The sequence below is a fragment of the Ambystoma mexicanum genome, chromosome 1p (genome assembly GCF_040938575.1).
Source record: "Ambystoma mexicanum isolate Mex_15411 chromosome 1p, UKY_AmexF1_1, whole genome shotgun sequence".
NCBI classification, from domain to species: domain Eukaryota; kingdom Metazoa; phylum Chordata; class Amphibia; order Caudata; family Ambystomatidae; genus Ambystoma; species Ambystoma mexicanum.
In genome coordinates, this window is record NC_090921.1 from 170,780,386 (window position 1) to 171,357,101 (window position 576,716).

At 47.0% G+C, this 576,716-nt stretch overlaps 2 protein-coding genes, 2 long non-coding RNA genes and 1 pseudogene across 6 annotated transcripts; 2 read left to right on the forward strand and 3 right to left on the reverse strand.

Annotated features, from left to right (window-relative positions):
- Positions 1 to 851: 851 nt before the first annotated feature.
- On the reverse strand, positions 852 to 177,177 carry LOC138567660 (uncharacterized). The gene is made up of 3 exons (XR_011302274.1): positions 177,012 to 177,177; positions 36,581 to 36,737; positions 852 to 1,376 (listed from the first exon to the last, which is right to left on the reverse strand). It is a non-coding gene; the product is annotated as an uncharacterized lncRNA (long non-coding RNA).
- LOC138567653 (beta-1,3-galactosyltransferase 5-like) lies at positions 92,299 to 171,768 on the forward strand. Its single transcript, XM_069646127.1, has 3 exons — positions 92,299 to 92,392; positions 140,353 to 140,978; positions 164,494 to 171,768. Exons 2-3 carry the CDS (start codon positions 140,369 to 140,371, stop codon positions 165,066 to 165,068), a joined length of 1,185 nt encoding a protein of 394 aa, XP_069502228.1. The 5' UTR covers positions 92,299 to 92,392; positions 140,353 to 140,368; the 3' UTR covers positions 165,069 to 171,768.
- A 4,617-nt stretch (positions 177,178 to 181,794) lies between the features above and the next one.
- On the reverse strand, positions 181,795 to 275,805 carry LOC138486547 (uncharacterized). Its single transcript, XR_011274509.1, has 3 exons — positions 275,754 to 275,805; positions 182,382 to 182,495; positions 181,795 to 181,985 (listed from the first exon to the last, which is right to left on the reverse strand). It is a non-coding gene; the product is annotated as an uncharacterized lncRNA (long non-coding RNA).
- Positions 275,806 to 437,712: 161,907 nt separating this feature from the next.
- LOC138567667 (beta-1,3-galactosyltransferase 5-like) lies at positions 437,713 to 459,025 on the forward strand. 3 transcript variants are annotated; one of them, XM_069646153.1, is made up of 5 exons: positions 437,713 to 438,135; positions 448,118 to 448,194; positions 453,722 to 454,359; positions 456,331 to 456,458; positions 456,975 to 459,025. In XM_069646153.1, exons 3-5 carry the CDS (start codon positions 453,738 to 453,740, stop codon positions 456,978 to 456,980), a joined length of 756 nt encoding a protein of 251 aa, XP_069502254.1. In that variant the 5' UTR covers positions 437,713 to 438,135; positions 448,118 to 448,194; positions 453,722 to 453,737; the 3' UTR covers positions 456,981 to 459,025. The 3 variants fall into 3 exon arrangements, with proteins under 3 accessions (XP_069502254.1, XP_069502242.1, XP_069502248.1); XM_069646141.1 differs by having other exon boundaries at positions 456,331 to 459,025; XM_069646147.1 differs by lacking the exon at positions 448,118 to 448,194 and having other exon boundaries at positions 456,331 to 459,025.
- A 53,735-nt stretch (positions 459,026 to 512,760) lies between these two features.
- Positions 512,761 to 515,957, reverse strand: LOC138462936 (beta-1,3-galactosyltransferase 5-like; annotated as a pseudogene).
- Positions 515,958 to 576,716: the final 60,759 nt, after the last annotated feature.

The following is a 576,716-nucleotide window of genomic DNA, read 5'->3' on the forward strand; positions in this document are numbered from 1 at the left end:
TAGGCAGGTAGAGGGATAGGGGAAAGCCAGGATAAAAGGGGAGAGGGAGAATATTTCACCAGAAAATGTGCTCTTCTAGTCGATGGCATCCACAGTCTTCAATGATTTTGGCATTTTCCCCATTTTCTTCTGATTCGACAAGTTACCTTCAGTGTTGTGTTGTACTGTTTGCAGTTGTTTCATGGACTTCATTACTCCTGCACAAAACAGCCAGACGTGTCCGATTTTCATCTCCTTCAGAACCTAGAGCTAAGTTTAAAATGGGTTTGATTAGTGCATTCGCAAATACTGCTACCTGGTCATCTTCCTGTATCTCGTCAAAGTGCTTGCATAATTCAAGAGGAAAACACATTTCAAGTTCTTGTTTCTATACATTACTAGTATTGTGCTCTCACACTGTCAATCAAATATAACTGTTTTGTTTCGGATATACATCCTACCATACAAGGTCTGCCGAGGTTTGGTGTATTACAAAACCGATTACCAACATTGTAAACCTGTTATTCCACTTATGCAGTGCTTCTGCATTGCCATTCTAGTGCTGCATCCTTACCCAAAATGTGAAAAGGAGAGTACTTGGAGTACTCTGCGTGCAAACCTGCCATGTCCATCACACATTCGAAGGATGGGTAGGTATTATACTCGCATCCAGAAAACAGAGATCAAGACTCCATCTTCCTCCTTGTACTCTTGTGAGGCACGTAGTACCACAGGAAGAAAGTACTATTATTACTGCTCGATCGGTAGACATGCACATGTATCCTTTAATGTGTATGAGTAACTAGGTGCAACATAATTATTAGAAAAACAATTCTGTTTTTCAGTTAAAGCATTTTTAATGGCTTACACAATACTCACATGGGGAATTGGATTTACATTTTTACTCTCAAGTTTACAAAATAGGTAGTAAAATAGTCCCACTCCAAAATCTTATCTGGAGCACTGTCTATATACCCAAGGAGTGATTTCAAGTATTTATTTTTGTAGCTAACTTTTAGGCCAGTCCTATCTGTCAGGGTTACAGTTCAAACTCTGCCCCTATAAAGAAGGACACCCCTAGGTCCTGAAAAAGAACTGAAGTGAAGCATGTGTTCAGTGTCATACCGTTGGAAGTTACTTTTGTGGTATTCTCAGATTCATTGAAAGAGATACAGCAATCCTTAGTGCTGGAATAACTAGGACACGGCTGCAATGAATAAATGGATAAGCACTAACAGATCATTAGCATATGGTGTCCATTTTCAATATGTTGCTTCATGTTCATTTGCCTCCCACACTGGTCACAGATCAGGCTGGATGTCAGATGTTAAATGGTGATACTGTTTACGGATGTTGAGAACACAGAAAAGAAGGAACTCCCACGAGAAGATGCATGTCTGAAAATAAAAACAAAACATCAGAATGGAAGAATCATTTGTGCAACACCACACCGTATTCATTTTTAATAGAATTTTTGAGTTATTGGGTGTAAAAGAGAGGCATTGTCCTTGCACCATTCCTGCACCCAATTCCATGAATCGGGCCCATAGTGGTTATAAATTGAGTGGCCGAAGGCAGACCTGTTGAAGGCATTTTTTTACACCAGCATTGCATTTACAGCTCGAATTAAGTCATTAAATCTCAGAAGAGTGCTTCAAAGAAATATTAGCAACCTTTCATGGTAACAGTTGATTAAAGCAAGCAGAAAGTGTTCCCATCAGGAGGTGTTTTCGGGTGGGGAGGGGCAGGAACTGGGTGGGAATGGCCATAGGGATTAGAATTCCATGGACTGTCAATGGGTGGGCAAATAACCAAACAACACCTACAAGTTGCGTGTCCCTCTTCACATGTCATTTCTATCTGTACTGTAATGCAATAGTTTCGGTTTATAGGTGGTGTAAACACCATCTAATAGCCCAAACTTAAAAGTCCATCACCAAACTAAGCAGAAGTGAAACAAACATGCACTGGAAAACATCATTCAACAACACTCTACCCAACATATATAGTGCCACTGCTTCTTCCAAAATGGCTGCTGGTATAACGGAGCTTTTTACAGATGCACTTACCCAGCATCATGGAGCAGCTGATCGGCATCTATCAGTAGCTAGATGGAAGGTAGCATGTATGTCAAGAGTTCTGGTAGCTCACTTTCGATGGGCCAAAAACGTTGGGCATTGTAATGAAAATAACCACACATTGCACGGCCTTAACAAGGCATGAATTAAGTACGAAACACGTGTCGGCGATTGTGCAATTTTCTACAAATACTTTTTTAAAAATAAAATAGTTTTAATTAATTTTTTAATAACTCAACCAACAAAAACCAAACATTAATTGCATCATCATATGATTCAAATTGCTTCATAATGTTCTCAATTTAACTCCCCAACCGCCCCCCATTTTCCTGTTTATCACCTAACTTTTATTGTCCTACCACACTGTTTCCCAGCTCCTTCTTGTGTGCCTTGAGCTGCGCCATCCGTTTCCTGTTGAGCAAACAATGTCTCAGTCAATGCAATGCATTGGTGGATGTCCGTTCCAGGTTCTTGACGTTGTACACCCAGCGCTTGTTCCCACACCCCCGTTTCTGCCGTAGCCCACTTTTTCAGGTCCTCCCACCATCTCTCAATGCTAGGCTATGCAGTGGCTTTCCATCGCATTGCTATGCTACATTTTGCTAGTATGTAGATGAGGTCCTTCATTTTTGCCATGGTTTTCTGTTTAGCATTTCTCTTAAATAGGCCAAACATGCAGGCCTCTGGGGATTGAATATCCAAAGAGATACCCCCTTGGGCTACTTTACATGCCACTCTCCCCCAGAAGGCCTGTATCACTCGACACCCCCAGGACATATGAATCAGTCCCACATTATCTTTGTTACATCTCGGACGCATCTGGCTATCGGCTCCCTTAAATTTTGCCATCGCTGCAGGTGTGAGGTACGCCCTTTGTTTAATATACAATTGTATTTGCTGCAGCTTCACATTCCTCAACACTTTTTTGTGATATATAGCAATCCGTTTCCATTCATTCTCTTCAAATAATCTCCCCAAGTCTTCCTCCCACCTCCTCTTACATTGCAGTTGTGTTTTCTGGAGGAGAAATCGGTCAGCGCTTCGTAGATTCTAGAAACAACGTGCCCCTCTCAGAGATGTTTATGAGCGTTTCCATATCTGCACTCCAAAGAATCTCATCTGTGACTGTTGGCCACCTGTCTTTTATTGCACACAGTACTGCCCTGTGTAATAGGAATTGGCCCTCTTTCATATTAGTGTTCTCCCTCAGCCCTGCGAAATCGAACCATCCCTCTTCGTTCCTCAAATCTCCTATAGTTGCTATCCTATTTGCCTCCCAATGTGTCCTCACTCTTTGCCTGTGTCAGTGCTTTTCGGACATCACTGCTGCCAATGTCCTCCGCCATACCTGTATCCCCAACTTGACTAAATAAGGGTGACTAACCCGCTCCTTCAGTGAAATCCAAATCAGATCCCTGAGGAATAGCCTTTGTAATGCCGGCTGCAAGAGAAATGTGTCCCCAGTGGGGTCGTCTGCCATCCAGTGCATCACGTACTGCAGTTGGCATGCCAGGAAGTATAGCTCAAAGTTCGGGATCTTGATTCCCACCTCTGCATTTTGCCACTGTAAAACAACAAATGTTTGTGGTTTGCCTTGTTGGTAACTGCCTTTTGCTGACCTTGCGGCACTTCCAAGATGGCCACCGGCTTTTCCTTGCTGCTGGTATGCCTTTATAGCATACTTCTGGCTTGCCATTGGCCACTGGAAGCTTTACCTTGTCCAACTGGGGTCTGACTGGATTTAGTCGGACCCCTCACTAAAGGCCCACTCCCAAGGCCCCTGTCTGCTCCCTGTCTGCTGTCTGGCCGGGTCTGTAGGATCGTTGAGGGTCCTCTCTTACACCCCCACACACATGGAAGCCAAGGAAATCACCTTGTCCCTGGGCCCACAGTGAGAAATGGTCCACTAAACTCTCTTCAGAAGGTCAGCTCCCGTTACTAGCTTCTGTAATCCTTCCCTCTACACTGGCTCTGGCTACCTCTCACTTTACCCAATCTGATCTTCATCTTATCTAGCCTTACCATTAACTGAATGTGACACCTGCCCTGTTTTAAAAGTCATATTTAGCCTGCCTAGTGTATTGCATTTCACCTGCCTTGTTTAAAACTCGATTTTAGCCTGACTAATGTGTTGAATTTCACCTGCCTTGTTTAAAAGCCGCATTTAGCCTGCCTAATGTGTTGCATTTCACTTGCTTTGTTTAAAAATCACATTTACCCTGCCTAGTGTGTTGCATTTCACCTGCCTTGCTTAAAAGTCGAATTTAGCCTTCCTGTCCCCCACCCCATGCTGTATGCCTGTGCCTGCATGCCTTCATCCAATAGGTAACGGTGCCCCTTGAGCCCATTTGTATTTACTGCATCTTTGTGCCACAGCCACCCTGCAACATGGGGTCAGGCTCCTCGAATGTGCCCATCTGATTTGACTTTACCGCAACTTGGTGCCGCAGCCACCCTGTAATTAAGCGCTAGGCTCCACAAATGTGCCCACCTGGACCTTAATGCACCCTGTGACATAGCCGCCTTGCAACATGGGGTGAGGCTACTCCACTGTGCCCACCTGAACTCGATTGCACTTGTGAGATGTAATTAACCTCTGTTTCTTCTTGCCTGTCACCTGTTACCACCTTTAACTTTACTTCTTTCTGTGTTGTAACTATTTCTTGTTCCCTCTTGCCCGTAACCATAAGCACTGTAACCAATCTCTTAAGCATAAGCGCCTAGATACCTCTGGGTTTGGTGTGAGATATATATATATATATATATATATATATATATATATATATATATATATATATATATATATATATATATATTCGAATTGTGAGAGCTGCACCTCAGTTTAGATTCATATGGCACTGGCAAGTAATTCATGAGTGCCCTTACTGTGGTTGCAAGGTTAATGCTCCCCAGTACATTAAGTGGAATTAGAAATCGAGGGGGGGGGCTCTCCTTAGGGGGTATTGCCTAATTAGGCCACGTCCCCTAAGGAGCGCTTTTCCCCCCTCGCCTAAGTTTTGGGGGTGCTGGTAATAGAAGTAGAGCTGGCGTGCACTGGAATTATTACCTTTGATGCGCCTAGAATGAAAGGTCACTCTGCTGCTGATGTCTCTGTACTCAGAAACGGGAGGAGGGCTGGACTGCACAGCTCTCCTTTTGTTTTCCAGTTAAGTCATCAAGCAGCATGAAGCACCTTGGCTTCATGCTGCTTGATGACTAGTTACTCGAAAACAAAAGGAGAGCTGTGCAGTCCAGCCCTCCTCCCGTTTCCGAGTACTGAGACATCAAGCAGCCTCTGTAGCCGAAGCCTGCACGGTTACACAAGCTGCTTGCAGGTGTCAGTACTTCCGAAGTGCTGACACCTGCAGGCAGCCTGTGTGACTGCAGCGCTTTGGCTACACAGGCTGTCTGATGGAGGGGTCAGTGTAGCTGGGGCTAGTCGGCTGTGGGCCCCGGCAGAGCCTTGCTCGGGAGGCATTTTTTAGAGACTGTCAAAGCAGAAACATGAGAAAAATTTCATTACCACCACAATTTTTTGGGCAGTGACAGAATTGCTGCCACATTTACTGCACTGCTTAACTATGAGTTTGGCTTTGAAGTGATGGATTTACCTCCAACATGATGCTAGAGGTAAATCCTCCAGGTTAATGCCAAAAATCGGCTGAATTATCGCAGCTGAATTACCGCTCATGGTAAATCCCCATTGACTCCAAAAATGGGGCTTAACACCAACATGACACCACTTATTTTCACGTGGTAAACCCATTCGACCAAGTGGTGGTAACGGTAAATAAGTTTGGCGATATTTCACAAGAATGACTGCCAAACTTGTAATATTGACTCTGGTGATAGGATGAGTTGGAAGCCGGGGGCCATTTATGAACAATACCACAACAGAGACAAACTTGTTGCACAATAATACACTATTATCTTTAAAAAACAGCTACAGCACCACAATGGGAAATATTCTTTGTACAAATGCAAACGAATTTCTTAGCATTCAATTTTGTATTAAAATATACCTATTAAAATATACATTGGGCCTCATTATGAGGTTGGCGGTAAGTGCTACCGGCGGGTTGCCGCCAACCCTGTAACACCATCACTGCCGCTTGGAACTGGGGACATGGAAACACCGGCACTGTCAGGCCTGCCGGGGGATCCGTGGCCCCTACCGGCATCTTTGTAGTATGCAGTCCGGAAAAGGTGCCGGTACGTTGCTACCGATACCCATATTTCCGGACCTCTACTGATACCCTTATTTCTGGACCGCCACACTTGTAATGAGGCCCCTTGTGATCAATAAAACATTGTTTTATACCTGCCAGACATGTCTGCATCATATATCACCCCATCAAAGGGATATGCAGAATACTAATGTTTAAAATCCTGCTTGCTTCATCCAGGAAGGCGGAAGCTCCTCTCAGGGTCCATAGAGGCAAACACACTATATGCCGACTGCACTCCATGGAGAGCAGAAGTCATGCACTGCCCATGCCCTTTGGAAGCAAATTGTGTGGAAGGACCACCTCATCCATCGATGGAAAGACCAATTCTTGGCCACAATGTCCTGCAGCGAGTCCAGTGTTTGCACACTGCCAGATCCTTGCTCACCTGCTGGTGGAAGCAAACAGGACTTCTTATGAGGCGCAAGTAATTGTTCCATGGCCTTCAGCTTGTTCCCCAACGTTGGTGTATTTGATGAAAGGCATAAGAAGTAAACACATTCTAATTCACCCATTTCATGCGCAATATTTGGCAGTTGCCATCCCAACCAAATATCCTGCTTCTCAGCACCCCTTATCTGTTCGCTCCTGGTAGCAATGCCTTGTTCCATTTTTCAGAGGACTTCATCACATGTCGATGACCTTTTAACTTAATTTAATACTTTACCACCAATTAGTAATGTTTTGTTTCGCATCTAGGCATTGAACACACCTCTTGCTGAGTTTATTTCTCCTCAGAGAAAGAGAATAGAATCCTTTCTCGATGAACATCGATTTATTTGGTTTTATTCTGGTTAAGATTTTTATATGGTGCGAAAAAGGCATTAACCCCTACGCTGGCTTCCTCGCTATGTGGAAGATGGGTCATCCTATTTTATTTTATTTTTTATTGATTTAGCTAAATACAATTAACTTTACAACATGTTATTCTGACAAAAATTATGCCACTAAAAATATAAATAAAAGAAAAAATGAATTTACATTTCGTTCACAAAACCATCTTGTATTAGTCAAATTGACCCAGTGATAAATTGCAGAATAAAAGTTAATAACTTGATATCTTTGACAAACTGTCCCAGGATATTTACTGCTTTGATAATTGTAACCTTTGACCTCCGTTTTGAAAAAACAGAAACAATACTGTGTTTGAGTTTCCAAAATCATTCAAAGGTTTTCAAGAAAATCCAATTCAGAGATGACTACTTTGTGTAAATATCAGTGCAAGAATCAGTCATGCAATGAAGTCCTTATGTGAACAGTTTTATGACCAGTTATCAACTCAAGTCTGCTAATGTACTTCTGATTTACAATCAAATACAACGTTTAAGATCTTCATCAACTCCTTTTCTAAACAATCAACAGGTAAGAGTGAAGGGTTGATGATTTTTAACGTAATTACTGTTGTACAATAGTGTTAAAAAACTCAAGACTTGTATGACGTATGACTAGCTATCAGACAGATCTATTTTTACTTTTTCGTCCCGCATAGCAGTTCTCACACTGATTGAGTGTTAGATGTTACTTTGCACCTTTTAACATAACTGTAAGGCACCCAGGAAAGCAATTGCAGCGATTCTTACGGAAGTGTAACGAGTGCAGAAAATAAGTTGCCAAAGTATGTCGGAATTAACCATTTTAAAATGTTTAAACTGTTAAAATAAAATAAAAACGCTTCTCATTTAACATTGGACATTCCACAAGTAAATGACGTAAAGTTTCTACTTGGTCAAGTTTTCTAGAGAACCGACAAATATGTTCTCTTTTATTAATTATGGTTCGTCTTGCTATGACATCATTTGTAGGCCATAGATTAAATCTTATGCAGATCTATGTGCGGGTGATGGGCATTTCATCATGCGTAGTTCAATTGGACGGTATTTTTTATCATCAAAGGGGTTATTCCTGAAATCTTTATAGGCTTGGCATTGAGCACGTGTTTTGATCCAGTCATTTTGAAGAAGTTTCAATTTGGCAGGGGTCTGATTTTCTAGCAACGTTTCCAGTGAAATTTCCGCCAGTGCATTTACAACGGTATTTTTCCATTTAGTAATAAAGGATGAGCTTAGAGGAAAACACATACACTGATAATACACGGAGTAGCATATCTGACGTTGGCGCCAAGATGCATTTTCTAAAAAGGGCACACAGCTTCCATAGGTACATTCCATGCAAGGAGATTAGGCGCAGTTCATATCTGATCCAGGCCAATGGTACACATTGAGGAAGGTTGAGGACACGCCTCCAAAATTTCCCTTCAAATTTTTGACAAAAGATTTCAGGAAAGATCTCCTTTGATTCCGAGCCGAACAGGATTCTGGGTGTTACCTTTTGGTTGTAATAGGTTAACGCTGGGATGACGGAGAATTTGCCATATTTGGCGATTATAATGGTAGTTTGAGAAATTGCTGTGGAAAGCATTCTTTCTAAACTGCGTAAGTAGGTCTTGTCATGATCTTGGTCATTGATGTTAATACCTAAATATGAATAATGGTGTACCAGTTCAAGGTCAATGGGTCTCATTAGGAGTTTGGAGGTAGGCATGCCGTTTTTAGCGGCATGGCTACCCCAAACCGGGTACCGGGTCCGGGTCCTGAAAAAAGGGAATTACTGGGCCATTCCGACTATTGCGGGCCCGGTAATTCCCTTTTCTCTGGACCCGGACCCGGTACATCCACATTCCTATTCCAGCCCCCATAGGGCTCAATGGGAATGGGGAGGATGCTAACAACGGACCCGTTAATGAAGGGTCTGTTGTTAGCATCCTGGTCTGCTTGCGGGTGCCGGTATGCACGTCTGGCCAGACCACACGTGCAGTCTGGCACCCGTGAGCTGACCTCGTAATGAGGCGGTAGAGTAATAACGGCGCCGGCAGCAGGGACGTCATTTCACCAAAATGCCTGGGGTAGCGGAAGTGACATTGCACGACGCTTGACCCCTGATGACATCGCAGGAAGTGATGTCATTTGACACCACCCCGAAGTGATATCGCGGGTAGCGATGGAATACGACCTTTCACCCGTTGACAAAACAGGAAGTGGCATCACATAGCATTGTACACTAGAAAAATATGGTTACAATATCACTATAATTTGATGTACATTTCATACAAGAATGGATCGCCATATGTATCGTTAAGATCAGTGTGTATAGGCCCATATTACCAAATTACTGTTAATGCAAGCAGACGTCCATGACCAAATGATAATGATGTATTATTATATAGCACTTACGCTTAAGCGCTTTATATAGAAAAAATATATACCCAATATCACCCAACCTGTATTGGTACTCATTTATCGACCTCAGAAGGATGAAAGGCTGAGTTGAGGTGTTTAAGAACAGACTAAATCAGTCACTCACCCACTGAAGTGTGCCTGAAATAAACCTTTAATGAGTCTAGCAATCACATGGTGCTGGCCACAGCCCAGGAGCTTGCATTATTAAAAAAAAAACGTTTTTTTGTTTTGTTTTAGAGGTCGCAAGGGAGACCTCAGAGGTTGCACTGGCAGCCCCTAAATGGCGTCCCTGTCCGGCAGCTCTATCTGTGCCATTATCACTCTACCACCTGGGTCGTAATGAGGCCCAATGTCTTGCAAAGTCCACTTAAACAGTTTCTTTGCTTGTTGGGGACGACCACAGCACATGACCTTGGTTTTATCAAGATTAATGGAAAGTTGATTTTTCTCTACGTAAGATGCAAGAGCATCAAGTAACCTCTGCAGTCCTTTTGGGGTTTTAGATAGTAAGACCAGATCGCCAGCATATAATAATGATGGAATCTGATATGACCCCATTTTTGGTGCATCTGTAATAACGTTTGAAAAATGGTTCTTTGGGTCAGAAATGAAGAAATTAAAGACGGCTGAAGCAAGGATACATCCTTGCTTCAGACCTCGATATGTGGGAATGGGCGCAGATAGAAAACCCTCAAGTGTCCGTCTTATCTGAAGCGTGGTGTTGGTGTACAATGAATCGATAAGGGATCTTATAGTAGCAGGACATTGTGCTTTGCCTAGCTTATCCATCTGTAGCTCTCTAGAGACAGAATCGAATGCCGCTCGAAAGTCAACAAATGCTAGATGTAGTGGCTGTTTTATGGAACACAGATGTGTTTAAATGGCAGTGATAGTAAGTTAATTGCTGTCCCAAGACCCGCCACAATATGGGTCACGAATCTGCATTTTGGTGGTCCATTGGTTGAAATCCCTTCAAATGAACCGGGCAAAGATTTTTCCAGGCATGTCAAGAAACGCGATAGGCCTGTAATTTGTCAGAAGGGCGCAATCACCTTTTCTGAAGATAGATTATGGATTGTCGCCATGAGTTAGGAATGGAGTTGGTCTTTAAAATGTTGGTGAAGATATTATAAAGAATGACTGCCCATGCCTTTGATTGGGTTATGCTATGGGTGTTAGAAAATGCCGTAGTGGAGATGGCGGGTGGGGATGGTGAGGACATATTCACTGCTGGCCTGGGTGGGAGGATGCCGGAGGACCTATATCGGTCACTTTCCTCAGACGGAGGAGGAGGAGGAGAAGCAGGGGTGCAGAGGAGTTTGTGTCGTTGAGTGTCACAACTAAACGGCAGATGCAGATAATCACAAGGCACAAGTGACGAAGGAAAAGATTGAATGGTCTGAAACCATGGATGAAGGATTTGCTGAACTAAAAAGAGCCGTATGCATGGCACCAGTTTTAGGGATTCCTATTTATGCATGGGAATTCTACTGTTCTCACACACGAATGGCGGCGTTATGATGCCAGTACTCGCACAGAGAACCACGTTTGGGTACAAGCCCCTAGCATATTCTAGTGGGATTTTGGGCCCAGTGATGAGAGGCCATTTCCCATGCGAACAATGTTTAGCTGCCGCAGCGTTCGCCATTGAGAAAGCTACTACCATTGTAATGTGATGGTCAATGACGTTGTACGTTGAGCACTCGCTATTTGCTATTCTAGAGAAACCGAAGGGCACACTGACATCTCAGAGAGCTTCTGCCTATGAAGTGATCATATCAAATCCATCGATTAAAACAGTCTGATGCAAAATGGTGAACCCAGCTATGTTCATAGCAGAGCCAGTCACTGAAGGAGAGCCAATACATGACTGCGCAAATTATGACGAATTCTATGATGAGATTCCCAGAGTGAAAGAAAATGCATTGGCAGCAGGAGAAATTGTCTTCATTCATGGTTCTTCGAGAATCAATCAAAATGATGGGCAAAGATACACAGGCATCGCTGTGATGAAGCACACAGCAAATGGAGAATTTCGAGTACTTCTTAGTGTACGAATACCATCTCATTATTCGGCGCAAGCTGCAGAATTATTAGCGTTGATACTCGCAATTGAGAATCACGCAAACCAGGAAGTAACAGTGTACAGTGATTCTGCCTATGTGACATCAACAGTACACACAGGCTTAGTGCGCTGGAAAAGGAGGGGCTACCTCCGAGCGGATGGCACGCCAGTACAGCATGCAGCACTATTGGATAGAATGATTGAAGCACTAAAGCTCCCAGTGGGCATAGCGGTTGTCAAATGCTCTGCTCACATGAAGCGGACAGATTTTATCTCACAAGGAAATCAAGATGCATACACAGAAGCCAAGCGTATGGCATCCAAGAATGAGACAATCATGGATGTGGAAGTTGTTAACACGAATGTGAATATGATTGTCGCACGAAGTGAACCCAAAAGCTATAATAGTATGAGACAAATGCAGTTAATAGAACTCCAAGGGGAGGCACCACAGGAGGAGAAGAACTTATGGAAACAGCGAGGGTGTTCTTTAAAACCCTCCCAAAGCTTGTGGCGACAAGACAGCACTGGTAAACCAGTAATGCCTATAGCCCTGTTACAAATAGCACTGGAGCAGTTACACTATCCAGCACACATGACAAAAGAGAATCTAGCGGCAACACTCTCAGAAGACTGGTTCATACCGAATTTAGCAGAGCATGTTGCATTTTTAATGGTGAACTGTATAATTTGCCAACAGTTCACAGCTGGGCACACACTAAAAGTAAATAGAGGAGTTATCCCAAGGCCCAATGGGCCTTTTCAGCACTTGCATGTTGATTACGCCAATATGATTCAAGTATGTAACGGGTACAGGTATTTAATTGTTGTGGTGTGTCCATTCTCTAGATGGATAGAAGCAGGTCCATGTACACACCCAGACTCTAACTGTGCGGACAAATTCCTAGTGAGAGAGGTATTCCCCAGGTGGGGGGTATGCAAAGTCATGATAATGGGACTCACTTTGTAAATGAAGTTTTTGAGCAGATTAGCTTGTTGCTTGGTATAAAGCACAAGTTCTCGTCGGCGTATCATCCGCAAGGTAATGGGATATGTTAGAAGCTCAACGGCTTATTAAAGGAAAGGATAGCCAAGTTGAAGCTTACTCTAAGAAAGGGATGGTTGCTCTGCCTTCCTTTGGCACTGAATGCACTCCGGAATCAACCCGGTTCCGACCATCATCTTACACTGCACGAAATAGCCACAGGGAGAAGAATGCGCACTCCACTGACACCCCGAAACAGAGCTAGATGTGATGCCCAGTCAACAGGAGAAATCTTAGGGTCTGAAATGCAGGATTACTTGAATTGCATGACATCTTGCTTTACTGTAAATTCAGGCCAGCTGCACCTGCAGCTGCAGCGATGGCGAAAAGGGTGCAGGGCAGCACGGAACACAGAAGGAGATCTTACTGCAGACGCAGCTCAAGGATTACGTGTACCATCCATCTTCCCTGGATATACTGTCCTGGTTAAGACCCACACGAGGAAAAAGTGGGACGAGCCAAGGTTTAACGGTCCCTTTACAGTGGAAGACTGCACTCCCTCTGCAGTAAAGCTACAAGGAAGAAGAGCTTGGATCTTGTTGGGAGACATCAAGCCATACATCGGAGAAGACCCCCAGCCTGCACCCCAGCGCGAAGAGACTACAGACGACGGGGAAGAACCACAGCACGTGCAGACGAGATCCATGACGAGGAAGGACGCATGAGCAGCAGCAAAGCAAGCACAAAGAATGTTTGTGCAACAGTTGTGGTTTCATTTTGGACATTTCTCTGAGCAAAAAAGGGGAATAAGGACATATAAAATGGACACTCTGTGCATCCTAGTTGCAGGGTGAAGAAGAAAATTGCATTCATTAAGCCACAACCTAGTCTGTTGACTTTGAACTTTACTGAGGCACACTGAAGCCTTGATTATAAAAGGATATGCCAAATTTCTATCGAGGACACATAAATTGGAAGAAAATATAGTATCCAGATTCCTTCCACACAGAGACCTTGTTCGGACTCACTCATGGTGTCCCACAGTAGTGACATCACTAGGGACATTTTGAGATATTTCGAGCTAGTACTGAGCTAGTACTGAGATCATACCCATCAGTGGTTGGGAGGCTCACCAGTGTCACTAACCTTCTCGAGATCCTGAAAACAAAAAGATAAAGATATAAGGAGGCTGCTTACAGTTATTGCTGAGCAGTTCCTCCTACTTCTGGAATACAGCGAGATAAAAGCAAATGTCCCAAGCGGACGAAGAAGCGAATACACTCATCAATGTGATATTTTTTCATCTAATTGAAGAGCACCCAACTTTTGTCGGAAGACACACTGATGTATTATCATTTCTTCGAAGATCCAGCAAACATTTGGGAAACAACATCTGGTACCAGCACATGAAAGAAGTGGGAAGATGGAGTTCAGAAGGGGAATGCTTTGTTTGTGCACTCCTACCGTATAGCATGGGGAAGTCCAAGATCTTCGTAGCTGTAGAAGATGATGTCCAGACGGCACAATGTCTCTCGCACGTAGCTATGTCAAAGACCAAAGGCCAGTTCATGGGAAGTGATGCTTCATTGAAATGGGCAACCGAAGCAACTGATGAAGATGATTATGTCCAGGATATAAAGACAAGAAACAGAGCTCACACTAAGAATCATTTGATCAGGTACGAGAAACCTGGAGTGAAAGGAGCTGAAATTAGATGGGAAGTGAACAAGAAGCTAAATGTCCAACGGAAAACTCAAGAAGACGCTTGTGAATGGAAGACAGAGGCCAAATGCTAGTTTGGGGATAGTGCTTTCACCAGATGGATGGGAAAAAGGGGTAGTGATTTGCAGGGCATGGATGGTCCTCGGAGCCTGCAAGGAAGCAATTGAAAATTCACAAAGGATATGCAAGCCATTATGGCCAAAGCTTGCAAAACTATTGACTTCGGTCAAAGACAGAGGGGGATCCTTGCAGATAGTGCCATTGAAGAATCTGAAACTATGCTTCAGGAATAATGGCACAAGGAAGATAGGAGAGAATCAAAACTGTGGACAAATTTTTGATGCTCCAGGGATGGTGCATGGAAGTGCAGTACTAATGGATCATTATTGGGCATGTGGATCAAATGCATACATCAGGATGCCGAAAAACTGGGAAGGTATATGCACACTAGTGAATGTCCACGTTCCAGCTTTGGTGAAGAGCGACCTGAATATTGACAGTTTTCCGAAAGCAGATGCTCACCTGAGGAAAAAGAGATCTGTGGAGCTGCTGAATAGAATGAAGAGAGAGAATTACTTTTCTGCCAAATCAGAAGAAGCCTTCCATGCGATCACATATGAACACAGGCTGTTTAGCCTCACCTCAACAGTGTGCACGACAATCTTCATGCCAAGATTTAAAGTTGGAGCAAATACTAAATGGTTGCAGATAACCAGATGGGAGTTACTGCAGACCATCAACACAACCATAAAAGGATTCAACGCCATAAAGGAAGAGTTAAGGGCAGTTCGATTGATGACTCTCCAGAACAGATATGTCCTTGACATGATCACAGCTATGGATAGAGGAGTTTGTGCAAAAATCGGAGAATCATATTGCACATTTATACCATCTCACGATTAAGATAATTGAACTCTAACAGAAGCCAAAGGTATGCTGATGAAACTACAGAACCAAATGATTGATGAAACTGACGAAGTTGATGATGACAGGTGGTTTCGATCCCTATTATCATGGGTTCCACAATGGATGGCAGATGCATTCAAGTTCCTAGGAGCCCTGTTAGTGATGATATTGCTAGGAGTCTGTGTCATCAAGATAATAATCTCTCAGTGCCAGAAAACTGCAAAAAAAGCCATTGGGATGAAGATCATGATTGATATCAAGCCAGGTTGGAAGCCCAAAGACCTGACTGATGAAGAAATAAGAGACTTTGTGAAGGCCAGCATTCACGCACCAGATGGAACAAAGTTTCAATATCCTAAGAAGCAAAGAAATTATGTGGAAAGATGGGTTTACTGCAGCCCAAATGGACAGTGTCAACTAATGAAGTGGAACAATGACGAGCATGTGAGAACAGCAGGAAGCCTGAGAGGAGTGATAAAGATATGGAACCCGAAGAGACATTTCTTCAGACCATCATGTACAGACCCATAAGATGAATAAAGAATGGACTCAACCAATGAAGCACAAGAGAAACTGGAAGAACTGAAGAAAGAAGGGAAAGTGGTCGATGATTCGCCCAGAGGGGGGAGTGTAGAGGAGGTCCCAAATACAGCCCGCACTCCAACCATCCATTTTGAAGTACCAGGAATGTTCACACCCGAGATATGTGACATATGATGAGCAAATAAACCAGCAGAGAGCCACAGTGGGGCTCTGTCCAGTACCTATCAGAAGAACAGCACCTATTGAAGTTCCAGTACCAAGGAAATCATAGAGAGTAAGGTATCCATTAAGGAAGCCATATCAACCAATAAAACGAAATGAAGATCCTCCGAGTGCAGTCCCAGAAGAAACCAAAATGGTCTTAATGAAAGACGAATGGTGACATCACGAGAACCCGGACTGACCCACATATATAAGAAATGACGACCTGGGATTGACGTAAAGAGACGAAACGCCATGAGACAAGGATATTGTGAATCTAAAGTGAAAGGACAATGTCAAATGTAAGAAGCTTCAGCCACGAGCAAAATGAAGATATTCAACTAAGGTTACACATGTACATATGCTTGGAACCACAAGAAAGCTAGGAAAATCGTGCAGCTTGCTATGCTTAGTAGTTGGATAATGCGGCAAGCGCCACTATACATAATCTACCTCAAAGAAGTTACTTATATGAGTATACTTCCACTTTGCACAAGAAGCAGAAACAGCCAAGAGGTTACTAAAAGGCCACATGAGAAGAGTTTCATGTTTGGTGAAATCGAGACTACAGCGGCAGAAACGGAACTCAGCAGAGGCACACCGTGCCTGGAGAACCAAGATCGAACCAAGGTCGTATCTGTCAAGATGGACGGACAGTGGCCACAATTCATCGAAGCAAAGAACAGAATACACTGCTCTGAAGAGCCAAGATAAGAAGCCGGGATGGGTGAAATGAAAGTCAAACACACAAATTGTACAAAGAGGCAGATTCACGGTGTCTGAACCACGTGACTAGCCGAGCGAGCAGAAGTAAGCCTTTCACACCTACGCATGGAGCCTTATCTTACCCATCCTCCTTAAACTTTCTCAGACAAAGAGGCAGACACAAGGCCAAACTACAAGGCAGTAATTGACACACAGCCACTAAGGTGAAATAAATTACTCCCTGCACCTAGCCTCATTATTCTGCTTGCTGCTAAGCGAAGTGGAAAAGTACGGGTGGGGTTGGTGCCAACCCAATCACAAGGGACCAAGTAATCTAGGGTCCTATAGTTAGTAGAACCAATGAGACGTCGTACTTTTAGTGACATCTACAGTAGCTAGTTTGAAGGTAGGGCTGAGATGCCCCACCTGACAGTGTTTACCCAATCCCCTTACTCCGTTACCATATACAGATATAGTACCTATAGTAAAGTTACCTTTCCTGAACCAATAGAATTGTATGGCAACTTTTAAGCGTTACACGTCAATGATGAGTTTTCAGTATAAATGTTATGAGTTTTATGAAGTTCTTTGGAGTTGTGAAGTGAGAAGGAAGATCACGCATCCGCTGATGTTCTTGAGACTCCCCGTTTTTTGTACTTCTGCCAAACCGTCGAGTTGTCATTTTGATTTGGTGTTGGAGTATTGAATCTGCACCCCCATCCATCTCACGGGTGCTGATATCTTGTCTTAAAGTGCTCTGAGCAAACCCCGACTCTATGGGTCAGTTGGGGGTCCCGGAGCACAATTGTCATTCGCCAACTGGATCACTTCCCACCGAACAATCTGCAACCACTTTGCATTTGCTGCAGCCTGGATCCCTGGTGTTAAGAGAGAAGTGAAGAACACCTCTGTCTTGGTCTACCACCAACATTTGTCGAATCATCTGTCGGAAGAGCCATGCAAGCAGCTTGAATGACTCTTCCGACAGATAATTCGATCTCTTGAAACTGATTTTATCTGAGTGTTGAACGTTTACTGGAGTTTCACATGCTTCAATCCATGTTAGTTTAGGTATATATGCAGTCCATATCGCGAAAGAGTTCTTATTAATATTCCATATAACTATTTCTCCAAACCCTGCCAACCCCCTGCTGCACAACTCACCACTGACTTCTCCCATCTGTTCGACATGAACAACACTCCATCCAATTTTAACATGGGCCATGGTTTACATTGTTGGGTCTGTCTACCACTCTGCCATCTGCTCACTCTGACTTCTCTCACCCCTTGTTTCCATCTCCTCTTCTCTCACCTCTCTAGGTTGGCTCTCTTTTTCACTCCCATCTCAAATTCAAGTTCCTCTGTCTTGTTTTCAAATCCCTCTATGGTCTTGCCCCCCCTACCTCTCCTCCCTTCTTACTTTCTATACCCCTTCTCGTTCTCTCCGCTCTGCTAATCTTTTCCTACTCTCTCCTCCTCCACCACCCTGCGCCCCTTTCCGCTTCCTCTCTTTCCAACTCCTCCCTCCACATCTGCTCTTCTCCCTCCTACCCTTCCTTTCGCTCTTCTCTAAAATCTTATCTTTTTCACTCCCCTCCCTAACACCCTTTGCTTCCTCTCCTTCTCCCACCCCTCATTCCTCACCTCTTACTCCTGCTCTTCCTTCCCCTCTCCATCCTCTCTACCTCCTTCTTCCCGACCCCCTGCTCTCATCTATTCTTACTCTTTCCTCTCTTCTTCCTCACACCTTCTTGCCTTCCCTCTTACTTTTGCTCTTACCTCCGCTAATACCTACCATTCCCTCGCACACCTATGCCCCTCCCTACTCCCTCCTCACCTCAGCAATATTGTAAATTGTTCCTTATACTGTTTTCGAGTTGTGATTCAATTGTCATCTTATGCTTGTTGTATTTTTGCTTGTTCTTATGTAAAGCACTTTGGATTAAAGGGCTATATAAATTCAATAAAATACAAATACAAATAAATCAGTTGGAGACTGTGTAGCCCTCTTTTTTGCCACAGCAATTTCTCACTTTGCAGCACCTGACCTAATTTCAGTAACAAAAGTGCAGTACATGGAACCTGCAACTGCAGCTGCATGTTTACAAACGCTGGATGCTCAGGAACATGTGGTATTAGTAAATACGTGGCCTGTATCGCTGCCGTGTCTGCTGCTTCGTTTCCGAGGGCTGACGAAGTTTACACCACTTGTGTGGGCGGCACACTTGATGACTGGGTGAGCGTAGTCTGTGAGAGGGCATGCATTAATCGATCTATCATGGATGCATGCTGCACCAGAGACACATCTGCTCTACAAAATCCTTGTATCATCCATTTATTTCGACAACCCTGAATGAATAGTTGTCATAACATAGGCCGAGTCAGAATAAATTGTTACTCAGCACCCCTCAAGTGCTTCAATAAGGGCAATCAAGTCCGCTGCCTGTGCTGAATAAAGACCTGGTAGTCTCTGCTGCACAAAGACCTCATATTCCCAGCCAACTAGTCACACCACTGCTGCCCCAGTATGTAACTGACCTGTCTTTTGATCAATAGTTGAGGACTCATCAACAAAGAATACTTCTCTGTCATCTAAAGCATAGTCACGTGCCTTGGGAATGTCAGTCTCGGGACCCTCGTATGTAACACAGTCATGCACCTCATCATCGTCAGTAATGTGTTCAGTCAAGAAAGTGTCTGGATTCACTGTTTTACAACGAACAATATGACTAGATGATTTGAGAGAATCCCTTCATATGCGGAAGCCCTTTGCGTGGTCAATGTGGATTTGGACCTTTCTAGTATTGAAAAGACAGCGTGCTCAATGTACAGCGTCAATGAACACCCCACAATGATAGTAGCAGATTTCTCAATGGCAAAGAGTCCACCTTGCCACTGTAATAGGCTATGGGTTTGTGATCCATCATGATGTGTTGTGCCAGTACTACGGTCATCATCCGGCCATTAGAATGTGAAAAAAGATAGAACTCTTTAGTATAATCAGGAGTTGACAGTACTGGAGCAGTGGAGATAACATTTTTCCGTTCCTGGAACTTGGTAAGCATTTCTTCAGTTCAAATAATGGTATTTTTCATCCGTTGTGCTACCTTAAGCACTGGAGAAATTGGTTAGTATATGACGTGTAGTCAAAGATCCATGCTCTACAGTAATATTCACAGACTGAGAAATGTCTGCATGTCCTTAACCGTCACCGGCTGAGGGGTAGCGTGCACTGCTGCTGCGTGTTCTGGAGTCACTCTTTTACCGTTCACTGAAATCAATTAACCCAAAAACAACACCTCTTGTGACAGTATTGCAATTTTGTTCTGTCCACCTTGTACCCTTTGTCAGCCAACAATTGTAACAAGTGTAGGAAAGGCATGGCATCACCAGTATTGACACTGACACAATGGATACAATTTGTAAAACCTTTATTGATAATGTTGGGGTTTGAGAGATTCCTATTCTGCCCTATAACTAAGATGGAAGTAGTCTCAACCAACAAACGATAAACAAAATAGTCTGTAAGGAACTCATGGTGGCAAGAGTAAAGACAGACACAAGTGATCACAGCTCAAGGGTGTTTATTGAACTGTAAATGCAGCTAAACTAAACCTAAATCTAAGATGGGAGCAAGCGTCAACCATCAAATGAAAAATATGGCAGTCCTTGTGGCGTCGTGTCAAACTAAAAATGCCTATACTAAAAAAAAACGACTGCCAATTCTTTACAGATAATTACAGAACGAGTGTGGGATAGGGTTTCAATAAAGGAAAAAGTGTTCTCAAATAATAAATCAGGATGTGCTTGCCAGGGGTCTCTCTTCCCCACGTTTTCATCACGGGACAAGGTGGGTTTCCTGAACATGGCACACACTCAAGCTTTCCCAGCACGACAGTTCTGTTCCAGCTATCAGGTTCTACGATGGTTGAGTCTCTTTTCAATAAAAGTCTCTTGCCTTCGAGGGTCTGATGTTCTTAACACAGAAACACAGTTCTGTTCCACAAATATTTTTGGTGGTGGCTTCACCCTTGGGTGCCCCTCTTCTGGGCGCAGACCCCCCCCTTTCGGTGTTCCACAGTGAAGCAGGGTTGAAGGTCTAAGAACCATTGCATGACTCGAGGGTTAGAGTCCTTCTGTTGACTTATCCATACTATAGGTGAGTGGCCGGTGACAAGCATGAACTTTCGGCCTAAAAGATAAAACCTTAGGTGGATGATTGCCCATTTGATGGCAAGGGGCCTCTAATTCCAACAGATAGTAATTCTTCTTACGTGGGAAGAGTTTATGACTGGTGAAGAGGATGAGATGTTCTAATCCATCGTATGCCTCTGATAGAACTGCTCCTAACCCTGTGAGAGAGGCATCTGTTTGTAATACAAATTATTTCAAAAAGTCTGCTATCTTTAGGATTGGGATCTGACACAATGCTTGCTTTAGGTTGTTGTAACAAGCATCGTTATCCTCATTCCAATGAATCTTCTGAGGTTCAGCATTCTTTAGTTTGTCTGTAACCTGCCCGCTCTGTCTGAGAAATTTGGAATAAACCTACAGTAATAACCAATCAGTCCTAAGAATTCTCTGAGATCTCTCTTGGTCTTGGGGGCATCTAGGACGGCTTTTACTTTTTCTTGTTGGGGCTAGACACTGCCACTCCCTACAAAGAAGCCTAGGTATTTCACGGCCGATTGAGCCAGCTTGCATATGGATGGATTAGCAGTTAGGCAGGCCTCTCTGAGGGTCTTCATAATAGTAGAAAGATGTAAAAGATGGTCTTCCCAAGTTGTATTATAAAGGACTATGTTGTTAATATAGGCCCAACAGAAATCAGAGTACGGCTGTAATGTTCTGTCCATAAGTCATTGCAACGTGGCTGGGGCCCCATGCAGGCCAAAGGGAGGAGTTTGAACTGGAATAATCCTAGGGGTGTCGAGAAAGCTGTCATTTCCTTATCAGGTCCATATACTGGGGTCTGCCAATATCCCTTGCTTAAATCTAGGTTTGATAGGAATGTGGCATTTCCAGGTTTATCTATTAACTCATCGATGCATGGCATAGGATAGGCATCGAAGGCAGAGATGGCGTTAACCTGCCGGAAGCCTATGCAAAACCTCCAAGAATTATCAGGTTTAGTTACCAACACAATAGGGGAGGACCAAGGACTTGAAGAGGGCTCAGCAATTTGTTGATTGAAGAGGGCTCGATAATGTTTGCCTTTAGCATTTTTTTCACTTCCTCAACCACTGTTTGTTTTCGTGCTTCTGGGAGTCTATATGGTTTTAAATGGAGTTCTGTTATAATGATAAGTACCATCTACTCTCCCTGGTTTTTCACAGAATACATAAGGGAATGCGGTAATAAGGTTGTTCAAAATTTCTTGTTTTTGTTTAGATAGTTCTTGGGGAATACGTTCAGAGTTATCTATCTCCTCTGGTACCAAACAAGACAATATCGAAGAAGAGGTAGCGGAAGGATTATCTTTCCACTCCTTTAGGAGACTTACGTGGTGAAGGTGAGTCTTTTGTTTTCTTTCTGGTTTGGCTATTTTATAGGTACAGGTTCCTGTTTGCCCTAGCACCTCATATGGCCCATGCCACTTTGAGACAAGCTTATTTTCAGAGGTGGGTAAGAAGACTAATACCTTCTGTCCTACTGAATACGATCTTAAATTCCCCTTTTTGTCATAGGTGGACTTCTGTTGGGCTTGAGCTTTCTCCATATGAGTATGGACTAGACTTGGACAAGTTGTTACGCTCACCTGGTATCCACAGGGACGCCACCCAGCCGGGTTACTCGCTGGTATGCTTCTCAGCTTTGTCCTGATGTGGTCTGTGGGGAAGGTTCTGCCTTGTGGTAGAATTAGGTGTGCTCTCCGTCCTGCCTTCTTTGCAGGGGCGCGTTGTCTTTCATGGGCGAGTGCGGTCCAGTTACTTCACTGACGCTGGCCCATTTGATATTGTTCAGTTAGGTCTTATTGCTGTTCTTTAGTTTTGTTGTTATCCTGCATGCCTTTCTTTGTTTAAAATGTCTCTTTTTTCTCCCTTAGGTATACGGAGCTTCAGCGCGGCGAACTGGCTTGGTTGAGCCCCGCAGGTAAATGATGGCGCATTAAGAGCGCTATGATGCGGTAAGTAAGCGCTATGCGCAGCGCTGCGAAGTCTTGCCTTTGCTAACCTGTGTTTTCCTTCCTTGTAGGTCGCGGTGTTCTTCAGCGCGAGTGGAATGTCCGGAGTGGTGCCAGCCGAGAAGCGACCAGCCAGGTAAGCCTTTTGAGCAGTTTGTAATTTGTAAATGTCTCTACTGCTTTCTTTAATGTTGCCTCTATCTTCCTCTTTCAGGTCGTTCTGTCCGGGAGGCGTGCAGATTCGAGGAAGCTGTTCTCAGTAGCTGCGAGTGTTTAAAGATGAAGACTGCAGGTAAGATGCTGCTGCTAATGATGTTCCTTTTGTCTCCTTGCAGGTTCTGCTTCTCCGAAGTTCGAGGGAATAGCTGGACATGGTGTGCGTCATGTTGCAAGCTGCAAAGTAACGCGAAGCGTGTTGTCTTGCTCGGGTGTGGTTTAAATAGCCCCAACAAAATAGTCCAGGTAAAGTAGTCCCTAGGCTACCACACCCAAAACACTAGACCGCATAGCTTGGTTCTTAGGAACCAAGCTATGTGGATGCCTCCATGTTGGCTGACAATACAATAAAGTAGTTCCCAAGCACATTGTTTTTCATGGTGTATGCACCTGGCGCCACCGGCGCCAGGACTGGCCCCATGATGGCTTTTGAAGAGGATGCCAGGCTCTAGAGGCCCGAGTCCTGACTCCACCTGGCCAATGGGTTTGCCAGAGGGGGTTTTGGGCGAGGGTTGTGACACAAGTTTCATGTGCTCTCATAATCGGGTTACTGATTGTGAGAGGGGAATAGGTGCGTCTTCTCTCTCCTCTTGGGTCTCACGGAGCATGTCCAAGACATCTCTAAATTATCTACCATAAAGTAGTTCAAAAGGAGAGAATCCAGTAGATGCCTGAAGGGTCTTTATTACTGCAAATAGGGCCCATGGGATTATGTGATCCCAGTCCTTCCCATTCTCATCTACCAATTTTCTCAAAATCATTTTAAGGGTTTTGTTAAATCTCTCTCTCTACTAATCCGTCTATTTGGGGTGGTAATCCAAGGTTCTTAAGGTAGTAATGTGTAGCAATTCCTTGACTTTAAATTTGCTCAAAAAGTTGGATCCCTAATCCATTAAGAATTTCCTTGGGAAAACAAACCCTAGAAAAGAATAGTAATAGGTGTTTTAATATTTGCTGGGTTGTACTGTTCCGCATGGGGAAAGCCTCTGGGTACCGGGTAGCGTAATCAACGATTATTAGCACAAATGTATTACCGAGTCTAAAGGTTTCCAACGGTCCAATGATATCCATCCCAATTCGGGTGAAAGGGACCTTCTATTATCAGCAAGGGGTTTGGAGGGGCAGGTAGGGGAATATGTGCACTGGTCATCTGGCAAATTTCACATGTCTGAATAAAGTTCTTTATGTCAGCATGGATACCTGGTCAGTAGAATTTTTCACTTATGTGAGCTTGGGTTTTAGATTGACCTAAATATCCCCCTGTCAAATGAGAGTGTGCAATCTCTAGCACTATCTTGCAATGGGTTTTGGGTATTACTAACTGAGTTTTACTTAGGCCTTCTCTGGAGGTTTCCTTTCTAAATAATAATCCCTGTTTCAGGAAGAAAAAAAGGGCCCCCCTTTTTCTAGTCTTTCTTCCTCAGGAATCACTTGTAAGAAGGCCTCTGAACGTGCTGGATTATTTCGCTGAGCGAAGGCTAGCTCGGGAAGGATGGTAGGTTCTTCTTCCTTCTTTGCCTCAGTGATAGTTGTTTCATCAGCCTCTGCAAAGCGTAAGCTACCTCTCTGTTTCCTTTGGTCCACTTTGTTCCTTAAAATGGGGAAATAGAGCCTTCTCCAGAATTCCCTGTACAATTTGTCCCCACGGTGCATTTCAAATGGAGTTTCGTCATGGTTCTGTAGTAGAACCTTTATGTCTCCGCAAAAGTCTAGGTCTATGATGTCCGCCAGGACATCTAGACCAGACTGCCAGGCCAGATTTTGAAGCCATTCTTATATAACAACCCAGAGGGGGTTTTAGGACCAAGTCCATGGGAATCATCCTTCTTTTCCCTGGAGGGATAGTGGCTTCTTTGCTGCTACAAATGTGAAACCCTATGGATTCTCATGTGGCGGCAGAGGGGTCTGAGGCTTAGTGACTACGTTTCTGGAATTTTAGGGTCCCTCAATTTGTCTCAATTGAGTTGTATCCCACTACTGACACCATATGTATGGAAGGCATGGTATGACAAGTATTGACACTGACACAATGGATCCAATTTGTAAAATATTTATTGATAATGTTGGGGTTGGAGAAACTCATATTCTGCCTTATAACTAAGGTGGGAGTAGTCTAGACCATCAAACGATAAACAAAACAGTCCTAGTGGAGTCTGTCAAATCAAAATGGCCTATACTAACAAAAACCTAATGCCTGCCCATATCCCTTGGTCAAAAAGTGTAAAAAGGAAAGAATTTATGGAAAAGGACAAGTCAGTGTTCAAATGATAATGTGACTGAATCAGCTCTCCTCCCCACGTTCGGCCTCACGAGGGAAAACAATCCTTGTAGGCAGGATGACATACTCTGGCTCAGCTTCCAACACAGTACACAACCGTGGATCGAAGCCCACCTGGCCTTCCACATTTAAAATTCCTTTATCTGACCTTCAAAATAATGTTTCAACCAAAAAGTTCAGAAAGGCCCTCCACTGCCGGGCTCAGACCTTTCACCACACAGTTCTCGTAGGTCCCCCTCTGCTGGGCTCAGACCTCTCATGATACAATTCACACAAAGGTGGCTCCTTTCCCCAAGCTTAATATATATCTGGTCTCCCCCAATCGGGCTTGGACCACTTTCGGATGTTAAAGTCTTTCGAATGTGCTTGGCTTTCTTTATATACCACCGAAGGACCACTTTCATTCAACGTTCACTATTTACTTTAACGCTTGCTGTTGTTTCACCCTTAAGCTTCAAACAATGCACCTTTGATGGAGATTTTCGAATGGGCTACTTCCTTTTACTGGACCACTCAGTTACTTAGTATCGCTTGTCTTGCAGCTGTATTACACTTCAAAGTTAATTCACGGGTTTGCCTTTCTTTACGTTTCATCCACAAGCGTGCAGCTATTACTTGTGATATGATGTTGCTACTTCATTAACTTTAACACACACCGGTCTCTCAGGTTACTTACCAATTCACCGGCTGTGTTTGCTTGTTTCTTGTTTGGCGCTTTCCGATTTTTGAGTCAAGGTCAGTACCACAGGCTTGACCTCACCTCCCCTAAATATGCTCTTCACCTGGAAGGGTTGCTGGCGTTCTTGAAACACAATGCAATCTTTACTTGTGGGATCTGGCCTTCTCCACCTGTCTTTCATGTCCTGTCAAAGACAACGACCTCCAATAGGGAAGCCTTGGAGTTTTTTGGCCCACTACTCTCGTCCCGCGGTCTGTTTCTCTGCTTCAGTAGGTGTGCTTTCGTCCCAGTAGTTCTGCTCATTCTCGTGTTCTGCCTTCCTCAGAGTGTGTCTTTAGGTGTTGCCTTTTATTCATGTGAGGAGAGCTAATTGGTATCAGGTGTATGCACTTAGGGTGAAGGGCCTGACATTGCCTGACCCGATTAAAGGGACATGACCAGTATGATGTGTGAGAGTTAGTCTGGTTACTCTCAGTCACCCTCTTCCTCGGCATAGTGTTTGTCTATAAAGGGGGGGCGTTGAGACTTCAGCAAATCCTAAAAAATAGGGTGGGGTAGATGAACAAAAAAGGGGAGGATCCTGTGTCTCACCATCCATCGGCTATCTCACCCCGACTCCCTGAAGACCCCACCCAGGTGATCCCCCCCACACTGTTCAACCCCCAGGGTCTGGATCCAAAGGCGATGGCCAGCATGGCCACCTGAGAGAGAGATTCCAGGGGAAACTAGTGGGTGAGATAACCTTTGGTTTCTGACATAAGACAATAGAGTCCTCCCTGCACTGGTGTTCAGTAGTACTGCACACCAACAAATCATCCACATATTGAATGATGTTGCTGGGAACAGCAATGTTTCCCAAATCCTATTGTAGCACTCTATTAAAGATACTCGGGAACTCACAGTACCCTTGAAGAAGCCTAGTATGTTGAAATGGGCTCCTGCAAACGTAAACGCTGGGAGGTATTGTGAATCTGGATGCAAAGGCACTGAGAAGAAAGCATTCTTCAAATCCACCACATTGAAGTGGGTTGCCTCAACCAGTATGTTACGTAATATGGTAGCGGTATTTGGAACCGCTGGAAACTCTGCCTGTACAACATCATTAAGTGGGCGTAAATCCTGAATCATCCGCCAACTAGCAGTCTTCGATTTCTTCACAGGGTAAATAGCTGTGTTACAGGGTGAATTAGATGGTACTATGATACCTTGATGTAAAAGGGCCATTGAATTCCTTCCTAGGCTGCCTTTGATAGGGGATATTGTTTAACTCAGGGCAACACTGCGCCATGTTTCAAAGTCATACGTATTGGCACAACACTCCGTAAAAGCCCTACGTCATGTGGATTACTCGTCCACAGCTTGTCAGGTACCTGAAAAAAATCTCTGATGCAAAGGAGGGGGTATTCCCTACAAATAACATGGAACAGGCCACGTGTGTGTATTGTATCATAATCCCACCAGGGACAAACACTTCCAATATTATTTTCCCCTAATTTTCTTTGTTCTCAAAAAGATACTCATCTGAAACATTTTTCATTGGTATCATAGGGTCAATGCACAAAACTGTTCACCGTTCCCCTTTATCAGAATCAACTGCTATCAACACAATCCTATCCTCTGACACTAGAACTCCTTCTATATCAAGTACGATGATCGTTCCTGCAACTGCTTCCTGAGGTTGGGAAGTCGTGAACAAGAATTCAGGAGGTACATTGACAGTGTTTATCAGCCAATAATGAAAATAAATGGTGTCCCCTCCCACCAAGGGTTCCACTTCTGGGTTGGTGGTGACCGATAGGACTGGACACGCTAAGGGTCTCTGTGGGCTGGCCTAGTCTGGATAGTTTTCGGTCCCTGGAAAATGAATGGGTTCCCTCCAGCTACTGTGACCCCCTGATAATGTGTCACTGTGCCATTCGGCACAGTGTTACTGTTTGGTATTTGAGGACCTTGTTGTTGTTCTTGATGCACGACATACAGTGGCACGTTACTGGAGCCTGGAGCTGGCAACTGTGGGAAAGATGGCGGGGCAAAGGGCAATGGTGCACCATAAGGAACTGCTGGGGGTAACTGTCCATACGTCTGGGGTTATGGGGCAGGGCCTCCCTGCAGTTTGGGGTATGTGAACGACTGCCTACTTCTACATTCTCTTGAAAAATGACCCTTTCGCCCACACGTACAACACTGACCTGCTCCTCCTCCCTGTGGTCCCATTCCTCCGAACCCTCCTCGTCCCCCTCGGGGTCCTGAAAACCTCCCTCAGCCCCACTGAAACCCCCCCAGAAATCCCCCTTGATACTGGGGCTCAGACCCACCTGCCTAATCATTTTCACCTCCCCACATAGGTGCAGCTCGCACATCAGCCTGAACCGCTCTGAACTCTGCTATTTCTTCTGTCTGCACAGTTGCTACAGCCCCCTCCAATACAACATTTGCTAACTTCTTTTGAACCAGTTTCGCTTCTTCCGTTTGTGCTCGCTATGTGCGTTTATCCATACGTGCCCATGGTATACACTGCGCTCTCCTCTGTCGCTTACTTAATAGTGGAAACTGTGCTCCTATCCCCTTCCCCACTTTCTTTTTTCCCATTGTCGACCTCTTAGCCACTGCCAATACGCTCATAATCTAGGTACCCACAAACCTTCTACACATGGGGAAATCACAGGTGACTGCTCCTCTTCCAAATCATCTAAGGTATCCCACTCCTCTTTTCCCCCTCACGTACGGTCATATTCATCGTCTGACCATACCGTACCATAATACATACTCTCCTCTCGCCCTTTCCTCTCTTCTTCTCTATGTGCACATCCTTGATGGCTGTACTATCTATCCAAAACAAAATATCCTGCTCTCCATTCATCTATCGCTACAGGTGTCCACTGTCCATCTCTCCTTTGTATTTTCAATTGTACCAGTACGCCGTCCACTTTCCTTAGTGCATCTACCAACTCCTTCTGCAGTTTTGTATTGTCTCCCTTTGGTACTTTACCCCTCGCATCAGCAGATGCTATGGGGTTAGGGAGATTGTGATATTGAGCAAGCGTGGGTGGCAGCAGAGCTGTGGCAGGCAAGGGGACATACGTGGGATTTGTATATCCTGATGCAGCATGCATTGGGTAACATCCTAACGGGGGACAATGGACTATCTCAGGAGGGGCTGCAGGGCCCCTCAGAGCAGCAACCGCAGTAGTGATCGGGGCGCACGGGGTGACCAACTCCCCCATTATTTTAAGAAAATCTTTAGACCCATCCTCCAAATCTTCCACCATTTTCCATAATTCTAATACTTCCTCTCTGTTTTTCAATTTCTTCTCTTTATATTTGGCTGCCAAAAATGTACATATAACTTAATATGTCTTCTGTTATTTGTACGATGTTCCAGCCATGGCTTAAACATACCTCCCTTCGTTTCCGTAAGACATTCCTTATGATACTTGAGAATTTTGTCTCGATACAAAGGAAGGGATCTGCACATATATTCCAACGGGGTTACCTGCGCAATTGCATCAGTCACAGTGTCACTGTTTTACAATGTAACCAACACCCTTGTGATCGGTAGCAGGATGTGTGACAGAGAGAAAGAGCATGCAAGTGGTAGCGAAGGAACAATGAGTTCAATCTAGAGCTGAACTGAAAAACACGACATGCTGAATGGAAGTAGGGGCTGGTTGGGGACGAACAGCAGTTTATACAGTCTCAGGGAATACATCGTGTAAAACCCCTTATTCTTTAGCATTGACAGGGCTAAAAAGGACATTTTACTTACAGTAGAACGCTGCCTGATATATCCGCACCAATGACCTGGTGCAGAGAGGGACACTGACTAGTTGCACACACTAATCTACCTCATAATAACATATATAATACATGGCAGCCTGCAATATCCATACACAAGCCTGCAAATAGTATTCTAATATGAAAATGACATCACAACCGGTCTGTAATCAGTTATTATGCTACAGTTGTGACTTCACAATGCCTGAAGTTTGAGCCAGCAGAGATAATTCCAGCTGTCCCTGCACCACTTAATTAAAGACCTAATAACCTTTTCATATTCCATTCTTGTAAAATAGTTTTTCTATTATACCTTCAATGGAAAGGCCACTATTTATGGTACAATGTTTAATTCGTGCGCTGTGTGAGTTTAACACATGCAAGCAAGAATCTGTATGAAATCTTTTATTAAACATGAACACGTTTTTAATGCATTTTTAAACTGCTTATATTATATTCTTGCAACACATTAGAAGCTGCATATTAGCTTTTTAAAGTCCAGATTGTAAAGGGATATGTATCACAAAAGGGAATAACATAAAAGAATAAAATACCCCCTAATGTACATAAAAAATATATCGAAAGTCACCTCAGAGTGCTGTGACCTTCTGCCTTGTTCCTCTATTTGGTCACGGTACCCCTCAGGGACTTGCAGTAACCCGCTAACATATAGTAAAGAGTACTTGATCCCTTATATATAGTATAGACATTTGAATCTTCTCTACTTGCAATATCCTGGAGCCAATGGGCACATTAAGTGTGGTTCCCAGAACACAGCCTATGATGAAATGTTTACAACTTAACCATGGTAATACAAAATAGTCATAAAAAGCAAGGCCCAGGGGAGGACATGTAAGTCCATGTTTCGTCAGCTCAGTGTAAGAAGGTAGTGCTGTTGCTGTCATGTGGGAATGGTCAAGACAGTATCAGAGGCGTGTCACCATTTCTCAGTACAGTATTGCTAAACAATGGAGTTGCACTTTTACTCAGAGCAGTTAAGATGCTAATTTGATCATGCAGGATGTTTACTTCCAATTGAAAATCCGTTTCTACGGGCTATAATTAAGAGCCAGCCCCGCGTATAACAAGATGCAGTGCTGCACTGAATGGCATGCGACTGTGTCACTTGTATACAGATACCTCACTGCAATTTGCTTTCTGAAACGGGACATGCGGCATCACTGCTAAACCCGCTCAGACCATGATGGGTGCGTGAAGACATTTTTGAGAAAACTACTCAATGCATGCTTGCTAAAATGTACCTGTAGCTATGGGGCTCACATTAGAGGCTCATCACTGCCCACGAAGGAAGGATCTGAGGGACGCAATGCTAGACATCAATGTGCAGGGTCATTTAGGAGCAGTATTGTAAGGTATGCTGCGTTGTTTCTCTCTGAGTGCTTCCTGTACTGTGAGAGCCCAGCTGCCCTTCCATTCAAGGAAAGCCTCAGCCAGTCTGTGATAAATTGGCAGGCCGGTCTGCCCGTCCAGCAAGATCTATTGAATCTGCAGAGCTGACTAGGCCTCTCAGCCCCGAACATTCTGGTGCATTAGCAAGGAGAACTGCAAACAAACATTTTACCAACCTGACTGAAGCAGCAGAAAAGACCTAGTTCAGATAAGCGGAAAGTCGCAGCAAGTGCATCACTTCAGATAGCAGTGTGTTATAAGTCGCACCTTGGCTCGACATAGATAACTCTGGGGAGAGTGTAGGAGATGAGACAATATGCTTTTACTAGTCTCAGTATGTCTGATATGATCTCTCAGTCTGAGTACTCCGTGACATGACGTTACCAAAATAAAAGCCCTGTTTACAGGTCAAACTCTTACAAATCTGTAACAGCAGTCCAGACAGGTCATCCCACATCCTGCTCTGTCTGGCCTTGTCACTTATCTTGCGGAGCCCGAGCTGCTGAACAGCATTTACAGGGAAGGGGAACAAGAAAGCACTTTTTTGATACCAATGAAATCCAAGCAATCAGAGGCCTCTCGGCGACTAGCAATTGTGGATTATGTAACGTTGACAATGAGAAAGAGACAATTCGCCATCTTCTCCTGTCCTGTCAAGGCACTAACCAGATTAGATCCTCGTACATGAAACATTTCTTCATTCACTCTTTAATGGTGAATGAAGAAATCTGGTGGTCAAGGATGATCAGCAGAGACAAAGCTACTTGGCAAACAACTACTTTTAAAATTCTTCAACAAATAATGACAATGCTGACAACTATATCAACATCGCCTACATAAGATCTAGGTGCTTTCGTTTAACTAGATTTAACTGCTCAAAGACCTAATATTTTAATATTTTAGTTTAATATTTGTAATGCGCGCCAGACCCGAGGGTATCAGGGCGCAATAAGCATCAAGAGGGTTGTTCAGCTTAGGTTACAATGCTCTACAAGAACATACATAATTTACAAAGAGTTATATTGTTCAGCTTAGGTTACATTGCTGTACAACATCATGCATAATATACAAAGAGTTATAGACAATGTTTACACAGTACAGGCGTGAGACAGGCATGAGACAGACAAGATTCATGCAGCAGTAGGCATCGAAGACAGTATGTACAGTATGAACAGACAGTTCAGGAGATGCATGTGTGTAAGGAGGTCAGAGGTTGTTTTCCTTGATCTAGTGGATGAGGCTGGATCTAAAGCTTGGGTAGGGTAAGTCTTCCCTCAGGGGCGGAGGGAGGGAGTTCCAGTATTGGGCAGCTTTGACCGGGAAGCTGCTTCCAGCAGTCTTTGTACGTTTAAACCTGGGCACCGTTAGAAGGTTTGCGTTGGCAGACCTCGTGGGACGGTTGGAGGGTTGTCTCGTAAATCTAGTTATAAGGTATTGTGGGGCGGCATAGTGGAGACATTTGTGTGTCAGGGAAACTATTTTGAGGAGGATTTTGTCTTTTGTGGATAGCCAGTTGTTAGATCTTCTGAGGTTAGATATGTGGGCTTTCTTGGGAATACTTAGGGCTGCTCTCAAGGCATTGTTTTGTAAAATATGAATCTTATTGATAATGTATTTGTTACTCCCTACATATATGGCATTACAATAATCCAGTTTGGACAAGACAAGGGCTCTTGCTAGGGTGATACAATTGTTAGGGGATAGGAAGGGCTTGGCTGCTCTGATTAACTTATAGGTGTAAGCAATAGATGAGGCCATGGAGTTGACTTGTTTATTGAAGGTTAACGTGGAGTCTAGGTAGAATCCTAAAGTTTTGACCTCCTTGGCTACTGTGATGTTGTTACCATCTATTTTGAAATTAGAGTAGTTGTGTCCTAGTTTGTTAAGGTTCGCAGGGGTGCCGAGGATGAGGAGTTCTGTTTTGTCATCATTCAGGCATAGACCGTGAGAGGCCACCCAGGCCTGGATGATGAGGTACACTCTATTCACAAAGGCCAAATCCTTGTTGTAATCGCCTGTCAACGGGATGAGGATCTGTGTATCATCAGCATAATTAGTGTAGGCGATACCCAGACCGTCTAGATCATCAAAAAGGGGCTTTGTGAAAATGTTGTACAGAGTAGGTGATACACAGGAACCCTAGGGCACACCACAAGTGATGGGTATGGGGTCAGTGGCTGCTGAGGGTGAGAAGACGTGCATTGTTCTATTGTCGAAGAAGGATTGGATCCATCCTATCGCTTGTGAGAAGTGGGCGGCAGAGTCTAAGTGGTTACATAGGATCTTATGGTCCCCTAGGTTGAACGCCACAGAGAGATCAAGCAGCAGCAGTAGTGCTGCTTTACCGTTGTCTCTCAGTGCGTCTATTTGTGCCTTAAGGTCGATGAGTGCGGTTTCAGTTCCGTGTTGTGGTCTGAATCCTGACTGACGTAAGAGGTGGTTGGATTCCAGATATTGTTGGATTTGGATGTATGCCATTCTATCAAGAATTTTAAGCAGGAACGGGACTGTGGTGATGGGGCGGTAGTTTGTGGGAATGGATGGGTCAAGTGTTTGTTTTTTACGTAATGGGAGGAACCAGGATTGTTTCATGTTGTTGGGTATGGTGCCGGAGGAGAAAGAGGCATTTATGAGTTTGGAGATGAATGGGGAAAGGTCACGTGCAGCATCCTTGATGATTGGGCTGGTCAGGGGTCACCGTGGCAATTGGAAGGTTTGAGGGTAAGGATAACTTTTTCTACTTCTAGGATAGAAACTTTATTGAAATTGAAGCACAGTATAGGTGGATTAGGTAGCGGAGTAGGCTGGGGCAGAGGCTCGGAAGTTTTGATAGGCTTAGGGGCAAGAAGGACGGTTTCTTTTTTGTTGTTGATCTTAGCTTGGAGGGTCACAACCTTATTGGTTAGGGCACTCTGAATACTAGTGCACCATCTGTTGTCCTTGAGTCAAGTGTCCGGGGCTTGTATAGGCGTTTTTATCTCTTTGAGGATAGTGAACAATTCTTTGGTGCTTGAATTAGCTTGAGTAATGCGCAGATTATATGATGATTGTTTGGCAAGGATAATTTCTTTTTTGTATAGGGTGGCTATTTTACTAAGGTTGTTTTTGTTGGTGTCAGAGGGATCTAGTCTCCAGATTTGCTCGCTTCTGCGTTTTTCTAGTCTAATTGCTTTCAGGTGTGGGGTGAACCAAGTGTTCACATGTTTTTTGGGTTTACTCTTCCTGGTTTTGAGTGGTGCAATGGCATCTAAGGAAGATAACATTATTTTATTGTACTCCTCTACCAAGGTAAAGGGATCTGTGTGGTCAGGAAGCAAGGTCAGAGTGGGAAGAATCAGGGGAGTGAGTTTTTCAGCTGTGATGTTTCTTTTATTTCTGGTATGAATGGCAGGAGCTATATTGTTAACAGGTGGGGGCGGTGTAGCCTCTGCAGAGAAGGCGATCAAGTGGTGGTCTGACCAGGGCTGTGGTGTTATGGAGATATTGGATGTCTGGCAGTTGTACTCTGCTATCCAATCGAGGGTCCTGCCTTTAGTGTGGGTTGCGCCTGTCACTTTTTGGGTAAAACCTAGTTCCTTGAGGGAATAGTTAATAAGTGTGGCGTTATGATCTAATGGGTCACTATAGCCTAAATTGAGATCTCCTAAGAGGAGGCATTGTGAGACATTTTTGAGATTGTCAGATAAGATGTTAATAAGTTCTTCTTCGAAGGAGCCTAAGGGGCCAGGAGGTCTGCATATGAGGTGGATGGACAGGGTCTGCGTGTCGGAGATAGTCAACTTGGCAGTGAGGGATTCGCAGGAGTCTACATTTTGTGGCGTGGTGAGTCTCAGAGCTAGACTGGTTTTGGCAATTATAGCAAGGCCTCCGCCTCGAGAGTTAGTACGATCTGGTCTAAGGAGAGTGTAGTCCTCAGGAATGGCTAGCATAATCGCTGGGCCTCCTGCTGCGTGAAGCTAAGATTTGGTGATGGCGAGGAAGTCAATTTTTTCTGTCTGGAGTAAGTCTGCTATTTCTGTGGCATGGGCCTCCATGGAGCGGGCATTTATAAGTGCACCTTTTATGCTGGTCTGAGTCGATTCCAAAGGTGGTGTCTGGGTGTTAATGTGGTATTTTGGGTGGGTGTTGAAGTCTCGGGTCAGCCGGCTATTGAGCTGGAGAGGATGCTGGGTATTGATGGCATTATGAGTGGGCGTTGTAGAAGTGGGCTGGGGGCCACTCAAGGTTCTAATAGTGTTGTTTATGGGAATGTGAGAGGTTTTAGCTAAAGGTTTGTAAATTCTGGGGAGTTTGGCAAAGAGTTTAAGCTTTCTCTGGAGGATACTGCATGGTTTAGTAATCAGATTAGTCTGACTCAGAGGTTTGTAATAGAGGGTCGCAGCAGTAGTTGCTGAAGGTAAAGTGTCATTGTAAGGTTAGGTATGCTAATTAGGTGTAGGATGGACCACAATAGGATAGTGTAGATCATTGGAAAATGCATGATTTTTCCTTACGGTAGCTAAAAGATGTAAGGACGGATGAGGGGTGTCTATGCAAAGGTGTAGTGGTGGGATAACAATGGGAGAGACATAGTGAGGCAGGTTGAGTATGCAATACAGATACAGCGTGTAAATACAGGTTCAGGGTATATTTGTGGATCCAACGGCAATCCGTTGTGGAACAATCCGGCAGCTGGCAAAATTAGATAGTTAGGGCTGTATATAGTGACAACTAACTGAGGCAATGAGATATTATGCGCAATCAGTTGGTTGGGCGGCAGGCAGTATACCGAGACAGCAAGTTGAGGCAAAAAGTACTATGCAAAATCAAGTAGTTAGGCGGCAGGCACAGAGACAGCAAACTGAGGCAAAAGGTACTATGCCCAGTTAGTTGGTTGGGCGGCGGGCAGACTACAGAGACAGTAATCTGAGGCGGTAGCACAATAAGGCAATACGCGCCGTTAGATAGTTAGGGCCGTGGGCTGGCTAGGTTAGGACTAGGAATAAAATGGCAAGGAGGCACCAAGTGTCAACAGTACATACGTAACAGGCGTGTGAATGTTTACAGCAGCACATGAAAGTAACCGATCATTACGTGCAAGACAGGCATGGGTAAGCAGGGCAGCGGGCTGGCAACCAGCCGTGACGCATTGACAGATGTCTGGAGAGAGCAAATAGTGCAGGAACTGAACACAACAATCACACAATGCGGCAGTAATATGTACATGGGTACGAAAGCGAGTTATTCTAAGACATGCAGAATCAAGATGGGAAGAGTAGTTCTAGAGAGGATGCTGTATGTGCATTAGAGCACTGCGCAGCAGTACAGTATAGGGCCAGTACATGATTGCATTAACTGGTCATGCAAGCACGAGATGATTGTGCTGGCAGGGTGAGGCAGCTGAGACATAGTAGAGAGGTAGACGGCAAGTCACTGAGTCAATGGCACGGTACATGTGCAGGTGTGCTTCTTACCAGTTCCTTGGGGGTCACATGAAGCTAGGTCAGGTAGGTCCATGCACGGTTGGAGAAGCTTTGTGGGCAGTCGTAAATTGGGCATAGCCTCTGGCCCTGGGCTCTGTCAGCTCCTGACAGGCGCCTTTTTTTGGAGCCTTCCTTCGGTGGGCCGGCGCTAATAGAAAAGAACCACAATAGACAATCAAAAACAGTAACACAGAAACACCTCGGTGAGGATGTTGTATAAAAAATCAATTTTATGATTAAAAAAAGCAACAATAAAAAAAATGAAAAATACTGTCCTACCTCACTTGGAAAACTAAAACCCTTGCATTCCCCTCGCTTCTAAATTTGGAAAGATGGTACCCCTGCTTAGAATTGTGGGGGGATTTGTCCCACCCATTTCCTACACCAATGGCGCGTGGTGCGGATGAAGTTCGCAGAATCGGAGAGTTCTGGAAAGGGAGAAGCAATATAACATGAGACTGCTATGTGGGCACAAGGCACAGGGGTGGGGGACTTGTTAGTGACAGAGATTAAGGGCCTGATTCATGGACGTGAATTATAATGGCGCAATCCCATAGGAAAACGTTCCATGAATGAGGCTCTAAATGAGGGTGTCTGGGCAAGGGTTTCAAGGTGGTATGTGGGTAGTTGGAGGATTTTGCAGTTTGGAGGTATGGGGGGGGCTTAGCTGCTCCTGAAAGGCCTTTTGACAGGTAGAACTTGGTCAGTGTTGCTTGGGAAGGTGCCAAGGATTTTAGTTGTGGTGCTGGAGGCAAAGCAGAGCGTTAAAGGGGTGGGTGGTTATGCGATGCCTGCCCCCCCCAGTGAAAGCCAACTATGGGCGGGGCTCCTAAATCAGGATAAAAGTGGGGCAAAGGAGGGAGTGTGGCCCAGAATGCCCAGGGGCCCCTTGGAAGACATATGGGGGAACCTTGCCTCCCATTGAAGAATAGTTGAATGGATGGATGAACCAGTGAGAACTTGCTTGGGGAGCAGGCAAGGTGCATGCCCAAACACGAGGAAGGAGGACAGTTATTCAGCTGTAGGCTGTAATGCACAGGGTGAGGGAGGGCGCGTGTTTAGATAGCAAACTTCAGTAGGCTCAGGGAGCAAAGGGCTGGGCAAAGGTGTAGCAGAGCAATGGAGGCAAACAGCATGCGCTCTTCAGGCAATTCAACTGCGTCTCAATCTACAGCAGCCATTTCTATTTTAAAATGACTCTGCAATGGCTCCCTCCTCCTGCATGGTGGCAGCGAAGGCTGCACTTTTAGAGTGGGGTTTATTAAGGCTGGTGCAGTTTCTGGTTGTAAATCTCAGTCTTTTATGGTTTTTAGGCTGGTACAGTAGTGGGCCTGCTAGGCACTGGGCTAGTCTCAGCTCCTGCACGCCCTATTGCTTCTGTAAAGCGATCAGGTGTCTGTGTATTGTTTAATGGCTGTGCCAGATGCTTTGTGCAAATTCCTTGTGCCAACCTCCTATCTTAATGTTCTTCTTCGGTGTGTTTTGTAAAAGCGCATCCCCACAGTTCCATAATTGTATGGGTATTTTGGCGCCTCTCCTTCCCTTTCGGGGTTGTCTTTGCAACCCCAGTTCCCTCGAAGTCGTCAATGTACGATTCTAGGACTTGTTCCTTGGGTGTAAAAATAGTCTGCTTTGTCATTCCTCAAACGAGGTGACAACATCCTTTGTAGGCACAAACGCACGCCTGCACTACATTGCCATATTGCACCAGAAAACCCTGTCTGTTAGTTACATATCTCGTTTGCAAACCGTGTCTTTGAACTGCTCTCCGGGTGACTTGGGAGAAAGGAAAGTAGCACCCTCAGATTTCTCAGGGGTGGCGGAGGGGGAACAGAGCTTATAACAGGTGAAGCCGGTGCTTCAAAATCCGTTGCGATCTGATCTTGTGCGTCACATCCGGTCAGGCCTTTCACTCTGTCGCGGGACGCGCACATCATCGCTTATCGCCCCATGAAAACTGTATATTTCGCAGGAAGTCTTCGGGGCCACCATCAATGTGCCACCCACTTGCTGGATACAGCTTCCTCTGAGGAACTTTAAAAAGTCACTGGGCCTCATTACGAGTCACCCGGTATGGAAATAACGGTGGCGGCAAACCCGCCACCACTGTTGTTTCCATACTGGGTGATCTCGAGTCCTGCAGGCGGAGGTGTCATTCCCACCAGGTCTGACCTGGCGGGTTTAACAGCACCCGCCTGCAGGCGGACATGGAAACACAGGCACCATCTCGTGATGGTGCCGGTGTTTCCACTTCCCCATTCCCATTGAGTCCTATGGGACTCAATGGGAATGGTGATTTACCAAATTCCGCCTCCGGAATTCCCAGGTTACCGGGGTCGCAATGCCCTGGTAATTCCGGGAATCATGGAGGCGGAATGGTAATACGAGTTCGGCGGTAACCTGCCGGAATTTCAGGCACGGTTACCGCCGGACTCGTAATGAGGCCCACTATTTGCAAATACCAAACAATGATTGTCCTCTGTGGCGATGTCTCTGCGAAGAAACTTTGCTCCTCTCAGACTGTTTCTATACTCGTGTGAAATTTCCACTTCCTCTGCCTTTTTAGAATTGTTCGCCTTTATTCTGCCTTCCTCAGACTTCCACTGTGTTGCAAGTGCAACCTTGTTTGGCATATTGCCAGCAATGGTTTGCAGTGGGGCTGGTGAATCTTTTAACACAATCACAGTGATTATGTGTGTATGCAAGCCGCTGGTGGTGCAAGAGGGGCAGGCATGGCATTGTTTACTGGACATCTGTGATAGATGTCCAGTAAAATAATACCATCCCTGTCCCCTGGTCCCCACAGCACCTCAGACGGAGAGCTGATTTTGGCCTGTGGGGAAGGGGGTTGTGCAACAAAGGCATTTTTAAAATGCCTTTGTTGTACCTCATACCCCCACTCGCCAAAATCATCTTGGACCAGCACGCGCGCGCGCACGCACGCACACACACACACACACACACACACACACACACACACACACACACACACACCTCATCCATCATGCACCTCGCTGCCTCTTTCAGTCACAAGCACCCATCATGCACTCGCTGCCTCATTCAGTCACAAGCACCCATCATGCACTCACCCATAACACAAGCATACATGCATCCATGCACATATTTAAATAAACATACAAACACACACAACATACACACAGCAAGCACTCATTCATTCACACGAACATCCATCATGCACTCACTCAAAACACAAGCACACACACACACGCACCCATACACGTATTTAAATAAATTAATGAATATACAAATGAACACAGCTAAACATACACACTGCAAGCACTCTTTCATTCACACGAGCACCCATCATGCACTCATAACACAAGCATACATGCATCCATACACATACTTAAATAATACATGAGCATATAAACACACATTACAGGCAGCGAACTCTCTGTTTCATTCACACGAGCATCAATCATGCACTCACTCATAACACAAGCATACACGCATCCATACACATATTTAAATACTAAATAAACAAACATACAAATACACACATTTACACAACATATACACAGAAAGCACCCTCATTCACACCAGCATCCAACATCATACATTCACCTAACAACGCAAGCAGGCACGCATCCATACACATAATTAAAATGAAAGAAAATGATCATGTACAAACTTACCTTCCAGTGCTCCAACCCCCTGCAAGCATGAACAGCAATCAGGAAGTTTCTTGTCTGCAAGGGGCCTGAGCGTGGGTCCAGAGACGCCCCACTACAGCCTACTCTGTCTGTATGTGCGAAGAGGCGCAGGAGCATGCAGTCAAGCCATCTCCTTTCTTGCTACATCAACCCTTGTCTGTAAAAGCGCACAATGCTGCTTTTTCGTGAATAGCAAATATCTGTTGTATAACTCGCACTTTCTTACTTCCTTCCCTCAATAATCCTTCCCAAGATGGTGAACAAACTCTTCATGTGCCAGCTTCTTACTGCCCCCCACCCCCTGCCCAGTGTTATGCCCAGATGTCTGTGGATGATATGAAAGGAATTCACAGAGCCATGCATTCCTTTCATCTCAATCATCAACATAATTCCTTTTTTTTTAAATGACTTCTTACCCAGTGCTTAATTTGTAAGAAAGTAAGTGCCAGAGCCCAAATATTTTCTAGCGCACCTGTTACACATCGGGTGGTCAACTCCCCGCCCACTGGTGACACTACCCATGGCTGCTCCATACGGGGAGAAGGGAGAGTCATAAGCTACCCCTATTTGACCGTGTTGCTACGGTAGGTTTTCAAAAGGCAAGAGGCTAGTTTGTAATTGCTAGCTATTGAAAGTCACAAAAATAGAAGAATGGAAAAAAACTTTGTGCTCCATACGGTGCCAACATATTGGGGGTTGAAGCTGCAACTCCAACCAGTCCATTGAGGGTGATGGATCCACTGTGCCATTCACAGATCTCAATCGACATAACAGATGAGTTGTGTCTTGAAATAAACTAAAGTTTAAGTGTTTCATTAAAAGATATCTTTAACATGTTGCTCTGATCCGATCAGTGGTAAGTGGAACTTGTTAACCATCTATTGTCTCTGCTATTGTTCAATGTCTACACCCAGCCATTTGTCGGCCTCGTCCACTCCCACGGCCTCCGCTGCCACTCCGATGCTGATGATACACAGATTATTTTACAACTTAATCTGGAGGAATCAGATTGCTCTTCTCATTTTAGGGGTGCTTGGCGTCGGTGGGGCAGTGGATGCTTGACAATTAGTTGAGATATACAGGGTAATTCATAGAATTTCGCACAAAAGTGGCGCACGGGGCTGGCGCACAGTGTGCGCGTGCGAATGTTTGCGCCAGCCGCGTGCGCTAGAATCGATTTCCGCGCACAGCGTATTCATGGATTTTAGCCTCCAAAAACAGCCGTGGCGCAGAGTGGCGCAGCGACCCTGCAGCAGCGCCAGTTACGCCCCCAAGAACGCCCTCGTGCAAGGAAAAGCCATCAAAATTCCCAATTCAGCGCAAAGGGCTGCGCTAACCCTAGACCAGTTTACAGGGCTGCCAAACAGCAAACGCCAAGCGGGGAACGTGTATTACTGGGGTGCGCGTGAAGTTTCACACGCGAAAGGGCCTGTGCGAGTGGGGTACGTGTATTACTGGGGCTTGCGGGAAGTTTCACACGCGAAAGGGCCTGTGCAAGTGGGGTACGTGTATTACGGGGGTGCGTGGTAAGTTTCACACGCGATCGGCCTGGGTACGTGTATTTCAGGGGTGCGCGGGAAGTTTCACACACGATTGGCCTGAGTATGTGTATTTTGGGGGTGCGCGGGAAGTTTCACACGCGATTGGCCTGGGTATGTGTATTTCGGGGGTGCGTGGGAAGTTTCACACATGATTGGGCTGGGTACGTGCATTTCAGGGGTGCGCGGGAGGTTTCACACGCGATTGGCATGGGTACGTGTATTTCAGGGGTGCGCGGGAAGTTTCACACTCGATTGGCCTGGGTACATGTATTTCGGGGGTGCGCGGGAAGTTTCACACGTGATTTGGCTGGGTACATGTATTTCAGGGGTGCGCGGGAAGTTTCACACGCGATTGGCCTGGGTACGTGTATTTCAGGGGTGCGCGGGAAGTTTCACACGCGATTGGGCTGGGTACGTGTATTTCAGGGATGCGCGGAAAGTTTCACACGCGATTGGAGTAGGGTATGTGTATTACTGGGGTGCGCGGGAAGATTCACACGCGATTGGCCTGGGTACGTGTATTTCGGGGGTGCACGGGAAGTTTCACACGCGATTGGCCTGGGTACGTGTATTTCAGGGGTGCGCGGGAAGTTTCACACGCGATTGGGCTGGGTACGTGTATTTCAGGAGTGCGCGGGAAGTTTCACACGCGATTGGAGTAGGGTACGTGTATTACTGGGCTGCGCATGAAGTTTCACATGCGATTTTGCTGTCAGAGCGGGGAACGCATATTTCGGGGGTGCGTGGGGAGTCCTACACGTGAATTGGCAGTGTGGGTCCTCCCAGGTGTTCCCTCTACACCCTCCACAGCCCCTGCAGGCAGCCCACACCACAGGGGACTACCCTGCACCCCTGGTCATGTCCTGCAGGCAGCCCATCCACCATGGGCATGCCCCCCAGCCAAGCCACATGTCACGTTGCAATATGATCACCAACTCATGTCTCCCAGCACCCCCACCCCCCAGCAGTGAGGGGCACCTGCCAGCAGGCCCCCACTCATGTCCCACACATGTCCCCCAGCACCCCCAGCCCCCAGCAGTGCAGGGCACCTGCCAGCAGGGCCCCACACATGTCCCCCAGCACCCCCACCCCCCATCATTGACAGGCACCTGCCAGCAGGCCCCGACACATGTCCCCCTGCACCCTCACCCCCCAGCAGTTAGGGGCACCTGCCTGCAGGCCCCCACTCATGTCCCACACATGTCCCCCAGCACCCCCACCCCCCAGCAGTCAGGGGCACCTGCCAGCAGGCCCCCACTCATGTCCCATACATGTCCCCCTGCACCCCCACCCCCAGCAGTCAGGAGCACCTGCCAGCAGGCCCCCACTCATGCCCCACACATGTCCCCCTGCAGACCCACCCCCCAGCAGTCAGGGGCACCTGCCAGCAGGCCCCCACTCATGTCCCACACATGTCCCCCTGCACCCCCACCCCCCAGCAGTCAGGGGCACCTGCCAGCAGGCCCCCACACATGCCCCCAGCACCCCCACCCCCCAGCAGTCAGGGGCACCTGCCAGAAGGCCCCCACACATGACCCCCTGCACCCCCACCCCCCAGCAGTCAGAGGCACCTGCCAGCAGGCCCCCACACATGTCCCCCTGCACCCCACCCCCCAGCAGTCAGGGGCATATGCCAGCAGGCCCCCACACATGTCCCCCTGCACCCCCACCCCCCAGCAGTCAGGGGCATTGCCAGCAGGCCCCCACACATGTCCCCCTGCACCCCCACTCCCCAGCAGTCAGGGGCACCTGCCAGCAGGCCCCCACTCATGTCCCCCAGCCAACACGTCATCACAATCCAGATCCCTGGCTCTTATTGCCACCCAAATCCCACCCCACGCCACCCCAGTACAAACACCCAACCAAGCTTTACATCCCCATTACATGATAGATCTCAAATAAGCAGTATGCGCATGAGTACAAGTCTGTCAGACCCACACAATGGCAACACATGACTGAGAAAACCCACATTGTGACATGCATGAAACCAATGAGAGAAGACCACACATTGAAGTAAGAAACAAAAATGTATTCAAGTCAAAATGAAGGGAATGAAATCAAAACACACAATAATGCCAATAATAATCAAAATGCAGCATGTCCCAAAAAATGAGAAATAAATAAAATGAGAATCCAAATTAATCCAAATGAAAATGTGTCCAAAGTCACCGTCCAACAAAGCAAATCCAAAGGGAAAGAAAAGCGTAATATCCATTGCTCCATGGTGAAAAAAAAAAGATGAAGGAGAAAAATCCACTGTAAAACTATGTACAAATGGCAAATCCAGGGTCCATGAGCCCAACGACATAAATGAAACCTACAATGAAACCTACCTAATTACTAACTATATACAAAAATGTGGGGCATAGTCCATGCGCCCCAAATGAAAGAAAAAAGAAATGAAACTTAACACTAATGAACTATATACAATGGCGGCGGGCAAGTCCAACGGCTCACTTGTTGATGTCATGGGTCAGGGCATCATCGAACTCCTGTTCAATGTCTTGGAGGCGGGCCTGTTCTCTGGCCCCGAGGTCTCGCAGGGATAACGCCATGTCCACCTCCAACTCCCTGCGAATTCCCTCGAGGCAATCAGCCCGCCTCAGCGCCCTGCGCATGGAGTTCTCCGCCCTGACCATTGTGAGCAGTGCCTCCTCCGCCCGCCGCCGCTCCGCACCTATCTGCTGGCCCAACCGCTGCGGAAGACACTCCCATTCCAGGGTCCTCCTGCCCTCCGGCCGATGCCTGCCCCTCTGATGTAGATGGCCCCGAGCCATGATGCCTCCCACGTTGAGCCTGTCGCTGCCTCCGACGCAACGGCATCCAGGCTGATGGAATCCACTGACGCCGTTGTGCACGTGCCCTGCCCGATGATGCCGGCACATCCTCCATCTGCTGGTGTCCAGTTGCTGGGGTGTCCACCCCTGCTGGACCTCCGACTCCCGACTGTGGCAGGGATGGGATCCCCACCAAGCTGGCTGCGTTGGTCAGGGCAGGTCCACAGGGGGCCAGAAGACGGCATGGAGAATGACTGGCGCATAGTCTCCACAGAGGAGGAGAGGGCCACCAGAGTGGGCGACACATGTACAAGACCCCCAACCATGGACACTCCCAACTGGGCCACGTTGGCACACTGCTCTTCGTGATGACGTGCGTGCTCCCCCCGGGAAGCACGCACTTCATCACGAATATCACGCGTGCGCAACGCGACACCAATCAGGACCTTCTCCATACGCCCAGGGGTCCCCTCGTCCGCAGGTAGAGGCGTGTCAGATGACATGGACATCCCCCCTACCTGCGGACGGGCCTGGGAGGGGGCATCCCTGCTGGTGCATGGTGGTGCAGTCATGGTGTCAGGGACAGTGACATGCACAGGCCCCTCCACGGTGACCTGTGCTGCCTCCTGCCCCTGGACTGCACCACTTGCACCAGTGGTACCACCCCCACCAGGCCCCATGTGCGGCTCAGTAGCGGCCTCCTCCTCCTCTGTGGCAACCACCAACCTGGATGGCTCCACACCGTCTTCCGCCGTTGCAAGCCCCTGTGGGGGCTCACCCACCCCTTCCGCTGCAGCCGTAGTGGCAGACGCAGCACCAGTCCCCTCACTCCCGGACGATGGTAATTTCTGGGAGGGTGACTGGGCCTTGCGTCACCGGCCGGTGGGGGCATCCCCGCCGCTTTACTCCACAGTGCCGTCTCCGCCCTCTTCATCACTTGCCGCTGTGTAGAAGGAGACATAGAACACAAGCATCAGGGTAGTGTACAATGGTCCCCTAGACAGGAAGCAATAGCAGATGAGTGGCACTGTCAAACATCACTTCCATCATGTCCCTCCACAACACATGGGTCAGTGCAGGCAATACACATGCAGTAACAGGCATGGCGCATGCTATGAACATTAACATACATGTCCAAGGGACTCTTGAAACATACAATGCTGGTTTGAAACTCACATGCATCATGGGTCATGCCTATCACATGCACACACTTCACCATAGTTTCATTCATCTGGCCTCATACACCCCAGACACAGTGGATACAAGGATGAGTAGGCTGCATCAGTGAATCTGAACATTGTCACAGACATGTGTCATGCATCCATGTCATTTACAAGTCACAGACACGCAAGTCAGACACACAGACATGGACACCAGACATGTCCATGACAGCAGCACCCATCTCTCACACCCCATCCATGTCCAATAACAGAGACAGGCATGCATTAATGTGTGCATTCTGCATGCTGCTCCGCATGGTGCATTGTAACACATGCACCAACCATGTGGTTCACACATTACTGGTCTCACATGCATGACCATGTCCCTGCACACACACATACGTACATGGCCTATGTCACACATACAGGCAAGTATCAGACAACCAGCAACCTGCAACATGCCCTGTCTCACACAGCAATGCTTGGCCACTTACCGCTCAACTCCAGATGGGTCTGCCTCTGAAGGATCTGGGTGTGGCGCGCTAGGCCTATGCGTTCCAGGACCCTCATCTGGATGGTACTCATGCTGCCCGGCCCCCCTCCACGAGGCGCCGGGCCTTTATGAGGGTCCTGGACCTCAAGTCCTCCCAGCGCTTCTTGACTTGCTTGATGTTGCGGGTTGCCACACCCTCCGAGTTGATGGCAACCACAAAGTCGTCCCAGATCCTATCCCGTCCTTCCTTGTTGGCGCGTGATGTTCCGAAGAGGGCATCATAATGCCCCAGGACATGCTCCACCAGGACACCAACTTCCTTCTGACTGAAGCTGGTGGCCCTCTGCCCCTCTGGCTGGGGGTCACCAGTGGTCTCAGATGGTGTTTGCCCCGACATGGCGACCCCCGAGGCAGGCGTGGGTGAGCAACTGTGTCCTGGGGCTGGGCTGTGGAGCGATGGTATCCCAGTCGGGAGTCTTCTGTTCCAGCAGGGGTGGACGCAAGGCCCGGCTCCCCTCCCAGGTTGTGATCTCGTCAGGGAGTGAGGAGTCCGGTGCCGCGTCCCAGGCTGCAGCTGCCGAGGGTAGGTCCAAGAGGCGGAGGTCGGAGTTGGACTCCTCAGCAGCAGAAGGGGCAGCTGAGACCCCACAGGGTCTGACGAAGGAAGATGACATGGAGTCATCCAGGTTGGTGAGTGTTTTGGTGCAGGAGGAGGCTGCTCAAGGGACAGAGACGGGGTCTTGAGGTGGGGATTCCACTGGTGCCAGTGGTGCAGTGCAGGGGCAGGGACAGGAGGCAGCACAGGCCACCACAGAGGTGCCTGTGTGTAATCCTGTCCCCGATCCTGTGACTGCATCATCCCGCACCAGCAGGGATGCCTACGTCCAGACCCGTTTTCAGGAGGGGATCCACTTACAAGAACTGGCCTTCCTCTCCCGTGACGGCTATCCGGGACCAGGTTGAGCCTGTCCTGGGTGGGGTGGCGTTGCGTCAACGGGCCATTCGAGGTGACCTGCAGTCTTTTCATGGGGAGACTGCACGTCATCTCGAATGGCTCGTTGACCACGTCAGCCTACTGGGACAGGTCACCCAGGCTGGATTCCTCCGTTTAATGAACCTTGCTTCGACCCCTTCCTCACCTGAACTCCCTATGCGCCAGTCGTCCTCCGTGCCATCTTCCCACCCATGTATCACCTGGGTACCCTGTGGAGCTGCCTCTGACCATGCGGCCAGGCTGGTGGAGGACACATCCCTGCCACAGTCGGGAGTCGGACGTCCAGCAGGGGTGGCCACCTCAACAACTGCACCCTAGCCGGAGGAGGATGTGCAGGCAGCAGGAGCCAGGGCACTGGCACAGGCACAGCAGCAGCAGCAACAAGGTGGGAGCCATGATGGCTCGGGGCCTTCGGCATCGGAGGGGCAGGCATCGGCTGCAGGGCAGGAGGACCCAGGACGGGATGTGTCTTCCGTGTGGCAGCGGTTAGGCCATGCTATAGATGCGGACCGGCAGCGGGCGGAAGAGGCACGGCTCATGATGGTCAGGGCGGAGAACTCCATGCAAAGGGCTCTGAGGCGGGCCGAGTGCCTCGAGGCAATTCGCAGGGACCTGGAGGTCCAGATGTCATCGTCCCTGTGAACCCTCGGGGCCATGGAAGAGGACCGCCTCCGGGACATCGAGCAGGAGTTCGATGATGCCCTGTCCCGGGAAATCAGAAAGTGAGCCGTCGGACTAGCCCGCTGCCATTGTATATAGTTAATAAGTGTTAGGTTTACTTTTGGTTTTCATTTCATTTGGGGTGCTTGGACAATGCCCCACCTTTTTGTATATAGTTGTTCATTAGGTAGGGTTTTTGTAGGTTTTCTTTCAATGGTTGGGCTCATGGACCCTGGATTTGAACTTTGTATATAGTTCAACACTGGATTTCACTTCATTTAAGTTTCTTTTTTACCATGGATCAATGGATGTGTCTTATTTTTACACTTTGGATTTGGTTGGACGGACAGACTCTTTGGACCCATTTGCTTTTGGATTAATTTGGATTCTGCTTTCACATTTTTTTAAAATATTTTTGACATGCAGCTTTTTCTTCATAATTTCCATAATTGTGCGATTTTGTTTTATTCATTTGGTTAATTATTGAATACACATTTATTATATACTTTACTGATGTGGTCTTATATCATTTGTTTTGTGCATGTCACAATGTTGATCTTTTCACAGTCATGTGTCACCATTGCGTGGGTCTGAGGGACATTGATTCATGGCCATGCTGGTTATGTATTTTCTATCATGACTTTGGGAATTCAATGTGGGGTGTTTGGACTGGGGTGGGATTTGGGTGGCCATGCGGGGCATGGGTCTGGTGTGTGATGACCTGTCGGGGGGGACATGTGTGGGGGCTTGCTGGCAGGTGCCCCTGACTGCTGTGGGGTGTGGGTGCAGGGGGACATGTGTGGGGGCCTGCTGGCAGGTGCCCCTGACTGCTGGAGGGTGGGGGTGCAGACGGACATGTGTGGGACATGAGTGAGGGCCTGCTGGCAGGTGCCCCTGACTGCTGGGGGGTGGGGGTACAGGGGGACATGTTTGGGGGGCTGCTGGCAGGTGCCCCTGACTGCTGGGGGTGCAGGGGGACACGTGTGGGACATGAGTGGGGGCCTGCTGGCAGGTACCCCTGATTGCTGGGGGGTGGGGGTGCAGGGGGATATGTGTGGGTCATGAGTGGGGGCCTGCTGGCAGGTGCCCCTGGCTGCTGGGGGGTGGGGGTGCAGGGGGACATGTGTGGGGGCCTGCTGGCAGGTGCCCCTGACTGCTTGGTGGTGGGGGTGCAGGGGGAGCATGTGTGGGACATGTGTGGGGGCCTGCTGGCAGGTGCCCCTGACTGCTGGGGGGTGGGGGTGCAGGGGGACATGAGTGGGGACCTGCTGGCAGGTGCCCCTGACTGCTGGGGGGTGGGGGTGCTGGGGGACATGTGTGGGAGACTGCTGGCAGGTGCCCCTGACTGCTGGGGTATGGGGGTGCTGCGGGACATGAGTGGGGGCCTGATGGCAGTTGCCCTGCACTGCTGGGGGGTAGGGGTGCTGGGGGACATGTGTGGGGGGCCTACTGGCAGGTGCCCCTAACTGCTGGGGGTGGGGGTGCAGGGGGACATGTGTGGGAAATGTGTGGGGGCCTGCTGGCAGGTGCCCCTGACTGCTGGGGGGTGGGGGTGCAGGGGGACATGTGTGGGGGACTGCTGGCAGGTGCCCCTGACTGCTGGGGGGTAGGGGTGCAGGGGGACATGTGTGGGACATGAGTGGGGGCCTGCTGGCAGGTGCCCCTGACTGCTGGGGGGTGGGGGTGCTGGGGGACATGTTTGAGGGCCTGCTGGCAGGTGCCCCTGACTGCTGGGGGGTGCAGGGGGACATGTGTGGGACATGGGTGGGGGCCTGCTGGCAGGTACCCCTGATTGCTGGGGGATGGGGGTGCAGGGGGACATGTGTGGGTCATGAGTGGGGGCCTGCTGGCAGGTGCCCCTGACTGCTGGGGGGTGGGGGTGCAGGGGGACATGTGTGGGGGCCTGCTGGCAGGTGCCCCTGACTGCTGGGGGGTGGTTGTGCAGGGGGACATGTGTGGGGCATGAGTGGGGGCCTGCTGGCAGGTGCTCCTGACTGCTGGGGGGTGGGGGTGCAGGGGGACATGTGTGGGACATGAGTAGGGGCCTGCTGGCAGGTGCCCCTGACTGCTTGGTGGTGGGGGTGCAGGGGGACATGTGTGGGACATGTGTGGGGGCCTGCTGGCAGGTGCCCCTGACTGCTGGGGGGTGGGGGTGCAGGGGGACATGAGTGGGGGCCTGCTGGCAGGTGCCCCTGACTGCTGGGGGGTGGGGGTGCTGGGGGACATGTGTGGGAGACTGCTGGCAGGTGCCCCTGACTGCTGGGGGGTGGGGGAGCTGGGGGACATGAGTGGGACATGAGTGGGGGCCTGCTGGCAGGTGCCCTGCACTGCTGGGTGGTGGGGGTGCTGGGGGACATGTGTGGGGGGCCTACTGGCAGGTGTCCCTAACTGCTGGGGGGTGGGGGTGCTGGGGGACATGTGTGGGGGCCTGCTGGCAGGTCCCCTGCACTGCTGGGGGGGTGGGGGTGCAGGGGGACATGTGTGGGACATGTGTGGGGGCCTGCTGGCAGGTGCCCCTGACTGCTGGGGGGTGGGGGTGCAGGGGGACATGTGTGGGGGCCTGCTGGCAGGTGCCCCTGACTGCTGGGGGGTAGGGGTGCAGGGGGACATGTGTGGGACATGAGTGGGGGCCTGCTGGCAGGTGCCCCTGACTGCTGGGGGGTGGGGGTGCTGGGGGACATGTGTGGGGGCCTGCTGGCAGGTGCCCCTGACTGCTGGGGGGTGGGGGTGCTGGGGGACATGTGTGGGCGCCTGCTGGCAGGTGCCCCTGACTGCTGGGTGGTGGGGGTGCTGGGGGACATGAGTGGGACATGAGTGGGGGCCTGCTGGCAGGTGCCCTGCACTGCTGGGGGGTGGGGGTGCTGGGGGACATGAGTGGGACATGAGTGGGGGCCTGCTGGCAGGTGCCCTGCACTGCTGGGGGGTAGGGGTGCTGGGGGACAGGATTGGGACATGAGTGGGGGCCTGCTGGCAGGTGCCCTGCACTGCTGGGGGGTGGGGGTGCTGGGGGACATGTGTGGGGGGCCTGCTGGCAGGTGCCCCTGACTGCTGGGGGGTGGGGGTGCTGGGGGCCATGTGTGTGGGGCTGCTGGCAGGTGCCCTGCACTGCTGGGGGTTTGGGGTGCTGGGGGACATGTGTGGGGGCCTGCTGGCAGGTGCCCTGCAATGCTGGTGGGTGGGGGTGCTGGGGGACATGTGTGGGGGCCTGCTGGCAGGTGCCCTGCACTGCTGGGGGGTGGGGGTGCTGGGGGACATGTGTGGGGGCCTGCTGGCAGGTGCCCTGACTGCTGGGGGTTAGGGGTGCTGGGGGACATGAGTGGGGGCCTGCTGGCAGGTGCCATGCACTGCTGGGGGGTGGGGGTGCTGGGGGACATGTGTGGGGACCTGCTGGCAGGTGCCCCTGACTGCTGGGGGGTGGGGGTGCAAGGGGTCATGCGTTGGTGATCAGTAGCGCAAGGTGACATGTGGCTTGGCTGGGGGGCATGCCCATGGTGGATGGGCTGCCTACGGGACATGACCAGGGGTGCAGGGTAGTCCCCTGTGGTGTGGGCTGCCTGCAGGGGCTGTGGAGGGTGTAGAGGGAACACCTGGGAGGACCCACACTGCCAATTCACGTGTAGGACTCCCCGGCACCCCCGAAATACACGTACCCTGCTGAAATCGCGTGTAAGACTTCCCGCGAACCCCAGGAATACACGTACCCCACTCGCACAGGGCCAATCGCATATGAAACTCCACGCGAACCCCAGAAATACACGTACCCCACTCGCACAGGCCCTTTCGTGTGTGAAACTTCCCGCGCACCCCAGAAATACACGTACCCGGATCCAATCGCATTAGAAACTCCACGCGAACCCCAGTTATACACGTACCCCACTCGCCCAAGGCCTATCGCGTGTGAAACTTCACGCGAACCCCAGAAATACATGTTCCCCACTCGCACAGCGCCAATCGCGTGTGAAACTTCACGCGAACCCCAGAAATACACGTACCCGGATCCAATCGCGTGTGAGACTTCACACGAACCCCAGTTATACAAGTACCCCACTCACCCAAGGCCTATCGCGTGTGAAACTTCCTGTCCACCCACAAAATACACGCACACGCTATTTTTCACACAGAGGGTGTCCGTGTTTGTCGCGTACCCCTTTACACGTCATTTTTCCTAGAGGGACACAGTATGGGACATTCATCATAGCTGTATGTACGTGCTTTTTGTTAGCGCACATTTTTTTCATGCGCAGGGACGCTACCGCCTGCCTTCGTGTGGCGGACGTGTTTAGGCCAGTGCGCTGGTTTGCCCTATTCGATTCCATGAATATGTGTTGTAGGCGAGCGTGTGGGCGTTCCGCGCACTTAGCTCCTGTACTTCCCCCGTGACGCCCACATTTTCATGCGTTGTTCCCCATTCCGCTTGTCACGCCCCGTGTTACGCCTACTTTTGTTGTGTGTGCCGCGCTATGTGCACTTTCGCTGTGCGCTTAGCGCATGCTGTTTGAAGGCGTGTGCACCAGCGTGCGCCGAACAGGATTTCAGCGCACATCCATGGATTTCCACGTGCACGGTCTTCCATGAATCGCTGTGCGCGGGTTTCGCTGCGATTTTCGCACTGGCACTGCGATTCGCAGGCTTTCGCACGCTTGCGCTGAAAATTTCAGCGCACATTAATTCCATGAATCGGCCTGTGAATGGTGACAAGTGTAGGGAAGGGAATGACTCCATCCCACCCCCTTAGCCACTTTAAGCTGAGGCCAGAATCGAATCAGGGGGCCTACACGGCCATGCAGTATTATTTGGTGTGTAACACATAGACCGCAAGTCTGAAGGGGAAATCCGAACAGGTCCAAGCGCTGATGAGAGAGGCCCATGCTGCTAACTTCCATAGAAACCACCCCTTTGGTCTGAAATTGTTGCCGATATGTTTATTCCAAGAACAAATGTGCCCTGTAAGGCCACAAGACAGTGTTGGGCGCTGTGATACACGAGGTATCACAAACACGCCAGAGCAGGCCTTTGACCCCCACCCAGTCAGTGCAAGTTATGGGCCCTACAACTGCCCCAGTCCCAAGACCCCTGAATTCCGAAGACACCACTTGACCCCAGACCACCGACCATAAACCAAAGCTATAAAAGATTAAAGAGAATGCTCACCTTACCTCTATTGCATTATAACATGATTTGTAATGAGACGTACAGGGAGGGATACATTATAGTTCAAAAGCGAGGGTGGAAATCTTGGAAGCCGGAAGATGTGAATGGGATGAGTGAAATGTGTGCGGGTCAGAGTGACCTCGAGACTCCCCCTGTACCAGTCTATGCTCATGCCACGCAACCTGTATAATGACAGAGTAGCACTGTTAGTGTAATGTAGCTAATTGTTTTTTTCGACAATGGTTCCCTGGAGACTATGAGCTTAGCCGACCCCACTTGATGGAAGATGGACTGGCAGTGCTGCTACCAATGGCCTGGCATCCCCTATGGAGTAGGCCGACCATGTATTGGGTCGCACCAATCAGCCATGCAGGTTTCTACTGTATATGAATGACGCTGTATCCCCTTTTAAGTTTCTTCTTGCACCCGATCTGCTCAGAACGTTCCTTGGCAGCAGAGTCATTTGCTGGCACACATATTTTGTAGAAATAAAACTTGTTATCCTTTCAAGAGTTTCTTGTGCCTTTTTCCCTAGCGATTTTGTATTTTTTCTGGTCTGAGCATTAGGGGGCGTGCCTTCACAAGTCAGACATTTTGGGGGTTGTCCTTCTGCCAACTGCCGGTGGACATCTGCTTTCTGGCCTCCTTCTCTTCGTCCTCTCCCTGTTCTGGCACCCATAGTTATGTTAAGTTATCCATTTTGTATCGAGGTACAGCGCAACTGACACCAAAAGGCAACCTGGGGCTAGTGACTGAGACAAACCCTAAGTAGATGTGAATTAAAAAAGCAGGGTCTTTAAGGCCTTTCTGAATTGCAGATGGACAGCCATGGAGCGAAGTGCAACAGGCAGGGCATTCCACAGTTTGGCAGCTCTCACAGAGAACGAGCGGCCACCAATTCTGACACAACGGAATCTGGGCACAGGAAGTAGGCCTTAGACCGCAACAAGCAGGTGGGAACATAAGGACGAAATTTCCACTGCAAATACTCAGGGCCCACTGCGTGTGCACAAGACACAGGGGATTTAAAGTGCACACGTTTGACCACTGGAAGCCAATGCAGAGCACACAGAACTGGGGAGACATGATCCCTGAAGGAAGCGCCGGTAGCCAGCCTGACAGCGGAATTCTGAAGAATATGGAGGCGATGCAACACATAGTCAGGTTGTGCCAGATAAAGAGAATTACAATAATCAATCCAGCTAATGACCAAGGCAGCAACCACAAGAGCATGAACATGGAAAGGAATGAACTGCATTACCTTTCTAAGAATCATCAGCTGAAAATGACCAGCTTGACAAACTGAGCTGATCTGGGACGACATAGACAGGGAAGCCGCCAGTTTAACTCCTAGATTCTTAACCACAGGGACAGCAGCAGGAAAAGAACCAAATAAGGAAGGCCAGAGAGACGGGATCCAGGGGGACGTAGCAGAAGCAGAACCAACAACCAAGACCTCCGACTTATCCCCATTCGATTTGAGCCAATTATCTCTCATAAAGTTTCCCACAGCCTGCAGGCAATCTCTCAGCTGAGTGGCATAGGCAAGATGGAGAAGGTCCAGCGGATAAGAGCGACAAGAGGCTGAATGTAAATACTGAACAGGGTGGGGGAGCGAGCAGAACCCTGAGGGAACCCACATACCAAAGCAGAGACAGCAGAGAGAAAAGCTTTCAAAGAAAGTAGCTGCGAACGGTCAGAAAGAAAAGAGTGAAACCATGAGGGAACAGAGCCAGCGATCCTCATAGCAGAGAGACGGCTGATCGGGATGGGGAGTGATCGACCGTATCAAAGGCGGCAGAAAGATCCACTAGGATCCAAGCCGGCACCCCACCCTGATCAGATATCATCGTTGGGTCATCAAGCACAGAGACCAAAACAGTCTCTGTACCTCGGCCCGGTCTAAAGCCTGACTGAAACCTGTCAAACAAAGCAATGGCCCTCATTACAACTCAGGCGTTAAGGGTTAACGCCACCGTTAACCCTTAACGCCTGATTCTGATTTTAACGCCTGCTTTTAGCAGGCGTTAAAATCCATGGCGCTAACCCGCCATGGTGCTAATTACGCCGCCGTAATTTACGGCGGCGTAATTAGCGCCTTCCCCACTCCCTTTATGCCCTATGGGGCAAAAATGGGAATGGGGAAGGGAAAATGGGAAATGGGGATTTACCGCCCCACTCACCTTGGAATGGGGCGGTAAATCCGCCATCCACCATGGTGTAAACGTAGTTTACACCATGGTGGTAAAGTTGGTGCACTTAGCACCAAGGTTGTAATGACCGCCAATATCTTCCCAGAACAGTCCAAGCAAAGGGGCAACTAATAGTTCTAGCAACTTCATGAAAAACAGAAGGAGCGATATGGGATGAAAATTAGCAGGGACCAAAGGATTGAGGGAGGGTTTCTTGAGCAAAGGGATCGCCGTAGCTTATTTAAGTGCAGAAGGAATACTCCGTGTACAGCATACTTACAAGCCTTAGTCCCTTTTCGCACAGCCGACCACGTTTCACAGAATGCTTCGATTTCAGCTTTTCTGTCCCCTGGAATCTTTGTTCGAAGCCATTGGCTGCATTTAGTTGTCCTTTCCATACTTGGTCTCAGTGGAACCGGTCTCATTCTATACCTCGCAGAAAGGCACACAAGCATATGCTAAACAAAGAACCCTGTAATTACACAGTGCGTGGTCCAGTGGTGGAATGGCTGTGGTTTAGTGTCAGGCCAGGCAGTTGGTCTCCTATGTGCTGCCCCAGATCGGATCCCACCATAGGCCAGGCTTTGCCTATTGCTTGAATCTCCTGGTCCATGAGCTTTTGAAGACTAGCAGCAGTGTTTCCTCAGTGGGAGCAGCAAAGGAAGATATGTGGCCATTTTTGCCATTCTGTCGGAACGTGGGCAGCATAGGCAAACATTTGAATAAAACACACCTGATCATGGCATCAGCTTCTACAATATGTGCCCACAAGGTAGATCTCAACGTTTTACATGTCTAAAGAATTTTGGAGCAAACGGGTGGAGTACAGGAGTACGACTATCAACATGTAGTGACAGATGGTGGCATGCTTACGTCTTCACATGCTTTGACCACATAACACAACTTATCAGACCTTTTGAAGAGGCTACTCGCCACATTTGCAGGGAGGATGCTGCACTAAGAGAAGTGTTGCCACTAATAAATGCGTTAAAGCAACAGGCTGAGACACAGCAAAGCGCCCTTCAAAGCAGAGGTGGTGTTCCTGGCATAGCCCTGGCTGACCTAATGCCTCAGCTTCTTCAACATTGTGAATGTTGTAACAGGTGGGTGCATAGAGAACACTAACCTAGCAGCCATACCACTTGGGTACGTCCTTTCATCGTGGGATGAAAGGACGCTGGGTTTTTCTCCGTTGTTATTTCAACGTGAAAACTCATCGAATTTTGTAAGGGGGGGTTAAAAAAATATATAGTTGGGGCGGGGGTGTTCGGGAATAGTTAAATAATTAAAGGGGATAGGGGTATAGGGGGAAAACTCCCCAAAAATAAATAAATAATGAGTTTTCTCGTTGAAATATCCACGGAGAAAAACCCATTGTTGTTTCATCCCGCGATTAAATGACATGGAACCCAAGCATGACCCCTGGTTTAAAGTGACAGCTACCACAGTACCTGGCAGAGTTACCTTATAAACACGCTTGTTTCTGCAGTGCTGGAACATATTTTGGCAGAGGATTTTGACCATCCCTCCAGTAGCCAATAGACCACTTCCAACCTCCACATCAAGTCTCGGGAGGATAGCTCAGGGGCAACGTGCTCGCCTTGGAAGCAAGATGACACGGAGTCCGCGCTTAGAAACCTCTGGGTATTCAGCGCGTTATAAATAACCTATCATATCATAACCTATCATATCACCCATCTCCGAGTAGGTGTACCAGTTCAGCTACAACACGCATGTTAAAAGTACTCCACGCCAGAAGAAACAAACTCTACCTATCAACCAAACCTCTTGGGAAAAGCTGCTCATGTCCCCAGAGGATGACCCTAGGGTAGTGGTCAAGGGAGTGCTCTATACGATACACTGTTGACAGCAATTTGCCAACGATTTACTGCTGATCTGTACAAGTACTGCAGAGAAAAAGTCTTTCCCTGTCTTTCCAGATTAGCTTGTAATTTGGTGAGATGCCCGCCAACTCCAAGCAGAATTTTATAACAGCTGGAGAGATCGTGTCTGAAACCCGTATTCCTCTCCGAGCTGAAAATGTTCAGCGCCCTTCTTTCTTGAAATCAATCTTAAGTATTTCACCATACCAAGTATTTCCCCACAACCATTGCTGCCCAATGGAATGGGTGACAGGGAGTCTGAGGCAGACAACCGAAGTCCATACATGCACACAGTGGACCTCATTATAAGTTAGGTGGTATTTCAGTGGTAAATCTGCTCAAATACCAACAAATGGATTGACCATTACCGCAACTTAGTCTGTCGGAATTACTGCCATATTACAAGTGGTGGTAGGTGGTTTTAGTCACAATTTATAGGACTCCATGGGGATTTTGGCAGCATTACCGCTGGAGGTAATTCTGACGATTTGGCTGGTTTTTGGCGGTAAGGTGGAAGAATTAGGTTTTTCCTCCACCTTACCTCCAACCCCATAGTTCAGCAGGGCAGTAATGCTGTGGTAACTTTGTAACCACGGCATTACTACTGTTTTTGGAGATACAAAAGGGAAGGGGTCCCCAACACAATCAGGAACTGGGTAAATTCAAGTTAAACTACAAAAGGGATGTGCCTGTTTATTTAAAAACGCCTTAGGTATTTGTTATTTCTGCAACCAGTCCATGGCCCATAGGTTACTAGCACAATATGTCTTGTTTCCTAGTTATAAGAGACATAGGGAAGAATTCCACAACAAAACATACCTCTCAAACATAGATCATAGCACAATTCATAACTTTTGTTGACAAATTAAATTGTATTTCATGTCCACGGATGTCATTTTTGGGTTGCCAGGGGTTGCAGCTGCGACCCCTGAGTTCTTCTCCCTTGCTACCCCTAAAAAATTGAAAAAACTTTTCTTTCTTCAGAAATGGAAGCTCCAGGGCTGTGGCCAGCTCCATGTGGCTCTTTGTTTCTGGGGTGGCTGTCTTGTTCAGGCCACTTAAAAAAACAGGGGGTTCCACAAGTGTAATACTTTGAGCAGTAACCCTAAATAAGAAAGAATAGCAATCCCAAATAATTGTCCTTCTGGAATTCTACACAATAATTGCTAGACTCATTAAAGGTTTATTTCAGGCACACTTCAGAGTGTGAGTCACTGATTTAGTCTATTCTTAAACACCTCAAATTCACAATGCAGACAAAAACCTCCAAAGAGCATACAAAGTAGAATAAGCATCCATTTTGGACTATGTATTTTGCTTTTTGCAAGTTGCAGTAATAGCATGTTTTTGTCTGCCGCTGTCTCTGTTATGATCATCACAAGACATCCCATCTCGGTGTCACAGGTCACTTGACAAAATCCTTGTGCCTAAAAGCTTGTGTACAGTGTAGGGGATATGGTGACATGCTGCTTGACAGTTAAACTATACAAGTAAAGGATACTGATGTAAAAGGATACAATCCCTGATGTCGTCTACTTCTAAACTTCAGTGACGAATCCTCAACGAAAAACCCTTTCCACTGATTACGCCCACTGACCGTTGAAACATACAGCCAGGGCGAGGAATCAATTGAAAAGGCGATGATAAACACACTCCAATCTATATAAAGAAACAAATAAGGTAAGTAACTTAAGTATAATTGCAACGTATTTCCCTAGTTAGTAAATCACTAACCTTAGTTTGAAGAAGTCCAAAGTAAAGAGTTCCGGGTAATCCACAAATAGAACAAACGAAAAGGAAAAGGAAGTTAGTAAGGAACTACCCCGAACGGCACGAGGGTCGCACTAGAGTCGGGTAGGTGCACTCTAGAAATCGTCCTTTAGTTCTGTGCACTAAATTAATTCCACATATATGAATTCTTCTTAGAATAGAGTCAAAAGGTAAATATCCGGAAAGTTCTAATCGCCCTTTAATGTTCAATAATAGTTCTTTCTGTATTCCGGAAGGCGGGTTAGGATTCACCCTTGAACTAATGAAAAATAAGGACTACCCTCTGGGTACATGAGCCACAAAGATTATAACTGAATTGACAAAGGAAGAATGTTCTCAATGTTAATGTATGTATCACCTGAATAATGGCAGACAGAAACTCCAGCTCTTCGGAGTACGCCGGCTACAGGAGACACGTAGTTGAACCAGGTGATGAAGGAAAGTAGCTGGAGACGAGGCAGCGAGAATTCCTCAAATGGAATGCAAAAGAAATGCAGTGGGAAATGTCCTCAGAGGAACGCTGCAATGAAGATGGAATGCGGCGAGCAGGCTTCATATAAATGCTGCCATAAAACGCTGACTGCGGCGAGCGCCCTTAGCATTCAAGCCGCCCTGAAGTGCTGAATACGGCGAGCGACCATTAGCATTCAAGCCGCCCTGAAGTGCTGAATGCGGCGAGCGACCATTAGCATTCAAGCCACCCTTAAATGCTGACTGCGGCGAGCGGCATTGCCTGAGCGCCGCACGAAAATGCTGAATGAGGCAAATGAGCCTCGCACGAATGCCACCTGGAAAGGCTGAAGATCAAGAGAAGAGTTCTCCGTGAAAGGCTCTGTATCAGGATACCAAGCGAAATGGAGAAATGTAGAACCGCACATAGACTGTAGACACGCTAGAATCAACAATCAGTAGCGCCGAAGGCTTCAAAGAAGGCACCTAAATACGTGCATAGAACAAGTGACTCGAGCGAAATCGAGTCACATGATGGAGGCAGTACAGAAGCAAGGCTTCAACGTTTTTTTGTGGGAAGCCTGTTAAAGGGCCTCCATCTAGTGTAAAATGGTTTTGCTGCCGTTCTCGTAGCGAATGGATTCCTACAAGAGGAGGAAGAGGGAGAAGTGTGAGGCATGACACAGGACTACCACGAGGGGGGCAGGAAGGGAAAACTGCCCCGGGCCTCGTGCTTGCGGGGCTCCTTCGCGGCACCTTCTCCTAAGTAGAAGGCAGCACAGTCCACCCATGCTCCTTTATTCACATGGGGGACTGTACTGTCTGCTCTCTGCCTCTACAATGATTTTGCTGTTTGTTGCAAAATTGCTTGGCTCCACAACAAACAGCAAAATAATGGGAGACAGCAGGGCCCTGCTGCCTAACGGAGAGCTCTGCTGCCTTCCGTTATTCAGCTGACAACGTAGATATGTTGAATGGCAAGAGGCGACTCCTCTCCTGTCAATCAGTGTGTTCACGTTGCTCAGCGTGAACACGCTGACTGATAGAGGAGTTATTTCCTGTCAGGCAGCATGTCTATGTGTCGGAGTGACAGAGGGCCATCCGGTCCCCCGTGGCTGTGCGGGTGCTTTTGAAGGGTGTGGAGGAAAGGTAAGTGTTTTTAATTTAATTTAAATGTGTATATATGCATTTTAAATTAGTATGTATATGTGTATGAATGTGTGTGTGCATGTTGGTGTTTACGTTTGTGTCAGTGCTGTATTTGGTTTTATGTATACATGCATGCAAGGAGTTGTGTGACTGGTGGATGAATGCATGGGTGAAAGTGTTGTATGCGAGTGTGTGTGCAGCCCCACCCCTAAATGTAGCCGCCCTGCGGGCCACTTCATTAAGGGGTGGTTTCTTGGCATCAGAGGTGCACCTAGGCTAACATTTCAGGTGGGAGGGGGGACTAACACTTCAAATATTGGGAGAGGCGCTAACTTCAGAGGCTGTGAGGGAGGGGCAAACTTACTTGTGTGGGGGCATCTAACATCTTTCCACATTCAAATGAGACTATTCTGGGGAAGCTTCAATGTTACAAGCAGCTAACGCTCGCCTTCATTTCTGAACCATCACACTTAAGGACTGCAGTGAGAATGAGCTGTCTCATGTCACCACTTCCCTTCTAATCACTCCCTTGGCATGTAAGTGCTAACCTCACATCACGATTTCAATTACCTAAAACTGTACGCATATGAATGCAGGTGCTAACAGTGAAATGTTTATGTTAGTAATTGCAGGGTCTTTGTTAACAGCGAAGCCCAGGCATCCTGTTCCGTCTGGCCACGGCTCTGTTGGTCATCCCGGCAGGGGCTGGATGACAGTTTTGAAAGCGAATAGTGAGTGGTTGCAATAAAACCATTGCGCTGTCGGTCTCCCCACTGAGAGATGGCATCTGTGCCTTTCAGCTTTTAAAGTTGAAATGGGCCCCCAAGCAGCTGCCCCCATGTTGGCATTCTTATGACACAGAAACCTACTGATAATCTGCAGCTTTTAACCACCTTACTGCATTATTTTGACTTCATTGTTGATTTAAGCACTCCACAGGTGCCTTGGTCTATATTTCCAATCAGTAAGGCAAGGGGTGCCCCCAAACATCAAAAAGAAATGGGCCCCCACCAGCCCTGACACATCTTCAGCCAGCCCAGCTCCCATTTCCCTCCCAATTCCCTGAGCCCAGCTAAGAAGCTTAACAGCTATTGCACCTTCCCTTTGGCCACTAGTCTTAGCTTTCATCCCAATTCAGAGGCTGTTTACTTTCATAATGCTATGCTAGTCTCTGGAGATGTGGGCTATCTAAAAACTGAGACCAGAAGTTAAGTCTTTGGTTTTATCAAAGTAAGTCTGTTGATAACACATGGATAGGTTTTTGTGCTCTGCATGTTTGATCCTGATGCCGCTCCTTAACGAGTGCTATGGGCTGGCGACCCATCGAAAGAGACTTTTTGCCTCCAAGTGATCATGGGCTGGCACTGCCCTTGCAGCCAGGTCGAGTCAACAAAGCCCAACATTTCAGGAGGGGGCTAGAGCCTGATCTGCTCAATGCTGTTGCGCCATTCTTTTTGTGTGGGTTTTTAGGTGTGCCACCAATAAGCGCAAACTATATAGTGGTGGAAATAGAAGCGAAGCAGGCTAAGTGGGTCAAGTGAGCAGTTGGCAGGACATGTTCTTTTGACCTGCTTGTGGCGTTTAATTGACCCTTCTTCCTGCCATTGGATCGCTGTGGACCTGTTTCTTTAATTCAGCGCGGAGCGCTGAGAACGCTGTGGACCCGCCCCCTTTTTCAACATTGTCCTCGCTGCTTTCAAAAGCCCAAAAATCAAGTGGGTCAAGTGAGCAGTTGGCAGTTAGCCGGGAGCTGGCGCGGCATGCCTCCATAGAGCCGCAGCCTCCTCCTGCTACTGACCTCGCAAAGTTCCATCGTCGGCTGCTATTAGAAGGAAGAGTTAAGTAATCCGGCTTGGCGGCGTGAGAAAATTGTAAGTACTTTTAACTCACTATTCCATCCACATTGCTTACTGCCGGCTGAAGCAAGAAGCTAATAAGACGTTAACAGAGTAGCTGTGTGGAGACTGCGGTGCTTGCCCTTTGATCCCTGCGTCCCTTTATATGGATAGTGAAGAGCCTGTATCCCCATAATCAGGACAGAGCCTCTTGCTAGGTATTTAAAAAGGTATTCTCATCATGAAAAGGCAGCAATATAAAGAATCCAGCTCTGAGACAACAGCGGACGTGAAACTGAGCGGGAGACTAAGTACTCCCTCTTCGACAACAACCCTGAGGCCAGTCATTTGCTTAGGCGTTTACAGTTGCCGAAGAGCTCTCACACACAACTGTCAACACAATGACAATTAATATAAGACCTGAGGAAACGAGCCCATTAATTCAAAATATGCCACAAACAGACATTGTAATCATCCCTTTTAAAGTCAACCAGAATGATCATCCTCCCCTGAAAGAAAAAGATCATTTTTCAGAGGACCTACCTAAAGTTTAACTGGATGAGGTCTTCATTATCCCTGAAGATCTACCTATTAAAGACATCTCAAATAAAGAGAGGGATACTAAAGGAGATGACTTGAGCCCAGTGGCAAATGAACAACCATCTCCACTATCTTATCAACCTAATCAGCAAGTAACTCAAAAGCAAGATAGTTATTATGAAGATGGTGCCGCGAAGTTAAGCCTCAAGAATTCAGACATTGCAGAACAGCTTGCCAAAGATTTGACCATATTGGCAGAAAAAATCTCTACTCAAAAAAGACAAAGTTTGGCTTCCCTTCAGAATAGGCTGGCAGAGATTAAATCTAACATCTCTATAGCCTTCTCACCAATAAATTCATCTGTAAATGCCCCGAAACTCAATAAAGTTGACCATCAAAGAAAATATCATCCTTTACCAAATGTCATGACGAGTCTAAATCAGGGAAGTTGCAATTTATCAACTTCCAAAATTACATTGAATAAGAGCGCCAACTTTACAGTCTCTAGCCAACTATCAAGCAGTAAGCAAAGTGATTCAAGCAGTTCTTCTGAATCAAGTATAGAGGATCATAGCTGGGAATTAGCAGAGACAAGCCCGGCCTTGCCTCCAACGAATATTGATATGACAGAACTCCAAAGAATCATTCTTGCTTCCATTTCTCTCTCATTGTCACCCTTTATGAAGTTATATGAATCTCTGCATGAAGCTGTGCGAGATCAAAATACATTGAGAGCAATGATGCAAACCAAGTTAACATCAATCGAAAACCTGGTTACAAAGGTTGAATCGCGCATAGATAATGAAGCAGAAACCTCAATAAGATGGCAAACTAGGTTGGCAGATTTGGCTCGCAGTGATGCTAATGACAACGCAATCTTAATGGAAGTTTTTTTGGAAGATGGTAGATGGATGCGTACTATGTAGAAATCATTTAAAGATTGTGATCCACAATATCAAACTGACGCCCCCTCTATAGAGATAATGAATGCTGACACCCCAGTAATCTCGGTGGACTTAACTCAGCCGAGGAAAGCGATAGAATGCAGTAAAAATGTATTCTCCATCTTCACTGAAAAAGAAACTATATCATCGAAAGAAAACACAAGGAACTTACAAGAGAAGGTCATTATGAAAGAACTGAAGAAACCAAAGAACCAACCTATGACAAAAAAAGAAGAAAGCCACCAATCGCGTGCCTTTCTCAGAAACGTACATACTCCACCCAAGTTGGACATTGACCAGCCATCAAAAAAAGTGAGGAAAGAGTTAGCTTTAGTGGACAAGGTCCCAATCAAGAGTAATGAAAAATTGTCAATGTTCAGTGAAGATACATCCTTTGGCGAAGAGCAAAGTGGGGCAGCAGATGATTCAGTAGCCCTAAGTGACCTGGTAGATCTGTTGGAGAAAGATCAGGATGATTCTCACTGGAATAATTTATCTGAAGCAGAGTGGGCTGAAATTGAAAATTTAGTAGCCAAGATCTCAGATAATCCCAACATTAAAGACCAAAATAAAACGGAAAATAGAGAAAAAGCAAGGACGGCAGACACCGACAATGCAAAAGCCTTTAGAACACTAGAACAAAAAAGAAAGACACAGCTGCCCAAAATAGAGATCAATAAGAATGAAAAGGAAATCACAAAGTCGAAGCCCTAGAGCTTATAACTCTAAGCCAAAAGTGGAATATGGACAATCTTCAAGATCCACCCAGAAAATAAGGAGCAGAAGCCCTCAGAAAATGAACCCGAGATCGAGGAATGGAAATTTAAAACTCCATTTAGAACGTATTAACAAAGAACGCAATGCACCGATTCTAAATCGATTAACAGTAAGAAAATTACTGCAGTTTATACCCAGTCTGAGAAATATATCCTCAGATGCTATTAAGATAGTGGAGTTCCCTATTGAAAAATCAGTGGATGTAGGTATTCTCCATTTATCATCATGCAAAATCAAAATGGCGATTTTAGAACAGAATGTGAATCTCTTGCGTTTGGGATATGATCTACAAGACTATCAACATCTATGCCATTAGAGAGCAGCGAGGGATATTATCTTTGCAAAAACATGTGATTCAATCCAGAAAGCTGCGGGCTAATATGAAGACAAGTAATCTAAAGAACCGACCTAGTCTGACCCAATCGAAACACCAAGAGAACCTTCATCGAAGTAAAGTGCAAGAAAGTAAAGAAAAACAATCCTATACAAATACACACTGAGCCCAATCAACAGGACTTCCAGGCAAAGTCACAAGAATCAGTAAAGTCTATGGTAAAGCAGATAGCCATAGATGAAGAAGCCTTACAGAAAATTTCTTTTACGGTGAGAAATACTGAGACAAAAAAAAACAATCAGCTGCTGCAAACAAAGAGATGCCTTGGACTTGGCTAGCGGAAACCACGGCAGAACCAAGTGCCAATAGAATAAGACCTTGGACATAACCTCTTGGTCCTGGATTGCCAGTTGGAATACGAGAGGCTTTAAAACCTTGTTTAATGAAGAGAGGCAGGACCTATTAGAATGTAAGATAATCTGTTTACAAGAGACCTGGTTGCGTAACATTCCTGCTTGTGATTGCTATGAGCCTTTTCTAAATCCAGCAGGCAAAGGGCTACTTGGAAGACCTTATTCAGGTCTTCTAACTTTAATAAAAACTGACTCTGATTACCAGGTGCTCTCGCATAGCTGCCCAAATCAATACATACAGATACTCACCTTACTAAGAACCCATAACAATGCCAGCGAAAAGATCTCACTGATAAACTTTTAAGGGAAGCCCAACTTACTTCAAAGAAAAAACTGATGAAGTCTTTAAGTGAAGAAATTAGCAAGGTGATAACTAGCGATACGGAAGCTCGAATAATAGTTTGTGGAGACTTTAATATCCATCTCTTAGACAATAAAGGGTTGCCAAAAAGTTAAAAAGAGCTTACTGACAAGGCAAGCTTTTGGCACCTCCAAATAAACGTAAGAGACTTACACATGCTCAATGGTCAAACAACTGGAGATAATCCAGGAGGTTGCACTTGGGGCTCGGGCCCCCTAAGATACTTTCTCGACTATTTCTTTGTGTCGAGCAACCTAAAAGATAGAATTAAGCTTTTGGTAATCGAACCACAATCCTCAAGTGATCACGATTTAATCGGAATGGTTTTTGAAGTGGAATGTAGCAACAAACCCAGGAAGACCATGAACCCAGTAGATGTATCATGGGACAAATATAGGCTAAAAATTAATACAGACGAAATCACGAAGTTTGGCCTCACATTTAAACAAGCTTTTGCTATTAACTCAAACCAAATAGAATATACGTGGATCCTAAGAGACTTTTTGAAACCTTGTAAAATTGGAAAAACAACTCGAAAGACTCATTATGTCCAAATGGTATATAATGCTAAAAGGACTGTCCAAGCGGATATTTGTAGACTAAAAAAGAAAAGAGCCCCTAATTGGAGAGAGATGGGGCCTCATAACGACCCTGGTGCTGACGGAATGAAGGGGGCCGGTACGGGACCGGCCCCCTTCATTCTGTCAGGGCTGATTACGAGGTTCCCTTTGCGGGACCCGGTTCCGACATCTGGTAAAACCAGATGTCTTTTCCGGGTCCCGTGAGAGGAAGAGGGAGGTAACAACGGGACACTTGTAATGTGCCCGTTGTTACCCCCCCCCATTCCCATTGAGCCCTATAAGGGCCCTATAAGGGCTCATATGGGAATGGGGAATGGTTCCTGCAAGGAGGACTTACGGGGTCCTTTATGTCGGAATGACCCGGTAAGTCCCCATTGCAGGAACCCGGTAATGGAGCCCGGTTTGGAGGCAGCCATGGTGCTAATAGCACCATGGCTACCTACAAACTGGTAATGAGGCCCATGGTGCGGCTAAGGAAACAAAAATATAGGAATTGGTTGATTGCCATAAAATCCCAAAGATTGCAAACGCAAGCAGCAGATATGTTAAAAACAATTTGCTGGAAAAATACCAGGGACATTTGGACATTGTTAAACAATGGGGCCATATTTAGAACAGAAAATATGCTAACTCAAATTAGCGAGCAGAGCTGCTGTGACCATTATCCGAACCTGTTCGCAGTTCATGAGGAACTACAACTCAGTAAATGACCTAAACCCCTATATGTACAACAAACAATTCCAGACCTTACGCACCTAAAACCGTCACATGCATGGCAAATAGATATAGACCAAGAAGACATTGAGATGAGAATCATTAAACTTAGTTCCTCAAGAGCAGCAGGACCTGATGGGATTTCAAACTACCTCTTGAAAATAAATCCTAACAAATGGAGTAAGGATTTACTGCAAATCTATAAACAAGTCTTAACAACAAATCAAGTTCAATTTTCCTGGTGTGAGGCATTAATAGTTCCAATCTGCAAGAAAGGGATCGTTCAGACCCCCAGAATTATCGCCCAATAGCATTACTAGACTCAATGGGGAAATTATTTGCCTCCATACTTCTTCGAGATTTAACAAACTTGGCAAAGAACGCACAAATCTTATATCTACACCAAACAGGATTTATTAAGGGGGTGGGAACATCCCTAAACATTTTCATATTGGGAATCCTGAAAGTAATGGCATTGGAAGCAAACTAAGAATTTACAAAGACTTTTTAGATCTGGAAAAAGCATTTGACTGTGTAAATCAACAGAAATTATGGTTGAAGCTTAAAAATTGGAATTGTCCGATTGATTTAATCGAGGCAATCCGAGCTCTCTATACTAACACCATGGTGCAAATCAGATTTTCAAAAAGAGGCACGCTTTCTAAAAAAATCCCTAAACAGCGTGTATTAGAACAAGGTTGCGCACTGGTTGCCTTTCTCTTCAGCCCCTACATCACTGATTTGAGAATTTCCCAAAATAAGATTTGGGCTTTTCCACCCAAAATAAATGTTAAACCAATCCCATGGATCCTTTATGCAGACGACATTGTGTTCATAGATGTTACTCCAGTAGGCCTACAAAGAAGACTACAATGTTTTTACCAATATCTAGCGACAAATGAATTGAAAATCAATGCTGATAAATCAAAGATCCTACAGTTAGGCCCTGAATGTCTGTCGAATCTTAGGAACCAGAATTGGTGGATTAATAACATCAAATTAGAAGTAGTCAACTCAATCACTAACTTGGGAGCATTGATTAATAAAAACTGCAATGATAACGCGCACTATCAATTGCTTCGGCTAAAAACAAAGAGATTAGCTGCTCAAGGAGGACGCATCCACCAAAAATATGGAAGATACTCTCTGATACCACTTTTGACCTTTTACAGACAAAAGGTCACAGCTATACTAACATATGGAGCGGAAGGTATGATATGTCTACCATGGGAAATTTGGCCATCCTTAGAAGGGCTTTTTTGCCGTTAATGCCTAAATCTCCCCAACGCCCTCAAGATTGCAGTAATTCGTGAAGAACTAAAACTGCAATCACAAGAGAGCATGGTATTGTGGAAATCAATAGCACTCTATCAAAAAAACCAAGTTAATTGAAATAAATTCACCGTTTGGAATCTTTACAGATGAAACTGAGGAACTTGATAAGATATTTAAAAACTGGCGCGCAAAGTTTCCATCATAATGCACGAGCGCCAGTTAAGAGAAGATGAGCTTGTCGCTAATCCCATGAAAATAAAAAGAAAGATAATTGAACAAGACTGGATAGAAACAGTAGAAGCTAGAAACGTAATCGGCATAGACCATCGAAAGAAAAAGAAAAAAGGGGTATAAACAATTTACCCACATTCTTGAATAAATTTCCTTCGCTATCGAGACTTGATATTTGTTACTAGATATATTCTGCATACAAAAGAAATAGTTCTTGAGAGGAAAATGATAATGCAAGAGGAAGCAGCCTGCCATTTTTGTGGAGATAAGGGATTTATGGAAACTCTACGACACTGGGTAACAGCCAATCCAAAGCTGGTCGCTTTATGAACTTTACATTTGACGAAGATCCAACTAATGGTTCACACTGAACTAGATCAAAAGTGGTGGGAATGGATAATTATGGGAGAAAGAACTACCTTGTTCCTAGAGGTGTTCAAATTCATTGAAGCAATTCTGTTGGAAATCAAAAAGTAATTGATTACTGCATTGCATCTGAAGTAAGCTATTTAGCTGCCCCCTTGAAAATCCCTGCTAATTATAAATAATTGGCTCATACATTTTTATTTTTGGAATTATGAAGATGATTGGTTGATTGATTTTATGCACAATTTCTTTTTCTCCTTTTTTTTCTTTAAGTTGAGAAGGTTGATTAGGAAACGGAAGGAAAGAATGTAAATGGTTAATTGAAAATTGCAGTGCTAATCCAGAGATTGTTAATTTTTTTATGTGGAAACCAATAAACATTTAAAAAAAACAAATAGACTGTTTTTCTGGGGCATCCCTCCTACCGCAGTGAAAGAGGCCGCGTCCAGCGACGGGAGGATTAGGAGGGTGTAGGACATGTATTTTAGTCACCCCCATTAACATTTGCCTCGTCCCCTCAGAGGATTTATCGACAGCAAAGTTCAAAATCTGCACCCCTTTTAGACCTAAAAAAAGCACATCACTATTTCCTGTACAGTGCAACATTGACAAGGGATTTCACAGGGCTCCTGCTTAGACCCTCAGGTGGTCTTGTGGGGAAGTGTGTCAATTTGGAACCTAACAACCACGATTCAAATCCCTGCTCAACATATTTTAAAGCACAAACAAACCACAGGATTCTTAAATAAACATATAGTGCCCATAGGTTTCCCAGATTGTGGAGCTGTATCTGAGAACTGGTGAGTAATTTTTTGCCAGATCCTGGCTCTGGGAAGATCAATCCCAATGGCAGCATTGAATACAGATAGGAAGAAATGGCATATGAGGAGGGCACAAAGCTTGTAGATGTTATGTTATTTGCCCAACCATTGGGCCTCATTCCGAGTAGGGCGCAAAGTGATACCGGGCACCGTTGAGGACATCGGTGCCGGTAAACCCTTTGCGCCCTACTACGAGGTCCCTTTGCGGCCCTGTCCTTAACGCCTACTTTTACCAGGCGTTATGGACGGGATCCGCAAAGGGACTTCAGAGCGAATAACGGTACCGTAACGGCCCCTATGGGGGCTCAAATGGGAATGGGGATTGACATTTTCAATGGGGATTTACCGGTCCCGCAAAGGTCGGACTAGACCGGTAAGTCCCCATTGAACGAGGGCGGACACGGTACCGGTAATGGTGCTAGTCATGGCGCTAATGGCGCCATGTCTAGCACCAACCTCAGAACGAGGCGCATTGACTTCTCATGGCCATGCTAATCCATACGGCAATTCCCACCCACTTCCTGCCCTCCCCACCCAAAACACCTCCTCATTGGAACTCTTTGAGCTAGCTTTAATCAAGCCTTGCCATCAAATGTTGCCCTCAATGTGCCTCCCAAACAACTTAGAGAGACTAGAGGTAATATTTTCTACGACCAACAGTGAACAGCCCTCTAAAAACAGAACTTTTCAAACAATACACAATGTTCACTCGGTCCCTTGCTTCCCCAAGTCCATAAAAGGATGAACCTTACTGTGTGTGATTAGTAGCCATTAAATTCTCATAAACTGTACCACATATTATCAAAAATAGTTATTTATTTTTCATGTTTCAACAGTAAAAAAGCTTTTTATCTTTTTTTCTTTTTTTCACAGCTCCATTAATATGGAGAATTGTTCAAGTTGTATACCAAATCACAGTACCTGCGACATTATCATACATTATCGCTGTGCACATTTAATCTCATGTATCTTTTGACCATTTAATATTTTACAAAATTCATTTCTTAATCTGGATCTACGAGGTGCTTACCTCTATCATAGAGCCAAACAACTTAGTCCGTAAAAACCTTTCACTTTGTCTTCATAAAACCCATGCTTACTTTCATACAACATTCAAACCATACCCTACATGTTTCATTCCTTCCACACTTTCACACTAATAACAAGGAAATTCTTCAGGGGTAAACATTTACACAACAATCAATTAGATGTACAATCTTTTTTTTTTTTAAACTTCTTTTTATTCATTTAGCGTGGCAGCAAAAAAGACAGGCGAACATCACCAGACAGGTACAATACAGGAACAATAAGTATACAGTGCAGGTAAAACAGGGGTTACAACACAGATGTGTACAGCCATTGGGCACTTTCATAACATAAACAACACGAAGTCCGGGAGCTATGGTGGAGGCGTGAGCCCTGGTCGGTGGGGAGAGGTGGCTAGGGGAGATGTGGCTGGCGTCGCGTTCAGATCTGACATATAAGATCGGAACCTGAGCCAGATATTCCTGGGCCTAGAGTGAGTGGGTTGTAGGAGAGACCAAGTTTCCTCCGAGTCCGAGGCCCACGTGACCGCTCTTAGCCATTGGGTGTGCGTGGGAGACCAGGGGCGAAGCCAGCACAGCAGGATGGAGCGAACAGCCAGAAGCATGCAGAGGCCCGCTAGTTTTCTGGAGTTCCGGGGGAGGTCCGGGAGGTCGTGAAAGAGGCATACCACCGGGGAGGGATTGATGGGGTAGTCGAGTATGGCTGACACCGTCGAACAGACCGCTTCCCAAAATTGTGAAAGGCGAGGGCAGGACCAAACCATATGAATGTAATCAGCCGCATCGTGGCCGCACCTAGGGCAGCTAGAGGGGTGATCATTGGACATGTGGTGCAATCTGATCGGGGTATAGTGGAACCTATGTAGAATTTTAAACTGTATCAATTTGAATCGGGAGTTGAAGGACACCCTGTGTATGCGATCACATAAGTGCGCCCAACGCTCATCAGACATTTCAACACCCAGGTCCACCTCCCACGCCCGCCTCAGCTTAGTGAATTCTGGAATAGATCTGGATTGCAGCATAGTGTATAGTCTAGATATTTTACCTCTAGTGGGTGAGGTGAGCTCCTCAATGATAGGGTCATCCGGTGGTAGAGCCGGAAACATCGAATAATTACGCTTAAGGGTCTTGCGAAGAGATGAATATTGGAGCCACACACTCCGGCCTCTTCTCAAGGACAATGGGAGGTCGGGCCACTCAACAAATATTCCCTGATCGAACACATCACGCAGCAACTCATATCCCGACTCAGCCCAGCGCTGGGCCATGGCCGATGGTACCCGTGGGACCCCAGGTAGGAAGTTCCAAAGTGGGAGGTTTCCATGGAAGATGTGAGTAATACCACGCAATTTCCACGTTTTGGCCAGTGCCAGGGATGTGCAGGTAACTGGGCTCTGTGAGTCCAGCTCCAGAAGGGTGGGCTGTATCAACAGGGAGCGAATGTCGCGGTCGCAGACCGCAAGCTTCTCGAGTTTGACGTGTGGGGGGGAGTCTGTTATGTCGAACCAGTAGGATGTATATTGAATTTGGGATACCAACCAGTATTTAAAGAAGTCAGGGGCGCTGAAGCCTCCGTGAGCCATGGGGGTAGATAAGGTGCCCAGTTTAAGGCGGACCGCGCCCGAATGCCAGAGAAAGGAATTGACCGTGCGAGTCAGTTCCCGGAAGAAACCATCTCCCGGCCACAGGGGGATGTTAGCGAACTTGTAGAGTAACTGGGGTAACACCACCATTTTCAGTAGGCCTATCCTACCTGCAAGGGATATTGGAAGTTTGTCCCAGGCTAGGACCTTAGATGACAAATATGTGAGATACTTTTGATAGTTCTCATTGAATGTCAACGCTCGATGACATGTTATCTCGATCCCCAAATAGGTGAAAGTAGACTGAGCCCATGTGAACCCCAGGGTGTCCGGGGGGGGGAGGGTGCATTCTGTAAGAGGGAAAAGTGTAGATTTCGAACAATTCACCTTGAGGCCAGAGATCCGACTGAAGTGCTTGACGTCTTCCAGTATTGGGAGCAAATTGACAGAAAGAGAACGTATAAGCAGCAAGGCGTCATCGGCGTATAAGGACACTATGTCTCCCTGGCCCGCAGTACGGAGTCCTCTATGTGCGTGAAATTGACGGAGCATGTCAGCGAAGGGCTCTATTGCTATAGCGAAGATCAGGGGAGAGAAGGGGCATCCCTGTCTCGTCCCTCTAGCGATCCCAAAGAGGGGGGAACAATGGTCACCTGTACGGACCCTAGCCACGGGGTCGGAATAGAGCAATCTGACCCAGGAGAGAAAAGAGGGGCCAAACCTACAGCTCTCAAGAACCCTCCACAAGTACCTCCATGAAACCGAATCAAACGCCTTCTGCATGTCGAGGGTGGCCGCTACCGCGTGTGTCTCGGAATGTATTCTATTAATTATGTTGAAGAGGCGTCTAAGGTTCAGGGAGGTAGAGCGACCGGGAATGAATCCCCCCTGGTCCGGATGGATGACAGATGGCAAGAGGGGAGCTAACCGAAGTGCCAGAGCTTTAGCAAATATTTTGACATCGCAGTTTATAAGTGAAAGCGGGCGGTATGAACCGCATTGTGAGGGGGGTTTGCCGGGTTTAAGAAGTACCGTAATCGTGGCTTCATGGAGAGAGGGGGGGAATACCCCAGCTTCAACCGACTCCTCCCAGAGAACTAACAGGTGAGGAAGCAAAAGTCGTTTATAGCGCTTATAAAATTCAACTGGGATACCATCCGAGCCGGGGGCCTTCCCCGAGGATAAGGAATCCACCGCGTCATAGAGTTCCTCAAGCGTAAGTGGGGAATCAAGAGAACCCGCAGACTCCGGAGAGAGAGTCGTCAAGGGAAGGGTATCGAGGAAGGAGTCGATCTCTACCGCTGGCACCTCATCAGAGTTGGAATATAGGGTTCCATAGAATTCGAAGAATTCATTGTTGATGTCTTGTGAGGCGATAGCCATAGAGCCATCCGGTCTCTCAATCCCAAGTATATGTGGGGACCCCGTCTCGTGACGGATCAGCCTCGCCAGAAATCGGCCTGGGCGCTCACCCTCCCCGTATCTCCTTGCCATGCCAGGGTTATCCAAACATTTTTGCTCGCGTTCCGCCAGGGATCGGAACGTATCCAGCTCTGCCCCGATGTCAGCCAGGGTTCTCGGAGTGGAGTGAAGTGAACATTGGGCCTCAAGGGTCGATAACTTGGATTCGCTCTCTGCTAGGTTTCTACGGATCGATTTAAGAACCCCGTTCTCCTTCGACAGCGCCATCCCTCTAATGTGTAACGCTCACCTGATTCTCGCAGAGGCGCCGGTCTTCAAAGGTGATGTGTAGCACCCGGTTGGCTCTTTGGGCTGGACCTCTGTGCACTGTATGCCTGACGTGTAGAGTAAGATGTCTGCAGATAGAAAATATGGGGTTAATGAACTGGGGTTATTGGGGTGTCCCTATCTCTTTCCTCTTCTCCTCTCCTGTAGACCCCCAAAGGTTAACGCTCTCACCTTAGGTAAGTGAATGCCGAGCTCTCCATCTGCCTCGGGGCAGGGTGCTGTAACCAGTTTCTTCACTGAATAGGTAGCGCAGGCCTCTTGACTTCAGAGGACTGCTGTCCGTCGTTTACTGCACGAACGGTAAGTTTCGAGTCATTCAAATGTCTTTAAAGTCTTTAGTAATGATGTCTCTTGTTTTGCAGGGTTCCGGCGATGGCGGATGACGGGCTGAAGTGAGTTGAAGATGGAGCCCGTGTGATGAATAGAAGCGCCTGGAAGCACGTAAGTAAGCGCTTGTTGCCTGCTTCACTATGCGCTCTAACTGTCTTTTTATTTTGCAAGTACGAGTTCGGAGCGGCTGCAGGGTGCCGGAATACCCACTGGATTAGATGTGGAAAGGAGTAATGGCACGTGAGTATTAAAGTTCCCCAATGTCTTTAAACGCACCTTGTTTTGTCTTTCAGATGCGGGATGCAGCGCCGAAGGCCTCCGGAGCGTGCGAAGAGTTGGTAAGCCTTTGCCTTTCAGATGCCGGAATGCTAACCTGTTCTTTCTTGTCTTTATAGGTGTTGCTGAAGACTGGATTCAGGATGGTAAGCCTTTGCCCTTCAGATGCCGGAATGCTAACCTGTTCTTTCTTGTCTTTGTAGGTGTTGCTGAAGACTGGATTCAGGATGGTAAGCCTTTTTCCTTAGGCCCAGGACCGGATGCAGAAGACACGATGAGCGTTCTGCTGCAGAGGTTGCAGAATAACGCAAAGCAAGATTCATCCACCGGGTGTGGTTTAAATAGCCTCCTGTAGTGCTTAGGTGTCTCCTTCCACAGCCACGCCTAAGTAAGAAAAGAGTTCCTGGTAAGAAAAGAGTTCCTGCCTTCCAGAAGAGTTCCAGTGTTCTGAATCTAGGGAGTGGCTCCAGCCCCACCCAACAGGAAAAGTAGTTCCAAACAGAAGAGGATCAGAGGCTCAACTGGCAGGCAAGTAAGCATCATGGTCTGCTGAAGGTAAGTCCACCCAAGCATTATGAGCCCGGCGCTTCCAGCGCTGGGACTGGGCATATTTATGAGCCTGGTGCCACTGGCGCCAGGACTGGGTCCAAAAGGTCCCAATTGGGACTGGTTGGCACTCGGAACCTGGGTTATGGATCTGCTTCCAAGAGAGTTGGGAAAACCCTGACCTTTTGGAAGCAGAGATCATGACAGTACCCCCCCTCAAGGCCCCTCCCAAACCGGTCTTCTCCGCGGGTTTTGGCTTGTCAGGAAATGTTCGGTGAAATCTTTTGATTAGGCGAGGAGCGTGGACATATTCAGCAGGTTCCCAGGATCTCTCGTGGGGGCCGTAGCCTTTCCAGTCAATTAGGTAGAATAGTTTAGATTTGGAGATCTTGGAGTCCAGAATGCTTTTGACTTCAAACTCGAGTTCTCCATCCACTAGGATAGGTTTTGGAGATTTGGTTAGTCGGGTTTGAGGTTGCACGGGTTTTAATAGAGAGACGTGGAAGACCGGATGTTTCTTCATGTGCGGGGGCAAGTCCAACTTGACCGCTACTGGGTTTACTATGGTAGTGATGGAATAGGGACCAAGGTATCTTGGGTTGAATGTGCGTGGCCCTTTTAGAGATAGATATTTGGTGGATAACCAGACTTGATCCCCTACTTGATAGTGAGGGGCTTCCTTCCGATGTTGATCTGCTCCTTTCTTGTATTGTTCTTTAGCCCTTTGAAGGTGAGAAACAGCTTCCTTAAAGGCTTGGGTGATTGTAGAATGCAGGTAGTCTACTGCTGGTGTTTCAAGGTCTTGGAGGGGATCCAACTCCGAGGTTCGAGGGTGACTGCCGTACAAAAGAAAAAACGGGGTTTTCCCAGTTCCCGAATGGACAGAGTTATTGTAGGCATACTCGGCTATCCAAAGGATATCTTTCCAAGTTTTTTCAGTTTGTTGCAGCATGCAGCGTAAATACTGTTCCAGAGTTTGATTGGTCCTCTCGGTTTGTCCGTCGGTCTGAGGGTGGTGACTGGTCGATAGTCTCACATCAATTTGAGCCGACCGACAGCAACTTCGCCAAAATGAGAAATAAATTGACTACCTCGATCCGAAATTAGAACCGAAGGAAAACCGTGCAGTCGGACGATGTTTTCGAGAAATTCTCGGGCCAGAGTTGCAGCTGTTGGCAAGCCTTTGAGCGGAATGAAATGCGCCATCTTGGAGAATAAGTCCACGATTACTAGAATCGTATTGTATCCGGAGCATGGAGGTAGATCGGTGATGAAGTCCATAGAAAGCGTATGCCAAGGGCGAGGTGGGATGTCAATAGGGCGTAAGAGGCCTGCTGGTCTTTCCTTTTGACTCTTGTTTTGGGCGCATACTCCACAGGACATTATAAAGTCTCTGATATCTTTTTTCCAAGACGGCCACCAGAAGTAGCGCTTGATCTTTTCTGAGGTCTTGGCTATACCGGGATGACCTTCCATTAAAGAGTCGTGATAACAAGAGATTACTTTTTTCTGTAAATCTGTGCTGGGTAGGTATAATCGTTCTTGGAAATACAATAAGTTGTCCTTTACTGTAAAGTCCTTTCCCTGCAGATGCCAATTCTGTATGTCTGCTGGAGTTACAAGTTGCCTGGCTTTATCCTTAACTTCCTCTATGGATTCTGTGGCGATTACACCCAGAATTCTTTGTTCGGGAATGATTGGTACAGGTTTAGGGTTGACCAAGTGTTCTTCCACTCCCATCCGAGAAAGGGCATCGGCTTTACCGTTCTTTGTACCAGGTCGATAGGTAATTATGAAGTCAAACTCGGCAAAGAATAATGCCCAACGGAGTTGTCTAGAGGATTGGGCTTTTGCGGTCTTCAAATATTGCAGGTTTCGGTGATCCGTAATCACAGTAACGGTGTGTCGGGCCCCCAGCAGATAATGCCGCCAAGCCTTAAAGGCAGACTTGATAGCCAGAAGTTCCTTGTCAGTAATCGTGTAATTGATTTCAGGAGGCGAGAATTTGTGGGACCAAAATGCCACGGGATGCAACTGATTGGTTACCGGGTCCTTTTGTGATAGAACTGCCCCCATGGCAAGGCTTGAAGCATCAGTTTCCACGATGTAGGGGAGTTCGGGGCGAGGGTGTTTTAAGATTGGTGCAGAGATAAATTTAATCTTCAAATCCTGGAAAGCTTGTTCCGCCTCGGTAGACCATTCAAAACGTTTGTTTTTCTTTAACAAGGCAGTGATGGGCTGGACTATTCGAGAGAATTCGGGGATAAACCTGCGGTAAAAGTTAGCGAAGCCTAACATGCTTTGCACACCTTTTACGGAGGATGGTGATGGCCATTTGAGAACTGCATCGACCTTCTTTGAATCCATACGCACTCCGCCAGGTGATAATATGAATCCCAAGAATTCAACTTCAGTCACGTTGAAAACACATTTTTCCAACTTAGCGAAAAGTTTGTGTTGACGCAATCTTTCGAGGACCATTTTCACGTGTTTCCGATGTTCAGATTCCGATGAAGAATAAACGAGGATGTCGTCAATGTAAACAACAACACATACATCTATGAGCTCTCTGAGGACATCGTTCATAAAATATTGAAAGGCGGCCGGGGCATTGCAAAGTCCGAAGGGCATGACCTGATATTCAAATAGCCCATACTTGGTGCGGAAGGCCGTCTTCCATTCATCGCCCTCTTTTACTCGTACCAAGTGGTAAGCTCCTCTAAGATCCAGCTTTGTATATATGCATGCTTTTCTGACTTGGTCCAGGAGTTCAGGGATCAAAGGTAACGGGTATCTATTCTTAACGGTGATCTGGTTCAGGGAGCGATAATCGATACAAGTTCTAAGGTCTCCTTCCTTTTTTGGAACGAAGAACAAAGCTGAAGAAGCAGGGGACTTGGAAGGACGAATAAACCCATTTGCCAGGTATTGATCCAGGTATTGTCGAAGGTGAAGGTTCTCAGGCTCGGTGAGGGCATAAATTCTACTACAAGGAGGAGTAGATCCAGGTATCAGGTCTATCTGGCAGTCATAAGACCTATGAGGAGGTAGAGAGTTAGCCTGATCCTTCCGGAAAACATCTTGGTATTCTAGGTATTCGGGAGGTAACTGGGGAGTCTCTGAAGAAATTGCAGCCAGTGCAACACCAGGTGGAGGGTGACAAGTAGAGACACATTCTGGAAACTGGACCGTTCTTGCTCGCCAATCGATCAGAGGATTGTGTTTCTCTAACCAAGGTATTCCTAGAATAATCTGAAACTGAGGGGCCTTGATCACATCGAACACGATCTTCTCATGGTGTCCATCTTGACTTACTAGCGTCACCTCTTGAGTGGTATGCGTTACTGGCCCGGAGGCTATCTCCGTACCATCCACCGTAGTAATGACGTCCTTTACAGCCTTGGGACAAAGAGTTAGATTCATCCTCAAAACCATTTCATGATCCACATAATTGCCGATGGCACCGCTGTCGACGTAAGCTTCAATTGCATGTAATCGATCCGGATTATCAGGGCTAATGAGGACCATAGGTATCACGAAATGCGAGGTCACGGAACTGGTTTTCACGCTCGGCAAGAGGACCTCTATTCTTGTCGGGCGAGGTCGTTTCCCTGCTCAGAGTTTGTAACTTTGGTAACTGCAGCTCCTACTGCCTTCTTGGCAGGTTTCACCGGACAGTCTCGAAGAAAGTGCCCTGAGTTTCCGCAATATAGGCATAATTGCAACTGTTTCCTCCTTTCCCGCTCCCTTTGTGTTAGAGGACCTTTCAGACCCCCTATTTGCATGGGTTCCCCGGAGTCTACTCCTTTGGAAGGAGTTGGCGGTTTGGAAAATACTCGAGCATCAAACTTGGAACGATCGGCCTTCCTGTTCTGCAGCCTGTGATCTATTTGAACGACCAAGTCTATATAATCCTAACAGTCTTGTGGGGGATTCACTACTTGGGCTAAAACGTCTTTGAGCTCTCCACGTAGACCTCTATAAAACAGCGTAATCCTTTTGTCCTCAGGCCATTGAGTTTCCACTATTAGTCTATTGAAAGATGCAATATAAGCCAAAAGGTCTTGATTACCCTGTCGCAACGAAAGAAGCTCATTGTCCAAGGCCTGCCCCTGTGAATGTCTTGCGAACAGTTTTTCCATACTAAGCTGAAAGGCTTGAAAATCATGGAGAACCGGATCATCTTGATTAACTAGAGGGATCGACCAGTCTGCCGCATTGCCACTAAGGTACGAAAGTACAAAATCTACTTTTGCTTGATCAGTTGGAAAGGCTGCTGGCCGGCATAAGAAATGCAACCGGCACTGATTGATAAATACTGCAAACCTCTTTGGGTCACCAGAAAATCGTTCGGGCGGAGCCAGAGGTACATTCCCAGGTAGGTTGATCTGCACTGGATTCATAGAGGATGTTGAAGGAAGATTTGCCCCTGATGCGGGTAACGGGGTCTGTCCGGCTTGTGACTGTAGCACTTGTCTAGCAAGATTGTCTGTTCTCTCCTTGGAAATAATTAGTTCCCTTCTTAGAGCATTCGTTTCCTGACGAGCTGCATGCACTTCTGCCCTTAGTTCCCCAAGTAACCGGGCTAGGGGGTCAGTATCCGAGGTTTCCATAGCGCCTGGGCGAGAGTTTTGCGGTAGGCTTTGCGTTCTGTAACGCTCACCTGATTCTCGCAGAGGCGCCGGTCTTCAAAGGTGATGTGTAGCACCCGGTTGGCTCTTTGGGCTGGACCTCTGTGCACTGTATGCCTGACGTGTAGAGTAAGATGTCTGCAGATAGAAAATATGGGGTTAATGAACTGGGGTTATTGGGGTGTCCCTATCTCTTTCCTCTTCTCCTCTCCTGTAGACCCCCAAAGGTTAACGCTCTCACCTTAGGTAAGTGAATGCCGAGCTCTCCATCTGCCTCGGGGCAGGGTGCTGTAACCAGTTTCTTCACTGAATAGGTAGCGCAGGCCTCTTGACTTCAGAGGACTGCTGTCCGTCGTTTACTGCACGAACGGTAAGTTTCGAGTCATTCAAATGTCTTTAAAGTCTTTAGTAATGATGTCTCTTGTTTTGCAGGGTTCCGGCGATGGCGGATGACGGGCTGAAGTGAGTTGAAGATGGAGCCCGTGTGATGAATAGAAGCGCCTGGAAGCACGTAAGTAAGCGCTTGTTGCCTGCTTCACTATGCGCTCTAACTGTCTTTTTATTTTGCAGGTACGAGTTCGGAGCGGCTGCAGGGTGCCGGAATACCCACTGGATTAGATGTGGAAAGGAGTAATGGCACGTGAGTATTAAAGTTCCCCAATGTCTTTAAACGCACCTTGTTTTGTCTTTCAGATGCGGGATGCAGCGCCGAAGGCCTCCGGAGCGTGCGAAGAGTTGGTAAGCCTTTGCCTTTCAGATGCCGGAATGCTAACCTGTTCTTTCTTGTCTTTATAGGTGTTGCTGAAGACTGGATTCAGGATGGTAAGCCTTTGCCTTTCAGATGCCGGAATGCTAACCTGTTCTTTCTTGTCTTTATAGGTGTTGCTGAAGACTGGATTCAGGATGGTAAGCCTTTTTCCTTAGGCCCAGGACCGGATGCAGAAGACACGATGAGCGTTCTGCTGCAGAGGTTGCAGAATAACGCAAAGCAAGATTCATCCACCGGGTGTGGTTTAAATAGCCTCCCGTAGTGCTTAGGTGTCTCCTTCCACAGCCACGCCTAAGTAAGAAAAGAGTTCCTGGTAAGAAAAGAGTTCCTGCCTTCCAGAAGAATTCCAGTGTTCTGAATCTAGGGAGTGGCTCCAGCCCCACCCAACAGGAAAAGTAGTTCCAAACAGAAGAGGATCAGAGGCTCAACTGGCAGGCAAGTAAGCATCATGGTCTGCTGAAGGTAAGTCCACCCAAGCATTATGAGCCCGGCGCTTCCAGCGCTGGGACTGGGCATATTTATGAGCCTGGTGCCACTGGCGCCAGGACTGGGTCCAAAAGGTCCCAATTGGGACTGGTTGGCACTCGGAACCTGGGTTATGGATCTGCTTCCAAGGGAGTTGGGAAAACCCTGACCTTTTGGAAGCAGAGATCATGACATAATGTAAACCTTGAAGGACTCCCATAGAGTGGCCTGTGATGTTACCGATCCTGTGTTTGTCTCAAAGAACTCCTCGATAGATAGCTCGAGCTCAGAGCAAAATTCCGGGTCTAGCAGGGAAAAGGGCTTCAGTCTCCAACGCCGGGTACAGCCAGGGTCTGGCCCCCAATTCATGGTAATGGTCACTGGAGAGTGGTCAGATAGGGACCTGGGGAGAATCTGTAACTGTGTGACATTCTTAACCAGAACATTGGAGATCACCCACCTGTCAATACGGGAGTAAGAGTCATGGACCGAAGAATAGAAAGAATAAACGCGGGAATCCGGGTAAAAGAACCTGCATGTATCGACCATGGCGAGACGGGGAAGAGACGATAGCGCAGCGTAGGCTGCTCTAGAGAGCTGTCGAGGCCTGGACCCAGACCTATCGAGGGTTACATCAAAAATTGTGTTGAAATCCCCCCCCAGAGGATAGGGACAAGGGGGAAGCTATCGAGAAGGGATGAGACCTGTACATAGAATTCTGGATCATCTATATTGGGGCCGTATATGTTCAGTAGGACTGTCTCCCTATTTTGAAGCATAGCATGAAGCAGTACATATCTGCCCTGAGGATCTATGTGTGAAGAGATGAGAGTGAACTTGAGACTCTTATGGATGAGGGTCATGACCCCGCGGCTTTGGGAAGAGAAATCAGTGGAGAATCTGTGGGGGCCCCATGATTTGGCAAATCTTATGCACTGTTCCGTGCGGGCATGCGTCTCCTGTAAGAAGAGAACCTTGGATCCATGACGCTCGGCCAGTAGCAGTAGCTGCCTCATCTTTTTATAGTTACCCAACCCCCGAACATTCCAGCTCATAAAAGTCAAGTCGCTCCCAGACATTGAAGTGAGAACAGAAATATCAGAGAAAGTACCAATAGCCAGTGGGCCAGTTTAACCACACTGCAGTAACAGTCATGGAGTACCATATCGCGGTCCGTAATTGCTGCCAACGCCAAGCTTTTTGTAACATAACCCCCAACATGTTCCACCCCCACCCACACCCCCCCCCCAATCAGAGGGATGACAATCCCAAAACCCCCCAACAAAAACCAAACCAGTGGCATCAGCGCCTGGGGGCCTGCAGGCCGAATTGGCCGTGTCTCTCCGGGCACGGCAGGACAAGTGAAATGACAAGTGCCAACAGTGAAAACTTGTACGTAGCTTGGGCGGAGATATTGCACATGTTAATGCAGCACGTTTTCATGACAATGATCATTTTAAACAGATTACAGAATATAAAACCAGCGTGACTCCAGTATAGGAAGGTGGCAGGATGCGGGTCCTCCTTGACCGGGCTGGAGGGTAGCAGTAGGATCTTGGACAAAGAGGGGGTATTAGCCTGGGAAATGCTTGTCCAGGAACTTGGAGGCCTCTTCTGGAAGAGTGAAGAAGAACACCCGGTTGGCGTGCTCCACCCGGAGTTTGGCGGGGTAAAGCATGGCATATTTAACTGAGAGATCACGCAGTCTGCGTTTTACCGCCAGGAAAGTCTTGCGCTCACGTTGAACGGCCACAGAGAAGTCTGGGTAGAGGTGAATCCTCGCACCGCCCAGTGAGAGCTCCCCCCTGAGCCTCGCGGCCTTGAGGAGGGCATAGCGGTCACGGTAATTCAGCACACGGGCTATGATGGGCCGAGGAGGAGCACCGGGCTTGGGTTTAGCCGTTAGGGCTCGGTGCGCGCGCTCTATGGAAAATTGCGGGGAAAGTGTGGGTGAGTCGAGGAGTGTCAGCAATGTATGTTAAACAAAGTCTTCCATTGATTCATGAACTTCGTTCTCAGGAACGCCGATGATACGAAGGTTATTGCGTCGTGATCGGGATTCCAAGTCCTCATTCTTCCTTTCCACATCGAGGACCCGATTGGAGAGGGCAATGACCTCGGAGCGTAGAGCCCCCAATGCATCTTCAGCGGAGCCCACCCTTGTCTCGACCTCCGCTACCCGGCTATCCGTCCTCTCAATATGGGCCTTGATAGAGGATATAGTGCCGTTCATATCATCTAGTTTTGAGTGGAGTGCGGTGAAGCCCTCCCGGATAAAATCCATCATATTTTGGGACTCCGGTGCTGTGGTGGACGATGACGCCGCTGGAGCCTGCTCGGTGGTTTCTTCCGGCGGTCTCACCGATGACTTTGCGAACAGATTGATGGAGCTCTGTCTCTTTGAGGCCCCCTTGGTCATCCTGACAAGGTTGGAGTTCCAATAGAGTAAATGGGGGGTCCCAGCAGCTCAAGGAGGTAAGGTACAAGAACCTCGCGGGACGTGTTTTTCGGGGGGGAGGTCGGCGCCTGTAGGCCCGTTGTGTTGGGGCCGTGGCGGCACGTGAAGACAAAGTCAGGAGAGATTCAGGTGAGAGTGGCCCAGGGGCCGAAAGCAGTGGTATGTAGTGGCCGCTGCGGGGGCTGGGTGGTAGTTCAGGCGAGTCTGTAGGATGTGTAGGGAGGAGCCCTGATCGACCCCCCAACGAAATGGACAGGCTGAGACTCCAGATCAGCGATATAAAATGAGCCAAGTCCCAAGGATTTTCAGACCGTGGGGTCCCTGAAAGTGGATAATGATAATGTTGTGGATGACTGGGTCAGGTTTGAGAGATTGCCAGATCCGCAGGGGAGAGGGGCCCCCAGGCGGTATAACTCCGGGGCGAGGTCGACCGCGCTGGGCGAGCACCAGCACACAGAAAGGTGGGCCCCAAGTCGCTGAGGCCGGCGCTACCCCAACGCACCACGTACCTTATTGGGCCCGAGGCCCCACAGTGTGTGTCAACAGGGGGAGCACGGTGCTAGGTGTCCAGGGAAGCACCGCCGCTCGACCCCTCCGCAGTAGTGTCTCCAGCCGTCCGCCCCCAAGTCGAGAAGGACCCCAGTCCGGGGGGAGCCAAATCACAGCGGCGGTGAGGGCACACCGCGAGGCGGCGCCGGGTTCGACGCGGCCGCGGCTGTATGTGTGCCGCCCCACCGCGGAGGCCCCACAGTCAGTAGACCCCCGGCGGGGGCAGGCGAGGATCCCCGCTGGGGTTTGAGACGGCTCCAGCCATTCGAGAAGCCCGGCTTGACTCGCAGCCGAGGAAGGACGTCGGCTAGAAGCCGCCCTGCAGGTGGGGGAAGGGTGGAGAGATCACTGGTTCTCGTTCGAGAAGCCCGGCTCGTCTCGCTGTCGAGGAAGGACGTCGGCTCGAAGCCGCCTTGCAGGTGGGGGAGGGGCGGAGAGATCACTGGTTCTCGGGGCTCCGGCCCCGTTCCGCGTCAGGGTTCGGCCCAGATGGGGCTCAGATCGTCCTCGATCGTGTCGCGCCCTCTGGGGCCCGGGTCACAGCGGCGGCGAGGGCACACCGCGAGGCGGCGCCGGGATCAACGCGGCCGCGGCTGTATGTGTGCCGCCCCTCCGCGATGGCAGGATACGCAGGGTCCGGGCTCCGGCGGGGGCAGGCGAGGATCCCCGCTGGAGCTTGTGACGGCTCCAGCCGTTCGAGAAGCCCGGCTCGACTCGCAGCCGAGGAAGGACGTCGGCTAGAAGCCGCCCTGCAGGTGGGGGAAGGGTGGAGAGATCACTGGTTCTCGTGGTTCCCGGCCCCGTTCAGCGCCAGGATTCGACCCAGATGGAGCTTGGGTCGTCCTTGATCGTGTCGCGCCCTCCGGGGTCCGGTGCGGATCGAAGAAGGTGCCGCAAGATAGGATCCTGTGACTGCCTGCCGCGGAGAGTCACGTTCAGGCGGTCATCTTGTTTGGCGCTCAACAGCGCCCCCCCAATTAGATGTACAATCTTGATAGTCTTCTTGTAGACCTAATCTCTTGTGGGAAACCGCTTTCTATAGGATTCCACCACACTTTTCTTTAGGGTCCAACCTTCACAATGGATAAGCTGTGGAAAACAAGTGTGGGATAGACGAAATTTAGTATTCGAAATATCATCCCGGTTGACATTTTTATTATGCACAACCTGCTATGTATCGATCATCAGCAGAAGGGTATCATTTTTTAGATTGTCACCTTCTTTACATCTATCATGGCATCACATCTCTGCCCCTATTCAGCACCTAGGTTTTTCTAAGTCACAGTTCAACACGGGTACACCTCTGTGTCTCCCAACAGTGATTAACAACATTTCATTTACTACATTGTGGTCTCTTATGATCTTAGGCACCTTACTAGGTATCTCACCAATCAATAGTTAGTAACAAGGTTACTACGAGGGGTGGCGGAGTAAACCTCAATGTTTTTACCTTCAGTTAACTGACTTCTTTTTGTGTGTCTTCTTTATAGGGTTCTTCTGGTTTTAAATTCAATTTAATTTCCAAGGCCCTCTAATGGTGGGATTGCATGACTCTCAAGCGGATGGAAATCACTAGGATCGCTGGGAGGCGTTCCTGTAACAAGTAAATCGCGAGTGAGCCAACTTACACAGCTTAACTTGGTCCTTAATCTATTACCCAAAACATCGTACTATATACCCACATGTACTCCTTTATACTAACCTAAATTAATGGTTTGACGGATTCCTATTTTCTATCATCAATTGGCTTGACGTGTAGCACTTCTTTAAAATCAGTCTTCTTCCATTGTCCCAGGGGAAACACAGCTCAGTATAGTGTGTTCTGAAGCAATGGAAAGAGAAAACGTCAGGTATTTGGCCTTTGATCTATGTCCCGTTATATAATATGAGAGGGATTTAACATGTACCCTAAGGTTCTCTGCTCTTACCTTCACAGGTGATGCCCTTGCCACCTTGTCTGGAGTTAGGATGGCTGCTCTCGTCAAGCTGTCCGACACTCTTTCCGTCGGGTCACACTCCTTTCTCTGGTCGTCGGCCGTTCCCTTCTGCCTCCATTGGTTTGTCCTGCTGTTTTATTGAATTTCAGCGCTCACGTGACCCACAAGTCACGTGATCGGGAGGCAGAGTTCTGGTAATATCTCCCTCTTTAAAACCACAACTCCGCCTTCCTTGCCTCCGGCCCCCGTCTTGCCTGGTCCAACTTGGCCGCCGCAACTCCCCACCAAACGGCAGGACCATCGCTATCCCTGTTACGATCGGCGACGCATTAGCCAGCGGCATCAACTGCACTTAGTTCCCACTCCGTGAGTAGTGCTGATTTTTTTGGTTCCCCCACTTTACCGCGCGGCTAACTTTTCACTAACATCCCCTTTACTTCTTTCAAGCTCTGTCATTGCGAGAAATTATGGTTCCATTCAGTGGTCTCTAACACAGCTCCGCCTTAGCTTTTCACCCGCAGTAATTGCCGATAAGAGGCTCTAGCTCACCCGGATAGACTCCCACTACTAACGTAGTGCGAATCTGTGTGGCTTAAGTCTTCGTAGGGAACACGGCTTTACCTAGCCTGGGGAACACTTTTTCTTAGTCCCTGCATCACAATACATGTACTTAGCTCTCCCTGCGCAAAACAAAGGGTTGTAATTATTTGAATGGACAAGAGTAACAGCATATTTGGACAAATCAGTTCTAATTTAAGACAACCTCTACATAGGGATATCTGCCAGACCAACAAACCCCAACAGTATTTCCTGCTAAGGCTATCTCAGTGCCTGAAATGGCCCAAATGCATCGGGATCTCCAGGGTTAGCTTACTCGGCACAACAAGCCCGACAATCCATTACCTACTACCGGCTTTTTCTCGCTCTAGGTCATATTTCGTCCTGAGTCTTCCTAGCCTCAATGTCTGTTAAAGCAGAAAACAGAGATAGTTTTGTTATTCACTCTTTTCATTAAGTCCCAGTTCTGTGCTTTTTGTAAGAAAAATTAATTCTTTTTCTTTCTGAGCTATCTTTCTCCTGTCGAGATTCACATCGTTCGTGGTTCTAACCATGTAGACCACAGACCATCGTAGCTCATCTACTTTGTGTATCATTTCTATGAAGTGTCCCACAAGCGGGGCTGAATGCACTCTATTTCTTATGCAACTCTTATGCTCTGTGATCCGGATTTTAATTTTTCTTTCCGTCTTCCCTATATATATCTTATTACACGGGCACCAGATGACATATATCACAAACGCAGAGTTGCAATTAGTGAGGACTTTCTGCTTCCATGGGTTCTTTAGGCCTAAATTGATTTCCGTGGTTTTCTTTGTCTGTTGGCAACAGGTACAGGATCCACATGGAAAATGTCCTTCTGGGGCTTTCATACCCCAAGACTGTGTAAGCGTCATTTGCGGTTTTATCTGTTTGGTTATGTCATTCCGCATTACCTGATCTTTTATAGATCTACTTCGTCGAAATGCCATCAATGGTCTCTGCAGTGGAACTTTGCCTTTCTCAAGAATCCCCCAGTTGTGATGAATAATTTTTTGGATTCTATTAGATAAATTACTGAACGTATTTACGAACACCAAATTATCTTTATTCTTGTCTCTGGGGTTTTGCTCAAGAATCGCCTCTCTGTTATTGTTATCTGCTCTCTTCATTGCTTTTCTTGTCAGCTTAGTAGGATAGCCTCTTTCGTGCAGATTAGTTCTCAATTTTTGTGCTCCGTCTCTATAATCTGCACTGTTAGTGCTGTTCTTTTTTAGCCGAATGAATTGACCAAAAGGTAGATTATCGCGTGTATGCCTCGGATGGAAACTTGTGTAATGCAGCAAAGTATTGCGATCAGTGGATTTCTTATATGGTTTCACAAAAAGTTCTCCCTTTACAGGATCCACTTTGATGGTAATATCCAGATAGTTAGTCTCTACCTTGCTTGTGTTTTCCGTAAACTTTAAGTGTTGGTTCTGATGATTAATCCAATCGAAGAATCTTGTTGCCTCATCTTCTTCTCCTCTCCAGATGATCAACACGTCATCTATAAACCTCTTCCACATAAGTATATTCTTCTTATAGGGGTTAATGTCACCAAAGATGCAGTGTTTTTCAAAAGCCTCCATATATAGGTTCGCAATACTCGGGGCTAGAGTGGCTCCCATGGCCGTACCCTGTGTTTGTTTAAAAAAAGAACCATTGAAATGGAATTAACTTTCCGTAAGTGCCATCTCGGCGCACCACATAATGAAAGACACTGGAGTATTGGTATTCATAGTTTCTGTCAGTAATCTTTCTTCCAGTACCTCGAGCGACGCTCTCTGTGGTATATTAGTATACAAGGCTACTACATCTAGGCTGATCAGAATCTCAACATTGTTATCAAAGGGTCTACCTTCAATCTCGTTAATTATTTGTGTTGTATCTTTTACAAATGAATCCATCTTCCTCACCATTGGTTGCATGAAATGATCTGCAAACTTCAAAAGTGGCTCCAAAATTGAGTCGCACCCCGAAACAATAGGTCTCCCTGGTGGTCTAGTTAGGGACTTATGTATCTTGGGGAGTATATAAAATTGTGGAGTCCTTGGTTTATCAACCACTAGGAAAGCCGCTTCTTTTTTCGTTATCCATCTTCTTTCTTCTGCTTTTGTTATTTTCTGATGGATTAATTTTTCTAGTTTTAGCGTGGGGTTTTCCTCCAATTTTTGGTAGTTATTAGTGTCGCCCAGTTGGTTCATACACTCGTCTATATAGTCTTTTCTGTTCAGGATAACCGTGGCTCCACCCTTATCTGCTTTTCTAATTACTATCTGCTCATTAAAGAGTAGTGTTTTAAGGGTGGTTTTCTCTGCCTGGGAAAGATTTTGAAATGTTTTTTCTGTCTTAGTTTTTTCTTCCAACGCAGCGACTTCTTGGATCACCCTATCTTCAAAAACTCGTGCCTCGGCCGTCTGTGTTTGTGATGGAGGGCAGAAATCAGATTTCCTGTGCAGGCCACTGTCTGGTTCGTTATCATCACTTTTATCTGAGAAAAATTGTTTCAAGTGGACTTTTCTCATAAACTGAAAACGATTATGTATATTAGTGGTGACGAAACCTAATCCTTTATTCAAGGCCTTAGTCTCTTCAGGGGTCAATTCATAATCTGATAGATTTACCACAGTGTCTTCATACTGCGGGTCATTACTCGTTGGTCTGGGTCCCATTCTTGTTGGTCCTGTTCTAAAAAATGTTGTCCACCGGGGTGTCCTCTATTGCTATTTCGTCTTGTTCCACCACCTCTCCTTGGTCCCCTTCTACCTGTATTGTAATTTTGGGCATGTCCTCTTCTTCCTGGGTTGTTACCGTCCCCCGTACTGTCTTCACTGGAACTATATGAGGTTCCTCTAAACCTAACTCTTCTTTTAGAGTTACCCTGTTTCTGCATCTGTTCTTCCTGTTCTTTTGTGAAGTAGTCTTCCTGGATGTAAGGGAAGGCTTTTTCATGGGTAAACTGCTGTATATCTTTTTTAAGACGTCTGATCCTTTCCTTTGTTAAGTCTTCTTTAAATGCCTTCATATCACTCAGTAGTTCGTCTACTCTCTTTTTATATTGTTCAATAGGCACAATTTTTTTGATCTCCTCTTCCAATTTTTTTAGATCTATAGCTATTTTCTCTGTAGTTTGTTTAGCAGTGTCAATTATTAATATCACCCAGTCTCTACCACATTTATTACCAATGTAGCTCCACTGTGGTAGAAACTCTTTATTTTCTAGAAAGATCCTTGGCTCGTTTCTTACTACAAGTCCCATCGGCAATATGCTATTTCTTAGATACTCCAACATTATGCTCCCATGCAATTCAGATCTAATTAATCTCTTTTTCATCTGGGTCAATTCGTCCCAGCTGGTCAGGTTAGATGTATCACCCAATTCTCCTCCAAACAATGTTGAATTACTCAGTAGTTCAGTGATGTATTCATCATCATAGCTTTTACATTTATCAGCGGCCATGTTCAAACCTATGTCTTATTGTCACCTATTGCTATCAGGGCGAGAGTGATACCATATCACAGATATATTAACACAATTCAATTTGTCTCACGACTCAACAGTCGTACAGACCCACAATCAACTTAGAGAGACTAGAGGTAATATTTTCTACGACCAACAGTGAACAGCCCTCTAAAAACAGAACTTTTCAAACAATACACAATGTTCACTCGGTCCCTTGCTTCCCCAAGTCCATAAAAGGATGAACCTTACTGTGTGAGATTAGTAGCCATTAAATTCTCATAAACTGTACCACATATTATCAAAAATAGTTATTTATTTTTCATGTTTCAACAGTAAAAAAGCTTTTTATCTTTTTTTCTTTTTTTCACAGCTCCATTAATATGGAGAATTGTTCAAGTTGTATACCAAATCACAGTACCTGCGACATTATCATACATTATCGCTGTGCACATTTAATCTCATGTATCTTTTGACCATTTAATATTTTACAAAATTCATTTCTTAATCAATGTGCCTGCAAGTGTTTTCTCAAAGGAGTCTTCTGAGAGTTAATGACTTCATTGGAGTTGTAAACACGGAACTGGTGTAATAAAAATGTCTTGATCATGTCTGCCTTCATCCACTTGATTTAAAAACACCCTGCGTGTCTTTCGCTGAAGTCCTGTTAAAAACAAGCATTGACAAAGCCAAACGTTTTGGCTTGTGCATAAGTATTAGGCATTTGCCAGGCTATTAGCTGCTTAGGTACTGAAACCATTTTGCACCTGGTACCATCAACGGCCAGCTAATACCAGTACAGAAGTGCCTTTCCCATGCCTACATGAAAGCCCAAACTGTTAGCATTGCCAATGCTCTTTTTGCTTTAACCTTGATGCACAGGACTATGCATGAAGGTTAAAGCAAACTGTTTCGGGAGGATAGCTCAGGGGCAACACGCTTGTCTTGGACCAACACAAGTTCGATCCCTGGGTCTGTGCTTAGAAACCTCTGGGTATTAGACGCGTTATAAGTAACCCATCAAAACATACTAATTGGCTAAATTGGTCCACATTGGATTTAGGCCAATCTAGCCAGTAATAACCCTTCCTTATGGTGCACAGTCAGCCTGCACATACTTTCTGTGGCATGGCATTTTTACTGGCTGGGAGTCCGTATATGGTAATAATGGCATATATTGATGCAGCCTGCATGGACATACATGGGAACAACCAGCATGAATATATTTTTATACTAGCATATGTTGTGTGGCAAGGTGGCATGAAATGTATTGGAAAATGTTACCGTGCACGGTTTGTGATTTGCAACTATTGGGGTTTTCCATGTGCTCCCATACAAAACCAATTGCAAACTGTTTGTATTTCTACCCAATTTTGCAAAGACAGTGCTGTAAAATGCATACTTTTAACCCAATGTTTCAAAAATCTTGGGAGTGAGAACCCTCCTCAAGCAACCTTTGTTCCGTTTGGGCTCCCTCACTGTGCTCTGTAGATCCTGCATAATTGGCGCAAACATTTAAGCCTCTTAAGTTCAGAAATGTACCAGCCTCCACTGTACATCATCTATCTGTCACTGTGTATGATGTGTGTTTTAATGCGCACACAGGGGCAAGGTGCTCCTTGATGCTGGCGTCACGCTCCACATGCGTCATGCCATCCTATATATATTCATGCATATGATACAAAAGTTAGTCTGGCATAAACCTTTCTTCAGTAGAGAAGTCTAACTTTGCTGTAATTGATTTGCAGTTGTAGTAATAAACCATATTTGAGATCCTTCTAACAAACTCAAGGGGAGATTTCTTGAGTCTCCTGTTTGGGGAGGTGCTGCCGCTGGCCCAGTGCAAAGAAATTGTAAGGGGGCCTCACCAAATGTTTTGCCCCAGGCCAGGGCCGTCACGAGGGGGGGACAGGAGGGGCAACCTTCCTTGGGCCTCGGACTTGCGGGGGGCCTCGCGGCACCCTCTCCTAAGTAGAAGGCAGCACAGTCCACCCGTCTCCTTTATTCTCATAGGGGACTGTGCTGTCTGCTCTCCGCCCCTACAATGATTTTGCTGTTTGTTCCGAAACTGTTTGGCTCTGAAACAATCAGGAAAATAACGGGAGACAGCAGGGCTCAGAAGTGAGCTCTGCTGCCTTCCGTTATTCAGCTGGCAACGTAGACATGCTGAATGACAGGAAATGACTCCTCTCCTGTCAGTGTGTTCACGTTGTTCAGCGTGCCCACGCTGAGTGATAGAGACGTTATTTCCTGTCAGGCAGGATGTCTACGTGTCGGAGTGAGAGAGGACCGTCTGATCCCCCGTGGCTGCATGGGTGCTTTTCAACGGTGTGGAGGTAAATTAAGTGTTTTTATTTTAAATTAAATGTGTATATATGTGTATTTAAATTAGTATGTATATGTGTATGAATGCATGCGTGCATGTTGGTGTTTATATTTGTGTCAATGCTGTGTTTGTTTTTATGTATACATGCATGCAAGGAGTTGTGCGACTGGTGGATGAATTCATGTGTGAAAGTGTTGTATGTGAGTGTGTGTGTGCAGCCCCACCCCTAAATGCAGCTGCCCTACGGGCCACTTCATTAAGGGGTGGGATCATGGCATCATAGGTGTACCTAGGCTAAAATTTCAGGGGGTGGGGGACTAAAATTTCATTTCAAATGTTGGGAGAGGCGCTAACTTTAGAGGCTGTGAGGGAGGGGAAAACTTACTTGTGTGGGGGCATCTAACATCTTTCCACATTCAAATGAGACTATTCTGGGGAAGCTTCAATGTTACAAGCAGCTACCTCTCGCCTTCATTTCTGAAACATCACACTTAAGGACTGCAGTGCGAATGAGATGTCTCATGTCACCACTTCCCTTCTAATCACTCCCCTAGCATGCAAGCGCTAACACCACATCATGATTTCAATTACCTAAAAATGCCTGCAAATGAATGCAGGTGCTAACAGTGAAACGTTGTATGTTAGTAATTGCTGGGCCTTTGTTAATAGCGAAGCCCAGGCACCATTTACTGTTTGTGTCCTGTTCCGTTTGGCCCGGCTCTGTTGGTCAGCCCGGAAGGGGCTGGATGACAGTATTGAATGCGGATAGTGAATGGGGCCAATAAACCCATTGCGCTGTCGGTCTCCCCACTGAGTGATGACATCTGGGCCTTTCAGCTTTTACAGTTCGAATGGGCCCCCAAGCAGCTGCCCACATGTTGGCATTCTTATGACACAGAAACCTACTGATAATCAGCAGCTTTTAACCAGCTTGCTGCATTATTTTGACTTCACTATTGATTTTAGCACTCCACAGGTGCGGTGGTCTATTTTTCCAATCAGTAAGGCAAGGGGTGCCCCCAAAGATCAGAAAGAAATGGGCCCCCACCAGCCGTGACACATCTTCACCAGCCCTGCTCCTACTTCCCTCCAATTTCCCTGAGCCCAGCTAGGAATCTGAATAGCAATTCCACCTTCCCTTTGGCCACTAGTCGTACCTTTTATCGCAATTCAGAGGCTGTTTACTTTCATAATGCTATGCTAGTCTCTGGAGAGGTGGGCTATCAAAAAACTGAGACCAGAAGTTAAGACTTTGGCTTTATCAAAGTGAGTCTGTTGATAACGCATGGATAGGTTTTTGTGCTCTGCATGTTTGATGCTGATGCTGCTCCTTAACGAGTGCTACGGGCTGGCGACACATCGAAAGAGGCCTTCTGCCTCAAAGTGGCCAGGGGCTGGCGCCGCCCTTGCAGCCAGGTCGAGTCAACAAAGCCCAACATTTCAGGAGGGGGCTAGAGCCTGATCTGCTCAATGCTGTTGCACCACTGCATGGCATTCTTTTTGTTTGGGTTATTGGGTGTGCCAACAATGAGCCAAAACGATTGCTTTAGCGAACAGACAGTGTTGGAAAGAAACGTTTTTCATGGGACATCGCTCCTACCGCAGTGAAAGAGGCTGGGTCCAGCGACGGGAGGATTAGGAGGGTGTAGGGCAGGTATTTTAGTCACCCCCATGAACATTTTCCTCTTACCCTCAGAGGATTTACTGCAGCAAAGTTCAAAATATACACCCCTTTTAAACCTAAAAAAGTACATCAATATTTCCAGTACAGTGCAACATTGACAAGGGATTTCACAGAGCTCCTGCTTAGCTCTTCAAGTGGTCTTGTGGGGAAGTGTCTCACTTTGGAACCTAACGACCACGGTTCAAATCCCTGCCCAACATAGTTTAAAGCATGAACATACCACAGCATTCTAAAATAAATATATAGCGCACATAGGTTTCCCAAAGTGGGGAGCTATATCTGCGATCTGGTGAGTAATTTTTTGCCAGATCCTGGATCTGGGAAGATCCATCCCAATAACAGCATTGAGTACAGATAGGAAGACATGGCATATGAGGAGGGACACAAAGCTTGTAGATGTTGTTAAGTTATTTGCCCACCCATTGACTTCTCATGGCCATGCTAATCCACCCAGTTCCTGCCCTCCCCACCCAAAACACCTCTTTATTGGAACTCTTTGACATAGCTTTAATTAAGCCTTGCCATCAAACTTTGCTCCCAATGTGCCTGCAAGCGTTTTCCCAAAGGAGTCTTCTGAGAGTTAATGACTTCATTGGAGTTGTAAACATGGAACTGGTGTAATAAAAATGTCTTGATCAGGTCTGCCTTCAGCCACTCGATTTAAAAACACCCTGTGTGTCTTTGCTGAAGTCCTGTTAAAAACTAGAATTGGCAAAACCAATAGTTTTGGCTTGTGCATAGGTATTAGGCATTTGCCAGGCACTGCTATTAGCTGCTCAGGTACTCAAACAATGTTGCACCTGGTACCATCAACAGCCAGCTAATACCAATACAGCAGTGCCTTTCCCATGCCTACACGAAAGCCCAAACTGTTAGCATTGCCAATGCTCTTTTTGCTTTACCCTTGATGCACAGGACTGTGCATCGAGATTAAAGCAAACATACTACTTGGCTAAATTGGCCCACATTGAATTTAGGACAATCTAGCCAGTAATAACACTTATAGTACATAGTCAGCCTGCGCACATTGTGTGGCATGGCATTTTAACGGGCTGGGAGTCCGTACATGGTAATAATGGCATATACTGATGCAACCTGCATGGACATACATTGGAACTACCAGCATGAATATATTTTTATACTAGCATATGTTGTGTGGAAAGGCGGCATGAAATGTATTAGAAAATGTTCCTGTGCATGGTTTGCGATTTGCAACTATTGGGATCTTCCATGTGCTTCCATACAAAACCAATTCAAAGAAAGTGCTGTAAAACGCATAATTTTAACCCAATGTTTCAAACATTCTTGTGAGTGAGTACCCCCCTCAAGCAACCCTTGTTTGGTTTGGAATCCCTCACTGTGCTTTGTTGATCCTCCATGATTGGCGCAAACATTTAAGCCTCTCAAGTTCATAAATGTACAGGCCTCCACTGTACATCCTCTATCTGTCACTGTGTATGATGTGTGTTTTAATGCGCACACAGGCACATGGTGCTCCTTAAGGCTGGCGTCTTGCACCACATGCGTCATGCCAACCTATATATATTTATGCATATGATACAAAAGTTAGTCTGGCATAAACCTTTCTTCAGTACAGAAATCTAACTTTGCTGCAGTTGATTTACAGTTGTAGTAATAAACCATATTTGGAATCCTTCAAACAAACTCAAACTTTGCGGAGATGCCAATGTTTTGCCCCAGACCTCACTACATCTTGTGACAGCACTGATACGGGATGCCGTGTGAGTGTGCTTCATTCCCGGCACAGTTCCAAATTATTTAATACACAGCTATGAACCCTCCGAATGGTATCTATTTTGCCAACCTCTAAAGCCTGAAAAGTAGATCCACGCAGACCTCCAGATGAACTGGTCTGCTGTTAAATCTCTGTTACCAGTTTAATGGTATCCGCTACAGAGTGTAATTTGCTTTCTGAATTTGAGAACATTCAGACATGTAATTGCTAATTTTACTATAACCGGTAAGACAGCTATAGCTCGTAAAATAACTCCGTGGGTTGAGCGCTCACTGCTGCGATGGCGTTTGTGATCTGCGGGTCAGAGGTTCGAATCCCGGTATGGCCAACTCAGCCTTTCATCCTACTGAGGTTGATAAATGAGTAATAGCACAGGTTGGGTGATAGTGTATGTATATTTGTTCTATATATAAAGCGCTTGAGCGTAAGTGCTATATAATAAGACATCATTATCATTTGGCCTTGGACGACATCTGGCATTCTCAGTAATTTAGTAATATGGGCCTATACACACTGATAATAACGATACATTTGATGATCCATTCTGGTGTGAAATGTGTATCACATTACAGTGATATCGTAACCATATTTTTCGTAGTGTACTTAGGAACAATGCTATGTGATACCACTTCCTGTTTTGTCAAGGGGTGAAAGGTTGTGTACCATCGCCTCTCGTGATGTCACTTTGGGGTGGGGTCACATGACATTACTTCCTGTGATGTCAGAGGTCAAGGGTCGTGTGATGTCACTTCCGCTACCCCTGGTATTTTGGTGAAATGATGTCCCTCGTCCTGTCATTTGTTTTTGATGATAAATCGAAATGTTTCACGTCATTTGTAAAGCAACCAAAAATAATATACATTAAAAGACTAATGTGAAGTACAAGGTGACATAGCTATAAACAATACAATATCAAAAACAAAAAAATCACATTCAATATATACACTAGTTAATTAAGTACAGTGATTAATAAGGTTAAAGAAAAATCATCACACTCAATAATAAGTACTATATGCTAGACTTGTTAACAAGTTCAAGAGTCAGCGGAAACAAATCTGACTCATTACCAAGGTGAGGTTGACATAACCATGGCACTAGGTTTCGCATATTGATAGATTTAACGCCTTCGTCATTCCCCAAAACCCTGAAGAAAATGAACATAAAAGGAAAGTATTAGAACTATGTGCAGCAGAGCGGTACCTCTATTTTATGATACCATGTAACAGGCAGATTAGCGGGTCTATTGATGCGTGGTCATCTAGGCCTGATAGGTTACAGGTCAAGTATAGAAAAACGTTGTAACGGCTAGAAATGAAACGGTGAGGGGGAGAGATCTACCGAGGAAACCCATCTAATAGTAGTGAACTAAACACTACAGGTAAGGAACTGGAGCCAGTGCATGGAGGGCTGGCAGTTTACCTGTTCAGTCAATGTTGGCAGGAGAGATGCGGTCGCCTGAACCGAGAACCGCCCTGTGAGGATCCTGTCTTGCGAGATCATGGCTAGCAAGATCTTCTTCTTCTTCTTCTTCTTAATTATCGGAAGCGTGGGCGGACCCACGCAAGCGCTTCCCCATCCTATAGGATGATGTGCACCGCACCCACTAATTATTATTTGGCTCCATTTAAGCTCACAACTCCTCCCACCTCCCCGTCTGTCTCACAAAATCCAACATCACACTACTCCTCCTCCTGCCTCTCTCCCCATCACCTCCCAGTATAATCCTTTCACTCAGCTCAGCCACTCCCAACGCATTCAACCGAACCCTCATCAATTCTCTCTCCGTAACATGTCTTTCACACCTGATCAAAAAATGTCCCACCGTTTCAGGTACCCCACACACCGCACAGTCCCTTGATTCACGCTTCCCTATTCGAAATAGACAGTCGTTCAGCCCCACATGACCTATCCTCAACCGATTCAGCATCACCTCCTCCCCCCTCCTCCATTCTAAACTCCCTGCATCCACCTTCACCGATACTTTCCCACGAACACCGAACATCCATCTGCCCTTCACCCCATTCACCCACCTCGCCTGCCATTCATCCAGGACCCGTCTCATCATCACAGCCTTCACCTCATTCATACTCAAAGGTAACCTCATATCAATCGCACCCCTCCTCATACCCTCACCCGCCGCCAGATCCACCAACTCATTTCCCAAAATGCCACTGTGGCTGGGAACCCACGCCAACTCTAAATCCATACCCCCACGCACACACCGATCAATCTTCATCCTAATGTCCAAAATCACATCCTTCCTATCACCATCCCCTGCCACAATTGCCTGTAACCCACTCAATGAATCTGAGAACACCACCACTTTCTCATACCTCAACTCATACACCCTGTCAATCACCAATGCAATCGCCACCAACTCAGCCGTACAAATAGACACATCATTCGTCAGTCGTCCTATTTTATACTCCCCAATGTTTTCTATATAATATGCCATTCCCACTCTCCCAGACATAGGACTAGCAAGATCTCGCGAGACTACGGGCAAGGAGCACGCACGCTCCCGGAGCCCGCCATTTTCAGAGCGGATCGGGAGACAGGAGGACGCTGCCTGGCGTTACTCGTGCAATCAGGCCTGCAGGCTGAATATACAATATAGCGACCAGATCTTGCTCAATATGCTGAAGGCATAAACCCATTGCTGTGAACGCTACAGCAGCATCTGTTAACAAACACTTACAGAGACATAATCCCACAGCAGTAGAGCAACTGCATTGGTGGTCTCAGAGACTCCATAAGTACTCTAATGTGCTTGTGCATATAACATATGCGTCATCCAGGTAAATAAAGCCTGCAACCACACCACCTTTTGTCCAGTGCTCCTTTCAGGCCACCACATAATTGGGGTCAAGGGCTGGAGAAATCGCCCCATCGCTGCCACCATGCAAGTGCTATCCCACCCCCACCGTTTCTCCTGTCTCCTGGTAAGCCCGGTATCCCTTGGCTGTAATGAGAACCTTTGTTCAATACATAACTAGAGGCCTTGGGAGACACAGGCTACTTTACAGGCAGAAAAAAAAGCCAGGTTGCTAAACTCAATGGATCTTCGCAGGTCTCAAGCCAGAGGCGGTTGAGGGTGAAGGGGATGATGTGTTTAAAGAGGCAATTTGTCACATCATAAAAAGGTTTTCCAGCAAAGAGAACATAGTTCTGCACCGGTTAAAGTTGTACACCAGAAAGCAAGAGGGCGGCGAGCCTTTCAGTGATTATATTACCCGCATGAGAGAGCTGGCGTCTCTGTGTGGATTTGAGGACAATGCTGAAAACGTTATCTGCGACATGTTGGTGGTGCACACAAATAGCAGGAAGGTACAGGATAAGTTCATTCTGGAGAAAGAACTGGACTTGGACAAAGCCATTCAGATAGCAAGAGCGGAGGAAGAAACGGCAAGCGGACAGAAAGAAATGGCGGGAAGGGCGCCAGCTGCCCAGGTGACAGCAATACAATGGAAAGGATGCCGTGATAAGCTCAGGCGAGAGGCACACAAAGAGCGAGGGGGCAGGAAGAGTGAGCCCTTGAAGTGCCACAGGTGAACCACCACAAAGCACCTAGCGTCCGATACAGTATGTCCAGCAAGAGATAAAGAATGTTCAAATTACAGGAGATTGTCATTTCGCAGTCACCTGCACGTGGAAGGAGAAAACATCACGAGCGCTGAAGGCAAAAATCCATGAGCGATGATGAACAATGAGGGTGACGACAGACCAACCGTCATCATGGTGAACTCTACCCTCACCAGGAGAGAGAAAGCCCATTGCATGATAAAAGTGGACGGCAATGAGACCCCAGTAATGGCCATCTCCAGCTCGGATCTGACAATCATTCCTATCCGGACATATAAAAACGTGGTGGGACAGCAGTGGAAGTCAAAAGTACCAACAAGACGGCAACAGTCTTTGGGGGTGCATCGATAGACCTACTGGGCTATATGATATGACGTGATATGGCATTTATAACGCACCTGAACACAAGTGTTTCTAGGCGCAAAACTTATCAAAGCCAAGTTAGAATTTAAGGGCAGACAAACCACTACTAAAGTATATTTTTCAGAAGAAGGTCCAGCAGTGTCGGGGTGGGACGACCAACACAAGTTAAGCATTGGCCTAGACCCCAGCACAGATGAAAAGGTACTCTTGGTTAAAGCATGAGTATGACGCCAAGATGGTATGTTCAAACTAGGACAAGATTTAAAAAATCGCCACCAGAGGGCACTGCCATATGACAAACTGGAAATTAGTGTGTGTTTAATGGAGCAGGACGATTTGGCGCAGCCATTTCAGCGCAGGTCGATTTGGCGCGTCCGGCTTTGGCGTACCAACTTCGACGCGGCCAGTTCGCCGCCAGGATGCTCTGGCGCTAGGATGTTTAGGCGCGGGTATTGGACGCATTGTGAGCAACGAGTTGCTTTGTACATTTCAGCCAAAAGGGTGCCAAGAAAAATCAACCAATCCAGCCCCTTGCTGATTGGCACAAACTCCTTCAGGGAGATAAAATGCCTTCTTTGTGAGAAATGCGCTCCTTTCTTTTGCACAAAAGCTGCTGCGAGAATCAAATCCCGCGGAAGATGAGTGCAGCGCGGCTATATGGTCAGCATCAGAGGTTATTTCCGGTGTCTAACCTGCCCCTATCAGCCTCATTTAGGGAGTCGGACAGTGTAACCTGAGCCGCCATTGATTGTTTAAGTGATGTTAGTAGGCCACCCTCATTGTAAACACGCTGCACACACAAACCTTCCAGCACAGCTGGTAAGATAGCTCAGCGTGTTGAGCGCTCGTTGCTGCGATCTGAGCATGATCTGCAGGTTGCAGGTTTGAATCCCGGCAAAGCCAACTCAGCCTTTCATCCTTCCAAGGTCGATAAATGAGTACCAATTTTGGTTGGGTGATATTGTATGTAAATATGTGCTCTGTAAAGCGCTTTGGATTAAGACGCTATATAAATAACACATCATTATCATTACCTGCAGCACCTGCTCTACCAACAGACACCGAGCCCTGCAGTCAGAACACAAAGATTCTGGATTTGTGGGTGAGCATGTGTGCAACTGTGCGTCAGAGACAAGTGGACTGATTACAAATATGTGTGTCAGTGGCGTAAGAGATGCGTGTGATATGTCTGACGGGTGAGTGCGTGGCATGAGCGTGTGCAGTGGGGAGGTGTGAGAGTATGCATGGTGTGTGTGTTTAATGCATGAGTGGTTGTGCTATCTATGTACGTGATGAGTTTGGCGTGTGCACAATATGCTGTTGTTTCTGGGTGTCAGTAGGTCTGCGTATGATCTCTGTGGTGTGTGTGATTTGTGTTCTCTCCGAGCCTGCGTGTGGGAACAGAGAAACCCTTTCAGTTCAAAATCCTGAAGTGCAATTTGCCATGCAGGTGCGGAGAGGGGCTGCGCTGCACCTCCGCCTTTATTGTAACCAGAATTGAAATCGATCAAGCAACATTTCCAATTGACCGTGTCCAGGGCGGAGATGTCGGTGTGTATGAGTGATTCCGTTGTTTCTGTTGAGCCATAACACAAAAAGGACAGATGCACAAGATGTGTCGATGACGACCATAGAATTACGATGGGTTTCATAGGGGGGAGGGGCGCCATAATATTGGATCAGGTGGGATTTAATGCGGAAATCAACAACGTGTTGTAATTTACCATCAACAGGACATTTCTCGCAGACGCTTGTTCACTTATAAGCAGAGTAACAATAGTGTCAATATCGAAGTTGTAAGTGAACTCATTTTTCGCACAATTTGTTTGCGTGTTTAAGCGTAAACATGGGTGGATCTTGATCAGGGAGGTAGAGTATGACTATCAGACAATGTTTTTTGATAATGTTCCTGAGGCCCAAAGTGTCTGGGGTATGTGTGATGACACATGTCATTCTGTTTTTGTGGTTGACATTTCTATATTGAATTTTCTCAAATCAACCAACAAATCAGGTAACAAAAACACCCCCAACATCCCCTTCCTACCCCCTTTGCCTCCCTCCCTGCCCTTCTTTCACCCTAGCCCTTCCCTGCCTTACCCCTACCCCCCCGAGTGCCAATCGGTCCCCCTTCAGCTCCCCTGTAATGTCCAAGGTCTCGTTCCCCTCTCCCTGTGCCCCTGCTTTTTTGTTAATCAACTCAACGGAGGTTTCAGGTCACTGTCAAATCATCCTCCCCGTCTGGGTTTTTTGTGCTTATTCAGATATTCAACCTCCCCTAAGCCACACCTGTGCACCTCCTGAAGCCATTGCCTCAGCAACTGGCCATCTGTCCCCTTCCACGCAATTGCTATTTGTCTAGAACCAGTAGGAACCTGGCGATTTGGTTCCGTGTCTTGTGTCTTTTGGATCCCGATAACAGACCCCACAAGCAGACCTCATGGTTACATTCATACCTACTCCCCTACAGAATATTTAGAGGTTCCATCACCTCCCCCCTCAATACCTGACAATAACTGGCCAATCCCAAACCATATGCCAGAATCCAGCATGCTGTACCCACATATCGGGCAGGCATGGGACACTGAATTGTCTACGACATGTAATCTTTCCGGTGTCAGAGATACCAAATGCCTGCACACCAACCCACACCCCCCACCCCACTTCTCTACTTACCTGTTTGCACGCCCTCTGGTCCTCTTCACCCCTGCAGCGTCAGACCCGTCCCTCTAACACGGGTTGGATCTGACACCTCAGGGTCCCTTTTTTTTTTTTACGGTCCCCCGCCTTCTATGTTGAGGAAGCAGGGGACACCCCTGTACCCCTAAGGCTAATACTTACCGATCATAGGGAGCGGGCGATACCCCCGCCACCCCCGCTTCACATATTCGGTATGTATTAGCCTAATTATTCGTCTTTCTTCGGTCGAATGGTACGGGCCAAATTCGGTCAAATGTACCATTCGACCAAATAAAATCGAACAATTATGCTGTTGCTGGAACTATCGAAGTGTATGGTGCTGCACACAGAAACAGCTGATCATCGCGCTCCGGTGCATGTGTCCACTCGACTTTCTCCTGCTCCAGATTGCCTCGGAAAGAAGAGGCCGTCAAAGATTCAGGTTAAACCTGCAAAAGGGAAGAAACAATGTTTGCAAGAAAGGAGACAGGACGTTGAGTCTTGTGGTCTGGAGTGCCTGGAGGAAACACTGTGCTGAAAGGACCCCCTGTCCTCTTTTTGTCTCTACAACACCTTACTAAACCTCCCAACGGCCGCAGAGCGGGCCGCGGAGTCAGGACGTTGAGTCTTGTGGTCTGGAGTGCCTGGAGGAAACACTGTGCTGAAAGGCCCCCCTGTCCTCTTGCTGTCTCTACAACACCTTACTAAACCTCCCAACAGCCGCGGAGCGGGCCGCGGAGTCAGGACATTGAGTCCTGTGGTCTGGAGTGCCTGGAGGAAACACTGTGCTTAAAGGACCCCCTGTCCTCTTTTTGTCTCTACAACACCTTACTAAACCTCCCAACGGCCCGGGTAGACGAACACGGACTCCATCAACAGAAAAGCTGGTAGGTGATTTGATCTACTATTCTTTATCACCCATTCATCTGCCACGTTGATTAAATACCAACAAGCAACTGTCGCTAGTCCCTACAACTTTGGGAGACTGTAGGGGCTCCGCCCCTTTGATCACACTCAACGTGATAAGACCTACCTTGCCACGACTCAATTTAACACCCAAGAGCGCGGCAATTCTATCAGCCATAGAACGGGAGACTGCGGGGGCTAGCCCCTTTGATCCCGTTTCTCTTTCTTTTTTTTTTTTGCGTAATTATTGTGACAAACATCAGTGTAACTGAACTTCACATCAAGAAAAATGACTTTGCAAGCAAATTCAAACATTTCTATCCCAGACCCAATAACTAATAGTAAACTGCGCCCCAACACGAGACAACGTGTCAAACAAGATAAACAACCCGCTCCTACCAATGCGAATAAAGCTCTCCAACCTTCCATATTAGATGTCTTGCGCAAAAAAGAAACCCCAAAAAGAAGCTTGCAACAACTCCCTCCTAAAGTTCTGATGAGGGACTTGCAAGAAATAGACATAGAAGAAGCAAATTTAGCTCAACAAGAAGCTTGCGTAGATGAGGATGAGTCCACACAAGAACTTAGAAGTGCTCCTCAGGACATATCAAGTTGTATGACGCCACAGGTAACTAATGAAGAACAACTAATGTCCACTTTAGACCAAGGAAATAATAACACTAACCAACCAATTCAAACCACTATTGATTTGGCTACTGATGACCCAAAGGCTATTCATAAAACTATGACGTCCTCTCCCTTTGCCGCTCTATCAAATCCACCTACACCTATGTTGCAGTCCTTGGGACCAAACTCGAGAGAGCCTGACATTGAGATGTCACAAGGGCTTCAACAAGCAGAAAAAGCCATTGAGTCTAATTTGGCTCGATTATCAAAGACAATGACCATTTTGCCAATTAGACCCCCCAAAAATGCTGCAGCAACCCCTGATGAACTGCAAACACCAGAAGTATCCAAAAGAGAACAAGTAAAACAAGCAAAATTAAGATGGTTGCAGTCCTACACAGCCCGGAGCCTTGCTAAACCCAAACAGAAAAAAGAAACGCTTCAATCTAACCCAAGGACAGCCCGTCTTTCTTTAGACATCAACGAAATCAAGTCCCTGCTTGTAAACATTGAAAAAAGAAAAGAAGTATTTGGAGATCCTTATCTACAACGACCAATTAATCAGCCGACGACATCTACCCCGACTATGAATATAGCACACCACTATGATATTCCTCCACAGATGAATGAGCCCTCCCGTCAATCGGCAAACAACCCAAAGCATGTACGCGGAAAGAAAAACAAATGCGACTACGAGGATTCTGATCCCCCTATGTCAAAAAACGATGCCCTATCTTTAAACGATGCATATGACCAAGAGCCCCCTAACAAATGCTTATGTCTCTCACCGGAGGCCCAAACAACCCAGCGGATACCGACGACGATGGTCGATTTACAGAACATCCTCACAACCATCATGACTCAAGCAATGATTCCATTCTGCAAACTCTATGAGGCGGCCAATGATACCATCAAAGATCAAGCTACCCTCCTAGCCCTAATTCATACAAAACAAATTCATCTTGAAGCATTTGTCAATAATATTAAAAAACGCTTAGATATGGAAGCAGAGCGCTCGCACCAATGGCAAGCAAGATTGTTCGAGATGACACTAGCCGTAAAAGCTGAGAAAGCTACGTTTACCTCGACTCTGTTTGCTCTGATTAAGGCCCAATCTCTCCATAATCCTAATCCTGTTCAGGACCCTGAAACAAAATTGCAGCTGCTGAAGAGTACACAGCCAATAATAACCCCATTGGTAAGTGTCGACATCCACCCTCAACCTGTTGTCATCAAATCTCCCCCTCAACCAAACATATGCAAACCAATAGATACTTTTGAAATCTTTTCTAATAATAAATCTGGAAACCAACCAGCATCCACCAAACAGGCTATCAAACCTAAAAATACACGAGCGAAGGGCAAAAAGCAAACAGGCTCTCGTGCCTTTCTAAGGCACTGTAAACTCACAGGATTCAATGAAACAAACCCCAACTTAAAAAAGTGTACCATCAATGAGGAAAGAACTATTGAACCAATTGTGAATATTGATCCTGAACCTCCCGCTAATCCAATCCAAGAGCATTCCAACTCTCCAGAGGAGGAAAGAGAGGAGTTACTGAATCTTACTACTCACCTGAATCATGAAGCGTCAGACAACAACAATGAACCAATATTGATAACATTGGACGAATACCACACTGCGCAATCTGATGACTCAGTGACGATCAATCTAGATTGCGAAACCGTCTCAGACGCAGAATCTTGTTATACAGGGGACATTACTGATATCTCGGATGCCCCCTCAATCTATTCGATCAACACATCACAATCAACTGATGATTCGATCTACAGTGAAACATATATCTCTGAAATGGAAAGAGAGACTCATGAAGTACAACAAAAAGGATTAAAGAAAAATCACGCTACGGTTACCTATAACCTGCCACAATTTATTGATCCTTGGGAAAAAAAAGTGAAATACATCCTACGAGTAGCTTGTATTGAAAACAGACGACCGCAAATTACACTCAATAGGACTAATCTATTAAGACTATTTCAGGTATTTCCAGAGTTAAAATCAATACAATCACATGAAATTAAGACAGTGACCTTTGAATATGATGATGAGTTGGATAAAGTACTGATCAAATTTTACAACACAGACACTATGAATCGGATTTTAAAGATGGCTGTTCCACTACTGTCATTAGGATTTGCGGGTACAGAGGCTACCATAGACACAAGGAATGTAATAAAAAAGACTCAGGATCATGCACGCTCACAGAACCAGACCAACGACTATACTGATGAACACGACGCTATCTATCCTTTTCGTCGAGTCTATGAAGATACGATTCTGAACTCTACAAATAGTTCCGACGTTCGATCATAACCATTAACACAATCAACTCTACACATATGGACGCTATGTTCCTGGAACACAAGAGGATCATCTCATCTGTTTGAATCACTAGATCCTGTATTGGAATCCTCTCAAATTATATGTTTCCAAGAAACCTGGCTATCTCAGACACCTGTGTGTGATGGTTATATAACTGTTCTCAATCCAGCCATAAAAGGATCAAGAGGCCGACCATCGGCGGGACTATTAACGCTAATAAAAATATCCCCCTTGTGGAAAATTATTGAATCTGAAAACATCAACCCTTGGACTCAATTGATCATCACATCTATTGCAATAAAGGGTGACGCAAATCCGTCATCTTCAACTCAAACTCAATCACTGAATATGACGGCAATTATTAATGTATACTGGAATCCAATAGCAATAAATGATGCTAATTTTCTGGATGGCGTCTTCCTGACAATTGACAGAACTGCCGCAAAATTCCCCAAAATTAGTTTTATCATCTGTGGAGACCTCAATATACATTTGTATACTGCAGAGGGCGAAAGGAGACAATTTCATCAATTATCAGCAAGAGCGCAACGGTGGACAAAAGAAATCGCCATGAGGGACCTTGAACTAATAAATCAACCGCATGATAAAATAAACTGCTTGCTGCCAACTTGGTCATCTAGAAAAACGACTGCAATTATTGACTACATATATCTGTCTTCAGATATTAACAATAAGCTAGTAGGCTTCCAAGTATTCCCTACCTCCAAAAGTGACCACCTAATGCTTAAAATCTCAGTGGCAGGAGGAAATGCAACACATGTGACCACCCCCTCTATCTTGCTGGAAATAACAGGAGCAACACCCAGATTAAGAATCAGCAATAATCAGCTGGCTGCTATTCCACAGATTTTCCAACAAACACAGATGTCAGACAGAACCAAAATAAACTATGAATGGATTCTAATTCCATATCATACGAAACAATGCATGATAGAGAAACCAGTCCATTGTCATTATTACAACCCAGAAATAGCAGCAAAAAAAAAAAAATCTGCGGCAAAATATTCGGAAGTGGTCAAAGGATCCCACTGTAGAAAATCTCAAAAAGATCAAGAATGCCAAGCAAGCATATAGAAATTGGAACAAAACTAATGCGTCCAAGGTACAACAAGACGACGCAGAAGCCATGCTAGCTACTTTGCGCAATAAAAATCTGAGATCCCTCTGGAATTTGCTAAATAGCAATCCAGGAAAGCAGCATTTGATGGTAGCCAACGTCACAGAAAAGAACTGGATCGCACATTTTACGAATCTCTATAAATCTCGAAACCAAATTGAACACCTGGATCAATCCATTAGTACAAACACCTGGACTATTACTTGGGAAAAAGACCAATTCATAGAGATGATTAACAATTTAAATGTATCAAGAGCACCTGGTCCCGATGGACTTTCAAATGCTGCCCTCAAACGAGATCCAGAGACTTGGGCGAATCTGTTGGATCACATTCTAACCTTGGTCAACACATTAAAGATATTACCCACCACTTGGTCCAAAGCGGTACTGATACCGATCTATAAACAGGGCAATAGAGATGATCCTGCCAACTTCAGACCCATTGCCCTGTTAGACCCTTTGGGCAAACTATTCGCAAGATATCTCCTTAAAAACTTGTCAGCTTGGGCCAAAGTGAGCAACCGCTTCGATTCCAGACAAACAGGATTCACCCCAAAAGTAGGGACGAATGTGAACCTATTCATTCTAAATGTTCTAAAACATGAAGCACTAACATCCAAAACCGCCCTCTATGCAGCTTTTATAGATCTGCATATGGCATTTGATGCCATAAACAGGAACATTCTGTGGAAAATGTTGGCGAGTTGGAAATGCCCTCCAGAGATATTGGAACCCATTAAGCTACTCTACTCCAATACTACAATTTCGATTAGATTAACGAAAGAAGGAACCACTACTGATGAGATAACAACTTGGCACGGACTAAAATAGGGCTGTCCGTTGGGAGCAATGCTATATAATCTATACACAGCTGACTATTCTGCCAATATCAAAACATATCTTCTGAACCCACCGAAAATTAATTCAGTGCCGATTTCATATTTGATGTATGCGGATGACATAGTCCTTCTCGATAAGACACCCTTAGGGCTACAGGAAAATCTAAGTATGACTGAAACATACATGGAAGAGAACGAACTACAGATCAATACCAAAAAAACCAAAACTATTTCATTGACTACCTATCGAAATACGAAATTTGGAAATAAGATATCAAACTTTACACTGGATAACAATTCACTGGCCAATGTATCTACTTTCAAATACCTGGGCGTTGTGTTGAACCAACATAAGGCAGAATTAGCCTGGGCAATCACTTTAGAGACTAAAATTCAATCGTTGGCTCCACAAGGGGTGATGCTTCATAAGCGTTTTGGCAGATTTTCGCTGAATCCAATTATAGCCTTCTATCGCCAGAAAGTCGTCCCTATAATTATCTATGGGAGTGAAGCTATGATTACATCTAACCTCATAAACTGGCAAAAGCTTGAAGCTTTATTTTGGCGCAAGATCTTGCATCTCCCCAAGAACTTTCCTATGCCACAAATTCGCTTTGAAGTAGCATTGCAATCCCTCGCCTCATTAGTTCTCTGGAAACAGCTAGATTTCCTACGAAAAATCATAAATGGAGAACAAACACCTGCTTTACAAATCTTACAGGAAATCCCTCAGGCGATGAATAATACAGTGCTGAAACAGTGGAAGTCACGACTCTTCCTGGCCATGACAAAAGAAGACATTACGGTTGAAATGCTTATCAAACGACCACAACGTGCAAAGGTTAAACTGCAACGTAATGATTGGCAGAAAACATCAGAAGACAAAACGAGGTATAACATGAATTTACTTTCATCATTTGATACACGAGCTCTGAATGAACTGCCTCAGTATCTCACACTTTTTCCTGACCCCACTATCTGGACAATATTCATGAAACTTCGTTTCAACATTCTCTCGACGCGACAAAGACTAGCTCACATTCGCAAAATACCAAAAGATGAACAATTCTGCCGATACTGCAAGGATATAGATGCCATAGAATCCCTTAAACATCTAGTCATGGTATGTCCCAAATTATCTGCCAAGAGAGTCCTTTACGGGGGAGCATTTAACATCGCCCAGCAACAAGAGGAAGGAGATAACAGATGGCTTAAGCTGCTTGAAGGCAAAAACAAAAAACTAATCTTCACAATTGTTCAATTCTTGATTGACATTTTAGAATATAATCAAAACTGAAGTTTTCTTCTTGTTTTTGTGTTGTTGTCTGCTCCTTTTCTAAACGTTGTAAATTAATGAAATGCATATGAGAATTCAAATGAAAAGTTTATATATAAACTGTATCATTTTAAATAAAAAAAAATTAAAAAAAGCTAATACCAGCTGAAATCGTGCATTCCTTGATGTCTTGCAGACTTGCTCCCACATTTGTGCCCACCGTTTCTCAGAAATTGGTTATCCCGAGACTCTCACCCATTTTTCCTTAACCGCGAATCCCTCGCTCGATCCCACAGCCTGTAAGGCTCCATACACCCTAGATATCTTAACCCTGCCCCCTTCCAGGTTCACTAACACATGCACTACTGAACTAGTCTCTGGCTCCTCAGGAATACTCTCCCACATTTCTGCCAGGCCTCTCACTAATTTGGCATATGAGAGGAAAAGACCACTCGCCACCTGTGGGTCTGCCTCCATTCTTCAAATGTTAGTAGTTTACCCCCTGAAATAGATCCTCCAGCGTGGCACACTGCCCATTCCCTCAAAGTCCCCAGTCCAACGCTCCCCAGAGTGGTTCGGATGGTAGCATTGAATCCGATGGGCAAGTCTCTGCTATATAAGCCTTTAGCCTTCAGTCTCCCCAAGAGTCTCCCTCACACCACTCGGACCACCCTGAAGACGGGTGTGTTTCCTTTCCCCCTATGGGGCCCCCTAATTATTCCATGCCTTGTCTATTTTCCTTGATCCCGCTCCCTCCAACAGTGCCTGAATCACCAGCCCTGGGGCCATGTTCCAGTGGGCTACAGCTTGCAAGTGTGCTGTCATGAAATAAAATTCAAAGTCTGGCATGTTGAACCCTCCATCCTCCTGTCTGCGTCGTAATGTTCTCACAGCCACTCAACTTTTCCCAGTGTTACACAACAGTTCCCCTAGAACCTTATACAACATTTTAAAAAACATCTTAATAGCGTATAGGATATTCGTGAAGTAGTACAAGAGCCTAGGGAGGACCACCATCGTACAGAGTGCTACCCTGCCCATTAGTGAAAGAGGCAGCTTCTTCTAACGGTGCGAAACAGTGCCAGATTTAAATGTATTCTCCTGCTTCACAAATCTATGCACGGTGAGGCACCACCATATCTATCCTCCTCTATCCAACTCTACACGCCTTCTCGTAATCTACGCTCTGCCTCCTTGACAACCCTTGTGGCACCTCACCCTACCCGTGCTACCTTTCACTTCTGCTCTTTCTCACCTCACCCTCCCTGTGCACCTCTCACTTCTGCTCTTTCCCACCTCACCATCCCTGTACTTCCTCTCGCTTCAGCTGTTTTTCTCTTCTTGCTCCATTTGCATGGAATTCTCTTCTCCCGGACATCGGAGAAACCGTCCACACTGATTTTCTCAAAACAAAACTAAAAGCCTAACTCCTCACCTCCGAGTTACACTCTTAATCTACCCCTCATCTGCCTTCTAGCTAACATTAATTCCTTACGTTCCAATATCCAATTGGACTCCCCTGTATCAGTATCCACTCTTTTCATTGACCTCTGCACCGCTCTATCCCTCTCCACTCTCCCCTCTTGTCCAACCCACTCGGCTGGACCCACTCTGGATGCCATCATCCACTCTAACATCTCTCTCTTCCCCCCTCTGGTCAACCCTCTCTCTTGGTAAGACCATTCCCTCCTCTCCTCCCACCTGGGTCCCTTCGGCCCCCTTACTGCTTCTTCAAAAGCTCTGCCAATCTCGCTCAGGAACAGTCGTCCGATGAAACTAGTATCAGCTGCTTCCTTTGCTTCTACCTTCATCCACACTTGCCCCCCTGCCTCAGACTCCACCACTGACTCTGCTCTCAGCAACTTCCACCTGGCCATCACCAATACCTTTGACATCTTTGCCCGATCACGAGGATCCACCTGAAACCCTCCTCTAAGCGGAACACTTGGTACGACTGGGATCTTGCAGCCCTGAAACGCAAGTGCAGAGTGGTGGAACGGAAGTGGCAAACCTCAGGCTTACCCTCTGACGAATTGGCCTGCTACCTGCTCCAAAGGCAATACAGACTCTCCATCCGTGCCAAGAAAAGGGCCCACATTCAGGCACGGGTATCTGGTGCATCCAATAACATGGCTGAAGTTTTCAAAATCTTCAAGGAGCTGGCCAACCCTTCCACAGTCTCCTACTCCCCTCTTCCTTCCCAGGCCCTCTGCAACGCACTGGCCACACACTTTGCCACCAAAACAAAGGATCTCCCTAACACCCTTGTTATTCACCCACCAAATCCATCCCACACCCCCTTGCCTCCCTTGGCTACTTACCCTCCTCCTTCCACCTTCTCCTCCTTTGCACCTGTCACTCCTGAAGAAGTTACCAGAGTTGTCCACTCCATGAAGGTTTTGTCCAAACATCTTCGCCCCTGCTCATCCCGAACCATCAAGGAAAACATTGGTTCTCTTGCCTCCTCACTCTCTGATTTCTGCAACCAGTCTTTCACCACTGAATCTTTGCCCTCCTTCCTCAGGCACTCCCTTGTGTGCCCATGCTGATGAAACCTTCAGCAGACCCTTCCTGTCCAGCCAACTACCACCCTATTTCAATCATCCCCTTCCTTGGAAAACTGCTGCAGAAGCTGTCTTTGTCCCCAGTGAACTCACACACTGAACTTGTTGGTGGTCTCCATGACTATCAATCTGGATTTCAGGCATCCAGGTGCACTCCAACTCCCCAGCTGTCCTCATCCTACTTGATCTCTCCTCTGCCATTGACACGGTCAACCACTCCATTCTCATACAAAGGCTCCATGATACCCTTGGTATTTCGGAATGGGCACTGGAGTGGCTGACCTCGTTCCTAACTGACCACTCTTCCCAAGTAATCTGGGGCACCTTCTCCTCATCTCCTACTTCCGTCTCCACCTGTGGTGTCCCCCAGGGTTCTATCCTCTCCCCTTGGCTCTTTAACATCTACCTTGCTCAGCTGGCACTCCTCAACTGCTCCTTCTCCCCCAACTTCCAGTGTTATGCAGATGACACTCTGCTCATTTTCACACTTCCTGCTGACTCACCTATACCATCCTTCATCCCTGACTGTCTAACTGCCATCCAGGCCTGGTGCGCTTCCAACAATCTCTGCCTCAATGCCAGCAAAACTGAGATCCTTCACATTGGAACACCTGCACCCTTCTTCTTCCCTTCATCCATGGGCTCTCCCCCGGCTCCTTTGGAAAACTTGAAGTCATCTTCCAGTCCTCTCTCTCCTTCTTCCCTCACACTCAGCACATTACTAAGAAGTCCCACTTTCAACTCTGCCTTCTCAAAGGTATTCTCCCTTTTCCAACTTTCCTCCAGAAGCTCAGTGTTTCCCGAGCCCTGGTTCTATCTAGGCTTGACTATTGCAATAGCCTCCTCCTTAATCTACCTTCCTCCACTCTGCGTCCCCTTCAGCTAATCCAGAATAGAACAGTGAGACTTATCCTTGGCCTTAAGCCCAGGAACCGCATCTCTCCTGCTCTAAAAAGTCTTCCTGGCTCCCAGTTGTTGCACGGATCAAATTCAAATTCCTCTGCATCATCAACAAGGCTGTCTGGGGCGGGGACCTCACTATCTGCAACTCTCTTACAAAATACTCTCCTTCTAGACCTCTACATTCATCTGACAACAATTCCTAGTGCTTAAAGCGTTTGGCTAAACAGAGAGCAGCAGGTTGTTCTCTTTCCTCAGCTGGATCTCCTATGCAACAGCCTCCCCCTCCTTCTGCGTCTTGAGCAGGACCTTCTTAAATTCTGAAAGCACCTCAAGACTTTCCTCTTTTCCTCCTCCTTCCCTTCTTCCCTACTCTGCTAATCTCGCAGTTGCTGTGATTGGTGTCTTGGACCTTTATGCATCCTCTGGGCCACTGACCACCCACACCCAGTCTCCCCAGCTTCTGGCTACCTTCTGCACTTGCCCTGGCACACCCTACGCCCTGGAGAATCAAATTTTTTCCACCCAACGTGGCTCCTGGCTGTGTAGCACTTACCATACCGTGCACTTCATATGTGGCTCACCCACAAGCACGGGCACCCCAGCACCTACCCCACTGCCCGCTTCCTCGTTGCACTTGCATGTTCTGAATACTCACAAGGCATAGTAGGTCATACTTTTCCTTCCCCTACTGCATTTAGTTTCTGTGTTTCTTTAATGTACTTCAATCCCATGTTCCCTCCCTGTTGCCCTGTGGGTGCTTTGAAACAGAATTGATTACATTTAAATACATTTCAAGTCTAGGTAGAACCGTCCCTTTGTTCAGTGATTTGTTAATTTCCTCTAGATGGTTTACTTGATTTCTGCTGTCTCCTGCCCACTTATGAGATGGTGCAGGAGAATAAAATGTGTCGGGCGCCGTTATGCATCTTTAATGTTGTACACCTCTGTAAAGTGCTCCGTTATGTATATGTATTGTTGGATATCTCTGTAAAGTGCTCCGTTGCTTCTCGAAGCTAGGTCTGCGCTCAACTCAATAATTAACATAATAATAATAATAATAATAATAAGGTGCACTGTTAGTGCAATGCTCAGGGAACACTATTTCACGATTGACTGGTGCAGGCCACATGTCAGTAGATGGAGGCTCTGTTCATAATTAAACAAAAACACATTGCAAAGGCTATAGTTTTGATATTTGCAGTTGTTCACTTCATTTTACATTGATATCCATTAATTTATGCCAGCCTGATAAAGAACTGACCCAGTGCAAAGGACTTGTAATATGAAGGGGCAGTCATTAGATGGCTACATTACATGAGCTATTATCTTCTGTTAGAGTAAATACTTCCAATATTTCACTTTGGCAACTGAGGAACAAAGCTTGCAGCTTAAATGGTCAGCAACGGTGGCCCGTAAAATGCTTTTGATATCTGCACATTCTGGCATGTGTGAGAAACCTGAAGGTATCTCCCTAGCTAGTAACCGGGGCTCTGTGATCCAGGTGGCCAGGACACAGCCATCGCTATTGGATTCATTTTCTGGGGGTGGACCAGCGCAGGAGGATCTCCTGGATGAGGGGTCCTCAGTGAGTGGAAGTGGGACACCCGAAGGGTGAGACGCGGTATCCCCTTCCCTGTAACACCTTTTCTCCATCCTACCAGGGAGGATATCTAGAAGCTCAACCTCGTCCCCTTTCCCGACACAAACACTTTCTCACGGACAGTTCATCGTGAGCGACAATGGACTAACACCAGAGCCACATAGCTGACATTGAGTCAGGCAATTACTGATAATTACACACACCTGACTTCCATCATACCTCCCAACACGGATAACATGCAGAGCATGAAAGCACACTCTAAGCAAGGCAAATCGCACGAGGAAGCAGCAATTACGAGATGGCAGTTTAAACCGAGGAAAAAGGCGGCGAGACTGGAGATATGGCTGCAAGGAGGGAACTACCCTTGACCTTTTCAGAGAAGGACCGCGACTTTCATGAAGCCTTGAGGAAAAGAAACATAAGACCGGGAATTACAGCTGAACAATAGGGCAGTGTGTGCAGAAGGTACACAGGGTGCTCTAGCATTGATATCCAAGGCAGGGAGAAGCGATTGTCACCGTGGTACTGTCCTTGGCTCCGACAACAATGCGCCAGTGAATTCTGCACAGCAGGTGAATCATAAAGACTGATAGCAGACCGGACTGTGTTATGCTCAAGGTTGCAAACAGCAACATTGTATGAGGAACGATGACTCGTATGTGAATGCACTTTATGAAATTAAAATAGGTACCAGATACAGAGTGGTCCAGCACCACGTGGGTGGTCATTCGAAGTTCTCTGTTTGGTACCCCCAGAGCATGTAAATAATGAATGCTGAAATCAAAGTGGTCCTGCAGCGAATTTAGTTGAATCCCATGCACATTCGAAAGTCTGCGAATGCCTACGAGCTGAAATGGGTTTCAGCCCAGAAGAGGGGGTTCCGGGGTGAACAGTAAAACTCACATGCAAAGATATTGTTGTGACAAATGTGAACCCAACTGAGGGATGCCTGCAAATTAAAGTTGGTTCGAACTCGACTGAGGGAGGATAATTGTGGAAGAAGGATCGGAGCCCGGCTGAGGGGGAACCAGGGCGAAGAGTGAATCGCCCGACTTGAATATTTGGAAAGGAACTTTCTTTGTTGTTTTTGGTACATCAGGCCCTCTGAAGCAAGAGAGTTTGAATGAAAGAGACTTGGGCATAGAAGGCCCTGATGTTGGTAAAACGACTGTGATCTCGTGCTGAAGTAGCCCAAGAGTGTGCTGTGCTCGAGTGACCTGCCTTGTTCTGTGCTAAAACATGGGAGGGGAGGAGGATTGCCTCAACATTGTGACATCATTTTGTGAACACTTCTTTCTATTTGTGAACATTATCCTGCACTATTTTGTAGTGTAGCGGTAAGGATTGGCAATATTTCTTTTCAGTATAGGCCCTTATATTTTGACTAGACTCCACTAGGACTGTATTATTATTACTTGATGGTCGTAGCTTGCTCCCATATTAGATTTAGCTTTAGATAGGCATTTTTCACACCCCTGATAGAGTTCAATAAACACCCTTGAACTGTGATCACTTGTGTCTGTCTTACTTTGATACCATGCCTTCCTTACACATGGCATGATTAAATATTAATGCACACCTTCAAGCTCCAATTAACCAGGGTCAACACTTAACTCCTAACAGTCCACTTACCACTATGCCTGAAACAGATTAAAGACATACTTGATATATGAGACCATGTACTAAGTAATGAAACTAAGGAATAAAAGGTGAGATCACTGCACCTCATTACAAGTTTGGCAGTGTGGGATAAAAGTGGCAGTTATTCTGTTACTGCCAAATAAAATTATTTGGTGTACTTCCCACGGGTGGAATTACTGCATGGTAAATCAGCTGATTTTCAGAGCTAAGGTGGACGATTTACCTCCTGCTTGTTGCTGGGAGTTAATCCTCCACTTTTCCTTAATAAATCAGTGGATTTATGGCACGGTAATTCCACTGGTGGCAAATTTGCCAAAAATCCTCATGTGCTCCCATGGACTCCAAAAATGGGGAATTACCACCACTTGTAATCCCATGGCAACTCCATGGGACCAACTGGAGGTAACGGTAATCGAGTCTGGAAGTATTTCAGTGGATTTACTGCCAGAATACCATAAATGTAATGAGGCATATTGTGCTGTTCCAAGATGTATCCCCATTGCAGAAGCATTCACACATTACACTTCACCTCCAGGACAACTGAATCGGCTTACGTACCATAAACCCTCCAACCAAACAAGGACCCCAATTGCAAAATGTAGACATAGCATATGCAGATCCATATGGAGGCTGAAGGGGTGGTTGTTGTGTACATAAAATGCTCCTCTCGTAGGACTTCATTTCAAGCTAAAGCATACTCTCTGCAATCAACGAATAATTTGTTACATTTTATCAAATAATGTAGGCAAAAAGTCTTATTAAAAGTGACATTCATAGGCAAAATACAACACTTGCAGGCCGATTCATGGAATAAATGTGCGCCGAAAATCCCGGCGCAGAGGGGCCAATACGTGCGCTGCGCCGAAAATCAGCGCAAAGCGCAGGGAAACCAGCGCACGTCGATTCATGGAAGTCCCTGCGCAAGAAAAGCAGAGGACGTGCGCGGAAAAAACGCGCGGCGCAGGCCGGCGCACAGGTCAACCAACGTCGTGCGCCACGGCCACTGCGCCATCACTCCGAGCGCAGCGCACAGCTCTAAAGTAGGCGGGACACAGGGCGGGACACTCGGAATGGGGAATAAAATGGGGCACAACACTCGCAATGGGGAAGAATGTGGGCGGCACGGGGAAAGTTTAGGAGGCAAGTGCGCGGAACGCCCACACGCTCGCATACAACACGTATTCATGGAATAGAATAGGGCAAAAAAGCGCACGCTCAAAGCAGCGCACAGGCACAAACAGGCACAAACACGACCGCCACAAGAAAGCAGGCGGTAGCGTCTCTGCGCCTGCAAGAAATGTGCGCTAAAAGGTGCGCCAACAAATAGCACCTATATACAGACATGATCAATGTCCAATACTGTGGCCCTCCAGGACAAAAGACGTACAAAGGGGTACCCACAAACACACACACGCGCAGAGAGAAAAAATAAACGTGTGCGTGCATACCGGGGTGCGCGGTAAGTTGCACACGCGATATGGCCGGGTACGTGGATTTCAGGGGTGCGCGGGAAGTTCCACACGCGATATGGCAGGGTACGTGGATTACAGGGGTGCGAGGGAAGTAGCACACGCGAAAAGGCCGGCTACGTGGATTTCAGGGGTGCGCGGGAAGTTGCACACGCGATATGGCCGGCTACGTGGATTACAGGGGTGCGCGGGAAGTTCCACACGCGATATGGCAGGGTACGTGGATTACAGGGGTGCGAGGGAAGTAGCACACGCGAAAAGGCCGGCTACGTGGATTTCAGGGGTGCGCGGGAAGTTGCACACGCGATATGGCCGGCTACGTGGATTACAGGGGTGCGCGGGAAGTTCCACACGCGATATGGCAGGGTACGTGGATTACAGGGGTGCGAGGGAAGTAGCACACGCGAAAAGGCCGGCTACGTGGATTTCAGGGGTGCGCGGGAAGTTGCACACGCGATATGGCCGGCTACGTGGATTCCAGGGGTGCGCGGGAAGTTCCACACGCGATATGGCAGGGTACGTGGATTGCAGGGGTGCGCGGGAAGTTGCACACGCGAAAAGGCCGGCTACGTGGATTACAGGGGTGCGCGGGAAGTTCCACACGCGAAATGGCCGGCTACGTGGATTTCAGGGGTGCGCGGGAAGTTGCACACGCGATATGTCCGGTTACGTGGATTCCAGGGGTGCGCGTGAAGTTCCACACGCGATATGGCAGGGTACGTGGATTGCAGGGGTGCGCGGGAAGTTCCACACGCGATATGGCCGGGTACGTGGATTGCAGGGGTGCGCGTGAAGTTGCACACGCGAAATGGCTGTGTGCTCCCAGGCATTACCTGTACACCCTCCACGGCCCCTGCAGGCAGCACACACCACAGGGAACTACCCTGCACACCTGCTCATGTCTCCCACCACCCCCACCCCCCATCCACCAGGGACACCCTCCACCAGGCCCCCACCCATGTCTCCCACCACCCCCACCCCCAGCACTGTGGGGAACCTGCCAGCAGGCCCCCACCCATGTCCAACCCATGTCTCCCACCACCCCCAACCCCCATCCACCAGGGACACCCTCCACCAGGCCCCCACCCATGTCTCCCACCACCCCCCACCCCCCATCCACCAGGGACACCCTCCACCAGGCCCCCACCCATGTCTCCCACCACCCCCACCCCCAGCACTGTGGGGAACCTGCCAGCAGGCCCCCACCCATGTCCAACCCATGTCTCCCACCACCCCCACCCCCCATCCACCAGGGACACCCTCCACCAGGCCCCCACCCATGTCTCCCACCACCCCCACCCCCAGCACTGTGGGGAACCTGCCAGCAGGCCCCCACCCATGTCCAACCCATGTCTCCCACCACCCCCAACCCCCATCCACCAGGGACACCCTCCACCAGGCCCCCACCCATGTCTCCCACCACCCCCCACCCCCCATCCACCAGGGACACCCTCCACCAGGCCCCCACCCATGTCTCCCACCACCCCCACCCCCAGCACTGTGGGGAACCTGCCAGCAGGCCCCCACCCATGTCCAACCCATGTCTCCCACCACCCCCAACCCCCATCCACCAGGGACACCCTCCACCAGGCCCCCACCCATGTCTCCCACCACCCCCACCCCTGGGCGTACGCGTTCCAGGACCCTCTTCTGGATGGAACTCATGTGGCCCCGGCCCCCCTCCACGAGGCGCCGGGCCTTCACAAGGGTCCTGGACCTCAAGTCCTCCCAGCGCTTCTTGATCTTCAAGACGTTGCGGGTTGCCACCCCCTCCGCGTTGATGGCAACCACACAGTCGGCCCAGATCCTCTCCCGTCCTTCCTTGCTGGCGCGGGACGATCCAAAGAGGGCATCATACTGCCCCAGGACATGCTCCACCAGGACACCAACTTCGGTGGCAGTGAAGCTGGTGCCCCTCTGCCCCTCTGGCCTGGGGTTGCCACTGGTGCCAGATGTAGAAGTGCCCGACATGGCAACCCCAGAGGCAGGTGTGGGTGGGCAACTGGGTCCTGGGGCTGGGCTGTGGAGCGATGTAATCCCAGTTGGGAGTCTTCAGTTCCAGCAGGGGTGGACACAGCAAGTGGACCCCTGCAGATGGCTGATGTGCAGGCACCAAATGGCAGGGCACGGTGGCAGCAGGCAGGCAGGCAGGCAGCAGCAGATAGCACGTGGGAGGCTGCTCAGGGCACTGGGGGGGCAGTAACTCGGCCTTCGGGGCAGGAGCGTGGTGTTCCGTGTGTTTTCGGGTGGCCAGCTTGATACGGAGTGATTTGGCACGTGAAATACCTGCACGTCAGCGTGAAATCCGAGGAAAGGCCCTTAGCGCGTAAGTGCGTCAGCACGCATACGCGATTCTATTGGACCAGAGTCCCTCATCGCGTAAGCGCGTCTGACGTGATCCGCACGGGCGTTCCCCACTCAGCACGTGAAGACGGAGCACACGTGGAAATACTGCACGTCAGAGTGTCATCGCGTGTAATTGGCCAAAAGTGCGCGTACACGCCATTGGCCTATGTACGTGTATTTCATCGCGTGTAATTGGCCAAAAGTGCGCGTACGCGCCATTGGCCTAAGTACGTGTATTTCAGGGGCGCGCGGCCACTTACACAAGCAAGTACGTCAGCGCACCTGTATGCCTGCTGCGTGGGTATTTCCACACGCGATTGGAGTGGGAACTCGATTCCAGGGGTGCGAGGCTCACACGCTCGCCTACAACACGCGCAAGGCATTAATTTGCGCACTTTTCAATAAACAAGCCAGATGCCAGGATGAACATACCGTTCCTAGCAGCAGTGGCAGTGGGCTACCAAAGGAGAAGGAGGAGGAGAGTCAGGGCCAGAATATTCACACCCAGAACCAGCCTATTCGGGATGCCTGATGACCAGGTGTATGGGAGGTACAGGTTTCCAGCACACATCATACTGGACCTGGTCAGTGAGTGGGAGGATGACCTCACATCACCCACCCTGTGCTCCCAAGCACTCAGCCCCCTGCAGAAGGTCCTGAATGTACTGCACTTCTTGGCCACTGGATCCTTTCAGCGGACAAGTGCCATAGTGGGTGGTGTGTCACAGGCCACGCAGTCACGCTGCCTACACCAGGTCTTGAACATCATCACTGCACGGCCATCAGTCCGCAGGCACATATATCTCCCCAGGACTCATGCAGAAAGGCGGACGTGCATCCAGGAATTCTATGGTGTGGCTCAATTCCCCAAAGTGCTTGGTGCAATTGACTGCACACATGTGGCTCTACGTCCACCCAGGGCAACAGAGCACATCTATAGAAACCGCAAGCACTGGCATTCCATCAACGTGCAAGTTGTATGCAATGCCAAGGGAATAATCACATCAGTATATGCCAACTATCCAGGGTGCACCCACGACAGCTTCATCTACAGAATGTCTACCCTATGCCGGGACCTAGAGGCTGGCCAGCATGGAGATACATGGCTGCTTGGTGAGCATGAATGCCACTGCACATGCATGCATGTCAGATACTGGGTCATGACACAACACCACTAATGATACCCATCACCACCTCCGCAGGGGACAGTGCCTACCCTATCAGCCCCCACATGATGACCCCAATCCGGAACCCCACCACGCCACCCCAGGTAAGGTACAACACAGCCCACATTGCAACACGGGGCATAGTGGAGCGCACATTCGGAGTGCTGAAGTCACGCTTTCGCTCCCTTGACCGTTCTGGCGGGCAGCTGTTATATGCTCCCCGAATAGTGTGCAGGATCATAGTGGCAGCATGTGTCCTGCACAACGTTGCAACACGCCGGGGCCTGCCCGTGGACATGGTGGTGCCCCCACATCCACAACCACATGCACGCCCGCTGCGCATGGGAGGGGAAAGGGCACGGGGGGAGGCAGCCCGTACGCAACTGGTGGCCAACTTCTTCACCTAGGAATCACAGTGCTGGCTAGTGCACACTGCTCTGGCACATACCATCTGACAATCAATGATGACACTACCTGACAATGTCTGAAAATTACTTGACAATAAACAGTCAGATACACATCAGCCTGAGATTGTTAACATGGAAGTGTCAATATGTGTGCACCCCTAGCTACACATACACCAGCAATGCATCACAACGCAAAGACACAACTCCATCAATCTAATATGCATTGCCACAGGCGATTCACTACATGACAACATTGCCATGTCACCCATTCCCTTCACAGTCCCGCCACTGAGGACACCATGTCATGGTATGTGACAGCAAACAAACTGGCCATCACAACATGACACCAGTGTCACAAATAGCAGTGCCCCAAATGGAACATAGCCGCACTTGAGCAGCTAACCGCCCTGGAGCCACTACTACACACCTGTGTAAGAGTATTTTCAATCAAATTACACACCAACCCATCCTGAAGCCCACCCAAACAAGACACATTGCATGTAATCAATGGTAGTCTCATTACCTGATTCTGCTGGTATGTCCTCACCGTCCAGATGTACAGTGATGGCGCCATGCAAAAGTGTCAGTGCACATCTACCGACATGTAGTCTGACTCCAGAGAGTATGCCCTTGTGAAGATCTGTGTGAAATACCTGCAAAACATGAGCAACATATGTAAGTAGAGGCACATATCAAACCATCATGCATAGTTAGGTGCAACAACAATGAACACTATGAATGTCTACACAGTATTGACTATGGACTGGCCAACAGCTCATGGGAGTCCAATGTCACCGTGTAATTTGCTGTCACTTGGGCACACCCTTTGCAAGCCCATGGAAACGGAAGCAGGAGGGGTGTGGATGTCTGCTACCCAAGCATCGAAACCAAACTCAGGACAAGCCTGCATGTGCCCAGCCACAATACAGTGTATGCCCAGGTACCCACACAAGGCAACACTCTTGCAAAATAAAAATAAAAATGAGAAAAAATGGCCATGAAAGGGCCGGCGGGGGGGGGGGGGGCCACCTATGAGGATGCACGCCACAATCCACCTGTGTGGATCATGGGAAAGGAAAACACCCCATAGGCTCGTGGCCCACACGGCTACTCTGTTGTGGGAGATGAGTCGCTATGGCTCTGGCCAGACCCTGCAGCTGACTCTGGAGGTGGGGGAGCTGCCTCAGAAGATGGTGTGACAATGGGAGGCAGCCCACGCAAAGCACGAGTTTGCTCCTCCATGGCTGCAAGCAGGCGGGTCTGGTAGTTCTGGTTCTGGGTTATAATCATGCGGAGGTCCCCATGCAGTAACTCCCGGGATGACCTGACCTCCGCACGAGTTGCCTGCATCTCGGCCGAGAGCGTCCGTGTCAGACGCTCCAGCTGCTCCTCTGTCCTTCTATGGGATGAAGCCTCAAGCTCTAACAGGGTCGACCTGAGGTGACGGAGTTCTTCCCTCAGGCCTTCCCTGTGGCGCTGGGACTCCATGGAAAGTGATTCCCGCAGAGTCGCCAGTGCCGCCCGCCTGTCCATGTTGGACGCCAACATATCCTCCCTGTGTGCCTGGCAGATGGACTCTGTAGCCTGCTCCAGTCGCTCCATCAGCCTTTCTGGGGGGACAATGGAAGTGGCCACCCTATCCATGGCCTGTGCAATCATCTCGGATGATGCTGCCTGTTGGGTGGCCATACCGTAGATGGATTGCTCCCAAACGGTATTGCCAGGTGGCATACGGCCACCACGTTGACGGGCACCACACCTGCCTGGGGAAAGGCGGACTGCGCCTTGCTGTGCCGGCAAGGCCTCAGGCTGCAGGACTGCATTCCCTCTCTGATCTGCAGTCCCAGGAACAGGATCAGAGATTGGGTGGTGTGGCCCTGCATCCGTAACCACCGGAGGCTGATCTGCCGACACTGACATCCCCATTGAGGGCAATGGCCCGGCTGCAGGTGGGTCGGACAGAGGAGATTCTCTCCCAAGAACACTCACCTGCGACTGCACATAGGTGTCATCCTCCGAGTCTACACCTGAATACTGCTCGGGGGAGGAACCCCCAGAGACACCCCTCGACAGCACCGCCTGCAGCACTTGTGGGTTTTCACCCACAAACACACCACGTCCCTCACTTGTGGTAGGTCGGCCCGGGTTGCCCTCCTGGGACGGCTCCACCACCACATCCCCAGCATCAACAAGTGCTTCGTCCCCTGCAAAGACATGAAAGAGAAAAATGGAAACAGGCATTAGCACCATGGCATGCAACAAGGGCTGATGAACAACAGAGGCAGTAGTTCTACGACACATGTCCAACATGACTGGGAGACCTCCTATGCATTCACCATCACTGGGTCTGTAGGGGAGGCTCAGGGCATACAATGTACAGATTGGAGAGCAACGCCTGCTCACCTTGCTGCCTAGCACTGCCATCACACATTGGCCGGTGATTGCCATGTCAAAGGCACATGCCATCACACACATGGCATGTGACATAGCCACCAAGTGAAGAGGGAGAGGAGGGCTACTTTTTTGGATTTCAACCACTCTGGTCCTGACATTGCATCGTCACATCCATAAGTATACATGTTGTACATGGATCTGCTAGTCCAAATTGGCAACGATGCACAGTGCCTTGTCTACATCAACAAAATGCAGTAAACAATGTGATTCCACCTCCCCATCACCTGTAAAGGATTCATATTGCATTCGTGAAGCACCGGTCAAGTAATGTATGAAGGTACAGCGGAGCACTGAGGGGTGGTGGGGCAGAAGGGGATGCCAGTCAACAATCCTACTGGTGCTGGTGTCATTCATGTCACGCAAGTGCAGGGGTGGGTGGCACAATGAAGTGCAAGGGGAAGTGGCGGCTGGAAGTGCTGTACAAGGTAAGTAGGACTTGACGTCAAGGGCAGATGGTGTTAGGCGCAGACAAGTGCTGGGGGGGTGGCCTATAGGGGTACAGAGACAATCATGCAGTGCTGTGGGCTCGGAGGGGACAGGGGAGGTACACACTGCTTCTGGCTCGGCAAGGTCCTTTCAGATTTCTATGTGTCCTGCAGAGTTGTCACATGCCACAGATATGTGCCCTTGGATTGGGGATCTCATCTTGGTGAAAAGGGTGAGGCGCTATTGCCTTTGGAGCATGTGGCAGGCCAGTTTGCCAGAGGATGGCCATGATGCAGGACATTCCCTCTCTGCCACCCGGCACCTGTGGTTTGGGTTCACAAGATCCGAGTCATGCCAGGACTCTGCATTGGCATGGGGCTTCAGACAGGTGGTCATGACCGTGGCAAAGACATCCAGTGTACCTGACATGGAGTGGAGCATGGAGTGGGCCCTGTCAGGATGGGAGTGAGCCTAAGGGGGAGCTGGATGGGGGGGAGATTTTGGCTGCATGAGCCTCGACTGACACACACTTCATGGGTCGGAATACCAAGAAGGTGTGTGACAGTGGTGAGGGTGGCTTTGCCTGTGGGGTGGTGAGGGTGAGCTGGGAGGAGAGGAGAATGTGATCACTCCAGGAGAGAGGAGTGCAGAGATGGACGGAGAGGGGAAAGTCAGATGAGATCAGAGCATCAAGAGTGTGCCCTGCAGAATGAGTAGGGACAGACGGGAGTCTAGAGGGTGAGAGGGAGTTGCTGAGGTCACAGAAAGGTCACGTGGGGGCGTCAACAAGCATGCAGGTGGATGCGTACAGCACCAAGGATGAGGATTTCTGTGTCTGGGGACATGAGTGAGGAGGAGAGGTGAGGACACTCAGAAAGGAAGTAGTACATTTGACCAGTTTTCCCAGACACAGTACGCACTGTTTGAGAATGTCAAGGTGTGGTGGAGAGAGACCTCACACAAGCCATTCCAGAGTGGAGTAGGTCTAAGTAGGAGTGACAGTGGCAGGAATACCCTCAGGGAAGCCAAGGGCACACCCCCCCTGCACAGTAGTGGCGGGCCAAGGAGAGGGTCAAGGATGCAGACAGAGCTGGCCGTCAGACATGTTTCCATGAGACCAAGGATGTCAAGGTGCATAACCTCATGTAAGTGACAGATATCGGAGGAATGCCTGATGCAGCCGCAGTGAAAGGAGTGTAATTGTGGAGGAGGTTGACAGCCTTGTAGGACTTACGGGGAGTGCTAGAGATCAAAGGTGCAGCATGTGTAGGAGTTGGAGTGGGAGGCGGAGAAGGTTCATGGGAGGGTGCAGGGAGGCAGTGCAGGATTGATGAGGAGAGAGGAGGGGGGACAGCAGGAGAGGTAAGGAAGTTGATGAGATGTGGGTAGCATTTCTCAAGGAGATTGAGGTTGGCCTAAGGGCCTTGGACTGAGACGCTCCCATTACCATGCACATCAATAGTGGCCTCTGAGGATTGGAAGGAGGCCAGGAGTACACCCCAACGGGTCCCACCAATGATGGTGGAAGAGGAGCAAGGAGAGAGGACAGGGACCATGTGAAGGGTCTATGGGACAGGCAAAGGCATGTATGAGCAGATGTCAGTGAGAGTTAGCTTAGAGTAGGCTCAGATGCACTGGTCAGCAATAGGGTGGGTCGCATTGGAGGGCAGGGTGCCCTCATTTGACTTTTGGCAAGCAGGTGTCGTGAGTAGGGCATGATGGTCTGAACTGTAGGAGTCATGGAAGATAGACCATGAAGAGCAGCATGGAGTGTGAGGGAATGGGGCTCGAAACCAGACGGTACCAAAGCCCACAGGTAGGAGGTGGATGTCAAGGCAACATCCACAGTATGACAGCATGTTGGTTGGCATTTATATACAGAGGACGCATTAGCATGTGGTATCATTGCATGTCAGGCATGTGAAGATGAAACTTGAATGGCTGGGGGAAAGGATAGGAATGGTATGTAAGACATCAGATGAATAGACAGGGGAGTATGAGCAACAATGTAGTGACAAAATGACAATTCAAGGGCAACTTCCATGGTGTCGGCCCATATGTGCACTGTTGCCAGTAGGGATAGTGCTGTGGCCAGATGGTGTTGCACTGAACATACTGGATGAGGCACATGGGTGCCACTATCAACTCTGCCACACACCCCCTTGACAGGCACCCAACATGAATGCTTCACACACACACCATGCACATGGATAATACACACATGCATGTGCACTCACCGGATGATGCCTCGTAATCAGGGAGGTCTCCCACACCTTGGAGTTGTCCCTCGGTGACGTAGGATCCAGCTACAGACTCGTGTGGTGTGAGTTCTATATCCTGTGCTGGGGACCCACCTCCAGTCACCAAGGTTGCGGCATGACTTGAGGCCAGCTTATCCTTTGCCCTGCGCTTAAGGTCATTCCAGCGCTTCTGGCAATCACTAGCTGTGCGCCTCACTACTCCAAGGGCACTTATTCTGTCAGCAATGGTCTGCCAGTGTGCCTGGCGTCTGGCATGTGTGGTCTTGGACCCTGCAACGATGACCATTTCCCTATCATGATCTGACACATACTGAACAAGTGCATTCAGTTCGGCGTCTGTGAAGCTTGGCTTCCTTGATGGGCCGGACTGTGCAGCCGTGCCTGGTGCATCAGCCTGTGCCGGACGTGCACTCTTCCTCTTGCGCTTGGAAGGGGGTGGGGATCCAGAGTGTCCTACGCCGCTGTGGACACTAGGGGCAGGAGTCGTGGTGGACTCAGTACTGGGTGTGTGGGATTGCCCACTCAGCATGGGAGTAGGTGCAGGCATTGGGGGTAGTGGGATGGGGTCAGGCCTGATCTGAGGTGCATGAACTAGGACCGACACAGTCTTGGCAGGGTGTATGAGAGGTGGGGTGGATGGAGCCACACCCTGGCTACGGGGGCCAGCAGATGACCTATCTGGCATAGATGCGCGTGCCCTGATGACACCAATGTGCACCGGTGCACGTGCAGTGGACCTGCTGACCTGGATGTCAGCGATGGGATCACCCTCGGACAGGTCTGGTGCCACAATGGCCTGGTCCGACAAGGGCTGATCAGGGTTGGTATCAGCCACATGACTCTCAACTGGGGGGGGGGGGGGCATGGGTGTCCCTGACTGGTCCTCCAGACTGGGGGGGACAGGGGCACCCTGCAAGTCACGACCACGTCCCCTAGTGGATCCTCCACGGCCACCACGTGTGGCTCGGCCACCTTTGCCACCCTTACGGCTTGCACGCCTCCCAACCATGGCACTGATGGTATTGTGCGTATGGGAGTCGGTGTGCACAATTGTCCTGGGCAATTGGGTGTCAAAGGGGTTGGGTACCAGATGGTATTCGTACCCTAGTGCAGTGGCAAGGCTATATGACACCCCTGGGGAAAGATGACGGGTCACGCAACGCACAGGCACCCCAAAAAAGTTAAGGAGCGTGCACAATACCCCTCCTAGACCACGTGTGCTGATGGAAAACCCTGCACTACGCTGTGGCATCCAGTAACACAATGAACGTATGCGTGTCACACGCAGCCTAGATTGACCTCTGAAGGGGTAGGCTACACACGGGGCAAGCACAGATGTTAGATACGTGCGTGACTCACCGTCTGCCAGGTAAAAGAGCGTGAAAAATGAGCGCTTTTGGTTGGCAACACCCCCGCCAAAAGAAGATGTGTACGCTGTCTGAGGAGACAGGACAACAGTAGAAGGGGACACTGTTTGAGGGAACAGGCCCAGGTAAACCAGTACAAGAGGAAAAAGAGAAAAAGCTGTCAGAGGTAACAGGGAGTACGAACTGGAAACGCCGTGAAGTAAATCGCGTGTGAAACGACAAGAAGTACAGAATTCACCCACTCGCTCTCCACGAAAAGCACGTACAAGGAAATGGTGTTCAACACTACCTTTTATACAGGCCCACACGTACAGCGTCACTTACGGCGTGTACGTGCTTGGCCCATGTTCACCAATCACACGCTTTGTCACTCCTGCGTGTGGATCCTTTTTCACCAATCACACGCTTTGACACTCCTGCGTGTAGCTCACTTTTCACCAATCACACGCTTTGTCACTCCTGCGTGTAGATCCATTTTCACCAATCACACGCTTTGACACTGCACGTGCTGGTAACTATTGACGCACATATGCTGGTGACGGGTTTTCGCGCGATTCGCTGAGTGTGGGGTTTTCACGTGCAAAATCACTCCCTATCAGGCTGTCCACGCGTTCAAACACGAAAGACCAGGCTCCTGGCCAGGAGGCCAAATTTAAGTCCCCCAGAGCCCTGAGCACGCTCCCACCTGCCATCGGCTGCTGCCTGACTGCCTGCTGGCCACGTGCCCCACAGTGCTGGTGGGTGGGGGTGGTGGGAGACATGGGTGGGGGCCTGGTGGAGGGTGCCCCTGGTGGATGGGGGGTGGGGGTGGTGGGAGACATGGATGGGGGCCTGATGGCAGGTGCCCCTGCACTGCTGGGGGGTGGGGGTGGTGGGAGACATGGGTGGGGGCCTGGTGGAGGGTGCCCCTGGTGGATGGGGGTGCAGGGGGACATGATCAGGTGTGCAGGGTAGTCCACTGTTTTGTGGGCTGCCTGCAGGGGCCGTGGAGGGTGTACAGGGTACACCTGTGAGGGCCCACCCAGCCTATTCGCATGTGATAATTCCCACGCACCCCTGTGATACACGTACCCTGGCCAATCGCGTGTTGAACTTCCCGCTACCCCTGTAATACACGCACCCTGGCTGTTCGCGTGTGATAATTCCCGCGTACCCCTGTGATACACGTTCCCTGGCCTATCGCGTGTTCTACTTCACGCGTCCCCCTGTAATACACGTTCCCTGGCCAATCGCGTGTTGAACTTCCCGCTACCCCTGTAATACACGCACCCTGGCTGTTCGCGTGTGATAATTCCCGCGTACCCCTGTGATACACGTTCCCTGGCCTATCGCGTGTTCTACTTCACGCGTCCCCCTGTAATACACGTTCCCTGGCCAATCGCGTGTTGAACTTCCCGCTACCCCTGTAATACACGCATCCTGGCTGTTCGCGTGTGATAATTCCCGCGTACCCCTGTGATACACGTTCCCTGGCCTATCGCGTGTTCTACTTCACGCGTCCCCCTGTAATACACGTTCCCTGGCCAATCGCGTGTTGAACTTCCCGCTACCCCTGTAATACACGCACCCTGGCTGTTCGCGTGTGATAATTCCCGCGTACCCCTGTGATACACGTTCCCTGGCCTATCGCGTGTTCTACTTCACGCGTCCCCCTGTAATACACGTTCCCTGGACAATCGCGTGTTGAACTTCCCGCTACCCCTGTGATACACGCACCCTGGCTGTTCGCGTGTGATAATTCCCGCGTACCCCTGTAATACAGGTTCCCTGGCCTATCGCGTGTTCTACTTCACGCGTCCCCCTGTAATACACGTTCCCTGGCCAATCGCGTGTTGAACTTCCCGCTACCCCTGTAATACACGCACCCTGCCTGTTCGCGTGTGATAATTCCCGCGTACCCCTGTAATACACGTTCCCTGGCCTATCGCGTTTTCTACTTCACGCGTACCCCTGTAATTCACGTTCCCTGCCTAGTCGCGTGTAGTACTTCCCGCGTACTCCTGATTTGAAGATTGCCCGCTTTTCTTTCCTTGTTTGCCTGCCCTGTGAAGTGGTCCAGGGTTAGCGCAGCCCTTAGCGATGATTTAGCGATTTTGATGGCTTTTCCTTGCGCGAGGGCGTTCTTGGGGGCGTTACTGGCGCTGCTGCAGGCTCGCTGCGATTCTCTGCGCCACGGCTGGTTTGGGAGCTTGAAATCCATGAATTCGCTGTGCGCGGAAATCTGTTTTAGCGCACGTGCCTGGCGCAGACTATCGCAGGCGCACGCTGTGCGCCAGCCGCGTGCGCTACTTGTGCGCTGGATTCTATGAATTAGCCTGTAAATGTAAGACCAAACCAAGTATTAAACAGACAAAACGTGAGAATACAATTTATAGACAAAACATTATTAGCATAGAATTTAAGAAAGAAGAAAATAAAAAAATATACAAACAGAATTTGCATTTTGGCAAGGTGGAAGACAATTCAAAGATAGATAGTCCTGTTTTTAACTGTTCTGTTGAAACATGCATTGCAAATTAACACTAATGCAGGTTATCACATGTCTTATATGCAGTCCAAAGTATCTGTAATGCATGTAATCACATGATAAATTATGTGATTGACATATCAAATGTTTCGGTGTATCGTACGTATTAAAATGCCTTCATCAGGACCAATAAAGATTTGTAGTATTAATCCTTTCAATGCGTCATATATTATATGTCGCTTTCAACCCCCGCCACTAATGGAACTTACACATCCTTCTTATCATTTGGTGTTGTGGGTCTCCCAATTCACAGGGTAGGGTGCATACAAGATATTTCAGGACAGAAAAAAATACAAATTGCTGAATAACTTAATTCATATAACTGGGTGAGTAAACGAAGGAACAAAGAGAACCAAATGGGTTACCTACTCATTTTTTTTTAAGGTTTAGAGGTATCCCAAAGTTACTGCAGATTTTTCAATAGAGTAAGGTGCTGATGAATGCACCATAGGAAAACAAAAGAATAATGACTATAAAACTAAGAGCAACACGATAGTAACTCACCCCTTTTCATGCCATTTATCCCAATGTAGTGGCGATACAATCAGCAAACATCTCAATTCTAACTGGGCAGGCAGGCCCAAGCGGATCAAAAAAATGAATACTATTTAATTTCATCTTTTTATTAATTGTCTATGGTTTACATTAAAACCTTTACAATATTGAAAACCTTTACAGTATTATAACAATTAGGTTCATACATTAGAATAATACTCCTTAAAAGAACATATTACAACGCCACACATAATGCTGTTAAATAAACAGTTACAACAAATTTACATTCTTAAAAACGGCAATAATTTCCCCCGTCTGGGAGCTAGCGATAGAATTATCATGTATTTAAACAAGTCACTGCAAGACAGAAGGAAGAAAAAAATCAAGAGCCTATGATGGACCACAAATTTGTAAAAATTGCACAACAGCTATGGACATAGAAACGTGCCCACCTCCCTGCATGTATACTTAGGGTTTCTCACCATCTACTGCACTCATATCATTGATAAATGTTCCAAAAAGCTGGATATGGTGTACAGTCCGGCCAGGCTATTGCTACACGAGATGTTTTAAATCCTCCATAATGTTGAGATTTTTACAAAATCTGCAGAAACCCAAACATTTTGAAGATTATTAAAAAAATATGAGTGGAAAAGCTCTGAACGATAATGTGGAAAAACTGAATGGAAGGTTATCAAAGCGAGCTTGACATGAATATCTAGGCTGAAGGAGGAACTAGCCTACCTGAACGTACCTGCCTCAATTCCCAGTGAGAGGAAGGGAAAGAGAGAAAAGAGAGAGAGCAATGAAGCGAGATAGGCAGAGAGGGATACAAAGAGCAGCCAATTGTGTGGGAAGAGAAGAAAAGGTAGATGAAGTGAAACAAAGGGGTCTGAGACAGACAGTGAGAAAGCCAGAGCAAGAGAGAGAGACATAGAGTATGCCTTAGAGAGTGATTATGACTGAGAGAATTACTCTGTCTCTGAATGCCATCTGAAAGGGTGTGAAAGCCAGAGCGTTTCGGATTTTTATTAATAAATGTAATGATGCAATTCTGTTTTTGAAAAGGAGCCTTGCTAATCAGACCACCTTTTTAAAAAAGCCCCATGCCAAAAGCATACACACCCATGTACCATTGCTGTCCAAGTCTGACATCTGCAGCTCCTGATCTCCAGTGGCACAGGGCAGGTTCAAAGGACACATGTACATCCCTGACTGTTTCTGTGGCCCAAAGTCACTGCAGGCAGAGGTATCATTTTCACATCTACACCGCTGATCTGAAATATAATAATTGTCTGCCTTCTTCAGTTTGTCAGTGTGATGGCAGGGTCTTCTCTAAACAAGCCATGCCTGATTTATGGTAAAGTGATTAATGAGAGCATACAATTATGTAAGCCACAAGCAATTTGATATCATCCAAGTGTCAACTCTGTGAGTTCAAGCCCAAAACCTGGCAGGGCAATGTGTATTCATGGCTAGCCTTCCTGTCTCCACCATGCCCAGTCAGACAATAGCAAGGATGCTGCCTCTATTGAATCCCAGGGACGAAGGATAACACCACCCCTCAAGGACCCAAACCACTCAGTGGGAGATTTCCCAGGAGTCAGTGCTTTAAATTCCACACTGACATAACAAAGCCTGCCTCATACTAAGGTGCTGCACACCAGAGGTCTTTTAAAATCAGTAGGCATGGGAAGCAGTAGATTTAGAACTGTCACAGAAGGAATGTAAGCCTGAGAAAGGGTACCACCATCTTGGTTTTCTGGTTTTCTGCAAGGGCTCTGCCTTCCTGTTCCATCCATTTCCTTCCGGACAAGACACTAAGGGTATGATGTCAGAGGATAAGGGTCACTTATCAGATCAATAGGGATTAGACTTCTTATAGAAGGCCTACCGTAGACCAATCGCCTGTAACATTTTGCCTTTATAAGAAAGGGGTCTCTCACCCATTCTTTGATTGATTTCTTGACGCCCGTAAGTCGAAGAATACATCTTTGGACCTCTGTTGGGTGTGAAACCATTCCAGTGTCCTCTGCCATAGAGATGAAGATAGAAGACATCCAAAGTAGAGAAAAGCTCTGCTTTTTAACCACCACCAGGTTACATTGGGAGTGAACTGTTGTGGACAAAGGCCTGCCATCTGCACTGACACCAGGCTCCCCACAGGAAGCAAAGGATCCCATATAGGTGCCAGCGAAGGTCCCTGTTCCTGGACTGGTAGTGCAGGAAATAAAGAACTCACCTTGTCCTAGAGCCTAAGGAGTGGGTCTCACAGCAAACCAGATGACTCAGAGCATCTGGAATCATATTTCAATGATTCAAACCATTGTCAAGCTGCTTCAACCTTGTTTGACAGCCTTCCAGCTAACACAGGACCTGTGGTGTTGATTTTGACAAACTTCATATCACTCATTGTATTTCAAGCCAGCCAGGTGCCAGCTTTATCTAATGCTGCCTACCACCTCGACCAACCCGACTGCAGCCTCTTCCAAACACTAACTGACTTGAATGCTGAATCAATCTGCTAGAACCCAATGAACTTGCTGTCACAAACACTGACACAACCCAGCAGAAACAACTGTCCCACCACCATTTTGACCGCTGCTTCAACCGGTGAAAGACATCATCTCACTGTCTGGTATGTTGATTCTACTCTTCGGGAGGCTAAACCATCAAAACAAGTCAACGTCCACTGCCAGTAGGATTGCATTGACTCAAACTGCCTCAATATCGGCGCAACTGCAGCTAAAACATCAAGAAGCCTGGTTCGACGCTGTTAAGCCTTCTAAGGTGTTGTTAAAGGCATTGTCCCATCTCCTGGGATCGTAGTGACTCTTAAGTCCATTTTCTCTGCTTATTGTTGAAAGGTGTCTGCTTTTTCAAGTGACAATGGTGCAATTTCTTTCTGGAGCACTCTATCAAGTCCTCAGAGTGTTATAGTATGCCAGTCTGCATTTTCTGTGTGTTCTTTACAGGGTCGGGAGTGGCTAGTGCTTTAGTTAGTTGGTTGCCTTTTTATTATTTAATTAAGGTGTACATTTTTTATAGAACCTTCATAGGGCATATTGCTCTTTGAGTTGCTAGCATTATCATCTCACGTCCCTCCACCCCTCATTCTCTTGGGCCATGTTACCATAAAAGGTGAAAGAGGTAGGCCTGTCACACTGTCTCTTACCCTTATGATTGATGGTTTAGTTGTAGTCTGGGGCTGAGTAGGCAGTTTAGTCACTACTCATCCCGGTACTCCTGCATAGCAGTAGTCCTTATGATTGATGGTTTAGTTGTAGTCTGGGGCTGAGTAGGCAGTTAAGTCACTACGCATCCCCATACTGCTGCACTGCAGTAGTCATTTCGTCACAGACTCTGAGACTGACTCTCTGCGACTGTGGCTTTGAAGCTTATTGTACTGTGACAAGATTACAATGACTGTAAAGGGGATTAGGAATGTGACTAGGACTATAAAGAGAATGAAGACTGATGAGGTCTGTGACTATTACTGTAATAAAGATTAGAAATGTGATAAGGACGACGATTGTGATTATAAGTGTGATGAGGACTAGGAGTGTGACAACGGCTGGACTGTGATGAAGGCTACTTTTGTGATCAGGACTAGAACCGTGACTAGGGTGGTGATAAGGATCAGGAGTGTGACGAGGACTAGGACTGTGATCGGACTAGGATTGTGATAAATCTAGGACTCTGTCTAGGACTCTGTCTAGGACTGTGACTAGGACTGTGACAAGGACTAGGATCAGGACTATAATAAATACCAGGACTGTGGTGAGGACTGGGACTGTGTAGCGGATGAGTCTTTGCTTTGGTTGTTTAAGCACAACCTTTCAAATATCATCATTTACATAAAATCATTTCACATTGAATATCAAAAAAGCAGGGGCGAGGCGCGCACTCCAATTCCTGGCCAATATATTACCTGAACAAGTATCCAAAAACAATCACAGGGTTAAATCCCAAAGTGTCCAAAATATTCACAGGGTTAAATCCCAATAAAGTTCACAGGGTTGTGTCCCTTCTTGCACTGTTGTACTCCTCCAAGCGCTTTCGTATCTGCAATACTCATCAGGGAGGCTGAGTTGCCATTCAATTCAGGTGAAACCAATATAAATACAGTTGCAGTCTCTAGGAATTATGGTCAATGTAGTGAACTCATTTAAACAATTCAGGTGACCATTGAATGCGTAGATCACTTTACATGTGTAGCTGGTAGCAGCGGCTGATGCGTTTACTTGCTTATTGAGGTTCAGAGTTGAGTCCAGATAAAATTCTAAGGGTTTTTTGAAGGAGTTGTATTGATGGGAGAGTTTGTTAGTCTGTTGGTTTATCCAATGAGTAAGAGCTCGGTCTTATCATCATTGAGGCATAGGCTGTGTGTGGCCATCCAGTGTTGTATGATCGAGTAGATTTTGTTGATCAACGCTATGTCTGTGTTGTATTTTCCTTGTATAGGGATAAGAATCTGGGTGTCGTCAGACACCCAGCATATCAAGTATATCGAACAGGGGCTTGGTAAATATGTTGTACATGGTTGGAGGGATGAAGGATCCCTGCGGCACTCCATATGCGATAGGTACTGGGTCTGCTGCAGAGGTACGAGAGAACACTTTCATGGATCCGTTATCTAGGAAAGATTTGATCCAAGTGGTGCAGCAGATTTGAGGTGGTTACACAAGACTTTATGGTCAGCCAGGTCAAACGCCACTGATATGTCCAATAGGAGGAGAATGGAAGCTTCTCCTTTGTCCTTCCGTTCGTCCATTTGGCTCTTTAGGTCGATGAGGGCAGTCTCTGTCCCGTGTCTAGGTCTAAAGCCCGATTGACGGGTGCCTAGTAAGTTGTTAGACTCCAGATAGGATTGAATCTGAAGGTAAGCAGCCGTATCCAGGATTTTTAGGAGAAACGGTACAGTTGTTATTGGCCTGTTGTTTGTGGGTATGCTTGGGTCTAGGTTATCCTTTTTTAGAAAAGGTAGAACCCATGCGTCTTTAAGATTTGTCAGAACTGAGCAAGTTTCGAATGAAGAGTTGATTAGTGTAGTAATGAAAGGAGCTAGGTCCCTAGCTGCTTCTTTAATTATAGGTGCTGGACATGAGTCCCCTAGGCATCCGGAAGGTTTGATTGATGTGATAATCTTTCCAGTATCTATTGTAGAGATCGGTTTGAACTTAAACTGATTGCTCGGTTTAACTTGTTTGTTGGCGGCTTCCTGAAGTATATTTTCTTGTGCAACTAGTACATTCTTCTGGAGCATGTCTTTTTTGGCTATGATTTTCTCTTGAAGCATAGCTATTTTGTTACAAAGGGCATTTTGTATGTTGGTGCACCACATTTAGTTTTTGAGGAATGTATCGATAGGGATGACAGAGTATTCTAGTTCTCTTAGGATAGAGAAAAGTTCCCTTGTACTGCAGTTAGCTTTTTCAATTATTTCGTTAAAGGTGACTTTTTTAGTTTGGATGATTTCCATTTTATATCTGTCTGCGAGTTATTAGGTTATTTATGTTCCGTTCGGACAGATTGTTTCTCCATTGAGCTTCTGCATGTCTTTTTTCATTGCGTAAGGCTTTCAGACTAGGAGTAAACCAGGTGTTCAAATGGGCCCAAGATATATATATATATATATATATATATATATATATATATATATATATATATCTCTCTCTCTCTCTCTCTCTCTCTCTCTCTCTCTCTCTCTATATATATATATATATATATATATATATATATATATATATATAATGTTTTCACCACAGTTTAAATTGTGTACAATATTCAGGATTAAAACAATAAATATCTTCATTTAAGATGTTCAATAAATCAATTCTAACTTTCTTAAAATATTGTACTCAGCAAGCAGCAATGAATATCAACACTAATGGTGTATGTCAAAAATCAATACTTAGTCATGTCTCTACTCATTGACTCTGTAGTAAAATGTAATTAATTTCAACACTTTGACACTTCCATCCCTAGTTAGTAAGCTCTCTTGAATATTGAATCTATAATATGCAGCACATTAGGCCAGTTAGATTGAATACAAAATGTGGTTATCATCTTTTCTAGAGATTCCTTTGGATTAAGTTTCCTGGAGTATCTGAGACAATAGAGTCACTGTGAATCTTTAAAGCAAGCAAAAAGTTGCAATAATAAAGCAATATGCTCCGAGCGGCGGGGGTATTACCGACTCAGGTAATGCCCCGGGGCCCATAGTTATAGGCCGGAGCGAAGCGAGGGCCTTAACAAAGGCCCTCGGGCATTACCTGAGGCGGTAATGCCCCCGCCGTGAGGGGCATATATCTATTAGTACCCCGGCCCGCAAAATCTGCGTGACCGGCGGAACTAAAAGCTTTTTTTTTGTCCCGTAACGCTGCAGCGATTCGGGAGGAAAAAAAAAACGACTAAGAAAACGGATGCCGGGAAAGGGAAAACGCAGTCCGTTTTCCCTTTCCATGGCGGCCATCAGGAGCGGACGCGCTGGAAACAGAAGCGTTTCCAGCGCGTCCGCTCCCAAAAAAAAAGAAGGTAAGTGTGGTGGGGAGGGTGGAAGGGAGGGGAAAGGGAAAAAAAAGAAAAAAATCCTACCTGCGTCCCCAGCGGGGGACGGTGGAATCAGCCTACAGCCGTGTGGAGGCTTAGAGCGGGGATGGACCCGCTCCTATTCTCCACACGGCAGGAGGCTGCCATCGTCCCCTACCGGGGACCAAGGGATAGAGGGTAAGTGGGGTGGGGTGGGGAGGGGAGGACAGGGAGGTGGGAAGAGGGAGGAAAGGCGAGGGAAGAAAAAATCAAAAAAGCCTGCCTCAGTCCCTGGCGGGGGGTGAAGGTAGCCTCTCAGCCGTGGGGAGGCTTGGAGCGGTGATGGCTCCGCTTCGAGCATCCTCATTGGCTGAGGGGCTGCCACGCCCCCCGTCGGGGACAAATGCTGTGGAATACCGACAGAGGGATTCCCGGCCTGGTAATGACGCGGCGAGGGCCAATCAGAATGGCTCTTTCATTCTGATTGCGCCCTCACTGGGTACTAAGGATATGGGCTTCGCATTAAAGATCCTAATCCACATTTGATCTTTGTTAATTGTTATGAATTTACGAAAATGTTCATTAAAAAAAAATGTCTTACTGAGATCAATTGTGGCCAATCTACAAACAGGTATTTTAAGTATTTCAATTTGATCTGGTTCATTATAGAACCTGCATGTCATGGTTTTCAGTGATTCCCTCGAATACATAGCATCGAATGCAAAAGACTCGAAACAAATGCATTGAATAAATGTCAGCAAGTTTGGATCGCAGTGCTATTTGTACTCTGGTAGGTCATAGGTTTCGGCGTATTCTCAATAATATTGAGGCATATTTGTTTTCTGGGAATTTGAATAAATACATTGGCAATTGGTGCAGTGCTTTCAATTGAAAATCTCCAGTTTAAAAAAATGTGTAGCATTGCACTAATCCCAAGTGGCACATCGGTCCCACAGCCATAGCTTCGTTTTAGCTCTATCTGGGTTCTCAACAAGCAATTGTTCACTCTCTGCATTTTTTTAAATTGTCATGATTAGGACTGGGACTATGATGAAGACTAGGGCTGAGACGAAGGCACGTTCTCAGGACGGGACAGGGGTTAGGACCGTAAAAAGCACTGGGACTCGGACTGTGATGCGGACCAGCACTAGAACTGTGCCTAAAACTGTCACTTTAACAAGGACTATAATTGTGACTTTACTCAGCATGCTCTGCAATTTTCTTTTGATTACTTGTGACGGCTTGTAGACATGATGGCTTAAGAAACCATGCTAATTTGCATACGTTTAGTAAAACAAACCCTCATTGGTTTATACATTGTGGTGTAAAACACAAACTGGGACAAAGGAGTAATATGAAAGATGAGGAACTAGGACGAGGGACGTGGGGCTAGGAAGTAGAAATAGCGTGTGGGAATAGGACAAGTATTTGGGACCTGGCCGTGGAATTAGGGTGAGGACTAGGAAAAGCGACCTGTACAAGGAGCAAGTAACTAGGATGAAGGGACTATGGGCCTCATTCCGAGTACGGCGCTAACCAATGGCGCTATTAACGCCTTGGTTGACGCCGTACCCGGACCGGCAGCGCCTTGGTGGATGGCGGAATTACCGCCCCATTCCAAGGTTGGCGGGGCGGTAATTCCCCAATCCCCATTTACCCTTCCCCATTCCCATTCTTGCCCCATAGGGCATAATGGGAGTGGGGAAGGCGTCAATTACGGCACCGTAAATTACGGTGGCGTAATTAACATCAAGGTCCCTTAGCGCCATGGTTTTTAACACCTGCTAAAAGCAGGTGTTAAAACCACCATGGCGCAAAGGGAACTCGGAGTATGGCGGTAAGGGATTACCGCCACCGCTCTCGTTAGCGGTGGCCGCTATCCCTTACCGCCATACTCGGAATGAGGCCCTATGTGCAGTACTGCCTAGTCAGCCTTGATGATCGTTTGTGTTTGTGATGTGGAGTGTGGGTGATGTTGAATTGGAAGTTGATGAGGTTCTGTGATTGGAGGTGCAGATTGGGTGCTTATGTGGGTGCGGGTGTGGATGGGAAGCAATGAACGTAGTGTGGTGCACATGCTACTGCCTTGCTTGTAACAAGGGTTCTTGACCTTCCAAGGCATTAATAAGACCAAATGGACATTTCAATTCTCTTCATCTGCCTTTTGCTTTGGATCCTTGGGCGAGAGATGCCCTCAGGAAAGAAAGAAGCAGCGGGCGATGGCAGAAAAAAGTAGCACTAAGAGATTAGCAATGATGAGCAGGTGGGTGTAGTAGAGGTCATGTGACCTGGATCCATTTGCAACAGCTCACAAACATCAAGAGAAAAATGTGGTGCGTGGCAGTCAATGCATGCAAACAGTTGCCATGCCGTCCTAATATTGTGTTCATCAACACCCTTTCCCTTGCCGCTTCTCTGTGTAGCATTGTTTTGGGCACAAGTTGATACTCCAGTGGCACAATATGCACAAACACCACAAACTGGAAGCTTAAGAGTCACAAACAGGTGCATAATTATCTGAAAATATGCCTGATTTAAGGGTCGCCATTGAATATTCAGAAAGGTTTTGCATATCTGATGTTGTGAACAATCTTGTCTAATGTTTGGCCTCTGTATCCGCAGGTAAGGAGAATGCAGCATGAGATATAGGAGAAAACGTTTTCTGATTGGTCTCCTTGGACTCCTCCTTTTCCTCTTCCTGTCTCTTCTCTCGGTTTTTATGTTCTTGAAACACCAGTGGCATGCAGAGGCCATCGCAAGAAGAGTAGACTTGGACTTTTCTGGACCGGAAAGGCTCTACCCAACTGGTCGGCGCTCCGCTTCTCTCACTGACCATAAATTCACCTACCATCTGAACCTCGCCACCTTCGAGGAGGAGCTTCCGTACCTACAGAGTTACAATTGCACAGTCCTGGAGGAAGAGGCTGAGTTCTGCCAGTCCCCTAATGGCAAACCCCTGCTTGTCCTGGCTGTCAAAAGCCATCCATCGTCCTCTGTCCGCAGGGCGGCCCTGCGTCGCACGTGGGCGGTGCAACGGCAGCTGTTGGGCTACAACATCAAGGCTGTGTTCCTGATGGCTACCACCGGCAGCACACGGTACATGCGGGTGGTGTCTGAGGAGGTCAAGGAGTACCACGACATCCTAATGTGGGATTTTGTGGAAAGTATGCACAACCTGTCGCTGAAAGAACGGTGTTTCTTGGAGTGGCTGCACCACAACTGCAAGGAAGCCAAGTTTATTTTTAAAGGTATTTCTGTTTATTTACATGTGGGGTCGAGGTTGCTTAAAGTTAGTTTAAGACAGCAGTACTACCCAAATCATCTTTCTAAAGTATTACAATAGCCTGGCACATACCCATTAATGCGAATCTTAACAGCACTATGTGATATTGGCTATGTTGCTTTTGTTTCAAGGAGGGAGTCGTGGGCACATTTAAATGCTTTTTTTTAATAACACATTTATGATATTTGTTTATTTCATTATGGAGCAAAGTCCCCATTAAAATCATGTGCGTTTCAGCCTTTCAACAGAGATCTGAGCCTAACAAAATCCATCCAAGCTGGGACGTTATTCAGCAACAGCAAGGCATTGTGGGTATGCAAATTAGCCCAAAGGCAAAACTTTTGCTCCAGGAAATTGTTTTAGGGGGCAGTGCTGTCAACCCAAGGCAGACAACCAGCGATGACTGCTAGGTGGCGTTGTAGAATGTGTGACCTGGTTACATCTGATTTCATCGAATCCAAAATAACTACTCCAATTACAACTGATACCAAAATAACGAAGTCCAAAATAACAAATACATTTTTTGTTGTTTTTGGGGGGGTCCCCCAAATCCACCCCTTTGTTTGTTCCTAATACTTTTCCCCCACCCTCAAAACCACTCTTCCCACTCTCAACCCCCCTTTTTTTTTAGGTTTTTTCCAAATTCGTCCTTTTGGATTCGTTGTAATTGGACTCGTTATCTTGTGATTCGATATAATCACTGCACACCGTGTGGCTTGGTTCCAAAGGATTATCCTGCTTTCACTTATCAGGTGAACGATTTTTGTTCAAGCCTTTTTCAACCCTCCATAACTTTATTGGTGTTTGGTATACATGGCCCAATGCTCCACCACAAGGCTAATAAGACTATACTGCACTGATGATCCCTAATAAGGGTGAAACCAGGCATGTAGATGTCTTGCAGCCTTGCAAAATGTCAATGGGGATAGGTTTTATCATACTAACAGGGTGGCAATCGGTACCGTATTTTATAAATATATATATTTGTAACGTTGGCTAGGAGTTACTTATCAAGAATATCAATACTAATTATTTCTAATAGTTTAGATGGTTAGTTGACATAACTCACATGGGACTGATTTGGATAAATACTGCAATATATACTGTGTCCCCCATCAATGTTTGTATGTATGTATGTATGAATGTATGTAAGGAATAGGGACTTTAAGGCTCAGAGCGCAACAGCAGCAGAGTGATGGCCAGATACAATAAGCATATTGGCCAGGAGGTGGGAGGAGAGCTAGATAAGGTTCTACTGTATTTGGACATGTAGCTCTTGTTTCTCTCCAGAAGTCACTATTTAACTGACACATAACACCCCTATTTTGCCCCCAAAATAACCCTGAGATGTGACCGATACAGCACTGGTTATCATTTTGCAACTAGGGAATTCAAAAAAGGTTAATTGAACAGGGGTCTTCATGCATGCACATGCAAACTCTGGAACACCTTCTCTGACGCCTGGCGGGTACCAAAGGCATGCGGGTGCAGTTCACAACTACAATGATGTTGGGAAAATGTGTAGCACTGTAAAGACATCCTACTGGGTGGTAGGTAGGGCAATGTGGTAGGCTGCATTAGTGCTTTGAGAACCTGTCCCTGCACTACTAAGAGTGTTAGCTGGAACGTGCCATGCACCATACCAACAGTGTTCTGAGATGTGCCAGTGGTGCATAAATGCAGGGTGGGCACCAGCTTTAGTGGGCAGTGGCGTTAGCAGTTTGGATACTAATCCTACTGCGAGGTCAGCCTGTTTTAGGGTGGGTAGGTCCATGATGGTGTCACTGACGAGGCGATAAATGGTGTTCAACTGCCCATTAGTGAGAGCCCAGGTAGGTGGATTATCTGGTACAAAAAATGGGAGGCCGCTGTGGTAACAGTTCCTCCTGCTGCACCACCTCTGCGGGACAATATAGGGTAGGAAGTTCTGAATGTCATTGTTGGCATCCAGTATGGGCTGCATGTTGGTGGTGTGAGAAACCAACGGGTGGCTCACTTGCTAGTCCACAAGGTTCTCTTTCATAGGTAGCCAGGGCACGACTATTGCCTTTGGATCCAGACCCTGGGGGTGGAACAGTGCGGGAGGATCACCTGGGTGAGGGATCTTCGGAGAGTGGGGGTGAGGCAAGCAATGGTGAAACACAGTATCCCCCCCTTTCCCGTCCCCACACCCCATCCTATTTTATAGGATCTCCAACATCCCAACTCCCTCCCTTTTTACACAAACACTAGGCAGAGGACGAGGACGACTGAGAGTAAAGAGGCTAACACTTACATATCTCATTGGAGATGTGCCATTAATCAGGTCAGGCATAGTCAGGCGCTTGACCCTAATCATATACAACTAATACCCATTAGCTCCCCCCACACGGATAAAATCCGGAACTGAGAGACACACTCTGAGCAAGGTGAGACATGGGAAGGAGTAGATCTTCCGGGGTGAATGCGAACCCACTGGAGCAGGACGACCGATCGAAGGACTAGAGTGAAAAGTAGGGAAACCCGGAAGATCCCTGCAGGAGGTTGTCTGGGAAACTGTGAATGATACGTGGAGAAAGCCAAATCCCTGACAAAAAGAAACCTGCATTGTGTTTCAAGGATGCTGGCGACCCTGCTGGGTGAACTACAGAGTTGGGAGCCGAGGCCATGCCTGTTATATCAACCTTGACTCGTGAATCAAATCCGCAGAGACAAGAAAGGAATGCACACAACCGGTGAGTTTGTGAAAGACATGAAACCCTGGTTTGTGTCGAGGAAAGATTGAAGCCCCAACAGTGTATCTCACTATTGAAGCTCGCGCGCATACTGATGAGAAGCAAAAGAAAGCAAACCAGTAATGAACCTTTAAGTTACTGATGACTGTGAAGCCAGTGTAGTGGTCCACTGAAAGGAAATAGCTCACTCGAAAGTCTCCACAAAATGTTTGTCTTGTTATAAACTGGCAAAGAAAATGAACTCTGAAATGCACAATGGTCAAGATTAACCCAGACAAAAGGGGAAGTTAAAAGGTGATTGCTTTAAGGAGAAGATGTCTTTGAACTTTTCTGATTCTAGTATGGAACTACTAATACCAAGAGACACTAAGGCAAATAACATAAGGGAGAGCTGAAGTGAAAGTCAAAATGGTCCTGCAGAGGTTTATGGTAAAGCCTTGCACATTTGAAAGTCTTCAACATCAGCAAAAGGTCAGAGCCCGACTGAGGGAGACCGGAAACATGAAATAAGTTGGGGGACGGGAACCCCTAATGTATGTGAATGAAGCTTGGGGAAAGGAACCCCTGCAAGTGCTGTGATTGCGAGGTTCGAGCCCGGCTGAGGGAGATCTATGTTGAATCAGGTACTTTTTGGTTGAAAGGTCTGATCCCGATTGAGGGAGACCTACGTGAATTATTGATGCCTTGAGAGGTCCGAGCCTGACAGAGGGAGACCTACGTGAACTTTTGTTGAACTGTGAAAGAACTTTTGGAAAGCTGGAATAAGTGACTTTAATGTGGAAGGCCAAGCGGGCCTCGACCTACGTTTTGAACAGTTTTTTTTTGATAACCGAAGCCAGAGTGTGTCAATCTGTTTACACGGGCTGCCTCACTCTATTCTGTCCAACTTGAGGAGGACAGCTGACCGTGCCAACCTTGATCCGCTATGCTATAACACTGACTTTCCTTTGCATACACATTCCCCTTTACATACTTTTTGTATAAGAGATAGGGCAGACATTTGGTTTTGTTAGTATAGGCCATTTTGATTTGACATAGACTGACTAGGGCTGGTTTTCTTAATTATTTGATGGTAGAAACTACTCTCATCATAGCTATAGGGCAACATAAGAGTTTTTCCAAACCATAAGATTTAAAAAAATGTTTTGAAAACTTGTAACTTTTGTGCCAGTGTCATACTTGTTATACCCTGCCTCCCTTACAGTGGGAAGTGAAACAGGTACGGGTGAGGCCTTTATGTACCCTTTTGTAGCCAATTTGGTTCACCTGGTCCTTTATTTTGAGCACCTGACTGCATTTATCCCCAATGATTTTTGGAGGAATTAGCATCACCTTTTGGTGTTATTTCCGCGATATCCATATTTGTAATTTGGAGAAATTACCATGTGATAATTCCTCCATCTTTAATTCTGCTGAAAAAATGATCACCACTTTTTTTAGGTAATTCCTGCAGATGCACTTCCTCTAGTGGAATTAACAATGGAGGAATTAGCACCCATTTTTAGGTACCTCTAATTTGGTTGAGCAGTAAAAATGGTGGTCATTCAGTTATCAACACTTTTCCCATTACCTCCTAACTTGTAATGAGGCCCATACTGCTATATGCTTTCTCTTTCTGATAAATATGCCACTGTCTGCTTCCACATTCTCTCTAGCTGTGCTGCTGTATTGTTCATAGTCCAGCTATTATTTGGTCCTCCTTTTCCTTATTTACTTTACCTCCTGGTTTGCCCTTTCCCCTTGGTATTCTAATGTCCATTTTCCATTACCCTCTTGATACTCTGTTTTATCTGGATCTGCTTCTCTAGGTGCCGTGCCATATGATTTTACCTTTTCCCCACGTGCACTGCTTTGATTCCACATTAGCTTCCATCTAGATGTTGTGCCATATGATCCGACCTTTACCCTATGTGTGCTGCTTCCACACGTAGGGTAAAGGTATTAGCTAAGGGTATTAGCATCCATCTAGGTGTTATTCCATATGGCCTGGCCTTTTCCCTAAGTGTGCGGCTATGATTCCACAATTGCTTCCATCCTGATGTTGTGCCATATGATCTGTAAATTAACAAGGGGGGTCCTGGGAGTCCCTCTGCCAGACATTAGTCCTGGTTACAATTTACCCAGAGTCTTTAGCTCACTATCTTTCACAGAGAAGAAATATCCCAAACATATCAGTCTTTGTCCTGCCCTGGAGCAGTCCAGCACCGAAATGCTAGGCAATTCTCCTCTGAACAAGAGTACCAACAGCAACCCCAGACACGTGTTTCAGTCTGGTTGGACCTCATCAGTAGGGTGGAGCTGTGCCTCTCTGAGAATAGTGTCCCCCCGAGTGGGACGGGTATGCCCAGACGTGGGTCCCATGCTTGCTGGGCCTAGAGATCCAAGCTACTTCTCACTGATGAGGCCTACAAGGCCTAAACATGTTTGGGGATGCTTGTGGTCTCCTGCAGAAGGGATGTGACCTAGCAGTTTGGGCTGGACTGCCCCTTCTGGGGTGCGGCCAAGCCTGATTTGCATATGATCTTTCCCCTTCTGTAATGGCTTGGCAGGCGAAGAACGATGGTCTGGAGGGTTGCCCAGAGCAATGCCAGTGGTTAAGATTGATTCTAAACCTCCCAGCCATCACCTCTTTGTTTTTGCTATGCCATATGATCTGACATTTTCCCTAGGCATGCTGCTATGATTCCACATTAGCTACCATTTAGGTGTCGTGCCGTATGAACTGACCTTTTCCTTAGGTGTGCTGCTATGATTCCACATTATCTTCTGTCCAGATTTGCCATATGGTCTGACCTTTTCCCTAGGTGTGCTGCTATGATTCCACATTAACTTCCATCTAGATGTTGAGCCATATGGTCGAACTTTTTCCTTACGTGTGCTGCTTTGATTCCACATTACCTTCCATGTAGGTGCTGAACTTAAGGTCCTTACAGTAACACGTCATGCAATGGATGGGATGCATAACTCTTACACCAAATAATAAGACAGGAAGTTTGCAAAATATCTCTCGACTGTTTTATTATCAATTTTCTAAAACAGGGAGTTACAACGGACATCAATGGACGTTCGCTTAAGTTCTCTCAAACATTTAATAAAAAACAACATTTATATAGCAAACATTTGTCATCCATGACGTCATACTACGTGGCAAATAGGAAAAATCTACGGGGAGTTGTGGTTGGACTAAGGGTGACATCTAAGTATACTTTCTATATGGGAACAAGTTACAATAGCATATCTACTATCAGGTGGACAACTTAAGCCTGCCTCTAGTGCAAGTCATCCTCAACACTTATTAAGTACACAGAATACTATTGGTTCTTAAACTATAAGGCTCTTCATTATATGGCCCTCTATATTTGATTGACACTCTCACGGTCTGGAACATCCAGTACACTAGCAGCATGTGAGATCAGACTCAGGTGCCAGGGGGTGAACTTGACTTCACCTTCTCACCCAATTAGTCCTGCATCTCTCATCACCCATGCCTTCTGCCATTCAGCCTTGTCCTTGTAGTAGCTTCTCTTCTCTGGGAATATACGTGAGTCTGGGTACATGCTTATCATGGTTCTGAACCGCATGCCCACCTCCTATTTTCATCCTCAACTCACGTGACAGGAGACCGCAATTCGGCCCATTTCATAGCCTTTAATTGTCTTGAGTTGAGTTGATAAACATGGCACACATAGTGTTCTTTCCTCATGCTTTAATGAAGGGATGATCCCACTTCTCATGTTTGCTGCCTTTGAGGACAGATAACCAGTTCTTGGCTGCTTCCAGTCTTGACATCAGGCCAAGCAGACTTTCTCGCTTCCTTCATGCTCTCGGCCAATTCTTTCCTGCGATATAGTTTTCAATTCATTTTCTCCATGGGTATGAGTTTACTAAAATTGTGACACTGATGTCCAGTTTCTATATATATATATATATATATATATATATATATATATATATATATATATATATATATATATATATATATATATATATGACGGCTTTGCCTGCAGTCTATTTGCTACATATAGCCCGCTTCTATGAACACTTATCTACTTGCGTCGCTGCATTTGTACAGTTATCAAACGGCTTGCATTTTCTGAAACACTCTTGACACGTGCAATCTTCATTCTGAACATGAAAGGTTACTGGATTCTTAATTTTGTCATCAGATTCCATACAGTCCATACATTGGGCCTCATTACAAGTTAGCCGGTCTGGATTTAATGGTGCCGGTAAAACCATTTTCCAGACCGGCGAACTACAGGTTCTATGGCCGTGTGGTGTTACACCCGCCAGGTATGACCTGGCGGGGGTTACGCACTGTCTGCAGACGGACGCGGAAACACCGGCACCATTACCACATGGTGCCAGTGTTTCCACTTCCCCAATCCCATGGAGTCCTATGGGACTCCGGGAATGGGGATTTACAGAATGCCGGCTCCGGATCACTGGGGCTGTAATGCCCTGGTAATTCCAGCAAGTCAAGAGCTGGTAAATCCCCACGAGTCCGGTGGCAGCCTGCCGTTTTTACCGGCACGGCTCCAGCCGGACGCGTAATGAGGCCCATTGTCTTCTTTAACCACTATTCTCAGTGCGTCATTCTTATCTTTGTGACGTCACCAGCTTCTCCTTTTCTGATTTTCATATTCCTTAAGGGATCTTTTCTGAGAGTTTTAATCATCTCTTCGGGCATACATCTGGTATGGCTTTCCTAATGGATACCTTTTCTCGAACATTTGATGCGGTATGGTTACAATTACTGGTGTTAAACATGGTGCAGGTTCAGGCTTCCAACATATAGGCAGTAGGGGGTGGGACTTCCTGCAGAGTCATTCGGCTTCTCCTCTACACTCCCCCCTTCTGGTTGATTCATCAACCACTTCTTCACCTGTTTCCACATCCACATCCTGATACTTTCTCTTGAAAAAGTGTTTCTTTGGAGTCCAGATTTTCATCACTCCTTTCAGGGAATCGGCTGATTTTACATGATCATCAACACTCCAGGTCATATAACTGCATTGTCCATCTGGGCTACAGTAGACCCATCATCCTACGTATTTCTTATGATTCTTTGGATACAGCAACTTCGTTCCTTCAGGTGCTACAATGTTGGCCTTTATGTATTCTTTGATTTCTTCATCACTCAATTCCTACTGCCTTCTTTGTTGTCTTCTTGCACTGTGTGATTATTACCCTGATCACACAAAATCCAAACATCACCATCACCAAGATTGCCCCAAGAAATTTGAAGATACTTGTCATCCAATATGGAACCCATGACAAGATAGAAGCAAACCAACTGTCATCTGCAATATATTCGGTCTCATCTTCCATCTTGTTGTGCAGGTTTGTCAGCAACGTTATGGCCTCTGTCAAGGTCCCATTCTCATCATCGTGAGAAGGTATGAACGTGCAACATGATGGCCCAATTTTGGCGCAAACGCCTCCTTCCATCACTGTGACCATATCAAGGACATATCGGTTCTGGAGGGTCATTAGTCGTATGTCCCTCAATTCTTCTTTGATAGCATTGAATCTCTTATGGTGGTGTTGATCTGCAGGAGCTCCCAGCGAGTGATTTGCAACCACTTTGCATTTGCCATCGTCTGGATCCCAGGCATAAAGATAGTCGTGAAGATTGAAGCAGTTTTGCTGAACAGTCTATGCTCATAGGGGATAGTATCAAAAGCTTCTATTGATTCGGCTGAGAAATAATTCTCCTTCTGTATTCAATTGAGGAATCCAGGCGATCTTCTCCTTCTCAAATGGGCATCTGCTTTTGGAAACTCTCCAATTTTCAGGTCACTCTGAGGAATCACTAACGCTGGAACATGAATGATCACTACGGAACACGTTCCTCTCCAATCTTTGGGCAGTTTCATGTAGGCTCTGGACCCACAAGCCCAATATCGATCCATTAGGACAGCTGTGCCTGCTCCCATTTTAGAGACATCAACTGTAGTTTTGCAACCTATGGTAAATCCCACATGCTTTTTTTCCTTCTCTCCGAAAGCACAGTGTCACATTCGCCAGTGGAATTATGACCATTTTAATCTCCATTGTAGAGTGAGCCAATTCCCTTGGAACTGTCCTCGAGTCATGCATGCAGCAAGGTGAACAAGACATCCGGCATCATATTCTAGAATTTCTCTGGCAATTAAAGTTCAAGCAGTATTCATGGCATAAGGTATGAGGGCACAAACGTGACAACTCTCTTTAGTAGCTCTTTCTCCTACACTTTTCATGTGCTGATACCACATGTTGTAACCCAGATGTGCTACATTATCTAAATATGTATTTATCCCCTCATTATCCTCTTCTGCGCCTCTCCTGTATCTTCCTCTCAAAATGTTTGCAGCCCATGGAAACAACTCTAACGTGGCTCTACTATGGGAAGACATCAGAAAGGGTTTTGGCTCCTTGCTAATGGGCAAATCTACAAGAGTTCCTGGCGTGGGGAGGATCAAAGGGATATCAGGCTTACTGGGAACATTACTATAATAGGGAATGGTTAACAGGAGAAACAAGAAGACACAAGTATAGTTACACATACACATATCAGGAACCAACATATTAGCATACACCGTTTTTGCCACTCTGGAGTGAAAAAACACTTTTATTCTGGCAATTGCAATAGGTCTGGCAACTGCAGTAATTCCTCTACTGTTGCTACAAGCAGTCCTTTCATTACAGGGCCATTCTTAGGATCCTGTAAAAAGTGTGGATGTCCACGTTTCTTCTTACAAGAGTAGGATAAGGTTGAATAATAAATACAAATGTAGCAAGCACACTGCGATGTGCATCTCCATTGGTCAGGACCACAGATTTAGCCAAATAGATACTCAGTGAGAAACAAATCTGGGTACTGCTCTTGTTTCCAATTATCGAACTCAAAATACAAATCAGGCAGGCTTGTGATGCATTAATGTTTTTCTAAAGTTCATTTTCAAAAATTTCTGTTACTCCTGGCAAAGATCTGCACACCTGCTATACTACCCATAAGGAGTATCCACAGGGAGTCACAGTCCAAATGCAAATCTGCATTTATTAGTTCGTAGCTTTATCGTCCTTCTTCCTCGTCATCGATCGAGTCTGCACATGCTGAAATTCTTCTTCTTGTCTTGATGCTGGATCAATAGTTGGGGGGGGGTTGCTGTCTCACCGGTGTGTAGCTTTACGTCATTTAGATGTATCCACGCTCATCTGCCTTGAACCTTTACTGCTGAGGGAGTAACATTCTCTACAATATATGGGCCATTTAATCTCATGAAGTTTCTTATGAGCACGGTATTGCCAGCAAATAACTTGGATGCTGATAATAGTTCAATAGGTTTGGTTGCTAAATGGTTTTTCATCTGTGTTCTGAGACTGACCCCCACAGCGCTTGAGTTGATCTGAAATGAGAGAGATACTAGCGGTCATACATGTCAAATATGCACGTAACTCATTTCCTAACATTTCTGCAGTACTCTGGGCATCACTGCTACTCATCGATGGAGGTGTAAGAGGCATTCTCATTCACCTCCCAGTCACCATTTCATGGGGTGTGAGGTGATGGTCCAACCCAGCCTGATTCCTTAGGGCATATAAAGCTATGGGAAGGCAATATAACCATCCCTTTTTCAGTGTTAACTTGAGTTTGGCAATCCTTTCTTTAAGGAGGCCGTTGAGTCGCTCACATATTCCATTCACTTGCGTGTGATAAGTAGAAGAAAACGTAGGCTTTATGCTCAATAATAGTCCTCTCTGTTCAAATACTTCATTAACAAAATGTGACCCATTATCAGATCTCAGCACTTCACACACTACCCATCTTGGAAAGACTTTGCACACTAGAAACTTCACAGTGCAAGTGGCATCAGGGTGTGTACATGGACCTGCCTCAATCCACCTGGAGAAGGGACACACCACCACTATCAGATACCTATATCCACTACACACCTACAGCATATCAACATAATCAATATGTAAATGCTGAAAATGACCATTCAGTTGAGGAATAACTCTTCTAATTCACAGTGTGTGCCCGGCAGTAAACTTTTGACATACAATGCAGTTTACTACATAAAATGCAATGTGTTCTAACAGGTTTGGAACAAACCAGTCTTCTGCAATTGTTGCAGCAAGACTCTCCCTAGTTACATGCGCAGGGTAGTGCAGCTGTTCAAGCATTACCTTTAACAAAGCTACTGGCATCATCGGCTTTCCAGTGCTATTCTGTCACCACAAGGCTTCCGAAGGGGATAAAGAACACCCCTTTTGTTTCCATAATTCCTGCTTTTTCTGCCGTGCACTGCCTTGAAACTCCATTAATTGGGTCATCAGTAATTTACTAAACCCATACTAATTGTGTGTTTTGCTTTGGAGAGGCAGAGGGAAACTATCATCTATAAGCTAACACAACCACATTATATAACTCGTTCTACTAATGAATTATGGTATGAATTGTTTGCTAAACCTAAAATTTCGATAAGAATAGCTACTATGCAATTTTTAAATACAGTTCTACTCACAACTTAATCCTTGATTAAATTTGTGTAGTGATTGATTTTTATTTATTGGATCTTGATTTTTTAACTATTGAACTGTGATTCTTGCTGAAACTCGGACGATGGTGCTTAATAGGCTTTCTCTTTCCTTCAAAACTTAAAAAATTCCTAAAAATGGATAAATGTGTCTCTCAAATGTAATGTAAAATAATGAAATATTGTATCTTGCATTTACATTTTAATGATTTATTTGCACAAAAAACTATGTTTTGAAAGGTTATATTAAAATGTAACCAACCAAAATAAATAAATAAATAATTAAATAAATAAACCCTTCTTGAATCACCATAACTGTGACTACTTTTTCTTTAACATTTGGGGTATCAAAACTTGAAATATGTGGAGAATATGCAACCTCTTGTCTTTCGCATCTGCGGCTTCGCTTCCACAAGAAATAAAGTCTGTTCGCTTAGTATGAGCGGCACATTTAATGACCGCTATGGCTACTGGGAGTGGTCGTGCCTTAATAAGCCTGCCCAATAAGGATGTGTGCTGTACTGGAGTACCATCCGCACGGAGGGAGCCCCTCCTTTTCCAATGCAATAGCCCTGCATGAACAGTCAACCTCACATAGGCGGAATCACTGTACACCGTCACTTCCTGTTCTTCATGTTTCTCAAGCGTGACAATACGCGCTACCAATTCTGCTGCTTGCGCCGAAATGTGAGATGGTAGTCTTGCACTAGCTACCACTTCAAACTCACCATTGCTCTATGCCTTATTACAGGTGCGTCAGAATGCCTTCCTCCACTAGTTTGATCAATTTTCGAAGAACCATCAATAAAGAGAATTTCCTCTCCCGCCAATGCATTTTCCCTTACGCACGGTATATCATCATAAAATTCAATATAATTTGCACAGTCATGCACTTGGTCATTTTCTGTCACCGGCTCAGCTACAAATGTGGCCGGGTCCACTATTTTACATCTAATAATTTTGATCACTGGGTTTGAAATTGTTACTTCGTAAACAGAAGCTCTCTGAGATGTCTATGTGCCTTTAGGTTTTTCTAAAATAGCAAACAAAGCATGTTCCATGAAAAGAGTCATAGAGCAACCCATCACAATGCTTGAAGATTTGTCAATTGTGAATGCAGCGTTTGCCAATGACTGTTCACAAGGAAAGTGTCTTTGCATAACTGGGTCTAACATCCCACTGTAATATGCTAGAGGCGTGTGGTCCTCTGTGTAAGCACTGCTGTCATGACTGTCCCATTTGTGTGCGAGAATAAGAAAAACTCCTCAGCATAATTGGTGATTCCCAAAACAGGAACTGTACACATTGCTTTTTTCAACTCCTCAAATCCCTCCTCCATCTCCTCAGTCCACTCTATTGTAACTGTCTACTTGTGCCTTTTTTAAAGCCTGCAAAAGAGGTCTTGTGTACAAACTATAATCAAACACCCAGGCTCTAACATAATTACATAGTCCCAAAAACTGTTGCATCTGTTTTACTGTATGCGGTTTTGCAGTTTTCGTAATCGCCTCAGCTCTTTCATGTGTCACCCTTTTTCCCTCATGTGAAATCAACTGTCGTATGTATAATACCGCTTCTTGACAATACTGTTGCTTCTCTTGGTCTACCTTGTATCCCTTGTCTGCTAAAATAGTCATCAACTAAATCAAATCTTGTCTCCATTCATCTTCTGTCGTGCTACAGATTAAAATGTCATGTACGTACTGTATCACAGCACTTTTCAAATCAATATTACCTAAGTCCATCTGTAGGACTCTATTAAATATCGATGGAGATTCACAATACCCTTGGGACAGCCTCGTATGTTTCAGATGAGTCTGGCGGAACGTAAATGAAGTCAGATCCTAGGAGTCCTTGTGCAATGGGATTGAGAAAAACACATTTTTCAAATCAATCACCATGAAATATCGAGATTCCAGCGGGATACTCTATCGTATCCTCCCTGGATTTGGAACTAAAGGAAACTCTCCCTCTACAATCTGGTTAATCGGTCTCATATCTTGTATGAATTTCCACGACCGTCCCTTTGATTTTTTTCACAGGATACACCGCAGTGTTACATGATGATTCTGGCGGTACCAGAATGCCTTGCTCCATCAGTGCTGAAATGGTCTTATAAATACCCTCATCAGCCTCTCGAGACATGGGTATTGTCTTGCTCAAGGTAAAATTGCTCCTGGTTTCAACTTTATTTTAACTTCTCCTATCCCTTTTAACAGGCCCATGTCATAGGGGCCTGCAGTCCATAGACGCCTTGGCACCTGGTCCAAGTCTTTGTCAAAAAATGCTGGGCGCTGCTGCATTATTGTCATTCGCTATGGGACTTCCGTTCTCTCTATCATTATCCAGTAATTGATGCTCATGTGAAACACTACTTCATCGTCTGTTGGGTCATCTCTAAACATGCCATCGTCAGTAAATAGACACCCTTCTTCGATGGCTATCACTGTTCCCCATGGTCTATCCTCATCATCTGTTCCTTCGAGCATTGCTATTTCCCTTCGTACTATGGCTGCTTCTAATTCAATAGGGATAGTATGCCCCCTTCTCCATCCATGTGCATCTGTGGTCTGAACAAGAACTCATCAGGTATCATCACCGTCTTCCCTACTAAGACAGGTAGACATGTTAATAGAATGCTTACCCCATAAAGGAAAACCTCTGGCTCAATTGGAACGCCTCGCAGAGCCATTTGCCCGGTGTATGCCAATATAAAAACGCCTACATTTAAATAGTGTATCCCAGGAGTGGAACACACAATACCTTTGTCAGTAAATGAAATCATCATGTTAAGTTTTGCCATCCAATCTCTTCCCAGTATGTTAACTGGTGTGTGTTGTGAATACAGTAATGGAACAGACATGTCACACTTTGGTATAGAGACCGGTAATCTGTCAGTAAAAGGAACTCTACTTGTAGCTCCAGAGAACCCTTGAGCATTCATGGCAATTCCCAACATTGGATATTTTCCCTCTCGTATACATGAACGAGTAGCCCCAGTATCTACTAAAAATGAAAAAGATTTGCCTCCTATTGTCACATAGACCCTTGGTTCCTATTGGGGGTCTGGTGTCACAGATAGTACTGAACACATCAAGTCAATCTGTGAGCTGTCCTATTGTGGATACATACACACCCCTGTACCTGTGAAAGGATTCCCTCCCACTACAGTGACACCCCTATTCTTGGTGTCAATAATTGTCCTGTGTTTGCATTCTGCTGTATCTGCATGGGGCGTGTTGTCATTTGCGCTTGTTACATTTGAGGTCGCTTGTGTTTGATACACTGTCTGATCTTGGGCAAACCCTTCCCTAGTTTGTGTGATATATGGTGGAGGATAAACTGTCCCCCCTCTTGTGAATTTTCCATTCTGTACATTCCCTTGAATCCCACATAAGTGTGCAATGTGCCTTACCATCCCACAAGTCCAACATACAGGAGGTGATCATCTGAATAGTCCCCGTTGGTTAAATCCTCCTTGTATATTCCGATTCTCATTTTGCACATTTTGAAACCCACCTTGATTGTTTTGAAGTCCACCCCTTCCTCTATATCCCATAACTCTGCCTTGTGGCATGAACCATAACAGCCTTGGTCCATTGGGTTCTGGTTATTTGCCTGCAATACACCCACTGCTTGCTGTATCCCTAACCCTTGTCCACTTATCAACACCGCTCCTTCTATGGCATACTTTGAACAATTTTTTCTGAACTAATTTAGCTTATTCAGCTTTCCTAGCCTTATCTTTCTTCTTGTTCTTCTCCTGCAATAGCAGGCAGTGATGCACTATTGTCAACTGTATCTCAGCCCAAAGGTTGGCTTTCATCCCCACTACTTTCTTCACTTGTCTCTGCACTTGCTCTGGCAACCCTTGATAAAAAATGTGGTAAAATAATGGCACAGTTTTTTCCCATGGCTCCATCGTTTAAAGAGTCCAATGTTACTGAATGTAAGCAATCGGATCCTCATCTTCTTTCATCTTACGTGTCATGATTGCCCCCATGTCTAATGTTTCAGAATACTGTACCCTAAGAGCCCTCCACACATCTACTGTGCAATTATTAAACAACGCTCCATTGTGCGGTGTGTTCTGTGCCGTCACACTTGAATACCCTGTTCTCTTCCATATGTCATCAGCTCTTTCTCCAATAATGGCTGCCAAGAGACCCTTAATTTCTCCTATGGCCAGTGTGTTTCCTCCTGTCATTTTTTCTAATTCGTAAATCCATTTTCCCGCACCCAATGTCAAACTTAGAAGTTTGCATCTTAAATTATCCTTATCCATCTGTGGCCATGGAATATACTGCGGCCTTGCTCCCCCTTTTTCCAATAAGGGAAACTGTGTAAACTCTAACCTGCAGTCAGCTTCCATTGTCTGCCTATCCATAGCAGGAACAATCGTTCCTGACTGTTTCCTCCCTGTTAACGCTCTGAATATGCTATAGGATCTGGCGTCCTTTCCTTAGGCTGCTCTAGATCAGACCATCTTACTTCCTTATCTGCCTGTAGTCTTCCCTTGGGGGGCACATGCACCTCCTCCCTCTTCCCCACGGAAGGATTGTCTCTCCTTGTCTGACATGTCTAGTCACCAATTAGTATGACTACCTTCTCCTTCACCTTGGTCTAGGTTCAGCTTACTTAAAGACAGGGCCCTGTGTTCTAAACAAAACTAATTTCCTTCTTCACTTTGTAATTAAAATGCAGGGGATTGCTTTCCCTTCCCTCAGCTTCCTGATTTGCTACCTCCCTTTAATTCTTAATAGGCCTTATCAATCCTATCTCCGATACTTCCTATATCGCACTCCTCTTCATCTAGTGTTACTCTAGATGCCCCTGTCGCTGCTCCCTTTAACGGAAGGAAATCTTCTATTCTGTCCCATTGTATTGGCGGACTCTGTTCCATCAGCTCCTTTTGAATGCGATTAATGTCAAGCTCCCGTTGTCTCCTCTTACGTTCTAGTTCTTCATCTAATTCTTTTTGCTTTCTTGCCTCCCTTCTAATTCCCTCCTCCTCATGTCTTATCTCTTCTCTCCTTATTCCTACTCTCCTTTCTTCCTCTTCTCTTTGCCTCTGTATTCTTTTGTCCCTTAATTTCTGCACTTCCTCCTCTTCTCTTTTACTTTCTCGTCTATCCCTATCCTCTATTGCTCTTTGCCTGTTATCGTACTTCCTTTGTTCTGCTGCCCTCTTTTCTTTCTTGTGTTACTCCTTTTGATACATCTGTTCTCGTCGCTCTTTATTCTTCCTTTTAAGTTTGTCTTCCTTCAATCTTTCTTCATATTCCCTGTCTTTTCTATTTTGTTCATCCTTTTCTTCTCTTTGCCTTACTTCCTCAATACTTTTCCCATCTAGCTTGAGTAATATCTGTCCTCCCATCCATTCATTCTGTACGAGCTTTATCTCATCAGCTTTATCTTTTTCTCCTTTCCATCTCTTAATATCTCGTTCTATTTCTGTCGATAAATTTGGTCGCTCACTTTTCTTTTCTTTGTCTTGTATGATCTTAAAGATCTCCTCTTTTCTCTTACTCACTTCTGAACTGTCACCATTGCCATACGCGGGCGGTCATAAATATTGGGTTGCTATACTCTGCCGCTGCTTTTAATTCCCTTAATGGAATCAACCCTTCGTCTTCTACATCAACACCCTACACTTCAGGTGAGGCAAGGGGAGCTGAAGGCTCAACACCTTCCTCCTTTCTCTGACTAAGCATCAACTCCTCAGGTGGCGGATCCTCTCTCGCTTTCTGGTATATTTTCCAGAGCTCTAAAATAGCTAATCTTTTCTCCAATTTCTTCCCCTTGTACGCAGTGTGCAAGTATGTGGTAATGTGTTGCAATACCGCTTTTGATAGTGATCCCCCTTGTGGCCTTGGCATGAACACCTTATCTGCCATGCCCTTTTCCCATTCTGCACTATACTGTTTGAGCTTGGGCATATGTTTTGGCAATGTCTTACATAAGTGTATAAGAGGAGTGACATCTCCCATTGTGACCAGTCTCAATTGACTGTCAATACTTACCAGACTTTATAAAAATACCTTTACCAAAAATAACAAATATGAGTGTGCTCCAACTAATCACCCCTCAAGCCTCTACCTTTTCACAGATCTCTATCTACTTCTGGATTGGTACCATACTCTTTCCTAGATAGACAATGGCCTCATTACAAGTCCAGCTGTAGCCGTGCCAGTAAAACTGACAGGCTGTGGCCGGACTTGTGAATTTTTCCGGCACCTGGCTTCACGGAAACACCGGGGTTACAGCCCCGGTGTTCCTGGAAGTCAGGCGCCGGAATATCGTTAATCCTCATTCCAATTTGAGTCCCATAGGACTCAATGGGAATGGTGATGACAGAAGCACCGGCACCGTTAATAACGGTGCCGGTGCTTCCGTGAAAGTCTGCGGGCGGCTGCCATCCCGTCCCCCAGATCAGACCTGGTGGGCGGGACGGCAGCCGCCCGCAGACTCAGAGTGTGCCGGTCTGGTAACAATGGTACCGGTAGGCTTACCGACACCGTTGTTACCGGAACGGCACACTCCTAATGAGGCCCAATATACCTTCTTAACCTTATCAACATTTTATCTCTCTTTGACACCTTAATTCAACAAAAACATATCAACAGATAAACTAGTCGACTTTTCACATTTAAACAACAGTGATCACCCTCTGTGTTTTTATCTGCCCCTAATCAATACTCTGATCACAGAGTTTAGGTTGTCTCCTTATACGGACCTGCATGGAGCCTAGTTTACTCCGATTGGAGTGTGAGACAACCTCTTCTGAAACTCCTTGAGTATTTCTATCTCTTCTCACAATTTTTCCTGTTACTCCCATTACTCTCAAAATTACCACAGCCCTTCTCCCTTAATTTGTCATTCCCCTCAGTTTACTCACCATTCGATCGCTCTACTCAAAGCCTTTGCTATCGTCTCCTTCTCTTACGAACCACTTTTACCTTCCATCTGCAAAGCGTCTGTGGAAACCAGGTAGGGATTTCGTCAAAGAGGGACCCTGCCCACTGTCTCGTTTTTCTTTCAAGAATTCTATTTTGGTCGCTCTCCACAGGAAACCCTGCGATCTTCCGGCTAGATGGCGGAGGATGCCCGATTGTCCGAAACTCTAGAGTTCGATGGGTCTTTACGGAACCATCCGACAATGCTACCAAGTGAAATTTAGGTCCTTACAGTAACACGTCATGCAATGGATGTGATGCAGAAAAACTCTCACACAAAATAATAAGACGACTCAGGAAATTGGCAAATTTGCTCTCAACTGGTTTATTATCAATTATCTAAAACAGGGAGTTACAACAGACATCAACGGATGTTTGCTTAAGTTCTCTCCTAAACATTTCTTAAAAAAACAATATTTATATAGCAAAAATTCATCATACTGCATGGCAAATAGGAAAAACCTCCGGGGAGTTGTGGTTGGACTAAGGGGCACATCTAAGTTTACTTTCTATATGGAATGAGTTGTGATAGGATATCTGCTATCAGGGAGACAACTCAAGCGTGCTTCTAGTGCAAGTCATCCTCAATACTTATTAAGTACACAGAATACTATTGGTTCTTAAACTATAAGGCTCTTCATTATATGGCCCTCTATAATTAGTTGACCCTCTCATACCATGTCTGAAACAATCCGTATTGTATTGTATTGTACGGGTATTTGGTAGAGCACGAACAAAGACCAGTAAAGGTGTCAAGGCGCTAGGTATGAGAAAGTGATGAGCTTATCCACAGGAGAGAATAAAAAAAAATGTTTTCAGATCTTTACGGAAAGACAGAAATTGAACAATATTCCGCAACTCAGCTGGGAGACCATTCCAAAGAGTGGGACCCAGAACCGAGAATGATCTTCCTCCGGCCCGAGAGCGTAGATAATGGGGGATGCACAAAAGTGACAGATTTGCTGAGTGGAGATCTCTGCTGGGTATATACCAGGCAAACTTAGATTGCAGAAATTCCGCTCCATTACCATGAACAGCACGGTGAACAAGGCAAAGGGCCTTAAATTCAATATGCTTTTTCACCGGGAGCCAGTGAAGCTGGAGAAGAAGTTCCTGGGAATTTGCTAATCTGTGGGCTTTTAAAGCCAAATGGGCTGCCGAGATTTGGAGGATATGAAGACGATGTAAAAGGAATTCAGGTTGGCCTAAGTAGATCCCATTTCAGTAGTCAATCGACCCCATGATCGAGGCCGTGACTACTTTTGCACAAGCATTTTTAGGAAGAAATGGGAGTACCTTTCTTAAGACTTTGAGTTTGGCAAAGCCCGTTTGACAGATGGTGGACACTTGAGCTGACATGGAACCAGAAGAGAGGATTTTTATGCCTAGACTCTTCAACATAGGAGCAGGTTCCGGACAGGGCCAGAGGGACAAAGGCCAGTATTCAGAGGTCCAGGGGGACTCAGGAGAGGTAGAGCCAACCAGAAGGACCTTGTTCTTGTCCCTGTTTAACTTAAGCCATTTTTCTGACATCCAGTCGGCAACAGCAGAGAGGCAATTCTTGAGTTGAGAATGGGGATCAGTGGATGAAGAATTTAGAGGAAAAAGAATTTGAGTTTCATCGGCATAGGAAAAAAATTGAATGCTGTGACTAGAAATAAGTTTGGCAAGGGCTAACATATATAAATGAAAAAGAAGAGGATAGAGAGTTGAGCCCTGTGGAACCCCACATGTCAACGTAAAAGGGGAAGAATTAAAAGGTGGAAAAGAGACTGTCTGAATATGGTTAGAAAGAAAAGATGAGAACCACTTCAAATGAACGCCCAGAATTCCAACTTCTTGAAGGCAGGCACTGAAGGAGTCGGCGATGGTCTCCAGTATCAAAAGCCGCAGAGAGATCATGGAGAATAAGAACCCCAGTCTCTAGGCGGTCCTGAAGCAAAGCAATGTCATCAAGTAGCGAGACCACCACTGACCCAGTGCCTATCCCAGGACGGAATCCAGCCTGGAAGGGGTGAAGAAAGTGGTTGCTCTCAAAATAGGCAGAAAGATGTGGGGTGGCAATAGCTTCAAACAGCTTCATGATGGCAGGGAGAAGCGAGATTGGCCCATAGTTAGCAGCCATAGCAGGATATAAATGAGGCTTTTTTTAGAAGAGGTGAGGTAACTGCATGTTTAAGGGAATCAGGATGTGTCCAGTAGAGAGGGAATGATGAAGAGCTGAGGTAAGCAGCAGGACAAGGCTGTGAGGAAGAGATTACAGAATTTGCAGGGGAATACGATCTGCAGGAGAGGCTGATTTAAGTTTGAAAAAGGTAGTAGCCACCATAGCATCAGTCACTGTATTAAACTGAAAGGTACTGGAAGAGCTCAAAAGGGGAAAGATCTCAGGGGCAGTATCAGAGCTCCGTCTATCAGCATTAATCTGCTCTCAAATTTTGCAAATCTTTTCTTTAAAAAAGAGTGCAATTTGATTACAATGTTTTTGATTATGAAGAGTGGGATTGGGAATGCGAATAGGCGTGGTTAGTTCCTTCGCCACCCGAAAATGTTCACAAGAGGAGCAAGAAGCGTTCCTGATTCAATCAGAAAAATATTGGGCTTTAATTTTCTTCACTAGCAGCACTTAAGCTCAGACCCGGGTGCCAGTGGGTGAACTTGACTTCATCTCCCCACCCAATTAGTCCTGCATCTCTCATCTCCCATGCCTTCTGCCATGCAGACTTTTATTTGAACTTGGCCTTATACTAGCTTCTCTTCTCTGGGAATATGCGGGAGTATGGGTACATACTTATCACAGTTCTGAACTGCATGCCCACCTCCTATTTTCATCCTCGACTCACGTGACAGGAGACCGCAATTCGGCCCATTTCATAACCTTTAATTGTCTTAAATTAATAAACTTGGCACTCATAGTGTTCTTTCCTCATGCCTTAATCAATGGATGATCCGGCTTCTCACGTTTGCTGCCTTTCAGAACGGATAGCCAGTTCTTGGCTGCTTCCAGTCTTGACATCAGGCCAAGTAGCCTTTCTTGCTTCCTTCATGCTCTGGGACAATTCCTTCCTGCGACACAGTTTTCGATCCATTTTCTCATTGGGTAAGAGTTTACTAAAATTGTGACACAATGTCCAGTTTATTTATATATATATATATATATATATATATATATATATATATATATATATATATATATATACATACACACACACATAATGTAGGCTGCAGTCTATTCGTTACACATAGACAGCTTCTATGATCACTTAATCTACTTGCATTGCTGCATCTGTACAGTTATTAAATGGTTTGTATTTTCTGCAGCGCTCTCCACACATGCAATCTTCGTTCCGCACATGAAAGGTTACTTGATTCTAAATTTCATCATCAGATTCCATACGGTCCATACATCCTCTTCTTCAACCACTTTTCTCAGTGTGTCATGCTTATCTTTGTGATGTCACCAGCTTCTCCTTTCCTTATTTTCATATTCCTTCGGGGTCCTTTTCCAAGAGATTATAATCTCTTTGGGCACATATCTGGGTGCTATGTGCTGCTATGATTCCACATTAGTTTCCATCACGATGTTGTGCCATGTGGTCTGAACTTTTCCCCACTTGTGGTGCTATCATTCCACATTAGCATCCATCTAGATGTTGTGCCATATGGTCTGACCTTTTCCCCACTTGTGGTGCTATCATTCCACATTAGCATCCATCTAGATGTTGTGCCATATGGTCTGACCTTTTCCCCACTTGTGGTGCTATCATTCCACATTAGCATCCATCTAGATGTTGTGCCATATGGTCTGACCTTTTCCCCACTTGTGGTGCTATCATTCCACATTAGCATCCATCTAGATGTTGTGCCATATGGTCTGACCTTTTCCCCACTTGTGGTGCTATCATTCCACATTAGCATCCATCTAGATGTTGTGCCATATGGTCTGACCTTTTCCCCACTTGTGGTGCTATAATTACACATTAGCTTGCATCTAGGTGTTGTTCCATATGATCGTTCCTTTTCCCTAGGTGTGCTGCTACGATTCCACACTAGCTTCCATCACGATGTTGTGCCATATGGTCTGACCTTTTCCCCACGTGTGCTACGATTCCACATTTGCTTCCATCTAGATGTTGTTGCACATGGACTGACCTTTTCCCTACATGTGCTGCAATGATTCTGCATTAGCTTCCATCTAGGTGTTGTTCCATATGATCTGACCTTTTCCCTAGGTGTGCTGCTACGATTCCACACTAGCTTCCATCACGATGTTGTGCCATATCTTGTAGCCGTTTACCTAAGTGCACGACTATGATTCTACATTAGCTTCCATCTAAATATTGTGCTATATGATCTGACATTTTCCCTAGGTGTGCTGCTACGATTCCACATTGGCTTCCATATGGTGGTTGTGCCAAATGGTTTGACCTTTGCTTTAGGTGGGCGGATATGAGTCCACATTAGCTTTCATGTAGATGCTGTGCCCTGTGGTTTTACCTTTTCTCTAGATGTGCACCTATGATTCCACTTTAGCTTCCGTCTAGGTGTTGTGCCATATGAGCTGGCTTTTTCCCTAGGTGTGCTGCTATGATTCCAGATTAGCTTCCACCTAGATTTGCCACATGGTCTGACCTATTCCTTAGGTGTGCTGCTATGATTCCACATTCGCATCCATCAGGTGTTGTTCCTTATGGTCTGGCCTTTTCCTGAAGTGTGCTGCTATGATTCGACATTAGCTTTCACCTAGATGTGCCATATGAGCTGGCCTTTTCCCTGCATGTGCTGCTATGATTCCCCATTAGTGTCCATCTAGGTGATGTGCAATATGATCTGTCCTTTTCCCTAGGGGTTTGTCTATGACTTCACATTGGCTTCCATCTGGTGTTTGTGCCAAATGGTGTTTCCTTTGCTGTAGGTGTGCGACTATGAGTCCACATTAACTCTACATAAGTTGCTATAGTTCCTCCTATCCTCCAGATACACCGCTGTCTTGGCCTCCCTTCACTCCCAGGAATACTGCTGTGTGGCTTCTCCTTTGCTCTATGTGTGCTGCTTTATAATTTACCCTCACCTCAAGACACACTGCTGCATTGCTCCCCCTTCTCTCTGAATGGCTGTATGAACCCACAATTATAAGGTGTGCCATTAACCAGTCAGAGGACACTATTCTGTGAGACAATTACCTTTTCAGGAGATCTGAGGACTCCATAGATTTCAGAAACTGTCCTTGGCAGCAAGTTAGTCATTGGTCTTCAGCGCATACTTATTACCTCTGGTTATTTCTGCAGGTGATGACGATGAGTTTGTGAACCCTGAGGTCGTGGTGAGATATGTGGCGGAGACTCCGGATGCAGCGGCTGCCATTCACGGAAGCATGCAGAACACGTCAGTCGTGATGCGCACAGGGAAGTACAGAGTCAGCGAGGACCTATTTCCCTACCTAGTTTACCCGCTCTTTGTATCAGGGGGTGGGTTCATAATGCCCGGTGACTTCATCCCCGCCCTCTACCAGGCATCCACCTGGCTACCCGGCTTTCCATTAGATGACGTCTACTTTGGCCTCCTGGCATTGGCCGCCAATCTCTCCTTCCGGCATGATGATCGGTTCTACACCTTGGGCACCTGGGGTGGGTTGTGCAGTTACAAGAGGGCACTTGTCGTCCATGGTGTCACGCCGGAGGTGCTAGTCCAGATCTGGCAGGGCCTACAGGGGGAGGTGTCATGCCCAGAGAGTGAGGTTTTCCTGCTGTATGTCCTCCTCATACTATCCTTGGGAGTTGCGTTCATGTTTTTAGTAGGTAGGCTCAAAAAGCATTGTAAAGTCTTCTGCTTCTGTTGGAAGAGCGCCTCGGATGCAGAGTAATGGCTACCTGCACATTGGAGTGAATCATTTTTCCTCACAGATTAATAAAGTTTTGTAAATGTGCTCTTTTCGAACTATCCCATCCTAATAGTCACTTTGGGCCTTTCTATCTCACAAAATGTGGGCCTTTTCAATGGACGCTACCGTGCTTGCACCTGGTCTTACACATTCAACCATGACCAGCCTGTTCAGAGATTCTGGCATAACCAGGCAGCAGTGGGATCTAAGGACATAGTAATCTACTCAACATAGAACCCTGTGCATATGTTAAATGGACCAATCCACCTCTACTGCATCAATGATATTCTTCGTTGTAAGAACAATAGGTGACCGTGACTAGATGGTGGCATGAGTGAGACTTTCTAGCAAGAAGAAAGACTGTACTCTATGCTCCTGCTTCCGGATCTCTCTGTTGGTCTTCAGGGGATCCTTCTGGAAAGGGCTAGGAGGAGCAACCAGTGAGTTTGTCAAGGCACCTTACTCTGCACCCGAGGGTGACGCGGTGCATCGAGCACCACCGTTGGGGAATATACTGAGACGCGGCGGATAAATGAAGGGACAGAAAGTGCCTTGTGGGAACAAACAAGGGCATTTGTGAAACTAATTTCTTAGTGTTCCCAGATCAAATGATGAAAGCGGAATCATCTACCTGGCAGAAACAGAAGAAGCTGGGTTCCGGGTTCCACACAGGCCCCCAGCTCTACCACGGGAGCTCAGCTCGAGAGGCCAGGTGCATTCAATGAAGTGGCTATACAAAGAAGGGTGTAGAGTGTGTCTGCACCGCAGGGAACTGACTGGCACTGTATGTTGTCTGTAGCCATGCAGAAAGGGGCCTGAATAGGTCCCTAGGAAGGGAGACTTGGGGCACCGTGACATAGTCACTTATAATATCCAATGCTGGAAGGGGAAATCAAGACTACTTTTTTTAAATAATGGTGTCAAATATTTCATGATGTTTTGTTCCAAACCAAATGTCAACTCCACATACATTTTTTTCTTTTTTTTATTGATTTAGCTGATATAAATCAACTTTACAATATATTGTTCATAAACTTAGAATCACAATTAAGAAACATATCAAGAAATCCTTAACAACATTAATAAAAAAATCCAATTCATACAAAATCAAAAGAATCAAATCTTGACCAGAAATGTGCAAAATGAATAATAAATGCCAAATATGTAAAACCAAAATATATCAAATTAAACAACAACCCAATTATGTTGTAAACCAAGAGCAATAACAGAAGAAGTTGTTAACCTAATTGCCAAATAAATCATTAACTCAGTTGACTCAGAATTGACATAACCACGATTAGGGTTACATTTGTTATCTTGGATGTATATATGATATTTTCAGCTTCATGTTATTTTACATAAGTTGCTCTCATTGAGTTTCATGTCATACAAAAATGCAAGTGCTCTTATTCTTGCCTGAGTAAAAAAGCCAGCATGTATTATAATCTTTCATAAAGTTTCTGGTGAAAGAAACCTATATAACTCCATAAGATATCTGACATGTATTAAACGTTGATCAACCAAGGCAACGCACTCCGTCAGAAGATGACTTAACGTTGTTCTTGTTCTACTTTAAATCACTTTCGTTGTGTCCCTTATATATGCCATCTTTGCCCCTACTACACAAACATTGCACAAGTCGCTATGAAGATGCAATGCTCCCTTCCCATCAAAAGGAGTATCTTATTTCAAAGCAAGGATGATGCGTTTCAGTGATATTTGCTTCCTTGCAACTAACAGTTCTGGTGCACCCAGAGCATAAGCCGAAAGCTTCTGTATATAGATGCTTGTTGGGAGTAAATGCTCCTTGCTCATAGATACTTTCATTAAATACTTGTTTTTAACTTTTGCTGCAGTTATAAGATTGTTTGGCTTTCCTTTTATTCTTCAGTTTTTGCTCATTTTAATGAACACGTTTTTGTAAGATATGTGATCTCATTCTGATGCCAGCTTTCTCCTTATGAACTGTGTGATCCTGGGAAAATCACAACTTCCTTTTGTCCTGAGTTCCTTGTTAGCAGGCAAAAAATCCAGCGTTGGAATGTGACCAGCATGCCAGACAGTTGCGATGAATGCCCAATTTGCCTCCAGTAGAAGCGGGTTGGAATTTTAGCAAATTAAAACGATAAAGGGCCTTATTACGATTTTGGTGGTATTCCGGTGGTAAATCTGCTGGCATACCATTAAACGGTATTACTGTTACCGCCACTTGTGGTAGGCGGTGTTAGTTCCCATTTATTGAAGCCCATAGGACCCCATGGGGATTACAGTGGAATTACCACCAGTGGTAATTCCACCGATATTCGGCAGTAAAAGCGGCAGATTTACCTTGTCTTTTGCTGGAGGTACTGCTCCGTTACCGCCTTTTTTTAACCGCACCACTGTACTCGTAACAAGGCCCAAAGTGCTAAACAGCATGTACATTTTAATTGTGGGGTTAGGGATAATGTTCTCTTTTGCAGTAAAAAAAAGCTTGACAATCATGTCAATGCATATAAAAATGCAGCAATAGTTTACAGTAGAGACCAAACATTTTTTTTTTTCATCCTCATCAACTTTGTGCTACCGTGGCTGGCAAGCTGTGTGATCTGCACTCTGCCTAACCTGAAGAAGCCAATATTTTACATGTTTTTCAGGATTGAAGTCGATGAAGGGTGGCCCATTATGGTGCTAAAACAACAAATTACTCGCTCTGTTAATGCCTAGTGAGTTTCCAATGGGTGTACCTGTAATAGTCATGTGACCGAACAGGTTCCCATTGCGCCGCAGATATGGCTACAGTCCCTCGTGTTTTAATGAGTGGGAGCATTTCCTGTGGCACACACTTCCCACCATTGTCCTTCTAGTCTCGTAAACACTCTGTTTGTTGATATCTAAATCAATCTTTTGCCCTCCATGCAACAAAACCCCTTGTCCTTCAAGGGTATTGCCAGATTGTGTGGCAAGTTTGGTAAACTCTGCTTACCTGCACGCTGCTTCCACCTCAAAAAGCTTAATTTGGAATCAAATTAGAATATGGGATTTTGTCAGAGGGATATAGTTTGCTAAAGAAAGTTCAGCTGGTTCACATAGAACATCCTTCATCAGCCCCAGGTTCTTTACGAACTCCACACTTGAGTCCCAGAAGGCCTCTATAGTTCACACTTCCAGGACCTCCACGGTTTGTGCCCACAGCTGCTAAATGAAAGTGATCTGCAAGGGCTGGATTGAGGTCTCGCGCAACGTACCTGCTGCGGCATCTTGTATCAAGAAAGATCACTTGGCATAGCGGGGTTCCCCCTCTGTGTGTTGGGCCCGGCTGTCAGATGTCCTAAGGGCGGTGGGGGGGCAACTTCAGACTTAAAAAATAAATTTTCTTTTTAAAAAACCCTTAAGTGCCAAGGACGTTAGAAGTCATTGAATGGCGAAATACTGAAATTACCAAAAAAGGCCTTGGCACTGGGGGGGGGGGTCCATGGCATTATGACTTGCTTGGATGATAGGAGGAAATCAGCCTGTGTAAAAACTAAAAGATGGCTAAAATTGATGGAAGCTCGCAACCTGACCACGCTGAATGGTACCTTCAAAGATGACATTCCTCCTAGAGCTACATGGAAACGAGGCACGTCTCCTTCTATTCTTGATTATGTGTTCATATCACAGTTTGAGGTACATAATGTCATCAACTTCAAAGTTGTAAACAACAATCATAGTGACCATAATATACTGCAAATTATATGGGGTAGAGCACATGTCACCCCACACAGTATTATAATTATGAGATCCAAGCGTCACAAGGTCAAAATAAAATGCACACATGCTTTCATGTTATTTTCAGAGGCACATGTAAAAGGTATGCAAACTAGTTACAAACACAAACCTTCATTTGACAAGATCATGCAAAATGCTAAAGAAAAGCTAAACAAAGACTCATGTAGGTTAATATTAAGTATGGATAATGATGACAAAGTGAAATTGAGACGGCTGCTTACTAAATATAAGAACTTTGTGTTACAACATAGAACAAAGGGGTTTATAGTCATTGCATCGAATGCAATAGCATTGAATGCCATACCAGAGGGAAAAAAAAGCATTGAATGCATTTTTTCATGTTTTTTTAAGGGGGGGGTCTCCCAACCCCCTTTTTTTTAACCTTTAAAACCCATTTTAATAAAACGAATCACTTTACCTTTAAGAAAAAAGCATTCAATGCTTTTTTTCAATGTTTTTTTTTCCTCTGGTATGGCATTCAATGCTATTGCATTTGATAAAGGTCAAACAAGAACTGAATGAACAAATGCTAACGGCACTAACAACCGAATCGACTTCTATGATATGGAAATTGTTAAATGAAGCGCCTAATAAGAGAACAGATTAATTGATGCTAAGTTCGATCCCAGACGCGGATTGGATTGCATATTACACAGATATTTATGGAGTCCCCAATCAGACAATAGAAATGGCCACTACCCAGATAGACAACAAACAACTCGAATTTGATCGTCATGATATCATGACCTTAATTAAAAGACTGAGTACTTCACGCGCACCGGGACCTGATGGTCTTTCAAACGTGGTACTCAAAGCTGAATGAATGGACAGAAATTCTGTATGTACTGTTTACAAGTGTTACTAGGACAGGGTCGTATACCGAGTACCTGGAAGAAATCAATCCTAGTAACAATCTTTGAAAAAGGTGACAGGAAGCGGCCTGAGAACTATCGGCCCCTGGCACTCTTAGATATTTCGGGCAAACTATACACTCGACTGATATTAAGAGATCTAACCAAAGGGTTTGTAGAGACTAAACTGTCAGATCTGCATCAATCCAGATTCATAGCTAGACTTGGGATTGATCTCATAATACTTTCAGCCTTGAAAAACAAGCAGAGATGAAAAAATACCCGATTTTTCTAGCTTATATTGGTTTTCGAGTTGCATTCGACTCAATTTCAAGACAAATCTTATGGTCAAAATTAATCCAGGCAAGCTGTCCAAACTATATATTACAAGCTCTGCAACAGTTCTAAATGAATACGACCATCCAGGTCAAACTGACTCAAAGCGGGCTGCTATCTGACTCCATACCCACTAGCCGAGGCCTTAAACAAGGCTGCATATTCGCCACAACTTTGTTCAATTTCTATATAAAAGACATGTATCTGCCATTCCATAACACTGTATATTTTCCACCCAAATTAGGAGCCAAACCAATTCTGCATTTGTTCTATGTGGATGATTTGGTCATTATGGAACGGACCCCAATAGGCCTGCAAAGGCAATTGAACAAGCTCTCCAACTATGCTAAAGAAAACATGCTATCAATAAATGTCAACAAATCCAATATCATGAGATGACTTTACTCCAAACAAAGAATGGAGCGAGGTGGTGGATAACAAAACAATCGAAATAACAAAGAACGATCAATATTTGGGTGTAGTTATGAATGACACAAAGAACGAAGGCCTGTATAAACTTCGAATTAAGATGCCAAATCAACACACTAACCTCTCAAGCTAAAGTTATACAAGCAAAATGCGGGAGATTCTGCATTGCCCCAGTGTTAACATTTTATACGGGTAAGGTTGGCCCGACAATCGCATATGGAGGGCATACTAAATTGTCTGAAAACCAAATAGACTGGAACTTACTGGAAGGTGTATGTTGGAAGGCATTGCTGCCTATTGCAAAATACAGTCCGGTACAGATTGTGCGCTTCAAATTGGGTTTGACTTCTCTCAGTGCTGTAGTGGAGTGGAATAGGTCGATGCTTTATGCAAAATGCAAAACAGCGAATGCATACACTCCGTCATTACTATCGGCCCTGGATATGAGTATGGAAGGAATTGGCTCTCTGGCCTCTTGGCTATGTGCTTGTTGTACTACCATGACCAGCGCATATATTGATTTCGATCTGTTGGTAACTAAGCCTGAGAGGGCGGAACAAAAAGTGTGGACCATGGATTGGTGTAATACTAATATGGAATGCAAGAAATATAAAAGCTTCCCTGGAGGAGCGTTTACAGAGATAAAACTTGACACGGCCCGAAGTATCTTCTGAAATTCCCAGACCATCAATATAGAGCGGATATCCTGAGAATGAGATTCGATTTGGGGCGACTCAAGCTGTAATTGCCAGAAGGAATAATACTGTAATAGATGTCACGTGCCGTTTTTGCAAGAATCCAGAATAGCCCGAAACTATGAAACCTCTCGTAGCGGAATGTGATAACTTATCCGCAGCTAGGCGAGAACATTACTTCAGGTCTTTTGGAGAATATCAGACACTATCAAAACTGAACATGCGGGAAGTTGCTTTTAATGCACAGAGAATAGCTGTGAACCTAGCAACTGTAAGATTTTTAAGGAAGCTAAATACGCATTCGTTAAAAGTCTAAGATGTGAAGAGAGACTGTCGTGAAGATGAGGCAAAATTCGTTTAATTCTATTTTAAGTGATATGTGATATTATAGGATGGTTTACCTTGTTGATTTTATCTTGCTTGTTTTGTTTCTTCATTTTATTTCTTCTGTCAGTATAAGTGAAAACTGTGAATGTGCTAACTAGTCTGTAACATCTGCAAATATGGGATCTGATGTTCAACATTGTTGATATAACTGTTCATGATTTGAAAGCGAAGGAAAACATCTATTTGAAAAAGTTGTATCGCAACTAAACCAAATAAAAAAATTTAAAAAATGAATCATTTCTGTTACGGTTCCGTTCTTTACCAGGAAAAAAACAATGTTCGGAAGCCAGAGTGACTTCAAAAAGAAATTAATTCTTTCTTTTTGAAGTCCAAGGGCCCCCACAGGACATGGAAAACTCCGGCTTGTCTGCTCTACACATGACAGAAACTAGCGATCTTGCTGCGTGGAGTAGGGAGTTGGAGGCCTACCTGCAGACCGGTTCCTCAGATCAGAAAAGGTAAGACTTTTTTTTTAAAATGTATGTGTGCGTGTGTGAATGAAAGAGTGTGTGTGTATAGATGTATATTATGTAATGTGTATGAATGCACAATGTATTGGTGGCTGGGTGTGCATGTGTGTGAGTGCCTGTTGAATTGTTGCACGTATAAATGAGTGAGTGGCTGGTGTGTGAATGTGTGTGCTTGTGTTTAATGCCTGGATTACATCCTAGTAATTTCCATTACTCTTAGCCTTACTCTTCCTTGTCCCAGTACTTGTGTATGAGGCACCTTGCTGGGATGAGGAAGAGAGACGTGGAGGGAATGCCTCGCTTACTTAATGGTCATCTTCATTACTCCTAGACCCACTATTCCTCGTCCCAGTACTTACATATGAGGCAAGCTGGCTGATACATAAGCACTTGGATGAGAAATAGGGATGTGGAGATAATGCTGGTCCAAGGAGCTGATTGTGGGGGTTGCGGCATGGGAGTGGTAGTGAGAGGGAACATGTGAGGAGGGTGTGGTGGGGGTTGTTATGCTAACTCGTAATGGGCATCCATAATAAAGTAGTTATGATATGTTTTATTAGTGGTGAGACTGGCATTTTGGTTCAGCCAGTCCAGTCATTTCTTACTGTGGCGTGACTTTATTTAATGGGCTTTTATAATAAAGTAAGCCTGATAAGTGTTATTACATGTCTAGACTGCAATTTGGGTGCAGCCAGTCTAGCCATTACTTACTGTGGAATGGCATGATTTTCTGTGCATCTATAATCGGGTTAGCTTATTATGTGGCTAGACTAGCATTTTTGTGCATTTGGTCTATCCACTTCTTACTGTGGATTGACTTTTTTACTGGGAATCTCTGATAAAGTAATCCTTATAAGTGCCATTATCTGGCTAGACTGGCATTTGGGTGCAGCCTGTCTAGCCTTTTCTTACCGTGGCATTGTATATTTATCTGGGCGTATATGATAAAATAAGCATGATAAGTGTAATTACGTGCTTAAACTGCTATTTTGGTGCAACCATTCACGGTATATCTTACTGTGGCATGGTACGTTTTACTGGGCATCGTCAAGGCTAAAGCAAACATGATAAGTGTTATTACGTGTCCAAACTGGCCTATATTGGGCTGCCAGTTTGGACATGTTTTCTTATTGTGGCATGGCATTTTTAATAGCAAAGCATTACATTAATTAAAGTATTATTGCTCCTGTGCACTGTTAGTGACTTGCAAGTATTGGGTTTATGAATTGGAGTTACCCTACAAAAACAATAGCAAACACTCTGCCTTTGTACCCAATTTTTCTCAGAAGGTATGCTATATAATGTACCACTTTAACCCATTATTCAACATGTATCTTTGGTGGAGAGGGCCCCCTCTTTGGTTTGAGCTCCTTACTATGCTCGGTCACTCTGCTATATTTGAGGGAAATATGTATGCCCCTTCAATTAAAACAATGCACCATCCACCACTGGGTGAGTGACTGGTGGGTTAATGGGTATGAATGTGTGTGTTCAAGCTTAGAGCCTGTGCAAGGGGCATTGGAACATGGATTTTATTTACAGGTTTTACTGGCAATTGTGGGCAAAGTCAACTTGATGAATGTTATTACATGGAGGGGTGTTTGTGGTGGGGGGTTTATAGCGTGTAGCACAATGTCTCCTTACTGTAGCATTGCATGTGGCACTCGCATTAAGGGCAAATTCCACTTGACGAGTATCCTTACATGGTGGTGCAGGAGTTGAGCAGTTGCTTTCTTCCTGGCAATAACGGCAAAGCCAACAAGAGAATGTTCACATATGGGGATACTGGGCCTCATTACACGGACGGCGGTAAGGTTTTACCGGTACCGGTAAGGGCACCGGTACCGGTAAACCCTTACCGCCTTACTACGAGGTCCCTTTGCGGGTAGGTACTTTAACGCCTGCTGTTTAGCAGGTGTTAAAAACCAACCTGCAAAGGGGCCAGGGTGCTAATTACGGTACCGCAATATGCGGCACCGTAATTAGCGCCTTCCCCATTCCCATAGAGCCCTATGACAAAATGGGAATGGGGAAGGGCGATGGGGGAAGGGGGAATTACCGCCCCGCCAACCTTGGAATGGGGCAGTAATTCCCCTTTCCACCAAGGCGGTGCCGGTGCTAATAGCACCTTGGTTCTCCGCCTATCGTGTAATGAGGCCCACTGTCAGAGATAGCATGAACATGTTTTCTTATTGTATCATTATTCTGCGTAATATTTCTGGCCGTGCACAGTGTTGGCTGGTACACTTGGGTGCCCAGAACCAGGCACAATCCCTTTGTTTCTACACTAGGTGAAAGATTTAAGGTTTGATTAAAACTCAGATGTATCTCTTTCTCCTAGTGCAATGCCCAGCATGCCCCTGCAGTAGCATGATCATTGTGCGTATTCTGCATGGGTGGTGGCCCAGGTCAGTCCAGAATGTAGCGCGACCCCTGCTTTGTTGCTGAGCTTGGGGGGCTCTCAGCATGGTGCACAGGGGGTACCCTACATTTTGTGCTATGCCACTGTCAAGAACCCTCTCTATTCTGGAAAAATGAGCGCTAATTGCTCTTGTTCAGAGAGCTGTGATAAAGGGCAGAAAATGCATCCATAAAAGCATTCAAGTTATTGCTTTCAGAAAGGTCTATCAAGGTATCCTCCACAGCCATGTCTAGCTGATGGTTGTAGCAGTGACAGAAAAGTAGGTATGGATTGTTTTCTGTTTTCTTCAATTGTGTCGCAACCACCGACACCCACGCCATCATTGCAGAAGCACCATCTGCGGAGAACGAGATTAATTTAAAAAAAAAATGAATCTTGTGAAAAATACAGTCCAGGCTGAAGTTCTCTAGTGATTGATTGCACAATTGTGTGTACCAATGGAGGTAACTTTCAAAAAATGGTGGTGCTCTCTCCTCCAAATGCTGTTCTGATACAAACTAATAACACTGAGAGGTAATTTGCAGTTGTGCATTTGTCAATCAAAATGGCAAATTTCAGGTCTTTTTCTACAATGTAATCGCATATGTCTGAGCAACTTTTCCTGGCCTCCAAATCCACAAGTGTGGGCATGTCTGTGAATGGCCCTTCTTGCTTACTTATTGTATGCACAGTCTCGAAAATGTGACTTGTTACTACCTCTTGCCATGCATTTCTTTTTCAATTTTTTGCAATCTCTCCTTCTTTTGCTTAGAGAAGGATCATGTGTGCTTGCTGGTGGCCATGGCCGTCCTTATGCTCAGCCTTTTTTGTTGAGGCCGTGCAAACAAGGGACTGAATCCATTCTTTAGATAATCACACTTCTCAACTCCTCTGATAGGTGTGTGTAATAAACTGTATCTACTAATTCTAGCGCGCACACACACACGCCCACACACGCTGCATCCTAACTTTCCTTTCTTAATCAGTACCCAGTGATTATGTGATTTCAAATATGCAGCTTGTTCTTCTGTCCAACCAATCAATATCTGAGATTTGATCATGAATTTATAGGAGGAAATGGGACCCCACTGCCTCTGGAAGTATCACCATCCACATCATAGCCATTGACAGGGACATTATTTTCTTCCCTATCTGCCACCGGATTTGCATCTGTGGCAGAAGCCTGCCCTTCAGCAGCTCCCTACAGACCAAAGTTCTTGCTAGATACTAATTCTGAAGCTGCATTGCCGGATGCACAATGTAACTGTTCATGTTCCATTCCTTGAGAAATGCAAAGAGTGATGGATGCATCAGCATTACTTTGGGAGACTGAGTACTGCTTTCCAGATTGTACTGGATGCTCCACCCATCTGTGCTGATTACCAGACCACCTGATTGCCCTGTCTATACCCCTGACTTGCCTGTTGCACTTAATGAAACCAAGTAAAAACATATGCTTATACATGTACCAGTGTACTGCATGTTTCACATAAGAGGCACTCTGGATTCCCCACATATAATGCTTTGTTTACACTCAAATCTAACAATTCATCCTGATGAGATATGTGGCCAAGTGTTTAATAAAGTGACTGCTGTCAAATCCCAGGTTCACCAACTGATGTTTATGATCCTGGGCAAATCCCAGCTATTGCAGAGGATTCATCTGTCACAATAGTCTTGAGAAGACAGGCATGGTTCCTATATACTAGGAAGCTCTAATCCCTCTGAGACTCACCCCATCCAAGTAGTGCTGAAACAGAGACTGTCAGCGATTTTATCTAATTTGTATATTCATACGGTGAGACACCCCCTGATCTAAAACCCCTACCACAACAATTGCACCCCAAGATTCTGGAAAAAAATGCAGGGTGTTTGTATCTGGATATTGAGTGTTATTTAAAATAGTAAGTGAAAACCAATGATGGTCCCCTAACGTTATGCTGGGGAAACCAGCCACAGTATTTTGCTTATACAACCAGCCTGCTATTATCTAATGCTGTCACACACAATGCACAAAGTCATCCATTCCTATAAAAACAGGTTTGAATATCTATTCTAGACAACAATATGCAATGAACATCTAAGTATGAAATAAATAACTTTGCAGTATATAATGCACTTTTGTTTTTCATCATAGAAAAACTGTATGATAAATTCTTTTCACTTGGGTTTCTCTAAAACCATCAAGAAGTGTTGGCATCATAACACTAGTATGGCTACCAGTACTTTTTTTGCTTCAGCGTTAGCGGTTGAAAAGTTCACACCCATTGCTGTGCCCCCTGTAGTGTTTGTGAGTGCACAGCAAAGACACATGAAGCAAAGAATATAAACAAAGGTGAACATTTGTGCAATGACTGAACTACTAATTCTTTAATTATCAGACCATTGTGGATATTCTGAACAGGTTTAAGGAGAAAGCAGAAGCACGCCCATCTGTGCGGCTGTCCCTCCTTTTCTGAAATGACTTACTGGACTGTGCTTCTGTGTGACTGGATCCTTTCAAGGTACTGTGGCCTTGGCAACTAACCTGTCGCAAGCCTGTATTTTCTAATGTGCTGCAGCAGGTTCTAAACACAGTGCTATGAGAGTTGAAGTTTATAAAATACCTTCTGGAAGGCTGAACTGAATGGGGCTCGACAGTGCCTCTCTTCCCTGGTGTCATAGGGAAAATGGACTGTAACCATTTCTGCGTGGGTCCATCACATGCTGGGAGCACGTTTCTGGGAAAAGAAAATACATTAAATGTACATATGACTTGTCTTGTCCTGCTCACCTCATACTTAGCAATGCTATACCCGTTTTCTCGGCTTGACCCAACACAGGTTCCTTTTACAAAGCAGTTCCATACCTGCAATCAAGCTGAACATGCAAAGGATCTGGACTGATTACTAGGTGTTACTAAAATGTTGCACATGATTGTACACATATGTGCTACAGTGCCTAAAATACACATGCAAGGGGCCTTGAATTGTAACTCTGATGGGTGTGGTTCTATTTTTGGATAGGAAAGATGCAACACTGCTCATAAGCATACTTGTAAGCAAAGAGAGCTTAGAATGTCAAGGTCTTGATTCTGTTGCCTTCATGTCAGTGGAGAAGATCTGTGGACCTTTGTAAATGTGTTGCATAGTTGTGTTTTCCGTAACATTAGCATCAGATGGACCATGCCACCCTCAGATGACTGCCAAGACCATCAGAGTCATGCAACACAGCACAAGCTGACCATGTAGTGGAACATGTAGGACATTTCAGCAAGTCATGCAACATGTTGCTATGTGTAGCTGTCAATGTAGTTCTCATTGGTTGCCTCTGAAATTAGGGACTGCACTTTCGTACCATAAATTAAGATAGAGCTATGTTCACTCTGGTGTGCCATTTGTGACACATTGGCAACACAACATTCATATGTACCCTGACAGTGAAATATGTTGCTAGACTTGCCTTATCTTTTAAAGCTTTCTGAAAAGCCGGCACACCTTAAATGAAACTTGTAAACAAAAGAGTCTCTTTTTGTCCTTCGCAGAGCTCTCCTTGAACCGTGGATTTCTGCATTCGTACTGTTACCTCTTATGCACTGTCTTTGTGGAGGCTTGAACTGAGTGTAAGCAGTGGCACAGTGGAGCGGGCATCTAATACAGAGCAGAATACAGAGTATGTGCTTGGTCATGTATGTAGGTGTGAGTAGAGTCAATTATTCTTCATGTTCTACATTATACTGGAAGTATTAGTTTTCCTGCTTTGTAACAGTGAATGCTCCTCATCTTGATTTGGCAAGACCAAAGGAAATTACAAACACAACACAGGTCCATATGTTACAATTTGACACAACCAGAAAGAGAGGCCCTTAAATCTCTCCGCAATAACCCACTTATTGTAATAAAACCTGCAGACAAGGGCGGTGGCATAGTGGTCCTCAATCCGGCACAATACCACACCATGGTACTAGAACTTCTCAGCGTGCCTTGTAGCTACTGTCTTTTGCGTAAAGAACCCATTGCAGAAATCCAGCAGTCCATCCGTGAGATTACGGACTACGCCCTCCAACGCACCTGGGTCACCTAAAAAGAAGCCCCATTTCTTAACAAACAAAACTGCTCCACTGCAAAATTCTATGCAATTCCCAAAATCCATAAGGATGCAGTTAAACCACCAGGCAGACCAATACTAGCAGGCTGCAGCACCATCCTTGAACCCATTTGCCAATTTGTTGATAAATATCTTCAGCCGATTAGCCAAAAAACGCCATCATATCTTAGGGACAGTACCTTGGTCATTTCACTCTTTGAAGGCAAACCCTTCAACCCTATGATTAGCTTTTTGGTCATGCTTGATATCATAGCACTCTACACAAATATTATTGATGACTAGGCTATGGAATCTATTTGCGCGAACTTCACGCGTTCTTTAACGTGTAGCAAAGCCCCGGTTGAATTTATCATGGAACTGGTTTCCCTGGCACTTACCAAGAACTATTTTAAATACCAGGGCCAGTTCTATGAGCAAACCCAAGGGACAGCTATGGGGGCAGCATTTGCCCCCAGTTTTGCCATCATTTTCATGGCTGACTTCGAAACTAAATTCATTTTTTCAGACCTTAATCCCTTTCGCCAACACATTGAGAACTGGAGGTGCTACATAGATGACATTATTTTCATCTGGCATAGTACTTCTGACAACCTGAATGCCTTTTTGTCATAGTTGAATCAGTGTCATCACACCATTCAATTTACACTTTCCAAAAGCAAGATGCAAATCCCCTTTTTTGATTTGTTAATTCATCATGATACTAACAAAATGACATGTTCATCATTTACAAAAGCAACAGATCGTAATACATTACTGCACTTCAAAATCTATCACCCACGAACACAAAAAGATAATCTGCCGTATTCTCATTTTTTGAGATTAAGGAGAAACTGCACTTCCATTTTTGACTATGACCACTATGCACGGATTCTTACCGGCAAATTCCAGAAGCGGGGCTACCCCAAGAAATTAGTTAAAAACTCATACAAACTGGCCAGATTTATCCCTCGTGACATTCTGCTACAGCCTAAGGATGTGTCTTCTCATGAGAAACTAGTGTGTGCTCTTACTTAAAGTCCGCACACTTTTCTAATCAAAAAAGCCATAAAAAAACATTGGCCTGTGCACAACTCTGCTTACCGGCAGAACCAATGCTGATTTTTGCTATGGAAAGGCAGAAGAACTTAAAGGATCAATTGGTCCATGCCTCGATTCAAAATAAATCCTCAAGATCGACCACATCAAGCTGGGTTTTATGCCCACTGACGGGTCACTTCCCATGTGGAACCTGTTCAATTTGCAAATTCACGGTCAAAATAAAAACATTCCCCCTACATGGAAAAACTTGAGAATTACGTCACCACTCTAACTGTAAGACACCATGGGTGGTCTACTGTATTGAGTGCCCTTGTGGGCTCAAGTACATTGGCAAAACAACACGACCGGTTCACACACGCATCACGGAACATCGTTTCTGGATCTGGTGTAAAGCTATTAACGCACCCCTTGTGAGCCATTTCATGGAATACGGCCATACTACTGAAGATCTACGCTGCTGGGTCATTTATGTGGTCAAGAATGCTGCTAACCCACTTCCAAGCACTAGCCGAGAAAGAGGCACGTTGGATCTTCATGCTGGACACTATTGAACATGGGTTAAATGAAGCATCCCAGTGTGGTGCTAACTATCCTCTCCCAGTAATTTCATATACCCCTTACTCCCCTAATGCATTTCAGCATAAGGACAGGGGCTACCTCTTCTACGAATTACTGTTTGCTCATTTTGCTTAGTTTCTCTTACCCCCTTCTCTCTTTTCATTTGTTGTTTTTTATTCTTTTTGGTTGATTATACAAATACTACTTTTCTATCGTTTCTTCCCTGTACTGTTTAGAGGGTATTTTTCTGATATATACTATGTCGTTCTCGTGCACGTTGGGCTTCACCCTTATGTATATTGCGAAATTAGAGAGAATAACCATCATAGTCCTCTTTCTATGTCTTCTGTGTAGGCATAGCCACGCCCCCGGAAATCCCAAATCTTTACATCTGCCTTTGGGGCTTCAGAGTGGGCACGCACTCAGTCCGACGCGTACGTTCTTTAACTGCAAGGAGAGCCACAGGTAAGCGTTGTTGTGCCTACCGTGACTAATGCCGCAGATCTCTCGCGGTTCGTCACAGTTGATTCTATTTGTCTTTTCAGCCATTGCTAATATTATACGTGCAGACGGCGACATCAACCTCAGAGAAACTTGTCTCTTTGCCCTGTCCGAGGCCTACATTGACGGCTGTTTAGAAATTCCATGTTCTGCTTTTGATGCCGCATTCCGAAGGCACCCATCCGCGCATGACTTCTCTGTCGGAAATAGGTTTGTGTTTCCCCTGAGTTCACGCGTTTTCGTGAGAGCTAGCACGCATTAATATAATCAGTGCTCAATGCCGTAATGATATCCATTTCGTCATAGACACATTCCTTATCGCTCTGTGGTGTCCTCAACATATGTACATGTACCATATGCGGGGCTTCCCCTTCGGGATGCTGTTCTAGGTGGCAACCCCGGTGGTGCTTTAGGTATGGACTCAATATACTCAACAATGGCTGTCTGTCTAATTCACTAAATATGGTCTTTCTTATTTCTTTCCATACTGAATTATATTTCTACAGTTATCCACTCTATTCTTGTATGTCTATACACTTACTTTCTTATTCATAGCTATTCTCGGCTTTGAGCTTTATTTCCTTTAATGGTCCTTTTGAACTTGGCATCCTGTCGTTTACCTCACTTCTGGCTGTGAGCACTGGGAGATGGATATCTGGGGCCCACTTGCCAACTGAAAAGGGGTGTCTATTCGGTGTTACTTACAATTTCTTGGTACTCCCAAATCACCTTCCGTGCTAAATGCCTCACATTTAATGTTTAAGAAGTGTTAAAAATAAACACAACATGCTGTTATGTCATTTGATTGTTTTTGTAGGGGCTGAATTTAGGATTATATTTCCTGAAAAAGGTGGTCTTTATCTTTCGACACTCCACCGAAACGCCAATTTTGCCGCGCCCAAGGCATAAGTGCATATGTGCCTCTGACCGCAGGACGTGGTTCTCACGCTTATTAGCGGATGGCGTAGACATCATTTCATGAAATGAAAACCAAGGTGGTGCCAGGAGAGCGAGACTAACTAAGAGAAGGAAGGCAGAAGGCTAAGGAAATCAAATCATTATTTCATTTTATTTTGATTTGAATGTAAAAAACATCATTAAACATTTTAATCAATTTGGTTATAAAAGCATCCTATAAAACATGCATTCATACATTCATCCAGACTAAATAAATCACTAAAACTTTCAATTATTTTGAGATAAAGAAGAGAAATGTAAAATTAATTTCCAAATCCTTTCACATATAAAGCTAACAATAGTTCATTCCAGACAAAGTATCTACTATTGGTGCCCATAAATGCAGGTCTTCTTTAGAACACGGCTTCCCAGTTGGTAAATAGTTTCGACTTGACAAAATATATAAGTCTTCATCAGGATGGGATGAACGTTAACAAATTCTAAAAATAAACAAATAAACATGTTGTAAAAAATAATTAAAATAGCTTACTGTCTCCCCTCACTCAGTATTACTCGCAATTGTATAAGGGGAGAAATCAAATCTATCTCTCTACCCATCAAATTCATCTGGTACCCCTTAATTTAGGTCCAAATATTCTCTGAATACCTAAATATAAGCAGATGCATCACAAGCATGCCTCAAAAATGTAGGCGAACCGTCAGCAAACCATATATGGCCGTTATTAATTTTATGATCAATGGTATAAGGCACAGAATCATAGCTTCCTATCATTTAGTGCCTTAGTTCACACTTTGTATTCATCCCTGCTCCAAACTATGTTGTGACTCGGTGTAATAAAAAAATAAAATAATAATAATAATTATTATGGACATACCTGCCAACTCCATTTGGGTTTGTTGGTAACTTGTATTCCAATGGCCTGGTAACTTGTACTCCAATGGCCTCTAATGCACATCAGAGTCGCTCACTCTTCAAGTTGTGGGATAATCTAATAGAAATACAGACTTTAATTGAATCGAAATACCCACAGAAGTCTTAGAAAGAAAGAAGAAGGCGGCATAAGATTGGTGAAAGGCAAACGCGATAAAGATATACCTTTGTTAGATATTACTAATGCATCCGCATGGCAAGGCTCATACAAAACAATGGATTTCTGTTTCGTAAATCAAACCGCCTCCTGTGTGCCCAGTTACCGGGAGCAGAACTGTTCGTATCGAGCAAAGCAGGAGCGCTGTACTCTTGGCGAGTCGTCGCGCATATGTATTCTGTTCAAGATCTATACGAAAGCAAGCAATGGAAAAAGCTAACATCAGTATGCTATGCTCCCTGTTAGAGAACGCCCAAGCCCGCTTGATCTAAGCGGCTTACCTTTCGGTCGGCATCCTAGATTCGATCGCAGTGGCGTCTGCGGTCAAATAACGGCAGCCAGCGAATTCCAGGAAAAACAAGACCGTCTTTTATTTCACTTAAAATAATATAGTGAACATAAAGGACAGACACAAAGCCTGCTCGCTTAGTTGCTCTAATCAAGCCCGAAAACTTAGAGAGAATAGAGCAAAACAATAGAAAGGTAATTATTTATTTTATATTTTTCTTGCTGCATATATTCCTTGAGTTTTTTATGTTAGGGGCTATTAATAAATGGCGCCTGTCAGGTTAAGTATGATTGGTGATTTAAATGCATTTTTTTTTTCAAATTGAATGATTGGTTCTTTATTAACTACCAGTTGAATAGGTACTGTTAGCCTTGTAAATTGTGTTAGAACTTCAGCCATATGGGAACATGTTTTTGTTTTATACCTTATTATTACAAGGCTGGGTTTAGCTGCAGCTTCCAATGGATTTCATCCAGAGCAAATTCAGATGCCTCTGGACACCGAAGCAAGTTAATCCAGGGTTACTCGCTGGGACCTCTGAGATCAGGGTTCTAGGGTATTTCATAGAATATTGCAGATCCTCATTTGGGATACTTTAGGAACATGTTTCCTAGCCCTCTTTTGGGAGTCTCTATGCTATTTTCAGGAGGGGATGGGCTACAGCATTCACTAATCAGTTTAAAGCAGGCTTGGACAGGCCTATGGCTGACCCAAAATGCAAAATGCTTGTGTGGGAAGTTTTATTGGGTCAAAGTGGGACACCTTTTTGCCCAATGTGGGCCAGTTTGAGGAGTTACTTCACCATGCGGCTAATAGTTTTTACCAGTGTTGCTGAATAAAATGCACAACTTGCATCACATTCTCCCCCTTGGGTACTTTTCAAACAGTGTCACAAAAGGAATGAATAGGCATTTACAATTGTGGGCCACTTTTTCATTGGTGCCCAAGGCAATTTTATGGCCCAGTCTGACGGTTGGGTATGATACGGCATTTGTAACACGCCTACACACAAGTGTTTCAAGACGCGACGAGGCAAGGAGGGGAACAGAGGGAGGACAGAAACAGCGATTTTACTAGGCCAGGTGACATTGAGATCGCGCAAGTGCAGGGGTATGTCTATGTGGCTTGTGGGCTCTCACTATTATTAGTATTTGGGAGTTTGGGCTAGGGACACATTTTGCCACACCTGGCATCCCTCTCTATCATGCCTTATTACTCGACTGTGCCAAAACCCCGCAAGAGGCTCTGCCCTGGAGACACAGTAACTCTCTTGGAAGGTATCCTCACAAGTCTGTGTGGTCTTGTCCATAGGTTCACTATGCGATGGCATGATGAGGGATTGAACTATAGGAAGAGGAACCGTGAAGGATAAAGGGTCCCACAAAGGGCTGCACATGTGCACACCCTTCCTGCACACTTAGATTGGCGTTACCTGGGCTCACGGCAGCACTTCTGGGACTCTCTTTAGGTGTGCTTGTCCTTCTCTGCCTAGCTGTGCTTTTGTATACTCCTCTACCTACTTTCCAATTTACTGCGACAAGCAGCAGTGCCTGGCCTGCTACCTAGAGCAGCAAGACCCTCATTGGAGTGCTTTCAGTATGAGACATAGGGATGATGCAACGCTTCACCAACCCTCCCATGATCTCCCTGGTCTGTCACCTACAGCAGCAAGATCCTCACTAGAGTGCTCTCAGTAGGAGACAAAGTGATGATGCAACACTTCACCAGTCCTCTCATGATCTCCCTGGCCAGCCACCTAGAGCAACAAGACCCTCATGGGAGTGCTCTCAGTAGAAAACATAGGGATGACGCAACACTTCACCAACCCTCCCATAATCTCTCTGGCCTACCACCTGGAGCAGCAAGACCTTCACTTACGTCCTCGCAGTATGAGACATAGGGATGATTCAACGCTTCACCAACCTTCCTTGATCTCCCTGGCCAGCCACGTAGAGTAGCAGGACCCTCACTGGAGTGCTCTCAGTATAAGACATAGGAATGATGAAACACTCACCAGCCCTCCCAGGATCTCCCTGGCCTGGCACCTACAGCAGCAAGACCCTCACGGCAGTGCGCTCAGTATAAAACATAGGGAGGATGCAACACTTCACCAACCATCCCATGATCTCCCTGGCCTGCCACCTAGAGCAACATGACCCTCAATGGAGTACTCTCAGTATGTGACATAGGAATGATGCAACACTTCACCAGCCCTCCCATGATCTCCCTCGCCTGGCACTTAGAACAGCAAGACCCTCACTGGAGTGCTCTTAGTATGAGACATAGCAATGATGCCCCCTAAAGCAGCAAGACCCTCACTAAAGTGTTATCAGTATAAGACAGAGGGATGATGCAACATTTCCCCTTCCATGATCTCCCTGGCCTACCACCTAGAGCAGCATGACCCTCACTGGATTGCTCTCAGTATGAAACATAGGGATGATGCAATGCTTCACCAACCCTCCCATGATCTCCCAGGCCTGATACCTAGAGCTGCAATACCCTCACTGGAGTGCTCTCAGTATGAGACATAGGAATAATGAAACACTCACCAGCCCTCCCAGGATCTCCCTGGCCTGCCACCTACAGCAGCAAGACCCTCACGGCAGTGCGCTCAGTATAAAACATAGGGAGGTTGCAACACTTCACCAACCCTTCCATGATCTCCCTGGCCTGCCACCTTGAGCAACATGACCCTCAATGGAGTGCTCTCAGTATGTGACATAGGGATGATGCAACACTTCACCACCCCTTACATGATCTCCCTGGCCTGGCACTTAGAACAGCAAGACCCTCACTGGAGTGCTCTTAGTATGAGACATAGCAATGATGCGCCCTAAAGCAGCAAGGCCCTCACTAAAGTGCTCTCAGTATAAGACAGAAGGATGATGCAACACTTCCCCTTCCATGATCTCCCTGGCCTACCACCTAGAGCAGCATGACTCTCACGAGAGCCCTCTCAGTGTTAGACATAGGGATGTTTCAACGCTTCACCAACCCTTCCTTGATCTCCCTGGCCAGCCACGTAGAGCAGCAAGACCCTCACTGGAATGCGCTCAGTATGAGACATAGGGATGATGCAACGCTTCCCCAACCTCCCCATGATCTCCCTGGCCTGCCACCCAGAGCAGCAAGACCCTCACTGGAGTGCTCTTAGTATGAGAAATAGCAATGATACCACCTAAAGCAGCAAGATCCTCACTGGAGTGCTCTCTGTATGAGACATAGAGATGATGCAACGCTTCACCAACCCTCCCATGATCTCCCTGGCCTGCCACCCAGAGCAGCAAGACCCTCACTGGAGTGCTCTTAGTATGAGAAATAGCAATGATACCACCTAAAGCAGCAAGACCCTCACTGGAGTGCTCTCTGTATGAGACATAGAGATGATGCAACGCTTCACCAACCCTCCCATGATCTCCCTGGCCTGCCACCCAGAGCAGCAAGACCCTCACTGGAGTGCTCTTAGTATGAGAAATAGCAATGATACCACCTAAAGCAGCAAGACCCTCACTGGAGTGCTCTCTGTATGAGACATAGAGATGGTGCAATGCTTCACCAACCCTCCCATGATTTCCCTGGCCTGCCATCTAGAGCAGCAAGATCCTCACGGGAGTGCTCTGAATATAAGACATAGGGATGATGCAATACATCACCAACACTCCCATGATCTCCCTGGCCTGCCACCTACAGCAACAAGACCCTCACCGGAGTGCTTTTAGTAGGAGACATAGGGATGATGCAACACACTTCACCAACCCTCCCATGATCTCCCTGGCCTGCCACCTAGTGGAGCAAGACCCTCACTGGAGTGCTCTCAGTATGAGACGTAGGAATGATGCCACGTTTCACCAACCGTCCCATGATCTCCCTGGCCTTCTACCTAGAGCAGAAAGACTCTCACTGGAGTGCTCTTCGTATGAGACATAGAGGTGATGCCACCTAGAGCAACAAGACCCTCACTGGACTTTTCTCAGTGTGAGACATAGGGATAATGTAACACTTCACCATTCCTCCCATAATCTCTCTGGCCTGCCAACTAGAGCAGCAATACCCTCACTGGAGAGCTCTCAGTATGAGAAATAGGAATGATGCAACGTTTCAACAACCCTCCATGATCTCCGTGGCCTGCCACCTAGTGGAGCAAATCCCTCACGGGAGTGCTCTAAGTATAAGAAGTAGGGATGAAGCAACACTTCACCATCCCTCCCATGATCTTTATGACCTGCCACCTAGAGCAGCAAGACCCTCACTGGAGTGCTCTCAGTATGAGACATAGGGATGATTCAACGCTTCACCAACCCTCGCATGACCTCCCTGGGCTGCCGTCTAGAGCAGCAATTCCCTGACTGAAGTGCTCTCAGGATGAGACATGGGAATGATGCAATGCTTCACCAGCTCTCTCATCATCTCCCTGGCTTGCCACCTAGAGCAGCAAGACCCTCATTGGAGTGCTCTCAGTATGAGACATAGGGATGATGCAATGTTACACCAGACCCCACCCCCATTATCTACCTGGCCTGCACCTAGAACAGCAAGACCCTCATCTTTCAGTATGAGAAATAGGTATTTTATTTATTTATTTATGTATTGGTTATTTATAATGCGCCTATACTGTAAATGGTGTTTGAAGGTGCTACATGACAAAAGAGGGGCCCAGTGGGACAGGTATGAAGAAAAACAATAACAGTCCTACTAGGCCTTGTGTCATTCAGATCATGCAAGTACAGTAACAAGTAGTGCAAGGGAAAGGGGAGGGGGAGAAGTGCCGGTCAGAGCGGAATGCGCTAATGCTAAGGAGGGAAAGGAAGTGCAGGTCTGACTGGCGAGCCCGCATTTGCTGGGCGGTGGGGGAGAAAAGGGGGAAAGGGCCAATGGGTTAGGTGAGTGCTAAGGGAAGGCTAGGTGGATAAGTTCCAGGGGAACGCAGAGAGTGCAGGGGAAGAAGGTCCACATGCTAAGTGGTAGGAACATGGCTGGATGGGCTCAAAGCGGTGGGGGCCCAGCAAGGCTAGTGCAGGGGGAAGGAGCCCAGTAGGGCAAGTGCAGGTTAGGGGCTGTTGGTCAGGGGAGACCAAGTGCGGGGGTAGACTGGTTGAGGAGGGCCTGGTTCCTTATATGAATCAGAAGGAATCAGGCAGCCAGTCGAAATGAGGCAGAGTGGGATATTAGCAGAGGAGGGGGAGAGGGAAGGAGGAAGAGGAGGGCCTTGAGATGCTTCCAGAACTTAAGGAGATCCGGCTCAAGTTTGAGAGGGGCAGGGAGGCAATTTCAGAGGAAGGTATCTGCGGATGAGAGGGATCTATCCCTCACACTCTGCTTGGAAAAGCGTCTGATTTGCAGAGAGTGCGCGCTAGAAGACCGAAGGGCTCTAGCAGGGAGGTATTTAGGGAGAGACAGTTGGATGTAGCGGTGTCCCAGGCCCCAGACAGCCTTGTGGATGATGTAGAGGGTCTTGAACTTGATTCTTGCAGCAACCAGGAGCCAGTGGGGAGATTTTAGGGCTGGAGAGATGCAGTCCCTGGGCTTGAGGCCAAGGGTAAATCTTGCAGTCCTATTCTGGATTAGTTGAAGGAGCAAATGGATGATTTAGGCAGATTGAAGAAGAGGCTGTTGCAGTAGTCCAGCCTAGGGAGGACCAGAGCTCTGGAGACATTGACAGGCCGATTCATGGAATAAATGTGCGCCGAAAATCCCGGCGTAGAGGGGCCAATACGTGCGCTGCGCCGAAAATTAGCGAAAAGCGCAGGGAAACCAGCGCACGTCGATTCATGGAAGTCCGTGCGCAAGAAAAGCAGAGGACGTGCGCGGAAAAAGCGCGCGGCGCAGGCCGGGGCACAGGTCAACCAACGTCGTGCGCCACGGCCACTGCGCTATCACTCCGAGCGCAGCGCACAGCTCTAAAGTAGGCGGAACACAGGGCGGGACACTCGGAATGGGGAATAAAATGGGGCACAACACTCGGAATGGGGAAGAATGTGGGCGGCACGGGGAAAGTTTAGGAGGCAAGTGCGCGGAACGCCCACACGCTCGCATACAACACGTATTCATGGAATAGAATAGGGCAAAAAAGCGCACGCTCAAAGCAGCGCACAGGCACAAACAGGCACAAACACGACCGCCACAAGAAAGCAGGCGGTAGCGTCTCTGCGCCTGCAAGAAATGTGCGCTAAAAGGTGCGCCAACAAATAGCACCTATATACAGACATGATCAATGTCCAATACTGTGGCCCTCCAGGACAAATGACGTACAAAGGGGTACCCACAAACACAGACACGCGCTGAGAGAAAAAATAAACGCGTGCGTGTATACCGGGGTGCGCGGTAAGTTGCACACGCGATTAGTCAGGGTACGTGGATTCCAGGGGTGCGCGGGAAGTTGCACACGCGATATGGCCGGCTACGTGGATTTCAGGGGTGCGCGGGAAGTTCCACACGCGATATGGCCGGGTACGTGGATTTCAGGGGTGCGCGGGAAGTTCCACACGCGATATGGCCGGCTACATGGATTTCAGGGGTGCGCGGGAAGTTCCACACGCGATATGGCAGGGTACGTGGATTGCAGGGGTGCGCGGGAAGTTCCACACGCGATATGGCCGGCTACGTGGATTCCAGGGGTGCGCGGGAAGTTCCACACGCGATATGGCCGGGTACGTGGATTTCAGGGGTGCGCGGGAAGTTCCACACGCGATATGGCCGGCTACGTGGATTTCAGGGGTGCGCGGGAAGTTCCACACGCGATATGGCCGGGTACGTGGATTTCAGGGGTGCGCGGGAAGTTCCACACGCGAATTGGCTGTGTGCTCCCAGGCATTACCTGTACACCCTCCACGGCCCCTGCAGGCAGCACACACCACAGGGAACTACCCTGCACACCTGCTCATGTCTCCCACCACCCCCACCCCCCATCCACCAGGGACACCCTCCACCAGGCCCCCACCCATGTCTCCCACCACCCCCACCCCCAGCACTGTGGGGAACCTGCCAGCAGGCCCCCACCCATTTCCAACCCATGTCTCCCACCACCCCCACCCCCAGCACTGTGGGGAACCTGCCAGCAGGCCCCCACCCATGTCCAACCCATGTCTCCCACCACCCCCACCCCCAGCACTTTGGGGAACCTGCCAGCAGGCTCCCACCCATGTCCAACCCATGTCTCCCACCACCCCCACCCCCCATCCACCAGGGGCACCCTCCACCAGGCCCCCACCCATGTCTCCCACCACCCCCACCCCCAGCACTGTGGGGAACCTGCCAGCAGGCCCCCACCCATGTCCAACCCATGTCTCCCACCACCCCCACCCCCCATCCACCAGGGGCACCCTCCACCAGGCCCCCACCCATGTCTCCCACCACCCCCACCCCCAGCACTGTGGGGAACCTGCCAGCAGGCCCCCACCCATGTCCAACCCATGTCTCCCACCACCCCCACCCCCAGCACTGTGGGGAACCTGCCAGCAGGCCCCCACCCATGTCCAACCCATGTCTCCCACCACCCCCACCCCCAGCACTGTGGGGAACCTGCCAGCAGGCCCCCACCCATGTCCAACTCATGTCTCCCACCACCCCCACCCCCAGCACTGTGGGGAACCTGCCAGCAGGCCCCCACCCATGTCCAACCCATGTCTCCCACCACCCCCACCCCCCATCCACCAGGGGCACCCTCCACCAGGCCCCCACCCATGTCTCCCACCACCCCCACCCCCCATCCACCAGGGACACCCTCCACCAGGCCCCCACCCATGTCTCCCACCACCCCCACCCCCCATCCACCAGGGACACCCTCCACCAGGCCCCCACCCATGTCTCCCACCACCCCCACCCCCCATCCACCAGGGACACCCTCCACCAGGCCCCCACCCATGTCTCCCACCACCCCCACCCCCAGCACTGTGGGGAACCTGCCAGCAGGCCCCCACCCATGTCCCCCTGGCCCCAGTTCCTGACGATACACAATCATGGCAGTAATGTCCAGCATACCCAGCACAAACACCCAGGCAAGGATTGCATGCACCCACATAGTGAATGCAATCACATGACACAACCCCAAAGGCAAGTATGCAAAAGAACACATGTCCGTCACACACACATACACAATGGGTGCAAGTGAATGTCAAAACCCATATCATGACATGTAAGAAACCAAAGAGAAAATAACACAAGTGTAAGATAATATAAAAATGTATTAAAAACATAAAATAAGTAAACTAATAAAACATACAACGATGTGGCAAAGTAAATAAAAGGTCCATGTCCGAGAACAAAAAAGATAAACCAAAAAACAAAGGATTAAAAAATAAATAGAATTTGTCCAAAGCAAAACCATGTAGTAGGAAATCAAAGAAAAACCATTACGTCATGGTGTAAACAATAAGAAAATAAAAAAATGTATCTCCCAAAAAATTACAATATATACAGGAATGTTCCAGGGTCCATGAGCCCAACACCACAAATGAAACCTAATACTAACTAATAAAAAAAATATGTACAAAAAAGTGGCCATTGTCCGAGCGGTCCAAAATAATAAAAATAAATAAAGGAAACCTAGCACTAACTAACTAAAAAACTATATACAAAGGCAGCGGGCAAGTCCTGCGGCTCACTTGGTGATGCTGGCCAGGGCATCCTCGAACTCCATGTCAATGTCCTGGAGGCGGGACTCTGTCCTGGCCCCGAGGTCTCGCAGGGACAACCCCATGTGCTCACCAAAATCCCTGCGAGCCTCCTCGAGGCACTCAGCCCGCCTCAATGCCCGACGCATGGAGATCTCCGCCCTGGCCATGGCGAGCCGCTCCTCTTCCGCCCGCTGCCGCTCCGCACCTATCCGCTGGCCAAACTCCTCCCACACGGAACACACTGCCATGCCAGGGTTGCCCTGCCCTCCGGCCGATGCCTGCCCCTCTGATCTTGATGGCCCTGAGCCATGATGCCTCCCACGTCGAGCCCGCTGCTGCCTCCGACGCCACTGCCTCTGCCAGCACGACGGCATCCAGGCTGATGGTAACCACCGACGCCGTCGTGCACGTGCCCTGCCCGATGATGCCGGCACATCTTCCATCTGCTGGGGTCCACTTGCTGTGTTGTCCACCCCTGCTGGACCTCCGACTCCCAACTGTGGCAGGGATGGGATCCCCACCGAGCTGGCTGCATTGGTCGGGGCAGGTCCACAGGGGGCCATGGTGGCATCTGGGCCGGAAGACGGCAAGGAGAACGACCGGTGGATAGCCTGCACAGAGGAGGAGAGGGCCGTCAGATTGGCCAACACATGCAGGAACCCCCCGAACATGGCCGATCCCAATTGGGCCACGTCGGCACAGTGCACTTCGTGATGACGTGCGTGCTCCTCCCGGGAAGCACGCACGTCATCACGAATCACAGCCGTGCGCATCGCGACCCCAATCAGGACCTGCTCCACGCGGCCAGGGTTTCCCACGGCCGCAGGTGGAGGGGAGTCAGTTGACATGGACATCCCCTCTACCTGCGGACGGGCCTGGGACGGGGCATCCCTGCTGGTGCATGTTGGTGCACTCACAGGGTCAGGGACAGCGACATGCACAGGCACCTCCACGGTGACCTGTGCTGCCTCCTGCCCCTGGCCCTGGACTGCACCACTTGCACCAGCAGGGATGCTCCCACCAGGCCCCATGTGTGAACCAGTGTCGGCCTCCTCCTCCTCTGTGCAAACCACCAACCTGGATGGCTCCTCACCGTCTCCCGCCGTAGCAGGCCCCTGTGGGGGCTCACCCACCCCTTCCGCTGCAGCCGTGGGGGCATCCCTGCCGCCTTGCTCCACAGCGCCGTCTCCGCCCTCTTCTTCACTAGCCGCTGCGTAGAGGGAGACAAAGGACACAAGCATCAGGCTACTGTACAATGGTCCCCTAGACAGGAAGCAATAGCAGATGAGCACCACTGTCAAAGTACACTTCCATCATGTCCCTCCACAACACATGGGTCAGTCCAGGCAAAACACACACAGTAACAGGCATGGTGCATGCCATGCACATTTCCATGCATGTCCAATTGACTCTTGAAACATTCAATGATATGTAACTCACATGCATCATGGCTCATGCATATCACATGCACACACTTCACCTCAGTCACATCCATCTGGCCCCAAACACAACGAACACAGGCAAAACAAGGGTAAGTTGGGTGCGTCACTGAATCTGTGCATTGTCACACACATGTGTCATGCATCCATGGCATGCACAAGTCACAGACACGCAGGTCAGGCACACAGACATGGCTACCATATATGTACCTGGCATCAGCACCCATCCTTCACCCCCATCCATTTCCAGGTACAGAGACTGGCATGCTCTCATGTCCTAAATCTGCATAGGGCTCCCCATGCCGCATTTCAACACATGCAACAACCATGTGGGTCACACATCACTGGTCGCACATGCATTACCATGATGTCCCTGCACACATACATGCATACATGGCCCATGGCACACATACAGGCAAGTATCATAGAACCAGCATACCGCAACATGCCCTGTCTCACACAGTAATGCTTGCACACTTACCGCTCAACTCCAGACGGGCCTCCCTCTCAAGGACCTGGGCGTGGAGCGCTGGGCGTACGCGTTCCAGGACCCTCTTCTGGATGGAACTCATGCGGCCCCGGCCCCCCTCCACGAGGCGCCGGGCCTTCACAAGGGTCCTGGACCTCAAGTCCTCCCAGCGCTTCTTGATCTTCTGGACGTTGCGGGTTGCCACCCCCTCCGCGTTGATGGCAACCACACAGTCGGCCCAGATCCTCTCCCGTCCTTCCTTGCTGGCGCGGGACGATCCAAAGAGGGCATCATACTGCCCCAGGACATGCTCCACCAGGACACCAACTTCGGTGGCAGTGAAGCTGGTGCCCCTCTGCCCCTCTGGCCTGGGGTTGCCACTGGTGCCAGATGTGGAAGTGCCCGACATGGCAACCCCAGAGGCAGGTGTGGGTGGGCAACTGGGTCCTGGGGCTGGGCTGTGGAGCGATGTAATCCCAGTTGGGAGTCTTCAGTTCCAGCAGGGGTGGACACAGCAACTGGACCCCTGCAGATGGCTGATGTGCAGGCACCAAATGGCAGGGCACGGTGGCAGCAGGCAGGCAGGCAGGCAGGCAGCAGCAGATAGCACGTGGGAGGCTGCTCAGGGCACTGGGGGGGCAGTAACTCGGCCTTCTGGGCAGGAGCGTGGTGTTCCGTGTGTTTTCGGGTGGCCAGCTTGATACGGAGTGATTTGGCACGTGAAATTCCTGCACGTCAGCGTGAAATCCGAGGAAAGGCCCTTAGCGCGTAAGTGCGTCAGCACGCATACGCGATTCTATTGAACCAGAGTCCCTCACCGCGTAAGCGCGTCTGACGTGATCCGCACGGGCGTTCCCCACTCAGCACGTGATGACGGAGCACACGTGGAAATACTGCACGTCAGAGTGTCATCGCGTGTAATTGGCCAAAAGTGCGCGTCCACGCCATTGGCCTATGTACGTGTATTTCATCGCGTGTAATTGGCCAAAAGTGCGCGTACACGCCATTGGCCTATGTACGTGTATTTCAGGGGTGCGCGGCCACTTACACACGCAAGTACGTCAGCGCACCTGTATGCCTGCTGCGTGGGAATTTCCACACGCTATTGGAGTGGGAACTAGATTCCAGGGGTGCGAGGGTCACACGCTCGCCTAGAACACGCGCAAGGCATTAATTTGCGCACTTTTCAATAAACAAGCCAGATGCCAGGATGAACATACCGTTCCTAGCAGCAGTGGCAGTGGGGTACCAAAGGAGGAGGAGGAGGAGAGTCAGGGCCAGAATATTCACACCCAGAACCAGCCTATTCGGGATGCCTGATGACCAGGTGTATGGGAGGTACAGGTTTCCAGCACACATCATACTGGACCTGGTCAGTGAGTGGGAGGATGACCTCACATCACCCACCCTGTGCTCCCAAGCACTCAGCCCCCTGCAGAAGGTCCTGAATGTACTGCACTTCTTGGCCACTGGATCCTTTCAGCGGACAAGTGCCATAGTGGGTGGTGTGTCACAGGCCACGCAGTCACGCTGCCTACACCAGGTCTTGAACATCATCACTGCACGGCCATCAGTCCGCAGGCACATATATCTCCCCAGGACTCATGCAGAAAGGCGGACGTGCATCCAGGAATTCTATGGTGTGGCTCAATTCCCCAAAGTGCTTGGTGCAATTGACTGCACACATGTGGCTCTACGTCCACCCAGGGCAACAGAGCACATCTATAGAAACCGCAAGCACTGGCATTCCATCAACGTGCAAGTTGTATGCAATGCCAAGGGAATAATCACATCAGTATATGCCAACTATCCCGGGTCCACCCACGACAGCTTCATCTACAGAATGTCTACCCTATGCCGGGACCTAGAGGCTGGCCAGCATGGAGATACATGGCTGCTTGGTGAGCATGAATGCCACTGCACATGCATGCATGTCTGATACTGGGTCATGACACAACACCACTAATGATACCCATCACCACCTCCGCAGGGGACAGTGCCTACCCTATCAGCCCCCACATGATGACCCCAATCCGGAACCCCACCACGCCACCCGAGGTAAGGTACAACACAGCCCACATTGCAACACGGGGCATAGTGGAGCGCACATTCGGAGTGCTGAAGTCACGCTTTCGCTCCCTTGACCGTTCTGGCGGGCAGCTGTTATATGCACCCCGAATAGTGTGCAGGATCATAGTGGCAGCTTGTGTCCTGCACAACGTTGCAACACGCCGGGGCCTGCCCGTGGACATGGTGGTGCCCCCACATCCACAACCACATGCACGCCCGCTGCGCATGGGAGGGGAAAGGGCACGGGGGGAGGCAGCCCGTACGCAACTGGTGGCCAACTTCTTCACCTAGGAATCACAGTGCTGGCTAGTGCACACTGCTCTGGCACATACCATCTGACAATCAATGATGACACTACCTGACAATGTCACAAAATTACTTGACAATAAACTGTCAGATACACATCAGCCTGAGATTGTTAACATGGAAGTGTCACTATGTGTGCACCCCTACCTACACATACACCAGCAATGCATCACAACGAAAAGACACAACTCCATCAATCAAATATGCATTGCCACAGGCGATTCACTACATGACAACATTGCCATGTCACCCATTCCCTTCACAGTCCCGCCACTGAGGACACCATGTCATGGTATGTGAGAGCAAACAAACTGGCCATCACAACATGACACCGGTGTCACAAATAGCAGTGCCCCAAATGGAACATAGCCGCACGGCTATGAACAGCTAACCGCGCTGGAGCCACTACTACACACCTGTGTAAGAGTAATTTCAATCAAATTACACACCAACCCACCCTGAAGCCCACCCAAACAAGACACAATGCATGTAATCAATGGTAGTCTCATTACCTGATTCTGCTGGTATGTCCTCACCGTCCAGATGTACAGTGATGGCGCCACGCAAAAGTGTCAGTGCACATCTACCGACATGTAGTCTGACTCCAGAGAGTATGCCCGTGTGAAGAACTGTGTGAAATACCTGCAAAACATGAGCAACATATGTAAGTAGAGGCACATATCAAACCATCATGCATAGTTAGGTGCAACAACAATGTACACTATGAATGTCTACACAGTATTGACTATGGACTGGCCAACAGCTCATGGGAGTCCAATGTCACCGTGTAATTTGCTGTCACTTGGGCACACCCTTTGCAAGCCCATGGAAACGGAAGCAGGAGGGGTGTGGATGTCTGGTACCCAAGCATCGAAACCAAACTCAGGACAAGCCTGCATGTGCCCAGCCACAATACAGTGTATGCCCAGGTACCCACACAAGGCAACACTCTTGAAAAAGAAAAAAAAATTGAGAAAAAATGGCCATGAAAGGGCCGGCGGGGGGGGCCACCTATGAGGTCCGAGGACAGGATGCACGCCACAATCCACCTATGTGGATCATGGGAAACTAAAACACCCCATAGGCTTGTGGCCCACACGGCTACTCTGTTGTGGGAGATGAGTCGCTATCGCTCTGGCCAGACCCTGCAGCTGACTCAGGAGGTGGGGGAGCTGCCTCAGAAGATGGTGTGACAATGGGAGGCAGCCCACGCAAAGCACGAGTTTGCTCCTCCATGGCTGCAAGCAGGCGGGTCTGGTAGTTCTGGTTCTGGGTTATAATCATGCGGAGGTCCCCATGCAGTAACTTCCGGGATGACCTGACCTCCGCACGAGTTGCCTGCATCTCGGCCGAGAGCGTCCGTGTCAGACGCTCCAGCTGCTCCTCTGTCCTTCTATGGGATGAAGCCTCAAGCTCTAACAGGGTCGACCTGAGGTGATGGAATTCTTCCCTCAGGCCTTCCCTGTGGCGCTGGGACTCCATGGAAAGTGATTCCCGCAGAGTCGCCAGTGCCGCCCGCCTGTCCATGTTGGACGCCAACATATCCTCCCTGTGTGCCTGGCAGATGGACTCTGTAGCCTGCTCCAGTCGCTCCATCAGCCTTTCTGGGGGGACAATGGAAGTGGCCACCCTATCCATGGCCTGTGCAATCATCTCGGATGATGCTGCCTGTTGGGTGGCCATACCGTAGATGGATTGCTCCCAAGCGGTATTGCCAGGTGGCATACGGCCACCACGTTGACGGGCACCACACCTGCCTGGGGCAAGGCGGACTGCGCCTTGCTGTGCCGGCAAGGCCTCAGGCTGCAGGACTGCATTCCCTCTCTGATCTGCAGCCCCAGGAACAGGATCAGAGATTGTGTGGTGTGGCCCTGCATCCGTAACCACCGGAGGCTGAGCTGCCGACACTGACATCCCCATTGAGGGCAATGGCCCGGCTGCAGGTGGGTCGGACAGAGGAGATTCTCTCCCAAGAACACTCACCTGCGACTGCACATAGGTGTCATCCTCCGAGTCTACACCTGAATACTGCTCGGGGGAGGAACCCCCAGAGACACCCCTCGACAGCACGACCTGCAGCACTTGTGGGTTTTCACCCACAAACACACCACGACCCTCACTTGTGGAAGGTCGGCCCGGGTTGCTCTCCTGGGACGGCTCAACCACCACATCCCCAGCATCAACAAGTGCTTCGTCCCCTGCAAAGACATGAAAGAGAAAAATGGAAACAGGCATTAGCACCATGGCATGCAACAAGGGCTGATGAACAACAGAGGCAGTAGTTCTACGACACATGTCCCACATGACTGGGAGACCTCCTATGCATTCACCATCACTGGGTCTGTAGGGGAGGCTCAGGGCATACAATGTACAGATTGGAGAGCAACGCCTGCTCACCATGCTGCCTAGCACTGCCATCACACATTGGCCGGTGATTGCCATGTCAAAGGCACATGCCATCACACACATGGCATGTGACATAGCCACCAAGTGAAGAGGGAGAGGAGGGCAACTTTTTTGGATTTCAACCACTCTGGTCCTGACATTGCATCATCACATCAATAAGTTAACATGTTGTACATGGATCTGCTAGTCCAAATTGGCCACGATGCACAGTGCCTTGTCTACATCAACAAAATGCAGTAAACAATGTGATTCCACCTCCCCATCACCTGTAAAGGAATCATATAGCATTCGTGAAGCACCGGTCCAGAAATGTATGAAGGTACAGCGAATCACTGAGGGGTGGTGGGGCAGAAGGGGATGCCAGTCAACAATCCTACTGGTGCTGGTGTCATTCATGTCACGCAAGTGCAGGGGTGGGTGGCACAATGTAGTGCAAGGGGAAGTGGCGGCTGGAAGTGCTGTACAAGGTAAGTAGGACTTCACGTCGAGGGCAGATGGTGGTAGGCGCAGACAAGTGCTGGGGGGGTGCCCTATAGGGGTACAGAGACAATCATGCAGTGCTGTGGGCTCGGAGGGGACAGGGGAGGTACACACTGCATCTGGCTCGGCAAGGTCCTTGCAGATTTCTATGTGTCCTGCAGAGTTGTCACATGCCGCAGATATGTGCCCTTGGATTGGGGATCTCATCTTGGTGAAAAGGGTGAGGCGCTATTGCCTTTGGAGCATGTGGCAGGCCAGTTTGCCAGAGGATGGGCATGATGCAGGACATTCCCTCTCTGCCACCCGGCACCTGTGGTTTGGGTTCACAAGATCCGAGTCATGCCAGGACTCTGCATTGGCATGGGGCTTCAGACAGGTGGTCATGACCGTGGCAAAGACATCCAGTGTACCTGACATAGAGTGGAGCATGGAGTGGGCCCTGTCAGGATGGGAGTGAGCCCAAGGGGGAGCTGGATGGGGGGGAGATTTTGGCAGCATGAGCCTCGACTGACACACACTTCATGGGTTGGAATACCAAGAAGGTGTGTGACAGTGGTGAGGGTGGCTTTGCCTGTGGGGTGGTGAGGGTGAGCTGGGAGGAGAGGAGAATGTGATCACTCCAGGAGAGAGGAGTGCAGAGATGGACGGAGAGGGGAAAGTCAGATGAGATCAGAGCATCAAGAGTGTGCCCTGCAGAATGAGTAGGGACAGACGGGAGTCTAAAGGGTGAGAGGGAGTTGCTGAGGTCACAGAAAGGTCACGTGGGGGGGTCAACAAGCATGCAGGTGGATGCGTACAGCACCAAGGAAGAGGATTTCTGTGTCTGGGGACATGAGTGAGGAGGAGAGGTGAGGACACTCAGAAAGGAAGTAGTACATTTGAACAGTTTTTCCAGACACAGTACGCACAGTTTCTGAATGTCAAGGTGTGGTAGAGAGAGACGTCACACAAGCCATTCCAGAGTGGAGTAGGTCTAAGTAGGAGTGACAGTGGCAGGAATACCCTCAGGGAAGCCAAGGGCACACCCCCCCTGCACAGTAGTGGCGGGCCAAGGAGAGGGTCTCCTGAACATCAGGTAGGAGTGTGTGAAGGATGCAGACAGAGCTGGCCGTCAGACATGTTTCCATGAGACCAAGGATGTCAAGGTGCATAACCTCATGTAAGTGACAGATATCGGAGGAATGCCTGATGCAGCCGCAGTGAAAGGAGTGTAATTGTGGAGGAGGTTGACAGCCTTGTAGGACTTACGGGGAGTGCTAGAGATCAGAGGTGCAGCATGTGTAGGAGTTGGAGTGGGAGGCGGAGAAGGATCATGGGAGGGTGCAGGGAGGCAGTGCAGGATTGATGAGGAGAGAGGAGGGGGGACAGCAGGAGAGGAAAGGAAGTTGATGAGATGTGGGTAGCATTTCTCAAGGAGAATGAGGTTGGCCTAAGGGCCTTGGACTGAGATGCTCCCATTACCATGCACATCAATTGTGGCCTCTGAGGATTGGAAGGAGGCCAGGAGTACACCCCAACGGGTCCCACCATTGATGGTGGAAGAGGAGCAAGGAGAGAGGACAGGGACCATGTGAAGGGTCTATGGGACAGGCAAAGGCATGTATGAGCAGATGTCAGTGAGAGTTAGCTTTGAGTAGGCTCAGATGCACTTGTCAGCAATAGGGTGGGTCGCATTGGAGGGCAGGGTGCCCTCATTTGACTGTTGGCAAGCAGGTGTCGTGAGTAGGGCACGATGGTCTGAACTGTAGAAGTCATGGAAGATAGACCATGAAGAGCAGCATGGAGTGTGAGGGAATGGGGCTCGAAACCAGACGGTACCAAAGCACACAGGTAGGAGGTGGATGTCAAGGCAACATCCACAGTATGACAGCATGTTGGTTGGCATTTATATACAGAGGACGCATTAGCATGTGGTATCATTGCATGTCAGGCATGTGAAGATGAAACTTGATTGGCTGGGGGAAAGTATAGGAATGGTATGTAAGACATCAGATGAATAGACAGGGGAGTATGAGCAACAATGTAGTGACAAAATGACAATTCAAGGGCAACTTCCATGGTGTAGGGCCATATGTGCACTGTTGCCAGTAGGGATAGTGCTGTGGGCAGATGGTGTTGCACTGAACATACTGGATGAGGCACATGGGTGCCACTATCAACTCTGCCACACACCCCCTTGACAGGCACCCAACATGAATGCTTCACACACACACCATGCACATGGATAATACACACATGCATGTGCACTCACCGGATGATGCCTCGTAATCAGGGAGATCTCCCACACCTTGGAGTTGTCCCTCGGTGACGTAGGATCCAGCTACGGACTCGTGTGGTGTGAGTTCTATTTCCTGTGCTGGGGACCCACCTCCAGTCACCAAGGTTGCGGCATGACTTGAGGCCAGCTTATCCTTTTCCCTGCGCTTAAGGTCATTCCAGCGCTTCTGGCAATCACTAGCTGTGCGCCTCACTACTCCAAGGGCACTTATTCTGTCAGCAATGGTCTGCCAGTGTGCCTGGCGTCTGGCATGTGTGGTCTTGGACCCTGCAACGATGACCATTTCCCTATCATGATCTGACACATACTGAACAAGTGCATTCAGTTCGGCGTCTGTGAAGCTTGGCTTCCTTGATGGGCCGGACTGTGCAGCCGTGCCTGGGGCATCAGCCTGTGCCGGACGTGCACTCTTCCTCTTGCGCTTGGAAGGGGGTGGGGATCCAGAGTGTCCTACGCCGCTGTGGACACTAGGGGCAGGAGCCGTGGTGGACTCAGTACTGGGTGTGTGGGATTGCACACTCAGCATGGGAGTAGGTGCAGGCATTGGGGGTAGTGGGATGGGGTCAGGCCTGATCTGAGGTGCATGAACTAGGACCGACACAGTCTTGGCAGGGTGTATGAGAGGTGGGGTGGATGGAGCCACACCCTGGCTACGGGGGCCAGCAGATGACCTATCTGGCATAGATGCGCGTGCCCTGATGACACCAATGTGCACCGGTGCACGTGCAGTGGACCTGCTGACCTGGATGTCAGCGATGGGATCACCCTCGGACAGGTCTGGTGCCACAATGGGCTGGTCCGACAAGGGCTGATCAGGGTTGGTATCAGCCACATGACCCTCAACTGGGGGGGGGGGGCATGGGTGTCCCTGACTGGTCCTCCAGACTGGGGGGGACAGGGGCACCCTGCAAGTCACAACCACGTCCCCTAGTGTATCCTCCACGGCCACCACGTGTGGCTCGGCCACCTTTGCCACCCTTACGGCTTGCACGCCTCCCAACCATGGCACTGATGTTATTGTGCGTATGGGAGTCGGTGTGCACAATTGTCCTGGGCAATTGGGTGTCAAAGGGGTTGGGTACCAGATGGTATTCGTACCCTAGTGCAGTGGCAAGGCTATATGACACCCCTGGGGAAAGATGACGGGTCACGCAACGCACAGGCACCCCAAAAAAGTTAAGGAACGTGCACAATACCCCTCCTAGACCACGTGTGCTGATGGAAAACCCTGCACTACGCTGTGGCATCCAGTAACACAATGAACGTATGCGTGTCACACGCAGCCTAGAATGACCTCTGAAGGGGTAGGCTACACACGGGGCAAGCACAGAAGTTAGATACGTGCGTGACTCACCGTCTGCCAGGTAAAAGAGCGTGAAAAATGAGCGCGTTTGGTTGGCAACACCCCCGCCAAAAGAAGATGTGTACGCTGTCTGAGGAGACAGGACAACAGTAGAAGGGGACACTGTTTGAGGGAACAGGCCCAGGTAAACCAGTACAAGAGGAAAAAGAGAAAAAGCTGTCAGAGGTAACAGGGAGTACGAACTGGAAACGCCGTGAAGTAAATCGCGTGTGAAACGACAAGAAGTACAGAATTCACCCACTCGCTCTCCACGAAAAGCACGTACAAGGAAATGGTGTTCTACACTACCTTATATACAGGCCCACACGTACAGCGTCACTTACGGCGTGTACGTGCTTGGCCCATGTTCACCAATCACACGCTTTGTCACTTCTGCGTGTGGATCCTTTTTCACCAATCACACGCTTTGACACTCCTGCGTGTAGCTCACTTTTCACCAATCACACGCGTTGTCACTCCTGCGTGTAGATCCATTTTCACCAATCACACGCTTTGTCACTCCTGCGTGTAGATCCATTTTCACCAATCACACGCTTTGTCACTCCTGCGTGTAGATCCATTTTCACCAATCACACGCTTTGACACTGCACGTGCAGGTAACTATAGACGCACATATGCTGGTGACGGGTTTTCGCGCGATTCGCTGAGTGTGGGATTTTCACGTGCAAAATCACTCCCTATCAGGCTGTCCACGCGTTCAAACACGAAAGACCACGCTCCTGGCCAGGAGGCCAAATTACAGTCCCCCTGAGCCCTGAGCACGCTCCCACCTGCCATCTGCTGCTGCCTGACTGCCTGCTGGCCACGTGCCCCACAGTGCTGGTCGGTGGGGGTGGTCGGAGACATGGGTGGGGGCCTGGTGGAGGGTGCCCCTGGTGGATGGGGGGTGGGGGTGGTGGGAGACATGGGTGGGGGCCTGCTGGCAGGTGCCCCTGCACTGCTGGGGGGTGGGGGTGGTGGGAGACATGGGTGGGGGCCTGGTGGAGGGTGCCCCTGGTGGATGGGGGGTGGGGGTGGTGGGAGACATGGGTGGGGGCCTGCTGGCAGGTGCCCCTGCACTGCTGGGGGGTGGGGGTGGTGGGAGACATGGGTGGGGGCCTGGTGGAGGGTGCCCCTGGTGGATGGGGGTGCAGGGGGACATGATCAGGTGTGCAGGGTAGTCCCCTGTTTTGTGGGCTGCCTGCAGGGGCCGTGGAGGGTGTACAGGGTACACCTGTGAGGGCCCACCCAGCCTATTCGCGTGTGATAATTCCCACGCACCCCTGTAATACACGTACCCTGGCCAATCGCGTGTTGAACTTCCCGCTACCCCTGTAATACACGTTCCCTGGCCTATCGCGTGTTCTACTTCACGCGTACCCCTGTAATGCACGTACCCTGGCCAATCGCGTGTTGTACTTCCCGCTACCCCTGTAATACACGCACCCTGGCTGTTCGCGTGTGATAATTCCCGCGTACCCCTGTAATACACGTTCCCGGGCCTATCGCGTGTTCTACTTCACGCGTACCCCTGTAATACACGTTCCCGGGCCTATCGCGTGTTCTACTTCACGCATACCCCTGTAATACACGTTCCCTGGCCTATCGCGTGTTCTACTTCACGCGTACCCCTGTAATACGCGTTGCCTGGCTGTTCGCGTGTGATAATTCCCGCGTACCCCTGTAATTCACGTTCCCTGCCTAGTCGCGTGTAGAACTTCCCGCGTACTCCTGATTTGAAGATTGCCCGCTTTGCTTTCCTTGTTTGCCTGCCCTGTGAAGTGGTCCAGGGTTTGCGCAGCCCTTAGCAATGATTTAGCGATTTTGATGGCTTTTCCTTGCGCGCGGGCGTTCTTGGGGGCGTTACTGGCGCTGCTGCAGGCTCGCTGCGATTCTCTGCGCCACGGCTGGTTTGGGAGCATGAAATCCATGAATACGCTGTGCGCGGAAATCAGTTTTAGCGCACGTGCCTGGCGCAGACTATCGCAGGCGCACGCTGTGCGCCAGCCGCGTGCGCTACTTGTGCGCTGGATTCTATGAATTACCCTGTGAGTTTCTGGGGGAAAGTGAGGATAGGGAGAATGCTTCTGAGGAGGTGCAGCTGGAGGTGGGCCTTCCTGGCAAGGTCCATGAAGTGAGCAGAGAATGAGAGAGAGGAGTTGAAGATGAAACCAATATTTCTTGCCTCACGAGCGGGGGACTGGAGGGCTCCTGTGGAGGGCGGCCAGAGTGTAGGAGGGAAGGAGGGAGCTGTGGTCTCAATGAGAAGGATCTTGGTCTTACTGGCATTAAGGTAGAGATCATTAGCAGCACACCATGCCTGAATAGCAGTCAGCCAGTTGGGAATGAGAGAGGAAGAAGAGGAGGCAGTGGAGAGAAACTTGAATGAGTGCTGCATGTTGTCCGCATAACACTGGAAGTGAAGAGAGAAGGCGAAGATCAAATGGGCTAGAGGGGCAAGGTAGATGTTGAAGAGCCACAGCGAGATAATAGAGCCCTGGGGGACGCTGCAGGTGGAGGGTGTGATGGACGAGAGAAAATGTCCCAGTTGAACCTGGGATTGTCGCTCAGAGAGGAAGGAGGTCAACCAGTCCAGTGCCGGGTCTGTGATGCCAAGGGTATCACTGAGCTGGTTGCAACGCTTCACCAGCCCTCCAGTGATCTCCCTGGCCTGTCACCTAGAGCAACAAGGACTCACTGGAGTGTTCTTAGTATGAGACATAGCAATGATGCAACACTTCCCCAGCCCTCCCATGATATGCCTGGCCTGTCACCTAGAGCAGTAGGGCCCTCACTGGGGTGCTCTCAGTATGAGACATAGGGATGATTCAACATTGCACCAGCCCTCCGATGATCTCCATGGCCTGCCACCTAGAGCAGCAGGATCTTCACTGGAGTGCTCTCAGTATGAGACAGTATGAGACATAGGGATGATGCAACACTTCAGCAACCCTCCCATGATCTGCCTGGCCTGCCACCCAGAGCAACAAGACCCTCACTGGAGTGCTCGTGGTATGAGACGTAGGGATGATATCACCTAGAGCAACATGGATATCACTGGAGTGCTCTCAGTATGAGACATAGGGATGATGCAACACTTCACCAACCCTCTCATGATCTCCCTGGCCTGCCCCCTAGAGCAGCAGAACCCTCACTGGAGTGCTCTTAGTATGAGACATAGCAATGATGCCACCTAGAGTAGCAAGTCCCAGAGTGCTCTCTGTATGAGACCTAGGGATGATACAACACTTCACCAGCCATTCCAGGACCTCCCGGCCCTGCCACCGTTAGCAGCAAGACCCTCACTGAGTGCTCTCAGTATGAGACATAGGGATGATGCAATGCTTCACCAACCCTTCCATGATCTCCCTGGCCTGCAAATTAGAGCAACAAGACCCTCACTCCACAAAAGGGTCAGAAAAGGCCAAATTGCCCTCTTGCTGGCATTTGTCAAAGAAGAGACAACTCAGAGTGTGGTATGCTGAAATGCAAGGTAACCAATTTATTGCAATAGACTGGGGAAAAATCAAGATAACAGCCAAGCTCTCACTCCAGAATTCTCCAACTTCTGAAGAGACAACAGGAGTTTATATAGTACAGGAGGGTCCCTGTGATGTCACAGTTATGAAAACCTATTGTTCCTGCTGTTAAGACGGATTTCTGAACTCTGTCCTGGTGGCGCAGAAGTTCAGAAGGCCAACCTAATTACTTGGAACAGGGTAACCTCTGGACAAGCCAGACCAATCAAGGTAGCGATCGCGGCGGTCAAGACTAGGTCTCAAGAGGGGTGAGGGTGACTGAAAGCCCGCAGTGAGCACACAAAGCAAGAGCACTTACAAACTACTCCAAACAGTTGTTTATATCAAAAATAGATACACATTTATTATAAGGCCTTGAAACTAATAACCACAGTAAAAGCAGCAATATACAACGATATTAAACCAACACATACACAATCCACCCAATATATACACAGAATACACAGTTTCACAGCATTAGCAGCACGAAATACGTTATCCACCTGCAGGGGAAGGAAAACAGGCAGTGCGAACCAATGCGTGTGATATGTCCGCCTTCTGAGGCCCCTAACTAGATGGTAGTCCAATCCCTACGAAGAGTGGAGCCTAGCGCTGAAAAGTACCTGCACACGCCGGTGCCAATGGCCAAAAGGTGAAGCTCTTCGGAGGACGTTGGACAGCTCTGTAGGGTGCCCTAATGAAGGAGAACACGGTCCGCGACTCTAGCGCAGCCTCCACTGTGAGGCAGAAGGAGGGCGCGAGTACGGACAAGGGGAGCTGTATTTACAGCGGGGAAAAGCAAGGGGCACTGCAGGAGGGCGACCAGATCCTAGCTAATCTACTCACCGGTCCCCGAAGCAAGCAGGCCCGAGCTTCTCCTCGATAGATGCAGCTTCTGGCAGGTTCTGAAGAGCAGGGAACGTCTCGTCGTCGTGCAGAGTAAAAAGACGTCCCGATCGAAGAATCCTGCACAGTTTTGTCGCCACGGCAGGGCAACGGAACGGCCGGGTGTATTCAAGCCAAACGAGCACCGTTCACCTCTAGCTTAGGGTTGCTAAGCAAACGAAGCGTGTGAGCGTGCCCCGGACTCAGAATACCACCCAACCTGTCGGCGATTACAGAGCAGGACTCCTTAGTAAGCTGGTCAGTCAATTGGATGGCCCAGAGACACTTCCGAAGGCTTACGGCAGGAGTTGATGAAGGTGCCGGGAATAGCTGGTCCTGCTATTCCAATAGGTCGAAGCGCCAGTACAGGCCTTCTTGTTCGATCTTAGGTGGAAAGGGCTTCACCGGAAGACAGCAATGAGGAGCAGAAGTTCTTCAGGGGGTCACCAGCGATTCCTCGGTCCAGCCTCGTGTTCGCAGGATACTTGGCTCCTGTATCCCTGGGTTCGTAAGAACTCAGGAGATCGACATGGTAGTGGTGTTTCCAGCTCCCTCTTATCCACGGTTTCCTTCGCGCCAAAACGGAGGGGAGCCAATGGGAGATCCGCTCATCAACACACATACCATACGTGGACCAATCACGGACCACAGTGGTCCCAGGCATTCACACCACCCTAGACTCTCTGGCACCCAGGATGTGTATTAGGACCAGACAGCCCAGCCCACATCCTGGGGGCACTCAAACGACATGTAGAAGCCCGCGAAAGCAACCGTGTTTCGCGGGAAACTACATGCCCAAATAAGGAAGGCCCCGGGTCGCCTGACCCGGGGGAAGGTAAAGGGAGCAAGACGGACAGTGGACGAGACAAAGGAGCCTCGTGGTCCGGCCATTTTGGGTAGCCGGGCCACCCTTTTGTGTTCGCGGCAAAAAGGTGCTCAGAACGGCAAAAGGAGCTCAAAATAAACCAAATGATCGCTGCCACCAGCCCAGTCCCTGAATGACTTGCACCGATCCAAAAACCATCCTACAAGAGTGTCTAGGGTCTGTAGAAGGCTAGAGACCCAAGAGAGCTGTAACTTAGCTTACAGTGCCCTCTTGTGTCGTGTTGCACTAAAATGGCGACACGATAAAAGAAACTACGGGAAACAGCGTTCCCCGGTACTGACTGTCTTAAGGGCATGTCAGTTTCCCCGTAAGAAAGGAGCGAAAGCCCAGAGGAGTACGGCAGAAGGCTGCACTTCTCTGGCAAAGTCAAGAAAACAGGTTGAAAACAATAGCAAAAAGTTTAGGGGTTGCCACATGGAAGGAAAGTTCCCTACAATAACGAAATCTTTCCTAACACTCGCCCCTCCCAGACTATGGACAGGGGGAACTAATCCACCCCTGGATGAGTCTCTTGTTCAGGTCGGTAAAACATTCTGGACAACCCATCAGCATTGCTATGTTGGACACCTGGCCTATGCTCAATAGTGAAGTCGAAGCCTTGTAGACTTATGGACCACCTAAGCAACTTTGGATTCTCCCCCTTCATGTTCATTAGCCACTTTAACGGCTTATGGTCAGTCTGCACAGTGAAGTGGGTCCCATAGAGGTAGGGCCGCAGCTTCCTTAGGGCCCACACAACAGAGAAACATTCTTTCTCTACCGTGGACCATCTGAGCTCTCTGTCCTTAAGCTGGCGACTAATAAAACCGATAGGGTGTTCCTTACCCTTCTCATCTACTTGTGATAGTACAGCTCCTATCCCAGTGTCAGAGGCATCCGTCTGCACGATAAAAGGTCTTTGATAATCAGGGGCCCTGAGCACAGGGGCCTGGCACAAGGAGTCTTTCAAGCCATTGAAGGCCTTCTCACACTCGTCAGTCCAAGTTACCTTCTTGGGTTTCTTCGGAGTTGTGAGGGCAGTCAGAGGAGCAGCTATGGTGCCATAGTCTGCCATAAAATTGCGGTAATAACCCGTGAGTCCTAAGAAGGCTCTCACTTGGGTTTGTGTAGTGGGGGTAGGCCAGTCTTGTACTGCTTGTACTTTACTGGGGAGAGGCTGTATCCTTCCTCCACCTACTTCATGCCCAAGGTAAACCACTGAGCCTTGTCCAATCTGGCATTTACTCGCCTTTATGGTCAAGTGGGCTTTCTGAAGAGCCTGGAGCACAATCCCGAGGTGTTTCACATGGTCTTCCCAGGTGGCACTGAAAACTGCTATATCGTCTAGATATGCAAGACAGAATTCGTCCAACCCATTCAACACATGATTCACAAGCCTCTGGAAAGTGGCAGGTGCATTCTTCAATCCGAACGGCATTACCCGGAATTGGTAAAGCCCGTCGGGAGTTGAAAATGCTGTCTTCTCCTTGGCATGTTCTGCTAAAGCTATTTGCCAATAGCCCGCAGTCAGGTCAAACGTGCTGAGGTACTTGGAGGCACCCAAGGTATCCACCAGCTCGTCAGTTCGAGGCAAGGGGTGAGCGTCTGTCTTGGTGACAGCATTCAGAGCCCTGTAATCCACGCAGAACCTCAATTCAGAAGTGCCTGCCTTTGGAACCAATACCACAGGACTGGACCAAGGACTACTAGAGGGTTCAATCACCCCAAGGTCTAACATCTTGTTGACCTCGGTCTTAATATAAGACCGTACTTTATCCGACATCCTGTATCCCCTACTTTTGGTAGGTACACTGTCTCCTGTGTCAATGTTATGTTTGCACCAAGGTGTCAAACCAGGCGACTGTGAAAACAGGGGGGAAAACTGCCTAAGCAAACTTTTCACCTCAGCCTGCTGATCAGAAGTCAGGTGAGGGGCCACTCGGACACCCTCAACGGAGCTATCTGAAGGACCGCTTTGGAACAGGTCGGGAAGAGGTTCTGACTCCTCTTCCTCAACGTCTGACGCCAGTAGCAGTGCTGCGATTTCGACTCTTGGGACGAAAGCCTTCAGCCTATTCACGTGGAACACTTTTGGAGCCTGTCCAGGCCTTCCAAGGTCCACTAAATAGTTCACCTCACCCAGGGGCTCCACCACTGTGTAAGGGCCTGACCATTTGTCCTGTAAAGCGCGAGGCCTTATTGGATTCATGATCAGGACTTGCTGACCAGGTGTAAAGTTGATGAGGGAAGCTTTCTGGTCGTACCAATGTTTCACCAGCGCTTGCCCTGCCTTCAATTTATCACTAGCCAAGCCCATCAGAAGTACCATCCGTTTTCTGAGCCCTAGCACATAGTCAACTACATTGGTAGTAACAGGGGGAGTGGGCATCTCCCATCCCTCTTTGACGATGGCTAAGGGTCCCCGTACGGGATGACCGAACAGAAGTTCGAAGGGGCTGAAGCCAACACCCTCCTGTGGTACCTCTCGGTAGGCAAACAGCAAGCATGGTAAAAGAAGATCCCATTTTCTTCTCTGGGGCTCCTCCAGAGCCCCAATCATGCTCTTTAACGTTCTGTTGAAACGTTCCACCAGACCATTGGTCTGGGGGTGATATGCAGAAGAGAACTTGTAGGTGACCCCACATTCTTTCCACATAGCCTGCATATACTTCGACATAAAGTTGCTGCCACGATCTGACACAACTTCTTTAGGGAAGCCAACCCTAGTAAATATGCCGAGTAAAGCTTTTGCAACTGACTTGGCAGTTACAGTCTTTAATGGGATGGCCTCAGGATACCTGGTTGCATGGTCGACCAGCACCAGGATAAACCTATTGCCTGAGGATGTTTGCGGGTCAAGGGGACCAACGATGTCGATCCCTACCCTTTCAAATGGTACCCCCACAACTGGGAGCGGTACCAACGGAGCTTGGATTGTCGCGCCAACCTTACCAGACAACTGGCAGGAGGCACAACTCCTGCAGTGACTTTCTACTTGCACCCCCATCTTGGGCCAGTAGAAGTGCATAGATAACCTTTGCTTGGTCCTCTTCATTCCAAGGTGACCGGCAAGGGGAACTTCATGCGCCAACTGCAGGAGGAAGGGTCTAACAGAAAGGGGAACCACCAACCTCCTATGGTCTCCTTCTGTAGACTCTGTGGGCTCACTGTACAGGAGTCCACCTTCCCAATAAATCCGATGCTTCCCAGGAGGTTCCCCCTCAAGCTGGGAGCAGGCCTGTCTCCTTAGGCCTTCCAGAGATGGGCACTCACGTTGGCCCTTACTGAAGTCGTCCCTATCAGGACCTCCTTCAACTAACAAGTCTTTTAGTTCAGGATGGTCGTTGGGGTCGAACACTTCAGGCATCGCCACCTCCTCGTCAGGCTCGGGCGATTGACCAACTCCCTCCACCGCAATGGTAGGCGAGCTCGGGGGAATATTCTCTTTCCCCCGTCGGGACTTGTTGACTCCTTTCGCCTTGGGTTTCCCCTTCGGCTGGGGCGGCGTATTGGACTTGGCCAATGCTGCCCGTGCTTGAGACCGTGTGTAGGGTCTTTCGGCAGTGTCTCCTACGAGCCCTAGAGCTCTGAGATCATTGCCCAACAAGACCTTTCCCGGGACGTTTCTCTGAATGCTCACTGGAATCCTAACTGCTGTACCATTTAAAGTTAGATTAACAGGGATCACGGGAAACATACGGAGGGGGCCGTCAGCCAACTTAGTGGGCATCAGAGGAGCTCTGGCAACTTCCTCTGAGTCTACCAAGGTAGAATCCACTACAGTTCGACTGCACCCACTATCCCTAAGAGCTGGAGTATCCACTCCATTGATCAGCACACTGTCTTTAAAGTAGTGCTTGGTATTATCCGGAATCCTAGCATACGCCTCTGCGACTTTAGGCTCCCAGGAACCCAGGGACACTAAAACTACCTCAGCCTCTATTCCGCTGGGAAATGAGTCTGAGGAGAAGGATGCTCCTGTAATCTCTTCTTCCTCGTAGGAGGAGAAGGCCAGATTAGCGGAGTGGACCCCCAAAGGTCTAACCTTACAACGGGGATCCCCCTTCACATGGTCAGTTGCTCCACAAGAAAAACAAACCCCATTGGGTCTGTTTACGTAGGGAGGCTTATTGTAACCAGAGTTCTGTTTCGGAGGCGAACCTCCGCTACCCTGTGAGTTCTCGTATGGCTTACCCTTATTTTTCTTTTTGTGGCCCTTATGGGAAGAAGATTTAGCAGATTCCCCACCCTCCATATCTTTGGACTTTTTCCCTTCCTCCTGCTTACCAGGATGAGTTTTGTCCTTATGGGACACTCGATGTGACACCCATAAATCTGCTGCAATGGCCAGCTTCTTAGGATCTATCTCCTTCGAATCGGCCAAATGCTGCTTAAGCTCCGGGGAAGAAGAAGCAAAAATGTGTTCCAGCATGACCAGATTGATCATGCCTTCGAAGGTAGAAACCTTATAACCTTCAACCCAGCCAGTCAAGTTTTTCAGGGACTCAGCTACATACGACACCCAAGTACCACCTTCCTTTTTTTTATACTCTCTAAATCTTTTCAAATATTGGGTCGGAGTCTTCCCAAACTTTAAAATGAGAGTCTGCTTCAACATTGCAAAATCAGCGCGCTCAGCCTTCGACATTTCCATAATGGCACTGCAACCAGAATGGGGCAGTCTGCTGAGTAACCATGCAATCTTATCCGCATTATCAACCTCTTGAACCTCGCATGCATACTCAAACGCATTCAACCAGTCCATAATGTCATTTCGTTCCTCATACACACTGAGCAGATCTTTTGGAAACCGTGGATGAGAGGAAGCCCCAGAACCATGTCCAGGACCCTTGGACCCATTTGCGAACTGAAGCTTGGCCAGTTCCAACTGGTGATCCCTGTCTTTTTGTTTTTCTGCCTGGTCGATTTTCAGTTTGGCTATGCTGAATTCAAGCTCCTGCTGCCTAAACCGCAGCTCTTGCTTCTTGAATTCAAGCATAGCCTCCCCATCAACACTGGCAGAGGAAACGTTAGACATTACATCCTCCCTGTCCTCGTGGTCGTGATGGATCAGTGCAGCGGCAGAACCGTCGGTTCTGCCAGTGAGAGCAGCCCCACCACCTTCTGCACTGTCCTCGGAAGTTATAGCGTCAAGCTGCGCTTCTTGCCACGCCACGATTCTCTGGATCATTTCCAATTTAGTGCCTTGAGAGGAAACCCCTCTCTCCGCACACATCTTCTTCAATGTTTCAGATTTCGAAGCATTTAAGGTTAATAAAGTATTCGTTTCCATACTGTTGATAGGACTATGGCCTTTTTAACGTTATATTCAATACTTTACTGCGTGTCCTGGTTGGAATAACCTGAAAACGCCTTAGCTCGTGCGCAACACTGGATACCTTCAGTCGTATCCCACCGCTGTACACCAATTTGTTAAGACGGATTTCTGAACTCTGTCCTGGTGGTGCAGAAGTTCAGAAGGCCAACCTAATTACTTGGAACAGGGTAACCTCTGGACAAGCCAGACCAATCAAGGTAGCGATCGCGGCGGTCAAGACTAGGTCTCAAGAGGGGTGAGGGTGACTGAAAGCCCACAGTGAGCACACAAAGCAAGAGCACTTACAAACTACTCCAAACAGTTGTTTATATCAAAAATAGATACACATTTATTATAAGGCCTTGAAACTAATAACCACAGTAAAAGCAGCAATATACAACGATATTAAACCAACACATACACTATCCACCCAATATATACACAGAATACACAGTTTCACAGCATTAGCAGCACGAAATACGTTATCCACCTGCAGGGGAAGGAAAACAGGCAGTGCGAACCAATGCGTGTGATATGTCCGCCTTCTGAGGCCCCTAACTAGATGGTAGTCCAATCCCTACGAAGAGTGGAGCCTAGCGCTCAAAAGTACCTGCACACGCCGGTGCCAATGGCCAAAAGGTGAAGCTCTTCGGAGGACGTTGGACAGCTCTGTAGGGTGCCCTAATGAAGGAGAACACGGTCCGCGACTCTAGCGCAGCCTCCACTGTGAGGCAGAAGGAGGGCGCGAGTACGGACAAGGGGAGCTGTATTTACAGCGGGGAAAAGCAAGGGGCACTGCAGGAGGGCGACCAGATCCTAGCTAATCTACTCACCGGTCCCCGAAGCAAGCAGGCCCGAGCTTCTCCTCGATAGATGCAGCTTCTGGCAGGTTCTGAAGAGCAGGGAACGTCTCGTCGTCGTGCAGAGTAAAAAGACGTCCCGATCGAAGAATCCTGCACAGTTTTGTCGCCACGGCAGGGCAACGGAACGGCCGGGTGTATTCAAGCCAAACGAGCACCGTTCACCTCTAGCTTAGGGTTGCTAAGCAAACGAAGCGTGTGAGCGTGCCCCGGACTCAGAATACCACCCAACCTGTCGGCGATTACAGAGCAGGACTCCTTAGTAAGCTGGTCAGTCAACTGGATGGCCCAGAGACACTTCCGAAGGCTTACGGCAGGAGTTGATGAAGGTGCCGGGAATAGCTGGTCCTGCTATTCCAATAGGTCGAAGCGCCAGTACAGGCCTTCTTGTTCGATCTTAGGTGGAAAGGGCTTCACCAGAAGACAGCAATGAGGAGCAGAAGTTCTTCAGGGGGTCACCAGCGATTCCTCGGTCCAGCCTCGTGTTCGCAGGATACTTGGCTCCTGTATCCCTGGGTTCGTAAGAACTCAGGAGATCGACATGGTAGTGGTGTTTCCAGCTCCCTCTTATCCACGGTTCCCTTCGCGCCAAAACGGAGGGGAGCCAATGGGAGATCCGCTCATCAACACACATACCATACGTGGACCAATCACGGACCACAGTGGTCCCAGGCATTCACACCACCCTAGACTCTCTGGCACCCAGGATGTGTATTGGGACCAGACAGCCCAGCCCACATCCTGGGGGCACTCAAACGACATGTAGAAGCCCGCGAAAGCAACCGTGTTTCGCGGGAAACTACATGCCCAAATAAGGAAGGCCCCGGGTCGCCTGACCCGGGGGAAGGTAAAGGGAGCAAGACGGACAGTGGACGAGACAAAGGAGCCTCGTGGTCCGGCCATTTTGGGTAGCCGGGCCACCCTTTTGTGTTCGCGGCAAAAAGGTGCTCAGAACGGCAAAAGGAGCTCAAAATAAACCAAATGATCGCTGCCACCAGCCCAGTCCCTGAATGACTTGCACCGATCCAAAAACCATCCTACAAGAGTGTCTAGGGTCTGTAGAAGGCTAGAGACCCAAGAGAGCTGTAACTTAGCTTACAGTGCCCTCTTGTGTCGTGTTGCACTAAAATGGCGACACGATAAAAGAAACTACGGGAAACAGCGTTCCCCGGTACTGACTGTCTTAAGGGCATGTCAGTTTCCCCGTAAGAAAGGAGCGAAAGCCCAGAGGAGTACGGCAGAAGGCTGCACTTCTCTGGCAAAGTCAAGAAAACAGGTTGAAAACAATAGCAAAAAGTTTAGGGGTTGCCACATGGAAGGAAAGTTCCCTACAATAACGAAATCTTTCCTAACACCTGCTCATTGGCTCCCTCTACTAAGCTACGCATGGAACCTATAAGTGCACAAATATGTATTGGACAACTGTTATCTAAGATCCCACCCATGTACCTTCCCCTAAAGAGTGCTACCTCATCATATATGGAAATGAATTGGTAGGCCCGAAATTACTTCTGCAGTGAAAAAAAGACATGTGCTAATCGGGTACAAAGTGATCACACTATCCATGATCTGGCTGCATGATGACACATTTATGTAGGTGAGAGAGCGGGAGTTACAAGTGCATCGCCTTATTTTAATTAAATCGCCATCCTGCTCTTGACATATTTATGAATCATTATTTCTGTGAGTCATCCTGCTCTTACCTTGTTAAGATTTCATTGCAGCATTTAACTGTTTTTTTTTTAGCCACTCCTTGCATCCTCCTGTCACGCCTAGCCGGGCAGAATGCATTAATCTGTCACCTCCTTCTGATTTCTTGGGATGTTATAAACTTGAAACGGTTTGCTGTGTCCTTGTAATTCAATTAATATGACAACTGACTGAACACAATAAAATCTTACTTTGCCATGGGCACTTCCTGCATTTGACATTCCTTTGGCTAGTCACCATCAAGTTGGCTACATTATTTTCCCTGATTTGTTCAAGCGTGTCCAACTGGGCCTTTCTTAAATTTGCACGGTTGAATTCTCTGCTGGTGCAATTTTTATAATGGCATTTTGTCACGTTATGTTTCTTCTGCAACACACATTAGCTCTGTATTTATTTGCTGCCTACCGGCCTGGTGCATGCCTGGCACATGACAATTCTCCATATGGGTACTTTGCAACATGACCCTACCTATAGAAATTCGGCCCTACTAGTGCGGTGAGTCCCTCATCCTTGGTACATGCTTCATGTCACCTAGTCTATCCTATTTAAAAAGACACACTAATTGTGCAAGCTAATTCCTCCTCTGTCCCTACTTGTGTAGCAAAGCCAACTATTCTTTGTGCCAGCTGCATTTCCAGGAGGATTTAAAGTGCAGTTTCAAATGTGTTCTTTCTGATGTTATAATTCTGCGTTTTCTGGGGAATGCAGGGGGCACCTGCTTTCTAGCCGTGTTTTTTAGGGAAGGCAGGGGGACACCTGCTTTCTAGCCAACAATTGCCCCACTACATTTGTTTCTCACAGAGCTCACTACAGCAAACAACACTTCACGGGCACTCCCATATGTGCGCGTGTGTGCCAAGGCTAAAGTAGTAGAGCTGGGTCAGGAGGACATGGCTACCAGCAGTAGCAGCAAATCAGTGTAAAGAGAATCCAAAATGTGTTTCTCACGGAGCTCACTACAGTGAACAGCACTTCACAGGCCCTTCCACATGTGCACATGCGTGTGTGTGAGGCAAGGCTAATTTAGCAGAGCCAGATCAGGGGGGCATGGCTACCAGTAGTAGCAGCAAATTAGTGTAAAGATACTCGAAAACTTGTTTCTCACGGAGGTCTCCAAAGCGAACAGCACTTCATGGGCACTTCGACGTGTGAGTGTGCACTTGTGCGTGTGTTGCAAGGCTAATGTAGCGGAGCCTCATCAGGGGAGCATGGCTACCAGTAGTAGCAGCAATTCAGTGTAAAGATACACCAAAACTGTGTCTAACGGAGCTCACTACAATGAACAGCACTTCATGGGCACTTCCAAGTGTGCGAGTGTGCACGTGCGCCAAGGCTAATGTAGCAGAGCCAGATCAGGGGGGCATGGCTACCAGTAGTAACAGGTAGTAACAGCAAATCAGTGTAAAGATACTCCAAAACTTGTTTTTTCACAGAGCTCACTACAGCAAACAGCACTTCACGGGCACTTCCACGTGTGCGCGGATGCGCCAAGGCTAATGTAGCAGAACCGGGTCAGGGGGGCATGGCTACCAGTAGTAGCAGCAAATCAGTGAAAAGATACTCCGAAACGTGTTCCTCTTGGAGCTCACTACAGCGAACAGCACTTCACGGCACTTCCATGTGTGCGCGCATGCGCCAAGGCTAATGTAGCGGAGCCAGGCCAGGGGGGCTGGGCTACCAGTATTAGCAGCAAATCAGTGTAAAGATACACAAAAAACTTGGATCTCACTGAGCTCACTACAGCAAACAGCACTTCACGGGTACTTCCATGTGTGCGTGTGGGTCAAGGCTAATGTCTTGGAGCCGGTACAGTGGAGTATGGCTACCAGTAGTAGCAGCAAATCAGTGAAAAGATACTCCGAAACGGGTTCCTCATGGAGCTCACTACAGCGAACAGCACTTCACGGCACTTCCACATGTGTGTGCATGCACCATTGCTAATGTAGCAGAGCCGGGTCAGGGGATGTGGTTACCAGTAGTAGCAGCAAAGCAGTGTAAAGATTCTCCAAAACTTGTTTCTCACGGAGTTCAGTACAGGGAACAGCACTTCACAGGCACTTCAACGTGCACCCGTGCGCATGTGCGCGAGCACCAAGGCTAATGTAGTGGAGCCGGGTCAGGGGGGAGTGGCTACCAGTAGTAGCAGCAAATCTTTGTAAAGATACTTCAAAACAGCACTTGAAGGGCACTTTGACGTGTGCCAAGGCTAATGTAGCAGAGCCTCATCAGGGGGGGCATGGTTACCAGCAGTAGCAGCATATCAGTCTAAAGATACTCCAAAACTTGTTTCTCATAGAGCTCACTACAATGAACAGCACTTCATGGCCACTTCCATGTGTGCGCGTGCGCCAAGGCTAATGTAGCGGAGCCGGGTCAGGGGGGTGCATGGCTACCAGTAGTAGCAGCAAATCAGTGTAACGATACTCCAAAATGTGTTCCTCACAGATCTCACTACAGCAAACAGCACTTCACGGGCACTTCAACGTGTACTTGCACGCGTGTGCACATGCGCCACGGCTAATGTAGCGGAGCCTCGTCAGGGGGACATGTCTCCCAGAAGTAGCAGCAAATCAGTGTAAAGATGCTCCAAAACTTGTTTCTCACGGAGCTCACTACAGCGAACAGCACTTCACAGGCACTTCCACTTCCACAGAGAGATTACAGTGTGAGACCTTATTGCTCGGTTGACTTTGGAAGACTGATTCCAAAACCGACATCTGTGGATACCAGTACATACTAACGTAGCATATTTGCAGCTCAACTGAGCATACTAGCAAATATATGTAGAATCTGCGAACCTATGAAGAAGATTTGACAAGCAAGGCAGCTTTTTGAAAAAAAGTAACATCTTGGCAAATGGATAATTTATGGCACATTTGCCAAGAAGTCACTAATTTTCATGTCATGGCTAAATATAGTTTTTGTGTCTTCTGGAGGCGTCAGCACATCTCAGAACCCTCCACTTTTGTAGATGGAGGGTCCCGCATATGTATCTAACCTATATATACTTTTTTGAAAACCTACAAATTCCACTGTGAGACCTTTTTGAAAAATGTTTTTGAAATCGAAATCTGTTGACACGAGTACACCTTAACTTAGCATATTGGCAGATTAACTGAGTGTGCCAGGGATTCCTCAAGGCCTCTCTGGCAAACCCTGACATCCAGATGTCACCAACACCCCGTACTTTAACCATTTCACAGAAGGAGAGGGTTAATTGTCCAACGTCTTAAACACAGCCATCACAACTCGATCATCGTCTTGTTTGTGTTACCAGTCCCTGTACTTTGTTATTTTGTGCCATTTCTCTTTGGACTTGGGCCCAATGCTGGTCAGAATACTTCGAGTCACCTGATCAATCCTACCACTATGGCTCATTGGAGACCACCGAGTCAGTGGCTGAGCTGGAGACAAGGCCAAATGGGGTGTGACGCTATGACTTGACTGCACACATTGGCGGATCCAGGATATGAAAAAGAGCCCACCAACATTTCAAGATTGGACCGTGGCAGCTGGTGATGTTTTGCTATGAGGGGGTGCAAATATGTCACAGCAATGTGTGCGAATGACACATTATAGCAAGGGAACATGTGAAAAATCCAATAGATGCAATGTCACCAACCGTTTCTTGAAGAGTGATTCCATTAAGATCACCATGTGGTGATCCACCCTTATATGAGGCCCAATTATTTATTTGTAACATTTTTCAATTATAGTTAACACAATTGAGTTGGACCATGTGAATGCATATGGCAGTATTAACAAACCCAGTAGAGGACAACAAGTATACGCCCCAATGTAATATGTAAGGGAATTCCTTTCATCTATGAATGACATTGGGCCTCATTACGACTTTGGAGGCTCTGCATGGATGCCTCCAAAATCGTGTCCGGGTTCCTTGAATGGGGAAATACCGGGCCATTCTGACTTTGGAGGGCTCGGTATTTCCTCCTTCAGGGAACCCGGCCCCAGTCCTTCCCCATTCCCATTTGAGCCCCCCTAGGGCTCAATGGGAATGGGTAGGGAGCTAACAACAGGCCTGTTATTAACGGGCCCGTTGTTAGCTCCCAGGTCCCCTCGCGGGACCCAGCCTGGAACCTCGTAATCGGGTGGAATGGGAATAACGGCGCCAGCACCATTACCAGCGCTGTTAATCTCATTCCACCAGCCTCATAATAAGGCCCATTGTTTTGATACATTTTTTTCTAACATACCATGGGCAATTAGTCCCATATTTTTTTTAAATCAATATATGCTTACATTTTCCATAGAACAGATGCGTCAAATATGATGGACTCATCATGTTGAGGAAGATTGTATTGAAATTGGAGCAATTGGCCCATTTTGAAATGAATTTGATTCATGAATTCCATTTTCTAATATAAAGCAGTAATTGGGCCTTATCACAAGTTGGGCGGTATCCTGGCGGTAAATCCACCGGAATACCGCCCAATGCAATTATTGTTACCACCACTTGATTCAGCTGTATTTCTTGCCAGATAACAAGTGGCATTGATTGTGTAAGCCCCAATTTGTTTGAGTCCATAGGCCTCAATTGGGCATTTTCGGTGTACTTTCCGCAGCGGTAATTGCGCCACGGTAATTGCGCCGAAAATGGGTGGAAAGTCGGGGCATTCCCCTCCCACTAAGAGCGGAAGGTGAATCCTCCAACTTTCCCCAAACTCATGATTGGGCGGTGTGGTAATGCGGCAGTAACGCTATTACCGCCGCATTTCTGCTGCATCGCCCAACTTGTGATGAGGCCCATTATCTTTGAAATGAGAGTCATGAGTGAATTTGGTTCACACGTTTTGTAGCGTTGATCTAGCACAAGGACTGGAATTGTTTGGTTGCACGTCTGTCAACAAAAAAGTCTTCCATTATTTTGTTTAAATAGACTTTTATAATGTCAAGGATAGAATTCAGATACAATGAGTGTCAAAATAATAAAACATTTTGGTGAGAATTTATTTTTGTGAGTTAGAACAAGAGGATACCAAGAATTGTTTTGAATTTCAGATCATTAAGTGATTATGTTATTATGCAAATAGAGTGGACACTATGATCTATGCTTGCATTACCTCCACGTTGTGTTTTGAGTTGTTCATAGATTTGCAACAGGATTTGGCTTGGCTTGGTTCAGGTTTACTTTGAAGTGATTTGGGATTCCAGTGACAATGATCAGAGTGTTTATGGAGTACAAGAAGACTATAGACATGCGACAAGCTGGTTTGATCAATAATCTGCTGTTAGAACCTCTGATGAACATCCCATAATAACCAAATGGGAACGAAACATGTAGGGCTATGTTATATGACTGGTTAAAGTTTATCTAGGTCACAACTAATAAGAGAAGCTTAATAATATATGTTTGGACTTGATTAGGGAACCTTATTTGTTGTGGTTGTAATATGCTCACTACACTTCTGTGACTGTATCAACGTGTTTTGGCGTAAGTAATGTTTAGGTATATACACAAGTTGTTTTTATAAAAATGATTGCTATATGATCTATGTGCAGTATTTTGTATAAAGATAAAGTTGATGATGAAATGATAATTTGGAACTATGGGGGTCACGATAGTTTTGGGGGTGCATTAAAAGTGCTGGTAAATCCGTTACCAGCACTTTTACCACACCGCCAAACCACAAGTTTGTCAGTGGGGGGGTCACTGATTTACCTCCAGCCTGCAGCTGGAGGTAAATCAGGCCCCCACCTGCAAAGAAATGCAGGTATTACCAGCACCAGTAATACCTGCAGTCCCCTCTATGGAGTCCTATGCGACTCCATGGAAAGGGGATTTACTGCCTTTCCACTGCCGGTATTATCCTGGTAATACCGGCATACCAGGCGACAGAAATGGTAGGTAGGTAATGACCCCCTATGTAGTTTGTATGAACTGTGTTGGATGTTTTCTAGTCTCTGAAATAAAATCTATTGTGAAATGAAATACATTTTGGTTTACTGTTGCACAGTCAGACAGGAGCCGTCACTCCTGGGGTTCATCAGCACCTGGAAAGCAAAGGCACAGCTGTAAGGCGTGATAAAGTGTCTGGGTGCATTAGAAGGAACTCTTTCACTACACTGGCGGCCTGACATTAACAGAAGAGCTTCGGTGTGCAGGCAGCTGGTGTGCAGCAAATGCTTAGACAAATCATCCAGCTTATAGTGATATTGTGCTCGCAACAAGAAAGTGCAACAATTCCTTAAATGCTGATAAAAAGGTGCAAAGTATAGGATGTTAACCATCTGCCACTTATTATAATATGTCTGATCAACACATCTGTGTCCGTTTTTAATATGTAGTGGAAACTGCACCCGTGGGCCAAAGCTCCACACATCATTTATATGAAGCAAGTCCCTTTGGGAGAGATTGTTTGCAATTGGTAGCTACAATAATAGCATTAGAAATGGAATCTGGGAAGCTACAAGTGTGTGCGCAGATGCAGGCCGCCTCTGTGTAATCCTCTAGCCATACGGTCCCAAAAAGTGGCCCCCACTTTTAATCCCTCCACCCCAAGATGGAGTGAATATTGAGGTGTGGGAACTTTGTCGGCATCAGCTGTCGGGTCCCTTGAGGAAGGCGGGAGTGGGTATTCTCATCAGGAAAGATTTGAAAAATGGAGGTGACCAAAGTGTGGGCAGATATAGAAGGTAGGTCCCCAATGGTTGTGGGCACTGTACAGAACGTGAATTTTATGCTGCGACAGTGTAATGCCCCAATACGGGTCAGCCCTGGTTCCTGCTGAAGACACTCCCGAAAATGATGCTTGAGGCTTCTGGGCATATACTCCTGGGCGATGACTTCAATTTATGGGCTGAAATTAAGTTGGACAGGCAAGTGGGATATGCCGGGGCACAAACCTGCCGAGTAAGGTGTGTGCCAGGGTCATGGAGATGTTGGGGGTTTATGTATGGGCTCAGGGACACATCACAGAGATATCACCAGAATGAGAAAAGGAACACCTTTTACTCGGCACCCCACAGTACTTTCAGTAGAATTGATTACTTGTACATCTCGGGTGGCCTATGGGATGTGGCGCTGGGCTCGGAAATCTCCCGGGTCGTATGGTCGGACCATGACAAGGTAACGGTTGATTTAGACTGGTCAGGCCTACCGCATAAAGGGTCAAAGTGAAGGTGCAATGAGTCACTATGGAAGGACCCCATGTTCCGAATGGAGATGGCTGAGGAAATTGGGGAATAATTTAGAATAAATAACACGGGAGAGGTCCCAAGGAAGACAGTGTGGGAAACCGGGAAGGTGACGTGGCGTGTAATCCTGATTAGGGAACGTGCTAGGAAGAAGAGGGAGAGGGCTCTAATAGAGAACAGGCTGGGGGAGGGGAGATTGCCCACCTTGACAGGTTGGCAAGGGAAGCCGCCGAGGAGTGGAAGATCAGGGTCCTACAGGCCAGGCAGAAAAGGGAGGGTCTTCGACCCCTTGGAGGAAGGACAAATAGTTAGGAAATTACAATTCCTGAAACAAAAATGTAATAAGAAGGGAGACAAGGTGGATGCACTGCTGGCCGCCAGACTACGTGGACAGCGCTCCAGAGGCATTTGCAACATTTTATGAGGCCCTATACAAATTAGAGGCCAGCCGGGGGAAGACAGGAATAGGGGCATACTTAGCTGATACGAAGGTGCCGCAACTGTCTAGTGAGGAGGCTGACACATTGGACGCCCCAATTAGGGTAGAGGAAATCAAAAAGGCGGTGTTGCGATTGCCGCTGGGGACGGCCCCAGGAGAATATGGCTACATGGCTGGCTTTTATAAGTTGTTTATCTCCACTCTCCTCCCCTTCATGGTTGAGCTCTTTAATGATAATCTTGAGACGGGGGAAGCCTTAATTACGGTGATCCAAAAGGAAGGCAGGGACCCCAAAAGGTGTGGGTCTTATCTTCCATATCGCTTTTGAAGATCAATGCCAAGATCTACACGAGGGTACTGGCGGCAAGACTGGAAACATATATGCCCCACCTGATACACTTGTATCAAGTTGGATTTATAATGGGACGACAGGGAGCAGACGCAATGCAAAAAACTTTGCATTTGATCCAAGAGTCACAGAATATGGGGGGGGTGATCCGGCCCTTCTCTCAGTGGATGCCGAGAAAGCATTCAACAGGGTGGAATGGGGCTTTCTGGAGGAGGTCCTGGGCAGGGGGTGGGCTCTAGGTTTATGAGGGAGGTAATGACGGTGTACACCTCACCCAGCAAGTCAGTGGCGGTTAATGGAGACTACTCCCGCTGGTTCAACTTAAGTAGGGGAACGAGGCAGGGCTGCCCCCTCTTGCCGATATTATTCGCCCTCTCCCTTGTACCCCTGGCACAGAGAATTAGAAGAGACCCCCAAGTGGAAGCTCTCATGGTTGGAGGGGTGGAGTACAAGGTGGTTCTATACATGAATGACTTGTTGCACGTAAGGAAACCCCTGGTCTCCGTACCTAGGACGATCCAATTGATTGACCAGTGAGGTGAACTATCTGACTTCAAGATCAATAGGGCCAAGTCGTTCCTGTTTCCAGTGAAGGAACTTGGGCAGGGAGATGGTAATAGATTTGCCCCTTTGGCACTAATGGTAGGAGGGGACACCCTGGGATACCTGGGGATAAATCTCACAAGGGAGATGGGTGCCTTATTTGATGCCAACTTCCCCCCCTCTTGTTTCCAGTTTCTAGGCCGTCCTAGGGAGAGGGGAGAAACTGACCATGTACGGGCTGGGGTGACTGAACGCCCTGAAGATGGTTTGCCTACCTAGATTCTTATACCCATTTCAAATGCTCCCAATTTGCCTCCCTGAGTCCTTCTTTCGAGAGGCGAAGGGGGCAATGCTGTAGTTTTTATGGCAAGGGGAAAAAGCGAGAGTAGCATATGATGTCCTCACATTGCCCAAAGAAGGGGTGTGGTGGGACTTCCGAATCTGAAGAAATATTATGAAGCGGTACAGCTGAGGGTTCTTATTCCCCATCTAAGAAGGCAGAAGGAACTCCAGTTGGTTGATCTAGATAATAGATATTTAGCCCACGCCACGGTGGCAGAATGGCTGTGGGTACCGAGAAGTAAGCTCCTGCGCAGGGTCAGGGACCACACGATTCTGGGTACCATATGGGAGGTTTGGCGGGAGTGGTGTGACACGCAAGGAATTACTTCATGGCCATCTCCCCATAGTTATATTTGGGCATCCGGGGTTCGGGAGGCAATCCCAAATCCCGAAAGATTCCAAGCTTGGTTTGAGGCGGGCCTAGAGATGGTGGGCCAACTCTGGAAAGCGGGCACCTTCATTACAATCACGTACCTGGAAGAGGCATTGGGTATAGGTCCCCCCTCGGTCTTTTCCTTTATCCAGCTAAAGGGGGTCTTTATGAGCAAAAAATTGAGGGAGAAGATTCAGAGAGATCTCACCCCCTTTGAGGAGCTTCTAGACAAACAGTGGGAACCAAAGGGCTTGATCTCTGCCATTTACAGTGCACTGGTGAATGCTGGGCAGGGGTCAACAAAGAATCTGAGGCTAAGGTGGGAGAGGGACTTTGGGTAGGACATTGACCCTGAACTTTGGGGGAGAATATGTAAGGGGGCCTTGCATATCTCCATTGCTAGTCAGTACAAGTTGCATGCCATTAATCTTCTTCATAGATGGCAATATGACCCGGTCAGGCTTTCAAAGATGTTTCAATCGGCTAGCCCATGTGCTGGTGTTTGTGTGCGGAGAGGGCAGATTATTGGCACATGTGGTGGGGTTGTGCCCATATTAAGATGTTTTGGGACAAGGTTTTGGGGTGGATTAGGGATCTAGATGGGATCCACCACACTAATGGGCCGTTTCTAATACTATTTGAGATGGAAGAGACCGATGGGGAATTCAGGAGGCTGGCGGGGGTGGTAGCGCCCCTCATGCTCGCAGCAAGTGCCTACCTTGTTATGCATTGGAAAGGTACCAAGATACCAACAAAGAAAGAGTCGATCAATGTTGCCACAAACATATGTATAATGGAGATGATAACCACAGCGCTCCATGGTAAAGCGGTGCTGCACGAAATGTTATGGAGTGAATTTTGCCTAGATAGTTGGATAACACGTAGAAGTAGGTAGAGGGGCTGCAGTAGATGGACAAACGCACCTCGAGAGGGCCCAGACTCACCCACTGTAGGGTCCACCCAGCTGGATAATATCGCATTATGGAGTATGCCTCTCCAGAGGCAGCCAAAGGCATTGACTAACAACAGGAGAAGAAAACGTTCACATACCACGACTGAAAGACCTGACGATTGCGGTATTTTGTAGAAGAAGACACTGTTCAAAGGGAGGAGCGGAGAGGGGGAAGGGAGTATGGCAGTATAGGATAAAGATGTGACTTTGGAGGGAGGGGGGGAGAAAGGGAAGCTTTGATCTCTATCACAGGCCTATTCATGTTGTTGATGTTTTTGATGTAATAAAACTGCAATAAAAATAAAGTTTTTTAAAAAAAGATATGGAATTCTGTACGCTTAGTAGCAACCTATGACTATTTTTGTTTAGTTTAAAGGTTGCACAATGTAGATTCTTGTGCTGCAATATTTCCTTTTCTTGGTGTAGAATTTGGTAATATATGCCGCAAAATCCTGGGGGGGCTGATTAGAGCAGGGGAGCACCACATGTCACATGGAGAATGAGCGGCAATTCCGGGAGCCGAGCACTTCCAGAGGGAACTGTAGCAGAGGCAGAGAAAGATGCAGACACCCCAGGGATAACAGGGACCTTGTCACTGGTGGAAGCCCTCAGAGTGACGTCATCACCGATCCAGCAGGTTCTGACAAGTGTGTGGGGCTGGGAGTTGACCAGCAGGGATTTGATTGAATTGTTTTTTTAGAACAGCTTAATACAGTACTTGAGTTGAGTTTCTAAGCACAGATCCTGGATTCAAACCTCTGTTGATCTGCGTGGTCTTTCTTCCAAGTCCAGCGCGTTGCCCCTGTGCTATCCTCTGTTCACAAGGGGTGCTTACTGCAATATGAGTTTAATAGATGCATTGAATGGTGAGCGGGCAAAAAGAGCAGGCAAGTGGGGGCACAGTGACCCTTCCATCCCTGCTATGGGAGATGGCAGACAAAGAGAAGGCTGTCTGGTTGCAACTGAGGGGTTATGCTGAGGATGTTGGTCGATCAAAGGGGTAGCATTTGGGGCACTGGCACTGTAGCCTGTAGGCCCTGCACTAGACTTGGTCAGGCTGTAGTACAGTACAGTGGTATGTTCCCGGCAGTGGCACTCTCAGTCAAAAGTTGAACCTATGCTCGTCTGAATTTGTTTTAAAACGCCCCCTTTGCTCATTTCCTACATTCATTTGAAACACCCTGTATTACCGAAATCAAGGAGTAAGTCTAACAATTACAGCACCCTTATGTTTGAAAATGCCTAACCTTCTAAGAGATAACTGGACATCTGTTGTGTACTGCAATATTATTTTAACAACACGAAAGTCACCGGGCCTGATTCACTGTAGCTTTCTATAATGGCGCAATCCCATAGGAAAACGTTTGGGAATCAGGCCCACTGTCTCCACAAGCATCAAGTGAATAAAGTTTGCAAGCACACAATGCATTATTAACACACTGTTTTGGTAAAAGGTCTATGTAGCGGAGATATTCACTGTAGAGTATACACAGGATGAGGGGCTTCGGGATGCTATTGACCTCTTCCCAGTGAGCTGTGACTTCACGGAGAGGGGGCCGGTTCAGCCCAGTAATAAAAGATAAGACCTGAAAGAAGCAGACATAGGGAATGTCCTGGGGCCCGTGAAGCCCAGCTATGACTTTGGCCTGCAGTATACAAAAACAACCCGTATGTTAGGATTTGACAGATTTGACAGAAGCAGACCTCCGTGTCTTACAACTCAGAATAGCACCCTTTTCTGCGTTTTTAGGGATGAGGATGCGTAACGCTAATCAGTTCAAGTGCCGCCACTGGGGATACGCTATCCTAATGGATGCCCTTGGAAGTAGATATGGTGTTTACCTCCTTGTACCTTTGAAAGCTGAGAGACAATCTGTTAGGCAGTGGCCATCACTCATTGCTAGCTTATAGAAGGCAGAGGAGCACCTTGCTCTGTAGATGTTCCACTGGCACCATCCCACCATCTGCCTGGACCTTGGACCCAGCAGATATATCTATGCAGGTGGTTTTGTGGGGATCTAGACCCTGCCCTTTGTCTTAGTTTGGTGAGCAGCGATGCAATGGTGGGGGCTGGAGTGGTGGTCTTCCTTAGAGTCCTTTCAGAAGCCAATGCCCCCATGATGCCCGTAAATGTTATTGACCATTGCCTCATAAAAAGCCACTGCCTCCGCTGGCCCCAAAGCTTGCATCCGCCACAGGGCGCACAGGTTCTGGTGCTTCTGGCAGCGCGTAGCAGTGGAAGTCCAGGATTGGGCTTCACGTGCAGATTTCTTGATGCAGGCACTTGGATCTCTGTGTAAGTGCAGAAATGTCCCTCTGAATGGTGCACAAAGTATACTGATGTTAGGAGAGGCTATTCAGTATTTCAGCCAGATATCAAATAAGGCACCATGTAGCCATGTAGCCGATAACGAAGCCGAATGTTGTTTCGCTAATAAACCAAATCTGATTGCAAATTAAAGGAAAGCCCTATATCAAACACATGGTTCCATCTCCCTTCTTTCCTCTTTGTGTTTGTCAGCACTTCATGTTCATTCAAAACATGCCAACTGGAAAATGATGAATTAATTTGTTTTAAAAGGGTTCGGCGGTAGGAAAGGAATTTGCATTCAGAAAACCTGCTTCGCTCAAAGGGACAGGCTTTGCAAATGCAAAGTTCCAGGTCACAATGAAATCACCTTGGGATCGGCGTCAAGCTATGGGAGCCATATTTGGCCCTTCTGAAGCTCCTGCAGTTGCCTATTAGCAGATGCAGAAAGTGGATGATGTCCCATTTCCTGCGGCTTGCAAAACAAAATGTATCAGTGCGTTCCGACTTCTCATTCAGTAGCAAAGCACTGAAGGTTTTGAAAAGTGGAAGTAGGTCCATTTAAGACTGCTGCGACTGTGCATGCAGTATCGCCCCGGCAAAGGGGGTTGAAAACAGTGGTCCTCCAATCCAAATGTCTGCACCTTCATTACCTTCTTCACAATGTAGCATTTTTTATGTATTGGACATGGGACACAGGAGTTGCGATGCAGCACTTTGGAAGTGCAAATGCATAAGCGGAGACCTGCTGTTGCTTAGGCCGCCATGTCTACATCTACTGGTCTGCTCAATAAGACACACGTGCAAAAGCTGTCTTATTAATAGTCATGCAGGACTGGTCTGATTGTGGCATGTGGTCAGGCCAGTTCATACATCTGGCTCCAGATGTTCGGCTTCTTGTCCCACACAATTCTCATTTGTCTACAGGTAAAAAGCGAGATTTACAAAAATGAAGTATTCCTCTGAGAGGTTGATAATCAGGAAGCAGCGCTGAAGCGCTTCACCTGTCAAAGGCATAGGAGGAGTATGATAGAATATGCAGTAGTCTTAGGGAGGAGCAAAGTCAGGTAGATAGTTGGGATGAGGGGGAGGGATAGACAAGATGCATAGGAAGGCATGAGAAAGAAAAGGTGGAGTTGCAATGCGTACCATTACACAAAATGTATCACGGGACTCTACTGTATTCTATGGGATGCAGCCCCAAAAGAGAAGATAGCTGTAGAACAGGTGATTGCGGCGCAAGCGACTCATGTCTGGAAATAACTCACTGTGCGGTGAGCATGGGTATGTTGAAGCCATGCCCAAGAAAACACAGATGACAAATCCCCTTCTCCTTACTTCCCTAGGCTTCCAGCTACATGTGGTAGGGTTGCATCTCAGAAATCCAAATTTGCCAAGTTTGTAAAAGTATGACTAATTCTACCCCAGACCTGCACACTTTGTGAATGCACATTGCTGCTGAATATCTTTATCAACCCCTAGGCTGCCCTTTTTGCTTATTCTACTGTCTTCCCACCACACCACAGGAAGCCAGGCTCTAGTGCTTTTGCTAGTCCACCGAATAGAGGCCCCTCTCAACACTCAAAACAAACAGATGATGCAGTATATGGGTGCAGGAATTATTCTCCCCAATGTGTCTCTAGTGGCTGACAAAGAGTGTTGCCTTGATACTAGATGGAGGCAAGCCAGTCGCGCTCTACAATGATCTTTTGGCATGCCAAGGGGTAAAATATAAGCCATTTGATGTGGAATGGCTTTCTTCTCTAAAAGGTGTTGCTATAATAAAATGAGGTACATTATAGTCCAGTTTTATCAAGGCGCATTTGAAAGCTAGACCATCCTTACTACGCCAGAATAACACACAATTCACAGGATCCCTATCATCCTGTCACTCCTGCCACTCCATTCACCTGGAGCCGGGCACCATAGGTTTCCTCTGTAACAAAATCCTGGTTGCACTATTAGTTAAAAAAAGAACGAGGGAAGGAAGAGGGAGGGATAGCAAAAGGGGAGGTACAACAAATGACATTGCAGCGTGCTAAGTGACCCCACACCTTATATTATAGGGCATAATATCAATATTTCTTCCATCAGCCTTGCCAGGCGTCGAGTGACCTTCTCGGTCATTAGAAGCATATGTATCGCTACACTCCAGTTCACTTCTTCCCTCCTATGAGGAACTTGCGGGATTGATTCCTGACACTTCCCAGGTTCTGTGTTTCTTAAAATGGGAATCGTGGCACGTGACAGTTCTGCCTTAGGCCCAAACAGTGATCATGGACACTTAAAAATAAGTAATTCCCATTGGCCGTGTCACTTCCATCGCAATTTTTGACAACAAGCACAGGGCCTCCCACTTTCAAGTCAAGTTCATCAATTCTGCATGGCGTCTTTGATCCACATATAGTTTCATTCTGTTCTTGCTGGTTCTGTTCCTAGCTCCTGACTTCAACACGGTCATGACATTTGGATGATGGTAACTTGGACCTAGACCGATAGTAATAATCTAGCTGTTCATCAGCCTTCAAAAAACAAGCAACTGACACCAATCAATCATAGGAGGATAACAGTTGAGGGGGGATTACAGCAAAATAACATTCTTAAAATTGTCAACAATAAAACATCACGACAGTGGTCGATAGAATTATAAACAAAGGACTAAATTGAATATTATTGTGTAGGCTTGAACATTGGTTAAAGAATTGTTTATGGGAAATGGCCGGCGGTTGATGGCGCTTGCCTGAAGTGATTAATATAATTAATGAAAGTAATAACAGAATAAAAGGTCCGTGAGTATTGACAGTTAAAAATGACTTGCCATCATCGAGGTTACTCCTCTTTTACATGTGTGCAAAACATTACCGAGGTACGCACCTAAGATTAGGAAATGTGCTGAATGGGTGAGAATCACAGCTGACAAAAATTGCATGCCTTGGTCTCAAGAGGGTTCCCTATCAAGAACAGTATTACAACACATGACAACATACTTACATGCTGTGTACGCAGGGAAGAAGCTACAAGAAAGGTTACCTATTCTCGAGCTATGAAGAATGTATCAGAGTGAGAGAGAAGACCCACCCGAGAGGGACTGGATGCTTAATCAGCATGCGAGAGAGGGAAAAGCATGCTCGACTCCTGTTTCTCCCTCTGAAGACAAGAGTACAGACACTGAGAAACAGGGATTCTATCCTTTATAGGAGTTTAAAGCAGCAGCGGGGTATATTAATACGATATATGCACCACCCACTTACAGAAGTGAAGATAGTATGGAAGAAAGTAAGATTTAAAGAACGCAAATACATGTCTAGTTGTATAAGTGAGGAGCGTAACAAGAGAAGGGATAGAATGATAGATATAGAAGAAGCGAGCAAGAGGCAAAAAGGAGGAAAGACAAAGTAAGCGAAGTGACATTTCTACAGAATGAGTGGAGGGGAGGACACATTTTTCTCAAGTTAGACAGAAAGGGTATCAACGAAGTTAAAGAAAGAGAAGGAAGAGAGACACGGGAAAGTACAGAAGAAGAACAAGAAAGGGCATACAAAAATCAGAAGGAAAAAGAGAGGAAGCGAAAGGAAGAATAAAGACGGTATGAAGAGCAGATAAAAGAGAAAGAGAGAAAAGATGGGGAGAAAAAGAAACACGAGGAAATAGAAACACAGACTGAAAGAAAGAAGGTTGCAAAGAAGGTGAGAGGAAGAAGAGTAGAGTGAGATGAGAAGACGAGAAGAAGAATAAAAGGAAATGAGAATAAGTAGAGGACAAATGGAAATAGATCACATCATTAACAGATGTGTAATACCAGTTGGAGAACGGGAACAAAGGGAAGAAGAGAGAAGAGCTGCACGACATACCTAGAGCACTGACATGGGCTGATGAGCAAGAGGCAGAAGGTATAGGGAGATATGCAGACAGATGTGGGGAAAATATCGTTATGAGACCAGAGGGAGTATCGAAGGATCTCCACCAGGAGAAACAAGAGGTAGATCGGATGACGTAATGATGGACTAACATAGAATGCTGTCCCTAAGCAGACTAGATCTTGATGACAAGAAAAGGGATAACAGCCATATCAGTAGGAATATAATGATGTCATACGAAGAAATGGAAGAAAACGAGAGAGCGCGAGGAGAGTGCCAGCAGTATTGACGAACGGTGAAGGAGTGGTTATGCAAGAGTTACAGCCTACACAGCCTACTCAGCCTACACAACCAATCACTGTGGGGTAGCCAGTAGATAAGGGCGGATACAATTTTTGGCCACATGGTAGAGGGAATGGACCTAAAGGACAAGGAGGAAGAGGAGGTGGATTTCAGAACCCTCAAGGGGGAGGAGGATTTATTGGAGGACAACCACACCAATATTGGAATTGTGGTAGAATGGGACATATGGCCTACACATGTAGAAGTAGAGGGGGCATGCAACATAACTGGCAAGCTCCAAGAGGGGGGATGCGGTATTCCCCACGGTATAGTACAGAACCACCAGAGTATTATGCCCAAGATCACACACAGTATCAGACGCGTGCACCGCAAATACAGCAAATAGAGCAAACACAGCAGGTTCCGCTGCAATCACAGTCAACACAAGGGCAACCACAGCAAGCGCCTATGAAAACACAAGTACAGATGCAACAGTACACTCCGTCACAACAGGCAATGATACCACAATGGAATGCGAATACAGGAGCCCCACAAACACCCACACCCAGGACAGGCAGTGTGACAGTGGGGGGAGGAAATCCTTTCACGGGTAGACTAGAGGGATCAATTTATATCCACAATAGGAAAGACCACAGAGTGAACTGATGTGTACAGTACTATCAGTGACACCAGACCCTCAAGAGGTACCGAGGGTCAGGGTAACGATAGGAGGCAAGACATTTTGATTTCTTGTAGACACGGGAGCGACTAGTTCCGGTGTTCGAGAGCGAAAGTACCGAATGTCTGACATTGCCATGAATGCGTAGGCATTCTCTGGGGCTATGAGTTTAGTCCTTTTACTGACAAATTACCAATTTCAATAGGAGAACATGACAGGTCTACGTCGCTATTCTATTCTCGGCAGACACCAGTTAACATCTTAGGACGTAGCAAAAAAGAAGAGGTGATGGCTGGAAGGTTTAGAATGAATCTTAACCACTGGCATTGCTCTGGGCAACCCTCCAGACCATCGTTCTTCGCCTGCCAAGCCATTACAGAAGGGAAAAGACCATATGCAAATCAGGCTTGGCCCCACCCCAAAAGGGGCAGTCCAGCCCGAACTGCTAGGTCACATCCCTTCTGCACGAGACCACAAGCATCCCCAAACATGTTTCGGCCTTGTTGGGCGTCATTAGTGAGGAGTAGCTTGGGTCTCTAGGCCCAGCAGGCATGGGACCCACGTCTGGGCATACCCGTCCCACTCGGGGTGATAAAGCTAAAACAAAGAGGTGATGCCTGGAAGGTTTATAATGAATCTTAACCACACCACTGACATTGCTCTGGGCAACCCTCCAGACCATCGTTCTTCGCCTGCCAAGCCATTACAGAAGGGGAAAGACCATATGTAAATCAGGCTTGGCCCCACCCCAAAAGGGGCAGTCCAGCGCCAACTTCTAGGTCACATCCCTTCTGCACGAGACCACAAGCATCCCCAAACATGTTTCGGCCTTGTTGGGCGTCATCAGTGAGGATTAGCTTGGGTCTCTAAGCCCAGCAGGCACGGGACCCACGTCTGGGCATACCCGTCCCACTCGGGGTGACAAAGCAAAAACAAAGAGGTGATTGCTGGAAGGTTTAGAATGGATCTTAACCACTGGCATCGCTCTGGGCAACCCTCCAGACCATCGTTCTTCGTCTGCCAAGCCATTACAGAAAGGGAGAGACCATATGCAAATCAGGCTTGGCCCCACCCCAAAAGGGGCAGTCCAGCCCGATCTGCTAGGTCACTTCTTTTCTGCACAAGACCACAAGCATCCCCAAACATGTTTCGGCCTTGTTGGACGTCATCAGTGAGGAGTAGCTTAGGTCTCTAGGCCCAGCAGGCACGGGACCCACGTCTGGGCATAGCCGTCACACTCGGGGTGACAAAGCAAAAACAAAGAAGTGATGGCTGGAAGGTTTAGAATGAATCTTAACCACTGGCATTGCTCTGGGCAACCCTCCAGACCATCGTTCTTCGCCTGCCAAGCCATTACAGAAGGGGAAAGACTATATGCAAATCAGGCTTGGCCCCACCCCAAAAGGGGCAGTCCAGCCCGAAATGCTAGGTCACATCCCTTCTGCACGGGACCACAAACATCCCCAATCATGTTTCGGCCTTGTTGGGCGTTATCAGTGAGGAGTAGCTTCGGTCTCTAGGCCCAGCAGGCACGGGACCCACGTCTGGGCATACCCTTCCCACCCAGGGTGACAAAGCAAAAACAAAGAGGTGATGGCTGGAAGGTTTAGAATGAATCTTAACCACTGGCATTGCTCTGGGCAACCCTCCAGACCATCGTTCTTCGCCTGCCAAGCCATTACAGAAGGGGAAAGACCATATGCAAATCAGGCTTGGGCCCACCCCAAAAAGGGGTAGTTCAGCCCGAACTGCTAGGTCACATCCCTTCTGCACGAGACCACAAGCATGCCCAAACATGTTTCGGCCTTGCTGGGTGTCATCAGTGAGGAGTAGCTTTGGTCTCTAGACCCAGCAGGCACGGGACCCACGTCTGGGCATACCCTTCCCACCCAGGGTGACAAAGCAAAAACAAAGAGGTGATGGCTGGAAGGTTTAGAATGAATCTTAACCACTGGCATTGCTCTGGGCAACCCTCCAGACCATCGTTCTTCGCCTGCCAAGCCATTACCGAAGGGGAAAGACCATATGCAAATCAGGCTTGGGCCCACCCCAAAAAGGGGTAGTTCAGCCCGAACTGCTAGGTCACATCCCTTCTGCACGAGACCACAAGCATGCCCAAACATGTTTCGGCCTTGCTGGGTGTCATCAGTGAGGAGTAGCTTGGGTCTCTAGGCCCAGCAGGCACGGGACCTGCGTCTGGGCATACCTGTCCCACTCGGAGTGACAAAGCAAAAAGAAAGAGGTGATGGCTGGAAGGTTTAGAATGGATCTTAACCACTGGCATTACTCTGGGAAACCGTCCAGACCATTGTTCTTCGTCTGCCAAGCCATTACAGAAGGGGAAAGACCATATGCAAATCAGGCTTGGCCCCACCCCAAAAGGGGCAGTCCAGCCCGAACTGCTAGGGCACATCCCTTCTGCACGAGACCACAAGCATCCCCAAACATGTTTCGGCCTTGTTGGGCGTTATCAGTGAGGATTAGCTTGGGACTCTAGACCCAGCAGGCACGGGACCCACGTCTGGGCATACCCGTCCCACTCGGGGTGACAAAGCACAAACAAAGAGGTGATGGCTGGAAGGTTTAGAATGGATCCTAACCACTGGCATTGCTCTGTGCAACTCTCCAGACCATCGTTCTTCGTCTGCCAAGCCATTACAAAAGGAGAAAGACCATATGCAAATCAGGCTTGGCCCCACCTCAAAAGGGGCAGTCCAGCCCAAACTGCTAGGTCACATCCCTTCTGCACGAGACCTCAAGCATCCCCAAACATGTTTTGGCCTTGTTGGGCGTCATCAGTGAGGAGTAGCTTGGGTCTCTAGGCCCAGCAGGCACGGGACCCACGTCTGGGCATACCCGTCCCACTCGGGGTGACAAAGCAAAAACAAAGAGGTGATGGCTGGAAGGTTTAGAATGAATCTTAACCACTGGCATTGCTCTGGGCAACCCTCCAGACCATCGTTCTTCGCCTGGCAAGCCATTACAGAAGGGAAAAGACCATATGCAAATCAGGCTTGGCCCCACCCCAAAAGGGGCAGTCCAGCCCGAACTGCTAGGTCACATCCCTTCTGCACGAGACTACAAGCATCCCCAAACATGTTTCAGCCTTGTTGGGCGTCACCAGTGAGGAGTAGCTTGGGTCTCTAGGCCCAGCAGGCACGGGACCCACATCTGGGCATACCCGTCCCACTCGGGGTGACAAAGCAAAAACAAAGAGGTGATGGCTGGATGGTTTAGAATGAATCTTAACCACTCGCATTGATCTGGGCAACCCTCCAGACCATCGTTCTTCACCTGCCAAACCATTACAGAAGGGGAAAGACCATTTGCAAATCAGGCTTGGCCCCACCCCAAAAGGGGCAGTCCAGCCCAAACTGCTAGGTCACATCCCTTCTGCACGAGACCACAATCATCCCCAAACATGTTTCAGCCTTGTTGGGCGTCATCAGTGAGGAGTAGCTTGTGTCTCTAGGCTCAGCAGGCACGGGACCCACGTCAGGGCATACCCGTCCCACTCGGGGTGACAAAGCAAAAACAAAGAGGTGATGGCTGGAAGGTTTAGAATGAACCTTAACCACTCGCATTGATCTGGGCAACCCTCCAGACCATCGTTCTTCACCTGCCAAACCATTACAGAAGGGGAAAGACCATTTGCAAATCAGGCTTGGCCCCACCCCAAAAGGGGCAGTCCAGCCCAAACTGCTAGGTCACATCCCTTCTGCACGAGACCACAATCATCCCCAAACATGTTTCAGCCTTGTTGGGCGTCATCAGTGAGGAGTAGCTTGTGTCTCTAGGCTCAGCAGGCACGGGACCCACGTCAGGGCATACCCGTCCCACTCGGGGTGACAAAGCAAAAACAAAGAGGTGATGGCTGGAAGGTTTAGAATGAACCTTAACCACTGGCATTGCTCTGGGCAACCCTCCAGACCATTGTTCTTCGTCTGCCAAGCCATTACAGAAGGGGAAAGACCATATGCAAATCAGGCTTGGCCCCACCCCAAAAGGGGCAGTCCAGCCCGAACTGCTAGGTCACATCCCTTCTGCACGAGACCACAAGCATCCCCAAACATGTTTCGGCCTTGTTGGGCGTCATCAGTGAGGAGTAGCTTGGGTCTCTAGGCCCAGCAGGCACGGGACCCACGTCTGGGCATACCCTTCCCACTCGGGGTGACAAAGTAAAAACAAAGAGGTGATGGATGGAAGGTTTAGAATGAATCTTAACAACTGCCATTGCTCTGGGCAACACTCCAGACCATCGTTCTTCGCCTGCCAAGCCATTACAGAAGGGGAAAGACCATGTGCAAATCAGGCTTGGCCCCACCCCAAAAGGGGCAGTCCAGCCCGAACTGCTAGGGCACATCCCTTCTGCACGAGACCACAAGCATCCCCAAACATGTTTCAGCCTTGTTGGGTGTTATCAGTGAGGATTAGCTTGGGACTCTAGACCCAGCAGGCACGGGACCCACGTCTGGGCATACCCCTCCCACTCGGGGTGACAAAGCACAAACAAAGAGGTGATGGCTGGAAGGTTTAGAATGGATCTTAACCACTGGCATTGCTCTGGCCAACTCTCCAGACCATCGTTCTTCGTCTGCCAAGCCATTACAGAAGGGGAAAGACCACATGCAAATCAGGCTTGGCCCCACCCCAAAAGGGTCAGTCCAGCCCGAACTGCTAGGTCACATCCCTTCTGCACGAGACCTCAAGCATCCCCAAACATGTTTTGGCCTTGTTGGGCGTCATCAGTGAGGAGTAGCTTGGGTCTCTAGGCCCAGCAGGCACGGGACCCACGTCTGGGCATACCCGTCCCACTCGGGGTGACAAAGCAAAAACAAAGAGGTGATGGCTGGAAGGTTTAGAATGAATCTTAACCACTCGCATTGCTCTGGGCAACCCTCCAGACCATCGTTCTTCGTCTGCCAAGCCATTACAGAAGGGGAAAGACCATATGCAAATCAGGCTTGGCCCCACCCCAAAAGGGGCAGTCCAGCCCGAACTGCTAGGTCACATCCCTTCTGCACGAGACCTCAAGCATCCCCAAACATGTTTCGGCCTTGTTGGGCGTCATCAGTGAGGAGTAGCTTGGGTCTCTAGGCCCAGCAGGCACGGGACCCACATCTGGGCATACCCGTCCCACTCGGGGTGACAAAGCAAAAACAAAGAGGTGATGGCTGGAAGGTTTAGAATGAATCTTAACCACTCGCATAGCTCTGGGCAACCCTCCAGACCATCGTTCTTCGTCTGCCAAGCCATTACAGAAGGGGAAAGACCATATGCAAATCATGCTTGGCCCCACCCCAAAAGGGGCAGTCCAGTCCGAACTGCTAGGTCACATCCCTTCTGCACGAGACCACAAGCATCCCCAAACATGTTTCGGCCTTGTTGAGCGTTATCAGTGAGGAGTAGCTTGGGGCTCTAGGCCCAGCAGGCACGGGACCCACGCCTGGCATACCCGTCCCACTCGGGGTGACAAAGCAAAAACAAAGAGGTGATGGCTGGAAGGTTTAGAATTAATCTTAACCACTGGCATTGCTCTGGGCAACCCTCCAGACCATTGTTCTTCGCCTGCCAAGCCATTACAGAAGGGGAAAGACCATATGCAAATCAGGCTTGGCCCCACCCTAAAAGGGGCAGTCCAGCCCGAACTGCTAGGTCACATCCCTTCTGCACGAGACCACAAGCATCCCCAAACATGTTTCGGCCTTTTTGGGCGTCATCAGTGAGACGGAGCTTGGGTCTCTAGGCCCAGCAGGCACGGGAGCCACATCTGGGAATACCCGTCCCACTCGGGGTGACAAAGCAAAAACAAAGAGGTGATGGCTGGAAGGTTTAGAATGAATCTTAACCACTGGCATTGCTCTGGGCAACCCTCCAGACCATCGTTCTTCGCCTGCCAAGCCATTACAGAAGGGGAAAGACCATATGCAAATCAGGCTTGGTCCCACCCCAAATGGGGCAGTCCAGCCCAAACTGCTAGGTCACATCCCATCTGCACGAGATCACAAGCATCCCAAACATATTTCAGCCTTGTTGGGCGTCCTCAGTGAGGAGTAGCTTGGGTCTCTAGGCCTGGGCATACCTGTCCCACTCGGGGAGAGAAAGCAAAAACGAAACAAAGAGGTTATGGCTGGAAGGTTTAGAATGAATCTTAACCACTGGCATTGCTCTGGGCAACCCTCCAGACCATCATTCTCCACAGTATAGTACAGAACCACCAAAGTATTATGCCCAAGATCACACACAGTATCAGACATGTGCACCGCAAATACAGCAAACACAGCAGGTTCTGCTGCAATCACAGTCAACACAAGGGCAACCACAGCAAGCGCCTATGAAAACACAACAAGTACAGATGCAACAGTACACTCCGTCACAACAGGCAATGATACCACAATGGAATCAAATACAGGAGCCCCACAAACACCCACACCCAGGACAGGGAGTGTGACAGTGGTGGAAGGAAATCCTTTCACGGGTAGACTAGAGGGATGAATTTATATCCACAATAGGAAAGCCCACAGAGTGAACTGATGTGTTCAGTACTATCAGTGACACCAGACCCTCAAGAGGTACCGAGGGACAGGGTAACGATAGGAGGAAAGACATTTTGATTCCTTGTAGACACGGGAGTGACTCATTCCTGTGTTCGAGAGGGAAAGTACCCAATGTCTAACATTGACATGAATGCGTAGGGATACTCTGGGGCTATGAGTTTAGTCCTTTACTGACAAATTACCAATTTCAATAGGAGAACATGACATGTCTACGTCACTATTCTATTCTCAGCAAACACCAGTTAACATCTTAGGGCGTGACTTGATGACAAAGCTTAACATGACGATCTCTTTTACTGACAAAGGGATAATATGTTCCACTCCAGGGATACATTACATGAATGTAAGATCATTTATATTAGCATTTACAGGCCAAAAAACATTAGGAGGTGTTAGACTGAGAAGTATTTTTGTATGGAGTAAATATTTAGTTGACATGGCTTCATGGATTGACAGGTAAATTGCTGAGAATACCTGACCAATTTTTGTTTAGACCACAAATACATATGGATGATGAGGAAGGACAGGTTATCCCTTTAGAACTAGAGGCAGCAGTGGTAAGAGAGAAAAGGGTGGTTGTTCATGGGATGGATAATGAAGGAAGAGCAAGAAGAACTGTAATAACTCTTGACAAAGGATATAGAATAACATACTTGACAGATGAGGAGCTGTTCAGATGATTAATTCATATTTTTCATAAGCCTTACACATGTGATAAAAGTTGCAAATAGGGAAATACCACAGAGAATGGAATTGGTAAAAAAGAAGCTGTCATTTTTCCAGGAACATTTAGAAAAGGTGCCAAGCATCTTGTGGACCAACAGTCCATATGACGTGGGTCCATTGAGCAGAGCAGGAGCAGTTAAAATCAAGCTTAAGCCAGGAGAAATTTTACCACGAGCAAAACAGTACTCCATGTCCAGAAAAGCAGATGAAGGTATATTTGAAACTATTTCCACTTTAGTACAGCAGGGAATACTAGTACCATCAGACTTCACATGTAACATGGCTGTGTACTCAATAAAGAAATCAATGTGAGGGTTGTGTAGATTTATTCAGGATCAATACCCCAAAACAATATTGTCGAAGCAGAGTTTCCTATGGTCCCGAATCCAGCTATGATATTATGTAATATCCCAGCTACAGCTAAATATTTTACAGTGGTAGATTTAAAAAACCCTTTCTTTTCAAAACCCCTTCATGAGGAATCCCAGGAGTTCACCTCATTTTCAGTTAGAAATCAAACATACAAGATTACCACAGGGTATTGTGAGTCCCCATCGATCTTTAATAGCGTTCTTCAGATGGACCTAGGTATTGCACAACTCGAGAGTACAATAATTCAGTACGTAGTACACATATTAGTGTGCAGCGAGACAAAAGAAAAATGCAGAGAAGACTCAGTCCAGTTAATGACAATATTGGCAGAAAAAGGATACAAAGTGGACAAAGCGAAATTACAGTACTGTCAGGAAGAAGTCTTGTTTATGGGACAGCTAATCTCTCAAGAGGGAAGAAAAGTGGCACCTAAAAGAGCAGAAGCAATCATGAAAACTCAGACCTAACACAGTGAGGCAAATGCAGCACCTGTGTTTTTGATTACAGCACATATATTAGACCACTTCTGAAAGGACTTAAAAAAGCACAGATAGGTAAAGATGACATAAAATGGACAGACAAGATGACAGAAGGATTTGAAGAGTTGAAAAGGTGATTTGTACAGCCCCTGCGTTAGGGATTCCAGATTATAATGAGAAGTTGTATTTATTCTCGCATTCAAATGGAGTGGTAATGACAGCAGTCCTCACGCAGAAGACAACATTAGAACAAGAACATGGACATAAACCATTGGCTTATTACAGTGGGATTTTAGACACAGGGCCTCATCACGAGTTTGGCAGTAACCCTTAAATCCGGCGGTAGCGTTATTACCACCGGATTTAAGGGTCCGCCAAATCAGGGCTTCGGCAGATTTCCACACAGCTCTGAGCTGGGGGGAAATCCACCAAAAACTAGCGCTATTACTGCCGGCTGGAAATCCGCCAGCGGTAAGAGCGTGAAAATTCCCCATTGAGCCCAATGGGGAATTCCTGAATGGGCTCAATGGGGAATGGGCAATACCCATTCCGCCAAACCCGTGATCTTGCACTATTAGCGCCGGGGGGTTTGGCGGTAGGGCTATTAACGCCGGCGCTATGCCGCCCAACTCATGAAGAGGCCCACAGTAATGAGAGGGCATTGTCCTTGTGAACAAGCATTAGCTGATGCTGCTTTTGCTATTGAAAAAGCTGCAAGTATTACAATGGGGTGCTCAATGACTTTATTCGTCGACTATTCATAATTTGCTATTTTGGAGAAACCTAAAAGCACATTGACTATGCAAAGAGCGTCAGGATGCAAGGTGATTATTTCAAACCCATTGATCAAAATTGTTAGATGCAGCATAATGAATCCCGCAACATTTATAGCCTAACCAGTAGGAAAGGAGGATTATGTACATGATTGCACAACGTATACTGAGTTTTATGACAATATTCCCCACGTTAAAGAAAACGCTCTAGGAGGGGGGGAATTCTATTCATTGATGGCTTTTCAAAAATTGACCAAATGACAGGAGAAAGACATATGGGATTGGCAGTAGTGAAGTTAAAAAAGAATGTGAATTTGAAGTAGTGACGAGTGCGAGATTGCCTTCACATTGTTCAGCACAGGCTGCAGAATTAGTGGCGCTTACCACAGTACTTCAGAGATATGAGGATGAGGAAGTGACAGTGTACTCTGATGCCGCCTATGTGATGTCAACCATTCACGCAGGGTTGTCACGTTGGAAAAGGAGGGGCTTACTCTGCGCAGGCAGCACACCAGTGCAACATGAGCTGCTATTGGACAAGCTTATTAAAGTACTAAAGCTTCCATTGGCTATTGCAGTGGTGAAGAGGGTAGACATGATTTCTCGCAGTAACAAAACTGCAGACATGGAAGTGAAAAGAGCAGTATATTTTCCAAATATTTTTAATGTTGAAGTAGAAAGTGTTAAGCAAATGTCATATCGTTGCACAATGATGAATGAAGGCTTTAATATGTCATCCATTGTACAGTTAATTGAGCTGCAAGGTCGAGCTCCATAAGAGGAACAAAATATATGGAAAAAACAGGGGAGTTCTTTATCCCCCACAGAGGCTATATGGAGATTAGATAGTACTGGAAAGCCAGTTTTGCCTTTAGCATTATTGAGAGATGTGCTGGATTAGCTTCACTATCCTGCGTATACAACCAGAGATTTTCTTTTATTTTTTTTTTTATTAATTTTAATCAAACAAAACAAAACCAAAATACAACCAAACACGCAGTGCATTTTACAACAATATAATCATATTAATTCTTAATCTTGGCCACTGCTTCCCCCCTTCCCACCCCCCTTCATGAGCCTGTCTGTTCATCGTTCTCCGTGTCCGCCGCATGCGGCTGGGTCTCGCTTCCTGTAGATTCGGTCAGATCTTGTATTGCTCCAAACAATTCAGCTATTAGTGATTTCCATGCCATCAGGGTCCCTATCTCTTCTTCCCCCCCTACAGCATTCGACTCCTGACATACTATTGTTTCTGCCTCTGCCCATTTCTGTAACTCCTTCCACCATACCTCCACCCGTGGCTTGTGACAAGTCTTCCATCCCATGGCGATCCTCCGTTTAGCAAGCACATATGCTAGGTCTTTCAGTTTATTAACATGCTTACGTTTTGGTGACCTGGGAACCCTCCCAGCAAGCAAGCCCAAGCTGTGTCTATAATCAGCGTGACCCCTTTCTCAGCTAGCTTTTGTGCCACTTCTCCCCAGAAACGCTCAATCACTGGGCATGACCAAAACATATGTGTCATATCCGCGTTCTCCTCGTCACATTTGGGACATGCTTGTCGTCCAGCGTTTTCAAACTTGGATATCCTCAAGGGCGTCATATATGCTCTGTGCGTTATATATAGTTGTATTTGTTTAAGTCTAGCATTCCTTGACACCTTCTCATGGTGTCCGAGTGCCCGTTCCCACATCCTCTATCGGGGTTCCCACCTCCGCCTCCCAGTCTAGCCTCAGCTGCGTCAGGTCCTTCCCAACTTTAGACATCATCATCTCATACAGCCTGGAAATCTCATGCCCCCCTTCTGTTATATCATACATTGTTTCTATGATGGCATCTGGTTCTTCTCCTAACACAGTTTCAGGCCACGTCCCCCGGATTCTCTGAACAATTCTGTGGTATGTAATGTACTGGCCCGCATGCAATCCTGTCTCCTCCCCAAGGACCTCAAAATCCAAAATGGCCCCCATCTGCCAGACATCTCCTAGTGTCACCAGCCCCACAGATTCCCAATGGGTCCTGAGTATAGCTCTCAATTGCATATCTTCCCCTGCCAACGCCACCAGCGGCACCTGCGTAGAGCAAGGAAATGGGTTCTCCATCATCCGGCACGCCCTACGCCACATCTGCCACCCAAGCATCATCATCCTGGGGCGCCCTTTCATTTCGGCCTTGGGCAACCAGATCATCTCTCTCAAGTAAAATGGGGTACAGTCATATCTGAATAACCTAAATTCAGGGGTCGCCTCGTCCGAAAGCCACTGAGCCACATACTGCAGCTGACTTGCTACATAATACACCTCAAAATTGGGCAGTCTTATCCCCCCTTTTTCGTAAAAGTTCTGCAGGTACCATGCCACAAGAAATCCCTGCACATACTGTTAAGCTTAGCAAAGAACTTCTTGGGTATCATGTATGGGACATTGCTAAAGTAGTGCAAAAGCCTCAGCAGGACCACCATTTTCAGCATTGCACCCCGTCCCATCATTGCTAAGGGCAACTTAACCCAAAACTGCATACACTTCTCAATTTTCCTGAGTGCCACCTCGGTGTTATGCTTGTGCTCCTCCTCCACCGTATGGTACACATCTATCCCTAGATACCGGAAAGAGCTAACCTCCCACGGTATTTGTAACACCGGTAACCGCGTCTCAGGGGTTCCCTTATAGTCGCCTAGTGGAAACATGCTGGATTTTTGAGGGTTCACCGCTATGCCGGACAGTTCTGCATACCTCGCCATCACCTCCATTATGTACTGGAGGTTTTCTTCTGGGTATCTTAAGTATAGCAACAAGTCACCTGCGTATAAGGAGATCAGATGTCGTTCCCCTCCCACTTCAATACCTATCGTGTCGTATTGCTGTCTGAGGTATATCGCTAGGGGCTGTAGGGCTAATATATAGAGCATCGGGGACCAAGGACACCCCTGCCTAGTGCCTCTACTCAGTTGCCACCTCTCAGATACTACTGCACCCGTTCTAACTCTGGCCAGTGGCTCACTATATAGCATCGTCGCCCACCTCGCATAACCGGGCCCCATGCCATACTTCTCCAAGGCCGCCAACAACCACGGCCATTTGACTGAGTCGAAAGCTTTGACCGCATCCAGGGACACGATCGCCATTTCGCCCTCTGCCGTACTACCCCACTCAATCACCCGTCGGAGTCGCCTATGGTTATGGGTTATATTCCTATTCGGGACATAGCCCGTCTGGTCTGGGTGTATCAGCTTGCTGATCACTCTCTGTAATCTGTTTGCCAGGACCGCCGTCAATATCTTGCTGTCCTGGTTTAACATTGAGAGAGGTCTGTAGGAGCCACAGCTGTGTGCAGGTTTATTAGGCTTGGGGAGCGGTATTATGACCGCCTCTCTGAGTGTTTCCGGCAACCGGCCCACCTCAAACGCTTCGTTGAGCATATCCAACATCGGGGGGAGCACCTCTGCCTTGTATGTCTTATAGAATTCACTCGGGAACCCATCCGCCCCTGGGGTCTTGCAGGTAGGTAATTGCCTCACTACTTCCTCTAGCTCCTCCAAGGTGATCGGTGCATCTAGCTCTTCCTTTTCCTCCTCGCTTATCATGGGTAGTCCTATATCTCCTAATGTTTCCAGTATTTCCTCTCGGCTGCCCCCATCTCATCCGCATACAACGCTTTATAATATTCTGCAAACTCCTCGTTGACACCCTCTTGGGTGTCTACTACGCTACCATCTTCCCTCATTATTGTTCTAATCGGGGGCCTTGGCGACTCGCTCTTGTACAGCCACGCTAGCAACCGTCCTGTCTTATCACCACCCGCATGCTGTCTCTCAATATACTTCTTATAATTAAGGTTGCTGAGCCTTTCCCAGTGTTCCGCACATTTCTGTTGCAGCCCCAGTACTCGCTCCATGTCTTCGCATCCACCCTTCAATATTCCCTCTAGTTCCTCTTCTGTCTGTCGTAGATCAGTTAGAACCCCACCCTGCAGGCCCTTTGATGTTGCTATTGCAACCCCTCGCATCACTACCTTGAAGGCTTCCCATAATGTACCTGCCGAGTCAACGCTGCCCGTATTCTCCTCAAAGTAATTTGCAATCTCCTCTCTCATGTCCTCTCTAAAGACTGGATCCTTGAGCGCTTCAGCACGAAGGCGCCAAGTCGGGATCCGTGCCCTCGGGGGGCGGTACTGCCACCCCAGGACCAATGGCGAGTGATCAGAGAGGACCCTCGCCTTATAATCTACCTGGGTCACCTCCACCATCACATCTGACGTGGCAAAGATATAGTCCAGCCTCGTACGCAGCTGATGAGGGGCGGAATAATGAGAGTACTGCCTTTCTTGGGGGTATCTAGTTCTTCACACGTCGGCCAGGTGAAAATCGTCTAACAGTGTCTGCAATGCTTTCGCCGCTGGGGAGGGCCTATCAACCCTGCCGTCGGATCTGTCTACGTTGGGATTCAGTACACAGTTAAAATCACCACCCCAAATCACTGCACTACCCATACATTTGCCGAGGTTGGCATTTAGAGTCCTGAAATAGGCCGCTGTATCCCGATTGGGGGCATATGTGTTTATAATGCTGATCTCTTTATTCTCTACCAATCCTCTCAACATGACCATCCTCCCATCCGTCTCCGCCACCTCTTGCAATGGTTGGAACGGAACATGCGGCGCCACCCAGATTAGTACTCCCCTAGCATACGCAGAGTATGTCGAGCCCACCACCACCCCTTTCCATTTCTTAACAATCAGCTCCATCTTCTCCCGTGTCAGGTGCGTTTCCTGCAGCAGCGCGATATCTATCCTCTGCCTCCTCAAATACAACATGACCTTGTTCCTTTTCAGGTAGCTGTTAAGTCCCCTGACATTCCACGTAATTATTTTAAGATTTCCCATAGTTCATTCCCGTCCTCCTTATCTACCTCCAGCAAATCCCACCCTCCTGCGCGACACAGATTCAACCTTACAAATTTGCTATATAGGCTCATATTCAAACTACAACTTTAACTCCCCGAAACTATATACATATCAGGCTCCCCGCCTCCCTCCTCTCCCCCCTCCCATCCCTTCCCCAACAACACCCTTCCCAACTGTTGCCCAGCTCCATCCCTGGATCTCAGGCACCCCCACATCTAGCCCTGTCTAATATACTCAGGGCTCAGTAGGGTGAAGTCGCCCTAATGGCCACTTAACTATTAATACTAAATGGGGGTATTAAGACTAGCCCTGCAAGGCTCCTTAGTAAAGCACCAATCTCAGTGCACACCATACCTTATCTATCGTAATCTGGTCTCATCTACTGGCAGGTCAAATCAGTGACTATAGTCAAGTCTCATAGTCTTAAACCACTCCCTCTCCCAGTGTTCTCATTACTCATTACTTATCTCGTCCGTCTTCTTCTCTCGTCTGGATGTCAGGCTCCTGGGGGGAACCCTGCATGTCGAGCCATCCCATGGCATCCTCTGGAGTGTCAAAAAACAAAGTCTTGTTTCTGTGAAAAACTTTCAATTTCGCCGGGTAAAGTAGCATATACTTATGGCCTGCTTCCCTCAGTCTCCTTTTAACAGCCCCGAAGTTCATTCGACTCCGCTGCACCATCAGAGTATAGTCTGGGTAGGCCGTTATGATTGCCTCCCCCCGCTTAATTGTTCCACCTTTGCGGAAGTGTTCCAGTATCCTCTCTCGGTCCCGGTAGTTAAGGATCTTGGCAATAACTGGCCTAGGTGGATTGCCTGGCGGCGGCCTCCTCGTTAGAGCCCTATGCGCTCGTTCCACCGCGAATCCTTGAGACAGGGCTCCTCCAGGTATCTCCTGCAGCAACATGCTTTCGACAAACTCCGTGGGGTTGTGGCCCTCCGTTCCCTCCGGCAAGCCCACAATGCGGATGTTGTTCCTTCGGGCGCGTCCTTCCGCTTCCTCCGCCCTACTCTCCAGGTTGCCTACTCTTTGTATCAAGGCATGCAGTTCCGACTTGTGTGAGGCACAATCCGCTGTGTTCGAGCTCGCTTCCTTCTCAAGGCTCTCTGTGCGCTCCGCCAGGGACCTTACGTCCTGTCGGAGTAGATTCACTTCTTCCTGCACTTCACCGACCTTGAGGTCTAACGCTGTCTTCAGTTCCGCTATTTCGAGCTTGGCCTCCCAGGTCGCTTTCAAGTCTGCTTTCAAGTCTGCAATAGCAGCCAGGACCTCCCGATTTGTACCTGCGGCGGCCATGCTGCCTGCGAGGGGCTTGTCTTTGCTCCTGGCGCTTTCCGGGCCCGGCGGTGTCCTGGCAAATTCGTCCAGCGTAGGTTGCTTCACTTTTGGTCTTGAAGGTTTGTTAGACATGACGCTGCAGCCAAATCTTGTGGTTCAGCCCACCTCTTGTGCTCCACCGGTGGGGGGGACACACACCTAGTTTCAATATCTCAGGCCTTACCCAGGCCCGGAGGCATCAGCGCTTCAGAAGCTCATATGGCCTCCTCCTTTGCATATCTGGATCAGCTTGCCGCAGCCAACAAACCCACACACTCCCACCCACCGCTCAGACTGGGCGCCTTTTCGTTTCAGATCCACCCGTTCTGTGTCCTGGTCAGCTTGTGCACTGCGGGAGGCCAAGCCAGTGTATCGCCCTCCTGCTGCTGATGCAGTGTGGCGGGGTCCTTGTCTATCTTTGTATATTGGCAGCTTGACCCTCTATTGCCCCAGCGGAGCTCCACGGGGCCGCCCCTACCTCGCAATTGGCTGGCACCCAATCTGGGCAGTTCAATGTTCCTCACCTCTGTTGCAGGGGGTAACTGGCCTGCATGCCGCCAGTACCACCGTCCGCTACCTCTTATTAATGTGGGAGGCACAGCCTCATGCAGCAGGCCCTCTGTTGTTATCCGAGTCTGTCAGGGCTCAGCTGCACTTTCCCTCCTTCTTTGGAATTGCACTCACCCGTGATCTGCGCTCTGGCGCTCTTTTCCTCAAGAAGCGATTGATATGGCCTCCCAGACTGCCACTGCAATGTTCAGGCCCAAGGCCTTAGGGGTCCCCGGGACTGGACCCACGCCCCGTTTCTTGTGGAGGTGCTCATGGCCACGGGGTCCAGGAATTTAGGTGCTGAGGCCACCTGCAGTAGTCGTTTGATTTATTTATTTATTTCCCCCCTTTTTCATTTTAAATTATTTTGTTATCAGGCCCCACCAGCACTTGCGTGGGTTCATGTCTCTCTCCCTCTCATGGGCCGTTCGTTGCAGATGCGTTGTGTTTACATCTGAGATGTCCGCCGTATTACGCGCGGCCATCCGTTGTTCGTTGTGCTTTGGGATCTTCTCCACCAGCCCGCACGCCGCTGCGGATTCGTCCCGGCTCACAGATGGTCCTCCGCATCAGCTTCGGATCTCCTGGCCCCCGCCGCGCCGCCACCTCCACACCCCGCCAGGGTTCGTCGCATCCGCCGTCTCGCGCGCTCCCGGGGCCACTTTCCTCAGCTACGATCCCTCCAGCACGAACGTCTTTGCTTCATCGGACTGCGCCGCCTCCGTCTCTACTCCCGATGTTCCATGCTGAGGCTGCAATCATCACGCGCGAGGGGTGCGGGATCCTCCGTCTTCTTGGGCTTGTATGCGATCGCGGTCCTCACCTCAGAAGTTCCTTTGTCCGGGGACCGCCGCCATTTAGCCGTTGGTTTCGTTTTCCCAGCGCAATCGTTTAAAGTCCATAACTTCTGTTCTGCCTACTCGATTCGCATGCAGATGCTAGCGCTGGAGTCCCCATATGTTCGCATTGCCGTGATGTTGTTCCTTAGTTGAGATTCCAGTGCAAAATACGTGCGCATTGCCGGATCAGTTGACGAATCACAGGACCACACATGAAGAGCAGCCTAGTCCATGGCTGCCAGGCCACGTCCCCCCCGTATACAACCAGAGATAATCCTGATTCCACAATCTCAGAAGACTGTTTTTTGTCAAATTTATTAGAACACATTTCACAGTTTATCGTAAATTGCATTGTCTGCCAGAAATTCATAGAAGGGCATATCTTGCGAACATTGAGAGAAGAAATACCCCAGTCTAATGGTCCTTTTCAACATCTACGCATTGGGCCTCATTACAACCCTGCCGTTCCGGTAATAATGGTGTCAGTAGGCCTACCGGCACTGTTGTTACCGGACAGGCAGAGTACAAGTTTGCGGGCCGGAGTCCCTCCTGGTCTAACTTTGGCGGGCGGAAAGGCACCCGCACAAAGAATGGTGCCGGTGCTACTCTCTTCCCCATTCGCATTGAGTCCTATGGGACTCAAATGGGAATGGGGAGTAACATTTTCCGATGCCAGGCTTCAGGGACCATCAGGGCTCTAATGCCCTGGTGATTCCCCATTGCCAGACACCAGACAAAATACACAACTGCAGCGGCAGCCTGCCGTTTTTACCAGCACGGCTACCACCGGAGATGTAATGATGACCATAGATTATGTAGATATGCTGCAAATATTTAGGGGGTAATTCATAGAATTTAGCGCACAAGTGGCGCACGCGGCTGGCACACAGTGTGCGCGTGCAAATCTCTGCACCAGCTGCGTGTGCTAAAATACATTTCTGGGCTCAGCGTATTCATGGATTTTAGCTACCAAAACCAGCCGTGGCGCACAGTGGCGCAGCGACCCTGCAGCAGCGCCAGTTACCCCCCCAAGAACACCGCTCGCGCAGGGAAAAGCCATCAAAAACCCAATCCAGCGCAAAGGGCTGCGCTAACCCTGTACCAGCACGGCAAGCGGGGTACGTGTATTACTGGGGTTCGCAGGAAGTTTCACACGCGATTGGGCCTGTGCGAGCGGGGTACGTGTATTTCAGGGGTGCGCAGGAAGTTTCACACGCGATTTCAGCAGGGTACGTGTATTACAGGGGTGCGCGGGAAGTTTCACACGCGATTTCAGCAGGGTAAGTGTATTACAGGGGTGCGCGGGAAGTTTCACACGCGATTTCAGCAGGGTACGTGTATTACAGGGGTGCGCGGGAAGTTTCACATGCAATTTCAGTAGGGTACGTGTATTTCAGGGGTGCGCGGGAAGTTTCACACGCGATTTCAGCAGGGTACGTGTATTTCAGGGGTGCGCGGAAAGTGTCACACGCGACATGTCATCACGATCCACAATCATGGGCCTAATGGAAACCCAAATCCCACCCCACGCCACCCCGGTCGAAACACACAACCAAGTATTACATACACCCCACATTGAAATCCCCATCACATGAAACATTCCAAATGGCAAGTATGCACATCAATACATGTCCATCACACACACACAATGGGTGTAAGTGAATGAGAAAACATGCATTGTGACATGCAGGAAACCAAGGAAAGCTTACCACACAATGAAGTATCAAATAAAAATGTATTACACACAAAGGCAAGGGAATGAAATGAAATCACACAATAATGTAAATAATAAATAAAAAGGTGCATGTCCAAAATATGAAAAAGAAGATGTGTAAAACCAGAATAAAAATCAATCCAAAAGCAAATGGGTCCAAAGAGTCTGTCCGTCAAATCAAATCCAAAGTGAAAAAAAAGAAAAATCCATTGATCCATGGTTAAAAAAAAAAGGCAAATGAGGTGAAATCCATTGTGGAACTATACAAAGTACAAATCCAGGGTCCATGTGCCCAACCATTGAAAGGAAACCTACAAAAACCCTACATAATGAACAACTCTATACAAAAAGGTGGGGCATTGTCCAAGCGCCCCAAATGAGAAGAAAAACAAAAGGAAACCTAACACTATATAACTATTTACAATGGCAGCGGGCTAGTCCAACAGCTCACTTTCTGATTTCCCGGGCCAGGGCATCATCGAACTCCTGCTTGCTGTCCCGGAGGCGGTCCTCTTCCATGGCCCCGAGGGTTGGCAGGGACGATGACATCTGGACCTCCAGGTCCCTGAGAATGGCCTCGAGGCACTCGGCCCGCCTCAGGGCCCTATGCATGGAGTTCTCCGCTCTGACCATCGTGAGCCGTGCCTCTTCCGCCCGCTGCCACTCCACATCTATAGCATGGCCCAACCGCTGCCACACGGAAGACACTTCCCATCCTGGGTCCTCCTGCCCTCTGGCTGATGCCTGCCCCTCCGATGTTGAAGGCCCCAAGCCATCATGGCTCCCACCTTGTTGCTGCTGCTGCTGTGCCTCTGCCTGTGCCCTGGCTCCTGCTGCCTGCACATCCTTCTTCTGGCTGGGGTGCAGTTGTTGATGTGGCCACCCCTGCTGGACGTCCGACTCCCGACTGTGGCAGGGATGTGCCCTCCACCAGCCTGGCCGCAGGGTCCGAGGCAGCTCCACAGGGCACCCAGGTGACAAATGGGTGGGAAGATGGCACAGAGGACGACTGGCGCATAGGGGGTTCAGTTGAGGAGGGGTCGGAACAAGGTCCAGAAAACGGAGGAATCCAGCCCTGGTGAGCTGTCCCAGTGGGTCAACGCGGTCAACGAGCCATGCGAGAAGACGTGCAGTATCCTCATGAAAACGCTGCAGGTCAGCTTGCATGGCACGTTGACGCAACGCCACCCCACCCAGGAGAGGCTCAACCCGGTGCCGGATAGCCACATCCGCAGGGAGACGAAGGCCAGTTGTTGTAAGCCGATCCCCTCCCTGAGAACGGGTCTGGACGTAGGCATCCCTGCTGGTGCGGGATGATGCAGTGACAGGATAGGGGACAGGATTACACACAGGCACCTCCGCGGCGGCCTGTGCTGCCTCCTGTCCCTGCCCCTGCACTGCTCCACTAGCACCAGTGGAATCCCCACCTCCAGACCCCGTCTCTGTCCCTTGCATGGCCTCCTCCTCCACCAAACCCCCCACCAACCTGGATGACCTCATGCCATCTTCCTCCGTCGGACCCTGTGGGGTCTCAGCTGCCCCTTCTGCTGCCGAGGAGTCCAACTCCGACCTCCGCCTCTTGGACCTACCCTCGGCAGCTGCGGCCTGGGACGCGGCACCGGACTCCTCACTCCCCGACGGGATCACAACCTGGGAGGGGAGCCGGGCCTTGTGTCTCCGGCTGGCGGTGCGATCCCTGCCGCTGGGCTCCACAGCACCCTCTCCGCTCTCTTCATCAGTTGATGCAGCAGACAGGGAGAGATAGGAGACTGGTATCACAGCACTGTACAATGGACTGATACACACATTACAGTTCCACATGAGTGGCCGTGTCAAACTTCAGACATGGCATCACAATCCCCAACACACATGTCATTTGAAATCACACACATGAGCTATTCCACAGCCATATCCCAATGGCCAGCACCATCCATACACATACAACAGCATGAGCAGCCAAAGATGAGCCAGACATCACATGAAACACAGGGCGTGTACTAGACATGCACACACGCCACCACACTTACATGCATGTGTACACCTCCACCAACTGTCACAGTGATGAGATCGGCATCCATGTCACATCTTGCAATTAGCCTTCTACATATCAGTGTCACATGCATCCATGTTGCATCACTGTTGCACCCTTGTCAAATACACACACATGCACATGTACACGGTGCAGATACATGCAGCTGGAACCAACATCCATGTGTGACACCACTACCATGCCAACTTACATACACAGTCATTCAAACATGTGTGCTCACACATATGCATTTGGCCTGCATGCATACACCATCCATGTGTCTTACACATGAGAGGACTCACATGTGTTAGCCTCAAAGCCCTATACATACACATCTATACATGGCCCTACAAAACCACATGTGCAACCTGCACACTACTGGCACACCACCACACGCACAGCTTCCAATCAGTATGCATGTACACTTACCGCTCGACTCCAGACGGGTCTGCCTCTCAAGGACCTGGACGTGGAGCGCTGGGCATATGTGTTCCAGGACCCTCATCTGGTGTTCCGACAGGTGGCCCCGGCGCCCCTTAGCATCCGCTGCCTTCAAGAGGCGCCGGGCCTTGTTGAGGGTCCTGGACCTGAAGTCCTCTCAGCGCTTCTTGACATGTTGGAATTTGCGGACTGCCACCCCCTCCGCGTTGAGGGCAGTCACGATGTCCGTCCAGATCCTGGTCTGTCCTTCCTTGTCGGCACACAAACTTCCGAAGAGGGCATCATACTGCCCCAGGACTTGCTCCACCAGGACACCAACTTCGGTGGCAGTGAAGCTGGTGGCCCTCTGCCTCTCTGGCTGGGGGTTGCCAGTGGTCTCAGCTGGTGGTGTGCCTGTCATGGCAACCCCCAGAGGCAGGTGTGGGTGGGCACTGGGTCCTGGGGCTGGGCTGTGGAGCGATGGTATCCCAGGCGGGAGTCTTCAGTTCCAGCAGGGGTGGTCACAGCAACTGCACCCCTGGCTGATGTGCAGGCAGCAAATAGCAGGGCACGTGGGCAGCAGGCAGGCAGGCAGCAGCAGATGGCAGGTGGGAGCGTGCTCGGGGCTCTGGCGGGCAGGAAAATGGCCTTTAGGGCAGGAGCATGGTCTTCCGTGTGTTTTCGCTTGGCAGCTTGATACGGAGTGATTTGGCACGTGAAAACATTGCACGTCAGCGTGTAATTCGAGGAAAGGCCCTTAGCGCGTAAGCGCGTCAGCACACGTACGTGATTTCATTGGACCAATGGCCCTTAGCGCGTAAGCGCGTCTGTGACGTATCGCGCATGGGCGTTGCCCTTTCGCGTGTAAAACTTCCCACGAACCCCTGAAATACACGTACCCTGTGAAATCGCGTGTGAAACTTCCCTCTGACCCCAGGAATACACGTACCCAGGCCAATCGCGTGTGAAACTTCCCGCGCACCCCTGAAATACACGTACCCTGCTGAAATTGCGTGTGAAACCTCCCGCGAACCCCAGGAATACACGTACCCAGGCCAATCGCGTGTGAAACTTCCCGCGCACCCCTGAAATACACGTACCCTGCTGAAATCGCGTGTGAAACTTCCCCCGAACCCCAGGAATACACACACCCAGGCCAATCGCGTGTGAAACTTCCCACGCACCCCTGAAATACACGTACCCTGCTGAAATCGCGTGTGAAACTTCCCGCGAACCCCAGGAATACACGTACCCAGGCCAATTGCGTGTGAAACTTCCCGCGCACCCCTGAAATACACGTACCCTGCTGAAATCACATGTGAAACTTCCCGCGCACCCCTGAAATACACATACCCTGCTGAAATCGCATGTGAAACTTCCCACGCACCCCTGAAATACACGTACTCTGCTGAAATCGTGTGTGAAACTTCCCGCGAACCCCAGGAATACACGTACCTAGGCCGATCGCGTGTGAAACTTCCCGCGCAACCCTGAAATACACGTACCCTGCTGAAATCGCGTGTGAAACTTCCCGCGGACCCCTGAAATACACGTACCCTGCTGAAATCGCGTGTGAAACTTCCTACGCACCCCTGAAATACACATACCCTGCTGAAATCGCATGTGAAACTTCCCGCAAACCCCAGGAATACACGAACCCAGGCCAATCACGTGTGAAACTTCCCACGCACCCCTGAAATACATGTACCCTGCTGAAATCGCGTATGAAACTTCCCACGCACCCCTAAAATACACGTACCCTGCTGAAATCACGTGTGAAACTTCCAGCGAACCCCAGGAATACACGTACCCAGGCCAATCACGTGTAAAACTTCCCGCGCACCCCTGAAATACACGTACCCAGGCCAATCGCGTGTGAAACTTCCTGCGCACCCCTGAAATACACATACCCTGCTGAAATCACGTGTGAAACTTCCCGCGTACCCCTGAAATACACATACCCTGCTGAAATCGTGTGTGAAACTTCCCACGAACCCCTGAAATACATGTACCCTGCTGAAATCGCGTGTGAAACTTCCTGCGCACCCCTGAAATACACATACCCCACTCAGTATATGCGTGCTTTTTATTTGTGCACACTTTTGTAATGCGCAGGGACGCTACCGCCTGCCTTTGTGTGGCGGATGTGTTTAGGCCTGTGCGTGTCTTTGCCCGTGCGCGGGTTTGCCCTATTCGATTCCATGAATACGTGTGGTTTGCGTGCATGTGGGCGTTCTGTGTACTTCCCAGAAGTACTTCTCCCGTTAGGCCTTCTTTTTCACGCGTTATTCCCCATTCCACTTGTTACGCCCCCTGTTCCGCCTACTTTTGTTGTGTGCGCTGCGCTATATATGCGCTTTCGCTGTGTGCATAGCGCACGCTGTTTGGAGACGTGTGCGCCATGCACAGATTTGGTGCACAACCAGTGGGAAAGTAGCGCAGCGCCTTCCTTGAATCGCACGCGTGCGCATGCGCTTGATTTCTCACGCTTGCACCTCCTTGCGCCTGCGTGCGCTGGGATTTTCGGCGCACGCTTGTTCCATGAATCAGCCCTTTAATGTTTACAGCTATATGCTAGTAGAAGTGTGTCCTTTTTCCCGATGGATTGCGGCAGGTTCATACACGCACCACAATGCCATATGTGCTGCCAAGTTACTCATGAGTGAGATGTTTCCTAAATGGAGTGTATGTGAATTCCTGTGGTCTGATAATGGGCCACAATTTGTAAATTAGATGTTCAAACAAATTACTCTTCTATTAAGCATAAAGCATACGTTGTCATCTGCTTATCCCCCACAAGCGAATGGTATTTGTGAGCATTTAAACTGACTCCTTAAAGCGAGGATGGCCAAAATGAAGATGCCTTTGAAGAAGGGATGGCTACATTGCTTACTCCTTGCTCTATTTGCACTGAAAAAAACACCTGGCTCAGATCACCAATTAACTCCTCATGAGTTGTTGATTGGGCGACACATGAGAGTGCCCCTTGCTCCTCCCACTCGAATAGTAACTGATGCCCATAGTGTAGCAAAAACATTAGGGGATGAGATTATAATTGTTTTTATAACATGCTTAATACCAAAGCGTGGACCTGGGATTCAAACCTGTGTTGCTCTGCGTTGCCTTGCTTCCAAGATGAGTGCGTTGACATTGAGCTATACTACCCGTGTAATGGATGATTATGTGACAAACATGACCGCAGGTGTTTCTTTTATTTCCCAACAGATCAAAAATCAGAGGGAAGGGTCGAAGAAGATTGAAGAAGACAGCCAAACAATCAATCCTGTAGAACTGTTAAAGTCACCTAGTTTGTAAGTCACCTAGTTTGTATACAGGAGACAAAGTGCTTGTCAAGAGTTTCATTCGCACTTGGAATAAGCCCTGCTTCGAAGGACTGTGCCTAGTAGAGGGGGTCACCCCCACTGCTGTGAAAATCCAAGGAAGACGAGCCTGGCTGCATTTGAATTCCGTAAAGCCTTACAAAGGAGAGACCCTTACTCCTCTGGCACCCCTTGACAGTGAAGCAAGAAAATAAGTTCTGTGAATGCAGACTAGCTCGGCTACCAAGAGTCAGCAATGAACAGATGAAGTAAAAACAATTTGAACTGTCAATTATTCCCAGTTAAAAGGGAAACCAACAAACTTTGCAGTGTTTACAGAATTATTCCTGATAGGTTAAAATGACAATGCTTTGAAGACAGAGCATGAAGATCCCCCTTGATACTTCATGTTGCCTATAACATTAAACACATTCTTGTATGCTGTTTTTACTTGTATACTTTGATCTTATCCAGTTCTAGTGAGAGAAAATGTTGATATCATCACCTTTCTTGGAAATCCTAAGCCAGACCCTATTATTTACAGGATCATCATTACAATTTCTGTCATAAAAAAGTGTGTTTATTATAAGGAATAACAGGAATTACATGTTGATAAAAGAAAATGGGAATTTTCCAGTTTGTAAAAGACACATTGCTAGCAAGAAGATCTATTAATATACAAAATGCAGTAAGACGTATGAATCATTTTGCCATCTTTCTTGTGGCTAAGATGTGTACAATGTGCAGTCTTTATTTCCTTATTATTATAGCATTTCGCCAACTGATGTTTTATAAAACAGATGGAGATGGACTGTTTAGCAATGAGACATCTATTTCTACCACTAACAAAACAAAAGTACGAGTGACATTTTCCCTGATCTCTCCAAACAAATTATCCAACATAAGAAGGATGTTGAAGAAGATCATGAGCACATAAATACATACATTGAAAATTCAATCAATTTAAAGAATAACATGTGGTATCAGCACATGATGGATGGGGGGAGAGGATTGTCAGATGAGAGATGCTATGTATGTTCTCTCATCCATTATGCCGTGAGCACAGCCAGAACATTTATAGCAAGAGAAATACCTACACATGATGTGAAGTGTCTCAGACATCTAGCAGCATGCATGACAAGAGGACAATATGAAGGAAGGTGGGCAACCCTATGATGGATGTCAAAGAGAACATTCCCATATGAAGATGCTTACATGAAAACATAGAAGATGGAAAAAGACCCAGGTTGGAAAAGCAGAATTCTCCTGTACTCATTCAGTGGTCAGACTAGAGAACAGATGAGGATTGTTGACCAAAAGAGACTGAATTGTGCAGACTCATGGGAAACACTGGAATTGCCAGAATGCTGGGAAATACCTTGGCTATTGGCATATGGACAAGTAGCCACCAGTACAGGATCAGAAGAAGGATTGTTAGGATGCAGTGCACGCTTATTGATGACAGCACCAGTACAAATAGTGCAAATAGTGAATGATGAATGCCTTAAGAAATGGGCCAAGTATTCTAAATTATTAGCATGGGATGAAAATGAAGCACAACTTGTGTCCATACTGCTAATGAAGATTGTGACACTGTGTTTTAGAAACAGTGGTCTGACCAAAGTTTGAGAAAAGAAAGAATGCAAGCAAATAATTGATGTGACAAGAGTGAATGGAGGAACTGCTGTGCTAATGGACCACTATTGGCCCTGCAGATCCAAAGCTTATATGAAGGTACCTAAGAATTGTGGAGGAATAATAATACATGTTCCTGCATTGGTGATCCACCAAAGTGATCTCCATATCATTCACTTTCTGAAAATAGATGCATACCAAAGGAAGAATAGGTTGCTCAAAGTCATCTGACAGAAGCAAAATCCATAGAATCTTATCATGACACCCCAGATGAGAACAAATAGTTCAGTAGAAGGGCAGTGATATTTACAGCTATATTTATGCTGAGATTTCAAATTGTAGTGAACGCCAAGTGGTTACAAATCACCAGATGGAAGATGCTACAAACAATTAACACAACAATAAAAGGATTTAATACGATTAGAGAAGAATTGAGGGCCATCAGACGCATGACCCTCCAAAACAGGTATGTCCAGGACTTAATTGCAGCAATGGAAGGAGGCACGTGCGCCAAGGTGGAGACTTCTTGCTGTACATACAAACCTGTCCATGATGGAGGAAATGGAACCCTGACAGAAGCATTAACTATGCTGTCATCTTTGCAAACGAAAATGGTGGAAGAAGTAGATGAGACCGAAGATGAAGATTGTTTTTCATCTCTATTCTCGTGGGTTCCAACCTGGAATGCAAATGCCTCCAAATCGTTGGAAGCAATACTAGTGTTCGTGTTGCTGGGATTGTGTCTAAGAATAATCATAGGACAATGTAAGTAGATAGCAAAGAAAGCTACTGGGATGAAGATAATGAGTAACGTGAATGCTGTGGCCAACAAACACATGCAGACTGGAAACACCACCCAAGGGCACCTGAAAGGAAGTACCATGACACCCACAGGAATTTTATTATCCTAAGAATCATAAGAACTACGTGGGACGTTGGGTGTTCTGTCAGCTGACTGGGGATTGTTGCCATATGACTTGGAAGTGTGGACGTATATACAAACAATGCAGGTGACCTGAGGGGTGTGACGAAGATATGCATTCCAAAGAAACCACAGTGTGAAGAAAGGGTGAACAAAATTTAGGATGTGGTTGAGGACTTGAACAGAGGGGGAAATGTAGAGAGGCAGATGTGCATGTCATCTATAGAGCCCACCCTCTCACCTCCGACATATTGGAAGAACAGCAAGAGAACACTGTGCATGACACCTGATATCATCCCAATACTACATCGAAGGTATGAAAGATATTATGCACTCAGACAACTGTACCAAATGTACCCTCGAAGACATGAGCCTACAGACACCAAAGTCTAACAGGTGCGAAGTGACATCATGAAGAGAGAATGTAAATATACGCGCTAAACATGATGTATGGATGTCTATAGAATGAAGCTGTAACTGAAGCAACAAAGTAAACATATATGCAAATATGAAGAAAATCATATACACGTAAAAGATGAGTGACAAGAGATGCAGTAGATATAGAAGTAGAACTGCAAGGTAGAAAAGACAATGCAGAAGCTTGCTAATGTAGGAAATATCACGTGAGTAAAGCAGCCAAGTTGAGAAAAGGGGCGTCGGTATCGTATGATAGTAAGCAAGAAATCTTGAGGAGAGAGACCAAGGCTGCAGAGCTGACAGGAGCTGGAATACAGATTCATGCAAGAACAAAGGGTATTTGCTTGGCTCAGGATCAAGGATGCCACAGCAAGAAGCAACTGCAAGGAACGAAAGGAGTTGAAGAGGATAAGCCATGTACGTAAGACATATTTCTCTCAGATTAAGGAGTGAATAATTGTGAGTGCCAAGTATTGAACAATCAAAGATGCAGAAAGTGCATGCAGGACTGAGCAAGCAAGTCTCCAGAGGCCAAGAGGAGTAATAGCACCCAATATAATTGAATCAAATAGCATTAAATAAAAGGACAGAATGGACAAAATCATGGTCTACTCACACGTGGTGTAAGACCGGGAGACAAGGCCTATTTATAAAGCTCCAAACCAAGATAACAATATACCTTCACTCCCTTTAAAGTAAAGAGAAGAGAACGGCCAGCAAGGTCAACTACAAAGAAGAAGCCTTGGCTTAGGGCCTAACTGATGAGAGATGGTAGGTTAATTAGCTAAGAAAGGCAGTTGTCTGACATTGTTCCCCTGCACCTGGGTTTCGTTGTTTACATGCTGCTAACGAGCCGAATATCCAAGGTTGGAAGAGAGCGCCAACCAATCATGAAGGCCTAAGTAATGATGAATCATACATTGTTTCTCAGAAGCCTATCAGCTGCTGGTATTATGCTAGTATATGTATTTTACGTAGTTAGAAGGTGTTTAAGGAATTCCTGTCAGATTAGGGGAAGCCAATGATGATACTAACCCATACATGAACTATAGATATAAATGTTCCCTTAACCAATCATTGCCCGATAGGCTGTATTCTTTGAGTCTGTCCGGTTATTTGGGCCTGAGATCATTTATTTGGTAATCACATTTGACACTTGGAACGCTCCAGGTGCTATTGCACACACCTATGAGGGTCCTGCATATGGCATCATGGCATATGGCATCATCGTTGGTGAACTGATGCAATTCACAATATGCCAACCATTTTCAGATTCAGTAGTGAATCTTTCCATAGATTCTCCAGAAGGCTGGCACGCAAAGTTGAACCTGTGCCACTCGCCTTTTTGTAACTTGGAATGTACTCTATCAAACTCCAACAATCTCCACTGAGGATCAACATATTCTCCTGCACGTCGTTTAGCCCTTTGGAAGTGTCAATCTTGTCTTGTGGAACAGTAGGTATTAGATCCTTGACTTCAACTTCCATAAAATTAATGAAAAAGCAGCAGGCATATGTATCTTCGTTGAGACTCCAGAAAGTTCACAAAGGCAAAACAATTGTTCCTATTTGGGACCTGGCCCTTGTGACTCAGACATGTTGAATGAGGGTTGTGGGGGTGTGGAGTGTGAAAGCACCTCCCACTTCCCCCATTGCATCCAACATGATGGTCGCTCACTGGCCAGATAGTTGTGTTTGTAATGGCTAAGGACTCACAATAATGTCAGAGTGGCAGCAAAGCCAGCAGCAGTATGTAGGGAAATACTGCATTAGTCTGACATCCCAATTGTAACACAAACATATGTTTGGATACATCATTAAGCAAGTCACTTCATATGTTCTAGACCTAGCTCCAAAACTATGCAAACACAACTTGGACAATTATGGTTTTTGATCTCTATATTCTAAACTTTTATCTCACTGTTCATTTCACAATTCCAACTCATTGATGCCTGATCGCCAGCACATGGCCATGCATGGATGGCACTCCAAGGGACGGTGAACGCGCCCCTTGCAAGCAGTACACTCCGGTATCTCTCACTTCTGACACCTGGTTGGGCAACCCCACATTTTTCTATCTGCGGTATGACAGGTTACAATAAGAACTAACAGGCAAACAAGCCTCCCTACTCCAAAGGTATGCTGGGAAATCCTACAACTCAAGCCCATCATACACCCACCTACTGATGTACCTCACTCCTCCGTTAAAGTACTGGAACGTGCCCTCAAGAGTTGCACGCTCGTTCTTGGGTGCGTTAGCCCTTTTCCGATGGCTGATATACTGTGATCGTTCTTCACTGACACTACTGGCATGCAAATTACCACAATCTCCATCCCCATTCCCCCCCTCTCTTACCTGTGTTTTACTCTGCTCCTCCTTCATCCTCCCTCTCTCTGATGCCCAATCCTATTTCTCCACAGAGTAATGTCTGGACTCCCCAGTCAGGCACCATACGAGTGCCTGAGCTGTTGAACTACTATGGCAGTAACTAGCGTAGCATAAATAAAATACCATATTAACACAATTTTCAGTGCTGGAAATTGAGAACTCTAAACTCCTTGGGAGTTTAGCAGCCATTCCCACTAGCAGGAAGAATATCACACACCCACTTGGGATTGTAGCCTACACCAAGATGGCCACCAACCTGAGACATGTGGCCTCTCACAAAAGCACAATCTGCATTTGCCTGAAGTGTCTTCAGAGGCTTATCAAAGTCATGGGAGCCTGCTGCGAATTGCACCCTAGGGCTCAGTGGCTACGCAGCGCTCATTATCAGATGGAATGGCAGATGGGAACATCCTGCTTGTATGTGCAATGTTAGATCAGGGTAGTGGGAGGCACTGCCGAGGAGAAGAGCGGAGAAGAGAGGAGGAGGAGCAGTCAGAGACCACAAATATATGTTGAAGAGTGAATAGGGCGAGTGGGAGGAGTCCTGGCACTGCATGAACAGCAGTAGTTGTACTAGGCAGAGTACACCACCCTTCCCTTGTGTTACCGGTTAGCATGCCTTATAACAGCTAGAAACAATGACACTAACACATTAGTTAAATTCCACTCTACCTTTATTGGCGTACATTGAAATGTCAGGTCACCTTGACTCTTATTTGCGCTATGATGCCCAGAGAGCTTGCCTCTGTAGGGCTGTCTGTGAGCAATCAGGAATGAAACTCTGATAGAAGGGCTTCATAGCTTTTGTCAAATACTTTTATTAAAATGAATAGGGGTTTGTCATGATCCGTCAATCACGCCCTTTCTGGTCTTCCTGGTCCCTGGCACATCGGGGGTTACTCGCTGTAGTACACCCAACATGGCCGTATACACGGAACGCGGTCTATCGCCTTTACGTCCTATGCAGCACCTTCTATAAATTAGCCACTTCCCTGCGGTTCCTTGCGTCTCAACGCTACCGATAGCTGTGGCCTGACGTGCTCCGTAGTTCGTTCTCCTGAACTGTGTTGCTTCCTGGTACCCGGACCTTCCTCCTTCTCCTTTCCTTCTACCTTCCTTGATCCTGTTTCTTCTGTGTTCCGCGCAGACCGTCACCGTGTGCTGCCTCCATCCCAAGCTTCCTGGAGTTTCCAAAGATCCCGGACGAAGAAGCTAAACGAATCCTGGAATCCGAAAACGGCCGAGCGGGCTTGTACAAGACCCGAACCGCTCGGAAGAAAAGCCCGACAAAGGACTCCGCAAAACAGAGAAAACAGGTGAGAAAAGGGGAAACCAGTGACATGGCTGGGAAATGCCTCTCTGTCCCTTCACTAGAGCAGGTTCCCTACCTAAAACCAAAACTAAGGATCTGTCAGCAGTCAGAATGTCCTGTGTCCAAAGTTCTATTCTGACCCTAAAATTCTAACAAAACAACTCTAAAGTGAAACAGAAAATGTATTTGGCCTTGAGTAATGTATAAATGTTCAAAAAGAATATGCTTTACTCCAACACAAAAAGTTCCAAAAGGATAGAGTTCCTTGTTCCAGGGGTTGTTCCCTTCCCCTGGTTTTCTCTTTACTCTGGTTTCCATTCGGTCTTGTGAGCTTCAACATGTATGGCACACAAAATAACTTGACTTTTGTACTTTGTCGTGTTAGGATATATTCTGTACTCTCCTGTCAGGTTTCCTTTTATCCTTTAATATATTTACTCTGCCTTTTCCTGACGTGCACTGATCAGGATGTCTTGAGTCCATTTATTTTTAGACATTGTTCATCTTAATGCCTGATATGCTTTCCTATCAGGGCTTTCTTATAAGGACACTTGTTCACAATAAGAATCCACCTGGTATACTCTCCTGCCTGTCATCCTGACCTTCTTTTATGAACACTCTTGCAACTTGCATCTGCCTGTAATACTCTTCTACCAGGGATTTCTTACATAGGGGTTTTCTTATACTTAAAACTTCCTGGTACACTCTCCTGTCAGGGTTTTTTTCACATATGCACTTTCTTGTATCTTCAAACACAATTTCAAATTGTCTGGTATACTCTCCTGCCAGGTCTTTCTTATGTGGCCTTTGCGTACATTTCCAATATTGATAGTCTCTTACATTAGCTTTTTCTGGTATCATATCTGCCTTGTATATTATTCTGCCAGGTCTTCTTTTCCAAGTCTATCGCATACACTCACACTGTTGTAAGTCTCTTATTCTGGTTGCTTTTCCCCTTTTAGAACAATGCTCACTTGCACGTTTTCTTTCAAGGACTATCTTATTCATAAATGATGTTTGGCATGTCTGCCAATACGCCCCTGTGTGCCGGCTTCCCTTTCATGGACTCACCGGTTCTTCCTGGCGTATTTCGTCTCTCCTGTGGTAAACTGGTAACAAGCATTCGAGGTCCTGCCTGCCACTACTGTTTCTTGGCTTCTCTGTTCTTTGCTGTTCCTGGTGGGCTCTTCGTTGTCTTCCCCAGCTCCGGTAAGGTGGAGGCTGCCTCCTACCATCTGCAAACACCCAGAAGTCTTCTCTTTGTTTATTGTGTCCCTGCAGCATGTTCTGTCTCGGGACAGACTTTCCTTTTCCTTCTCTTTCTTGATGAGTCGGTTGGCTCCAGGGAACGCCTCCTAGCCCCTCGGTCTCTCGATCAATTCCATGAGATGCAGTCTTCTCCCGCCAGCATCTTTCCTTCTTCAGCTGCCTCTGCTGTTTAAATTTCCCCCCAGTAGGGAAGCGCACGCAACAATTACACTGCTCTTGGCCTTGGGTGATCTGTATTACTCAATCCCTCCCTATTCCTCGTCCCAGTATTCTCGTGCTTATGGGAATGGAAGTCCATTCTTGATGATCTGCAAATGAAGTTTGGGAAAACGTTCTTAATGGTTTTCAAGGGCAATTGGGTTTTTGATTGTTTGAATACAGACCTGGTGAAAAGGTTTTCAACACTCTTCCTAGGTGGATAAGGGGAGGTGTAACAATACACCATTAAGGCATTGGGTATGGGTGGGACATCCTCAGAAGAAAAAGGGGGATACCATGCCTTATCCAATGATGCCATGACACTTCCCCAGAGGTTGTCTCCCCCCATGTGATCCTCCCTCATACAGCTGCCCCCAGGGTCAGGGTCAGAGTCAGGTAGCGGCTGCTGTCCCCTGACCACATGGGGGAAGGTCAATGCTGGAAAAGGAGTGATGACACAATCGGATTCATCACATATCCTTAACTGTTTCTGGCACCAAAATGCCACACAATTGATGGAACCCCTCCTATCCCTTAACTCCTATCCCTTTATTAACCAAGAGGCAATCACAATCAATATGGTGCAATATCTTCAAAGAAAGCTCCTTGCAAAATGCAGGGACTGGGATGGCCATTTGACAGTAAGCAGGATTCTTCACTGTCTGTGTGGTGGGATAACAATGGGGAGGGGCGTTCAAGAGGAGAGGGTGCGACACTGGGTTCTGGCTTCAAAGTAGTGGTGGTTTATCCTTCCACCATGATGGATATTTTATTACATCATCTAGCAGCCATGTCTGCCAGTCAATATGGGTGTCCATGAAGATGGCAGGGTACTGCTGCTCAAGATCAGCACAGCATGTGTGTGATCCAGAACACAGGGACGGCAGTGAGTCTTTACAAGGTGAAGGTCTCTGCCCAAGCCCCCAAAGTGACAACTGGCAAAGCCTTTGTGTTTGCCCCGCTCCACTTATCCCACAAAAAGTGGCCTTGGAACATTTCCTGGCAACATACCCCACACAAAGTAGCCTTTAATCATGCCACGGACCCACCTAACCACATGCAGTGGACACTGCATCTAGCCGCTCTGCCCCCATTCTGGATTCAGAGTCAGTATAATAGTGCAGATTACAATGATGCATACACTTTCACGAGCAGTTACCTCACTATCGTTCTGAAAAGATTTGTCCCGGGAAATGGACCTGTCCAACAATCACCTACAATCACTCTATTGCCACAAAAGAGCGGTTTTGCCCCATAGGTTCTCTCAGGTACCTTGTTATGCTGTGCGTTACTAACCAGAAACAGTGGTGGAAATGAAACAATTTGTAGGGGGAGCCCAAAAGGGCCTGGGTGGGGGGCATAGTTTGGAGGCGGGGTTACAGTACTGAGGAGGCAGAGTTCAGTGGGGGAAGAGCTGACAGTTGAACTCCACTCAAAGGAAACGTTCAAAATAATTGTTTAAAAATGGTGCAATTTCTCTCATTCTGCTTCTTTTCCAAACTCCACACTGTACATCATGTAAGGAATGTATGGCATCAAACAGTAAGAGTGACACAAGTGACCACAGTTCAAGGATGTTTATTGAACTTCGATTGGGTATGAAAAACACCTATCTAATCCTAATTCTACAGATGGGAGCAAGCTACGACCATCAAACAATAAAAACGCAGTCCTAGTGGTGTCTTGTCAAAATAAAGGGTCCTATAATAATAAACCTATTGCTAATCCTTACTTCTAAATACAAATAGTGTGGAAAATAATGTTATGCAAAAGAAAGGTGTTCAAGAAATGATCTGTCAGGATAGTTGAGTCGTTGGCTTCCCTTCCCCACGTTTTCAACATGGGACAAGGCAGCACGTTCGAGCTAGCACATACTCTGGCTTCTCTAGAATGAGGATGCAGTTCAGAATCCCAGTATCAGGACCTTCTGTGCCAAATTCTCTTTGCTATTCAAAGTCTCTTACTTCAGAGGGCCTGATGCGACAAACAAACGTTCAAAGTTCCTTTCTCCTCAGGATTCTCATATGTACAACTTCTTTGGTGATTGCATATCCACCCCACGTCCCCCTCCGCCAGGCTAGGACCCACTTTAACACAAAACCTTCATATAGTCTCCCCTTGTCGGGCTCAGACCAATTTATCTCATTTTCCAAACTTTCTTCACTGTATCAAGATCGAAGACTTTCGACTGTGCGCAGGATTTAGCTTGCCCCATCGCAGGACCACTTCAATTCACAGTTTTTTAACTCTTGCAGCTGGATACCTTACAGAGACCTTCAATTGAGCACCCATGTGTTGACGGACCACTCTGTCAAAAGTATCATATCTTTTCCTTTTAAAGTTCAAACACTCATCAGCAGTTCAACTTTACGTGCGTCTTTTATCACACGCACTTTAACAATGTTTGTTCCAGCGCTCACCGTACAATGTTGCTGCTTACAACCCTGGCTTCAACACAGACCGGTCTTATCTCGGTCTCCCCAACTCACCGGCTGTGTTGATTCACTGATGCCGATTTGTTCTTGGGCTAAGGACGGTACTACAGCAGCAGCTGCTTCTCGCCGCCTTCATTAATGATGCGGGAGGGCCACGGTTATCTCTGACACACAATGCAGGATTTCCCGGTCTTACGCTTTCTAATCTCAAGGGTTCTTGAAAGTAAAGGTTTCTTGTCGGAAAGGGCAAGGGAATTTCCCTCCTTGCGATCCCCTCATGTTGTGCCGTCTTTCTTCTCTCTTTCAGCTGCCATCTCGAAACTGCTGTTTCCTTGTGTGTTTTGCCTCGCTCAGAGTGTGCTCTCGTGCACTGCTTTTTATCCGTGTGGTGAAGTTGAATGGAAGTTTGGTGTGAGTAATTATCAGTAATTGCCTGACTTCGCCTGACCAATGCACTGGGACATCTCCGGTATATATACTCGGGTGTTAGTCTATTTTCTCCCATAGCGGGCTGTCCATGCAAAAGTGTTAGTGTTGGAAAAGGGGGAAGGATATAGAGTTCCTACGTATCCTGTATGGTAGGATAGGGGTGACGGTGATACCAGAAAGTAGATACCGCATCTCGCCATCCAGCGTCCCACTCCCAAAGACCCTTCATTCAGGTGATCCTCCCGCACAGGTCCACCACCAGGAACTAAATCCAAAAGCTATGGCCGTGTCCTGGCCACCTGGAGGACAGATCCCAGGGACTAGCGGGTGAGACACCGTCTGGTTTCTCCTAATCAATTCCACTTTAAATCACCTCCATGGCAGTGGGGAACCCATAAATATGTAATCTTTTATTTATTTTTTTCATTTTGTGCACTCGGCTAATCATAACCTTAGGCACATGTAAAACCAAAATACATTACATTAATTATTACATTATCACAATCATTATCAGCAATGATCTATTTCCTATCTTACAATAAATAAATAAATTACCACATTCTCAACAACTAAACATAATTACATTATGCCACAGATTCGGCTATGGCAACCATTAATTTACGCCATACATAAAAAGCAGTTCCTGTGACTACCAGGGATTCAGCTGAGAATATTGCTCCCAAAAATTGATAGGAACCAATAGAGTCTTAACACGGAACACAAATCTGGCATAAGCCTTTACATAAACTACTTTTAACACCTGGCAGTCCGTTAAAATATACCTTTCAGTTGCACATGTTGTATCGCAAAGTCAGCAGCGCCTCGCCTCTGCAGGTGAGTTTGTCCAACAACCTATATATTCTCGCGTGGGCAGGAGATTGAGCCGTAAATAGGCAATGAATCGCCTGAGCTTCACCTCACTATCTTTGTTACATATGGGCAAGGGCAGTTAATGGTAGAAATAAGTTATCATTGCCACTTTAGAATCGCTTTGTAGTCCCATCATCTGATGAGGTTCAGTCTCCAGGATTGCAAGAACCCTTGCACATGACATCCTGAGCACATATTCACGACTCATTGCACTCATTATCTCCCCGACTTACCCTACTGTTCGGCTTTCAATGATGCTTTGCTTTATAGAAGATGACTTGAAAAGTACACAAACCATACTAAAGTATGCACACAAATAAGGATTTATATATTTGTGTGCGTACCTTATTATGCTTTGTGTACTTTTCAAGCCATCTTTTATAAACATAGAAATATGTTAGTTAAAATGTGTACAATTGTGGCCCCACCTCCTCATTTTGAGAGACTACAAATACCAGAATCCATTTCAGGGAAAAGGCACGATCACAGAGCCCCCTGCTTTGCATGTGGTAACCTGGACCCTTTGAGAAGCTGGGTCTTGGTAATGTAATCTGTTGTGTGTGCGCTCGCGCAGAGCAGATTAGATCACTGATCCCGAGGCGTCTTTTTGGCTTACTGCACAAAAAACCCAGACTCATTTAAAAGTGGAAAAGGTTGCCTTAATGTGACAGGCCAAAGCTTACAATCAAAACGCTTAACTGGCTCCATGGCCTAACAAGCTAAAGAGATATTTGAACAATCTATTAAATAACTTAAACATTTTCATTTTCATTTGCCCCTAACAATTAAATAATTAAATAACCAATTTCCTCCTTAATGATCCCTTGGATCCTACCGTCTCCTTGCCCCTTTTCCAGGCGTCCCGCTTTCTCCCAGGGGCCATGCCCCTCCAGGCTCAATACCTGTTCCCCCGGGGTGACCTGCTTGTGCAAACAGCGCCACCCCCTCCTTTCCCGTGTCATTCCCCCATTGTGCTTCCCTCCCCCCACATCAAAAGGGGCCATGCCCCCGGCACCCCGACCCACTTCAACCCCTTTTAAACTCCCCTCTACACCAAACTCCCCCTTCGTATGACCTGCAGCCAGCCTGACCTGCCACATCAGCAACATATATTACACACAACTTTCACAATGCCGACCTGTCACACGAAACTACCATCCCTACCCTCCTAACAGACCCCCAAAACCATAAACCCCCCCCCTGACGTCCAGAAAACCCCCCGCATAATCCCATGAAAAATGCCCCCCACCCCTGTTCCATAACTGACATCACCCTAACCAAAATGAAGGGGTGGGAGGGCGGGACAATCACCAAGTCCTAACCGTCGCCTGCCTCCCGAACCTTCCCTGAGCCCTTAAGTACCCCTACAGAGGCGCTCTGCACCCCAACGGCCACTCGCTGGCCGTGTGCAGTGCCAAAAAACTCCCCGGGGGGAAACTCTTTGCTTTCCCCCAGGGGCCCCTCTTGTCCGGGCTCGGTGACCTAATCTGCTCTGTGTGCTGCAGAGCATATTAGACCACCGAACCGGTCAAATATGCCTCGGTGGCACAGGAAGGAGGTGTGGGCATGAATATCATGCAGGCTGGATCCCGCAATCTCCTGCTAGATATCTGATCTGATGCGGAATCTTGGACCCGGCGAGAGCCGGCCCATTGGCCAGCGCTAGCCAGAAGACTTCACAAAGTTTTCATCGCCTACATTTTTAATCATACAACTGTCTTCTTAAGGAAAGAATAAAGGAAACATACGTCGCCTTGCATATGGGTGTAGCATTGGGGCCAGGGCGTTGCTAGGGGGGGCTAAGGGGCTATAGCCCGTGATCTTTTGGTTGTAGCCCCGGATAGAATCTCAGGAGCTACAGCCAAAAGACTAGCTAGCCCCCAACCCCAACGACATCAGCTTAGCCCCGGGTCTTTTCCAGACCTAGCAACTCCCCTGATTGGGGCGTAGGTGTATGCCTGCCACCAGTTATCAGCTATGTTTGCATTGCAGAAACATATCTGCAGTGCAAACATTGGGATCGCCAATCACGTGTAAATATTACACGTTCGATGATCGCGTGCAGTATTTGTTCTCTTGGTCTTACCTGCCCCTTAACTGAGGTGTCTCAGTCACGATGCATGTGTTAGTATCTCACGGAGGCCGCCATATTGTGCTGAAATTCAAAGACATGCACTCGCCTTTGTTTTCCTCCAGTGGGGAGAATTCCCAAGCGGCTGAGGGCACGTGCTGCGAGCTAGAGAACCGCCCATTGGAGAGATGCGCTTCCGGTTTGTAATCCAGTAGTGGCAGCAGTGCAGCCACGAGCGGCAGGGCCTTAAGCCCCCCACCCTGCAAGATGGCCGCCGCAGCTGGGCCATGCCAGGATATGCATTCTAGTGTGCTGGATTGAATGCCTACTGCATACTTCTCAACCACTTGACCCACCAGCGCGGGTGAAGTCATTTGTTACGGTTTGTGGTGGATAGACGCCCACGGCACGAGTATGATTGATTATGTGTGGTAATAATACTCATTACTCTGAGTCCCCCGTCTCATCACAGTTCTTAATAAAGTAAGACTCCCTGCTTTCTCAGACAGAAATCAAGGAAGGCGCCAAAAATGTCCAGAAGGAGAGTATAAAGCACCAAGCCTTCTTGTCTGCCGCCTTTGTTTTTACTCTCCCTAGACCAGGATTCAGAAGAACCCAGGAGGGAGCAGTTGAAGGGCAGCAAAGACTGTGGCAAGACGAGTGGACTACGAGTAATAATAAGTAATGCCATACCATAGCTCTCAACCATTTGTGTCCCAAAAGGTGGGTGAAAACACCAGATTTTATTTTTGGTGGGTGAGAGGCCCATTGAAACGAATGGGCGTGAAGGAGGCTTGGCGGGTGAGTCAGCTGTTTACAAGGCGGCTGACACCCGCCAAAAGTGTGTGAGTTGAGAGCTATGCCATATGTAATCGCCCATTACCTCAAGTCCATCCTTGTCCCGTTGCAGTCCCTACTAAATGAAGAAACGGAAAGCAGTATACTCCATACTTCTGCTGAGTAAACCAGGGTTGCAGTACCCAGAAGTGCTGGAGGACCCAGAAGTGCTCGGCCACTCTCAGCGACCTCGGTCCAGGACCCAGCCACTCTCCACTTGCACTGCCTCCCTGGCTCCCCCTGCACTGTGGGACTGTCACTGTACCCCTACAGCCCCCTTCCCTGCACTTCCCAGCACTTGCTCTGCACTTACCTCGCACTTGCCACCAGCTGGCCCTTTTTATATATTATTTATTATTTTATTACACTACTTACCTTGTACTGCACTTTCCCCCCCACCTCCTCCCCCTGCACTTTCTCCTTTTCCCCCTACCTCTGCACTTGCGCGATCTGAATGACACTTGGCCTGGTAGGATCGTTTGTCTGTCTTCCCCTTGTTTTCCCTCCCTCCCTGCCTCGTCGCGCCTTGAAACACCTGTGTATAGGCGCGTTACAAATACCATATCATATCATATCATATCAGGAGTCAATGGCCCTCATTCCGAGGTTGGTGCTAGTCATGGCGCTATTAGCGCCATGACTAGCACCAATACTAGTACCGCCACCGACTTGGTGGTATGGGGACTTACCGGTCCAGTCCGACCTTGGCGGCACCTGTAAATCCCCATTTGAAAGCCATTCCCCATTCCCATTTGAGGCCGCATAGGGCTCAATGGGAAGGGGGAAGGCGTCAATAACGGTACTGCAAATTGCAGTACCGTTATTGACCCCGGTATCCCTTTGCGGGTCCCGTCCATAACACCTGGTAAAACCAGGCGTTAAGGGAGGGACCCGCAAAGGGACCTCGGAATAGGGCGCAAAGGGATTACCGGCACCAGTGTCATTACCGGTGCCCGGTATCCCTTTGTGCCCAGGTCGTAATGACCCTAAATATCTGAAAAAAGCAACTTATGAAGGGTCAGCACAATGAACGAGTGACCTAGCATGTTAATGAGAGTTCCCCTCCAGGACGAGTAGACGTGGATCTGCCCGCGCATAGTGGGAGAGGTGTGTGAAACTCTGCAAAGAACATTGCTCCGGAAGTCGCCCTACCTGTGGCATGCAAGTCTGATGAGGGACGGGCCGAACCGAAACCTCTAAGAATGGTGAAGAGACCTCAATTCAACCAATGCCAGTGGTCGAAGTGAGCAGGAACGGTCGGGAGCAGCGTTGTACCAATTTTACTTTTTTTTTTACTGTTACCAGTTCCACTACTTTTTGCAACCATTATCACCATTCCGGAACTGTTTTGTGAAGTTAAAGCACTTTTCTCCACTTTACCACCTGATAGTGGTTACAGCTAAACTGAAATCTGTTTCAACACACTTGGCTGTCAACCAGCATGACTGCAAGACTTGAAAAATGTGTTGCACGTTGCTCCCTTCCTGCTCACTGTGCCCCCCTATGGGATCACAGTTCCACTACTTATTTGAGTTCACTCCTACCACTGCCAATGCCATTCAAAGAGTACACCATAGACCAGCTGAAAAAACCTGGTACCTTTCAAGGTTGATTCCCTGCGTAGAATGTCGTACTAACCACCAAAAATGATCCTTACCCTGATGTCACCCATCAGCTATTTCACCAGTTATAAGTAAGGTATATATAACATGCCATTCAATTATATCTATTGCCCATGGAAGCAAGGTGTGCTCTGGAGTGGCCGACCCATGACCCTGGAAACCAGCCGTTGCATACATGTCCAGTTCTTGCCATAAGCAAAGTGCAGGGTTATGGGGGGCACGATTCAGCCGGCACTGATCACTGCCAGAGCCCCTTAGAAAGCATGGTGCAGGAGCTAAAGAAGGGTGCAGTATTTAGCCAATTGTAGAGGCTGTCTTTCCAGAAATAGGGACAGGCTGCCAGGGCTTAACATATGCACAATGTGTGAGCTGTCCACACAGAGTTCCCCTGGAGCCTGGAAGGAAGAAGGGGTAGAGGGGCTCTCTAGTAAGGTGAGGTGGACTGATTTGTACCCTATTTCTGGCCCACCCAGTGTGCATACTTCCTGCCTTCTCTTGATGCACAGGCCCAGCTTGGTCTTGAACTTTACTCTTGCCTCTTCAGTACTGTTTCTCCCTCTTGTCTGTGCATGCTCTGGCTTCTGGTGTCATGCAGGCCCTTCATGGCCTCTAGCTTGACCCTTGCTGGAGCATCCTTTCTGCAAATGTCCTGCCTCCCCTTGATAGGAACAGGTTCTACATGCTCTCCAGCTTTACCCCTGACAGTTTCTCCTTTGTGTCTGTAGATTATATGCCTACTTGAGGCATGCAGGCTCTTCAGGGTCACCAGCTTTGCCATAGGCCATAGGTGCTCTCCAGTTTTACCCATGCCTTCTAAATTGCATTTCTCCCTTTACCCTCTACATCTTGTGCTATGTTACTGCAATGCCGCATTCCGCTGTCTTTTGCGCATGGTCTACAGCAACATGGTCTACAGCCGCAGTGGCAGATGGGAAATAGAGGGTGCTGGCTTAGGTTAGTGGGAAGAAAGTGAACATGTCAAAGGCGTTTTTGTGAAAGGGCCATAGCAAGAATTAGATCATGGGCTCTGTTCTCATATGCTGTTTGTTGTCACAGTTTCTGCTGTTTCATTGCCCTGATGTACCCAATGGTATCGGGTGATTCCATCGAATACAATGCATCGAATGCAAAAGCACTGAATGCAAAAGCCTCGAAATAATGAATTTTTTTTGTAGGTAAAGGTTTTTTTTTTATTAAAATGGGCTTCTAAGGGGTAATAAACCGGTGGTTGGGGGGGACCCCCCATTAAAAAAAATGAAGAAAGAAATGCATTTTTTGATGCATTTTTTTCGAGGCTTTTGCATTTGATGCTATCACTGTAAACCGTACCCAATGTAAAGCTATCTGTAGAAATGACCAAATGCAAAATAAACGAGGTAGAATGACCACTTTTTTTTAATCGAATTTGGTAGAGATTTTTGTAAATTTTAAGTAAGTAATAGGTGGGGGATGGAGTAAGGGTATTAGTTAAGGTAAGGGGGAGAAGAGGGCTGTGGGGGGCTTCTCACCTTCATTATAAAAAAAGTGCACAAAGCAAAAAGTAATTTTTGTTTTTCAACCAAAATAATTTGATCATTTTCCATTCGTTTCTTTCATTTTCGGTTATTTCGACAACCCAATGTTATGGCAGCCAACCCCCAGCAGTATGAAAAACGTGCTGGCCCTACTGAGATTTGACACAAGGGGCCTCATTATGACCTTGCCGCCCGGTCCAGTAACTAGTGTGCCGCAAAGCTTACCGGCACTGTTGTTTCTGGACCGGCATGTTACAGGTCTGCCTGCCGGAGCTGCCGTGCCCGACAGGTCTGACCCTGCCGAGCACAGCGGCCACGGTAGGCAGACCGGTCACAGAAGCATCAGCACCGTTAGCAACGGTGTTGGTGCATCCGTGTCCCCACTCCCATAGAGTCCTATGGGAATGGGGACTTACATTTTACTGGCGACTGACTTTCCGGCCAGCCGGGGTTGTAAATTTCCGGTGGCACCGGGAAGTCAGGTCCCGGTAAATATTTACGGGTCCGGCAGCAACCTGCCGGTAGTACCAGCAGGGTTACCGCTGGACCCAATGAGGCCCAATGACCTGCAGGGGGAAGACAGACCTCAGTTGGAAGCATTATTTTACCTGAAGGTGATCAGGAACTGTATGGATGTGGCTGGCTATTTGTTTATAATGAGGAGTAAGGTACTGAAGAAAGTGCCACAGTTATGCAAATAAATCAGTATTGTATTGCTTTGCCTTGGGCTTGATGGGGAAACGTGGGGGTGGATGAACACATGTAGTGATTCAGCTCTGAGCCAGCCGTCACCAGTCCTGGAAAACTCAATGCTGGAGGCAGGGCGGATGTTAGCCCACTGGGTCCATACTTCCAAAATATTATTAAGCCTGAACCTATTGCCTGTCCTCATCAAGTGGTGAGGAGGTGGTGCTAGATTAGTGCATTGGAAAGGGGTCGCTGACCAATCAGGAAACTTGGAATGCGGGCTGTATTCTCCGGTATAAGCCTGCGTTCCAAGCAGCCTGAGTACTGCTGGCTAGCGCACCCTTTCCTTCCCAGCTCACCTCTTAGCACCCGTGCAGTTCCTACGCGTGTGCTAATAAGGTTGAATAAAAAAAAAAGAAAAACCAACCTTGCAATGTGGCTCTGTGCAGTAGTCTCCGAAGTCTGTTTCCTTGTTGATGGTCATCAACATAGAAAACAGACTTCGGAAACTGCAGCGCGCACCACACAGCACCGTAACGTAAGTTTCTTATTTAAACTAGCATTGGCAATGCCAATAGTTTTACCGTTTACTGATGTTCTTTGCTTTTTGCATTTATAGGCACTCGGGTGCAAGGAGGAGAGTGCACAGCTTCAAATGAGGATGTGATAAGGAGTGCAGGCATGCAATATAATACTAAGGGTAATAGAGCAATGGAGGAAGCCATCAATAGTGGGTGCCATTGATGCCGAGCAAGAGAAAATATTGGCGAGTGAGAGTGTATGTAATAAAGTGAGAGTGTAAGAGGAAGGATGAGAGGGGATAAGGACAGGGCGTAAGGACAGGGGGTAATGGGGCTGGACGAATAGAACGGGTAGGGTAGTGTAAGGTGGGTGGAGGAATAAAGGGTTTAGGGTGGGTGGACCCAGAGAGGGGAGTAGGGTGCGTGGTGGAGTCAAGAGAGAAGGGGAAGGTTGAGTAAATAAAGAGGGGGTAGGATGGGTGGCAATATATAGAGCGGGTAGGGTGGGTGGGAATAGAGGGAGAGGTAGGGGTAGGGATAGGGAGGGTAGGGGTAGAGAGGTGGCATACAAGGATGTGGGCAGAGAGGGTGGGTGGGGTAGAGAGGGTGGGAACATAGAGGGTCATGGTAGGTGGGAGGGTAGGGTCAGAGAGGGTGTGGGTAGGGTGGGTGGGTGTGTTAGAGAGGCTAGGTTGAGAAAGGGTGGGGTAGAAAGGGTGGGGTAGAGAGAGGGGCAGAAGAGTGGGTGAGTGGGGATAGGGTTGGTGGGTGGTGGTAGAGAAAGTGAGGGTAGGTTGGAGGGTAGGGGTAGAGAGAATGGGGGTAGGGTGGCTGGGTGGAGGAAGAGAAGATGGGCTAGGGAGAGTAGGGGTAGGGTGGGAGTAGGGAGTGTGGGTGGGTTGGTCATCCAGAGAGTGAGGGTAAGAGGGGGGTGGGTGAGACAGTGAGCGTATGGTGGGTGGGAGTAGAGGAAGTGGGGGTAGGGTAGGTTGTTAAGGGTACGATGGGTGTGGGTAAAGAGGGTGGGTGTGGAGGGGGCAGAGACAGTCATTGTATGGTGCGTGGGGGTAGAGATAGTGGAGATAGGGTGGATGGAGGTAGAGAGAGTGGGGTAGGGTAGGTGGGTCGGGTAGAGAGGGTGTCGATAGAGAGAGTGGGGGTAGGGTAGGTGGGTGGGGGTAGGGTCAGTGGGGGTAGGCTGGATGGGGTACAGGATTAGGACGGGTGGTTGGGGGTAGAGTGAGCAAGGGTAGGGTGGGAAGGGACAGAGCTGCGGTAGTGTGGATGAGCCGGGGTAGGGAGGGTGTGTGGGGTTAGAGGGATTGAGGGTAGGGTGGGTGTCTACCTCTAGAGAGAGCAGGGGTAGGGTGGGTGGGTAGGGGTTGAGTGAGCAGGGGTAGGGTAGGTGGGCGTAGAGAGAGTGATGGTAGTGTGGGTGGGCATAGAGAGAGAAGAGATATGATAGAGATAGTGGGTGTATGGTGAGTGGCATAGGGAAAGCGGGTAGTGGTCGAGAGAGTGTTGGTAGGGTGGGTGGGGGTAGATAGAGCAGGGGCAGGGTGGGTGTGGGGGGTTATAGAGAGTTGGGATAGGGTGGGTGAGTGCCTTTAGAGAGATCAGGGGTTAGTAGAGAGGGCAGAGGTTGAGTGGGAGTAAAGAGATTTGTGGCAGGGTTGGTGGGTGTGCATAGAGAGAGCAGTGATAGGGTGGGTGGACATAGGGAGAGCGGGTGTAGAGTGAGTGGGGAGCAAGAGAGAGTGGGGGTAAGGTGGGTGGTGGTACAAAGAGCAGGGTTAGGGTGGGTGTGTGTAAGAACGTTTGGGTAAGGTGGGTGGGGGTAGACAGAGGAGTGATGGTAACTTGGGAGGGTGGGCATAGAGAGACCAATGGTAGGGTGGGTGTTGATAGAGAGAGCATAGGGTGAGTGGGTGGGGGTAGAGAGAGGGTGTGTAGGGTGGGGGTAGAGAGAGTGGGGGTAGGTGGTACCCCCGAGCGAGGGTCGGGTGGGTGGGGGTAGAGAGAGTGGGTATAGCTTCATAGAGAGAAAAGCGGTAGGGTGGGTGTCAATAGAGAGAGCAGGGGTAGGGTGAGTGGGAGGGGTAGAGAGAGCGGGTGTAGAGAGAGTGGGAGTAGGGTGGGGTAGAGAGAATCATGGTAGGGTGGGGTAGAGAGATGGGGTAGTGTGGGTGGGGGTCGATAGAGCAGGGGTAGGGTGGGTGTGTGGGATTAGAAAGAATGGGGGTATGGAGGGTGAGTGTCTGTAGAGAGATCAAGGGGTCAGTAGAGAGATCAGTGGTAGGGTGGGTGGGAGTAGAGAGAGCTGTGGTAGGTGGGCTTAGAGAGAGCAGCGGTAGGGTGGGTGGACGTAGAGAGAGCTGGTGTAGGGTGAGTGGTGGGTTAGAGAGAGTGTGGGTAGGGTGGGCGGTGGTACAGAGAGCAGGGGCTGGGTGGATGTGTGGTGTTAGAGGGAGCAGGGGTAGGGTGCCTGAGTGTCGATAGAGAGAGCAGGGGTAGGGTGAGTGGGTGGGGGTAGAGAGAGTTGGGGGTAGAGTGGGGTAGAGAGACTCGTGCTAGGGCTGGGGTAGGGTGAGGTAGGTTTGGGTTAGGACTAGATAGAGCACAGGTAGGGTGGGTGGTGTGGTGTTAGAGGGAGCACGGGTAGGGTGCCTGGGTGTCGATAGCAAGAGCAGAGCTAGAGTGAGTGGGTGGGGGTAGAGAGAGTTGGGGTAGAGAGAGTTGGGGTTAGAGTGGGGTAGAGAGAATCTAGGGCTGGGGTAGCGTGAGGTAGGTTTGGGTTAGGGCTAGATAGAGCACAGGTAGGGTTGGTGCGTGGGGTTAGAAAGAGTGTGGGTAGGGTGGGTGAGTGCCTGTATAGAGAGCTGTGGTAGGGCAGGTGGGTGATTGTAGAGAGAGCAGGGGTAGTGTGAATCGATGTAGAGAGAGCAGGTGTCGGGTGAGTGGGGGTCTAGAGAAAGTAGGGATAGGGTGGTTGTGTGGAGGTAGAGATCCAGGGTAGGGTGGGTGTGTGAGGTTAGAAAGAGTGGGGATAGGGTGAGTGGGTGCTTGTAGAGAGGGTTGGGGTAGGGTGGGTGTTTGTACATAGAGTGGACAGCAGTAGAGTTTGATAGGGAGAGCAGGGGTAGGATGAGTGGGTGGAGGTAGATAGGGTGGGTGAATAGAGTGGGGATAGGGTGAAGGTAGAGAGAATGGTGGTATGGTGGGGGTAGAGAGAATGGGAGTAGAGTGGGTTGGTGGGGGCAGAGATGGTGGGGAAGAGGGTGTGGTGGTAGAGAGAGTGGGGGTAGGGTGGGTGGGGTTAGAGTGATTGGGGATAGGGTCAGTGGGTGTATGGTAGAAAGAATGGGGGTAAGAAAGGCGGGTGTGTCGGTGGGGTTAGAGGGATTGGGTATAGGGTGGGTTGATGGGGTAGAGAGAGTGGGTGTAGGGTGAGCAGGATCAGAGAGAGCGGGGATAGGGTTGGTGGGAGGGGTAGAGAGGATGTGGGTTGAGAGCGTGGGGGTAGGGTGGGTGGGGTAGACTGAGGTGCGGTAGGGAGGGTGGGGGCAGAGAGAGTGGGAGGATGGTGGGTGGTGTTAGAGAGATCAGGGCTAGGGTGGGCATGTGGGTTTAGAGAGAGTTTGTAGAGAGAGTGGCGGTTGGATGGGTGGGCATAGAAAGAGCAGGGGTATGGTAATAGGGGTAGGGTGAGCAGGTGGGTGTAGAGAGAGCGGGGTAGGGATCGTGTTTTTTTAGAGTGCTTTTGTAGGGGGGGTGAGTGGGCATAGAGGGAGCAGGGGCAGGGTTGGTGGGTGGACGCACCGAGAGCAGGTGTAGGGTGAGTGTTGGACTAGAGAGAGTGGGGGTAGGGTCGGTGGGTGGGGGTAGAGAGAGTAGGGATATGGTGGGCAGTCGTACAGAGAGCAGGGGTAGGGCGTGCATGTGGGGTTAGAGCGAGTGGGGAGTAGGGTGGGTAGGTGCCTGTAGAGAGAGCGGGGTAAGGTGGGTGGGTGTAAGAGAGCAAGAGTAGGGTGGGAGGGAGCATAGAGCATTGGCAGCATGGGTGGGTGGCCATAGAGATAGTGGGGGTATAAAGAGTGAGGTTAGGTTCGGGATAGAGAGAGTGGAAGTAGGGTGGTGGTAGAGAGAATGGGGTTAGGGTAGATGGGAGTCCAGAGAGTAGGGGCAGGGAGGGTGTGGGTGGTAGAGAGAGTGTGGGTAGGGTGGGTGTCAGTATAGAGAATGGGGGTAGGGAAGGTTGGTGGGGTATGGTGGGTTGGGTAGAGAGGGTGGGGGTCGAGGGGGTTGGTGTAGTGTGGGTGAGGGTTGAGAGGGTGCGGGTAGAAAGACTGGTAGTATGGTAGTTTGGTGGGTGTAGAGAGAGTGGGGGTAGGGTAGGTGGGTGGGGGTAGAGAGAGTGGGGCTAAGGTAGATGGTTTGTGGTAGAGAGAGTGGGGATAGGGTGGGTTGGAGCGGTAGTAATAGTGGGGTAGGGTGAGTTGGGTTAGGGAGATTGGGGATAGTGTAGCTGGGTTCAGGAAGAGAGGGTGTGGGTAGAGATAGTGGGGGTGGGGTAGGTGGGTGGGGCAGAGAGAGTGGAGGTAGGGTAGGCGGGTTGGTGAGGGCGGGTTGGATGGGGATAGAGAGAGCTGGATTAGGGTGGGTGGTTGGGGTTAGAGCGAGCAGGGGTAGGGTTGGTGGGGTCGGCAGAGCCACAGTTCAGGTAAAGAGAGTGGGTTAAGTGGACATGGGTGCCTATAGAGAGAATGGAGGTAGCGTGGGTGGAGGTAGAGAGAGCGGGGATATTGTGGATGGCTTGGGTTAGATAGAGCAGGGGTAGGGCTGGTGGTGGGGGTAGAGACAGCAAGGGTAGAGTGGATGGGGTAGACAGAGCAGGGGTAGTGTGGGTTGGTGGAGGTAGAGAGAGTGGGTGTATGTGGGGGTAGAGAGAGTGGGGGTAAGGTGGGTGAGGTTGGGTAGAGAAAGCAGGTGTAGTGTGGGCAGGTGGGGCCTAGAGAGGATAGGATGGGTGGGGCTAGAAAGAAAGGGATAAGTTGGGTGAGTGGGGGGTAGAGAGAGCAGGATAAATTGGTTTGGGATAGAGACACCAGGATTTGTTAGAGAAAGCATGGGTTGATAGATAGATCTGGGGTTGGGTGGGTGAGTGCAGATAGACAGAGCATGGTTAGGGAGGGTGGTTGGGCTAAGCGAGAGCGAGGATAGGGTGAATGGGGTAGAGAGAGCAGGGGTAGGGTGGGTAGAGGTAGAGAGAGTGGGGGTAGGCTGGGGGTAGAGTGAGTGGAGGTAGAGTAGTGTGGAGAGAGTGGGGTGGTTGGTTGGGGGTAGAGAGAGTGGGGGTAGGGTTGGTGAGTGGGGATAGGGTGGGTCGGTGGGCGGGCGTTGGTTGAGAGCATGGGGTTAGGGTGGGAGGGTGGGGGTAGAGATAGTGGGGGTTGGGTGGGTGGAGGCAGAGAGAGTGTGGGTTTTGTAGAGAGAGTGGGGGGTAGGCTGGATGGGTTGGGGTAGAAACAGTGGGGTTAAAGAGGATGGGGTAGAGAGGGTGGGTGTGGTTAGAGAGACTGTGGGTAGGGTGGGTGTAGAGACAGTGAGGATAGGTGGTCCCTCTGGCACACTGCATGCTCCCCTCTCACGTTCGCTCTGAGACCTGCAAGTAAAGGAAACTGCCTCCAGTGAGCCAGGACTTGGAGGGAGGGGTGGGCCGGGGCATTGATTCAGCAGGGGATGGGCCAATCACCCCCTGTGTCTGGGTTTAGAAGTTGCAGATGCTCTTTTCGATATATCCCAGAGCAACAAAGAGCTGTTTCTTATGGGGTGAATGACCTTCACACTTAGCTGGCTCTGAGTTTTGACAGCAGCAACAATAATAAATACTGTCCGTCCAAAAAAATCTTTTCAATGCAGCTATTCGCACCTCCAGACAATCACATGACCCTTACATGACAACAGCCTGTTCACTCATGCTGCATCCTATCCCTGAATTCCCATCACAGGATAAGAATCAATGATCTCTATTCTGTGCTTTTTGTTTTGAAGTGAAGAAAGCAACTCATTTCCTCTGCGACATAATGGGATGTCGACAGAGAGCACACAGACACATCTTTAATGATAAAGCAGTAGAAAATATGTTGGGTGGCAAATATTTAAGCAGGATGAAGATTAAATTGTCTTACCTCATGCTGTATCCACTGATCAGCACTTGAATGTCTGATCCCACGGGATGGAATAATCCTGCCTTCAACCCAACTTCTCAGCTATGCAAAACACAACAACAAAGGCAGCTTGCCGGCCTCGTAAATCAGAGGCTTGCCTGGCTGCCTCGGTCTGGTCTGCCAACAGATCATTTCGCTCGGGCTTTAGACATAGTCCAACAGGAGTTCATGTGTCAAAAAGCATTGGTGCATACAAATGAAAATATCATGTGCATCTAGTTAAGTGCAGTCATTTTGCTCCTACTTCTGTAGCATGCAGAGCTCCCCGGCAACATCAGCAGGCCTGTAGACGCAAGCGAGAGGGTCAAGGCCCATCTGGTGCTTTGGCTATTTCATAGCCAGGCTTCCACAAGTTGTCAAGCCAACGCCATACACTGCTCCCAAACTCCCCTTTCTCCTTTTATTTTATACATTTACAGTACCAATGGTTTAACGATTAGGTATCTTGTGCCACACAAACGCCAAAACCAAAAATGAAACACCCTTTGCACCTGCGTAATTCACCACATCGGTGTTAATGGTGATATAACCCTCTGAGGTGGTCGACAGCTGCCGGTAACTGCCCGCCGGACGCGTTAAGTGACCCTGGCTTTGTTCGGGCCCTTAACCTGAGCAGTGGGCCATTACCGGCTGGGCCAGCCCACCCCCTCTGGTTATACCAGCTATATAGGACAGCCTTCGGGGCACTGGGCATTATTATCCATGCACTTCCTGGGTAGGTGAAATGCATGGCACCAAGGGCGGTCCCACCATTGCCTGACCTTGGAGGACAATTCTGGGTATGCAGGAATCACAACCACTCATCACGAGCCATGAGGCTTGATGTCCTGGACTGCTCTGCTTCAGCAAAGCTCAGGCAACCATCAGGCCTGTGCACAGACTTTCGAGGGACAAGTGCCATCCCTTTTCATTTTAGCATAACCCGTGTGGGCGATTGTCCTGAGAAGCATGCTGAAAGATAGAAAAAATGAGACAGATAGCAACAGACAAAGAAAACGAGACCACTTCAGATTCTGGGAAGCAAAAGTGAGAGTGGCAGAGAAGAAGCTAGGCCTTAAATTGGATCCAAACAATCTATTCGGCTATAGAGACTTACAGGGAGATAGAGAGAGAGAAAGAGAGAGAGAGAGAGAGAGAGAGAGAGAGAGAGAGAGGGAGAGAGAGAGAGAGAGAGGCAGAGAAGAAGTAGGCCGTCAAGTGGATACAAGGGAACTAAGGAGCTATAGAGACTTACAGAGGCAGGTAGGTTCAGAGAGAGAGAGAAGGAAAATGAGTAAGGGGGTATGTTAGATAGGGATGCTGAGATAAAGAGGCTAATTATGTTTTTTTTTAAAAGGGTTCAATGCATGCAATGGATCACCAAAGTCAGCACTTATGTGAAGTTGGTTAACTTTCATGCAATTGTCCACCTCTACTAACCCGAGGTGGAAAAGGAAGGACTAAAAACAGGTGGAATGCCCTTCATTCTTTCATTTTACTCCCCATTTTGTAAAAAATATAGACAGCCTTTACCAGCCTTATTTTATACTTTTAATGACATGCATGGGACCACCAACATTAGCATTAACATTGTGTGTGGGGTCACTAGAATGTCATTTTAAACATTCACACGGCAGATGGGATTAGAAATAGTACAGCGAGGCAAACTCCCGTCTTTCATTTTCCTCTCCTTCTTGTGAAAGCGTTAATGCTGCCTGTGGATTGAGCTTTGCAGGCGGCATCTACAAATGGATACTCATGGAATCCACTTGCTTTTGGGCAGGTGCAAAACCGAGGCACATTTCGTAGGAATCCATTCTTTGTATGCCTCCATGAAAATGTCATGCAGCCATACAACAAAACGCACTACATCATGGAGGAGCACTGTGCGAGGGAACGCACTGACAACATAGAGGAGTACTCCACGAGGGAGCGCCCTGACAGCACGGACGAGCACTGCACGAGAGAACGCACTGACAGCATAGAGGAGCACTATACAAGGGAATTAACACAGTGACAACATGGAGGAGCACTGAACGAGGGAGGAGCACTGCGTGAGGGAACGCACCGACAACATGAAGGAGCGTGAGGGAACGCACCGACAACATGAAGGAGCACTGCGCGAGGGAACGCACCTACAACATGAAGGAGCACTGCGCGAGGGAACGCACCGACAACACTGCGCGAGGGAACGCACCTACAACATGAAGGAGCACAGCGCGAGGGAACGCACCTACAACATGAAGGAGCACTGCGCGAGAGAACGCACTGACAGCATGGAGGAGCACTATACAAGGGAATTAACACAGTGACAACATGGAGGAGCACTGAACGAGGGAGGAGCACTGCGTGAGGGAACGCACCGACAACATGAAGGAGCGTGAGGGAACGCACCGACAACATGAAGGAGCACTGCGCGAGGGAACGCACCGACAACATGAAGGAGCGTGAGGGAACGTACCGACAACATGAAGGAGCACTGCGCGAGGGAACGCACCGACAACATGAAGGAGCGTGAGGGAACGTACCGACAACATGAAGGAGCACTGCGCGAGGGAGGAGTACTGCGCAAGAGGCATGGAGCAGCACAGCGTGAGGGAACGCATTGACAACATGGAGGAGCACTGCGAGAGGGAAAGCACCGACAACGTGAAGGAACACTGTGCGAGGGAACGCACTGACAACATGAAGGAGCACTGCGAGAGGGAACGCACTGACAACATGGAGGAGCACTGCACGAGGGAACACACTGACAGCATGGAGGAGCATTGCACGAGGGGACACACTGACAGCATGGAGGAGCATTGCACGAGGGGACACACTGACAGCATAGAGGAGTACAACGTGAGGGAACGCACTGACAGCATGGAGGATTTATGCGCGAGCGAATGCACTGACAGCATGGAGGAGCACTGCGCAAGGGAATGCACTGACAGCATGGAGGAGCACTGCGCTATCGAACGCACTAAGGAATACTGGAGGGAGAGCCCCAAATTATAGCACAGGACCAAGGGCTATCAGTGGAAGAAAAACACAAAAAAGGGGTCCTGTCTAAGGAAATAAAGTTGGTTGCAATTTTAATTATATGCAAAAGGGATTTAAAGTGTATCTGTTACTATACTGTAGCATACTTTATACATATCCGAAGGATAAAGTGAACAAGCAAAGGAAAAAGTAGTACACGCACTCAAATAAATTGAATAGAATAGAATAGAGACTGAGAGTGGTTTTTTAATTTTTTTCCTCTTCTCAGTCTTACAACAAAAACTAGATTATAAATTCCAGTAAGCAAGGCAGACATTGCATATAAACAGTTATACAATTATTCCGCATTATCAAACAAAAATGCTGCATTGGAAACTCTTGCGGCACATGAGTAACAGGCTTAGGTGAGTAAATACCTGAAGATACCGTGTAATGATGTTTCAAAACAAGAAAAGTACAAATCCAATCTCAAAATATTTACACATTTATCTCAAACATATATAAACAACATGAACCATTGTTGCTCTAAGTGCAGGACCTTGGATAGGTCTAACAAAAGCCAGGCTAGAGGGTGACCAAAGTGGATCGACGTCCTTGACACAAATCGAACCCAAAATTGTAAAAGGGGCGGGGGGACCTAGTAACCAAAGGTTGCAGGGTCCCTGGACGTTTCGGCTAAACAGTGGGTCACAGCCTTCTTCTTGGAGCCAAGGTATGGGGACCCCTATAGAAGATAAAGAGGGGATGGTGGTTACTATAACGTATGGGGTGCAGTGTATAGTGTAATAAAGTGTTAAAATAGTAAGATACTAAAAATAAACAGATTAAAAAGGAGCCTCTGGTAAACTCATAACAGTGGATAAGGACTAACCTTGCTCTGGACTAGAACCTGAGTGTTTTCCAGGTGACTGAATTAGGCAAAGTTCCGCTGGACACTTACAAAGAGGTAAGTGATTAAATCCTCACATCATGTGGCTGTGGGGGACTGGGGAAAATAGGAAAGAAAGGAAAAGAACAAATGCTCCTGGGTAAGTGTGAACTCCAGGTTATGAAGTCATAAAGAAATAAATGCAGGTAGCTCCGCTAAGAGGCTAGTTACCTTATTGGGGGTCCTGGATTACCAAGAGTGTAAACAGGACTGGGAGACCAAGCTGGGTGAGACCCAAGATGAATCAGGTCTACAAAGAAAAAGATAAATGAAAAATGAATGTCGCAGTACTGCCAACGTGTGGTGGGTTAGGGCAAGAAATGCAAGTGTTGGCAGAGTCTGGGCTAGAAAGGAGGGAGGGTAATTACCTTTTATCCGCTGGAAAATGCAGCCGTGTGTGTCCGCGAGGGCAACGCGGTGCCGAGTGAAGCTAAAAGCATAAGGCATAGCTACGCATGTGCGGTGCTATATGCCGTTGAACCCCGGCACGTTACTAGAGCTGCGCATGTGCAAAGTTTGTGTACACTAGTCCCCTGCGCATGCGCGTCGGGGACAGAGTGGCAGAAACAGAAGCCGCTGTGCCCCGGCGCAATAGCAATGCCAAAGTTGAAAAAAATACTAGACCCCTGCGCATGCGCGACGGGGGCCGAGTAATGCTATCCCAAAAAAAACTGTTACCAGCGGGGCCTAGAAATATAAGTAAATCGCGGCGCTAGAACGCCCCGTGCTAGGCGCGAGAGCGGAATTGGGCGCGTGGGCAACCACATATGTAAATAGAGGAAGGGCCTAAAAATCAGGCCTACCCCACAGTCCAAGTACACATAGTGTAGGAAAAAGCAGAGTTAGTGTCTGGCCATCCTGGATGGCAGTGCACAGCACTGCAAAGGGTTAGGGGGCATTGCATAACAAAAAGGAAACAAATTCTGGAAAGGCCCGAGAGCATGGACATAAAAAAACCTCTTTGTAAGTGTCCAGCGGAACTTTGCCTAATTCAGTCACCTGGAAAACACTCAGGTTCTAGTCCAGAGCAAGGTTAGTCCTTATCCACTGTTATGAGTTTACCAGAGGCTCCTTTTTAATCTGTTTATTTTTAGTATCTTACTATTTTAACACTTTATTACACTATACACTGCACCCCATACGTTATAGTAACCACCATCCCCTCTTTATCTTCTATAGGGGTCCCCATACCTTGGCTCCAAGAAGAAGGCTGTGACCCACTGTTTAGCCGAAACGTCCAGGGACCCTGCAACCTTTGGTTACTAGGTCCCCCCGCCCCTTTTACAATTTTGGGTTCGATTTGTGTCAAGGACGTCGATCCACTTTGGTCACCCTCTAGCCTGGCTTTTGTTAGACCTATCCAAGGTCCTGCACTTAGAGCAACAATGGTTCATGTTGTTTATATATGTTTGAGATAAATGTGTAAATATTTTGAGATTGGATTTGTACTTTTCTTGTTTTGAAACATCATTACACGGTATCTTCAGGTATTTACTCACCTAAGCCTGTTACTCATGTGCCGCAAGAGTTTCCAATGCAGCATTTTTGTTTGATAATGCGGAATAATTGTATAACTGTTTATATGCAATGTCTGCCTTGCTTACTGGAATTTATAATCTAGTTTTTGTTGTAAGACTGAGAAGAGGAAAAAAATTAAAAAACCACTCTCAGTCTCTATTCTATTCTATTCAATTTATTTGAGTGCGTGTACTACTTTTTCCTTTGCTTGTTCACTTTATCCTTCGGATATGTATAAAGTATGCTACAGTATAGTAACAGATACACTTTAAATCCCTTTTGCATATAATTAAAATTGCAACCAACTTTATTTCCTTAGACAGGACCCCTTTTTTGTGTTTTTCTATCGAACGCACTGACAGCATGGAGGAGCACTATACAAGGTAATTAACACACTGACAACATGGAGGAGCACTGAGCGAGGGAGGAGCACTGCGTGAGGGAACGCACTGACAACATGGAGGAGCACTATGCGAGGGAATGCACTGACAGCATGGATGAGCACTGCACGAGGGAGCGCACTGACAACATGGAGGAGCACTGCACAAGGGATCGATCTGACTGCATGGAGGAGCACTGCGCGAGGGAGGAGTACTGTGCAAGAGACATGGAGGAGCACTGCGCGAGGGAGGAGTACTGTGCGAGAGACATGGAGGAGCACTGCACGAGGGATCGCACTGACAGCATAGAGGAGTACTGCGTGAGGGAACGCACTGGCAGCATGGAGGAGCACTGCGCGAGGGAACGCACTGACAGCATGGAGGAGCACTGCGCGAGGGAACGCACTGACAGCATGGAAGAGCACTGCGTGAGGGGATGCACTGACAGCATAGAAGAGCACTGCGTGAGGGGATGCACTGACAGCATGGAAGAGCACTGCACGAGGGGATGCACTGACAGCATGGAGGAGCACTGCACGAGGGAATGCACTGACAGCATGGAGGAGCACTGTGCGAGGGAACGCAACGACAACATGGAGGAGCACTGCGCGAGGGAGAAGTACTGCGTGAGAGACATGGAGGAGCACTGCACGAGGGATCGCACTGACAGCATGGAGGAGCACTGCACGAGAGAATGCACTGACAGCATGGAGGAGCACTGCGCAAGGGAATGCACTGACAGCATGGAGGAGCACTGCGCGAGGGAATGCACTGACAGCATGGAGGAGCACTGCACAAGGGAACGCATGACAGTATGGAGAAGCACTGCACGAGGGAACGCACTGACAGCATGGAGGAGTACTGCGCGAGGGAGATCTTGTGTCGCCCCTATGCCACTCCTCCACCTTGCCACTCCTGCAGAATAAACCAGATCGTCAGATGGAGGCGCTTTTACGTCTCGATTTAACACGCCATTCCCCTTTAAAATGAGTCCTTAGAATGGATTCCTTTGGCTAACTTTTAGCATGTGCCGAATGCAGCAGATTCAGTGCGTAGCCATTTCATATACGCCTGCACAAAAAAGTCATGCAGGTGTAAAACAAGGTGCTTTTGCAGGCATAGGAGAAATGAGGAATAAGAAACACATTCCCCCTCCCATCTCTCACTCTGCCTGAAAAAGATTGTTTAAATGTCCCAGAGTGGAAACAAGTGCCCAGATTGGCATAAACCGTTTACGCCTCCTTTTTACACTTCATCAAGCTTGTAACTCTTGCAGCTGGCATTCCCTATGCATCAGGCTTGTGTTATGACTCTTGCAGAACTCACGCAGCTGGCACTCCTTATGGAGCAGGCTTGTTTCATGTCTCTTGCAGAACTCATGCATCGGTATTCCCTATGCATAAGGCTTGTGTCATGACTCTTGCAGAACTCATGCATCTGGCATTTCCTATGCATCAGGCTTATGTCATGACTCTTGCAGAACACATGCAGCTGGCATTTCCTACGCATCAGACTTGCGGCATGACTCTTTCAGAACTCATGCAGCTGGCACTCCCTATGCATCAGGTTTGTGTCATGACTCTTGCAGAACTCATGCAGCTGGCATTTCCTACGCATCAGGCTTGCGGCATGGCTCTTGCAGAACTCATGAAGCTGGCACTCCCTATGCATTGGGCTTGTGTGATGACTCTTGCAGAACTCATGCAGCTGGCACTCTATATGCATCAGGCTTGTATCATGACTCTTGCAGAACTCATGCAGCTGGCATTTCCTACGTATCAGGCTTGCGGCATGGCTCTTTCAGAACTCATGCAGCTGGCACTCCCTATGCATCAGGCTTGTTTCATGACTCTTGCAGAATTCACGCAGCTGGCACTCCATATGCATCACGCCTGTGTCATGACTCTTGCAGAACTCAAGCACCTGGCACTCCCTATGCATCAGGCTTGTGTCGTGACTCTTGCAGAACTCATGCAGTGGGCATTCCCTATGCACCAGGCTTGTGTCATGACTCTTGTAGAACTCATGCAGCTGGCACTCCTTATGCATCAGGCTTGTACCATGACTCTTGCAGAACGCATGCAGCTGGCACTCCCTATGCATCAGGCTTGTGTCATGACTCCTGCAGAACTCATGCAGCTGGCAGTCCATATGCATCAGGCTTGTGTCATGACTTGCAGAACTCATGCAGCTGGCACGCCGTATGCATCAGGCTTGTGTCATGTCTCTTGCAGAACTCATGCTGCTGGCATTTCCTAAGTATCAGGCTTGTGTGATGACTCTTGCAGAACACATGCAGCTGGCACTTCCTATGCATCAGGCTTGTGTCATGACTCTTGCAGAACTCATGCAGCTAGCATTTCCTACGCATCAGGCTTGTGTGATGACTCTTGCAGAACACATGCAGCTGGCACTTCCTATGCATCAGGCTTGTTTCATGACTCTTGCAGAACTCATGCAGCTGGCACTCCCTATGCATTAGGCTTGTGTCATGACTCTTGCTCAGCTACAGATGGTGTTGGTGAAAGACCGGGCCCTGCTTGGCTCATACTCCTGTTTTAGGGACAGTAACAAATAAGAGAGGCAAAGTGGGAATGATCTGATTACTTACTGTTATTCATTACAAAGAGCACTACACTTCCTTGGCATGGCCAGGAAAATGACAACAGTAAAGCATCTGGCAATTCACACATCAAGACATCTTCAGGCTAAATGCCAGTAATGGATGTCCAGTGCTTACCTGAAGCTCAACCCCTCCAAGACTGAATTCCTACTGCTGACTAACAACATTGAACACCCGACATCCAGACCTGGCTCTCTGCTATGAACCTTCAGGGCGTCACACGCCTGCTGGCCACCTGCACCAAGTCCCTTGGGTTTGACTGGCACCTCTCCTTCAAACAGCAAAGAAGACACAAACTGCTTGGTACCAAATGTCTCTCCTGCAGAAAACCAAGCCCCTCATTCCAGAAAACAAATTCAACTTTGCTAGCCAATCCTTGGTCCTGGATGGTGGAAATGCCCTTTTGGAAGTCCATCCGGCAACTACTATGGCAACCCGAGACGTTTCCTGCATGCTGCAGCATGTTTTATCACATCATCCCGACCTTCATCGATCTGCACTGGCTCCCGATGCAAGTCTATATCATCTTCGAATCCTGCTGCATTATCTACAAGGCTGCCCCCGTGAAGTCCCCAAGCTACCTCACTGAGAAACTAAGGACTACAATCCACCAAAAGTAAGGACATGTGCAGAGTTGATTTCCACCAGTGCAGGAAGTAAACATTAGAAGACATGTCTCTCTGTCTACGTCCCAAGACACTGATACCCCCTCCCCTGTCAACATCAGACTTACCCCCTCGCTTCTGACGTTCCAGAAGACTCTCCTCTTCAATTAATTGGTCCTCCCTAACACTCACGTCCACACACCAACTACCCTCCCTGCCCAAGACTGGGTGACTGCTCCCCTGATCCATTGCTACTAAATTGTCTGCCCTCCCTTGTTCTCTGCTTCCCTCACCATGGTCTTCCCCCTATGATTGTAAAGCGCTCCATTGCTTCACAAAGCTAAGTCTGAGCTCAATAAATACCCTAAGAATGATAATAATAATAACAAATAATCCAGCCAGTAGTCAAATGGGACACCAATAGTGCAGCTTTCCCCAATTAGGGTACCTGACATAGAGCCAGCACCCTTTCACCAGTGTGTCCTTCATTTACTTTACTTTACATTTGTACCATGCTACCAAGGACCTGAAGGCTTAAGGGCGCACAATAACAAAACAGACCAATACATAGGACAGGGACGGAGATTAGAGCCTAGACCAACGTTGCAGCGGAGTGGATAATCAAAGAGGCTGGGAAGCTAGCAGAATATCAACGTTTTTAGATTTCAGTAGACTTGCTTTCCCTTAGATCAGGCGGGGAGAGTTCCACCCTCTGGCGGCTGCGTTGATGAAGGCCTCCTTTAGCACTTTACTAGTGTTGCATAGAGGTGTCCTCAATTGATGTGTACTATTAGATCTAAGCGATCTGAGATTATGTTTCTCAGAGAGAAGATCCTTCAGATATCTGGCATCGGTCCCACTCGACATTTGTGAGTAACTAATAGTAGGCGGTACCTTACTCTTGCTTCCACCAGGAGCCAATGTAGGCTCTGTCTAGACTCCGAGACGTGATCTCTCCAATTGAGGCCTTTGACCACCCTAATAGTGCTATTTTGGATCCCTTGCAGGCGATTACACTCGACGTTCGACTTTCATTGTACTCACCAATGTGTGTCTGAATGCTTAACTCATTCGCAAATGGCCTGCAATCTACTGTGAAGTCATATTTAAAACAATCCTTTCAGTGCCAATTTTATCAGATGCCAGTCGTAGGTGTCTTAAACAAGGTCATGCGCCTGTGCCACAATCACTCTTCACACCATCCAAATGTTGTATCATATCCACGCTAATAGCGATTAACCATTGTACAACTCCATATCCTTTCCAAATTCCAACCATTCAAATTTCAATAATTTGCTTTGAAGGCCCTTGGGGAATTGACGATTAGTCCCTAAAATACAACTACTTCCAGGCCAGAGGGCACATCTAAATGGTTTTCTTCTTCGGCAGAGCTCGCTTCACTGTCCAAAACTGATCGGTTACCAGACAAGTTCCTCAACCTGTCACTGGCTTTCCACTGACTTCTTTGGATTAGGGTACTGTTGCATGCACCCCAATGCCTGGCTGCATCGGCCACGGTGTAGCCGCTGCATATTCAATTGAAACTTCCATCGAATCCTTTTCTCATAACTGCACCTTACAGTGCTTGAGCCACCCTGTAACCTGGGCAAGTTTGGCAGGGGGCTTCCCCCTGCCGATGAGACCCCCAAATGTGCTATGAATACTTATGACATAAATGTAGACTCCCGAGTATTGGAACGAGATGTATAATGGGTGTCCAGTCAAATTTACCCTCAAACTCGGTACCACCTCCGTCAGCAGGAATTCCCCAGGTGGGCTTCATGAGAAAATAATATGGCGTGGGAGTTGATTGCCCATGGCGGGGCATCACTAGAATTGGCGATTGAAAGTAATCTCCCTGAGGATGACTTGGTGGCTACTTTTTCTAGACTATATGCTCCGGATTAGTCAGACTCTGATTCTCTGTCAAGTGAAATAAGACCAAAAGCCCCATTCTGAGCCCAGATTATATGTGTTAGACTGACTCTTTAAACCATGAAAGCCATTAAGGCCCAAGAGAATTATTAAAGACAAACAGGTCAGTTTGGGCTGGGTTACACTTTAATATTTTTAGAGCCAAGGTCATGCCTCTACTCTTCGACCTTTACAACCTCTCTGCGAGACTTGTCCTTGGCCTCAAGGCAAGGGATCGCACCTCTCCAGCTCTGAAATCTCTTCACTTGCTCCCCGTGACTGCAAGGATGAAGTTCAAGACCCTCGGCATCGTCCACAAGGCTTTTTGGTGCCTTGGACCGCTCTACCTCCAACTTTCTCTTCCAAAACATCTTCCTTCTCGAGCTCTCCGCTCATCCATCTCCAGCTCTCTGAGGGTCAGACGCTTCTCCAAGCTGAGAGTTGAGGGCAGATGTATCTCCCCAGCTGGACCTCCCTCTGGAACAGCCTCCCTGCCTCTCTCAAACTTAAGCAGGACCACCTCCGGGTCCAGAAGCAACTCAAGACCTTCCTTTTCGCTTCTGCTTTCTCTCTTCCTCTCCCCTGCTGATGCACCTGACTGCTCCACGCACTGATCACCTGGTCACCCTCGGAACTCAGGCTCAGTCAATTTCCAGTTGCCCTTGCACTGCCTCCAGGCTCCCCAGCACTTAAGGGTCTGTATTTGCTTATGAGCCACCCGCTGACTGCACTTGAGTGTAAACTGCACTCCCGCCCCCCGGCACTTCTCTGCTTCCCTCTTCCCCGCACTTGAGTGATCTGAATGACACAAGTCCTAGTAAGATCGTTATTTTGTCCTCCCTTTCTTTCCCCCTCCTTGTCTTGTGTACAGGCACATTATAAATGCCACATCATATCACATCATAGACCCATTATTAGGAACATATGTTTAGCTTTGGAGCTGAGTTGGGGGCATGGAAATCATGCAGAAGTGGAACCTCTCATAGTCTGGATTGAGTTCTGGCTTGAATTTGCTGGATAATGCTACCTTGGCTGCGTTGTAATCATCTGCTGCTCCGTTATTAGGGAGTGTATTAAACAGGTGTAGTGCTGCTGCGCCAATGTTTAACAATAGGAGTGTGCATTTTCTTATCTCCTCAGTAATGTCTCTTGCCAGTAAATGTAGCTCGAATTGCTGTAGCCTTATTCCCCACTGGAGCGCTGCACCTGTGGTGCAAGGGTCGAACGGCCCCATGAGCAGGGGAGTTGCTAGGTCTGGAAAAGACCCGGGGCTAAGCTGATGTCAGAACTGTTGGGACTGGGGGCTAGCTAGTCTTTTGGCTGTAGCTCCCGAGATTCTATCCGGGGCTACAACCAAAAGATCAGGGGCTGTAGCCCCCTTAGCCACCCCCTAGCAACGCCCCTGCCCATGAGTGTGGTCTCTCTTGGTTGTCTGGTCTGAATATGTTGGTCCTCCTTTCAGCAACGCTGCTCCCTGCTCTGTATGGGCTTGTATTTGGGCTCAACATTTTTGCCGCCTGTTCTTAGCTTGTGGGTAACGTGGTGTGCGTGTCTCCCACCTTCATCTGCATGTGATGGCACGTGCGCACACATGCTTACTATGAAAATCCTTCTTTGCTGCGAAGGGTTGGAAATAAGGTTCTGCCCCTCTCCTCGACTGTTGTGGGGAAGATTGTGTTGTGTCCCCGCTATTCAGGTTGCCCAGTATTAACGTTGTGGGTTGAGCGTAGCTATAATGTGCCAGGCTTGATAGTTCGTTGCTGTGTGAAAGGAGCGGTCAGCAGGCAGTATAAACGTCTGGTGGTGGAACGTTGCGGTAATCATGACGCTTACCGGTGTGTTAGAGCGGTCGAGTGGAGCGTTTGCAGTGCTTGTTTCAATGTGGTGTGCAATCGCTTCATGTTCGTTTTCTTTTCGGTTTCCTTGTTGGCGTGTGGAACGCACATGCATAACGTAGCACTCTTCACTGCAGCGTTCGCATTCACTCTCAGCAAGATACACACGCACGGTTCAGGTCACTACCTCGTCGCCAGGCTTCTGTCTCAAATACTGTGACATCCGTTAGCAGTGGGGATATCAGGATTTCATTATCAGGCCCGCTCGGGCCTCAAGCACTCAACGCGCAATAAGACACTGCGACCACTTCGCTGGTTTACTTGCTCCGGACTGACGTAGTTCCAGGCAAACTTTTTTCCCGCCCACTCATGTGACGCAGGTCTCCCCTCGCCCACGTGACTGGGCCTATCTTGGCTACACCACAGTAGGGACCACGTAGGAGAGATGCAGCGTGAGTGCTTTATAAATTGCCCGGATCAAACATGTAATAGGTAAATTAGAACACACTTGGCTGGATCTTGATAGCTTTCATGTGCCAGGAAAACTATTCAAAATAAAGAAATATCCCCAGGCGCATGCGCGTCAGCTTGTTACCCATTCATTCTATTCCGGGCAACTGCATTGCGGAGACTTGTTTTGCCCCACAGAACCTCAGGCCCTGATGCACAGGTTATTTGTTTTGGTCCCTCTTAAAGATATTTGGGAAGCTAGGACGTTGCCTAATTTAAAACCAACATACATACGGCCAGTGTAGACCTGCCCTATTGCTATTCTTATCAGCCACATGTGGGCCTACAGTACATTTGTAAAGCGAGCATTGAACTGCAGGAAATATGCAATTAAAAGAAGTTTGCCAGTTTATGTATTTATCGATTGCACACTATACTGCAAGAATTGTGCTTCAAGGCGCATCAGGACAAGAGTGGGAGCAGGGCTGGGGATGCAGAGCAAAAAAACAGAAAACGTTTTTAAACGGTCTTCAAACATTCAGAAACGTGCAAGCACTGTCAGGGCAGTTTCTAGTCCATTTGGTGCCCAGGGCGAAACACTAGGAATGCGCCCGACGACGCGCGCCTCTCCCACCGCACCCCGCGCACCACCCTACTGCACCCCGCGCACCACCCCCACTGCACCCCGCACGCCACTCCAAAACGACACCATTAAGAAACTCCTACCCAAAGTCAATAAATCACTGTTAAACAAATGACACCCAGGTACCCCAGTCCATAACAAAGTGTGTAAGACTAAGAATTGACCTCTCACAATGTAGTGCACCTTAGGGCAGTCGTTGCTATAAAGTGAAAGAAAATGGGGCAGGGGGAGGAGGGGATGAGACCAGACTAAAAAACAACCTGACTAGGCAGTGAGGTGATTTGGTTTGTGCAAGTGCTAAACGTAAAGGGGAGGGCGAGGAAGGGGAGTGCAGGAGGGGAGGAAGGAGAGAGGAAACATTAAGTGCAAAACAGGTTACAAAAACGGGTAGTGCTGGGACACAACACAGTGTCATAGGTTACAGCAAGTATCCAGATGCAGGTGAGGAAGGAGAAGAAAGAAAACACTGAACTGCCTCACCACATAAAGCAAGGACAGAAACAATGGCATCAAAAGGTAAGATGCAACATTGGGGGCGGAAGAGGGGAAGATGGTGGGCAAGGGCCACAGCAGGACTGCAAAGAGGAAGGGCATCTCGAGGGGAGAGGGTCTGGTGGGCAATAAGCAGAGCAGGGGGCAGAGGGCGGAGGAGGAGGAGGAAAGCAGGAAGGAGAGGAGTAGGCTGGGAGCAGACGGGGTGAGAGCACGGATTGAAAGAAAGAGAAAAGGAGACGGTTGGCAAGGGTCACACTATGGAACAGGTAAACCTCACAATGTGGACGCAACATTGTGGATAAAAACAGCAGCCACGGAGCAGGGGGTGCGACAAGAAAATCTGCGGATATAGAGGTTGTTAACGGTGTGGCAGCGACACTGATCTGATCAACGGGAATGACGGTTACATGTGATTTTAACGAATAGAAAATAACGAACAACATGTATATCTAACTATTTGTAACAAAATAAATGTAAAAAAATTGGGGGGCAGGGGAGGGGAGGTCCTCCTTATCGCCCAGTTTCCCTTTCTTTATAACCCCCCTCCCGAACTGTTTTAACCCCTTACCCCACCCCTATATATATAGTTGAAAACATTTGGTATTCTTTTGTTATAAATGTTTAGATGTGAATGACACGTGTGTAAGGGCCCCAATGAGTGAGGGATTCTAGAGGGCACTCTATACCTCTAATCCGTGCTGTTTACAGCACTCGTGGCAGGCATCGCTGCTGTGGCCCCTTAGTGGCCTACGACCTATTGCCTGCTGGTGTAGAGAGGTGACGATTGGGATGACCCTTTTATGTCCTATTGTCTCAGGCCTCGTTGCCTCTCTAATGCAATATTCACTCTGCTTGTTGAATAATGTTCTATGTTTTACTATGTGAACTATAATGCTGGATGGAATTCATTCTGAATAAAAGCTGAAGATGATGTTATAGAATGCTCCCAGAGCTCCAGTATCTGTAATGTTGTGACAGAACAAGACTGGGATAAACATTACAGTGAGTTATTCCAAAAAATATATCCTTGTGAAAACCAGGATGAAACAACTGTAGAACGATGGAACATAGCCATATCTAGAGAGGAGATCTATAATAACATCAAGAGACTCAGTTCTTCTCGAGCTCCTGGGCCAGACGGTCTCACGAAGGCCATCTTAGAAAAAATCCTGAGGAATGGGCGGATTTCTGTTCTGTACCCAGCTTTTCAAGATCATAATAAACAACGGGAAAGTTCCAAATACATTGAAATGTGCCATAATTGTACCGATTTATATAAAAGAGTCATGACTTCAACCGGGAAATTACAGACCCATAGCACTACTGGATGTAGTGGGGAAAATGTTTGCGACTCAACTCTTAGCTAAACTATCAACATGGATAAAGCAAGTTGGAGCAGCCGACATAAGACAAACAGGTTTTGTTAAAGGGATAGGCTGTAGCCTAAATTTGCTAATCCTGAACACATTGAAAATAGAAGCAATCAGAAAGAAACACATGCTATACATTGCCTTCATTGACCTGGCCCATGCCTTTGATGGTGTGGACCGAGAGATTCTATGGTCTAAAATGTTGAAAGAAGGATGCCCGGTAAGCCTGGTTGCCGCTATTAAAGCACTATATTGTAAAACTTCAATACAAATTCGGCTTGACACAAAAGGAAACAACTGCTCCAATACAAACAACCCGTGGAGTCAAACAAGGGTGCCCTTTAGGAGCAACGCTCTTCAACTTCTTTATAGCAGACGTAAGAAGATCTATTGAAGAAGTGAAGTCCTTTCCACCTAAAATCAATGGCACCCATGTTAGCACATTAATATATGCAGATGACATTGTGCTACTGGATATGCCCCCAATTGGCCTTCAAAGAAAAATAAATGCTCTTGAAAAATATATCCAAGAAAACCGACTTGTGATAAACGGAAGGAAATGTCATGGGCGCTACTCCCGAGGGGCCAGGACTGGCCCAGCGCCCTCAGAAGCAGACCCGTCTTCCACTACTCCGGACCCAGCAGACCCCTACAGGGGCCATTTGGACCGTGTCCTGGCGCCTCTGGCGCCAGGCTCATGAAGGGTTTCAGTCCCGGCGCCATAGGCGCCGGGCTCATATTGATAAACAGTGTAATAATGCTTGGGTGGACTTACCTGAGGCAGACCATGCTGCATATTTACCCAGAACAAACCAGTCTGGTTGAAGTCCCCAGCCATCAGGGCTGGGAGGAACTATTCCCTCCATTCAGGAACTCTTTTCTTACCTGGGTGGAACCGGTGGAAGAACACACACTGGAAGCACTTCTCTGCTATTTAAACCACACCCGATGGAAAACACGTGCTTCGCGTTATTCTGCAGCAGCAGCAGGACGCTCACCGAGTCGGCTCCTGCATTCGAGGTCCAGAGTCATCTTCAGCTTCCGCGCAGCAACCTGTGGATGAAGAAAGACACAGAACAATACTTACCAGATCCCGGAATCCAGTCACCGGCAAAACCTGCAAAGAATAAACATAAGCTTCTCTGCACCTGAAAGGCAAAGGACATAATTAAAAAGGGGTTCGGGTGAAGGCAGTCGCATTCATCTTAATTTACCAGTTTTTGGCACGTGCAGTGGCAACGGATATAAAGCCCGCAGCATCCTGGCACCTGAAAACTAGGAAAAGGACATTATTAGAGGTGCCATTAAAAGCGGCCAACATTCATTATACTTACATGCATCGGCACGTGCAGTGGCAACGGATATAAAGCCCGCAGCATCCCGGCACCTGAAAACTAGAAAAAGGACATTATTAGAGGTGCCATTAAAAGCGGCCAACGAACATTATACTTACGTGCATCGGCACGTGCAGCGGCAACGGAAAACTACGCCCACAGCATCCCGAGGCCTGAAACAAAGGAAAAGGGACATTATTGAGGTGCCCATCTTTTAAAGCCTAAAGACTACAGTATACTTACAGGCATCCGCTCGTGCAGTAACGGTGGCATCGCTCTTCGGCATCCCAGCACGAGTGCCACAACTAAGGCCGCAAAAGATTTGAGGCTCAACACTGAACTCATCCAGTGACGTAACTGGAATCCACGCACCCCTGCACCAGACGCAGGATGGAGAGCTCAGCATTTATACGCCTAAGGTGAGAGCTCGCCGAGACAAGTAGAAAGCTAGGCTGTGGGAGAAACTGGCGATTGGTGGGAGAAGGAATCCCATCAAACGGTGATTAACCCTTTTTCTTCCACCTGCAGAAAACTTACCCTGCAAGTCAGACATTCGATAAGAGGAAGCCCAGTCCTGAGAGTCGTCCGAGCTCTACGCTTCTCAATTGAAGAAACGATAGCAGCCCAGCCGGGATCAGCGCCTCCGTGGGAATCAGGTGAGCGTTACAGGAAATCAGAGATTCTGATATTTAAAAATCTTCAAGGAGCAAAAAAAAATACAAAATCCGAAAGATACATCTGGACTTTGGGAAAGGAGACTCTGTCTGTGGTCAAAGAAGTAAAATACCTGGGAGTCACATTAAATTCAAGCATTAACGATGAACCGATGACCAAAAAACTGGCATCTAAATGTAATCAGATGGCTGCACAAGCGGACAGGCTACACAAAAAGTATGGTAAGTTCTCAATGCTACCTGTACAATGCTACCTGTAATCCGCTTCTACAACAATACAATCATTCCAATATTAACAGGAGCTGAGACGATGTTTGTCAGCAACTATAAAATATGGTCAAGATGCGAGCATGTTATCTGGAGGAGAATCTTAAAATTGCCAAAAGGCTTTCCTACTACTTGCATAAGGTATGAGGTCAGTTTACCATCAATGACCGCTGCAATAACATGGAATTCCTTAGCACTTTATAGGAAAGCAATTGGAGGTGACAATATACCTCAATTTCAGATATTAAATAATGACAAAGATAACAAGCTGGAAAGCATATTAAATCAATGGAAAAATGCCTGCGAGAACATTTTGAGCCAACTAGATACTGATAAAAAATGGCTAATATGTAATCCGAATGCAGTGAAAAAATGAAGCTATACGAGTAGGATTGGATCAAAACAAATGAAAAACAAATCCAACACACCAGAATGAACAACGTGCCATTTGAAGCTAAAAAAACCACATGCCATTCCAGAATACATGGTGAAGTTCCCTTGTAATAAGATAAGAACAATTTTCTTAAAATTCAGATTGAATAACTTTGACACACGAGATGTGGGATATGTGGGATATGAAACGTGGATAAACAAATCAATACCATGTGCAGGTTATGTAACTTTGAAGTAGAATCTGTGAAGCATCTTGTTTTGTTCTGTTCTGTTCTGAAATGAGAGATGAAAGAACTAGTCACTTAAGCTTCGAACTTGATAAATATCCAGACCGGTGTGCGGAAGGCTGGTGGCGGATACTGCAAGAAGGCATTAACAAATAATTGATATTTGCATTAGCATTTTTTTAGATAAGATAACACAAAGACTTATGAATGCTAATGCTCAAGAGACATACATGAATATTGACAATCATGTTCTTTTATTTTTATTGCTTTCTTTTCTCCTTTTTTAAGATGATGTTAAGAAATGTATTGATTTTTTTTTCCTTCCCTTGTTTTTTTCTTTTAATTGTAAATGAGAAATTGCTTTTTTTTTAAGGTTTGTAATAAACCAATAAAAAAAAAGATGATATGTTAAAGGTCATTTATAGCATGCACTATCACCACCGCAGTGGTCCCCTGGTGCTCTGGCGGCTCTGAATGGCAAGCTGGTGGGACGGGTTAGTAGGGCATAGTGGGAGAAGGCTCAGAGAGAGCTGTGATGTGCTGTTGACAGCTTCAGTTCAGTTGGCACCGTTTGCTGAGCATAGGTGCGGATTGTCGGTTGGTAGTTTGTCATGTTCTGTTGTGTGAGTCTATATGTGACTTGTTTTGTTGTTGCAATGTAGTGAAGTATGTGTGTTTTACTGTACGATAGATGTGGTTGTGTTTTGTGTACAGTATGAGAGGTATATGCAGAAGGTTGTAGTGATACACAAAATTGCAACCTTGCCAATCAGGGCTTTAGATGACAGCATTAGCCGCTGAAAGCCAATAGTGTATTCAAAGTATGTGCTAAAAATGCTGACAGTAGTCTGTTGTAGCACTTCCATTATGCAGTAGTGAGCTACAAGGAATATGCAGGCCTAGTATGAGTGATAGGTCACATTATGCATTGTGATAGACAGGCAGGGAGAGGGCCCTAGCTCTGTAGCTAATGGACATTTTTGGAGTGTTTGGAACATTATGGCACCTATATAGCGCTTAGATAGCCAGTCTTAAGCGCTATAAGCACTAAGCTATGAGTGCATGCCTTTTAGAGCTTGCAGATGGGGTTAATACATCCCTGCTTCCCTTAGAATATTCTGCCTCACTAACGGTAGCCCTGCATGGCCCCAAGCTAATCTTCCTTTTCTCTGGGAAGAGGTACCAGGCACTGATAAGACATTCCTCAGCTTTCGCGCAGATGGGCCAGGGAGGGGCTCAGAAGAAGCACAGTGGAAATTAACAGAGCTGGGTTTTTTCCATGAGCCAGCCTATATTTTGCACAGGGAAAGTTCTGGAACTGTGCGTCACGGACGGGCAGCACGAGATTATAAAATACACATGCTCACATGACTCGGGTGGGAGATCGTCCTGTGGACTTGGTTCGAGCAGATCAAGTGCCCGGAATTTTGGAGCTCTTGACGGCATCCTGCAGCGCTGTCCTCTGATGAGGGCCAGGGTCTCCCAGTGCTGATTGAAGGGGCGTAAGACTGTGTTTCTCTATGTTTCTCTATGTTTATCTAAGTTCTATGTTTCTCTATATTTTGCCTTTCTCTAAGTTTTGTGCTTTGTAATCTTCTCTAACTTGAATACCAAATGTATATGAAATTCACTGTTTAGAATAAATACTAAAACTTATTGAAGGTGTCATTGTCACTAGCATGAGATCACTGCTCAGCACAATAGAACCTGTATTTTGGGCTGAATTGGGTAATTATTGCTCGCGAGGGCTGGTCCCGAGGACGATTTGGCCCATATCAAGACATTTGGTGGCAGCTTGGGGATTTGTGCAGAGCAGTGCCTTGCTGTGAAATGACAAATTGTGTGAGAGAACACAGTGTAGAGTGAAGAGCAGGCTGTCGCATTTCCTTGGGGGTCTCACTGCAGCTCTGAGACTTCAAAAGATAGCAGCGTTGTGTCGGCTTGCCGTGGCCGATAGCTTGTGTGGTTAAGACTCCCTTCAGTAAATCAGTCGTGACTGACTTATTGCTTGGGAATGGAGCCAAGGGAGTACAAGGCGATAAACAAGCGGGAAATGGCTTTGTTTAAAGCGCTCCGATGAATGGTCAAGAAAGATGTATGTTCAATTAGGAAAGAATTTTATCATGCGGTTTCCCCAGTTTAAAGTTGTAATTTGAAATGCAAAGTGAGACGGAGTTCTCAACTCTATTCTGTCATGAGGGCAGGGAAAAATAGTTGCAAGGATTTGACATGCAAATTGTGAATAGTAATTTAACCATTGACTCAGCCCCAGTGTGCTAGCGAGTGGGGGGCTGTAATGTTCGGAGGCGAAGGTTCGCTTTTTTGATGTATGCTTTTGAAGTGTTGACATTCTTGAAGATAACGTGGGGAATGAGCCGTGCTTAGGAGAAAGAGTAACATCTGTGCTGAGAGCCTAAAGGGTTTTTTTTTCTTTTGGCAACTGTAAATTCCATGTGCTGGTGGCGAATTCTGTTTAAAGGAAACACACTAAAATGACTATATTGCATTTTAAGCTGTGCCATGCTTATAATGGGTGAGATACTCACTTAAAAAAGAAAGTGAGTGATGTTATTTGGATTTTCGATTTTTGTGTATTGATTTGAAATTGCAGAATCAGTTTGCAATGGTTTGGGGGGAAAAACAATTTATATTTTTCTAAATTGCCTCTAAATTGCCCCAGGAGTATTTTTGACTGTTCCCACGCTATGCCATGGATTTGTACTGTTGCCTTGTAAGTGATGCATGTTTGGAAATAGTGACCTGTTGACTGTGATACATGGTGAAAAATGTTGTTGACACATTTAACAGCCCACAAGCAATATAGAGTGTGGGTTGCTCTTGTAGAAAAACCGTGCAGGGAGCTGCACTAATATGGCATTTTTTAAATGCACTGAAATAAGTGGTTATATTCTGGCAATGGTACAACAGAATGAAAAATCTGTGTGTGATAAGATAGCACAAAGATTTAGTGGGTTGCGGATTCTTTTGAAAGATCGCACATTGCATTGGAGTGAGCTCGTGAAGCCAAACTACAAGGTTACGAAAAAAAAAAAAAAAAAACGTATGCTTTTAAATGAGACATTAATCAGTCTAAAACAGTCTAAAAGACGCTTTGACATTTTGCAAAATTACATGGAGTAGAATCTGATGAGAAGAAAAAGTGCCTCTTTTGAAAATAAGAGTCTTGCTGTGTGTGCAGAGCTTGTGCCTTGAAGCTGTCTTGGGCGAGGTGCAGGAAGGCAAACAAAAGCAGAATACTGCACTCCTGTTTAATGCAAGAAAGAGTTAATCTGGATGAACTGTCTGAAACGAGTGCCTTTCCATTGAAGCCGCCACAGTTTAAGAGTTATGAGCAAAGAGATAACCTTGCTGCGCGAAAGTTAAACAATGACATTCCTGCATTCCATCCCCTGTGAGAGACACCGCAGCGTGAGCAAAAAACTGAGGAGAGGGGGTGCAAAAACAGAAATGCTGATCAGAGGTAAAGAATTTGCCCAGTAACACTGGAAGGAAAACAAAGGCTGCATGCAGGATGGCAGATGGGCACATCACATCTGAACATTGGGGAACCTGTGCATCTGTGAATGGGCTAAGAAAAGACAGCTGCCCATTCCAACAGACATTGCCATGCAAACCGCATTCCCATGCACCATGTGATGTGATGTGAAGTGAAACGCTATTGCTGTGCAAGCTGCATCCCAGTGCTCCATGTGATGTGAACTGAAGTAAAGCGCTGTGCACTGGAGAAGAAACCTCTAGACGCTTTGAGAAATGAAAATACACAGCTGGCAAAATGCAAGCTACACTGCCAGGGCTGGAGTAACTGACAAAGACATTATGGCATTCTAGATGGAAGCAAAACTGACATAAAGCGCTTAGCCGTTTTGCAAGAGACAACATGCAGAGCGGGGCTTTGGAGTACAACATGAACACTGCTCATTAGCCATGATCCAGAAGCCTCACTGCTTAGTGCAAGAATGAATGATTTGTTGAAGCAACAAAAGAAACTGACTTAGACTATAACACCCTTTGAGAAAATGATAAGTGAAAAAACCAGAGGCTTGAAAGACACTAGCTGTATGGAGAAAAATAAACAAAGCTGCTTGTGCAACTGCAGGCGATATTGGACTGAAGGACTTTACCTTTGAAAAATGGAGTGATGCCAGCAGGGCAAACTAAATCAAGATCATGAGACACTGGAAGCAAGTTGGCGCCTGGCATTCGTGATCGCTTTGGTGAAAAAGAAAAGCATTGTGCGACCTGGGTACTTATTATATGGCTTTTGTAAAAGCACAGATCAGTCTGAGGTACCATTGACCAACTATGATCGCATTGCACAAATGAGTTTGTGATTAGGCAGTTACACCCCGTATGGTTGAGTGTAAATAAGCCCCCAGAAACATGCAGAAGGGTGATAAATAATTGCAGTAGCAATGACAAAGTGTGTAGTTACCTGGTGAGACTTCTGAAGATGGGGGTGGTATTCAGGGAAGGGGTGGATAACGCTGATATTGAAGTTTTGATGACATCCTATTGATGAATAACGACATTGTACTTTTGATGGCATCCTAACATTTCTGTTTGTATTTTGCCTAGGCAAAAAAGCAAGACAATAGCGCGCCATGTACAGAAGTAGATCTATTCAATTTGTGGGTGACACTGATCAGTCAAGCAAACTGTGCTCAGAGAAAGCGAGTCAACTTTAAAAATGTCCTGCACCGCACTCAATGCTGCCATTTGTTCTGCAACCTGCGAAAGGTGTCCAACAGAGTAATAACTTTTGCTGAACTGGCACGGTGTAGACTTGGCTAGTTATCAAATATTTGATGCTGCACATTCAAATGATTCAGTTGCTGGAAATAACTTAATTGACATGTCTTGCCTTTCTTGTTTAAAGGACTGGACAATGAGTTGTGGACTGTAACATCATGCACCACAAACAGCTGTGTGACACAGCACTTGAATGCTAACACATTGAAAAATGGTTTTTAAATGCACTTTTTGAGATGAATCTGAAAAAACGAAATGGTTTTGCTCTTCCAACTGAATTGCTTTAAACAGAGATGTTTTGCTTTTTGAAAAAAAAACTTCTACGTTGCACGTAGGCAGGAAAATGATTTATGAATTGTTGGGGCAGCAGAAATATGCAAGCAGGAGTGTAATTTATTTTGAGATAAAATGAGTGTGCACATCAAAGTCCTGTGCGTAGGTTAAGATCCTTAATTGAAGTAATGCTGCCAAGTGTTTGAGCTCTAATTTGAGATGGTAACCTTTGAAACACTGGATACTTTTACAGCCAGCTTAAGGCAGGTAAATGAAACCATGACTGACTTGATGTTTGATTTTATGACACAGTGTGTGACACGGTTTTTGTTAAACCAACCAGTTTCATGTTTTTGTGGGGACAGCTGTCTCCAGCACACTAATGCAAAGAGTCACCTTTTGATTGTAGACATTTGGAATAATTCTTTGGAAAAGCGCTACAAATGAGTATCCACATGGAATTGCTAGCGTACTGGCCTGGCACATTGTCAGACATCTTTTGTCACTGACTCATATGACTGGTGTCTATGAAGTCATAGGCCCAAATGTTTCAGTGAATGGATACAACGATTTGTTTAAATTTGTTTAATGTGATGTTTTTCTGACCAAGAAATGCAGCGAGTGTTCTCGCCAAGATTTTATGGACTATAACTTGACTAAATGCATTTTACACAATGGTGTGATGAAACAGCCACTGCCGGAGGGTAGTATGGTGTTTGTGGCTAAAACTAATATTGTATATGGTAGATATCCCACTTGAAGAAGGGTATTCTCCAAGTCACAATAGGTAGACACTGTGAACATGTTAGATTTTCCAGTAGTAAGGCAACATGTAAATTGTAGGCTGGTAATGCACACCTCTATTATTACAGTGATACACTTAGACATAGATTTATCATGAGGCAATGTTTCCTTAGTACTACCAAGCTGCTACAAATGGAGTCCATTTCTATGGCCCATCACTAGAGTGCGCGTAGCTAGGGAGCTAGATTCATTAATTGCAGGAGCTTTATATGCTTGTGACATAGAAACTGTGCACAATAAACTAGCCACTATGGGTTCTGATGCCAGCTCTGCTATAGAACTTCTGGCCTAGTGGGGCCCATTGATGCGCCCAACACTGCTACAAGTATTGGCAACCACTGGAGATGGCAGAATTTTAGGTATGAAGACATTTTTTCTGCCATAGGGCAGATCAACAAGACTGCTAAATACACAAGATGCATTGTATGGCAAACATTGTTAAATCAGCAGGTGTTGGCTTTTTACTGGGTGGGGGCGACCATCCTCCACACACTGGCACGCAAAGCTACAGTTACCAGCATACATATGGATGGAATTGCTTGCTTTTGATTGCATGAATAACACATGCCGTGCTTGAAGTAAATTAGTAGAATTGTTTTTATTTAGATAACCTGATGCCCATGGGTTCACCTTGTTCACGAAATTAGATAGTTTCTGGTTGGGTTCCACATACATGGGGGAAGTGTCTAATCACACAGCCCATAGTCACGTTTGAATGCCCTGGGATCAGGGGGGAGGGTAGGCCCCTAGAGTGAAAGGATGCCAGGTTTTAGAATTGGTAACCATACATAAATGCAATAGTGCATTGTAGATTAGACTACACTGGATTGCCTTGACATTCTAACTGCATGCTGCTTTTTAACTGACAATCAGTTATACAATAATGATTTAGGTATTGTTGTGTAGGCCAGGTTTTGGTTAGGGTAAATGCCCATGTTCACTTTGTGTAGGTATTTTTGTGTAGGCCAGGTTTTGGCAAGGGTATATGTCACTGTTCACTTTGTGTACATTTTTGTTTAGGTAGTGTTTTACCTTGCATGCCACACTAACTAACCGCTAGAAGGTAGTTTGCTTAAACCTCTTGCAAAGCCCCAAGGTCTTTATCACTGCACTAAATACTATATTGATGTGTATTAGTCAGCATTTGTCGCACACACGTTGAATAGGGGTGGAATGTAGTGATACACAAAATTGCAACCTTGCCAATCAGGGCTTTAGATGACAGCATTAGCCGCTGAAAGCCAATAGTGTATTCAAAGTATGTGCTAAAAATGCTGACAGTAGTCTGTTGTAGCACTTCCATTATGCAGTAGTGAGCTACAAGGAATATGCAGGCCTAGTATGAGTGATAGGTCACATTATGCATTGTTGATAGACAGGCAGGGAGAGGGCCCTAGCTCTGTAGCTAATGGACATTTTTGGAGTGTTTGGAACATTATGGCACCTATATAGCGCTTAGATAGCCAGTCTTAAGCGCTATAAACACTAAGCTATGAGTGCATGCCTTTTAGAGCTTGCAGATGGGGTTAATACATCCCTGCTTCCCTTAGAATATTCTGCCTCACTAACGGTAGCCCTGCATGGCCCCAAGCTAATCTTCCTTTTCTCTGGGAAGGCACTGATAAGACATTCCTCAGCTTTCGCGCAGATGGGCCAGGGAGGGGCTCAGAAGAAGCACAGTGGAAATTAACAGAGCTGGGTTTTTTCCATGAGCCAGCCTATATTTTGCACAGGGAAAGTTCTGGAACTGTGCGTCACGGACGGGCAGCACGAGATTATAAAATACACATGCTCACATGACTCGGGTGGGAGATTGTCCTGTGGACTTGGTTCGAGCAGATCAAGTGCCCGGAATTTTGGAGCTCTTGACGGCATCCTGCAGCGCTGTCCTCTGATGAGGGCCAGGGTCTCCCAGTGCTGATTGAAGGGGCGTAAGACTGTGTTTCTCTATGTTTCTCTATGTTTATCTAAATTCTATGTTTCTCTATATTTTGCATTTCTCTAAGTTTTGTGCTTTGTAATCTTCTCTAACTTGAATACCAAATGTATATGAAATTCACTGTTTAGAATAAATACTAAAACTTATTGAAGGTGTCATTGTCACTAGCATGAGATCACTGCTCAGCACAATAGAACCTGTATTTTGGGCTGAATTGGGTAATTATTGCTCCCGAGGGCTGGTCCCGAGGACGATTTGGCCCATATCAAGACAAAGGTCGCGTTATTATTATTGATTTTTTTGCAGTTGGGTTAGTGGGTTGCATGATCTTACTTCCTTTCTTCAGACATCTGTGTTATGCGTCTCTGCTTGTGCCTCATATTGTGGTGTTTCATGGGGGTCAGTCTCCAAATTCTGTATGGTTTGTGCTTGTTTGCAGGGCTGTCTATCGGTCTGTGTGTCTAAATAGTGGCAATGCCTTCTCCCCCCATCAGGTACATAGAAGTTGATATCTACAGCGGTTGGCTCTGAGATTTTGGGGGGGGTCCGCCATCGTCTCCCAGGTCTTCAGGTGTGGGATCCCTTCCCTCTAATCTAGAGGAACTCTTTGGGGGTAGAGTGGCCATTACTAACTAGCCTGTGGTTATATTCCTCTAGTATGTGGGGCAGTCTAGGTTGTTCCTATCCTATCCCTGTCTATCGGTCTGTGTGACTAAATAGTGAGGATGCCTCCTCCACCAATCGAGTACATATTAGTGGATGTATAGCGCAGTTGGCTCTGTGGTATTGGGTGGGCACGCCATCGTCTCCCAGGTCTTCAGGGGTGGGATCCCTTCCCTCTGATCTAGAGGAGCTCCCTGATTCAGGGAGTAGAAAGTTGGGCAATTACTAACTAGCCTGGGGTTGTGTTCCCTTAGTATTTGGGCAGTCTAAGGCAATCCCATTGTATCCCTGAAAGCCTTCAGTAGAGCCCTGCATGAGGAACGGGTGACCTGAGTTCCCTTCCCATCGGAGCATTGTCCTTCACTATGGGGGGCTTTGTTGGGTCAGGAATTTATTTGGGAGTTGGTGATTCTCATTTGTTTCCGTCTGGTTCTGTGGTGAAGAGCCAGGTTTTAAGTAGTCTTCACAATTTTAGGTAATCCTTCATGTTGGCGTGTTTCTCTCGCGAGAGAGTACCAGATTTTCGCTGCCAGGTGGGAGTACGAGAATCCACTGAGTTTTTCCTTAAGTACGGTTTCAGTTCCAGGCGGATGTCATTGCTGGATCTGAGTGTTCTTGTTGGTTGGTAAATGGAGATTTTCTTTTGAAGGAATTCGGCTCCCTGGCCATGTATTGCTGTGTGCGTTATGCGCATTGTTTTTAAAGCAATTCGTTGTTTGATGGGTAACCAGTGCAGCATTTATAGCGCTGGAGAGATGTGGTCCCTTTGTGATAGTGTGAGAATTCTGGCCACTGCGTTCTGGATACGTCGCAGTGTCTTGAGAAGGTATAGGCTGATGGCGTGGTCTATTCTGGACATGATGATGGAGATGATGGTTAGTGATTTGTGGGTGAAGGAAAGGAAAGGTAGTATCCTTGTGATCAGGTGTAGGAGGAAGAAGAATTCCTTTATTATTGGGTTTACTTGTGGTTCTAGCGTTAGCTCGTTGTCCATTAGCACTACAATGTTTTTTACTATTTTATATGGCATGGGCGCTGTTCCTATTTCTGCAGGACATGGAACGCATTGTTTGATTTCCTGGTTTTTGGATATGATCATGATGTCTGTTTTGCCTGGGTTGAGTTTGAGGCTGTTTGTGTTCATCCAGTCATGGAGTTCTTTTAGACATTCTACTAGTGTTGTGTTCTCCTCTTGTACGTCTTCGATTTTATAGATGATTTGTGTGTCATCTGCATAGTTGTAATGTGTGAGGCAGTGTCTTTTGACAAGGTTGATTAATGGATTTAGTTAGATGTTGAAAAGGAGAGGAGATAGGGAGGATCCTTGTGGTATCCACAGGTAGAGTCCCGTGGTGTGGATTTGAATGGTTTTAACCATACTGTTTCTGTTCTTTCAGTTAGGAATGATTTATTCCATAGCAGTGCTGTGTCGAGGATTCCTATTTCTTCCAATCCCTTGGTGAGGATGTCATGTCTGACTGTGTCGAATGCAGCAGGGGGATCAAGTGGTGTTAGTACCGAGTTTGTGTCGGAGTCCGCGTTGGTCTTTAAGTCATCCCAGATAGAAAGAAGCACTGTCTCTTTTCCTCTCATAGGTGTGAGGCCAACTTGTGCCTGGTCCAGTAGACAGTGTTTTTCTGTGTGTTCCCGTGTTTGTTCGTAGATGTGGGTTTCTAACAAATTGGCCAGGTAGAGAATGTTTGATATAGGTCTGTAGTTACAGAGGTCTTCCACATTGTCTGTTGTGTCTTTAAGTAAAGGTTTGATGAACACTGATTTGAGTGATCTTGGTACTTTTCCTTTTGGGAGCGATTGGTTGAAGGGGCTTCTTCTGTGGTATCCCAGCGGCGTGCCCTGTGTGAGGATTGATTTGTAGATATCTGGTGGGCAGGGGTACGTGGGCGAGCCTGCTTTATTGCTATTTTTTGCCAGCTTCACAAAAGTCTCTACTGATATTTGGGTTAACCTTTGAAGTTTGTTATGTAGTTCCAATGTTGGTGGAGTAGCTAGTGTGTTCTGGTTGCTTGGTCTGCTTGGGATGAGCCGATGTATGTCAGTGATTTTATTTTTTAAGTGGTCTGCGAGGTTGTTGCAAAGTTTTTGAGAAGGTACTGGTGTGTTGTTACATCAAGGTGGGTTCCTTATTTCTTTTATGTTGCTAAATAGTTCTTTTTGGGTATTGATGGCTTTGTTGATTCGGTTGTCGTAGTAATTCATTTGGTCTTTGAGAATGTCCTTATTGTATTCTCGGATTTGTCGCTGGTATTCTGATTTATTGGTCTGATCGTGATTTTTCCTCCATTCTAGTTCAAGCTTTCTGTTGGCTTTTTTTTTGTTGCCTTGAGGAAGTGAGTAAACCATTGTGCCATTGCCTGCTTTCGTGTTGGAGTGAACGTTTTTTCCGGGGCAATGCTGTTAATTGTTTCGTTGATCCATTTCTGGATTAGGTCAATTTTCTTGTCTGGCTTTGCTTGGTCCAGGTTAGTGGTTAGCAGTTGGTGGTTTGTGATTTCCAATTGTTCTATTAAGTTACTACCTTTGATGGTCTGCAAGTTCATTTTCCAGATTGTGGGAAGTTTTTGGGGCTGTATGGGTGTTTTTGTTGGTAGTTTGATTACGAAGGGAATGATGAGGTGGTCGCTCCAGAGTATCTGTATTGGTGGTGCATTGGTGATAAGGTTTTTGTTGGTGAAGATTATGTTGAGTGTGTGTCTTGCTGTGTGTTACTCCTTTCACCATCTGGCATAGTTTCATTGTTTCAAGTTGCTTGATAAGTGATTTTTGTGAGTTTGAGTTCTCTTCTTCAAACCGTATGTTGAAGTCTCGGGGGATTGTTAAATGTTCATGCTCGATAGCTAAGGTTGCTTCTATGAAGGTGTCGCAGGTGGCATCATAGGTCGGTGGTCTGTAGATCAGTATGAATGTGAGGTTTGTTTCAGAGTTCACTATCAAGCTAAGGACGTGTGATTCGCAGTTTCTGATGTTTAGTGGGTCGTCTGTTTTTATTTTCACGCATTCCTTGTAGGGTATTGCGAGACCTCCACCTCTTTTTTTCTTTCCTGTTTACCTGTGTGTATTTGAAGTTGTCTGGCAGGCAGTTGGGTAGTGTAATCTTGTAGTTGTCGTCTAAACAAGTTTCTGTGATAAATAGGATGTCAATTCCACCATCGCAGAGATGGTCATAGATCTCCGAGGCATGTTAGGACATAGATCTTACATTGATTAGATTGCAGTGAATTGTAGTGGTGTGTTTTTGTTTTGTTGTTGTTATTGGTTCCGTCTCGTGGTGGTCTTGTTGGCCGGTTTGCATGTTGCTCTCAGGTTGTGTGGGTTGTACAGTGGGGGTCATTTTCGTTGTTGTTGAGTAAGTCTGATGAACTCCGTATTAAGTTCCTGATTTCTTCTAGTTCCTCTACTATATTTTGTTGTGGCTGAAATATGTGTCCTGAGGTTTTGGTAATATATGGAGTAAGGGCGTTGTTTTCTATTTTGTTCCTACTTGGTTCTTCTGTTCTCTTCCTGTGCGGTCCTAGTGTTTCGCAAAGAAGACTGGTGCTGTCCGGGGTGTTAGGTTGTGGTCTGTTGCAAGATAAGGTGTTAGGTATAGTGATTTTGCTCTTCTTTTGGAGTTTGTTCTGGTTTCGGTTGTGTTAGTAGGGTTGTGTTCCGTTGTGCCAATTATGCTAGGGGTTGGGGTTGCGGCGTGGTGTAGTTCCATTTGATAAATTCCTTCTCCTGTTTTTCTTTTGCGTCGTCCTGTTCTGTGATGTAACATGTTGCCGTCCTTTGGAGTGTGTAGGTTAAGAATGTTGTGCTCTGTTCAGGTTGCTGGGGCTGTAACCCACCGGCAACAGCTTCCAGCGTTTGGTAAGGATGTAATGGTCCTTAGGTTTGTTATTGTTTGGAAATTAGCAGTTACGGAGGGGTGTGGTCTGGGGTGGTTTGGGGGCTGGGCTTTAGGAGTTAGGGGTCAGGTTTATGGGCAGAGGGTACTGCCATAGGGTGGGCTATTGGGTGTCCTTCTCTTTCGCTGAACTATCCTGTAGTCTGAGAGCAGACGGTTGGGCACTTGGTTGAGTTTCAGGAACTGCAGTGAATTTGATTTGCCCAAATGTGGATTTCTCGGATGGTGGGGGGAAGATCTAAGTTTAAGGACTCAGCAGTGAGTGACGCACTCCTAGATCTGACCTTCTTGGATATAGGGGAAGGGCAAGATCTCAGGGCACATCAATCAATAAAATACACCTAGATTTGATTTTCCTGGATATCTGGAGAAAGGCCTAGAAATTCAGCACTAAATATTTCAGTGAAATACATCTAGATTTGACTTTCCTGGATAGCATGAAAAGGCCTAGAATTTCAGAGCAAAACAGTTCAATGAGACATGCCTAGACTCAGGTTTTGTTGACAGATACGCAAGAGTCACAGACGTGTCGCTGGAATGTAATTTATGGGGTAACCTGGATGACAGAGGTGATATGTAATAGGCTGGTGGGCTCTTTCAGTTTAAGGACGGTAGTGATCGATTTCCCCTGCTGTCACCTTTCCTATCTTGTCAGTTGCTGCTGGTTGATGGCTGCAGGCTTCCTGCTTCCCCGACTGACACTGGCAGACACGATCTGGATCTGTTTCTGTGGGAGCTGCCCTTTACCTTGGGTCCTTTGCCTTGGGCCCTTTGCCTTGGGTCCTTTGCCTTGAGGCCCTTAGCCGAAGGGGCTGCTGAGCAGAAGGGCTGCCCTGAGGGGATGTCCTAAATCCGTCAAAGGCCCTATCATGGGAGGGGGCTGGATGGTAGGTGGGAGGATAGCTGGCAAGGGGCACTCAAGCAGCGCACACAGCGCTTACACAATAAGAATTTGCCAAATGCTGGGCTTTTCAGCCAAATATCACAGGAGTTGACCTAGGGGGGATGGGATGGTGATGACATGTGTAGCGTTCCAGTACAGATCATACTGCCTGCCAGTTAACCTAGCAACAGGGTTCTGAAACTCTCCAGATGTTTTGGACTTGGACTCCCATGAACCCTCACCATTGACTATGCCGGCAAGGGCGGATGGGAGTTGTAGTACAAACCCTCTGGAGATCCATAAGGTTGGAGACCCCGGGCCTAGCCCTAGGGGTGACCTGAAGCAGGTAGCATGGGCAATCTTCATGTACTGCTATTGAGAATAGTACCCCGGTTGGCATATGTAAGGTTCCACCTATAAACTGGCCCTCATTGGAGGAACCGTGATGCGTGTCCTGCACAATCGCATGCCCATGCTAAGACATGCAAAGAACTGTTACAGTGTAATTCCAAATGCTCAGCTGGCTGGCAGCCAAAGAGTAGTATCAGGGCTGGACTGGCCTGCCTCCCATGTTTTCCTGGGGTGTTAACATGCTGGCTGTTCACCACTTATCTTGAGTTGTGGGCATAGGCCGACCTGGTAGACGGCAGGGTGTCACGCTGTCTGTTCCGTGACTATGAGTAAGAATGATGCTATTGTAACTGGAGGTGCTGTGCTATGCTAGTAGGAGGCATCGGTAAGAGTCTGGCTCCAATGACAGGAGGCGGGGCAGGTCTATGACAGGTGGGTGCCCTTTTGAGGGGAAGCATCTGGTTAACTTGCATGCCCTTATGCAACATACCTGCCTTTAGTGGTTTACTAATGAGTAACTGAGGAGGCGATTAGCATACCTATGCATGTTCCATTTGTTATTTATCGTGAATCTCATTTTAGTAGACACTGATATAATTCATGCGTGGGGGCTTAGGCTGTGGGTCTGGATGGGGCTGGTTAGCGAGCAGATGCTCGTAAAACCCACACTTGGCATTATCTATTGTTGCAACAGAGTAGCGGCATGTCTCATTACAGATGTTTGGACTACAACTCCCATCAGCCGTTGCCAACGTGATCAATGCGGAGGGATCACGGGAGCTGCAGTCCAAAACATGTGAAGGGCTGCTTGTTGCGGACTCCTGTTATAAGCAATCACTAGGGCACACCAGGCGGCATTGGGGCTGCTCCCTCGGTGCTCTAAGGAGACCTTGGTACTGGGTGAACTGCATGCCCAGCATTCATTTACTGGTATAATTTGGGCAGTCCTAGCGTAGGCTTCACACCTGGAGCCGGGCACTTCCTTGCCAGCCAGCTGACCTCATTGAGTCATACATAAAGGTCTCCTGCCTTACCCAAAAAGTTTGGTGCCCAGCCTATGACACCTAAAAAGCCAAAACAACAGCAGGACATGACCAGGAAACGGGCAACGTGCCATGTGTATTGTCCTCGTTTTGCTGTATTAGGCACTCAAATGCATTTTTGGAATTTGTAAAATAACGACACATTTCTGTATAGACATAGAATGAAAGGATCTATTCTATGGGATTATTTCGAAAATAAAATTTCGAAACCCAAAATTAAGATTGTTTAAAGTTGTTTTACCTCTTTTTTACCACATATATAGGTGGGGGTAGACCCCCACAACTCCCCTGACATCCCTTCACTGTTTTTATTAACGCAATCGCCCCCCCCCCTCCAAATTCGGTAATTTGGGTTTTCGACATGTTTACATCATTTTCGTACGATGCCGAATGACATTGAAATGATCGTGTTGAAGTGGTGTGTGCCAGATTTCCTAACTGAATTTAAAAAATGCTGATTTAAGAGACGATTAATTAACCCGGATTAACCTCTTTTGTTATTTTCGCAATTACGTTTTCAATTTTAACCTACAGCTCCCAGCAGGACCATCCCAGTTGGTTTATCACATGGCGCACACCTGTAGACACTGAATGCTATTAATACCCAGACCAGACATTGATTCAGGCGAAGCCCACAGTCATGCCGTGGGAAATGCAAATGTTAATAAAAACAGCAGCAGGTGCTGCATACCCCTCCACCGCATCCCTCCCTCCTCGAATCGCTCCAGGTTAGAAGTCCTTTCTCTGCGTGCAGGTTTCACTGTGCCTCGCACACAAACACACACGCACAGGGTGGGGGCTCTTCCATATTTTGCGCTGAGAAGTGAATCGCCTCTGCGGGTAGCTGAAGAGGGTGTCAGATGGTAGAGGGGTGTGCTGGGGCCTCAGGTGAAAGCTTCTTGCTCTCAGAGTCGGCCTTAGGGAGGTGCGAGCCGGGCGACCGCCTCCCACGACACGCCCTCAGGGCGCCTTTAGCTCACCACCACGCCAACTCGGGGGAGTCTTTCAAGGGCTCCCCCCGAGCTGGTGTAGTGGCAGAAGGTGTGGCAGGCGCCTCATTGTCATTAAATGAGCCCTCATTGTCATTAAATGCAGCCGCGGGCTCATTTAATGACCATACGCACCCTATTCAGATCATTACCTTATCACTGGAGCAAGGAGGTTAAAAAAAGTGGCCCATCCTGGCCCTGCTTCCTGTTAACCAGGGGCGCGCAGGCGGTTGAGGGGGGACATCAATTCGCCCAGGGCGCTGCTGCCCTTAAGGCCGGCCCTGCTTTCTCTCGTTGTGCGTTTCAGAGCTAGAGTAGATTTTTGGTACTGCGTTTTGATGAAGAATATTGCACATAGACGGATAATGCCTACATTTAGAGCCTGGGCTAAGAGGAGGGGTCTTGAATGCAAGATGGCGGGCAGGAACTGGGGTAGAAGTAGCCATATATTGAGGCCCTGCGTGAGTCAGCGGTGAGTTTGGGCGCCGAGGCGTAGGCAGGGTTGGGCCTGAGTGGGCAAGGCGCGGCCCACCCATAATCTGTAAATGATTTACAGATGTCAATGTCACTGTGGCGGCCCAACTACCTTAGCTTCAGGCCCCACTTGTTACACAATCCTAGCTACGCCTCTGCTACATCGCTCACCTTGTACCCCCTCACCTACTGGGCAAGCAAAGTCACGAGGGTCAACCCCTCACCAGAAGCCAGGACCCGGCCATACTAGAGCAGCAGAAAAGTAAAAATGAAAGAAGAAATGAATAGTTATCCTGTTCTGGCCTTTCTAGGCACTATGCCCAGCCTTTTATCACACCGTGGATAGGAGGCGTTTAGGTCGTATAGGTAAAGATAAAAGTTGACAGTAAACCACTTTTGCCTTTGATAGAGTCCCGTTATCTGGCTCATGTTTGATAGAACCTCCCCTGCTTTTGTTGACAGCAGTGTGACCAGAGAAAAAATACAGATCTGTTGATGGGGGGTACCATATGTTTTTTTATTGTGCTGTCAGCAGACAGAAGCATCACCAGAGGTGCAGACCAGCCTGGTAATTGGAGACATACATTGTCATGGCTGGTGTCCTTGAGGAAGGTTGCAATCACACTGAGGGTGCATTGCCTGTGCCCAGAGGAGGGGAAAGGGGTTATGTATGGGCTCAAAATGGGGTACTCTGAGGGGCTCTGAGACAACCTGTAAGGCACCATAGAACCTGGACGGATTAATTGTATGTGTTATTAATTATTAGTATTTCTTTAAAATGAAACATTGCCTTGTTACTCACAGAAGAAATGTGACAGTGTGTTTAAATCAGTCCCTCCCTTTCCAAGAAGGAACCGTGATTTGAGAGGCAAAATGGTGTGTATTTTCAGCAAAACAAAAAAGTAATTATTGAATTGTAAAAACATTGCAATAATCCCTTCCAGTATACATTGTAGTCGATATAAACACGTTACGCTTGTCTTACCAATCAGAGCATATACTCAAAACCTAAAAGCGCCATATACATTATTTTCTGATAAAAGATTGTCAGTCAAAGATGAACAGTCTGGTACAGTCCTATTGCACTCTTTTAAAATACCACTTAGAGAAAGGAAAGGTGGCAAATAGCACCAATGAGGGTCTAGCTGCTTTGCATAACATAAAAGGTCATTTTGGGAGGATACGAAGGAGTACTGGTTTTAATATATGACACATATACCTGTGATAAAATGGCTGTATGCTTGAATCACCAAGTACATAATGCACACTGGGCCTGGTGGTCCCTTCATTTTTCACCACACTCACCCTAGTACTAAAGTGATTGTAATCGTAAACCACATATACTCATTTGACAGCCTCAGAGGCTCTTTGCAAATCTTTTAGCTCGTGGAAGAATACAGCAGCTATGAAGTTACATAAATGGCTACGACATCTGTTACTCCATTAGAGTGCGAGGGCCCACTTGAGCAGAATTTGGCCAAGTGAGGCCATGTAATGTGGTGATAGTGTCTTGTTCTTTGGGGTGAAAGCATCTTTCCTTTAGATGAGGCTAATGACGAATTAGTTAATATCTAAGATGGTTGGGAGCAGTAACTGTGGAAATCAAGCGTATGTTATTGTGCATTTGTATAGCGCCTTATATACCACTGGTATGATCTCAAAATGCTGTTGGTTGAACGCCTTTGGGGACTGTAGTCCAGCTCAGTCAAGAGAGTAGGGTTCTATATAGTGCTTGGTTGCACTCAGTATGTGTGCAGCCAGTGCGGTTTGCGCTGAGAGTGGCTGCCTTCTTATGCTAGGCGACGTGCAGAAGTTGTGAGAGGTCTGTGGAAGGTGTGCAGCAGGGTAGGTGGCCTCCGTGTCTGCATTCTGGCGTCTGAGGGGCCTGTGTATGAGATTATTCATGCAGCAATGCCACTTTTTTCATGGGGTATAACTGCGTTCTAAAAGGCTGTTGAGGTGTTCATGGAGTAGGGCAGGCATGCGTGCAGCTAGGCAAAATTGATCGAGGGGTATAGCTGCATTCTATTGTTTACTGGTGTAAAGGAGAGAATGAGCATATTGGTATGAGTGAGTGTCTGTGTTTAATGGTAGGACGCCCCTATTCCTGGTTACTTTCCTGAGCCCTCTGAGCTGTCTGTCCTGGTGGTTCGAGGTAATGGACCTCTGCGAGAGTCTCTGACTGGTGCAGAGTATGTTATAATTGCCCGTTTCGACGGCCCTTGTTCAGTGGTGGAAGTGAGCGGGAGCGGTGCTCCTATACTTTTTTCAATGACCTTGTACAGCTCCTACACGTTTATTTTAAAAAGAAACCATTCCGGAATGGTTTTGTTTTAAAATAAAAGTGTAGGAAGAAGTTGAAACATTCCCTTTCAGTGCACTGCACTAAACGTTCCCTCAAACAGCAGGTGCAATTGTTTGGGGATGGGGGTGTATTGTGTGTGGGAGGGGTTGTGGCAATGGGGTTTGTGCGGAGCAGGGGCAGGCCAGCAGGGAACATAATTCCACTACTTCTTTTCGTACACTTCAACCACTGTCCTTGTTTCTGCGGTTCAATTATAAGTGCCACAGGACCCCTGGTCATTGTTTATAGCGCGTGGCTGGGTATTCTTGACACGTTTATGGTTTCAGGTGTGGAGTTATATCGCAACAACGTTGTCCCTTCCGAGAGCAGGAGGGCTAGAGAGATGACTGGCTGGAGGCCGCAGTCCATATGCTCAGGAGATAAGAGCAAGTACAACCAAGCCCAGTTGCTATAGCGCCTCGGGTGAGGGAGTGCATGGCGTTATTCCTGGGTAGGCCAGGGTAGCCTGACTTGATCCTATACCGCCTTGTGTACCTGATAGATGACATGATCTGGTTCAATCGCAATATTTGAGACATGCGTGCTATCTCGATGGGTGGGCAAAGCAATCTGCGTGTGCGTCTGATATTGCTTCAAAGCATCCGCTGCCAAGGCCTGCCACTTGCCTGAGGGATGTCTACAGAGCTAGGACTGTCAGATATTTAATTTGGATGATATTTAAAGTCTTGTTTACGGCAGTGTGCCAGCTAGGATGCGTGGTAGGGTGCTGGCCTTGTCTGATATCGTTAAGGCCACTTTAATTGTATTAAACATGCCTTTAATTGTATCTGCAACATGCCCATAGCCCCATAAAATGGGGCTATGGGCATGTTGCAGAGGGCCTGATTTGGTTAATGCAGGATGCTGTGTGGTTAGGGCAGACGAGCAATTGAATTAATTTAATGAGATCTGTTTCCCGATCCATGACCTCCAGTTCACGCATTAGTGGAAATTGTATGTGTGTGTGTGTGTGTGTTTGTGGATCTAAGTCAAAATAGCGAAAATAAAAACGAGGGTAACATCGCCCCAAAAAAATGTAAATCAAATTTCGTACTTTTCTCTTTTTGTACATTTCTTTTCAAAAATGTAAAGCAGGCAGACCGCATGCCCCGCCTTAATGTTCCCCTTAACCCAACCCCCATCAATTTGTTTCGAAAAAAATATTCACTTGAAAAAATTATGTGTTTTCTGCGTCGTTTTCTTTGCATTCGTTTTTTTCAGGCGATACCGTGTTTGAGAATGTGTGCATGTTTGTGTGCGTGTGTGCGTGCATGTGTATGTGTTTGTGCATGTGTGTGTTTGTGCATATGTGCATGTGTGCGTGTGTGTGTGTGTTCGCGTGTGTTTGTGTGTGTCTTGTGCGTGTTTACGTGTGTGGTTTGGAAACCTTTTATTGAAGGATGTGAGTGGGGCCCAGAGCGGTGCAGTGATGAAGGTTTGGGGGTGAGTGTAGGGGGTCAGGAAGGAAAGTATCATGGGATGGCCAGCCCACACTACTGAGAGTAGAGCGACCCTGGCGCTACTTTAGTCACACAGGTGAGGGAAAGGGGGTACATTTAGTGCAGTTTTTCATAGCCCTTTACGTTACTTTTGGAAATCCATTTTTCTCTTTCAAAATTGTGTACCTATATTGCGTACAGGGAAGTGCACTCACACACATTGGCATTCCTATACTTGTGTGGAACTCAGTAGTGTGATCACAATTGCAGCGAGAGCCTCCTTTACAAGTGAGCACACAAAGTGAAAAGTCAACATTGGTTTGTTACTTTACTTATGAAGGCCCTTTTGACACACACCCCTAATGGTGGGAACAAACGTTGGCCCTCAGTGGGAAAGGGAACACTGGGTGTGTGTTTCACTACGTTGCGTCTGATTTACTTTTCATTTCTACTCCTCTCTATGTGAAGTTTGGGGATATATGTTAACTTATACACACGACATATAGTGGCCAAACGATAAAGTTTCCACTTGGTTGTTAGCTCGACTGCAGCTCTTACCTTACAGTAGCATCACTAAACCCAGAAGTCACGTGATATCTGTAGGGGATAGTGCAGTGGTCTTCAAACGTTTCTGGACTGGGCCCCGCTGAGCAAAATATGGGCAGGCCGAGCCCCCCCAAAAAATGCCACATGGACAGTAAATCCAAATGGGCATGAACTCTCACGCGCCGTCATCGCACCCTACTCCCAGTATAGTCGCTGGGCTCCTCCACCTGGTCCCATCGCAGTCTCTGGCCTTCTTCTTTCCACTGTTACCCAGTCCCTGGGCTCTCCCCACCCCACCACAGGCTGTGGGCTCTCCCCACTCTGCTCCCACCACTATCCCATGGCTCCTACCCATCCTGCTCCCACCACAGTCCCTGGGCTCCCCCACCCTGCTCCCAGCACAATCCCAGGGCCAGTGGTGGCTGGTGAATTTTGTAAGTGGAGGGGCAAAAATATTTCCCCCAGGAATGCCATAGCGACCGAGCGCAGTGAAGGAGCCCGTACCAATCAAGGGAGTGTCAGGGATTTACCCCCTGAGAATTCTTTAGAATAATGGGTTAAAATGTAGATTTTAGAGCACAGTAAAAAAAAATTGGGTAAAAAGCGAAACCGGGGGGACCAAGAGGTAGGCATGATCTTTTTTACTGGACATCTATGATGGATGTCCAGGAAAAAAAAAATGCCATCCCTGTCCCTTGGGCTCCAAAGCACCTAAGAAGGAGAGCTAATTTGGCAGGTGGGTACGGGGATTGTGCAACAAAGGCATTTTTAAAATGCCTTTGTTGTACAATCCCCCAATCACCAAAATCAGCTCCACAGACCAACACAAACACACACACAGCAATCACTCTATCATTCACACGAGCACCCATCACCATACACTCACTCATAACACAAGCATACACGCATCCATGAACAGGAATCGGGAAGCAAGAGCTTCCTGGTTCCTGCACATGCGTGCACAGGGGCCTACGTGAGCCTGCACGTTGGTGCTCAAATGCGTGGTTGCTGAAACACCCCACTCCAGGCTGCTCTGTCCGTATTTGTGCGAGGAGGCGCAGGAGTTCCCTCTGGCACATACAGACATGTTCTCCAGCCAGCATTTCTAATGAGCTATGCAAGGCTTGCGAAGCGAAACACCCCCACCCTGTATGCTCAGTGAGCATGTGCGCCTGGGGAACTGAACTGTCAAAGTGAAACAGTGTTTCCCTTTGACAGTTCAGCCAGCCAAGGAGCACTCCCTCCACTGGAAAAAGCAGCTGAAGGAGTGCTCATTGTTTCACTGGGCTAGCTCCTCGACTCCTCCATAATCGATGAGGGGGCCACTGGGTCCTCAGCCATTATGGATGGGTTGCCAGGCTCAGACTGGCCTATAGGGCGTAGGTCAATGCCCGAACCAAAAATGGTAAATGCTAGTGTGAGCCAGTTTTTGGGGTCAAAATGGGCCACCTTTTTGGCCAATGTGGGCCAGTTTGATGAACTACTTCACTATGCGTCTAGTAGTTTTGACCATTGTTGCTGGATAAATATTCTTTAAATATCACAATTTGCTTACACAGTCTGTCACTAAAGGAATGAATTGCCATTTGCAACTGAGGCACACTTTTTCATTGGTGCCCGAGACAGTTTTATGCTCCAGTCTGACCCTCTGAGCTGCCCCTGTCCATTTCCTCCATTTAAATAAAACAAAAAACCTTTTTTTTTATTTCAGGCTGGGGTCTTGCACCCCCTGGAATGCAGGCGCACCCCCCTGCAGGCGGCACACCCCACAGTTTGAAGACCTCTGGGATAGTGGCACTGGGTTTGGGAGGTACCCTGCCTGGAGCACAGCACCCTTAAGGGATAGCCTCTGCCCTGTGGGTCGTGTGGGCCAGTGGACTAATGAACCCACTGAAAAAATAAGGGAGGCGCATCCTGGTCAGAGGCTCAAATCCTATTGCACTTCAGAGGGCAGCAAAATTATGCCTGGGTCATGGTACCATTGGGGCGTGAGGGTGCACTCCCTGAATAAGTCTTATGCTAGTGAGCATAGGGGCATTTACTGTGCTTGGGCCATGCACCTGTTCTCATTTACACATGGCAGCGGATTTTCCTACAATGGCTCAAGTATTCCAGAATAGGTGGTTTCTGTTCGTGTCTTTTATACATGGTATATACTCTTGCTCTGTATTCCTTTGCAATCTGAGCAGCAAGACCTTTATCAGCCTTTTCAAATATACCACCTGTGTTTTCCTGTGTGATGTCATGTAAAGGGCCATTTGCAGTGCATGGCAGTGGTGAGCTATATGGGTGCATTCATGTGATGTTATCGAATGAAATTTGAAATTTCAGAGGACACTTTTTTACCTAACCTTTTTTACCGAAGAAATATCAAATGCTTTTTTTATTTTATTTGGGGGGTTCCTCCCCCAAACCCTCTGTTGCCCTGTGCTTCCAAACCGTCCCCAACACCCTCGCCGCCCCTTTTTACTCCTTCACACTTTAATAAAAAATTCGATGTTATTTCGATTTCGGTAAAAAAGGCATTCTCTGTTTTCTATTCGTAACATCACTGGATACCAGCTGTGTTTAAGCCTCATAGAAAATAAGACTATTAACATGATGTTGTCCATTAGGAAAACTAAAGTGCACACAATTGATAGGAGCACCTAAGCCCCACTTCTGCCGACCTACGCATTCGCAGAATCACTTGTTACCAAATTTATTTTCCACTTTTTTTTCCTGCAGAAAATACAGATTGTAAATTGGGGTAAGGTGTATATGGAGCTGGGCAGTGTGGGCTGTAAGCTAGGGTGTGGGGGTTCTCCACCCACATTTTGGGGTAAAAAATAGTGGGAAAATCTGTTAAAAAATGTGTGAAAGCGTAGGGCGGCAATAAAATAAATAGTCAATTGTACATAGAACCAAAAGATGTCTGCCCAGGACAAGTCTTGAAAATGAATGTGAATAGGCAAAGCATGTCATCGATTCAGTGCTCCCTTGAGAACTGGCACGGAGCTAAATTGAAACAGTAGCAGACTTGCCAACCCTACCGATTTAGGCAGTAGGATACCGCTTTTTCAGCAGTCCCACCGCCTACCGACCTTCCTGACAGCACTACGGATTGTACAGGCCTGTCTGCCTGAGGCCCAGAGAGCAGAGCACTGCAGCGTCCAAGGGGCGTGCTAATGGCCCATCTCATCTTTTTGATTGATGACAGGCGTGCGCCTGGCCAGGCCTGCGTGAAACAGACACTCCGGCTCTGCCCTGCGCACGCACCCCTGGTCTAGTCAGAGCCGTCAGCGTGACGACATGCCGCGAGATCCCGTGCCTCTCAGCCAGCTGGCTGCCAGCCAGGTGTCTTGTATGACTCCACTCTCTGGTTGTCATAAGGTCAGTGCCTAAAGTGGGCTGGGGCCTGCCGGGGCTGGGCCCCGGCAGTCTCCAAAAAGTGGGGCTGAGCCGGGGCCCTGCCGGGGCCCCATCCCACCGCCCGCAACATTGGCAGGATGCATTATCCCGTCGCGGCCGCAGCCACGACGGGAGATGCATGCGCCTGCCATGAAGTCAGGCGATCTGACAAAAGTGGCAACCACTACTACGCTGTGACTGGCTGCCACTTCTGTCAGTCATAGTAACTGCCTCTGGCAGGGGTGTTGCTAGGTCTGGAAAAGACCTGGGGCTACTCTGATGTTGGAACTGTTGGGATTGGGGTCTAGCTAGCCTTTTGGCTGTAGCTCCTGAGATTCTATCCGGGGCTACAACCAAAAGACCAGGAGCTATAGCCCCCTTAGCCCCCCCTAGCAACGCCTCAGGCCTCTGGTGACCCCTCGCGCGAGAGGTCACCAGAGGCGGTTACTGTCCCTTTGTTTCCCCAGGTCGCCGAGGCGTCTTTAACCCTCGGCGAACCTGGGGATTCCTCGACATATTTCGAGGTTTATAAAAGATGGCTTTGAAAGTACACATTTCAAGCCATCTTTTATAAAGCTTTGCCGACGGACAAATTCCAGGCAATTTCCACCCCGCGTCCCAGCTGCCTCAACTTGGGAAATCAACTGTAAGAAGGTTTGAAGAAACCCAGCTGGTTGAATGGATCCCAGGCCAGATCCGGATCCGAAAGTGGGAGAGAATCAGTATTTGTTGTGCCAATGGACGGTGTAAACAAAGTGGCTGAAAGTGGTGGCTCGTCAGCAGCGTTTGATACCATGGACCAAGGAATCCTGCTGCAGCATCTACATGAGATGGGCATGCAATCAAGATCCCTAGAAGCCCATGGCACTGCTCTGCAGGGGCTTTCAGCGCCGAGGCATTACAGGGCGTATAGGGCGAGCACCTCCCGTCCCGCCTGCCGCCTCAAAAGCGAGGCGCAGGCAGACATAGGGGCCATAAAACATGGACCCTACAATTAGAGCCCACACGGGGGAGTGGCCTATTTACCCAACCACTCTCCCTGCAGCAGGTCAGCGCTGTACGTTGTGTGTTGCTACCTACTTGGGATTGAAGTGAGTGGCCGCATTGAACCAAGCAGGAATCCTTGTCCATGATGAGCAGCGGGGGTTGGGGCAGCTGGCATCATGTAGTCTGGGAACACAGGGGTACCGCTGCACGCCGGGAGTACCATTCCGGGGTGGTCGAGATTCAGCCCCCCACTGTGGGGAGCAGGAGTATGTGGCAGAGTTGACTGGAGTCAGAGTGGCAAGCCGGCAGTGGGCGGATGCAGCTGGTGAGTGAAAGCGCAATACACCACCCCCAACAACATCCTTGCCAGGGAGTTGCACTATTCTCTCCAGTGGCCTCACGCTTGCCTTAATTTATTAAACGTCCGAGGACTGCTGGCAAGAAAGGGCATGGGTGAATGATCGTCAAGAGAGCATCCGGCATCAGCAGCATTAGAGGAAGGGCCATATGAGCGTTGGGACTTGCGTGGCAGCCATCTTTGGGGCAGATGGCATAGGGGATTGAAAGGAGCAAATGATTTTTGCCGGAAAGGAGATAAATAGAGGAAAGGACCTAAACGTGGAGGCCATTTTGGAGAGGGGCAGAAGAACAGCCCAGGAGTAAGGGCCACCTTAAACAAAAGAAGGACCAAGAGCTTGGCGGCTGTTAGGAAAGATTCCCATTTATGTGAAGTTTTCCCTCCAGTTGTGTACCCTCCCCAACTTTTTGCTACTGTTTTAACACCATAGTCTGACTTTGCCAGTGGAGTCCGTACTGGGAGACTTTGTTTCACTTAGTCCTTTCCAATGTTGCAACTTTTCTGCAACATGTTACAAGTGCACAATGTATCTTACAGTACAGTGCGTTTGGGTCTTCCTGTCATTTCCAAAGGCCATAGACACCCTCGAAGGGTTTTAGGAGAAGTGCAGATGTGCCTTGGACAGGGCTGGAGGCAGCTTATCTTTTCATGTATTTTTTTACCCTTTCTTGCCATGCAAACCACGTTTACCGCGGTTGGCACAGAAAGGTGGCCTGGCTACAAAATAGCCATGCCACAAGGTTATTTGTCCTGTCCTTTGGCCATTTTTCCCCTTCACCTTCCCCAGGTCGACCCTTATTTGGGCATGCATTTTCTGGATGCCGTGTGTGTGCCCCCAGGATGTGGGCTGGACTGTCTAGCTGTAATCCACATCCTAGGTGCCGCAGAGTCTGGTGTGCTGTGAATGCCTGGGACCAACGTGGTCCATGATTGGTCCACATCTGGTCGGCTTCTATGTGAGCAGATCTCCCATTGGGTCCGCTTCGATTTGGCGCAACTGAGATTCTGGATAAGAGAGGGCTCCAAGCACCCATACCAGGTTGATCTTTTGAGTTCTCTCTGAACGAAGGATAGGATCCAAGTATCCTGAAACCAAGAAGCCGAGTTTGGCACCCTGAGCCCGCTGTTGTCCCGCTGGACCCCTCTGCATCTGATCGAACTAGAAAGTATTCGAAGATGCTTCGACCCATTAGAATAGTGGGACTGACTATTCTCGGCACCTTCATCAAACCCTGCAAGTAAGCCTTCTCGGCAGTGTCCCTGGGCCAACCAGTGGGCTGACCAGTTTGCACAGGACCTTTGCTCTGACACCGCCATCGTTTTGAGGAGACCCTTGAAACTTGTTACATCACAAGCTCTGTGTTCACGGCAATCTCACACGAATTTTGTACACTTGGCATTCCCAGGTCTGGAGTAAAGCGAGAGTGCCCAAACCGAAGTACATGCGTTTACCGGTGTCCAGTCAATTGGTCGAAAAAAAACTGGTCGACTGCAATTTGGTCGACGCAATTTGGTCGAAAACCAAATGGTCGAATTTTTTTTTTTATTTATATATTTATTTTTCGGGTTTTCGTTTTGTAAAAAAAGGGGTTTTTAGAGAAAAAAAGGGGGTTGCGGGGGGACCCCCCCAAAAAAATTTAAAAAAAGGGTTAAAAGAATTAAAAAAAAAAAATTCGACCATTTGGTTTTCGACCAAATTGGTTCGACCATTTGTCTGGTCGACCAATTTTTTTCGACCAAATGTCTGGTAACCGCGTTTACCGTGTCGCCCAGCCGTGGTGATGAACTTCTCAGGTGCCTTTGCTGCTTTGACCCTCTGTACCCTGATGCCTGGTACAGACAAACTGGCCTGATCCATCCACCAGGTGCGGTGAAATTGCCACTGTCCCGCTGGGGTATCAGCACTGTAACTTCGCTGCTGAAAGACTCAGAGCCGCACAACTGCTGCATTCGAACCTGCAACTGAAGTGGACTCGATTGCCGAAGTTTGGTCCGGAGTGCGCCAGGGGTCAGTGAGTACTTACAACCCTTACCGGTGGACACTCGCGCATCCATCCATTTGGACGCATGAGTGTCCCCTGAGGGCCACTCTCCTTTCCACAGATAGCCTCAGCTATCAAACCATTCCCAACTCCTGGAACCTGTTCTGCCCTCTTGACGAGACCCTCCACAAATAGTGGTAATTTATTCTGCATCACCTCACCCACCTTCCTGATCTGCTACAGATCCTACAAGAGACCCCGGTTTTGCCCTTCTGCACCATAACGTGCACCAGCAGCTGAAAGTACATTTGAGCACTAGGCTCCTCTCAACATGGGGACTGGACTGCCTTTCAGGTAGGTATTGAACTTTGGAGCACTGCCTAAAGATAATTCACACTGCTTGCTTCCTTCCCTTGCAGGTTGTGGACGCATTCTGTGCGTTAAACCCTTTAGGCCACATGGTTTTGTATATATGTATTTTAGTAGGACTGTGTGTGTTGGTTTAAAAGTATAACTGTTGATTATTAATGTGTGTTGAACTTCAAAGGCCTTGAATAAATGTACTTATATTTTTAATATAGCTTCACCTGTCTGGGTGTGATTTGTAGTGTCCTTTACTCTGTGTGTTCACTGAGGTCTTTCAGTCACCCTCACCCCTCCTGAGACCTGGTCTTGACCACCGCCAATGCTACCTTGATTGGTGTGGCTTGTCCAGAAGGTTACCCTGTTCCAAGAAGCTAGACTAGCCTTCTGAACCTCTGCCCACCAGGTCAGAGTTCAGAAATCCATCTTAACAACAGCCATTATTGGAAGAAGCTGTGGTGATACTGTTGAGCACAACAGAAGGGGACATATAGGAAGGACTACCATGTGGGGGTTACTCTGTCAACCATTTTTGATTTGAAAAAAAATATTGAGACCACCAAAGCACAGATTGTGCAGTTGCTGTCGCCCATCATCCTCGTCAGTGTTTTATAAATAAATAAATACAATTAAAAAAAAAAGTGGAGATTGCTGGCCTGAGTAGCTCTACAGCTGGCACCATAACAAACGCAAGGAAGAATGGAAAGTCCTGAGGAAATGGCAGACCTTGTGATTAGAATCCGAGCAGCCGCAAAGGACAAAGGTGTGGTATGGCTCATGGCGCAGGCAACAGCAAAGGACGAGAAAGAGCAGGAGACCTTGGTAGTGCTGGAAGATACCAAAGATGACTACGTGCCAGACACCCCCCCGGAGAGGGGGCGATCAGAGCCCAAGGTGAAGGAGAGCAAGACATTGGGGGGATACTCTGAAGCACCGGAGGGAATGGGTGCAGCCCTAAAAAGGAAAGGCATGTAAGAGGAGAACGACCCACAAGTAGCCATGAGACCACAAAGAGCCAGGAAGGCATCGATGAAGGCGGCAGAAGTGAATGGGGAGACGGAATCGCAGAGGCTATGAAGACGCTAGGGGCCTTAACGGCGGTGGCAGACCAGTACGCATTGGGAGAGAGGATCACAAAAATGGTACAGATGCAAGTAGAGAGAGCGCTGAAAAGTTTACATGACAGTAGGCAGGTCGAGAATGTGAATGCCTGCTGGGATAACTATGGGGTGCAGGCAGGGGCAAATGTGGAAGGCGGCACAACCGCAGCACTGGGGGAGAGAAGAAGGCCCGCAATAGGGAGAAACGATGTAGCCATTGTGGGTGGTGGAGAGTTGGCGGGGGCACAGCAGCACCCAGTCAGTCACCGCAGGAGGGGCACAGCTCGCAAACTAAGCGGGGGAGAGCAATCTAGGAAGGCAGGGAGCCGGTCCCCTTCCAGTGGGCTTTCCTGGGGAAGCATGGGGGCTCAAATAAGAGGGGCGTCCAAGGGGAGGAAAGAGTAGCAGACATGGGCGGATGGGGGTCAGGAGGGTCCCTGAGTGCACACCCATGACAACTAAGGCTGTGAGCTTAGTGTGGCACGTGCCCTTGGAAATCAAGGAAAAGATTTGGAGCAAGGTCTTCATCAACATATTTACCTTGCTCGAGCAGGTGTGGCTGGACATAGTAAAGGAAGCCAAGAAAGAAGATGACCGGAGGGATAGCAGGAAGAGAGTGAGGAAGAAAAGGAACATCATGAATTGGCTATATGCCTTCAGGAGGTACACCTCCATCATGGTGAAGACGTTCCATGGGGACGTTGCTGTGCTCATCACATACGAGCAGCGCACTACGAGGCTCATGAGAAGTATGGGGGGATTCCTGGCTTCAGTACGATGAGGGGTTCTTGCTGAAGATGCAGATGTTTGCAAGCATGAACTGGGATGACGAGGACGTGTCACGGTACATCCATAAGATAATAGCTAGCAACGGGCGCAAGGTCTCGCCAGTGGGGGAGCAACAGCAACCAGGGGAGAGGAAATACCAGAGTTGCCAGGGCAGGTTCTACCAGGATAACGATAGAGGAAGGCAGCACTTTTGGGGTGGGGTGGTGCCTGGTCCAAGGGCCATGGACTATGAAAGGACACCACCTGCTGGAAGTGTGAGAAAGGGAACTGCACGTGGGGGACAAACTGCAAGTTCAGGCACGCGTGCAGCAAACACGAAAGAGACCACACGCTCGCCCGTTGCGGAAATAAGAAGAAACAGGTCCTTAAGCAGAGGGAGCACGATAAGCAGAAGGGAGAGGGTACCTAGCATGGGGAACATAGCCCCAACCCCATCAATCTTGAGACACTCCAGCCACTGCTGAATCCCTATCATGACAGGGTAGCCGCTGCTATGCTTTTGGGGGGCTTCTCAAAGGGTTTTAGGATATTTAGTATCAACGTACAGAGCAGAGTGGTCCCAAAGAACCTGAAGTCAGCATCTGTCAATCTGGAGATAGTGCAGTTGAAACGTAGCAAGGAGATAAAGCTAGGGAGGATTTCGGGGCTGTTCACAGAGGCCCTGTTCAAAGAATTCATGTTGTCCCCACTAGGGGTGGTTCCCAAAGAAGAGGAAGGGCAATTCAGGTTGATACACCATCTCTCCTACCCAAAGGGGGTGTACGTGAACAGTAGGCTTGATCCAGACCAGTGTTTGGTGGAATATAGCTCCTTCAACAAGGCATTAGACCTGGTGAAGGAGGCTGGCAGAGGGACTCTGCTGGCAAAGGCAGACATTGAATTAGCCTTCCGGCTGTTACCAGTCCACCCGGATAGCTTTAGGCTACTGGGACTCCGATTCCGGGACAAGCTCTACTTCAACAAGTGCATGCCAATGGGCTGCGCTATCTCGTGCCACTATTTCGAGCTGTTCAGCACTTTCCTTGAGTGGACAGTGAGGAGAAGGTGCACAGGGGCAAGAATGGCGCACTACCTGGATGCCTTCCTATTTGTAGGAAGGAGCAGCGAGGAAGGTTGTGGGGTGGGGCTAAGGGCTTCCTCAGACAACTAGCTTGAGTTGTGGGGATGTGGTTCGTTCCATCTGAGTTATCTTTCCCCTCTCCATTATAGGGTGTTATAACGCCTCAAAACCAAACATCTTCACAAAATCTGTTTTTCTCACAGTTACAGTTCTGTTCCCTGAGGTCAGGCTGGAGCTCCTTTAGTGGCTCAGGCTCTTGGAGGCCTGGAGTGGCAGGGTACATTTTCCGTTTTCTCCGAATGTTCTTCTGGTTTCGGATGCCAGCAGTCCGGGCTGGGTGGTGGGGGGGTGCAAAGATTTGGAAGGTTTTTTCCACAAGCAAAGTGGTCCACTTTAGTGAAGCAACTGCATGTCAGCTGTCTGGAGCTGTTAGTGAGCTCTCTTGCAGTCAAGAATTTTCTATAGGATCAAGACAGTTTTGCGTCTTTTTTTGGATGGACAATATTACGGCTGTACGATACATCTTTCATCTGGGGGGGACCATGTCCAAGGACCTAACAGATCTAATGAGGGAAATTGGTTTTCTGTCTGGTGTTGGGAGTCAGCAACTCTGTTAAGCTCTGCTTTTTCCAGGACAACTCCAGGATAGGAGCAACTGGATGTTAGTCAGGGTTCTCTCTTTGTCAAGATCTTGTATTTGGGGTCCGATTAAGTGTTTCTCTTTGCTTCGTGACTTATATCCTAAGCTCCTGGCTCTGCAGTTAGAGTACGGTTCCCAGTGTGCTGCTTTCCGACACTTTCCTCCAAGGTTGTTGGGTCAATTTTTTCTTTCGTATGTTTTTCTCCTTTGCTTTGGTAGCAAGAGTCCTGGTTCAGGTTGGATATTTCTCGTCCCTCTCCACCCGTGGCCTCTCTCTGTCCCGGCAGGTTTCCCTTACGAGCTGGTCCTTAGGGGCTCCTCTCTTTTGTTAGTTAGAACATTTTTTTCTTCCTGGTGCTTCCGTGGATTTTCGCAAGGACTCTATCTGTGTCAATAAGGACTTTGGGTCAGCCTCTAGTAAGTCATGGTGCCCTTCAACTTGGAACAGCTGGGTTAGTAGGTGTGTGGCTCAAATTTTCAGTTACGTTTCTCCCTTGCAGTAGAGATAGGTAGCTTCTGGTGGAGTTGTTTTGAAATAACATTGCATATCAATGAATATATTTAACAGCCATTATCTCAACGAGACACAGTGTCTTTAAGGGGGAAAACAGTGGCTAGGGAGTGCTTGGTGTGCAGGACATTCAGGTCCTTTGACATTGGGGTTCCACCTAAGCTAGGTGTTTTCTTCTAGGGGACGTTTACATCATATTGGATTAGTGCATTTTGTTTTCTAATGAAGGGTTGTCTGTGCTACAACTGTTTTTCCAAGTTATCCAGGTGGTATTTTCTTTCCTGTTAAGATATTTTTTCCGCTATCAGACCGTTAGATATGGACAGTTTAATGTTTCTCCGGGAGGAGGGGGTCACTTTCTCTGTTGCCAGAAGGGGTAAGTGTATGGTTTCCTCCATCTATTATCCAGGTTTTTCCAGAAAATTTTAATGTATGAGTTATTAAGTATTTTAAAAATGTTTAAGTGGAATACAGAGGTTCTTAGCCTCCTAATACTTCTCAGCTGCTATTCCTGTGGGAAGGGAACACTATTGTGGGGTCCCTTGTCCCCCTTTTGCCTCCTGTTTTTAACAGAATCTAAACCCCCTCTCACGTTAGTGAGTGGGATTAGGCCATTGCATCTTTTTTGGCGGCAGATGCTCTGAATAAGACAAGCTAAATGGAGCCGAGAGAGACTGACATCAGCCTCTCGTAGATCAGCGGAAGTTTAACTGGGTCAGAGGGGCGGGACATTTTCGAAATCGTGTTTACTTGCACGTCAGGGACTGCCACGGTAGTCCCGTGGTGCAATGTGAAATTATGAAAATGGGTGCTTTAGTAATGGGATGTAATTCCTGGCCGAATCGGGTTTCCGCGTCACTTGTCCTCCCTGCAGCAAAAAAGATTTGCAAGTTCCTCCCGTCCCGTCATAGGCGCCTGGCGGGAGCACTTACACCAGTGCCGGAAGCTGCCGCTCGCATGGGAAAGCACCGCTTCACCGCAAGCTCCGAAATCAGATACTCTGGGAAGGCCTTTTATTTGGCTGAGGAGGAGTGGATGAAACACAAGCTTTGTTCTGTGCCCCGCTCGCCTGCCAAATACTTTAAAATGCTCAAAAGAGCTGCAAAATGAGAAGGGCTATGCGTGCAAGATGAATGCTTGTTTTTCTCCTCAATTTTCACCATTCCAGAGGACTCAAAAGGACCACCCTTAAATTCTGATTTTTGGCCAGATTGCTGGGCTATAAACCCGCAATATCCCACAAATTGTGATCAAGAACTTTGGCATGCAGATAGATTCTGACGTCACGTTCAGTAAACAGATAACTCAGTCCTCCAATCAGGCCTTCATCACTTCCGGAAGTTGGGTCAGTTCCTGCACTGCGTCACAACTCGTGACCAGGGCAGGCTGTTGGGTTGATTGGCATCAGCCCGCCTGGACTACGTGTACAGGGTTAAACGAAGAAACGAATACCGCCCCTCAAAGTATTTGAAATAGGGCAGCGAGGCGCATAATGAAACTCAACAAGTTTGATCATATTTCTCCGGCATTGCGAACCTTGCACATGTTACCAGTAAGGCTGCAGGCATGCATGGGACGTATGAAGCGCCAAGCTAGCTGAGTGACAACTACTCTGTACTAAGGGTGCAGGGGTAGCAGAGAAGCTGGGATGGGTGGAGGGAGCAGGGGTGTGGGTAGCAGAGAAGCCGAGATGCAGTGGCGGAGCAGAGGGTAAGGGTAGCAGAGAAGCTGAGATGGGTAGAGGAGCAGGGGTGAGGGTAGAAGAGAAGATGAGATGGGTAGAGGAGCGGGGGGAGGGTAGCAGAGAAGCTTAGACGGGTAGAGGAGCAGGGGGTGAGGGTAGCAGAGAAGCTGGGATGGTTAGAGGAGCAGGGGGTGAGGGTAACAGAGAAGCTGAGATGGGTAGAGGAGCAGGGGGTGAGGGTAACAGAGAAGCTGAGATGGGTAGACGAGCCGGGGGTGAGGGTAACAGAGAAGCTGAGATGGGTAGAGGAGCAGGGGCGACGGTCACAGAGAAGATGAGATGGGTAGAGGAGCAGGGGTGAGGGTAGCAGAGAAGCTGAGATGGGCAGAAGAGCAGGTGGGGGGTAGCAGAGAAGCTGGGATGGGTAGATGAACAGGGGTGAGGGTAGCAGAGAAGCTGGAATGGGAAGAGGATCAGGGGTGTGGGAAGCAGAGAAACTGGGATGGGTAGAGGGAGTGGGGTGTGTGGTTAGTAGAGAAGCTGAGATGGGTAGAGGGAGCGTGGTGTGTGGGTAGCAGAGAATCTGGGATGAGTAGAGTGAACTGGGGGTGTGGGCAGCAGAGAAGGCGGGATGGGTAGAGGGAGCAGGGGTGTGGGTAGCAGAGAAGCCGAGATGCAGTGGAGGAGCAGAGGGTGAGGGTAGCAGAGAAGCTGAGATGGGTAGAGGAGCAGGGAGTGAGGGTAGCAGAGAAGATGAGATGGGTAGAGGAGCAGGGGGTGAGGGTAGCAGAGAAGCTGAGACGGTAGAGGAGCAGGGGGTGAGGGTAGCAGAGAAGCTGGGATGGGTAGAGGAGCAGGGGGTGAGGGTAACAGAGAAGCTGAGATGGGTAGAGGAGCAGGGGGTGAGGGTAGAAGAGAAGATGAGATGGGTAGAGGAGCAGGGGGGGAGGGTAGCAGAGAAGCTGAGACGGGTAGAGGAGCAGGGGGTGAGGGTAATGGAGAAGCTGAGATGGGTAGAGGAGCAGGGGGTGAGGGTAGAAGAGAAGATCAGATGGGTAGAGGAGCAGGGGGGAGGGTAGCAAAGAAGCTGAGACGGGTAGAGGAGCAGGGGGTGAGGGTAACAGAGAAGCTGAGATTTGTAGAGGAGCAGGGGGTGAGGGTAACAGAGAAACTGAGATGGGTAGACGAGCAGGGGGTGAGGGTAACAGAGAAGCTGAGATGGGTAGAGGAGCAGGGGCGACGGCAGCAGAGAAAATGAGATGGGTAGAGGAGCAGGGGGTGAGGGTAGCAGAGAAGCTGAGATGGGTAGAAGAGCAGGTGGGGGTAGCAGAGAAGCTGGGATGGGTAGATGAACAGGGGTGAGGGTAGCAGAGAAGCTGGGATGGGAAGAGGATCAGGGGTGTGGAAGCAGAGAAACTGGGATGGGTAGAGGGAGTGGGGTGTGTGGTTAGTAGAGAAGCTGGGATGGGTAGAGGGAGCGTGGTGTGTGGGTAGCAGAGAATCTGGGATGAGTAGAGTGAACTGGGGGTGTGGGCAGCAGAGAAGCTGGGATGGGTAGAGGGAGCAGGGGTGTGGGTAGCAGAGAAGCCGAGATGCAGTGGAGGAGCAGAGGGTGAGGATAGCAGAGAAGCTGAGATGGGTAGAGGAGCAGGGGGTGAGGGTAACAGAGAAGCTGAGATGGGTAGACGAGTAGGGGGTGAGGGTAACAGAGAAGCTGAGATGGGTAGAGGAGCAGGGGTGAGGGTAACAGAGAAGCTGAGATGGGTAGAGGAACAGGGGGTGAGGGTAACAGAGAAGCTGAGATGGGTAGACGAGTAGGGGGTGAGGGTAACAGAGAAGCTGAGATGGGTAGACGAGTAGGGGGTGAGGGTAGCAGTGAAGCTGAGATGGGTAGAGGAGCAGGGGGCGAGGGTAGCAGAGAAGCTGAGATGGGTAGAGGAGCAGGGGGTGAGGGTAACAGAGAAGCTGAGATGGGTAGAGGAGCAGGGGGTGAGGGTAACAGAGAAGCTGAGATGGGTAGACGAGTAGGGGGTGAGGGTAACAGAGAAGCTGAGATGGGTAGAGGAGCAGGGGTGAGGGTAACAGAGAAGCTGAGATGGGTAGAGGAGCAGGGGGTGAGGGTAACAGAGAAGCTGAGATGGGTAGACGAGTAGGGGGTGAGGGTAACAGAGAAGCTGAGATGGGTAGACGAGTAGGGGGTGAGGGTAGCAGTGAAGCTGAGATGGGTAGAGGAGCAGGGGGCGAGGGTAGCAGAGAAGCTGAGATGGGTAGAGGAGCAGGGGTGAGGGTAGCAGAGAAGCTGAGATGGGTAGAGGAGCTGGGGGTGAGGGTGGCAGAGAAGCTGGGAGGGGTAGATGAACAGGGGTGAGGGTAGCAGAGAAGCTGGGATGGGTAGAGGATCAGGGGTGTGGGAAGCAGAGAAACTGGGATGGGTAGAGGGAGTGGGGTGTGTGGTTAGTAGAGAAGCTGGGATGGGTAGAGGGAGCGTGGTGTGTGGGTAGCAGATAATCTGGGATGGGTAGAGGGAGCAGGGTGTGTGGGAAGCAGAGAAGCTGGAATGGGTAGAGGGAGTAGGGGTGTGGGCAGCAGCGAATCTGGGATGAGCAGAGAGAGCAGGGCGTGTGGGCAGAAGAGAAGCTGGGATGGGTAGAGGGAGCATGGTGTGTGGGCAGCAGAGGAGCTGGGATGGGAAGAGGGAGCGGGGTGTATGGGCAGCAGAGAAGCCGGGATGGGTAGAAGGAGTGGGGGGTGGGCAGCAGACAATCTGGGATGAGTAGAGAGTCGGGTGTGTGGGCAACAGAGACGCTGGGATGGGTAGAGGGAGCAGGGTATGTAGGCAGCAGTGAAACTGGGATGGGTAGAGGGAGCAGCGGGTGTGGGTAGCAGAGAGCTTGGATGGGTAGAGGGAGCAGCGGGTGTGGGTAGCAGAGAAGCTTGGATGGGTAGAGGGAGCATGGTGTGTGTGTAGCAGAGAAGCTTGGATGAGTAGAGGGTGCAGGGGTTGTGGGTAACAAAGAAGTTGGGATGGATAGGGGGAGCAGGGGTTTGGGTAGCAGAGACGATGGGATGGGTAGAGGGAGAAAGGGGTGTGGGTAACAGAGAAGTGTGGATGGGTAGAGGGAGAACACAGTGTGGGTAACAGAGAAGTTGGGATGGGTAGAGGGAGCACAGAGTGTGGGTAGGAGAGAAGCTTGGATGGGTAGAGTGAGCAGGGGGTGTGGGTAGCAGAGAAGCTTGGATAGTTAGAGAAAGCAGGGGTTGTGGGCAGCAGAGAATCTGGGCTGAGTAGAGAGCAGGGTGTGTGGGCAACAGAGACGCTGGGATGGGTAGAGTGGGCCGGATGTGTGGGCAGCAGAGAAGCTGGGATGGGTAGAGGGTGCAGCGGTGTGGGTAGCAGAGAAGCTTGGATGGGTAGAGGAAGCAGGGGTGTGGGTAGCAGAGAAGTGTGGATGAGTAGAGGAAGCAGGAGTTGTGGGTAACAGAGAAGTTGGGATGGATAGAGGGAGCAGGGGTTGCGACGGTGGGATGGGTAGAGGGAGAAAGGGGTGTGGGTAACAGAGAAGCTTGGATGGGAAGAGGGAGAACAGAGTGTCGGTAGCAGAGAAGTTAGGATGGGTAGAGAGAGCACAGAGTGTGGGTAGCAGGGAAGCTGGGATGGGTAGAGGGGGGAAGGGGTGTGGGTAGCAGAGAAGCTTGGATGGGTAGAGGGAGCAGAGGGTGTGGGTAGCAGAGAAGCTTGGATGGTTAGAGGAAGCAGGGGTTGGGGGTAGCAGAGAAGTTGGGATGGATAGAGGGAGCAGGGGTGTGGTTAGCAGAGAAGATGGGATGGGTAGAGAGAGCACAGAGTGTGGGTAGCAGGGAAGCTGGGAAGGGTAGAGGCGGTGTGGGTAGTAGAGAAGCTTGGATGGGTAGAGGGAGCAGGGGGTGTGGGTAGCAGAGAAGCTTGGATGGTTAGAGGAAGCAGGGGTTGTGGGTAGCAGAGAAGTTGGGATGGATAGAGGGAGCAGGGGTGTGGTTAGCAGAGAAGATGGGATGGGTAGAGAGAGCACAGAGTGTGGGTAGCAGAGAAGGTGAGGTGAGTAGGGGGAGCATGGAGTGTGGGTAGCAGAGAAGCAGGGATGGGTAGAGGGAGCAGGGTATGTTAGTTTGTGTTTGGTATAAGAGTGCAGACATGTATATGTTAGTATTAATCAGCTTTTAGGATTTGCAGGAATAATCTGCTCTTCAGCAGAATGGACGTTCAGGCATTTTGAAAGTGAACTTAACTTTGATGGTTTTCAACGTAGGGATGAGAGACTGAATGCTCTGAACTAGTTTCGTTTCTTATCTTGAGGATTTTCAGCATTCCTTTGAAGTTCTGCATATAGCAGTTAGGTTTTGTTTTAGCACAGGATTGCTGTTCTTGAAGAAATAAAAGAATGCTAAAATAATTGTTTAATGTGCAGCTAGACATGAATTGGCCTTATGCATAGCTGAGTTGAGTTCAGCAGCGAACATGCAGAGTTTAAACTGTGTGGTTACAGCTAGAGTGACGCGATTGAATGATTTATGGTTTAATTGGTTTGATGTTTTTTGTTACTGGCGTGGCTGGGACGCTTGCCACACTGCAGTGTAGTTCTGAGGTTTGCTGGAGGGGTTCCAGCAGGCTTTAATTTAGCAGTGCTATACACTGTCTAAGTTTTATAGGGGTTTTGGTTGCTAAAACATTGGTACTGTAAATGTAAAAAAAGGAGAAAGCGGAGTTTGGGTGCAGTGTACGTCATTGGTATGGCAACTTGCTGCACATGGCGAAGAAATGGCAGAAGCACCATCTGGGCCTTGACTCTCTGCTCAAGTCTATCGGCCTGCTGCTGTTGCCGGGAAGCTGTGCACACTCCAAAGTGGAGTAAAATGACTGCACTTAACTATATGCCGGATATTATTTTAATTTAGATGCGCCAAATGCTTTTTGGCACTTAAACTCCTGTCAGATTTCAGTCAGCCGCTGAGTGATCTCTGCAGCCATTTGCATCCTGGCACTACTACCAGTGTTGTATGACGTTCATGAGCCTCCTCCACTCTGCACGGTGGTCTGGCTGCTGTGCACCTCTCGTCAGCAATCGGATGTGCGCCTGCCGTTTTCACAAGTGTTTGCAGGCTGCTGTGCACATCGGTGCTGGTAGAAGAAAGTGAGCTGTATCCTGGTTCTTGCTCCTTAAATCACCAGCGTGGGAACCCCACAGAGAGGACAGAAGAAGCATACCTCAAGTCTTCTGCTGGAGCTGGTAGGCAGGCAGTCCTAAATCTCACACCTGCTTCTAACCATAGGCATGTCCAGAGGCTTGCCTTATGGAGGGCACTCTCTACTCACAACACTGGGAACCTAATGTCCTAATTATATTGCATAGCACAGCACTCTGACCTTTTGCTAACAGCAATGGGCCAAAATAAGGCAGGATTTTGCCAAACTCTATTATTTTGAGATTGTGATTTCCAAGTAAACGTCGGCACAAACGTCAGTGGAAGGACAGGGCAATAAAAGGTAAAAGCGCCTTTTTAGCTAACCAGTTACTTCGAATGCGTTACATCTGTGTTCGCTTCCCTCGATCGTATCGTGCCACGATCCGCTTGGAATCCTTTCTTCAGCACGGACAGTAGCCTAGAGGCCTCGTGGGGATCTGCCACCTCTATGCGTCCCTGCTGAAGAATATGCCCGCATCCTTCAGATAAAGACAAGGTGCATTCCCTTCGAAATGATTCCCTCTGATTTAGTGCCCTGCTCGCAAATAACGCACGTCTCTGCTGGGGCTGGCTCAAGGTGCCGCGCTAGTGAGTCATTCACAAGAAAGACAGTCGCTGAACAACTCAGCTCAATATTGAGTATGGAGCATCTAGTCAGTCATTTAGCCGAACATAATATTGTTATTGTTGTCCACATTGTGCCAGTGTTTCTTCTAAGCTGTCTAGAGTTAAGGACATTATTGGAGCTGTAAACACGTGACTGGTGTAATAAGTGTCTTAACGAGATCTCCTTTTAGCCACTTCATTTACAAGCAATATGTGTGTCCTTCACGGAAATCCTGTTAAAAAGGAGCATTGGCAAAGCCAACAGTTATGGCATGTACCCTACCATATTCTCTCTACCCCACCTAACCTACCTTCATTCTCTCTACCCCCACCCACCCTTCCACCATTCACTCTACAAACACACACACACCCTACCCCCACTATCTCTCCACAAACATCCTCCCTACCCCCATGCTGTACCCCCACTAACCCTACCTCCACAACCTAACACCACCATACCCCCACTCTCTCTACCCCACCCAACCTCCCCCACTCTCTACCTCCTCATTCCTCTCACACATTTTCTATATTTCTTACCCTCTCACTCATATTTCCTCTTGCTCATCATCGAAGGCCCCTCTCTCAAACATGTTCTCCCTTACTCTATTCTCCTTCCTTCTCATTCTCTTGCACACCGTGCCCCTTATCGCATCCTCCTTTGAAACTTTGCACTCTCCTCCTTGCGCCTTGGTGCCTAAAATGCAAAGTACAGTAGTAAACACCCAAACTATTGGCATGTCAATGCTTGTTTGCCAATGGCATCGTTGAGATTTCCAGTGAGTGTTTTCAGGATGTCTGTGTGGGTTACACCTTTGCACAAGTGCCAGTGCTGAGAAACGCATGGTTTAGTGCCGGGTGCTAGGGTGTAGATGGGGCTCAAGTCAGGTCTGAAGTGTAATGTATGACTGGTTTCCAGTCTGAAGTAATAAGGTTTGGTGTTATTGCTTTGCTCAACCTCTTCAATAGTTCCACCCAAATGGGAATCGCTGGGTTTCCATCTTGTGTTTGGTCATCTACTCACAATTTTTCCATCCCTGTAAGCTGCAATTGATTACTGGTTTTCCATCTTTTGCTGCAACCCTATTTCTTGGTTTGGAAAGTTAAGAGTTGTCTTGGTCAGTAAAGATCGATCGTGGTGGGCCTGGTCTGGCTGGCCTGCAGACCTGCGCATTGTGTTTGCATGTTTGAGGGTTCCTTACCATTGTTTTTGTGTGAAGTTGTCACCCTCAATATATATATATATATATATATGTGTGTGGTGAGAGTGGTGTTTCCTGGGTGCTGTGGCTCTTGTGTGAGCATTCTGCGTGTTGTACCAGTTCTAGCTTGTGTCTGGTTATTGAAGGTTAGTTTTGTTTACTTATTGTGCAGAAGGTTTGTGTGCCAGCTGGTGAGGGGCAGCTTGTGCTCTGATGTGGCAGGTCTGAGACCCACCAGTGGCAGTGATGGGTGGAAGGTGTCAAGTGCATTTCTGTTGGTTGCGGACATAGCAATGTTGGTGCATACCTGCTGCTGGTCTGATTGTTGTGTTGGTTTCGTTTTCTGGATCTCGTGCTTTCACTAGCGGATCTGAGTGAGTGTGTCGGTGTGTTACGGTTGGTAGATGTAAGTTTGGCTGGAGTGTCGGGTATCTGTTTTTCGTTCATGTGATGTGATGAATCCTGTGAAATCATCACTAAAACCCTCGTATGAGCCTCCTCTCATGTGGCCAGGGGAAGGCAGCTGTTACCTGATCGTGACTCTGGGGGCGGTATTTTGAGGGAGGATAATGTGAGAGGGGACCCATATCGAGAGAAAGTGGTAAATACACTAACTCATGATTCTTCCATTTCTCCTGAAACACTGATGGCATATTGTAAAGTGGAAACAAGTAATGTAAATGCAGTTTAGATAACATCACCTGGTTCTGATAACATTCAGTTCAACAACCAGTTGAAACAAAACAGTCTTGGAAACTCTAAAACTATTAGGGACCTCAAAACCCAGAATGCCTGTGGTACTGGGACGAGGAAGAGGAACAGAGAGTTGATAATGATCAAAGTGCTGCTAAGAAGAATCGTGGAAGAAGGCAGAGGTGCAGAAGGAAGCCTAGCTGAAGGAACAAGGTACTCCCAAGAGGCATGGGGCGCTCTGAAGAGTCAGAATGTCAGGAGAGTCGACAGAGCCAGGAGAGCTCCAGGAACGTGCCACGCAGATGAAGACAGCCACAGAAGAGCTGTCAGCGACACCGTCATCACAAAGAGCAGCAACCTAGCAGCGGAGAGGTGGAAGGCCGACCAGGGAACTGGAGAATGGCTTGACAGTGTTCCGAAGTCCTGACTGCAGTAACACAGCACCGCGTCAGCCGACACAATATTGAGACACCAGGAAAAGCCTGTGCGTTGGCCTAACAGCCAAGGTAACCCTGGGTTGCTCCAAAAGTGTCAATTGAAACGAAAAGCAGATTTTGAATACCGAACAAGTATAACAGAAAGGCAATAAGGGCGTAATTCTCATATCATGAAGTATCAGTTTGGAGAAATCTGTAACTCACATTGCCACCACCCAAGTGACTCTAAAGAAGGGATAAAAGAGCAAAGAGGTTGCAATTCTCCTCTCGTGAGATATCAATTTGGAGGAGCCTGTAACTCGCATTGCCATCAGTCAAGAGACTACAAAGACAGGCAAACATTGTACAAATCTTCTCATATGAGATGTGGAGAAGCTTGGAAAAAACATTGCCACAAGCAGAAAAATCCATTTTTAGTCCTGGCAGGCAAGTAAACCAGGAGAAAGAACAACGTTGTGTGAAGTAGGAATTAATCCTAGGCAGGCGAGTAAACCATGAAAGGAACAGTTGCTTTATAGAGGCTTTAAAGTAAGAAACCTGGTTGTGTTAGAGAGTGTTGTAGAAAGAAAATATCTACTTTTAATACATCATCAAGACAAACTATTATATAAGCAAATACATTTGCTTTGCTATCCTGACAAAAGTGTTTCATGGAAATAATGACTGTTATATTCCTGTAAACAACTTTAAATCTTGGGGAAGAATACTTTATGGAAGAAACAGTTGCTTTGATTTTTGAACAAGTGTTCTGTGAAAGAGACATTGGGCCTCATTTCTGGTATGCCGGTCTGGTGGCAACGGTGCCGGTAAGCCTACTGGCACGGCTGTTACCGAACGGGCGCACTCCGAGTATGCCAGCGGCTGCCGCCCTGACTGCCAGGTCTGACCTGGCGGGCGGGACAGCACCCACCTGCAGACTTTCCGGGTGCTTCCGTCATCCCCATTCCCATTGAGTCCTATGGGACTCAAGTGGGAATGGGGATTTACATTTTTCCGGCACCTGACTTCCAGGAACACATGGGGTCGTAATCTCCCGGTGTTTCCATGGAGCCAGGTGCCAGAAAAAATCACAATTCTGGCGGCAGCCTGCCGGTTTTACCTGCACGGCTACCGCCGGAGTTGTAATGAGGCCTACGTTCTTTATTGATTTGAAAGACGTGTTGGATGGAAAGATATTTTTCATTGAACTGAATAAAACATTGTTGAAACTAAACTCTTTCAAAAGTCTCCCTGAACTGATTTAGCAGCAGGGAGTCAAACCCTGGATGCAAGGATTGCTTTGTACGAATTGTACGTTTGAACCTTAGCATTTGTTGGTAGAACTGGAAACAGACACATTTGCCTTATGTATTTTGGTTGTGTATGTTAGTGTACATTTGGACGCAAGGTCATTTTTCTTTAGTTTTAGTTTGCTAGGTAGGAACATTCTCGTCAGGATAGGGACAGATAGGCGTTTATCGCGTCCCTATTTTATTTCAATAAATATGTCAAACCTTGATAAAACGTCAACTTTGTGAATATCTCTCATTTCTGACCCCTCACAGTGATCTGTTCAATATATTTGTACAAGAGAGGTGGGTTATGTTGTGTTCTCCTGGTGTCGTATGTGTGTAAGGAAGGGATGAGTGTTATGACGTATCTTCCAGCTGGCTTTGACTTAGAGATATTTACACATTATTGGAAGAATCCTTTTCACATACAGAGTGCTCAATAGAGTCACTACCTCCTTGCTAGTGCACTTTTTTTATGTTAGACTCATTGGGCCTCATTAGGACTGTTGCGGTAAGGCAACAACGGCGCCAGTAGTGCTACCCGCGCTGTTGGTGCCATGCCGCAACATTACGAGTTTGCTCGCGGGTGCCGCTCTGGACGCCTGGTCAGACCAGGCGTCCAGAGCGGCACCCGCGAGCAGTCTAGGATGGTAGCAACGGTACCGTTATGAACGGTACTGCTGCAACCATCCTCCCCATTCCCATTGAGCCCTATGGGGCCTCAAGTGGGAAAGGGGACATACTGGCTCTGGGTCCTGCGAAAGGGGAATTACTGGGCCCTCCAAGGTCGGAATGGCCCGGTAATTCCCCTTTCACGGGAACCGGAGCCGGACCCGAGTTTGGGGGTAGCCATGTCCTTATTAAGGGCATGGCTATCTTCAACCTCGTAATGAGGCCCATTGTTAGAGTTAGGGCAAGCGTTTCTTGCTGTCCCCTTTTATAGATAGGCGGCGCACAAGCACAAACTAGGGTTTTGCACCCCACACTAGGGCCTGCAGTTTTTTTTCTGGAGGGCTAGGTAGTGACTCTATAGAACACGCTGTAAGTGAATAGGATTCTTCAATAATGTGTTAATATATATATGTATATATGGTATTGGAAAGAATCAAGACACCCTATTTGTGACCTCTAGTTGGTTTTGTTGTACTGAGTGATGGCACTGGGTGATGTCATGGTAAGCATGTTATATGGGTGCCTGGAATGTTGGAATGTTGTTGTATGAGTGTGTGTGTTCCATCCCAGGCAATTTGGGCCATGTAGCCTGGGTGGTGGGAGCCCATGGGCTCCGCTCTAGCTCCTAATGAACTTATCCTGTTTGCTACCTTGATTCATGTAACTTAATAAAGAAGACTTGATGACAACTTACCTGCTGCCTCCAGAAACCTGCTTTGTAACAGAGACCCTTTGTTTCCAGCCTGTTGATGTTGTGGCACTGGCCTCAAGGGATTGACGAGTTTCGAGGTCAGGTAGAGCGGCTCAGGTTGTTACTGCTTTCTAGGGGATGCAAACGGTCTTGCTCTAAGGCTCTGTATACACAACAACGACACTGCCTCAAAAAGAAAGGGTCCTTCATCATCCGAGAAGGGTGCTGTGCTCCTCTGAGACATTAACTTTGAATAGTCCCAATTATTACAAAGAAACGCTTGTCAGTTGTACCATTGTTTCCTTGGCAGCTTGCCAACTCAAATCAGGGCCTCTCCAGATGCACTGCTTTTCAGAAAATCAAAAGGAAAAAGATTTTGGGCCTCATTACGACTGTTTTGGAATTTCAGGAGTCTGGTGGTATCCTGGCCTTAATTCCGCTGGGCGGAATTAGCGTTACTGCTGTTTCCAACGTTACCGTCATGACGAGTGGCACAATTGGGCCCACATCACAACCTGTTGTGAACACGCACACCACTTGGATGGCAACACTAATTTCTGTTCAGCGGAATTAGCGTCGAAACAAGGCACTCTGCTGAAATTCCAGTGCAATTACCATTACTGCTAGACATCAGTCAGCGGTAATAGCGCCGCCGCAATGAGTGCTGCCAGAAATAGCATCACATAATTCACCCTGATTCCACCACTTCCTGCAGCCATCCGATCTCCAAACCAATTGGGATCATGTCACAAGAGAGGACCCGAGCGAAGGTGCCTGAAAACCGGCTCCGGAAACCAACATTAAGTGAGGGGGTGCTGCAAGTCCTCGCTGATGAAGTTGTGGGACACTGTGAAGAGCTCTACGGAAGCCAGCAAAGAAAAATATCAGGGCAACACAAGACTGCAATCTGACAGGCAATAAGCCAGAAGGTCATAGCGATTGGCATGGTCCCCAGGGATGCAGAAGACTGACGTGAGCTGGAATGACCTAAGGGTCAGGGTGCAGGGCCTCCTCACCAAACACTAGCAGAGGGACATGGCCACAGGAGGTGAAACCAGAGAGCTCCTGGTCCTCACACCATGAGAGGAGAAGGCCAACAGCATCCTTAATATGGAGGGAATCAAAGGAGTTGGTGGAGCAGAGGCAGATGCCAGCAGCCAGGAGGCAGGAGGTGAGTCATCCCCCCAATGCACATGGCAAATGACCAACCATATCAGTGTCCCTTAACATAGAATGAACCAATGGACAGGGACACATGCCAGCAGGCTCAGCAGCTGGCCTGGGCAATCAGAGTCACCTGCTTGGGTGCCACATCAGCCCCTCTCCACAGCATCCTGGATGTCGGCACCAAGAGCAACTCAGAGCTGTTGTGGAGTGTGAAGTTGTGACACGGGGCCTATCCAAGTGCAATGCACCCCACTCCCCTGCTGGCACTCTGCGTGCCAGCACGTGTGCGCCGTGTGAGTATCCACGACACTGCGCAGTCGTCACACCAACATGTGCCAGGCCCAGTCGGTCAGCCCTATGCTGGTATGGCAGACAAGCCCTATCATCACAGTGTACGACTCCCTGCACCTCCCTCGGTGTAGTGAGCCAAATACAAAACAAAACAGAGCGCCACAGAGCTGGCTGCACAGCTGTGTCCCATTGAGCCACGGCAGTGCCATAGACCATGCACCCAAATCCACTCCCACAAGGTGTGCGTCGCCAGGGGAGGGGTTGTGGGGGCACGAGCACAAAGAATCTTATGTGGCAGGATTGTCCTGCTACTATATAACATGCTGATGTTCTCTCATATGCCTTAGTCCCTAGAGCCTCCATCTTGCCTGAGACTAACGACTCCTACTGCACTCTGCACTTCTAACATGCCAGGCCCCACCTTTACTCGGGAGACCATGACCCAAAGCTGCCCACAGGGACACATAAAACACCAGCTGCCAGTGCCTTGCTATAACTATGTACAACATTACCATATAACAGTTGCTTACGCCAAATCTGCTTACTGAAATTACCACACAATATATCCTGCATGTAATCGCAACAAGCTGCTTTCTGTTTTTACAAGATGTGTACAAACGTTATAGAAAATGATATGATATGATAGGTTATTTATAATGCACTTAATACCCAAAGGTTTCTAAGCGCGGACCCGGGGATCGAACCTGTGTGGCTCTGTGTCGTCTTGCTTCCAATTCGAGCATGTTGCCCCTGAGCTATCCTTCGAGAAAAATAGCACCTGCCATTATGAAACTGTAAGAACATATTAGTACTCTATTTACTCTACTGTTATCTCCAATAAGAAAAATTGGTTTTGTCTATCAGCTTGGTGTCCCGACTCTTCTTTGCTGTGCTGCAGGGATCCTTCAGAACCAACCCCCCACCCCCTCCGGGGGTCCTCTTGGGGTCTTCCTTTTCAGATCGTCCCATGCGCTGCAAAACCAAATGCCAGCACTTGACCATGAGAGCATGCTGCAATATGCATGACCCTGCAGGCCCTCATGCATGCATGGTTGACCCGGTCAGCTGCACCTGCATGGACAGGCCACCTTAACCGCACATTGCCTAAAGGCCACCTGGCCATGGGTCACACACACATAGCTTAGACCAGTCCCACATGCTGTGGGCACATGCAACAGGCCTTGTACTTCCATGCCCATCTGGCCACATGGGTGGGGTGTTACTCTGATCAATAGCGTTTGTGACATGCATGGCAATCCACATGAGTGCATGATCCCTTATAACATGTAATTTTCCCCCTACAGGCACTCAGGCAGCTCAGGAAAAGGCTGAGGAGGATGAGGGGGAAGATCCATTAGCGAATGAAGCCTCCAGGGCATCCACATCCACTGCAACCCCTGAAGGGTGACCACATGTGGCGCGCAAATGCAAGTCACAGCTTGCCACACCTGGCCCCAGCATGACCAGGCTTGCTGGTGGCAGAGCAGGCCCTGTGCCAGCCCCATGAGCCTCCGGGAGCACCACCACTCCAAGTGCACCAGTACAGCCAGCCACATTAGCTGTGACCAATGACACACATGCTGGCAGGCGTGAAGAAGACAGTCAGGAGGAAACCCCCAACAGCCACAGGGTGCTGTTGAATCACACAGCCCTGCCAGCATACATCACAGCCAGCATGCCCAGACACCAAAGGGTGACATGGACACCCCCTCATATGGGTCCCAGTGTTTTAGTACTGGCTCACCACATAGCCCCCAACTACTTCCCCAGCCATCATGAGCCACAACATCCTGCAGAGGTTGGAAACCATGGAGAGGTGGCAAGTTGAAATGGAGGCCATTGCAAACACCCACTGCCCCCACCTCAAGGCCATTCGTGACTGCATGCAGGGTGCCACACGCAGGATCGTGCGGAGCATGGAGTGCAGCCGGGCACAGTCAGCTGCAGCAACTGCCGCACTGACAGCGTACAGCCAGCCTGTCAGGGAGCTGACCGAGGGCGTATCTGCCTGTGTGGAGTCCATGCCGCAGAGTATATCCGGGGACCAGGGTCCATACTCTTGAGTTCTGCAACTCCTACAGAGGGGTCGTTGCCAAGCACCCCAAGCCGCCGGTACCCGGTGCAATCTGGGCCCAAAGTCACTTGGGGAATCCCTGAGGGGGAAGAAGCCACACAAGTGACTATGTCCCAGTTGTTGCCCACAGTGGCCATGTTGGGGTGGTGTTGGTGGGTGGAGGGATTTGGGATAGTGTGTTGGGGGGAGGTGGATAGTGTGTTCGGGTGGTGCTGGGGAAGGGGATAGTGTGTTGGGGTGGTGTTGGGGGGTGTGTGGAAGGAGGATAGTGTGTTGGAGTGGTGTTGGGGATTGGGGCAGAGGAGATAGTGTGTCGGTGGTGTTGGGGGTGGGGGAATGGGGACTAGTGTGTTGGGGTTGTATTGGGGGGTGGGGAGAGGAGGGATAGTTTGTGCACTATGACATTAAACCATAGATCAACTTTATCAATGCAAGGATATTCCTCATTGTGCTATTGTGTTTATTCATCAATGTGTGTGGGTACACAGTGGTGCATGGTATGTGCCATGTGAAAGGCTTAGAAGAAATTGTCCATCAGTTCCTGGTCAACCACTCACCAGCCCCTACGTCATCTCTGCAAATGTGTACAGATGCCTCTTCCACAGGCACTGTGTCCTCATCCTCTGGGGGTGGCATGTTCATTTCAGGGGGTATAGGGACATTCCTCTGGAGGCAGAAACAGTGCAGCATTGCAAACACCAGCATGATTTCCCCCACCTTTTCTGGGCTATACAGTAGTGCACTTTCTGTACGGTCCAGGCAGCAGAAACAGACCTTCAGGAGGCCAAAGGTACGCTCTATACAGACACGGGTCCTGCTGTGCACGTGATTGTAGGCCAACTCCTGTGGTGTCTGTGGATCCCGCACAGGTGTCATGAGCCAAGACATCTGTGGGTATCCGGAGTCACCTGCAAAGAGAAAGGCAGAGCCATAAGTGACAGTGCATTGTGTGAGTGTAGCTTTTCACAACATCAGGGCAAAGGGCATCATGTGCATGCATTTGGGGCTTCATTCCGTGGCATGTGTTTCATTCGATGCATGTGCATGTTGTATCTATCACCTTATCCATGTATTGTCTCCACATGCACCATGTTCTCTTGCAGCAGATGTATCATCAAGTGTCTGTCATTGTCATGTCAAGCTGACATGGTGGCTGTCTTGTGCCAGTGTATTGCTCTTGTGCATGTGTTCTGATGGATTATTTATCGGGCCTCCTTAGGAGTCTGTCTGCATTGAAGGCTGAGTGTACCTGGGTACTTGGCTGTGGTACTGGCAGGGTCATTGTCGTGGGAAGTGATGTGACACTGTGTGTGACATTGATTATGTATCAAACATGTTGCATTGTGGTAGGTGCATTCATGTGTGTGTTGGTAGTTCTTACTGTTTATGTGCATCAGCTTATCCATACAGGTACGTCCGACATGTACATGTTCTGTGGGGTGTACTGTGTGATTGGTGCGGGAGATGGGCAGGTCTGACTTGTACATTGTGTACATTGACTTTCCATGGCATGCATTCTGCACTTGTGCGCATTCACCCCCCCAATGTGATATGATGCATTGCAGTGCCTGTGTGCTGCCACTTTTACTCACTCACTACCCACGTCCATTGTCCTCTGTGGCTCTCCATGTATCCAGGCAGTGCACTATTGTGTAGGACCATGGCGTCTTGGGTGAAACCAGGTTAGCGGTCACAACAGTGTAGAGAAGGAGGTGAACATGTTATCCCAAGCTCCTGCCCCCTTAGCAGCGTCATACTGGAACATTGGGAGAAGAGCTCTTCACACCAGGTATTATCCCAATACTGCATCGAGTGTATAAAAGACGGTATGCACTCAGACAACCGTATTGATTGTACCCTTGCACTGAGAGTGTGGAAGGATGTTTGCACACACCATTGGACATCATAGAGCTATAAGTGCAATCTGACAAGAGCAGAGTGAGGTCATAGAGGAAAGATACTGAGACTTACTGAAACGATATGCAAATACTTAAAGAATAAGGATTTTACTGAAGTAACAAGAGAAACATGTAATCGAATATGAAGAAATTGTATATGCAAAGAAGAAAAAGTAACCTGCTGATTAATAAATGTATATACGCAGAAACGCAAGGTAGATGACACATATAGAAGCTTTCTGCAGAGGGAAACATAACATGGCTAGAGCGGCCATGATGGAAAGATGGATGTCGGACTTGTATTAAAACCATTCAAGCTACCTTGGAGACAGACCAGGGTTGCAGAGTCAGGAGACGCTAGAAAAAAACTGCTTTGTGTGAAGAATAAGTAGGAGTTTATTGGCCTGGGATCAAGGATGCTATTTCAAGGGATAATTGCAAGGCACAAGAGGAGTCTGAAGGATAAGCATGTACATAAGACATATTTCTCTTAGATTAAGCGAAGGAGAAAACATCTGCAAGAGCCAAGTATTATACAATAAAAAATGCAGAAAACCCATGTAAGATGGAGTGAGCAACTCTCTAGAGGTCAAGAAGGGTAATGACACCCAATTCAATTGAATCAAATAGCAGTAAATAGAAGGTCGAGATGGACGCATTTGTGGTCTCCTCACACGTGATTTAGAAGTTGAAAACAAGGGCTTTTCATTAAGCCCAAACAAAGATAATAGTGTGCCTACTCACCCTAGAATGCCCCAGAGCAGAGAGCAGGCTTCAACGTCAACTACAAAAGAGAAGCCCTGGCTTTGGGCCTGACCACTGAGAAACGATGGACTAATTGGGAAAGTGGGGAGTAGTCTGACATTGCTTGCGACACCTGAGTTTCGTTTTGCTTACATGCTGCTAACGGGCCGAAAGTCCAAAGTTGGGAAAGCATGTCAATCAATGAAAGGGTCTATGTAGTAACACGCTATACAAAGTTGCAAAGACCAACCCGCTGCCATTTTTCCTCTATAATCAGTATGATACGTATTTAGAGGTAGTTTGAAGCTTGCCCACCAGATTAGGGGCAGACAATGAAGTTAACACTTATATATACTATAGGTACATATGTTTCCTTAACCAATCCCTCCCTTCAATAGGTTTGCCATGTAGGATGACATCATAGATAATGCATATTGAGGTATAAAATCTGTGAATAATCACATTTTGGGTTTGACTGCGTGAATTACTGCCTTTTATTTGCCAGATTGCCCTATTTTATTGATGTGCTGATAATAAAGTGGTACTTTTCCATATTCTTTGAGTCTGTCCAGTTAGTTGTGTGCGAGATCATATCGTGGTAGCAGTGCAGATGGATCTGGTCTAATCGACCTAGGCCCAGATCTAGACTCTCGGACTCTCGATTGCTTTCGCCATTAGCTAGAAGACTGTGGAGCTTACTGTGGAGATCAGTGCACAAATACACACATGTGAGAAGAATCGGTCGGCAGGTGCCCCTTTGACGAAATTCTTGTTGGACCCCCACAGGTGCCCCACGGACTGAAGGCAAACTGGTTGATTGGGGAGGAGTCGATACTAAGGGACTTGAGCTGAGCCACAGATGTAAGTAGAACATCGAAAGTGGCAAAAATAGGGGGAGGGCCTGTATTGGAAATATATGTATAGAAGTAACAGGAATTTTGGGGATAAGAAAGGAGAGAAATACCTTGATTCCTGGTTCAAAGAGGGGTGGAAGGGTACGCACAAAAACGACAAATATAGGGGTGTTATTTAAGGATTCATGAGGCAAAGCCAAGAAGAAGACTGTGCATCAAACTCCGAAATGGGGTAAAAGGGATGATGATATACATTTACTTAAGATAGTAAAGGTAGGCATACGCAGAAAATGTTAAGGTGCACATGTGTATGGGGTTATAAATATGTCAGTATACAACTTTTATTGTGTCTAGATTAGGAGATATAAAACATTAGTAAAGGATATCATCAGATTTTTAAATCAAGAGATTGATGTCAATCAGCAGGGTAAAAATCAAAGGAGAATATTAATAAAATAAAGAAAAGACTTAAAACACCAATAATAAAAAATGTAACGGTTCAAATTGATAGGAAGTGTAAACGAAGGAATGAAAAGAAAATCATTGCATAGATTTTTAAGGTGGTTAGTAAAATAGTTTTTTGGTAATAAGCCGCGCTTGATGGGGCCTGCTCAAATTAATCAGTGTGGTATACGTGATAAAATAAATAAAAGAATAAAAGATCTGGTAAGTATTGAAAGTCAAGATCGACTTGTCATCATGGCGGACATTCCTCGTCTACATCTTTGCAAGACACTGCCGAGATACACACCCAAGATAAGACAGTATCACACATTACTAATAAAACACTCATGCCATTTCCTCAAGATGGTTTGTTGTCAAAAACAATATTGCGACATATGACAACATATTTACATGCTACATACAAGAGGAAGAAGTTACAGAAAAGATTGGCCATTGTGGAAAAGGTATCAGAGCAAGAAAGAAGATACGCCGAGAAGGAGTGAATGCTTAATCAGCATAAGGAGGAGGATATAACACCTTCGGCTCCTCTTTTGACTCCTGGAAAAAACTCCCCTTTCCCTTTCTGAAAACAAGAGCATTGACACTGAGGACAGGGATTTTATCCTTTAAGGGAATTGAAAGCAGCAGCGGGGTATGTTAATTTCGACACAATGCAGAAGGGAGAAAAAGTAGAAAATGCAAACATATACCAACATTCGATGAAAGTAAACAGAGTGATGAGAGAAAGGACAGACAGATGGAGATAGAGGAAGAGGCAAGGAGACAAAGGAAAGTGAAAGGTAAGGCTAAAGGACTAACAATAGTACAGAATGAATGGATGGGAGAACAGATATTACTCAAGCTAGATGACAAGGGAATTGATGAGTTAGTTTGAGAAAGGAAGAATGAAGAAGGTACGAGGCAAGGAAAGAAAAGGAAAGACTAGAAGAGAAGAAACGAGAGGAGATAGAAATACAGAGAATGCAAGCATGCAGGTTGAAAAAAAGGTAAGAGGAAGAAGAGAAAAGAGGGATGAGAAGTGAATATGAGATGAACAGATATAGGGGACTAATGGATGATGAGATAGATTATTTATTTCATACAAGCATAGTGCTGATCGAAGCATGAGAACAATTTGCAGAAGAGAGAGGGCCACTACAGCCCTGCAGTGAGCTGAAAGGGATACTGAGAATACAGACATGGGCTGATGACCATGAAGCAGAAAACATAGGGAAGAGGATTGGGGATTTATTAGGCAAATGAGAGATAAAGATGGGAATAAAACCCGAGGATGTTGAAGGATGTTTATCGAGGGAAACAGGAGGAGGGTCAGGTGATGCATTAACAAATTAGCATAGAATGCTGTTTTTAAGTAGACTAGATCTTGATGATGAGGAAAGCGATGAAAGTCATATAAGCCGGGTCATAATGATGTCAGGCAAAGAAAGGGAAGAAAAGGAGAAAGCGAGAAGAGAGGGCGCAGAAGGTTTCTCGGAAGATTCAAGTGTAGACAAAGGGGTAAAATGGTCAGACTTAGAGTACCCTTAAGAAAAAACACCAGAACTGACACCATACACTGCGCAACCACAAGCACGGTCGCTCAGTGCAGGGGATGGATCCCCACCTTATGTAAGCAGATTAAGGTCACTACCAGGACGGAGACAAATGGGCGAGACTAGTCCCCACCGGGAAGACGTGAAGCGTAGGTGGGTATAATTATGGATCAGGGTTTGCACAATTCCATTATTAGAGAAAGGGGAGAACAAACACAATGTATTCTGTGGCCACTTAGGGACAAGGATAATTTGAAATGTAAATTACCGAATTTCACTTCAGGTGCGGGAAAAGGGATTTATGAGTTAGAAAGAATCACATCAGGAATGATGCTAGCTATGTAAGAGGATTCAATTCAACACTACAGCTAAGTCAATGCCTAGTCTGGGATACTGAATGGAAACCCTTATTGATATATCTTTATGTCCAGTTCATGCGTTCTGGATGACTACCCCTATATAACACCCCTCTCTTGGACTCCCCCCGACCCCACTGAGCCAAGAAGTAGTTCTGTTTTGCACGTTTAAAGGTTTATTTGAAAAAAAATTAAACAATGTATAGATATATCACACTTTATAATAAATTAATAATTGGATATCACACTTAATCTGATATGATAAAGATTAACAACGGAGAATCTGGCACTAGCACACTTGTGAATAGGAACCGAAGAATAAGGTGGTAGAGAATGCTTTATATAAGTTCAGATGGATGCAATGTTGAATGAAAATGCAATACAGAAAATACTCGAGATGATTTCAACAAAACAATGTAATCACTTTTCTCTGGCAATCCCCTCCCCCCTTTATGCAATGCAAGGAAATGGAAGGAAGGCACACAGTTCTCAGAAATGCAATCAAATGTGATTCAGTTCACCCCAGTAAGCTTAGACTACAGAAGTTTAAAACACAGGCCCAAAATGCTTTTATATGCGCTGGCAATGAAGTGAAAAATATATGCTAAAAATGCTTTTAATTCCCTCTAGAGGTTCAGGGTGAGTGGTATCTAGTTAATATTAGTCCAGGCTCACTTCAGCAAGGATCTAGGAGTAACTAGCAGGTTAAACGAATTTCTGGCAAATGGAAGGCAAGCAGCAGCAGATTTTTACACGTGAAGAAATTTGCAAATCGCGGTAAAATTCGCGGGTGCGCCGGGCGCGATTACAGAGGAAGTACAAGGACTATCGCTATCGTTTTGGGGTCCTAGGACAGCCTAGGATCTCAGCTTCCAGATGAAAGTTACTGCAAGTCTCTAAGACAAACGGTCGCGGAGATATGAGCGATTTTGTGAAGGTCGTTTTTCAGATTTGAAATTTTAAAATTCAAAGTGACAAGTGCAGCTTGCAACTAGAAAATGACAGGTGACAGCTTTACAAATGACAGGTGACAGTTAGGAGACAGTTCTACTTAGATTAAAATAGATTGAATTATATTATTTTAACTAAGAGATTGGTTCTGCACAGTTCTGCTATGTACTCACAATATATTTTAACATAGAATGGGCCTCGCCACGGATCTGGTCAGGTTTTGGACTGGACTCCGGTTCAGCTCTCTGGTTCTGCTAACAGCGGTCTAGGTCAGCTCTACTCTGCTGGTCTGGTCTGGGTCTCTGAAGGTGGATAGATTGAAGTCTCTATGTTGGCTCTCTGAAGGTTGATGGAGGTAAAGTATGGAATTTCCCGGCAGAGCTTCTAGCTGCAAGTGGATTTGAAGGTCCCTATCTGTCCTGTCTGTCTGCTTTTATCTGTTTTTAAAATGGGTGTGTGTGCAGCATCACTAAGCTCTACCCCTCTCCACTTGTCATTGGCCACTTCATCCACTTCCACTTGATTGGGGGAATGAAATGAAGTGTCATCATGATGAGGTCTGTTTATGATACAGAGAACCCACCCCTGTCAACTTTACACACAATCTATATTTGCTCAAAAAACATATTTGCACAGGTACACATTTGTTTAAAATTACATGCACCCTTCACATATCACACGAGGTATCCCCTGTTCAAACTCTGCTCTTCCTGGGGGCTTGCATTCAGAAATGGCACATATTTCACTTTTTAACTGATTTTGCAATGTCGGACATTAACCCAAATTTACACACATGTGCGCAAGGAGTATGGACATTAGTTGATGAAGTGTCAGATTTTTCACATGCACACATTTTGAGTAATATCCTCTTTTCCGCTAAAACCCCCCTGAACATACCACCGGGTCCTAACACGTCTTAAAATGTGGGCAGAAAAATCACAAGAATTATGGTGTCATTTAAATAATTTTCACAAGTCCGTACTATGAGTTATTCATCTTTTTAGAGTTATGTTCTGGCCCCAAAGGGGTGTGGTTTCCCCCCAGCACAAGGTTGAATTTCTGGTTTTTCCAGTTCTGCCAAGCCAGCTTGCTCTCACAGGCAGTGCCCCTCCCCTGTCCTTCCAGGAGGAAGCTCCATTTTACGACATCTGCAATAAACCATCTGCCTGGGTGAAGGGGGTTGCATTGTTCAGAGCTCCTGTATTCGGTGGGGGCTCCCCTTAATTCAATTATCAGAGAGATGGCATATCCTTAGTGTGGCCAGCAAAAGGCAGATAGGCCTGGGAACACAGCTGTGACTCAAGTTTCACTCCTGATGGGGGGTAGTTGCCAGGCAAAATTGGAATCTCTTTAAGCCAGTTTTTAGCTACATGTCATTTCTGTTCCCCAGTTTAAGTCAAGACATTTTTTTACATATGCAGCTAGGATGCTGATTCTAAGTTTAAAACTATGACATTTAAACAATTGCAACCTATGTGACACTCAAAAGTAGGTCACTCATTTCTTCTAAACATTTAGATTTTTTAGTGTCTTTCAGTCCAAATTTACTTAAACTGCTGAAATCCACAGCTCAGCCAGTCTTGTTATAAACCTTCAAGTCACTTCAGAATATAACTTTACATTGGATCCACCACTCAGCAAGTCTTTCTTTGGCCTGCTTTGGGTTCATTTATTCAGTTTTATACAAAAAGTAAAATCTGGTGTTGTTTTAAAACGCCGGCTTTTGGATAGTGGTGAGTACTGGTACTGCACCCCTTTTTGGGATTTAAGAAAATGAATTCCCAACAGTCATGGGTTTGCTTTTGGCAATCAGCATTGCCATTCCCAATGGTTTCAGACTACTGTGTGGGTAGTCCAATGGTGGTTTTAGGCAGTGTCCTTCTGTGCCCATAACATCGGCAAAAATGAGTGGCAGCCTATTCTTCATGCATTTCCCTGTGCATTTTCTGGGAAGCTCTGGCCATCATGATGTTTTCCATGTCAATACTGCACAGTTTTGAGGTAGGGCTCGGATGCATGGGTAAATACATCCCACAAGCCCCCCTCTTGCGATGGCCATTCGGTTTCACTGATGGGACTCGCAAGACCTGGGATGTTTCCTCATCTTCTTCCAATAGATGGCGCAGTTCAGCATTTTTTTCTCCATCCGGTCGGATCGATCGGTTCTCCTCGCCGGTCCTGATGGGAATATTGGGCGGTACTCTGGGCCCGTTGCGTCTCTGCTCCCGGTCTCCGGATCGTCCTCCTTGGCCCGTCTCCCGGTTTTCTTTCTCCTAGGACGACAAAGGAAGAGCGGCAATACCTATTCATAGACGTTTTTCCACCACTGTTGAGATAGTGGGGCAGCATGTGCATTTCATCACAACGAAACATTACATTCTTATTTTGAAAAAAAACAGTATAACTAAGAGACAGTTTCATGCAAATCACAATATTTTAGAGACTAGATGTGGTATGTTTTATGGTTGGAACTGAATTAGTCTGAGACAGTACCCGCTAGGATTCCAGAGGATTCCTCCAGTTGTTGCAGAGTGTGCCTGGGATGACAACACTTCAACTGGTTTATGTGGACCCACTTGTCTTCCCCCTCTGCCAAACCGCCTTTGGGGATGCGGATCTTGTAGGCCACAGGGGAGATCTTGTCGATGATCTCAAAGGGTCCCTTCCACGTAGGCAAAAATTTGCGCTGTTTTGCCTGGTTTCTTTGGAAGTTGTATAGATAGACCCGGTCCCCCACCTGATATTCCTTCCTGGAAGTCTTCAGGTCATAGTGGGTCTTCATGCTATCAGCTGATCTTTCTAGATTCCGCTGAGCGTAAGCAAAAGCATGTTGAAGGTGTTTCCTTAAATTCTCCACATACTTGTGAGTTGTGGAGGCATTTATCAGTGTCTGCTCTTGGGTCCTATAGAGCAAATGCTGCGGAAGCACCATCTTGCACCCAGTCATCAACTCAAATGGTGACATTTTGGTTGCAGATGAAGGGGTAGATCTGATGGCCATTAGGACCAGAGGTAATCGGATATCCCAACTTGGCCCAGAATCTGCCACAAACTTCTTTAATATGCTCACAATGGTTCGGTTATATCTCTCTACTGCCCCAGAAGAAGCTGGCCTGTAAGCAATATGCAACTTCCTTTTGACCCCCAGTATCTCTCACATCTTTGTCATTACTTCACTGGTGAAGTGGCTACCTCTGTCTGACTCAATCCTTTGAGGTAGACCAAAACGGGAAAAGATGTGGTTAATCATCAAGGCAGCTGCCGTTTCTGCCTTGCAATTTGGGGCTGGGAGACATTCCACCCACTTGGTAAACAAGCATGTCACAGTCAACATGTACTTATTCCCCCTAGCAGAGCGAATCACGGGGCCTACAAAGTCGATTTGTAAATCTGACCATGGCAGTGTCATCCCCCTCTTTTGGAGAGGCGCACGGTGCGTGAGGGATGATGGCTGAAATTGTGCACACACAAGACACCCCTTCAAGTATTGGTCAAGGTGCTGCCCCATGTGTGGCCAGTATGCAACCTCTCTTAAGATTTCCAATGTTGTGTGAAACCCCCTATGACCGGCGGTGGCCGCATCATGGGCGTGACTTAACATCAGGCTTCGGAAGGAGGTAGGAACCACCCACTGATTGTGGCCAGCTTTGGATTTCCTTACCAACAAACCGTCTTGGATCCGGAACATTTTTGGACATTTCATCAACACTCTTAGGTCCTCTTTCCCAATGTAATCGGTATCCGTCAGGGGAAAGTTCTCAGGGTCCTCAAGGTGTTGGTAAAATTTACCAATTATTGGATCCCCCTTCTGAGCGGTAATCAAATCAGCATCAGGGGTCTCCTTACTCCATTGGGCAATTGAAAGGTCGTTGTGAGCATTTGTCTGGGACCTAGTGATAGCAGTGACCTGGATTTCCCCCAATAGGGACTCAATCTCAATTAGATCCCCTTGGATGGCCCCGGTTTTGGCCAGCTGATCAGCTAAGTCATTTCCAGTTTTGTCTGGTCCCTCTACTTTGGAATGACCCTTGATCTTTTTCCAATAGATGGTCATCTCATTCGAGGTGACCAGATCATCAATGTTTTGGATCAACTTCCCATGTTTCAAGGGTTTGTTGTTAGCACATAACATGCCTCTGGTTTTCCAATTAACCAGGTGCTCCACGAACCCGTTCCGTACATAATCCGAATCTGTGATTATGACCAGTTCGTGGAGTTGATGCTGGACAGCAGTGAGGATGGCCTGATGCACAGCCATCAATTCTGCCAACTGACTACTTCGGGGACCAATTTTGTATCCAGCGGAGGGTTCTGGGGACTCATTCACCCATGCATTCCCTACGCCCACCACCAGTTCTTTCTCCCCGTTGTTGTCAACATGGTAAGAGCATCCATCCACATAGACAGTGGGCATTCCCTCACACTTGTCTTCTTCAAAGACTTTGTGTGGGGAATTAAGGTATGCCTCCGTGTTGTCCTTTATTTTTAGACTTTCGTCCTCGAGACAGTTTTCTCTGGCACAATCATGCAAGTCAGCCAGACCTTGCGCGAGGGGACTCTTCTTGTTTTGGCCATATCTGACCTCCACAGGAAAGCCTTGCATTGACAGAATCCAGGAAGTAATTCGGGAATTACTCACATTTCCGGCCCGGATTCTGTCACTTTGGAGATATTGCAGAGGCTGGTGTGGAGTCTCCACTATGATGTGTTCCCTCTGGATAAACGGGCGGTAATTCTTCAATGCCCACACCGTTGCCAGGAGTGCCTTCTCACAATCGTTGAATTTTTCCTCCACAGAGGATAAAGTTTTGCTCGCATAAGAGATTACTTTATTGACCTTGTCATGCTTTTGGTATAATACTGCCGTCAAGCACGTATTAGAGAACCCCGTCTCCAGGAAGAACTCCTTGTTTCTGACAGGGTAAGCTAGGCAAGGCGCTTGTGAGAGGCTTCTTTTGAGTTGTCTTACTGCCTCGGATTGTTCTGGACCCCATTCCCACTTGACCCCCCCTTCAGGAGATGAATCAGGGGTCTGGTGATCTCTGCGTAGCCCTCAATAAACTTTCTGCTGTAATTAGTCAGTCCAAGGAGGCTCCTTAGTTCCCGCAGAGTTGTGGGGTCTTTCAGTTTCTGAAGTGCTTCCACTTTCTTTTCCTGGGGACAGAGACCCTGAGGAGTAATCTCATGCCCCAAGAAATTAACACGGGTTCTACACCACTGTGCTTTCTGAAAGGAAAGTTTTGCTCCGGCGGCCCTCAACTGGGTCAGAACATAACGGATCTCCGCTATGTGTTCCTCCACAGATGAACTTTTGATGAGGACATCATCTACATAAGCCAGGTTACCCCTCGCACCCAGGTCGGGCATGGCCTTATGTAGGAAAATGTTAAGTTAAGGTATCCGAAGGGAGTCCGGGTCCATGTGTATTGCTGGCCCCCAAAGGTAAAAGCCAGCTTGTATTGGTCCTCCCTGCTGACAGGCACGGTCCAGTATCCATTGGTCAGGTCTATTGCAGTGAATAGCTGTGACCCCTGAATCTGGGCCAGCCCTTGGTCAATGTAGGGAAGAGGCCATCGGGAAGTATGGACCCGTTTGTTGAGCTCCCTGAGGTCAGCACAGAGTCTCCACTGGCCGTTTGGCTTCAATATTCCCAGCACCGGATTATTGAAGGTGCTGTGGACTGGACGGATTATTCCCCGGGACTCAAGGTTCTTAATTATTTCAGTAAGGGACTCCATTGATGTGAGAGGCAAGCGATATTGCTTCACAAACACTGGAGTCATGCCAGGGTCCGTGGGGATTGTTGTTGTGTGGATGTCGGTGCGACCACAGTCATATGAGTCTACCGCAAAGAGATCTTGGAAATCCAAGAAAACTTGTTTCAACTTTTGCTTTTGTTCCAGAGTCACACAGGCATCAGCTAGGTTGACTCTCTCTTCCACCATCTGCCTGAAGCCTGGAAAGACTTCTGGTTTGGCTATCTCAGTGGCCTCCTCCAGCTGGGTGGAGAAGTCCCTGGTCAGAGTGCTGATTTGGACTGGAGGCTTCAGGTGGGAAAGGCAGCCCTCATGGACCTGGAAAATCACCTCATCCCTCCTGAAGTCACAAGTCACATCTTCCTTACCATAGGGGCAGGAAGTGTACACCAGGAAGTTCCCCCCATGCCGGGTAAAAATCCTGTCCGGTGTTGTATTGTCATCACTGTCACTGTCAAAGCAGTCCTTGGGGATTGGCCCTAACAGTTCATTACCTAAATCTATGGAAAAATGTCGGTCATCAACCGCCATTCCAATAATGGTGCCTGCGGCTAGAGTAATACTCTTTAAGTCGCTGTTATCCACCTCTATTGGAATGGTGTCATGTTCTATGTTGACTAATGGAGTTGGGTTTACCCCCAACCCTTGCTTTTGGAGAGAAGCGTTGAGATGTATGTAAGCATCAGGGTTTTTCAAATGTTGTCCTCTTTTAACTTTCACTTCCAGGGAGAATTGTCGGGTCCTTTCTGGGATGGTGACTTCCTCTTTGATCTGAATTTCAACTGCATAAGGTAGCAATTGAGCTGACCTAAATGCTTTTTCTGGATCATCAAAGCCCATGGGATTATCCGCTAATCGGGACCAAGCTTTGAAGTTTATTAGGTCCAAACTAATGGCAAAGCGATTGAGAATGTCACTGCCGAAGTAAAAGGCGGCAGGGACGTCTCGCACGACCCAACAATTGTGGACTATGCTCTTGTTGCCAATGGAGATTTTGAGCATACACCTGCTTGGCAGGAGATGTTTGGAATTAGGTGCTTCCAGGTCCATTTCCCATTTGTCTATCAGTTTGAATGTGGGAATGGCTGGATCTTTTGGGAGTTGGCGGAACATGGCTTCGCTGATGAAGCTCTTACCGTTGTTCACACACACTCGAGCGAGAACAGAGTCCTTCCCATCATTTAATTGGACAGGGATGAACAACTGCTCTCCAATTTGCTGAATATCAGCCAGGCTCTGAGCTGATTTCACATCTTTCTGGACTATAGGAGTGGGAGTTTCTGATTGTGGATTAGTATAGAATCTCAGAGTGTTTCCTTCCAGCGTGGAGTACCACTTTAGACTGGAAGGAAGGTTGATTTTCAGAAATAGAGAGGACCCCCCATCAACAGTCTGTTGTCCTACTGCTATTACTGTCACGTCTGGAATGTGGCTATTCTGGAAGTGAAATTCTACCTGGTCAGGTTTTTGTTCAACCATGTGGCAGGTGCCGTTTAAACTAACATGGTTGACACTCTGTTTTAATTTTATTGGTCGGCTAGTCTGGGTCCAGAGGACCTTGTTTACACAATCTATTAGGGGTGACAACCTTCTCAGGAGGTCATTCCCCAGTAAACAAGGGGTGCACTCTGGAGTCACTACTATGACCGGGTGTTTCACCTTGTGTCGCCCGATCTTAATGTCCAAGTCTGCAGTCCCCTCAACGGGAATTTCCTTCCCGTCAAAGTTCTGCAGTTGTCCAGGAAGAGAGGTGAGAGGAATTTGGTACTTCTCTCCCCTTCCTGCATTCAGTTCATCAAAGGCCCTTCTGGACAGAAGGGTAGCTTGAGATCCCGTGTCCACCAGCGCTGAAATCGTACCCTGCCCCTGTACTTGTACCGGGGCATAGTATCTTCCCTCCTTCTCCTCAAGGGGGCACAGATAATGTACATTTTTGGACAACTGGTGGGCTAATTTTCTGGTTTTGGACATCGCTAGCGAAGAGATTTGGGCGGAATTCTGTGGAGAGCCTTGGGAATCTGAAAGAAAAAGTTGGCAACTGGAGATCAGAGCCATTGTGGGTTCCCCTGGCTCCGGTTCTGGGCCGCCCCCCCCTTTTTGGAGGCAGTCATCAGGATGGGTTTGAACCAGGGGATTTTCTTGCTGTTGGTTCTGGGATGAGATGGTGGGCGGCGGTAGCTCAGTCTCCACATCTCCCCAGTCTGGATTTGCATCCCTAGGGACCCATTTTTCTTTGGGAGGAGTTCCCCCCTCTCTGAAGGAGAAGATCCTTTTCCCAGGATCCTCTGAGGATCCCTCTCCCTCAAATTGGAAGATCTGTACCTCCTCCTCAAACTGAGTCTGTTTGGGTCTTTTGTTTCTCCTACCCCCCCTCTGCTCCTTAGGAGGCAGACTTTCAGGGGTCGGAGATTTTGTTTCCGGTTCCTGGGTTTCCAGAGGCTGTCTACAAGTGAGGAAGGAAGCTTCCTCCAAGGCTTTACACCCCCCTTCCCTTTGTGCCTCCTCCCTGGGAACCGGTGAGTTATCGGGGTGCTGCCCCCGTCATTGTTCTGGGGCACCAGGTCCAGAGTTGGGTGCGTTCTGCGCCGGCATGCCCATCTGAGGGTTCTGCTGAGCCCTCAGTATGTGACCCAGATCCCGCGCCATGTTTTGAACCTGGCGCTCTAACTGGGAAACCCGTTCAGGCTGATATGGGGCCCTGTTTTCTCCCCTGTGCGGATCCCGGGAAGGGTAGCTATCCCTTCTCTGGTAGTACCCCGGGTTGGGAAGATTTGGGTACCCCTCCACCCTTGGCCTCCCCTCTCCCGGATTCAGTGGTCTGGGCTCAGGGAATTGGGGAAAGAAGGATGGATGGTTTTGGGGCTGAAAGTTGGGTGGATACCTGGGGAAAAAGTTCTGCCCAGGATTTGGAGAATTTCTGCCCTCCTGTGGGAAGTTAGGAGGGAAGTTCCCTGGGTTAGGTGCTTGGCTGGATCCCCCCCCTTGGGCTGGAGGAGTCCACACATAACCCAGGATGGGTCGATTTCCCTTGTAACGGGGACTTACATAATCAGGAGAGCGAGGGACCCCATTTGTGGGGCTGCCTCCCTGGCTCCCTGTCTGTGACTGGCCCGAGGACCTTCTGGGCCTAGCATTATTAGGTGCAGGTAGGTTTTTAGGCCCCCCCATCTCCAAATCTAAAACGGGGGTGACCTTTACCTCTGCCGCCTTGGCAGCATCAGGGGTGCTGCTGGCTTTGGGGTTTTTCTGGGCATTACTTTTGCTATCTACCGGTTTCTGCACCTCATAGATCCGGGTAGCCTGTTCAATGACCCAGTCTAAAGATCTTTTCTCGTGAAAATCCCTCACGAGCTGGGTCATTATGTATTTGGGCAAGGCATGAAAAAATGTATTAATGAATTCTCTACTGTCTGTGCGCACCCTTCTGGTGGTCTGGCAAAAGCACGTTTCAGTTTTTGCACAAATTCTTGTGGGGCCTGATCCTCCCCACATTGCAAATTGTAGGCTGCCTTGCGAGCCTCTTGAGGATTTCTGTGAACAGAAAAATGTTTCAAGATGGCCGCCTTATAGGTGGACCATCTTAAATGATTTTGGTCCTCCAGCCCCGCAAAGAAACTGGAGTATTCCGGGGAGAAGGTCCACTTTACATATTGAATACAGCTTTGGCTGTCCTTCAAATGGAAAGTCTCCATCATTTGCTCAAACAACTCTAAGTGCTCCCAAACAAAATACTTAGCGTTCTTATGGTAAGGCGTGATGACGCTCCTGATCGCCTTAATCTGCTTTAAGGGGTCCTTAAGCGAGGCCCTTTTTGCCTTACTGGCCCTTTTGGTTCGGGTAACCCTGGTCCATTCATCTTCTGACTCAGAGGCACTGCTCCCAGAGGTTCCCGTCAGATCTTCCAGGTTTTCCCGGATTCTGCGAGCCTGGGAATGGCTGGCAGAATGTGGGGACCTGGTCTCCTGTTTCCTGTGGTTCTCAGATGAGTCTTCAGATCCCTCCTTGCTGCCAGGATTTGATGGGTACCCCCCCACTGACCTAACTGGGCAGAGGTTTTCAGGATGCCCTTAATGGGCCTACTCACCTGGGGTTCCCCATCAAATTGCACTGTGCTTGGGTGCCCATACCCGGATGCCCGCCCCTCCATTCCTGGGTGGTACTGGCCTATGAGCCCCATGCTTCTGGCTGGATAGTAATCTGCCATCCCTGTGGCCCTGTGCTCATGTGCGCCAGGGGACATGGGGGTGGCAGAGTCCAGGGACTGAGAGAGATAAAGGCCTCTGGTACTAGGGCTCCTAAGGTTATGCTCAGGAGTTTCCCTTTCCCAGCGAATCTGGTCTCTATCCGCCCCTGCTCCCTGTTGCAATGCAAGAGCCTGCGTCTTCAGTTCCTCAGTTAAGGCCTTACTAGACTCTATCAGTCTCTCCTGCATCGCTACCTGTTGTTGGAGCCTATCATTGTGTTGACAGAGGGCCTCATTTTCCCTCTGTGCTTCTTGGTTGGTCCTGGAGAACTGGGCCAGTCTTTGCTGCAGGAGGTTTACCTCCTGTGTCCCATCCCTTTTGGCCTGCTCCTTTCTTGCCAGAGCCTCTTCCACCCTTCTGGTGTGCTCTACCAAGTTCTGGTTTTCTTTTTGGAGGTCACCCAGCCCCTGGAGGGCCAGGTGATTTTCTTCAATTTCCTTTTTTAAGTGGCAGACTTCCTGGCCTAAAGTGTCTCTTTCCTGACTGAGAGCCTGCATCTGTGCTGCCAGGTCGTCCCTCTGCTGTTGGAAGGCACCAGCTTTCTGGCGCTCCTGATCAAACTCTGCCTGGGTATCCAGGTCTTTCAGAATCAGTTTATTGCTCTCTGCCTTCTCCCTATCTAGGTGGCTTTGCAGGGTGACTACCTGCTCAGCACATACCCTATTGAAATCTAACTGTTGCTCCAGATTTTTCTGGCTCTGCAGTAGGGAGTCCAAACCTTCTTGGTACTCCTTCTGCAAGGCCAGAAATCTGGTATCCTGGTCAGCCTTTTCCTGTTGCAGTATATCCATGTCCTCTTTTATTTTAATGATATACTGCCTACTATCATTTTCTGACTCCTGGCTCCTCTGCAGCCTCTGCTCAGAAGAGTCCAGATCAGATTGGGCCTTCTGTAATGCCAGCAGTTGCCTACTCGCCAAATCTTGGCCTTCAGCACATTTGTCCTGCATGGCTCCCATATGTAAATATAAATATGCCGCTACCCTGGCAATCTTGTTGTGCTCATCCTTGGCCTTAGAGGATATATATAGTTCACTCAGGGCCACATGTAAGGGACCCTGATCTCTCCATATATCTGACCCTGTTTCCGTGACCTGTTGCGTGATGGCCTGCAACCAGGCTGTTTGGTCCTGGTGAGTCCACTCACCTCTCACAAATAACTTATGTAAGAAGTGCTCTCTGGCTATTTTCATGTCTACTAAGGTCGTCATTCTAGAGATTGGTCTCTGTCCTGACTTACAGAAGTTTGTATTTTATTTTTGCAAAACAGACCTTTTCCTAAGAGCGTTCCTTTGAGGAGTGCTTTACAGCGTAACACAGTGTGGTGATCCGACCGGATATGTGTATCTGGTCAGCTGGCACGCTGTATTAATCTGCACAAATGGTAGATCTAACCCAAACGTCCGGCACGAGCCCCCAATTTGTAAGAGGATTCAATTCAACACTACAGCTAAGTCAATGCCTAGTCTGGGATACTGAATGGAAACCCTTATTGATATATCATTATGTCCAGTTCATGCGTTCTGGATGACTACCCCTATATAACACCCCTCTCTTGGACTCCCCCCGACCCCACTGAGCCAAGAAGTAGTTCTGTTTTGCACGTTTAAAGGTTTATTTGAAAAAAAATTAAACAATGTATAGATATATCACACTTTATAATAAATTAATAATTGGATATCACACTTAATCTGATATGATAAAGATTAACAACAGAGAATCTGGCACTAGCACACTTGTGAATAGGAACCGAAGAATAAGGTGGTAGAGAATGCTTTATATAAGTTCAGATGGATGCAATGTTGAATGAAAATGCAATACAGAAAATACTCGATATGATTTCAACAAAACAATGTAATCACTTTTCTCTGGCAATCCCCTCCCCCCCTTTATGCAATGCAAGGAAATGGAAGGAAGGCACACAGTTCTCAGAAATGCAATCAAATGTGATTCAGTTCACCCCAGTAAGCTTAGACTACAGAAGTTTAAAACACAGGCCCAAAATGCTTTTATATGCGCTGGCAATGAAGTGAAAAATATATGCTAAAAATGCTTTTAATTCCCTCTAGAGGTTCAGGGTGAGTGGTATCTAGTTAATATTAGTCCAGGCTCACTTCAGCAAGGATCTAGGAGTAACTAGCAGGTTAAACGAATTTCTGGCAAATGGAAGGCAAGCAGCAGCAGATTTTTACACGTGAAGAAATTTGCAAATCGCGGTAAAATCCGCGGGTGCGCCGGGCGCGATTACAGAGGAACTACAAGGACTATCGTTTTGGGGTCCTAGGACAGCCTAGGATCTCAGCTTCCAGATGAAAGTTACTGCAAGTCTCTAAGACAAACGGTCGCGGAGATATGAGCGATTTTGTGAAGGTCGTTTTTCAGATTTGAAATTTTAAAATTCAAAGTGACAAGTGCAGCTTGCAACTAGAAAATGACAGGTGACAGCTTTACAAATGACAGGTGACAGTTAGGAGACAGTTCTATTTAGATTAAAATAGATTGAATTATATTATTTTAACTAAGAGATTGGTTCTGCACAGTTCTGCTATGTACTCACAATATATTTTAACATAGAATGGGCCTCGCCACGTATCTGGTCAGGTTTTGGACTGGACTCCGGTTCAGCTCTCTGGTTCTGCTAACAGCGGTCTAGGTCAGCTCTACTCTGCTGGTCTGGGTCTCTGAAGGTGGATAGATTGAAGTCTCTATGTTGGCTCTCTGAAGGTTGATGGAGGTAAAGTATGGATTTTCCCGGCAGAGCTTCCAGCTGCAAATGGATTTGAAGGTCCCTATCTGTCCTGTCTGTCTGCTTTTATCTGTTTTTAAAATGGGTGTGTGTGCAGCATCACTAAGCTCTACCCCTCTCCACTTGTCATTGGCCACTTCATCCGCTTCCACTTGATTGGGGGAATGAAATGAAGTGTCATCATGATGAGGTCTGTTTATGATACAGAGAACCCACCCCTGTCAACTTTACACACAATCTATATTTGCTCAAAAAACATATTTGCACAGGTACACATTTGTTTAAAATTACATGCACCCTTCACATATCACAGGAGGTATCCCCTGTTCAAACTCTGCTCTTCCTGGGGGCTTGCATTCAGAAATGGCACATATTTCACTTTTTAACTGATTTTGCAATGTCGGACATTAACCCAAATTTACACACATGTGCGCAAGGAGTATGGACATTAGTTGATGAAGTGTCAGATTTTTCACATGCACACATTTTGAGTAATATCCTCTTTTCCGCTAAACCCCCCCTGAACATACCACCGGGTCCTAACACGTCTTAAAATGTGGGCAGAAAAATCACAAGAATTATGGTGTCATTTAAATAATTTTCACAAGTCCGTACTATGAGTTATTAATCTTTTTAGAGTTATGTTCTGGCCCCAAAGGGGTGTGGTTTCCCCCCAGCACAAGGTTGAATTTCTGGTTTTTCCAGTTCTGCCAAGCCAGCTTGCTCTCACAAGCAGTGCCCCTCCCCTGTCCTTCCAGGAGGAAGCTCCATTTTACGACATCTGCAATAAACCATCTGCCTGGGTGAAGGGGGTTGCATTGTTCAGAGCTCCTGTATTCTGTGGGGGCTCCCCTTAATTCAATTATCAGAGAGATGGCATATCCTTAGTGTGGCCAGCAAAAGGCAGATAGGCCTGGGAACACAGCTGTGACTCAAGTTTCACTCCTGATGGGGGGTAGTTGCCAGGCAAAATTGGAATCTCTTTAAGCCAGTTTTTAGCTACATGTCATTTCTGTTCCCCAGTTTAAGTCAAGACATTTTTTTACATATGCAGCTAGGATGCTGATTCTAAGTTTAAAACTATGACATTTAAACAATTGCAACCTATGTGACACTCAAAAGTAGGTCACTCATTTCTTCTAAACATTTAGATTTTTTAGTGTCTTTCAGTCCAAATTTACTTAAACTGCTGAAATCCACAGCTCAGCCAGTCTTGTCATAAACCTTCAAGTCACTTCAGAATATAACTTTACATTGGATCCACCACTCAGTAAGTCTTTCTTTGGCCTGCTTTGGGTTCATTTATTCAGTTTTATACAAAAAGTAAAATCTGGTGTTGTTTTAAAACGCCGGCTTTTGGATAGTGGTGAGTACTGGTACTGCACCCCTTTTTGGGATTTAAGAAAATGAATTCCCAACAGTCATGGGTTTGCTTTTGGCAATCAGCATTGCCATTCCCAATGGTTTCAGACTACTGTGTGGGTAGTCCAATGGTGGTTTTAGGCAGTGTCCTTCTGTGCCCATAACATCGGCAAAAATGAGTGGCAGCCTATTCTTCATGCATTTCCCTGTGCATTTTCTGGGAAGCTCTGGCCATCATGATGTTTTCCATGTCAATACTGCACAGTTTTGAGGTAGGGCTCGGATGCATGGGTAAATACATCCCACAGCTATAGGTGACATAAAAGGCCTGCTAGAAGCCATCCTAGGGGAGACGGCTGGGGACATTTGGAAGCGGGCAGGATATGCAGGTGTGACTGCACAAAACACGACACACAATAAGGAAGGGAGGGGGAGAGTGGGAAGGAAATGGAGACATACAGCCGACTACCCTACTAGGTCTGACAAGATTTCTGGTAGAGCCAGAGAAAACAAAATGTGAGGGAGAGGGGTGCAGAAAGGGAGAGGAGGAACAAAACAAGCATATATCATACTAGTCCTGACAACATTTCAGATAGTGCTGGAGGGGGGCAACAACTAAGGAGAGGGGGGAGGAGACAGACAAGGTTGCTATCATACTACGTCCAGGGACAATTCTGATAGAGTAAGTGCATAGAAGAAAGTAAGGGGAGGGGATAGGAAAATGGAGAAAGGGAGAGCAAGAGGGAACAGAGAGTAAACAGTCAAAATAAGTGGAGATGTAAGAGGGGAGAGTGAATACAATTGCAGAAGTCAGTAGTAACACATAATGTTGCAAGCTGGATACAAGATGAAGATGGTAACAGCATGAATCAGGGCCACCATGAGAAAGGGTGACGGACCATGAATCAATGAAATCCATAAAAGTCAAATCCAGCATTTGCAACAAGATGGTGATGGTGAATCCAGAATGTATCAGGACAGACTCCTGCAGAAGTAGGCTGGAGGGGGGGAAGCAGGGTAGAAGAATCAAGCAAAACAGACAACATTTGTGTGTGGGAAGGGGAGGCATAAGGGAAAATCACGGCGGGCCAGAGGGGTGGGGATGGTCTGTCGGGACCGAGGGAGTAAACACATGTTGGTGCATGCTTACCTGCCGTCTGAGCAGGGGTTCAGGCTCTGAATCCTCCTGGTCCGAACTGGTCGAAACAGAATTTGCCCTTTACTTCGGACGCCCCGGCGAGAGATGCCCTTGATCTAAGAGTTAAGAGCAGGAAGGAAGAGGCATGGCTAAGAAGGTGGGCGGTGGCCCTTGCTCTCCCAGTTTCATTTCTCTTCAAGTATGTGACGTCAAGAGAGGGATCTGTGTTTAGATTAGCCTACCCATTCCAAGAGCTAATGACCATTAATGCACTTTTTATGGGTGTGTGTGTGCCAGAGGCCATAAAGGCTGGGGAACAGATCTGTCTTTATCTGGTCCACCCCGTGAATTTGATCTCAAAGCATCTTATTTCTTGTATTTATAAGGGAAGGGACTGATGTTTGAAGTTACAGGCCAGGGCTAGGTCTCCAGGACAATCAAGGGAAAGAATGCAGTTTCACATTTTGAAAAGAAAAATGACAAGTAGCACAAGGCCTTTCAAACTCAGCTGCAAGTGGCCTTTTAACTCACATTTTACTTTTAAATAAGCTCTTTAGAATGCACTCAGTTTCAGTATATATAAGTGTCCTGCAAAGTTGTCCCTTGCATACAGTTGTTAAAGAAGAACATCATAATCGCACTTTTAGTGGCTTTGGTGAATATTTTACTTTGCAGATTGTCACTTTGGAGGAAAAACGAAATGCCATTCTATTTAGTTCACACATGAAAGAAACTGCATTTTACTGCAGCTGCTTAACCCCAGTCAGCATTCCATTATAGATTCTATGCTCTGTGGTTTAATATGTGATGGGCTCGTGATAGACAGAAACCAAGTTCACATTTTGAAAGTCTTGCAAACATTTTGCTGAACATATTATTATTAGTTTAAAGGAAAAAATGAAATTACAGGCATTTGTTTATTACACAGTAAAGAAAAGCTTTGTTTCCCTGTGATGACTTGAAACACAATCTTGGCATTTTCATTTGAGATTCTGGGCACTGCTGTTTCTGAGAATGTTATTTGAGCTCTCCAAGAATTTTTCAGACATTGGGCCTCATTATGACCCTGGCGGTAGAGTGAAAACGGCGCCGGTAGTGCTGCCAGTGCCGTTATCACTCTACCGCCACATTACGAGTTCTGCTCGCGGGGCCACTCAGTACGCCTGGTCAGACCAAACGTACAGAGCAGCACCCGCTAGCAGAACAGGATGGTAGCAACGGCCCCGTTATTAACGGAACCGTTGTTACCATCCTCCCCATTCCCATTGAGCCCTATGGGTCTAAAATGGGAATGGGGTTGTACCGAGTCCGGGTCCCGTGAATGTGAATTACGGGGCCTGCAAAGGTCAGAAATGGCCCGGTAATTCCCATTTTCCGGGGCCCGGACACGGACACAAGTTTGGGGGTAGCCATGCTGGTAAAAACGGCATTGGCTACCTCCAAACTCATAATGAAGCCCATTGTCATGTGTGTGTCTTTCCTTTATGCAACTTGAAGTTTTGAGGCCTAATTTCACTCCTTTTTTCTTTGATTTCATAGGCCTTATGTTGGACGTCATCTCTGTACAGCCCTAGGAATTTGGTGAGTTCTCATAACTGACTCTGGCCTCTTTATTTCTCGCATCCAGGAGCTATTTCACTCCACACAAAGGTGAGTGTCTCTTGGGGGACACTCATGCATAAATGTCTATGGATGCACCAGGGGCCACCGGTAAGTGTTGCAAGTACTCACCAACCCTCAATGCACTCTGGCCCAAACTTCACCAGTCAAGTCCAGTTTGCTCGCAGGTTCGAGTCCCAGCAGTTGTGCATCTCTCTGGCTTTCAAGGGCTGCGTTCCGGGACCTCAATCTGTGGCGGGACAGTGGCCTTTACTCTGTTTCTGGGGAAGGGATCGGGCCAGTTCCACTGCAGGTCATTTTAGGGCACAGGAGGGCACAGCAGCAAGGCACCCACAAAGCTTGTCACCACAGTGGGGTGACACGAGTACCGCATAGGCTCGTGTTGGGGCAGACTCTCCTCATTCCAGACCTAGGAATGCTAGGTGTACGAAACTCTGCGGCAGAGTACCTTCTACCAAGCGCTTACGGTTCCCAAAGTCTCTAATCAAAACTCAAGACGGTGGTGGTTCCAGGGCAAAGGTCCTGTGCGAGCTGGTCAGTTCACTGGGCGGTCCAGGAACACTTCCGAAGGGACGCATTTGCAGGTTAAGCAGGACGTGCCGATAGCAGTTAGTCCCACTACTCCAACAGGTCGAAGCACCCTTGCAGGCCTTCTATGATCGATGAGAAACAAGGGCTGCAATAGGAAAACAGCGGGGTCAGGGTGCCAGACCTTCCAGCGGGTCATCAGCAGTTCCACGGTTCAGTTTCTTTGGTTCAGGACACTTGGCCCCTTTACTAAGTATGGTGAGAACTCAGAAGATCGACCTGGACTGGGCATAGAGGGCCTTCTCTTATCCAAAGTCTCCTTCATGACAAAACAAAGAGAAACCAATGGGAGATCTGCTCACATTCAACCATCCCAGACGTGGACCAATTACAGACCACAGTGGTCTCAGCCATCCCAGCCATCAGACATCCTGGCACCCAGGATGTGTATTGGAACTAGACAGCTCCAGCCCACATCCTGGGCGCACACACACAAGGCATACAGAAGCCTGTGAAAGCTTTGGTTTGTGTGGGGTCCTGCATGACTAAATAAGGAATTTCCCGGGTCTGCTCGACCTGGGTAAGGCAAAGGGACAAAATGGCAAAAGGACAGAACAAAGGACTTTGTGGCAGGGCCATTTTAGGCACTGGCCACTGTCCTTGGCCAAATGCGGGAAACACAGTTTGGACCATTGAAAAGAGTCTGAAATGCTTTAAAAGTAACAGCTGCCACCAGCTCCGTCCTGGGCACACTTGTACATTCACTAAAAATCCTTTGAGGGTGTCTAGGGCCTTAAAAATGAAAAGGAGACCCCAGTGCACTGTAATGGAAGGTACATTGTGCACGGATAAAATGTTACCAAGAAATGGTAACAAGTGAAAGACTAAGGGAAACAAAGTCTCCCGGTACTGACAGTCTAAAGAGCTTGTCAGTTTCCCCTTAAGGAGATGAGCTAAAGCCCAGCGGAGTACAGCAGAAGGCTGTGTTCCAGTAGTAAAAGTCAGGCTAGGATGGTCAGACAAAAGCAAAAGGTTGGGGGGTTCACAACTGGAGGGAAAATTACACATCAATGGAAATCTTTCCTAACACCAATCACAGCCAGAACCAATACATAAAAAGCTGTGTTGTTAGTCTCTCGTCCTTCTTCTTTGCAGCTCGTCACAGCAGACAAGTACTTTCCATTCCTGTGCTGATTACGCATGTGTGCTAGTTTAGCTACTGGTGTGTTTACTTCAGATTAGGCAGTTTTACTGAGATAAATATGTTTTTATAAGTTTTTCTTTGTAATACTGCTTGCAGTGTACAAATGCTCTTATTGCGTGCATCAGCGTTGTTTTCACTCGAAGCTCAAGGCGTTAATTGAGCATACCTTGCCGAGGGTCTACTCCAGTTTGGTTGCGGTTTCAGTGACCCTGGTTCGTGCAGGGCTCCTGTGGAGCTGCAGGTCTCCTGTCATTAAAATATGTGATGCACATGGTCAGGGCTGGTCTTAGACCAGATTGCACCCCAGGCGGGAAGAATTTTTGGCACCCCCCCACAAAAATGACAACCAAAAAAATGGTATGTTACAAATCTTGTAAATGGGGCACTCGATAAAGAACTAGATGGAAATACAAATGCAATAGAAAATGCATACATTAGATACTAGGTGACAGTCTTAGAATATTACCTGTATTAAGTGTTCAAAAAGTAACTTTTCTTGACTTTGCCCTTGCAAATTGAAGCACAGCATCGGATAGATCCAGGGATTGGCCAACGTCATTTTCAATTGATAAAATAGCAAGTAATGTCAGTCTTTCATTGGATCCACAGTTATCCTTTTCTCTCTCTCTGCATATCTTTGTACTGTAGGTCTATTTGTCTATGTGTCTGTCTCTCATACTTAGTCTAACCATCTATATTGCCAAACGTCTGTTTCATCATCCACCATCCAACTAATCTCTGACCACCCATCCACCTCCGTTCCCCTCTCATCCATTATGTTAGGGCAGTACTCCGGGAAAAGGAAAAGATGGATTTAGGTGATATGATATAATATAATATTTTATTTGCATGGCACTCATACACAAGTGTATTCGGAGTGTGACGAGGCAAGGGAGGGGAACAAGGGAGGAACAAAACAACAATGCTACTAGGCCCAGTGACATTGAGAATGCGCAAGTGCAGGGGAGAGGGAAGGGGGAAAGTGCAAGGGAGAGGGGAGAGGTGGAAGTGATGAGCAACGGATAAAACAATAACAATTGGTAGTGCAGCCAACAAGGTGGCAAATGCAAGGTATAAAGCACAGACAAGGAGTGTCTGATAAATTCAGCTAAGGGGACTGTAGGATTACAGATACAGACCCAAGTGCGAGGGTAGCCCAGGGGCAGTGCGGATGTGTGGCTGGGTGGGTATGGACCTGGGCCTGAAATTGGAGGGTAGCCAGGTGCACGGAGCTGAAGCAGACAGATCAGCAGGGTAGAGGAAGAGCAAAGGCAGAAGCAAAGAGGAAGGTCTTGAGGTGCTTCCGGAACTGGAGATGATTCTCCTCAAGTTTCAGAGTGGCAGAGAGGATGCTCCAAAGGGAGGCCCCAATCAAGGAAAGAAATCTACCCCCAACTCGTTGTTTGGAGAAGCGACTGACCCTGAGGGAGGGAGCCAATGAAGAGATTTCAGGGCTGGGGAGATACGATCCCAGGGCTTGAGGACAAGGACAAGTCTTGCAGTCCTGTTCTGGATGAGTTGTAGAGGGCGGAGAGTAGAAGCAGGCAGATTTAGAAAGAGGCTGTTGCAGTAGTCGAGCCTAGAGAGAACCAGAGCTCTAGAGACAGTAAGCTTATGGGGGAAGGAGAGGAAAGGAAGAATACCTCTGAGGAGGTGCAGTTGGTAGTTTGATTTAGAGACGTCAGAGATGTGAGGAGAAAAGGAGAGTGTGGAGTCGAAGATGACCCCAAGGTTCTTAGCCTCAAAGGTGGCAGCAGGAAGAGGGCCAAGGGAGGTCGGCCAGAGAGTGACAGGGAAGGAGGGTGCAGGTGTGCCTATGAGGAGAATCTCTGTCTTACTGGCATTTAGGCAGAGATCATTGGCTGCACACCACTCCTGGATGGCAGACAGACAGTAAGAGATGAGAGAGGGAGAAGAGGTTGCGGAGGGAAGCCTGAAAACGAGATGAGTGTCATAGCACTGAAAGGTGGAGCAGAGAGCGGCAATGTGGTGGGCAAGGGGTGACAGGTATTGGTTGAACAGCCAGGAGAAAGGTTAGACCCCTGGGGAACACCACAAGTAGAGAGTGAGATAGAGGAAAGGAAGGACCCAAGTTGGAACTGAGAGGTTCGATCGGAGAGGAAAGAGGTCAGCCAGGCCAGGGCCTGATCGGTGATACCCAGGTTATCACGGAGACGGTTGAGCAGAATGGCATGGTTGACCCTGTCAAAGGCAGAAGAGAGATCAAGTAGGATGATGACAGAAGGGATGTTAGAGTCAAGGTTGGAGAGCAGGTCTTCACGGATGTTCAGGAGAGCAGTTTCCATGCTTCTAGCAGCTCTGAAGCCAGACTGATGGTCATGGAGACAACCAACAGAGTCGGTGCGAAGATTAAGCTGCGAGATGGCAAGCTTTTCCAAGAGTTTGTCCAGGAAAGGAGTGATAGAAATCGGGGCGATAATCAGCCAGGCAGGAGGGGTCGGCTGTGAGTTTCTTGAGAAGAGGGTCACAAGAGAGTGCTTCCGAGGCATGGAGAAGGCTCCCGAGGCAAAGGAGTGGTTACAGAAGTCGGCCAGAGCCGGAGCAAGGGTGCCAATGTGGTCCTTGATGGTTTTGGACAAACAGGGAAGAACCTGTTTTGACGAGACTTTCATAGCTCAGACTTGTCTGGAAATCTTGTTGGGGAGAACAGAGGAAAAGATGAGAAGGAGGGAGGAGAGGCGGCTGCAGGGGGGCCAGAGGTATCTGAGAGAGAAGGGGGAGGAGGAGGAGGAGGAGGAGAGCACGAGAGGGTGGACGGAATGCCCTGTTTTTTTTAGATGAAATGAGAGGCCAGGGCCATGCAGAGGGCCCGGGAGGCGACAGGAGAGGTAGAGAATGCAGCAGGGTTAGCCAGCTCCTTGCAGAATTTAAAGAGTCCGGCCAAGTTGTTAGATGCTGCAGAGATGTGTGCTTGGATATGGGCTCTCTTCTAAGTGTGGAAAAACAAGCCGGTATTGCCTTTGGAGCAGGCGGCAGGCCAGTTTGTCAGAGGATACACAAGAAGCCCGCCATTTCCTCTCAGCCACTCTACACTTACGTTTAAGGGTAACTAGGTCAGATTCGTACCAAGAGTTGCACTTGGCTTTGGGCTTCAAGCGGATCCTCGTGATAGGGGCAAGAAAATCAAGCGTATCAGAAATAGAGGAGTAGAGCGTGGAAAGGGCTGTGTCGGGATGTGAGTCAGCCTGAGGTTCAGGAGGGAGAGAGAAAGTGGTAGCGAAAGCCTCCACTGACACACGCTTGTCCGAGAAGGTAGGTGGAAGTATTGGAGTTGGCTTGGCCTGAGGGGTAGCGAGGGAGAGATAGGAGAAAAGGAGAGAGTGATCACTCCAGGAGAGAGGAGTAGTCAGAGGGATAGAGAGGGGGAGGTCTGAAGAGATCAGAGAATCCAGAGTGTGTCCTGCAGAGTGAGTCGGGCCAGAGGGAAGAATAGAAAGAGAGAGTCACAGAGGTCGCTAAATAGTCCAAAGGAGGGACAGGTAGCATCCAGATGGATGTTGAAGTCTCCAAGAAGGGGGATTTCAGTGGTCGAGGCTAGCAGGGAGGAGGAGAGGTCTGCCCACTCAGACAGGAAGGAGAAGATCTGACCAGGGGGCCGATAGATAGTAGCCACGGTAAGAGAGTGGCCAGGAGAGAGGTGAGGCTGTGAGAGTTCCTGCTGGCTTCTCAAACAAACTTTAAATTACTCTGCGTCTATAAAAAGCGTCCACCTTTGTCATTTGGAATTAGGCTAAAGGCAGTACAGCTAAGTTGGTCATAGGCTGTTCTGAGGGCTGAGCACACTGAATAGCTCAGAGGGTTAATGTTATGGCTGGGGAAATCACTATGCAAGCTTCAGGTCAGAGGTTTCAATCCCAGCCGGTCCAACTCGTCCATTCATCCTTCTTAGTGTGATAAAATGAGTGCCTAAATGACATATATGGCATGTGTGATCATAAGTGGTAACAAGTAACCCAAAGATGTGGGGTCAATTGTGCCAGGGGTTACAAAAACATTCAACTATAAACACGAGAAATTATAGAACAGGACCTATCCCTAAAGCTACCACATGCCAATAGGGACAGCCATTACTATAGTGTCATAACTGATGCTGCCCTTAAATTAATGACATCACAATGTGTGCTGAGATACCAATATGGAAGTGACATCACAATTAGAGACGCTGTTATTTCAGTTGCATCACACTAGGAGCAGACTTCAACTCATTGCGATCAGCCAACGGCGTAGGTTTCCCTGACATCTCACTGGGAGTCACCCTTAATCCAGGGACAGCCCTCTTTATGCAGTGATATCACAGTGACAGTTACAGCCACAAATTGCATGCTTTGGAGAACAAAATCCAACAATGAGGACTAAGCAAAATATATAAACACTTGACCATGTGCCATTAAAAACACATCTAGGGGCAAGTTTGGAGCACATGTCCCGATTACGAAATGTGAGTCCTGATAGTGCCCACTTGGTTTTTCCAATCGGACCCAGTCCCTCTATGACAGCCCATCCCAGCATATATTTAGCAAAGGGCCTACCTCTGGCTCTCGAGTGGAAAAGGGAGCGGAAGACTTCAGGGCACAATGTGGCGTGCTGCTTATTAATATCTGCCCTGTCAGGGATGCTGTGCCGGCCGGGTGTGAGCACTGTAAGACTGCTGGCGTGTGCCCATCGCATGTGCCCATCGCCTGGTGCACAGTTCAAGCTAGTCATTGGCTGCGCAGTCCGGGGCGCTGCGGCACGGCTTTGATAAGAGAGGGAGGACTGGGTACACAGGCGCCTCTCCGGGGTGACTATAAGCCATTGAAAAAGTCCTCTTTTATGAGTTGAGCAACTTAACCATAACCAAAGGTCCACTACCACAGGCCCTGTAAGACTGCTTTGCCGCCAGTTTGAAGGATTGCAATACAAGGGGACAGTAGCCATTTATATTGCTGACATTCCATTTATTGTCTGTCTGATACTGTGTGTTCGAAAAAGGTGCAGTGGGACGCTTTTCACTTTCACATATATAAAAGTACAGCTCGATTCTGAACTGGCGGACATTACTTAAATGCATGAAAAGGACCCCTTTTATAGCCCTGATTTGTACAATTTTCATGGGGGGCTATGACTGTGCACATCTGTTATGCACTCTCCTTTATGAAATGGAAGCAATTATTTTTTACTTTAGTGAAGCGATGCACTTATATCAAAAGAAGGTTTGAAGACTCTGACCCAAAGCATTTAATGGGTCGGTGTGGTGTCACATGCCCTCTAGTCATTAGGTGTTTGGGAACAAGGTTTACATGCATGACTCACAGGTGTTTTGGAGCTAGCAAGAGGTAACAAAAAGACAGAGTCGCTATAGTTGAGTCTGGTATTTAGCAAAAGTTGAAGGATTTGAAGAAGAGTGAAAAAACACTATTCAACAAACCTTTAAAAAAGCTACATACACAAGTTTCTTCAAGTAAAAATTGCAAACATTCTGCATAATTACTGATATTTTGAATGAATCTTAAAATAATGCACCTGCCATCATTTATAAACCTTTTTCTTTGAATAATTGTGAAGGCAATCGGGAGAGGCTTGTCATGCAGTCACTCGTTCTTTGAACTCCGGCTAACACATTTGGAAGCCTTTTATTATACATTAGCAAAGATGCTATGAATCAACGCATTCGCATGCTTCATAAATCGTTGCATTATGTTGGACCAAACTTTATCATAACAGAAGGAAGAGTGAAATGTCCCAGCACAGCATCTTCTTAATGCGAGTATTGAGACTGGGTAAAGACGGAACAATTACATACTTTTCTAATATAACATTTGAAGTTTACGTGTTGTTTTATGATACACAACCTCATCACGGTCGGAGGATAATGGATATACATTTGATTTTAGTTGCAGTTACTTACCAGCACGTGCCAATCTTCTTGGCAGTGGCAGCCGGCACAAGGGTGGCTTCTGGGCTCGGGCTCCGCTGGGCAACAACCTATGTCCTGCTGACTGGGCCTTCATCCCAATTCCTCTGACAATCTCTGCACCAACTGACACAGGGTCAAAGCAGGGCAGGCTGCCCAATCAATCAACCCCTGCCTGTGTCACTGTGCAGTGCCTACGGGGAAGCGAAAGCAACAAATGTTGCTATTTTCTGCCTTGAGCTGAGGCTGCTTATTGCCAGCAATAAAAATCAACGTGGTGCGGCCTGGCTTTGCAGGAGCGTCTGGTCTGTGAGCAGGAAACCGAATGCAGCAGAGACTGCTGTCTGATTGCATCATGAGTTCACAGCTCAGTCAGACTGGCCTGGGTATGACTGGCGCTGCACAGTGTCAATTAATAAAACGTACGGTAAACAAGTATTTTTCATTAACTTTTATGAGTTCACAGGCAGCTGGTGCAGCGCCCCCTAGCGACAGCCACGTCAGGCAGCTGCCTACACTGCCTGACACAGAGACCGGCCCTGCACGTGGTGTTTTGTTGCATATTTAAAGCAGGCTTCACTTTAGGCCAAGTGAGTTCCTGCTTTATGGGGAAACACTTGGGAAATATTTCCCTGTCTCAGTACAGAGGATATACATAACTTATCATTATGCCTCTAGACAGAGGTTTTCTAATAGGTCAAGGTCGATGTTTCTGTCCTGGAAACAAGATGGTGCTGCACATGGCGTGCATTTTCGTTTTTCAAACTGCTACTTGTTTATTTAAATCACAGGAGAACTGTTGGGCCTGGGTTATTATTTAATAATTTATCTTAACCCTTAAAGCAACAAACCGCTGCATAATAAGGTCTCACCTTGCAGGTTTCACAGCAAGGAAGTTGGGGGAATAGGCACTCTGCTGGGGTGCCCTTCACTGCACACATGCATTTATATATTTATGTATGTCGTTTGGTACACTTACTTTACATCCCTGCTCTGTCTGAGTAGTACTTTCACTCACTTACTGGAACCCTGCAGGCTCCACTTATGCGGGCTAGGTTACACTCATGCCTGCTTATCAGATTGGCCTAGTTTAATAATGGGACCAGGTGCCTGGTACCGGTGTTACCCTTTCTGCCTGCTCAGCAGTAACAGTGCCTGCCTGCTCTGCAGCTGATTGATATGGACCTAGTATTGGTGGTGCCTTCTGCCTGCTTGGCAGTGTCTGTCTGCTCGGCAGCTGATTGATATGTCCTGGTATTGGTGTTGTTACACCTTCTGCCTGCTCGGCAGTGGATTACTATGGACCTAGTATCGGTGTTACACCTTCCTCCTGCTTGGCAGTGTCTGCTTGCTTGGCAGTGGATTGATATGGTCCTGGTGTTGGTGTGGTTACACCTTCTGCCTGCTCTGCAGCGGATTCATATAGTCCTGGTATTGGTGGTGGTACACCTTCTGCCTGCTCTGCAGTATCTGCTCGCTCGGCAGTGGATTGATATGGTTCTGGTGTTGGTGTGGTTACACCTTCTGTCTGCTTGGCAGTGTCTGCCTGCTGGGCAGCGGATTGGTATGGCCCTGATGATGGTGTGGTGACACCTTCTGCCTGCTTGGCAGTGTCTGCCTGCTTGGCAGCGGATTGATATGGTCCTGGTATTGGTGGTGTTACACCTTCTGCCTGGTCGGCAGCGGATTGATATGGTCCTTGTGTTTGTGTGGGTACACTTTCTGTCTGCCCGGCAGTGTCTGCTTGCTCGGCAGCGGATTCATATGGTCCTGGTGTTGGTGTGGTTACACCTTCTGCCTGCTCGGCAGTGTCTACTTGTTCGGCAGTGGATTCATATGGTCCTGGTGTTGGTGTGGTTGCACCTTCGGCCTGCTCGGCAGTGTCTGCTTGCTCGCAGCGGATTGATATGGTCCTAGTGTTGGTGTGGTTACACCTTCTGCCTGCTGGGCAGGATTTGCTTGCTCGGAAGCGGATTCATATGGTCCTGGTGGGTATAACATTGTTTCATCGCCAGACATTTCTACCACTGGATTTTAAACGTGCACACAATTACGAAAAAGGTAAACAGCATTTTTAGGGGGGGTGGGAAAGGGCAGATAAGGTGTTGGGGGACAGTGAATAGGTAAAAATAGGTGGGGGAGTGGAGAGGCCTGTGGGGTAACCCCCTCCCAAAAAAATAATTTGATGACCTTTTTCGTAATTTTGTACATGTTTAAAAGTCATTTGTTGTAATGTATGATGATGAAAGAACATAGAACCATCCTGGTGTTGGTGTGGTTAAACCTTCTGCCTGCTCGTCAGTGGCTACCTGCTCGGCAGCGGAGTGATATGGTCATGCTATTGGTGGTGTTACACCGTCTGCCTGCTTGATAGCGGAAGCGGATTGATATGGTCCTGGTGTTGGTGTGGTTACACCTTCTGCCTGTGTAGAGGAGATCCCAGATATGGCCTGCACCCCTTCCCCTCATTTCGAGGTACCAGGAACGCGCTCGCCAAGGTATGTGACGTATGAAGAGCAAATGAACCTACAAAGAGCTGCACTGGGACTCTGCCAAGTATACATCAGAAGATCCATACCGGTTAAAGCACCCATAACCAGACAACCTTGGGCAGCATGGTACCCTATTAGACAGCCATACCAGCCTCTGATACGAAATGAGGTGTACCTACACACGGTCCACAAAGAGACCCCAAAAGCCTTAATGGAAGGCCAGTGGAAATTAACAGAAAAAAGGGCCTGAACAGATCCGTGAATGAACAAAAGCAGCTATCGAAGATAAAACGCCAGTGCAAGTAACTATGAAACTGAATGGAATAGGCACAGAGAGGAGACAATGTTACAATGTGAGGAAACAGTGTTACGAGACAAGATGGAAGCAACCGTCCTGTTAAACGTGTGTAAATAGGCTTTAACTACAAGATGCTAAGAAATCGATACTACTTGCAATGCTTAGTAGAAGATAGAGCGGCACGCGCCAACCGTATATCTACCTCAATAAGGCACATTATACAAGTGCGACTCCATTTTGTAAAAGCAGAAAGGTACCCAGGCGGCCAGAGGCCTGACAGGCCACGTTTCGAAACTCAGCCAAAGGCAAGAGAAGGAGTGGAATCGAAACTCAACAAAGAGCGGCTCATGCCTAGGAAATCGAGGTCAACCAGAGAAGGGGAGGAGAGCGTCAGCTCACAAGACTCCAACTTCAGAGCATACCAGCCTGCCTCATGAAGGTCAAGATAAGGGGTGCCCATGCAGGTGGCTAGGCCGACACAGAATTAAATGCACTAAAAGCTGGAAACTGAAGAAGATTCATGGTGAACTAACACGTGACCAGCCAGGCGTGAAGAAGTACCATCGCCTGATGTCATCCAGGAACCGAGGATGCCATAACTTTTCCCGATAAAAGACTACAGTTTTGAGGCCATCCTTAGCCAACTAATTGACACGTCGCCCTAAAACACTGATTGATGGAAGGGAGGCAGGGTGAAACTTGGGACACCAGGCACAGGGGTGTCCATTCTGCATGCTGCTAATTAAAAGTGGAAATTTATGTCTAGGGGTGTAACCTGCCCAATCACAATGGACCAAGTTATCCGGAGTCCTATAGATATTGTAACCAATAGGACGTCGTAGTTGTAGTGACGTCTATCACGTGTGATGTCGAGGGATGGGCGTAGACGCCCACCCGATAAGAGTTATCCAATCCACATGCCCTATTATCATATACAGATATAACACCTATACTTAAGTTACCTTTCCTAACCAATTATATTGCATGTCGAGTTTTGTAAAGTTAGACGTCAATGATGACGAACATTGCCTATAAGAATCTCTGTTCAATTGAAGTTCGAGGAAGTCGGAGCGAGACCGGTGATTGCACTACAGCTGATTCCCATTTGTTCCCCTGTTTGATGTATGTATCATTAAACGGACTTCCCTTTGCCAAACTACTGAGTCCTCGTTATTGAGTCGTGTCGGAGTAAGTGAATCCTGCACCCCCTGTCCTCACATGGTGCAGCTATCTTGTCTTACAAGTTCTAGAGGGTGAGTGCTGACCAATGGGCCCGTCAGCGAATTTCTCTCCTCGTGAACACTTGGTAGCGTGAGGATGGTTCCGGCCATCGATTATAGATTATCGATTGATATAGTGTAAGACACCCTTAGACCGAAGGCACGAAGTAACTCTGGGCCTTTGGTAAGATCACGAGTCCTTTCGCCATTCCGGCTGAGTAGACTGCGAAGCTTCCCGTGGACAATGATAGAGTAAAATTTCAAAGAATCTGCAGTGGGTCTGAAGGAACCCGCCTTTCCAAGCATAACCCTTCTCATTCCCATGGGCAGCGGATCGGCCGAAAACCTTAAAAGCAGGAAGAGAAAGGGGCGGTGATCCCGAAGTTCCAGAGAGGAAACGATGCGATTGGTGAGTAAAGCAATAAAACGCGTTATTTTGGCAAATGTCGTGTAGGCATTAGAGCCAGTAAGGGAAAGGAAACGGAGGGTGGTGGAGAAACAATAAAATAGTTAGAAGTAGAGAAGACAGTATATATATATATATAGGGGGTAATGACTCGAGCATAAGAAATAAAACACAAAGAATATCAGGAGGGCACCTGAAATAAAAACGTAAAGAATATCAGGGGGGCACCTGAAATAAAAACGTAAAGAATATCAGGGGGGCACCTGATGTAAAAACGTAAGGAATACCGGGGGGCACCCAAGAAGAATAAAACGTAAGGAATACCAGGGGGGCACCTGAGTAAAAACGTAAAGATTCGCCTTGTTCCTGCGCTTTAAAGAGTGGTCAGAAGGAACATGAACCCAGAGCCCACAGTGGGGGGACAATTAAGGCTACAATGACGTTTAAAGACGTCATAAAGGGGGTTCGTTCAAATTCCATGACGGGGTATTAATTAGAAGGCAGATATACGTATGACCAGCTGGTGTCTGTCTAGTCTGTCAAACGTCTGTCATATGTGTTCTATTGTATGTCGAATGTAAAATAATTGTATTTGTGATTGTTTAAAAAGCATTTTGGATTTACGCGATTCTGTAACTGAGAGGGAATCACCACTGAATTGATGAAGCTTTGAGTAAATTGTTGGTATACAATTTGGCGGGAAGAGATTGGATTGGAGCTTGCGTATTTGGTGCTCGCTCATACTAGTAAAAGAGTAAAAGCATTGTTTAATTATTGTTGGTGACGAAATTCAGAATGGAGGAAGTTACCCCGCTTGTGCATTTATGCAAGCAACTGCCCAAGCATGCAACAAAGCTGAAGAAATATAGCCAGGAGTGGGTTAAGGGCACCGCAAATAAGATGTTTATGCCGTGGCCCCAGAACGGGTCACTCTCTAAGGCTGTTTTACAGCACATGACCACCTTCCTACATGCCACATATACCAGCAAAAGGCTACAGAAACGTCTTGCTTTGCTGGAACTGTGGAAAATGTTTGAAGAAACGAAGGTGGAAGAACCACCCGGAGATTGGATATTAAAAGTATGTACAGAGGGAGGTGAGACACCTACCGCACCACCTGCCCCACCTGAACCAGTGATCGAAGGGAGTAAATCAGAGGGTCTTTACCCGCTAAGAGAATTTAAGGCAGCCACGGGGTACAGCAACCCAACATATGAGTCGCCTGCATGCAGTGGTGACGACACCAAAGAAAAAGAGCAGGAAAGTAATCTTGCCTCCGTAGTCCCGAGGGACAAGGAGAGACGCAGTGATGAAGGAAAGGATCAGGCACAGAGTTGTGCATCTCTTGAGAGAGAGGGAAAGAAGCAGAAAGGAAGTAGCGAGTTAGCCTTCGCGAAGGATGAGTGGATGGGAGGTCAGTTATTACTAAAACTTGATGGTAAAGGGAGCAATGACATAAGACCGAGGGAATGGTCTGATGAGGTGCTGAGAAAGGAAAAAGAGAAAGAAAAGGACATGAGAGACGAGAGGATAACAAAGAAGAATCGGTTGAGGCGAGAACAACTATATCGCGAAGAGCAAGGAATACCGCTCAGTCGCACACAATGCGCAGCCTATGAGAAGTACAGGCAGAACATGCTAAAGCTAGAGGAAGAAAGGAGAGTGCAAGAAAGGAAAGTAAAGAAGCGAGAAGACGAGGAAAGTAGAAGGGCAAAGGAATGTAGAAATGAACGGAAGAGGGAAGTAGATAAGGCTAAAGAAGAAGCAAAGAAGCAAAAGGAAATAGATGAGGAAGTGGAACGTAAGTACAGACAGAGGGCACAAGATTTAGAATATGTACAACGGGAAGTTAAAAACCCAATCCTGTTGTAGAATGGGAAGACATAGAAGAATTTCTTGCCACATTTTACTAACGTTAAGCAAGTGCACGGAGCTGCACATAAAAGACATTAGCATTCCAACGCTTACCATCAAGGTAATTCTATCAGGACTTTGTTTGTGGAAAACACAGAACCACGCATAGGAATCTACAAAAGACTCTTTTTGAACATTGCATCCGATTGCCTCGGAACAAAGACCTTAAAGAACTTACATTAAAGAACCTACACACCACAGCTGGACTGGGCAAAAACAGCTAGTGAAGTAACTGGCTGCATTGAAAGGCGCCCCTGCTGAGACATAGCAGGATGGAGCGCTTACTGAATCAGTAACACAGGTGAGAGAGGGTCCTGGAGGTTGGGTGTCGGGTGATACTGGGTGGTGGTTCTTATCTATAACCCGCAGCAGCTAAAATCCCTGCACATTATTTTTCAGATACACATCCATAAGCCAGTTTCCTGTCCATACAGTGGATACGTTAGTGGAGGATTCCTGGTGCCCCTGCAGAGCAAGGGTGAGCGTTACAGGACGCGAAGCCCCTTACTGAACCTCTGCCTGGGCATCATGGAAACCTCAGACACAGACCAATTAGCGTTACTGCTAGGGGAACTCCGAGCAGAGGTACATGCAGCCCGCCAAGAATCCAATGCCTTACGGAGAGAAGTAGTGGTAAACAGGGACCGTACCGAGGAACTGGCCAGGCAACTCCTCACTAGTCAAGCCAGCCAATCCCCACTGCCACAAAGTCAACCCCAGCCTCCGATGCAGGTTGTACTCCCTGGATCTGTACCTCTAGCCCCGCCAGAGCGGTTTTTAGGTGACCCCAAAAAGTTTGCTACCTTTGTTAATCAATGTCGTTTGCATTTTTTATGTAAACCAGGGTTATTTCCGAATGACCAGGCTAAGGTAGCTTTTGTCTTGTCTTATTTGGGGGGAAGTGCAGCCGATTGGTCCGTTCCTTTAGTGAATCGGGATGATCCTATGCTACGGGACTTTGCAGGGTTTCAGAGGGAGTTGGAAAAGCTGTTTGCTCGCCACACTAAGGGTCATGCTCTGGACAATGAACTATTGACACTTTGACAAGGCAGTCAAGACCTGCTCTTGTATATAGCTACGTTCAACCGATTAGTTGCTGAGACCAATTGGCCTGAGGAAAAGAGGACTACCTTATTCTATCGAGGTCTGAGGGGAGAGTTAAAAGATGTTCTAGCCCAGGTGGTGAATCCGCCTGATGGTTGTGCTGAGTTTATAGACCTTGCAGTACAACTAGACCATAGGCTACAGGATAGATGCGCCGATAGGGCTCGGGCTGAGGGGAGAACAACAACCTACCTACGACCCAAAGAGAATCTTTCCCGCCCTCCGGAGAACCAACCCATGCAACTTGGAGGAATTAGGGGGCCTCTTACCAGAACAGAGAGGGAAAGGAGAAGGCAACAGCAACTCTGTTTGTATTGCGGGAAGGCAGGCCATTTTTTACGCGAATGTCCAGTAAAACCGCCACCCCGGAAAACCGTAGGTGCCTTGGAAAGAGAAGAGAAAAGCCCTGCTTCGGAAAACTCCAGCGCTCGACAAGCATAGGGGTCCATTCGCCGAGCCAAGAGAAGGAAAAGCAGACTTCCCATTTCGCCATCCTGGTGGTTCTAATCAACCAGAACCAGCTGTCTAAAATGCACGCCCTAGAGGCCTTCATAGACAGTGGAGCTATAGGTAATTATATAGATCAGAACCTGGCAGTTCAGATTGGCCTACCTATATGTCCAAAAGCCGCAACGGACAGTATTACTACCGTCGATGGTTCACCACTGTCCTCTGGATTAGTGACCCACACCACCGATGTGGTAGTGCTCCTTTACCAGAATGGCCATAGAGAAGGCATCACCTTCGATTTAATAAGTGCTCTGCAGTTTCAGATGATTCTGAGGATTCCTTTGTTGGAGGCTCACAATCCGTGCATAGACTGGCGAGCCAGGGAACTGTCCTTTTCCAATGATTGCATACAGTCACCAGTAGAAGTAGTTCACGCCATCCCGAGAGGCCAAGTAACATTGGGACTAATAGGGGTATTGCCCCCTGTTTATGCTAGCTCTAGCTATCAGGATGTGTTCAAAAAAGAAATGGCAGAAACTTTACCCCCACACAGGATATATGACTGCCAGATTGACCTTATTCCAGACGCGCAAGTGCCTTGCAGTCGTATTTATGCGCTCACAGAGCAGGAAAACCAGCACCTAAAGAAGTACTTGGATCAGTACCTGGCAAACGGATTTATTCGGCCATCTAAGTCTCCAGTCGCCTCGCCCCTCTTCTTCATTCCAAAAAAAGAAGGAGACCTTAGGGCTTGCATCGATTATAGGTCACTGAATCAAGTAACTGTTAAGAACAGGTATCCCTTGCCCCTGATCCCAGAATTATTGGATCAAGTGAAAAGTGCCCAAATATACACCAAGTTGGACCTCAGAGGGGCTTATCACCTGGTACGAGTAAAAAGCGGCGACGAATGGAAAATGGCTTTCAGTACAAAGTATGGACTTTATGAGTACCAGGTGATGCCTTTTGGGCTCTGTAACGCCCCAGCGGCCTTTCAAAGCTTTATGAATGATGTGTTGAGGGATTTGTTGGACATCTGTGTGATCGTTTACATTGACGACATCCTGGTCTATTCTACCACCGAAAAGGAGCATATCGAACATGTGCAAGCAGTACTAGAGAGGTTGCGCAAACATCGATTATACACCAAGCTAGAGCAGTGCTCCTTCCATGTCAGCGAAGTCGAGTTTTCAGGATTTGTTCTCACCCCTCAGGGCATTCGGATGGATAATCGCAAGGTGGATGCGATACTCAGCTGGCCTTCACCAACCTCTGTAAAAACAGTGCAAAGTTTCTTAGGTTTTGCGAACTTTTATCGCTGTTTCATCCCTGGTTTCTCTTTAAGAGTGCATCCCATTACGACCCTGTTACTGAAAAATCAGCGCTTTGTCTGGACCAACGAAGCCGAGAAGGCCTTTCAGGACCTCAAGCAGTTATTCACGTCGGCACCAGTTTTGCAGCATCCCCGGCCTGATCTTCCATACATAGTGGAAACCGACGCTTCCAATCTTGCCATGGGAGCAGTTCTCTCACAAATAAATCCCGAAACTGGGCATTTGCATCCTGTGGCCTTCTGGTCCAAGAAACTGTCTCCAGCGGAAAGAAATTACGCCATCACGGAAAAGGAGCTCTTGGCAATAAAAGCTGCCTTTAAGGAATGGAGACACTACCTTCTAGGGGCTAGACACACAGTTACAGTAATCACTGACCATCGTAATTTACAGTACCTCTGTTCAGCCAAGGCCCAATCATCCCGTCAGCTGAGGTGGGCTCTGTTTTTTGCAGAATATGATTACGTAGTTACCTTTAGACCAGGAATCAGCAATGGAAAGGCGGATGCGCTGTCACGTCTGGGGGAAGGAGATAATACCGTACCCAAGTCCGTCTCCATTATACCCACCGACAAGATTTTAGGTGTGATGGCCACTTCCCCATCAGATGAGTTGAGGAATCGTATACGGAACCAGTTAAGCCCTGAAGATTTACAGGAATGGGCCTCGACGAGTGCCAGCCATGCAATCGAGGATGGTTTACCGTTTTATATGGGTCGCCGATATTTACCACAGAAAGACCAACAAGAACTAATCATTGCTAACTACCATGACGCTATTTTGGAAGGGCATCCAGGATTAACAAAGACATTGGCCAAGATCAAACAAGGCTATTGGTGGCCGACTTGGCGAAAGGATATTATCCAGTATGTAACCACCTGTGGATCGTGCACAAAACAAGAATTCCAAACAAAAACCTGTAGGACTTCTGCGCCCTTTAGCATTACCCCCAGGTCCCTGGCACACGCTGAGTCTGGATTTTATTACTGACCTACCTCCCTGTGGCAGTTACAATACCATTTTAGTGGTGGTGATCGACACATTCTCCAAGATGGCGCATTTCATCGCCCTGAAGGGATTACCTACGGCAACTACGTTAGCGAAGGTGTTCTTGGAGCAAATTGTGAGATTACATGGACTACCGTCAGTATTGGTATCAGACCGGGGAAGTCAATTCATTTCCAAGTTTTGGAGGGAATGCTGCTCCGCATTACAAATAGATGTGAGATTATCCACTAGTCACCATCCCCAGACAGACGGCCAGACTGAACGCACCAACCAAACACTTGAACAATACATAAGGTGTTTGCTCCACCAATCCGAAGGCACATGGAAAGAACTGTTGTGGGTTGCGGAATATGCATACAACAACTCCCTTCACACAGCAACCGGGCAAACCCTGTTCTACACTCTATTCGGCCAACATCCACGAACATCAGACTTTGACATTTCCAGGGAATTGGGAATGCCCGCTGTTAAATCTCTGCACACCAGAATACATACAGCATTCAAAGAGGCCTGTCAGCACCTACCCTTGCAAAAGAAAGACCGAAAAAATGTGCAGATCAACGCCGGCAAGAAGCCCCTACATACAAGGTTGGGGACTCCGTATGGTTAACTTCCAAACACATATCCTGGGTCCATATACCATTGAGGCGATAGATAATCCCGTCGCCATGAGACTAAATTTGCCCGCAAACATGCAGATTCATCCCGTGTTTCTTGTCTCTCTTCTTTCCCCAGTGAAAGTGGGAACTCGTTTGTCAACACCCCCAGCCCCAGTTCTCCTAGATGGAGAGCCTGAGTATCTAGTGAAAGAGATATTGGACTCTAAGGTATTGCGATCCAAATTGTATTATTTGGTGGATTGGGCTGGATACGGGCTGCAGGATAGGTCCTGGGAGCCAAGTGATCAGGTACACGCACCAAGGTTAGTCAGAAGATTCCATCACACCCATCCGACTAAGCCCAGCCCTGTGACCCCGGGTTCAATCTTGAGAGGGGCCTTAAGGGGGAGTGCTGTCACGACCACAGACCTTAGTCCTGAAGGCCTTATTTCCTGTTCCTGCCTTTTTGCCTTAAAGCATCGTTCAGGGTACTATGGTTGGCCCAGGTTATCAGTAAGAGCAAGGTGGGCTAAAGCATGGAGGGCTTGGCAGCGTGTTATAAACCACTGAAAGGAATCAGCAGTATGGGCATTAATGGGTTAAGAATGACATTGGGTACATCCTGGGGTTTCTGTGTTCTTTCCCCCAAGATGGGGGTACTTCCTTTCTGGCATCTTGAGTGCAGGGCAGTCTTTTGGGCATGTCTGCTGGCCTACTATATAAAGCCACGCCCAAACCAAATGTTCGCTTCGCGTCTTTCTGTCGAAAACAGCGTGACGCTCCCGGCATCGTCCTGCAGAAGAAGCACATGTTACATGCAGCTCTTGCGCGGCTCCCGCTCCCAGCATCTCATCGTCCTGCAGAAGAAAAGAAGAGGCACATGTTACATGCAGCTTGTGCGTGGCTCCCGCTCCCAGCATCTCATCATTCTGCAAAAGAAAAGAAGAAACACATGTTACAGGCTGCTCGTGCGTGGCTCCCGCTCCCAGCATCTGCTTACCTGCTAATCTCCGTCGTGGTTTCAGCTGCAGCTTCAGAACTCTTCCGGCTCAGTGAACCTCGCTCATTCAGTCAGTTGGCTGAAGCCGTGCCTCTGCATCGTTTTCCTGTCAGAAGGCTCATCTCCACGGCGAATCCAGGCCGCACAGCGTGGCTCCCTGCAAACACAACAAAGAAAGGTTAGTGAACAACAGGAAGAATCACAAGCACTTTCTTGCCACATTGTACTAACATTAAGCAAGTGCACCGAGTTGCACATAAAAGACATTAGCATTCCAACGCTTACCATCAAGGTAATTCTATCAGGACCGTGTTTGTGGAAAACACAGAACCACGCATAGGAATCTACAAAAGACTCTTTTTGAACATTGCATCCGATTGCCTCAGAACAAAGACATTAAAGAACTCACATTAAAGAACTTACACGCCACAGCTGGACTGGGCGAAAACAGCTAGTGAAGTAACTGGCTGCATTGAAAGGTGCCCCTGCTGAGACATAGCAGGATGGAGCTCTTACTGAATCAGTAACACAGGTGAGAGAGGGTCCTGGAGGTCGGTTGTTGGGTGGTACTGGGTGGTGGTTCTTATCTATACCCCGCAGCAGCTAAAATCCCTGCACATTCTTTTTCAGATACACATCCATAGGCCAGTTACCAGTCCATACAGTGGATACGTTAGTGGAGGATTCCTGGTGCCCCTGCAGAGCAAAGGTGAGCGTTACAGATGGTGCGGAAAACGGCTCCCAAGTTATCGAGAGGTACGATGGTCAGATGCTAGAGGGTCCACAAGTAGGGCACTGAAGTCCGCTGGACAATCCAGCCGACATGAAGAAACACCGCACGGTCAGAGAGGCGTCGGCACTTGCCTATGCGGACAGGCTAAGGGCATTGCCGGGTAGATGGCAAGGCGGGAACGTAACCCCGGCGATAGACCTGAGAACTATGGGGAAAGAGAAAGTGGACTGTACATTCCAATTCCCGTTACTAGAAAAGGCGGGAGCAAGACCACAATATATTCCATGGCCACACATGGACCGAGAAAATCTTATAAATAAGCTTCCAATGCTGACATCGGGAGCCGGAAAAGTGGATATGAGTTAGAGAAAATGACTCATATGACTAATTGCTATACTGGGTGAAAGAGCAGACGACGTGTGGAAAAGGGCGGGATACCCTAGGGTAACCATACCTGACACCTCCCATGATGGAGCGCCATTTAATAACTGTAGGGCAACAGTGTGAAAAGCGCTGCGTACACTATATCCAGACACTTCGGATATGGGAGGTATAATGACTCGGAAAATGAAGGAATCTGAGGATCCGTTGATTTATATCCAAAATTTTCAAGACGCGTGGGTACTCGAAACGCATGAGTCTTTTACGAAATATATCCCTGTATTTTACCATATATTGTGCCAAGGGTTACCAGAACCGGTGCAAAAACAGCTCAAGAATTTGGTAGGAATAGAAGCTAAACCATGGCCCGAAATACAACTGACAATCGCACACTATTGTAGATTGCTACACAAAAAGAATCGGAAAAAGGAGGCAAAGCGTAAGGGGGAGGAGGCAAAGCTGGTGCAAAGGAGGCTCTCAAGGCAGCAATGCTCACCAGCCTGGCTGAACCAAGCATACAGCAAGCGACTAACCCATCGCAGAATAATCAAAGTAGCACAGGATTTTACCCGAGGGGAAGAGGTTTTGGAAATAGAGGATGGCAGAGTAATCAGGGCGGGTTTCAAGGCAACAAAGGAGGGTTTCAGAATGTTCAAGGTGGCTTCCAGAACACACAGATGGGCAATCCAACTATGCCAGATGGACAGATGGCCTGACCACCGCCAGTATGTTGGCTGTGTGGAATGACTGGACACGTGGCGCGCATGTGCAGAAGTCATGGCATGTGGAAAAATAACCAAGGGATGGGGGCAGGCATGGCGAATCAACCTGCCATCCCGCAACAGAGCGGTGCCCAAAATTACACAGTGCAGCAGCATGCGGCAGGCGTGCAGCAAGGTGCACAGCAAGTTGTTCAACCACCGAACATGGGGAATATGCCACAAGAACAACCCCAGCAGGCAACGCCGCAGATGGCTCAGGGCAATAATCCCATAGGGGGAATTAACCCTGGAAATGTGGGAAACCCACAAGTGTACAGTGGACCGAACCTATATATAAAGTAGGACAGCTCACGGGAGACTCTGATTTGTTCTATCCTATCAGTGACACCAGACCCTAATAGGGAACCTAGGGTGAATGTCACCATAGGGGGTAAAGAATATTCCTTCCTAGTTGACACGGGTGCAAGGCATTCATGCATACGAGAAGGCAAATTTTCCTTGTCTGGTGAGGCCATAGATACCCAGAGTTTCACTGGAGCTCATAGTAGAGTTCCCCTTACAGATGCACTCCCAGTCTCGGTGGGAGAGCGTGAAATGAATGTACCTCTATTATATTCACGCCAGACCCCAGTAAATATTCTGGGTCGGGACCTGATGACTAAATTAAACATGACCATCTCATTTACTGAGGATGGTATAGTATGCTCCACCCCAGGAATGCATTATTCAAATGTGTGTGAAATGATCAGAGCATACTCAGGACATATAGCTATGAGAGCTATACTGTTAGAACCAGAAGTCTTTGCATATGGTGTGCGGGTGCTCACAGCGGGATTGCCAGGCCTCGCAGACAAAACTATGAGAACCCAAGATGAGTTTCTATTCAGTCAAGAATACCCATGCAGGAAGAGGAGGGACACGTATTTCCCTTGGTAATACAATCTACCGCAGTGCGAGGAAAAGTGGTATTGTAACTCTCACCTGGTATCCACAGGGACGTCACTCAGCCTGTTCTGACCTCTTACGACCTCGAACCCTTCCCTGGAGTCTACTCGACTGGAGACTGGGCCTTGTTTTCTTGGAAAGTGTGCTCTCCATCCTGCTTTCAGCGCAGGGGCGCGTTGATTGATGCGGGCTTGTTGCTGCCTAGTTACTTCACTGGCAAGAGTCTGACAGGTAAGTATAATGAGTCTTTTGAACAGTTCTCTAACTTCGTTCCTTTCCTTCCTTAGATGATGGCCAGCATCCGGGGATGGCGACGTGCTGCTGAGATGAGTAGCTCTGAAGGTGAGTGAGAGCACGATGCGCGATGCGACCCTTTCGTATTTGTATTGAACCGAGTTCTTTTTCTGTGTCTTTTAGGTGCCGCAGCGTTTTCAGCGTGGATGCCGGTCATGAAGAAGAAATGCGGTGACTAAGCGCGGTATGCGGCACCTCTAGATGTTTCCACGCTAACCTGGAGTGTCTTTTCCCTCTTGCAGAGGGATTAGAAGTTCCGGAGACAGAGTTGCCCCAGAGTGGCTGCGATTCAGGTAAGCGTTTGAAGCTTGTACAGTCTTTAAAAATAAGCAAAGATTTGCTGAATGCTTACTAATGCCTTTTTTCTGTTATTTTCCCTTTTCCTTAGGAAGCGGCGTGCCGGGATGGGAATGACACCGCCGAAGATGCCTGCAGAACAGAAGAAGCGATGAATGATGGGCAGAGGCGCCGCAAGAACAGTGTTCTTGTTCTTGCAGGAGCTGAGAGCAGAAGAAAGATGCAGGCCTACTGGAGACCGATCCGAACACGGTGAGTGTCACACTGCAGGTGCAGAAAACACAAAGGATGTTTCTCAGTCTGGGCATGGCTTAAATAGTCTCTGGGTATCCCAGGTGTCTCTGAGCTGAACCGCACACAAAAGACTAGACTGCACATGCAGTTCTGGGAACCGAAATATGTGGGGGCATCCATCTTGTCCCCATCAATGCACTACAAGTCCAATCCCCAATGTTATCCTATGGGAGTGAGTGAGTCTGGTGCCACAAGCGCCAAGTCTGACTCCAAGTGGGTCTTTGGAGGGATGGAGAGGCCCTTGAGGGCCATGTAGGTGATCATGGCCTGGCTCCAGTCTGACATCTTGGAGGGCTGGGGACATGAGGGGCAGGAATCAAGACAGCACTCCCCCCCAAGGCCCCTCTCAAGGTGGCTCTTCTGTCTGGTCCTAGTTTGTTTGGATGGTTTTGATAAAATTGTCTAAGCAAGCGAGGTGCATGGATGTACCCACAAGGCTCCAATTTCCTGTCTTGTGGACCATACCCCTTCCAGTCTACTAAGTAGTATAATTTGGATCTGACATACTTTGAATGCAGGATGTCCTTGACTTCGAATACTGGCTCCCCAGCGACTACTACTGGCTGCGGTGGCGTTGCTACCCGGGTCCCAGGTTGAACAGGTTTAAGGAGAGACACGTGGAACACAGGATGAATCTGCATGTTTGACGGCAAAGCTAGTCTGACTGCCACAGGATTTATCACGGAGGTGACAGTGAATGGACCCAGGTATCTTGGACGGAAAGTTTGGGTTCCTTTAATGGACACGTGTGTAGACGCCAGCCAGACTTTGTCTCCCACTTGGTAGTTGGGGGCCTTTGCTTGGTGTTGATCAGCAACTTCTTTTGGCGATTCTTAACTTGAAGTAGGTGTTCAGCTGCCCTTTTAAAGGTTTGAGAAATGGTTGTGTGCAAGGTTTTGACTGCTGGCATTTTTAGGGTTGTAGGAACGTCCAACTCAGAAGCACGTGGGTGCCTGCCATACATGGTATAAAAGGGTGTCTGCCCAGTGCTGGTGTGTAGGGAATTAATATAAGCATATTCAGCTATCCATAATAGGTCGAACCAGCTTCCTTCAGCTTGTTGTAACATGCAACGCAGATACTGCTCAAGCGTCTGATTAGTCCTCTCAGTTTGACCATCCGTTTGTGGATGGTGACTGGTGGATAGCCAGATGTCGATCTGGGCCATAGAGCAGCATTTTCTCCAGAAGTTAGATACGAATTGAGTACCTCGGTCTGAGACCAAAACTGAAGGAAACCCATGGAGCGGTACGATGCCTTCAAGAAATACCTTTGCCAGAGTGGAAGCATTTGGGATCCCCTTAAGAGGAATGAAAAGTGCCATTTTTGAAAATAGGTCCACGACCACAAGAATAGTGTTAAACCCTTGACTGGGTGGTAAATCAGTAATAAAATCGAGGGACAACGTGTGCTAGGGTGCTGGTGGGATTTCCAATGGTTGTAATAGCCCAGCCGGTTTCTGCTTGGATGACTTGTTTTGAGCACACACTCCACAAGATAGGATGAATTGGATAATGTCTTTACACCACATGGGCCACCAATAATTTCGTTTTACCTTGGCTAGGGTTTTAGCGATTCCGGGGTGGCCCTCGATCAAGGAATCATGATAACCGGACATGACTTGTTCTCGTAGTTCTTGGTTTGGTAAGAAAAAACGATTCCTGAAGTAGGGAAACTGATCTTTTATCATGTACTGTTCTCCTTGTGCACTCCACGCTTGTAATTGCTCCAGACTCATCAGGTTTTGGATTTATTCATGTAATTCTTTCTGAGTTATGGTTGCTATGATTCCTAGGAGCTTTTCACTCGGGATGATTGCTATTGGGTCAGGGGTCTGATAGCCTTGCTCTTCCACCCCCATACGGAAAAGGCATTGGCCTTCCCGTTTTTCACCCCTGGTCGAAATGTAATCACATAGTCATATTCAGCAAAACAAAGAGCCCAACGTAGTTGTCGTGAGGATTGGGCCTTTGCCGTTTTTAGTACTGGAGGTTCTGGTGGTCAGTTATTACGGTGATTGTGTGTCTGGCACCCAAGAGGTAGTGCCACCATGCCTTAAAGCCTGACTTTATGGCCAGGAGTTCTTTGTCTGTGATAGCGTAATTCAGTTCAGGGGATGTGAATTTACGCGACCAGAAGGCAACAGGGTGTAACTGGCCCGTTTCGGGGTCCTTTTGTGAGAGGACGGCTCCCATAGCCATGCTTGAGGTGTCCGTTTCCACCAGGTATGGGAAATCAGGGTGAGGGTGGCCTAAGATTGGGGCAGATGTGAATCTTGCTTTGAGTTCCTGGTAAGCTTCCTCAGCTTCTGTTGTCCAGTGGAACTTTTTGTTGCTTTTCCTTAGCAATGACGTGATGGGATGCACGATTTGCGAAAATCCTGGGATGAACCGGCGGTAGAAGTTTGCAAAGCCCAGCATATTTTGAATCCCCTTGAATGAATTTGGGGATGGCCAGTTCAGGATAGCATCTACCTTGTGTACATCCATTCGGATTCCATTTGGGCTGAGAATAAAGCTCAGGAATTCCACCTCGGAGACGTGGAATGAGTACTTTTCAAGCTTGGCGTAGAGCTGGTGTTGACGGAGTTTCTCCAATACGGATCGGACGTGTTTAACGTGGTCCTGCTTTGATGCGGAATATACTAGAATATCGTCGATGTATACTAGAGCACAGACATCAATCAATTCCCGTAGGACATCGTTCATGAAGTATTGAAATGTTGCAGATGCGTTGCAAAGGCCAAAGGTCATTACTTGATATTCGTACAAGCCGTATTTGGTGCGAAAAGTGGTTTTCCATTCATCCCCCTGTTTTACGCAAACAAGGTTATATGCCCTCCTCAGGTCTAGTTTTGTGTAGATTTGGGCATCTTTGACTTGATCAAGCAATTCAGGGATCAGTGGCAGGGGGTAGCGTTTTTTTACGATAATCTGGTTCAGTGCGCGATAGTCGATGCACGTTCTCAAGTCACCCTCCTTTTTCAGTACGAAGAATAGAGGACTGGCTGCTGGAGACTTCAAGGGACGGACGAACCCGTTGGCCAGGTATTGGTCAAGATAGGCCTTCAAGTGCTGGTTTTCTGGTTCCGTGAGTGCGTAAATTCGCCCACAAGGGATTTGTGCACCGGGTATCAGGTCGATTTGGCAATTGCATGGTCTATGCAGTGGCAGGGCATTAGCCTGTTCTTTCTGAAAGACATCTTGAAAGTCCTGGTATTCACTTGGTAGGGTGCCGATTGCCACAGTCGCAAGCGTGGAGGTTCTGGTGTCTATTGGCTATTTCTCTTGGCGATAACATATGTGGGCGCAAGTCTCTGGAAAGGCCAATTCTTTTGCTCGCCAATCGATTCGAGGATTGTGAGCTACCAACCATGGCATTCCCAAAATCAACCGGAACTGTGGTGCCTTAATGAGGTCAAAAATTATAGATTCTTGGTGTCCATCCTGGCACAGAATGGTTAAAGCTGCAGTGCATTGGGATACAGGACCAGAAGCTATTTCCGTGCCGTCGACAGTGGTAACAGTGTCGGTGGTTGATTTAGGGCGTAACGGAAGCCCCATCTTTGCCGCAAGATCCTGGTCGATGTAATTGCCAACGGCTCCACTGTCAACGTACGGTCTTACTGCGTGCATACAAGATGGTTGTTGGTGATTGATCAAGACCACAGATAGTGCAAAATGGGAGGTCTGTAGTTTGCTTTCTTCGCTCGACAAGTGGACCCCTACACTTGCCGGGCTGGGGAGTTTTCCGATTCCTTGATGGTATCTTCCTTGTCCGTGGCCCCTACCGTCCTCCTCGATGGCTTCACAGGGCACTCTTTAAGGAAATTACCTGACCTTCCACAGTACAGACATAACTGCTGCTGTCTCCTTTTATCCCTTTCCGTCTTAGTCAAGGGGGATCTGATCCCCCCGATTTGCATTGGTTCTCCTGAACCTTCCGTTGTGCGGGCAATATTGTCCTTTGAACGCACATACATAGGGCGAGGGTCCGGTCTGATTCGATCTGCTCTTCGGTCCTGCAACCTATGATCCAGTTGAACAACAAGGTCAATGAATTCTGAGCAGTCTTTTGGGGGGGTTCACTACTTGTGCGAGAACATCGTTGAGCTCCCCCTGCAACCCCTGATGAAATAACGTGGTTCTCTTCTCCACTGGCCATTCTGCTTCAACTACGAGTCTATTGAACGTGGCTATATATGTTAATAGGTCTTGATTCCTTCGGCGTAGGGACAGAAGTTCGTTGTCTAGTGCCTGCCCATGAGTACGACGGGCGAACAGCTTTTCCATCTCCTGTTGAAAGCCTCTGAAGTCATGCAGCAAAGGATCGTCATGGGCCACAAAGTGTACAGACCACTCTGCGGCGCTACCACTCAGGTAGGATAGCACTAAAGCGACCCGTGATTGGTAATTCGGAAAGGCCCCTGGTCTACAAAGGAAGTGCGGGCGGCACTGGTTCCTGAACGTTGCAAACCTCTTGGGATCCCCCGTAAATCTTTCGGGTGGGGCCAAGGGAACTGCCCCAGGAAGGGTTATCTGAACGGGATTGGCTGATGGTACTGGCCTCGAAGGCACGCTTCCCTGCAATGTTGCATGCCCTGCTTGTGACTGGAGAAGTTGACGGCTTAAATCATCAGTGCATTTTTTGGCTACTATCAGCTCTCTCCTCAGGGTGTTGGTCTCCTGCCTGGCTGCATGTACTTCGGAACGTAGCTGCCCCAACATGTGGGCTAACTGGTCGGTTTCTGACGTTTCCATGACGCCCAGGTGGAGTTTGATGTGAGGCTTTGTGTTCTGTAATGCTCACCTGGTATCCACGGGGACGTCACTCAGCCTGTTCTGATCTCTTACGACCTCAAACCCTTCCCTGGAGTCTACCCGACTGGAGACTGGGCCTTGTTTTATTGGAAAGTGTGCTCTCCGTCCTGCTTTCAGCACAGGGGCGCGTTGATTGATGCGGGCTCGTTGCTGCCTAGTTACTTCACTGGCAAGAGTCCTACAGGTAAGTATAATGATTCTTTTGAACAGTTCTCTAACTTCGTTCCTTTCCTTCCTTAGATGATGGCCGGCGTCCGGGGATGGCGACATCCTGCTGAGATGAGTAACGCTGAAGGTGAGTGACAGCGCGATGCGACCCTTTCGTATTTGTGTTGAACTGAGTTCTTTTTCTGTGTCTTTTAGGTGCCGCAACGTTTTCCGTGTGGATGCCGGTTCTGAAGAAGAAATGTGGTGAGTAAGCGCGGTATGCGGCGCCTCTAGATGTTTCCACGCTAACCTGGAGTGTCTTTTTCCCTCTTGCAGATGGATGAGAAGTTCCGGAGACAGAGTTCCCCCTGAGCGGCTGTTATTCAGGTAAGCGTTTGAAGCTCGTACAGTCTTTAAAAATAAGCAAAGATTTGCTGAATGCTTACTAATGCCTTTTTTCTGTTCTTTTCCCTTTTCCTTAGGAAGCGGCATGCCGGGATGGGAATGACACCGCCGAAGATGCCTGCAGAACAGAAGAAGTGATGAATGATGGGCAGAAGCGCCGCAAGGTAAGGCTGTTCCTAACGGTGTTCTTGTTCTTGCAGGAGCTGAGCGCAGAAGAAAGATGCAGGCCTACTGGAGACCGATCCGAACACAGTGAGTGTCACGCTGCAGGTGCAGAAAACACAAAGCATGTTTCTCAGCCTGGGCGTGGCTTAAATAGTCTCTGGGTATCCAAGGTGTCTCTGGGCTGAACCACACCCAAAAGACTAGACTGCACATGCAGTTCTGGGAACCGAAATATGTGGGGGCATCCATCTTGTCCCCATCAATGCACTACAACTCCAATCCCAAATGTTATCCTATGGAAGTGAGTGAGTCTGGTGCCACAAGCGCCAAGTCTGACTCCAAGTGGGTCTTTGGAGGGATGGAGAGGCCCTTAAGGGCCATGTACGTGATCGTGGCCTGGCACCAGCCTGACATCTTGGAGGGCTGGGGACATGAGGGGCAGGAATCATGACAGCTAATTGTTGAAGGATATGACGATGAAGGCAGACAATGGTGTGCGATTATTGCCATTGAAGAAAGGTATCGAGTGACTGACGTCACCGATGCCGATCTGTTCGAAGAACACCCTGACCTAGAAGAGACAAGGGTGGAGGTGAGTCTCACATTTTGGGTCAAAATGATCAAACAAGAGGTGCCACAGAGAATGATGTTGGCACTGGTACGCCCAGAATACTTTAAGGACGACATGGCCCAAGTGCCTGCCGCAGTATGGACTACAGGGCCCTATGATGTAGGTCTCCTGAAAGGAGCGGGTGAAGTGAAAATCAAACTAAAACCAGGAGCAATTTTACCACGAGCGCGACAATATCCCATGTCCAGAGAGGCAGATGAAGGAATAGCGAAGACAATCTCCGCCATGATGGAGCAGGGCATCCTAGTGACGTCAGAATTACTGTGCAACACAGTGATTTACCCTGTCAAAAAATCAAAAGGAGGGCCGTGGCGTTTAATCCAAGATTTACGAGCATTAAACAATATAGTTGAAGCCGAATTCCCTCTAGTCCCTAATCCAATCACAATTCTGTGCAACATACCCACTGAGGCAAAATATTTCACGGTGATCGATTTGAAAAATGCGTTCTTCTCAATCCCGTTGCACCGTGACTCTCAAGACCTGACGTCACTTACTTTCAGACAAATGCACCTGAAAAGTACAAGGTTGCCACATGGGTACTGTGACTCTCTGTCATGATGCCTACCCCCGGAGCACCAGGCCAGGCCCAGCACCCCCGGGAGCAGGCATCATGCCCCCGGGTAAAAGCCCAGCAGCCCCTTATAGGGGCTCTTTGGACTCTGTCCTGGCACCTTTGTCGCCAGGCTCATGTTGGACATCAGTCCTGGCACCATAGGCGCCAGGCTCATAAAGGAAGGTGTTTTGTGCACTTACCTGATGCAGACCATGCTGCAAGATTCAGGCCTCCCTGAGACCGGAAAGGGATTATTTTTTCATTGGGACTATTTGGCCACTCGGGCGTTGCCAGGGAAGGATACTTACCTGGAACTACTTTGGGGGCTATTTAAGCCACGCCCAGACAGTAGCTCACGCTTCGCGTTGTTCTGCATCCAAGCAGCTGAACGCTCACCGTGTCTGTTCCTGCATCTGGTCTCCAGCCACGCCCGCCTCGATCCTGGAACACCTGTAAGGAAAGAAGAGAAGAGAAAGGTGAAAACCAAGAATTTGATCAAACTTCTTACCTGCATCCGGAACCTTCACGCCAGCGTTCCTGAGAAAAGACTTTCATTTAAAAGCACCGCGTTGCTTGTTGCAGCGCCGCGCTTCACTCACCTGTCCTCGAGAGTTCTTCTGGCTCCACCGCGACTGTCTGCACCGGTCGCCACATCTCTGCGCCTAGGGGAGAGAAGAAGAGACAAAAGGTGAGCAGAATGAACATATGACGAAAGCCTAAATTTCTGCCATAACACTTACCGGCCTTCTGTTGGTGGACCATTCCTCATTTCGGGTCGGCGCCGCTTCGTTGGCAGGTACCGCACCCCGGCCCCTATGGGGAAAGGACAAAAGACATTACTGGAGGAATATAAAGACATTAAGAGGGATCGCCCCCATCGCTAACTCACCTGAGTTTACCATCGGCAATTCAATCCCTCAACGCATCGCCGTCATTCTGCACCTGAAATAAAGGACAGATCACAGGTTAGGAAGGCAACAGAAAAGGAGGCTCAACACTTGAACTTTTGTAATCTTCATACTTACGGCGTTCCGCTCGGAAAAGTCAAGTGGATTTTGCCAGCGCCATTCTGAAAACCAGTGAAGTAACTGGACAAACACGCGCCCCTGCACCAGAAGCAGGATGGAGAGTTCATCCTTTCAAACCATAAGGTGAGCTTCAACCGGGGATTTCGGAGGAAGTTAGAGAAGAACGAAGGTGGGAAGGGGGAGCAAGCACACTATTCTGCAGACTGTTAATCCCCTTTCTCATCTGCAGAAGGGTATTCCTACGGGCCAGACAAGCAAGATTTGAGGGTCCTGTTCAGTCGGTGTTCCGAGTTCTGCGCATCACGCTCGAAGAGGCCACAGCAACCCAGACTAGACCAGCGCCTCCGTGGGAGTCAGGTGAGCGTTACAGAACGTGAAGCTTTCCTACAAATTCCCACCCAGGCGCTATGGAAACTTCTGAGACTGATCAGTTGGCCCAACTACTGGGGGAATTACGGGCCGAAGTACACGCCGCTCGTCAAGAGACTAATGCTCTCAGGAGGGAAGTGATTGTATCAAAGGAAAGAACTGATGACCTGGCTAGACAGTTTTTGCAAGGTCAAGCTGGACACACTCCTCTACCCGGTTCCGGGGGGGAACCCCGCTCCTGTGGTTCCCAGTAACCCTGTGCAGATTAATCTACCTGGAAACATGCCGCTGGCCCCACCTGAACGCTTTGCTGGGGACCCCAAACTATTTGCCGTATTCATGAATCAGTGTCGTTTGCACTTCCTATGCAGACCTTGGGCCTTCCCTAATGACCAGACCAAGGTAGCCTTTGTATTGTCATATCTCAGCGGCTGTGCTTCCGATTGGTCAGTTCCACTGGTTTCTCAAGATGACCCGATTCTCCGTGATTTCCAAGGATTTCAAGCAAGCATGGAAAGGTTATTTGCTCGACACTCTCAGGGGCAGGCTCTGGATGACGAACTTCTATCCCTGCGACATGGCAATCAGGACCTCCTATCCTACATTGCAACCTTTAATAGACTAATTGTGGAAACTGGGTGGCCAAAGGATAAAAGAATCACGTTATTTTATCGAGGTCTACGCGGAGAACTTAAAGATGTCCTGGCCCAAGTTGTAAATCCGCCCCAAGAATGCACAGAATATATAGACTTAGTGGTCCAATTGGATCACAGACTTCAAAACAGAAAAGCAGATCGGTCCAAGTTTGAGACAAGTGTTGGTCAAGACCCACGCTAACCCCAAGGGTGCTGATGTCTCTGAGCCTATGCAAATCGGAGGGGTTAAAGGACCTTTAGCTCAAAAAGAACGTGAAAGAAGACGGCAGATGCAATTATGTCTTTATTGTGGGTCCTCTGGACACTTTCTACGAGATTGCTCGGCAAAACCGCCCAAGAAGGTGGTAGGAGCCGCTGATAAAAACCATGAAGACTCTGTTTCGGGAAACGACCACGCCCGACAAGCGTAGGGGTCCGCTTGCCGAGCTTGAAAACTAACTCTCAGACCTCGCATTTCATTGTGCCAATGGTCCTCGTAGATCCTGAACAGCCTAAGCGGTTGCATGCAATAAAGGCATACATCGATAGTGGGGCTATGGGAAATTATGTGGATCGTGAATTGGTCTCTAGGATTAACCTCCCTCTGCGTCCTAAAACCAGCAAAGATGTCATCACCACAGTAGATGGAACCGAAATTGCCTCTGGACCGGTAACACATTCCACTGCTGAGGTGACACTTATAGGTCCGGACGGCCATCGGGAGGCAGTTGTGTTTGATGTAATCAAGGCTCCACAGTTTCAGTTTATTCTCGGAACCCCTTGTTTAGAGACACATAATCCTCAAATTGATTGGCGAGCGAAGAGAATAACCTTCCCGGATTGTGCACAAACTTGCTACCCAGAAAATCTGAAGATTAGTCTAGCGTCTGTAACCTCTGTCTCCATGCAACTACCTCCGGAATACCAAGACTTTCAGGACGTCTTCCAAAAGGAACAGGCCAACACGTTACCGCCCCACAGATCGTACGATTGCCAAATCGATCTGGTGCCCGGTGCACACCCCCTTGTAGCGGGATTTATGCCCTTACTGAACCTGAGAATCTGCATTTGAGACAATATTTAGATCAATACCTAGCCAATGGTTTCATTCGCCCGTCAAAGTCTCCGGCATCCTCGGCTTTGTTCTTCGTGCCCAAAAAAGAAGGCGACCTTAGAACTTGTATCGACTACCGCGCATTGAACCAGATAACTGTTAAAAACCGTTACCCTCTGCCTCTGATCCCTGAACTCCTTGACCAGGTGAAGGACGCTTGCGTATACACCAAGTTAGATCTCCGGGGGGCTTATCATCTGTTGCGAGTAAAAGAAGGCGACAAATGGAAAACGGCCTTCCGTACAAAATATGGATTATTCGAATACCAGGTGATGCCTGATGCCTTTCGGGTTGTGCAACGTGCCTGCTGCCTTCCAATTCTTCATGAACAATGTCCTTCGGGAACTCATCGATGTTTGTGTTGTCGTGTATATCGATGACATTCTTGTGTACTCCTCTTCGGAATCTGATCACAGAAAACATGTCAGGGCTGTCCTTGAGAAATTGCGCCAGCACAAACTGTTTGCAAAGCTGGAAAAGTGCGTTTTCCATACCACCGAGGTTGAGTTTCTTGGATTCATCCTGACACCTAAAGGGGTCCGAATGGACTCACGAAAAGTGGATGCCATCGTCAAATGGCCATCACCTAATTCGGTGAAAGGTGTCCAAAGCATGCTTGGTTTTGCCAATTTTTATCGCAGATTTATCCCGGAATTTTCACGTGTGGTACAACCCATCACTGCACTCTTGCGGAAAAATAAACGCTTCGAATGGACAGAGGAAGCCGAACAGGCCTTTCAGGAATTGAAAGCTAAATTCACGTCCGCACCTATTTTGAAGCACCCGCGTCCCGATCTCCCATATATAGTCGAAACCGACACGTCCAGCTTAGCCATGGGAGCTGTCCTGTCTCAGAGAGACCCTGAAACCAACCAACTGCACCCCGTAGCATTTTGGTCCAGAAAGTTCTCGCCGCCTGAGGTAAATTATGCAATCACCAACAAGGAATTATTAGCCATTAAGTCCGCCTTTAAGGCTTGGCGGCATTATCTTCTTGGCGCCAGGCATACCATCACCGTGATCACTGATCACCGAAACTTACAATATTTAAAAACTGTCAAGGCTCAATCGTCATGTCAGCTCCGATGGGCTTTGTTCTTTGCTGAGTTTGATTTTGTAATCACTTACCGCCCCTGCTGTAAGAATGGCAAAGCGGACGCGCTATCTCTAATAGGAATGGGAGAAATAGACACAAACTCAGAACCTGTGCCGATAATTCCCGAACAAAGAATTTTGGGGATAACCTCTTTACAAACCCTTGAAGACATTCAAGCACGGGTAAAACAACTCCTGGACTCTACAGCCTTGCAGGATTGTATCCAACGGGGGTCTTACTTTTCGGTCAACAATGGCCTACCTTACTTCCAAGGACGCTTATTTCTGCCAGAAAAGGAATTGCAAGAACTGGTTATTTCCCGTCATCATGATACCCTGATGGAAGGAAATCCTGGCATTGCCAAAACTGAGGAAAAAATTAAATGACAATTCTGGTGGCCTTTCTGGCGAAAGGATATTAAATCTTTCGTGATGTCCTGTGGAGTTTGCGCCCAAAACAAAGGCCAAAAGACAGAACCCGCCGGTCTTCTTCAGCCTTTAGACATTCCACCAGCACCTTGGCACACCTTGTCACTAGATTTTATCACGGACCTGCCCCCTTGTAATGGATACAATACTATTCTGGTTGTGGTGGATTTATTTTCCAAGATGGCCCATTTTATTCCGTTGAAAGGATTACCTTCAGCTTCTGTCCTAGCCAAGGAATTCCTCGAAAATATCATCCGTTTGCATGGATTCCCGTCCATACTAGTCTCCGACCGGGGAAGCCAGTTTATTTCTCATTTTTGGAGAAAGTGTTGTCAACTGGCACAAATCGACGTAAGACTCTCAACCAGCCACCACCCACAGACCGATGGTCAGACGAAGAGAACGAACCAGACCCTTGAACAATACCTACGATGTATGTTGCACCAATCGGAGGGTAATTGGAAGGATATTTTATGGGTGGCCGAATATGCATACAATAACTCGGTACACTCTGGAGCTGGACAAAGCCCCTTTTATACCCTATATGGACATCACCCTCGTACTTCAGACCTGGACTCACCTCTGAGCCTTGAAATGCCCGCAGTGGACCATTTGCATTCCACGATAACTCAAGCCTTCAAGGATGCAACTGCACATTTGCAACAAGCGAAAGGGAAATACAAAAAGAATGCGAATCTGCATCGGAGTGAGGCGCCTCCATACCAAATAGGGGATCAAGTATGGTTGGCTACCAAACACCTATTGCTCAAGGGACCTTGAACTTTTAATCCAAGGTATTTGGGCCCTTACTCGATCAAAGCTATAATTAACCCAGTGGCAGTCAAGCTCGATCTACCAGCTAACATGCGGATTCACCCCGTTTTTCATGTGTCACTTTTGAAACCAGTGCAACCAGGAACCAGATTAATAAAGCCACCAGAACCAATCCAGATAGATGGGGAGCCTGAATTCGAGGTGAAGAACATTTTGGATTCTAAGATCTCAAAATCAAAACTTTTCTATCTAATTGATTGGAAAGGGTACGGGCCTCAGGAAAGGTCTTGGGAACCCAGCGACCGCGTACATGCACCTCGGCTGGTAAAAAGGTTCCATCGGAATTTCCCAAACAAACCGAAACCTCCAGAGGGAACGACCTTGGGAGGGGCCTTGGGGGGGAGTGCTGTCATGATGCCTACCCCTGGAGCACCAGGCCAGGCCCAGCACCCCCGGGAGCAGGCATCATGCCCCCGGGTAAAAGCCCAGCGGCCCCTTATAGGGGCTCTTTGGACTCTGTCCTGGCGCCTTTGGCACCAGGCTCATGTTGGACGTCAGTCCTGGCGCCATAGGCGCCAGGCTCATAAGGGAAGGTGTTTTGTGCACTTACCTGATGCAGACCATGCTGCAAGATTCAGGCCTCCCTGAGACCTGAAAGGGACTACTTTTTTATTGGGACTACTTTGCCACTCGGGCGTAGCCAGGGAAGGATACTTACCTGGAACTACTTTGGGGGCTATTTAAGCCACGCCCAGACAGTAGCTCACACTTCGAGTTGTTCTGCATCCAAGCAGCTGAACGCTCACCGTGTCTGCTCCTGCATCTGGTCTCCAGCCACGCCCGCCTCGATCCTGGAACACCTGTAAGGAAAGAAGAGAAGAGAAAGGTGAAAACCAAGAATTTTATCAAACTTCTTACCTGCATCCGTAACCTTCACACCAGCGTTCCTGAGAAAAGACTTTCATTTAAAAGCAAAAGCAGTCTTCAAGAATCGACCAAGAAGACAGACAAAGGTATATAGGCGTTGCCGTGATAAAACACCTAGCGAATGGGGAGTTTAGAGTACTCGTTAGTGCACGCATACCATCTCATTATTCGGCACAAGCTGCAGAGCTGTTGGCATTGATACTCGCCATTGAGAATCATGCAGACCAGGATGTGAGGTGTACAGTGACTCCGCCTATGTGACATCCACAGTGCACGCAGGCTTAGTGCACTGGAAAAGGAGGGGCTACCTCTGAGCAGATGGCACACCAGCGCAACATGCAGCCTTAGTGGACAGGCTGATAAAAGCACTACAGCTATCAGTGGGCATAGCGGTCGTGAAATGCGCCGCTCATACCAAGGGGATAGATTTTGTGTCACGCGGAAATCATGAGGCAGACACGGAAACCAAGCGCATGGCATCCAAAACTGAAACAATCATGGACGCGGAGGTGGCACTTACTCATGAACGAATGATGGTAGCGCGAGCCACACCGGAGGCCTATAGCAATATGGGGCAGACCCAGCTAATGGAGCTCCAGGGGGAGGCACCACAAGAGGAGGAGAATTTATGGAAGCGTCGTGGGTGTTCTTTAAACCCCTCTGACGGGCTGTGGAGGCAAGACAGCACTGGTAAACCAGTAATGCCTGTCGCCCTCCTAAAGGTAGCATTAGAACAACTGCACTACCCCATCCACATGACAAAAGAAAATCTTGCTGCAACGCTCGCAGAAGACTGGTTCACGCCGAATTTAGCAGAGCATGTTGCATTTTTCATGGTGAACTGCATTATCCAAATGGACCATTCCAGCACTTACATATCGACTACGTCGACATGATTCAAGTGTGCAACGGGTACAGGTATTTAATTGTGGTGGTGTGTCCTTTCTCTAGATGGATAGAAGAAAGCCCCTGTACACACCCCGACGCTGCCTGTGCTGCTAAATTCCTGGTGAGAGAAGTGTTCCCTAGATGGGGGGTGTGCGAGGTAATGTGATCAGATAATGGGCCCACTTTGTAAATTCAGTGTTCGAACAGATTAGTTCATTGCTTGGTATAAAGCATAGGTTCTTATCGGCGTATCATCCAGAGAGGAATGGGATATGTGAACCGATCAACGGCTTGCTTAAAGAGAGGATAGCCAAGTTGAAGCTCACATTAAAAAAGGGATGGCTGCACTGCCTACCACTGGCATTATATGCACTTCGGAACCAACCAGGTTCCGACCATCACCTCACGCCGCACGAGATAGTTACAGGCAGAAGGATGAGGACCCCTCAAATCCCCAGAGATAGAGCTAGTTGTGATGCCCAGCCGACAAGGGAGATTTTGGGAACAGAGATGAAAAAGTACCTGAACTGTTTGACATCTAGTGCCTCTGTCATTTCAGGCCAACTGCAGCGACGGCGAAAAAGGAGGTGGCGCAGCAGGAAGTGCTGAAGCAGACACCGAACAAGGTGTACATGCGCCCCTCATCTTCCCTGGTGACAGCGTTTTGGTGAAGAACTTTACCAGGAAAAGGTGGGACGAGCCTAGATTTAATGGCCCTTTCATTGTAGAGGACTGCACCCCCTACGCCGTCAAGCTCCAGGGCAGAAGGGCATGGACCTTCATAAATGACACTAAACCGTACATAGGAGAGAGCCCTCCTGCTGCATCCAACTGCAAAGAAACCACAGACAAAGGGGAAGAACCTCAGCACGTGCAGACAAGATCCATGGTGAGGAAGAAAGACGCATGAGCAGCAAAAACAGTGGCAAAGGAATCTGATAAATTGTGGCTTGCAGAACAAGGCATTTCCTCAAACCAAGTGAAAGGTGATAAAAAAGACAATGATATGGACATTCAGTACAGCCAAAGTTACACGGCAAGAGAAGAGAGTTGCACATCCAAAGCTGCAGTGACGCTACTCATATGAACAATTAAAGCCAAACTAATTATTGGAAAGACCCCAAGACTCTTTTAGCAGAGAATAAGACACTCTTGAAAAAAATAATAATGATATTTGTTCACCAGACTCATGATATCCCCCAGTAGAAATATTATAAAGGATGTGCTATCCTGTTTTTGGTTAGTATTAGAGACATATGCATCACTTGTAGGGAGAGACACCAGCATCCCAGATTTTATCCAAAATCCAGCTAACAAAAAGGTAATACGGCGACTGCTGACTGTCCTTGCAGAGGCATTGTACTGGAAATAAGAACAAATGCTCCCACCTCAAGTGATCATTGTTGAACTTACATATACCCTATTTTTCTGCATCATTGAGGAATGCCCAGGACTCGTCGGGAGAACCACAGATACCCTAACCTTCATCAGAGATCCAAGAAACAACGAACTCCTTAACCAAGTGTGGTACAAATTAAATTACGTGGTTGCAATCCACGCAGCAGTAAAGTGTAAAAACTGTTCACGTCAGAAGAAAGGATTGTGATCAAACAAGGCAGATGTCCGTGACTCCCGCAGATACCCAGCTAGCCCACAATGTCAGACTATCCTGAAATGGTAGGAAGGCCAGCAGATATTGAAGCCATCACCTTCCTTAGAGATCCAGCCAATGCCCCACACATGGGCACACTTCTCCATAGCATAATTCTCCAAGTGGAACTGTCCAACTTCCAGCGATAATTGCTAAGGAGATTCCAGTGAGACCTTTAGCCGAGGGACAGATCGAGGAGACAAAGACTGTTCACGCTGCAAGAAAGGCCTGTGATCTAGAGGCTAGAAAATCAGAGCAAATGTCATTAACACCAGAAGACAGCCAATATGCATACCGTGTTTTCTTCCACCTCATTGAAACATTCCAGAACTAGTGGGTAGACCCAGCAATGTTGACATATCCGAATTCCTCAGAGATCCAGCTAAAAACACGCATTTAAACAGGCTCCTGAGAGCTATCATAGAGCAAATAAGAAGCAATTATGACATCCACTGCTGAGGAGAGCCTTAGAAGGAGAATATCCAAGATAGAACTTTGTCGTCATTGTTTCACCGTGGAGCAGATAGAGAAAAGAGACACTGTTCCTCAACTTGTCGCCGAGAGACCGAAGGAAAGGAGCAGACACAAGAACTTCGCCATTGTATTTTTCCTGTTCTGCATCCTTCTCATTTTTTCTATTTATTCATATGTTGACTTCTGCTTTTATTTTTGCTCCCGTTGGTACAACATCTTATTTTTGCGATTTTGACTCGTTTTCTATTTTTCCATATTTTTTTTGTTTTTGTTCCTATTTTTACAAATTTATTTTTGTACGATTAGCTCATTGTTTCCTATTTTGCCACACGTTCGCTTTTATTTTCATTTTTATTTTTTCAGCATTCCATTTTTTGTGTAATTTGTAGCAGTCCTTTCAGTTCTTCTTTCACATTGACTATCACCAGCATGTCCTCAGGACCAAGGCAAATTCGAGGCATCCACTGGGGCCTCACCTACTTTAGATACGCATAAATAAATGTGATGTATCAGAACTGTTAGCCTAACCCTTTTCCTTAGTCTAGCACAGGAACTGTACTGAGAATCCAGAGACTACCGTCGTCACTCACGTGAGGGGGGACATTGGAGAAGCACTCGTCCCTCTAATAGTAACAAACTCTCGAAATATGAGACCAGAGCAAAAGAAGGAATAAACAACTGACTATGAATTCATTCAAAATGGGCCCCAGAACAGTAACTTGGTTTTACCCCCAACAGAAGGGCACCCCAGCTTTCCTGGGAGAAAATGCTGCCAGATGTCTTACAAATCTATCATGTGTGTATGCGTGGTGATCATCATTGTGTTTCTGTCATTGACTATCAGAACTGCTTTCGTTATATTCTGTATGGAAGCCGAGAGCGAGTACATACAACGGAATGGAGCGCATAGAACTGCGCTACGTACATACTACGTTCTGGAATGCAAGGAACATCTGAAAAAGCATGTAACCCACCATATCACACCCCATGCTTACTCTCTTCTTTACACCACCACTCAACTAGTACACAGAGATACTATGACACCATTCGGTATAACTGTTCTCATACTAACATCTTCCGCTCACGCCCCATCATTCTAAGTAAACACTGCTGGTTACACACACCCCAGCCAGGCGTTCTCCTCATGCCTAACGCAGCCACAGTCGGTCTGGATAAATCCTGCCAGAACGAACACATACCTCTGATCTCAACCACCACACCTACCGCTAAGAAGCAGCTTTTTCACAAATACCACACCAGCTGCACACATACCCGGTGCGCACACGCGTCGTTGGCTCTCCCTACTCTCTCTACTGACCTGAACTTGGGTTCCCAAGGGCGTTCAACCTACCAGCCCCTTCAGACCATACCAATGGTATATAAGGCGCTATATAAATGCAAAATAACATAACATTGGTGCACAAAGTGTCCCCCTATAAGTACACCCACTGGATAACGAACGTCAGGGGCCTACAAGAGCACCCAGACCCTATATAGTGATCCCAGTTCCAAGAAAAGCTAATGATGAAGCAAATGACTTAAATTTGAATGTAATTAGCAGTGATACGTATACACATGAGGTGATGAATGTGAGAAAAAGCTGGAGACAGGGTCAGCACGGAATGAATGATAATGTAGCACTGGCCACGGCCCGCACCCACACACAGAATGCACACAAACAAGGGCAAGTGTCAATGGCTACAAGGCCTCCAACGAAGGCAGCAGAGAAACTGCCTGCCGAACATTCAATTCCAGAGAATAGTGGAGATAACCAAGAAAAACCAAGTGAAATGCCAAAGAAGGAGGGAATAGCAAGATCCCTCAAAAGAACAGAAGTGGCCACAAAATAACTCACAGAGAAGACCCACATGCTAATAGAGTCTTTGTTCCCATTCATAGTCCAAGCAAAGAAACTACACGAGGAGCTGAAAAATAGAACTATAGAAACTATAACTGCAAGCACACCTGCTCCAACGCAAAGAACAAGTCACAGGCCTACAACACAGCCACAAGTTGGGAGGTTGGTGAACCAATGGTGATTCTGGGAAGTTTATGGCAGACTAAAAAAGGGAAGGAAAGGAAGCACAAATCCTCCTCCTACCACAGCGATGCAGTCGAGGCAGCCTGCTCCATCGAGATACCGGAAGTGGAAAAGCAGCACAGATGCATTCAGAGACGTAGTCATAGCAAACTACAGAAGAACGCTGAGAATCAAGAGAAGTCCTCATGAAGATAAAAATGAACTTAATGATTACCTGGACAGCACAGCACATCTAGGAAACAACATATGGTACCAACACATGAAGGAAGTAGGACGAAGGCAGTCAGAAGGAGAATGCTTCGTCTGTGCACTCATACCATACAGCATGGGAAAATCCAAGATCTTCGTGGCTGTAGAAATTGATGTCCCTACAGCACACTGTATGTCACATGTAGCAATGTGCAACACCAGAGGTCAATTTATGGGAAGAGACGCCTCGTCGATATGGGCCAACGAAAAGAATTACCCAGACGAAGATGGCTACGTCCAGGACATTAAAACAAGAAACCGAGCGCACACCAGAAATCATGTGATCAGGTACGAAAACCCTGGCGTCAAAGGATCAGGGATAAGATGGGAAATAACCCCAAGACTGAACGTTCAAGGAAAAACTGCAGAGGAGGCTCAAATCTGGAAGAACAGAGGCCAATTGCAGATCTGGGGGTCAGTGGTCTCCCCGATGGGGATGGGAAGACAGAGTAGTAATCTGCCGAGCGTGGATGGTCCTTGGAGCCTGCAAGGAAGCAATAGAGAATTCACAGAGGTTATGCAAACCTCTGTGGCCAAAGCTAGTAAAGTTACTAACATGGGTCAAAGATAGAGGGGGACCCCTGCAGATAGTGCCACTGGAGAGCCCGAAACTATGCTTCAGAAACAATGGCACAAGGAAGATGGGAGAGAATCAAAATTGCGGACGAATCTTTGAAGCTCCAGGAATGACACAAGGAACCGCAGTTATTATGGACCATTACTGGGCGTGTGGATCCAAGGCATAGATAAGGCTGCTGAAAAACTGGGGAGGCATATGCACACTAGTGAACGTCCACGTTCCCGCACTAGTGATTCCTAAGAATGACCTAAAATTGGACAGTTTCCCGAAAGCAAATGCAAATCTAAGAAGAAGAAGATCTGTGGAACTGGTATCCAGGATGAAGAGGGAAAATTACTTTTCTCCCAAATCAGAAGAGGCATTCCATGCAATCCCGTACGAACACAGGCTGTTCAGCCTCACCTCAACAGTATTCACAACATTACTCCTGCACCGCATCCAAGTTGGAGTGAATGCTAAATGGTTGCAGATAACCAGATGGGAGTTATTGTAGACCATCTATACCACTATAAAAGGATTCAACGCGATCAAAGAAGAGCTGAGAGCAATCAGACTGATGACCCTCCAAACCAGATATGTGCTTGACATGATCACATCAATGGATGGAGGTGTTTGTGCAAAAATCGGAGAATCATGTTGCACATTTGTACCACCACACGATGAAGAAAACGGAACCCTAACAGAGGCCATAAGCATGCTGACAAGCTTGAAAAACCAGATGATAGATGAAAGTGATGAAGTAGACGATGACAGCTGGTTTCGAGACCTATTCTCATGGGTCCCACAATGGATGGCAGACATATTCAAGTTTCTGGGAGCTCTACTAGCAATGGTATTGCTAGGATTCTGTGTTATCAAGATAATCATGACACAGTGCCAGAAAACTGCAAAGAAAGCCATAGGGATGGAAATAATGATTGATGGGGAACCAGGATGCCCAGAGACCTGACTGATGAAGAAATAAGAGACTTTGTGAAAGCCAGCAAATTTGCGCCAGAGGGAACAAAGTTCACATGCACTAAGAAACGAAGAAGGTATGAAGGAAAATGGATCTACTGCAGCCCAAATGGCAATGTCAGCTAATGACATGGAACAAAGACAAACATGTGAAAAAAGCAGGGAGTTTGAAGGGAGTGATAAAAATATGGACTCCAAAGGATCACACATTCATACCATCGTGTACCAACGCAGAGGACGATGAGCATGACACTGAAGAAGCAAAAGGAATGAATGCAAAGGAGATTGCAGAAGTGGTCGATAAACAGACCAGAGGGGGGAGTGTAGAGGAGATCCCAGACATGGCCTGCACCCCTTCCCCTCATTTCGAGGTACCAGGAACGCGCTCGCCAAGGTATGTGACGTATGAAGAGCAAATGAACCTACAAAGAGCTGCACTGGGACTCTGCCCAGTATACATCAGAAGATCCATACTGGTTGAAGCACCCATAACCAGACAACCCTGGGCAGCATATTAGACAGCCATACCAGCCTCTGATACGAAATGAGGAGTACCTACACACGGTCCACAAAGAGACCCCAAAAGCCTTAATGGAAGGCCAGTGGAAATGACACAAAGGCCTGAACAGATCCGTGAATGAACAAAAGCAGCTATCGAAGATAACGCGCCAGTGCGAGTAACTACGAAACTGAATGGAATAGGCACAGAGAGGAGACAATGTTACAACGTGAGGAAACAGTGTTATGAGACAAGATGGAAGCAACCATCCTGTTAAACGTGTGTAAATAGGCTTGAAACACAAGATGCTAAGAAATTGATAATGCTTGCAATGCTTAGTAGAATATAGAGCGGCACGCGCCAACCGTATATCTACCTCAATAAGGCACATTATACAATTGCGACCCCATTTTGTAAAAGCAGAAAGGTACCCAGGCGGCCAGAGACCTGACAGGCCAAGTTTTGAAACCCAGGCAAAGGCAAGAGAAGGAGCGGAATCGAAACTCAACAAAGAGCGGTTCATGCCTAGGAAATAGAGGTCAACCAGAGAAGGGGAGAAGAGCCTCAGCTCACAAGACTCCAACTTCAGAGCATACCAGCCTGCCTCATGAAGGTCAAGATAAGGGGGGCCCATGCAGGTGGGTAGGCCGACACAGAATTAAATGCACTAAAAGCTGGAAATTGAAGCAGATTCATGGTGAACTAACACGTGACCAGCCAGGCGCGTCGAAGTACCGCCTGATGTCATCCAGGACCCGAGGATGCCATAACTTTTCCCGATAAGAGACTACAGTTTCAAGGCCATCCTTAGCCAACTAATTGACACGTCGCCCTAAAACACTGATTGATGGAAGGGAGGCACGGTGAAACTTGGGACACCAGGCACAGGGGTGTCCATTCTGTATGCTGCTAATTAAAAGTGGAAATTTATGTCTAGGGGTGTAACCTGCCCAATCACAATGGACCATGTTATCTGGAGTCCTATAGATATTGTAACCAATAGGACGTCGTAGCTGTAGTGACGTCTAGCACACGTGATGTAGAGGGATGGGCGTAGACGCCCACCTGATAAGTGTTATCCAATTTGCATGCCCTATTATCATATACAGATATAACACCTATACTTAAGTTGCCTTTCCTAACCAATTATATTGCATGTCGAGTTTTGTAAAGTTAGACGTCAATGATGACGAACATTGCCAATAAGAATCTCTGTTCAATTGAAGTTCGAGGAAGTCGGAGCGAGACCGGTGATTGCACTACAGCTGATTCCCATTTGTTTCCCTGTTTGATGTATGTATCATTAAACAGACTTTCCTTTGCCAAACTACTGAGTCCTCATTATTGAGTCGTGTCGCAGTAAGTGAATCCTGCACCCCCTGTCCTCACATGGTGCAGCTATCTTGTCTTACAAGTTCTAGTGGGTGAGTGCTGACCAATGGGCCCGTCAGCGAATTCCTCTCCTCGTGAACACCTGCTTGGCAGTGTCTGCCTGCTCGGCAGCGGATTACTGTGGACCTAGTATGAGTGTTACACCTCCTGCCTGCTTGGCAGTGACTGCCTGTTGTTGCTACAGTTGTTTTGTGCCCCATGATTCCATGCATGCTCTGCTCACACATAATACAAGCTATAGGCTTGACAATGTTAACATGATTTGAGGAGCAATCTAGTCTTGATCCTGCTTCGATACATTTGTTCCTGGGATACTGGTTGGCATGTATATGTATATAATGCCATCATATTTTCGTACTGTTTTAACATTTTGTTGTTGAGCGATCTGGGCTTGTTTATCTGATTGTTGGTGACAATATGTGTCCTTTCTTATTGCATTCTTGAACATGGTCACAGAACGTTCAAGTGAGGATGATTTCTTCGAGCTTTGAATTAAACTGGTAGGGTAGTGGAGAGTCACAATTAACAGCACACTCTGCTCTTAGGGGTAATAAGGCAGGTTTCCACATGTGGGTCCCTTATTTCCCTTTTAGATGTGGGAAGGTCGCAACCTTTTATTCATGTTTCAGGTTAGAAGTGCGGCAAGCATCGACTAAAAAATGACATAAGGTCTCCTCTAGCCTCATGAGAGGATTTTCTCGATCGTGGCCCTTTAGCTCACCAGCAAAGTTTATATAATAGTTAAGGCTTGCTTCAGAGAAGTTTCTGTTCAAGGCTACACACACTATCAAGTCTGTCCGCTAAATGGCTTGGAGGGCATAGATCCTCTTGATGAGTCCGGTGTCTGGTCGCACTAATAAAGGACTTTTTTGCTGGTATGAAGGTGGTGTTCTCCATTAGTAAGAGAGACACATGCTTTCAAGTGTCTAACATCTGCATATGGCATAATTGCCCCTCCATCTTATTTGATTCCTCTATCTTAGTAGATGGAACAACCATCTTGTCTGTTTTCTGTCATCAAGAAGAGAGTTCCTTTGAGTCCAAATGTCTTCTTCCTAAGTGGACAGTGTTTGTTTTACTTAAAATCTTGGATGTTAGTGCGGTATCTTCATCCCTTAACTTCCCTGGACTGGTTCAGCTGGTATTCTCATGAATGGATCTATTACGTGACTTTCACCTCCTCCTAGGTACCTGGTATAAATCCTCTGGGACATAAGGTCACATTTTCTATTCATATTCTATCAATACATTAGCGCCATTTATTTCTGCCCAGCTGGGTTATGGCATGCAATGGTGTCAACATTAGCTTGTCATTGTCGGGATGAATATAGTTTAGTATCAGAGGGGTAACAGACGTGATTTGGTGGAGTAACACATGGTTTACTCACAACTCGGGGAAATAGGCCCTTTCAAAAGAGCTTTAAACTTGCATAATAGGAAGCCTCCGGTCTTTACATAGAATGGCTAATCTCACTTACTATCATGAGTGGGGGTTGGATTCCATTAAAAACACAGAGGCTAGTATTATCCCTCCCTCCTGGGTTCATAGTAGCGCTTTTCATACCTGGGTCATGATGGAGCAGAGGAATGCATTTGAAAAGATGATTATATCCTACAATTGCCATTGGTCTTTTTCCTTCCAATGGGCACTTTTTCACACTTGTCTAGTTTCAACGTTATTGGTGTCAAAAGGTTTCTTTCCTATTGCTTCAGAGGGTTCATTTCTCACCCTATATACCTGGGATGCAGCTGAACCGGTTTGTCAGTTTTGGCTTTCCCATTGTTCAGTCCCAAACCCTTATGATACAGTATTTACAATGGGTAGTGTTTTTTCTCCTAATGTTTTTTCATGTCATCAGTCATTAAGATGAGTATAAAATGAGTAAGAGAGGATTAAGGTGACCTATCCCGTGTCAAGGATCACATGAAACATCTCATAGTATGCATATTGACAAGAGAGATGCCGTAGGTGATGAGTCCGCACAACGTGTCTTGTTCCTTATGGTAACATAGCTACATGACTCCATTTTAATTATCTCTGTTCCTTTTTATGGTTCACAGAAGGTATGGTATTTCTTTTAAAGGTTCATATTTGAATGGTAAGGTACCCGTTTTAAAGAATGTTACCAAGAATATTCCTATTGGTAGGTTGCCTCAATATGCTGTTTCTGCCATCCAGGATGTTGATATGGTCCTGGTATTGGTGGTGTGACACCTTCAGCCTGCTTGGCAGTGTCTGCTTGCTCGGAGCGTATTGATATAGTCCTGATGTTGGTGCGGTTGCACCTTCTGCCTGCTCGGCAGTGTCTGCTTGCTCGGCATCGGATTGATATGGTCCGGGTGTTGGTGTGGTTACACCTTCTGCCTGCTGGGCAGGGTTTTCTTGCTTGGAAGCGGATTGATATGGTCCTGGTGGGTTTAACATTGTTTGTTCGGGGGGTGGCTAGGCAGCCATGACATAGGACGTGTCCCAGACCGTCTCCTGCAGATCCTTACAACATCCTGGGCATAAAGATACCTAAAACTGCAGCACGAGACATCAGGATTGCACCTGAGGCAATGGGAATGTATGCGGCATAGAACAATCGCTTCCTGGACGAAATCGGAGGATTACAAAGTAGCTACGTAGACATTGTAGCAAGGGCGAGAGAGATGAAGCTCCGGAAGAAAATGGCGGCCGGACCCGACTGCCGAACAAAGTAGAGCGATGCCTGATGCAGCTGCGAACCTACCGAATGTAATGAGAAACTGCACTCGTTGTCACATCAAAGCGTGAAGCAGATGATGCAACATAGGTGCATGCAAAATATGAAATGCACAATGAAGGTGGAATCAGCCCGACAGGGGCTGCCGAAGCTGGAAGCATAGACCTTGGCAGCTGAAGTTGCGGAAGAACGGAAAGCACCCCGCTTCGGAAGACCCCTCTGCGAGGGAAGAACGCAGAAGCGGCTGCCAGAATACAAGCCCTGTGAGTTGGATGGGAAGTGTGAGGGGCTGAAAGTGTGCTGAGGCACAGCGCAGAGGGACAGCAAACTAGGTGGTCTGGCGCGGATGCCTTTAGTACGCGGAGCAGAGCACCCGAGACTGTGGCACCTGGGCCACAGGGACAGACACAGCACACACGGGCTGCGCTCAGGAACGAGCACCCGTGAAGGGGCACGATCCTACATCATGCATGGGCGGGCACATACGTATACTGGGACACCGCCGTTCACTACAGAAGGGGACCGGATTGTGGCCACTCGCTGTTGTGAGGCTTGCTAATACCGCAGTCGAAGCGGGACCGGCAGTGAGCTCGGGAGAGTTTGCCGGCGCTGGCATAGAGACGAAAGTGGAGACAAATACTAGGCAGCACCCCCAGAATGAGTGGCGGTTTTGTCAGGGGGAACACCTGGCCCGGAAACTTAGTGGCATCCGGCATTCGGATGCTATGCCTCATTGGTGGCCCAGTAACATGTGCAGAGAGTAAAGTGGGTGCAGGAATAACAGACACCCGCCAGACATGGTGTAGCAGGGAGCCCATGGCAGCAAACTAATTTGATGGATCAGCCATTTGCTGGTGCCTAAGGAAGGTAGCAATGTGGGTGCCCCACGGAAGCATTTTGGGGGCTGAACTGCGGCGCAGCACACAACCAAGAGGCACAATCAAAGGTGTGGCACACAACCAAGTGGTACAATCAACAGCCACCAAGGTGCAAAGAGCAAGGAGGCCGGCTGTAACCAGGCCCAACAGAGACTGGCGCACTAAGCAGGGTGGTGGTCACAGCAGCCGGTGACGCTGGAGATAACAACCCACTTGAAAGTCGACATCAACTGCGGCTTTCTGCTGGAACCACGGCTGACCACAAATTGCCTCGGATAACTGATGGACACACAGAGGACAGCTAAATTGTAGTACTGAGGCAGCAGCAAGATGTCTAATAGAGCGATCAAGCCCAAAGTGAAACAACCCCCGCTGGAGGACTTTGCTAGGTCCCCGAAACTGCAGGAAGGAACTAGAAGTAAGGAAAAGACCCCCTCTACAGACTCTACCGCAGTGCAAAGCAACCAGCAGATCCTGGAGGCAATCGCTGACCTTAAACTTACGTGGGAAACTAAATTGGAGACCACCATGGCAGAACTGAAAGCAGCATTGGAACTTAAAGTCGGAGAAGTCCGAGAAGACATGAATCTCCTTAGACAGGATGTTCGAACGTTAGCGGAACGTAAGGCGAACTGGAGAAAGGAGTGGCCCCAAACACTGCGGCACACGCATCGGAGCTACACGTCCTGAGACAACGGGTGAGCAACCTGGAAGATAGAGCAGAAGAAGCAGAGGGATGGGCCCAGAGAAACAACATCCGTCTTGTGGGATTACCAGAAGGGGCAAAGGGGTCGAACCCGACGGACTACGTCGAGATGATGCTGATACAGGAAATAGGGGGAGGTGCGCTCTCTCTCAGTGCTTCGCAGTAGAAAGGGCACACAGAGTCCTAACAAGGAGGCCACGGCCGGGTGCTCTCCGAAGACCGATAATAGCAAAAATGCTAAATTATCGAGATAGAAGAAGATCCTTGAACATTTCCGTAAAGGGGGCACGATACGAAGAGCATCAGCGGACATCACAGCATATCCAGATTATACTCTAGTGGTGCAGAGACGACGGATGAACTATGGGTCAGTGAAGAGAAGATTGCGAGAGGCGGGCTATGAATATATGCTGATGTACCCGGCGAAATTGAAGGTGTATCATGACAACAAAGCCTTGTTCTTTGACACCCGGGAAGAAGCGATATAATGGTTGGACTCCCGGAACTGCCCGTCAGACCCAGATAACCATAAAGAAGATGGAACAAATAAGTAGAACTGTGGTGGCAGGCAGCGAGATGCCGCTTTATCAGACATTGGGACTGGAATATAAGTTAGGGCAATGCTAGCTGTGACAGCTTTTAATGGGTAGCATATGCACGAGAGCCCAGGCAGGGCGAACTAGCGCAAAATGCGGGAGACCAGTGGAGCCACTTCTTATACCCCCACTATTAGTTTAGGTGGGTTGCCGTTAGACCGGTAACCTCCTGCTGGGTTCTTTAGATCAGTATTGCCGGTTAAAGAACTAAATGCAGGGAAGCCTGAGATCCAGGGATGGAGCTGGGCAACAGTTGGGAAAGGGTTGGGAGGAGGGAGGGGAGGGCGGGGGTATTGTGTTCAGTGTATTTGGTTGAGAAGTTTGGGTGGGAAGAGCGCAGTTGGGAAGCGTTTTGAGAGCAACAGTTGGGGTTGGGGCGGGAGGGGGGTGTTAAGTGACTCCAATCTAGCAATCCAACTAAGTCAATGCCTGGTCTGGTATGCCCAATGGACCCCCTTATTTATATATTTGTATGTTTAGTTCATAAACCTGGATGATAAACCCTTGTATAACGCCCCTCTCTTGGGATCCCCCTGACCTCACTGAGCCAAGAAGTAGGTTTCTTTTGCAACTTAAAAGATTTATTGAAAAATTAAACAAGATTTATATCACACTTTTATAAATAAATTAATATTTGATAGCACACCTATGAATATAACAGTGATCAACAATGGATAATATTACACTAGCACACATTTTAATTACTTAGGAGTTGGTATAGAAAGGATAAGGTAGCTGAGAATACTTTATGGTTTCAAGGAAATGCAATGATGAAAAAGAATGCAGCACAGGGATAAACTGATATGGTTTCAACAAGAGATAATATAATCACTTTTCCCCTTTTGGCAATTCACTCCCCCCCTATGCAATATATAGAGATGGAAGGGGAGCACACAGTTTTCAGGAATACAATCAAATGCAATACAAATTCTAGTTCCCCCTAGCAATCCTAGAGCAACAGGGATGATTCTAAAACACAGGCAAAAATACTTTCAAATGTGATTTGCAAAGAAGTGAAAATATGCTAAAAATGATTTTAATTCCCTATAGGAGATTCAGGGTAGGTGATAGCTACTTAGAATTAGTTCAGGTCAACACTAGCAATGATTCCTGAGGGATTATCAGGTTGAAAACAAATTTCAGCAATGCAAGCAAGAGACAGCTATTTTTTAACGTGTGGTGAGATTGAGCTATTTTTCAATTGGCTGCACTTTTTCCGAGTGCGTAAAGTGCAATTACGGAACAAATATTAGGGCTTGTTGGAAAGCTGAGCATCTTAGCTTTAAAATGAAAGTTACATCTCGTTCCTAGCACGTATGGTTCAAAGGATACGGACGATTTTGTGGAAGTAGATTTCAGAAATGAAATAATGATTCAGAATGGCAATTGGCACTTTCACAGGTTTGAATCACAGAATGGACACACAATTTCTTATGATGCAGTTCTGAACAGGTTAAAATGGTTTGAATTAGATTATTTTAAACTAAGAGATTGGTTTGCACAGTTCTGGCTGGATACTCACTCCTAATTTTGGAAGGAATGGGCCTCGTCACAGATCTGGTCAACAGGTTTAGCTGGGGTTCTCTCTGCTCTGCTGGTCTGGATCTCTGGTTCTGGCAAAAGTTCTGGCACTGCACAGCGGTCTGGTCTGGGTCTGGTCTGCGGTTGGGATACAGCTCTGCTTTCTGGGTCTGGTACTGGCACCGCGGTCTGGTCTGGGTCTCTGGTTCTGGCAAAAAATCTAGCCAGAAGTGAACAGCACAGCCCGGCTGCTGAATAGTTTGGTTAGGTGGCTGTATTCTGAGGCCTCTGAAGGATTCAGCTTGTGGGCTAGGCCTCTCTGCTACAAGTTCTGTAGTCTGGATTCTGGTTTTTTAAGTTCTGGTCTCTGAATATTGTCTGGATTTGAAGTCATCCAGCAAAGTGCTTCGCACAAAAATGGAAAGAGCTGTCCCTACCTGGGTTTCAGTGGGTCTTTTTATGTCTTTTGAAAGTGGGTGGGAAGGCTGACTTTCTATGCCCAACCCTCTGAGGATCCTGATAGGCTAGAGGATTCTTTGTCCTTTAACTCGATAACTGAGTTGTGGGTCAGAGTGATGCCACCATTTTACAATCTATTGAAGAAACACCCCTTTGCTTTTACTTAGAAAATGATTTTTTCTTAACTAACAGGTTTCCCAGATACACACGTTGTTGAAATTACATGTACATATCACAGATAGCTTAAGGTACAGTTTGGTTCAAGGCACATGTTTCTACAAGCTTGGGTTTAGAAACAACATTTTGCGCTTTTTAGTGATTTTCGCCATATTGGTTTTTCCTCAAAATTTACACAGACCTGCACCCTCTCCCTGAGCATATTAATATAAGTTATCATGTCTCTAGCATAAACCCAGTGTCTGCAAGATTAATAAATCGCAGGGTTCGGTCTCAGAACATCACACAGAGTTGAGCTTAGTCTCAAATTGTAGGTACATTTTTCATATAAAGAATCTCCAAATTGTACATTTCTGTATAGGAGATACAATCTTTTATAAGCAATTTAATAAACATACATTTGCCCTTAATGGAATTCACATCTGAGTCTGGGTCCGCCCCGAGGAGCTTGGCTTGACTCAGAGATCAAATGTATTCCTTCCCCCAGAGCAACTGTTGACAATTACACCTCAAATCAGCATATCCTATTCAGCTGAAGAGTCTATTGTGGTGACTGAGGTCAGCAGAGCAGGGTGCCACTCTGCATCTGGTTAACAGAAACCTGTGATCTCCTTGTGCTGTTGCTGGTAAGGGCAGGTGTGAATGCTTCCCATGGACAGAGGCCTCTTGAACTTTTAATTAGATCAGACTGCCTTCTGATGTGGGGCCTGGCAACAGTAGGTGTTAAGAATTCTCATTAACCAGCAAGGCTTTGAAGTTTCCAGCTAACTCAGGTTCCTTGTCAGCTCCTGAAAGACAGGCCTCCTGTCAGAGTTTAGACCGCTAGCACCGGTTAGTGTCGAGCAGCGCTACTGCACCCCTTTTTGGGAGCTGTCTTGAATTAATATATTTCAGATTTTGAACAGGCCCATATTTCTTTGCACTGGTTTTTGCTCTGTGTGTAGCAAAAGGATAGGGCCTGGCAATGGTCTCTTGTATTAACATTAACAGAGGAAAAAATGGATGGCAACCTATTTCTCATGTTTTCCCTGTGCATTTTCTGGGGAGTTCTGGCAATCATGATGTTTTCAATGCCAGCAATGCACAGTTCTGTGGTAGGGCTTGGATGCATGGGTAAAAACATCACACAATCCCCCCCTCTTGCGATGGCCATTCTGATCTTTCACTGATGGAACTTGCAAGATCTGGGATGTTCGCCTCATCTTCTTCCGATTCCGCCGTTGGCAAAGTTCAGCTTCTTTTCCTCCATCAGGGTGGATCGATCAGTTCTCCTTGCCGTTCCTGATGGGAGTATCGGACGGTACTCCGGGCCCCTCGGATATTTGCCCCCGGTCCCTGGGTCATCCTCCTTGGTCAGTCTCCATGGTTTATCTCTCCTACGATGACAAAGCAAAGTGGCAGAAACATATTCGTAGACATTTCCCCACCACTATTAATGGTGGGACGAACATATACATTTTATACATCAGGACACAGTTGCAATCAAGAATCATAGGATTTTATAGGCTATATGTGGAATATTTTAGGGTTGGACTTGTATTAATCTGGAGCGGCCCCCTCTGGAATTGTAGAGGACTCCTCCAGTTGCTGCAGAGTGTGCCTGGGATGGCAACACTCTAGCTGATTTATATGGACCCACTTGTCTTCCCCTTTTGCCAAACTGCCTTTGGGGATGCAGATCTTGTAGGCGACTGGGGAGATCTTGTCTACAATTTCAAAAGGTCCCTTCCATGTAGGCAGAAATTTCCGCTGTTTGGCCTGGTTCCTTTGGAAATTGTACAGATAATCCCAGTCTCCTACATTGTATACTTTCCTAGTAGTCTTCAAATCATAGTGAGTCTTCATGCTTTCAGCTGATCTTTCTAGGTTTCGCTGAGCATAGGCAAAAGCATGTTGGAGGTGTTTCCTTAAATTTTCAACATACTCATGCGTTGTGGAGGCATTGATCAAGGTTTGCTCTTGGGTCATGTAGAGCAAATGCTGGGGAAGCACCATCCTGCGTCCACTCATCAGCTCAAACTGTGACATTTTAGTTGCGGATGAAGGGGTAGATCTGATGGCCATTAGGACCAGAGGTAATCGGATATCCCAACTTGGCCCAGAATCTGCCACAAACCTTTTTAATATGCTCACAATGGTTCAGTTGTAACGTTCTACTGCACCAGAAGAGGCTGGCCGGTAAGCAATATGTAGCTTCCTTTTAACCCCCAGTATCTCCCACATCTTTGTCATTACTTCGCCGGTGAATTGGCTACCTCTGTCTGACTCATTCCTTTGGGGTAGACCAAAACGCAAAAAGATGTGGTTGATCATCAGGGCAGCTGCTGTTTCTGCCTTGCAGTTTGGGGCCGGGAAACATTCCACCCATTTAGTAAATAAGCATGTCACCGTCAACATGTACTTATTTCCCCTAGAGGAGCGAATCACGGGGCCTATGAAGTCGACTTGCAAATCTGACCATGGCAGTGTCATCCCCCTCTTTTGGAGAGGCGCACAGTGTGTGAGGGATGTTGGCTGAAATTGTGCACACACAAGACACCCATTCAAGTATTGGCCGAGGTCCTGCCCCATGTGTGGCCAGTATGCAACCTCTCTTAACATCTCAAGTGTTGTGTGAAACCCCCTATGACCGGCGGTGGCTGCAACATGGACGTGATTTAACATCAGGCTTCGGAATGAGGTAGGGACCACCCACTGATCATGGCCAGCTTGGGATTTCCTTACCAACAATTCATCTTGGATTCGGAACATTTTTGGACATTTCATCAACACTCTGAGGTCCTCTTTCCCAATGTAATCAGTATCCGTCAGGGGAAAGTTTTCAGGGTCCTCAATGTGTTGGTAAAACTTACCAATTATTGGATCCCCCTTCTGAGCCATAATCAAATCAGCATCTGGGGTCTCCTTACTCCATTGTGCAGTTGAAATATCGTTGTGAGCATTTGTCTGGGACCTAGTGATAGCAGTGACCTGGATTTCCCCCAACAGGGACTCAATCTCTATTAGATCCCCTTGGATGGCCCCGGCTTTGGCCAGCTGATCAGCTAAGTCATTTCCAGTTTTGTCTGGTCCCTCTACTCTAGAATGACGCTTGATCTTCTTCCAGTAGATGGTCATCCCATTCACGGTGACCAGATCATCAATGTTTTGAATTAACGTCCCATGTTTCAAGGGTTTGTTATTAACACATAACATGTCTCTGGTTTTCCAATTAACCAGGTGCTCCACGAATCCGTTCCGTACATAATCCGAATCTGTGATTATGACCAGTTCGTGGAGTTGATGTTGGACAGCAGTGAGGATGGCTTGATGCACAGCCATCAACTCTGCCACCTGACTACTTCGGGGACCAATTTTGTACACAGCGGAGGGTTCTGGGGACTCATTCACCCATGCATTCCGTACGCCGGCCACAAGTTCGTTCTCCCCGTTGTTGTCAACATGGTAAGAACATCCATCTATATAGACAGTGGGCATTCCCTCACACTTGTCTTCTTCAAAGACTTTGTGTGGGGAATTAAGGTATGCCTCCATGTTGTCCTTGATTTTTAGACTTTCGTCCTCGAGACAGTTTTCTCTGGCACAATCATGTAAGTCTGCCAGACCTTGCGCGAGGGGACTCTTCTAGTTTTGGCCATATCTGACCTCCACAGGAAAGCCTTGCATTGACAGAATCCAGGAAGTAATTCGGGAATTACTCACATTTCTGGCCCGGATTCTGTCACTTTGGATATATTGCAGAGGCTGGTGTGGAGTCTCCACTATGATGTGTTCCCCCTGGATAAACGGGCAGTAATTCTTCAATGTCCACACCGTTGCCAGGAGTGCCTTCTCACAATCGTTAAATTTTTCCTCCACAGAGGATAAAGTTTTGTTCGCATAGGAGATTACTTTAATGACCTTGTCATGCTTTTGATATAATACTGCAGTCAAGCATGTATGAGAGAACCCTGTCTCCAAGAAAAACTCCTTGTTTCTGACAGGGTAAGTTAGGCAAGGCGCTTGTGGGAGGCTTCTTTTGAGCTGTCTTACTGCCTCGGATTGTTCTGGACCCCATTCCCACTTGACCCCCCCTTCAGGAGATGAATCAGGGGTCTGGTGATCTCTGCATAGCCCTCAATGAACTTTCTGCTGTAATTAGTCAGTCCAAGGAGGCTCCTTAGTTCCCGCAGAGTTGTGGGGTCTTTCAGTTTCTGAAGTGCTTCCACTTTCTTTTCCTGGGGACAGAGACCCTGAGAAGTAATCTCATGCCCCAAGAAATTAACACTGGTCCTACACCACTGTGCTTTCTGAAAGGAAAGTTTCGCTCCGGGGGCCCTCAACTGTGTCAGAACATAACGGATCTCTGCTGTGTGTTCCTCCACAGATGAACTTTTGATGAGGACATCATCTACATAAGCCAGGTTACTCCTCGCACCCAGGTCAGGCATGGACTTGTGTAGGAAAATGTTGAATTTATTGCCGGAGTTGAGATATCCGAAGGGAGTCCGGGTCCAGGTGTACTGCTGGCCCCCAAAGGTAAAAGCCAGTTTGTATTGGTCCTCCCTACTGACAGGCACAGTCCAGTATCCATTGGTCAGGTCTATTGCAGTGAATACCTGTGACCCCTGGATCTGGGCCAGCCCTTGGTCAATGTAGGGAAGAGGCCATCGGGAAATATGGGCCCGTTTGTTGAGCTCCCTAAGGTCAGTGCAGAGTCTCCACTGGCCTTTTGCTTCAATATTCCCAGCACCGGATTATTGAAGGTGCTGTGTACTGGACGGATTATCCCCGGGACTCAAGGTTCTTAATTATTTCAGTAAGGGACTCCATGGATGCGAAAGGGAAGCGATTTTGCTTCACAAACACTGGAGTCATGCCAGGGTCCATGGGAATTGTTGTTGTGTGGATGTCGGTGCGACCACAGTCATATGAGTCCACTGCAAAGAGATCTTGGAAATCCAAGAAAACTTGTTTCAACTTTTGCTTCTGCTCCAGAGTCACACAGGAATCAGCTAAGTTGACTCTCTCTTCAACCATCTGCCTGAAGCCTGGAAAGACTTCTGGTTTTGCTATCTCAGCGGCCTCCTCCAGCTGGGTGGAGAAGTCCCTGGTCAGGGTGCTGATTTGGACTGGAGGCTTAAGGTGCGAAAGGCAGCCCTCATGTACCTGGAAAATCACCTCATCCCTCCTGAAGTCACAAGTCACATCTTCCTTACCATAAGGGCAGGAAGTGTACACCAGGAAGTTCCCCCTATGCCAGGTGAAGATCCTGTCTGATGTTGTGTTGTCATCACTGTCACTGTCAAAACAGTCCTTGGGGATTGGTCCTAACAGTTCATTTCCTAGATCAATGGAAAAATGTCGGTCATCAACCGCCATTCCAATGATGGTGCCTGCAGCTAGAGTAATGTTCTTTAAGTTGCTGTTATCCACCTCTATTGGAATGGTGTCATGTTCTATGTTGACTAATGGTGTTGGGTTTACCCCCAACCCTTGCTGTTGGAGAGAAGCATTTAGATGAATATAAGCATCAGGGTTTTTCAATTTTCAACTGCATAAGGTAGCAATTGAGCCAACCTAAATGCTTTTTCTGGATCATCAAAACCCATGGGATTATCTGCAGATCGGGAGGAAGCTTTGAAGTTTATTAGGTCCAAACTAATGGCAAAGCGATTGAGAATATCACTGCCTAAGTAAAAGGCAGTAGTGACGTCTCGCAAGACCCAACAATTATGGACTATGCTCTTGTTGCCAATGGAGATTTTGAGCATACACTTGTGTGGCAGGAGATGTTTGGAATTGGGTGTTTCCAGATCCATTTCCCATTTGTCTATCAGTTTGAATGTGGGAATGGCTGGATCCTTTGGGAGTTGGCGGAACATGGCTTCGCTGATGAAGCTCTTACCGTTGTTCACACACACTTGGGTAAGAACAGAGTCCTTCCCATCATTTAACTGAACAGGGATGAACAACTGCTCTCCAATTTGCTGAACATCAGCCAGGCTCTGAGCTGATTTCACATCTTTCTGGACTATAGGAGTGGGAGTTTCTGATTGTGGATTGGTAAAGAATTTCAGAGTATTTCCTTCCAGTGTGGAATACCACCTTAAACTGGAAGGAAGGTTGATTTTCAGAAATAGAGAGGACCCCCCATCACCAGTCTGTTGTCCTACTGCTATTACTTTTCACGTCTGGAATTTGGTTGTTCTGGAAGTGAAACTCTATTTGGTCAGATTTTTGTTCAACCATGTGGCATGTGCCGTTTAAACTAACATGGTTGACACTCTGTTTTAATCTTATTGGTCGGCTAGTCTGGGTCCAGAGGACCTTGTTTACGCAATCTATTAGGGGTGACAACCTTCTCAGGAGGTCATTCCCTAGTAAACAAGGGGTGCCCTCTGGAGTCACTACTATGACCGGGTGTTTCACCTTGTGTCGCCCAATTTTAATGTCCAAACCTGCAGTCCCCTCGACGGGAATTTCCTTCCTGTCAAAGTTCTGAAGTTGTCCAGGAAGAGAGGTGAGAGGAATACGGTAATTCTCTGCCCTTCCTGCATTTAGTTCATCAAAGGCCCTTTTGGACAAAAGGGTAGCTTGGGATCCAGTGTCAACCAGTGCCAAAATGGTACCCTGCCCCTGCACTTGAACCAGAGCATAGTATCTTCCCTCCTTCTCCTCAAGGGGGCACAGATAATGCACATTTCTGGACAACTGGTGGGCTAATTTTTTTGTTTTGGACATTGCGAGAGAAGATGGGGATCTGCAAGAAAAAGTTGGCAACTGGAAATCAGAGCCATTGTGGGTTCCCCTGGTTCCGGTTCTGGCCCACCCCTCCCCCCCTTTTTGGAGGCATTCACCAGAATGGGTTTGAACCAGTGGATTTTCATACTGTTGGTTCTGGGATGAGATGATGGGCGGTGCTAGCTCAGTCCCCACATCTACCCAGTCTGGATTTGGATCCCTTGGGATCCATTATTCTTTCCAAGGAGTTCCCCCATCTCTGAAGGAGAAGATCCTTTCCCCAGGATCCTCTGAGGATCCCTCTCCCTCAAATTGGAAGATCTGTACCTCCTCCACAAAATGGGTCTGTTTGGGTCCTTTGTTTCTCCTACCTCCTCTCTGCTCCTTGGGTGGCAGACTTTCAGGGGTAGGAGATTTTGTTTCCGGTTCCTGGGTTTCCAGGGGCTGTTTACAAGTGGGGAAGGAAGCTTCCTCCAAGGCTTTACACCCCCCTTCCCCTTGTGCCTCCTCCCTGGGAACCGGTGGGTTATCGGGGTGCTGTCCCCGTCATTGTTCTGGAGCACCAGGCCCAGAGTTTGGGGCATTCCGCGCCGGCATGCTCATCTGAGGGTTCTGTTGAGCCCTCAGCATGTGACCCAGATCCCGTGCCATATTTTGGACCTGGAGCTCTAACTGTGAAACCCGCTCAGGCTGATACGGGGTTCTGTTTTCTCCCCTGGGCTGATCCCTGAAAGGGTAGCTATCCCTTTTCTGGTAGTACCCCGGGTTGGGTAGATTTGGGTACCCGTCCACCCTTGGCCTCCCCTCTCCCGGATTAGGTTGTCTGGGCTCAGGGGATTGGGGAAAGAAGGATGGATGATTTTGGGGCTGGAAGTTGGGGGGATATCTGGGGAAAAAGTTCTGCCCAGGGTTTGGCGAATTTCTGCCCTCCTGTGGGAAGTTAGGAGGGGAGTTCCCTGGGTTAGATGCTTGGCTGGATCCCCCCCCTTGGGCCAGAGGAGTCCACACATAACCCAGGATGGGTCGGTTTCCCTTGTAACGGGGACTTACATAATCAGGGGACTGAGGGATCCCATTTGTGGGACTACCTCCTTGACTCCCTGTTTGTGACTGGCCCGAGGGCCTTCTGGGCTTAGAGTTATTCTGCGCAGGCAAGTTTTTAGGCCCCCCCCATCTCCAAATCTAAAATGGGGGCAACCTTTACCTCTCCCACCTTGGCAGCAGCGGGGTGCTGGTCGGTTTGGGACTTTTCTGGGCATTGTTTTTATTTTCTATGGGCTTCTGCACCTCATAGATCCGGGTAGCCTGTTCAATGACCCAGTCTAGTGACCTTTTCTCATGAAAATCTCTCACTAGCTGGGTCATGATGTATTTGGGCAAGGCATGGAAAAAAGTGTTAACAAATTCCTTACTGTCCGTGCGCACCCTTTTGGTAGTCTGCGCAAAGGCACGCTTCAACTCCTGCACAAATTCTTGTGGGGCCTGATCCTCCCCACATTGCAAATTGTAGGCCTTGCGAGCCTCTTGGGGGTTCCGGTGAATAGAAAAATGTTTCAAGATGGCCGCCCTATATGAGGACCACCTTGAATGGTTTTGGTCCTCCAGCCCCGCAAAGAAACTGGAGTATTCTGGGGAGAATGTCCATTTTACATACTGGATGCAGCTACTGCTGTCCTTCAAATGGAAAGTCTCCATTATTTGCTCGTAAAGCTCCAAGTGTTCCCAAACAGAATACTTGGCGTTCTTGTGATAAGGGGTGATGACACTCCTTATTGCCTTAATCTGTTTTAAGGGGTCCTTAAGCAAGGCCCTTTTTATCCTTATTGGCCTTTTTGGTTCGGGTAACCCTGGTCCATTCATCCTCTAACTCAGAAGCACTGCTCCCAGAGGTGCCCGTCTGATCTTCCAGGTTTTCCTGGATTCTGCGAGCCTGGGAAAGGCTGGCAGAATGTGGGGACCTGGTCTCCTGTGTCCTGTGACGCTCAGAGGAGTCTTCAGATCCCTCCTTGTTGCCAGGATTTGATGGGTACCCCCCACTGACCTAACTGGGCAGAGGTTTTCAGGATGCCCTTAGTGGGCCTCCTCTCCTGGGGTTCCCCACTAAATTGCACTGTACTTAGGTGCCCATACCCGGATGCCCGCCCATCCATTCCTGGGTGGTACTGGCCTATGAGCCCCATACTTTTGGCTGGATAGTAATCTGCCATCCCTGTTGCCCTGTGCTCATGTGCGCCAGGGGACATGGGATGGCAGAGTCCAGGGACCGGGAGAGATGAAGGCCTCTGGTACTAGGGCTCCTGAGGTTATGCTCAGGTGTTTCCCTTTCCCAGCGAACCTCATCTCTTTCAGCCCCTGCTCCCTGTTGCCATGCAAGAGCCTGTGCTTTCAGTTCCTCAGTCAAGGCCTTACTAGACTCTATCAGTCTCTCCTGCATGGCTACCTGTTGCTGGAGCCCATCATTGTGCTGACAAAGAGCCTAATTCTCTCTCTGTGCTTCCTGGTTAGTCTTGGAGTACTGGACCAGTCTTTGCTGCAGGAGGGTTACCTCATGAGTCCCATCCCTACTGGCCTGCTCCTTTCTTGCAAGAGCATCTTCCACCCTCCTGATGTGCTCCAACAAGTTGTGATGCTCTTTTTGGAGGTCACCCAGTCCCTGGAGGGCCAGGTGATTTTCTTCCATTTTTCTTTTTAAGTGGCAGACTTCCTGACCTAAGGTGTCCCTTTCCTGACTAAGAGCCTGCATCTGTGCCGCCAGGTCGTCCCTCTGCCTTTGAAAGGCACCAGCTTTCTGGTCTTTCAGAATCAGTTTGTTGCTCTCTGCCTTCTCCCTATCTAGGTGGCTTTGCAGGGTGACTACCTTCTCTGTGCATGCCCTACTGAAGTCCAGTTGTTGCTCCAGCTTTTTCTGGCTCTACCGTAGGGCATCCAAACCTTCTTGGTACTCCTTCTGCAAGGCCAGAAATCTGGTCCTGGTTAGTCTTTTCCTGTTGCAGGATGCCCATATCCTCTTTGATTTTAATGAGATACTGTCTACTCTCATTTTCTGACTCCTGGCTCCTTTGCAGCCTCTGCTCAGAAGAGACCAGGTCAGATTGAGCCTTCTCTAATGCCACCTGTTGCCTATTTGCCAGGTCTTGGCCTTCAGCATATCTGTCCTGTATGGCTCCCATATATAAATATGCCGCTATCCTGACAATCCTGTCGTGCTCATCTTTGGCTTTAGGGGGCATATATAGTTCACTCAGGGCCACATGTAATGGACCCTGATCTCTCCATATGTCTGACCCTGTTGCAGTGATCTGGGGTGCGATTGTCTGCAACCACACCATCTGGTCCTGTTCCGACCATTCACCTCTCACAAACAGTTTATGTAAGAGGTGCTCTCTAGCTATCTTCATATCTACCAATGTCGTCATTCTGGAAATTGATTTCCTTCCTGACTTACAGAAGTTTGTATTTTATTTTGCAAAACAGACCATCTCCTTAGAGCGTCCTTCTTTTGAGGGGTGATTTTACAGTGTAACACAGCGTGGTGATCCAACAGGATTTATGTATCCTGTCAGCACACTGTATTAAGCTGCACAAGTGGTAGCCCTAATCCAGACGTCCCGGCTCGAGCCCCCACTCTGTTAAGTGACTCCAATCTAGCAATCCAACTAAGTCAATGCCTGGTCTGGTATGCCCAATGGAAGCCCTCATTTATATATTTTTATGTCGAGTTCATAAACCTGGATGATAAACCCTTATATAACGCCCCTCTCTTGGGATCCCCCTGACCTCACTGAGCCAAGAAGTAGGTTTGTTTTGCAACTTAAAAGATTTATTGAAAAATTAAACAAGATATATATCACACTTTTATAAATAAATTAATATTTGATAGCACACTTATGAATATAACAGTGATCAACAATGGATAATATTACACTAGCACACTTTTTAATTACTTAGGAGTTGGTATAGAAAGGATAAGGTAGCTGAGAATACTTCATGGTTTCTAGGAAATGCAATGATGAAAAAGAATGCAGCACAGGGATGAACTGATATGGTTTCAACAAGAGATAATATAATCACTTTTCCCCTTTTGGCAATTCACTCCCCCCTATGCAATATATAGAGATGGAAGGGGAGCACACAGTTTTCAGGAATACAATCAAATGCAATACAAATTCTAATTCCCCCCTAGCAATCCTAGAGCAACAGGGATGATTCTAAAACACAGGCAAAAATACTTTCAAATGTGATTTGCAAAGAAGTGAAAATATGCTAAAAATGATTTTAATTCCCTATAGGAGATTCAGGGTAGGTGATGGCTACTTAGAATTGCTTCAGGTCAACACTAGCAATGATTCCTAAGGGATTATCAGGTTGAAAACAAATTTCAGCAATGCAAGCAAGAGACAGCTATTGAGCTATTTTTCAATTCACTTAGGGCTTGTTGGAAAGCTGAGGATCTTAGCTTTAAAATGAAAATCTCTTTCCTAGCACGTATGGTTCAAAAGATACAGACAATTTTGTGGAAGTAGATTTCAGAAATGAAATAATGATTCAGAATGGCAATTGACACTTTCACAGGTTTGAATCACAGAATGGACACACAATTTCTTATGATGCAGTTCTGGACAGGTTAAAATGGGTTGAATTAGATTATTGTAAACTAAGAGATTGGTTTGCACAGTTCTGGCTGGATACTCACTCCTAATTTTGGAAGGAATGGGCCTCGTCACAGATCTGGTCAACAGGTTTAGCTGCGGTTCCCTCTGCTCTGCTGGTCTGGATCTCTGGTTCTGGCAAAAGTTCTGGCACTGCACAGCGGTCTGGTCTGGGTCTGGTCTGCGGTTGGGATACAGCTCTGCTTTCTGGGTCTGGTACTGGCACCGCGGTCTGGTCTGGCTCTCGGGTTCTGGCAAAAGTTCTAGCCAGAAGCGAACAGCACAGCCCGGCTGTTGAATATTTTGTTTAGGTGGCTGGATTCTGAGGCCTCTGAAGGATTCAGCTTGTGGACTAGGCCTCTCTGCTACAAGTTCTGAAGTCTGGATTCTGGTTTTCTAAGTTCTGGTCTCTGAATATTGTCTGGATTTGAAGTCGTCCGGCAAAGTGCTTCACAAGAAATTGGAAAGAGCAGTCACTACCTGGGTTTCAGTGGGTCTTTTTATGTCTTTTGAAAGTGGGTGGGAAGGCTGACTTTCTATGCCCAACCCTCTGAGGATCCTGATAGGCTAGAGGATTCTTTGTCCTTTAACTGGATAACTGAGTTGTGGGTCAGAGTGATGCCATTTTACAATCTATTGAAGAAACGCCCCTTTGCTTTTACTTAGAAAATGAATTTTTCATAACTAACAGGTTTCCCAGATACACACGTTGTTGAAATTACATGTACACATCACAGATTGCTTAAGGTACAGTTTGGTTCAAGGCACATGTATCTACGAACTTGGGTTTAGAAAGGACAACATTTTGTGCTTTTTAGTGACTTTCACCATATTGGTTTTTCCTCAAAATTTACACAGACCTGCACCATCTCCCTGAGCATATTAATATAAGTTATCATGTCTCCAGCATAAACCCAGTGTCTGCAAGATTAATAAATTGCAGGGTTCGGTCTCAGAACATCACACATAGTTGAGCTTAGTCTCAAATTGTAGGTACATTTTTCATATAAGGAATCTCCAAATTGTACATTTCTGTATAGGAGATACAATCTTTTATAAGCAATTTAATAAACATACATTTGCCCTTAATAGAATTCACATCTGAGTCTGGATCCGCACCCAGGAGCTTGGCTTGACTCAGAGATCAAATGTCTTCCTTCCCCCAGAGCAACTGTTGACAATTACACCTCAAATCAGCATATCCTATTCAGCTGAAGAGTCTATTGTGTTGACTGAGGTCAGCAGAGCAGGTTGCCACTCTGCATCTGGTTAACAGAAACCTGAGATCTCCTTGTGCTGTTGCTGGTAAGGTCAGGTGTGAATACTTCCCATGGACAGGGGCCTCTTGAACTTTTAATTAGATCAGACTGCCTTCTGATGTGGGGCCTGGGAACAGTGGGTGTTAAGAATTCTCATTAACCAGCAAGGCTTTGAAGTTTCCAGCTAACTCAGGTTCCTTGTCAGCTCCTGAAAGACAGGCCTCCTTTCAGAAGTAGCTGCAGGAAATGAGTCCCCTACTTGAAGTGTGATGTGCTATGCCTTATGTCCACGGTTATATCTTTCATTGTTATTTCTGCCTGGCATACGGATCCCAGAATATCTATATTTGTATATCTGTGAGATTTTCCAAAGGTTGCAGCTTGTGGATCTCTGCGCTTCTGTTCATGCTAATTGGTATTGTGGCATAGATATTCATGTAAATTGCCTCCAGTATGCGTTATTGTTTGTATTTGATTTCCCTCCATATCAGAGCCCATCGGGTTCTGCAAAATATATAGAGATAGTAGCAATGGTTACCAACTGTAATTTGGAAGTCAGGTTATTAACACCTGGGTGTCATTTGAACATGCTACCCACTGGTTTCTATCTTTTCTCTTAGGTTCCACGGGAGGAGCAGACATCATGGTTTAAAGGCTCCTCTCGGTTTATCAGTGGAAAGCGAGTTGTGGAAAGGTCCCGCGGAAGCGTCCTTGATCCTCAGTACACCACGTATGAAGGACAGTGGCTGAAATGGCGTGACCAGGCTGCTGGGTTACCTCTTTCCTTGGATCCTCAATGTAAGGATTCTTTTGAAGTAAATTGTATTGTTCCGAATGCTAAAGAAGGAGGAGAGAGACTAACAACACAGCCTTTTATGTATTGGATCTGGCTCTGTTAGGCTGGGTCCGAGTTCATGAACCCAGCAAGCTAAAGAGCCACGTTTCATTCAGAAACTGTTCCGTTTTGTTTTCTGAAAAACTTTTCTTTAAAGGAAAAAAAGGTTCTTTGCTGCTGGACCATAATACTCGACTCTGTGTCTTTAATAGAATCTAAACCTCCCCTCATGATAGTAATGGGATTAGCCAATCAGCACATCAGCCATTGCGGACAAGCCCACAACGCCATCAACAGCAATGTGCTAAAATCAATTCGCTATGTGTTAAAGGCGTAGCAAAATCCAACATAACAACAGGCACTGCACCACCAGTCATGTGGCCCAGGGGAGACCAGGCAGCAGCCAGCATTTGCACAAAGCACTTTATTCTGTTATATTAGGAACATGACGGCCGCCTGGGAGGAAGCTGAGGAAGGCGGGGCGTGGCGGCAGAAGCCCCCATGCAGCAGTGGAGCACACGCCCGCCGTCTGGTCTCCCCGCCCCCCCCATCCGGGCCCATCATCGTGTTTCTCGGGCTCACATTAGGTTTCACGCTGCATTAGCAGAGCACAGGGCTGCGCGCGGCGGAGGGCGCGGCCTGCCCGGGACACGCCCAAGATACAAAAACCACAAATATTTACAGGCCGAAAGGTCAACAGGTGAGGCCCGGCAGCTGCGGCAGCTGTTCCCCTGCCTCCCGTGTGAGGGCCGGCGCGCGCGCTAGCGTCCTGCTGCGCCAATGCATCTCTGTGTGCGCGCTCTGCTCGCGAAGCTGCTTTACATGTATGTGCGGGGAGAGGGTTTCAGGCTTTGTGTGTGCTCATCGCCCCCGCCCCACCCCCCACTTCGCCGTCTTGAAGTCTGTGGGGTCCAGCCCTCAAGTCGAGACTCTGTTCATGGACAATATACGTCGTTATAGCTTTTGGGTGGGGCTGCAAGCAATATCAATATTTGTACACAAGCGCCCCACCACCCACGATTTTAAAAAAAAGTTTGAATAGAGTGGGTGGCCCTCACAAAGAACAGGTCATTTGGTAGTGCGTCTTCTCAATGGAGGGTCTTTCACAAGTTGTCTGAACAAGTATGTGTACGCCCTCATAGGCATAGATATACACGAACCTTTAGTTGTAGACCACATTGTATAGGGGAACCACCCGCATGTGTCCTGCTCGCAGAATGCCGGTCTTGCGGTGGCGTTATTACATTGTAATGGTGGGGGGGGGGGGTAGTGGGGGCTAGTCAATATTAGCAAGCTTATTTTTGTCAGGGACCTCGTTGCACCCATATCTTAGTTTCTGTCTGACTTGCATGGCAGCGACAATAAACACTGCTTGCCAAAGTTGCATGCCCAGAAAATCAGCGGGCGGTGTGAAATGAATAGGACATTAGAGTTTGAAAGCAGGTATTGCTTATTTTCAAAACTAATGGCTTAGTAAAGATTAGGATCCTACACTGACCCTTCCTGCTCTGGATCCACCCGCCCAATGTTCTGGGTATGTAGTGTCCTGGTACTGGCCCTCCCCTTCCCTGCGGCTGTACTCCTTCTTTGCCAGCCCTGAGTTTCCTTGGCTTACTCCTTGATTGCCTGCTCTGTCTGTTCCCCGACTCCCCTGGGCCAGGGCCAGGGTCTGTGTGTAATTCGCAGGTAACAGGTAAAACTTCTGGTAAAGTAGCTCAGTGGGTTAATGCGCCTACTATAGGTGGCTATGTGTAACACGTAGATAACGGTGTGTAAACTGAAGGTTATGAATGTGTGGTTGTGTAGGTCACAGGTTTGAATTCGAGGTGATTATTTATAGTTCCAGCTAAGATAATATCATACTGCTGAATTATTTAAGGTTTGTTAAATAACACACTATTTAATACACTATTTCGGGGTACTTGTAAGTAAGAAGGCTAGCATAACGTTTTATTGATTTCAATGGTTTGCATGTAGATTTCTCTTTTCAAATTTGGCACAACATTCATGTCTGGTCACACCTTTTTTTGCAAATACATAATTTACATACAGCGCTAGTGCACAGCCCCACGACTTGGTGGCATTGGAATGGTAAATGATTAGTACTCGTGTTATCAGCATTGGGAAGATGAAGGGGTTAATCGATGTGGCTGTTATTGGAAACTGTGACCTAGAAGTTGGCACACATAGATCTGCAGCGAATGTGTGAAATCTTGGAACTAGAGTGGGAGCGAAAGACTGAACACAGATCTCCGCAGCGGGCGCATTAACTCCATGAGGTATTTCCAAGTCATCTGAATTTCTCCCTGCTTTTCTTTCGGTTTCCCTGGGTCATATAGTATATATTTGATGTTTTTGAGTTTTATTTCGGGGGCTTACTTTTTTCATTTTGTCTGCTCTCCTGGACATGATGTGGCGTCTGGGCTCAGGTAGAAAGCACGTGCACAATAGAAAGGCGATGTACAATATAGGGCGGATTCTCAAAAGTGCATTGGGCGCAAGTGATGTGATGCACGAGCACATCTCATCAGCAGTGCACCAGGGGCAGCTGGGGGGGATTTCAGCTGGAGGGGCGTGAATGTTTCCCCCCGTACTTGTGGTAGTGCAGAGCGAGGGAGCCTGAAGCAAGCAAACTGTGTCAGGTTGACCCACATGTGCCGCTTTCCCATAATGGGCAGTCTCACATACGATCAGGCCCTGCTGATGTGCTGGGGCGTTATGAGAAATGCACAAAAAAAGTCTGTATTCAGGGGAATTAGAAAAAGCTGCATTGAATGTAAATCTACAAATGTTAAAAATGTGCTCAGGAAAAAAATCAACTTTTTGTGTCAAAGGGCTTTTTTGGTCCGATGCCATGGAACTTCTGCGTCAGGTAAAATTTTTAGTGTGTCCTCCTTGGAGCCTCAAAAAACGATTTCATGTTTGCTGAATTTAAATTAGATGGCTACAATGGCGTGGTCATGTTGAGCTCACAGGGGAGTTTTCAGCACACAAGTGTTTCCTTCCCCAAAAAAAACACATTTTTATCTCTGTGTCAGCAGTGACGCAAAGTGCAAAAATGTTCAACATTTTTATGAGAAATGCAAATAAAGACTATTCAGGGGAATTCGAACGAGCTGTGTTGAATGTATAATTTTGCATATTTGCAGCTTAACTGTGCATGCTAGACAATATATTTACAACTTGGCGTCTTATGAAGAAGATTTGACAAGCAAGGCAGCTTTTTGAAAAAAGTGACATCTTGGTCAGAGTGCCATATATGGTGTTCTGACCAAGAAGTCACTTATTTTCATGTCAAGGCAAAATACAGTTTGTGTGTTTCTGATGGAGTTAGTACAACTCAGAACCCACCACTGGTGTTATGGAGTGTCCCACATATGTAGCTAACCTATATATGCAACTTTTTTTGTTGTTGAAAACTTGAAAATTCCAGTCATAGGCCTTATTGTTCGGTTCACTGTTGAGGACTGATTCTGAAACCGACATCTGTTGACACCAGTACACTTTAATTTGAAAAAAGACTGTATTCAGGGGAATTAAAAAAGCTTCATTAAATGTATATCTACACACTTTAAACATTTGCACAGGAGAAAAAAAAAACTGTGTCGATGGGCTTTTTCGGTCCGATATCATGGAACTCTGTATCGTGTAAACGTTTGAGTCAATCCCCTTGGATCCTCAAAGATGTATTTCATGTTTGCTGAATTTAAATTAGATGGCTGCAATCGTATGTTAATAGTGAGCTTAGAGGTGCATTTGCAGCACTCAAAGTGTTTCCTTCACCAAGAAAAACACATTTTTATCTCTGTATCAGCACGGAAGCACAGTGCAAAAACTTGTTTTTATGAGAAATGCAAATAAAAGACTGTATTCAGGGGAATTACAACAAGCTGCATTGAATGTATATCTACAAATGTTAAAACAGGAAAAACAAAATAAACTTTGTCTCGAAGGGCTTTTTCGGTCCGTCGCCATGGAACTGGCATTGTGTAAATTCTATGACAAGACAGGAGGCTCATATTATGCATTACAATCTTTACTCTGAAACCACAGCAGCAAAGAAAAAAACTTTTACAAACAAAAAAGTTTCAACAACAGAACTAGATAAAGTTCAATGTCAATGCATGGGGAACTCCCCAAACCATCATGGAGGATAGGTCATACCCTGCAGGGGACCAATGAGCAGGGACCCTCCTTTATATATGTCCATTACTCTAACCCCAACCCCTCTTTCTTTGCTGCTGACACCACAGAGCTAAGTCACCCCTTTCAGTTGTGTCTTACATTGTTTGTCAGTAGTAGGCTTTATTAGTTTGAATATGGCATATATGGTAAATATGTGTTAATTACCTTTTATTATAAAGGAATTTGTGTATTTGATACATTGTATCTGGATAGCCGCGTGCAGCCGTTGGTTTCATTTTGGTGTCTTTCAAAAAGAAAATATGTATTATGCTTATACATCATGTTTCAGCTGAAGCAGTGGTGCAATGGTTGAATTTCGGACTACAGTCCATGAGGTTGTGAGTTCGAGGGAGCTCTCTAATTTCTTATTTAAAAATTTCTCGCGCTTGTAAACTCAGGTGTTTCTAGTGCATTAATCAACTCGCTCCCGGCGTGCGCGAGAGCAGTGTTGTTTACACTGTTCCCTCTTCATTTCGCCTGTGAATTCCAGGTGTAATGGTTTATTGGGCGTGGCACCCTTTAGGCTCCTGTTGTGCGCCAGTCAGAAAGAAGCTGTTGCTTGACACCCAGCGTGTACGGGGCTCTTGTTTGAATTCGGGCCCCTTGACAGATTTATGGTCACCTGGGGATTCCAGGTGCTGCAGGCTTTGGGTTCAGCCTGCCCCTGTGGCTTATGTTTGTAACAAAAGCCTCTGTTTCAGTACTGAGCCAAGTTAGCTCAAATATAGAGCTGCAGGTCTCCAATGCAGGAAGACCCGGGTTCGCGGCCGACCCGCGCATGTTTATTGGTATATTTTAAGATTAGATATTTTAATTATTATATTTTAAATAATTGTATTTTACAGTGGAGGTATTTGATTGTCACCTTTTTTTGCTCAGTTGAGCAGGGATTTCCTAATGGGCATTTGGTTGGTTCATGACTTCTTCAGAAAGATTATAGCACAAACATTTTAATATTAAAAATGTGGTTTTGTTAAATGTTTGTAATTTCGTATCCCTGGTGACACAACACATTTCCTTACCTTTAGTGCTGGAAAGAAAGAATGTATACTGAAAGACTGTGGGTTTGTTAGGTCAAAGTCTGACCATCCAGCGCAAGAGCCCGATGCACTGCCAGTCTGCAGTTTTATTTTATTTTCTTTGTTTATTTATTCATTTACTTATTTCTTAAGTTATGTGCTTTGCCTTCACTATACGTGCCATAACATGTTTGGTTTCAGGTTCAGCCTGATTCTATTGCGAGGTTACCCCCTCGTGTACTGCTGATTATCACACCCTGCTCGGGCAAGCAGTTGGAGGTGCACTTGCTCAGTGTATCCTACCTTCAACTTGACAGTTTTCTTTTGTTTGGATTATCTTCCCTGGAAAGGTGCAGTCACCTGCTCGGTGGCAAGGTTGCCTGGGGTTTCTGCGAGGGGTCCCCTCGTATACGGCTGTGTCCACACCCTGCTAGGGTGAGCATTGAGGTACACTTGCTCAGTGTTTCCTCCCTTAAAGTCGGCAACTGGCATGCACCATAACCTGCTCGGTTTCAGGCTCTGCCTGAGTTCTAATGCGAGGTTACCCCCTCGTGTACTGGTGATTATCACGCCCTGCTCGGGCGAGCAGTTGGAGGTGCACTTGCTCAGTGTATTCCTTCCTTAAGGTCGGCAGCTTTGTTTAGGTGCTGCATATGGCTGACGCCATTGTTTGGTCTTGTAGGCGTGCAGTAACCTGCTCGGTTTCAGGCTTCGCCTTGTTCCTACTGCAAGGTGCTCCCTCGTGTACTATTGGTTGCCTCACCCTGCTGTGGTGAGCAGTTGAGGTGCACTTGCTCAGTGTACGCTTTGATAAACAATATGTTTAAGTGTTGACTGGAACACATTTGCGTTTTTTTCAGAATTGTCAGTGGCCCAGATAGGTCAGTGAGTATCAGCTTATATAAGGGCCGGGGATTCGGTCCCCTGTGAGGGCGTAACCCCTCTTCTTTGGATATTTTATATATATTTCATATATTATATATTCTTTATTTATTAAGTGCTTTAAAGAAAAGAGTGTGGAAGTGGTTGTAAACAGACCCATATGGGGTTGTACCTTCCTCTCTAACCATCTCTCTGGTGTTATCATTCGTCTTTTAGTTAAAAATCTGTCACCCTTTACCTTAGTTAGTTTCAGGACAACTCAGTCCTTTCCTTAGGTTTTGATTCCCGACCTCAATTGCTCCACCCAATACCCGTGCTGATTAAGCTACAGTATTTTCTCTCAACATGAGGAAGAATAAAGATGATGCGTTATGCCTCTATTGAGGTCTGTAGGGCTTAAGGCTCTCTTTAGTGGGGACGTTTGTTCTCACCTACTTTTGTCCCATTGGACACTCCTTATTCTTTTGGTTTCTGGTGGAGACAGGGTCAGCTCGAGGGTAACCGTTCAGTTTTTTACATGACAAGTTGAGCAACCATGTTTTACTTGGATGGAGTGTTTGGAAACACTTGATGGTATCAGTGTTTTTCCTCCCAAAGCTTGGCCTATGGTTCAGCTAACCGTCTAACAGTGTGTTGCAACTTCTCCTCTGCTCGAGGAGTACACGCAGGCTTCTGTACCCTCATGAGCGTTGCTTAACCTCTTTAGAGTGCTGTTTTCATATCCGTGCTGACCCTTCTGATACAGGTTCCTAATTTTGGAAAGGTCTACATCAGTCTTTTATCCTGCTGAGATCGATAAGTGAACACCTCACACCACACAATGTTCGTAGTAGTGATAAGCACCACTCATATACCTGAAGGTTCGTAGTACTGTATAAGTACTGTTTTGCTATGGACAATGTGCTTAGTTTTTCCTTCCCCTGATTCCCTTAGTGGCCAGTCAGCCTCACATGAATACAGTGACTCAGACCTCAGGGTTTGAGGGGACAGTGGTCCCAGATTTCTTCTCAACCTTGCATTTACGGGGCATTGATAATTATCCAGAGTTCTTTCCCCCTCATTCCCCTTCCTGCCATCCTTGGGGGAGATTGCATCATAATATTACACCTCTGGGAGTATCCAATGGTTTCCGTTTTTTCCTTTTTACAGGAGTTCTGGCGGGTGACCAGTGCAGACTCGCACTGAGCATTTCCCTCCCGTCTGTTACTTTCCTTTGTGCTAATCTCTGGTATTTCAATAAGTTAACCGGAGTCTGTTCACAGTCAGGGGATTGGTTAGAGGCGCTAGTGGGTATTTATTTCTCTTAACGGTGTAAAGCGGGGCTTTAATGTGGTCCTCAGGGTAGTTTTCTTCTGGATTGCAAGGTTTTTCCTTTGGATAAGTGGGGGAGGTTTCTCCTCTTTTGGGAAGGTTCAATATTCCTTGGTGGGATAGAGGGGTCTGGGAGTGATACTATCCCCAATCCACGTTATTATGACCCTCTATCACAATGCGTTCCAGAGTCTATACATTAACTTTCAGACAGTGTCTGCTGCTACGATTACCAGAGTGCTGGGATATATATTTGGTTGATGACTTGATTATCATAGTCACCTGCATGGCAGGTGGACCATTGGGGTTTTTCACAAGAGTTTGTTTGCAGTAAGGTGCCAGTTTAGGGTGCTGTGAGCTTCAAAGATCTGCAAATTAGCTGAAATATAAGTTGGACCTCTTCTGGTGTACACCTACAGTTTAACCGTTTAGTGATCAGTTCTTTGCAGTTTAGAGTCTTTGCTAAGATTTTGGAAATTTGGTGTCTTTCTTCGGTTACTTTTGATCCGCTAGGGGATTTATCACCAGGGAGGAGGGATCAAGGTTCAAGCACCGGGCATACCTACAAAGGGGTTTAGATATCACTATAATGGTAGTGATTGGATGTCGGATACATTTTTTCTTTTTGCCAAGTTTGGCTTCTTAAGGATCAGGTTTGTAATATCTGCCTTTTGTCATGGTAGCAGAGTCCTTCTTCAAGAGTTCGGGAGGTCTGAGGGTCTCCATGTTGGCGGTTTGACGGGTTTAGCTTCTCAGGTGGGGCCCTCTCTTCCATTCTGCTTCTGCCTCCAGAAGACTTCCCTCCTTAGTATACACATATGTCTGAAGACAATTGTAGATTAATTCTATTGCTTTTCAGCTCTGCTCAGGATGGATTGTCCTATTACAAAATTTATAAAAATGATTTTTTACTCCCATTTTACCCTTTTGAAGATTTGTCTTTCCCTCTTGGTTCCCCAGTGTAGTTCTGTGACATGCCCTGTTTCTAATGCGATATCTTCCTTTAATGCAGGGGATGGAACCTATAAGACTTTCACCCCTATGGGGTACTTTTCTTTATCTCCAGGAGAGCTAGGTGTTTGTTTTCATTGGTTTGCTTTCTAGGTCCCCAAAAATGGTACGAATTTAAGTGTTTTGAATATTTGATTGAACAACATAGGTGTTTATTTCAGATGGTTTTGTCCTAACCTATTAGTATAGGAAAACTTTGTTCAATGTTTTCCCCTCTTTTAACCCGTTGGTTTTGGTGGCCTGTAAGGAACGCTGGAATTGGCACATTTCCTGTTTGCAGTGGATTTGACTTTGCCTTATAAGACAGCTTTTCGGGCAAACTAGTCTTGGGAAATTCTCTAGTTGGTCAACAGATTGATTTAATGAAAGCATTTAAAAAATGTTTCCTTTCCTATTATTTTATTATATTATCTATTATATTGGATCATTTTGGATCATTTTGTACGTACTAATGAGATGCAAGGGCTTTGAACTTGCATAATATGAGCCTCCTGTCTTGTCATAGAATGACTAATCCCCCACACTAACGTGAGATGGGGGTTTAGATTCTATTAATGACAAGGAGGCGATTATTATCCCTCCCACCCACCCTGGATATGATATGATATGACAATTGTGATACGCATGTACACAGGTGGTTCAAGTGAGAACATTCTTTGGTTTGTTGTTCTTCCCAACCACCCACCCTTCTTGCTTGTTGTTCTTACAGGTACGAGTTGAGGTTCTGCTCAGGAGTGTGGATCGCAGTTACAAGTTCTGGAGTGCGTGATTTCGGGTGAGAAGTCCTATCCAGAAGAACTTCTTCATTGCTTCAGGCTGCGGAAAGGTTGAGATCTCCGGTTTCGCTGGATCCTTTTCTCTGCGCTACACAGTTCAACCGTTCCATTGGGCGTCTGGTGCAAGTCAGCTGCAGAAAGAGGGGTTGGGGTTAGAGTAATGGACATATATAAAGGAGGGTCCCTGCTCATTGGTCCCCTGCAGGGTATGACCTATCCTCCATGATGGTTTGGGGAGTTCCCCATGCATTGACATTGAACTTTATCTAGTTCTGTTGTTGAAACTTTTTTGTTTGTAAAAGTTTTTTCTTTGCTGCTGTGGTTTCAGAGTAAAGATTGTAATGCATAATAATTGCCTCCTTGTCTTTAATAGAATCTAAACCCCCATCTCACGTTAGTGTGGGGGATTAGTCATTGTTGAGTTCGACCCCGCCTTGGAGCCTAAAATATTTATTTCATGTTTGCTGAATTTAAATTAGATGGCTGCAATGGCATGGTAATAGTGAGCTCACAGGTGCATTTTCAGCACTCTGTGTTTCCTTCGCCAAGAAAAACAAATTTGTATCTGTGTCAGAAGTGTTGCAAACTACGAAAACTTTCAAAATATTTATGAGAAATGCACAAAAAAGACTGTATTCAGGGGAATTAGAACAATCTGCATTGAATATATATCTACAAATGTTAAAAATGTGCTCATGAAAAAAATCAACATTTTGTGTCGAAGGGCTTTTTCGGTCTGTTGCCATGGAACTCTGTGTCAGGTAAACTTTTGAGTTCGCCCCCTTGGAGCCTCAACATTTTGTTAAATGTTTGCTGAATTTAAATTGGATGGCTGCAATTGCATGTTACTAGTGAACTCACAGATGAATGTTTCCCTCACAGATGTTTCTCTCTGTGTCATCAGTGACGCAAAGTGTGAAAATCAACGTTTCTGTGAGAAATGCACTAAATGCAAACAAAAGACTGCATTCAGTGGCTTTAGATCAAGCTGCATAGAATGCATATCTCCAAACGTTAAAATAATGCACAGGAATACAAATATTCTTTTTTAAACACGTGTATCAGCTCATTTCGGGAAAGCAGCACATGTGTAACAGAGATGTCACGAGTGCAACCCAAACTACACGTATGAACCCAAGGTTCTCAGGAACTGGGTACTTTTGACCTGCACCCCTCAACTCCACAGGTTTCACATCTGCCTTTCCCACTAATGAACGGCACCCCCCTTTTCCATTACAGTGCCAAGTGCAGCGAGGCCGCCAATAGTGGCAGACAGGCGCTATACACTTACAATACTTGTTGTACCATTCTTTTATTCTTGAGTGCGCTGCGATATGAACACAAATATATAAATAAAATAAAAATCTCTGCTTAATTCATGCAAATGGTTTCCTTCTGCTTTATATAAATGACGATATCAAGGGTTTTTGTTGAAATACATTTTATATGCTTCGCACAAGACCACAGATATAAGCCTTTCTAATGTTTTAATTTTCAGCTACAGGAGAACATTTGCACATTGTGGCATCTCTTCAACACACTGCCACTTCAACGCGTTGTTTTTCTGTTTTGCAGGTAAAAATATTCCAACTGTAGTTGGCAAAAGCTTCATATTAACAATGTTTTGAAATATCATATTGCTGGCGGTAGACATCTATGAGACTATTGAGAGAGTAGAGATCTTTATTGGAATCATACTTGGATGACTGTTCTTTGTCTATCGCTGCTTTGGATGATTATACCTCTTTCTCTGTGTGATTACTGGCCCCACCATCTCTCCATCCTTCAGTGGGTTTGTCCTGGTCCTTCTCCTTCCTAGAATATTGTAGTTCCCTCATCGGTGGGATACCCTCTAAACATATACATATGCACAGCCCCTGCCAAATAGTACTTATCGGCATTTGTACACTATATCAATCTCAACATTACCAGTTAGTCCTTTTATTTCAGCTAAAAGAAATGAAAGTTACAGTTCAGTTTGTCAGCAAAAAGCCATGAAAAATACAACACAATACAAACGCTCATTAAATTCCATATAAATACAACTGGATTTAAAAATGTAATTTGTAATGCCCACTCAGCCCCTACGTATTTCATAATTGCAACTAAGCACTTTCCATACGTTGTCGTTTTGAACATCCTATATGCTTCTTTAATAGTCCTTCCTTTTTTTTAAATCAATGAACAGTGGTCTTAAATAGGATATTCTTGGGTTGTTATATAAAGGGTAAATGCAAAACAAATGCTGCTCATCAACCTACATTGGTCAATTTTTTCACTTGTCCGAATGACCTACCTTCTAATGAGAAACACATTGTGGAACAGGTGATATTCCTAATACAAATGTTACCATTTATGTCTTCACATGCTTCTGACAAGGGATATCCAAGTTCTTTTCCAGGGAAAGGGTACATTTAATCTCTATAAATTGTGCTACTAATTTCTTCGCAGTTTGTTGCCTACACAATTCTCCAGAGTACCACAGACCATGGGCATTTCTCACCATAGTTTTATAATCACAACCACATTTAGCAGGGTTACTCCACAAAAATGGTAAATTCAGTTATATTGACATTTCTTTTCTAAAAATAAACCAAGGGAGACCAGTAACCCCCCTGCTGGGGAAACAGATGATACGGACCTCACGATAAACTGAGAGTTCATGAGTATTCCCTAATGTTTACCAATAGACTAGAGGTTTCATTGTTATTAGATAGTCAATGCCATACCAACCCAGTTCCCTTTTTAATAGGAACATTTGAAGCACTATTTGGGAGATTAAAGAGTAATTTAAATATCTTATTTCCCCCAATAACCAAGCTTCTGGAGTCAGCATGCACCCACATTTCTGATCCAAAATCTGCAGCCGGGATAGCCTGCATTCTATAAACCTCCATGGCATGAGAGGCACTGCGCCCACCATAAGGCCTGGTGAAGTTAATCACAGCCATTCCTCTAATGGCTAACATGGTCATGGTTTTCACTAAATGATCAGCCCATCTGGTCGAAATTATGTACTCGTAGGCCTAGATAATCATAACCCATCACCTGTTCCAGCTTAATATCTCCTGAAAGACTGGTCAGTTGCCGAAATTGCATTTATAAACCCAGTTTGTACCAGTGACAGAACACATTTATCTTCAAACCATTATTCTAACCTTGAGATTAATAGTTGTCACTATAATTTTGAGAGGGAGTCCAAAAGGGATATCTGTCTATAGGTGGCAGGGTCATTACGACCCCCCCTTTTTTAATATATATATATATATATATATATATATATATATTTATTTATGTTTTGCCTTTATTTCAGTGCACCAAACACATAGACATCAGGGCGCTGGTTCCAGACAGTGCATGGTACATTAGTGAAGTGCAAGAGCATGCATAGGGGTAACAGAACGAATAGTTATGTGCATTCAGCACTGGCAGACCCTCCCCTCATGGGGCGGGGGGTGGCATCAGGCATGCAGACAAACATATGGAACATAATAAGTGTTTGTATACAGACTGGCAGAGCCTCACCTCATGGTGCAGTGGGCTGCATCAGGCGTGCGTCAGACATATGGGACATAAGTGTGTGTTATACAGACTGGCAAAGCCTCTCCTCATGGTGCGGGTGGCTGCATCAGGCGTGCAGCCAAACATATGGTACATAATAAGTGTGTGTGTATACAGACTGGCAAAGCCTCACCTCATGGTGTGGGGGGCTGCATATGGCTAGACATATGGAACATAATAAGTGTGTGTGTATACAGACTGGCCGAGCCTCACCTCATGGTGTGGAGGGCTGCATCAGGCGTGCGTCAGATATATGGGACATAATAAGTTTGTGTGTATACAGACTGGCAAAGCCTAACCTCATGGTGTGGGGGCTGCATCTGGTGTGCAGTTAGACATATGGGACATAATAAGTGTGTTTGTATACAGACTGAAAGAGCCTCACCTCATTGTGCGGGGGGCTGGATCAGGCATGCAGACAAACATATGGAACATAAGTATGTGTATATACAGTCTGGCAAAGCCTTACCTCATGGTACGGGGGCTACTTCAGGTATATAGGCAAACATGAGAGACAAAATAAGAGTGAATGCACATTCTGGCAAAACCTCACCTCATTGTGGGGGGGCTGTTTCAGGTATGTGTGCACGCATGAATGTCAACATAGGAGTGAATGCACATTCTGGCAAAGCATCTCCTCATGGTATGGGGGGCTACTTCAGGTAAATAGGCGAACATGAGAGACGAGGTTTGAGTGGCAAGGCATAGGGGCAGAGTACAGTCATTGCGGGTATTTTACAGGTTAAGTATCCGGCCGAAAGAACATTACAGACAAGTTACAATTATGGTTGTTGCCTGAGATCAAATGTTTTTGTTACAAATGCCTAAAAAAAAACTGCAGAGTACTAGATAAGCAGCAGGATGTTGAAAGGTCAAGATAGGAGGGTTGCGAAACAGAACAGGGCTGTGGGCCAAGATAAGTCCAGCAGGAGGCTTCAGGAAAGTCAGGTATGATCTAGGCAGGCTCGGGGTGCATCGGCAGCACAGGGCAGCAGGTCCATCCGGTAAGTTACAGTGCAGGTAAAGTAGTAGCTGCAGGATCAATATTATTACAAGGCAGGCTGCGGGTAGAGTTCAGAGAAAGTTACATATGCAGCGCCAGGCTGCTAGTCGAGTCCGGGAAAAGGCAAGTGAGATCGAAGTGCAGGGTTAACTGTAACTTAAGGGTTAGCAGTAAGTGCGCAGACCAGTAGAGCACCAACTCATGGTGGTGCGGGCAAGGAGGCACGTGGGTAGCATCGGGGCTGTTAACGTGTCCGGATGGGCAAATAAGAAACTGCATGATAATTGAACCCTGCCAACCTCTGGGGAACCTGTTTGTTATACACAGATTGTATACACAGATTGTTAAAGAACTTAGTCAGAATGAGAGCCCACATTTGTGGCTCCTCCCTGAATAAATCAATCGGCACCTAATCGGGGCCAGGAGCTTTATTATGTTGTTGCTGTTTTAAGGCAAGCTCCACCTTCTCAAGGGCGAATACCATAGCATCTACTAAGTCATAACGACCCCCCCCCCTGCCAACTTTGGGGACTGCTGCTTCCATTCTGACGCTGCGTGATCCACACAGTAGAATACAAAGTGCTAAAGTGCATGCACCATTCAAAACCTGCAATAGAGGTAACCGCTACCTTTGCCGACAACCCATATGACATTATTCGCCAAGAGTCCCTCTGCTCAAGCATTTGCACTGCTGTTTCTAAAGCTTCCCATTGTTTTTCAATCTGAATTACTTTTTTCCTAGTTCATAATGTCTTATATTCGAAACATTGATGTTTTATTTCATGCCAATTTCTGCCACATAGGTTCTTCCCAGAGGGAAGAAGCTCATTTTTGGTCAACATACATTCTTTATCGTATCATTTAAGTTTATTCATATTTTGTATGTGGTCATTTGTTTTACACGTAACACACCTTTCAACATTATCAACCTACTTTTCATTAAATGTCAAATGTGCACTTAATGAGCCTTCATTGACATATGTGTTTAGAATGGGCAATATATTGTTGTATAAGACTGGTAAAATGGCCTCCTTATCCTACATATGCAATTTCAATGGTTTCATAGGATCCAGGGGCTGTTGGACATTTAAAACAGGCAGTGTAGTTTGTAACTTCTAATTTCTGGAGCATAAGTAAGTACCAAAGGACTGTGGACACTCTCTAATCTATCAATAATCTCCAAAGCAATTGCTCTACGCCACGACTCAAGATTGACCAAAATATAATCAATGTCAGTCAGAGATATCTTCGACCTATATGGAGTTGGCCTGAACACCCCCCCCCTTAACCGGCTATTAGAGGTTCTACGACCATTAATTAATATTATTACCCAATAAATATGGCCGCGGTGGCTCCGTAAGAGATAGTTAAGTGGATACCCCAAAATTCATCTTCAGCTGTCTGATCAATGATAAGTAGAAGGTCAGATTTTTATTGACAATTAAAATCCCCTACCACAATTACCTTATCATAATTAGGAAAATTCATAGCTTCCATTATGGATGCTAAGGTAATATCAAATAGCTCGACAGCCTATTGAGTTTGCCTAATATAAATATTCAACAAATACAATGCACCCTTTTGCATTGTCTCAAAAGTGATTCCTAATGTATCGGGTGATGATGGATTTTCATTGGTTTACAATCTCAATATGTTCGTTTTCATTAACTCTGACATCATTTTTAATCATGGAGTGCAAATAAGAAATAGTTGGTTTTTCAATCTTTCCCTGTTTTGGTAGCTTTTGCTCTTTTTGTCTCAATGTTCTAAATTTCTGTTCCCTCAGTTTCTCTTGACAAGTCTTGTACACTGATATGATTTATGGCTGAAGTTTTTCCAATGTGTTAAGAGGACACTTTCTCAGGCACTGTTTGAGTGATGCCCCACACATATTTGTTGACTATGTCCCCAGCGTTTCTACAGGATAAAACATTTTCTGATTGGCACATACATGTGTGGTGAGTGAAGCCCCCCTGGGTCCTGTATTTTAATATCTCTTGTTCACCTTCATATCCTATGCATTATTATCCAATTTATTCCAGAAAATGTGCTGGAAATTGCACCAATTGGAACCTGTATGTAAACATTGTCCATTCTCCGTTTACCAATTCACTGGAAATCTGTTATTGATGGAACACAACACTGATGCAAACCAATAAATAATCATGAACACCGCAATGAGGATCATCTTGTGATCTGAAGGCAAACGCATGTCTCCAAGTTCCCCATGTCCTTCCAGAAACATCCCATTGGGGCACATCAATTGAAGTTTTCATTTCATGTACTCCTTACAGCCCCTACTTGTCTGCTTAATATTTAGCCTGATTCTCACCTTCATCAGGAATAATTTTTTTCCCAGGTTTTGTCCAAGGCCTTGCACATCTTCTTCAGAAGAGAAATTATATAACGTCAACGTCTCGTGCGCTGTCACTCGTCACTTAATATGTATCAAGCTTTTCAGATCTTTGTGACACGTACGGTTTGGTGGATTGTCCTCTATAGAAAAAGCCTTGTCTAATGTATATTTTCTATCCTCAGGTAAGGAGAATGCAGCATGAGATCTAAGAGGAAGCAGATTCTGATTGGTGGCCTTCTTGCCCTTGTCTCCATTCTCTTCTTGTCTCTACTCTTATCTGCAATGATCTCCAAACCCCAGTGGCACACTAGCACCACCACAAGAAGAACTGCCACCTTGTTCCCTGAGACCCAAACATTCCACCCAGCATGGCGGAGATCTGCTTCGCTCACTGACCACAGATTCACTTACCACCTCAACCACTCCATCTTTAAAGAAGAGTTCCCGTCCCTGCAGTTTTACAACTGCAAGGTCCTGGCCCAGGAGGCTGGTTTCTGTTGGTCCCCTGGTGGCAAGCCCCTGCTGATTATGGCTGTCAAGACCCATCCACTGTCTTCTGTCCGTAGGGCGGCTCTGCGTCAGACGTGGGCTGTGGAACGGTCAGTGCTCGGATACCATGTCAAGGCCCTTTTCTTGATGGCCACCACCAATGACACCAATAACACGCGGCCCATGCAGTTGGTAGCTGAGGAGATCAAGGAGTACCATGACATTTTGCTCTGGGACTTCACAGAAAGCCACCACAACCTGTCGCTGAAGGAGCGCTGCTTCATAGAGTGGGTCCACCATAACTGCAAGGAGGCAGATTTTATATTTAAAGGTATGATGCATTATTTCCATGCTCAAAGCCGGGAGTTCCATAACGATGACCTAGAATGGCTTGACTGTCCAAAATAGCTTCCTAAAGAAAGATGGCATGGAAGCACTGCCCTGATGTGTACGTGTATACAGTGGGGGATGATGCGGCTTTATGCTGCATGATGTCAAATATCCTGTTTAAATGAATAAATGAAAGCAGAGGGTGATGAATAGATTGAAATCTCTTTTGAAAATGAACTTTATAACTTTATTCTTAGGATATGGTGAGCTGGTACCTCTTAGTGGGACCCTGGTCTCATTGCCCACCTAAAGGTTATTGTGGCTGCGTCTGTCCTGCTCTGTTTGTTTCCTGCAGAATATGACAAGAATCTCAAGAAGCCAGCAGGTGCCTTCTCTCCCCTGCAGACCCCAAATTATGATTCAAGTGTTTTACTAATCATCTTTTTAAGAATGAGGCGTAACGTCTATAAATAGAAAATAACTTTTTCTGATGTATGGTTGCCCTCTTCACTCTAGGTCCCTGTATTGTGGGGGTCCTTCTGCCCTGCATGCATGCTTATGCATGATTGCCTGTTGCCTCTAGGTATGTGCATGTCCTGCGATGTAAGGTTCATCAAGATTCATCTTTCCCTCCAGGTCGAACCACACAACCTCCTGTCTCACACAGAGGCAGACATTCAGGGCTGCCCAATGTGAAAGACTCACTTCTCTCCATAGTACACCGGCCACTTGCCAGCCCACAACAAGCAGTGATGCACTGCACCAGGTCCCTGGGTTGTGCCGCAGAGGCGACGCCTTCATGCGTTTGCTCTACATGTCCAGTTGTCTGCCTCGCTCTAGGATTGTGATCTTCTGCCCTCAAAATGGTGCCCGCATAGGCGAGAATATCACCTGACTTGCAGTTGATCTGACCTTTGCTACCCAACCATGTGATTGCTCATCACCTGTACATGTGCTGCTGTATTGTTCCTCTTTCTGAGACGTCGGCCACTGGGTGGGATCCCCATTACTTCTAGGCATGTTAGTGTATGTTTCTCCCTCCTACCTATATCTGCTGCTGCATGGATTCTGGGTAATATGTCTGCTGCTAGCATATGGATTGACCATCCGCTGGGGACACTGCTGTTTGGCTCATCCTTCTGTCTATATATGCTCTAGAGTACAGCCTTTTTACACAAGGTCTACTACTTTGTGGTCCCCCCTTCCCTCTGGGTGTGTTGTCTTAGGGTTCGCCATCCCCACTTGCAGGCTAGCGGCGAGAAAGGGCACTGGACTCCAAGTGGTTCTCGGGTGCCTGAGCCTTTTACCAAGCAACTGGAAAATACTCCTACACCACCACGTGGCGTGTGCAAGCACAGCAATGATGAGTAATGGCGTCCTCAATTATAGACAAGGCGTTCTTCATTACCATAAATACCTGTGCATTCCAAAACAGGTGACAATCCTTAGGGATTCAAGCCTCTTTGCCCATATCAAAATCAGATGTGAGTGCTAGAGTTCCTTAAATTCCCCACCTTATGCAGCAGTGAAATGTGCACAGAGTATTTCCAGCTCTATGCCCCGCTCCCTCAGAAAAACGACAGCAAAATGGCATGGGTCACTGAAAACATACAGAGAGCTTGTCCCTGTGCCTTTTCACAGAACTGTAACATTTAGCACTCATGTCAACATAAGGATCCTAGTGTGCGGATCGTATGGGTTTTCTTCTTGTACATAATTAACCCGTCCCATTAGAAGCACTAGGATATGGCTCCCCCTTCTCCCCAATTCCCTTAAGGTAGGTGTCTGTATGATCCCTCATTAAAAGGTGTGCAATTAACCAATGAAAGGGTTCCGTTCTGTGAGAAGATAACCTTTCCAGTAGCTCTGAGGACTTCATAAATTCTAAAAATTACCGCTGCCATCCAGTTGACCTGCATCTCCTAGCCGCTGATCAGCTGCTCATACTAATGACCTTGTATTACTTCTGCAGGTGATGACGACGAGTTTGTGAACACTGAGGCAGTGGTGCGGTACGTGAAGGAGACTCCTGACGCATCAGGGAACATCCATGGAAGCATCCAGAACGAGTCTGTTGTGATGCACACAGGGAAGTATAGGGTCAGTGAGTCCTTGTTTCCCTACCCACTTTACCCGTTCTTCGTGTCGGGGGGTGGATTCATAATTCCTGGTGCCTTCATCCCCGCCCTCTATCAGGCATCCACCTGGCTGCCTGTTTTTCCACTGGACGACGTCTACTTCGGCTTTCTTGCACTGGCCGCCAACCTCTCCTTCCGGCACGATGAGCGATTTGACACTTTGGGCACCTGGGTTGGACTTTGCAGTTACAAGAGGGCATTGGTCGTTCATGGTGTGTCTCCAGAGGGGCTAGTGAATGTGTGGCAGAGTCTACAGGGGTGGGTTCCATGCCCAGAGGGAATCCTATGGCTTTACATTCTGTTGCTCTCCGTGGGGGCGGCATCCCTGCTTTTTGGGATTATAAAGTATTGTAAATTCTCACCCCGGTGCTTTCGAAAGTGGGTCTTGGTCAATGTGAATGCCTACTGGACCAGCTTGCACAGTAGAGCGTAACATTTTCAGGGATGAATAAATACATATGGATGTGTTATTTTTCAGTGGTGACTGCCAGAGAGTATATTTTGAAATCTTTCTCAAGGAACATGATCCCTTTAAGTGAGTACAGCCAAATGAGGATCCTCAATTATTTGATCTAATTGGGACTCATCACCACCTTGATTTTCCAACAAAGAACTGGACCATGATTGGGACACTAAGGAAACCCAAATCGACCACATAAAGTCTGCGTTGGAGGCCAGCAACCTGCTTTTCTGCGTTCAATATTTTCATTGATGGAAGCGCAATATCTGGCTGCAACAAACCAGCAGCAAGACTGACTTATCTTCTAAGCAGACAGCCTTTGCTAGGAACAATGGTCTTCCTTCTAAGCCAGTTATCTGGGGTTCTAGGGCTCACTCTGGAAGGCACCATTTTAAGAGTCAGTGTCAGGGATAAGGGGAGCAAAGAGTGAGCTTGCGAACGAACCTTAGTCTGTATCCGAGTGTAATGCGGTTCCCCTTCAAGCCTGCATTACCTCCAGGACAGCCTGCATCACTTATAAGGCCTTTACGAGCAACGACGCATCCTGATTGGAATACATTCTCACCAGCTCCCAAGGCCATGGAAGCACAAGGTGCCCGAACAATTGCCAGATATAAAACAAGACAAAATAAAAGTAATCTCCTTCAGTGGCCCGGGACCCTGGCACGACATACCACCTACAAGAGACCACCGCCCTCACTTCTGCACTGCACAAAAGCGATGCATTTATCATTCCCTTGAACCTCCCATTGGGAAGCAACGCAGTGTTGTCAGGGTCATCATTAACAGTACTACATTCGATGTGTACAGAGGGTAACAGTCTTTATAACTTAGCATTTACCACCAGGGCTGGTCAGAAGATGTGGTGAGGCCCGGGGCAAAACATTTGGTGAGGCCCCCTAGAATTTCTTGCACTCAGCAGCAGCGGAACATCTGCATACTTTTGTATCATATGCATAAATATATATAGGATGGCATGAGCTCTCCACTCCTCCAACTCTCTGAGGGTCAATCACTTTTCCAAGTAGAAAGTTGAGGGCAGATCACTTTCTTTGGCTGGGGCCACCCTCAGAAAACAGCCTCCCTGCCTCTCTGAAAATTGAGCAGAACCGTCTCCGGTTCCGTAAGCAACTCAAAACCTGTCTCTTTGCTTCTGCCTTCTCTCTTCCTCGCCCTTGCTGATCACCTGCCTGATCCATGCACTGGTCACCTGGTAAATCTCTGAATTCGGGCCCAGGTCCCTGCCTGTCCTGTTGCAATCCTGCACTGCCTCTTAGCTCCCCTGCACCTCTGGTCTGTACTTGCAACCCTACAGTCCCTCTCTTGCACTTATTCTCCACCTGTTAGCTGCACTTATGAGTACCCACACTAGCCACCCGTTGGCTGCACTCTTGTTTCTCCTTTGTTCCTGCACATCTGCATCCTACCCCACCCTCGGCACTTCTCCCCTCCCCTTTCCCTGCTCTTGCGCGATCTGAATGACACAAGACCTAGTAAGATCTATGTTTTGTCCTACTCTTTTGTTTCCCCCTCCTTGCCTTGTCACGCCTAGAAACACGTGTACAGGCACGTTATAAATGCCATATCATATCATTAAGGAGCACACTGCTCCTGTGTGTGCATTAAAACACACATCATACTTGGTGACAAATGATGTACAGTCGAGGCTGGTACATTTCTGAACTTAAGAGGCTTAAAAATTTGTGCCAATTAGGCGGGATCAACAGGGTTGCTGGAGGTGGGGTTCTCACTCCCAAGAAAATGTTTGAAACATTGGGTTAAAATTATGCATTTTACAGCACTTTCTTTGCAAAATTGGGTAGAAATCTATACAGTTTGCAATTGGCTTTGTATGGAAGCACATGGAAAATCCCAATAGTCGCAAATCGTAAACAGTGCACAGGAACATTTTTCAAATTATTTCATGCTGCCTTTCCACGCAAGATATGCTAGTATTAAAAATATATTCATGCTCGTTGTTCTCATGTATGTCCATGCAGGCTGCATCAATATATGCCGTTGTTACCATGTACAGACTCCCAGCCAGTAAAAATGCCATGCCACAGAAAGTATATCCAGGCTGACTGTGTACCATAGGTGTTATTACTGGCTAGATTGGCCTACATTCAATGTGGGCCAATTTAGCCAAGTAGTATGTTTGCTTTAACATTGATGCATAGTCCTGTGCATCACTGGTAAAGCAAAAAGAGCATTGGCAATGCTCACAGTTTGGGAATTTGTGTAGGCATGGGAAAGGCACTTCTGTATTGGTATTAGCTGGCCATTTATAGTGCCGGTGCAAAATGGTTTGAGTACCTGAGCAGCTAATAGCAGTGTCTGCCAAATGCCTAATACTTATACACAAGCCAAAACTGTTGACTTTGACAATGCTTGTTTTTAACAGGACTTCAGCGAAAGACACGCAGGGTGTTTTCAAATCGATTGGCCAAAGGCAGACCTGATTAAGACATTTATTTTTATTACACCAGTTCCGTGTTTACAACTCCAATGAAGTCATGAACCCTCAGAAGACTCTTTTGAGAAAAAACTCCCAGACACTTTGAGGGCAAAGTTTGATGGGAAGGCCTTGATTAAAGCTAGCTCAAAGAGTTCCAGTGAGGAGGTGTTTTGGGTGGGGAGGGCAGGAACTGGGTGAGAATTGACATGGGGATTAGCATGGCCATGAGAATTCAATGGATGGGCTAATAACTAAACAACAACAGGGATTTAAACCATGGCCGCTAGTTTCCAGAAGTGAGACACTTCGCCACAAGACTACCTGAGGGTCTGAGCAGGTGCCCTGTGAAATCCCTTGTCAATGTTGCACTGTACTGGAAATATTGATGTGCATTTTTTTAGGTTTAAAGGGGTGCAGATTTTGAACTTTGCTGACAATAAATCCTCTGAGTGGAAGAGGCAAATGTTCATGGGGTGACTAAAATACCTGACCTACACTCTCCTAACCATCCCGTCGCTGGGCCCGGCCTCTTTCACTGAGGTAGGAGGGATGCCCCAGGAAAAAAGGTCTATTTCCACCACTGTCTGTTCGCTAAAGCAATAGTTTTGGCTTATTGGTGGCACACCTAATAACCCAAACAAAAAAAATGCCATGCAGTGGCGCAACACCATTGAGAAGATCGGGCTCTAGCGCCTTCCTAAAATGTTGGGCGTTGTTGACCGGAACTGGCTCCATGGGCGGCATCAGCCCCTGGCCACATTGAGACAGAAGGCCTCTTTCGATGTGTCACCAGCCCGTAGCACTCGTTAAGGAGCAGCATCGGCATCAAACATGCAGAGCACAAAAACCTATCCATGCGATATCAACAGACTCACTTTGATAAAGCCAAAGTCTTAACTTCTGGTCTCAGCTTTTAGATGACCCACCTCTCCCGAGATTAGCATAGCACTATGAAAGTAAACAGCATCTGAATTGGGGTGAAAAGTCCGACTAGTGGCCAAAGGGAAGGTGAAATAGCTTTTCAGCTTCCAAGCTAGGCTCAGGGAATTCAGAGGGAAATGGGAGCAATACTGACTAAAGATGTGTCAGGGCTGGTGGGGTCCCATTGCTTTTTGATGCTTGGGGCACCCCTTACTGATTGGAACAATGGTCCAAGGCACCTGTGGAGTGCTTAAATCAATAAGGAAGTCAAAATAATGCAGCAAGGTGGTTAAAAGCTGCAGATTATCAGTAGGTTTCTGTGTCATAAAACTGCCAACATGGGGACAGCTACTTGGGAGCCCATTTCAACTGTAAAAGGTGAAAGGCCCAGATAGCCATCCCTCAGAGGGGAGACCGAAAGTGCAATGGGTTTATTGCCCCCACTCACTATCCGCTTTGAAAACTGTCATCCAGCCCCTGCCGGGTTGACCGACAGCTGTGGTCAGACTGAACAGGACACAAACGTTAAATGGTGCCTTGGCTTTGCTGTTAACAAAGGCGCTGCAATTATTAACGTAAAACATTTTACTGTTAGCACCTGCATTCATATGCATACATTTTTTAGGTAATTGAAATCGTGATGTGAGGTTAGCACTTGCATGCTAGGGGAGTGATTAAAAGGGAAGTGGTGACATGAGACATCTCATTCTCACAGCAGTCCTTAAGTGTGACGTTTCAGAAATGCAGGCGAGAGGTAGCTGCTTTTAACATTGAAGCTTCACCAGAAAAGTCTCATTTGAATGTGAAAATGTTAGATGCCCCCACACAAGGAAGTTTTCCCCTCCCTCACAGCCTCTGATGTTAGCGCCTCTCCCAACATTTGAAGTGTCAGTACCCACCCCGCACTCCGCCCCCCCCCACATTTGAGCCTAGGTGCACCTCTGATGCCATGAACCCACCCCTTAATGAAGTGCTCCCAGGGCGGCTAAATTAAGGGGTGGGGCTGAACACAAATACACATAAAACACTTTCATCCATGCATTCATCCACCAGTTACACAACTCCATATATACATGCATACATAAAACCAAACACAGCATTGCCACAAACACCAACATGCACTCATACATACACATACTAATTTAAATACACATATATATACACATGTAATTTAAAATAAAAAAAACACTTACCTTACCTACATGCACCCTTCAAAAGCATCCACGCAGCCGACACGTAGACTGCCTGACAGGAGAGAACTTCTCTCCCATCAGTCAGCGTGGTCATGCTGAGCAACGCAAACACACTGACTGACAGGAGAGAAGTCCTCTCTTGTCATTCAGCATGTCCACGTTGTCAGCTGAATAACGGGAGGCAGCAGGGCTTACTTCTGAGCCCTGCTGCCTCCCATTATGTTCCTGTTTGTTGCGGAGCCAAACGGCTTTGCAACAAACAGCAAAATCATTGCACTGGCAACACAGTGCCCCGTGTGAATAAAGGACATGCGAAGCCCCCCACTAGCGTGAGGCCAGGGCAGTTTGCCCCCCCCTGCACCCCTCTTGTGATGGCCCTGTTTACCACTGGTCTACCAGAGGGTGTTATGGAAAAGTTAACATTTCCAGTCAGTGGGGAACATGTAACGATGAAGAAATGGGGATGTACAGGAGGAACGGGAGGTGAGATGAAACGGGTGTTCCTCCGAAGTGGCAGTGGGCGGGGAGTATCCGGGGGGGGGGGTTATTTTATGGGGTGTAAAGCATGTGCTTCTTGAAGAGAGAGCATTGATTTCATTTCAGAATTTCATGAGGGTGAAAGTGAGTCAGTTCTCGACGGGCTTGAGGACCCACAATCTTGAGGTGCAGTTACAGAAGGCTTCTTTCCTGCACCTTTCTGTTTTGCACCTCTGTGGTTCCTGTATGGCCAGGTCAAGTGATGTTTTGACCACCGGAGATAGTGGATTTTATTTGCCAGGTGACTGATGTGTGCATAATGCAGCTGCCTTGAAAGGTGATACCCTAGAGGTGGCCAATGAAGTTCCATTATAGTTGATGGCCCCCTGGGGCCCACTGGACACATAGAAAGATACAAGTATGTCTCATTTATTTATAATTTCTGTTCCAGGTGGTTCAGGAAGACGATGAACATTCTTATTGCACAAACCTATTTCCATGCTTACCGGGTAAAAACATCCCTGTTGTGGTGTACCACTGGACTTTCCAACTAGGTCGCCATTTTAAGAGGGACCTACAGGGAATGAGACTCCCTGGTCACAACAGGGTTGCAGTAGCCTTCAGCCTTCCAAAATAAATCTAAGAGCACTAACCAGAGAGTGAATTGCACCAGGGGTCCAGCGTGGTAACTTGCTTCTGGAAACAGGGTACCTTTGGGCTACCCAGGCCTTGTAGTCCTACGGATTCCCATGGGGGTTGAATGAAATTGGCCTCATTGCGAGTTTGGCGATGAATCTGTGGAATGACAGCCAAACTTGAATCGCGTTACCACCAGTTGCCACAGGATTACGAGTGGTGGCATGCAGTGTAATTCCCGCTTTTTTGAGAACATAATATTTTCATAGGTATTTTGGGGGAATTTGCACCGACATAATAATTCCACTACGGTAATTTGAACGATTTCGGCCTGTAGGGTGGATGGTTTCCCTCCAGGTACATCCTCCACTTCACTGCCAAGACTCGTAGTATGTTCCGGTGGTAACATGGCTGCAAATTGGCAGTAACAGAATTGCTGCCATTTTACTGCCACTGTTTCCCAAAACGCCCTAAACCTAATGAGGCCTGTTGCCTCCTCATTAATATCAGCCCATAACAGAGCACACAGTATGCTCACGGAAATAGTTCAAATAAAGGGCAAGATAATGCCTTTAATGGGGATCGGGCTTCAGAGACAATGAGGAACAGAGACTTCAGGCACGAGGAGACCCTGCATAACCAAAACCAATAGTCTACTGGCAATAATAGACAACATGTGTGATATCTCAACGAGGGGCAAATATACAGATAATGCATGGTGGTTCAAGATAAAGCAACACATGTTCTATGTTCAATTAATATTAAAGTCCTCCTCGCTATGATACCAGCCACCTTTCCAGCCCATTGCTTTTAAAGGCATTCCCCCCATTGTCTGTCAGAGCCCAAACAGCACCTAAAAATCACCTCCTTCTGCTGAAAGGCGTTCTGAATTGATTACTGTACTAGTCTTTACCTTGGTCTCGGCAAAAGATTGATTCACTAATTGCAAGTTATGAAGAATAAGGCAGCCAGGCTGATCCAGGGCCTGAGAACCTGGAGCCACATCTCACTAGCTAACAAATGATTCACCAATTGCAATGTATCAAGAATTAGGTGGCTAGGATGATCCTGGGCCTGAGATGCAGGAACCACATGTTATATCACCCTCAAATGATTCACAAATTACTAGTTATGAAGAATAAGGCAGATAGGCTGATCCTGTGTCTGAGTGCCAGGAACCACATCTAACCAGCCCTCAAATTATTTACCAATTTCAGGTTGTCAAGAAAAAGGCAGACAGTCTAATCCAGGGCCTGAGACCCAGAGGCCAAATCTCACCAGCCCTTACACGGTTCACCAATTATAGGTTACCAAGAATAAGGTGGCCAGATTCATCCTGTAACTGAGAACCAGGAGTCACATTTCTCTGCCCTCAAATGAGTCACAAATTTGAACTCATCAAGAATAAGACAGCTAGGCTTATCCTGGGCCTGGGAACCAGGAACCAAATCTCACCATCCTCAAATGATTCACCAATTGCAAGTTATTAAGAATAAGGCCGCAAGGCTGATCCTGGGCCTGAGACCCTGGAACCACATCTGACTAGCTCTCAAATGATTGACGAACTATGAGTTACTGAAACTAAGGCAGCCAAGCTGATCCTGGTCCTTAGACCCAGGAGCCACATTTCACCACCCTCGAATAATTAATGAATTAAAATGTATCAAGAACTAGCAACACTCTGATCAATTGTTGAAAATCAATGATCCAACCATGTAGGTCGCTGATCCGATTTGCTTATCACTTGATGTGCTTTGCATTCTGAAGTACCCTGCACTGAGAATGGGCGTGAGTGACTGGCTGACATACCAGGCGCAGGCGTTGTGGGGAGGTGAGAGTTGGTGTGCTACTGCATACTGGGACCTACTATGCTCTCTCCCCACTTGCTGCCACACCCCTGCGTGGTGCAGTCCATTTTGTTGCATTGCAGTGCAAATGTCCCAGAAACCAAGCATTCTAGGGTTAAGGACCGGTCCATCTATGATCACATTGATGTTTCGCCGATTTCAGGCAACCATCTCATGTGTGAAGGTGCTGAAATCCAGGGAAAGGGGTGGGGTGTCCAAATGTTATGCAGCCAGCAATGTCCGGAGTGTACCAATAGGTAATTATGAAAATGTTGGTAAAGATTGGTGAAATGGTGTGGGAAAGAAACAACGCTTCGTCAAGCCACAAACCTACACATTTTCGCTTTTATAAATATAGATCAGACACCTATGCTGACCCTGGGCCCGAGATCCAGGCACCACATCTCATTAGCCCTCAAAGTATTCACCAGTTACAAGTGAGCATGAAGAAGGTGGCCAGGATGATCCTGGGCCTGAGACCACACACTTTGGAGAAACTACAACAGAAATCAGTTCAATATCTTAGCGCCTTTGCACTGAAATACTAGGTTTAAAGTACGGCTCGACCAGGAAGGAAACTATTCCCGTTTTATAAATTCATACCGAGGTCTCCGTCAAGTTGTGTTTTAGTGTCATTTTTATTTAATTTTTACATAATCGATTTGAACTGTTCCATATCTACAGCAAACGCTTGTCCTCCTCACCTGGGCTCAATAACAATTCAGTACGTGGCTTATGCTAACGATTGGTGCTGTTTGACCAGACACCCTTTGGGCTGCAGAGGTCATTGAACGCATTGGCTGGACATTTGATGGTTTGGATTTAGAGATTAATGTTGTAAAGATTAAGGGCCTGATTCACAGAGTGTTTTCCAAAGGGATTGCGCTATTATAAAACGCTTCTGTGAATCAGGACCTAAAATCCTGATCTTGAAACCGCTTATACAGAAAAAAATGAAAGGTTTTATTTGGCACCTAGCGGGACAAAAGATTGAAGTGGTAGATCAATTTAATATAACCTGGGTGCCAATTTCTTTTCTAGACCAGGCGATACACACATTTATAGATGTTTAGACCCTGTAATTAAAGCTTATGCAGCCTAAAGGAAAATGGTAGACCAGAGATTTGGTTGCTTTCCATTATTTCGCTAATTAGATTTTATAAATTAAAGTATTGATTACTCTGACTTATGGGGCTGAAACATTGTCATCATGTTTGGAGTGGAGAAACCTGGATACTCTGTTATGGCAGGGATGCATACGTCTCCCAAATGGGGTCCTATGAGCGTTATTAGGCAGGAACCCGCCCTCTTATCTATATAATCTTCAGTGGATTGGAAAAGGATGCAGCATTTTTTAAGGTTTTGTCTCCTCCCCCAAATTGCCATTTATTTATTGTCCTTCACGACTTAGCCATCAACAAATCCTGTCACGATTTTAATCAGTGGTGGATGGTCTGTTCCAACAAGTAATCTTATATTGATTCCAATGCAGGAGAATTGGCTCACAATCCGGACAAAATAAAATAAAAAATAAGCCTACAAGACTGGATTGATAGCAGACAGTGTATCATGAGATATCATTTGTTTTATCATCCTTGGGCTGAATTGAAACGCTTTAATGAGAGCTCTTGTCATCTACTTTGATACCCATCCAGAGCTTATAGAAATGATTTTATTAGACTAAAAATGAATGTATTTTTAAGAAATGAAATTATTGGTGCTAAAAACTATAATCTTAGAGCTGATTTGTAAAATTTACATTGTGACTCTTAAACATTTACTCATTGAATGTGTTGTTTTATTTGCCAAGTTTAAACGATGGTTGATGAAATTCGTAAGCAATGAGACAAGTTTACAGATAGACCAGTTTTGGAAGTGAATTCTCAGGGCTGAACAGATCTCGCTGTCAATAGCAGTTTTAGCTTTTTTTAAATCAATTTTTGTGTAAACCTTTTTAGCTAACAGTGAATGCATGATTGTTATGAATTTATGTTTTAAATTTCATATTATGTGAATTGTGGTTGTTTAATTGTGAAAGGTTTTAGCATAAACCAAACCGCAATAAAAAATATAAAAAATAGAATAGATCAAGAATAAGATGGCTAGCCTGATGCTGGGCATGAGACCCAGACACAACATCTCATTACATTCAAATGATTCACCAGTTACAAGTGACCATGCATAAGGTGGTCAGTATGATCCTGCGCCTGAAAGTCAGGAACCACATCTCACCAGACTTGAAAGATTCACCATTTACAAGTTACAAATAATAAAGTGAACAGGCTGATCCTGGGCCTGATACCCTGGAACCACATCTCACCAGCCCTCAAATGATTAATCAATTACAAGTCATAAGGAATTAGACATCCAGGATGATCCTGGGACGGAGACCCAGGAATAACCATCCTCAAATGATTCACTATCTACAAGTTATCAAGAACAAAGTGGCACGGGTGATCCGGGGCCTGAGACCCTGGAGCCACATCTGACCAGCCCTAAAATGATTCACCAATTACAAGTTATCAAGAATAATGTGCCTTTGACCTAGAATAACGTTCCACCGCCTCAAATGATTAATCATTTGCAAGTTGTTAAGAATAAAGCGGCAGGGCTGATCCGGGGCCTGAGACCTTGGAACCACCTCTGACCAGCCCTCAAATGATTCTGAAATTATGACTTACTGAGGAAAAGGCCCCCAGGCTGATGCTGGCCCTCAGACCCAGGGACCACATCTCGTCAGCCCTCAAATGATCCACCTTTTATAAGTTATCAAGAATAAGGCGGCCAGGCTGATCCTGGAACTGAGACCGCAAACCACATCTTACCACCTTCAAATGATTCACAAACCCTGCACTTGCTCCCCGTAGACAAGCCGGGGTGTCGGGCCAGGCTTCATCCAATGGAATCTCACCAGTTCTTCCCCACCCAGAGTCTTAAGATCAGCAAACGCCTTTGCACTAACCCCAGCCTGATTTAGGAATAAGAAATTTGAGGAAAGTCTACTAAGGGTTCCTTATAGGACAATCTGTGCACTTCCCTGAGGTCACGACAGAGTCCCTTTTGCTTTGATGCCCTTCTGAACAATTGATAGGGCCTCTGCCATGTGTCCCCGATAGGGTTGGGTGTGATGTTTCTCCTCTGGTCACCTCTAGAGCTTCTAATTGCCTCCCGCATTTGCACTTACAGGATTATTCGACCTCATGCTATTTGGTCTCGGTACTATTGTGTTTTGGTTTTTCACACTTTCCCCAGTCCCCTCCCTTGCACCTAACTGTTCCAGAATGATCAAGGAGGAGGAAAAGGTGCAAACCCCTCTTCCCTTCCCCTACCTGCTACCTATCCCACTCCTTCCACTTGGGGCGCTACTAAGCACTATACTCACAGATGGCACTCTACAAAACAACATTAAATGAATGAACAGAGCAGAACATTTTATTTTGGTGCATAAAGATTAGGGAGGCGTGAATAAATAGATAATTTTCAGCAAAACATTATAGAGCAGGGTATGTGACACAGCGGATGAATGCATCCACTACAGGGGTCTATGCTTGACCTCCTGGTCACAGGTTCGAATCCCAGCAGATCCTTTCAGCCCTTCATCCTTCTGAGGTTGATGAAATGAGGAACACTGAGTTTGGCAACAATAAACTTCTGCTGTGAGTGCCAAGATTCAACCCTTTGGGGGTGAACATGTGTGGTACAAATGTCCTGTGTATGTTAGAAGCAACAACAGATCCAAGATAAAACTCCTTTTGAAAGCTTGAGCATGACAGTGTGATGTTGCAGAGGAAGGCAAATCTTATTAACGCCGTAAGTGCCAAGGACAAGTATGCTCATCCTTTTTGCATAGACTTGCATAATAGCCTGGCACTTAAGGACCCTGCATTTATATAGCGCCTCCTGACATAATTGATGCCATCAAAGCACTGTGACGGAAAGTGGAGAGTAGGTGTCAGGGTAAGAGGGTGTTGCAAGAGTATACGCCCCCAGAAATTGAGATGCAGGTTAGTCAGCCAATGTTTGAAGAAGTGGAAAGTAACTTGGATGGGTCAGCAAAACATTGAAAAGCAAGCACTGTCAAAGGCAACAGTTTTTGCGTTTGTGTAGGCATGGGATAGGCATTTGCCAGGCACTGCCTGCCATAATGGAACTATCAGGCCATAAGATGTCAACAGCTACAAAATGGTGTGTTTTTCTCGGCATCTAATAGCAGTGCCTGGAAAATAGCTATCTAATACTTAAATGCAAGCCAAAACGGTTGGCTTTGCCAATGCTTGTTTTTAACAGTACTGCCGTGCAGGAAACAGATATAAATCGAGTGGCTGAAGGAAAACTTGAGTAAGATGTCTTTATTATGCCAATATCTCATTTGCAGCTGAAATTACACCATTAACTCCCAGAAAACTGCTCAGCACGAACACTGTCAGGGCAAAGTTTGGTGTTACTGCTTGATAGAGATACTTCTATGAGATTTTAGGAGGATGGTTTGTGGCTAGGAAGGGGGATGGTGGATGGAAATTGCTATAGGGAGTAGCATAACCATGGGCAGACGATGGGTGGAGAAATAACCAAATCACTCCCACAAGATATGTGTCTCTCGTCTGTCATATAACTCAGAAGAATTTCAATGCAATAGTTTTGGCTTATAAGTGGTGCGAATGCGCCACCTAATAACCAAAGCTAAAAATAGGTGGAAGACCATTGTAAGTAAGATAGAAGGAGAGATCAGGGGAGTTGCTAGGTCTGGAAAAGACCCGGGGCTACGCTGATGTCGGAACTGTTGGGACTGGGGGCTAGCTAGCCTTTTGGCTGTAGCTCCTAAGATTCTATCAGGGGCTACAACCAAAAGATCAGGGGCTATAGCCCCCTTAGCCTCCCCCCCCCCTAGCAACGCCCCTGGGAGAGATGTTGAAATAAAGTGTGGGGAAATGCAGGACTCCGTTGAAGAGAGCTCCAGAGTAAATCCATGCGTAGCAACAAGTACCATAACATTACAGGATACTGGAGACATTAGACATATAGCAACAGAAAGAGAGGGCAGCAATGAAAGGTGAATAATATTTGCAGAGAAGCAATAGCGAGGAAATGTCAGGAAATAAGAAGACATGTGGCTTCCCTGATAAAGCCGATTACAGATGGGTCGAGAGAGACATGGAAAGTAAGGTGCATGACGGGCGCCTCCAGTTCTCTCTAGGTCCAGTACACTGCAAGGAGGGGGAGCTATTGCTCTGACCAACAGAAAAGGAACTCAGGCAACATTAATTGGCATTTGGGATTCAGGAGGAGGTCGTATGAAGATCAGAAATCACAGCTACATGTTTCTGTAGTTTGATTCATGTGTTGCTTGGACTGTGTTTTAATTCGCATCTGCACACTTGCGAACACCATCCACTGAGGAAAATGGTCACGAGATCCAGGTGCATTCTGGGTCTAGGGTGGCTTTGATGACAGAAAGTGAGGCCACTCTTGACTTTCACATAAGAGGGTTTCCAGTTGGCTTGTTTCAGATAATATATGGCAGTGAGATTGCCTTGCGTCTACTGTAAGAAAAGGTAAACATTTTGTCAACTTCATATGTTTACTTGTCTAAAAGAAAGTAGCACTTAGGGCCCGATTTATGGAATTTTCTGCACCCTGAAATTGACTTTGTGCACTTTTCAGCGAGTAAAAGTCTGTTTACCAATTCATGGAACTCATTTTTGCATGCATTTACGGGTCCTTGCAGCTTCTTTGCGCAGGTTTGTCCTGTCTCTACGTGCAGTCGAGTGACTTGTGCAAGACCCCACGCAAAGTGTGGGAGGGGCCTATTGAAAGAAGAAAATATGTGGTGGATTATGCATGTTCCTCTTTCCCCACGTAGAATGAGGATGAACAAGGTATTAGATGGGCATGTCGAGGGACGTCCTGCGCAAGGAAATCGCACGCCCAGCACTGCGCAAAACCAAGCATATTCATGAATCTGATCGTGCAACGTCATGTCAGGGAAATCGGCACACAAAGCATGTCATCACGCCGCCACATGAAGGCATGCGCAAAGTCCCAATCGCATCGGAACCAATGCGCAAAGGTATGGTCTGATTGGGAATATAGGGGTGCGGGCATGCAGTTTGGGTCCCGATTGCAGTTAGGGGGGTGCTTGTATGCAGATTAGCGGGGTGCAGCCATAGTTTATCAGAGTTTGCCCACCGATTTACCGGTGGCCGACTTGAGTTAAGAGTCATGCAATGCATATTGTTACGGTGCAGATATGGGTTACGGGGGACCCTACACAGTGTCGCCGGGGTTCTGCCTTGGTTGCGGGGAGACGGCATGCAGTATTGCCGGGGTGCATGACTTCACGGACGAGGAGGGTGCATAGGTTTGTTTATGTGTCGTGCCTTGAAAGACTTGTGTATGGGCGCGATATAAATAAAATATCATATCATATATCATATGTGGCTGGTTCTGCTTTACGTGGGGTCGTGTCGTGGCTACCTGCGCTCGGGGATATTTTGTTGAACGAGTTGTGCCCTTGGGAATTGGTGGTGAATGCATTAAAACACATATACAAAAAACAAGCTTTGGAAACCTGTGTTCAGTATTTCCTGCTGGCTGTAAAAATAGTTCATTCACCCCCAGTTTTTTTCACGGTTCTTTTTGCTGAAAAAAACATTGAAAAGGGGAGGGGGGTGGGGAGAGCATATAAGAGGTAAGGTGGCGTGGTGTATATGGATTAATAATAAGGGAGGGAGGAATTGGGGCCCCCGCCCAATAAAAAAAATCGATTATTTATTTTGCAAAACTTTTTCGGCAAACAGTGTAGTGAACTAAAAACAGAGAAGAATGAAGAGAGAACCCATGGACTTGTACATAGGTAAGAGAACAATAGATCCACACATACAACATTCCTGAACCTCATCTAGAACTTATGTTCACCTTGCCGTCTTCCCTCTCTCCCTCTCCTTTTTCTTTCCTCCACATGATCCATGATTGAACTAAACCAAAACATGTGTTAACTTATGTTTTATATTGTCACTCTACACTCTTTTCCACCCAAACCATGCACCTTACACAAACCTAACACATACCATGTCACCAAATGTTGCATAAAACACAAAATGTCACTGTATGCATGTGATATTGAACATGTATCAGCCTTGAAAAGGACCTACGGGTCGAAAAACGTGTCGGCTGACCACATTGAGACATACAAGCCCCCACTGTATATATAAGAGGCGTTCTCAATCTAACAAACCCTTGTGCAACTGAGCACAAACGTGAAACAACTGAGTGGAAAATCCATTTCTTTTGAAAAAGCAGATGCGAGGTATCCAGGTTAACCCACCTTCTCTCTACTAAACAAATGAGGTGTGAAACAAACTTACTAAAATAGAGCTTAGCAAGGTCAGTTCCACTTCTACGGCCTCCGTTCTCCAGATGTATCAGATGTTCTCAGATGCCAGCTAATTAAAACATGATTACTGACTTGGCAAACTAGAACATATGCAAGTTGTGCAAAGACTCCCAGCTGAATGGCCTGGCAGGTCGACGGGCAGGTTTCAGCATAATTTACAAATTCTTTGGGTCACTCCTTCCAAGGGACTGTGGGCTTCTTATAATGGTTACGTTGATAATTTCTCCTTCAGGTAACAATAAGATATAATGAGTATGCGGCGACCCTATGACTATGGATGGTAAGTAACTATCTTCAAATCTTCTTCTAGGTTTTTAGAATGAATATGAACTATACACACATAGGAGCTCATTTGTGAGCGACCAGTCATTTTACAGCGGAGGCCCGTTACGTGGGCACCTGTACGTACACTGGTCCCAGGAGCCAATATTTCATCATTAGCATGGCAGAGTGTAAGAGGGGAGGGCATATTGAGTAAACAATGCCTGCCATGGAAAAGGCCGGCGGACTTCAGAGGAATCTGCAATATTTGCGCCAGCAGGAAGATCCATGCCAGTGCAAATGCAGGAGTAATCGCATGGCGCGGCGGGAACGTAAGTTACATTCTCTCACTCCTCTTTGCCATACAAATGCTGGGAAACAAGGCGTGGCGTAAGAAACATGCACAAAAGCCTTACGCAACGCATCTCTTCTGAAATGGGAAGCAAGAAACAGATCCATTGAACGTTGGCCAGGAGAACAGCACTAGTTATCCTGGTGTGACTCATCTGAGTGGAACCCCTTTGTTTCCCAGATGTCACTAGGGACCCAGTATGGCTCTAAGGGTGTGCTGCCTGTTTTGTGCTGTAAGCTTTAGTCAGAAGGACCCATGGCTCTAGGACCCTGAGATAGGCTTTTCTGGGGCAGGAGAGACCGGAAACTACGTCAGCTGCCAGGGTGAAACTTTTCTCACACCCTTGTTGTTATCAATATCAGCTCTAAGGGTACGATATGAGATGATATGGCATTTATAACGCGCCTATACACAAGTGTTTCAAGGCGCGATGAGCCAAGGGAGGGGGAACAGAGGGAAGACAGAGACAACAATCTTACTAGGCTAGGTGACATTGAGATTGTGCAAGTGCGGGGGAAGGGGAAAGGGGAAAAGTGCTGGGGGAGTGGGAGGGCGCAGCGCAGTACATAGGATCGGCAGTAAAAAATAGGATGAATAAAAGCAATAAGTATGAAGTGTAGCTAGCTGGTGGCAAGTGCATGGGTAAGTGCAGACATCAGGTGTCAAGTGCTGGTAGGGTACTGTAGGGATACAGAATACAGTCTCTAAGTGCAGGGTTTGCCAGGGAGGCAGTGCAGGGGTGCAACTGATGGCGGAGGGGACCTGGGCCTGAGACCAGGGGGTGTTCAGGTGACCAGTGCAGTTTCAGCCAGGAGTTCAGCAGGGGAGAGGAGGAGAGAAAGCAGAAGCAAAGAGGAAGGTTTTGAGGTGCTTCCGGAACTGGAGATGGTTCTTCTCAAGTTTCTGGGAGGCTGTTCCAGAGGGAGGCCCCAGCCGAAGAAAGAGATCTACCACCAATTCGCTGCTTGGAGAAGCGACTGACCCTGAGGGAGTTGGAGGCGGATGAGTGAAGAGCTCGAGAAGGAAGATATTTAGGAAGAGAGAGTTGAAGGTATTGAGGCACCAGGCCCCAGAAGGCCTTGTGGACAATGCAGAGAGTTTTGAACTTAATCCTCGCAGCCACTGGGAGCCAGTGCAGAGATTTCAGTCCTGGAGAGATACGATCCCTGGGGTTGAGGCCAAGGACAAGTCTTGCAGTCCTGTTCTGGATTAGTTGCAGAAGGCGGAGAGTAGAAGCAGGAAGATTAAGAAAGAGGCTGTTGCAGTAGTCCAGCCTAGAGAGAACCAGAGCTCTGGAGACAGTGAGCTTCTGGGGGAAGGAGAGGAAAGCAAGAATACCTCTGAGGAGGTGCAGCTGGTAGTGTGACTTCTTAGAGATGTCAGAGATGTGAGGAGAGAAGGAAATTGTGGAGTCGAAGATGACCCCAAGGTTTTTAGCCTCACAGGTGGGAGCAGGAAGAGGGCCAAGACAGGCCGGCCAGAGAGTGACAGCAAAGGAGGGAGCAGATGTGCCAATGAGGAGAATTGCAGTCTTACTGGCGTTAAGGCAGAGATCACTGGCGGCACACCACTCCTGGATAGCAGACAGACAGTAAAAGATGAGAGAAGGAGAAGTGGCGGAAGGGAGTCTGAAGATGAGTTGAGTATCATCCGCATAGCACTGAAAGTTGGGGCAGAGAGCGGCAATGCGGTGGGCAAGAAGTGCCAGGTATTGGTTGAACAGCCAGGGTGAGAGGTTAGACCCCTTGGGAACGCCACAGGTATAGATAGAAATAGAGGAGAGGAAGGACCCATGTTGGACCTGGGAGGGTCGATCGGAGAGGAAAGAGGTCAGCCATGCCAGGGCCTGATCGGTGATACCCAGGTTATCAATTTCAGCCAAATCCAAAGCAACACACCTTTCTCTCTGTGCTTCTAAAAATATATTGGCACACGTGTAAGCCAAGGCATTTCTCCTACAGAAAAAATGTTAAAAATATAATTGCAGTTCATGTGTAATCGCAGTATTACCCTGCTTTAAGCGTTGGTTTAAATAAAACTCACGTGTTCTCGACCAGAAACTTGTGTGCTATAATTCGTTCACTACTAACCAAGGAAAAAGCATATATATATTTTCTATCGCTGGTTTTCGCAGCTGCTGCCTGATCACTGTTGACGCAGTTAACCCGGAATCAAGTTGTCTCATGTCTAATGCCTCTATATAACTAGGATTACAAATGTCGCGTGACTTCATGCTGCGTGTTCTATTCCGTCTCATTAGAGCAGTATACCAAGCTGGTTTCTGAATTCCTTCTCACATCTCCTTGGCCTTCCCATTGCAATCTTTAAAGCCCGCCTATCTATTTCGCCCTGTCACTGCTCCCAAGCGTATACAATTCTGTGTCTAGCCCCCCAATTGCTACTTGGGAAATGTACCTCACTGTCTTGGATATCACAACTATTGAATTCTTAATTATTTGATTTGGCTTCTTTGTGCAGTTTGTTTGGGAAAAGGCCAAGTTTAACTGTTCAGCCATTTTAGTTTAACTGGCCTGGATCCAAAATGGACGTTATTCACTGTAGCACATGGCATTTTGGCATGCAGCCATTCAGACCTGTTATTTGTTCAATATTAGCATTGTTCATTAGCGCGTGTGATCATTAAATATTGTAATAGCCTTGTGTCTTGCTTATAAAAAGCTGGTAGTGTATGTACGCTGTCTTTCCATGCAAGCCCTACATCTTCTTCTCATTGCAAATCTGCAACAACGATGTTATTTGGTCTGTAGCTGGGTTCTTTACTCCGATGTATGGGATTTCACCTAATCCACTTCACCTAAAGGTGAAATCTTCGAATTTATTTTTATTTGAATTCTTTTTTTATTTTGCAGGGGTAGACTCCCTCCCCCTACCTTATCCTATACCCTTACCCCACCGGCCATCTATGTTTTAAAATGTACCCACTTGCCCAACCAAATTCGAAGACATTTTTTTTCTGAACTTTCTCATTAGGTGAAATTGGATTCAGTGAAATGTAGGTATCCCTGGTTACTCCCCCGCGGCCTTGCAGGCCTTTGTGGAGACATATAAACAACACATGGGATAGAATGGGGGCTATTGCTTCATTCTGTTCTTTCTAAATGGGCCTTTTCCTTCTATAATGTAATTGTTCTCACTGTACAGTGTATTCTTATTGTACACTTATGATACCATCTTTGCCCTTTTAAGTACCACTTCTGCTTGCATATTCTTTGATGTTGTCTTATACAGTCCCTCCCTTTCTAAGCGCTGGTCTTGTGTTTACATGCAGTGAATGCGCCACTGCTGTGGGCTCGCCTGCCCTTCTAAGCGCTGTGCAGGTGTTTGTACTGTTCCTGCTCTTTCTATGAGTTTTGCCAGCCCATCTTTGACTCACACATAAAGTTCCTGCTGTTTATATGAGGTGTTTAATGGGGCTTGATAAGCTGCCTGTGGGCTAAATCCAGAGGCGTAGACTGGGTAGGGCCTGAGTGGGCAAGGCCCACCCAACATCTGTAAATGCCCACTCAGCAGTGCAGTGTGGGGATTTACAGATGTTAATGTCACTGCAGTGGGCCAACTACATTACCTTCAGGCCCCACTTGTTAGACAATCCTGACTACGCCTTTGGGGCTAACCTTTCCATTCCGCCATGCCCTCTTTCCTCCTCCCACTTCTCCGAGGCAGCCAGTGATAGGACTTCATTCAGCGACCGCCAAAGGATCCTTAACCTCCTTCCTGTCCTCATTCCATCTCCCTTCTCGCAACTTCCCACTGCGTCCTTGATGTTGCCCTTCTTCACGCTTGCGGTTCGCCTCCCTCTCCTCGATTGCCCTCACACTGCACTTCTGCCACCTCTGCTCCTTCTTCCTCTCCACCTCCTCTGGCTCCACCAGTTCTTTCTGCGCCTCCAGCACCCCCTGCACCCTCAGGTCTACCCTCCTGCACCTCCAGATGTTTCCGCACATACTCCTGCACATTTACTTCCCTCTTCGCCTCCTCTGCCTCCTACACTTTGAGGAATGTCCACACCTTCTCCTTTACCTCCACGCCCTTGTTCCTCTTTCCTTTACCTCATGTCCCCTCAGATCTCGCCTCACCTTCTTAGGCACCTGGATCTCTCTCCACACCTCTTCCTCCTGCACGTTCCACTCTCTGCCTTGCTCCTCCACCGGCCCATACACCTACATTGTATATCACCTTCCCTGTATTTATATAGGGCCCAGAGCACTCGCCCAGGACCGGGCTCTAGGCTCTGTCTTTCAGCTGAGGCCAGTGATGACTCTGATGGACCTTTGATTGGTGAGGCTATCTTCAAGAGATCTTCCCCATGCCACCCCTGTGCCCTACATCAAGTGGCAGATGGTGGGTGGGGCTTGCCCTCTACAATGGCCATGCTCTACACATATATCCTAAAGACCAGGTTGCAGACTTAGCGAGTGTTAGAAAAGATTTCATAATTGTATGTAATTTTCCCTCCATGTGTCAACCCCCCAAACTTTTTGCTGCTGTTTTACACCCTGATCTAGACTTTGCCAGAGAAGCACAGCCTTCAGCTGCACTCCTCTGGGCTTTCGCTCACTTTTTATGGGGAAACTGACATGCCCTTAAAACAGTCAGTACTGGGAGACTTTGTTTCCCTTAGTTCTTTCCTCATGTTGTGCAACATGTAACAAGAGTGCAATTTAACTTAATTTACAGCACCCTTGAGTCTCTAGTCTTTCCAAAGGCCCTAGAAACTCTCGCTGGACTTTTTATGAACTGTGCAGATATGTCCTAGGCAGGACTGGTGGCAGCTATCGTTTTCATGTATTTTGAACCCTTTCTTGCCATGCTAACCGCGCTTACTGCGCTTGGCACAAATACGTGGTCTGGCTCCAAAATGGCCATGCCACGAGGTTCTTTGTCTTGTCCGATGGCCATCTTACCCCTTTACCTTTCCCAGGTCGAGCCGACCTGGGTAAGTCCTTATTTGGTCATGCACTTTACCGCAAAACCCAAAGCTTTCGCAGGCTTCTGCATGCCTTGTGTGTGTGCCTCCAGGATGTGGGCTGGGATGTCTGTTCCCAATACACATCCTGGGTGCCAGAGAGTCTGGAGTGTTCTGAATGCCTGGGACCACCGTGGTCCGTGATTGGTCCACGTATGGAGTGAGTGTTTGTGAGCAGATCTCCCATTGGGTCCTCTCCGTTGTGGCGCGAAGGGAACTTTGGATAAGAGGAGGCTAGAAACACCACTACCAGGTCGATCTCCTGAGTTCACACGAACAAAGGATACAGAGCCAAGTATTCTGCAACAAGAAGCCGTGTCGAGGAACTGCTGGTGACCCGCTGGAAGGTTTGGCACCCTGAGCCCGCTGTCGTCCCGTGGGACCCCTCTGCCTCTGATCGTCCTAGAAGGTCTGCAAAGACGCTTTGACCCATTGGACTAGTGGGATCAACTATTCTCAGCACCTTCAACAAACCCTGCAAGTAAGCCACTTCGGAAGTGTCCCTGGGCCAACCAGTGGGCTGACCAGTTTACACGGGACGTTTGCTCTGATACCGCCGCCGTTTTGAGGAGGCCCTCAAAACTTGGTATACTGCTTGTTCTATGTCCACGGCACCCTCACACCGAATTTCGTACACTTGGCTTTCCCAGGTCTGAAGTGAGACGAATGCGCCCGGACCGGAGTAAACGCGGTTACCGTGTTGCCCTGCTGGGACAACGAGCTGTGTAAGTTCACTGCATTTGTGACCCCCTTACCCCTGAAGCCTGGTGCAGTAGAATTGGGCCAATTTCTCCTCCCGGAGCGGAGAAATCGCCACTGTCCCGTTTGGGAATCCTCGCTGTATCTCTGAGACTACACGGTGTCAAGACGTCCTGATTGTCGCATTCAAACCTGCCTGCGAAGTGGACTGTACTGGCGAAGTTTGGGTTTGCCTGCGTCGGGGACCGGTGAGTAATCCTTACCCCAACCGGTGGCCCCTAGTGCAGGAGCCCATTTTTATGCACAAAGTGGCCCCTGAGGGCCCCTTTCCTTTCCACAGCTATTGCGAAATAGCGACTCCATCCCGCACTCTCAAACTGCCTCTGCCCTCAAGTGGAGGTCCGGCTTGAATAGTGGGAACTTGTTCTTCATCGCCTCATCCACCTTCCTGAGCTGCCAGAGACCCTTGAAGAGACCCTATTTTGTCCATTGGCACAAGCACGTGCATGTACTATTGAGCATAAGGCTCCTCTTTTCGTAGGGCTTGGACTACCTCTTAGTTAGGTGTATTCCTGATGTCGAACTGGGTCTAAAGATTACCTGCACTGCCTGTTTTTCTCCCCATCTAGGTGGTCTATATATTTGGTGCTTATAATCCTTGAGACCCCTATGATCTTGTATATATATTGTGTTGGTTGTGATGTATTGGTTTACTTTGAGATTACTGTGATTCTTTGCTATGGTCTATGTTACAAAGGCCTTGTGATAAATGTGTCTATATTTTTAATATAACACCTGTCTGCAGTAATTTGTAAGTGTCCTTGCTTTGTGTGCTCATTGAGGTCACCCTCACCCCTCTTGAGACTTAGTCTTGACCGCCTGCCATAGCTACCCTGATTGGTTTGGCTTGTCCAGAGGTTACCCTGTTCCAAGAAACTAGGTTGGCCTTCTGAACCTCTGCCCCTCCTGGTCAGAGTTCAGAAATCCTTCTTAACAACCACTAGGTCCCATAAGGCAGCGTCACTGGAGTGTAATGCAGTTCTCATGGGCTCACCCATGTCTTCCAGAGAAAGGCAATCTTTACCACTATTAGGGGGGTTTATGTTATGAATATTCAGGCACATTACACCAGGAGGGAACCCCTACTTCAGAATGTTTACTGGTGTCACTGGAGACTATGTCCTTGTCATGGGCCTGCTGGCATTCCTATCCTTTCATGGGGTGACTGGTTGCATTGGTGACACACAGCAAGAGTATGTTGCTGATACTGATGTCTCAGAGTTGAAGGTGTCCTTGGATGATCTGGCCCAGCTGGACTGGAAAGGCTACTTAGAGGACTTCTATAGGCAGCAGATGATCTCCATACAAGACTTTGTAAATGTGGGGGTCTACTCTCGTCTTGGGTTCAGATTGGGCAGTTGGTGTTAAACAATGAAGGTCTCCCAATCCCACTCATTGCCTAAGTTGCTCCGATCCCGTTTTCCAGACCTTTGGATCAGGAATCTGTCATGTCTGGGTTTACCTTGATCAGACATCTTCTCTGTGGCAGATTTGAGCAGCTGCTGGGCCTGATCCAGTTGCTGTAAGAGCTGTTGAACATATCTGATGTAACTTTCTGGGGCTCCCCATTTGGGAACACCCCGACATAAGTCTACAGATCTACAGAAGGTCGGAAATAAGTCTACAGGAGGACTGGCATCTCTCCCAAACTTCACAAAATATAGTGAGTGCCAAGTGATGTTCTTTTGGATGCAGGTGTATGGATGGCCAGTATGACAACACATTGGCCCCACCAGACTTTCTCTTCTGGTCTCAACCATGTCCATCTGTCTTCTGTTGAACCGTTCAACTTGAGCATCCACTTGCATGTGAGACGACTTGTTCAGGTTTTCTTGATCCACACCAGTTCCAAGATTTGCTTAATAAGCGTGTCCTCAAAATCAGCACTTTAGTCAGAATCACTGTGAGCTGGCCAGCCACAATGAACAAAGCACTTCTCCCTCTGGGCAACTGTTGTTACTTTGTTGTCCTTTATGGAGAAAACCTGACCATGTGGAGTGGTTGATGACTCCTGTGATGTTTTGAATGCCCTGTCTGCCCATTTTCAAGCCCGGGAAATCAATGCAGACTAGATCCAGTGCTCTCCAGGTGGTGCAGGTAGGCTCAAGGGCTAGCAGTGGTCTTGTAGACGATGCATCTGCTACAGTGGTGGCACTTGTCTGCTACAGCCCTGGGTTGTCTTGGCTAATAGAAACTCCTTATGATCAGTTTCAATGTACTTTCCTTGCTGTTACATTTGTGGCAGCACTCATTTGTGAAGACGTCTTTGTTGATGTGGCTTTCCTTTTACAGGATGCTACCTTTCATAACCATAGTCTACCACTCTTTCAGCAGGAAATTACATCATTATTTGTGGGTCTCCATTGGGTCTGCAAGTTGAGCTTGCTGGATCCCTTCAAAGGTCATTGAGACAAGGCTCTCAATATGTCACGTGACAACAAAAATAAGTGTTTTGTTTTTATTCAAAAATACCATACAACAAAAGGCAATTGCAGCCCCAAGTGTAGGAGTGGGTCCTTGTAGCCCTTTCCCTCGACCTTAAACTGAGCCCCACCTTAGAAGCTACGGCTTCCTACTCCAAGAAGGCGCGCTACGAGAATGGTTCACTATAGCCACGGTACCCGTACTATCCAAGCTTTCCCTGGTCTTGGGAGGCATAAAGCCTGCAGCCTCATCTATCTCCCTCGAGGACTTCCTGCTTGACCTGAACCAAGATAATCTCCCAGTCTTACCGTGCCCAGCCACTGGTGACAGTCTTGCACTCTCTATCCTCATTTTCTCCTGACACTCCTCTACTCTACCTCTCACTCCTCCTCTCTACTGTCCTTTCCCCACCTAGTTACTCCTCTCACTGTTGCTGCTGGAAAGCACAACATCTCCCCTCCAATACGTTCACCCACTTCAGAATGGTGGTGCTGGAAACTGGAGGGAAGAAGGTCATATTTCCTCACTCTTTTCATCATGAGTTCAGAATCGGCCCCTCAGAGGCGTTATATTGTAACTCCTTTTATTGACATGGTTATCCAGGGCTGGTGGGAGAAGGAACCACCCCCCCATGGTACACCCCATTTCGGCGCGGGCCAGTTCGGTGCGACCTGTTAGGTGCAATCAGTCCGGCGCAGCAATCTTTTGGCCCCAGCACATTTCGGCGCGGTAGTTCAAGGATTTTAATCAAATAAAGAAAATTAAAGTGTTATTACTGTCTCGAACCCTGGCCTGCGGGTTTGCAAGACCGACGAGGTAGCCACTGGGCTATAGAGATTTTATCACGCTCATATGCACCAGTTGCCTCTTTTTAACATGGGTCATTCTGAATATGTTATGCCTCATATAAGCAACTGTTGTGGATGAAATCGATATTAGTACCCGGCGAGAGACCATCAGAATGCAACAAGCATTCTGATTGGCTCTTGCCGGGTCATTACCTGGCCCAGTAACCTTCGATTCTCGGCCGGGATTCCAGCCGCCTTGTCCTTGGCAGGGACATACCTGCGTCCCCACTGGGGGACGATGGAAGCCTCCAGCCGTGTGGAGGCGCAGAGCGGGGCCATCCCCGCTCCGAGCCTCCCCATGACTGAGAGGCTGCCTTCGCCCCCCGCCAGGGACTCTGGTAAGCTTTTTCTTTTTCCTTCCCTCCCTCTCTGCTCCCTACCCCACTTACCTTTTTGCTCCTGCGTCCCCGCTGGGCAAGGATGGCAGGCTCCAGCAGTGTGGAGACTCCGAGCGGGCCATCCCCGCTCTGCGCCTCCACACGGCTGGAGGCTTCCATCGTCCCCCAGTGGGGACGCAGGTATGTTTTTTTTTTTTCTTCCCCACCCTTCCAACCCCACTTACCTTCTGCTTTTTTTTTTTTTTTGGGAGCGGACGCCCTTTTATCACTTGTGTTCCCAGCGCGTCCGCTCCCGATGGCTGCCATGGAAAGGGAAAACAGACTCCGTTTTCCCTCTCCCGGCGGGCTTTTCTTTTTGTTGTTTTTTTTTGTTTTTTTCTGTTTTGAAACGCGGTGAAACAGAAAAAAATTCCATTAACACCCTGGTCTAATGGGCCGGGTTGCTAATGGTAATAAGACCCTCGGCGGCGGGCCAATACCACCCACGGTAATGCCCCCGGGGCTTCGTTAACTACAGCCCGGGGGCATTACCTGGGGCGGTATTGGCCCGCTGCCTCGGGTCTTATTGCCACAAGATCGCTATGGCCTTGTGGTTAACTGTTCAGGCTCTAAAACTATATATATATTTTTAATTAACTTTGCAATTGCAATGTTCATTAAATATGCTCCAAACTGGCTGTGCCAAAATGACTCCGCCAAATCGGCCAGCACCGAACCATCGGCGGCAAATGTCGTGCTCCATCCCCACCATGTGGCTGCCCTGCATTCCTGATGGTTGCTAGGGCTGTAGTCAAGCCGTAAATCAGGCTCATGCAGAAGCCGAGGCTTTCATGTCCCTGCACCACTTCTTTCCCAGTCAGAATATGGTGCAGTTAAGAAAGGTGTTGTGCCGGCTTGGAACAAAGCATTCCTAATTGGCCTCTGAATCGGGCCCTGGGTGACAGGTCCGTGGCAGCATCCTCTGTAAAGCACAAATGTGGCGCAGACCAATTAGGAAGGAAGCATAATATAGGCAGTCAAAGGGTTTAGACTTTCTGGTTCACTGCAGGTTCGCTGCGCCATCCAGTGGCCGACCTCTGTAATATCTTATTAAGAAGCTCTGAAAACCATTTCGTTTTTTAAAACCAGAATTGCAATTGTTCTTTTGAATATGAACCTGTCTTGCTTCCAAGACAAACACTTTGCCCCTGAGCTATCGTCCCGGAATGAATGCTGCCTCTCTGTTCTACACTGACGACACCTAACGCGCCGTGCTTTAGCCATGGGCGTAGGAAATGGGGGGGCCTGGGGGAATAAATCCCCCCCCACAATTTTATACCATATGATTTACCCCCCCACCACCCAGAATCTGGAGCAAGAGGAAAGAAGGGCTCTTTATTTTTCCAGTTGCAGTGTAGGGCATCTTTTGGGAAATGTGCCTTTCTTATTCTAAATGCTTGAAATATATACAGACACTGGTTACCTTGCAATTAACTGCTCAGTATTTATTTATTTTTGACATTTATTTCAGCGCACAAAACCCAGAGGTATCTAGGCACTAGTTACAGAAAGTGCATATTCAACTTTGGAAGTTACAGGTGGTACAAATTGATCACAGTGCTAGACTGGGTGGGTCACAATTTGGTAGTTACATATAGGTACAGTTCAGTCCCAGTGCAGTGCTGGGCGGGTCACATTAGGTAGTTGCATGTAGGTACAGTTCAGTCCCAGTGCAGTGCTGGGCGGGTCACATTAGGTAGTTGCATGTAGGTACAGTTCAGTCCCAGTGCAGTGCTGGGCGGGTCACATTAGGTAGTTGCATGTAGGTACAGTTCAGTCCCAGTGCAGTGCTGGGCGGGTCACATTAGGTAGTTGCATGCAGGTACAGTTCAGTCCCAGTGCAGTGCTGGGCGGGTCACATTAGGTAGTTGCATGTAGGTACAGTTCAGTCCCAGTGCAGTGCTGGGCGGGTCACATTAGGTAGTTGCATGTAGGTACAGTTCAGTCCCAGTGCAGTGCTGGGCGGGTCACATTAGGTAGTTGCATGTAGGTACAGTTCAGTCCCAGTGCAGTGCTGGGCGGGTCACATTAGGTAGTTGCATGTAGGTACAGTTCAGTCCCAGTGCAGTGCTGGGCGGGTCACATTAGGTAGTTGCATGTAGGTACAGTTCAGTCCCAGTGCAGTGCTGGGCGGGTCACATTAGGTAGTTGCATGTAGGTACAGTTCAGTCACAGCGCAAGGGTGGATGGGTCACATTTGGTAGTTGCATGTAGGTACAGTTCAGTCGCAGTGCAAGCCTGGATGGGTCACATTAGGTAGTTGCATGTAGGTACAGTTCAGTCCCAGTGCAGTGCTGGGTAGGTCACATTAGGTAGTTGCATGTAGGTACAGTTCCAGTGCTTTAAGTGGGGTAAGAAATTGAGGGGGGGCCCTCGTTTGGGGGCGTGGCTTCCATTGTGGGCGTGGCCTAAAACGTGCACAAATCATTGTAAGGTACGCAAACAAATATATAAATGTATGTGAGCATTTATATATTTGTATGCGCACTACTATGGTTTGTGTACCTTTCAAGCCTTATAAACATACCAATGTTACGTATTTCTAGGTTTATAAAAAGGTGGCTTGAAAAGTGCACAAACCATAGTAATTTACGCACCTTTGTGTGCTTACCTTACTATGGTTTGTGCACTTTTCAAGCCACCTTTTATAAGCATAGACATTTATAACATATTTCTATGTTTATAAAAGACGGCTTGAAACGTAAACAATTCAAGGCATCTTTTATAAAGCGTTGAGGACGGACAAAACCCGAGGTGGCTTTGTCCATCAACAAAGCTTTATAAAAGATGCCTTGAATTGTGCACGTTTCAAGCGGTCTTTTATAAACATAGAAATGTTTCTACGTTTATAAAAGATGGCTTGAAACGTATACAATTCAAGGCATCTTTTATAAAGCTTTGCCGATGGAGAAAGGCGCCTCGGGCTCTGTGATCTCTGCTCAGAGCAGATAGATCACTGAGCCCGAGGCGCCTTTCACCCTCTGCAAACCCGCGGGCTCCGTGATCTAATCTGCATATTAGATCATGGAGCCCACGGATTCGCTGAGGGTCAGTGACCTGGCGAGGGCAAACAAAGGAACTCTAACTTCCCCGATGACCCCTCAGATGAGGGCTCATCAGGGAAGTTAAAGTGACTGACAGAAGTGCCAGCCAGCCTCAGTGACGCTGTGCCTGGCTGGCACTTCTGTCAGCTCCCCTGAAATTAAACTGGCGGGCGTATCTCCCGTCGCGGCTGCGGCCGTGGCGGGATAATGCATCCCGCCAATGTTGTGTGGGATGGGGGGCCCCGGCAGGGCCCCGGCTCAGTCCCACTTTTTGGAGACTGCCCCGGCCCACTTTAAGCAGTGTACAGTTCCGTCCCAGTGCAGTGCTGGGTAGGTCAAATTAGGTAGTTGCATGTAGGTACAGTTCAGTCACAGCGCAAGGCTGAATGGGTTGTATTAGGTAGTTACATGTAGGTACAGTTCAGTCCCAGTGCAGTGCTGGGGTCACATAAGTAGTTGCATGTAGGTACAGTTCAGTCCCAGTGCAGAGCTGGGTAGGTCACATTAGGTAGTTCCATGTAGGTACAGTTCAGGCACAGTGCAAGGCCGGATGGGTCACAGTAGGTAGTTGCATGTAGGTACAGTTCAGGCACAGCGCAAGGCTGTATGGGTCACATTAGGTAGTTGCATGTAGGTACAGTTCAGTCCCAGTGCAGTGCTGGGTAGGTCACATTAGGTAGTTGCACATAGAACCAGTTCAGGCACAGCACAAGGCTCGATGGGTCGCATTAGGTTGTTACATGTAGGTTCAGTACATTCACAACGCAGAGCTGGGTATGTCACATTAGGTAGATACATATAGATGCTGTTCAGTCACAGCCAAGACTGGGAGGGTCACATTAGGTAGTTACATGTAGGCAGGGTTCAGTCTCAATGCACATGGGAGCGGTAATTACATATAGGTACAGTTCAATATTGACACTTGCATATACCGGCTGGGAAAGCCTTGCCTGTAGATACAAGGGGCTGCATCAGGCAACAATTAAGACAAGTTGGCAAGTATATGCAGACTGGGAGAGCCTCTGCTCATATTGCAAGGGGCTGCGCAAGGGAGCAGGAAGTCATGTTGGTCCATTAACGTGGGTTAGCAGGGCTTCTCCTCCTATAAGAGGGGGTTACTTAAGGAGCAAAAGTAAGGTCATTGTATCAGTGGAATAGGGGATGACTGGATGCCCAGCTGTCTCAACCCCTCCCCCCTTTATGTAAGAGGCTGCAGGGCAAATCCCAGACATCAATGATAAGAGAATGACCCTGTCAAAGACAGTGAAAAGATAGCAGTATTAAGTCCACAAAGTAACATTTACCTTGTATAGTTCATAGTAAAACAAATATTATCATAAAAATACAATGTAGGTAAATGTGTAATTTATTAAAGCCTTTGTAATTACATATTTCTATGAAAATGTCACCTTCTAATAAACAAGAGTTTAGCAGATAGTTTAACCATTGAGGTATCCTTCTCCAACAAGAAGAAATATTGAATCATTATTTGCTCATGTGATAGTATAGTCAGACATTGGGCTAGGTTATCAAAGAGCAGCGCAAATGAAAGGAGTGCAGCTTGTGAACTCCATATCATTTTGCTGCTTTCAGAATTTCTCAGATCACCATATTCACCAAGTGACCTGAGCATTTTTGTTGAGCCCCCTTGCATATATTAGTGTGCTCCAGACACTGATGTATGACAGGTTCCAGGCAACCGTGTGATTGCTGCATGCACATTTCACCAAGACGGGCCATTAAAGGGCCCGTCTCTGCGAAATGCCCAGAGGAATAAAATGCATTTCCATTCCTGTATGGGGGATTGAAATGGTATATTATGTTAAGTTATTTATACTGCACACTGCTGCCGTTTCCATGGTCTCCAGGGGCTCCCATGGATCTGTAAGGTAAAGTGGGGGTGGGTTGATGCATGCAGAACCAGGAGTAACTAGAGTCTGTGCATGTGTGCTTTCTGGGTGTGTTTTGTTTTGTACATTGCATGCTTATTGTTTCCAGATGGGCCGGGTTCAGTGTTTGTGTTGTTGAGTGTTGGAGAATATTGGGGTTTGTGAGTTAGTTTGAGAGTGATGTGCAATTTTGGGTGTTTAGCAGGGTGTTTCCTTAGCCATCTGGGCGTGGGTGGTAAGTGTGTGGTGACGGCGGGTGGTAGAGAAGAGGAAGTGGTTAGTAGAATGTTGGGTGGTATCTGGATATTGTGCAGCTATGCTATTGTTTTCCTTTTGCAAGGCATTCACCTTTGCATTGGCTAAAGGTTAGAATTGAATTGGTGGGACGAGACTATAGGGAAGGAAATAGATTAATATGGTTGAAAGTTTTGTGTAGGGGACTGTTAGCTATCACTGGGGTGGGTAATTATCTAGAGGGGATATCTGGTTTCTAGGGTCCTCCTGACCCATTATGCAAACTTGTGTGCGTGTTTCTTGAAACATTGGTCCGAGAATTGAGCAGTGTTCGGTTGTAGGGGTCCTTGCGGTTCTGTCCCTTGAGGCTTGAGTTCCAATGCCTTTGTGGATGTAGTTTGGGCATTTTATGGGGTTGAAAGAGCCTGCCCATGGTTTGGACATTGTATGAGGTGGAAATGGCCTGCCCATGTGGGTGATCATTGTATAGTTGTTGTTGATCTGTTTTTATCTTAGCGAGTTGAATAACCAAGTTTTATGCCATTTCCAGAAGATTAGCTGGTCTTCCGCCATCCTCATTTCCTTCGGGATCAAGTTCTATAGTTTGGCTTTGAGAATGGAGAAAACAATTACTCTGTGTTTTGTTTCTTTTTGGAGGTTAGTGCTAGAACATAAGAATCTTCTGGGTTGGTATTGGGTGATTTCTTGCTACAGGCTTCCATGTCATGTGCTGGGGGGAGCCATCGAACTTAAAAAATAAATAGTTTCTTTTTGAAGTCACTCTGCCTTTATGAAGAAATTATTTCTGTTCGGAAATAATTTCTTCATAAAGGCAGAGTAACATAAAAAATAAACTATTTCTTTTTGAAGTCCAAGTGACCCCCAGGACACGTGGCAGTGGGGGGCCTCCCTACAGCATGGGGACTGCAGGAGCCCTGGCTATGTCAGTGTTTTGGTGAATATTGCGCTGGTTATTGGAGATGTGGTTTCTGGATGCCTCTATGGCTTGCTGGATTGAGCGTATTTTTACTCCAAGGTGGTCTGGAACACTCTCACATAACATTCGCGAGGGTATAGTGTTGTTACTGCATGGGGTTGGGTTTTATATATCCTTGATAATTCTGTACATTTCCATTTCGGGGTTTGTTTCCGATTGGATTTGTGCAGCGTAATGTGCATTCTTAGCTTTGAAGACTGCTAATCTGTCTAGATAAATTTGTATTTGGTAGTTATTTTTGTCCAGTTGTTTGTAGTTTTTCTTCACGTCTTTTCTAGTTTACGGGTTATTTTCTTGAGTTCTCACAGTTCCTCTGTGAACCATCTAACCAGCACATTTTTTTGGTGTGGGTTTGAAGGTTTTTAAGGGTGCTAAATGGTCTACTCCACCTGTGATCCAGGTGCAAAGGTTCTTTTCAACAGTGTCTGGTGTTGTTTCATGTAGTTGAGTGGAATCGGGTTTGGTGGTTTCTAGTAGTTGGGTTAGTGTTTCTAGATCAAGCCTTTTCCAGTTTATTTTTGTCATTGATTGCTGTAAATTTGTGGCTATTGTACGGGTTGGTGTTCTAACGGTGAAAGGGATCATATGATGGTCCCTCCAGATGATTGGTACCAGTGGGGCAGTAGTGAAGAGTTCATGCCTGAAGAATATTGCGTCAAAGATGTGTCCAGCTCTCTGGGTGGGTCTGTTCACCATTTGTTTGAGATGGAGAATTTCCAGTAGTGCGCTGATGGAGTTAGTTTTGGTTTCGGCAGTCTCTAGATAAGAAGAAAGAGTAGGGAAGAGTATGCTGGATTGTTCGCTGAGTTTGACTAAGAGTGATTCTCCGTTTTCTATGTCTGTTGAAGGTAAATATGTGGAGCTGATTTGGTTTTTGTTTGCCATGGCAATTTCTCCTATTTGCCTTCTCTGTTTGATTGCATTAGTTTATAGCTGCCGGGTATGGCTCCATGAGCGATTACTTTATAGGTGTCTGATAGCCATGTTTCTGTGAGGAAGAGGGCGTCAATGCTGCCTTTGCTAACGAGGTCGTACATTTCTGTTTGGTGTTTTGCCATAGATCGTACGTTAAGCAGGCTGCAGTGTAGCATGTGTGCTTTGGATGACTCTTTGTTGGATGCTTTTCCTGGATGTTAGTGTTGGTGAGATATGTGGGTTATCTACTAGTTTGCTGGGGTTGGTTGTTTCTTTGTGTTTGTCTAGATCCTCTGTGCCTTTCATGAGGATTTCCAGGGCTGTCACATTTAAAACAAACAATCATGGCAGAGTGAGAAATGACCCTGTCATGACGTGCGCCTCCCCACTGCGCCTTCTTCCAAAGGCGGAGGGGGATGACTCTCATTCCAGGGCATTTAAATACCCTGAAATTCCCTGTTATTTGCACAAATGTGCAAAGGGGGGGAAAGGGCATCTGAATGAGTGCATCTAGGTTGCACTCATTCAGAGGACCCTTGTGAATTGGGCTTCCCCTTTTTTTGGCTCAAGGAAGGGGATGCACTAGCACATCTCACATGCGTCAAAAAGGTTATGAAAATCTGACCCATTGAATTTTTCTAATGATCCACCCCTGGCCTTGCTCCACCTATAAGCCACAACTATTGCATTAGAGTACAGCTAGAGAGAAATGGCATATGCAGAGGGACACAAAGGTTGTAGGTGCTGTTTGGTTATTTGCCCACCCATTGACTGCCCATGGCCACGCTAATCTCTATGGCCATCTTTGAGCTTGCTTTAATCAAGCCCTACCATCTGCACTCAAAGTGCCTGCCAATGTGTTTTCAAAGCAGTCTTCTGAGAGTTCATTACTTAATTGGAGCTTTAAACGTGCAACAAATGCAATAAAAAGTCTTAACCAAGTCTGCCTTCAGCCACTCGATTTGTAGGCACAATGGATGTCCTTCATTGAAGACTTTTGAAAAACAAGCATTGGCAAAGCCACCAATTTTGGTTTCTGTATAAGTATTTGGCATGTGTCAAGCACTGCTATTAGATGCCCGGGTATTCTCACAATGTTGCACCTGCTTTCATCAATGGGCAGTTAATACCACTACAGCAGGGCCTGTCAAGTGCCTTTCCCATGCCTACACAAATGGCCAAACTGTTGGCATTTGCCAATGCTTATTTTTCATTTTAGCTGAAAGTTGGCAAAGCAGAACATCTTTAAAAAGTGTGAGAATAGGGTGGCCTGGAGCGCCAGCGATGAGGCAGCTCTATTAATGGCCTCTGCATGGGTCTGTGGCTAAAAGCTGTTTTCTCCCGGTTCCTGCTATGCCCGCCATGAACGCTGCTAGATTGAGGCAGCGGAACATCCCCAGCACCATCGCCTGCAATCTGGGAGCTTAACGCCCATGGGTTTGCCATAAACGCGGCGAAAGAAACGTTCCTCCGGCGGCCAGCGCCGTATCCAAGATGGTGGCCGCTCCTCTGAACCCGCCCAACTCCTCCTCCCCGACGCACAGCTGACACTGGAGACCGGAGCCTTCCTGGTGCACATTAGGGGGGCGCTGATGGTCCCTGCTCCCGCCTGCCTGCCAGCTACACCTCATTCTGGAGCAGCTCGTAGGATCCTAGCCTGCGCCCCGCCATTGGACCGCGCCCGATGCCTTGGTGAGCCCGCCATCAGCATGATCTGCACGCCGGTCCCCTGGGAGCCTGGAGGCCTGAGGTGAGGAGCTGGGGTGGCCTAGCCTTCTGAGGCTCTCAACATCTGCCCACCCCGGTGGCCCGCCGACCCACACAAACCCACGCTGTTCCCCGGAGCGTGACGCTTTCCCTGCTTTCCTGGGGCGCCCCTGCCCACCTCCCCTCTTCACCAGGTGGGGAGAGCCTGCTCCCGCGAGCCACATCCTGGGCCCCGCTGCAGAGGGCCGCCTGGAGCCCCGTGGCCATTACGGCGACCCAGACCGCTTCCTGAAGGCCTGAAATTCTTTCCTCCTGCTGGGGCGCTCCGGCCCACCCCAGCCCCAATCGCTCTCGCCATTTTGGGCTCTGCACCACGTGGATTTGGGGCCAGACCCCCGGAAGGTGCCCCTCCGGTGCCCCTCATCCCGAAGCCATGTCCCGAGCGCCGAAGTCCTCCAAATCGGCTGACATTTCCACCATGCTACAGGCCGCGGATAAAGGAAAGAAAGCAGATTCCTCCAAACTTGCACCCCGGAAAGCGACCGACAACAAGGGGACACTCACAACAAAAGAAGACCTCCAAGCCTTCATGTCGGACATCAAGTCAGAATTTAGAACCTGCATGACGGAACTCACTGCTAAACTGGAACAAACTGGCCAAAGGGTCAGGAGCATAGAGCAGAGGATGGGGGAGGCCGAAGACCTGCCACAGATCACTCTAACTCGCTATCGGCTCTACAACGTACCGTCCAGATGCTAACGGAGAGGACCGAAATTCTTGAGTTCAAACAGGAAGACATGGAAAACTGCTCCCGCCGCAACAACCTGCACATCTGAGGAGTACCTACTTCAGTTTCTGATAAGGAGCTCCCCAGATATGTAAGCACTTTCTTCCAGTCCCTCCTGCCAGATCTGGACGAGGCCCAACTCCTACTTGCTCGGACCCATAGGTTGCGTCCTCGCCGGGGAGTGGATTCCGACTCCCCTCCAGACGTTATTACAAGGATCCATTTTTACACCTCTAAGGAGGCCATTGCAGCAATAGGCTGATCAAAGGAAGAGCTCTCCTTCCACGGCGGGCCACTACAGATCTTCCAAAACCTCTCCCCTCTGACTCTCCAGAAATGCAGGATTCTTCGCCCACTTTCGCTATTCCTCCGAGACCAACAGATTCGCTAACGGTGGCTTTTCTGTACGGCGCTACAATTCTCCTACAAAGGCACTCCCCGCACTATCAGCCACCTCGACGATGCAGCATCTATTCTCCGTCTGGACTCCCCCGGGACCTCAGATCCATCCCTCCCAGGCCGGACCAGCCCGGCCCCGAATTCCAGCTCCCCAAGGCCGAATCCGGCCCCTTGGTCAAGGGAGCAGAGAAACCGCAAACCCAAATGACGTGCGTGGTTGCCCGCACAGGACACATAGCATTGGAACCACTTGAGGTGCTCGAGCTCGCCGCGGACCCTATGCGGTCCATACCCTCCTTTAAGGCGGATGCCACCTCTTTACCCTTGGAGAAATTCCCAACCATGTTGGTTCTGTCAGATGACAGCCTGGGCGGCCAGGGGCCATGCCTATAGTTTAAAATCGGCTCCCCTGGTCGGAGTTTGGACCTCCCGTTGGAGGCAGTTGTTGAACGGTCATATCTTCCGATAGAGACCAATCTTAAAACACTCAACCACAGGAGAACCCGAAATAGCTATGCTCTCACAGCCATGACTGATTTAACCCCCCCTAGTACTCCCCCAGCAAGCGAACTCTTTGAGCCAGCTGCCACATCTGAAACTCAAGTTAACCACCCTGAACGTTGGGGGCTTGAAACCCCCCCCGAAGAGGAAATCCATTCTGCAGAGGCTACAGGACGATGGGACTTCAGTCACTTTTCTGCAAGAAACACACTTAATCCCAGCAGACTTCTTTGGTTTGCGAAATAGACTCTTTCCGCTACAATTATTTGCTTCCAATGGAACTAAGAAGGGAGGCACCGCTATTCTATTCACGAAAGGTCTTAAGCCCCAGATCCTGGATTTGCTACGATGTCAGGATGGCCGCTTTATCGCAATAAAATGCATCGTCCTGGGCCAGCTCTACACCCTCATCTCGGCCTACTCCCCGAACGAACACCAGAAAGGCTTCTACCAAGACCTAGAAGACTCCCTCCTCCCATTCATCGAGGGGCAAGGCATCATGGGAGGAGACTTCAACGGGGTCCCGGACCCCCTCAAGGACAGATCCCACCCCCCGACATCCAGAGATTCGAAGTTGGCCACTGGCCTGCTCCATCTGTTCCGCATGCTGAACATTGTGGACTCCTGGAGGGTATTGTCCCCAGACGAGAAAGATTTCACTTTCCACTCGTACGTGCGTCGCACCTTCTCCAGTATCGACCTACTCCTGACTTCCCCCCAGATCCTGACCTTCACGGACGATGTGGCGATTGGCCCCCGGATCCTCTCGGACCACGCTCCGGGCACCCTGACCCTGCGGTCTCACAACCCGGATCCCTCTCCTCGCCACCAGTGGAGTCTATATGATCCTATTCTGGGAGACATGGCAGTGAGAGACTCAATCGCCAGGGCGATAAAAAACTTCTTTGCAGAAAACTGGGATGAGGATACTTCCCCGGCCAACACCTGGGATGCCATGAAGGCAGTGGTCAGAGGGGAACTGATCGCCCAAGACCTCACATTCCACAAAAGAAGGCAGGAGACCCGCGCTGCCCTGGAAGCCGAGGTCCGTGAAGTTGAAGCTACTCACAAAAGAAAGGGCTGGGCCCCAAAATCTTATAGGGTCCTGCAAATGGCAAGGAAGGAGCTCAAAGCGCATTACGCTGATGCTACTGCAAACCTATTAACTAGAACCAAGTAATGGTATTATGTTCATAACAATAAGGTCAACAAATTGCTGGTTAATAAGCTGGCCAGGGAGAAGAGCAGGAACTCCATCCTGAGCCTCCGCGACCCGCGCGGAGCAATCCACTACGCGGACCACGAGAAATTACGCCTGGTAAGCGCCCACCACTCAGAGATAATGACGGCAGCCCCGAGGGATCCGGCCGAGCAGCGTGCGTACATCCAAGAGGCGACACTCCCGCACCTGACCTCGGCGGCCAGCGAAGAGCTTGAAGCGCCTATTGTAACTGAGGAAGTGGAGGCTGCCATCAAAAGCCTGAAATCTAGAGCCCCAGGTCCGGACGGTTTTTCCACCCGCTTCTACAAACTCTTCCGGCCCCAACTGATGGCCCCCCTGGCTCGTCTCTTCAACTCATTTGTGGCCTCTGGAACGGTCACTCCAACGATGCAGGAATCCATCACAGTCCTCATCCTTAAGCCTGGAAAGGACCCCCAAGAAATCAGTTTGTATAGACCCATCTCTCTGCTGAATCTGGATGCCAATATATATTCTAAGATCCTGGCCAATCGTCCCGCACCAATCCTTCCGAGCATCATAGACCCAGACCAGACAGGGTTTATAAGTCACAGGTCACACTTGTGTATAGGCGCGTTACAAATGCCAAATCATATCATATAACATCCGCAGAGCACTGAATCTAATAGAGATCGCCAATCGGGACTCTCAGCAATTGGCCCTACTGGCGCTTGACGCAACCAAGGCCTTCGACAAGGTGGACTGGTTTTACCTACGCCTCACTCTGGAGGCCTTTAGCTTTGGTCCGACCTTCGGGAAAATGGTCTTTGCGAACTACCAAGCCCCTAAAACTAGGCTGAGGGTCAACGGCCGCCTATCGGATTCAATCCACCTCACAAGCGGGATGAGGCAGGGATGCCCATTGTCCCCGTTGCTCTTTGCTCTGGCTATGGAGCCGCTGGCCATACGGGTTCACAAAAGCCCCCGGATCAGTGGCCCGAAGATCGGCTCCAAACAACATAAAGTGGCCCTCTACGCATTGAAAGCTCCATGAGGGCGGCCCTGAATGAAATCCACGAAGTTCGGGAGGGTATCAGGGTTTGCTATTAATTTTCAAAAGTCAGCAGCGCTCGGAGTGGGTTTAACACCAGCGGAACAAGAGACCTTAGAAGAATGAGGCCCATTCCAATGGAGCACTCACTCCATCCCATACCTGGGGGTCCAGATTCCCTCACTCCCAACGAAAGTCTATCAGGTCAACTTTCCACCGCTCTTCAAGGAATTGGAGAAGGACTTGGCCCGCTGGCAATCGCAAGAAATCTCCCTGTTCGGCTGCAACACGACATGTAAAATGTACCTCTCCCCCGCTTCCTCTACACCTGCGCTTCCCTCCCAGCCCTCATTCCACTTCCCCCCCTACAGCGGCTCTAAAGGAAGATGGTCGCCTTCATCTGGAAGGGGAAGAAAGCACATATCCCGTGAAGATCTATGATGGCCAGCACAAGACTGGGTGGATTAGGGGTGCCCGACCTCCGAAAATACAAAATTGCAGCTGGCCCACCTTCAGGCATGGGGGCTTGCCACAGGGCGGCCGAAATGGGTGGACATTGAGCAATCCTGCCTCCCTCTTCCCCTCCGCTTCCTCCCGTTTCTCCCCACCTTCTACGCCGGAGCTGGCCGGGAGTCCTGAGTGCCACAAAACAGTCAATAAAGGCTTGGGAGTGGGCCCGCAGACATCATGGCGTCCCTGGAGACCTGAGTGCACTCTCTCCAATCTTCCTCAATCCAGCATTCTCCCCCGGAGCCTGTCCAAGGAACTTTAAGAATTGGGTTGCGGGAGGCCTTGAAACCCTGGGGCAACTCTTCGATGGGGACTCCCCCCTAACCTTTGAACGCTGTAAATCGGCATTCCAGCTAGCAGAGACGGTTAGATACTCCTATGCCCAACTCAGCCACCGGTGCTCCCACCCCCAGACACGGGCAGCGGCCACAAGACCCCTTACTTCGCTAGAGCTAACAGTGGGCTACCTGCCGACCCGGGGAAAGATCTCAACTCTCAATAAGCTGCTACAAGAGGACCCCTTTTGTTCCAGACCCTCCCATATGTCTCAATGGGAGACGGACCTTGGGCATGCCATAGAAGACCACACGTGGGTGAACATTTGGTCCAGAACACGCACAGCATCCCGCTGCATCACCAACCGAGAGTGCGCCCATAAACTGCTCCTGCGGTGGTATTACCCCCCCTCCGCCTCCATCGCTTCCAACAGTACCTGGACCCTCACTGCTGGCGTCTCTGCGGCCTCCCAGGATCATACTTTCATATGTGGTGGACCTGCCCCAGAGTTAAAGGTCTTCTGGACTCACTACCTAGCCACTATAAAGGATGTCACCCAGGTGGCCATTCCACTCACGCCTGAGCAAGTCCTGCTGGGGATCCCGCTACCAGACGTATACCCGAGATCAGGGAGAAGAGCGGCCCTGGTATCCCACTTCTTGCTGGCAGCCAAAATCACGGTGGCCCGCACTTGGAAATCCGCGGAGGGTCCCTTGATGACCCTCTGCTGGGTCAAACTCTGGGACATCCTGATCGCTAAGAAGGTCACGGCAGCTAAAGCAGGACTGCTCCACCGATTCATGGATATTTGGGCTCCAGTGCTGGACTATGACCAGAACTTTCCGGCCCTGACATTTAAGCCACGCCTGATTGCGAGAGCCCTTCGTTCTATGGACGATCCGTCGCCACTACCGGACCAGGCCGACTAGGCCCGGGTACAGTACCCACCGAGGGACTTAGCAGGGAGGGGGAAGGGGATTTTGTGCCTTATATGTCTGGAGATGCTATAAGTACTGTGAATGTATATGCTCCTGTGTGTTGAGTTATAAATAAACACATTTTAAAAAAAGTGTGAAAATAACACTTGAATGCATTTCTTTTTGATTAATTAGGTACATTGAAGAACATGCATTCTGAGATGTGGTCAACATTAAGAAACTCCTTTAATTGCCAAATATGAAGCAGGCATAACACATGCCCAAGCATGCTTTGGCAATAAACATGCCAGAATTGCATAGGCAGCATGGCCCATCATGGAGTATACACCCTACTGCCCACCCACACCATACAGCCCTGAGTATAAACCCAACGCAGCACTGTGCATACACACCACCCCACTGCACTATGCCCACACCACCCAACCTTGCACATATACATCACCACACTGCGCACACACAGAGCATTTCAACACAACACTTAACACTCCCCCCAGCATAGCAATGCACATACTTCACCCTACTGTGCATAGAGTACCCAAGCACTGCACTGCACACTCCAGGTGCCCCCAGCACCACACACATACAGCCCCTACAGAATATGCAGAAGTGCAGTGCTATCCAAGCATACTGAAGTTTGGGCTTACAGTGCTGGTGTTCATAATGCTATCTTGCTCTACTGTGAAAACTACAAATAATTTAACGTGGCATCACTGTGCTAGTTGGTCATATTTGAATCTGCCATTGCATATGATAAGTTGGCATATTGGTATCTAGCCTTTTTGTGCTAAGTAGATATAATGTAACCTTGCATTAACCTCATAATTGAGCAAAACAGAATATTGCACTGCTATGCTAAATGGGCATAATGTAGCCAGTAACCTCTTTGCTAAATGGACATAATGGAATCTGGCACTGCCTTTTAACTGGGCAATCGTGGACACTGGCTATACTATGCTAATTTTGAATAGCCTCGATAATCGATTGAGAACCTAGGCATTGGATGGTAATTGTGCCTGAACCCAATGGGCCTCATTACGACCCAGGCGGTAAGTTACCGCCTGGGTCGTACCTTTACCACCATGGCGTAAACTACATTTACGCCATGGTGGTTGGCGGACTTACCGCCCCATTCCGAGGTTGGCGGGGCGGTAAGTCCCCATTAACCCATTTACCCTTCCCCATTCCCATTTTTGCCCCATAGGGCATAATGGGAGTGGGGAAGGCGTTAATTACGCCACCGTAAATTACGGTGGTGTAATTAACAACAAGGTCCCTTAGCGCCATGGATTTTAACACCTGCTAAAAGCAGGTGTTAAATCCTCCATGGCGCTAAGGGACCTCGGAATCAGGCGGTAAGGGTCGGCGCTGTTTACGCCGCCGTAAACCCCTTACCGCCTGGGTCGTAATGAGGCCCAATGTATTGATGCCAATACCTAGTAATGGTATGAGTACCTTGGCTTATGATCAGAAAACATTGCAATTATAAGTACTTGGGCTTTTGATTGCATTACAGGGTAGACATATATGGTGCATGGTACCAGAGCACATCATGCCCATACCTGACAAACAGTGGTACTTTATGGGTCTATGATGGAATAGCTGGTAATTAGCATGGGTACCTGGAGATTAACACCAATGCATATAAAATGCTTATACGACAGGCCAACACTATTTGCTTTGCCAGTGTTTGCTCCAAGTGGAGTCTAAAATGTTGCAGCAGGCACGCTAATAGCCAAATGAGTAATTTCATCTATCAACCTTTTTTGTCCACTACTCCCTTCTTTCCCCCTCCCCCACTTCCCCTTCTGAACTCTTCCATTCCACTCTTTCACTAACCAGGGAGAAGCACTGAAATTATAGTTAAATACCCGGTGATCAAATCTGCCCTCCTCTGTGCACAATTCACCATCTTATCAAGCATCCACAAGCATTCATCTGTCCCAAAACGGGTAGATATCTTTCTAAGGAATCTTCCCAGACAAACAGCTTTCTTTGCACAGGTGAAGCCGAACTGTTCCAGTTTCTTTCTCTGAGGCTGAGAGAAGCGCTGGTGTTTTGCGACGACTGAAAACCTGACTGTGTTCAAGTACATCTCATAAAATATTGAATCATATTGTTCTGAAATACATCAAGACATCATGCATCTGGTAGAAATACAAGCAATAGCAACATAAATTGCTTGGGAATCTAAAGGATGCAACAAAAAATAAATAAATATCAAAGCCCCCTTACAACAGTTACACTGAGAGCTTCAAAACGATGAACGGCACTTTGCTTAGTTAAAATCCCTGCTGTGAGATCGCACATGCTTGAAAGTTAGTTTTATTAGTCCACAAATACTTTATTTCACACACTTTTGCTGAAAATGTGTTTATAATAAGCTTTTGTGCTGTTGGTGAGAAATCTGCAACTTATTGAAGTGTGACTGTTTTTAAAAATGTAATTATTTCCTTTTCTTTTTTTAAGAACAAAAAACACATATATTTAAATTGCTTTAAGGACTGGCACTCGACCCCCTGGGGGGTTGGATTGGGTTATGTTGTGCTTTTAGCAAAGTCCCAAAGGTGTTCCCTGCCCCCCCGCCCCCATATTTTGTGTGTCTCCTACGCCCCTGGCTTTAGCCCCTCGGTTATAGATGAACATGGGGCGCAGGGTGAATAGAATAAGCTTGCACTGGTAGCTCAGCATTTAGAGCGGTCACTATGACCGCTGCTCTGAAGGGAGGACCTGGACTGGTGCACACACCTGGCAGATGAGAGACCAAACCACCACTCCTAGGTTCCAAGATAATCCGGTGCAATGTTGAATAGTGTCGTTCCCTGAAGGAATAGCACGTTTGCTATTTTTTCGTGCATCTCTGATTCAGGCCCCTGTCGGGCGTGTCTGATTTTGATGGGAACTGCTTGCACTTTGGCCCTGACTGCTGGGACAGGGATCACTTCCTGGGTTGCGGCACTTATGGGAAATGCGCAGGTGTCCAGCGCATTATTGAACATAGTGTTCCCTTTATTGTGGACTTTCTCGCCCAAGATCACACGTGGCTTACTCGCCCTCAGAGATTGAGGGACACAGTTCTGTGAAAGAGATGAAAATCCCAATAATGACACTTTCGTGGTGGGACTCAATGGATTTTGGTTTTGGCCTTGTAGGACATGAACAGTGCTTTAAGTGGTACTGCTAAATGAGCCAGGGCTCATCAATGGGGAGTGGCCTAACGGCGAGGGGTCGCCTGATGCTATCCCCTAGCGTTGCCCCTGAGCTATCCCCTCTCACCAGGGTCGACCAGACCAAGCAAGCCGGCCCAGATTGCAAGCTCCTGTTTGCTGCAGGGGATGAACCGTGCAACACCCATTTTGCACTTGACAGTGCAGGCTCCAGAGGCCAGTGCAAATGCAGTGGTGAGTGCAGTGTCAACATCTGCCGGCTCAGCACAAGTTACACAATTGCATGCACCGGGATGCAGGAGAAGATGGCCCATGCAGGAGAGAATTGACCGCAGATTCCTGCAGTAGATGCATTAACCCTCTGTGGGCATGTACTAATGACAATGAGGACAGCCAGGCCAGAATGCAACGTGCTACCAGCTGAAATGCCAGCACTGGCAGAAGATGGCCACTGGAGCTTTGGGGGTCACATGCCAGATATCAAATGGGATTTTAGCAATGACTTGTGCCTTGTTATACATAGCACGCACCTGGAAGTATTGTTGTGAAAGGTCTTCACAGATTGGGATGCCCTACCTACGCCATACATCACTTCCTCCCTTCCCTGGCCATACTCCTGTAACACAATGGCATGTCTTCTGCCCCTGTTGCCATCCTGACTATGCAAAGCTATTGGGTTGTTGACCAGACTCCGGTCTAGAGCCTCCCATAGAATATAGGGGCTACTTGTCTACTACTTTATTTTTATTTTTTCTTCTTCTTTTTTTCTGTTTTCATTCTTTTTTTTTAGATATGCTCAATTGGTATTGTTTTGCTTTTTGTTTTATTGTGAAAGGTGTGTCTTAAAACAAAAAGCAAAAAAAATGTGTTTTGATTCCTGTTTATTTTACATAGGAAGCACTATTAGGCCCCTCAAGATCTGCATTCGGGAACATTTGGCCTCATTGAATAAACAGGAATCGAAATACCTATTAGCGCTGTACTGGCAGACATCACATCAACTTGATGAGACTAAGGATTTACCTTTTATTGGTTGAGCTCAGATATTTCCTTCTAAGAGAGGAGGAAATATGGAACTCAGACTTAGACAATTGGAAGCAAGACTTATTTGTAAACATAGATTGGTTAGTCGAGGACTTAATTTGGATCATGAATTTCATGTTTTCCTATGACTTAATCTGCACTTCAGCGCAAATTATTGTCTAAATTGGCCTTGACTAAGTATCATGTAACAATTATATATACAAAATGGTAAAACTGTGTTTCAATTGATGTTCTTTAATGGCTTTTAAAGTATAGTGTCAAACTGTTAAATAATTGTATATAGATACTACTGATCCACTCTACTAATGACTGCAATCATGTTAATAGATTCAGTGACTTTATACGCAGTCATTTATTTCCCCAACTCAATGTTATTAATTTATTTTTTGGTTGGAAGTACCACTGGCTCTAGGGATGCAAGCACATTACTCCCGTGTTATGTTTGGGAGGTACACTCCCCGTGACTTGATTGTTTCCACGATACCAATGGCATTAGTGATGCGGCAGGTTATACAGCCATGGTAATTTGAGTTGATAGGGCTTTAATGCAATTGACAACACAATATTGTGCATTTAAATTGCACTGATAATTGATCTATCCGCGGTGAGAGGTGGTCCCACCGTTTTATCTGTTTTTAGTATCCTGTTGCTAACCGTTGGGTGAGAACATGCTTTCATTTGTGATGGGTTATGATGGCCAGGACAATTCCGTCACCCAAAATGGCGGCCGCGATTAGATTGACTGTCTTGCTCGGGTCCGCGGTTTAGTTTCCTTTAATTAACACGAGACAGTGCTCGCGCGCGCTCTCCCTTGAATCAGTTCGATGCCGGAAGGCTGGTGAGTAGGATGCGTGTTACTTTGACACGGTCCCTGCCTCTTAAATATGTCCGATCATTAATAATTGACAATTGCCTAACTCGGGCTTCTCTTTCCCTTTTTTGTTTCGGCTGGCAATTTGTGCTACGGGGATTATTTGCGCTCTACACATGGATTGATTGTGGTATCAATTATCTCCACCCACGGCGGCAACTTGGGACTGATACAGTTACATGTAATTCTTCACTTGCATTTGCAATTGGAACTCAGGTAATCTTTAATCTTCAATTACCTGAATTGGCAATCTGTCATTCGTTCTTTCTATCATATACTAATATACAGCCACATATTATATATTTTTTCTCCGGTTTAGCACTGTGATTCTTTTCGTAATTTAAGCAAGTTATTGGTAAGTGTTGACCTTTGATAAACTATTGCTCAAGTACCTGTGGCCATCGCTATACTTTTGTTATACATAGAATGTTTGATTTGGTTATAAATTTCTTTCTCGCACAGCATATCCAATTAGACAAGCACTCGTGGGTAAATATTACGATTCAAATTACCATTTAGATTACAGGCTAATTAGCCATTAATGTTATCCATGGCTGTCTAATCACCGCACCACACTAATTTTCTTTATCGCTTTTATTTTCTCTCCTGAATCTGGAATTACTTTGATGCCATCACTGATATGGTAACTGCTTACATGCATTTCCTTTCGCTTATGATTGTTCATTTTACTTATTGTCATGCTAACTTGCAATTAATTTCTTATGATGCCATGCAATGTGCACTTAAAATTTGTCAATAACTTCCCTCTCTCCCCCCTTCTTTGTTCTACCTGGTTTGGCCGTTATTATATGTATGTAACAATTAACTGCACATGTAATTTTTCAATCAATTGACAATGCATGTACAGCCTCAGAGGAAGAGCTTTGCTCGAAACACGTGTCAGGCTGTAGAACGGAATTAAAAATACATTACAACTGTTTTGTTGTATTGTCTGTAACTTGGCGCAGTTCACTGGTTAAATTCACTCTGTTTTCTACTCAGGGTTCTTGGTCTAGGCACCCTCAAACTGGGGTATGGGGAAAATGCATAATCCGACACATAGTTGCTTCTTTCAATAGGCCCCTCCCACACTTTGCGTGGGGTCTTTCACAAGTCACTCGACTGCACGTAGAGACAGGACAAACTTGTGCAAAGAACCTTCAAGGACCCGTAAATGCATGCAAAATTGAGTTCCATGAATTGGTAAACAGACTTTTGCTCACTGAAAAGTGCACAAAGTCAATTTCAGGGTGCAGAAAATTCCATAAATCGGGTCCTAAGTGTTACTTTCTTTTTGACAAGTAAACATATGAAGCTGACAAAATGTTTTCCTTTTCTTACAGTGGACGCAAGGCAATCTCACTGCCTTATATTATCTGAAACAAGCCAACTGGAAACCCTCTTATGTGAAAGTCAAGAGTGGCCTCACTTTCTGTCATCAAAGCCACCCGTAGACCCAGAATGCACCTGGATCTCGTAAACATTTTCCTCAGTGGATGGTGTTTGCAAATGTGCAGATTCGAATTAAAACACAGTCCACGCAACACATGAATTAAACTACAGAAACATGTAGCTGTGGTTTCTGATCTTCATACGACCTCCTCCTGAATCCCAAATGCCAATTAATGTTGCCGGAGTTCCTTTTCTGTTGGTCAGAGCAATAGCTCCCCCTCCTTGCAGTGTACTGGACCTAGAGAGAACTGGAGGCGCCCGTCATGCACCTTACTTTCCATGTCTCTCTCGACCCATCTGTAATCGGCTTTATCAGGGAAGCCACGTGTCTTCTTATTTCCTGACATTTCCTCGCTATTGCTTCTCTGCAAATATTATTCACCTTTCATCGCTGCCCTCTCTTTCTGTTGCTATATGTCTAATGTCTCCAGTATCCTGTACTGTTATGGTACTTGTTGCTATGCATGGATTTACTCTGGAGCTCTCTTCAACCGAGTCCTGCATTTCCCCACACTTTATTTCAACATCTCTCCTTCTATCTTACTTACAAAGGTCTTCCACCTATTTTTAGCTTTGGTTATTAGGTGGCGCATTCGCACCACTTATAAGCCAAAACTATTGCATTGAAATTCTTCTACGAGTTATATGACATAGACGAGAGACACATATCTTGTGGGAGTGATTTGGTTATTTCTCCACCTATTGACTGCCCATGCTTATGCTAATCCCTATGGCAATTTCCACCCACCATCCCCCTTCCTAGCCACAAACCATCCTCCTAAGATCTCATAGAAGTATCTCTATCTAGCAGTAACACCAAACTTTGCCCTGACAGTGTTCGTGCTGAGCAGTTTGCTGGGAGTTAATGGCGTAATTTCAGTTGCAAATGAGATACTGGCATAATAAAGGCATTTTAACCAAATGTTCCTTCAGCCACTCGATTTATATCTGTTTCCTGCACGGCAGAACTGTTAAAAACAAGCATTGCCAAAGCCAACTGTTTTGGCTTGTATATAAATATTAGATATTTTCCAGGCACTGCTATCAGATGCCCAGGAAGAAACCCCATTTTGTAGCTGATGACATCTTATGGCCCAATAGTACCATTATGGCAGTGCCTGCCAAATGCATATCTCATGCCTACACAAACGCAAACACTGTTGCCTTTGGCAATGCTTGCTTTTCAATGTTTTGCTGACCCATCCAAGTTACTTTCCACTTCTTCAAACATTGCCTGACTAACCTGCATCTCAATTTGTGTTGGCGTATACTAATGTAGCACCCTCTTACCCTGACACGTACTCTCCACTTTCGTCACAGTGCTTTGATGGCATGAATTATGTCAGGAGGCGCTATATAAATGCAAGTTCCTTAAGTGCCAGGCTATTATGCAAGTCTATACAAAAAGGATGAGCATACTCGTCCTTGGCACTTAAGGGGTTAATAAAATGTGACTTCCTCTGCACCGTCACACTGTCAAGCTCAAGCTTTCAAATGGTGTTTTATCATTAATTTGTTGTTGCTTCTAACATACCCAGGACATTTGTACCACACATGTTCACCCCAAAAGGGTTAAATCTTGGCACTCACAGCAGATGTTTATTGTTGTCAAACCTCAGAAGGATGAAGGGCTGAATGGATCTGCTGGGATTCGAACCTGTGACCGTGAGGTCAAACACAGATCCCTGTAGTGGTAGTGGATGCATTCATCCGCTGTGTCACATACCCTGCTCTATAATGTTTTGCTGAAAATGATCTATTTATTCACACCTCCCTAATCTTTATGCGCCAAAAAAGACTTTTCTGCTCTATTCATTCATTCATTTAATGTTGTTTTGTAGAGTGCCAACTGTGAGTATAGCCGCTTACTAGCGCCCCATGTGGAAGGAGTGGGATAGGTAGCAGGAAGGGGAAGGGAAGAGGGGTTGGCACCTTTCCCACCTTGATCATTCTGGAACAGTTAAGTGCAAGGGAGGGGAGTGGGAAAAGTGTGAAAAACCAAAACACTATAGTACCGAGGTCCAAATAGCATGCGATCGAATAATCCTGTAAGTGCAAATGCGGGAGGCAATTAGAAGCTCTAGAGGTGACCAGAGGGGAAACATCACACCCAACCCTATCGGGGACACATTGCAGAGGCCCTATCAATTGTTCAGAAGGGCATCAAAGCAAAAGGGACTCTGTCGTGACCTCAGGGAAGTGCACAGATTGTCCTATAAGGAACCCTTAGTAGACTTTCCTCAAATTTCTTATTCCTAAATCAGGCTGGGGTAGTGCAAAGGCGCTTGCTGATCTTAAGACTCTGGGTGGGGAAGAACTGGTGAGATTCCATTGGAAGACGCCTGGCCCGACACCCCGGCTTGTCTACGGGGAGCAAGTGCAGGGTTTGTGAATCATTTGAAGGTGGTAAGATGTGGTTTGCGGTCTCAGTTCCAGGATCAGCCTGGCCGCCTTATTCTTGATAACTTATAAAAGGTGGATCATTTGAGGGCTGACGAGATGTGGTCCCTGGGTCTCAGGGCCAGCATCAGCCTGGGGGCCTTTTCCTCAGTAAGTCATAATTTCAGAATCATTTGAGGGCTGGTCAGATGTGGTTCCAAGGTCTCAGGCCCCGGATCAGCCTTGCCGCTTTATTCTTAACAACTTGCAAATGATTAATCATTTGAGGCGGTGGAACGTTATTCTAGGTCAAAGGCACATTATTCTTGATAACTTGTAATTGGTAAATCATTTTAGGGCTGGTCAGATGTGGCTCCAGGGTCTCAGGCCCCGGATCACCCGTGCCACTTTGTTCTTGATAACTTGTAGATAGTGAATCATTTGAGGATGGTTATTCCTGGGTCTCCGTCCCAGGATCATCCTGGATGTCTAATTCCTTATGACTTGTAATTGATTAATCATTTGAGGGCTGACGAGATGTGGTCCCTGGGTCTCAGGGCCAGCATCAGCCTGGGGGCCTTTTCCTCAGTAAGTCATAATTTCAGAATCATTTGAGGGCTGGTCAGATGTGGTTCCAAGGTCTCAGGCCCCAGATCAGCCTTGCCGCTTTATTCTTAAAAACTTGCAAATGATGAATCATTTGAGGCGGTGGAACGTTATTCTAGGTCACAGGCACAGCATCAGCCTGGCCGCCTTTCATTTTATTCTGTAAAACCGGTTTCAAGATCAGGATTTTAGGTCCTGATTCACAGAAGCGTTTTATAATAGCGCAATTCCTTTGGAAAACACTCTGTGAATCAGGCCCTTAATCTTTACAACATTAATCTCTAAATCCAAACCATCACATTTCCAGCCAATGTGTTCAATGACCTCTGCAGCCCAAAGGGTGTCTGGTCAAACAGCACCAATCGTTAGCATAAGCCACGTACTGAATTGGTATTGAGCACAGGCGAGGCGGACAAGCGTTTGCTGTAGACATGGAACAGTTCAAATCGATTATGTAAAAATTAAATAAAAATGGCGCTAAAACACAACTTGGCGGAGACCTCAGTATGTATTTATAAAACGGGAATAGTTTCCTTCTGGTCGAGCCGTACTTTAAACCTAATATTTCAGTGCAAAGGCGCTAAGATATTGACCTGATTTCTGTTGTAGTTTCTCCAAAGTGTGTGGTCTCAGGCCCAGGATCATCCTGGCCACCTTCTTCATGCTCACATGTAACTTGTGAATACTTTGAGGGCAAATGAGATGTGGTGCCTGGATCTCGGGCCCAGGGTCAGCATAGGTGTCTGATCTATATTTATAAAAGCGAAAATGTGTGGGTTTGTGGCATGGCGAAGCGTTGTTCCTTTTCCACACCATTTCACCAATCTTTACCAACATTTTCATAATTATCTATTAGTACACTCCGGACATTGATGGCTACATAACATTTGGACACCCCACCCCTTTCCCTGGATTTCAGCACCTTCACATATGAGATGGTTGCCTGAAATTGACGAAACATCAATGCGGTCCTTAACCCTAGAATGCTTGGTTTCTGGGACATTTGCACTGCAATGCACCAAAATAGACTGCACCATGCAGGGGGCATGGCAGCAGTGGGGAGAGAGCACAGTTGGTCCCAGTTTGCAGCAGCACACCAACTCTCACCTCACCACAACGTCTGCTCTTGGGTATGTCAGCCAGCCACTCGCGCCCATTCTCAGTGCAGTTTACTTCAGAATGCAAAGCACATAAAGTGATAAGCAAATCGGATCAGCGACCTACATGGTTGGATCATTGATTTTCAACAATTGATGAGAGTGTTGCTAGTTCTTGATACATTTTAATTTGTTAATTATTTGTGGGTGGTGAAATGTGGCTCCTGGGTCTCAGGACCAGGATCAGCTCGGCTGCCTTATTTTCAGTAACTCATAGTTGGTGAATCATTTGAGAGCTAGTCAGATGTGGTTCCAGGGTCTCAGGCCCAGGATCAGCATTGCAGCCTTATTCTTAATAACTGGCAATCAGTGAATCATTTAAGGATGGTGAGATGTGGTTCCTGGGTCTCAGGGCCAGGATCAGCCTTGCAGCCTTATTCTTAATATCTTGCAATTGGTGAATCATTTGAGGATGGTGAGATGTGGTTCCTGGGTCTCAGGCCCAGGATCAGCCCGGCTGTCTTATTCTTGATGAGTTCCAATTCGTGACTCATTTGAGGGCAGAGAAATGTGACTCCTGGTTCTCAGTTACAGGATGAATCTGGCCACCTTATTCTTGGTAACCTATAATTGGTGAATCTTGTAAGGGCTGGTGAGATTTGGCCTCTGGGTCCCAGGCCCTGGATCAGACTGGCTACCTTTTTCTTGATAACCTGTAATTGGTAAATCATTTGAGTGTCGGTGAGATGTTTTTCCTGAGGCTCAGAAACAGTATCAGACTGGTTGCCTTCTTCTTGATAGCCAGTAATTGGTGAATCATTTGAGGGCTGGTTAGATGAGGTTACTGGCACTCAGGCCCAGGATCAGCCTATCTGCCTTATTCTTCATAACTTGTAATTGGTGAATCATTTGAGGGCTGGTGAGATGTGGTTCCAGGGTCTCAGGCCCCGGATCACCCGTGCCACCTTGTTCTTGATAACTTGTAGTTAGTGAATCATTTGAGGACGGTAGAATGTTAGTTCTGGGTCTCAGGGACAGGCTCAGCCTTGCCACCTGTTTCTTGATAAGTTGTAATTAGTGAATCATTTGAGGTGGGTGGAATGTTATTCTGGGTCTCAGTCCCAGGATCATCCTGGTTGCCTTATTCCTGATAACGTGTAATTGATTAATCATTTGAGGGCTGGTGAGATGTGGTTCTAGGGTATCAGGCCCAGGATCAACCTGTTCACTTTATTTGTAACTTGTAATTGGTGAATATTTCAAGTCTGGTGAGATGTGGTTCCTGACTTTCAGGCGCAGGATCAGACTGACCACCTTATTAATGGTCACTTGTAACTGGTGAATCATTTGAATGTAATGAGATGTGGTGTCTGGGTCTCAAGCCCAGGATCAGCCTAGCCATCGTATTCTTGATCAATTCTATTTTTATTTTTTATATTTTTTATTGCGATTTTGTTTATGCTAAAACCTTTCACAAACAACCACAATTCACATTTACAAAATATGAAATTTAAAACACAAATTCATAATGACAATTCACAATCATGCATTCACTATTAGCTAAAAAGGTTTACACAAAAATGTATTTAACAAAAGCTAAAACTGCTATTGACAGCGAGATCTCTTCAGCCCTGAGAAATCACTTCCAAAACTGGTCTGTCTGTAAACTTGTCTCATTGCGTACGAATTTCATCAACCATCGTTTACACTTGGCAAATAAAACAACACATTCAATGAGTAAATGTTTAATAGTCACAACGTAAATTTTACAAATCCGCTCTAAGAGTATGGTTTTTAGCACCAATAATTTCATTTCTTAAAAATACATTCATTTTTAGTCTAATAAAATAATTTCTAAAAGCTCAGGATGGGTATGGAAGTAGATGACAAGAGATCTCATTAAAGAATTTTAATTCAGCCCAAGAATGATAAAACAAATGATATCTCATGATACACTGTCTGTTAATAATCCAGTCTTGTAGGCTTATTTTCTAATTTATTGGTCCGGATTGTGTGCTTATTCTTCTACATTGGAATCAATATAAGATCACATGTTAGATCAGGCCAACAACCATTGATTAAAAACTTGACAGGATTTGTTGATGGCTAAATCGTGAAGGACAATAAAAAAGGGCAATTTGGGGGAGGAGACAATACCTTAAAAAATAGCTGCATCCTTTTCCAATCCACTGAAAATGATACAGATAAGAGGGCGAGTTCCTGCCTAATAACGCTCATAGGACCCCATTTGGGAGACTTATGCTTCCCTGCCATAACAGAGTATCTAATTATCTCCACTCCAAACATGATGACAAAGTTTCAGGCCCATACGTTAGAGTAATCAATACTTTTAATTTATAAAATCTAATTAGCGAAATAATGGAAAGCAACCAAATCTCTGGTCAAGAATTTTCCTTTGGGCTGCATAACCTTTAATTACAGGGTGTACACATCTATAAACGTGTGTATCGCCTGGTCTAAAAAAGAAATTAGCACCCAGGTTATATTAAATTGATCTACCACTTCAATCTTTTGTCCCGCTAGGTGCCAAATAAAACCTTTCATTTTTTTCTGTATAACTGCTTACAAGATCAGGATTTTAGGTCCTGATTCACAGAAGCGTTTCGGAATAGCGCAATCCCTTTGGAAAACACTCTGTGAATCAGGCCCTTAATCTTTACAACATTAATCTCTAAATCCAAATCATCAAATTACCAGCCAATGCGTTCAATGACCTCTGCAGCCCAAAGGGTCAAACAGCACCAATCGTTAGCATAAGCCACGTACTGAATTGTTATTGAGCCCAGACGAGGCGGACAAGCGTTTGCTGTAGACATGGAACAGTTCAAATCGATTATGTAAAAATTAAATAAAAATGGCACTAAAACACAACTTGACGGAGACCTCGTTATGAATTTATAAAACGGGAATAGTTTCCTTCCTGGTCGAGCCGTTCTTTAAACCTAGTATTTCAGTGCAAAGGCACTAAGCTATTGAACTGATTTCTGTTGTAGTTTCTCCAAAGTGTGTGGTCTCAGGCCCAGGATCATCCTGGCCACCTTCTTCATGCTCACATGTAACTTGTGAATACTTTGAGGGCAAATGAGATGTGGTGCCTGGATCTCGGGCCCAGGGTCAGCATATGTGTCTGATCTATATTTATAAAAGCGAAAATGTGTGGGTTTGTGGCATGGCGAAGTGTTGTTCCTTTTCCACACCATTTCACCAATCTTTACCAACATTTTCATAATTACCTATTGGTACACTCCGGACATTGCAGGCTACATAACATTTGGACACCCCACCCCTTTCCCTGGATTTCAGCACCTTCACACATGAGATGGTTGCCTGAAATCGGCGAAACATCAATGTGGTCATAGATGGACCGGTCCTTAACCCTAGAATGCTTGGTTTCTAGGACATTTGCACTGCAATGCACCAAAATGGACTGCACCATGCAGGGGGCGTGGCAGCAAGTGGGGAGAGAGCACAGTAGGTCCAGTATGCAGAAGCACACCAACTCTCACCTCCCCACAACGTCTTCTCCTGGGTATGTCAGCCAGCCACTCACGCCCATTCTCAGTGCAGTTTACTTCAGAATGCAAAGCACATAAAGTGATAAGCAAATCGGATCAGCGACCTACATGGTTGGCTCATTGATTTTCAACAATTGATGAGAGTGTTGCTAGTTCTTGATACATTTTAATTCGTTAATTATTTGAGGGTCGTGAAATGTGGCTCCTGGGTCTCAGGACCAGGATCAGCTCGGTTGCCTTATTTTCAGTAACTTATAATTGGTGAATCATTTGAGAGCTAGTCAGATGTGGTTCCAGGGTCTCAGGCCCAGGATCAGCCTTGCAGCCTTATTCTTAATAACTGGCAATTGGTGAATAATTTGAGGATGGTGAGATGTGGTTCCTGGGTCTCAGGGCCAGGATCAGCCTGGCTGTCTTATTCTTGATGAGTTCCAATTTGTGACTCATTTGAGGGCAGAGAAATGTGACTCCTGGTTCTCAGTTACAGGATGAATCTGGCCACCTTATTCTTGGTAACCTATAATTGGTGAATCTTGTAAGGGCTGGTGAGATTTGACCTCTGCGTCTCAGGCCCTGGATCAGACTGGCTGCCTTTTCCTTGATAACCTGTAATTGGTAAATCATTTGAGGGTTGGTGAGATGTTTTTCCTGAGGCTCAGAAACAGGATCAGTCTGGTTGCCTTCTTCTTGATAGCCAGTAATTGGTGAATCATTTGAGGGCTGGTTAGATGTGGTTCCTGGCACTCAGGCCCAGGAGCAGCCTATCTGCCTTATTCTTCATAACTAGTAATTGGTGAATCATTGAGGGTGATATAACATGTGGTTCCTGCATCTCAAGCCCAGGATCATCCTGATAGCTTGTAATTGGTGTATTATGGGGCAGTTAAATGTGGTTCCAGGGTCGCGGGATCGGCCTGGCCACCTTATTCATGATCACTTGTAATTGGTGAATCATTTGACAGCAAATGACATGGGGTGCCTGGATCTCAAGCCCAGGATCATCCTAGCCACCTAATTCTCGATACATTGTAACTGGTGAATCATTTGTTAGCTAGTGAGATGTGGCTCCAGGTTATCAGGCCCTGGATCAGTCTGGCTGCCTTATTCTTCATAACTTGCAATTAGTGAATCAATCTTTTGCCGAGACCAAGGTAAAGACTAGTACAGTAATCAATTCAGAACACCTTTCAGCAGAAGAGGGTGATTTGTAGGTGCTGTTTGGGCTCTGAAAGGCAATGGGGGCAATGCCTTTAAAAGCAATGGGCTGGCAAGATGGCTGGGAATCTGTAAGAGTACAAGGCCTGGGTAGCCCAAAGGTACCCTGTTTCCAGAAGCAAGTTACCTCGCTGGACCCCTTGTACAATTCACTTTCTGGTTAGTGCTCTTAGATTTATTTTAGAAGGCTGAAGGCTACTGCAACCCTGTTGTGACCAGGGAGTCTCGTTCCCTGTAGGTTCCTCTTAAAATGGCGACCTAGTTGGAAATTCCAGTGGTACACCACAACAGGGATGTTTTTACCTGGTAAGCATGGAAATAGGTTTGTGCACTAAGTATGTTCATAGTCTTCCTGAGGCCTCCTGGGACAGAAATGATAAATAAATGAGACATACGTGTATCTTTCTGTGTCTCCAGGGGGTCATCAACTATAATGGAACTTCATTGGCCACCTCTAGAGTATCACCTTTCAAGGCAGCTGCATTATGCACACATCAGTCACCTGGCAAATAAAACCCACTATCTCCGGTGGTCAAAACATCACTTGACCTGGCCATACAGGAACCACAGAGGTGCAAAACAGAAAGGAGCCGGAAAGAAGCCTCCTGTAACTGAACCTGGAGGTAATGCAGGCTTGAAGGGGAACCGCATTAGACTCTGATACAGACTCTTTGCTTAGAGTGAGCCCTAGGACCCCAGATAACTGGCTTAGAAGGAAGACCATTGTTCCTAGCAAAGGCTGTCTGCTTAGAAGATACGTCAGTCTTGCCGCCGGTTCGTTGCAGCCAGATATTGCGCTTCCATCAATGAAAGTATTGAACGCAGAAGAGCAGGTTGCTGGCCTCTAACGCAGACCTTATGTGGTAGATTTGGGTTTCCTTAGTGTCCCAATCATGGTCCAGTCCTTTGTTGAAAAATGAAGGTGGTGATGGGTCCCAATTAGATCAAATAATTGAGGATCCTCATTTGGCTGTACTCACATAAAGGGATCATGTTCCTTGAGAAAGATTTCAAAATATACTCTCTGGCAGTCACCATTGAAGAATAACACATCCATATGTATTCATCCTTGAAAATGTTACGCTCTACTGTGCAAGCGGGTCCAGTAGGCATTCTCAGTGACCAAGACCCACTTTCGAAAGCACCGGGGTGAGAATTTACAACACTTTATAATCCCAAAAAAGAGGGATGCCGCCCCCACGGAGAGCAACAGAATGTAGAGCCATGAGCTTCCCTCTGGGTACAGACCCCACCCCTGTAGACTCTGCCAAACATTCACTAGCCCCTCTGGAGACACACCATGAACGACCAATGCCCTCTTGTAACTGCAAAGTCCAACCCAGGTGCCCAAACTGTCAAAGCGCTCATCGTGCCGGAAGGAGAGGTTGGCGGCCAATGCAAGAAAGCCAAAGTAGACGTCATCCAGTGGAAAGACAGGCAGCCAGGTGGATGCCTGATAGAGGGCGGGGATGAAGGCACCGGAAATTATGAATCCACCCCCCGACACGGAGAACGGGTAAAGTGGGTAGGGAAACAAGGGCTCACTGACCCTATACTTCCCTGTGTACATCACAACAGACTCATTCTGGATGCTTCCATGGATGGCACCTGATGCGTTAGGAGTCTCCTTCATGTACCGCACCACTGCCTCAGTGTTCACAAACTCGTTGTCATCACCTGCAGAAGTAATACAAGGTCATTAGTATGACCGGCTGACCAGCAGCTACAAGATGTAGGTAAACTGGGTGGCTGCGGTAATTTATAGAACTTATGAAGTCCTCAGAGCTACTGGAAGTTCTTCTCACTGAACCCTCTGATTGGTTAATTGCACACCTTTTAATGAGGAATCATAAAGACACCTACCGTGAGGGAATTTACCCAAATGCCTTCTTGGGGAGAAGGGGAAACCATAACACAGCGCTTCTAATGGGACAGGTGAATTATATACCAGAAGAAAAACCATAGGATCTGCACACCAGGATCCTCATGTTGACTTTAGTGCTAAATATTACAGTTCTGTGAAAACGCCTGCGGACAAGCTCTCTGTATGTTTACAGCAACCCATGCCATTTTTGCTGTCATTTTTCAGAGGGACGGGGCATAGAGCTGGAAAAACTTTGTGCACGTTTCACTGCTGCATAAGGGGGGAATTGAAAGGAACTCCCGCACTCACATCTGATTTTGATATGGGCGGAGAAGCTTGAATCCCTATGGATTTCCACATGTTTTGGAATCCACAGGGATTTATGGTAATGAAGAACGACATGTCTATAAATGGAGGGCGCCATTACTATTCATGGCTGTGCAAGCAAGCGCCAAGTAGTGGTGTAAAAGTATTTTCCAGTTGCATGGTAAAAGGCACAGGCACCCGAGAACCACTTGGAGTCCAGTGTCCTTTCTCGCCACTAGCCTGCAAGTGGGGACGGCGAATCCTAAGACAACACACCCAGAGGGAAGGGGGAACCACAAAGTAGCAGACCTTGTGCAAAAAGGCTGTACTCTAGAGCATATATAGACAGAAGGATGAGCCAAACAGCAGTGTCCCCAGCGGATGGTCAATCCATATGCTAGCAGCAGACATATTACCCAGAATACATGCAGCAGCAGACATAGGTAGGAGGGGGAAACATACACTAACATGCCTAGAAGTAATGGGGATCCCACCCAGTGGCCGACGTCTCAGAAAGAGGAACAATACAGCAGCACATGTACAGGTGATGAGCAATCACATGGCTGAGTAGCAAAGGTCAGATCAACTGCAAGTCAAGCGATATACTCGCCTATGCGGGCACCATTGTTAGGGCAGAAGATCACAATCCTAGAGCGAGGCAGACAACTGGACATGTAGAGCGAACGCATGAAGGTGTCGGCTCTGCGGCGCAACCCAGGGGCCTGGTGCAGTGCATCACTGCTTGTTGTGGGCTAGCGAGTGGCCAGTGTACTATGGAGAGAATAGAGTCTTTCACATTGGGCACTCCTGAATGTCTGCCTCGGTATGAGACAGGAGCTGGTGTGGTTCGACCTGGAGGAGAAGATGAATCTTGATTAACCTTACATCACAGGACATGCACATACCTAGAGGCAACAGGCAATCATGCATAAGCATGCATGCAGGGCAGAAGGACCCCCACAATACAGGGACCTAGAGTGAAGGGGACAACCATACATCAGAAATAGTTATTTTCTATTTATAGACGTTACGCCTCATTCTTAAAAAGATGATTAGTAAAACTCTTGAATCATAATTTGGGGTGTGCAGGGGAGAGAAGGCATCTGCTGGGTTCTTGAGATTCTTGTCATATTCTGGAGGAAATAACTCGGCAAAGAGCAGGATAGACGCAGCGACAATAACCTTTAGGTGGGGCAATGAGTCCAGGGTCCCACTAAGAGATACCAGCTCGCCATATCCTAAAAATAAAGTTACAAAGTTCATTTTCAAAAGAGATTTCAATCTATTCATCAACCTCTGCTTTCATTTATTCATTTAAACAGGATATTTGACATCATGCAGCATAAAGCCGCATCATCCCCCACTGTATACACGTACACATCAGGGCAGTGCTTCCTTGCCATCTTTCTTTGGGAAGCTATTTTGGACAGTCCAGCCATTCTAGGTTATCGTTATGGAACTCCCGGCTTTGAGCATGGAAATAAAGCGTCATACCTTTAAATATAAAATCTGCCTCCTTGCAGTTATGGTGGACCCACTCTATGAAGCAGCGCTCCTTCAGCGACAGGTTGTGGTGGCTTTCTGTGAAGTCCCAGAGCAAAATGTCATGGTACTCCTTGATCTCCTCAGCTACCAACTGCATGGGCCGTGTGCTATTGGTGTCATTGGTGGTGGCCATCAAGAAAAGGGCCTTGACATGGTATCCGAGCACCGACCGTTCCACAGCCCACGTCTGACGCAGAGCCGCCCTACGGACAGAAGACAGTCATAATCAGCAGGGGCTTGCCACCAGGGGACCAACAGAAACCAGCCTCCTGGGCCAGGACCTTGCAGTTGTAAAACTGCAGGGACGGGAACTCTTCTTTAAAGATGGAGTGGTTGAGGTGGTAAGTGAATCTGTGGTCAGTGAGCGAAGCAGATCTCCGCCATGCTGGGTGGAATGTTTGGGTCTCAGGGAACAAGGTGTCAGATCTTCTTGAGGTGGTGCTAGTGTGCCACTGGGGTTTGGAGATCATTGCAGATAAGAGTAGAGACAAGAAGAGAATGACGACAAGGGCAAGAAGGGCACTAATCAGAATCTGCTTCCTCTTAGATCCCATGCTGCATTCTCCTTACCTGAGGATACAAAATATACATTAGACAAGGCTGTTTCTATAGAGGACAATCCACCAAACCGTACGTGACACAAAGATCTGAAAAGCTTGATACATATTAAGTGACGAGTGACAGCCCACGAGACGTTGACCTTATATAATTTCTCCTCTGAAGAAGATGTGCAAGGCCTTGGACAAAACCTGGGAAAAAAAAATATTCCTGATGAAGGTGAGAATCAGGCTAAATATTAAGCAGACAAGTAGGGGCTGTATGGAGTATATGAAATTAAAACTTCAATTGATGTGCCCCAATGGGATGTTTCTGGAAGAACATGGGGAACTTGGAGACATGCGTTTGCCTTCAGATCACAAGATGATCCTCATTGCGGTGTTCATGATCAATTATTGGTTTGCATCTGTGTTGTGTTCCATCAATAACAGATTTCCAGTGAATTGGTAAACGGAGAATTCAAAATGTTTACATACAGGTTCCAATTAGTGCAATTTTCAGAACATTTTCTGGAATAAATTGGATAATAATGCATAGGATATGAAGGTGAACAAGAGATATTAAAATACAGGACCCAGGGGGGGCTTCACTCACCACACATGTATGTGCCCAGCAGAAAATGTTTTATCCTGTAGAAACGTTTGGGACATAGTCAACAAATATGTGTGGGGCATCACTCAAACAGTGCCTGAGAAAGTGTCCTCTTAACACATTGGAAAAACTGTCAGCCATAAATCATATCAGTGTACAAGACTTGTCAAGAGAAACTGAGGGAACAGAAATTTAGAACATTGAGACAAAAACAGCAAAGGCTACCAAAACAGGGAAAGATTGAAAACCAACTATTTCTTATTTGCACTCCATGATTAAAATGATGTCAGAGTTAATGAAAAGGAACATATTGAGATTGTAAACCAATGAAAATCCCATCATCACCTGATTCATTACGAATCACTGTTGAAACAAAATGAAAGGGTGCGTTGTATTTGTTGAATATTTATATTAGGCAAACTCAATAGGCTGTCGAGCTATTTGATATTACCTTAGCATCCATAATGGAAGCTATGAATTGTCCTAATTATGATAAGGTAATTGTGGTAGGGGATTTTAATTGTCAATATAAATCTCACCTTCTACTTACCACTGATCAGACAGCTGAAGATGAATTTTAGAATATGGAGCTCTGAAGATAAATATGGCACTCTGACCAAGATGTCACTTTTTTCAAAAAGCTGCCTGGGTTGTCAAATCTTCATAAGACCCCAAGTGGTAAATATATTGTCTAGCATGCACAGTTAAGCTGCAAATATGCTAAATTATACAATCAATGCAGCTCGTTCTAATTCCCCTGAATAGTCTTTTTTTTCCATTTCTCATAAAAATGTTGAACATTTTCGCACTTTGTGTCACTGCTGCCACAGAGATAAAAATGTGTTTTTCTTGGCGAAGGAAACACTTAGAGTGCTGAAAATTCCCCTGCAAGTTCACTGTTACCATGCCATAGCAGACATCTAATTTAAATTCAGCAAACATGAAGGCTCCAAGGGGGACAAACTGAACATTTTACCCAACACAGAGTTCCATGTCATCGGACCGAAAAAGCCCTTCGACATTTCCTGTGCACATTTTTAACAATTGTAGATATAAATTCAATGCATCTTGGTCTAATTCCCCTGATTGCAGTCTTTTTTTTCAAATTAAGGTGTACTTGTGTCAGCAGATTTCTGTTTCAGAATTAGTCCTCAACAGTGAACCGAGCAATAAGGCCTCTGACTGGAATTTTCAAGTTTTCAAAAAAAGTTCTATATATAGCTTGGATACATATGCATGACACTCCATTAACACCAGTGGTGGGTTCTGAGCTGTACTAAACCCATCAGAAAAACAAAAACTGTATTTTGCCTTGACATGAAAATAAGTGACTTCTTGGTCAGAATGCCATATATGGCGCTCTGACCAAGATGTCACTTTTTTCAAAAAGCTGCCTTGCTTGTCAAATCTTCTTCATAAGACCCCAAGTGGTAAATATATTGGCTAGAATGCACAGCTAAACTGTAAATATGCAAAATTATACATTCAAGGCAGTTTGTTCTAATTTCCCTGAATACAGTCTTTTTTTTTTTAATAACAAGTTTTATTGGGTTTTTGTGCATGTATACAAAACAAACAATATCCAATCAAGACAAAGAAAATAAAGAACAAAATTGAACACAACACTAAAACATAAATTGCATACATATGAAAAGGGGGGGCAATGCGCATGAAAACTGAGATTCGCTGGGCGCACATGCACATCCACTGCGGATAGACACATACATACAAAACCAGTTGTATTATTGTCCGGCTTCACAACCGGTTGATGGCGAGGCAGTTCTTTGTGTTAAAGTCCTGGCTTGATGGCAAGATTACGTAATGCCGTTAATTCGTCCAGGCACCGCTTGCTCATAGTATTTGTTCCCATTTTCCCCATATTTTATCCGCCTCGCCAGGGCAGCCCCTCGCTTGGTATAATCGACGTTCCATCAGACTGACCGCATCCACGTCCGTGGACCATTGGTCATAGCTTGGGCAGATTTCAGACCCCCACAATTGTGCAATGTTACGTTTGGCAATCCCTGCGGATGTTGACAGCAGTAGTCTTTCGAACCGGGATAGTTCTCCTTCCTCTTAATACCTAAGAGGAATAGGTTGGGGTCATTAGGTATCTGGTGTCCTATGACCTTCGATAGTCTTTCAGTACATTTCCCCCAAAAGTATTGTATGTGCGTGCACTGCCATAGGATGTGGTAGAAGGTGCCCTCTTCCTGTTTACAGCGCAGACATTTGTGATCGGTTGCTTTCCCCCAGTTATACAATGTTAGGCGCGGGTAGTATATTCTGTGGTGGATCTTTAGCTGGATAAGTCTGATTCTGGCCGAGATTGCTATATCCTTGGGGTGCATCAGGGGCGAAATCCAATCCTCAGGAAGTATCGGGCCGACATCTCCTTCCCATTTCAGCTTTAGGTTCGATAGTTCTGTTGTCGCTAAAGCGGAAATGGCATTATACATGGTGGAAGTGACTACCCTGTCTACAACTATGTTTCGCTCTATAGGCGTGCATTCTGGCATGTCTGTCAATTGATCCCTTTGGGTTGAGAGGGCATGGTGTAACTGCTCGTTGTTCGGTAACTGGGAGTGTATATTGAGTAGAGAACTTGACAAATGGAATGAACTGATTATTCACAAATATTTGTTGCAGAGTGTGTATATCGGCTGCGGCCCAGCTGGGACATTTCGGGAGTCTACTGAGACCTGTGAGATGGGCGTTGTTCCAAATAGGCTGGACTGGGGTGATTTTCTTATCCCAGCCAATATATTTGTGAGAGTCTTTCCATATTTGTGTTGTCTGTGCCACTATCGAGCGCTCGGGAGGGCGAGATTGTTTCCCATAGAGACTTTCGAGTGGGGACACATCCTGCCTGGCATTTATTTCCGCTCGTATATGCGGGAGTCTGGGGTTGCCATGTAGAATGTCATTGACTGTCGCCATTTGGGCTGCCCAATAGTAAACTTGGATGTTGGGGAGACCTATCCCCCCTTCCCAGACTGAGCGTTGCAGGGTTTTGAGGGCTAACCTCGGGTGTTTCCCTCCCCACTTCAGCCTGCGTGTTGTTCCATCTTTTTTGCGGAATTCTTCCGTGGGGATATGAAGGGGGAATTTTGAAGGATGTATAGGAATCGGGGTAGGGTTAACATCTTGAAGAGCGCTGCTCTGCCTAGTACTGTCAGTGGTAATGCCTCCCAGTGAACCACATCTTATTCGAATTTTCTCATTATTGTGTATAGGTTTTGGGGTATATAAGTGTCGAGGGCGTTGGTGATGATGATGCCTAAATATCTGAATTGTGTAAGCTCAATCTGGTAGGGAGAGCCTTGTAGTGGTATACAGTCCACACCCTTCACAGGGAAGAGCACCGATTTGAGCCAGTTCACCCTGAGGCCGCTAAAGGTTCCGTAGTTTCTTAGGATAGCAGTGACTATGGGGCCTGAGATCGCCGGGTCACCTAAGTACATCAGGAGGTCATCTGCATAGAGGAATATCTTGTCCTCCCATTCCAAGTTCCATCGAAAGCCTGACCATGTGTCTGTGTCTCGCAGGATGACTGCCAGTGGCTCGATTATTAGGGCAAACAGCATTGCCGAGAGGGGACATCCTTGCCTGGTGCCCTTCCCCAATCGGAAGACATGCGAAAGCCAACCATTCACCTTCACCTCTGCCAGGGGATCCTTATATAGAAGCTGGACCCATTTTATAAATGGCTCACCAAAGTTCATTTTCTTCATAATTGCCCACAATGCCTCCCAGTACACCGAATCAAAGGCCTTTTCGAAGTCTATGGCCAGCAGTGCCGCTGATTGTTGCAGGGTAGGCGCTCTTTCCAAGGCCAGATGCAGCCTACGGATATTCATTCTGGTTGACCTCTGGGGCATAAAGCCGCATTGGTCCGGGTGGATCAGCTCTGTGATGACCGTTTGGAGTCTGTTCGCCAGTACCTTGGCCAGTATTTTCGCTTCTGTATTGATTAGTGATATGGGCCTGTAGGAGCCGCATTCCCCCGGAAGTTTGTTTTCTTTTGGGATCACGATTATCGTGGCTTTTCGGAGGTCTGGCGGGAGTACGCCTTTCAATAAGGAGTCTTCAAACAGATTGAGTAGGTGCATAGGTAATTCTAAATGGCTCAGACGTTTCCAAATATCAACCGGGAAGCCATTGGGGACTGGGGTTTTGCCGGCCTGGAGTTGTGTTATGGCTGTCAAGATCTCTTCCGTCATTTTACCGTCCAGCGACTCAGCTTGTTCCACGGTGAGGAAGGGTAGATCGATGTCGTCTAGTATGGAGCTATTCGGTGTATCAATGGGAGGCACATAGAGTCCTTCATAGAAGTCTGCAAAGCATTCTGCTATTTCGGCGTCAGCAGAGACTAATCTGGCTTCTCTCGTTTTGATGCTCTTTACTATACGTTGGCCTTCCTCTCGTTTTTCCAACCATGCAAGCATTCTGCCTGCTTTTTCCCATTTCATATAGACGTGCTTTCATGGCACTATGGCATGGGGAGCAGGTGCAAGTGGATCTAGGTCACCTGGCCTAAGACCCGCCCACTTGGTGCCTTCCTGCCTGTCACTCTTTTTCACCACTTAGCAAACCCCGCCCGCCTAGTACCTTCCTGCTCTTTTTCACCACTTAGCAAGCGCCGCCCACTTCCCGCTCTTTTTCACCACTTAGCAAGCCCTGCCCACCTGGTGCCTTCCTGCTTCCTGCTCTTATTCACCACTTAGCAAGCCACGCCCACCTGGTGCCTTCCTGCTTGCCGCTCTGTTTCCCTACTTAAGGAGCCCTCCAGCTTCTTTTCATTTGCAGATGGGGAGCAGGTGCAAGTGGATCTAGGTCACCTGGCCTAAGCCCCGCCCACCTGGTGCCTCCTGCCTGCCGCTCTTTTTTACCACTTAGCAAGCCCCGCCCACTTCCCACTCTTTTTCACCACTTAGCAAGCCCCGCCCACCTGGTGCCTTCCTGCTTCCCGCTCTTTTTCACCACTTAGCAAGCCCCGCCCACCTGGTGCCTTCCTGCTTGCCGCTCTGTTTCCCTACTTAAGGAGCCCTCCAGCTTCTTTTCCTTTGCAGATGGGGAGCAGGTGCAAGTGGATCTAGGTCATCTGGCCTGAGCTCCGCCCACCTGGTGCCTTCCTGCCTGCTGCTCTTTTTCACCACTTAGCAAGCCCCTCCCACCTGGTGCCTTCCTACTTCCAGCTCTTTTTCACCATTTAGAAAGCCCCACCCACTTAGTGCCTTCCTGCCTGCCGCTCTTTTTCACCACTTAGCAAGCCCTGCCCACCTGGTGCCTTCCTGCTTGCTGCTCTTTTTCACCACTTAGCAAGCCCCGCCCACCTGGTACCTTCCTGCTTCCCGCTCTTTTTCACCACTTAGCAAGCCACGCCCACCTGGTGCCTTCCTGCTTGCTACTCTGTAGCCCTACTTAAGGAGCCCTCCAGCTTCTTTTCCTTTGCAGATGGGGAGCAGGTGCAAATGGATCTAGGTCATCTGGCGTAAGCCCCGCCCACCTGGTGCCTTCCTGCTTGCTGCTCTTTTTCACCACTTAGCAAGCCCCGGCCACCTGGTACCTTCCGGCTTCCCGCTCTTTTTCTCCACTTAGCAAGCCACGCCCACCTGGTGCCTTCCTGCTTGCTACTCTGTAGCCCTACTTAAGGAGCCCTCCAGCTTCTTTTCCTTTGCAGATGGGGAGCAGGTGCAAGTGCATCTAGGTCACCTGGCCTAAGCCCCGCCCACCTGGTACCCTCCTGCCTGTTGCTCTTGTTCACCACTTAGCAAGCCCCGCCCACCTGGTGCCTTCCTTCACCATCACTGTCTTGTGGCCAATGCTGGATTTGACTTTTATGGACTTCATTCATTCATGGTGTGTCACTCTTTCTCAACTCTCATGCTGGACTTCCTTTGCATGTTGTATTCATGGTGGACCTGAATCATGCTGTTCCCATCTTCATCTTGTATCCTGGCTTGCAACATTATGTGTTACTACTGACTTCTGCAATTGTATTCGCTCTCCACTCTTGCTTTTCCACTCTTTTTGACTGCTTACTATTTTCTCTCCTTTCCCTTCTCCCTTTTCCTATCTCCTCCCCTTACTTTCTTCTATGCACTTACTCTATCAGAATTGTCCCTGGACCTAATATGATAGCAACCTCGTCTGTTTCCTCCACCCTCACATTACTGTTTTTTTTCCTCCCCACCCACCTTCCAGCACTATCTGAAATGTCGTCAGGCCTCGTATGATAGTCGCTTTTTTTGTTCCTCCCCTCCCTTTCTGCACCCCTGTCCCTCACCTTTTGATTTTCTCTGGTTCTACCAGAAATGTCGTCAGGCCTAGTACGGTAGTCTCCTGTCTGTTCCCATTTCCTTCCCACTCTCCCCCTCCCTTCCTTATTTATGTCTTAGCTCTTGCACTATCTGAAATGTCGTCAGGCCGAGTACGATAGTTAATTTCACTTCCTTACTGTTCATGGCCTGTAAGACCGTGGTTGTATTTTCCCTTGTTCCCTCCCTTGCCTTGAAGCGCTTTGAAACACATTGTGTACAGGCGCTATATAAATAAACAATCATATCATAATCATATCATATCATATTATGTGCTTTTTGGGCACAATCCAGCGATAGATTATGTAGCTTCTTCTGCGCCAACATTAGGGCTCTGTGTCTGGGGGGTGTCTTTGGAGGCATGTTCTGTTTCACTGGTCATAACTTCCTTCTCAGCTTTGATGATCGATTCGTGTTGCATCTTCTTCTTGGCGGAGGTCCATGATATGATCTTGCCTCGCAGGACTGGTTTGTACGCTTCCCACAGGATGGAGGGGTCATCTGTCGAGCTTGCGTTCAGCTCGAAGTATTCGGAGGTGGCTGTTTCTATTTTTTCTTATAGTTCTAGGAACCCCAGGTAATAGGAGTTGAGACGCCAGGTGGGCGGCGGACGAGGTCTCTCTGTCTCCAGCTCCACCAGCAGTGGAGAGTGATCGGATGTGCCTCTTGGAAAGAAGGTAGCATTACAGGCCTTATGAATGTTCTGGGATGGGAGAAAGATATAGTCTATCCTGGACATTGAGGCATGCGCTCCTGAGTGGAAGGAGTATTCACGTTCTTCTCCATGCAATTCACGCCACATATCTTGGAGCCCCAGTGCGGATGCAAAGGCAGCAAGTCTGGTGACCGTGTTGGGGTTTCTGGTCCGAAGGTGTGTACGGTCTAAGGCATTGTTCATTACTTCATTGAAGTCCCCTCCTATTATACATGTATCTGCCATTCCCGTCGCCAGGATAGGGGAAATGTCAGCTAGCAAGGTGTTGAGGAGGGCTGGTGGGGAGTAGATCATTGTTATCGCCAGGGTTTGATTCCATAGTCACGCTTGCAGGTATATGTATCGGCCGCCTGTGTCTCATATTACTTTTTTAACTTCAAGCGGTAGTCTCTTGTGGACCAGTACTAGCACTCCTCTCGCTCCCGTGGAGAAGCCAGCATGGATCGCTGTACGGTAATTGGATCTCTGGAACAGTTTGCATGTGGTTCCTGCCAGGTGCGTTTCAGTCAAGAGGGCTATATCCGGAGAATGTCTGTTTATGTATTGCAGCACTAGTCTTCTTTTGATGCTGGATCCCAGGCCATTCACATTCCAGGTTATGAGCTTAAGGTGCTTGTTATTAGGAGTCGACGCTGATGCCATCAAGTGTTCGGCCGTGTGTTTCCTGGGTGTCCTTCATAGGTCGCATCCGCGCCGCGGACAGTTGGACGAGTTTTACTGCAGCCATTGCCTCTCGTGATGTTCTCATATTATCATTGCATACTAAACGTGAAAAAACTTTACCAATTCCAACTCCCCCCTCCCCATACTCCACCCCAACTGAAGCATCTATCGGCCCAACATCAAGTTATAAACCAGTTAAACTTCAACCAGCATGCGCCCGCCCTGCTTTCGTGGGGGCATCCAGTCTGTAGATGCCACCAGTTTGCGAGACACGGCCTACCAGTAGAAGCCTGGTTGTAGAGCACCTTCTCGGGTTCTTCGAGTTCTCTTTGTTGTCTCGAGGGGGGTTGCTGATCAGTCGCCAGCCTTGTTATACCATGTGGTTCGGGTTTGCATTGTCCAAAGTGGGCTGTTTGGCTCACTTCATTCGATAGTTTCTTTCATTGGAGCGACATTTTGACTAATTAATCGTCTGCTTGGTGCAGGATCGCATTGTGCGGGTCCGACTGGGGTGCTATTTCCGGTGGTCGTTCAGGATGCGGTCTGCCGCGCTCCCCTCTCTGCCTCCCCTCAGCACCCCAGTCCCCGTCTATGTGCCTTTCCGCCCAGTTCCAGGCCTCCTTGGGGTCAGTGAAATGGACCGAGGTGCCATTATGAAAAATCTTCAATTGGGCGGGAAATATCAACCGGTATCTGACTCCCATCGTTTGCAGGTGCTTCTTGAGTGGATCGAAGGATTGGCGCGCCTTCTGTACTTCTCTGGTGAAGTCAGGAAAGAAAGCAATTCTCAATCTGTTGTATGTGACTGTGCCTTTTGATCTTGCCAATTGGAGCAGGGCGTCCCTGTCCCTATAATTTAGGAACCTTGCGATGACTGTTCACGGGGGTGCGCCGGGTACGGCCTTCCCAGTCAGAATGCGGTGGGCTCTTTCTATGGAGAAAAATGTGGAGAAGGCCTTTTCATCGTATGTGTTTAACAGCCAATCTTCGAGAAACAGTTCCATACAATCTCCTTCTGCCTTCTCCGTGAGGCCGAGTATGCGGATATTATTTCGCCAAGACCTTCCTTCACTGTCATCCACCCTTGATTCTAGAATCTTAATCCGTGCTAGCATGCCGGACATCTGGCGATTCGCCTCTCGTATGGAGACTTCTGTTCCCGATATCCTCGCTTCAGTCTCTCCAGTGCGTGCGGTTAGTTTTTGAAGGTCATGCCTTAGCAGGGACACATCTGTGCCTATGCTGTCCATTTTTTTCTCCATTGAGGTTCTGGAGCTAGCAATGGCGGCCATTATATCACAGAGGGAGATCTCGTCCACTATGGGAGCTGCCTCTGCCATCGGCAGCTGTTCAGGAGAGTGAGATACGGACGTTGTTGCATACTGTTCAATTCGACTTTGCGTCGAGGATTTTCTCGGCTTATCCTTCCCCATCTTTTACCCTCACTCATGTTGCGGAGGTGCTAGAAGAGGCAGATTCAGAGTTTAAATCTTTATGTACTGGGCGGTAGCCACGGTTATCCCCAGGGGGAGGGGGGAATCAAGGGCACCGATCACACTCCCCAGTTCCAGCGCGTCACCACCCTCCACTCCTTACCACGTTGGTATTCAGAGCTGCGGGGATCGTCGTAGGAGGGTTCATGGGCACTCTACGCGGTGTGGAGCAGCGACGTTGTTGCTGATCGTTGAAGCTACGTAGGCGTGTAGTGGCAGTATCTCAGTAAGCAGGCCCAGCGGATCCAGACCCTCAGGGGTGTATTGACTGCGTCCGGCCGTGGCCCGTCAGTCCCGAAAGCTGGATTGGCGTTTTGGGTAGTTAGAGCTGAAAACAGTCTTTTAATTGCATTTCTCATAACAATTGTGAACATTTTCACACTTTATGTCACAGTTGACAGAGATACAAATGTGTTTTTCTTGGGGAAGGAAACACTTAGAGTGCTGAAACGTCATCAGGGAGCTCATCATTTCCATGCCATTGCATCCATCTGATTTAAATTCAGCAAATATTAAATAAATTTTTGAGGCTCCAAGATGGACGAACTCAAAATCTTACCCGACACAGAGTTCCATGGAATCGGACCGAAAAAGCCCTTTTACACAAAAAGTTGATCGTTTTTTTTCCTGTGCACATTTTTTACATTTGTAGATATACATTCAATGCAGCCTGTTCTACTTTTCTTGAATACAGTCTTTTATTTGCATTTCTCATAAAATTGTGAACATTTTCGCACTTTGCATCACTGCTGACAGAGATAATAATGTGTTTTTCTGGCGAAGGAAACACTTAGAGTGCTGAAATTCCCCTGTGAGCTCACTAATACCATGCCATTGCAGCCATCTAATTTAAATTCAGCAAACATGAAATCGTTTTTTGAGGCACCAAGGAGGACAAACTCAAAATTTGACCCGACGCAGAGTTCCATGACATCGGACCAAAAAAGCCCTTTGACACAAAAAGTTGATTTTCATTTCTGAGCACATTATTAACATTTGTAGATTTACATTCAATGCAGCTTTTTCTAATTCCCCTGAATGAAGTATTTATTGTGCATTTCTCATAAAGCCCCAGCACATCATCAGCAGGGCCAGATCGTATGTGAGACTGCCCATTATGGGAAAGCGGCACATGTGATGTACAAACAACACTCAGAGACAAAAGGTGACTCCCAGAAATCCTGACCTTCGACTGAAGTCCAGAAAGAAAGTTGTATTTTGTTTTAGGACACTCCCGTTCATTTGAACCTCACTTGGTTTAAAAATATTGAGGGGAGCATTTTTTCAGAGCGCATCATTGTTTCTTTGGGCAAATGAAACCTTTTTTGTAAAAAACGTCAAATGTATGAATTTACTGCAAACTTTTATTGTTATTTTATATGAAAACAATGAGTTTTGTGTAAAAAAGTGTAAAAAAAGTGATTTTACAAAGGTTTTTTTCACCAGCCTTAGTTTTTTTTTTGTTGCTCAGAATCTTGTTAGGCTTCGGGCCAGTATGTTTTTATGATTTTCCATCTATCATCAAAAAATCCTTTGAAGGACGCAAGCATCACATAAGATGCTCGGCGAAAAAATGCACCCTGTATATTTTTTTACAAGCAAAGTGGAGTTCAAATGAATTGGGGTGTCCTAAAACATTAAAAAAACACTACTTCTTTTTCCGGCCTTGAGTTGAAGTTCAGGTTATTAGATTTTACAATCAACCATCTTGTTCCTGGTGTTTTTATTTAATTGTTATAGTCATTAAAGTGTTGCCTCAAAAGAATTAGTCTCCTTGTAACTGAAAACCGAATTTGTCCGTCTATTGTGTGCATTACCAATTCTTATTTGCATCTGTCCTGTTAAACCCAAACCGTTGTTCCCATTGTGAGAATTCCCTTTTGCCCAGAAGTCTACCTGTTATGTGCCTCTGTGCTTGTCACTGAAAACCGATTTTCCTTTTGCAAGCCAAACCCCTTCCCTGAGCTGCCTGTCATTGTGAGTCCCACTGTAAACGAATTTCCATTTGCCACTGTATTTTCCCTTTGCATTAGCTTTCTCCCAAAACCCATTTCCCGCTCCATTTCTATTTTGCCCTGGGTTGCTGATTAGTATTCTCTAAAGCTTTCCCTATCTCCTAAGTGTAAGCAATAGGAATTTCCTTCTATTCTATCCCCTAGGAGTTGTGAGAAATAACCAAAACCCCATTCTCTCCTTTTGCTCCAAAAGCGGGTTTTCCCTTTCTTTGCTGGCTTCCCATCTTGTGGTGGTGGACTTTACCCCAAAACCGATTTTCCCTCTATATTCCTACTGCTTGCCACTGCCTTCCATTCAAAGGAATAAAGTCCAAATTAATGTTTGGTGGTGAGTGTTGCAGGGGGGAGTGTATAACTGTAGGGGCTATCACATTGTGGTTAATTGTTCTTTTTCTGTTTGCCATTAAAAGTCTTAATTAACAGTAATAGGATATCTTAACCTGGTTGTTTTGTAGAGATATTGCATTTTGTGTTGCCACAACTTTGGTGGCTGCTGTATTTTGATTATACTCCTTTACATTGAATACTAACTTAATAAATATCTTATTGATGCACACCGGCCTGGTTCCTAGTCCATTGCGACACAGGGTGTTTGTGGAGGTTGGGTGCGAGACGGGTTGGAGGCCTACTCAAAAGAATCCGTAGTATATTAAAAATAAAAAGCGCTTTATTATGCGCCACATCCATTGTAGGGGAAGGAGTTCCCTAGTTGGCAGGTGCCGTGTAATAAAACCGTGACAGTATTCAATTTTTCCACCTCAGAGGGATGAAAGGCTGAGTTGACGCTGCTGGGTTTCGAACCTGCAGCCTGAGCACGGATATCTGGGGTGAGCGCTGTGCTATCTGACCAGCACAAGGAAGATAAGTAGTAGAAACTGAATGTCTGCATGACGGATTCCACAGTAGGGAGCTGGTTCCCTCAAATAATGATGCATTCTGACTGGGGCGCCTGTTGCTAAAATAACCAGAGTGAGAGTACACAAAGATACTGCACATTTGAAAGCCGAGTGCATAAAGGCGCACTTGGGTAGCCATTATATTTTTATTTGAAGATTGGTTGCCGTGTGGCATGGGGACAGAGATGGAACAATATTTCCACATAATGATAGTGCAGGTACTTCAGGTCCCATTTGACTCCGTGTCCCCTCTACCAGGCTAGTAAGTGCTCATTTTAGAGTCTACTGTACTGTAACTCTTTAAATGTAACCACGTTACACAAAGGTAGTAGTAGGAAGATGTACACTACTGAATTATCAGTCTAACCTCCATCTTGAGGAAGTCATTGGAATTGCCTGTGATAGAAATCCAGGACTCCATCTCCCATAATGCAAAGAAGAAAAATGGACTGGACAAGCACAACATGCTGGCACGTAAAGTGCATGCGTGTAGCAGGTGGAGGCCATGATCGATCATTCTAATTGCTTTGTTTGACTGAATAACCAGGTGATAGCTCATGAAATGGGCGATGGGTATGGTCTTCTTGGCATTCAGTAAAACCTTTGATGATGTTACACATAAGGAACATTATAAACAAGCGTGGAAGCATTGGGATGCACGCCCTTGCGGTATACAGGGCCAGGAGCCTGCAGCGTGACTTGCATCCCAGAGGACTAAACAATAGAATCCGGCTGCAAGGCGTGCAAAACCAAGCAGACAGGTGTGAAAGGGGTGGGCACACAGGCTTCATGATGGTAAGAGTTGCACTGTCTCTCACTCACTGTCACTCAGCCTTCACAAATCGTTATAGTGCGTGTGCTCCGTGCAGTTCCTTAGAGTTTGCATGTCTGCAAATGGGTAGAACTAGTAGAATGCACAATTACCACTCATGCAGAAATCCTGCAAGAAACTTGCTAAGATGATGTCAAAGCAACACCACAATATCATGCAAATATGCGTGTTCTAATGTTCTTCTTTCTACCCAGAAGGTCCACAACACAGCTTGAAAATGATTCGGATTGGAAATGAGTTGATATTAAAAAATATTGACTTTTGAAATGGTACTCCTATCTAAAAGTACTTGTTGGTGTGGTGGTCTGGATTAAGATCACAGCAGCAGGTGGGCGGGCGGCGGCACTGCTCATAGGTGGCTGGCTGCTGGCAGGTACAGCTCTGCGGTGCTGCTGACTATGGTGCTGAACTTGGTCTTGGCGTGGTGGGGGCGTGCGCCGCGGGCCGGGCTCTGCCGCTATTACTGTGGTCTGGTCTCTTGTCTGCTGCTGGTGTACGGTGCCTGCCTGCACGGACCGGTCCATGCACACAAAGACTGCCTGCTGCTGCCCTGCTCGCTGTGTGTGCAGCTGTCCTGTCTGTGCAAAATCATGCCCGGCAGCAGCCCAGCCCAAGGCCCATATCCTCTCACGTTGAGTCACTATCACACGTCACGGAATTGACCTCTGGCTCTCCTCCTCCTCTTAGCGCTGGCGGCGCGAAGTCAGTCTGTGAGCAGGGTGCTGAATTGTCATTGGTTCCCTACCCCGGCAGCCCCCACGCCCCAGGCACAAGTTGCTTTCAACTTTGCATGCAAGTGCAACACATTTGTTGTGACTTCCTGCAAAGTTGAAAGCAACTTTAATGAGAGAACTTTAATGAGAGTGCAGTAGTGTGAACCGTGGGCGTGTGCAGTCATGGTGGGTGGCCCAGTCAGCCCAGAGCCCAGCCCTGCAGGCTGCCTGCAGGCCACCCAGCCAGCCATCAGGGCCTAGACTCAGCTCAGGCCAGCAGGCAACCCGCTCCCGGTGTTAAACATAGGTAACACTAGCACAGCACTGTCTTTTGTCAATTATTGTCTCGAGACTCGACTCGAGTCTCTCTCTGCTGCTCCCAAGCACGGCCTGGCTGACTGGCGCCAGCCACGCGGCCGGCCTCGGATGCCCAGGCCACACGGCTGCGGGCTGCACCTGCCGGCTGCGGAAGGCAGAGTGAAGCGAGCACTGATGCATGCATGAGTGGCAAAATCATCAAAGCAAGGTAACAACCTGTGTGTACACACACGGTGTTACCTTGCTTTGAAGAATGCTGGCACTGTCCAGGGCCAGCCCAGTCCCTGGCTGCCTGCATGAGGCTGCCAGTCCCACAAGTTCATTCCATCACGGCACTGCATGGCGCCTGGCGAGCTGCTCGGGCTGTGGGCGCACAGGCCAGCCATTACAATAATTTCAAAAACACCTGAACAAAACCAACCCTGGGGTGGCTTGAATCAAAACCAGCCCCCAGGTCTTCAAGGTCGTTCGGCCAGTGGCCGAAAGATCGATAGCCCCAGTCCGACCCTGTAAAAACGTTCTACAGCGCGTTATGCTTTTGCAGAGAAAACTATGGAGACCTGCAAATAAGTGGGCAATGTTTTCTTTTCTCTTTCTTGGCATCTACCTTGGGAATGGGAACCCATTTTTGCCTCACATTTCCACACTTTGAGGGGTTTCTGAAAAATGCAATTCCCGTTGTAGAAATGTACCTATGAGCAGAGATGCTGTGTGTACCTTTTTTTGCATACAGATCGACAACACAATTCTAGGTTCTGTGAGGCCCTGTTGTGCTGCAGATAATTGTCAGTGACCGTGTGCAAATTTGCTCTCAGATAGAATACATTATTGTAGTTTGGCTGCCCAGAATCTCACACCATGATTACTGAGACTACTGAAGTGTTTTTTTTTGTCCTCATGCTGGCTTTCTTCTTTACACCCACCAGCATGAAAAATGAAATAAAAATAATGATAACTCTTTGACATAGCGCTACTGTGTATCCCATTATTACCAAAGCGCTACAGAGATGGACTTTAGTATTACTAAACTCAGTGACACCCATTTTATCAGCTGAAACGATGAACGAATCAGGCGGGCCTGCCAGAATTACCTGCTGGTTACACACAGAAAACCTGCAGCCGGCAAACAACACCCACCCCCCATTCCTAAAAGAATACTTATGATTACATAAACAATCCAGAGAATCCCCCACCTGGCTGCACATTGCCAAAGCTTTCAGTTCAGAACATGCGGTTGAGCATCCCTGCCCTCCCGTACAGACTCCACATATTACATTTGGCAGAATGCGAGAGTGACAGGGGCAGTCAGGCCACCCCGTCTGCGCATGTGCATGCACAGGCTTAGCCAGCAGGCGGTACCCGGGGACAGATAACAGATACTTTTGCACCGGTGCAAGCGCAAAGTTGCACGGTATTAGCACTAGGGCAAAGTTTGCACTAGTGAAAAACAATGGGCCCATATTAGAAAATGTTTGCACCATGGCAAGTGCAATTGTGCATGATATTAGCACTAGAGTAAAGTTTGCACTATTGCAAAAACTACCAATATCAGAGTAAAAAACGATTCTTTCAATGCATTTTTGCAAAAGTGCAAACTTTGGCCTAGTGCTAATATGGAATGGTATCAGCACTAGTTAAAACTTTTCCCTCGTGCAAAAATGCATTGAAAGTATATGTTTTTTGCCAAAGAGCAATGTTTGCCCTAGTGCTAATCCCATGCAAATTTGCACTTGCCATCTTGCAAAGGTTTTCTAACATGGCCCAATGTTTTTGCACTAGGGCAAACGTTGCCCTAGTGCTAATACCATGCAACTTTGTACTTGAACTGGTGTAAAGTTTCTGTAGTCTGGCCCCTGGTCTTCAGCTTTCCCCTTTCTTATTAACAATTCACCTGAAAATGTTTCCGACCGACGGCTCAGCTATTGCCGCAAGAACAATGCACCCTCCACAATCGGAATGTGCGAGGGCTGAATAACTGTGCTAAAATGCGCAGGGTTTTGGAATATGTGGAACGTCATGGGGCCAGGATTCTGTTTCTTCAAGAAACACACTTGATTGGGAAATTGAATGGGGCGTTTAATAAGTCCTGGGGAGATGCACTCATCATACTCACAGGGTGTCTCGATTATTGTCCAAAAGTCACTAGGGTTTCAGCTGTTGTCTCAGGAGTGTGATGGGAAGTATGTAATTGTGTCGGGGACCCTAGCACGAAATCTAGTTACCTTAGTAAATGTGTACAGCCCAAATACCGAGGATCATGGGCTCTACGACTCCCTCTGGATTAAGTGTTTAGCATATTAGCATACTCAGCTAATAGTGCCGGGAGATTTCAATGCGATACTACATGTGGAACGGGACAGATCCACTAGTGGTGCACGACCACTGTCCTCTGCAGCTAGAGCGATACAGGGTGGGCTGGCAGACCTCAAGTAGCTGGATCTCCGGAGAACACTACACCTGGACAAGAGGGACTATTCCTTTTATTCCGCCGTATACGATATGCAGTCTTGCATTGACTATGTAATGGTTGGCCTGAGCTTGGACGAAAGTACGGACAGTTTCATCATGCTACCGAGAACACTGTCTGACCACTCCCCAATTCTGTGGAAATTTCAGATTGAGAATCTAATGGTGTTAAGGCCCCACTGGCACTTTAAAAGTCAAGCGCTATTTGATGTGGTATATCGAAGTGAGGTTCTAACAAGTGTAAAGTCATTTTTTGCTTGTAATGCGGGGTCAGTTGCTTCAGTTGGTACCCTCTGGGTGGCGTGAAGGGGCGCAGCATTTCAATTGAAAGTGGGGTTCTCAAGGCAGTCCAGAGGAGGTTGGGTGACAAAGGCCAAGCTGAAAACTTTACAGTACGGGGAAGTGACACAGTGTGCTAGTGAAAGGTTGCCGGCGGTCTGAGTCGACCCCAATCACTTTAGGGATGAGGCAGACAGGTAGGTGCGGTTTCACGCTACCCCTCAACTGGCGCAAAGGTATCGAGAGGAGGGGAGTCCGGGCAGATACCTGGCCAGGCTTGTGCATGGTGCAGGAGGCCAAACGGATTTCCCAGCGATTAGTCGAGCGGATAGCATGTTGGTTTCAGACCCCAATTTAATTCTGGCAGAATTTCGATTGCTCTATGGTAATGTGTATGCCGCTAGGGGTGGTGCGGAGCAGGACGTCCTGAAGCTTTTTGTTGAGGAGGCCACATTGGAAGGGCTCAACGCGCAGGCTAAAGAAGTTCTCTGTGCTCCGACCACTGTTAATGATATCCTGAAAGCGAGTAAAGATATTCTGACTGGTTCAGGCTGCGGGTTCGGATGGGATCACGTCAGAGGTTTTTAAGGAATATGGCCCCAGTGTTGCCGATTATTTAGTTCAAGTGTGGCAAGAAGCCTTACAGTCAGGGTTGCTGCCTTCTACGATGCACAAGGGTATTATAACTTTGAAATTAAAGCCTGACAAGGACCCATTGGACTGCGCCTCTAAGGTTCTGGCTGATAGGCTGCTTCCCTTTCTTCCTTCCATAGTGCATCCAGATCAGGCTGGCTTCATACCAGGCCGCTCCACGGCGCTCAATTTACAGAGACTGGTCGCAGTCCTAGCTCAAATTGACCCTTTTGTGCAGGTGATAGGAGCCTTACTGCACATGTTGAAGGCATTTGATACAGTCGCTTGGGACTATTTGTTTGCAGTTCTCGATAGGTTGGGGGTACCGGCGTACTATCTACAATGTGTAAAAGTCCTATGCTCAGGGGTGACCGCAAGGATTGGTCTTATTGATAGACATTCACAGACTTTTCAGTTGGGACGGGAGACTTGTCAGGGATGTCCGTTGTCCCCTCTACTATTTGCAATTGCCATGGAACCGCTCATGGTTTTCCTGAGGGCGCTGCATAGGCACTGGGGGTTAGCTTTGGGAGGGGTTTGGGAGCTGATTCTACTCTATGCTGATGAAGTCATTCATTATGTTAAGGACCCGGGTTGCAATCTAGAGCCCCTTTTGCAGAAGATCGAATTGTTTGGTAGAGTATTAGGGCTGTCGGTGAAGGTGAATTTGTCTAAGCCAATCCTCTTTCCAGTTAATGAGGCCACCTGGAAGCCCCTGGGTGTTGAACGTTTCAATTGGGAACAGTCTTCGGCAAGGTATTTGAGAATATGCGTCACAGGTTTCATTTTTTCGTATTGGAGCATTCCCGCTCGTTAGGGTTGAGAGAAGGTCAGCCCACCCATGCACGGTCCACGCATATCAGAGGTTGTGCCAGAGAATGTGTGTGTTGATACCATATACCCCTGAGCTCATGGTATGGGGCGTTCAGTGTCTGCACCGACATGTGATGGGAGGATTAAACTAGAGTGGTCCCAATTCAGGGTTAATAATATGTTTGAATTTCGTTTCCTGGGACCTTGTTGGGGCCAAGCTTGGAGATGCTTTTGGGCTGGTGTTTCAGTTTCTTCAGGATTCGGGAGGCGTATAGGGCCTGGCCCCCACCCTTTCGCTCTGAACCGCAAACCTTTCCCCTTTTAAAATACCTGGTCGACGCTGCGAATGCGAAGAGGGTGGTATCCACAATTTATCAGATGGTATTCAGCTCAGCTCCAAGGGTAGTTCCAGCATGTAGATCCACTTGGGCAGCGGATATTGGCTTCGACCAGGAGGATAAGAGGTGGCAATATATGTGCGTATACGCTAAGAAAGTGCCGATTAACTCCCGATTTAAGCTCCTTCAATTTAAAATTCTTCATCAGGCTTTTCTATCACCTGCGTTCCAGAAGAAATGTGGTAGCCCCTGTAATGGACGGTGCCCCAGGTGTAAAACGGTGAATGCTGGATTTATTCATGCCATATGGGAGTGCCCTGCCCTGGTGACCTTTTTTGCGTCATATGACTGAACTAACGGGACCCCTGATTTACCCTGAGGTTTCTCAGGATATCCTCTGCTGTGTGTTTGGATGGTTGCTGGGGATTTCTAAGGGGAGGAGGACGATGCTTTTCAATATGTATGCTGCTGGCAAAGAGGCGTATTGTGATGCTCTGGTCGAGCCCGGTGGTCACAACAGCAGCAAAGTGGTTAAGAGACCTTGTGTGGTGCTGTGATATAGAACAGGAGTGCTATAGAGTGCAGCCAGATATGTGACCCGGTCTGTGCCTTTTTATTGTCTAGAGAAGCAGCGAGCAACGATCCCATGGGGGGTGGCAAAGTCACTGTGGGCTTAGGAGACCTACTCCTGATTCACCGGGGTGAGGGCATAGGTGCGAGATATTTCTGTTACAGGCAATGGTAATGTTCGGGCGTCGGAGGTGCCTGAAGCATCTGCAGGGGACCTGAGACTCATGTATGTGTGGTTGGAGTGGGGTAAGGGTGTCTACCAATGGAATTGTACGATCGGACTGAAAAGAAAGGTCCGGCTGTACAAAAAGTCCGAAAATGCATACCACCAAAGGTCCGAACACCAAAAGTTTGAACCTTTGGTGGCATACATTGTAGCTAAGTACTGTATGGTATAGTGAGCGGGGTATAGCGGGGTACAACCCCGCAGCACACCCGATTAAAAAAAAAAATGGAGGCTGCAGGGGTGTCCCCCGCAACATCCGGCTCACTATACTTTATAGTGAGCTGGGGATGACGTGGGAAACCCCTGCAGCTGCCCGTAAAAAAAAAAAAAAAAAAGAAAAGGACCCTGCAGAGCCGGTTCCCGATCACGTGAAGAAAAGGTAAGTAGGATTTGTTTATGTTGGGGGTGTGGGTATGTAGTGATTTGCAGTGTTTGTTCACATGGGAAATGTACGAACCTTTGGTGGTGCGTACATTTCCCATGTAAACTTTTCCACCACTGACTTTTCCGTGGTGCAAAAATCACGCAGATCCTCTACCAATAGTTGCGGCTCTTATTGGCTTAGTCGGAACCTAGTTGGAATGCTTCTCTTTTTTGAGTACTATATACATTGCCCTCACTTGTATCTGAATTTTTCATTTTTTGTACAGCGTTTTTATTTCTGATCCTGTGTACTCTTTGGTGATTGTTTGTGACGTGTGTTATGTCCGCCTTTCGTCCTTCTATGCGGTGACATAAGGCGTCCAATAAAGGCCCGCCCCCGCTCCGTGGAGGCAGTTCCGGGGCAGTGAAGCAAGCGAAGTGTGTCCGTGTATAATTTAGCTCCCGCTGGAGCTGCGGCAGTGAGGCCTACCACCGCGGGCCTTACCCTCCCCGTCTCCGGCCGCTGCATGGGCCGGGACAGGATATCACACTGGCGATGAGGAAAAGTGTGAACAAAGGTACGCGTGCCATACAACAACAGCTGATCGCCGCACTCAGCGATAGCATAATTTTTGGAAACCTGGTGGCCACCCACAAAAAAAAAGATTTTTTTTTTCTTGGAGAAGGCATTCTCTCCACCGCGTGGCAACAGACACTTCTCCCTGATCCCCTCACAACGTGGGATCAGGACGAACACGCAGCAGCCACACCAGGATCCATCAACCCTGCGGAGCAAGACCCTGTGAAGGGGAAGGCACTCCGTCTAGGCCCTAGACGTGAACACACGCACTAGGGAGACCGCAGACCCCCGCAGGAACACACTAAGGTGAGGCACAGGGCCCCGCTCGTGGCAAAGTGAGGCCCAGTCATGGCCAACGGAACATCCACTCCCAGGGCTGGCATGCCATCCTGACTTGCTACAAACCTATCAGTGTCCACACCGCAAGCCCGCTCACAAGGTGGCTCGTCGATAATGATACACCCTTTTGAACCATACACTGATCCTTCATTGGTTGGCCCCAGATGGCAACTATGGATTCAAAAATTTGAGATGGCAATGGAATGTAAAGATATTACTACGGCGAGAAAAATGAGATTGCATCTCTTGTTGAATGTGGGGGATGATGTGCTACGTATTTTCAATTCTCTGACAATTGATGATGGCCAAGACATCTACCAACAAGCAAAGGATGCCCTAACCGCCCATTTTCTCCCGCAACTCAATCCATATTATGAGACATTTATATTCTGCACTACCATCCAATTGGAAGAGGAGATCTTAGATACCTACCACACCCGACTAAGGAAATTGCCGATATCGTGCGAATTCACAGACATTGAGAAGGAAATATGGAGACAGCTCATCAACAGCATCCATTCGGAGAAACTGAGAAGGATGGTACTGAGTGGAAAGGGCATTTCGTTAACCCGAATCCTTGAGTTGGGTCGCCAGGAGGAACTGGCCCACGCCAGAGCAGCTCACATGGGCACCACCCTTCAAAAACTACAGCCAGCCCTCACAACAGCCACTGTAGCCCAGATCACGAATCGACAATCAACAAGGGATGAAACTGGTGGAAACTACACGCATGCCAGATGGCAGCCTAGAATCCCGGGGCCCATGGAATGTGGATGGTGTGGAGGACCGGGCCATGGACGTTGCAACTGCCCGGCACAGGGGACCACATGCAGTGCGTGTGGCAGGAAGGACCATTATGCCAAGGTATGCCAGTCATCAGGCACCCAACAACAACAAACACTGCAAACAGCCCAAGAAAAGAGTGGGGGCAAGAAAAAGAAACAGGCCAGCACCCGCCGAGTGGAGACCACGACTTCCTCCACTGAGGAAGAAGGCGATGACGCAGCTGGAGCCCAACAAGAATCTGTCAATGACCAATGGAAGAAAGGGAGGAAAGTCTACCTCATGTCAGCCCTCAACCACGGGAACGACATGCCAAGAAAAGAATTCAGGAGACGCAAATGCCGGGTAGCAATCCAAAACCAGCAAGTTTTGATGACCATAGACACTGGCGCCTCTGTGAATGTGATGCCAATGACCATATTTAAAATATGTACAAGAGGGGAGTTGAGGTGGAGATGCGCTAAACACCATATAAATAAGGAGCACTAATTATAAAATTGATGCTTTAATTGTTGTAGAAACAGCCCTTTAATTGTTGTAGAAACAGCCGACACGTGTTTCGACACGCAGGTCGTTTTCAAGGCTGAGTAGTCACATGCAACATTTGATTTATCATATTATTCATGACAAAAAAGAGGATACAAAAGATTGTAACAATCACATTGAATTTGAAAAAAGTAAATACAGACCATATCACATAAAGTTAAAAAATAGTAGTGACATATAGCAAATATCATAATATTATATGAATAAGAATCATTGGCATACCGTAAACCATGGTTGGAGGGTGGAGTAAACAGAAGCAAACGGTAGTTGAAAATAATGAAACAAAAACAGAAAATATACAGTAAGAAACATGCTTAAACATTTGAGGAATACATCCTTCCTTAAATGGAAGAACAAAAGAAACACATAAAAAGGGGATTTGCTTGACCTATGCGCTACAATACCGGAGCCCCCAATCAAGCATGGTGTGCACACTTCACCCATGCAAATAATGAAATTGTGAACTAATCGGCACCAAAAGTTAAAGGACACACGTTGAGTAGAAACCAATAGCTAATGCAAAAGATACAAGATCAAAGTAATAAATTGAGCTTACCACAAGAACACAGAGTATATCGGAGAAATCAATAAATGGGAAATCCCTGTGTAGAACAAGCATGAATGTCAGTTGGACAACTCAAAACAAAGGATTGCTGATAATTGTAAGAAAATACAAGATATAACCCAAAATATTCGAGTCTACATACCACAAGAAGCAGAGCGTTATAAGTATTACGCTGGTGTCAAGTCCAAGCCGTGATGGCCGTAACCAATATATAACCTGAAAACCAATCAATAGAATATCTAAGTACTTCAGCCAGATAGTATGGAATCAAATCACTGACTATTCAGCAGCAAAAGATCAAACTCACTCGTTGGATCGAGCAGTCACAGTTACAGAGGAATTCCCCAGAGCAGTCATCTGTACCAAACATTGGAAAAAGATAAAGAAAAGGCAACCGACGTCACAGCGGTGACGTAGGTTGCGTCGCATGCATCTGGCGTCGCGTGAGTGACGTCAGATGTAAACAAACAGTTAAAGTGAAAATAAAAATAGGACTAAGCCGTCAAGTAGGGATAGTATAGAGAAAACTACTAATATGTGGCCGGTAACCAAATACTAATTAAAAAAGAGAAGGAAATAGTAGAAAAGAAGCAGCAGACGTCACAGCGGTGACGTCCGTTGCGTAGAACGCAGTTAACGTCGCCCTGATGACGTAAGTATATTCAGACAAAATAATAGTTATCTTGGACTCAAAGAGATAATTAGGGTCAAATCCCTACCTATTCCAATGGTAGGGCATATCAAATATTTAAATTGAAATGGAAAAACATTTTTTATTAAAACTAAGGGTGCCAGTGCACACGAGCATGATGTAGCGGCCCCGGCAAAGTGCGTCTCCATGTCCTGTTCAAAAAACATACAATCCATTTTGATTCATTAATCAGAATTATTATAGAAATACAGACATCTCGTGGTCTGTGTTGAGACCCCGTGTGGTACAACGTAATAAGCAAATAATTTTCGCCTCCATTTGGCGCAATTTCAGCTCAAGGTTGCCACCCCTTTTCCCCTTATGAGCCTTCATCAGACCAATAAAGCGCAAGTCAGCAATGTCATCTAGCTGATGTTCCAATTGCCAATGAACGGCCAAGGGTGACTTTGGTTCAAGCATTTTAAGGCTAGACAAGTGTTCCCGGATTCGGATACGGAGTTGGCGAATGGTGCTACCCACATACAATTTCTCACAGGTACAAATGATAGCATAGACCACATGAGTAGTCTTGCAATTAATAAAATCACGTATTTGAATTTGAGTTCCAAAATGGTCACAAAAGGTTTTGCATTTAGCAACAGCCCAAGGGCATTGGTTACAATTACCACATTTATGAAAACCCCCCGGTTGTTTTAACCACATAGAAGAACTTGGTTGGTTATCAAAAAATGAAGGACTCACAATACTTTTGATCGTAGGTGATCTTGTAAAGGTAAATTTGGGCTTTGGAGTCAAGAATGGTTGTAAATCTTTGTCAAGTCTTAGAATATGCCAATGCTTTGCAACCATTTTATATAGCAATGAAGAATCATTCGTGAATGGAGTGATTAGTGAGATATGTGAGGAATGCTCTTTTGACCTAGTCACATTAGTCAGGAGGTCACGTTGATGAGTTTGGGTGAATTTGGAGTAAGCCTTGTAAATAACTGAACTCTTATACCCTCGATTGAGGAAGCGTTGATTAAGGATATTGCATTCTCTTTTGTAGTCACTGGATAGAGTACAATTACGTCTGGCTCTATGAAATTCTCCCGTTGGGATGTTATCAATAATAGCACGTTGGTGATTGCTCTGTGCAGCCAAAATTGAATTTACTTCAGTAGGTTTTCTAAAAGTATTGGTAAGTACAGTGTTTCCTACAACAAAGATATGTAAATCCAAGAAGTCAATTTCACATGAGTTCAAAAGACCAATAAGGCGAATTCCAAACCTATTGGTGTTGGCATGACCTAGAAAAGTAGTGAAAGAGTCTTCAGACCCTTTCCAAATTAGAAAAATATCGTCAATGTAACGACGCCACATCACAATATTTGACACAAATTGCACTTGATTGAGGATATGCGTTTCTTCATAGAAAGACATAAAAAGGTTAGCCAAGGAGGGTGCAAACTTGGCCCCCATGGCAACCCCCCTCACCTGCAGATAGAATTGGTCATTGAAAATAAACATATTGTTCCCGAGTACAAATTGTAAGAATTGCTTCAACATAGATACATGGTCAGAATAGGATGCTGAGGTGTTCCTAAACACATAGTCAATTGTCTGTAGTGCTAAATCATGATTAATATTAGTATAGAGTGCAACTACATCAATTGTTGCCAACAGATAATCTGGTTCCCAAATAATATCTTGCAAGGACTGTAAAATGTGGGTACTATCACGTATGTAGGATGGCATTTGTATAACAAAAGGTTTAAGTGCCTCATCCAGATATTTCGAGAGGCCTTCAGTGGCCCAATTGATACCACTCATGATGGGCCGGACCTCAGGTAAGGTCTCAAAAGGTTTATGTATCTTCGGCAGAAAGTACATGGTCGGTATGGTAGGATTAGTGTTGGACAAAAAATGTTTCTCATCATCAGTAAGAAAACCTCTTTGATACCAGATGTCAATTAATTCTAGGAGACCAGTTATCACACGTTTGACAGGGTTGGAGTCAAGAGTTTCATAGCAACCAGGGGTATGCAAATGTTTGCAACCCATAGTTATGTAGTCAAAAGTATTAAGTATAACAATATTGCCCCCTTTGTCGGCCTCCTTGATAACAATTGAAGGGTCTTTGGCCAAGTTTTGCAGTGCTTTCCTTTGCTTAGTAGTAAGATTACTTATTTTGTTTTTATGTGAGACAACTAGTTTGTCCAAATATGAATGGATGTCTTGTGTGAGTGCTTGGTTGAAGGTTTCAATGACATTGTCTGCAGGCAGTTGAGGTGTAAATTTAGACTTCGATTTCAATTCTTTGAGATTCAAATGCAGTGGGTTGATATTTAAATCTTGAGCAACATCACATGACTGTGAACAGACCTCGCGATCTAGGGTGACTAGGGTCTCAATTACATTTAAATCCCCAATACTGAAGGAACTCGGGGGATCAGGTATTGTTTTCGGTTGATACATTTTGACTTGAGTAGCAAAAAACTTTTTTAATTTGAGTTTCCTCAAAAATTTGAATAGATCGACCTGAAAATTCACAAAATTAGTACCACTGCTGGGAGAAAAAGACAGACCTTTATTGAGTGCAGAATTCTCGTCATGAGACAAAGAACGATCAGAAAGGTTGATCACCAAATCTGAATCAACTATAGTCCCAAACGTTTCTTTGAGCGCGTCAAGATCCCTGAACGAGTCATGTCCTCGTCCGAACTTCCGCTTCCGCTGCCGCTTACCCCCCCTCCTGCCCCTGGTGTGCTTGGCATGGTTGGAGTAAACACGGTTGGATGTTTGGTAAATCTGACTTGTTTGGTGTTGGCAAATCTGATATTGCCCTTTTTGTAGCGCCTGATCTCGCCCAAAAAAAGTTGTCCTTTTAAATTGGGAGTTACACCAGGCTGTGCCTCATTAGCATCTGATTCAATTGGTTCTGTTTCTGAGTCTGGATCAGAACTAGCAGGGGTAGTAGTTATTGAAGGTGGTTTAGAATGGGTGTTGATATCATCATACTTGGGTTGAAAAGTATAGACTCTATCCTGACGATAATCTTTATCGTCACAAAAATATTTACGAAATTTACGCAGCTTAATTTCGTCTTGATACTCAACTAAGATTTCATTCATTTTTTCAAAATTCTTATGTTTAGTTTCTTCTGCATTAGGCATTTGACTGATTTCCTCTTTAATTACTTGAATCTTAGTTAGAACACGTTTATGCTCTCTAGTCGCATGTAGAATTAGTAGCTCCAACATATGTTTGGAGCTTTGGTTTAAATTATCTACCCATTGTTCTGCTAGATCCGCATCCTCTTCGTGATCAAAATTAGGGAATGTGAGAATCCGTAAGCCTCTAGGGATAAGATTGTTCTCAAGATAATTGGTGAGCGAAGCTTGCTCCCAATACTTGTTAATTTCTTTTTTCGAAAGACGTTCGAGTTTAATAAATTTTTGTTTAAGAGTCTCAGGTGCTGAAGAATTACGTTTGAATGGATTTTCTGTGCTACCCCTAGGGGCAAATAATGCTGCCCTATCCTTGTCTCTATTAGACATATAATCAGCCATTATTGTGCAGTGAAGGTCAGCAGGCGCAGACTAGCGACAATAAATGTAAAACAAAAAGATGTGGATTATCGCATTCGAGGTCTGTGCGCTAGTATTCACTGTTGGTGTTGATACTGGAGAAATTGAAGTGTGAGCTGCACTACCACCTACGCCAGCCAGTCCACCCTGGCTGGTACCAGAAAATATGTACAAGAGGGGAGTTGAGGTGGAGATGCGCTAAACACCATATAAATAAGGAGCACTAATTATAAAATTGATGCTTTAATTGTTGTAGAAACAGCCCTTTAATTGTTGTAGAAACAGCCGACACGTGTTTCGACACGCAGGTCGTTTTCAAGGCTGAGTAGTCACATGCAACATTTGATTTATCATATTATTCATGACAAAAAAGAGGATACAAAAATTGTAACAATCACATTGAATTTGAAAAAAGTAAATACAGACCATATCACATAAAGTTAAAAAACATGCTGTTTCTTACTGTATATTTTCTGTTTTTGTTTCATTATTTTCAACTACCGTTTGCTTCTGTTTACTCCACCCTCCAACCATGGTTTACGGTATGCCAATGATTCTTATTCATATAATATTATGATATTTGCTATATGTCACTATCTTTTTTGCTATATGTCACTACTATTTTTTAACTTTATGTGATATGGTCTGTATTTACTTTTTTCAAATTCAATGTGATTGTTACAATCTTTTGTATCCTCTTTTTTGTCATGAATAATATGATAAATCAAATGTTGCATGTGACTACTCAGCCTTGAAAACGACCTGCGTGTCGAAACACGTGTCGGCTGTTTCTACAACAATTAAAGGGCTGTTTCTACAACAATTAAAGCATCAATTTTATAATTAGTGCTCCTTATTTATATGGTGTTTAGCGCATCTCCACCTCAACTCCCCTCTTGTACATATTTTCTGGTACCAGCCAGGGTGGACTGGCTGGCGTAGGTGGTAGTGCAGCTCACACTTCAATTTCTCCAGTATCAACACCAACAGTGAATACTAGCGCACAGACCTTGAATGCGATAATCCACATCTTTTTGTTTGACCATATTTAAAACACTACATCCACAATCCGACCTGAAGGCAACGGACACTTTGCTGTTCGCATACGGTGCAAAACCCCACTACCCGTAGTTGGCAGGTTCCGCACCACTTTCAGCCACGGAGAAACGGTGCTACAATCCAAAATCTATGTGGTGAATGCGGGCATCGAATGCCTCCTGAGTGGAGATGCTGCAGAGGATTTGGGGCTAGTGAGTTTCATCTGCGAAGTGACGGACTCACAAGAAGTCGAGAGGGTCCTAGAGAAATACCCCAACCTGCTAAAAGGGATAGGATGCCTAAAGGGGAATTCAATCAGGCTCCACATCGACGAATCGGTCCAACCACGAGCTGTACGGCACAGAAGAACCCCGTTTCACATCCGTGACCAAGTGGAAAAGGAGCTCAGGGCTTTGGAGAAGGCAGGCATAATCGAAGAAGTGACTGGACCCACGCCCTGGGTCTCCCCCATGGTAGTCACCAAAAAGCCAAAACAACCTGGCAAAGTACGAATCTGCATAGACATGCGCCTACCAAATGCCGCCATCAAGCGAGAGCGCCACATTACCCCGACTTTGGATGAAATAGTGGCTGACCTCACGGGGTCCAAGATATTTTCCAAGGTGGAATGCCGGCTATCATCAGTTGAAGCTACACAGGGACGCCCGGTATATAATTACTTTTTCAACACACATTGGCCTGCGAAGGTACAAGCGCCTGAGTTTTGGGATCGCCTCAGCTGCCGAGGTTTTCCAACAAACAATTCAAGAAGTAATCCGCAGCATACCAGGTGTCCTAAATGTCAGTGATGACATCTTGATCCACGCCAGCAACAGAGAAGAACACATCAAAAGACTTCACCTGCTCCTCAACAGGTTAGAAGGGGCAGGACTAACTATTCACAAAGAAAAATGTGAATTCCTAAAAAACGAGATATCCTTCTTTGGCTATATCTTCAGCAGTACAGGCATCTCACCGGACCCCCAAAAGGTCGTAGACATCCAGGCCGCTAACCCACCCACCAAGCCAACTGAGTCGCGCAGTTTTTTAGTATGGCTACGTACTGTGGGAGATTCATCCCAAATCTGGCCACACTGTCGGAACCCCTTCGAGAACTTACCAAAGCCAACACAAAGTGGGAATGGGGACATGCCTGCCAAGAAGCATTTGAACACATAAAGGCGTCACTGTCAGCGGACACTACGATGGCTTACTATGACACCACGCTCCCAACAGAACTGTATGTAGACGCTAGCCCAGTGGGCCTAGGGGCCATCCTCACACAGGTGACGAAGGCGGGTGAGCGACGGCCGATTGCATATGCCTCGAGAGCACTAACACCGACAGAGCAACGATATTCCCACATTGAAAAAGAGGCGACAGCGGTGCTATGGGGGTGTCGCCACTTCCACCTCTACCTGTATGGCAGAAAATGTACAACATACACGGACCACAAACCGGTGCTGTCCATATTTATGGGCACATCCTCCCACCCGCCGGCTCGGATCGCCAAATGGCTACTGCACCCCCAACAATACAATTTTGAACTGGCATACCAGCCTGGCAGTGGAAATCCAGCTGATTTTTTGTCAAGGCACCCCAGAGCGGCGACACCACGGGAAATCCATGTGGCGGAGGAGACAGAGGAGCATATCTACCAGGTAGTGCAAACAATGAGGCCGAGGGCCATCAGCCTGGACAACATCGCGGAAGAAACACACAAAGACCTGTGTTGCAACCTGATAAAGGACACTATCATATCAGGGGAATGGAAATCATTCCTGAGGAACCCCCACAGCAAGACAGCAGAGGCAAAGAATTTCCTCACAGGGATCTTCACCATCCGACAGGACCTCTCGATCATGGAACAAGGACTACTACTAAGGGGAAACCAAATCATCATACCCCCAAGCCTCAAGGACAGGATAGTGAAGTTAGCACATGAGGGCCACCAAGGAATGGTACGGACAAAAGCTCGGATCAGGCATCGAGTGTGGTTCCCCCAGATAGACGACAAGGTCGAAAGACTGATAAACACCTGCTTACCATGCCAAATAACTGGAGCTCCACCCGACCCAGAACCGATCCAGTCGGCTGCTCGAGGGCTTGGCAGATGGGACGCAATAATCATCGATTTTTGCAAACTACAAGAAGGCCTCTGCCTAATACTGGCTATAGATGACCATTCGCGCTATCCAGAGGTCGAGATCGTCAACTCCACGGCAGCGGAGGTGTCATCCCCGCGATTGAAAAAATGTTTGCGACGCACGGACTGCCAACGAGGATCAGGAGCGACAATGGCCCACCGTTTCAAGGGGAGGAGTTCAAGCAATACCTCCAAGAGCTCAACATCCGCTACCACCAAATCATGACAAGATGGCCACAGGCGAATGGTGATGTGGAACGATTTATGAGGACACTCAACAAGGTCCTGCGACTGTCGAGGTTCAATGCTAGCCTCTGGCAGGTCGATCTCTATCGGTTCCTGCGAAACTACATAGTCACACCTCACAGCACGACTGGCGTCCCACCGGCAGACCTGATGTTTGGCACCGTAATAAATTCCTCCATACCACATCACCCCAGCAGAAGCCCAGACATGATCGACAACGAGCGGAGCGGACAGAAGCAAAAAGGACTGAAGCCAACGCCCAGATGAGCATCACGAGACGGGCTAAACAATCCAACCCCCGGGTGGGCGACCAGGTGGTTATGATGCGGAATCCAGCTTGGACACTCGCTATGAGGCAGCCCCGTGGATAATCCGCAAACAAGGAACTATGATAACTGTACAAAGAGGACCTAAACAAGTGACGAGAAATGCGTCGTGGTTTAAGGCCGTGCCAAGAAAGCTGTGGACTGACGGTGAATGCCCCCAAGAAGAAGACGATCGCCTGCCGAGTGATGGAGAACCTGAGAACCCGCAGGGCAGAGACGACACAGATGACGGAACCCGGGAGCTGTTGAGTGAACCAGAAATGGGTGTACCGGACATTGAAGGTGAGACACCCATGGAGACAGTGGGGCCCAGTTCCAGAGGGGGGAAATATGATTTGAAAACCGCCACCAGGCCCGCAACCCGGCTCAGAGACTATGAATGGTAGACAACCCCAAAATGACTCTAAGGGGGGGGGGGATACCCTGTTTAGTTTAAGAGTTTAAATGTATGGTACATGTCATTTGGTTCAAGTTGAAATAAAGGAGGAATGTTATGTCCGCCTTGCGTCCCACTACGCGGTGACGCATGGCGTCCAATAAAGGCCCCGTCCCCGCTCTGCAGAGGCAGTTCCGGGGCAGTGAAGCAAGCGAAGTGTGTCCGCGTACCATTTAGCTCCCGCTGGAGCGGCGCCAGTGAGGCCTACCTCTGCGGGCCTCACCTTCCCCGTCTCCGGCCGCTGCATGGCCCGGGACAGGATATCACAACGTGAACCCGTTTATAAATAAAGTTTGAGAAAATGTTTCGGATTAAATTGCCACTACTGTGCCTGTACCACAACTGTTGGAGAGGTGTGTCACATGTATTCGGTGGCTGTGAACAGCAATGTTCTCACGTTACTCCCGAAGAGCCTTCCCCTTTCATACCCTGGTGTTGAGTTCCAGGAGTAATTATCAAAGTGCACTCTGTTAATCATTAAGTTAGCAGGACTGCCTTGCTTGTGCTGCCACCAAAGAACTGTGCCACACACAGTTGACTGTGTGGCGGGGACATCAAGTGTGTTGCCACAGATCACACTGTGCTCCGCCCGAGAGCCAGGACTCACTTTACTCCAGTGCTGGGTTGACCAACATACGTTCGTGCCTAAACATCTTCAGTATAACTTGTCGTGCGCCAGCTGCTTTTGATTTTTGAAATTCTCCTTTTTTTGTTGTAATTTTTAATGTTAATCAAAACTGCGCATTCTCAAATGTCCATGCAATGTCCCACGTTTATCAGTGTTGCTCAGCACTGAAGTGGAAGCCAGTTTTAATGACATCACAAGTCTATGGTACTCCTTTTATCATCCTCAGATGGCTCAGTTTGCAGTGTTGAGATTTTAGTCACTAACATGCTGGTCACACACCCACCTCTGCGCCAGGCACTCAACACAGTGACTTTAGCTGCATAAACAGTAGAAAAATAAAAGTGAAAAAATCAGTAGACAGGCCTTTTAATCGCACATTGACACTCACTTTTAAATCGCAGATTTCAAGCTCACCTCTTGTGAGTTAAAGGCTGAGATACCCATGTAAATATTCGGATTTCCTGCCTCCTGCTTCTGAGGGGTCCTGGTTTTGTCACATTTGACAAGTGAGGTGGTCGATATAAACATATTTTCAGTGCTGTGTGCATATTAGTAATACTATTCTATAGCGGGTTTGCTGGGATGCTGAAAATATAATTTGTATAGCGTATACCACAACCTGAATTTCTATTTAGCACTAAAACGACATTTCCACTGCTCCTCAGCGCAAGGATATTCATAGTATCAACACTCCGAAGCGTACAAAACTGAATCGACCATAATTGCATGAGAAAGTGTGACATTCAGATTACACCCACCACTCTGAAACACATGCTCAGCCAACTGAGCTACCTTACTATGCTGAAAACAGGTCATGTTATGTTCACACCTGGGGAAGTGCTCTGAGCCAATCAGGTAGCTGGAACAGCTGGCGAGAGTACGCTGTGTACCACCTGCTGGCTACAGCCACCCAAAGCCCTTCCCCAGGTAGCACCATCTTGATTGAGGGGAGGCAACAGGGAGCACTTTATTTTTAATTGGCGCGTCCATTTTGGACAAATATTCACAGCTGCATGGCATTTATTTACTGTGAAACAAAGGGAAAGATTGCATAATGAGAGTTCGTATTGTTATTGACCCACATCCTGGACATGTTGCTTTACCGTGGCATGGCATTTTTTACTGAGCATCAAGAGTGAAGTCATCACGATGAGTGTTCCTACTGGCCCACATTGGTGGTTCCAGACTGCACATATGTCTTTACTGTGGCAGAGCATGTTTCACTGTGAATCAAGGGTGAAAGCAGCATGATGAGTGTTTCTATGTAGTACTGGCCCACATTGATGGGTCCAGTCTAGGCAAATCTTCACTCTGGCATGACATATTGTACTGTCCATCAATGGTGATGGCAATATGATGAGTGTTCCTATGAGGTATTGGCCCACATTTGTGGGTCTATTCTGGACATATTTCTTTACTCTGACATGGCATATTTTCTGGACATCAAAGGTGAAGGCAGCATGATGAGTGTTCCTAGGAGGCATTGGCCCACATTGGTGGGACCATTCTGGACATATTTTTTTACTCTGAAATGGCATTTTTTTCTAGACATCAAGCGTGAAGGCAACATGAGTGCTCCTATGAGGTGTTGGCCCACATTGGTGGGACTATTCTGGACATATTTCTTAAAGGCATACTCTAGTAAAAAAATGTTATTGTCCCTATGGGTCGGCCATGTTTTTTTAAGGCTAAGTGGCTCGATTTTAGAAAACTTTCCTATGGACCTTACCCGAGTTTTCGTCCATTAAACGCACGCGAAAACAAGCCGCCATTTTCTGAAAATCCTATCTTTTCCCCGATCGCCCTGGCTCACCTGCTTTTGCGGCACTAAATCAATTCCCCCGCCCCTGAGCCTGTCATCAGCAGACTCGTACCGCCCATTTCCCAACGCCAAAGCACGTCTCGTGTCAACATTCGCTTCGCTTCAGCTAATGACGTGTCGCCATGGAAATGGCAGGACGCCTCTTTCCTCAATAAGTATAAACAGACCGTTTCACAACACACAGCAGCAGGTTTTCGATTCCATTCCTCTCTCTGTGTTACTTTGAGTATTCTGTGACTCGTTTCAGTGCTCTGGTCAGCTACCTTCGCCGCTTGTAGCCCGTGTGAACATCTGTACCATCTCGGTAAATTATTTTACTCTGTTTACCACACAATGGCTACAATAATGCCCTACATGTACGAGCCTGAGTATACCGAGGAGGAACTACTGGAAAGGGAAGCACGTGAAAACGATGGGGATTCGGACGGCAGTTGGGAGGATGATTCAACAGATGAAGAGCCTGGGCCTAGTCGCATGGACGGCGTCTCCACCTGGTGCACATGCAATCGGTGCGAGCTAATGCCAACCGAGGACGAGAACTGCTGCTGCCGAGAAAACTCGGGATGCCTGGCCTACATTTCGGAAGGCGAGCCACGACCGCAATGCATCACCGAGCTGCCAGACTTCAGGGCAGCCTGCCTCACACGGGCCGTGTTGAGAATCTTGATGGTGCTTATGCACGAACTTCGAGCAACTGTTCGTCCTCGTAATCCGAGTAACGAGTAAGTATACTCTGCTCGTCATGCCAATCCTATTTCATGTTCTTCTACTATATCCAAAATTACATCTACATATCATTGTAACGCATGTAAGGCGTTGAATAGTGTGCATTGTCTAGATAGCATTTGTCCGTGTAAAATGCCATTAGTTACAAGAATTGTCATTGACAACAAACGTTTATTAAACTTATCTGGGTCATTTAAAAACAGTTTGTTTCATTCCTTTTCACAGGTGGTACAGGCTGGTGGCCTATCGTTCCTATACATGGTGGCTTCACGGGAGGCTTGGACACCGCGTTCGAAGAGTGATACCGGCCTGTGCCGTTCGTGCCATTAGAGAAACGTTCCCGAGTGACAGCGGTCAGTACAGGGGATTTTCTCTCGCTGTGCTGCAACCTGACCTGTATAATCTTTAAAGTCTTGTATTTTTGTGTCATGAAAATAAGATACAAAATAAAACACCACATTTATTTTAACAACGTTTGTCTCGATTTTTTAAATGGATCACATATATCTATACTATCAATTACCATTGGATTATACAGACCTTCGGGTCTTGGGCCACTATAATACACTGGTTGAAGTGTGGGTCTGTGCTCACAAGAATCTGCGGTATGTGGCATTTGTTATTGATAAGCAACGATATACTATCATTCATATAAAGGCGATATACTGTATATTGATATAAAGGCGGTTCGCGCCGGTGGATGCTCGCTGGCATGGGGGGGGGGCTGTCCGGGGCGCGAAAGGCCAAGGTGCCAAACAACATGTACACTTCAAAAGGTGTCCCACGCCAAGGGGCCATCGGTCACATGGCCTTCCCAGACCCCGTGTCTCCAGCCAGGCCTCCCCTTGAAGCAGGCCGCCCCCCTGCAATCCACATAAGTTTGTCTCCATTCAGCAGTCTTCCTGTGCCTTATCTGCACGCCCCAGGCCGATCTATCCTACCCCCCTGTATCAAAGGCGGTTTGCGCTGGTGGATGCTCGCTGGCATGGGGGGGGCTGTCCGGGGCGCGAAAGGCCAAGGTGCCAAACAACATGTACACTTCAAAAGGTGTCCCACGCCAAGGGGCCATCGGTCACATGGCCTCCCCAGACCCCGTGTCTCCAGCCAGGCCTCCCCTTGAAGCAGGCCGCCCCCCTGCAATCCACATAAGTGTGTCTCCATTCAGCAGTCTTCCTGTGCCTTATCTGCACGCCCCAGGCCGATCCATCCCACCCCCCTGTATCAAAGGCGGTTCGCGCTGGTGGATGCTCGCTGGCATGGGGGGGGGCTGTCTGGGGCGCGAAAGGCCAAGGTGCCAAACAACATGTACACTTCAAAAGGTGTCCCACGCCAAGGGGCCATCGGTCACATGGCCTCCCCAGACCCCGTGTCTCCAGCCAGGCCTCCCCTTGAAGCAGGCCGCCCCCCTGCAATCCACATAAGTGTGTCTCCATTCAGCAGTCTTCCTGTGCCTTATCTGCATGCCCCAGGCCCATCCATCCCACCCCCCTGTATCAAAGGCGGTTCGCGCTGGTGGATGCTCGCTGGCATGGGGGGGGCTGTCCGGGGCGCGAAAGGCCAAGGTGCCAAACAACATGTACACTTCAAAAGGTGTCCCACGCCAAGGGGCCATCGGTCACATGGCCTCCCCAGACCCCGTGTCTCCAGCCAGGCCTCCCCTTGAAGCAGGCCGCCCCCTAAGACCACGACATACATACGTCATTCATTCACAAACACACCCCTTTTCCAAATACTTTATAAACCACTTGATATGTCTCATGAGAACATCTTTGTGCTTTGCAAGTCAACTCCTGAACGTGTTACCTGGAAACCACCGAGATCTACGCTAATCTGGTCGTCGTCGTGCTATCCGTGAACTTCTGTGACCGCTTAGAGCAAACCCATCAGTGTGCTACCTGTGGCCACCCACCTATTCTCCTGCAACATACTGCTCTGCTTGCTGAATCCGACTGTTTGTTGGTCAAGGTAAGGCCATGTATCCTAGTCATATTTCGCAGATTTTTAAATTTCTATCTATTTGCGAGTAGAGTACACAATAGTGCTATGTTCATTGGTCTCATTGCTATTGACTAGAGTTTACATTGCTATGCTATCAATAGATCTATTTATTTTCATCTGTGTCTATTGTCATCGAATTGCATCCTTCGGGGATCCAGTCTATGATGTAAGCATGTTTCCTTCTCGAGCAATACAGAACATCCAAGGGATGAGTCACATGTTCAGATTTTAATCACATCATTTATACATTTCTGCAATTTATGCAAATACTAAGCTGCACATAATGAACTGGTACAGTTCCTGCGACCAAAACAAACCTTGCATTGATCATTGTATGATTCATTTACTTTTGTATCAAATCTTTATTCTTGAAGATTGTATAATAATGTCGATATTTACTTTTCAGATTTATCAACAATGCCTGCCTGTTCGATTAGCGGTTGCCCTTCGAAGACCCATGCGAAATCTGAAGGAACTACAATGCATGTATTCCCGAAAACTGTCGATCGAATAAGAGAATGGGTCAGACATTGCGGATATCCACTGGATGAGCTGGAAAGTAGAGTCCAACAAGTCTTAGAAGACAAGAGGGGCGATCGATACCGCATCTACAGCCGGCACTTTTCCTTGGACATGTACACAACTTCTTGGGTAACAAAGAAGAATAAACGGCGAACTACACGGAAATTGCTCGAAAACGCTATTCCCACTCTATTCGTCCACATTCCGCCACCGGTGAGTCAAGTGTCCGGATTTAGCTTTCGGCCTTGCGGTAGTGTGTAGCCGAATGGATTAATTGATATTGTAAGTGTTCTATCCCTTGTAATAATTTCGATATTGATATGAGTGTATAGTTTTTTGAATAATGACATTTATCAATATATTCTTTTTCGATTTCATAACCCACAAACGCAATGTATATATATATGGGGACAGGGAACTGTGCTGTATTGAGCATTTTTCAAGTATTCTGTCGGCTTACATGGCTATTTTCAATATTGGCATTTCATTATCAATCATTAATTGACCTTTACAACTTCTTGACTATCCCTTGAATCTGAAGCAAGAACATTCTACATCCTTGACGTGGTCGCAGTTATCAACCACTTCTAGCGCGTATCAGGTAATCTTATTAGGCTAATCCGCTACATACTTGTTTTATGCATGTCAAGTAATAGTTTTATTCTATCGTGTAATTATTTTACTGAATGTTTGGTTAGTGCTTTCCAATTGATATACACCTTAGTTATCGTCCACTGGTGTTTGTTTTCAGTTATAATTAGTGTTAACCATACTAATGCAAGTACTGTCTTTCAGGGAGATGCTGAAGCGTCCGCCACATCTACAACATTTCTAGATGTTTTTCAACATCAGGAGGTATGGATACTGACAGCTCCATCAAGCATCATCATCAGAGCTGGAATTCTTGTCGTTTGATTGTTCTACACAATGTTTCATTTGTGGTTAGCCGTTGATATGTACCTGTGCTGTCGACCCCAGGTGTATGTTATGTTTTCACAATTGTAATCCTCACTAATGCAAGTACTATGTTTCAGGCAGTCGATGGAGCGTCAACCCCTACACTTGATGCAGAGCCTGACATTCAAGTATACGAATCGGCGCAACAGCTTTCGGAAGTGCGCACTACATTTGCAACATCCATAGATATTCTTCAGCAGCACGAGGTATGGATACTGACAGCTCCATCATGCGTGATCATATAACGTGATTCCATTTGCTATACTTTCTTCCCTATAAACGCAAGTGCTGTGTTTCAGGGAGACGACGGAGCTTCCACCCCAATCAAAACATCTCATTTAGATGATGCAGATGTAAAGGAATCGTTGAAATAAGTCGATGAAATATGATCATATTTGGATTTTCCTTGATTCTTTTGGACAATGCATCTTTCGCGGTTATCTCTTTATATGTACCTGTGCGTTCGACCCCAAGTGTGTGTTATGTTTCCAATATTGAAAACCATACTAATCCAAGTACTGTGTTTCAGGGAGACGACGGAGCTTCCACCTCAATCACAACATCTCATTGAGATGATGCAGATGTAAAGGAATCGTTGAAATAAGTCGATGAAATGTGATCATATTTGGATTTTCCTTGATTCTTTTGGACAATGCATCTTTCGCGGTTATCTCTTTATATGTACCTGTGCGTTCGACCCCAAGTGTGTGTTATGTTTCCAATATTGAAAAGCATACTAATGCAAGTATTGTGTTTCAGAGAGATGCGGATGCCTCCTCTCCAATACAACCATTCATGGCTGTCCATGCAGAGCCGGAGGTATGTATGGATACTGACAGTTCCATCGAAATAGATCATCACTGGTCGAATACTTGTCGTTTGATTGTTGCACACAATGTTTAAATCATATTTGGCTATTGAGATGTACCTGTGTGTTCGTCCTCACGTGTTTTATGCTAACAATATTTTGATACATAGTAATGAAAGTACTATGTTTCAGGGAGACGATGGAGCCTCATTCCTTGCTGTCTATGCGGATACAGAAAATATACCCGTTGCAGCGCAAGAGGAAGGGAGGACATGCGGAAACGAATCGGAGCTACAGCGTGCAGATGTTGAAGGTCGAGTCAAAAAAGTTGCAAAGAAAAAAAAACAAAAAAAGGTTAGTTACAAACAGTTAATAACTTTAAAAAAAATTTTGTGGTGGGGACTATTTTATGTTTTTTTCTAGTCAATTTTACTACACTCTATCTTGTGTTTAAACTGAACATCCCTTTTCCAATCTCTCCTCCAGTTACCCGTGGGCATCAGAACTATACACACACAGACATTGAAGCGAATGAGAGATGTGGCTTGCCAGACCATGTACACTATGGAGGAACTATTAATTGAGGCGAGGCGTGTTCAGGCTCGAGATGCTCATGTCCAATGGCCAGAACATGAATTAGCTCTGTTCGGAGACTACAGCAAAGTTGCATTGGACCATAGCTACTGTGCGACCGGACCACTACAAGAAGATGTTATTGAATGTATTGGAGATAGCTCTGAAGTAGTTGCAGATCAATTTACACAATCTACACCAGCCAAAAAATTGCCACCAAAAAATATGTCGACATTGTTGTGTTCTCCCATCAATGTTGAATTAGCAGATGTTGAAATGAGAGAGAATGAACCAGCCGCAGCATCCATAGACACAACAATACTTGATAGCAGCGATATTACTTTCCAATGTGTTGACATCTCCACAGAGTCAAAAGCTGAAACAACGTTGACGCAGGATGACAGTCTAATGAAAGAGAGCAAATACATTGTATTCGACAGTTGCTTGATGGAAATTATAAGTATGCTGAAATGTGTGCATTCCGTTAGAGGGAAAGTATGTAGGAAGCCATTGATTAATGTGACTCGTAAAATGTAAGGCACTAACGTCAAAATAAAAGCTGCCTGTAGATTAAATCATAGGTTCTCATGGTCTGCACAACCTATGCTGGGGAAACTGCCAGCAGGCAATCTACTGTGTGCAGCTGCATCACTTTTTAGTGGCTCCAGTTTTAGAAAGTTAGAGGCTTTTTTTCAGTTTGTAGGACTCCATTTCATTTCTAGTGCGCTGTACTACACATACCAACATGATTATCTGTTTCCGGCCATTAGTGATGCTTGGAGAATTGAACAATTGACTCTAGCAAGTACATTCGAAGGCAAACGATTCAGGCTACCCGGCGATGGACAGTGCGATAGCCCTGGGTTTTCTGCCAAGTACTGCACCTACCACTTTCAGGACATAGATAGTAAGAAAATTGTGAGTTCGGAGGTTGTGCAGGTAACACAATGTACATCCTCAGTGGCCATGGAGAAACTAGGATTTATAAAATCAGTGGAACATCTACAATCGAGGGGGATGGACATCGAGCTCATAGCCACGGATAGACACGTTTGAATTGCCAAGACAATGAGAGAGCAGTTCCCACATATTAAACATCAATTTGACGTATGGCATCTTGCTAAATCAATCAATAAGAAAATCTCGGCTGCAGGAAAAAAAAAAGGTTTTGAAAGTATTTTGCAGTGGTCACATTCTATCACCAACCATCTTTGGTGAAGCTCAAAAACTTGCGAGGGGTCAGTGGAAATACTACTTGAAAAATGGCGGTCACTGATGCACCACTGTACCAACGTTCACCGCTGGACAGCAAATGAACATTTCCACCAATGTGAACATGGCCCTTTGTCCCCAGAGGAGGCACGGAAGAAGAAGTGGTTGATTCCATCATCACCGACACACAAAGCCATTGAGAAGATTGTTTTCGACAAAACTCTATCAAGAGATTTGAGAGGACTGACAGAATTCTGTCACACAGGAGATTTGGAGGTGTTCCACAATATGCGCCTAAAGTACAGGCCAAAACGCTTGCATTTTAGCTTTCGGGGCATGAAACATCGCACTCTACTAGCCGTCTTGGCCCATAACAGCAATGTCGGACGTGAACAATCTAGGACTAGGGGCAAAGTAAGGATGCCTCGCTACACCAAGGTGTTTTCAAAACGAAGTAAGCAATGGGTGATCAAACCAGTCTATGATGAAATGCAGTTCGACTTTGTGAAAGGCCTTATTGTTGCTGTGTTAGAGAAGCACAGATATGGAATTTTGGACGTTTCTGTACAGAGCAGTGATCCATTGCCACCAAACATTGCGACTGTGCCATGCCCACCCGATGCACAGCTGATTGTAAAGTACAAATCGCGGTTTAAATAATTGCAATAGGATTGTATTTTTGTAAATAAATGTTATTGTACAGTGTACCAGTAAACCTAACCCCCAACTTCACCATCATGGGTGGCGAAGAAGCTGGGTGTCATCTTTGAATTCTCTCTATTCACCTCACATATGTGTATGTATATATTTTTCTCATGTCTCATCTCATGTAAATGTAAATGCTGTGCACTGTTAACGGAGGGGAGGCTTGCGTATTGCAAAAAATAAAACAAACAAACAAACAATAAATCTCACTTTTAACTCAACTCCTGTGGTACTTTATACTTTCCCTGACCTTCCGCAAAAAATTAAATGTTTCAATTTAGGCTGCAAAGCTCGCAGACAACGGGGACAAAATTGGGGCACTTAGAACGCGCCAGCCAAGCAGGCCGTGGCATTTGGGAGAGAAGCCAGTTGAGGCGCACTACATAGACGGATTCTAAACTTCAAGTTCTCACAGATGCCTATACTACGTGATGTTGCAAATAAAGAATGCGAAGGACAGTGCACAGATGAGGCCCACAAGTCGCACTGGAAGTATAAGGGTCTATTGTTTTTTGACCTTGAGACAGGGACCATGCAGAAAGAACTACATTTGAAGGGAGTGGGCAATAACGTAAGAGACGATAAGGCAGAAAATTCAGAAACTAGACCGAGTTTCAGTTTTAGGTCAGTATACGAAAAATCATTGTCAAGAGCATGGTCCGTTTTACAGACTGCATTACGAAGAGACACAATGGAAATTTCAAATATAATGTAAGTAAATCTTTACACGCTTTTATACCGGAATGAAGATTTAGTGAATGGATGCATGAATAAATGAATGAATGATGACTGTAAAAGATGTTAAAACTGTTCGTAGAGGGCACATGGGCATGCAGGTTCACTGGTGTCACCGATCTGGCTCCTTGGCCCAGCCACTTTTCCCTGCACTACGGGACTGTCTCTGTATCCTTCAGCCCCTTGTCCCGGCATTTACCTTGCACTTGCCACCAGCTGGCCCTATTATTTAATTTGTATTCAACTATCCTTGTACAGCCCATCCCCATGCGCTATCAGAAAAAAACACCTGGCCTAGTAGGATCGTTGTCTGTCTGCCCTTGTTCCCCACCTGCCTCGTCACGCCTAGAAACACTTGAGTATACGCGCGTTACAAATGCCATATCATATATCATATCATTCCTCATGCATGTAGAGTGTCGTTTATCATTGTGTGTTGCCCTAGATTTATCTCGTTACTTTTCGCATTTATGTTAGAGAAGAACATACTCCATTGAACTACCCTCGCAAGCAAATAGTTTCTGATCGGCCGTAATGAATGAAATGAGTAATATTAATGAAGTTCGGCTAGTGAGACTAATTATCATTTATTTGTTTTCTTAACAGGTATTTGATCCCGTTCTGCAACTGCCACCTGTTTGAGACACCGGCGGACGGATTCTTCAGCAGACACCTGCAGCTTCGTGTCAACAACTGGAGCACTGGAGCACGATCACCATATTATGGGACGATCCCCAAGGGCCCACATGCCCTTACGCTGTACTAGTGGCTAAAAGTAACATAACATTTAGTGCCGCAAAAGCAGGTGAGCCAGGGCGATCGGGGAAAAGATAGGATTTTCAGAAAATGGCGGCTCCCAGGTGCTTGTTTTCGCGTGCGTTTAATGGACGAAAACTCGGGTAAGGTCCATAGGAAAGTTTTCTAAAATCGAGCCACTTAGCCTTAAAAAAACATGGCTGACCCATAGGGACAATAACATTTTTTACTAGAGTATGCCTTTAACTCTGACATGGCATTTTTTCTGGGCATCAAGGGTGAAGGCAGGATGATGAGTGTTCCTATTAGGTATTGGCCCACATTGGTGGGTCCATTCTGGACATATTTCTTTACTCTGACATGAACATGGCATTCATTCTAGACACCAAGGGCGAAGGCAACATGAGTGTTCCTATGAGGTATTGGCCAACATTGGTGGGTCCATTATGCACATATTTCTTTACTCTGACATGGCATTTTTTCTAGACATCAAGCGTGAAGGCAACATGAGTGCTCCTATGAGGTATTGGCCCACATTTATTTTTTTATTTTTTGGTTAGCTGATAAAATCAACCTTTCAAACATTTCTTATTACATCAGTCATCATATTTCATACATCATAAAAGTAAGAAATTTCCAAATTAAATTGATTAACATCTTGTGCGTTCCGTGAACAATGTTTAAAATTCATAAAATACTGAAGAGAAAGAAAAGAAAAGATTGAAAAGGCAAAATTTGAATTTTTAACTGTCATTTACAAATAAACCATATTCAGCTTTCATTATTAAGTAAGTCTTCTTGTATCTGTAAGCTTTAGCGTAAATCAGTATTTGTGATTAATTACTTAACAATTTCTTCACTAGATTTGGGTAGAACCCTGTCCAAGAATTGTACTACAGCAAGTCGTATGGCTAGTTTAGTGGAAGTGAATATGGCTTGCCATATCTGATCAGAATCTGCCGGACAGTGTAATACAATAAGATTTCTGAAGTATTTCTCTCGCAGCAAGGATAGTTGAGGGCAATCAACAATTATGCGCTGTAATGTTCCTTTTTGAGATTTATTCAGACAAAAACGACAGATATTTTGATTGGATGGTATTAATTGCCTTCTTGCCTGTACGTCTTTAGTATGCCACAGATTAAATCTGAAGCGTAGGTACTGGCTTCTAATGTATGGAGAGGGGCATTTTATCAGATAATCAGCCATAACCCGATATTTTTTGCTACCAAAGAGTTGGATATTAAAATCTTTGTATATGTTGCAGTTGGCTTGATTACAGATCCAATCAAGTTGGAAGAGTTTAAGCTTAGCGCACCCTGGGTTCTCTGTTAACAAATCGAGTGTAATTGAGGCATCAGCTAGCGCATTCGTTGTGCAGGTGCGCCATTGGAGAGGAAACCTGTGATTAGAGGTTAGAAGATAGTTTGCTATCACACTAAGGATGTTATTCACATTTGTTCCCAACAAACATTTCTGTAAAAATGAGCCTATTTTCCACAATATTTGAGAATATAGGGATAATAGGCCTAATTCATGGCGTATAATTGGGAGAGGAGTGCAATTGGGGAGCCTCAAAATTTTTCTCCAGAGTTTTTCTTCAATAGTGTCCCACCATTTGCGATTTTTCGGAATTGTTGTTTCTGCTCCATAACTCAAGATCGGAATGACTTTCTGTCTGTAAAATAGCATGACACGGCTATAAGAGAATTTTCCATATTTGAATACCATGATTCTGGCTTGTGATATCAGGGATTGCAGTTTTAAATTTATTGACTGAGAGTAACAATTGTCGGTGTTCACATTACTTATATTCATGCCTAAGTATTTGTACTGTGACACAGTCTCCAATTCAACATTAGTCAGCTTAAATTTGTATTGTGTATGTTTGACTTTCCCTACATTATTCAAAATTAGTACCTGAGTTTTCTCTGTGTTTATAATAGTAGCTGAGTTTTAGATAATAGGACAAGATCGTCCGTATACAGGAGCCACGCTATTTTGTGATCCCCAAGCCTTGGAGGGTCACTGATGGTTTTCAGGAAGGATTCGCCCATATCTAAGATAAAGAAATTAAAAAGGGTTGAGGCTAAAATACAGACCTGTTTAAGACATCGTTCTGTCGGAATAATGGTGGATAGTAGTCCTTCCATTGTCAGCCTGATCTGCATGGTGGTGTTTGTATGTAACATTTCAATTAAAGATGTTAGGAAGGGTGGGCGGGCATCCATAGAATCTGAGCTTGGTGAATAATTTTGCTCGATCAATAGAGTCAAATGCCCCCCGAAAATCTACAAAGGCCATATACAGTAGTATTTTCCATGATACACAGATTGATTTTAACATATTGATTGTCATGATGTTGAACGAGGTCCCTAAGCCCGAGACAAATCCTGATTGGTACGGGTCTCGAATTTGGCACTCTGACAGCCATGTATTCAACTCCTTGAGGATGATTCGAGCAAAGATCTTCCCGGGAGCATCCAAAAGGTCAATTGGTCTGTAACTAGATGGTTTTTCACGATCGCCTTTTTTGAAGATGGGTATTACTATGGAGTGTTTCCAAGACTGAGGTAGGCTTGACTAAGATTGATGTACCTAAAGAGGTTATATAGGATTTGTGCCCAATGGTCTGTATGTAATTTGAAGGTTTGATTTGAGAGTCCGTCAGGACCAGGTGCTCTTGACCTGCTTATTTTCCCTATATAGTATTGAATATCCTCTTTGTAAAAGTTTAGCCAAAATTTCCCTTGACATACTGGATTTATAATTGCCACAGAATTTGTTGGAGGTGCATAAAGTTGTGTGAAATATAGAATTCAATTTTTTTCTGTTTCTGCATTGGATTGAATAACAGTTTGACTGACATTACTGGCTTGATTTAATATTAGCCAGGTTTTGGCCGTATTTTTGTTTTTGATTGCACTTAGCATAGCAGCTCCATCATTCTGATAAATTAGAGATTTCCTACTTTTTAACCAGTTCTTGTACTTGGTTTTAATTTTGGTTAATACCAATTTCCTTTCATCAATTGGTAGTTTCAATGCTCTTCGCTTCTGAGTTCTATACAAAGCCTTTCTCAGTCTAATGTCATGATCATAAACGTGTAGTTTTGGTCTTTGATCAGACTGATTACGGATATTGGGTTGGTATAATTCCATTAAGTCAGAGTAAATTATATCATCAGTAAACATACCTTGAGTGTATTTCTGCAGTTGTTTATCTAAATTTGTGCTAAATAGTTTTAGCAAGTTCTCCGACCATCATAGTCTGTTCTGTCTTGGATTCAGTGTTACATGCCCCGCTACGTGCAAAGAGATTTCAACAAAGTGTGTACTTGTAACTGCCCATTTCATGGTGAGCATATCGTGGTCACCAAAATCAGTCTTTATAACACAGAACTGAGTAACTGATGAAGCCATGCTACAGTCTACATAAATTTAGTCTATTGTTGAAGACAAGATTCCTCTCCTCCAAGTAGGTTGAGGAGGAATGCCATCTTTAAGTGTACCATTTAGCATCTGTAGGTTGCGAGAAGTAACGAAATTCTGCCATAGGGCCAACCTCCCCTTCAGGTTCGATACATTAGATAAGCAATTGAGATTAAAGTCTCCCACCAAAATTACATTTGAAATAAGGTTATTGACCAAGATCATGTCCATCAGTGCATTCAAATCTGTGAAGAACTGGTCATCAGAAATACCCATAACATTCCAATATAAAATTGATCACAGCATAAACGGAATGAGAGGTGATTAGTTTGATCATTTGCATATGAGAGTTCGGAGAGGACCATAATTCAGACTTCAACCCCGATGACTTTTTGATGGCTATAATTAGACCAGAAGAAGGTCTTCCATGTGTTGCTTTAACGGCAGGATTCAAATAAAAATCATGATTATTCCAGGCTGGGGGTGATGTGAGCCAGGTATCTTGCAACAGCAAAACATCAATTTTACCAAGATTGGTTTTTGGGTTATTCATAAGATGTTTATGTCCTCTAGTATACCAGCTCAGAAAGGTTATTTCAGAAATGGATATCATTGCTTTTTGATAATTTTGCTTTATATTACAGTTACAAACACAGTTTGAAGTATTTTGAACTTATTTTACGTTTGAAATGGCAGGCTTAGTGTGGATTCAAGAGCCATGGTCAAGTATTTTTTGTGCCATTGATAAGTCTGAATGACTATTTGATTCAGTAATCAGTGCGAACCCTAAGGCATGCAGATGGTTTTTGGCAGCCCATATGGTGTTCTGTATAACGTGGGAATTTCCATAATGTTACTGGCCCTCATTACGACCCTGGTGGAAAGTAACTGACCTGACCGCCATAGCGTAAATAGCGTTTCCGCCATTGCACGACGGAGTAAAGTGCGGCTAATTCCGACCCATCGGGCACGAGCACTACGCCATGGCGGAAGTGCAAAGTCCGCGATGGCGGAAATGTCCCCAAAACGCCCCTCACCGCCGTCGTACGGCGCCCTAGGTGCAATTCCGCCACCCATCATAGCGGTCACCGTAATGAGCGGCAATCGGAAAATACGGTGACCCTAAATATACGGAAACGGAAGTAAAAACATGGTCCCGGAACGGGAAACAGCACGCCGTACACCTATAAAATCAGAATTCCCACACAACCATTAAAAATACTACCCTGAGACACATCCCAACCCGTCATCCACCCTAGTGAAAGCAATAAAAATGGGAAAAGTAGCGAAAAAAGCGTGCGACCGCAAGCGGCAGGTCCACTTCTCCCGTGAGGAACTCACCGTGCTCACAGAGACCCTCCAGGAGAATGCTGCCGTCGTCTTCTCGACGCAAATGACCAGGACGGCACTTGCGAACAAGAAGGCCATATGGGCCCTGGTGGCACAGCGGGTAAGTGCGGTGGGGACCGCACCCCGCAACCCACAGCAATGCAGAAAGCGATGGGACGACTTGCGGATACGCGTACGGAGCATACTATCCGCCAACCGTAACATTGCCACAGCTACCGGGGGAGGATCGGAATCACCCATCAAGTTGACCCCCTGGGAAGAAATCTGTGCCTCCACCATTGGAATGGAGAGTATAGAGGGAGTCGGAGGGATGGAGAAAGGAGTGCAGACATCCGAAGAATCAGGTAGGTGGCCCAAATAAAACAATGCTAAATCCACAATGTCCAATCATGTGAAGTACCATGTGTCCACATAGTGCAACAGAAACACATGGCCAGGAGAACGTCCACATACATTGGCCTGATAGCGCACTTTAAAAGTCACATTAAATACATAAATAATTAAAAATCCTAAAAACACCCTCTACACGTGCAGCAGGCACACCCTAACTGCAGGCTGCAAAACAACTGCATCCTCATTCCACACAAAAATGAAACCACCTCCAAGGCCCTGACCCAAATCACCCTCAGGTACCACCCCAATGCATGTGATACATTGCCATTCCAATTTCCACAGACCCATTAATAACGCTCGCCCTCCTTTACTCCACCACAGGGTCCGATTCAAACGACGAGCTCCAGGACACCCCTACCAGCACACCTGCAAAGAGGGCCAAGACCAACGGCCAAAGACCCTCCACCTCAGCTGCACGGATCAAGACACGGCAGCAGCACAAATCAAGTGGCAGCACACAGGAGGGGACTTCAACAGGCACCCCAGCAGCCAGCATGCCCACAACAGCACCACCACAGGCCCCCCCAATGGATGCCACAGAAGGCACTGCTTCTGGTGGCAGCAGCACCATAGGTGACACTGCATTAATGGCAGCATGCTCCGACACAGAAAACGGTGATGTCGATGTAGGATCCATCCATGACCTGTCTCAATCCCCCTGTTTGTTTCATCCCGTACACCATGAGGATACCACGCAGGGGCACCCACAAGACGACGACTGGCCATCCCCCACAAGCCCTGTGGCAAGGCAACATGAGGTGATCAACCCCTCTGTGACACCACCGCAAATGGCCATGGCACAGCAGAGGCAACAGTCCCTCGACCAGGTGATCGTGCAACAGCAGCAACTGGCCACGCTCCTCAAGGACCATGCTGATGAATGTGGGGGTACTAAGGCAGCCATAGAAACATCAACTGAGACACTTAGGGCAGAAATGGAGAGAAGTACAGAGACACTAAGGGCACAAATGGAGAGAAGCACCGAGAGCCTGAGAGTACAAATGGAGAGAAGCACCGAGAGCCTGAGGGGGGAACTGCATGCGACGTCCAAAGACGTATGTGCTGAACTTGCCGCTGTGCGCCGTGTGCTCACTGAGCTCTCACAAACCCTTAGGGACATGCATGGACGTGAGCAGGCAGAGACATCATCCGTTGCAAGTTCCGTCCAGGGCAGCCCCCAACGTAGATCTGGGAGGAACCTGCGCTCCACAGGCAGGGGTGCCCCTGATACCCGGAGAGGGGGCTTGCAATAGCGTCTGCCCACTGACAATGAGCATCTTTGGACACTGGTGTTCGGGGGGGAGGTAGGAGGGTGGAGGGGGTGTGTTGGGCTCACTTGGGTGGCGGGTCGATGGGGTGTGTAACATAATTTCACATATGCTATAAACATTGCACAATCATCTAATGAGATGTGTGGACATTGATCTTTGTGTACGAGGCCTTTATAGGCGTACAGTCCATATTGTGCATGTTCCAGACACACACAGTGCCACAAGTCCCGTGTCCATGTATCAGCCACCAGGCGTGAGTGCTAGAAGCATGAATCTATGAGAATCTGAAGAATTTCACGGCCCTCCTGTGCCTCGCAGACTCCTTGAGGTGCTGCCACATCCCCACCCTCATCATGACCATCTTCAGGTGCTTGCAGTTCTGCGTCAGGGGGCATGGGCACATTTCTACGTACGCACATGTTGTGTAGCATGACACATGCCATGACCATCTTTGCAACCTTCTCATGGCGGTACAGGAGTGCCCCGCCAGACCTGCTGAGGCAGCGGAAACGAGTCTTCAGTAGGCCGAATGCCTGTTCTATGACTACACGGGTACGTGAGTGGGCATGGTTGTAGTCCTCCTCATGCTGGTTCTGTGGGTTCCGGAGTGGTGTAAGGAGCCATCTCTTCAGTGGATACCCGGCATCACCTGTATGTGGACAATAAAGGATGTTTGTGGAATGACATTGCTACGTACGCACCCCCCCCTTCCTGCCAGGTCATTGCCGCATCACATACCCCACATTATCATGCATGAAATGAGACTCACCGAGTAGCCAGGATCTGTTCCCTGCGTGTCGCTCCATGTAGCGTGGTATTGTAGAGTTCCTCAAGACCATAGAATCATGGGTTGATCCAGGAAATCGGGCACAACAATGTGTAATGATCCTGTTGGAGTCACACACCATTTGTACATTAAGAGAATGAAATTGTTTTCGGTTGCGGTACTGGGCCTCCATGGCATGTGGGACGACCAATTCCACATGGGTGCAGTCGATGGCACCAATGCAACCCGGTATGCCGCCAAGTGCATGGAATCCCACTTTTGTGTTCGTAATTTCCTGCTCCGAGCGTGGTAGAGAGATGTAGTCGTCTGCGTGCTTCAGGAGGGCATCGAGCACTTGCAATAGTGTCCGTGAGAACAGTGGCTGTGAAATGCCATGCAACTGTCCGACTGTGTGCTGGTAGGTGCCTGTGGCCAGGAAGTGGAGTACAGACACCACCTTCAGTAGGGGTGGGATGGCGGTTGGGCTATCTATCATGCTGACAAGGTCAGCGTGTGTCATGTCCACAATGGCGGTTATGGTGTCCCGGTCCAAACGGTAGAGGGTGTGGATCTGCTCATCAGTGAGGTTGAACGGATGTGCTCGGAGGCGTGGGATTGCGGGCTGCCTGCGTGGTGGTAGTGGCTGTGCTGGTGGGCCTTGCTGGCCCTGCCTTGCCCTCCTCCTCCTCCTGCGTCTCCTCTGTGCGGCCGGTTGTTGTAGTAGTTGATGTTCGTCTTCTTCTTGAAGTTGGAGTACTTGCAGTGCTATCAGGTCCCCCAGGGCCAACATCGCTAGTCCTGCCGGTAGCATTTTGGAGTAGGTGTGGTTGTGGGAGGGGGTTGGGTGTGCAATTTATGTGTTTTCAGGCTGTATAGCCTCCACCTGTGGTGATTCATTCCACCTGTGCAAGCTGCAATCCCCTTTGAGCGAGCACGTCCCGCACACAACGCTGCAATTTGACGCTTGGCATCTTGCTATTACAATCATGTATTTAATCCCGATGGCAGTGAAATATTGGTTCATATGTTCATTCTGCTATGGTCCCATTGTTTCACATACTATCTTTGCAGTCGCGAACAAACTTGTGAAGGGTCAGTGGAATGTAGTACTCGATTAACGCTGGACCCTCATGCAGCACTGTACCGAGGTTCACCGACGGGCGGGGCGTCCCATTTGTGAGTGAAGCCAGTTGCCATTTTCACACACTGCCGCACTACATGGATGGATTTGTGATTTCAAGCGGTCACAGATGCCTTTTCGACGTGATGTTGCAAATGAGGAATTCGAAGGACAGCGCTTTCGGTTTTCAGCTAGCGGCGAGGAGACGCCCACAGGTCTGACTGCAAATATAACGTTCTATTGTTTAATGTCCTTCGGACAGGGGCCATGGCGAGAATGCAATGATTGATATGAATAGTATGGGATGCGCAATAGCGTAGTGGACGATAAGGCAGGACGTTCCCAAATACATGTTACTTCACAACACTGGAATTCCGGGCTGGAGCACAGTGGATTTTGCAGACTGCATTACGCACAGACTCAATGGAAATTTCACATGTTATGTGAGTAAATAATCAGGCGTTTTCATTCCGGGATGAGGGAATGATGTATGGATGCATGGACAGATGATTTAATGGAGAGTTTGCCATATACAGGGCTTTTTGGAATCTATCCACTTCCCCTGCGCTATGTGATGCAGGGCTGCCATAGTGGGACCATCGTCTATCTGCCCTTGTTGAACCCTCCCTGTCTCGACGCGCCTTCCAACACTTGTGTCTATGCACGTTACTAATCCCATCTAATGGATTCTGTTTTAACAGACGCATGCACACAAACACTCGTTTGTAATAGTGTTTTCACTTCGATTTATATAGTTATGATTCGCAAGTGATTTTTGGGTGGGAATAATCCTTTTGAGTGGGCTAGCATGCATATGGATGTGGATTTAGTGTGATCATTGAAGTGAGTAATTCAAATGAAGTTCTGATGCCCATACTATTCTTTTTCATTTCATTTGGGTGACAGGTATCTCCTCCCCTTTTGCCGCTGCCATCTGTATGCCACTCCTGCAGATGGCTTTTACTCCCGACACCTGCTGCTTCGTGTTAATCAGTGGAGCACCATTACGATCTTATGGGACGATCGCCAATGGGCCACATGCCCTTACGCAGTACTAGTGGCTAGGAGCAACATATCGACCTTTCAGCTGGACTAGTGCCTACCTAATGGGACGGCCCTGCGGTTCTAGGTGCTTCCATGTTGCCTTTTTGAACGTGAATGTAGCCCCTATGTACCATGAAGGAACAGGGCGTCACACAAGAAGAAGCTGGTCATTTATTGCGGATGCAGCCCACAATAATGAAATATATTTTGGAGTTCATGACCTAATAGCTGTATGGGCTTGGTGATTTTGTTGTGCATTAAATTTTGATTATGATATTGACCGTGTAGCGTTATTCTTTGCAAGTAATGTAGCATATTGCTATTTGTGGAGCGATGTATTGTGAGAAGATCTGCATTGGGTTCCGGCTTCTGAGTATAGTTGCGTGGTACTGTACTGGGCGTGTTTGCCTACTAAGCCCAGTGAGGTCAGGGATAGGGGCTGCCATTATGACTGTTTTAATGATGTCATGCTCAGGGGCGGGGGATTAGCTTTTGTGTAACAGATGCCGGTCAGCCAGGTGGATTGGTGGAATGATGTGATTATCAGAATATGGCTGGTCACAGGTGCCTGTGTTTGCGTGCGTTTCTTGGAGGGAGACTGAGGTCATGTCCATTGGAATAGCTTCTGTATTCGTGCCATCTGTGCCCTGCAGCTCCCATTGGCCCCTCTTGAGATGAGCCTGGCTGCTCAGTCACTCTGCCAACTTGTGTGGTACATGCTTATGCTGATGGTTGGTTTGTTTACTGGCAGGAGTACAGGGCTGGTGCAGTCTCCCTCAGGATACTGCTTTGGATGTTGCCTTACACTGGTGTCAAGCGATGGGGGGCCTGTTTTTGTTTGTCTCATATTTCAGTTCATGTTGCTGGACTTGAACCTTCACATGCCTGTGCTGCATTAGTACGGCAATGGTGCCATGGCAAATATGGATGGCCACTCACAAGGCACTTGGAGCCCCTAGATTCATTTGTTCGTTGGCATGCATGGGTGACTTGTACATTTCACTGGTTGCATTGTGACTTCATTGCACCTACGAGGAGTTGTGCAATGTGGCCAGGGAGTGGTGTACAGGCACTCAGTAGGGCCTTTTACGGCTGGTTCGCGATGCCGTACTTCTCACCATGGCAGAATGGTACTTTCCGCCATGCTTGATGGCGTTAGGTATATGTCCGCTAGGGTCAGAATTCGCGTACCGTTGCGCCATGGTGGTAATTACGGTTTGGCATGGCGCGCGTGCGCGTACTTGGTGCAGTTAGCGTTGGCGTTCACTACGGTGTCGCTAATGGCATCGTACTTTACGGTGACGGGTCATAATCGCACCGAGCGCTATTCGATTTCCGCCAGGGTCGTAATGAGGGCCACTGAGTTTAATTTTTTTTCGTGGATAAACTCAACAAGATCAATGTCAGTGTAAAGTATGTCTTCCAATTCAGGGATATCAGAGAAGATGGCCATTATTGAGTGTCTATTTAAGTCATATTGATTATGTGGAGGTGGTCTACAAGACAACAATAATGAATAAGCAGCAGGATGTTTTTTCTGCTGATTTGATGCTATTTTAGCATCATGACTTCAATCGATGCTCACCGTGGGTATGGGAGCTATCAAATCTTTCGGGCTTTCGTTCATCTTCAAAGCTATTCCCAGTAATCTCAGTATCTCAGGTGCAAGTGAGATTTTAGCGATTTCGCCCACAGGAGTAGGTAGGCTAGCTTTGGGGAGATTTATCAGGGAGTTTGTCTTGGGAGCAGTGGAAACGTCTTTGCTGTTATCAGACATTGTGGATAGTTTAACTAATTGGATGAGAGACTTTACAGTGATTGGTGAGGACCTATCAGATACAGGTATGATTGGACACAGATTTAACGCCTTTTTTCGAAGAAGTGCAGACATACAATCATCCACCGCTTTTCTAATCTCCTGACGATGTAAATCCAGGGCATGGAGATCTGCAGCTGCAGCCTTGTACGTAAGTGCTTGGGATTTGTTTTTTGGGGATTTAGTAGTACCAAAATCCGTATCAGGCTCTTTGAATGAGGCAGCTACTTCAACCAATGCATCTAAAGGAGCATAAGATGCTATGTTATTATTTGCCTTCAAAGATAGTTTTCTTGCTTCAATTTGCAGATGATATTTTTTTGTAACTGCATTAGAGGCCTGTATTATGCTCTTTTTAGGAGCTGGTATAGTTTTAATAAAATGTTTCATTGCAGAAGAAGGATCTTTCAAAATTTTTATGTTCTTTGATTTTTTTGTTTGGGGAGCAACCTGCTACTGTTGTTTTTTATTAGCGGGTTTGCCATTTGTAAAAATAGTGTAGGTATCCTTTGAGGATGTTTTATTAGGTAGAGCAGTATTTTGTTTTAATGGGGTAATTTTATGATCTATACCATTTAAACCTTGCTCCTGTATGATGTTATTAATCAGAGGTACTGCATATGATATCAGCTCCTTTGTTGGCACTAGGGCCCTTTTATCACAGCTCATCAGATCCTCATTGCTCATGGTTTGGGTGGCGACTGAAATTACATCTAACTTGGCTTTCACCGAGCTAGAAATGGATTCAGATTTCTCGGTCAATGACTTAGTCACATTTTTCTGCCAAATCAGCACTTGGTCCATTTGATCAGCCTGGTTGGACATCTTGTCATTCATTGTTTCAAATAGTTTGCCTAATGATTGTAAGGCAAAGTTTATTGCATTTAGGGTAATTTCCACAAGTCTATTCTTTGAATTTTGTGAAGACAGACAGGGTAATTCATAGAATTTCGCACAAAAGTGGCGCACAGTGTGCGCGTGCGAATGTCTGCGCCAGCCGTGTGCGCTAACATCGATTTCCGCGCACAGCGTATTCATGGATTTTAGCCTCCAAAACCAGCCGTGGCGCGGAGTGGCGCAGCGACCCTGCAGCAGTGCCAGTGACGCCCCCAAGAACGCCCTCGCGCAAGGACGTCCTCGAGACAGTTTTCTCTGGCACAATCATGCAAGTCAGCTAGAACTTGCGCGAGGGGACTCTTCTTGTTTTGGCCATATCTGACCTCCACAGGAAAGCCTTGCATTGACAGAATCCAGGAAGTAATTCGGGGAATTACTCACATTTCCGGCCCGGATTCTGTCACTTTGGAGATATTGCAGAGGCTGGTGTGGAGTCTCCACTATGATGTGTTACCCCTGGATGAACGGGCGGTAATTCTTCAATGCCCACACCGTTGCCAGGAGTGCCTTCTCACAATCGTTGAATTTTTCCTCCACAGAGGATAAAGTTTTGCTCGCATAGGAGATTACTTTATTGACCTTGTCATGCTTTTGGTATAATACTGCCGTCAAGCACGTATTAGAGAAACATGTCTCCAGGAAGAACTCCTTGTTTCTGACAGGGTAAGCTAGGCAAGGCGCTTGTGAGAGGCTTCTTTTGAGTTGTATTACTGCCTCGGATTGTTCTGGACCCCATTCCCACTTGACCCCCCCCCCCTTCAAGAGATGAATCAGGGGTCTGGTGATCTCTGCGTAGCCCTCAATGAACTTTCTGCTGTAATTAGTCAGTCCAAGGAGGCTCCTTAGTTCCCGCAGAGTTGTGGGATCTTTCAGTTTCTGGAGTGCTTCCACTTTCTTTTCCTGGGGACAGAGACCCTGAAGAGTAATCTCATGCCCCAGGAAATTAACACGGGTTCTACACCACTGTGCTTTCTGGAAGGAAAGTTTTGCTCCGGCGGCCCTCAACTGGGTCAGGACATAACGGATCTCTGCTATGTGTTCCTCAACAGTTGAGCTTTTAATGAGGACATCATCTACATAAGCCAGGTTACCCCTCGCACCCAGGTCGGGCATGGCCTTATGTAGGAAAATGTTGAATTCATTGCCGGAGTTGAGGTATCCGAAGGGAGTCCGGGTCCATGTGTACTGCTGGCCCCCAAAGGTAAAAGCCAGTTTGTATTGGTCCTCCCTACTGACAGGCACAGTCCAGTATCCATTGGTCAGGTCTATTGCAGTGAATACCTGTGACCCCTGAATCTGGGCCATCCCTTGGTCAATGTAGGGCAGAGGCCATTGGGAAGTATGTACCCGTTTGTTGAGCTCCCTAAGGTCGGCGCAGAGTCTCCACTGGCCTTTGGCTTCAATATTCCCAGCACCGGATTATTGAAGGTGCTGTGGACTGGACGGATTATTCCCCAGGACTCAAGGTTCTTAATTATTTCAGTAAGGGACTCCATGGATGCGAGAGGCAAACAATATTGCTTCACAATCACTGGAGTCATGCCAGGGTCCGTGGGAATTGTTGTTGCGTGGATGTCGGTGCGACCACAGTCATATGAGTGTACCGCAAAGAGATCTTGGAAAGCCAAGAAAACTTGTTTCAACTTTTGCTTCTGTTCCAGAGTCACGCAGGCATCAGCTAGGTTGACTCTCACTTCCACCATCTGCCTGAAGCCTGGAAAGACTTCTGGTTTTGCTATCTCAGCGGCCTCCTCCAGCTGGGTGGAGAAGTCCCTGGTCAAAGTGCTGATTTGGACTGGAGGCTTCAGGTAGGAAAGGCAGCCCTCATGGACCTGGAAAATCACCTCATCCCTCTGAAGTCACAAGTCACATCTTCCTTGCCATAAGGGCAGGAAGTGTACATCAGGAGGTTCCGCCCATGCCGGGTAAAGATCCTGTCTGGTGTTGTATTGTCATCACTGTCACTGTCAAAACAGTCCTTGGGGATCGGTCCTAACAGTTCAATTCCTAAATCAATGGAGAAATTTCAGTCATCAACCGCCATTCCAATAATGGTGCCTGCGGCTAGAGTAATACTCTGTAAATCGCTGTTATCCACCTCTATTGGAATGGTGTCATGTTCTATGTTGACTAATGGTGTTGGGTTTACCCCCAACCCTTGCTGTTGAAGAGAAGCATTTAGATGAATATAAGCATCAGGGTTTTTCAATTTTTGTCCTCTTTTAACTTTCACTTCCAGGGAGAATTGTCGGGTCCTTTCTGGGATGGTGACTTCCTCTTTAACCTGAATTTCAACTGCATAAGGTAGCAATTGAGCTGACCTAAATGCTTTTTCTTGATCATCAAAGCCCATGGGATTATCCGCTAATCGGGTCCAAGCTTTGAGGTTTATTAGGTCCAAACTAATGCCAAAGCGATTGAGAATGTCACTGCCTAAGTAAAAGGCGGCAGTGACGTCTCGCACGACCCAACAATTATGGACTATGCTCTTGTTGCCAATGGAGATTTTGAGCATACACCTGCTTGGCAGGAGATGTTTGGAATTGGGTGCTTCCAGGTCCATTTCCCATTTGTCTATCAGTTTGAATGTGGGAATGGCTGGATCTTTTGGGAGTTGGCGGAACATGGCTTCGCTGATGAAGCTCTTATCGTTGTTCACACACACTCGAGCGAGAACAGAGTCCTTCCCATCATTTAACTGAACAGGGATGAACAACTGCTCTCCAATTTGCTGAATATCAGCCAGGCTCTGAGCTCATTTCACATCTTTCTGGACTATCGGAGTGGGAATGTCTGATTGTGGATTAGTAAAGAATTTCAGAGTGTTCCCTTCCACCTTAAACTGGAAGGAAGGTTGATTTTCAGAAATAGAGAGGACCCCCCATCACCAGTCTGTTGTCCCACTGCTATTACTGTCACGTCTGGAATTTGGTTGTTCTGGAAGTGAAATTCTACTTGGTCAGATTTTTGTTCAACCATGTGGCAGGTGCCGTTTAAACTAACATGGTTGACGCTCTGTTTTAATTTTATTGGTCGGGTAGTCTGGGTCCAGAGGACCTTGTTTACGCAATCTATTAGGGGTGACAACCTTGCTCCTTGGGTGGCAAACTTTCAGGGGTTGGAGATTTTGTTTCCGGTTCCTGGGTTTCCAGGGGCTGTTTACAAGTGGGGAAGGAAGCTTCCTCCAAGGCTTTACACCCCCCTTCCCCTTGTGCCTCCTCCCTGGGAACCGGTGGGTTATCGGGGTGCTGCCCCCTTCATTGTTCTGGAGCACCAGGCCCAGAGTTTGGGGCATTCTGCGGTGGCATGCTCATCTGAGGGTTCTGTTGAGCCCTCAGTATGTGACCCAGATCCCGTGCCATATTTTGGACCTGGCGCTCTAACTGTGAAACCCGCTCAGGCTGATACGGTGTTCTGTTTTCTCCCCTGGGCTGATCCCGGGAAGGGTAGCTATCCCTTCTCTGGTAGTACCCCGGATTGGGAAGATTTGTGTACCCCTCCACCCTTGGCCTCCCCTCTCCCAGATTAGGGGGTCTGGGCTCAGGAAATTGGGGAAAGAAGGATGTATGATTTTGGGACTGGAAGTTGGGTGGATACCTGGTGAACAAGTTCTGCCCAGGATTTGGTGAATTTCTGCCCTCCTGGGGGAAGTGTGGAGGGAAGTTCCCTGGTTTGGGCGCTTGGTTGGACCCCCCCCCTTTGGGCCGGAGGAGTCCACACATAACCCAGGATAGGATTGTTTCCCTTATAGCAGGGACTTACATAGTCAGGGGAGCGAGGGACCCCATTTGTGGGACTACCTCCTCGACTCCCTGTCTGTGACTGGCCCGAGGGCCATCTGGGCTTAGAATTATTTGGTGCAGGCAGGTTTTTAGGCCCCCCCATCTCCAAATCTAAAACGGGGGCAACCTTTACCTCTGCCACCTTGGCAGCAGCAGGGGTGCTGTTGGTTTTGGGGTTTTTGGGCTGATTCTTATTTTCCACTGGTTTCTGCACCTCATAGATGCGGGTGGCTTGCTCAATGACCCAGTCTAAAGATCTTTTCTCATGAAAATCTCTCACGAACTGGGTCGTTATGTATTTGGGAAGAGCATGGAAAAATGTGTTGATGAATTCTCTGCTGTCCGTGCGCACCCTTCTGGTGGTCTGCGCAAAGTCACGCTTCAATTCTTGCACGAATTCTTGTGGGGCCTGATCCTCCCCACATTGCAAATTGTAGGCTGCCTTGCAAGGCTCTTGGGGATTCCGGTGAACAGAAAAATATTTCAAGATGGCCGTGCTGTAGGTGGACCATCTTGAATGATTTTGGTCCTCCAGCCACGCAAAGAAACTGGAGTATTCTGGGGAGAATGTCCATTTGATGTACTGGACGCAGCTACTGTTGTCCTTCAAATGGAAAGTCTCCATCATTTGCTCAAAGAGCTCCAAGTTTTCCCAAACAGAATACTTGTGATAAGGGGTGATGACACTCCTTATTGCCTTGATCTGCTTTAAGGGGTCCTTAAGCAAGGCCCTTTTTGCCTTATTGGCCTTTTTGGTTCGGGTAACCCTGGTCCGCTCATCCTCTGACTCAGAGGCACTGCTCCCAGAGGTGCCCGTCTGATCTTCCAGGTTTTCCAGGATTCTGCGAGCCTGGGAATGGCTGGCAGAATGTGGGGACCTGGTCTCCTGTGTCCTGGGCCGCTCAGAGGAGTCTTCAGTTCCCTCCTTGCTGCCAGGATTTGATGGGTACCCCCCCACTGACCTAACTGGGTGGAGGTTTTCAGGATTCCCTTAGTGGGCCTACTCTCCTGGGGTTCCCCACTAAATTGCACTGTGCTTAGGTGCCAATACCCGGATGCCCTCCCATCCATTCCTGGGAGGTACTGGCCTATGAACCCCATACTTTTGGATAATATTCTGCCCTCCCTGTGGCCCTGTGCTCATGTGCGCCAGGGGACATGGGGGTGGCAGAGTCCAAGGACAAAGAGAGATGAAGGCCTCTGGTGCTAGGGCTCCTGAGGTTATGCTCAGGTGTTTCCCTTTCCCAGCGAACTTCATCTCTGTCAGCCCCTGCTCCCTGTTGCAATGCAAGAGCCTGCGCTTTCAGTTCCTCAGTTAAGGCCTTACTAGACTCTATCAGTCTCTCCTGCATGGCTAGCTGTTGCTGGAGCCTATTATTGTGCTGACAGAGAGCCTCATTTTCTCTCTGCGCTTCCTGGTTGGTCCTGGAATACTGGGCCATTCTTTGCTGCAGGAGGGTTACCTCCTGAGTCCCATCCCTACTGGCCTGCTCCTTTCTTGCCAGAGCATCTTCCACCCTCCTGGTGTGCTCTAACAAGTTCTGATGCTCTTTTTGGAGGTCACCCAGCCCCTGGAGGGCCAGGTGATTTCCTTCAATTTTTTCTTTTAATTGGCAGACTTCCTGGCCTAAGGTGTCAATTTCCTGACTAAGAGTCTGCATCTGTGCCGCCAGGTCGTCCCTCTACCTTTGAAAGGCACCAGCTTTCTGGCGTTCTTGTTCAAACTCTGCCTGGGTATCCAGGTCTTTCAAAATCAGTTTATTGCTCTCTGTCTTCTCCCTATCTAGGTGGCTTTGCAGGGTGACTACCTGCTCTGCGCATGCCCTATTGAAGCCCAGTTGTTGCTCCAGCTTTTTCTGGCTCTGCAGTAGGGCGTCCAAACCTTCTTGGTACTCCTTCTGCAAGGCCAGAAATCTGTTATCCTGGTCAGACTTTTCCTGTTGCAGGATATCCATTTCCTCCTTTATTTTAATAATATA

Bases quoted from the DNA above. Each gene is read 5' to 3' on its own strand.
- LOC138567653 (XM_069646127.1), top strand. From the start codon at position 140,369: ATGAGATATAGGAGAAAACGTTTTCTGATTGGTCTCCTTGGACTCCTC. The intron at 140,979-164,493 runs GTATTTCTGTTT...TTATTTCTGCAG, and splicing joins AGCCAAGTTTATTTTTAAAG to GTGATGACGATGAGTTTGTG.
- LOC138567667 (XM_069646141.1), top strand. From the start codon at position 453,738: ATGAGATCTAAGAGGAAGCAGATTCTGATTGGTGGCCTTCTTGCCCTT. The intron at 454,360-456,330 runs GTATGATGCATT...TTACTTCTGCAG, and splicing joins GGCAGATTTTATATTTAAAG to GTGATGACGACGAGTTTGTG.